Genomic DNA, 576,716 nt, shown 5'->3' on the forward strand with positions numbered 1-576,716 from the left:
GAGGGAAAGTCACCGGGAAGGACGAAAGGAGTGGAGCGCGGGCTCGGCACGCGGGCGCGCAGGCCAGCAGCAGGAGAAATTGGCTGAGGGCGCACGCCCTACCTTTACTATATACCGCGCCTCCACCATCCGTAGCTCCGCCTACCGGCGGCACCGCAGGCCAATCGCCGGTGCCGAGAAGGCGGGGCCTGAGCCCCGAAGGGGCGGGCGTGGGGCCGGCACAAAGGAGCCGGCTAGGCTAGAGGGGCTGGCACAGCAGCAGTGGTGCGGAGAGGGACTTGGGGTGAGTGAGTAGTGCTCCCGAAGCTCTGCTGGCCCTCTCTCCGTCCCAAGCTGTGCCTGGACAACCCACCCTTGCCCCCCGCGCGGGCGCCGATGCTGTGGCCTCCACCTGCGTCGCTCTCTGGGAGCCTCGGAGACCCCAATCCCTTCCTCCTATTGGTCTTACCCCCGTACTCCTGGTTTGGGTTTACTGCAAGTCCACCTTCCCTAGGCCCTGGCTAGGTGGGGGAAGGTCACTCCAGGACGCTAGTGACTCTGCCCAGCTCTGCTCCGCCTCTCTGCTTGTGCACCTGCCGCCCCCTCGCACTCTCTGCCACTGCGGTTGCAGTTCCGGCCCGTCCCTCTCCTGCAGGCCAGCCCAGCGGGCAGCCTCGGTTCCTGACTCCTGGTCTGTGCTTCTTGTGGGCGGCTTGAACCACCTCAATCCGGACAATTGCCAAACCCACCCTGGGCTGTAGCTGGTAACCGGTTGTGGCTCCTGCCAGTCTAGACCCCGGGGAACAATTTATGCACGTGACCCAGCCACCTAAGACTCTCCCAGCCCAGGTCTGTGGCTGGTCTTCCCGTTGGCTTATTGTTATATCTCACTGGGGGCACCCCTACCCTATACTGTAGAATTCTTGGAATAATAGCACTTGGGAAGACCCAGCTCAGGTATCAAGATGTCGCAGAGCTCAGTGTTGGACATGAACTGCTTCCAATTCTTTCCATCCTTGTTGCCTGAAAAAACACTCTTATTTTCATCCACTGAGCCCCTGAGCAGCTTCCCACACAGCTCTTATGGTGATGACACAGCAGAAAACATGGCGATGCTTCTGCAGTGGCTGCAGAAAAGCCTGTCCCTGAAGCGACCTGGCCGGTTGTGGAAAAAGCTAGCTTCTTATCAAAGACCTTCCCAACACAAGAGATGGTTTCCCAAGGCACCCTGCCATTTTCAAGGTCAACCTTGCAGGCCCAAGGACAGGATCCCAGGGATGCAAAATGAGCTTTTTCCCTCATTAATCTCACTTGCAAGACTGAAGAAAACCTGAAAATCCCCAAAATTCAGGGGAATCGCTACAACCTAGTCTCACTGAGTCCACAGGGGCTGCTGACCTGCTGTGTCAAGGACAACCTTGAGAGCAGCTTGTTGAGAAAGAAGTCACTCCTGCTTTGCCCCTGCAGCGTTTATTTTGGAAAAACCCCAAGTTTGTGGTTGGTAAGCTATTGGAAGAGACTATACCTGTAGATTCTATGCCACTATTTCTAGGCAGAACTTACATCCAGCAGACCACTGAGAAAGATATATATATCTTACACACTGGGAGTGTGTAAGAGGGAGGAAACTCTGTGGGCAGAATCAGAAAAAAGAAAAAAAAACATAAGGGATAAGAGTAGGGTGTTAGGTAAGCCTCAATAGGGGTGATGGTTTCTGCCTATAATCCCAGTCTGGAAATAGAACAGGAAGATTATAAATCTGAGGAAGAAAGAAAAAGAAAAGAGAGTAAGAGGACTCTTAAGTCTGTTGTGGTCCCCATCCCTCACAGCCACTGTACCTCAGTCCTCCCCCGCCCCCCTCAGAAGCATGTCTTGCAAACAGTTCATAGTGGCAGGTTTTAAACCAGAACCTCCTTTATTATTTAAAAAAAGTGCTGCATTTTAGCTGCCAACTTGTGTGATAAATGCCAGTTATACTGCTGTAGTAGGAGACAAGCTTGCCTTCTTGCCCTTGCTCTGTCTTCCTTTGGTAGATTTCTCCCCTTCTCAAGTGAGTTCCCCAGCTCCCCACAGGTCAGGGACGCTGCAGCCTCTCTCCCAGGTTCCTTAGAATCATCCCTGTTCCTACCCAGAGCTAGTGTTGCCAACGGGAGAACATGATCTCAGCCCACTTATGTGGGAGCCATTTCTGTCCCGTGGCTCACCTCAAGCTCCACCTGCCCAGCCAGTCTCCACCATCTGGAGCTATCTCGTGCATTTCCACCATCTTGCCACCTAGAGCAGTCCTGGGAAAGAAGAGAAAGGTATTCACAGTCCTCTCTTCCAGGCCAGCCAGTGTCTCCACCTTGGTCAAGTTGCTTGTTCTCTAGGGCTGTTCCCTGGGCTGTAAAATTAGAGTGATACATTGTAGCCAGGATTAAAAGAAGGATGTGGGAAAGTGTTAAGCCCGGTGCCTAGTGCATAGCAAGAGTTATTAAGTAGCTAGCTTAACTATAATTCCTTCCACATGACCTTGCCTAACCTTGAGGCTATTGGTATGACTTTATGACTGACCATCTTACTGTGATACTTAACCAGGACTCTGAGTTCCCTCTGAGTCCTGGAAGGTCACCCTGACTAATTCCCCACCCTCAATGCCACCTTTTCCCTCTCTTCCCAACGTGCTTCCTGCTCTGTGACCTCGGCTAACTCAAGTAATGAATAACTCAAGCACATAATGTCCCTTTGGAGTGTACTGGGCTGGGCTTTTGTTCCAGGGCCCCTTCTGTGAAGGGTGCTGTACCAGCAGGTTGAAATCAAAATGTGCGTGGTTCTCCAGAGGGAGGGGTGCCTCCAGGAGGTGCAGTGCGCAGCTGGGTGTGGACCATCAGGACCCAAGAGTGCTGTTCCCTAGGTAGCTGTGGAAGTTCACTGGAGGAAGAGCGTATTCAGCTCAGCATAAGGGCTCAAGGAGAGAACAAGTGTCAGTCCTCTTTCTGTGCTGGCTAGGGAAAAGAGATGGTTCTGGTATCCTGCGATTGGTTCTGCCCAAGGTTAATATTCTGTGTGGGTGGACAGAGGTGAAGCGTTAAACAGAATTGACAGCAGAGAACTGATGGGGCGGGGCATAACAGATTCCAACTCTGAAAGCAGCAGATGCATTTGTAATTGACGCTGCATTTACCCGGGGGCAGAGACAGGGTCCAGCAGGTAAAAGCAGGATGAGGTGATATTTCTGACTGTAGCAAGATGGCCATCCAAATCGGGGCTGAGCGAAAAGACTGAACACAGCATCTAGAAGGTTCTTCTGCTCCAAACCAGGGAGACTAAAATGGAGGTGCCCGCAAAGGAAAGAGTGCGACTTGGCAGCCCGCTTGAGAGAACCAGAGCCGAAAACAGACTGGAGCAGTCGGGCTCTCTAAAGCCCTCTGGCAAACAGAATGCAGTCAGGCTCTGCAGAGGCTGCGGAGGGCTGAGCTGCCAACCCCACGTTCACACACTCACACACGTGCTCACACACAGCGGGGTTCTTTTCGGCCAGCCCCAGAGTATTTTAAGTACGGAGTGGAGGGGCTGAGGGGATGAGTTGCGAGGTGACTCATCCTGGCAGCAGAAGCAGTGTGCACTGCAGAAGCAAATGGCTCCGCGATGGGCTGAGTGGAAAGCAGCTCCGATGTAGATGTACAGTTCTGCGGTCGGAGGACTTGGGAAAGGCTGGGGACCGGTCAACGTGGCTGGAGTGGAAGTGGACAAGAGGCAGGGTTGAATACCCTCACCATCTATCCCAGAAGAACTCCTGATTAGTCCACAGGGTGTCACTCTGCTTTATAATGGATGCCTCATGGTTACCAGAGAAACTATTCTCTGAGACAGCTCCGGTTTCAGACACCTTGTGTGGGCAAATGGGCGACTGATAGGCACCACCCTCCATTGCTTTCATTTGTGGTCTTTTTGACACTTTTCTGTATCCCTGGGTCTGAGAATGAATCCATGACAGATGAAAATAACAAGCAGTGACCCCCGTAGTCTAAGGATCAAGACTCTGGTAATCCGGATGGTCCAGAAGTTCAGACAAGAAGGTCAGAAGCTCGAAGTCATCTTCTGCTGCTTAGTGAGTCTGAGGCTAGCCTAGGCTACACGAGACCTTGCCTCAAAACCCCAACGAGAGCTTTTTAACCTAGGTCCCCTGGAGAGTTGGAGGACCAGGATGCTGCTTGACTTGGAAACTGGAAGATAATTTTCTGCTGTTCAGTTTCTGAAGTGACGAGTTCACAAGACCTTAGCGAGACAAGCTAAGGTTCTCCGTCTCCTTCCATTTCAGTGTGTACGGTGGAGGTGGCCACAGCAGAGAGAAAACGACACATAGAGAACGGTGTTCTGGCAAAACAGAGATGAGTGGTGTCGCCAACGAATCATGACTCACCCACACGTTTGGGAGACCCGTGGGTTACTGGTACCAACTCGTGATGGAGCTTTTGGACCACCTAAGCTGGCTCCTTTGTATCCCAAGTCAGGGGTGAATTGAATGATTTCCTTCAGAGGCATCTTCTCAGTTTTAAAAATAAAGTCGTTAGCCTGAGTTTGAATTTCAGTGGTAGAGCACTTGTCTAGATGCACATGTAGACTCAGCCACCAGAAGTAAGGATGAGGGTCTGTAAGTAGTGTCATGGTAGCCCCAGGTACGGTACCTTTTTCAAAATAAATATATATAAATTCATTTCCAGAATCTTCCATCAGTTTACAAGACAGTAGTGGTGAAGGGGCATAGTTTAAGAATACCATGCTCTCGCTCCAGAGAGCCTGAGTTTGGTGCCCATCACCCACATCAGGCAGCTCCCAATGGCCTACAAAACTTCAGCTTCTGGAGGAGCCAATGCCTTTGGTCTCTGCAGGTCCCTGCACTCAATTGCACACATCTACAACAGACATCCAGGTAAACTTAATTTTTTTAAGTCAATGGTGGACTTCTTTCTGAAAGGGTAATCTGAAGGAGAAGGAATGTCCTTCTACAAGTATTCTAGGAAAGTTTCAGGGACAAAGGTGGGTGGAAGGGAGAGCTGGGGTATTTTATGACTCTCTTTGTCTTTGTCTTTTTTTTTTTTAAACCTCAAAGACTTTGGAGTCTTCTAAAGATAAAAGAGAATGTCTCTTTATGTCAACTTAATCTTTAGCTTGTACTGCAGATTCAGACAAAGGCCAGCAGATAATGATGGCGCTCATGGAGAGAGGTCCCCTGGTTAAAACTCCCATCTACTGGGACAAAGTCTACTATCCTCCGGGACTCTTGGCTTCCTTTCTACACACTCCCTACAGCAAAGCATCCCCTGCTTGGGAAATTCTGAGCTCAACCCTAGCTTCTGATGCCTTCTCAATCTTAGTTCCTTGTTTGCAAGAATGAGAAGCAAACGCAAGCCTTATGCATCTTTGCATATGTTGAAAACAACCCTCCCTATCCCCCGTTTTACATTATTTGGGTTTGAGTTTTTTCTTTTCCTTCCTTCCTTCCTTCCTTCTTTCCTTCCTTCCCTCTTTCCTTCCTTCCTTTCTTTCTTTCTTTCTTTCTCTTTCTTTCTTCTTTCTTTCTTTCTCTTTTCCTTCCTTCCTTCCTTTCTCTCTTTCTTTCTTTTTTTGTAATTCTTTTTGTTGTTTGGTTTGCTTGTTTGCTTTGGTTTTGGTTTTTGATTTATTTGTTAGTTTGTTGGCTTTTGGAAATTTTGGATTTCTCTCTGTAGCCCTGGCTGTTTTGGAACTCGCTCTGTAGACCAGGCTGGCCCCAAACTCAGAGATCCAGCTGCCCCTACTTCCCGGATGCTAGGATAAAAGGTATGCACCACCACCACCTGGCTTGGCTTATATTTTAAAAATATTTAGTTGTTTTATGTATGTGTGAGTATTTGCAGGCATGTATATGCACCACATGTATGCCTGGTGCCCAGGGAGACCAGAAGTGGGCATTGTATTGGAGTTTCAGGTGTCTATGAGCCTCCACATAGATGCTGAGACCCAAACTGAGATCCTTTGCAAAAGCAGAACATATTGTTAGTGTTTAAGCCATCTCTCCAGCTCCTTGGGTTGTTTGTTTTGTTTTTTGTTTTTGTTTGTTTGTTTGTTTTCTGAGATAAGGTCCTACTATGTAGCTTTGATTAGACAAGGGCTCATTATGCAGGCCAGGCTGGCCTTGAACATCAGGCAGCCACCTGCCTCTGCAGAGCATAGACATGTAAGTTATGCTCTACCATACCCGGTTCATTTGTACTTTTTGTAAAAGAAAGCCCACATTTCTTCAGTCCTTGTGTGACACGGTATCTAACTTCCCTCGTTACGTTTGCTGCTTTCTTCCACACAGATCTTTATCTATTGCTACCTTCCTCAAGAAGCTACTCTGGTTCCAAGGAAGGTAGTGTCCAGAGAAGGAAGCTAACACCTACCATAAATTCTAGAATTCGCCCATGATGGGACTGGCTATGTCCCACCTGAATGTTGCTGTTTCCTTCTAACAATGTCCCTGACTTCCTGTGTCCTCATCGGATGCCTACAGTTTTTATGACCCTGCCTTTCTCATGATCCTGCAGCTGCAGTTCCCACTGCTAGCTGGCAAGGCTTCACTTTCAGTCTGGACTCCAGGGCACATTTCCCTGGCAGGTCATAGGTTGCTGGGAAACCGAACCCTCGCTGGTGCAGCCTCGGTTCCACCCACCCATGTAGCCAAGGCACTGAGAATCCTGCAGGATTGAATGGCTGCCGAGCCACACAGATAAGCAGATAAAGAACAAAGGTCCTCCCATGTCACCTCTAATGTGCCTCCCAAGTCACCTCTAATGTGCCTCCATTTATTCTTTCTAAGGAACTGTACCTCTCCAGGTCACTCTAGAAATATCACATTTTGATGTGCCTAGTTTTTAGGGAGGTGAGGAAAACAAGAGCATTTTTCTTTTTTCTTTTTTTCTTTTTTCTTTTTTCTTTTTTGCTTTTTGTTTTGTTTTGTTTTGTTTTGACTTTAAAAGGAAGGACTGGGGGGGGGGGATATGCGAAATAATTTGCACTAAGCAGATACCAACTAAAGTAGCAAGTTCTTTTCAGCAGGTAGGCTGTTGCAGTGGCTGTATCCAGTTAAACCAGCTATTTTTTCTCACTCATAGATGGTAACAGTGTTTCATACCTATCCTGCTATGGTACCTCCCCTAGCAACCTCATGGAGAAGCAAACGCCTTTTACAGAAATATATTTGGAAAATATGACAGCTTCTTGTCCAGTGTGACACTACCCACGAGGTCCTGCTGCCTATCTCCATCAGTCAATAATCAGACAGACAGACAAACTCGCCCAGCCCTTGCCCGTTTTTCCATTTTGGGATTCATCTTGGATTAAACTGCCATGTATGAAGACAGAAATATTGTTGAGAGAGGAAAGGAAGGAGAGAGGGAGGAAGGGAGGGAGGGAGGATGGATAGGGGGAGATGAAGGGAGGGAGGGCCTTGTGGTTTTATCAGTTAGGGTATGTCTGGCTATGAATAACAGAAATCCAAAACATCAGTGTCTTCAGTGATGTCAGATTTCATTTTTCTTGCATGAGTTCAGAGATTGATGGCCCAAGCCAATGGCTTTACCTACTAAATTCTCTGGGATTGCTGCCCCTTCCTGTTCTCCTACCGTCCCTCCTACATGGCTCTTGCTTTAGTAGCCCGAGGTAGTGTCTAGATCGTGTCCAGTCGTTCTATGGAGAGAAGAACAAAGAAAGAAGATAATAGATGTCAACCACCCTTTACAGAAACGTCTGTCCTAGAAACTGTCCCAGGCACTTGGGTTTCCATCCCTCCTGTCAGAACCTGACCACAGGGCATCACTGAGGAAACTGAGAAGCTAAGAAGTATGCTCCATATTCTGGATACCATGTCCAGCTAAGAACAAGGGGTCCCATCACTGCCTGGCCAGGAGGAGACAAGAAAACCTGATACACGCTGATGGGCTCCTTAACTCTGTAGTATTCAAGTCCTGGGAAGGTAAGCATTGTCTAACACTTTATTCTTCCACAAGAAAGATTTCTTTCTTTTTGTTACGAGTAAGACAATCCACCAAAACTATTCTATTAGAGGAGTCCAGGCTGCTGGGGTCAGGCCAGGTGGCCCTTGAAGAAGCCATGCAGGATCTCCTGAAGAGAGACCAGAAAGCAAGATGCACATGACACAGGGCACCATCACTGACTTGGCCAGTTGGCACTCCCAGCCCAGCCTTGTGGATGTCCCATCCGCCCCTCTTCGCAGCAGGAATCCCAGTCTCTGCCAGTCTCTCTGGGGGCTTTGGGGATTTACACAGCTGTTGCCCATTCTTAGCGGAGGATGCGGTGACACCGGATGTGTGATCTACTCAGACCTGGAATGCCAGCGGAACTGTCAACGGCGTAACTGACAGGGGCCTTAAGGAGCATGCATTTAGCTGTGAATTAATAGCTACTTTTAGCAATCGATATTTCTTCAATTTCGCTAGCCTTCTAAAAGGGGGGGGGGGCTTTGGAGAGAACTCTGGAAGCAGGCATGAGTGTTAACCAACGCTAGACACAGATGATGGAAGGAATCAAGTCACTTCTGTCAGTTTCTCGGGTGTTCTAAACTCCCCATGGTTCTCCACATTTGGAACATTCACCTTTTTCTCTAGGCTGGATAACACCTACAGCGCCTTGGGGTACAAACACCTTGAGTTCCGGGGGTGGGGGTGGGTGTGGGGTGAATGTCTGAGTCAGAGGTTTTCCCGGAGTCCTGTGCAATTCTTTGTGAACTTGTCACAGTTGTCTTTCTACGCTCACTTGTATGATTATTTGCTTAAACTGTAAATTCATAAGAACGGGTTTCAGCCCATTCATTCCGGTACCCTGTGGGAACACATAGTGTGCCCTCAGTTAACTGGTCTGAATGAATGAGGCTGCTTCCCTTGAATGTCTCCAATCATCACGTAGCTGCAAGGGTTCCCTATGTAAATTATGAACGGTCGACCTCCCATTGGCCTGTCTGACCTCCTTAACGTGCAGTTTCCTGACCTTTGTCCCACTTTTACAAATAGACGTCTGCAGTTCGGAAATCAGCAAGTGAACACGCTTTATAGGTAACTGGATTTGTTTACTCATTTAAAATAATTTTTTGGTAGTGCTAGGGACTGAACACACAGGACCTCATACATGTTAGGCAAGTACTCCTGAACCACACACCAAGTATAGGATACTGTTAACCGCTAAATCTGAAAAGCCCCATTGCAGGGCAAGGAAGATGGTGCAGCCTAGGGGACCTCCGTGGGAATGAGCCAGGATTAAGGCTGTTGCATTCAAGAGATACATAGTGTACTGCTTTGCACCCTGACTTGAAAACAGCCAGGAAAGTCTGAAGGCAGCTGTTAAATGTGGCTGGGGAGTCAGGCAGTATGAGGAGAAATTGCATTCCCTGTGGATTCACTTAACACTGATGCACAGAGAGGTTTAAAGAAGTGGACTTGGAGCCAAGCAGTGGTGGAGTATGCCCTTAATCCTAGCCCTTGGGAGGCAAAGGCAGCTGGATCTCTGAGTTCCAGGCCAGCCTGGTCTACAGAGTGAGTTCCAGGCTAGCCACGGTTACACAGAGAAACCCTGTCTTGGAAAGAAGGAAGGAGGGAAGGAAAGAAAGAAAGGAAGGAAAGAAAGAAAGAAAGGAAGGAAGGAAGGAAGGAAGGAAGGAAGGGAAAGAAAAGAAAGAAAGGGAAAGAAAAGAAAAGAAAGAAGAAAGGGAAAGAAAAGAAAAGAAAGAAAGGGAAAGAAAAGAAAAGAAAAGAAAAGAAAGAAAGGGAAAGAAAAGAAAGAAGGAAGGAAGGAAGTAGACTTGGTTGTTATCTGCAGTTTGTTATCTCCCCTAGGTTGGTGACTCAGTGTTCTCAACTTGGGGCCTTCTGAGTCAGGAACAGAGTCCTCCCTGGAGCCCTGAGTCTGATTTCAGGCTCTAGCTGTACTAAGGTATACATAAGGTTACCTGTGAAAGATACTTAAAGCAGGCCACTGGGAAATTTTAATCTTTGTTTTCTCAAAACCAAGAAGTTGGCATTATATATGGTCTCATGTGCCATTTAACAAAAAAAGGGCACAGAAGTTCACAGCAAGTCGCAAAGAGTGCCCGTGTAGTTTTTATTGCCTACCCCAGTGCTCGTTTCCCCCTTCAATTCCAAAGATCTCTTCCTCTTCCTAGATTCCTGGTCTCTCCCGGCTTCCTTGGAAGCCAGTTCTTATCTTTTAAAGATCCAAGGTCCTTTACCTTCCGGAGATTCCTCTCCCAACTCCCTACCTACCTCCTCTCAACGCCCTGAGACCTAGCTCCTTAAAAAAATGAAAATCAAAGAACAAAAGCCAAACATTTCTTAATGGACTGGAGACTGGGTTCAGTCTGTCCACATGATGGAAGGACTCTAGCCAATTACCTCCACATGCCCACTTGTAGTCCTTGACATACACATGACAGACAGACACACTCCAAATAAATAAAAATAAATAATAAAGTAAATGCAAAAAATCAAAATTAAGGGGTCCACATTAGTGACTTAGTATGTAAAGACGCTTGCTGCCAAGCCTGAAGACCCAAGTTCAATCCCTGCGACTCACATGGCTGAGGGAGAAAGCTAACACCCACAAGTTGTTCTCTGACTTCCATATGCTCATCCATACACATTTAAATGTTATAGACTGAAGAAATGTTAAAAAAAATTAACTCAAGGTCTTGAATAATCACTTGTCATTTCTTTTCATATTTTAATTAATTTATTCGTTTATTGTGTGAGGGTGTGTTTTCTGTGCAAAGTGTGTGTTGGAGGCAGGTGAGTGTGCCTGTGCACATAGGAGGTGGGCATCTTATTGGCTTGGGGCAGGTATCTCACGGACCTAGAACAGGCTGATAGTTAGCAAACCCCTTCCGTCCTGTAGGTGTTGGAATGGTAGGCCCGTGCCTGGCTTAGATGTGAGAGCTGACAACACAGCTCAGCTCCTCCTCCAGTGAGCCATCTTCCCCCTCCCCCATCTCTCTTTTTAAGAATCAATCTCTGTATTATTAGCTTACTATATACTCCAATCTTATTATTTAATAACTCTACTAAAACTGAACATAACACTGCCATAAATTGGTCTATTAGCTGTGGTAATGAATAAAGATTAAAAATTTAAACGATGAAACATCCAGGATAGGAGAATAACCCCTTGCTAGTTAGCTATGGGAACAAGCTGGTCAACAACGTTCTTCCATAACCTCTGCTTCAGTTCTGGCCTCCAGGTTCCTGCCTTAGCTTCCCCAGATGTTGACCTGTAACCTATAAATGAAAACACCACCTTCCCCCCACCACCTGTTGCTTTTGGTCAGTGTCTCATCCCAGCAACAGAGAAGCAAAGTAGAACAAACCCCAAAGAGGCTCAAACTCAGGACCCAGAGGACAACCAGGAAGAAGCAGCAACAGAGTCTAAATACTGAACTCACTGAGAACAAGGGCGGTCCCACTCACCTGGGAATGTCCCAGTGTCAAGCCCAGTGCCTGGAATTCAGGAACTCTAGGCAACGTTTATCAAAAGGGAAGAAGGAATTATCACTCTTAGCCAGGGGCCTGCTGAGTAGATGCCAAGTTGCTGATCAAAGTAACCCTTTAAACATAAAAGCCCTGAATAACACACTACCTGGCCAGGTGTTCAGTGAATGGGTACGGGCAAGAACCAACCTTTGTCTTCTTGTAGTTCAGGACCCACCCATCTCAACTCTGGGGATCTTAAAATGAAAGGTCCCTTAGAGATCTCTCCAGCTATAGCTATGGAAAAGAAATCCTTAATTGACAGAATGCAGGAGAGTTCAATGAAAAGTCCCTTTTCTAGACTTAACCATATTTCACTGTGCTGCTGGAGAAAACATATGGGCTTTGGGGACACAGGCATCAAGTGCTGTGAAAGTCACTGAGCTATGAACTCCATAGCCTCATCTTGGAGATGGGGAGGACAGTTTTATTGTATTGGTCTTGTGAGAACCCGAGCTCTTTGATGTAAAAGGACTTAGCTGAAGTTTGGTTAAGGATTATTTTCCATTCACGGTTAAGATCCTTCAAGTCCAGCATTTCTGTCTGTTTTGTACCTCCCGGTTCTCAATGCCGGACTCCAAATCAGCACTGACAATATTTGTTAAATAAATTATGTATTTGTTTGCTCGCCATGGCTCAGAGTGGAGACGCATCCCGGTCTTTTGAATATAACAAAATAATCTAACATTGAGTATTCATTAACGTCTGGCATTCAGACTTTGGTTAATGTTCTCCTGACTACCACGTGCTATATAGACTTCAAGTAGGCATGGACAGTACACTGTATGTGCCAGAGGATCTTAAACTGTGGTCACCAGACCGTCACAACTGGCAGCAACAGGAGCACCTAGAAGTTTATTAGAAATAATTCTTGGGCCTCAGATCTACCTAATCCAAGGTGAAGGGTGGCAACCCCTCTTAATCAGTCCTTTAGTTAAAGGTATTATACATTAAGGACCCCAGGGGGGAGCAAAACTCTTCTAGGCTATAATTGGGATATGACATCTTGCACTTAACAATATCATATTTGAAACTTTAGGACAGAGTTCATGACCTCTGCTTTGGTGGCAGACTCCCCAGTCAAAATGATCCTGCAACTGCCTCCCTCACCACAGGATCTACAGATGTTCCTAGAAATATGCCTAAGCAGCCCTTGTGCTCAGGGTGCCTCAGACAGCACTGTAGACTGACTGGTCGCCGACTAAATGGTAGCTTCCTTCATGAACTGGCCCATCATTCTTGTGTAGTTAACATCCCAGTGACCCTAATATACAAAAGCTCCAAGAAGAGAGTGGTTATCTCCTTGCCCAGAAGTGAGGTCCCTCGTCCTTCCAAGTGCCGTCTCACGTCTTCCTCTTGTGGTGGCCTCCTCAGCATGGCTGGCAGAGTCATTTGCACATCTGCATTCCATCGTACTAAGCCCTTCAGACGCAGACAGCAATCTCTCTGTCTCTTCATCGAGCTTTCAAGGGAAGTTGTGGGAAGGCAATGCATTCTCCTGGCGTCATGCTGTAAGTTTTCACAGAACAAAGTCCTGTCTTGATTCCTGATTGAGCTTGTTCTAGGTAGTCCCCATTCCCTCTCTGTAAGTCTCTGTGCACAAATAAAAAATATAACTGAAAGCTAGACAATGGTGTCCCACACCTTTAACCCCATCACTCGGAAGGCAGAGGCAGGTAGATCTCTCTTTGAGTTCGAGGCCAGCCTGCTCTACAGAGAGAGTTCTAGGGCAGCCAGGTCTACATAGGGAAATCCTGCCTCAAAAAAAAAAAGTTTAAAATTTAAAAAAATAAGAAAAACAGAATATAATCAAAACAGGCCACATGAAGTTTTTACTTTTGCTAAGGTACGACGATGAGTGTCTCTTCTTTACCTAGATATATTGAACTTAACTGTTGAGCCCAAGCTTTAAAAAACTAGATAAACAGATTCTGACGCCCACCTCTTGGTTATTAGCGGCCTGGGCAATTATTTAGGCTTTGTTTTTCTCTGCTAATTGCTTTCCACTTAATTCGAAGATGGAAAGCACCCAGCAGTGTCTAGTATATAGTGGCCATTCATCCGATGCTAGCCCTCCCCTTTCCACCCTTCCTCCTCCACTGAGTATCAGGAGATTATCATTCCACTTGTTTCACCTAATTATTTCACCAAAACTCAGTAGGTATGGTGTGGCTTTTCTTGAGGACACATAAAGAAACATCTATCCATCCCAGCTAGGTCCGGGCAAAAAAAAAAAAAAAGATTCTACCCAGGTTAGCTTGGTGGACTAGTAAGTTTCTTGGCATTGTTTACCAGAGTACGGCTAACTCAAGGGGAGTAGCATCACCAAAAACAAAACAAAACAGAAAAACAAAAACAAAACCAAAAAACCCTTACACGAGCATAGGTTCTTGAAAGTGCATCACTCTGGCAACAATCCCATGTAATCAACCTTCTGCCTCTCCTGTAGCAGCTACCCCAGTGCCCCAAGGTCACATGAAGCTGAGGGCCAAGGGCAAGGGGTGAGTGGAATGGAGGTGGTGTTTGAGGGGTATCTGACTGGTGCCTCCCCCTTCTCCATAGGAATGTCAGCAGCCGCATTTCCCCCGCCACACACTTACCCTGTGTCCTGCTTACCTTGCTGATGTGGCTGTGGGCCAGATACTCCACAGGCCACTCCACAATTCTTCTTCGCGAAGGCCTACGGCCACGCCATGTCTGGAGGAAATAACTTAGTACAGCGAGTATACAAAGGACAGAGCATGGAGGAGTCAGTGCCCAGTCACTCCGCTGTGTTAGCTTTGTTGAAGAAAGCTGCCTGTGAGGAATCATGCACTCACTGGAGCTTAGTCAACAGACCTGGGAGATGTTTCCATCCCACCAGAATAAGATGGTGGGATGCCTTTTCTTCACAAACAGGGATTACAGGATGTGAAAGAAGAAAAACCACATAAGAATCACAGACAGCCAAGTAAACCCTACTATGTGGTGCAGAATGGAAATGTGAGATACTTGCTATATCATTTTGAAGCCCAAGAGGATGATAACCTAGCAGTAAACAAAGCCTGAAGGTGCTTTGTAATGTGTATCTCCACAGGTTACAGCCTTGGGAAGCCAGCCCTAGAGCTGGGCCAGGATGAAAACTTATTCTAAATCATTCTATAAGGCTTTTGACTTTCCCAGGACAGCTCGAGATACTAGAAGTGTGGGGATACTGTTCCTGTATTTGACCGCAGGGTGGGGAGTCAGGCAAGCCTCAAGAAGAGGCGATGTACTCCAGGCTCTTCTTTTCCACTTAACACTTGATACGTTTGTCTTACTCAGCTCCACTTTCAGCTATGTAACGGGAAAGGACGACCATTTATTCATTATATATGCACTCCGTTAGCAAACCTCTCCAAAGCACTGGCTACATGACAGGCACTGTGCTAGGCCTAGTAAGACAGTGATGGCAGTGGCATGGTTCTGCTTTCCAGGGGCCAATCCCTGGCATGAAGGTGCAGCCTTTTAAACCTCTTCCTTGTCAAGTTTTTCTAACCTTAGTTCTGAAGACGAGGAGTCAGCATTGGGGACAGCTTAAGGAAATGTGTAGAATTTTATACCTGAAGCTCATTGGAATTGCTCCCTGGCGAGCCTGGTTTCTAACTTGGGTGGGTCCACTGAAAATTAAGCCAGTCATAACCTGCATCCTTCCACCAGCCTTAGCAAACAGATATACCATATCATTTTTAAAAGAAGGATTGACCAGTAAGTGAATTCAAGCTGGGGTCCCCACCTCTACCTGGCCACACAGCTCTGTCGAATCACGGATGCTCAACAGCCGGTAGGCAAGAGGGTCAGATTTGGGCTGAGCACACGTAGGAATGCAGCACAGTTCTCTCTGTGGGTTTCCATGGTGACAGTGATAACAGCTTATATTTATAGAGCGTCTATCTCCAAGGAGCTCAGAGTGCTTTACAGACACACTGTCTCTCTGATTTAGGGAGAAGGAGGAGGAAGAGGAAGAGGAGAAGGAGGAGAAGGAGGAGAAGGAGAGAAGGAGGAGATGGAGAAAAGGAGGAGGAGAAGGAGGAGAAAAGGAGAAAGAGGAGGAGAAAAGGAGGAGAAAAAGGAGAGGGGGAAGAGAAGAAGAGAAAGAGAGAAGGAGAAGAGGAGGAGAAGGAAGGAGAATAAGAAGACGACAGGAAGGATAGAGGGAGGAAGAGAGGGAGGGAGGAAGGGAGGGAGGGAGAGGGAGGGATGGATTTGGACAAACGACAGACTAGACAACGGATGTGGTGTGCTGTTATCCACATTTCACAGATGGCACAGACTTGGAAAGTCATTGACCAAACGTGTCATGGTAAACCAGTGACAGATGGTAGGCTGGTTGGTCATGATAGTTTATACAGCTCCTAAAACCCTTGCTGCCAGCCCTGGGCAGATGTCGGGGCTGAACTACTATCTCTCAATCATCCAGCTCTGTTCAGTGTCGTGTGGGCGATGAGATACCTCTGGAAACATCAAAGGCATTTTCTCTACTGATGGAATGTACACGGACACTTGTTCTATGAAGATTTGGTGATAAGGTCTGAAGTCTTAACGGCGAGATAGCCGGCAGGCAAGCCCGGGGACGTGAGGCCTAGGTGTCCTTATAACTTAGCAAGGAAAGGTTTTCACACTTTCATGCACTGCTGCAAATGGTTTTGTTTCAGAGTGCCTTTAACACTTTCGAAACGAATGCTTGGTCTCCCTTTCTCTGGCTTATTCCTGACCCATGAGACACTCGAGGTGGCTCAGAGTTATTTGAAGGCTGTAGTTGATGGAATTAAAAAGGAGCCTTGCAAATCTCATGTCTACTCTTCTGCATATACAGATGTTAATGGGGAAAGCCCACATCCTCTGGCGGAGGTCTCACCCTTGGGGTCGGGTTGAGTGACTCCAGTTTCCTAGCCAGCGGCTGCTCCTTCTGCAATAGTCGGACTACCAACTGCTCCCCACTTCTTGCCCTCCTAGATTTTCTACTTACCTGCTCCACCATTTAGTCTTTGGAATATAGAAGTTATTTTCTCTTTAAAAGAAGAATCATTCTCCACAGAGCATTCAGTTAACCCAGCCAGCAGTCCCCATGGCAACGCTGAGAGACATGATCCTTTCTCTTGTAGATCCTCTGTGGTCCTTTGCCATGAGCAAATCACACTGTTCCAGAGGCCTGTGGCCTCAGGGTTTTGCCAAAGATGAGCTGTCCAGTTGCTGTGTATCCATTTAGGCCCCAGGCCCACTGAACTACTTGGTTATTTGAGTAGTTAAACCCCAGGAAATTTAAATGTCTGTTCTCTGAAAACATGATTCCTTCCACAAAATAACTGAGCTAAAGGACACGTTGGAGAAGGATGGCTTTGGTCCTCCAACATACGGCACTAGATCCACTTTACTGGTTCCCAGAAACTCAGCCATTCAGACAGAGAGGGTCCCTTCCCTGTCCAAGTGGATTATGGTTACATTAAAGAACTTCCTGTTCCTCCAAGAGCCTGAGCTCCCTCTTAGCTTCTGGCCTTGGACTCTGAGAAGGAGAAAGAAAGTGAGTCCCGGTTCATTTTCCACAGTATTCATCCCTAACCTCTGTTGAATGGCCAAGCTCTCTGTGGCAATTCCCTGCTTTCAGTCATCATAGCCTGTTCTTGCTTGACCCATTCCTAACCCTTAAGCACCCTCTTGGCCATCCCCAAACCCCATCCTTCCACTTGCTCCACATAGGATTTCATTTTTCCTCAACAGAACATTGGGCACACTCAGTGGAAGCTCCTTATGTGAAAAAGAAGTTTCTAGATATAATTGAAGATGCTTCTTGAATACAGGGGAAAATGTACCTGGAATTTAGGTTAAAAATTTATAGTCTAGGCTTGGAAAGATTACTCAGTGGGTAGAGTTTGTCATGAAAGTGTGAGGAGCAGAGTTCAGACCCCTAGTACTACCATAAATGCTGGGTGGGCACAGCAGCCACTTGTAATTCCAGAGATGGGGGATGCCCACGTCAAGTTAGCTAACTGGACTGCCCATGTTACCAAGCTCTGGGTTCAACTGAGAGATCTCACCTCAAAATATAAGGTGGGGAGTGAGTGAGGAAGATTCTTGATGTCAACCTCAGTTCTCCACATGTGCGTGCACTCTCACATGTGAACATGTATACACATATGCACACTTCACACATACACATGAAGAAAATTAATTCTGGCCTGGCGTGCTGGCACATACCTATAATCTCAGCACTCAAAGACTGAGTGAGGCAGATGGAAGTCTGAGGCCAGCCCATGTTACACAGCAAGAACTTGTCCCAAAAGCCGAAACTGAAACCAATCCAAACTACTCCTGCAAATGATGATGATGATGATGATGATGATGATGATGATGATGATGGCGACGACGACGATGACGGCGGCGGCGATGGTGGTGGTGATGATGATGGTGGTGATGGTGATGGTGATGATGATGATGATGGACACTGTTAAAGTAAAAACCATAAAAGCGTCGTTAGCTCCATTTTGCTTTTATATGTAGGTACAGTTTTAGTCTAGCAGAGCTTAGTGGTTACTTGTTGAAAGCCCATGAGTAAAGAGTAATACTTTAAAGTAGTTTAAGTTGTGGTTACCCCCACCCCATCTGTATCTGTGAACCAAAGAATGGGCTTACATTTTTTAATTAAGAAACAAACTTTCTAAAGTACCTCAATATTTATATAAATCGAGATCCACAAATATGTAAATATCGGTTCCTAAAATTGTTCTGCCACATTCTGATAAACTCAAAATTTCATACAAATTTCTCAAAGTATTTAAACTGAAATTATGTAGAAATTAACGCGGTAGGTCTATAGGCCTAGTTATTTTTAATTACCAATATACAAAATAGCAAGTATGTGAAAAATTTTTCTTTCTCTTTTCTTTCTTTCTTTTTTTTTCTTCTTTTGACAGGATCTCACTATGTAGCCCTGGCTGTCCTAAAAGCCACTATAAAGACCAGACTGGCCTGCAAGATCGCAGAGATTCACCTCCCTCAGCCTCTTGAGTGCTGGGCTTGAAGGTGTGCCCAACTACCGGTGGAAATACAGCTTCCTGCTAATGTTAAATAGAGCTGGCCTTGACAGTAGCTTGCGTTCCTTGGTGTTTGTGCCCTGGGGGAGTGTAACATGACACTTCGTTGGGTTTTGCTTGACTTATTAAGAAAGCATATTGAGGGGCGGGATGACTTGGTGGGACCTGGGAACTTGAAGGTGGTCATAGTAGCCACCTCGATGGGCTTGGCAGCTGGAAACTATAATAGTTTGTTGCCTGGCAGCATGAAAACAAGCAAACCAAATAACCAGACTATGTCTGGGCGAGATAGATTTTCTCAGAGGGTGAAAGATCCACTGACCACAGTGCCACAACAGGCTCAGCAGGAGAACTATACCCATGTATAGTAGGAGAAGATTCCATGTTCTCCAAAGGAACCACACTGGTAGGAGAGATGTTTGACTTGGATTTCTGCAACAATGAGTTCAATGCCCTTCCGTCTCACCACATACCTCACTGTGGCTCAGACCGTCCTATCCTTTCAGCCTGGTTGTATGTCCCTAACCATTTGGGCAAGGCTTAACGATTGTGATGATGCCCAGGTTCCACCTCAACCTCCAGAATCAGAATTTCTTTAGATCAAATAGAATTTCAATCTCTTTTTTTCTGGATATATAGCTGACTTACAAGATATTTTCCATATCCAAACTATATAGTTCATTAAGGTTCACGTATGTACAGCCATCACTATAGTCAAGAGAGTGAATATATTTATATGTTCTTTATAGTCTTCCCCTCTGTCTCTCGTGCAAGCAACATCTGCTTTCTGTCAGTATAGATGAGCTTGTACTTGCTAGAGTTTTATATAAATATAATCACAGAGTATAAACTCATTTTAAAAGTGCCTGGCTTTTTCATGCCATGGTTATTTTTAGATTCCCCCCTTGTATTGTTTGATATAATGTGTGTATTTTCCTGTAAGCCCTCCCATCCCCATTGCCAGGCTAAAATAGCCAGCCAAGTCCTAGGTCCCAAATGCTCCTAGCATCTCATTTGAAAAAGGTTCTGCATCGCTTCTCGGCCTTTTGGCTAAGATCAAGTGAAAAAGGTTCTGCAGCAGTCCATGCGGACCTTAGGATACTTCAGTTCAGCCGTGTGCATGTGTCTTTCAGATTTGCTAGGTAGAGATAGCAGCTTATGTTGAGCCTCAGAATCTCGTCCTCCCAAGATGTTCTCACCATCTTTATGTGTCATTCAGTGTCATAGCATTATGTGCCTGGGTATAGAGAAGCCAAATCCAGGTCCTAAAGTGCTGCTGCCTAGTACACGCACACACACATGCACACACACATACACACACACACACACACACGCACGCACGCACACACATACACACACACACACACACACACACACACACGTCATTTCTTACGTGGGCAGAGCCCTGTGAGCTTCAGAGTATCACTCTCTAAGCCAGATTTTTCCAGCCCTGGTCATGGGAGTTAGCAAAGTTGGTACAGACCAGGTTCTCAGCACCCTGCTGCTTTATTGCCAAAAATATTCCTGCCCCTGGACCTCGCTTTGGAAAATATCTTACGAATAGAATTTCTTAGAAGAATATTTTAATTTTCCTGATCAAAGTAGGATGTGGTTCCTCTGACTGACAGTTACTAACTGACTGGTCTTAGGCCCCAGTTTCTTTCTCATTCAAGGGATTTGATTATCTTTAAAAACTAGTAAAGGCTCCAAAAATAGGAACATCCATGTAAACAAAAGATCTCGGGGGCTGGAGAGGTAGCTCAGTTGTAGAACACTCACCTATCATGCACAAAGCCTTGGATTCCATCCCTAGCACCTAACAAAAGAGGCTTGTAGTACACTCCTGTAATTCTAGAACTGGGAGGTGGAAATGGGGGATCAAAAGTCCAAATTTACCCTTGACTATGTAGAGAGTACTAAGCCAGTCTGGGATATATGAGACTCTGTATAAAACAACAACATATTTATGTATATACATTTTATCTATAGATACAGGATATTACTATCCTCTCAAGCTGCTCCAAAACTCACTATGTAGCGTTCTCAGCTCTGCTCCTGTCCCAACTTAGCTTCCTCCATGCTGGAATTCTGGTGTGCACTTAAAACAGAGTAAGGTTTGATAAAATACTCAAATGTTTTAAAGGTATAAAGTAAGATAGTCATGTTTATACATGAGAGTGAAGGTTTTGATAAGGAAATTCTCAGTGGATTTGCACAGTAACATTTTCCTTTTGGAAAGCTGCCTAGCTTAGCTCCTTGGGTGCTTCCAGAGGACCCAGGTTCAATTCCCAGCACCCACAGGGCAGTTCACGACTGTCTGTAACTCCAGTGGTAGGTATTCCAACCCCCTCACAGAGACACACGGAGGCAAAACACCAGTGCACAGAGAATAAAATTAAATTTAAAAAAGCTGCCTAGGGGGGTTGGGGATTTAGCTCAGTGGTAGAGCGCTTGCCTAGGAAGCACAAGGCCCTGGGTTCGGTCCCCAGCTCCGAAAAAAAAAAAGAACCAAAAAAAAAAAAAAAAAAAAAGCTGCCTAGGGAAGAGCCCACTTTAACAATGCTGATAAATGGATGGGTATGTAGACATTGCTTACAGAACTTATACATCCTTATTCACAATGATCTTCCTCTGTGAATACTTAGCAAACCTATACTGTAAAGAGGCTTAACTCTATCAAATCAGTTATAGGATATCTTTAGCAAAACTTGAAATCCCAAATAACCTTTCTTTGCAAAGAAGTGAACAAGCACAGTGAAAAAGGGAAATGGAAAAGTGGGCGAGATTTATTGTTGGTGAACATTGGCCTTTTAATAGATTTAAAGTTTAACTTGTATATGAATGCGCTGAAGGCAAAGTGCAGACTCCGGGTGTACACCAGGCTTCAGCCTGAAGGAACATGATCTGTTCTGAGCGCAAAGAGACATCATCTGAGTTATTAAAAGCTGCCCGTCAGCCAGCACAGGGAAATACATATGTCTGGGCCTCAGTGCTATCCCACTTAACGTAGGTTCCTTATTAAGTCGAATAGTCCACATGTGTGGATACAAATGTATTCAGTCAGTCAGATAAGGCAGGAAGGCCAAAGAAAAATAGTAACTATGTCATTAGTACCTATCACTCCCAGATGAGGCTGATTGTCTGCAGGTCGCCTGCCCCCGATGGTAATCTACTCCATGCCTCAGTGAATCTGAAAGTTGTTATACTCTTACTTTTCATCCTCTTTAAAACAAATGTTGCTTTAAATATTCAGCGTGGCTGTCATTACATCCTCAGTGACAGTCGTGGCCTGGACTTCTCCATGTGTCAGGCTGCCTGCAATCAGAATTCTATCTCTATGGCTTCTTGGCCCAGTGATTCAGCTCCTAGTAAAAATAGTGGAGTGTGTTTACTTTGTTTTCATTGACACCATGAAATGAAATCTTGTCCAGCCATAAAGGTCATTTCCTTTCCTCTCCTCGAGGTGGAGTCGGCCTGATCACAGATCTTAGAGGCTTAGCTAGATCCCCCACTGGAAACATATGTAGCAGAATATTAGCAGAACTGTTGTATCTGGTGTGAATCTGGAGTGATGGAGCTTGCCTAAGCTTTAGAGTGGCCTTTTATCAGTGATTGCTATCTGACATTTTATGGGATTATTCTTTTGAAGGATTCGGGGAGCCTTTGCTTAACTCTGGAGACAGAGCTGGCAAACCAGGAAGTTTCCTATGGCTGAGAACTGCTTAGATAATTGGTCTTTCAAGGCATCCCCCAGGTCAGACAAGTTTTGGTTTGCAGAGACTGACTTGCTAAAGTTGACTTTTGTATAACAATAGAAAGAGCTTTATGAAGTGGCTTGAGTGACCATCCCCCTCCTGCTGAGAAACCTAACTGTGGCTCTCTGTTCTTCTATCTTTTTTCTTCTGTCCCCCAGAACAAACACACACTAGAGTAGGGCTGGGGGGATGGTGCAGTGGTCCAAAAGCACCAGTGGTCAATTCCCAGCACCCATGTCAGGTGGTTCACAACTGCCTGTAACTCCCATTCCAGAGGATACAAGGCCTCTGCCTTCCTAGGAACTCTCATGTGTGTGATATACACGTATATATACACACATGAGTAAAAATAAAATAAATATCGTCAAAAAGACACTTTGATAAGGAAACAGTAGGGTTTTTTTTTTGTTTTTGTTTTTTTGTTTGTTAGTGTTTAAAAACAATTAAATCTACCTAGAAAGTGAATGACTTTAATAACATCCTGTCTGGAAATACTTAATAATATTTTTAAATCATTTTGTATTATACATTTAAAGAGCCATAAAAGTTTACATGTATGCTTGTGTGTGAAGTACATCTAGAAGAGAAGACGTTACCAAAAGTTTGGCTTGAACACTCAAAATTTAGTCCTGTGAGATTCATAACTACGTGTAGAAAGTAGAGACTGAAAACGGACACTAACATTTAGAGGACAGACTGTCTGGGATACAAACCTCCTTTAGCACCAAAGCTTGCCTGAGGCACACAGATCAGCTGTATTGACTTTGACAATGACTCTACCTTGTTAGGCCAATGAAGTTAACCGGCATTGAAAATTGAATTAGTAACACAACCCAGATCTCTCTGCCTCTCTCTTGTTTGTGTCATAGTTTGATCTGGATGGATGTGGCAAGACCCTCTGTTTTCAAATTCATTCCCACCTTATGTCTGGGTCAGGACCTGAACAGCTCCATCTCGGCTGTATACATCCACAGGCACTTAGCGTCCATATAAGGAAAAGAGGACTTCGTTTACTCTGTAGAGTACACTTAATAAATAGTATTTGTCTACAGACATATGTGTATCCAGATAATCCAGTTTGTAGGGGCAAAACACATAACACAACTCTAGCTAAAAAAGATCGTGCAGTGGGTGAAAATGTTTCAACTCTTGCTTGAGCAGCTCGTGGGACGATCAATCCTTTTGACCTTGCAAAACGTGAAGGAGACAAGACAGATGTGCCCAGGGGAACCAGGGTACAGAGGATCCTGAGGCTACAGAGGTCATAGATGCCGGTTGGGATTAGACCTGAGGGGGTCAGGCAAAGGTATGGATTTATGAAAGCCATAGTCTGTCTGCCCTGAAGAAGCCTTAAGATGTTCTCCATGAGCATATGTTTTTGGGGGTAAGGAGATACAGAAGTTGAAACTGGGAGAAAGCTGCACCAGAAAATGTGGCCAATTGGGAACAAAGCCAATGACAACACACGGGTTTCCTGACTTCCCATCCTGAAGTTTGGCATCAAACCCCACTGTCTTCTCTCTGCCCAGAGCTTTGGACCTTGTTAGGAGACAAAAGGCCCAAACCATAGCCTTGCTCCTGACTTCTGGTTGACCTTGAGCTGTGGTTTCACTCTCCACAGAGGACGTTCACCTGACTAAGGTAACCTTTCCTTAGGAGCTCACATTTCCAGGAGAAAGGTGAGCCCTGGGTGCCTTCATTGCTAGAAGGAATGCCATTGGGGGTGGGGTTCTTTTCTCATATGTGGTGGGGAGTGTCTGTATGTGTGTCTGTCTGTCTGTATGTGTCTTAAGTTCTTGGTTCTTGGACCTGTACGCAGTTTTGCATCCTGCTCTCAGTCTGTGAGAACAGCTGCACACACCATTTAGCAACTGTAGAAAGAAGGCAGATTCATTCTTTTGTTTTCCTTTCTTTTCCTTTCCTTTCTTTTCTTTTCCTTTCCTTTCTTTTCTTTTCCTTCCTTTCCTTTCTTTTCCTTTCCTTGTTCTTTTCTTTTTCTTTTTTTTTTGAAACATGTACTTATGACACCAAGGCCTTAAATTCACAATGTAGTCAGGGATTACCTTGAATTCCTGATCCGCTAGGATGCTGGGATACCTCCAGAATGCTGGGATAAGGAGCATGTACCCCTACATCTAGTTTATGTACACCAGCATTCGAACCATGGACTGAGGAGACCAGGTAGGCACTTTACTGGCTGATCAGCTGATCTCTTTCAAGTGATTCTTAGAGTGGCTGAGCGGCGGCTCCCTGTAAAACTGGAAAAGGAAAAGCGTGTCACAGAGCTGGGCTTCCTTAATGTGACTGAGTTTAAGAATTTGATCAAGACAATGCAAAAATATAACAATCGAGCATCACTTCTGGGGCTGTAACAGCTTAGCCCTTTAGCTGGTGTTTGCCACACAAGCATAAGGACCTCTGTTTGGCTTCTTAAGCACCCACATAAAAAGCTGGTCTTTGTCTATGAGAGCAGCGCTGGGAAGACAGACACAGGTGAATTTGTGGAGCTGGCTGGCCAACCACTTTGGCCAAATCACTGAGCTAAACATTCACTGAGAGACCCTGTCTCAGAAAACAATGTAGACGGATACTGAGGAAAACACTTGACTTTGCCCTCTGACCTCTATTTGTATAAGCACTTACACATGTATACACAGGTTTTAGTGCTTTCTTATTTAATCTGAATGCTGAAGTGTTGTGAATGTTAAAGGACAGAAACATAGGCAATAGCTACACTAAAGTGATTCCTTCCCTTGCAGGATTTTACGGGCATCATAGACTACATGATTAATTTACACATGAGTTGGACCAAGTTTTCAGAGTCCATTAAAGTCCTCTAGTATATGAATCTCTTTATACTATATAGTCATACTCACGACAAATGAATGCCAGTTCTAATGATTCTTAGTTCTGTTATTAACTCTCACTAGATTAAGTTTTCCTGACTGAGTATGGGTTCTTTTACTTGCTTGCATGTATGTGCTTGGCTTGCATACATGGTGCCGGAAGCCAGAAGATGGCATTCGATCCCCTGAAAATGGAAGGCGTGAGTTGCCATGTGGGTACCGGGAACTGAACCCAGGTATCTGGAAGAGCAGACGCTGCTCTTAACTGCCGAGTCACCACTCCAGGCTCGTAAAGATTATTTTAAAGATGAATCACATATGATTTTTCAAAGGAACACATAGTTAGGAGAAACAGATTCAAACCTCCCATGTAAACTCTACCATGCCCCATTTAATCACTCTGTCGTACATCTCTACCGACCATTCCAGATAAGTGTAGTATTAGAATATATGTGTAATAACAACACAACGTAATACCAAAGGCACTGTGTTATCTATAATAAGATGATTCATAAAGTTTTCTACATATTTTGCAACCTGTATCTTTATCAATGTCTTGGGAATAGTTTTCAATATTGGCTCTTATTAGTTTACAACATTATTTTGTGTCTGTGTGTGCACACACATTCATATGTATCTCACTAGTGGGCTACTGGGAGAGGTTAAATTGCCTTCAAGTTTCATCTATAACAAATGACACATCAGCATACATCTGTCAAAATAAATCTCTGTGCATGTCCCCAAATGCTTTCCTGTCAGAAATTTCTGAAGTGGAATTGCTTGGCCAGAAGGCACACTTCTTTTAAGTATTTTTATCACACATCACTAAAATTGCCCCGAAGAAAAGATGTCCCCCCCACCCCCCTCCGTGAGTGGTTATCTCTCTTCGAAATCTCACAGTACTATCTTTTCACTTCACAAGGTAGAGGGATACACTTGATAGGTCCTGAAATCCACTCACGCTTAGAGAACAGTTCAGTGAGTTTAGCCAGACATTACACGACAATCAACACTATCCAGTTTCAAGACCTTCTCAAGGCAGCGGCTTTTGGAGCTTAATTGTTTATGAATATATAATTGAAGGTGATGTAATGGTTAGGTTTTTAAGTACATTGTTCTGGGTATATATCAAAAGGTGGGACATTCAGACATTCTGGAATGTTTCCTTGTAATTATTCTCAATCGATTCTCCCCTCACAGGAGCAACCAGAGATCTGACGTCCATCACTAAAATTTCTGTGTCTAATAAATATAATGCCCTACATAGAGAATCCTTTTGAAAGGCAACCATCTTGTTTCATATGTTAAGAGCTTGTTACATTGTATGACTGAGTATTGTTATACAATGCAAGGGTGTCACAGTATGTTTACCATCCTGTCTCTAGATTTGGATCTCTGTTTTTAATATAATATTTTTATTAATTTTTGAAAATTTCATACATGAACACAGTGTATTTTGATCCTGTCTATTTTCCAAAACTACTTTTCTAAGTCCTCTCAGACTCATCTTTACCCCCTACTGACTTTGTAAAGTCCTTTCTTTCTTTCTTCCTTCCTTCCTTCCTTCTTTCCTTTCTTTCTGATATATTGAGTCCAATGTATGCTGTATTTATATACTCAAGGTTGTGGAGCCAACCGCAGGAGCCCAGTCAATCTACCAGGAATTTCACCTTTAAAAACTGTCTGTTCCCCCATAAGAAGTTATCAAAGGCCAACAGGTCCTCGGTTAGGGTAGGAACTCCTGAACCCCTTCGCTCTCTCTGTTAGAACCCAGCAACCACATCTGCTGTGAGTTCATGAGAACAGAGGGGTCCTGGCCACGAATAAGAAACAGTGAACACAAATTCTCCCTAACCTCTGGCTCTTAGAGATTTTCCACATCTTCTTCTGGGAGGGTCTTGGAGGGAAGGAATGTGACCCGGATGTCCCCTCGAGTACTCCACAGACTCTGTACTTGATGCTTTGATCAGTTGTGAGTCTCTGTTTTAACTGCTGTTTCCTGATCAATTGTGCTATCGCATTTCACTGCACCAAGACACTTCTCTGATGAGGTCTAAAGAATATATGCCTATAAAACATGAGTTCAGAGAGCACTTGGATAGAATATCAACTTATTAAGATACTATTAGCAGGTTCACTCTTAGGCCTATGAGCTTCTCGACGGTGGGCTCTTGACCAGATGTATTGTCGTGGGCACGTATTTCCTCCTGTGGATCTTGCTTCAAATCCAGTCAGAAAGTGTTTGGCTACTTGTATAAAAACCTGTGCCACCATGACACCCTAGTTATCTTTCCAGGACAATTGTTACCAAGGCTCCCAAGACACTGCTGGGTGAGATAGAAGGATGGTCTTGTCATTTGTTTGTTTAAAATTAAGGAGAGGTGGTTCACCTGCTAAGAACTCCCGCTGCTGTTGCAGAAGACCTGAGTTCATTTCTATGCACTCCTCTGGCAGTTCACAACCGTATGTAACTCCAGTTCCAGGGGATCTGATGCTCTCTTCTGGCCTCTATGAGCCCACATGTGCCCTTCCCTCACAGACTCATATGCACACACACATACTTACATACATACAGGCAAAGCATACACACACACACACACACACACACACACACAAACACACACACTAACATTTAAAAAATAAAAATAAAAAATAAAAAATATAAATAAAATTAAAGGCTTAAAAATCAATATTACATTTCCTTAATGTCAATGTATGTGTATTTGTGATTGCACATGTTGAAGTCAAATGACAGCCTGTGGGAAGCCATCTTGAGGCTTGGTGGCAAGTCTCTTTACCCACTGAGCCGTCTTGTTGGCCTGTTTCTGGGTTTGGTTATAAATAAGGCTATGATGAAAACTTATACACAGGTGTTTCTGTAAACAAATTATTCATTTTTTTTTTTGGATAAAAAATAGCTCGGCATAGAATTGTTAGGTCATAAAGTACATCTGTAGATGTTTACCAAAGTGGTTGTACTAGGAATTGGGATATGGCTCAGCAAATAAAAGCAGCACATGCGGTTAAGCATGAGAATCTGTGTTCAGATCTCCAGAACCCACACAAAAATCCGGGCACGGGTCCCATCATCCTTTGTGCATCACCATCCCTTCCTTCCCCCGCAGACTGCCTTTGAGGTGGCTGCCATCTTTTTTCAAAGCATCATGGTTGCCCTCCTGTCTCTGTCGAAGAGGACCAAGACGATCATCAGGCATCAGTCAAAACTTGTATGTCAAAATTAAGCGAAACTGACTGAAGGCCAGAGGTATGGACAACAAGGTGAGGAAAAGTTTCAGGGGCCGGATCCTGATGCCCAACATCGGTTACTGATTAGAGATAAATTACGCTTAGTTCCATTTGGCTCTATGGGGACCGGAACTAACACTAGAGACCAGTGTGGCAAGATGCCATGCTGGAATGGCTGTGGATCGCCTGGGTCAGAGAGTACTTGGGGCCAGTGTGGAGCCGCTGAGATAAATTAGCGCTAGTTCCTATGGCCCAACTGAGCCAGAACTAGCGAGATAGCCACCACCTGGGTCAGAGAGAGCCTGGGAGAGAAGCACGGAGCAGTATGGGTGGGAACCCCGGTCTCGCTGCTGTTGTGCTTCTTTTAAACAGCATGGAGGGTGTGATGGTTTGTTTATGCTATGGTTACTTCTGCGCCAAGTGGAGCATTTAGCTTCCTTGTAGGACCTACAGTATAGATGGGTTATCTGTTCCCAGCTGGGCTGTTCCAGGGAGCGGTACTATTAGAAGGTGTGGCCCTGTGGGAGTAGGTGTGGCCTTGTTGGAGTAGGTGTGCCACTGTGGTATGAGCTTGAAGACCCTCATCCCAGCTGCCTGGATGTCAGTATTCTAGCAGTCTTCAGATGAAGGTGTAGAACTCTCAGTTTCTTCTGCACCATGCCTGCCTGGATACTGCCATGTTCCCACCTTGATGATAATGGACTGAACCTCTGAACCTGTAAGTCAGCCCCAATTAAATGTTGTCCTTATAAAACCAAGACTTGCCTTGGTCATGGTGTCTGTTCACAGCAGTAAAACCCTAATAAAGACAGAGGGTACACCATAACCTGTCTCGGCTATGTCACTGTAAACTAAGGGCCCAATGTGGACATGGGGACACTGACCCTTGACAGTCTGCGAATCTTTAGAATGAAAATCTGGATCGAGAGAAACTGGAACAGAACAGAACACACTCTGCAGACTTTCTGTCTTTGCTTTCTCCAATTATTTAGATTTCCACATGTGTGTGCACCGGTGTGCCAGTACATGCACAAGCATGTGCATGTGTGCGTGGTCTCTGTGTGATAGTCTTATTGTAAGCTGCCTTCAAGCCTTTCTGGAAAGAGTCATAGAACAAACAAAACTCAATGCATCAGAACTTAAAAAAAAACAGGCTGAAATATTTTGGTTCTTCAGTAGGAACAGCCCAGCTGGGAACAGATACCCATCTATGCTGTAGGTCCTACAAGGAAGCTAAACGCTCCACTTGGTGTAGAAGTAACCGCAGCTGAAGAGCCAAAGGCACCTGGACATTGAGGGAGGGATCCTGGGAGATTTAAAGAGATACCCCCGGGTGCTGAGTCAATGGGAAAAGTAGACAGATAGTTGGGGAAAAACAAACAAAACCCAAGAAACTAGAGCCAGGTAGGATTAAAAAAGATTGAAAGAATAAAAGAAAAGCAGACAGAAGAAATGATGGCCGAGTGAGTATTTGCAGTAGGAGAGATGCTCGCATTGGCCTGGAGACATTACAGTGATAGGCAGAGACCTGCTAGAGAAGGGTCCTGGGAACCGTGTCATTTCCTGCTAAAGAAGACAGCACCACACCAGAAGCTGAATCGCACTCTGTGTATAGACACTTAGGGAATTCTGGAGCAGGAGAGAAGTAAGCTAAAATACCAAACTGTTATCTCTGTTGACTCAGAAGAAGCTCACTGTCTGGGACTTGAGAGACCCGAGTTTGTGATGGGGCCCGTGATAGTCATGTGGAAACATTTTCCGTGTCCTTCGCCATCTGTCTGTCTCTCTGTGAGGCAGGGAGGGTTTCATTAAGTTTCTGACATATCAGTTTTCCACGTACTTTTCCTCACGTGACCTCTTCCTATCTCATCTGCACACTTTCCTACAGCTACGTCTTCTTTCATAAAATGAAATGTAAATCTAGAAGGACAAATTCAGTTGCTATTACTTTCAGATTGGAAGTATTCTTCTTCATTTTATGAAAGCCCTAAGCACAGACACTGCCCACCCTGGAGCCATTGAAATTTAGTGTCTAAAGTTGTTTTACTGTTTTGTAAATTACTGTTGCTTGTGGTCTCATGGTTGATCTAGAGTCTAATTGTGTAGCTAAGGAACTGATAACGTTTTAAAAAGGGAACATTATAACATTGGTCAAGTTGCAAAGTTAGAAAAGTGAGAAATACTTTTTGTTTAAAGCACAAAGAAGAAAGCAAAAGAGCCCACAGCCACAAAGCAACAACAGAACACTTAGGCAGAGCCAGGGCTTAACAGTAAACTGTTACCTAGCTGGATTTACTTCTAGGAGCTGCAGAAATAAAAGAGTTAAAGCCGTCACACTGAAAATAAAACATTTCTGTGGTTATGTACTAATGTAAGTGGAAAATATGTTTTAATCTTCCTTTTTTTAAATGATTGTGACTCTTTTTTTAAAAAAATATTTATTTATTTTAGTTATATGAGTGCACTGTTGCTATCTTCAGACACACCAGAAGAGGGCATCAGATCCAACTACAGTTGGTTGTGAGCCACCATGTGGTTGCTGGGAATTGAACTCAGGACTTCTGGAAGAGCAGTCAGTGCTCTTAACCACTGAGCGATCTCTCTAGCCCTGTTTTTACCTTTTTCTTTTCTTCCTTTCTCTCTCTCTCTTCCTCCCTCCCTCCCTCCCTCCCTCCCTTCCTTCCTTCCTTCCTCCCTCCCTCCCCTCCTCCTCCTCCTACTCCTTCTCCCCTCGTCCTCCTCCCCCTCCTCTTCCTTCTTCAAGACAGGATCTCACTATATACCCTTGGCTAGCCTGGAACTTACTATGTAGACCAGGGAGGCCTCAAAACTCACAGAGATCCACCTGCCTCTGCCTCTGCCTCTGCCTCTGGGCAGCTGAGATTAATAGTATGTGCCACCCTGCCTGGCTAGTTTAATTTTCAACTATTCAAGCCCAGAGAATCTGAAGCATATAATTTTTCTGGGAGGCTAACTTCTCTGGAGTGCCCTTTGATGTTTAAGATTTTCTCTCTGATGATTTTTGAAGATAATAATTAAAACACCTCATCATTGTCATCCTCATCCTCCTCCTCCTCATCATCGCCATCCTATCATCTCCTTGGCTTATCACAAATCCCAAGGGCTATATCAGCAATGTTGTCACGTGCTCATGGCTGGTGAGGTACTGTGGCAGGTACCTGTCCTGATTCACCTCATGTGCATCTTTCAAAGACTTTGGAAGGACTGTATGACAATCAACTTCGTTTTACAAAAGGAACAAAGCAAAAGGAAGAATGATTATTGCCTGACTCAAATACCTATGGCCGAGATGTAAGAGCTGAGCCTCAAGCCCAGCTTCTTATGAGACATTAGGCCTGAAACTTTTTTCTTCTTTCCTGGGCAGGCCCTGGATGCTCTTCAAGAGACAGGGAGTGTCTCGCTGTTCTTGAGTGTCCTGGTGTCCAGTGAGTGACACTCCCGAGCATATTGGCCAGCAACCAACCCTCAGGGAGAGATGGTATTTCACTCTCTCTGTTGACTGGTTTTTTGTCTCTTTTTCTTTGCCAACATAAGTCAGTGCCAAGGAGAGAGCCCAGCTTGTGAAAAAGATGCCAACAAAGCCAACACAGGAAGATAGCCCCCATATCAATATTCTCTGTGTGGGACATGGCATCTAGAAAAATTCAATCAAGAGGCAACATGGAGGACCCCGAGTCACAGGTTTACCCCTACAGAGATTTCCCATTCCCAGGAGAGAGGGTGAAGCACAGGAGGGCAGGCTCCTGAAGGCTGTCAAGCAAAGCTGGTTAGTATTCCTGACTTTTATCTTACTGGAGCAGGAGAAGCCAGCTGGTGCCCAGTCAGAGCCTGGGAAGGAAAGTTCTAAACCCACAAGAGATTGTAGGAAAAGAACTAAATGCACAGACCCAAGAGTCAGACCTACTGGCTCCTGCCCTCAGTAGCCAAGTAACTCTGTGTCTCAAACCCCTCCTTTGAAAGTGAAAGAGGGTACAAGTCAGAGCCTGCTTTGGGGGATTATTTGTGAAGATCGCAAGATCATTCTATAAGGTGTTTACTAAAAATGCAAGCTAAGTTCCCGTCAGTGAAAAACACATGAATTGGTGCTGCAGAAGCTGTCGGTTAGGCAGGGAGGTGCCGCTCCATTACGGAAAGATGTATTAGCAAGCACGTCTTTATGCAGGTGAGCACACAGTCGACCGAGTTGTGTATTATTATCTCTGTTTTATAAGTGCACCTGTGGAAATAGAGTCAGCCTGTCCAAGGACAGGTGGGGAAATCTTAACTCAAGCCTTGCTGAATTGCAAGAGATTCCACCACACAGTGTGTAATTGTTTGCAAATTTCAGACCTCTAACTGGGTCTGTTTTTTTGGAGGCTGGATGATAAATCTGAGCAACAAAGAAAACTGCTATTCTTGGCTCCAAATGGGAGACAAAGAGATAATCCTCCAGAGCAATCTGTTTGGGGTTGGGTGGTTTGAGATTTAAGGTATGGGAGCTGAGGGGAGGGACAGGCTAACAAGGGAGGGTGGATGGATATTTATGTCTCCTCTGCGAAAGGACAAAGAACCCCAGGTATTCTGTCAGTGGCTGGTGCTTGCTTTACTATTCAGTTGCTATCATAGCTTTTCCCAGTCATCTTCCTGACATTTGTTAAACCCTGTGGTCCTGGGGTAGGGAGGACATTTGACATGTAAATGGCATGACATTGTGAGGTTGTCTCTCATTTCTCATCTTATGTCTAACAGGCTTTGATAAGCTGCTGGAAGAGGACTTTCTGGCTTAAAGGCATCCTGTCCTCAAAGAGGAGAAGAAACAGACCTAGGCAGGGTAGGAAATCCAGGTAGCTGGAGACTGGGGCAGGGTAGCATAGAGTTCTAGGCCCTTGTTTTCCAGACTTAAGGCCGTGGATATTTTCCCATGGCATAGCATCACTGTGCTTTTGTAGCCTCCCTTGGAATAAGGAAATGTGAGAGTTCAAGTTATGTTTTTCAGTTTACGGTATTGTGCTTCCACAATCTATAAGACAAAAGAGCCTTTAACCTGTAAACCCCACTTGCAGATGGCTTTCTGGAATGCTGGAGGCTGCTCTTGTAGGATAACAGGCCACCTGTTTTCACCTCTGTAAACAAGGTTGGTTGTCTCAACAGTACAGGATGTGCTTGATCACATGGGCAGGAGATATGCACGCAGGAAGTACGTCAGAATGTATGCTTGCCCCCAGTTGGATGAGGTAGGAAGTACATAGCCTTGTGGGGTTTGCCTTTATAAGGGCCTGACTAACATAATGCTCAGCCATTCTCTGGGAGTCCTGGGTATGGACCTGGCCAGGATCCATTTTCCTGGCTGGTGTTTAATAAAGCTTGCTTCAAATTTGGCTCAAAATGTGTGGTAGAAGTTTTATTCTCAACTGGTGGGATTAACAAGTTACTTTGAATGGATGTAGAAACTTAAATGCTTTACCTTACAGAGACTGGGCAGGGGATGGGGCCAGAGAAGGAGAAGGGTGAGGGGTGGGAAGACAAGAGACAGAGCAGGAGAGCTCCTAGGTATCTAGGGTGATACCTAGGAGAGAAACTCCAGTGTGTTAGCGTTCCTTCTAGGTTCTGCCCACAGTTACCTGGCAAAAGGACAGCTTGCTCCCCTCCTCTCTCTCTTGCTCTCTTCCCCTCTTCCTCCTCTCCCCCTTCTCTCCCCATTTCATTTCCTCCCCCCACTCTTTCCACATGCTCATGGCCAGCCTCTATTGCTTCTCTCTCTCTCTCTCTCTCTCTCTCTCTCTCTCTCTCTCTCTCTCCCTTCCCCCTGCTTTTTTCTGTCTCTACTACCCCCTCAATTCCCCTCGCCATGACCTAAAGAAACTCTATTCCATGCTATACCCATCGTGTGGCTGGTACCTCAGGGAAAAGGGATGCTTCAGCATGGGCTCACAGAGGCACCCCATTTCCCTGCATCATACATGCACCTATACCAAACATATCCCTGACTTCCTTTTCTTTTTATAAAACACAACACAGTGGACACAATAGACAATATGGCCAAGCTAAAAGCACACACCTGCCCATCCAGTCCAGCCCATGGGAGCCATATATGGAAGCACATCAAATCTTACCATGTTCCTCAAGAAGGTAGGGACTGTACCAGTAAAGGGCTACACTGCTTTGGCTCCCTATGGGTCGCACACATGCACACACAACCATGAGCTATCTATCTGGATTAGCAAATGGAACACACACACACACACACACACACACACACACACACACACACACACACACACACGTTAATTTTAAGATGCCTTGGCTAGCTCAAAGACTGGCCACTCCTAAACCTTCCCCTGCTACTCCAGGCTTAACTGGGGAAGTGGCCAGTGGGCACCCACCTGAATCCTCACATGACTGATTGGCTTTCTCTCCTGCAGCTCCTACATAACGTCCTTCTCCCCTGAGTCATGGTGATTCTCTGTCTCCTTTTCCCCAGTTCCTAACCCACACAAATCTAAAGGTCTTGCCCCATCTCCCTTTAACCAACCATTGGCTGCTGGCATCTTTATTGATCGATCAAAAACCAATTGGGGACAAGGACCTTCAGCATTTGAACACACGGATTCCCTATTAAATCAAAGTATTAGAACCAATCCCCAACAAGGGACCTAGGTTTTTATGTGAAAGTGCATTAAAATGGTATATTGTTGTTGTAAAAATATAAAAAATAAAAAACATATGGTTGTCTTTTATCCCCACTAGGTCTGGCACCGCAGTGCCCCAAGATATCTGCTGGATATCTTAATTCTCAGTCAGCAAAGCCTCTCACTCGCTTTGCTCCATCCCATATCACACTGCTGAAGGCCTCTCTCTGAGCCTGGCAGCACTCTCTCTACCTATCTAGTTCCCAAGGCAAGTTTCCATGCCAGAACTATATATCCCAACTCCGTAGTGGCCCAGGCCAGTCACCCTGCACTCCATTACAATTAAATCTATGAAAGAACACACAACACAATAACCTTTGACCCAATTGATAAGATATAATTGCCCACCTAAACATACAAAGCCCTATACACATCCATCCCTTAGGAACATTAATAACAACCTGTAAATACACAGAGTGGAATCTTAACATCTGCCTCCATGTTCTCTCGAGGTTTCTTCCTCCTGTCTCCTTCCGTTCCAGTCTCCTCCTCTTCCCTCAAACTTTTCTCCCGCCCATCCTTCCTTCTTGTCCAATGACAGGCCTCGTTCTATCTTGTACCTGCCTGCAGCTGTATGACGTCATCCTGCAGCCCAGGACCCAGACCTGCAGCCCTCTTGGGCTGTGTTCTCCAGTACCTGCATGACAGCTATGTTCTCTGTCCAGCACCTCTCAGGCATGATGTCCACTCCTTTTCCAGCATGGCGGCTATCTCTCGTCCTCAGTCCCTTGCCCGGGAATCCTAAAGTCCTGCTTCTGTCTCTCTGCCTGATTAGCTGCCAGCAATTTTATTTACCATTCAAAACTAACTGGGGGGCAGGTCCCTCAGCGTCTTACGTGGGGATGTGTGGATTCTCCTGCAGTTTGGGGGAACAAATTAACATAACGTTAGCAACATCAGACCAAATCCACAACATAGTTCCTATATTTTTAATTCTTTGTAGTTCAACATTTTCTATTTACATCTGTGATTCAGTTTTGAATTTATAAGGTCTATATGAGTGTCTTTTGCGGTGCTGTGAACAGAATTATCTGATGGAGACAATATAAAAAAGGAAGGGTTTGCCTGCGCTCTAGACCAGCATCAGTCCAAGGTAGGTGGGTAAATCAACACGGAGCCCTCTGTGTGGCAGGATCATGGAGCCGCAGTTGTTCACATGCTGAGGGACCAGGAACCAGAGAGTAGGCTGGAACCTGTAGTAGGTGTCACAGTCAAAGGCTGTCTTTAGTGTCCCACCTCTGCTGGCTGTTCTCTGTCTCCCACAGCTCCACCTCCCTTTGAAATAGCACCACAAACAGGGACCCACTGCCCACAACCTGAGGCTATGGGGCTTAATCCAGATTCATCTGTCACCGGGGATATAGTGAACATATGAGTTCAGGATCAGCCTGGACCACATAACAGGGGAGTTTCTGGGGGGGGGGGCAAAAAGCTCACATATGGCGTATTCGTGTGGGTTTCCGGGCTCCTCATTGTGCTTTATTAGTGCATGCATCTATCCCATTGCCACACCCATTAAGCTCTCCTTGATAGCTTTCAGCACTGGGTAGGGAGTTTCCCACATATATTACCAATTATGTTTGTTTTTTTGTTTGTTTGTTTGTTTGAGACAGGGTTTCTCTGTGGTGCTCTGGCTGGCCTGGAACTCACTATGTAGACCAGAATGGCCTTGAACTTAGAGATCCATCTGCTCTACCTCCTAAATGCTGGGATTAAAGGCGTGTGCCACCGATGCCTGGTCTGATTATGCTTCGTTGACATTATACCCTAGCATTTCATTTTTCTTTCATAATTGTAAATAATACTCTATTTTAAAATCTCAACACCCACTTATTACTGCTGGTAAATAGACATAAAATTGATTCTGGTGTGCCGATATCTGATCCTGAGACCTTGCTAAAACAATTATATTCACGTGAAATTTGCTCAGCTGAAGTTCAGAGTTGCTTGGGACTGATACCTCTCCTATATCCCCCTTTAAACATGTTATGGCTTGTTTGCAGCACTATGAGTCCTGGATAGAAAGGGATTTTACTCCAGGCATGTGAGCCAGGCCCAGAGCCTTTCTCAGACCTCTTTGAAAGACTTGGAAGGGAAACTTGGGATTTCTGAGCTGACGAGATTCAGATGGAGTTCAGATATTGCTTGTACCATGATGGATTGAGACTCTGGGGTCCTTACTCAACCCGTGGCTTCTTTTAGAATATTCATAGGTTTTATTTGTGTTTAGTGGGGACTGAGGAAAAGGATCTTTTCCCCTATAGCTACAAAGAAAGCTGGGACATTTGGAAAAGACTAAGAGATATACAATCCATGTATTTAGACTAAGGGTTGTCCATTGTGATTTTATGTTAACACAAGGGCACTGAAAGTGTGTGTGTGTGTGTGTGTGTGTGTGTGTGTGTGTGCATGTGTGTATGTGTGTGAGTATGTGTGTATGTGTGTGTGTATGTGTGTGTGTGTGAGTATGTGTGTGTATGTGTGTGTGAGTATGTGTGTATGTGTGTGTGTGAGTATGTGTGTGTGTATGTGTGTATGTGTGTGAGTATGTGTGTATGTGTGTGTGTGAGTATGTGTGTGTGTATGTGTGTGTGTGAGTATGTGTGTGTGTGTGTGTATGTGTGTATATGGTTTGTTATAGGTACCATTTGTGTGTCTTTTTCAGGGGTTCCATTGGAGTATGTTTTTGTCAAGGGTACTGCTTTAGAACTTTATTAACCACTTAAGAGAAAATTGTTTTTTTCCCCTGATTATAGGATAACTATGATTCCATATTGGAAAATAAGAAACATTTGGACAAGGAAAAGAGCATAATATTTCCTTAGGCCCTTTATTCACAGACTACTGTTAAAATTGTGGAATTTATTTATTTATTTATTTATTTACTTGTTTTTATGTACTTTTTGCCTGTGTGTATGGATGTGCACTGTATGCATACAGTGGCCATTCAGCCCTCCACAACATGATCAATGTGGGGAGTGTGGCCACACGTTCCAGGCCAGGGATCTAGTAGGGAGCAGGGAGACAATTACAGTCTCTGGTGAGTGCCTGGGTGCCAGGGTCTCACAATCTCACCAAGTTCCCTGGCACTCACCAAGTTCCACTGTTCCTCCCTCCCTCCCTCCCTCCCTCCCTCCCTCCCTCCCTCCCTCCCTCCTTCCCTCCTTTCCTTCTTCCTTCCAGATACAGGGTCATTGTGTAGGCCAACTAGTTGATCATGGAGTTTAGGCTGTCTAGAACTCTCAATCCTACTGCCTTGACTTCCTGAATACTGGAATTGCAGGTAGGTACCACCTTGTTCAGTTTCCTCGAACACTTTTAACTACTTTTCTATTCACTTCAATTCTATAAAAAATATATCTCCCTGACTTTGAAGATTTTGAAAAACATGGTTATAGTTGGTTCCAGGTGTTTCATGATGCAAAATTCATCAACAAATTCACTGTAGAGTCTTTTTGCCATTTTTCATTGGCTTCTAGAATTATGATCTCTGGAACAAGGAGAATTTATTTATATCATCAAATTGACCTCCTCAAAGGTTACCAGTGCACATCTTCACAGGCACCGAGGAAAGTTCCTGTCTTCACTGTCGGCCTGGAGGCATGAGTGTTACTGTTTTTCAGACTCCTTGCAAATTCTATGGCAAAAAAAAAAAAAAAAGCTGTCTCATTATCTAATTTGCATCTATTATGCCATGAATAGTGGGAGATATCTTTTCTCTTTTTTACTTTTTAAAGTTTGTTCTGAGAACTGCTTCTTTGTTCTCAGGATTTCCCATCATCTCCTTCTTTCTCTTACATGTTTTATAGGAACATCTTTCCAGTTCATCATTGCTTTTTAAATATTGTTTGTGATGCTACCTGACAGAGTAGTTTACAAATTCAAATTTATTTCTGTGCTCCTGTCTTGGGATTCCTGCCAAGCTTCTATGCCTGAAAGGCCTTCTATACTTGTTCAGTTATCCATTTCTCACTTCAAGCAACCTCAAGATTTTAGATCTCACAAAACAACAACTATTTTATTATACACTCCTATTTTTGTAGGTTAGGGGTTTGGGTATGACTTAGCTGGTGAGTTTTGTACATCATGGTGCAACAATCAGTTTATGACTGGGTCCCTTTGAACAATCCAAGATGGAGTCAATTGTGTCTCAGGCCTTGGGGTGAAGGCAACTGGAAAACTCTCTCGGAAGGGACGTTCCACCAAGTATTTTATGTGGTCCCAGTAGCACAACAGCCTGGGATAGTTAGAATTCTCACAGGGTAGCTTAGGAGTCCAAAGGGGAACATTCCAGAAAACGGTGTGGAAGCTGGAAGTCACTCCATGACACAGGCTTGGATTGGTTATTCGCTTGGTCAAAACAGTTTCAAGCCCACACACATTTAAGCTGAAAGGTAGGTGTAAGATTTCGTACTATCTCAAGGGTACAAGTCTACTCTCTTCTAGTCTATATTCTTTTTCGTTGTTGTGTTTTGTTTGAGACAGGGTTTCTCTGCGTAGCTCCGGCTGGCCTTAAACTCAGAGACCCACTTGTGCCTAGAATTAAAAGTGTGTGCCACCATTGCCTGACTTAATTTATATTCTTATTTAAAAATTGACTTAACTTTGTTTTATGTGTATAGTTGAGTGCCTGCATGTATGTATGTGTGTGCACTGTGTGCAGGCCTGGTGCCTCTGGAGGTCAGAAGAGGGCCCTAGGTCTCCTGAACATAACTCCTGGACATAACTAGGAGTTGCAGGCAGTTGTGATTTGTGATGTGGGTGCTGAGGTTTGAACCTGGGTTCTATGGAAGATGCTAACCACTGAGCCATCTCTCCAGCCTGAGCTTATGTTCTTTCCCCCTTTTCTTCTCCTTTTCCACTTTCTTCTTGTTTTTTGTTAAAGTAAGCATCAATTCCATAATCTACCTAGAAAATAATTTTCTATAGGTTCAATGAGGGTCACCTAGCAAATGATTTCGTCATACCTTCATTGGTGAGAATTCATGTTTGCAGACACCAAAGTCTGTGCGAATGTTTATTCTGATAATGGAGAGATGGAGGGAAATATAAGACCTTTCACTCTCCTCCTGGCTTCCTAGAAGTCTTCCTTCCTCCTGTGGTAAAGGTGGGATGCCCTAGTTATGTCCAGCTTACCATCTGAGAACCAGCCAGCATTCCTAGCCTGCGTTTTGGACTGTCTTTTGGGCTGGAAGGGCATTGTGACATGAGGCCTGGTTGTTGACCTAATTTAGAGAGGTTTCCACATTTGAATCTACTTAAAATAGCAGGCTCTCCCACGACGGCAGAGTTGCATACACGGGACTGTTGCCCTGGGATATAACAGACGAGGGCCTGTTGTTTCTCAGTGGGATATCTCTCAGGGATGATCACTTCTGAGATGAGATAACTTGACTATTGGACTGTTTCTAGTGGGGAAAACATTAACTGCCTTTGATGAACAATACTTGGTCAAAAGAGGTGGTAAACTCCAGAACCACGGGATGCTTCCCCATAGCCTCTACCTCAATCTTAAGGTCCCATCGAACCTTGGCTCACTCAGTGCTCCTCCCTCCCCAAAGGACCCTATGATCTGGCTCCCAGCTTTTCACCCCATCTCTACATCCTCCATTTCCACTTAAATAACCAACCCAGAAGTGCAGAACTGAACCCTGTGTCAGGACTCATGAAACACTGCATTCGTCTGCTTGGTCATCTGTTTTATTAGTTAGTGCTGATATTGTTGTGGTTACTACAGACCTCTTTATACCCAATACTGTACTGCCTTATCTTAATTCCATCCAACCGTTTCATGAGATCTCACTTTAGAGGTGAGTGGACGGCGGTTTAAGAGAGTGGAACAATGTGTTCAAGTCCCATGTAGTTAGTAAGCAATGGAGCAGGAATTTAAACCTTCCTCATGTCTTCGTCTTTAAACACAGCATGGTCTTGTCTCTCGCTTTATCTCCTGGATCTTTAGCTGTGGAGTATTTTCACTTCTCTTCTGAGGACAGTGAACACACACAGCCCATGCTCGGGTTAGCAGGGTAGGAGATCTGCTAGAGGACATGTAATCTGGTCTGGCCAGACCGCACACCTGAAACTGTCCTCCCGACAGCTTACAGCCTGCTGCCTCTGCTTTCAGCCAGTTTCTGCTAACTATAGAGCCCCATTCTCTCAGGCAGCACAGCAAAGTAATTGCTCAGTGAACAAGGCGGCTGAAAAGATCCTCGTGGATTTTTTTTCAGGGGAGGTTTCCCGTGCATTCTGCAGGGTCACAGCATTCTTTTCCAGAGGAAAGCGTTTCCATGTCTGACCCTAGAGTCTGATCCTTAGTCATTTCTGGAGAGAGGAGTCAGAGGAGGAAGGGATTTCACAACTAAAGAGTACTCTGTTCACTGCTGAAGAATCTGAGTAGGTTTGCATTCATCTTGTGGGTGGAGAGCCCTGCAGCTGGGGAAGGCAGTGTGGGGACTTCCCACAGAGGGAGGGGTGGGGAAAATCAGAGTAAGCTCCCCATATTCATTGGCTAGAGGCTACCACAACAAAATTCCACAGACGAGGTGACTTAAACATAGCACTAGATGTCAAAAGGCTAAGATCAAGGTGGTTTGGGGCCTGATTTTTCCTGTGTCATCTTTGACTTGAAGCTGGCTACCTACTTTCCTTTGTACCTGTACACCCCTACGGCCTTTCTTCTTCTTTTTCCTCTAATCTTCTCTTTTTATAAGGATGCCAGTCGAAATGAATTAGGGTATGCTCCAGGAAACCCATTTTCCCCAATGATTAATTTGTTTATTCACTTTACATCTCCTCCCAGTCCCGCCCCTCACATAGCCCTTCCCCAGTCCTTTCATCTCTGAAAAAGGTAAGGTTCTCCCTGGGTACCAATCCACCTTGACACCTCCTCTCCTTCTGAGGCCAGCCAAGGCAGCCCAGTTAGGGGAATGGGATCCACAGGTAGGCAACAGAGACAGGGTAAGCCCGGACTTCAGTTGTTGGGGACCCGCATGAAGACCAAGCTGCACATCTGCTGCATATGTATGGGTGGCCTAGGGTCAGTCCTTGTATGTTCTTTGGTTGGTGGTTCAGTCTCAAGGAGTCCCCAAGGGTCCAGGTTAGTTGACCCCGTTGGTCTTCTTGTGGAGTCCCTGTCCCTTCTGCAGGAAATTCCCTTTTAACTTGTCTCTTTAAAAATTATGTCACTAGACAGTCACATTCTGAGGCACATCACACATTGTATTGGGGGGAGACACTCCCTGGTAGCACTTCTGGGAAAGATCAGTGGTAGAGATCCAGGCATTCAGCACCTGTGCTTGTGCGAGCTCTCCGGAGAGTGTAAGCAATAGGGAGACCAGAGAGCCTAAGGCTGAGGGAAGGAATAATGAGAAGTCCTCAGAAAAGCAGCAACCCGATCCTCATATTTTGTGCTTAATATAAATCTTAGAGAAGGAAACTGACAAACATGTCTTCAGGATCCAACAGTTCTCATACATATGCCCATATTTTTTTTTCCCACAAGGAGTTTTGATGTTTTTCCAAAAGAATCTTTATAAAACCCACACCGGGGTCTCCCATGAGAAGGAGCATCAGACTTTCCTGGGGAGTCTCTCCTGTAACAGTCAGAACTTGTATGTGGGGCACAGATGTGGGCAGGCCTCACAACCTGCCGTTGCAGGAGAATTCCCTCTTTCGTTCACTGGAGAGCTCTATCCTGCCACAAAATGGCTGAACAGCCATCTTGAGTTATTGCTCTCCAGAGGGCCTTAGCTCTTCAACCAGCAGGATCGTTGTGTTATACTTGATGCTCCCAAGATTGACATTATTCCAATTTTACTCACTTCCTACTTAGAGGTAACTTATTCAACCTTATCTATTGGCTGTCTTTTGGCAGACACTGTCAGTCACCTACTGGGAAACTATCTCCCTGCTGCCACCCTTTTCTTCTGTGTTACTAAGATCTGAGTTTAGTTGCCCTCCTTTGAAGTTGCAAGTCCTTTTAAAAAGCTCGACCTTCTATACGATCACAGGTAATCCTCACTCATCCAGGCTAACAAAGGTAGCTTCCCTCTGCCTAATGGTTACTTTGTCCCAGGCAGTTTATCTGAACACTGGTTAAAGAGACACAAGGAGACTTCTGATAGAGAAGTACAAAGTAAGGACATTCCCTTCCATCATCAGGTTTTTTGATAGTTTGTAAGACTTGACCCATAGCAGGTCTTGGGACTGTGGAAAGAATGGTAGAATTGATTTGTGATATTTCTATGTCAATGAATCCCCCTTTGATTCATGATTTGAGGTTCTAGCTCAACACTTCCCATTATACAAAAAAATTAAATCTTATTTTTAAGCTGCTATTGTCATATCATTTGCTGGATAGAGTATCTGACAGAGCTTCTGTTTGCCAAGTTAACGTTGATCGAAGAAGCTGAGTTGACAAACTCTTTTCTCTCTCACATATGAAAAGAGAAAAAAAAAAAGCAGGCATATTTGACTAGGTTCTGGCTGGTCTTTCTCCTAAAGATGCTTCAACTCTTCAAAGGTCCTTATGAGAGAGGCCCTTATTTCTAAAGACTGATCTGGCTCAAGAAGAGCACAATGCAGAGGTTGATAAGAAGAACTTTCTTCTCTCTGACAGGATGTAAGGTTCACTGTTGATACCTTATGGGCAGCAAGGAGAGATCAGAGTGTGCATTAGTGGCTTGGAGTTACTTTGCATAAGCATGATCTCAGAGCGTGACTAATCATGCCAAGTTGGGCTTGAGTGAAGACTTGAGCAGAGATCCAGAATATCTTGTAGTAGTGGAGAGCGCGTGGGACAGGAACTTTGTACTTAGGTACAGGGGAATGCTAATAAGAACCCCTCTGATATCGGGGTTGTGGGCTCAAACATGACATAGTTCATGAATTTCTATGCCCGGCATTGTGCATAGTGTGTGTCAGAAATAAGGAAAGTGTGCTTGGGAAATAAGGAAACAAGATTATTCTAATGAGGAACATATAGTTTACACACAGGCCAACCTTCAGGCAGCCCCTCTCTTTCCTGTCTGTCAGCCCCAATCTTGATGCCCTGAGAATTTGGACATCTCCCACTCTTAATTGATAGTTTGCTGGGGTATAAATTATGTATGCCATCTGCCCTGACACACATTCCATGTGATCTCCTTGTTATCAGGATTCAGAAATATGGTTTAGGACTGTGAAGAGTTCCCAAACACCTCCTATGAGCAGGCAGAGGGTAGAGGGTAGACCAAGGTGACTAAGAGATCATGCCCATCCATAGAACAAGCGTCAGTTGAAGTTAAGTGTCCTGCACACTCTATGTCAGAGCAAGCAACTGGACCACAAAAAGCATTTGAAAGGTGCAGGCTACAAGTGCTTGGGAAATGTGACTCAACTCAACACATTTTTTTTCTTTTTTAAATTGAGTATTTCACTGTAACAAATGTTGGATTAAGTTCCTAGGACACAGGATGAAACCAGTTCAAATCCTTCCCTTGCAGAAGTTCATGACGAATAATGCTGTCACACTACTGGTCATTTCAATAGCATTTATTAGGCCCTCGATTTCCATGTAACACTTTACTTAATAATTAACTTTACAGTATGGGGCTTTTGGAGATTGAGCAAGCTTCACAAGGTTACGATGACAGGTGAGAGGTTAATGAATAATCTATTCATCAGTCTTATGTATAGCAGGTGTAGGACGGAAAGACTAGACGTTTTAACAAAACAAGGTGACAACCCACTACAAGACCATCATGTGGATAGGTGGTTAGAAAGTATCCTGGCCCAAGAGAGTGGCTGTAGTAGGATCTTCTCTAGGGCCTGTTACCTCCTCAGCCATAGGTAGTCAGTTAGGTTTATAGTGCCAGGCATGAATCTCCTCCTCTTGAGAGAGATGTAAATCCAATTAGACAACTATTGGTTACCTCAAAGATATAAGTGCCACTAACTCACCCCTGGGCATATCTTGCCTTAGTTGGTCATTGCTGTGGCTCCTAGACTTTACTACTGGGTAGGACTACTGACTAGTGTTTCTCCCTTGACGCCTTGCATAGCAAATTCAGGTACTTCCTCCTTGATTCCTTCAAGTCCTGTGTCTGAAGTATGTCGTGTCTTCGGCAATAGGGTCTTACCAGAATGTCTTCAAGTTCTGGTAGAAAACCAAGGGCAATGGCACTAGAGCTTATGCTGTTTGGGGAGTTTCTTGGACTCCCCTGAACACCTCTAGACATGAGGTTTTCTATTCTGGGCACTGGTGTTTTTGTAAACATCCATGGCTCTTGTCTCCCCAAGTAGTCTAACTCCATGTAAACTCCGTGCATGCATGCACACACTTACTACAAAATATTTCCTATTCCAAAGGCTTTTCCAAACATCCTTAGTGTTGGTCTTTTGTCCCTCCTGCTCCCTCTCTGTTACCCCCCCATCTCCCCTTTACAGGTACAACCCCCTTATCTGGTTTTCCCCATTTCCCCTTCACCCTACCCGTGTCCTGCCATCCCCCCTCCCCAGAGTCCTTTCCTCACAATCCTTTTTAACTCTCTCAGCTTCTGTGGTCACTCCAGGTTCTACACTCACATTTGAAGATTTGGAGCTGTATCCGCAAATAGGACAGGGTGTGGGGTGTGTGTCTTTCAGGGTCCTAGTTGCCTCACTCAGCATAATATTTTCGAGTTCTACTCATTTACTTGTGAATTTTCATGATTCTATTCTTTTTCTTTAACTGATAAACAGAATTCCATGGTGTTTATGTGGCCTGTGGTTCATTTCATTGTCCATTCATCAGTTAAAGGACATGTATGTCCTTTCCATTTGGTATCTCTTGTGAGTAGAACAGCCAAGAACATGGCCGAGCATGCACCTGTGAAGTAGGGTGTCCAGTCCTTTGGGTGCATGCCAAGGAATGTTTTGTGAGTTTTTTGTGTATTATGTGTATTATGGATACTAATTCCCTAGTGGGGAAGTTTTTTAATTAATAAGACGGATTTAAATGTTTATATTCTGAGCTATTCAAGAAAATCTAGTAGCCTGAAAGATTTGGGTAATTCCCAAAGTATTGTCGATACAAATCAGCCATCCTAGGTAGACTGCTGAAGAGGTGACTGATCTAACACCCTTCTGGAGCTCACCAGCCACCATTCCTTCAAGGTTTCTCAGTCTCAAACTCGTCATAGCTTCTTACCTCACTCATTTGGTGTGATACACATAGGGCTCGGCTCAGAACGTTTTGAGAGTTCTTTCAATATTTGAGACAAGGCAAGCAGGTAAATGCAACCCATGAACTCACGTCTCAAGGAGAAATAAACACTCAACATTTATTAAATGCTTCTTTTTCAATTAGTTGGCATAAATACATAACTGGTCTCTTATGAGTTTATTTTGTACAGGCAATTGCCCCTTTGATGCTTGATCTGATGAAGCGTGAGACTTCCCAAGGAAGGTCTTGGAGCCAGTGGGCTGTTTGGGCAGTCTTGAACATCTGTGAAGGATATCCGTAAGCCACAAACATATTTGCTCTTCCTGTAGTTTAAACTAAGTTCACTTGTTGAAGTCAAACATCAGGTTCATCTTCACCATTTCATGTAAATGTTTGTTTTACTTTCTTTATGGTTCTTTTTTTTTTTTTTTTTTTTTTTTTCCGGAGCTGGGGACTGAACCCAGGGCCTTGCGCTTCCTAGGTAAGCGCTCTACCACTGAGCTAAATCCCCAGCCCCTTGTTTTACTTTCTTTTCCTTCCTTTGATGTTGACCTATTTAAAATGAGCTGGCTTATTGTATTCGACAGGATTAAATAGACTCGCTTTCTATATGCCAAGAAAGCCACTCGTGGTTTCTTTCCCACAGCAGCAGCCTTGGCCTCTGTTCCCCACTCTGTGTCAATAGGCGTTAGCATTTGCCAGCATTGATGGGCTTGTCTGTCAAAAGGCTTCTCGTGGGGCTGAAGAGACAGTTTAGCTGGTAAAGCCTTTGTCTTACAAGCACGGTTACTCGAGTCTCAGAAACCATGTGAGGATGCTGTGTGGTAGAACACCCTTGTGATCCTTTTCTCAGGAGACAGACGGTGGGATCCCTGGGACTCGAGTCTCAGAAACCATGTGAGGATGCTGTGTGGTAGAACACCCTTGGTGATCCTTTTCTCAGGAGACAGACGGTGGGATCCCTGGGACTCACTGGCCAGCCAGCCTAGCCTAATTAGAGAGCTACAGGATAATGAAAGAACCTGTCTCAAAGGAGGTGGATGTTGTTTCTGAAGATACACCTGAGTTTGTCCCCTATAACACACACACACACACACACACACACACACACACACACACACACACATACATACACACACACACACACACACACACACACACATCTGGCTTGGGCAGCTCTGTCCTGTCTGCTTTTACCTTGTCTAAGGAGTGTTACCACTAGGACTCAGCATTGATGTTCAACACTTCTGAGCATCCGTGTTCCAGTCCTGGGTGTAGGTGTATGGCAACTGCTAGGCAGGAACTCGAGAACCTGCTCCGTGGAAGATCCTGCTTCAGCCTGGGCTTGGCTTACTTCTTCCTTCCAAGCTGAAAACTCTTCACGTTGGAAAGCAACTGAGGGATTCACCTGGTGAAGTGTGAGTCAGAGGAGTAAAAGCAAAACCAGAAACGAAGCTCCTCCATCTCAGAAGAGGAAAACCAATGGACACGATTTTTTCCCAATTAATTACTGCACCTTCCCACAGAGCTATCACCACTGGTGGGGAAAGGGAGATGGGAGACGAGACTAGAATCCTTCTTTGGTTCAGTTACGAGTGACTGCGTCCTTCAGGGAAGGCTAGGTCCCCTGTTGCTCCAGGACCAGATACGCCTCCCACATATATTTCATTCCTCATGTCTACTAGTTTTTGCTATAATTCTGTCAGGTCTGAGGGGAAATCTGTTAGTATGAGGAAGCTGTTAGGAAATTCTCCCTTATTCTGAAGAAAGCAATTCAAGGTAGGAATGCTCCCTGTTGCCCTGTTGCCACATGCCATTATGCAAATAGACTGTGGTTGGCGCCATAGCAGCTATCTTGATGTCATGAGCTCACACGTCAACAAACTCAGAATGGCAGTGAGAGAAAATGGGGGGAGAGTCTGGGTCCTTGGTGCCCTGTCCCAGTCAGTGTTTGACCCGGTCCTGGAGCTTTTCTCATTTGGAAGCTGCTGTTGTGAGACGGAATGGTCTGTGCCAACCGCTGAGGGTTCTTCCGGTTGGGTCACTATTGTGAAAGCAAGTGAACACCTGGGGGAAGCAGATGTCTGGCTGTCTGATTGTCTGGTTCACCTGCTCACCTCTCTCTGCTTGGCAAACTGCTGGGAGAAGACAGGGCAGAAGCCCTGCAGAGCCTTTCAGTCAACCTACAGGGTGGTATTAGGGAGTGAGTCAGGGAAGCCCTTAAGGACTGGATGTGGGGTATGTGTGTGTGTGTGTGTGTGTGTGTGTGTGTGTGTGTGTGTATGTGTGTATGGGTGATGTGTGCATGCATGTGACATGTATGTATGTGTTTCTTGCTGTGTGTGCATGTGTGTGTATATGTATATATGATATGTATGTGTGGTGGGTGCACGTGTGTCATATGTGTTCATGTGTTTGTGTGGTATGTGTATGTGTGTGTGTACTGTGTGTGCATGTGTGTGGTGTGGTGTATGTGCATGTGTGTGTATTGCATGTGCATGTGTGTGTATGTGTGTGTGTAGCTGCTTGTATTTTGAATGCTAATTATGCCCCCCAAAACTGTTTACCCGCTATTGTGATGTTATATCCTATTAAAATATAAAGGCTGTGTGTGTGTGTGTGTGTGTGTGTGTGTGTGTGTGTGTGTTTCATTTGGGAATATAAACTGTTGAGGCAGGTAGCAAACTATGCCAATATGATTTATTAATTAACTAATTCTATATACAACACATGTGTATGTGTACGTGTGGTGTGTGTGTATGTATATGTGGGGGGATGCGTGTGTGTGTGGGGGGGGGAATGCGTGTGTGTGTGTGTGTATGTGTAGGACTGAATATCTAAAGCTGCCAGGCCAAAAGACTTCATATGTCTTCAACTTTGAAATTCATGTGAAAATTTTATTCTGGTTTCTAAAATATCTTTTACTTAATGTAAAATTCAATAAAAAAAACCTTACCAGTTAAATTATTTAACTCTTTTTATGCTGCAAATTTCCTATTGGAAGTGACACTACATCAATCCCTGGCAAGGTTTTACCCCACATGATGCCAACTGGCCAGCACCTGTTTCCAGAAGCAGTCTGTGGACAGAACTTGAAAGAGATCACTGTTGCCAAGACGGAGGAGGCCAGAGCAGGGGAAATCCCTTGGGTGGATGCAGCAACTTCCCTACCTGTGAGCCTCCAATTGGAAACTCCAGGCTGAGCACAGACTTTCATGGACTGTGGCAGCATGTGCTTTCAGTGAGCTGTGGGAGGAACTTGCAGATGGTATTTTGAGGAAGTCCCTCTTGTCTTACCACCTAGGTATCTATCTATCTATCTATCTATCTATCTATCTATCTATCTATCTATCTATCTATCTAAAGGATAAACTCCTTTTGTGAAAGCTCCTTCTAAGCTCAGGGAATGGGGCCCTCTTGTACTCCTCTCTTTGCTTACTCTCCAGTTCTAGAGCAGTGTCTGGCACGTGGGGCATGGGGTATGTGCTCCTTAAATATTTTTCTAATGGCTGACTTTGTAGACTTAGGAGTGTTTGAATACTTCACCGGAGCTGGAGAACAGAAAGCGTGGGTATGAGCGGAGTCCAGACTAAAACACAGAGGAATGGAGAGGAAACAGTGAAGACAGACTGCCAGACACGCATGGGTATTGTCAGAAGGATGGCTTCTGAGGAAGGCGGGCATGAGGGAGCAGGGTTATGTCAACCTGAAGTGGTCACTGAGAGAGGCGATGTGCGTCAGGAACCATGGAGAAACTGCATCTTGTTAGGGCTTCTGTCTCAACTTCAGTGTGCAGAGTCCAGAGGCTAGACCAGGAAATTCCCGATTGGCCCTGGCTAGAACTCCACTCTATCTCAGTGCCTGAGTCCAGGAAAGGCTATGAAGAGGAATCCAAATGGCAATCTTTTCCTCTGCCTCTGCTCAGTTCCAAGATACCTATGAATTCACAGGGAGAAGGTTTCCTCTTCTTGGAGGAGAAACTGTGGGGAAATCCCTGGGGGAAGGCAGTACTTGAGTTAGACACCTGGTGCTGGTGGAAGGGACTCTTGTTAGATGCTTTCCATGGGCACTGTGTGCGAAGCAGGTGAGGAGAGCCAGTGAGTGGCCAAGTGGCACTGGACATCCTGCATCCCTGTTGCCAGGCACCATGGGTAGAACTCCCCATCTCTTTTTTCTTCCCGAATAAGCAACATCTTGGCATTTTTCTTTCTCGGTCCAGGGGCTTAGGTTCCTCTCTACTGGCTTATGCAGATATCCCCACCTCTCAAATTAGAAAATCCAAGGAGGCAGAAGTGTGGATTAAGTCACAGGTGGCTGAACTGTTTGTCTCCCTGCTGGGGTGGCCTTTGCAGGGAACACAGTGATTAGGCTCAAAGGGTCTCAGGTCTCAGGTCTGGTCATCTGTTTTTATTCTGGTTCCTGTCTTTTGCTCTCTAATCCTGGGTTATCAATTTAGTATTTGTAGACTCCAAAGTTCTTCAGAGAAGAAGTTCATAGAGGGTTGTTCTGAGGATTAAAGTAGATAGTGGGTGTTAAGCATTTAACACTGGGCATGGCCAATAGCAAGTGACCAACAAGTGCCAACATTATCTTTGTTCCTCTTTTTTTCATCCTTTTAATCCCCCTCCCCAATAAATCGATACACATTTTATTCCATCCAAGTCAGATGTGTTTCAAATTGACACTCATTCTGACCACCAATTGCCTGTAGTCTCATGTTAGCCCCAAATCGCCCCATCTCAGCTTCTCTCATGACCTGGAAAAATCATGAACTACAAGAACTCACAAAAAGAATTCTTGTCTTTGTGCTACAGATTTGGGCTGACTTGTTATGACTTTAACAGATAACAAGCACATGTTTGCAACAACCTCTGTCACAGGCACCATGATCTCTGCTTTACCAATGTGGAAAGTGGGCTCTAACTTCAAACACCTATGCTATCATAGTGAAAACCCAGAGCTTAGGTACGAACATGTGTTCATGCTTCAACCATAGCACCCATCTTAGTTAGGGCTTTACTGCTGTGAACTGACACCATGACCAAGGCAACGCTTATAAAGAACGTTTAATTGGGGCTGGCTTACAGATTCAGAGGTTCAGTCGGTTGTTATCAAGGTGGGAACATGGCAGAATCTAGGCAGGCATGGTGCAGGAGGAGCTGAACATTCTACATCTTCATCTGAAGGCTGCTAAGACTGGCTCTCAGGCAGCTAGATTGAGGGTCTTAAAGCTCACACCCACAGTGACACACCCACTTCAACAAGGCCACACCCACTCCAAGGCCACACCTCCAAATAGTGCCACTCCCTGGGCCAAGCACATTCAAATCATGACAGGAAACTTGATCCTGCAAGAGGTTGGGAAGAAGTAACTTTGTGCCTTTCTGTATCTGCCCTGTAGGTTTTTTGATAATTTGGGATTAAACAGAATTCTTTTGTGTCTAGAGAGCAATGTTTGCACACAGCACTCGAGTTTCTGGGTTAACTGGCAGCAGCAGACTGAGAAGGTATTTGTTAGCATGTATCTCATTGGAAACAAGGTTGCTGTACCATGAGCCCCAGACAGTGCTGCTAGTTGGAGGGGGTGGATGGTGGGCCAGGGTTCCCTGGCTGCCCTGGTGAGATCTGGAGAGAGCTGTGGAATCCCAAGCTCAAGGCAGACCAGAAAGAACCATATGGTGTGTGGTGGAAAATGGCGAAGGAAGAGGGAACAAACAAGGCCAAGGAGTGGGAGAGCAGCTGAGGAGGAAATGAGAAACGGTTGCAGTAACAGACGTTCCAAAGAGCAAGGAGAAAAACACTCACGAAGACTGATGACTCTCTGCTGAGGTAAACAATGGAGACCCTTCCGCAGGCACACCATGGGATGCTCTGTCAAAGTCCACTTCTTACCAGGACTACAGAGTAGTTAAGAGCTCTTGCAGCTCCCCTGGGACTGGAGTTTGTTCCCAGCACCTGTGTCTGAAAGTTCCCAGTTGCCTGTACTTTAGTTCTAGGACAATGACACCCTCTTATGACCAGTGAGTGGCTTAGTGGCATTGGTCATCCTGTATCCCTGTTGCCTGGCACCATGGGTAGAACTCCCCATTTTTCTACCTCCTGTCCAACCCCCTGCCTAACACACACACACACACACACACACACACACACACACACACACACTCACATGCACACACAGTTGCCTTCCAACCTCTTAGTAGATACACTATGTGCTTCTAGAATGCAATAACAAATATTTCCAGGAAGACAGAGCCTATTCATTTAGCTCAACACCTGTCCAATGTCTATAAAACCTCAGGGCTCACTTAACAATAGGACATCCATAGTATAAATAAAACCCTTTATGACCTCAAGATGATTGACGTCTGAAAGGGATTAATACTTTTTAGTGACTTATTGGGGGTTCGGTCCTATACTGGATCATTTACTGAACTTATCTCATTTATTCTTGACACAATGCTATCAAAGAGGAATTATTATCTTTACAAGAAATGGAGTGTGGAGAAATCAAAGAACTCGCTTAAAGTTATATATTGCAAGCGAGAGCTTGGGTTTTAACTCACATTAATCTAATTTTAAAGCTCACAGTTATTCCCCTGTACACCCTGACTTTAAGGGTTATGGGTTCATAATTATATTTCTATGGAGGTTTAATGGAACTGTGTACAGAGAACTTAAGTCTGCAGAGGGGAAGTAGTTTGCTCTGTATTGAGTGGGCTCCGCGGAAGGGATGTGATTTCCCAGAAGTCGTTAGATTTGGGCGGTGATGGAGGAAGAGGAGTTCCACAGAGAGAGGTTATTGTGGGCACAGTCAGAGAGAGGGAATGAAAGGAAATGGACCCGGAGAGACAGACTTGGCTGGGTTACGGGGTTCTGTATGCCCTGGGCACCGGCAAACACTGGTCGGATCTACTCTTGAGAAAGGCAACCCCGGGAGTCATGTGGAACGCGCTGAGGTTCGGGAACGCTGAGCTTCGCCATGGACCTCACGCAGTGATGGGGAAGCAGGATGTTCTCAGGTTCAGTGCTAGACTAAACCTCATAATGAGACCCTTTCTCCAAGAGAAAAGTTGATTAGCTAAGATCAGAGTTGTGTCATTTTCTCTCACACTCACTCGGCTTTTGCCTATGGTGGCCTCCTAGATTCCTGCTATGGCTTTTGTTTGAGTCTTTACTCCTGTGTCTACCTTTGGTACTGGGTACTATCTAATCGACAGTTCTTTTAAAATGGGGGGAGCCAGGTTCTGCCCACCCTTCCTCTACTCAAAACTCTGTCATAGTCCTCACTGCTAGGAAGTGATGAAGATTCGTCAATGCGTGGTGTTCCAAGGCCCGCCACACGTCACACACTACTGTCCTTCACATAGGTCTAGGCATACTGTTCTCCAGGCCATCCGTGCCACAGAGGCCTCTTGCAAGCACATGGTTGTGGGTTCATCCCTTCTGTGCCTTTTCTATTGATGTCCATGCGCTGGAAAGCTCATGTTCATGGAGTCTCACCTTTGTTAGGCCCATCCTTACCACCGTGTTTGACCGTGAAGTCTTCCCTGTCCCTTCTCTCCCGCCCTGACCTGCATTTTCAGAGAGAGATTTGTGTAGCCTTTGTACTCATCAGTGCGCTACCATTTTATTTTGATAAATTATTGGCCATTTTAACTCTTTAGAGGTTTTTAAAGCTAGGGGATAATTTTCATATCTATTCTCCCATTTACATGCTCCCTCCCCCCCACCCCCCAGTACTAGGGATTGAACTTAGAGTGTCACACAGTCTAGGCAAATACTCTGTCACTGGTCTATATTTCCGGGCCTGCCACTTTCTTCCTTTAATATGAAAGAACACTGGGTTCAGAATTAACTGGTTTACCTACCAATAACCACCAATTCTCTGTGCCTGGCAAGTGTTTTTTTTTTTTTAATTTATTTATTTGTTATATATAACTACACTGTAGCTATCTTCAGACACACCAGCGGGCAAGTGTTTGTGGCCCCTTCTGAAACAGCCTCATGAGGCAAGCATTGCTTCCTGAACTTTGCAGTGACACTCGTGTTGCCTGTGACACCCAGGCCTACCTGATTCCAGAGTCAATCCCCCCTCCCCGCAAGTGTATTCTCTGTTCATGTCATTTCACCATGATACTTTCCAGACGTGGGCCCAGTGAGGGAAAAATCTTAAAAATTTCCTATGCATTTTTAGTGCACATCTTTACTCAAAGATTCTTGTGTGTGTTTATGTGTTGTGCGCACATGTGTGGAGTCCAGTCAACAACCTTGGGGAGCTGCTCACCCTGATTTTTGGAGAAAGAGTCTCTCACGGGCTAATTAGGCTAGTTTGTTTGGCAGGACACTGAGCTCCCCGGGAGCCCTCTGTCGCTGCCTTCCCAATGTTGGGATTACAAGTGTAGGCTACTGCAGTTGATTTTTAAAAAATGTGGCTTCTGGGGATGCAACTGAGATCCTCACACAAACGTTTTGCTGACTAACCTATTTCTCCAGCCTCTTATAAACTTCTTTACTAGTAGATATGGCGTGTTTCCTCCTTAGTAGCAAATGTGAACTATTGTAGGGTTTTGTTTTTGTTTTGTTTGTCTTAATCACATGTGAGAGGACACATTTTAAATAATCCGATGAATTTATTCTAGAATTTCATTAGCTAGATTCTCAAACGGTGGTTTTAAATATTTTTCTTTCAAGGAATAAATATGCTTCTCAAATAATATTGTATCTATAATTACAAAATAATTCAGATAATTCTGAGTAGGTGGACCTTCCTTGGTACCAGCTAGAGGGCTACCAAACAATGTACTTGAAAAATTAGATATACCATAAAGAAACAATCTAGAAATACTAATAATAAAGATTTAAAAAAAATGGACTGGAGAGATGACTCAGCAGTTAAGAGTGCTTGTTGTACGACCAAAAGGATCAGAGTTCGAATCCCAGCACTCATATAATAAGCTGAGCATCCCACATGCCTATCACCCCAGCTCTGAGAAGGGGCAGAGATAGGAGAATCCCTGGGGCTTGTAGCCAACAAAATTCAAGCCCTAGGTTCAGGGAGACATTCTGGTTCAGAAGAATAGATAGTGAGTGATAGAGTAGTGCACATGATCTCTGCCTGGCCTCCATGCGTGCACAGGAGCATGCCTACACACAGGTACATAAACCTTAAGACACATCTATCACATTGATTAATTTAAAACTTTTCTTGGATAAATAAGATTGAAACAATAAAGGAATTCTTAGCTTCTGTGTCCCAGGATTTATTGCTGTACAGTTACCAAAGTTCAGTTCTCTGAAAAATTGTGTCAGTGTCATGGTTTGAATATGCCTGGCCCAGGGAGTGGCACTATTTGGAGGTGTGGCCTTTCTAGAATAGGTGTGTCACTGTGGGCATCATCTTTAAGACCCTACTCCCTACTCCTAGCTGCCTGGAAGTTAATATTCTGCTAGCAGCCTTCAGACGAAGACATAGAACTCTCAGCTCCTCCTGAACAATGTCTGCCTGGATGCTGTCATGTTCCTGCCTTGATGATTATGGCTTGAACCTCTGAACCCGTAAGCCAGCCCCAATTAAAGGTTGTCCTTATAAGAGTTGCCTTGGTCATGGTGTCTGCTCACAGCAGTAAAACCCAAACTAAGACAGAAGTTGGTACCAGGGACCGGGGTATTGCTATGATAGGCCTGACCATGCTTTTGTTTGGAGGAATGTGGATTTGGGACTGGAAAGCAGTGGAGTGCTTTAAATGGGGCTTAATGGGCCATCCTAGTAGGGATATGGAAGCCTTTGTTTCTGAGTATGATTTGAACTGTGGAGACCTGGCCCCAGAGGTTTCTGTGGACCAATTTCAGAATGTGGCCTAGAGATTGGTTTTGTGGTATTTTGATGAAGAAGGTGGCACTTTTTTGCCCTTGTCTGAAGAGTCTGCCTGAGTCTAAGGTATAGAGATTTATATTAACTGCATTGACAAAGGAAGTCTCAGAAGAGCCCAGCAGAGACTTTGTTCCCTGGTTAAGTCTCATGAAGAGCAGTTTGAACAACATAGCAAGCTTAGAAAGGAAAAATACAAAATATATGGTTCAAGTATTAAAGAGGCACCGAGAAGTGAAATGGAACTGAATTCTATGTTGAGGCAGACAACAGATTAAGGGATTTGTGGGCAAGATCCTACCTAACTAAGTCTAGATCCAGGCATGGTGGTATATACCTTTAATCCCAGGAGATAAAGCCAAACAGATCTCTGATTTCAAGGCCAGCCTGGGACAAAGCAGGTTCTAGGTGAAGAAAGACTTAAATCCAGGCATGGTGATACATGCCTTTTAATCCCAGCATTACAGGAGACAGAGCCATACAGATCTCTGAGTTCAAGGTCAATCTACAGAGCAAGTTCCTGGAAAACCAAGCCTAGGCAGAAAAGGAGTTGGAAAACAGAAAGCTGGTAATAGAATAAGGGGGCTGTGTTCCAGCCCCAGAAAGCAGTAGAACACAGCAGTTTGGGACATGTGATTCTGACTTTAGAGTGAAAAATAGAAGGGACTACTGGGACAATTGGTGCTGGTTAGTTGGAACTAAGAAATTAGCTATGATTAAGAAGAGACCAGCATCACTGAGATGAAATCTTCTGCGAAGTGTTTGCTGAGAGCACAAAGAAGCTGTGTTTCAGAAATAGCCAAGGTTGTACCTCATGCTGCAGCTGTGCTTGGTAATGTGTAAGAGTCACCCAGGTGGTACTGGTTTTGAAGGCATGAAGGAGTCATGAAGAGCCCCCGAGGCTTGGCACTGTGAGAGGTCAGGGAAGGCCATTGGTGAAGGTGCAGCCTCAGTTGTAGTTGACAGCTCAGGACTGAAGGGGTCTTGCAAAGGATTTGAGGCTTGGTACCATGAAGAGAGCCTTTGAGAGGTTATTGGTGAAGCCTAGTTGCAATAGAAGACCCTAGTGTATTGGAGATGCCAGTACCACAGGATGATCATCAGAAACAGCTGTGGTAGTGGAGTGGCTCAGCCTGAGCTTAGAGTGCTACAGAGGGCAAAGCTAGAGAAGTGACGCCAGCCCTTTGATGGAGCCTAGATCATGTGTGGATCCCAGACACCGAAACAAGCTGTAACATTGAAGTTGTCTTGGAGACTCCAAGATTTTTCAAAATGCCAGAGCTATAGGATATCTGCTGAGGAAAGCTGCTAACAGGAAGTAGAACCAGCCCAGAAAAAAGAAGTTTGTTGCAGTCAACAAAGCTGAAAAAAAAAAAAAAAAAAGAAGAGTTGGAGATCTGAAGACAGCTTTGACGTCCAACATGGAGACGCAGAGTTTGGAGTTTTCCCAGCTGATTTCCTGACTTGCTTTGGGGATTACGGTTAAGTGACTGAATGGATCTCAGCAGAGAATTTGAACTTTGGACTTTAAACACCGTTGATACTACTATAGCCTTTGGGGACATTGGAAGTTGAACTAAATGTAATTTTTATTATGCTATGGCTAGATATGGCCCCCATAGACTCATGTATTTGAACAAGCCTATGGGGGCCAGGGAGTGGAATGTCATAGTTTGAATATGCCTGGCCCAGGGAGTGGCACTATTCTGGAGGTGTGGCCTTATTAGAATAGGTGTGTAACTGTGGGCATGGGCTTTAAGACCCTCATCCTAGCTGCCTGGAAATCAGTATTCTGCTAGCAGCCTTCAGTTGAAGATGTAGAACTCTCGGCTCCTCCTGCACCATGCCTGCCTGGATGCTCTCAAGTTCCTGCCTTGATGATAATGGACTGAACCTCTGAACCTGTAAGCCAGCCCCAATTAAATGTTGTCCTTGTAACAGTTGCCGAGGTCATGGTGTCTGTCCACAGCAGTAAAACCCAAACTAAGACAGTCAGTAAGAAAGTAAAGCAGAGTATCTAGACACTAAAGCAGACATGGTGTTTCAGCTCTGCCCAGTTCAGCAGGCACTCTGAATTTGTTGGGCTCAGGGAAACCAGAGTCCATAGCCCAAGTCAGTGTCACAGGAGAGTTGCCCCCTTGGCTGTAGTCTGGGGCAGTTGGTGGAGAGCTTTCGTTAGTTCTAGGAGGTCATTGCATAGTCAGGGGTTTGAAGCCATAATGGTTGGTATTTTTGCTGTGGTTGCCTAGTTAATGGTCATTCTACTCTGATAGATTTTTCTCATCTTTTTATACTGTCACCCAAAGTTCCCTTTGTCATCTGACAGGTTGAACCTCCTTTCCTCTTAGAAACTGCCTGCCCATAAGGATTTTTCTGTTTGATATAAGATTACAATCACATACAGGATATATATCTTGGACACTGTAGTCCTATGTTTCTACCTCTCCCCTTTAAAGGTTTTTTTTAAATTTTTTCTTCCATTTTTATTAAATTGGGTATTTCTTATTTATATTTCAAATGTTATTCCCTTTCCCGGTTTCCTGTCCATCAGCTCCCTACCCCCTCTACCTCACCTTCTCTATGGGTGTTCCCCTCCCCATCCTCCCCCCATTACCACCTTCCCCCCAGCAATCATGTTCACTGGGGGTTCAGTCTTGGCAGGACCAAGGGCTTCCCCTTCCACTGGTGCTCTTACTAGGATATTCATTGCTACCTATGAGGTCAGAGTCCAGGGTCAGTCCATGTATAGTCTTTAGGTAGTGGCTTAGTCCCTGGAAGCTCTGGTTGCTTGGCATTGTTGTTCATATGGGATCTCAAGCCCCTTCAAGCTCTTCCAGTTCTTTCTCTGATTCCTTCAGCGGGGATCCAGTTCTCAGTTCAGTGGGTTTTATTGCATCTTTATTATTTATATTACTCATATTGTATGATTTGCTTTGTTCCATGCTGAGAGGCTTTTTGATGTTGTTATCAAAAGATTCTATAAACACTGTTGTCATGAATATCATGATACATTAAACATTCGGTTTACATTTATTTTACTTTATGTTTGTATGCCTGAGTGTGTGGGTGTATACCATGTGCCTACAATTGCCCGAAGAGGCCAGAACAGTGTGTTTGATCCCCTGGGCCTAGAGTTATCTGTGTTTGTGAGCCTCCTAATGTGGGTGCTGGGAACTGAACCTAGTTCCCTTGCAAGAGCTGTATGCTCTCTCAACTACTAAACTGTCTTTCCAGCTCCCTATCATGGTACTTTCATTCTGACAGAATTCTCGCAGGAAATATAGGGTATCAGATATAGTTCTTGAGTTAAAATGCATGTGAATTATATGCCGTTTGTATTCATGAATTTTATGATAGTCCCTGGCCAACACTGGGTATTATAAATATTTAGATAGAACTTATTTGGCTTATGTGTGTTAGGTAAATACATAGTTATGGAAGCATTTAAATATAGATAGACAATAGACAGAGTGCCTATGCTCTCCCCTGCAGTTGTATGTTGACATTTAATCCCTAACCTGATGGTACTTGGAACTGGGCCTTTGGGAGATAATCGGTTCTTGAGAATGGAGTTCTTGTAGGTCATTAGTCTCTTAGTAAAGTGACCTCAGAGAGTTCCTCATCTTATCTATGATGCAGACATGGTAAGATGACCACCTACGAGCTAGGCTGCCACCAGACACCAAAAAGGGCCAGAGCCTTGATTTCAGACTTGCTGGCTCCCAAACTGGGAAATAACTTTGTCATGATTATGGGCCTCCCAGGCTCGTCTGTCACAAGAGCCTGGTCCAAGATAGCTCCTTTTCTCTTTTTCTTTAGAGAGAAGGACTTTCTAGGTTTGTGGCACTCAACAAAAAACACCCGAGTCCCCGTTTCCTTCTTTGAGAAATAGGATTAAGAAATTCTACCTCACTGAGTTGCTTAAAGAAATCTGCCCAGTGTTTGACAATGCCTAACAATTGGCAGGAACCTGGTCTTTGTGTTCTCCGTAGAGCTGAGTACACAGGGTATTGCAAGAAGCCCAAGCAAGGAAGTGAACGCATGGACCAGCAGGACATCTTTGGGTTGCTGAACACACCTTACTCCTTAGTGCTTGCCATTCCAACAGAGTGGGTGGGGCTAGCTCCCTCTTTTACCCCAACTGAAGTTTCCAAGTTAGTTAGCAGGAGAGTTTGGCACTGTGAACTTGGTCCTGCGAGCAGTCCACCTCTTGGAAACCAGTCTGTGCAATAAGCTGTCACCTCTTGTTTATGTTGGGTTGATATGGTTCCATTAGGGTCGCCATCTTGCCAAGGGCAGTCTACGTCTTCAGAAGGCATTTACCATGCCTTCCCTGGGTGTGAGGACACGTTTATAAGCACCACCTGCTGAGGTGCAACAGAAAACACTATACCTAACAAGAACAGCCAGAGGAAAACCATAAGCATGTTTTCTCTACCAAGTACAAAAATTATGGTTTTGACTTTTAAAAAAATCACTACATATTTGATACCTATTAGATATTTTAGGGAGCCTTACATATGAAACCAAGACTTCCATGAATCTCTAGTAAATAAAACTTGGCATGTGGCGTTTCTCAGTGTGCTTTACAAAATTTTGAGTAGGTGAGTTTTCAGGTGAATACGTAACAGGGTATTTTAAAGTAAGTACAAATCGGCTCTGTCTTTGCTTGAGGTGAGCCTTTATGAACATGCCAACAGGGAGGACTGTAGAAAGAAATAAGGCACATTTAATTCTGAATGGAAATGGACTGCCGAATCCCCAGAAGATATGGACGATTTTAAGTCTAAGTAGCTACTCGCTTGTAAGTAGGGGTGGTAGCCTCGACCTGCATCAGAGCTGACAAGTGACTGCTGAGGCTGCTAGCCTAGGACAGCAGAATCAAGCTTTCGCTGAGCTGCTGCTGGGAAAACCCGGGACAGTCCTCCAGCCTCCTCTCAGACTGACCAGATACCTGGTGCCTCCTCTCCACCCAGGGGTTCTTCCAGTGCATCTGTGAGCTGCCAGGGTCACAGAGCTACAGTGCAATGGGAAATGTCCGTCGTGTTGTCTGACCTTGGTCTGTCCCTTCTATTTTGTACAACACCCCATGCAAATGCCAGACCCTCAGCAGTGGCATGCACAGTGTTTGATAAAGTGTCTGACCTTTGCACACTCAATACAGTCATTCATTGTCGTTCTATTTATTGGCTAACAGTCCTTTGGGCACAGGTTTTTGGTTTTTTTTTTTTAACTCTTTACATATTCTGTGTGGACATACTCTGCTTCAATTTACTGGTTTTGTGGATGACAAAGCCACGGGTCAGAATTAGGACATCAGCTCTGGCCTACAGAGGTACAAGCATTTTGCCTGTTAGTCATTGTATGGTGTGAGGGTTTGCTTGTCTCAGCCTCTCTCTGTCTCTTTGAAAGCAAAGTGAGGCAAAACAAACAAACAAACAAAACCCCCAACCCCAAAACAACAACAACAACAACCCCCAAACCAACCAACCAAACAAACAAACCCCAGAACCCAAACCCACCCTAAAGGCATAATGTTTATCGTACATTGACATTACAGACCAGCTTATGCTGTTTTCCTGTTGCACTGTTTAGATAGCAAGGTTGTAACTTAGACTTATAGCAATGTCCATAGTCTCTAAGACAAAGTCTCTTATAAACTTATATGCAGTAGAAGTAAGAAAGACAAAAGAGAAAGCAGCTTTGAAGAGAGGCAGAAGCAAAGCCATCAATTTCTACAGTTCTTTGGACTTTGATTTTGTTTTGGTTTTGTTTTGATGTCTTGAGACAGGATTTTTCCATGTAAGTCCTGATTGGCCTGGTACTTGCCATGTTGTCCAGGGTGGCCTTGAACTCTTGGCAACCTTCTTGTCTCAGCTTCCCAGGTATTGACATTGTAAGGTTCTGTTGTCACATTCAGGTTTGTTCTTCCCTTATCTAATGTTCTTACTGTCACCTCCATGTATGAACAGATTTCACCTCAGCACCATGGCGTGGCCACCACCTCTCAGAGATGAGAAGTCCGGGGCACAGAGAGCTCAGGTGGCCATGCTCCTGGTAAGTGACAGTTGCCTGTGAGTGTGCCAGACTTGCCACCTGCACTGGCTACGTGGCCTAACAGTAGACTTGAGAACAAATAGCTATCAGCCTTTATGATGTGACCTACTCAGTAGAAAAATTTCTAACTAGGTGTTAACTACCAGAGATAGAAGTTGTTTGGCCAGAAAGGACGGGGAAACACCAGCTCGTCTTTGATTTGTTTGTTTTTCTTCAAATGAGACCCAATGGCTAGAGATTCTGTGGAAGAGAAAAGTTAGACATCATGGAGAGCCCATTTTTCAATTCCTTTAAAAAAAAAAAAAAACTTTTCCCAACTTTGGCCAAAATTTGAATTGGATTTCTTAAACATTTATGGATTAAAAAAGATCAAAGGTCCTTTAAGATACTTCAAAGAGACAGAAAAATGCTTAAGTCTTAATCTGGAAGGGGGAAGGAGTCAAGGGGGATAAAAAAAAAAATAAAGAGGAAAATTTAGTTACCAAAAATAATCTTCCCTGGGTGAGATGGTTTGGGAGAGATCCTGCCTATCTGACTCCAGGCCCTTTGTATTTCCCTAAGGCTTGCCTCGAGGAGGGGCTTCCCTAGGACTGACAGCCTGTACTAGACAGTACTAGTCTATCTAGACAGTACTAGTCTATCTAGATAGTACTGGTCTATCAGTACCTTAAGTCTAGTGGTGCTGGCTGATATGGAGCTGATGTAATGACACAATCAATGCTTCTAACACTTATAGGAAAACTAACAGTAGCCTAGATGTCTCATTAGACTCAAAGCCCATCTGGCTGCAGCCCAGGCTACCTTAAATAAGTCATAATTAAATTAGTCAGCATTGACGGAAGGCACTTGACTCAGGTGCTTGTATTTCTTTTTTTTTTTTTTTCTTTTTTCTTTTTTTCGGTGCTGGGGACCGAACCCAGGGCCTTGCGCTTGCTAGGCAAGTGCTCTACCACTGAGCTAAATCCCCAACCCCAAGTGCTTGTATTTCTTAAATCTATTCTTTAGGTTTCTCTCTGTGTTTGTATTTTGAAAAGAATTTAAGTATTCTGTTGCCTTACATTAATATATTATTTATTTTTTTACAAATATTGGTTTTTGTTAACATATTTAAAATATTTATTTTGTAATTAAAATATCTAAAATCTTAGTCAATGTACAATTGTATATATTTATGAGGTATGACATTAGATTTTGATATATAAGCATTTTGAGCTATTTAACTAATACATCCATTTACACACCTTTTGTATGTGTGCTGAGAATAACTAAAGTGTATACTATTAATAATTTTAAAGTCAGATATGTTATTATTGACTATTTGTCGCCATGATGTACACTAAATGTCTGAAACTTATTCCTCTAGTTTAATTGGAATTTATGTTCTTTGATCAGTAGGCTCCTTCTCCCTGCTTTTGGCAACTTCTCTTTCTATGCATTAGACTTATGAGTTCTCATGGGAGTGGTTGTCACCTTGTGCCTGGCTCTTTCCATGTGGCATAAAATATTGGACTTTTATATCTAGAAGTGAATGTTAGACATGTTTGCCAGACATAAGAGAAGGCATGCCCAGAGATGGACCACTCAGACTGCTAGCACTGTAATTAAGAATACCTCCCACAGATCCTTAACTGGATGATTCTCAGATGTTACTGTGTTTCCCTCTATCCAAGCCATTTGCTTTGAAGGTTTCCAAGATTATCAACTCATCAGGACTTGAAGTCATTTTGTCACAAACTTGGAGTTGTCATGTTGACAATTTTGCTGTGCCTTGTGCTACAAGTCATCTGCCCCTCTTCCTTTCCTCTGTTCTGTGGTCTGAGTAGGGTCCTCTCTCTTCATCCTTCCTGGGATGGTTCATCTTCCCTCTTCCTGGATTGGCCTCTCCCTGCCTAATGGTTCTGTGGTTTTATGCAGGTCCATCTCTACTTCGAGTCATTTGGGAGAAGAGACAATATTTTTTTATCCCTAGTCTATGTAGTATAGCATAAAGGATGAAATTTCTAATTCATAAAATTAATATAAAATGATGACTTTAACTGCATATATTTGTGTGTGCATGTTCAGGCTATGTGAGTGGATATGTATGTGTGTGTGTGTGTGTGTGTGTGTGTGTGTGTGTGTGCACGTGTGCATGTGCAGAGGTCAGAGGACAACCTTGGCTGTTGCTCCTCAGGCATTGTCCACCTTTAGACAAATGGTAAATTTAATATAATTTGATTCGATTTTTAAAAGACAAGTTCTCTAACTAGCCTAGAACTTGCTAAGTAGGCTAGGCTGACAGATGAGTAAGCCCAGGGGTCTATCCACCCACCCCTATTTCTCTAGCACTGGGATTATAAAACACTGGGATTATCACACCCAACTTTTTTTCCACATAAGTGCTAGGGGTTATCTCAGGTCATGCATACCTGAGAGGCAAACATTTTAGCTATTGAGCTATCTCCATAATAATAATAGTCAAGATAACTACAACAACAACAACAAAAACAACAAACTTTTCTTTCTTCACTCTGACTAGATAACAGAAGGATAGTCCCTTGAAAGAACCTGTGACAGTGAAGGCTGATGGACTGTTTAGGGCTTTAATGATGTGGGATGGGTAGAATGTTGCAAATTATCTTGGGCTGCCTTCATCCCCCTTAATAGCCACCTAGTGACTAATTCTGTGACCTAACGTCCTTGTGACTATTAGATAAATCATTTGGAATGTGCTAATAGACCTCTAGTTTCCACTAACCCCAAAGCTAAGTGTGTCATTAGACAGCATCTGGGGCCTAAGGCGAAGGTTTCTCTGGTTGATTGTAACCTGGTTACTTGATGTTCCCACTGCTGTCTTGGGAAATGTATTGATTTATGACTTTTTTTTTTTTTTGGTTCTGGTTCTATAAAAAAATCTCATGAAATTGCTACCTCATCAGAACATGGAATTTTGGGCAACCTGAGTCTGTGTTCCCAGGTCATAATCACTCATGTTTGGCTCCAGAATAAAAGATTTTGTATCCCTTTTGAGGTAAGAGTTGTGTCTCTTGCATCAACAGTAAAGGGACATTGACCCTAACCAGATTGCACACTTCCCTGAGTGCTGAAGTCCCTTTGTAATGGTACTAATGACTTGGCTTCTTTCCCTTCTGTGTTACCATAGAGATTGTTCCGAGCTTGGGGTTGGGAGGAGGAGGAAGAGGGGAGGAGACCAGGACATTCTATTATTGTTGTTGTTATTGTTGGTAGTGGTGGAAGTGATGATGGTGGTTTTTTGAGACAAGGTATCTCTGTGTAGCCTTGAACTCACAGAGATCCCCCTGCCTCTGTCTCTCCAGGGCTGGGATTAAAGGCAAGTACTACCACCATATGGCTTCTTTTTACTACTATTGCAATCATGACTACCATGATGACAATGATGATGATGATGACGACGATGACGATGACGACGACAACTACGACTACGACTACGACTACGACTACGACTACGACTACTACTACTACTACTACTACTACTACTACTACTACTACTATTTGAAGTGAGTCTTGCTAGAAATTCCTGACTGGCTAGGTACTCTGGTACTCACTAATGTAGCCCTGGCTGGCCTCTGATTTGGGGTAATCCTGCCTCAGCTTCCAGAGTTCTAGCATTCCATTCACAGGCTCACATCTAGACCGTTTTCCCCCTCTTATTCTAGAACCTAAATTTTCTATGAGGCGGAAGCAGAAAACAGCTACCATCTCCACATTGCAAGCCTCCGCCAAGGTGCAGAGCCACCCCTCCTTGTCAGTTCTAGTGGTCTCCTCGAGACCTAGTTGGAAAGATCTGAATGCTCCCGTGAGTGCTGCAGGCATCCTTCTGCAGGATGCAACTTGCTTCTGACAAGACTTTGGAATTATAAAATGTCAGCACGTGCCAGACCATTTCCTAAGGTGGTGGGTATCTCTCCCCTAGCAAGACATTTTAGGAAACCAGAAACCATACCAGATGATTCTAAAAGTGCTAACTGATATGCCACATGCAAGATCTCTCTCTCTCTCTTTCTCTCTCTCTCTCTCTCTCTCTCTCTCTCTCTCTCTCTCTCTCTCTCTCTCTCTCACACACACACACACACACACACACACACACACACACACACACACCACAAGCTACAGAAGCACAGCTGGAAGGTAGTCACATCTGATCAAAAGAAGCAGGAAGAAAAGTGGTCAAGTATGACCCTGGAATCTCGGAAACCTTAATGGAGATGCCCATTATTGAGGAAGAAGAAAACAGCCATGCCTCTGTCGGTCCTCTGAGCCTTAAGGCTGTGTGAGTACAGACTACATGCTATATACTCTTCTAGTTTCATAGTGGCCTCTCCTTAGGTGGCCTTCCAGGCTTTCAGAAGACACCATGACTTGCCGTTGACATAAATTCAGGTTCAAAAGACTGAGCAGTGACTGGGACAGACCAGTCTTCTGGACTTTACAGGAGATGGTGGCAAGAGAAAGACGGTGGATAGCTGAGAGACTCTGCCATCTGAGATGGGCTCTGCCCCATAATGGGCTGAATTGGTGTCCATAACATTTACCCAAGGCAGACTTCATCCTCCTTTCTTCTCTTCCCTGACTAAACTATTTAAACCTTTGCCAAAGGAAAGCCCACTGATCATCAGCTCAATGCCACTGCCCCAGCACATGCAATGCCATTGTGTTCACCTGTATGCTCTCTTCCCAAGCTCGTCTCCAATTTACACGACCGATTAGCTAAGGCTGTTTTCGTGTTTGCAGGGAATGTGTGCAAAGATGCGTCTGAAGCTCGGCTTTGTAGTTTCTGCTTATTCAACACATTATCTAACCCTTCTCTGTGAGGCCTTGGGGACTTACCTCACCATTCCAGGTCTTTTCCGAAGAGGGTAAGAAAAGGGTTCACTTTGCCAGGCAGAGAGGAATGGTCCTCTCAGGTGCAGGAGCTCCTATGGTAACTAATACAGCATCTTCTGCTTTTCCTTTGTGGCTAATGTTTTCTTCAATCTATTTACTTTATGTGTTTTTTAATCCAAACTCACAGGAAAGTTCCATTTGCCCATTCCACTCGCTGTTTATCTAGAGCAGCGGTTCTCAACCTTCCTAACGCTGTGACCCTTTAATACAGTTCCTAACGCTGTGACCCTTTAATACAGTTCCTAACGCTGTGACCCTTTAATACAGTTCCTAACGCTGTGACCCTTTAATACAGTTCCTAATGCTGTGACCCTTTAATACAGTTCCTAACGCTGTGACCCTTTAATACAATTCCTAACGCTGTGACCCTTTAATACAGTTCCTAACGCTGTGACCCTTTAATACAGTTCCTAACGCTGTGACCCTTTAATACAGTTCCTAATGCTGTGACCCTTTAATACAGTTCCTAACGCTGTGACCCTTTAATACAGTTCCTAACGCTGTGACCCTTTAATACAGTTCCTAACGCTGTGACCCTTTAATACAGTTCCTAATGCTGTGACCCTTTAATACAGTTCCTAGTGCTGTGACCCTTTAATACAGTTCCTAACGCTGTGACCCTTTAATACAGTTCCTAACGCTGTGACCCTTTAATACAGTTCCTAATGCTGTGACCCTTTAGTACAGTTCCTAATGCTGTGACCCTTTTTACAGTTCTTCATGGTGTGATGATCCATGACCATAAAATTGTTTTCATTGCTACTTCATATCTGTAGTTTTGCTACTGTTATGAATCAGAATATAAACATCTATGTTTTCTTGATCGTTTTAGGAGACCCCAGTGAAAGGGTCATTTGCCCGCAAAGGGTCATGACTGGCAGGCTGAGACCACTGACCTAGAGTCACCAGCTTTCAGCACTTTACACACTAGACTTTCCATTTTCCTCTCACTCTTGCATGCTCACACTATTTTCTGATGTACCACTGAGAAGGCCTTTCACACAGAATTTGATTACTGTTACCTGGAATACATGTCTCCCAAGAACAAGGACATTCTCTGATGTGACAAAAACACACATGGTGGATTCAAAAAGTTCCCCATGGAAAACACAGTATTATCTGATACGTAGGGCAAATTCAAGTGTCTTTAACTGCTTTAATGAATTGCTTATGTGTGTGCAGTGTAGGATGTGTGTTTATGGGTGTGTGTGTGTGTGTGTGTGTGTGTGTGTGTGTATGTGTGTGTGTATGTGTATGTGTGTATGTGTGTGTGTATGTGTGTGTGTATGTGTATGTGTGTGTATGTGTATGTGTGTGCATGTATGTGTGTATGTGTATGTGTGTGTATGTGTATGTGTGTGCATGTGTGTGTGTATGTGTGTGTATGTGTATGTGTGTGTATGTGTATGTGTGTATGTGTGTGTATGTGTGTATGTGTATGTGTGTGTGTGTATGTGTGTGTGTGCATGCACATTTGCAATTGTTAGTTGCTGTCACTATATGTCACATATGCTGTCACTAGCTGTTTGCCCTCTTGTCTGCTTGACCATCTTCATGTGTTCCCAACTTGACTTTAATGATCTTGGAGTCCTGTGGTTCAGCCTTGCTGAAGCTTTTTCCCAAAGATGGTTTGCCTTGGAGTTTTTCAAATAGAGAGGAGGTCCAGCCTTTCGGGTTAGCCTTTGACTTGGAGCAGAAGTAGGATTAGCATCCCCATCTCACTGTTGTCTAAGGTGCCCCAGAAACATCTGACCTCTTTTGTTTGGCAACAGGCTTCTAAAGATGTTTTAGAGTCAGTGGCCGTGGCTTACCCTACAATCCCAGAGCTTATGTATGAGACTGAGGACGAAGTATCACGAGTTCACAGTCACCCTGAAGACTATGTACAAAGACCCTTTCTCAAGAGACAAGAAACAGAAAGAGAAAGGGTGGGGTGCTGGTAAGATGGCCCAGCAGGTACAGGTACTTTCCACCAAGCCTGATGGTTTGCTTTGGCCCTAGGACCTGCGTGGCGGAAGGAGAGAACTGATCCCTGCTAGCTGCCCTCTGACCAACACATAAGGGCCCTGACACAAGTACACCCACCTCAAACAAATAAGTAAATGTAGTTAAAAGAAAGAAAGAAGTAAAAGGAGCCTTAAGGATATCATAAAATATCATAGGACCCCAAAGCAGAGAAAGCAAAGCCAGTCACAAGGAGATTCGTGGGCTTTTAAAAGTCTGACTGAATAAAGTATACATTGATAACCCCAAAAGTTCACAAAGCTTTCAAAGGGATTGTGTCGGCTTACACCGAAAGGCTCATAGCCAGCACAAGTGAAATGGGACATTTGGACTCCTCGATACATGTAATGAGCTGGCTGAGAAAATTACTCTGTGGCAGAGCCAAGGGCTCTGAGGGCAGTGCCAAGAGCCCCAGAATAAGGAGCAGACCCAAGAGCCTTCGTCAACACCGGGCAGTATGTGCTCCTCTGGGTTTCAGAAAGATGTCTAGACCTGTGATTGCTGTGCACCTCACGTGTCCTTCCTTTATGAACAGGAGTATCCATCATAGTCAGGTCGAACTCTTGTACAACTGGGGGTGGGGTGTAGGGTGTGGGTGGGGTATAGGGTGGGGGTGGGGGTGTGTTCAGTAACTTTAGTTTACTCTTTATAGTGGAGGAATGGTACCCACATTACTGTATCTGAGGTGCTTGCTTTAAGCAATGGCCTGATTGATAGAGTGAGATTTGGTGGTCTTAGAGGCAAGTATTTATTAGGTGAGAGAGAAAAATGATTGACTAAACAATTGTACTTTCCAGTTAAAACCCTAACCATGCCTTTTGTTTTTGCAATGTGACCTTGACTCACTGAGGGACAGAGACTGTATCCCTTTCTTTGAAACTGAGCACATGAGAAACAAAACTGTTGAAAACTAGGGTAACATCCTACCTAAGTTCCCTTAGATGCTTGTTCTTAACACTTAGGATTTTCTCTTTGTGGAGAGGCAATGTGGAGAGGCTATAGGAGTGTTCCGTGGATTGCCATAGCTGAGGTCCTTATAGCCAATCATCCCTGTGGGCTGCCGCTTTGGGTGAGTGATCCTTTACAAGATCCTATTCTCTTACTTTCAAATAATCCCCAGGAATAAAGTCATCTCACCTAGTAGTTCATATTTTAGCATAGAGACAAGCTGTCCATTTCTGAATTTATAATTCACAGAATGACTATGTAGGCTTGGAAAAGTGTTTTTTTTTTAGGGGATGGTGTTGGTGTTGTATTTGGTTTTATACTAAGTGTAGGTCAGTACAGGATAGTTTAAATCTGACGTTCCAGATAGAATTTGGGAGTCCTTGAGAATACGTAAATGTTATTATGTCTGCAGTTGCCTTCAAGTAGAAGCATTTTATTTTATGGGTGTGGGTGGTTTGCTTGTATATATATTTATGTACTGTGTGTATACTTGGTACCTATCAAAGCCAGAGGAAGGCATTGGATCCCCTGGAACTGGGATTACAGACTGCTGTGAGTCACCCTGTGTGCTGGGAGTCAAACCCAGGTATTCTCCAAGAACAGCAAGAATAACAAATATTCTTAACCACTGAGCTCTCTCTCCAGCCACGACAGAAAGGTTTTTAAAAACAGAGACTCATGTAGTCTAGGCTAGCTTCAAACTTCCGATGGGACCAACCTGAGGGTGACTTTGAACTCTTGATCAATTTTCACCTTCCAGGTCCTGGGGATCCAAGGGTAAACCACCATACCTGGCTGTAGAAGCCAGTTTTGAAGTTAAGCATGGGAAAACTTTGAGGCAAAGACTAGATATTTAGAGACAGATTGATATTAGTGCCTGTCATGGTTTGAATATGCTTGGCCCAAGGAGTGGCACTATTAGAATGTGTGGCCTTGTTGGAGGAAGTGTGTTACTGTGTGGGGTGGACTTGAAGATCTTCTTCCTAGCTGCCTGAGGATGCCCAGTCTGTTCCTGGCTTCCTTCAGATGAAGATGTAGAGTACTTAGCCTGCCTGGTGGCTGCCCTGCTCCTGCCTTGATGATACTAGACTGAACCTCTGAACCTCTACGCCAGCCCCAATTAAACATTTCCTTTATAATAGTTGCCTTGGTCATGGTGTCTGTTCACAGTAGTAAAACCCTAATTAAGATAGTGCTCAAAGGTAAAATCGTGCTTGGAAATGTAGACCTCTGATAGAATCTGTCTCCAGTGAACCATACTCAATAGGTATATACTGAACAACAGGGTGTTACTAGGAGGTAAGTGTCAATGACGTGAACAACATACAACATTAACATTTCTACCCTTACCTGTGAACAACAGGCTGCTTTTCTTTATGCTCTCCATTTCAAGTTCTTTGGAAAGAAAATAACTTTTCTAGGCAGTTACCATTGTACCTTGCTGGAGAAAGTTTTTTTGCGTAAAGTCATGTGACAGATTACTAGCTAGCCTATGGATTGCCTGCTGCCTTAGAGTTTTATCACTGTGCAGAGACAACCTGAGCATGGCGACTCCTATAAAGGAAAACGTTTAGTTGGGGCTGGCTTACTGTTTCAGAGGTCTGTTATAGTCACGGCAGGAAACATGGCGGTGTGCAAGCAGATATGGTGCTGGAGAAGGGGTGAGTGTTCTACATCTTAATCCTCAGAAGGAGACTATGTGCCTAACCAGGCGTATCTTGAGCATAGAAGACCTCAAAGCCCACCCCCACAGAGACACGCCTCCTCCTACAAGGCCATACCTCCTAATAGTGCCACTCCCTATGGCCAAGTAGTCAAACACTTGAGTCTATGGGGGCCACACCTGTTCAAACCACCACAGCCAACTTTGGGCCATGTATCTACCCATACTCTAAACTATGGTTTAGGGGACTAGAGCTTTATAAGTTCAATCCTTAACTCCTACTTCTTCATAATATACATGTATCTGGAGATGCAGCCTTAACAGAGGTGATTAAGTTAAGATGAGAAAATTCCTGTGAACTCGATAATCTGTTCTGATTGGTTTCCTTATAAGAAAAGGAAATATGGATGGAGAAGGTAACTATCTGCAAGCTGCTCAGAGAGGCCTCCAAGAAAACTGAGCATGTTGACATTTTGATCTTGGATGTCAAACTTCCAGTACGGGAAGAAATAAATTTCTGATATTTAAACCAATCAGCCTGTGGTATTTTTGTAATTCCATCCCTGGTTGAATACATGTAAAAACACAGTGTATTGTTCTTTTGGGGTTGTGTCCAGTTGACCTTCTCTTTGAAAGGGTCCTTTGGATGCAACAGGAGGACCCAGGGATTATCTTCAAATGTTTACGTTATTCATAAGAAGAAAAGAAGACCAACAGCTGTGAAACTGACAGGTGACCAAGTAGACATCAGGCAGTCCACTTCGTGAACTCGAAAATGATGTAATGCAGTATTTACTCTGTGAGGATCTGGTGAAGAGGGTGCACTAGTGTGTGAGAGCTGTGCTCCAAGGAAATGCCAGGATGCCCAGGGCACCCTTGGAATGGAATGGGGGTTAAAGGCAAAGAGAACTCTGGATGTGGGTGATCAGTGTGAACACAAGCAAAGAGGCAGAGTTCAGGTGACATGAGAGGGGACAGAGCAGTAGTGACCTGGGCAGGCCAGGCCATTGAAGACAGGATTGAGTGACCTTGAAAACCAGGCCAAGGATGAACATCTGGTCTGGGTTTAGCTTCAGAGTATAAAATCTGTCAAAGTAGACCAAAATGGGTACCAAATCTCAGAAATTATGGATTTTTGTTTTCAACAAAGGGTCCTTGGAGTTTCCCTAACGTCACCTCTGATGTCACAGCCAAGAAGATCGTTGTAAGCAAGCATCTGGTCCACTGTCAGGCTCACATAGGCACCTGGCACACACAGTCACTGCCACTGAGCCCAGTGTTTGCATCTATGGCCAAAGAAAGTAGGTGAATCTCAAAATAGAACGTCTACAGTTTCCTATTTGGGGAATAAACGTTTCAGTTTCACATGCCACACTGCTTCCTCTAAGGACATTTCCAACTTGTTCAATGTAGCTCAAACTGATTTTCGACTTGCTCTACGGCAGAGGATGACCCAAAACTTTTGATCCTTCTGCCTCAACCTCCGAAATACTGAGATTATGTGCATGCGCCGTCATGTCTACTTTATTACATGCTGGGGTTGGATGGAGGACTTTGTGTATACAAAGCAGGCACTGTGACCACTGAATTACATCCCTGCCCTGGTGCCCTGTATTAAAACAAGCATCCCATATGATTTTTATACCCACCGATCTTTGAAGACCCCTATCCCAGGGCAAGTCCTGATGGCTTAAACCATGTCTTAGAGCTGCCTTCTCCAGCCCAGCTTTCTCTTGGGCTTCCTGGCTCCCTGGCTCCATCATCTTCAGTCGTCAGCCCAGGGCACGGAAGGCAGCCTTTGCTTGCTTCTTGCAAGCTTTCCGTTCTGTACCATTTGACCCTCCCCACCTTTGCATCGACAGGGCACTTCCCCATTATCTTCCCTTTCCCTTTCTTGGGTGCTTTTATGCCTATTTCCTCTTCCTTAGTCCTCTGCTTTCTACTTTTTAAAGAAAAAACAAAACCAAAAATAGACAAATAGACAAAAAACGTTGATGGTCGGCTTGACTTCCTGTCTCCCCCGCCCATTCCATGGTGCAGCAACATGGGTGTGTGACGTGCATTGAGCTTAGGTGTTGAGAAAGCAAAGCTCTGATCCAAGGATGGGGCCAACAGCTCAGGGCACGCAGCTCTGACACTGGAAGCTACTCCAGGAGGACAGAAGATGCCACAGACGATGCCACGGGACATGGGCAGGGTTGTAGTGGGAGTGGGTGGGACCAGGGAGGGTCAGATGATAGAAGAAGTTTCATGAGGAAGTAGATCTAGGAGACCAGCGTGGATGGCTGAGCAGGGCAGGACAGGGCAGGGCTTACAACACCATATACACCTGTTCTTTGTCTCCCTGGGATCTCTGTGTGGGTGAGTTAATGATCAACTAAGTTACAAGTGTGAGCTGTTGCTTGGGCACCTCCCTAGTCATATTTCCCCAAGTGCTTGCTCTAGGGCTCCACAGCCTCGGATTTTTAGGCTCTAGACTTAAAGGAAGCACTCAGTAAATCCCACAGAAGAAAATCCTTAGTCCTGCAGGACCCATGTGGGCTTTCCCCAGACCTTCCTCATATACCCAGTTGCAGAAGTCAGGATTCCCACTGAGAAAGCCTAAGGCAAAATGCAGCATCAACCGAGAAGAAAGATGAGTTTGTTTGGGCAATATAATCTAACCAATACTTACACTAAGGCTTGTTGCTTATGTGTGAACCCAGGTTCCGGCACATGTAAGTGCTTTGTGCACTCTCATGCTTACTTTTTAGAAAGCAATCCCCTATCTTCTGTATGCTTCTACTTCCCATCCTTTTCCACAAGGCACTATGTTGGGCCTTTTGAGACCCCTTGCAAGGAGGTCTTTCTGTCAGAACCCCTCAGAGGAAAACCAGGGACAAGAGAGCACAGGTCCCATACTTCCTGGATGCAGGCAGGGTTGTCAGAACCCAGGATGTATGACTGGTCTTAAAGGCTTGGTTTGTTAGTGTTCTGTACTTGCTATAGGGACAGGTGGCTCATAAAATAATCCCCAGGCAGGAGGTAGAAGAGGCTCGACGATTGGTTATTTCCAGAGCAGCACTGAAGATCTGGAGCTGAAACTTGAGATTATTGTCTGTGCCTGAAGGAGTCAGGCGTCTGGTTCATCTTATTTCCTTCATAGTATCAGTTTTCCCCAGATATTTCATGCCCACCAACCCCTCACCCAGAAGTGTGTATTCCTTAGGGTTAGGGTAACCCTGGGCACAGGGCCTGTCCTGCTATCCCTGCCCTAAAGGTGGGAGCAGTTACTTGATATTTCCTACAGATACAGACTCTGAATTTGAATGTGAATTTCCACATCTTTTGCAAGCTGTCTTCTAGAAGCGTGAGGGAGGCCTTGACATTGCTGTGTTGCCTGAACACACTTGGTCTGGACCAAGCCTCTTCTTGTTCATTCTCTCTCCACCTCCACACTAGGGTGCCAGTCACACCTGGCCTCCTCCTGCATGTCTCTTAACCTTCCAAACCAGCGTGGTTCGAAATAAATCTCAGCTCTCCTTGTCTGTCTGTCACCTGCTTTCTGTCCATCCTCTATGTTTCTGTAGTTTCATGTATTCAATCCTGTTCCTCTTCTGTGGGTTACCATTAGGTGTTTACCCCTCTGTTCGCAGAGGCTTGTCTAGGGAAGAACTCCATGCATCTTTAATGCCGGCTCCAGGGTCTGCCTCTAGGTGCTAGCACAGTGAGCTCTCAGGAGTAACAGTTTTATCCTGACAGTGTTTCCAGAATCTTGACACCCCCCTCACCTCCCTCACTGACCTACAAGGTAGGTAACTAGAAAGGAGACTTCTGGGTAAATTAGTCTGCCATCTGCTAATAGAGCCACACTTAAATCTCTGCAGCTAGTTGAATTCTGAGTGACAGAAATGCTCCCAAGAAACATAGAGATCTGTAGTGGTTAGGCTGTACTCTGAACCCAACTTCACTGTGGTAACTATCCCATCCATCCATCCATCCATCCATCCATCCATCCATCCATCCATCCATCCATTTCTTTTCTTGGTTACTCTTCTTAAAGAACCACCCCTCTGTTGATGTTGATCAAAGCACTATTTATTTCCATCATGAGCTTAATAATAACCAGCAGCTATTTATCTACTTGGCTACTGCCTGCTTTCCTTACCTACCCTCCCCCCCCACAGCGAGTTATAATGCAGACCCCTTGGAGACAGAGATCATGCCTGAGGTTTGTGCTTTAGTACTTTAGGTGCTGGCTCCAGTATGAGGGATGAATAATCAAATGTCCAAACATTCATTTTATGATGAGCACGTGTCAGACTCTGAGCTAGGGACAGCCAGTACTGCAGATACCAGACCGACTTCTGTTTTCAGTAGCACTCCTCCCCCATAGCAGGTGGGTGAAAGGGGAGGGAAATTGCGATTACAACACAGAACGACAAACATGATGGTTATGGGAGGTGGAGGAGGAGGAGGAGGGAGGGGAGGAAGAGAAGGGGGAGGAGGAGGAGGAGGAGGAGGAGGAGGATGATTAATCCAGACTGAGAAGGAGGTAGGGTCAGGCAAGTTCCAGGTTTGGGTTGAAGCTTGAAAGAAAGAAGACTGCCAGGTAAATGAGATGAAGAGGGCATTGGGGGTGGGGGTGGGGTGCGGATGCCTCAGCATCACGCTTACAAGCTCAGAGAGAAGATGAACAGAAGCGCGGCCATGCCAGAGCCCGTGCTGGCTGTCCCTGTGGGGATGAGGGATATGGGCCAAAATAGAGACCCTGAGTGAAGAAAGTGAAGTGCTGTCTGGCACATGACTCCTACTCCTAACAATACTTCCTTCTCCCTACATTGTTGTGGGGTGAGCAGAGAAGTTTTTGGTGTGATCCTACCCAGTGGCCCAGATGCATACACCATAGGGAACATTGGCTCTCCCTGTAGGAGATGCCATGCTAAGGAAAGCCTTGATGACAGACAGACCTATGGAGAACAGCCTGAGTCAGCGGTCAGCCAAGGGGTGGGAGAAAAGCAGAGAATACCAACTTGGTTCCTGAAAGAACTAAGATGATGAGCTTTGGGCAATGCCTTTTGAGACTCTTGGTGCCTTGGGAAGTTTGGAAAACTGGGGTGGGAGAGGGATGACCAGACAACAGTCGCCTCTGCCCCTCCACCCCTTATTGCTTTCTGTAGCTAATACTGAAGTCATATGTGACATACTGTAATCACTAGGAATGTGACAGTGAACAGTGTGGTGTGTGTGTGTGTGTGTGTGTGTGTGTGCGCGCGCGCGCGCGTGTGTAATGGGTAACGAAGAGCACAGTGACAACACTATGAATGAGTGAAACAGAGCAGAGCTGGTAAGATGTTACAAAGGTGTTGTGTGTAGGGAGGGGCTGCTGAGGGAGAGGGAGCAGGAATGGCCTCACTTGAAGAGGTGACATAAGAACAGAACACTAAACACAGCCGTTTTCTCCCTCTTCAATTCCTTGTCACCTCTGGGCTTCGTCTTTATGTACTTGGCAACGTGGTTATGTCGGTGAGGATTTCATAAAGTACAGGTGGTAGTGGGTCATGCTCTCGTGCTCTCGTGTTCCCCATATAGCTTGCTTCACTAATGTCTCCCTTATAGAAGCATTTAAGGGGAAAAGTAGGAGCTTAGAAATTCTCGAAACGGAAAGCAAAAGAACACTGGTCTTATCTAAATCCATTCAAACCTAAGATTCTTCAGGGGAGTGTCAAGGATCAGAGACCATTCCCAGCGCCTGTTTGTGGAGAAAGGAAGCTGAGGGAGGAGGCACAGGCACTTCATTTAAGGAGGCTGAGTGTTCAGGGAGGGATAGGGCTAGGAACTGAGAGTCAGAGTCAAGGTCATCTCCTGCTGTGGGATTAGAGTAGGAGGAGAGGGAGTTGCAGGAAGGGAGTTTAAGGAAGCAGGTTCTTGCAACAGAGTCTTGCAATAGTGTGGTGCGCATGCCTTGAGTTTCTGGTGCTGACTTATCTCTGCCTGACCAAGCCCCAACAGTTGCTGCTTTTCCTTTCTCTCATAGAAATGGATGTCTTACAGACTCCACCTAAACACTCTTAACATTTATTTTTCCCCGGACATATTTTGTTATTATTATTTTTTATCCCAACTACATTGACCCTAAAATAGTGTGTGTGTGTGTGTGTGTGTGTGTGTGCTTGTGTGCATGCATGAATGTGTGTCTATATGTGAGTGTGTATGTGTATACATGTGTGGGTATGTGTGTGTACATGTATGTGTATGTGTCTGGGCGTGCATATGTGTATACATGTCTATGTGAGAGTGTATGTGTGTATATATGTATGTATTATCTGTGTGTATGTCTGTGTTTGTGAGAGTGTGTGTGAGTATGTGTGTTTATGTCTGTCTCTGTGGGTATGACTGTGTGTGTGTATGTGTGTGTATGATTGTGTATTTGTATGCATATGTCTCTTTGTCTGTCCATCTGTCTGTCTGTCTGTGTGTGTGTTTGTGTGTGGGTGTACTGTCTAAACCCAGGGTCTCCTCCTGCCTAGATGATCTTTTAGGAAGGAGGGCCCAATACCCTATCAGAAGGTAAAGGGAAACTCAGAATTATCCAAGTGATGGCCTCTGTACGTAGAGATCTGCATGAAGCAGAAGCAGAGGAACCAATGTGGACCAGGGATGGAAAGTAGATGGAATCTCAGATGTTCCAGGAAGTGCCAGTAGCTACAGATGTCTCTGATAGAGTGAGCAAAGCTACCACAGGCCCCTTTCACTCCAGACCATCTATGGTGGAAATCTCCCAACCCTGGAAGCTACTTAAAGAGCAGGGAATATGGAAATGACCACATTTAAATGTGACTACTGTTTTTATCTCAATTGACTGGATCAAGTTTTCTGCCAACAAGAAGAAAATTGGTGCCTGAAATAGACACAGAGTTAGAGATGAATAAAAGAACTCACATTTTTAGTTTTGCACATTTGAATCATGTAGTTTGCAAATGAGGTGTTTTTTTCTAGCCACTGTACTACTGTCGATGAGGAGTTCTCTGGGAGCGAGTCCAGCTGAAAATCCATTATCAGCTCTTGTGTTCCGTGACCCTAGAAAATGTGGTCAATGCTCCTGCAAAGAAAAGTTCCTTATCAGGGGGCTAGAGATATATTTCAGTGTTAGAAGATTTGCTTAATATGCAGGAGGCCTTGAGTTCAATCCCTTGTACTAAAACACACACACACACACACACACACACACACACACACACACGTACACACACACACACACACACTTGTACACACACGCACATATGCATGTGCTCCTTCAACTGGTCACAGTAGTGTGTGTGTACCTGTAATCCCAGTATTCAGGAAGTAGAAGCTAGAAGATTGCTGGGAGTTCTGAGTCCGACTGATCTAGATAGCAAGCTCCTGGCCAGCCTTTGCTACACAGTGAAACCCTTGTCTCCTGAAACAAAATGACAAAGCAAAACAAGACAAAATAAAATAAATAAAATAAAATAAAATAAAATAAAATAAAACTGAAACCCTATGGCTCACAGACCAAGGCTGGGAGGCTGTTCTCCTATGTGCTTCTCTGCAAATATTGCAGTCATGACCAAAACTCATCTCACTGAACCACATTCAAGTCCTGGGTACTAGGATTTCAACACACACATTTGGAGGGACACACTCCAGTCTGTGACAGATAGTACAATTTGGCTCATAAGAGGTCCCTTGATCACGTGAGTTCTTTCATCTGTTTTTCCTTAGCTGGTAGTATGAGACTTAAGGAACCAATGATGTCTACTCTAGGTAGAGAAAGAGTGAGAGAAAGAGTGAACAGAGATTTCACAGACAATCAACCTTGTTGCCATTTTCTGGCTGTTTCAACTTGGCACAAGCTATCAATCTCCCATTCACCTCTGACAACCATCAACTAACACAGTAACCATCAAAATTACAATGAATTAGTAGATTAGAAGTGTTCAGTGGAGGGCTTGATTTCCATCAGGGGCTTCCTAATTGGCGTTAAAGTTGGATAGAGACTTTTAGGAAGTGCACAGCGATGAACAAATATGAGCTATTGGAGATCTGATTCCCAAAGCTGACTTTGTGAGTTCCGTGTTATGAAAGGCCCAGCAGATTTAATTGTCCCTTTCACACTGTTTGTTAGGTCACCAGTTCTCTGGGCTTTGAAGTCCATCCTAGATGCCATTAATAGAGGAAGCTCTAACTATAATAGCTACTGATTTCCCAGGAAGAAGCTGGAGTGTGTGTGTGTGTGTGTGTGTGTGTGTGTGTGTGTGTGTGTATGTGTTCTTGCTGTTTACCCCCAGAATTTGTGTGGAAACCAGTGAAAGAGCTGTGGAATCCCCCACGTTCTTCTCTCTGGGTTGCTTCTGTCTTTTAAAGTGGCATGGAGGATCGTCTTTCTCTCTGACTAACACTTCTAAGATCCAGTTCATTGTGGAAGCTTCCTGTCTCAGAAACGTGTCACTTAACCAGTATTTGCTAAAGGGATACTGGATTGACCTGAGCTGCCTTTGAAGTTATAGTGGTCAGTCTCCTAGACATTTGTACATCCCAGAACTTCTCCATCTGTACAGAGACAATATCTTAGAGAAGACTTAGCTCAGCTTCCAGAACCTCACAGGAATGAGGAAGAGTCAATGGAAGGGGCAGGAAGCAGACAGATAGCAATCTGTGTGCCTGGACAAGGAAGTGGGGACAGAAGTTGTCCTCATTTGCTTGGTGATCCTATTTCTTACCTAGTCGGTTTTGCCTTCTGTTTTTGTTTTCTTTGTCCCTTGAGGCTTTACCCATCCAAATGTTCTTGTTACTAAAGCCCCAAATGTGAACCAAATGGCTGCTTTGGATTCCCAAGGGACTTCTTGTCCTCTGTTGGTAAGAGCCCAGTGTGGTTAATAAACCCCCAACGTACTTCTATGTAGACACACCGGCACAGACATTCTCTGGATGCTTAAAGGCTATGATTGACAGCCTCACTGTAGAGGCTTACCTCTACAGCCAGCAGAGATGCACTTCAGCCCCTAGTGCTGCTAGGAATGTCCATGATGTCAAAGGAGAGTAATCTCCTTAGATACCTTTCTTTAAAAGAAAACTTGCCTCCTGGGTGGTATCATAAATACAGCGCTTTTATTTTTAGAAAACCTCATCTGGTTACAATGGTTCTTTAGTAGTCACTACTCATTTAGCCTTTCTTCTTATGTAAAGATCATTTTATTATGCCATGTGTTAGCATATGGGAAGCCACCCCCCAATGTTCGTTTAATGAAGGTGGTGCTTACATGCCAATATAACATATCTGCGAAAGTCAATGGTACTCATCTTTCCCTGATATGTGGGATGCATAGATAATCTATGGTGGGAACAGAGTTGGTACCTTGGAAAGAAAGAGATCTCATATCTGATATGATGATGATTAGTAACAATAGCTTACAGAAGGGCATATTATAGCTTCTTGCCCATGATGGAGAACATTAACCATTACCTAGCTTGGTCCATCATGTCTCGTAGCCACCTGTGAGGCGAAGTGGATTGATACTTCAATGGTGTTGAGGGAGTGGGATTCCAGAGGTTAATAACCCTAACCAGGACACCTATATCCTACATTTCCCTTCTGAGGCTTGGGGGTCATTGCAGAAGAGTGGGCAGGAAGGTTTAAGAGCCGGAATCAGAGAAGTAGTTTCCAGGCACAGAGGGGCAACTGCACATATGAATTTACAGCAGGTGTGACAGTCTAGTTCTGGGACAGAATAGTGACTCTCACAGGAATGTATGTTTTGTGCTTCACCGGGATAGTTCCCTGCTTTTGGGGTCATTCCAATGGGGCTAAACACAATTTTAAGGTTTTTGTAGAAAGGAGTTATAGGTTAAACATAGATTTTACCAGGTGATTGCTACACGTCTTCTGGTTCTAACACATCAAGAAAGAACACTGAACAGTCTGTGACCAGCCAATCACTTTATTCATCACGGCCAACACGTAGGAATAAATCGAATACCCATCGCCTGAGGAATCAGTAAACACAATGCAGGCTATTCACACAATGGAGTATTATTCTGAAACAAGGAAGGAAATGCTGGTCCTGATTCCCACTGTAACAGGGACAAACATTGAAAACTTCCTGCTTGGAGAAAGAAGCCAGACCACATATATGTTGTTCGAGTCATAGAAAGTGTCTCCCTGGAGGCAGAAACCAGGGTAGCGGTTGGTTAGATCTGGGTAATGGAATATATTTCCAGACTGTGAGTCTATTCTAGAGCTGTCTAACAGTGATGATCGTTCAGTTATAATATACCGAAGCCACTGACCTGTATACTCTAAATGGAGGCCTAGCATGGCCAGGGAATTCCATCTCTGTGGAGTCACTCAAAGATAAAGAACAGAGTGAGGAGGGACAAAGAGTTTGGGACCTAAGGGTGTGAAACCTAGGCCTATGCTGCCTTGACAGAGGGTTGAAGAGAAACAGGGCCAGAAAGAAGAGGTCTTGCCCTATGGGATGCTGGTAATTAGAAGACAGTTCTGTGGGAAGGTGAGGGAAGGAAGGCTGGCCGACAGGAAGACAGGAAATCTGTTGCTGGGTGAGAATGTGGGAACAGGTACTAGGTGGGAGGCGGCCCTGAAGGTCGAGTTTCTCAGCTTCAAGTCCAGCCCTGCTGAACTCTGCACTGGAGCAGTGTTTCCTAGTGGGTGCTGCGGCATTCAAACCTCCCCACACAGGCAGCTAGAGGGACAATTTTTCTCTCAGCTCTGTCAGCTCTTGCTGACGTTCTGCCTGTCAGCGCCCTTATCCTGGCCTGTTGTTTTATGCTTACCATTGTAGTTTCTCTGTCCTTGGCATGTGCGATTTCTTGTTCTTTTATTACTATTAATAACTCAGCCTGAACTGATGTGTTTCATTTATTTCTCCCTTGGGTCCTTTATGACTTTATCATAAAGGTTTCTTAGGTATAAACAGGAAAATTCATTAAAATACCTAAAATGAAGGGAACCTGCTTTTAAAGCACTTCTGAGATGAAAAATTTTGTGTAATAAAAATAAGGACAAAGCTCTCTGACATTTATTTGAACAATTTACACAATAAAGAACTCGAGAGGCTCCCTGAAAGGCCTTTCTGTTTCTTTCCGTTATCATGGCTTCTTTGTGGCAGCAGGGACATGGGCTCATGTCTTAGCCAGGCTTGTTCAAAGAATTTGCTCAACTAAAACAAATACAAGATTTATCATTTATTCATCAATTCAACTTCTTCAACAACTATTGAGCGTTTGCCTATGAACTAGTTGCCCTGTTGGTTTCAGGAAATAGAAGGAATGAGAGAGCCCTGTGTGTCTCTCTTGGCACATACCTAGCAGGAGAGGCAGATGGGAAGCACATACATTTCAAATAAGTAAGTGATTCATTTATAATGTGTTATTAAAAGGAGAATGGTTGTAATACTCACACACACACACACATCTGTGTGTGTGTGTGTGTGTGTGTGTGTGTGTGTGTGTGCATACATGAACTCTTTGGTTCCTTGCTTTCATTTATTCTTGCTAAAGAAGCTTTTAAATGATATTGACTAGGGCTGGAAGAAGGAAAATAAAAAAGGTAAAAGCCATTCATTCAAAATATCAACACACATATAAAATATATACATATATACATATGTATATATACACATATATATACATACACATATGTATACATACACATATGTATACACACACATATAATGCTTGAGGAATCTTCCCTAATTTTATCAGTGTAGGCATGTCCACATAAAAGGGAAATTTCAAATTATAAATGTTTGATAAATATTGAAATTTAGAAGTTCAAATATTTTAATTAACTCAAGTAGAGATGGTCCTGATTTACTAAACCAACCACTCACTTGTGATAGGCAGTACTTTTTTATTTGGATTACTTTAAAATTTTTATTTATTTGGTTGTGTATGTGATTTTGTGTGTGAACATGTGAATATGTGCATGAGAAAGGTACAGGTGTCTGTGTGTAAACATGGATTGCCATCCTCGTCTATTACTCTCTGCTTGCTCTGTTGGTACAAGGTCTCTTCCTGTCCCTGTGATGTGTGTGTGTGTGTGTGTGTGTGTGTGTGTATGTGTAAGTGCATATGCATGTGAGTGTATGTATAAGCATATGTGTATGTGTGTGTGTATGTTTATGTGTGTGTATGTGTGTGTATGTGTGTGTATGAGTGTGTATATGTGAGTATGTTTATGTGCATGTGTATATGTGCATATGTGTGTATATTGTGTGTTTGTATGAGTATGTGTGCATATGTGTATATGGTATATGTGTGTATGCATTGAGTGTGTGTTTGTGTGTATGTGTGTATGCATATATATATGTATACAGTGTGTGTGCATGTGTGTATATGATGTGTATGTGAGTGTATGTGTGAATGTGTGTATGTGTGTATGTATGTATACAATGTGTGTGTGTGTGTGTATATATGTGTTATATGTGTGTATGTGTGTGTTTGCCTAGGCTGGAAGCCAGTGAGCCCTAGTGATTCTCTTGTTTCCATTCCCTTCAGAGATGGAGTTTTAGGTGTGTGTAGAATACACGATGCCTGGGATCGGAACTCTGGTCCCCATGATTGGGCAGCAAGTCCCCTTAACTGAAGAACTCTTTTTCTAGCCCATAAACATTTAATGACTTTTAATTCAAACTTAGCATAAGTGAAAGTATGGGGATCTTATGAATACGGACTGAGGATTTTTCACAAATTGAACATACATCTTCAACCAGAACCTCACTGAAGGGACGGCACAATGTGTTACTTTGCCCCTAGAAGCTCAACTCATCTCCCCTTCCAATCAGTGAACGCCAGTCAAGAGGACAAGTATTTTCTAGAACTGAGTGTGTGCTAGACTTACTGCTAAGTCCTTTAAAGATGCCCTAACGTTTTAACCATATCCACACCTCCCCGTTAATTTCTTGGAATCCTGAAGGCTACTGCAGAGCGAATGTTTCTCTAACGACTAGGGTTTAAGAAAGTTCATCAAGGTATGTTGAATTATTCCTAAGGGACTCTAGCTGACATTTGTCATTTACTTTGCAAGCTTTTCCTTTTCTCAGATGGCCAGACAAGTGCCCTGCAGCCCAGCTTAGATAGAACTCTTACAGTTTGCATTCCTGGAAATTTTCCACAGACACAGTAAGTTTCCATGATGTACCAGGCCTCACAGCCCATGAACAGAATCCGGGGGTTGGCAGTGTCTCTGAATGGCTGTGTCAGACACTAAAGTGCTAGTGTTTGCCTTAGGCTTTTGTCACGTGTCCTTCTCCCTGGATGGAAACAGCTGGCCTATGTGTCCTTCTCTTCCCCACTAGGACTTAATAATTTTTTTGAATCCTGAAGACCACTGCAGAGCAAATGCTTTTCTGACTAATGACTAAGGTTCTTAAGAAAGTTCGTCTAGTGTTTGGGTACCACTTTCTTGCACCCCATTCCACCCCTACCCCAGAATTCGAGGAGCTGACTGCAGAGAATTGTAGGAAGAATCTCCATGCCCTGAAAAAACTGAGGAACAAAGAGCAGTTAGCCTCCATCCGAAGGGTGTTTCGGCCTTCCTGGCGTAATGCACTCTGAGGCATTGAAGTGCCTAGAAAGGGCACTGTGACAGAACTGTGGTAAGGTCTCAGAACACATCACTGTTCTGAGACACCGCGTGAACTTGCAACCTGCTGTCCCTGCTGTCCATCTTCTCTGGTGTCATGTGCGATGGCTGCATCATGAACTTCTCCTCTTCAAACCCCAACCCAGCTTCCTTTTATTCTACTCTGTGGGTCCCAAGTAGGGAGTTCAATTTTGTGAGAATTTTGAGATCATCGAATGAGGCACCCCTTCCCTTACTTCCTTTCCTGCTCTGCCTCTAAGCATGACCCCCCCACCCCCACCCCAATCCTTCCTTTATTCTTTCCTGTGGCTAAAGGCAAAGGGCGTGACCTATGACCCACAGCCATGCTCTGTGCTGCTTTGCTGGTGCTTTGCTTCTTCAATGCTTTACTAGGGTCCTTCACTTTTGTGTGTGCTTGTTTTAAAACTTTCTTATAACATACAAAGGGAGAGAGAAGAGAACCAAGATCCTGAGTGCCCTTCACACCAATTCAGGGCTCAGTTTCCCTGCAGTTTGTCATGCTTTGCTTGGTTTAAGGCAGGTTCTGTCATTCTCTGGTTATTGCCCTGACATCACCTTGTTTGCATCACTGTCCTGTCTCATTAGGATAGTTTCGATGATCCCCAGTGGGCTCCCTTTTCCTCTGGCCTCTTCTGTCTAGCCTTGGTGCAACTGTCATATTGACCTAGTTAAAGCGGGAAATAATTTGTGTTCAAAGGACCCTGTGTTGGCATCCTCAAAATGGCCTTTGAGGTTCTCCACGACGTGTATTTTGGTTACTCCTCTGCATGTGGGGTGTCACTGTCCACTGTCCCTATTGTCCTAGTTCATTCTATTCTAGCCCCAGGGACTTTGTTCCTAGTTTGCCTCTCAGGGTCTCCAAATCTATTGTTCCTCTCTTCATTCATTTGGGGCCTGCAGGATTCAAACTCGTTTCTTTGAAGCGCTTTGATCATAAGGATGAGCCCATTTTAAGAAGCAGTTGTCATTCTCACACTCTGCTCCTGTTACCCACTGCATGCCCTGCCTCTGTGCCCCACAAGCAATTTAATGCCTCTGGACTCCTAATGGCCCCACTCTGAACAAACCAGTGAGGAAGACCCAGAAAAGAAGGCGTACAATTCTACATTTCCTCCAGCTGGGCCCATAAACACAACATTTTCCAACACTTATCCTTCCAGGTAGCCAACCTCATTTTGACACCTGGGAATGAATAAGAAGGGAGGATGCTGGGAAGTCTCCGCTCAAGAGGGCATTTTGGAGGGATGGAGGAGTTTGAGTCAGAGTCCTTTTTAAGCTGTGACCTTCAAAATGTCCTTGAACTCTGGATGCCCCTCACTCTCAACATACAGGAGTTTCAGGTTAGACATGTTTACCTAGTTTCCAGGCGGCTTTGACTCAGCACTTTGAAAGGCAGCCATGGGAAATCTCTTAAGTGTCAGATCAAAGAAAATTGGGCATAGCCTTGTGGCCCCTGGGAGCAATGCTGTAAAAACAATCAAACGGGATGTCATACAGCCTTCAGATAAGCACACATAGGCCCTGCTGCTGCCACCATTGTACTGTTTGCTGCTGAGGCCCAGGGGAAATTACTGACTGTCTATCTTAGCCCAGAGGATGCTGACAGATTTGTGTTGGCCAGAGTCACCTCCATTTCTGTGTACAAATCTGTCTAGAAAGAAAGCTCTCCTTGGAGCCACGCTCATCACACTGGTTTCTGGCTGTTTTGAATCTGAGCGTTTGGCTGGAGAGAGCACAGGGATCTTTTTCATTTGTAACCAGCATCCCCTGTGGTCACTATGCCCACTAATGATGGTTACTGGTATTTGGGGGCTCTTTCTTATCTTCCATTAACTGCCACCCCCATCCCTTTTTTCCCTTTCTTCATTACTGGGAATCGAACCCAGGACCTTGTGCACATTACACAAGTGCTCTATCACCGAGCAGTATCCCTGTGCCCTCACATAGTTTGATGACTGATAAATTAATCCTGACAACAAATAAATTTGTCCTGTATGGGTTAGAAGGGATCTTTCTTTCAGTTCCTAAAAACTTGTCATATGAAAGAACCAATCCCCAGGAAGATGCTACATTTATTTAGCTAGCAAATGGCCCTAAACATTACTTATTGCGCTCCCCAGTCATGAGCACCCCCTCTCTATAGTGGGATTAAGTAGTATATCTGGTGGTATAAAATGGTATAAAAGAATATTCCCAGGAGACACTATCTGATGGGGGCTTTAAACATGGTAGGCATGAGACTAGACTTAGAGGGCAATATTTACCAGCATCTTACCAGTGAGACCACAAAGTGTGGCTTGGTAGGAAGGAGGTACTCTGCTGTGTGATTTGAGCAGAAGGTTGGTGACTCTTCTGAGACCCTTATGAGGGAGAGTGACCTTTGGGTAAGATAGGTTTGGTGAGCTTGAGGCTTGGTCTCCGTTACTCATCTTTGGACACACATGACATCCGCCAATCCTTCTGAACAGGCATCAAACAAATACGATGTCAGAAGGATACCATGAGTGCGTGTGCTAGCATGTGTGTGTGTGTGTGTGTGTGTGTGTGTGTGTGTGTGTGTATGTGTGTTGTGGGTATGTGTAGGGGGATGGTATAGACAGTGCACATTTTAGAGGTGATCTTGTAGATTGGTGGCTCCCTCTTTGAAATTTCCCAGCAGAATAAGTAATTTTCCATTTGCAGAGGGGATGAGCTGTATGTCTGATCCTTGGGGACAGACTCATGTTTCATAGGCTGATTTATTAATGACTTCATATGCTGTTTATGGAATGTCTTCTGTGGGTAAGGCACTGTACTTGGCATTCTTCAGATTGAGAGAATAAAGCCACAGGACAGGGAAGTGGCCTGAGGACACAGCAACACTGAGCGTTAGCAAATGCTCTGTTTACTCATTCTCCCCCCCCCCCCTCTCTCTCTATCCATCCATCCACTTTACATTGTGATTGCTGCCCGCTCCTGGTTGTCCCCTCATACAGTCTCTCCTCTTCTCCTCTGAGAGGGTCAAGGCCCCTCCTTGGGTATCCCCGTAACCCTGGCATTATGCAGGCCTAGGTGCATCCTCTCCCACTGAGGACAGACAGGCAGCCCAGTTAGGGGAACAAACAGGCAACAGGTTTTGGGATAGCCCCCACTCCAGCTGTTCAGGACCTGCATGAGGGCTGAGCCGCATTCATGCTATATATGTGTGTGACCTAGGTATAGCTCTTTGGTTGGTGGTTCAGACTCTGAGAGCTTCTAAGGGTCCAGGTTAGTTAACTCTGTTGGTGTTCCTTTGAAGTTCCTATTCATTTGGGGCCTGTGATCCTTCCCCAACTCTTCCATAAGCACCCCCTAGCTCCTCCCAATGTTTGGCTGTAGCTCTCTGCATCTCTTTCCATTGGTTGCTGGGTGGAGCCTCTCAGAGGGCAGTTATGCTGGGCTCCTGTCTGCAAGCATAACAGAGCATCATTGATAGTGTCAGGGATTGATACTTGCCCACGGAATGGGCCTCAAGTTCAGTTGCTTATTGGATGGCCATTCCTTCAGTCTCTACTCCCTCTTTGTCCCTGCATTCCTTTTGGACAGGACAAATTTTGGGTCGAAAGTTTCGTGGATGGGTTGGTGTTCTTATCCCTCCACTGGGGGTCATGTCTGGCTATAGAAGGTGGCCGTTTCAGGTTCCATATCCCCACCACTCTGAGTCTCAGCTAAAGTCACCACATGGACTCCTGGGAACCTTCCCTGTTCCACTTCTCTGGCAAGATCAGGTATGGGGAGAGACAGGAGAGAGGGCCAGAGGGCCAGGAGAGTGAAGGGGAATCTGCAGCTGGTGGGGGTGGTGGGGTGCATCTTTAGGAAGTGCCATTCACTCATTATTAAGGCACTCCCCAAGTTCAGGCTACTTGGTGACCAGTGCAATCCTATTTGCTATTGCAGCGTTGTGCGCTCTCACCGAGGAGAGGCTAAGGAAGAAGTCCTGTTAACAGACTGGGTGCCGCCTGGCTCGGGCACATGCAAACCATTTCTGTCTGTCTGTAGTGAGGGTTGTGGTCCCACCTGAGCATCTCCTGTATTGCTCTGCTTTAAACGATATCATGCTCTCTTTCAAGCCACTCAGACTCTTAGTGAAGAATTCTCTTATCCTGAGGTGGAATGCCTCCTTGTAACTCTTACCTATTGATGTTATTTTTTGCTCTCCCAAATAAACCCTGTTGCCCTGCATATAACCATCTGCAAGCCAATGAAAATAAAGGTTATGTCTCATTTCAGGACTGGGAATGTGTTTGATTCCCCAACTGTGCAAAGATGTGTGTGTGTGTGTGTGTGTGTGTGTGTGTGTGTGTGTGTGTGAGAGAGAGAGAGAGAGAGAGAGAGAGAGAGAGAGAGAGAGAGAGAGCGAGCATTGGGTCATTGTATGCTAAATGAAATGTCAATATTCTTCACGGCCTCTTGGTCATTCATCAGGCCATCTTCCCTTGACTCCTAGTTAATGTGGCTTACAATGATCGACTCATAATATGTACTACTCCATGGTTATTGTGTGTTCTTAGTATTTCCCTGGTGAGTCATGGTGAGCCACCCTTTAAGGTACCCATTGGCCGTTCGTATACCTTCTTGGGTAAAATGTCTCTTCAGCTACTTTGCTCAGTTCTAATTGAATGATGACGTATTTCACCTTTGAGTTGTATGAGTGTTCCATGTATGTTGAGTGTTGATCCCTTACTACTCTCTGGTTTGCAGATATTTCCTCCTGTTCTGCTTAATGCCTAACATTTGGCTGGCAGAAATGTTTGTTGTTCAGAAACTTCAATCCTGTCTAACTTGTTTAGTTGTTTCTGTGGCCTACAAATTTGATGCCATTTCACAAAAGCAACTGTTAAAACCAGTTTATCTTACATTTTCTATAAAGAAATTCTGTGGTTTTCACCCTAGAACTATCCAATCTATTTTGAGTCAGTTCTGTGAGTAATATAAAATAGGTCCAATTTTATTCTTCTGCCTAGAGATATCTATTTTTCCAACACCATCAAAGACATTGCCCTCTATTCATTGTGATTGTGTGTTCTTTTTTTTTTCCCCGGAGCTGGGAACCAAACCCAGGGCCTTGTGCTTTTTAGGCAAGCGCTCTACCACTGAGCTAAATCCCCAACCCCTATGGTTGTGTGTTCTTGACTTCCATTAAATATTGCATGACTGCAAATTATCAGTTTATTTCTGAATACTTTGTTCTTTTCCACTCATGTATATGTCTGCATTTATTCCAGTGTCATGCTGTTTTGATTATTATAGAATTATGGTATATATTTTGAATTAAGCATTATTTTTATTAACATGTATTAATTGTACATACTAAGGTAACATTAAGTTCAACACATCCACAGATGGTGCTGTGATTAAATCAGGATAATTTTGATTTACTACTATTTGACTTTCTTACATTTATTGCTATAGAACTCTTCTCCAGGTCTCTACCAAGTCTGCCATAGGTTACTGAGAATGTAGTTACCCTATCATACCAAATTATGATGTTATGAAACATTATAATTTATTCCTTCTACTGAGCTGGGCTATAGTATCCACTGTCTAAACTTTTTCTATTCCCTTTCTTCCTCACTCTTCCCAGATTCTAGAAACAACATTCAGGGGAACTTTTTCTAGGGTCTACATAGAAAAGAGAATGTCTGGTGCTTATTTTATTGTATTTGGCTAGTATCATTCAATATGATCCCCCTCCCCCGGTATTGTGGACTTTTGCAAGTGACAGGATCTCACTCTTTATGGTTAACTAGCACTCATATTTGTGAGTGTACGATCTAGGTTAATTCTGTATCTTGGGTATTGTGAATAAAATCATAGTAAGTCTAGAACTTTGGTCAACTTTATAACTTTGTTATAGTGACTTTATTTTCTACAGGTTTAAATCGACCAGTAGGATAGGTGGATCATATTGTAGATTTGCTCTTAGATTTTTTTGAGGAATCTCCATCTAGTTCTTCATAATGGCTCTACTAATTAAATTCCCACTAATAATGTTTAAGGATAGCATCTTTTCTGTGTTCTCACCAGTATTTGTTAGTTTTTAGATAATATTCACTCTAATTAAAGCAAGATTCTATTTCATTGCGGTTTTAACTTGTATTTCTTTTATGTTTCTGTATGAATTATTTTTTCTCTTTCTGTAAAAGATGAAATTTTGCTAGAGATGGCATTGACTCTATAGATCACATTTCCAGTAATTAAATGTAGACATTTCAGCAATATTATTTTTCTATGCGGTATCTTTTCTTAACTAAAGTGAACTGGAGTAAATGAGACTACCTAGAACAAGGGAAGAGGACAGTGTCCAAGGGCAATGTCTGAGGCCCAGCTATCATTTAGGGGCTAAAGGCAGAGTGGGAGGGGATACAGCTGAGTGTTACAGTCAGAGGCCTCGTGAATGATAGAAGTGTGGTGTTGCCCTATGTTGATTAGGAGAACTGAGGCAGAGGATCATCTACCACAGGAATTCCAATTGTATTTGTCTGTGTGCACTCCCTTGCTAAGGTTCAGTAGGCTTATGAGCAGCTTACGGTGCCCTGTGCTAAGCAGTTGGATGTGAATTGGGACTCAGATTGTCTCTCCATGATATTTGTACAATAGACGCACAGACACTCCAAGATTCACACACTCGAGGTCAGGACTAAAACAATCAAAAAGTTATTTTGAAAAGGCCCTTTCTCCCAACCTCCAGTTGGATCTAACTGATAAACATTTGGGGGAACTCAAAGAGGGAAACACCCTCCTGTGGGTTTTTTTTTTCTTCTTCAAGGATTCTGTGTTTAGGGCTGCATTTATTTTCTGGAACATTCTAGAGCATACATTTCTCAGACCCAGAAATTAATACCAGCATACTAATATGCACAATGAAGAACTTGTGAGAATTGAATTGGGGTGACAGAAACAAGGTGCAAACACAGAAATGAGTAGATGAAAGGAAGTGGCTGTGGTGAGTGGAGGTCATTTGATTAGCGCAGAGCACTCAGGAGTCATGAGTTCAATGACTGAGGATGGCCTTAAGCCAGAGGAAATTGGGCCAGAGGCTGAAAAGACAGTAGGGCATGGCTGAGCTGGTGCTACAATGGAAGCTGTTGCAACAGGTATATGGTCCTTTGGTGTGTGTGTATGTGTGTGTGTGTGTGTGTGTGTGTGTGAGAGAGAGAGAGAGAGAGAGAGAGAGACAGACAGAGAGAGAGACAGAGAGAGACAGAGAGAGAGACAGAGAGAGACAAAGAAAGAGATGGAGAGACAGAGAGAGACAAAGAAAGAGATGGAGAGACAGAGAGAGAGACAGAGAGAGAGAGAGAGAGACAGAGAGAGAGAGAGAGAGAGAGAGAGAGAGAGAGAGAGAGAGAGCACAACTCATGTGACACCCACATGGGGCTGTGGATAGATTTGATGGTGTGACAACAGCAGGAGACTTGGTCTTCTTTGAGATCCTTGACAGGTGGTGTGAGAATAGTCTGGCTATTGCCTGAAGCTCCTCTCAGGTAGAACACATGTGGCCTGAAATGCTACAGCAGACTTGCAGAGCGACCTGCCAGCCTTTTTCAGCATGGGTCCAGTGTGGAGATCTGATGACTAGAGTAGAGTAGAGTTAGCAACAGGCTCCTGTGGGTGAAGAACAATGGCGGACTGGGCCAGTAGACCTAACACTGCATTCAGACATCTCCTCTGCCTTGGAGTCTAACTGGGTTATCTTTTGCTTATATCATTCATGATGCCAGAAAGAAACAATGTTTGTGAAGTGCACCCCTAAATGGCATCCCATCACCTCCCTGTGGCCTTTAATTCTCCCACCGGAGCCCAATTACCTTGGCTGACTTCTGGTCACACAGTCATTTCATGTTAATGTGCATTGCCTAGCTTCAGGTTTCTTCCTTCACTCAGTGATTCTGCTGATGTGTCATCAGACAATTCTTTATCGGTGGCCTCTTACACTGGCACTCCATTTTCAGCCTGGAAGGGCAGAAAACAAACAAATACAAACAAACTCACAAAACCCCATTCCTCATTGTAGCCATTTGATTCTAGCTCCTTGAAGATGTGAACCATTTGCCAGGCTTGCTCCATTGTCTTACTGAAGGGTTGTTGCATTTCATAGACATATATGGAAAGGAGCAAGAAGAGACTGGTTTTGTGTGTATTTATTTCTATTTTCTTAGATCATACGCTCAAAATGTAACTGGATTCATAATTGAGAATAATGCAGATAGCAGAAAATATAACACACATCGGAATAACTATAATTAGAAATATGAGGGAGGATGTAGATAAAAATGTCAAAAGAATATTTAATTAAGTAAGGATATGTATGATGTTAAATAAAAGTCAGTTATGTCTCTACTAATTTATAGATTTATCACATAAAAATGCCATTGGTGTTATTTTCAGAAGCTTTGAAGATTTGGGTAAAATGATACTTGAGAGAAGAAAAAGGTTCAGAAGTGTCTGGAACACTTTTAAGAGATCTACCACGTAGCTTGTTTGAGAAAGGGTGGCTCGCATAGATCCCTGCCACGCAGAGTTGTGGCTGCCATCTTTTTGCATGGACTCTGCACTCGGTCCTGATTGGCCCCAGCCAGTGGAATAAAAGGAAATATGACATAACGGGGTTTCAAAATGCTTGGTCACAGACACTTGTTCCTCTTGCTGCACGGATCTGAAATGCATCATGGGAACAGAGCTGGGGCGTTTCCCTGAAGGCGAAAGACACGACACCTCACATGGTCTTCATGGGACTGATCCTGTGAGTGAAGGTCGCCATTATGGATTTTCCTGTTCTGGCTATTTTTGCCCAAATTAGAACAGATGTCTGGTTAGCCTATGCGGTCATGAAAAATAGCAAATATTGTAGTGTGTGTGCGCATGCGGGTGTGCACACTTTGCGAAGGTCAGAGGATCTTGGGTATAATTTCCAAGGTGTAACCCATTGCTTTTGTTTGTATCTTTGTTTTTGTAAATGAGACAGTCTTCTACTGCCCTCAAACTCTCCAACTAGGCTAGAGTAGCTGTTTAGTGAGCCCAGGGATAGATCTACTCTCCCTCCCTCCTCAGCACGGGAATTATGGCTTGCTACTTTGCCTTGCTTTAAGGAAGAACATGGGTTTTGGGAATTGGGCTAGAGTTCTTGTTGCAAGGCAAGCACTTCACAAATGGAACCATTTCCCTAGCTTCTGCTATTTATGGCCTTTAAGCCAACAAAGGTTGAGATGTCTTCTTACACAGAAAAACCTTATGGATCCACGCTGTAATGTATAACAATGCATCTTATCAGGTTATAGCAATGAAGTTCATATGGGACTTACATAAAAAGATGGGCCAGCAGAATCTATCTACCCTTGAATACACCCGGGACGAGAATTAGTTTTCTCCCAGGTTGAAGTTATACTGTGAAGAACTGAATTTGGCACCGTAAACATGCGGCAAAAGTTTTCATGGAACCAAAGAACATAAGGGACCATTATTTTATTATATACATGAATGTAATTACTGTTGTTAGTTGTCTGAAGTTAGAAAACAAGCCATTTAGAGAACCTCCATGCCGCAGCATATAGTGAGATAAATTTCTGGTTATTTATGATTTTAAAGTAAAATAATTTATAGGAAGACTAGAAAACATATTAGATATTCCTAAACATAAGACAGTGGGTGAAATCAGAAGGAAAAGATAAACTGATCCAAAATTTTAAAGTTTCTGTAGTTGAAAAAAAAATGAAGAAGCAATAGAGAAAGAAAGGAAAAAAGGAAGAAAAATTTGGAATTATAGTTTCAAAATTACTATGTAGATTTTAGGAGACTCATAATGATTTTTTTATTTTCCTTTCAAACTAAAAACAAGTTTAGGTTAGACAGAGAAATCAGGCTAATATAAGATCAAAATATCACTTTTTCAATAATCAAAAATGGATCACTGGACTCCAACTGCATACGTAGCAATGGATGGCCTAGTAAGAGCACCAGTGGAAGGAGAAGCCCTTGGTCCTGCCAAGACTGAACCCCCAGTGAACGTGATTGTTGGGGGGAGGGAGGTAATGGGGGGGAGGATGGGGAGGGACACCCATGTAGAAGGGGAGGGGGAGGGGTTAGGGGGATGTTTGCCCCGAAACCGGGAAAGGGAATAACACTCGAAATGTAAATAAGAAATACTCAAGTTAATAAAGATGAAAAAAAATGGATCACAGTTTAGATTAAGCCTGCAGTGAGTTTCCTAGTATTACACTCCAGGGGTAAAGTTCTGTATAGCTATAGCACTCCCCACCATCAGAGCCTTCCTAGAGTTCTTTACTGGTGAGTAGAGAGCAGCCATGAGAAGTATGGAGGCGATGGAAGGGAGGAGGAAGGAGAGTCAGTAAGTACAAGCTTCCACCAGATAGACAAAAGATGGGGTGTGCTGAGAGCATTTTGCTCATTCAATAAGTTCATTTCTTCCCCCCTCTTTCCTTCCTTCCCTCCCTCCCTCCCTTTCTTTTTTATTCTTTTCTCTGTTTGTTTGTTTTGAGACAGGGTCTCTCCAAGTAGCCCTGGCTGTCCTGAAACTCACTATGTAGACCAGGCTGGCAATGAACTCACAGATACTTGTCTGCGTCTGCCTCCCCCAAGTCCTGGGATTAAAAGGATGTGTCGCTATGCATATACATATTGCATACTGAATTAGGTGAGAAGGTTTGTGTGGTGGTCTGAATGAGAAATGTCACTTGCTCCTCAGTTGTCGGTGGCACTCTTAGGGAGAGCTGAACCTTTAGAAGGTGGAGCCTTGGTGGAGGAAGTAAGTCATCGGGGACCCAACTTCCTGTTGTCTTAGCTTCCGGTGGTCACAGAGTCAGGCTGCTCTCACACACCTGCTGCCCTGCCTTCTGTGCTACAATGGACCGTGCCTCTCAAACTGTAAGCTAAATCAAGCCCCTTGCACATCTAAGCTGCTTTTAGCCATTGTATTTTATCACGGCAACGGAAAAGTAGCTCATTAAGGTTACGTTGGTTATTTTCATGTTGTCCTGACAAAATGCCTGGCAGAAACAACTGGTGGGAAGAGTTACAGAGCACCAGAGCATCTCCATCTGTCAGGGTGTGGGAGGTATAAAGGTGGAGCCTGTGGCGAAGGCTTTATCCATCGTGGCAGGCCAGGGAGTAGGGAGCACGGTAGAGCCAGAGGCTAGGCTGTGACTTTCACAAGCATCTCCTTAGAGGTTGAGTCCCATAGCCTTCCAAAATGCCCAAAGAGCTAGAAACAAGCATTCAAAGCCTATTTGAGCCTATGGAAAGACACTTCATTCTAAACGATAATGGTCTTTCCCTCTTAGGAAGAGTAAGAGATGCCATGAGGGTTATTTCAGGGCAGGAATTTTTAAGTTTTTGGATCATAGAACACACTAGTAGCTTAGTGATGCTTGGAGACTCCTTTCTCAGAATTATTTTAAAAATTCATTTAATGAGGTACATAGAATCCCCCAAAAGAAATTGTATTAAAATTCAATTATAAAAGTATTTCAATGTTTTGGGGGTTTAGAAAAATAAATCCTTCTTACTTAACTCCTTAAATTAATTACCCCACAGTGAGTTTAAAAGCAAATCTAATAACTAATGGAGGTATCAACTTGCAATGGCCACAAAGCCCAGCTCAGTATATCCAAAGGAATATAGAATATATTTATCATTTCTATTGGAGGCAGAGTCATAGATACTGTTAATGTTGATGTCTATATTTAGAGATGGAGGAATGCCCAACATGACATTCATATAAATATGAATATAATGAAACGGATTATCATTTTCTTCTCTGAGTTCAAATGCAGGTCCCATGATTTTCCAGGCCCAGTGGGATTTAGGCAAAGACTCCTATCTTAAAGGGAAATTAAAACATGAGATTAGACAACTAAGAGGTCTCCCTAAATACTGGAAATACAAATGCCTCATTGGAATTGAGTACAAAAGCCTTCAGCAAGAGATGGGTCAAGGACAAGTTAGATGTTTAAGGCAATGATAATATATTTGGAGAATAACTCAACTTCAAAGTAATCGAAACACCAGTCATTAGTGAAAATTGCCTCTGAGGATATAAAATGTGCCCACACAAACACATAAATTCTGTGCCTTTTGTATGACTCACTGCTATTTACATTAAAAATTAGTATGGTTATGTTTTAAAAAATCCTAAATTATCCACATTTTGAATCAACAGCTCCTTTATTTTTCTATCTATCTATCTATCTATCTATCTATCTATCTATCTATCTATCTATCTATCTATGGTATGTATATGTGTATCTGTGAATATGTATGGTAGATTTGGATGCAGAAGTAAGCCAAAAGTCAACATTGAGTGTCTTCCTAATTATTCTCTATCTTGGTTTTAAGGCAGAGTATTTCACTGAACCTGGAGTATATGGATTGGCCTAGGCTGGCTGATGAATGGTCTCCAGGGTTTACCCTGTCTCCATTCCCACTCTTCTGCAAGCACTAGGGTTAACAAAAGATGCATACTGCCATATACCAGGATTTTATGCAGGTAATGGTTATCTGAACTCATGCTTTTGTGGAAGGAGCCATACTGACTGAGCCATCTTTCAAAATCTCCCAGTAACAGTAAATCATTTTAATGTGGTAGTTAAACTCTATCATTTAAAAATATCATTTAAACTACCCAAATCTGAACAGACCCAATGAGTTGTATAAACCAGTAGCTTCCCCTATACCAGCAAACGGACGGTTCCCATCTCCCCCCATTACCAACAAACGAACCACTCCCTCCTCCAAACCATGAAAACAGTAAAACTCAGGCCGTGGTAGCACAGGTTCTTACGCCTCCTAGGTGCTAATGTTTGCAGAAGACTGCTCTGAGCCTGTTGGGCTCTCGTCATATTGGGGAGCACTGGTGGAGCTTAGACAGTGCACGTTTGAGTGTTGGTGCTTAGTAGCCTGTCTTCAGCTTTGGCCTGGAGGTTTCCTGAGTTCAAAGTTTTACTACCTATCCTTCCATTCCTTTGGCCTTCCAACAAGTCAATAAGCCTTTTGCTTTGAGCCTGACAATATGCATCATCCATTAACATCTGCTAGAGACTCAACAGTGAATGGACTGGACTCATTCTACTTCTGGACATTCCGGTCTATTCCAGGACTCACTAAACTACAGCCCAGAGGCCAAATACGGTCTGTTACCTGCAAGCTAAGAATGATTTTTATGTTTTAAAATGCAATAAAGTAAGAAGAATAAAATTTCATGACACATTCATGGAATATGGAAATCAATAGTAGGACACAGCTGTATGGGGTCCTGTCTATGGCTTCTTATAGACCCAGCAGCAGAGTTGAGCAGTAACAGTAGAAGCTGAATGGAAAAAATCTAAAGGATTTATTATCTGCTCTTCTCAGAAAGCCTTTGCAAACTGGATGTGATGGTACTTACCCGGTCTCTCAATACTTGAGAGCTGGTGCAGGAGTCCTGACAATCTGAGGTCAGTTTGCTACAGCACTTCAAAATCAAAGCCAACCAGCAAACTAGCAACTTCTGAAAAATACTTGTAGGCTCCTGGTATGATGAGATGGACAGTTAACCAGACAGACAGACAGACAGACAGACAACAGACAATCACAGATACAAGTGTTACAAAGGGAGGAAAAAAATTAAGAAGGCAAATGCTGGTCTCACCCATGTGGCAAATGTGACTGAGGGATGGTTTGAAGGGAAAGAAAGTTCCAGTTGTAGTCAGTGAAGTGGCAATGCTCTTCCAGGAGTGGGTGCTGGCAAAAGCGCAGATGTGGTAAAGGTCGGGATGGGTTTTCGGACCTGGGAAGCCCTGACAGTGGCTCTCCAGCAGCCTCCCTTTGAAATGAAGCATCATTTCCCTTTAGCCTTGTGAGAGGTTTTCCTCCTTTGCCGTCTTCCATTCTAGAGAGCCACAGCTGAAGGATGAACTGGCCACAGATGCTCAACCGTAGGTGATCAAGATCCCTGCTTCTGGAGACCTGCAGGTCACATCCCAGCATTCCAGGCTCCTCCTCACTCTTCATGCAGCAGCTTCCCAAAAGCCTATCAGTCATGTGATGTTTGACTTGAAGAAAACGTGTGTTTATGGTTCCTCCTCTAGTAGGAAAAGCTCGCTTAAAATATTAAGGCCTGAGCAAAGGAAAACATAAATAAGAGTCACCCGCCCTTGATGATGAAAATGACACTCGGCATAGACTCTTCCTGCACAGATTTCCACATTCTTCCTTTCTACCCTCACAAGAGCCCTTTGGGCCTCTGAATTCCTTGACATGGGTTCTGGGTTCTAAGGTTTCCTCCCTAATCCCCTAATCCAAGTATCCCTTGACTACAGTGAGTCTCTTCCTGTCCCCCTCCACTTAAATGTAAATTCCACATACTGAGAGAAAAATGTGACATTTGTCTTTCTGGGTCTGAGTTAATTCATTTAACATGATGATATACAGTTCTACCCATGCAAATGGCACAATTTCTTTGTTTATATGTATGTATCATATGTACAATTGCGTGTGTGTGTGTGTGTGTGTGTGTCTGTGTCTGTGTATGAGCATGAGTGAGTATATATCTCTGACTCTAAGTAAAAGGGGGACTATTTGTGAAGAATAAGGAGACCATTTGGAAGTGGGGGGGTAAATGGGAAGTAAATTCAAACAAAGTAGATGATATGCATGTATGAAAACATTGTACTGAACATCATCATCTTTGTGTAAAGAACATACACGCATAATAAAACTAAAGAATAAAGACAGAGTTTTCAAACGTGGCGCAGTAAAATGTAAACAGTCTTCCTAGAGACCAGACCCACTGCCAGCCACTTTTGCTTCCTAGCTGAGAACTGTAACATTTCTCTGAAATAGACAACCCTTTGTCCTGACAAACTGGGCTGCTCAAACATTTTGGGAAAGAAGATGAAGACCAGATGTTAACACTGATCACTAGGCCTTCGCGCCCAAGAAGGTAACAGAAACTGGAACTGATGGAGTCAGGAAGCCAGAAGAGTCTGAAGAAGTTTATGTTCCGGACACAGCTGTGGAGACCAGTAAGCAACCTTCAGAGGAAGATTGCCAAAGGACTTACACATGCTCATGATACTTTTTTCCCCACTTAAAAAGTTATTACATTTAGTGATGTATTTATGTATGTATTTTATTATGGTACCTCTGTGTGTGTGTCTGTGTGCACATGTATGTGTGTGTGTGTGTGTGTGTGTGTGTGTGTGTGTGTGTGTGCATGTGTGCCCATGTGTGGGCATGCATGTGCTATGACATATATATGGAGATCAGAAGATAATTTTTGGGACTTGGGTATCTCCTTCCAAGATGTAGGTCATGGGAATTGAACTTGGGCCATCAGTCTTGATGGCAAGTACCTTTACCCACTGAGCCATCTTGCCAGTGCCCTCCACCCTTGCTTTGTGGTAAGTCTGTCACATTAAAACTTTCCACTTTCTTAAACCTTTAAACAAAAGTACTAAGCAACCCACTCTTGGGTTGGTGGTTTTCTGGGGTTAGTTGGGTTGCTGCCTCACAGAATATGAGGTAGAAGAGAAGTGAGATTGTAAGTGGAGAGGGGACTGAAGATTTACAGAGTGAAATAGTTTGGTGGAAGCAAAAAACCAGAGTCAGGCAGAAATATGACCAGAAGTGTGACCAGAACTTTGAGGCATTGTATTGGATAACTGGATGGCTGACAAAAGGGCCATCATTTTACCCAGTCTTTCACAAAGCTTTGTTAATACCCACTCACCTCTCCTTCATCAATGTCTTGGACAGAACCCTGGGATGAATGCCTGGTAGTGATGGAGGGGCCAGGCAGCGGTCATAACCCATAGAAATAAGAGGCCGCAAGGATGAAAACAGTGTGGGTTTCTCCATTCTGCTCTTCTCTAGGTCACTGGATTCAAGGACTTTTTTCTTTCTTCTCTCTCAGGTTGCAAAGACAAATACAGTAAGTGTCTGCAGTGCAGCTTAGGTCTCTGGAGGAGAACCATCTGACTATGAAAGCAAATGTGCTAGACAGCTACCAAAGCCTCGGGTGAGGAAAGTCACAGACTGGGAACGAACTTGCCAAACAGAGCCTAACACCTCAAAGTAAAAATCTTGTATGCATGATTAAGTGGCGTACTTTTGAGGTCAAGAGATCCAATAGTGCCTATACTGAACTATAATAGTCCCTGAACAATAATACCAACCTCCTACCTCTGTGTACAGATTAATAGTCTGCAAGCATTTCAGGTACATGGCCTCATTTCTTATCAATGAGGCTTGCACATAAAGTGAAAGCATTGGGAAATAATGGTTATTTTTACAGGCACTGAACCCTGGATTCAGGAAGGGAACATTTTCCTCTCCTTCCGTTATTAAATAGAATAAGGAGCTGAGTCCAGATCTTGTGATGGCATCCCACACCGTGACCAGTCTATGTTATATTACTCAGAGAGTAACTGCTGTCCTCCTCTCTGCTCCCCATCTTGTCACCTCCGAAGTTGGTAATCCCCATTTGGATCATGGAGCAGCCTCGAGTTGCTCACTGGAGGGAAGGTCATACTACCTCTGGGACAATTCAGGTCTGATCCCTTAGATCCCCTTAGATAGTGCTTTCCTTCATGGTGTAATACACAGTATGTTTGTAAATCACTGAGAAGCTGGCTCTGGGTGGAAGGTTGCCCCTCCCACTTCAGATCCAAGTTTGTCTCAAAGTGTTGTCCAAGGTCAGTGGCTAGGCTAATTCTGTGATAAGGAAGGTCTGTAAGAGGAAAAAACCCCACAAAAACAAAAAACAAAAAACCAAACCAAACAAAACTCAAATCAAACCAACAAAACAAAATGAACCAACAACAAAACAAAACAAAAAAACCCAAGTAACACATTGTGACCTTTAGAACAGCCAGAGGTAAACTATTTCCAACAGCCATTACTACAGCTTATCCTGTAATAGAAAGTCCTACAGTGGGAAAGGAAAGCTTCAAGTTCAGCCATTGAGGGAAAACATAGGAATTCTTGCCAAGTGCCTCAGTTTCCCTAGTCCATTTCTGCTGGGTGTTGGAATCAGTGACTTGATGGTGTCTGTCTGTCTAGGCTTCTCAATCAGGAACTTGAGCTCATTGCCTCAAAGGGCCTTTCCTCACTGGTTTCTGCTAAGTGTGTAAGTCCTCTGTTGATGATGCTACCTCTCTGATGTAATTTATTTACTTCCAAATCCTCATCTGAGGGACATTCTGCTCTGTCCAGACTTCTCAATTAGTAACCCCAGCTGGCTGCCTTAGGTTTGAGGCTCCCTCAGTGGTTTCTGCTAGCAGCCTTGAGTACTCACGTTCATGATGTCTTCTCTCTCTATTCTTTGTCTATTCTATTATTTAGCTTTGGATCACTGTATACTTAAATTCGCTCATTTGAAAGCCACAAATATGGCTGCCTTAGATTACCCTCTACACTGTACAAAACACATGACTTCAGTGTGAGAGCTGACATCCTAAGTCACAAAGTGAGTTTAAATTTTGGACCAGCAAGAAAAGTTCTGTAACATTTCTTTCACATGATTTCCCCTTAAATCTTCTGCACTAAGCAGTCGTACGCTAATACCTTTGCAGAACATCAATACTTTATACACATTTCCTCAGCCGTCCCTTCAGCATTTTTTTAAAAAAATTAATTAGCAGTGGATTTGTTAATGGCGTTTTCACTGATGACAATGTGTTTTGCTCATATCCACTGCCTATGACGCCCTTTGGTTCCTTTACCATTTTTTTCCTAGTTGCCATGGATATGTAGTGAGTAATAGAGGTACCCCAACTCTCCATGCAGTCAGTGGGGGAGGGTAGTCTATAAAATAAAGCATAAGAGTGAAGGGTGAATATGAAGGCCTCAGTAGGGAAGGCTTTAGGGAGTGCTCTGCAGGGATGACAATGCTATGTTCCATGGACTGGAGATGCTTACGAAGGACCTGAGGACATGGGGGAGCAAATTATAGGCTTACCTAGAGAGAGGATTTTTCAAGGAGAAATGAGAACAATGCGACCTGGACAGAGCAAGAGGAACAGCTGGCAAGAGGAAGGGACGAAGACAGAGACTAGGTAGGTCTAGGCATGGGCCTTGGAGACCCCGGTGAGAACACAGGTTTCAGAGGATCCTTCGTAATGCATAGATCTAATGACTCCTATTTCACAGAAGAAGAAATGTGTACAGAGACATTTCACAGCCACCCAAAGGTGCCACAGGGTGCCTGGGGATTTCAACCTAGAATTCCCGAATCCAAAATGTGCTTTCTGTCTTTCGCCTCTGTCCTGAGGATCTTTCTCTTACAGTCCTGACTCGATGCTTTAAATAAGCTTGTTCACAGCAACCGTATAGCTTGACACACATTTAAGAAGAGCTAACAATAAACATTTATAGGGCAGTGTCGTGAGAAGCAAATTAGATTATGATACTGCATCTCCTTAATTGGAATTTACGATCTAGATAGCTAAGCGATTTAGCCGAGACAAGATGAAAGGAAGCTGTGTTGAGTCCTGGAAACTTTGAGCACAAGGTCTTATTAGACAACCAGAGCCCCAAGAGGCCAGGGGAAATTCAGCCAAAGCAACAGCTAGGTCAATGGCCTGGGATAAGACAGAGAGATGTTCTGAACTTTCCGTCCCGACAATCATCTGAAATGCTTACAGTGAAACTGTCTTGTGCTTTGGCTCAAGGTCCTTCAAACAGGGCTGTGAAAGCTAGGAGGAATCAAATCTGTCTTTTCTACGTTGCTTCCAAGTTCTGGTAACTGGGGCTTGGCAGGTCACATGCTACCCTCAGATGCTATGACCTATAGTCATATTTTTAGTTGAGCTCTGGGACTGTGTGTGGATTCTAGTCTTGATTGAACTTGACACCCACTCACGCATGTACTGGCTGCTGTGTGTGTTGGCATCATTTCTACGAGGGACACTCCAGATATCTGATCCTGACATAGGTCCAAGGATTGTCTTCATAGGGAAACAAAAGGACAGTACAACCTGAGCCACATGGGTTGATTAGGTGTGTAGAAACTTGGTGCTCTCTGTCTTCAAGCTTGATCGAGTCTTCTGCCATCAGCTCTCATCAATGAGCAAGCTCTAAGGAACTGCAGGGTCACCCTGGGGATCCCAGTCAATTATAAACCAGAGGCTCTGCTGTGGCTTAAGACCTAGCTGTTTTCCAAGTTTAGCGCAACTGTCACGGGTGTGTGGAAACCACACCCTAGAAGAGACCTACCCAGCACAGGTTTAGACAGTAACCTACAGCTGCTGAAAACCATCAAATCAGAGTGAGAAATCTAGAAAAGACACGTGCCATTCTGATAAGCAAGGGAGGGAGTGGAAGGGACCTGAGGAAGCCACCCGGACAGGTCCTGACCACATGCTCAGTCATGTGAAAGGCCGGCTGGATTTACAGCTTCCTCTCCATTACCTTGGAGGGAATTCCGAGAAGGAAACTCTCTCTTCAAAGTCCCCTCGCTCTCCTGGTTGTTGCTGCCTAACGTTCCCTGCATGTATAAGCAAACACATAAATATAATTTGAGGTAAAAATGAGGAGTGTAACTAACAAGGGAGAATAAGAAACCACAGAAGAGGCAACATCTTAGTTTAAGGTCAATGCAGGAGCAAGCAACCCTTCTGTCATTTTGAGATAAGGTTGCTATGAGAGCAGGGAAAAGAAGTGGTGATAGGGTTTCCTATGACTGATTTAAAAATTACCCCAAACTTAATGACTTATTCTGAAACAATGGAAATCTATTGCTTCATATGTCTGTGGTTGTGTGTGTGTGTGTGTGTGTTATGTATGTGTGTGTGGTGGGTGTTTGTGTGGTGTGTGTTTGGTGTGTGTGTGGTGTGTATATATGTGTGTGGTGTGTGTTTGGTGTGTGTGTGTGGTGTGTATATATGTATGTGGTGTGTGTTTGGTGTGTGTGTGTGGTGTGTATATATGTGTGTGGTATGTGTTTGGTATATGTGTGGTGTGTATATATGTGTGTAGTGTGTGTTTAGTGTGTGTGTGGTGTGTGTATATGAGTCTGTGTGGTGTGTGTGGGAGGTGTATGTGGTGTGTGTGTGTGGTGTGTATGTGCATATGTATGTGGTGTGTGTATATGAGTCTGTGTGGTGTGTGTGGGAGGTGTATGTGGTGTGTGTGTGTGGTGTGTATGTGCATATGTATGTGGTGTGTGTATATATGTGTGTGGTGTGTGTGGTGTGGTGTGGTGTGTGTGTGTGTGGTATGTGTGTGTGTATATATGTGTGGAGGGTGTGTATGTGTGTGGTGGATGTGGTTTTGTGTGTGTATTATGTGTATGTGTGTAATGTGTGTGTGGTGTGTGTATATATGTGTGTGGTGTGTTATGTGTGTGGTGTGTGTGAAGTGTGTGTAAAGTGTGTGCACGTCTGCTGTGCATACACAAACTCCTCTTGCCCCTCCCCCTCCTTATTTTTCCACTTCTCCGGGACTCCAGCTGGATAAGCCTTTTGGGTTAATGTGATTAGGTTGAGTCCTGAGGTGAATAACTCAGGATCTTTCCTTTTGGAAGTCTCGAAGCAGCATGCTCCTGCAAAGTCCCTTGCCGTATGATTTCACCTATTTAGAAGGCCCAGGGAATATGTGTGGATGTCTTCAAGAAGGGGGCCTTATATGTCTATATGATTTCCCACAGAGGTGAAAGGGAAGCGGTCAGACTTTTAAACACTATTACTTCTGTTAATCCTTACAGTTCTGACTAGACACCAGAAACTCAGAGATGTTAAGACGCACAGACCAAATAATGTAGGTCAAACTTGGCAGTGTTAACACGTGATCACAATGATGGTAACTCAGGGACAAATAGAATGTAAGACCTAGAGGAAACCTCAGGAGTTCTCTGTACAGAGGCTTCTTATTCTGAATCTCCGGCCACTGAGCTGGAGGTTGGTCCATTTGCGCATGCGTAGAGGGAACATGTGCCAGAGGGCAACCTTGAGTACTCTTCCCGCCTTGTTTGAGGTGGGTCCCCCTATCATTCACTACTGATAACTGCCCTGTAAGCTTCTGCCCTCTTTCTCCTCAAAGGCACACTCGGATTACAGACACGAAGTATCTCAGAAAACTTTAATGGGTTCCAAAGGTCAGAATTCCAGTCAGAACGCTCACGCCGTAATTGCTTTATCCACTGACTGATATAAGAGGGCTACTATTCAGAAAGCATGAAGCATGAGGTCCCTGGCTACATTGATTGAGATCTTCCAAACATTTTCAACAGACAATTTTCGTTGTTGCTATGACAGGAACTTAGGGAATCTCCCCTAAAGACTACACGCACTAGAATTTTCTAGGACTATCCTACCTGGATTTCCTGAATGGTATAAGCAACATAGTCCTATGGGATAGGTAATTCAGAGGTTCATATAAAGCTGACTAGATACTCACCCCTGTCGGGCTTCTCCATGATTGTTACTCATAAGTATTCATAAGCTCTGGGACCCTGGAGACAACGAGCTATATGAGGGAGGCACAGAACCGCGAAAAGGCTGTACAGCTACAACAGTGAAGCACAGTTTCTCTTTCAAAGTTCAGCAATTTTAACCTTTTTTCTCAGCTAAGCATCTTTAGCTAATTATCTTCACGATTTCTTGGCTGCCTGCATTAGCTTTCTGCAGCTCATTTCCTGTTTCGCTGTCGTTTTCCATTCTCCATCTTGACGCTTACCTGGTTATGCCTCCTCTGGGTGGGGGACCTCCATGAACTGCCTTAAAGCATAGAAATGTCTCCTGCATTGTAGAGGTTCTAAGCTAGGGTTTCAGTCTCATCATTGGTATTGGTGAAAAGGGGACTGATCTAAACTGACCACCACAGATTTCAGCCACAAAATGTGTTTAATATCAGGCTTCAACTAAGTTGATTAGGAGCAAAACCAATGAGTCATTAAAGAATTTATTGATCGATGAAACACACAGAGGGGCATTGTTTTCTGTAATTGTTCAATAATGGAAATGGGATAAGTGTTATGATCGTTATAGCCAAATTTCAAGGTGATTATCCACTAAAGAGAATAAGAATAAAAAGCAAAGAAGATTTCATCTAATTTTTCTTGGACAGAGGCGACAAAATGGTCTGTAAGTGTAAGGACAAAGATGCATAATGCTTTTGGAAGGAAAGAAAATGATTAGGCAATTATGAAAGACTTAAGATGTTTGATTGTTCTAATAGATGAAGGAAGGTAGAAAGAAACACTTAAGGCCTCTGGATAGGGTTCTCTCTCTCTCTCTCTCTCTCTCTCTCTATATATATATATATATATATATATATATATATATATACATATACATATACATATACATATATATATATATATATATATATATATATATGTCTATGTTGTGACTTATTTGGGTGACCTCCAAATGGAATCTCAGTCTTTGCAATTCTGGCTGATCATTTAACTCCACACTTGTATCTACTGCATTAAGAATCCAGATGCTACGGGTTGGGGATTTAGCTCAGTGGTAGAGTGCTTGCCTAGCAAGCGCAAGGCCCTGGGTTCGGTCCCCAGCTCCGAAAAAAAGAAAAAAAAAAAAAAAAAAGAATCCAGATGCTAACAGAGAAAACAAGTAACTAATTAACTTAAGGGAGGTGCAGAGTAGTGTGGCTGTGCTTTCGTGGGGGGGGCATTTCAAGGATGATATTAAAACACAGAACCTGATGAGATTCAAATGATGCTGCAAATCAGCCCAGAAAGAGTCCTGTCTTTGTCCGGCCAGAGTAAGCCTGAGAAAGGTGAGTGCCATACTTCACATATATTTATGGAAGACCATGGCTGTAGCCTCCTGGAATAACTTTACAGAGTGGATCTGTGCAGTAGCCCCCTTTTGGTTATCACTGATGTCCCACATCTGACCTCAGGGCTTTGTACACAATAGGCTGCAATCGATATTAGTTGAATATATGAACATATGACTCATTCTTTTGTATTTGTTTCAAAAATAATTGGAACAATTCAAAACAGCTAAGCTATGCAGTGCTCTCTTTTGTTTGTCAAGATGATGATAATGGATCGTTTGTTGGCTGCATAGAGCAACATTATCTGCTGTTCAAGGTTTCCTTTAACACATAGCTGGCTTCCAGTGATCTCACTCCTCAACAAAATCCTTTTGTCAATGTAGAGTTCCCCCAGGAAAGAGCCCTTCCTTAACATGACATGAAGGGGAGAGGGGAGAGAGGGGAGACACAATGATGTCTGGATAAACCAGCCCTGTCATTGTAAAAATGACTTATGCTCCTGTCTTAGCACAGCATTAGGAATCCCACCAAAGCTCACATACAGGAGGAGTCCACTGGAGGGAAGCTTTCAAGGGAAGTCCCAGCCTAATTATGTGTGTGTGTGTGTGTGTGTGTGTGTGTGTGTGTGTGTGTGCGCGCGCACACACACGCACTTTACATCTAAACAAACCTATAACCAGTATCATCACTGGGGTTTTTGATATTAGAAAAATAACAAGACACCAGTGTCTTTAAGTCAGTCATCTGTAAAAGAGTTCTAAATGCCCAATTTGGATGCATACAGCCTAGCAGAAATGGTCAAAGGGGACCAGGACAGAATCCTTACATCATAAGCCTCAGCCTGCTTGGAACGTTCAATATTATCTGCATATAAAACATGTAGGGTAGACCCAAGTGCAACAGCAGAACAAACTGGGATGCTTGCTAAAAATTAATATTTTTACTATATTTTTTTCCTAGCACTAGAATCTCTGTTCCCATGGCTGCATTCCTAGTTGAAGTTAGAATGCTAAATATAAGTTTCAAGATGAGGTGAGGAGAAAGGATTAGGAAGAGGGGGGAGTGGGCAAATTGGAGCGCACCTGCACCAGAGGAAAGAAACCATTTAAGATCAAGTGTTTATAAAACACTACACATTCAAAGTCAAGCCAAAACAAGTCAAGACAAAAAGTACATGTGCCTGAGGATTCTGAGTTGGCTTGCTAAGGTCGACCTTAAGCCTTTTTGAGACTCTCCACCCTCTAAGACCTTCCAGTTCTAGCAGGAATGTACTGGGTTTCCTGTGTACTCCTGGTTGGGTGATTATGCTGGGCTCTCCGGGAAGCTGTATTAGAAGGAAGGTGTAGGGATGTGGTGATTTTTAATGGGCTGTCTCTGGTTCTCTGCCTACAGAGGCTTCTGCTGGCTTTCCTTCTTCTGAAGGCTTCTCCAAACTTAGGATCATGTGGGGGGTGGGTGGGGGGAAGGGGGGTTTGATTGGCTCTGTTCCATGTGTCCTCTAACCTCAATTAGAGTTTGTGTTGGAAGCGGTGGCAGAATGGGATGGAGAGTGGGTGTTTGCTTTTGTTCAGCTCAAGTAGTCTATTCATCGAGTATGACCAAATTCTAAGTCACTTGCTAAGGGTCCTATTGTGACTCTCTCTCTCTCTCTCTCTCTCTCTCTCTCTCTCTCTCTCTCTCTCTCTCTGTCTCTCTCTCTCTGTCTCTCTCTGTCTCTCTCTCTCTCTCTCTCTCTCTCTCTCACACACACACACACACACACACACACACACGGGAAAGAGGGGGAGCTTTTTTCAAATTAAAGCATCTTTTAGAACAGATCCCCCCCCCTCCTCCTAGACAATGCAGAGGCTCATGAAAACAGTCTTCTGCATCCAACTATCATCTTGGGCAATTTAACTCCCCTTTGTCTATAGCTCTGACCTTCTCTCCTGCCTCACACTGACTCTGGCTCTGCTGGCTTGGCATTCAACCATATACCTGCTGTGTGTAGCTCTGGGCTTAGTCATGGAAGGTGGGTGTCTGTGTACCCGAGGAAAACAGGGGAGTCTAGTGAAACAGGACATGCATTCAAAGAGCTGCCAGGGACCTAGGACTGTACAGAACAAGATCTTGGCTTGTGAAGGCAAGGCCCTGGGTGCTTTAGGTGGAGAGGAGGGATGAGGCAGAAGAGTTCGAGATCTCAGAAGACCCCATGGCACTTCCTTTAAAACTGTGGATTGAACCTAACACCTTAGGTTCGCCAGGCAGGTGCATTACCACTGAGCTCCACGCTCGCCCTGTGGCTTTACACTGTATAATTCTTGTTTGATTTGTGGATTATGTTCCCTTTATTATTTTTTAAAAATAATTAACACTTTGACTCTTTCCTTTCCAGGCCTACACTTTTACTTTGCTGGGATAATTTAATTACTTTCACTTTCATAGAACTCTGTTTTCTTGAGGGTGTAGCTCAGGAGGACAGTATTTGTCAGTCATGCTCAAAGACCCAAATTCTCTTTCCGTCATTGTAATAATGAGAATAATGCTACACCCTAAACTTTCCTGAATGTCATTATTTTCATATAACGTATTCGATACTGCCTACACAGTATTTTATCACATACGTTTGTCATCATCTAACTAAAGCTGTGTGTGTGCGCGCTTGTGTGCGTGCATGCGTGTGTGTGTGTGTGTGTGTGTGTGTGTGTGAAAAATCTGAAGTTTGTGTGTGATGCCCTGTCCTTACTCATACCCTTGCCAGCCGCGTTCCCACCCATCCCCAACAGCCTCTGTTCTGTTTCTATGTCACATGTGTCTTATCATTCTCCCATCTTCCCCAACCCTTCATTTTCTCTTTTTCATGTTTCCTTTTACAATTTGATGGCTTGTATATGCCTGCATACATATGTCTGCCTATGAGAGGACAGACGGTATTTTTCTTTACTAATATTTTCCTTCACATTTTATAATTTTTATGCTCCTTATAGCCGAATAAAATTCCGTTGTATCTACTCTACCCCGATCTTTCATTTTCCGTTCATCTGTTCGAGAGCATCTAGGCCGGCTCCATTTCCTTGCCAATGTGAAAAGAGAAGCAATAAACAGTGTCGAGGGATCTCTGTGGAAAGCTATGAGCTACTTTCTGTATATGTTCAGGAGTGAGACAGCAGGGTCATACACTAGCTCCTATTTAAACATTGTGAGAAACCACCATGGTGATTTCCATAATGGCTGTGCCAGTTTCCACATCTCCCAGCAGTGAATAGGGTTCTCCCTCTCCCCAGGCATTTGATGTCCTTTATTTTCTTGATAATGGCCACTCTCAAAGCAGTTTTAATTTGCATCTCCCTGAAGTCCAGCCAGACTTAAACAGCTAGTGTTGGGTTTCAGATACAGTCATAGAGGTTTTACTCTGTTCATTTTCAAGGACTTAAAAGATTGAAAGGCACTGTCTTTGTAGCTACTGATGCTGAGGCTTAGTTAAAGACACCGTACAAATGGGACCTGCAGGGTAAGAGGGTGAGATGTGCAATTGAAGTATGTACATGGCCAGATAGAGAACATCATGAAGCCTTTCTCTAACAGGCTGCATTCAGAAGGCAAGAGAACCCAGTTGAACACTCAGGGTTATTTTGAAAGCCTGGGCAAACAGCACATTTGAGAACTGAATCAGCCTCCATTTGTTCAAGGGATGGTGGGTGGCTTCAGCTGCCTAGGAAGCAGGCTTTGAATATGTGCTTCCTGGAATTCTTGATGCTTCTCTCCTGAAAAGGTTCCTCAAGTTGCCGATGATGGATTCTTGCTATTTGGCATTTATTAGGTCCCATGCTTTTGCTAATGTTCCCTGGGAATGAATGAATATACATACCTATATACATATATATATATGTGTGTGTGTGTGTGTGTGTGTGTGTGTGTATGTGTGTGTATGTGTGTGTGTGTGTGTGTGTGTGTGTGTGTATGTGTGTGCTTTTGTACAGTCCCTTGGTCTCATGTTCCTTCAACACTAGGCCAACACCTTTTCCCTACTTCCCCCTCCTCCTCTCTAGCTCCTACCAAACTTGTGCAGATTTAAAAAAAAAATCCAGCTTGAAAGCTAATTCAAGCACACTTAGTTGAAGCTTACTCCCAGGTCACCTGCTAGTATATTGGGTGCTACTTGGGGGGAGGGTAAATAGCACATGCAGGTTGTAGGCGCTGCACTGGCTTACACAGACTTTCCTGGTTGAACTGTACCCCAATGAAGGCCCAGTACAAGTCAAAATTGTACTGAACAAGACACAAACGAGCAAATACTCACTCTGAGCTTTGGGAAAGAAAAGAGTCGGAAGACGAAAGTCTTCAAGAAAGAACTTCATTTTTTTATTACTCCTTTATTTGTTCATCAAATCCTGAATATATTTCAATATGTTTCACCTATAAGATTTATCTTTCTCATCAGAGAGTAGCTGAGGACTTGACCAGATGGAGGGAGCTGCGTTCTGGAGGAAAGTTAGAACTGCCTATCTTGTTGGGAAAGATGGGCTAAGTTGATAATGTTAGGAGACTAAGCAAATATTTATTCCAGGATGGTATTCTCATTATAGGCCTTTTGGTTCAATGTTTGTCATGGTGGGTCAGCCAAGGTAAGCAGTGATAGGATCCCTGGGTAGGGAGAGTTTGTGTGGGGAATCTGTCAGTATGTACTCACACACGTGCACTGCGTGCCCACACAGAGTTTCCATGTACAAGAATCTTGAAATCATCTCTGAAGGCAAGTCACAGATAGGTGAGGAAAAAAAGATAATGTAAAACAGCTAAATTTATTCTATTCTGAAGAAGGAGGGGAAAAAAACCTACAGTGTTTTAGAAGCTGCCTTTTCTAAAAATGCATTGGTTTCCCAGTTGGCCCACACAATAACTAAGGCGAGATGAAAATCTGGTTTCTCTGCCTCCATTTCATGTCTGTCTGACAATACAAGAATATAAATATTAGGAAGTAGGGACCACTACAGGGTCTTTGGCTTGGCTCAGAAATAAATGAGGCCAAAGCAAAAACCTAGAGCATCAGTGCATAGGCACAAGACACATTAAAGCTGGAAAGGCACGCGTGATTCGTTTTATGGCAAACTGAATATTTGAGATGCACCCAAGGAGTTTTTTTTTTATATGTAGAACCATTATTTTGCAAAGAACATGCATTCTTTAGTTAGTACTAAATCAAAAAATCTTATGTTTTATATTTGTTTATAACTAATGATCCATATACTTAACTACCTTTCTCCAGTTTCTTGAGATCCTTGAGAGCTTTGTAGATAGAGTTTACAGATGATTGTGAACTGGAAATTCTGGGTACCATGTCAATAGAGAATCAACTAGAGTTAGACTGGTGTGTGAGCTCCATGCTGAGAAGCTAAGCCCTTTCAGCCAGCCACTAAACCCCTCAAACTCGAATGGAACGATGCTAGTTATTTGCCTGGTGGATTCACTTTGATGGAAGGATACATGCAAGGTACTTAGCTTTAGTAACACACGGTGAGATAGTAAAAGGCAATCAGGTACGTGTGGGTGTACATCTATGTATAAGTGACTATATATATTATACGTGTATACATAATTTGTAGATTCTAAAATGTCCAATTTGCTATGCAACATGATTAACTATTTAAAATTAATTACTGTGACTAGAGAGATGGATCAATGGATAAGAGCCCAAATTGCTCTGGCAGAGGACCTGAATTTGATTCCCGAACCCACATTGGGTAGCACACAACTACTTGTAACTCCCAATTAGAGGATCTAACACCATCTTTTGGACTCTTTGATCACCTTCCCCAAATATACAAAGACCCCCAAACCCACACATATTTAAACTGAATAAATATTTGAGAAGTAAAGTTAATTATTAAAGACTTAATAATATATTCATAAATACACATTTATAATATATATCTATGCAGAAATAAAATCAGCCTCACTTACTATATATTTGTGTCTAGACAACATATCAGTGGTACAATAGCAAACATATAGAAAACAGGAAACATTGTGTTTATATGTTATAGCTAACGTTTATTGCCATGCTTTATGTTTGACTTATTCAACTTTATATTCATGATAAGGAATTCCTGTGATTACCATCTGATACTAGTGAACTGCAATTGTTCATGTGTTTGAATTGAGAGATGAAAATTGCAAGGGATGCTGTTTATACAAGATTGATGCTCAAGTGCATATTGAATTACAAACATCATGCTTGTGTTTATCATTCAGTTCCAAAGCCTTTATCAATTCAAGAAAGCTCATCTTAAATAACACATATAAAAAGTCCTAAAAGTAGAAAAATAAAATTAAAACTTGTTTTGTATAACAAGTGACTATTCTCTAATGTGTATTTTGTATAAATATCTTACATATAATAATATATATCTTACATGTGATAAGCATACATATATTGAGTTTCATTTTAAAAAGTTGAAATCCCATGACATAGTATGTATGTTGGGGTCCAGCTGTGGTTCCTTGTCCTCTCCTTCCTCTCTCTCAGGGTGGAAGGATGAAGTGCAGTCCTGAGAAATGGGTGGAGTTCTGCAGGATCCTGGTGGAGCAGGGAGGGAGTGGGGGTTTGGGGATGAGGGGTGGTGGGATCTTTACAGTTCTTTTAGGCAAAGGCCTTTTCTAAAGATCTTCAATGAAACAGCTCTTTTCAATGAGCTTAGCTTTCAGGGTGAACTAGGGGTATATATGAACCTTGGAGAGTGTAAAGGTGTTCTTCTTAGGTTGAAGTTTCATTGGCTAGAATTTAAAGTACTGGACATGCTTTATTTGCATGGAGAGGCATTTCAAGAATCCCAGGTACTTGCTGGGAGGGTTCTTATCAGGAAAAAAGGAAGTTGAACTTGTAACTTTGCCGAGGACTAGTCCACCTTCTCAAGGTAGAGGGTGTGGGGGTTCAGGTTCCCCAGACAAGGTCAGAGAAGGGAAGCCTTGCTAGAAAAAGGAGTCCTCCAGTTTTCACTGAGCTCAGAGGAACTCTCTGGTTATGGTAGACTTTGACTTTAATTAGCAGGATTTCCTCACAATGGTATACAAACTTGTAGAAGTTGGGATATTTTAAAGGTAAGCTGGAGTCATATATTATATATTATTATAGCAGCTATAAATATATGAAACAGGCAGAATACAATTGGATATTAATTTGTCTATAGAAATTCAGTCCTTAGAGAGAAGGAAGGTGCAAAATATTCTAGGACAGTGCCTTAGTTTTCTTTTTCTGTTGCTATGATAAGCTACTTAAGAAAAGAAAACGTGTTAATCTGGTTTATACTTCAAGGCTACCATACGTCATATAGGGAAATCAAGATGGCAGGAGCTTGAAGTAGCTGGTCATATCACATCCACAATCAGAAACACATTCTGCTGTCCTGTTTCTAGTCCAATGTCTCAACCAGGGAATGGTGCCACCCACAGAGGGCAGGCCTTCCTATTTCAACTAATGAAATCAAAATAATTCCTCATAGACATGCCCAGAGGCTTATCTCCCAGATTTTAGATTTTGTCAGGTTGATCATTAATACTAAACTATCACATATGGTCAATCTACTAGTTGAACCAACTAAATGCTGCATTCATTTAGAATAACCTGGAATATTGTTGGGGTCTAGGAGTTGCCTCACAAACCACACGAACACCAATCTCAATCAGACAAGGAGAGTTTATTGAGCATATGCCTCAGGAGTGATCGATCAAGCCCACAGTCCAGACTTACGAGCTGGTTGTGATGTTGAGTCAAGATATTATAGTGTTTTTTTTAAAGCCTGAGATGTACAGATATCTGGGCCAAGTTATTCTACCAATCAGTATTAGGGATACAGAATTTCCTTAGGAACATATCTTTGTTGTATACCTATCCTGCTCCCATTGGTTGGGGTTTCAGCTATATCAGGGGACTTGCCTTGTCTAACGTTCATGTCTTAACTTGTCAACCAGGACGTCAGTTTCACACATACATGTCTTTTTTTGCCAAGTAGGATGTCAGTTCCCAGGGAGGTCTTGGAAACATAAATTTTACTTGACCCTACTCAAAGTGGAAGTCTTATTCTAAGTAAGTTCAGGGGTCTCTCTTGTGTCAAGGTCCATCCCAGAGGTAGCTTATAAAGGCAAATACCATAAAAGCTTATGCAGAAAGACTTGTTGGTTGGTCAGTTCGAGTCCAAATTATTGGGATCTAATTATACAAAGCATTTCTGACGACTGTTGTGATTTGTTTCCAAGAGCACAGAATATAACAGAATATGCAATCAACTTAGACCTGAGAGAGTTTTATTAGTAACAGCAATAAAAACATCTGAGAAAGTTTTCTTATAAGATTAGTAACAGCACAAAGTGGCAGGTTCGATAGGTAATAGTTACTTAGACCTTAATATTTTACCTAGGCCTTAACAATCTTAAACAGGCACCAGGGCTGAAACAGATTGTTAAAGAACTATGCAAACTCATAGTCACAAATCTGGACATGTAATTGTGGTGATACCTCACTTGTAGCAAATAGATTTGATTTCTGAAGATATGAATGAAAAAAAAATGTCCCCCATAGGCTCATATGTTTGAATTCTTGGTTTCCCAATAGATGGTGCTGTTTTGGGAACTTCAGGAAATGTAGCCTTGATGGAGTGGAGTCAAGTCTCAGGTCCTTGGGGGCGTATGGAGAAAGCATATGACCTCACTTCACTTCTAGTGTGTCCTCTGTGCGTCATGCTTGAGGTTGAGCTGTGAACTTCTCAGCATCCATGCCTGCTGCTTGCTGTCATGCCTCCCCGTCTCCATGGATTCTTATTCCTCTAGACCCATAAGCCTAAAGAAGCTCTTCCTTCTGTGAGTTGGAATTCATCACGGCAACAGGGAAGTAACCAAAGCATATTGTAAATAGTCAGCAAGGCTCTCAAGGAAGTACTATTCCTGATATGCGCAGGTCCAGGATCCACACTTCAGATAGAATCAGCAATGTGTTTCCGACTTTGTTTGACGACTTCTGTTTCCTTGGGTAGTGTTCCTGTTCTATTTGTAAGTTGTGCCCCTTTCCCTTGAGCATTTATACAATATACACAGCTGAAATACTATTTTCTTTTTAAAACACATGTATGTTACTGATCTACATCACGAAGTTCTCCTGCAATAAAACAATAGTCCTGTTTGTCCCTTGCCTTCTCTTATTTCTCCTTCTCTGCCCCTGATAATCACTATTCTCCCTGTTTTTATGTGCTTGCATTTTAGACGTGTCCACACATAAACAAGATCATGAAGCACTTTCTTCTCCTGCCTGCCTTGTTTCAACTAGTGTAACGTCATTCACAACAACGCAGTGAAGATGGCGGGTCCGATCTTGTGCTCATCACTATTGACACTTTATGAGAGTGACAATGTACTCCTTCACTAGGACAGAGAACTGTGCATTTTTATCCACTGCTGGTGAAAATGTCAAAGAGTGTAAGCTTTAGAGTGGTGACTTTGACAATGTTAGCGTTCTTCTTTTACCCCAGATTTCATATTAAGTATGTATCTTTACTGTTAAAAAAATGCCAAAGATATATATATATATATACACACACACATATATACATATATATATATACACACACATATATACATATATATATATATATATGATCTAATTAAATCTCCACATGTAAAATGCCATAGTTCATGTAAAGAACGAGAACGGTATCTACAAACTGCAGTGGGGTGTGCATCAAATCAAGCTGTTAAAGATTAAGAAAGCAAAATCAAAGGAACACATGTGGCGTCTTTCCTTTGGGAAAGAAAGAAGAGGATGCCTAAATATGCACATATTTTTCTTTATCAAAAGAAATACGAATAAACCAGAAAACATAAAATGATGGGGCTGGAAAGGAAAAAAAGTGAGTATGGGAAGGGGTGGTGTTTATCTAGGAATAACTTTATGTGCAGTTTTGTTATTTGAAGGAACTTGTATGGTGTACCTTAAAAAATATGTACAGTTGAAGCTGGGCAGTGGGGGCACATGCCTTTAATCCTAGTGCTTGGTAGGCAAAGGCAGACAGATCTCTGAGTTTGAGGCCAGTCTGGTCTACAAAGCAAGTTCCAGGAGAGCCAGGGCTATTATAGAGACTCTGTCTCAAAAAAAAAACAACAACCAATCAACCATCAAGTAAGTAATAAAAACAAAATAACAAATAAAACCCCAAAACAAAATAAAACCAAAATTAAACCAAAACACCAGTGAAGCAAACAGGAGGGAAGGAGAAAAAGACCTTCATTGAGAGTAAGCCGAAGCAAGCAGACCTTCAGGACACTTCAGAGAATTTGTGTAACCACACAGAAGGAGGAAACCAGATAGTTATGAACATGGCCTTTACAATATATCCTAAGTCTTCAACAGTGGAGAGAAGCTAGGAGATTCTAAACTTCTGAGTAGAATTCCTTCTTCTACCTGGATGGACAAAGAAGTCTGAGTCTACTTTTGCTATTTTATAGGACTAAGAATATGAGCCACTGTATGCATCTTCTGAGAGCTAAAGTAACTCACTGTGGTCAAAGGACATGTATGGAAGGGGTAGGCAAGGAAAAATCTCAAAAGCTTAGATTGTATTAACAGCATCTATATGAATCATGATTTTGAGACGATATACATGTTTATGTAAATATGTGTCCATCTACACATTTACTCACGTATATTAATTATTATATGTATATTTCAACTATCATACAAGACCCCAATTTATCTTTTTTTTCCGGAGCTGAGGATTGAACCCAGGGCCTTGCACTTGCTAGACTGAGCTAAACTCCCAACCCTCCCAATTTATCTTTTAAAAAAATATGTATGTGTGGATGTTTTATCTATGTCTTTACCTGTGCACTGTGTGTGTGTGTGTGTGTGTGTGTGTGTGTGTGTGTGTGTGTGTGTGTGTGTGTGTGTAGTGCACACAGAGGCCAGAAGAGGGCTTTGGGTCTTGGGATTGGAGTTCCAGGTGGTTATGAGCTGCCATGCAAGTGGTAAGAATTGAACTTTGGTCCTTTGGTAGAGCAGACAGTGCTCTTAATTGCTGAGCTGTCTTTTCAGTACCACAGACCTCAATTCATCAATACAAATTTGTAATAAAAGGAACCAGGAACAAGAAATGGCAGTTTCAGCACAGAAACAAAAAGGACTTTGTAGTCGTTTGCTCTATTAGAAAGGAAGGAAGAAGGGGAGAGATATTGAATAAGTTCTTACCAAATCTGAAAAATAAAAAGAACATCAGTGGGCTTATATTGCCAACAAACAGATAGACAAACATTAAGTTGATGGAAAAGAGGGCTCTTGTGTCTGGTAAATGTTAGAACTGGGGACCTGTTATTTTCAGCCATCCTAGGTAAGAACGAGTTAGGTAAGAATCCACAGTGAGTGCTAATATAGTAGGACATTTGCAACACCCCAGCCTGGGGAGAGCATGTGAGCATCTTTGTAGCTCTGCCTCTGAAGTAGAGAAGAGGGAGTACTGTTGAGGATGGGGCCAAGCAGTGCTTTAAAAGCCCTGATTGTTCCAAGGGGCGGGGATGAGGGGGAAGGAGACAGCATGGGCAGAGGAAGAGAAAACGGAGAAAGGAGGAGGAACAGGAAAAGAAAGGAGGAAGAAGTCTTTAGTTCCGCTGGCGTCTAAATTTGGTAGATGTTTAGACAGCCAATAATTTATTTCCAGGCTTGCAAAAACCACTTATTCTGCCCTGCTGTCGACATAAAATCTCATACACATTTTTACTGAAGTGGATGAGCTCACCAGGGTTGCATTTTAACCCACGCTCCTTGGCAACACTGCTATCTCTGTGTGGGAGGCACACAGGGGTAGTAATTTAGTTGGAGGAGGGTGGTGAGCTCGCAGACATGCATTGAGGCTGAGCTTGAATGGCGAGCTCCCATCTTGTTTCTTTGGTTCGTTCTTTTCTGGAACATTCACTGTATACTTATCTGTGACAGCTAAAAAGCTGAAAGTCTCCCCAAATTGCTGTCATTCGTCTACAGCTCAGCGGTCTCAGCTTTGAAGAGGCCACCGCAATGCCACTGCTGTGGGGGCACAGCATACCCCTGGGTGATATGGACAGCAACTGTGGACTCACGTGGACCACAGACTGGCAGCCACTGGTAGCTTTGTGGATGTTCACACTGCCCTCTTGGACCCACCCACGGTCCCAACTCCAATTCAGGTGACCCTGGTTCTTCAATGATCTATCCTGCTGTGGGAATACAGAAAGCCTCAGTTTCTGTGTGTGCACTTGTGGGGCTGCATGTACACGCTCAAGCAGGTGCGTACCCACTCGAGCAGGCACAGGCCAGAGGAGGCGGTCAGGTGCCCTCTTCTGTTGCTTTCTACTTTAGTGCCTAGTGGTATGGTCTCTCTCTGAACATGGACTTGTCATTTCGGGGCTAGGCTTGTGGCCATCACGCCCCAGACATCCTCTTGAGTCTCTGCCCCTCTCCCAACCAGCACTAGGGTCATCGTTTCACAAGCCCACACCTAGACCTCTGTGCATAGGTGCTGGAGATCTGAGTTCAAATCCTCACACCTGAGCAGCAAGGACTCTTAGCCACTGAGCCATGTCTCCAGCCCAGCTTACATAGTTTTAGAGGCATCTATGCACATGTAAGTGGAGAGGACAACGACTTGCCTCTGTTCTCTAACTGTGGTAGCATCTAACTTAGACCAGTTCTCTGGAACTTGCTAAGGATACAACATCTCCAGGGCCCTGGTGTACTCATTCAAAACTCTCTGAGCCTCGGACCCAGCAACAGGCCATTCGCCTTCATGCGAAAGTTTAAACAGCATTATTCTCAGGGGCTCAGCTTATCACAGTCTTCCTCATTCCATACTGTTAACGTCAAACAGAGTTGATAAGCATTACTGGATGTTTATTATTCAGAAAAATCTATTTCTGAATGCAGAAATAAAAACAAAATTAATTCCATTCCATAACAGGCACATAGCGGTGCTGGAGTTTCACATGCTTAAAAATGTTTCCCGAGACAAGGCCATGCTGGGCAGTCTGTTCTTGTTTCCACGTGATTGAATAAATGCATGAGAGTCGTCAGCAGTCTCGAGACACCTTGAAGGAATAATGGGAATGGATTGGTCGTGATAAGTTCATTTCCCTTTGATGCCCAGGTAAACGCCTCTAACAGTCACATGATCACCAGGAACCCAAGTTCCTTCTGTTTTGTTCTTCGTCCTCGAGATGAATCTTGAATTTTGTGGTTCAGGATGGTTGCTTCAGCTCTCACCATCACATCTGTATTTCACGCATCTGGAAGAAAGGAAAAGAAAGGTGAAGCCTATGTCAGCTAGTGAGTATTAGTCACACTGCTGTTGCTGTAACAAAATGCCCAAAATAAGTCAGAGAAAGGTTTTCTTTTGGTTTAAAGTTCCAGACAACTCATTATTCAGTAAAGGTGTAAGAGCAGGAGTCAGAAGCCTGCCTGGCTGTGGGGCAGACAGAAAAGAGAGTGGTCACATCCTAGAGCAGGACCCAGGACCTGACAGTGGTTAAATAATGACGTAGAAACTTATTAATATTTATGAGTTTAGACCTTTAGTTTGGGCTACCTCCCAGCTAGCTCATCTAACTTAACCTTATTATCTTGGCCTACAACCCACCATATAGCTAGTTCTTTTTTTTCTTCAACATTTCGAAATATGATTTTAATTGAAATAGAAGTGTATTACCTCCCCCCCTCGCTTTTGTCCCTCCAGCCCTTTCCTGCTGACCTTTCCTTAATGCCTCCCATGTTCCCCAACTCTATATTATAGCCTTTTTTCCTTTCTTATGCATTCTTCCCAGACGTACCAATAAGATTTTCATTCTGACACCAGTGGGAGATTACATTCTTGGACTCATCAAATGGACAGTGGTACCTTTCCTTGCTCAGAAGCATGATTTTTTTTGGTAGATTTTGTTTTAGCGAGATATTTGGGGAGACACCATCAGAGTCTAACCTTTGGAACTTCCTCTCAGTCCCAGGACACCCACCCTCCTCAGTCTCCTAGAGATCATCTCCCAGAGATCCTCTCTCACAACAAATGTCCCGCCTTCCCTTTCCTGCCTAGCCATTGACTGACAGATTTTTTTTTTTATTAAGGCAATCAACAGGTGAGGGAGGAAGAGTGTTTACAAAACACGAGGCCAGTGATGGGCTATAGGAACAGCAATAACAACACTAAGATCCTGCTAGTACTTAGCTCTCTGCTAGCATAGCGTTCAACAATTGGCAACGCAGAGATTCCTTTACAGAATATACTTCAACAGTCATATGTCATCTGCATATAAGAATAGAGAGACAGAGAAAGAAGCAGAAACAGAGAGACAAAGAGAGAAACAGAGACAGAGAGACAAAGAGAAAGACAGAGACAGAGAGATAGAGAAGGAGAAGAAGTCCAGGCTGTAAAACCTTACAGGCAGTTCCCATTGATATATTTACTTCCTCCAGCAAAGCTCTCCTTCTTAACGATGCCTAACTTTCCTAAACAGCCACCAACTGAAGATGAAGCATTCAATGACACAGCCTGGGCGGAGGGCATTTCTCACCCACACCACAAATAATGTTGAGACAGTGTGGTCGTGGCCATAGAGAATGTGTAGCCACAACTCAAGGATGCTGTAGGCCTTGGGCATCCTTGGCTTTAGATCTATTCCCATTTCTTTTAGTTTCTCTGTCATACAGCTGAGTCCTGTAGGCTCTTTCTTCTAGGTCCTTTGTCACCATGTTTACAAGGATTCACCTCATGTAAGATGGCGGGCTAGAGGAAGGGAGAAGCTGGGACATTTTCTCCCACCTACTTTTGCTTCATGTTATGACTATAGTGGTGGCTGTGTTATGTGGGTGGCCCAACCCTCAGTGCCCTATGGGTTCTAGAGACTCTGCTTCTTTTGTCTTCTCAGTCCATAGGTGGTGCCAACTCCTTGAATGCTATTTGGCTCCTGAGTTGTTTCACCATGCTCTAATTGCCTGAAATCATTTTCTTGAACTAAAGACCCAACTTCACACTTCATACTTTCTTACTTCATCAAAGAAGTAATACTTGTCACTGCAGAACTGCAGATTTCTATGGACATGAATTCCAATATGGATCCCAGGCCTGGAGAAAAGCACAGGTAGAGATAACTGAGATTGATGCAGGCCATGGAGTACAAGGGACTGTGGATGAGGATCCCTCAGAGAGTCAAAATGCTTTTGGGAAGCAGGGTATTTCCATATCCCCGAGACCTGGTACACGTCAGACATCATGGTATGGTTAGGCATTATTCCTGCTGTGACAACTGTCTACTGTTCTTCCATAGGAAATTGAATAGTGTTATTTTTCATCTAAAACCGTAAAAAAAATATTCTGCCAGATGCTTCACTCATCCTGCGTCCCTTCCCACCCGCCCATTCACGTTGGCATGTGGACATGTTCCCACCAAATGAGTCAGTCAGATAAGAACATTAGTCTATTGGAGCAGATGTCACTTTAAGAAAACAACATTTTGCTATTGCACAAAACTTACCAATAACATCTATCATGCGGCAATGGTGCTGATCTAAAGGAAAGGGGTAATTTTGGTGAATTCAAAGGAGATAAGATGACTATAATTATAGGGCATTGCTTCTAACTAATCCCAGAATGAAGAAAGGCTGTTTTGTATTGTGTTGAGATAGGGGAGGGAGAAGGGAGAGACTTGGCAAGGAGGGAAGGCTGTCAGGGGGAGGAGGTGGGAGATGACAGTGTTTAGGGATGGTATTTTTGTAACTTACCCTGTCTCAGACTAGATCGTTCCCAACAAGTAAACAAGACCTTTGAAGGTTACTGAGGAGAGAATCCAAAGGATTTGCTCAGTGCAAACACCTCCCTGTATCTCACAGATCTCCTAACCACAGCTCTTCTTTCCAAGCCCTCGCAAATCCTCCTGCTGCTGTCATGGTATCATCTTATTTTGGTCTGGTGTAGAATCTTCACCTCTCGAACTCAGCTGGTATTAAACGTGGGTTGGTTCATTAGTGGGAGCTTTCTGATTTTAGGGGTGACAACCATCTGCTACTGTGACTTAACCTTTCGTGCATTCACCCACACGGATTCTCTAATCAGGTTGACATTGTGTGTTGTATGCCATCCTCAAGTTCTCCACTGTCCCTTGAGTGACATAAGTTCTCAGTGCATCTTGACTGATTGATTGATTGGCTATCAATGCGAGTGGCTGTGAGGTACAGCAGTCTCCCCCATGGGAGGTAGAAACTAGTGTATTTTGTGGAGGAAGGAAATTGGCACCAGTAGGGAACCTATGAGTCAGGCCCTCTACTACAATTATTTTACTTCAGCATTGAGAAAGACTGCAGAGTAAATGTACTCAAACTAGTGCTTCAGGGATGGAGATTTGAAGAAATTAAGGTAGGTTTATCAGTGCTACAAAACTCATAGGTTATAAAAGCTAGTCATAAAATCATAGGGTCATTTGATCTCAAAAATTATGTCCCTTTAAAATAAAGCTTTATTGCCAAAAGACACCCCCACCCCCATTCCTTTGAACCTGGCCAAGATCAGATGATTCTCACAGGTTCTTTTAGCAGTTGGAGACTTTCAGTCTTTCAGACTGAACATTGATAGTACTCTTAGGAATAAAGCAATATAGAGCAACAGCCTCCCTGCCATGCTTGCAAGCTGTACGGTGTACTGCAAAGGAAAGAGTAACTAATGTTGAAAATACAGCTAACTTTGTCAAATTACTGAGTTTAAAATAAAGAGATTACCTTGAATTATCTGAGGGCCTCCAACAAAGTCACAAGGTTCTTTAAACAATGAGGAGGGGAGACAGAGTGATTCAAAGTAGGAAGAACTTGTGGGCCAGTGTGGGTTTTGATGGTGGAGCAAGAGTCTATGAGCTGAGGAACATGGGTTGCAACTAAGACCTGGAAAAGCAAGGGAGGGTCCTTGTGTGGAGTTTCTAGAAAGGAACGAATCTCTTCAATATCTCATTGCACCTCATTGCCATCTATCTGCCCCAGATCTCTGACCTTCAAAACTGAGATAATAATTTTTTATTGTTTTACAATCCTTATTACAGCAGTGTTAGGAAACAAACACTCGAGGCAACAGTAAGTCAACTTCTGGTCAGGCCATGAGAATAAGCTTGAAGGGTTTGAAGTCAGATGACAGCATAGATAGGAGGGTAAGGAGAATACAGATAGCACTGGAGAGCAGACCAGAAAGGAGGCTGAGGGCAGGAATAACTGGAGGGTAGGGGGCAAGGGTACTTATCTATCTACTGGTGTCTTCTCTGACAACAGTTGTGTGACATTTTCTGGGGAGACATGAACAAATGGCTACTTCATCCCAGATAGGGAACCAACAACAGACCAAAATAATGATTCCACCAAAATCTAGTTTGGCAAACTAGTGAGTTTATTGTGGTTACTAGAGAACAGACAATCTAAAGGAAGCTGTACCACCAAAAAGCCTATGCCAGCATGGGTGAGGCTCACAAAAACTGCACATCCCTGAGCTCTGTCTGCAGGACCAACAAGCACCAGAAGATTGGAGAGTCTCTATAATAAGCAGGAAGTCCTGTTTATATAACCTGGAGGAGGGAGAGGCCTTGTGAATCTTGTACATTTCAGGGATTTCTTGAGGCTTGTGAGTTGTTCACTTTCTCAGTCTTAAGGAGTGTCTTTCTAGGATGTGGTGTCTCCATTGGAGCTTGTGGAGTCTTAAGGTTCCTCCCTTCAGAATGGATATCGTTCAGTTTGGAGGACAGTGCTTCATCATAGACATACCCTGGGCTTGGGACTCAGCAGCTATTTCCCTAAAAATCTCTGTCGTACTGGAGTGAGCAAATGGTGGGACAAATGATGATGAAACGAAGAAGCAAGGAAAAAAGAGATGGTAAAGAAAAGAAGGGAAGAGTTCAGCCATGCGGGTCATCATCAAAGAGAAGAGCATGGGCCAACGGCTAGACCGAAGGGTCAGAAATGCATGTATGTCCAGGTTCCTCTTCCATTTAAGCATGCAAGGACATTCTTTCAGGGTTCTTACCAACGTCGTCACTAACTCTATGAACTTATAATTATAGTTACAAAAAGAAACATAATCCTCTCGTGTAACAGTCTATGAGGTGAGAAGCAGTGGTCCACAATAATGATTTTCCTGGAATTGCACTAGAAAAAACTCTTCCTGGCTGCTCAAGTTTTTGCACCACTGAAACTTCACTGGAACTCGGGAGGATTACGTGATGATCTCTTTGCATAGCTAGTATTTCCTAATGTTATTTTTCAACTGGCAAGCTTTAGACATGATAGAAGATGCAGAATCCTCATTGCTAATTCATAGATCATCTCAGTTTCCATAATCTAGCCAAGATCTCCGAGTTGGACAGGAACTGAGCACTAGGGTTAAGTTACCTGCTTCTCCGTGGTCATTCAATGTTTTAAAAATGGATAGCATGAGGACACTTGAACTATGTAAATGCAGTCTAGGGACTCCAAGCACTGGACAGTTTCATTATATAAGAATCAGATTTGTGACATTGCCGCCTCCCAAGACACCTGTCTTGAGTGTACACTGTCCTTTTTTCTAAATCCCTCTTTCCCCCTTAATGCCTGTGGCAAAGTTATAGCCAAACTTACTTTGGGATGGCAAAATGGCTCAACATGTAAAGGCATGTGCTGTCAAGCTAAATGACTTGAGTATACCACTGGAGTTAACATGGTGAAAAGAGAGAACCAGCTCCTCCATTGACTGTCCTTTGGCTCCCACACGTCTTGGAATGTATCTGCTCATATATACATACACACACAGATAAACAGGCAAATGACAGAACGAATTAGTAGGATCTCGTTCCAATCACACTCCAACCTTGCTTCTTTAAAACTGTGATCCTGAGTCTCTAATTCAGGGTCTGAAACACACTAAGTCCTTTCTCTTTGTGGCCGTTGTCCCTCTTTAGTCCTCCTGGCTCATGTTTCTTCTCCTCCTTGTTTTCCAGACTCAGACGTGCGGCCTCATATGCACACATACACCCTTGATATTCAAATTTTAACCTACCTCATTAATAATCCAAAAAGCAGTTCCCAGTGGAGGGCATCCAATCCAGTCCTCTGGAAGAGATAATGAGATTGCCACCAACAAAGAAAACCAGTTTGTAAAACCAAAATAAAATCCACATTGTGGGATTCCCTGGTTCCCCACAGACTCTCTGCTTTCTACAGAATCTCACCTCCTATAAGGGCAGTATGTCTGTTAAAAATCATGAGCCCTGGGGTTGGGGATTTGGCTCAGTTGTAGAGTGCTTGCCTAGGAAGCGCAAGGTTCTGGGTTCAATCCCCAGCCCCGAAAAAAAGAAAAACAAAACAAAACAAAACATGAGCCCTCTCTGGGCACTGATGGACTGATGTCTTCCTTCTCCCTTTTTACTTAGATTTCATTCTTTGCTAAGACGTCAGGCCCATCATCATTTCTCAAGTCGAGTGGATGGAAAGCAGAGGCTTTGGTATGTCTTTGGGAGTAACCATTATTAACTTATGCTTAATGACATTCTTGTCTGTGGTATCTAGATTCCCACATCTAGCCTAGCTTGCATACCCACTGTAGTGTGGTCTGCATGCATAGACTGACTTCTTAGAAGGTTATCAATCTCTTACTCAGACATGGTTAGCTAATAAAATTCAATCAGTAACAGTATTTAATATTACATTCAAATTCTGTTTTTTGGCTTATAAAGTACATATTCTCAGTTCATTTATTTATTTAAAAAATATTCTGAATGACACTATCTACCTCTCTGGATTGCCGTGGACATTACCGTGAGATGAAGTATGTGGCAGAGCCTAGCATGCATTCAATACTTGGTGGTACGTGTTGCTTTCGTTTCCCTTTCCAGATGGGTGGGGGGCTAGTTTGTCCCAGAGAAATAGATGTTTGTAGGATGACGGTATCTATGCCATCTGTAAAAGCGCAGTGGTGATTAGCAACTCAAAGTAAAAGCCATAAATCCATGGCACAGATTTGGTGTGAGATTTTGACATCAGAGATTTACTGTTTTAGAATTTGTAAGACACATAGCTTTCATTCAGATTTTTATTACTTATTTAATAAACAAAACCTCCAAAACATAAAGCTTAGGTGTCTGAGAGGAAGGGTTGGGTTTTTGAAGGTTAATATTGTTAATGATTTCTTGGCTTTTAATTCATATACAGCTTTTATTTACTTTTTTGTTTTTAGCATGCTTAAATATCCACATTAATCTTCGCACACAGGTATAAAACTAGCTATCTTACCAAAGATGTATGCACATCAATGATCTAAACCAAAGAAAGTTACTCTCTTATTTTTTAAATTTTACCTTATTTATTTATGTCTCTCTGTGTGTGTGCATGCGTGTTCCGGTGCTCATGAAGGCCAGAAGAGGGCACTGGGTCCACTGGATAGAGATCCACTGGTGGTTGTGAGCTGCCTACACGGTGCTGGATCTAAACTTGAAAGGACTCAGTGGCAGAATAAAGTCTGTAAGATTCTTTCTTACCATATTTTAAGAAGTGAACAAGGCAGAATGTGGCTGCTCAGGGCCTCAGAAAGAGGAATGAAGATATGGTAGGAGTCAGGGCAAGCCGGCTCTCCACAGAGATCAGTGTCTGAAATTAAGTTGATACTGACAAAAGCTATTGCAATTTTGCTGTTAATTCTATGGCCTTGAGTGAACCTTACCATTAACCTTAGTTTCTCTGTCTGTAAAATGAGGCATCTCTAGGTTTTGTTTAGCTCTGAAATCCCATGGATCCTTGAAAACAAAACAAAACAAAACAAAAACAATGAAATGCTAGAGTCAACTGGCAGGAACAATGTGCAGCCTGAATGGGCTGTCCTCTTAGTTTAGATGCCTGGATCTAAAAGGTAAAGAATTCTCTGAAACCTGAGAATGAGGAAGTTAAGGTACAGCTGAGTATTTGTCCAAACCAAACAATGTCTATCTGGTAAGGGGGATATTCCATAGTGACCTTTCTTCTAGTTTTACTTTGTATTTTCTTTCTTTCTTTTTTATCTTTTTTTTTTCTTTTTTCTTTTTTTTCCGGGGCTGGGGACCGAACCCAGGACCTTGTGCTTCCTAGGTAAGCGCTCTACCACTGAGCCAAATCCCCAACCCCGTATTTTCTTTCTTTCAAACGATTTGTTTTGCATTTCAGTTGATGGATTATTCACAGATGTTTTTTTCTCCTGTGTGTTGAAATATTGATTTTGACAGCAGTGAAACATCGAACTCCACTTTATCTCTAGAGGTTAGAACTCTGAGATTCCGTGGTTGTGAAAATAGTATGCTTTTCTGGAATCTTCTTGTCCCGATGCATAACCTTCATTTGTCTTTAATAGTCTACTATCCAAACCATCTCCTTTTGTGATAGACTACTCTGGCAATCCTCTATGCCCCCGGGTCTGTCTTCATGAACCTGTCTGCCTGAACTTCATTGCTGGGTTTGTATTGTCTTGTCTCCTTCAACACATAACTCAAAAGTTACACGTGCTCCACTCTTCAAAAGACCCAGGCTTCACCTTCAAGGTAAGTGTCCCAGTAGTGCAGATGAGAAATTAGTGTTAGCACTAGGTCTTCCCTTGGGAACTTCATGTCCTGCAACACTCTTAAGTAGTCTGCACACACCTGCGTCTCTGAAGCCACTACATAATCCTGGATGGTCCTACTAAGTGCTGCTTCTTTGACACCGCTACCAGCTTGGCTGTGTAATCTCATATGACAACTACATCAGATACCCGATAGAGCATTAGCATCTAGGAAGAAAAACTACAAAGAAAGAATGATTTTTAGACTGTTTCTCGACCCAGCCAACTCACCCTCAGCTTCTGCTGGCCGTAGGTTGAGCATCCATGTTGGTTTTATGGAACTCTGAGATCTGCTTCATCACATTTTAACTAACTGGCTGGAGATCACTCTCTTGACTTAGTTGTGATGACTGATCAGGTGAGTTAAGGGGATGACGATGTCAGTAGAAACCTTAGTCTGTACTCAGAAAGGAACTGATACTGGGAAGGTGTTTGTCACAGCGAGTGTAGACAATACAGTTAGAAGTGCAGTTAGAATAATTTTAAGATAGAACTTTATTTTAATAAAGCATAAATTGAAACAAAAACAGCCAAATAAAACTTGTTAAAACAAATTCACCTACAATATAAACACTTGTGTTTCTTAATGTTAGGCTGCTCAGTCTAATTCTACTCTCAGAGCAGTCTAATATTTGGACTAATATAGTCTCTATAATGTCACGCAGAAATTCAGGCACATCTCAAGGTTTCACCCTGTTTGAGTCATGTGGATTTATGTTGCATAAAGCTAGAATGCTGGATTTTTAAACATTCTGTGAATATCGACTATGCCTTTTCAGCTGAGTCATTCTGATATTAGGAATCAATCCTAACAGGAAGTAAGCTGAAGTGTGTGCTGCCCTTGAGGTGACATTCAATAGCACTCTGAAAGAAAGTTTATGGTACCACTGAGTCTGGCTCTTGTTCTGAGGACAGATGTCCTTGAAAGTCAGAAGGAACTGGAAACAATTCTGGAAAGACATCTGTTGTATCTCCACAAGCTATGCCCTCAGTGGTTGCTCCCTCTTAGATAGAGACACATGAAGGAAGATGAGATTTTGAGATATGGTATCATTGTGGTAGACATTGGATGCAACTCTACTGCATGTGACACAAATGAACTCAGAGGTCAAATTTCTTACATCTCTGACTGGTTACTACCCTGTGCTGTCCAGATACCCATGCTTTTAGCATCATCAACAACTAGGGGCTGAAGAGATGGTTCAGCGGCTAAGTGCACTGGCTGTTCTTCCAAAGGACCTAGGTTCAATTCCCAACACCCACATGGCAGCTTGCAACTGTAACTCCAGTTCTAAGGGATCCGACACCCACACACATAGGATACAAACAGACAGAACACTAAACTCTTAACTATATAAACATATAAACATTTAAACCCTTCCAGCGACTCAATGAAGACAAACTGTTTTAGAGATGATAAGATTGAGGCCTAAACAGAGCAGGAGCATCGTCTAAAGATTGTAGCTTACCAGGGACAGAATCAATTGCCATTCAAAATTTGGTTTTGTCACTTTTGTGTGTCCTTCACCACTATGCTGTATAATGGCTTTGTATCCTACTTCTGACAATTCTCAAAATCAAGTCTTAAATTGTAATTCTTAAAATTCTTTGGTAAGCATGAAACAACGGGTTTCTTACCTTGACTTAAAATTGATTTTTTAAAAAAATATTTGGCTAAGAGACGTTATTTAAAGCAGCTGCCACCGTGCATTTCCTAATAGCATAATTACCACCCACAGCCCCATTGGAGAGACCCCCCCTCTGCTGGGACCATTCTTGATCAGTTTGCTCCATGGCGCTCACCAGATCCTGCTCTGGATTATCTGTACCACCATCACAACTCTAAGTGACTGCAGTGGAATAAACAGAAGGTTGCTTAGCATTTGGCTAAAGTGGGAGCTGATGATGCGTTCCTAATGGAGCCTGGGTTAGGACTGACGGACTCTCCAAGCCCTTGCAGGCCCCATGCAGGCGAGCACAGAGTTCTTTCTGATGAAGTAGAAAACTCAGAAGAAGAGGCCAAAACTGACTTAAAGTGATTCGTGTAATATTTTTGCGGTCAAAAGGATTTATTATTTCTCTTATAAAGTGTCTCACACCTTGTTCTGTGACACTTTAAAAACACTTAACAAACATCTATTTTGTTTAGCTTTGCCAACACAAAGAGTAAGGCAGTCCAAATAAGTAATCTGATAACAGTGAAAATTGATATCCAACATGACTGAGACTCAAACCGGGTAAGAAGAGAACGTTTAAATGTCCTCTCCATAGCGCTGGCTCAACTCCAGCTCTGTCTTTCATGCCACATAGCATAATGAGATTGCTAGGTCCGAGACTCATGAACTGGATCTCCATTTCAAATTCTGACAACGTTGGATGACAACGTTGGGCAAGTAATTTAATTGCTCTTTGTTTCAGTTCCTTCTTGTTTTTATTTATTTATTTAAAAATAGTTTAGAATGTTCCAGACACTCTTTTAAGTTAGTAGATGAAGATTCAAAAGTTCCACTGGAGGCCTCGCACTTAGGGCTCAGTCTGCTTGCTTGTAAATTTCTTCTCGGTCCTTGTTTACCGTGCAGGGGAGTGCAGAATGCTTTTTCTCCCAATATTGCAGCACTTAGTCTGACTGCGGTTCTAACGCTTTGCTTTTGCCTTATCTGGTTCAACAGGTACGCTTCCTTCAGCTAATTACAATATGGTAGATGATTTCCAGTTGCATTTCTGGGGTCTCCCAGGAGCCACAGAGAGAAGGCAATGTGCCAGGTAGACTACTTAAGGCAACACTGGGGCACTAGTCTGGTCCCTTGCCCTCCCCCGTGTTCTACCTGCCCACTCTTATTCACTTTACTTCTGCTTTGTCATTAGCATTTTGTTCGTTCAATAGATTCCAGTCCGGGTCTACGCTCTCCTCTTTTCTGTTGCATGTTGCTCTTCACATGTACTATTGTTGTGACTGGGTCAGACCAAATCCTAGCTGTTCTAACTGGATCACCCCAGGGCAGGTGAGCCTGGGCTATACAGGGGAATAAGGTAGTCAGGGGTGTCTCTCCATGGCCTCTTCTTCAGCTTCTGTCTCCAGCTCCCTGCCTCTGCTCCTGCCCCAACTTCCCTCTGTGATGGACTGTGATCAGAATATGTAAGCCAAATAGACTCTCTCCTCTCCAAGTTTCTTTGTTCGTGGTGCTTATTGCAGCCATAGAAATCAAGCTAGGACACAGGACTTAAGCTAGGCTCTGGTCTAGCAGGTTTGTGGCAAATGCTTTGTTTGAGTACTCCTAAATTCTGAAACACTCAGCTGGACTAATAACCAGTAAGGGAACAAAATTAACTGTCCAAATTGTACTGGATCTAAGATCCCCTTGGTCATTAGATACATCAAGGCTTTATGCAACATAAATGCTGCAAATACACAGCACTGGTTTTCTGTATCAAGAATATTTGTATTCAGATGGAAAGCATTTTTAGGCTTATTTAAAAGTAGATTGCATTCTTTAAAAAAATAGCTTATTTTACTTTTACTTACATGTATGGGCACTTCTGGGTATGTCCACATGAGTGTAAGTGACTACAGAGGACAGAAGAGGGCACTGGATCCTCTGGAGTTCCAGGTACAGGTGTTTGCGGGCTTACACATGTGCTGGGAACAGAACTTTGGTCCTCTGGAAGAGCAGGAAGTAGTCTTAATTGCTGAGCCAATTCTCTAACCCTATTCTTTTATTTAATGTATTTCTATTTATTCTTTGAGAATTTCATATATGCATATGCTATATCCCAATCATATTTAACCTCTACAATTTCTTCTTTACTCCTGTCAAATCGCAGCTCACATCTTCCTCCCAACTTCATATCCTTTTCTCTTTATTTTTAACCTACTGAGCCCACTTAGTTCTGCCCATAAATCTCTGGGTTTGGGTCCATCCACTCAAGCCTACCAAGGGCCATATCCTTAAAGAGAATGGACTGCCCCCTTTTCTCTCAGTGTTGGAGTCTCTTGAACCCCCCCCCCCCTTCGCTGGGTTGGAGTCTGTGTTGGAGTGTTGACTGTTTTGACCTTGGGCAGGTAGACACAGTTACTGTAAGTTATGAGTACTATTCTGTCACAGAAGAAAGTGTTTTGACCTAGTCCTCTTACAGTCTGCCTGACCTCTCTTCTGGGATACCTCATGGGGGATAGGGGGGGTGATAAAAATATTTCATCTATGACTGTGCACTACACAGATATTAGACTCTGCATTTTGACCAGTTTTGAGTTTCAGTATTAACTACCATTAAAACATTCTCTGATGAGGACTCTGATGAGAACCACCATAATATGTAAGTACAGAAATTGATATTTAGAAGGCGGTTTAATATTATATCTATTTAGCATAATTATAGAAGTAGCCTTACAGTCCTGGGGCTTCTGAGCTCCCCCCATAGATCCTTGACCATAGGTACAGATGGAGTATAAATATTTCCTGCACAGCAGGCCTTAGATCCAATCAGAAACTTGTTTGCCCACAAAGCATTGCGAAGCATAACATTCACCTCACTATTGCACCCTGGCCATGTCTTTCTAAGCTAGGCATTATTATGGATTGCAGGGTTCACAACTGGGTCAGATGTTGTTGATGACCTTTCTTTGTTGATGACTGGTGACCAGCAGTTTACATAAACTCTAAAAGCTAGTCAGTAGAGTGGAAGCTGCTAGGTCAGTGCCAGCTTGGCTTTTCCAAGTCCCAAAATGGGGGATCCATAGACAATATTCTCGGTCACTCTTGCACACAAGATAGCAGTGGGCTATCATGTATTTCAAGAGTGTATTCTTTAGGGGTTGGGGATTTAGCTCAGTGGTAGAGCGCTTGCCTAGGAAGCGCAAGGCCCTGGGTTCGGTCCCCAGCTCCGAAAAAAAGAACCGGAAAAAAAAAAGTGTATTCTTTAAACTTTTACATTCTATAAAGCCCTTCAAAGATTCACATACTAGGTTAGCTTGAAATAGCTCCTGGACTTCAATTCTGTAATTTACCTTTATCTTTAACTGCTCATAAATCATTTTTAATGTTCTTAGCATTTACAATAATAACTTTTGTTTGTTGGTTCAATGGGTTTGAGCTCAAGGCCTCACACATGCTAGGCAAGTGCATTACACTGAATAGTAAACCTAGCCTTTTTGTAATTTTTATTTTGAGGCAGGTTTTTCTAAGTTGCCCATGTTGCCATGAACTTTACAGCTCTGGCCTAGCTTGAATTTGGAGTCCTTCTGCCTCAGCCTTAGGCATAGTTGGTTGATTGCTGTATGCCCGAGGCCTTAGGTATGGTCCTCAGTACTACAGAGAAAGGATCTCGAGACAGAGGATGGGGGAAGGGGGCTAGAGAGGATGTGAGGAAGGGGAAGGAGGAGGAGGGGAAGGAAGGGAAGGAGTTGCTAGAGAAGGGTCAGGAAGCATTTCATTCAGGGAGCAAATTAGATTTGTTACAGCTTTTTCCCTTGCACAAGAACTGTCCTTTCTCTGTATAAGTAAATATTACAAAATTTTGTCATACGGGAGGCAATCGAGGAATGTGCTTCTATAAAAGTGAGGATTTTATGTACAGAAAAGGCTTGCCAAGTGTAGTTAGTAATTTTTTCCAGATTATTGTATTTATTACCTTAAAATTTTTATTTCTCATGATTCGCTTTCTTTTTTAAAAATAAACGCTCAATGTACATAATATATACTCATAAAGATGTGCATATGTAACTAGATGACAATGGAACATTGTACCTACCTTAACTATTAAACTTTTATTAATTTTCCTAGGAAAAGATTTGGGGTCCGGTCCATGTGGATTTTCTTAAGTCTTACATGTGCTGCTTTTTGAGTTAAATTCTTTAAGGTGGCAATGCTCAGGCACTGATGGTAATACCTGCCGACTCAGTGGCTTGGTGTACCTTGTCACCCATGCCAGATCTGGTTAGAGCTCTGCACACACTCATGACATCATTCTACAGCATAGCGAGGTACGGCAAGCTTTCATCTGCACTTTCTATCGGGATAAGCTTTTTTTTTTTTTTTTAAATTAAATCACACATCGTAAGTTTAAAAGCTTCTATTCCAAATGATCTGGAACATTCTGATGGGTTGATGTTCTGCCCGTTGGGCAAGTTGGTTGGACCAGACTCCCATTGTCTTAAAATTCTTTTCATTCACTCTCAGGAATTTGAACCTTCTTTTGTGCCATTGGTGAAGTGTGCCACGCTCTGGATGTGGGTTTTACCCCCAAAGGCTCATGCACGAGGGCTTGATCCTCGTTGTGTGCTGTCGAGGTGACAGGTCTTTAGAGAAGTGGGGCCCTTGAATCACTGGGAGGGCTGCCCTGAAAGAGAGTAGTGCTGGCAAACACGCCTGTTCTCTGTGGAGTTGGTAACCACCCAGCAAGGCAACCTTCCACTCTTGGATGGCAGCGTTTCTCTTTGTGCCTCTCTACCATATGATGATCTACTGGGGCCTCACTGGAGGCTGCGCCATTAAATTAACTACCCTGTTTGTCTTCACCATTGCAACCAGTAGCTGTAGCTCCCATTCAGTAGCCATGGAATGCTTCTATGAATAAAATAATACAGAGACACAACCATAACGACTATGTGTTTTCTGTGGCTGCTCCTTAGCAACGAGGGAAGTGCTGAAGATTTGCAAGAGATTGAGTATTCCTCAGAGCCTGAATTATTTACTCTCTGAATTATTTACAGAAAGCTTGCCAATTCTTGCTCTTACAAGCTTGGTTTTAACAATCGCCTTTGTAATTAAAATCTAGCTGAGGCACAATTCATTTTCTCTGTACTGCTGGTCTCTGTACTTTTATTATTTATGTGTATCTTCAGTTTTATAGTGTTATTTGCACTTTAATATCTTAATTAAAAAAATAAGGTTATGAGATTTATAAAACCAGAGCACATAGCTCACATTTCTTGGAAATGCTAACAGTGTAAACTGAACCGAGTAGCCTTCTTGTACCCAATGACATTTTCAAGACCTTTTGAATATTGTTTCATTATGTTGAAAAACTTCACAATTACACAGACTCCTGAAAAAATACATCCCCATGGCTCTCTGATTCCAAAACCTCCTAGCTTTATCTAATCACGCTATCAGATTTGCTACCTTTCAAATCAGACGAATGAGAAGCGTTTTGCAAACTCTGCAGTCTAATGAACAAGGTCAGAACCTCCTATCCTGGGATTCAAGAGACCAAGAGGGGAACAAATGCAGAGTGATATGAAGAGGTCCCTTAGAAAGGTAAAAAGGTTGGAAGCCTTACCCAGGCTCTGTGCTCAGAGCCGTCCTTTCCTGCTCTCTGTCTTTTAAATCTGTCTTCATGGATCTAAACCTTACCCACCCTGGTGTGAATTTGTCCCTTTAAGAAAGTTCTCCCTGCCATGGGTTTGCACCAAGTGTTTTCCTTTGGAACAAAGTCTGTGCTTTATCTGTCCTTCATTTGTGGAACTTAGAAGTTTCTGTCTTGAATTGCATTTCGTAGCGTACATTCCGTATCTGCCCCCCTCTGTTATATATCTGATTGTTTTCAAGGGAGTGTGGGGATTGTGAGTTCACCTATGGAGATAGTGCACAAATGATCTCATGGCACTATCTGTTTTCATTATGAAGAAATGTAATCATCTAGCAGAAGAGGGTATGAGACCCAAGGGTGGGAGAAGTCCGAAGACAGCTAGAGAAACAAAACTTTGGCATTGTCTGGCCAGTGAGGCAAAGAGCTGGGAACTACTTGCTACAGGTGGGGTTAGGTGAAGGCAAAGAGGGCATTTTCAATTTGTGGTTTTATTTTTTCCAGGAAAAGAATGGGGAGTGTGTGGATGAGGAAGGCAGTTCAAGTACATCACAGAGGCATCAAGGTGTGCACGTGTTAACCCTGTCTATGCCTGCATAGAAATATTAAATTACAATTATAGGGAGTCACTGTTTTCCATGTTCTCTCATTTGGTCCTAAAAATCTAAAACTAAAAAACAGAGTCACTTATACTTAAGTTCCACATCATTAAACAGAAAGCATGTTGTACCTGCCCTGCTGAGAAATCACAGTATAGAGATAACCACACTTCCTTGAATGGTCCAGTTTAGGGACCAATAACAACACTAAAAAAAAAAGCCCTAAAACGTTATGAGTAACTTGCTGTTCAGTCCTCTGTTGTGTTTCCTTATCCTCATCCCTCATCTTACAAGCAAAGCAACTTTGGAACTATCTGGTTACTATTCTCTGTATTCTCTGCTTTTTGTTCTTTGTTTCTACTTTTCTGAACCCCTCCCCTTCCCTTTTAATACAATGAGCCTCTTCTGCCTGGCTCACCACAACACTTACTCTATTTACAGAACAGAAAGTCCCATAGCTCTAGAATGCACAGGTTATTAAGATCTTTAAATTAGATGGGTACTCATTTGGTCTCCCTATACATGTGAGAAAGATCGTCAAACAGATAGCAATAGTTTCGTAAGGTATTCAATTGTTGGGGTATGTGGTCCAGGTTACCTGGGGAACCGTGTGAAGACAAGAGTGGTCTCTGAAAGGGAGACGGAACTGTAGGGCTTGGGAAGAATGAGCGCAGACCAGGGCGGAGTAACTAGATGAGAGAGTCGGAAGGATAGGAGATTTCACAGTTGTGTATCTGAACCGAAGACATCAACAGTAGAATACAATGGTTCAGAATGTGACTGCAGTGAGTAACTGAAGTGGGGTGTTGGATTATGGAGACAGTGAAACAAATTGATTTTGAAGGGTGACTTTGTGGGCAATGGAAACCTGAATGATAATGAGGGAGTTAACTAAGTTCCAAATCATGAAAACACTGGGTATGTGAACCCAGGCGACGGTGACACATGAAGCCATGAGGATTGTTTGTGTCAACCGCAACAATCAACTGGCATTGTAGCAGAACAACAACAACAAAATGGGTTTATCAATGGTTCTTTCCCCCACTTCCTGTCTCTACCCCGTCCCTACCCCACAATCAATCAAGTGTGTACTTATATCCTGTACAAATTGTAAACTGCTGGTTAGCACCCACTCTTATTCTGCCTCTGAATTCTTCACAGGACAGATATTTCTTCTTGTGTTCAAGACTCAAGTTAGCAAACTGATAACTGATGGCCATTTTCTTCATGCTCATATGCTTGAAATATTGGGTTATTGGTTTCTGATTTCTTCTTGTCCTTTAATGGGCAATGACAGATTTAATTCTGTTGTCCACTTACAGTTTAGGCTGATTGATTTGTGTTTATTTGACTCTGGAAACAAAATAGCCCCCAATATGCATGGAAAGCATGATAGAGCATGGAATCCAATAAATCTCACAAGTGGAGAGGAGGGCATATCAGTGTTTACTGGCACAATTAAACAGCGTCCAGCAAGTGCATAATTACTTTATGAACGATGCCTGGGACCTACTCAGGATCATCTATCCCCATTACCTTGTGATCTTATCTCTCTTTACATGAAGGTCATTTTGATTTGGTTGCTAGGAATAACAAATTAAAAACATTCCTGGAAGAAACACTATTCACAACAAGATTTCAAGCTAGATATTAGCATTGCCACATCTTTACGTTCCCTGCTCCCCCTTTGCTCAACATTCTAAATTCTAAAGAAAAACTGAAGCAAAATAATTAAGACTCTATGACTTAAGAAAAGGTTCTTTCCTTGCGATTACATCAGTATCTGTAATGGTCCACCTTATTCTTCAGCTTTATGCAAAACAGACACAAAACATGCACATTGCTATGAGGTTTGACTTGAAAACAAAAAGAATACCTTTTTGCCTAAGTTGATACAGGAACTCGCCTTACTAGCCAAGAGTAATTCATTAATCTTTTGTTCCATACGTTTATATCATATAACGTCAATGTTAATTCCTTGTTCTGGCCAGTGGAATGGTTAAAAAAAAAAAGAATGTGCACCTTGGACAGCAAAAAACAGCTCAACATGTAGCCTTGTGACCCAATGACCCAAATGTGCAAATGCTTTGAGGTTATTAACTTTTGAGTTTCCTAGGATGGATTTGGCTTTCTTGGAAGTCAGTTTGCTCTCTGTCTCATCTCCAGTTCTCAGGGTGCTGGTCCTTGAATCAGTCTTTTTTTTCTTTTTTTCTTTTTTTCGGAGCTGGGGACCGAACCCAGGGCCTTGCGCTTGCTAGGCAAGCGCTCTACCACTGAGCCAAATCCCCAACCCCCTTTGAATCAGTCTTATTTCCTTCACCCCAACTTTATTTACCCCTTCTGAGTATTGCCTTTCAAATGGCCGTTAGCCTATCATGCGTCTTGCCACAGTAGCCAGTAACACTTTAGCATTGTTTCTTAAAGTATCATTTTGAGTTGTGGGGAATCTACATGTATATTTTACTTAATGTGACTGTTCCCTCTTGAATAGAATAGATTTCATGCATAACTACCATTAAATATAGAAATGAACATAAGCAGTTGGTAGAAGCCATTCATGATGCTTGCAAGTATGTGCTGATGGCTTTGATAGTACTCAGGTATCTCCTGATCAGCACAATTCAATGGGCTGATTTACATGCCTTTTGTTCTACTTCTGATAATCCATAAGAGGGCTAGCTTCATTCTTATGTATCCATTGGCACAAAAAGGCTAATTCTCATTCTCTCTGTTGCAAAGGAGGCATGTACCTTATTTTTGGGAAACATACACAATATGAAAAAAGGCAAAATCATTGCTAAAACATATTTAACAGAAAAAATTTTTTAATAAAGTAAACTTGTGAGAGAAAAGACCAAGGAAATAAATCCTTTTGGCCAATACAAGACTCAAGTGTCTGGGGTTTCACTGGACAATAGGAACTAAATGATAGTTTAATTATGATCTTATTTTTCTTGACTACCTATTTCATTTTCTTTTTACTCTGCTTATGTTTACATATGAGTGGGGGATTTTACCTGGTTGAACACACTTAACTTTAATCCCCTGCAGTACTGTCTCATCTCTGTGTGGTTATTGTCGTTTTTCTATTAACATTCAACCAATCCAGCAGAAAATCTAGCAGAAGAATACTGAGTAGGTATTGTATAGCAATTCCTCTCGATTAAAGCATTCCATGCTGGAGTGATCCTCATTAAGACTTAGAAAATAGACAAATCTTGCAAGGCTCAAGAGTACAAACAACTGACAAGTCTCAGGATGTTCCTGAGATTTGCAGGTCTTATAAACAGCAAGGATAGTTAGGGAGAGGAGACAGTCTGACCTGTGAATTTGTCTGTAAGTCAAGTAATGCAGAATTGTAACTTCTATGAGTTACCCAAGACTGGGATTGCTTTTTAATGACATAGCTGCCTCTGATTCCATTTTCTTGGATGGAATGTAAGTAATTTCTTATCCAAACTCCTATAAGTAACTCTAATAAATTTCATGGTTTACTAATTAGACTTTGATAAAATAAATTTCTTAATTTATTATTAGTGGTCTACCAGGATGAGTAGAAAGTTGGGAAAACATTCAAGTAATTAATTCCATTCTATTGAGGTAAAATTGTTTCCCTTTGCATACAAACATGGGATCAATGTGTTACCATTTAGCTGTTTAATCCATACCTGTAGTGCCATATTGATTAGCTACAGTTTAATGTAGTAGTTGGAAAATTGGATGTTCGGCTGCGGTGATAGATGGTTCAGACTACATATGTAATTATAGAGGGACTTATTTGCATATAAACAAACTCTAGGGTGGCTAAAGAGACTGGTCAGTATTCCCAGCAAGATTTATCTCACCCACTTGGTTTTAAAGGATATTTTCCATAGGGTAACACTCTGTTTCAGTTTTTTTTTAATTTTATTTATTTTATGTATGTGAGTACACTACAGCTGTCTTCAGACACACCAGAAGAGGGTACCAAATGGTTAACATCCACCATGTGGTTGCTGGGAATTGAACTCAGGACCTCTGGAAGAACAGACAATGCTCTTAATCACTGAGCCATCTCTCCAGCCCCTCTGTTTCAGTTTTTACAGCATATATGAAACTAAAATTTTGTTTCTAGGCACCATTCTCAGAGGTCTCTATATAGGGCTCTCCTTCTTGTTACTGTCAGTAATCACCTTGCTTTGCTCCTCTGAGGAACCTGGCCAGGAGACTCAGATAATTATTTAACAGACTTTTCTATCTTCAGACGAGCTACAAGTTAAACCATTTCAAGCTAGCTGCATTAGAAGGATTTTCCACTATCCTTCAGAAGTGTCTTTGTGTGACATTTTGCTTTTATCATGCTAAATCTTCTGTAAATAACACTCAGAATACACTCGGAATTCTCCACAAGTTCATATGGCTGTGTGGCTAGAGTAGGGATGCTGGCCATGTGAGTCGCTTGCTTTCTAAACTTGAGACCTGATAGAAACTGTTGTGACACAATGCCATCCTCTACAAAGTTCATACTCTAGAACTCTATAATTGAGTTACAAAAAAATAATTGCAAAAAAATCCCCATCTCATAATGCTTTGTTTATGGTCTTAGGCTACATTTGTAGTTAGTCTTAGCTGTGCCCACCCTATAGGCCAGGTAGGATATTGGGTGATGGAGTGTTTGTGTGGATCTCTGTTATGTATGACTCAGTAGTAGATCAGGAACACGTGTCCATTCCTAATATATTGATTTTCATGGTCCCTTGTTCTACCATGAGCATGCATCTTGGTAATCTCTTTCATGCATACTACATTTGCGGTTGTAATTTTTTATTTGACTAGTGTTCTTAAAATTCCAATATACACACTTTATTTATTTATTTATTTGGAGAAAGTTTACAATTGATCACCATCGCTTCCCTCCATTAGAAAGATGATCTTGGAAAACTGGAAAGCTATCACATATCATTCTGCCTTACATAGTTCAGTTTTATTTGGCTTATGTGTTTCTAAAGTTAATAATTATCATTATTATATCACAAAATTAACTGGATTCCTACACTTCCTGTTGTTTTTCAGTCTCTCTGCTCATACTTCTTTTCCTTCTAGTTTCAAACTTTCTTTCCGATCATATACTTAGAACTTCTTCAGGACGGACATTTTAATGATAAACCCACAGAAAACATTTAGTTCCTCATTGTTCTTAAGTGATAGTTTAGCTGGATATAGGATTATAAGTGGAGAGTTACTCTTTCTCAGCACTTAATAAATTATTTCATTACATTTAAATTTACATTGCTTCTATTGAATGGATTGAGACTGGACCACCCATTATTTCTTAGTAGATAGTGTGCCTCTTCTCTCCAGATGTTGTCAATATTTTCCCCTTACCTTTTCTGTTTTATGGCTTTAACATGGTGCAGTATGTGAGCTCATTCTTGGGACACACTGCTCCCAAACTTCAGGCTCTTTTTTTTCTTTTGGGGTATTTGCTCATCCAAATGCTTTATGATGTAGTATTAAGTCATTTAATTTTATCCTCCATAATTCTTTCCCACTCATAATTTCTATTCCTTATACATCTATAATGCAGTCTATGCTTTATAAACACACACACACACTTTCTTTTTTTTATTCCAACTTAGCTTTACTACTGGTATAGTTTCAATGAATATATGTTACACTTAAGCATTTCCAACTAAGATTCCCTGTATTTTGTTTTGAATGCTGCATGCTCCTTTCTGCCTGTCTTTTGGATGTAATCGTCATGAACATCTTCTATATTTTCAGTCTGCTTCACTGTTCTGTTGTAACCTCCCAGTGGGAAGTCCAGGGCTGATATTTTGTGTTTTCTTTCTCTGGCTATGGTGAAATTTTCCCTTATCTTTTATGGATTTGATTGTGTCCTTACATTCCATAGAACTTTAGTTGTAAGAACCTCGATGCCTTTATGTGAAGGTATTTTCCACTAGAAAATATTAGCATTTGTTTTTGTCAGGTAGTCTTTTAGTATGACCAATCTTGATCAATGACTTAAGTTAATATTTATAAAGAATGCCCAAAGAAGTCTTAGTAGAAACACGAGGTGTGTTTTTCTTAAAGTAGGAAAACAAGAAAGGACACTGAGGTTTGATTCACAGTCCTACAGATCTTTTGTTAGATTCCCCTACTAGATCTTCCTTCAGAAGACATACAATATCCTGTCTATTGCAGAAATTGACTTCCATAAGACCCTCTTTGTCATATAAAGTTTTATTCAAAAGCATATTTGAGACATAATTTTGACTGAAGCATAGCGTCTCTTAAGTGTGACATCTACACAACTATGCTATATTAATGATTTTTATATGGTGGGAGATAAAGGGAGATTTTTTCTCTCTCCTTTTGATGGAATATATTTTCAGCCTTGGTTGATACTCTCTCTCTCTCTCTCTCTCTCTCTCTCTCTCTCTCTCTCTCACACACACACACACACACACACCTATATATTTTTTTTTTATTATTAACTTGAGTATTTCTTATATACATTTCGAGTGTTATTCCCTTTCCCAGTTTCCGGGCAAACATCCCCCTCCCCCCTCCCCTTTCTTATCGGTGTTCCCCTCCCCACCCTCTCCCCATTGTCCCCCTCCCCCCAACAGTCTAGTTCACTGGGGGTTCAGTCTTAGCAGGACCCAGGGCTTCCCCTTCCACTGGTGCTCTTACTAGGATATTCATTGCTACCTATGGGGTCAGAGTCCAGGGTCAGTCCATGTATAGTCTTTAGGTAGTGGCTTAGTCCCTGGAAGCTCTGGTTGGTGGGCATTGTTGTACATATGGGGTCTCGAGCCCCTTCAAGCTCTTCCAGTTCTTTCTCTGATTCCTTCAACGGGGGTCCTATTCTCAGTTCAGTGGTTTGCTGCTGGTATTCGCCTCTGTATTTGCTGTATTCTGGCTGTGTCTCTCAGGAGCGATCTACATCCGGCTCCTGTCGGTCTGCACTTCTTTGCTTCATCCATCTTGTCTAAATGGATGGCTGTATATGCATGGGCCACATGTGGGGCAGACTCTGAATGGGTGTTCCTTCAGTCTCTGTTTTAATCTTTGCCTCTCTCTTCCCTGCCAAGGGTATTCTTGTTCCCCTTTTAAAGAAGGAGTGAACCATTCACATTTTGATCATCTGTCTTGAGTTTCATTTGTTCTAGGCATTTAGGGTAATTCAAGCATTTGGGCTAATAGCCACTTATCAGTGAGTGCATACCATGTATGTCTTTCTGTGTTTGGGTTAGCTCACTCAGGATGATATTTTCCAGTTCCAGCCATTTGCCTACGAATTTCATAAAGTCGTTGTTTTTGATAGCTGAGTAATATTCCACTGTGTAGATGTACCACATTTTCTGTATCCATTCTTCTGTTGAAGGGCATCTGGGTTCTTTCCAGCTTCTGGCTATTATAAATAAGGCTGCAATGAACATAGTGGAGCACGTGTCTTTTTTATATGTTGGGGGCATCTTTTGGGTATATGCCCAAGAGAGGTATAGCTGGATCCTCAGGCAGTTCAATGTCCAATTTTCTGAGGATCCTCCAGACTGATTTCCAGAATGGTTGTACCAGTTTGCAATCCCACCAACAATGGAGGAGTGTTCCTCTTTCTCCGCATCCTCGCCAGCATCTGTTGTCCCCAGAGTTTTTGATCTTAGCCATTCTCACTGGTGTGAAGTGAAATCTCAGGGTTGTTTTGATTTGCATTTCCCTTATGACTAAAGATGTTGAACATTTCTTTAGGTGTTTCTCCGCCATTCGGCATTCCTCAGCTGTGAATTCTTTGTTTAGCTCTGAGCCCCATTTTTTTAATAGGGTTATTTGTTTCCCTGTGGTCTAACTTCTTGAGTTCTTTGTATATTTTGGATATAAGGCCTCTATCTGTTGTAGGATTGGTAAAGATCTTTTCCCAATCTGTTGGTTGCCGTTTTGTCCTAACCACAGTGTCCTTTGCCTTACAGAAGCTTTGCAGTTTTATGAGATCCCATTTGTCAATTCTTGATCTTAGAGCATAAGCCATTGGTGTTTTGTTCAGGAAATTTTTTCCAGTGCCCATGTGTTCCAGATGCTTCCCTAGTTTTTCTTCTATTAGTTTGAGTGTGTCTGCTTTGATGTGGAGGTCCTTGATCCACTTGGACTTAAGCTTTGTACAGGGTGATAAGCATGGATCGATCTGCATTCTTCTACATGTTGCCCTCCAGTTGAACCAGCACCATTTGCTGAAAATGCTATCTTTTTTCCATTGGATGGTTTTGGCTCCTTTGTCAAAAATCAAGTGACCATATGTGGGTGGGTTCATTTCTGGGTCTTCAATTCTATTCCATTGGTCTATCTGTCTGTCTCTGTACCAATACCATGCAGTTTTTATCACTATTGCTCTGTAATACTGCTTGAGTTCAGGGATAGTGATTCCCCCTGAAGTCCTTTTATTGTTGAGGATAGCTTTAGCTATCCTGGGTTTTTTGTTATTCCAGATGAATTTGCAAATTGTTCTGTCTAACTCTTTGAAGAATTGGATTGGTATTTTGATGGGGATTGCATTGAATCTGTAGATTGCTTTTGGTAAAATGGCCATTTTTACTATATTAATCCTGCCAATCCATGAGCATGGGAGATCTTTCCATCTTCTGAGGTCTTCTTCAATTTCCTTCATCAGTGTCTTGAAGTTCTTATTGTACAGATCTTTTACTTGCTTTGTTAAAGTCACTCCGAGGTACTTTATATTATTTGGGTCTATTATGAAGGGTGTCATTTCCCTAATTTCTTTCTCGGCTTGTTTCTCTTTTGTATAGAGGAAGGCAACTGATTTATTTGAGTTAATTTTATACCCAGCCACTTTGCTGAAGTTGTTTATCAGCTTTAGTAGTTCTCTGGTGGAACTTTTGGGATCACTTAAATATACTATCATATCATCTGCAAATAGTGATATTTTGACTTCTTCTTTTCCGATCTGTATCCCCTTGACATCCTTTTGTTGTCTGACTGCTCTGGCTAGAACTTCAAGAACTATATTGAATAAGTAGGGAGAGAGTGGGCAGCCTTGTCTAGTCCCTGATTTTAGTGGGATTGCTTCAAGTTTCTCTCCATTTAGTTTAATGTTAGCAACTGGTTTGCTGTATATGGCTTTTACCATGTTCAGGTATGGGCCTTGAATTCCTATTCTTTCCAGGACTTTTATCATGAAGGGGTGTTGAATTTTGTCAAATGCTTTCTCAGCATCTAATGAAATGATCATGTGGTTTTGTTCTTTCAGTTTGTTTATATAATGGATCACGTTGATGGTTTTCCGTATATTAAACCATCCCTGCATGCCTGGGATGAAGCCTACTTGATCATGGTGGATGATTGTTTTGATGTGCTCTTGGATTCGGTTTGCCAGAATTTTGTTGAGTATTTTTGCGTCGATATTCATAAGGGAAATTGGTCTGAAGTTCTCTTTCTTTGTTGTGTCTTTGTGTGGTTTAGGTATAAGAGTAATTGTGGCTTCGTAGAAGGTATTCGGTAGTGATCCATCTGTTTCAATTTTGTGGAATAGTTTGGATAATATTGGTATGAGGTCTTCTATGAAGGTTTGATAGAATTCTGCACTAAACCCGTCTGGACCTGGGCTCTTTTTGGTTGGGAGACCTTTAATGACTGCTTCTATTTCCTTAGGAGTTATGGGGTTGTTTAACTGGTTTATCTGTTCCTGATTTAACTTCGGTACCTGGTATCTGTCTAGGAAATTGTCCATTTCCTGAAGATTTTCAAGTTTTGTTGAATATAGGTTTTTGTAGTAAGATCTGATGATTTTTTGAATTTCCACTGAATCTGTTGTTATGTCTCCCTTTTCATTTCTGATTTTGTTAATTTGGACGCACTCTCTGTGTCCTCTCGTTAGTCTGGCTAAGGGTTTATCTATCTTGTTTATTTTCTCAAAGAACCAACTTTTGGTTCTGTTGATTCTTTCTATGGTCCTTTTTGTTTCTACTTGGTTGATTTCAGCTCTGAGTTTGATTATTTCCTGCCTTCTACTCCTCCTGGGTGTATTTGCTTCTTTTTGTTCTAGAGCTTTTAGGTGTGCTGTCAAGCTGCTGACATATGCTCTTTCCTGTTTCTTTCTGCAGGCACTCAGCGCTATGAGTTTTCCTCTTAGCACAGCTTTCATTGTGTCCCATAAGTTTGGGTATGTTGTACCTTCATTTTCATTAAATTCTAAAAAGTTTTTAATTTCTTTCTTTATTTCTTCCTTGACCAGGTTACCATTGAGTAGAGCATTGTTCAATTTCCAAGTATATGTGGACATTCTTCCTTGATTGTTATTGAAGACCAGTTTTAGGCAGTGGTGGTCCGATAGCACGCATGGGATTATTTCTATCTTTCTGTACCTGTTGAGGCCCGTTTTTTGACCAATTATATGGTCAGTTTTGGAGAAAGTACCATGAGGAGCTGAGAAGAAGGTATATCCTTTTGCTTTAGGATAGAATGTTCTATAAATATCCGTTAGGTCCATTTGGCTCATGACTTCTCTTAGTCTGTCTACATCTCTGTTTAATTTCTGTTTCCATGATCTGTCCATTGATGAGAGTGGGGTGTTGAAATCTCCCACTATATTGTGTGAGGTCCAATGTGTGTTTTGAGCTTTAGTAAGGTTTCTTTTACATATGTAGGTGCCCTTGTATTTGGGGCATAGATATTTAGGATTGAGAGTTCATCTTGGTGGATTTTTCCTTTGATGAATATGTAGTGTCCTTCCTTATCTTTTTTGATGACTTTTAATTGAAAATTGATTTTATTTGATATTAGAATGGCTACTCCAGCTTGCTTCTTCTGACCATTTGCTTGGAAAGTTGTTTTCCAGCCTTTCACTCTGAGGTAGTGTCTGTCTTTGTCTCTGAGGTGTGTTTCCTGTAGGCAGCAGAATGCAGGGTCCTCGTTGCGTATCCAGTTTGTTAATCTATGTCTTTTTATTGGGGAGTTGAGGCCATTGATGTTGAGAGATATTAAGGAATAGTGGTTATTGCTTCCCGTTATATTCATATTTGGATGTGAGGTTATGTTTGTGTGCTTTCATTCTCTTTTTTTTGTTTCCAAGACGATTAGTTTCTTGCTTCTTCTAGGGTATAGCTTGCCTCCTTATGTTGGGCTTTACCATTTATTATCCTTTGTAGTGCTGGATTTGTAGAAAGATATTGTGTAAATTTGGTTTTGTCATGGAATATCTTGGTTTCTCCATCTATGTTAATTGAGAGTTTTGCAGGATACAGTAACCTGGGCTGGCATTTGTGTTCTCTTAGGGTCTGTATGACATCAGCCCAGGATCTTCTGGCCTTCATAGTTTCTGGCGAGAAGTCTGGTGTGATTCTCATAGGTCTGCCTTTATATGTTATTTGACCTTTTTCCCTTACTGCTTTTAATATTCTTTCTTTATTTTGTGCATTTGGTGTTTTGACTATTATGTGATGGGAGGTGTTTCTTTTCTGGTCCAATCTATTTGGAGTTCTGTAGGCTTCTTGTATGCCTATGGGTATCTCTTTTTTTAGGTTAGGGAAGTTTTCTTCTATGATTTTGTTGAAGATATTTACTGGTCCTTTGAGCTGGGAGTCTTCACTCTCTTCTATACCTATTATCCTTAGGTTTGATCTTCTCATTGAGTCCTGGATTTCCTGTATGTTTTGGACCAGTAGCTTTTTCTGCTTTACATTATCTTTGACAGTTGAGTCAATGATTTCTATGGAATCTTCTGCTCCTGAGATTCTCTCTTCCATCTCTTGAATTCTGTTGGTGAGGCTTGTATCTACAGCTCCTTGTCTCTTCTTTTGGTTTTCTATATCCAGGGTTGTTTCCATGTGTTCTTTCTTGATTGCTTCTATTTCCATTTTTAATTCCTTCAACTGTTTGATTGTGTTTTCCTGGAATTCTTTCAGGGATTTTTGCGATTCCTCTCTGTAGGCTTCTACTTGTTTATTAATGTTTTCCTGTGTTTCCCTAAGGGAGTTCTTCACGTCTTTCTTGAAGTCCTCCAGCATCATGATCAAATATGATTTTGAAACTAGATCTTGCTTTTCTGGTGTGTTTGGATATTCCATGTTTGTTTTAGTGGGAGAATTGGGCTCCGATGATGGCATGTAGTCTTGGTTTCTGTTGCTTGGGTTCCTGCGCTTGCCTCTCGCCATCAGATTATCTCTAGTGTTACTTTGTTCTGCTATTTCTGACAGTGGCTAGACTGTCCTATAAGCCTGTGTGTCAGGAGTGCTGTAGACCTGTTTTCCTCTCTTTCAGTCAGTTATGGGGACAGAGTGTTCTGCTTTCGGGCGTGTAGTTTTTCCTCTCTACAGGTCTTCAGCTGTTCCTGTGGGCCTGTGTCTTGAGTTCACCAGGCAGCTTTCTTGCAGCAGAAAATTTGGTCTTACCTGTGGTCCCGAGGCTCAAGTTTGCTCACAGGGTGCTGCCCAAGGGCTCTCTGCGGCGGCAGCAACCAGGAAGACCTGTGCCGCCCCTTCCGGGAGCTTCAGTGCACCAGGGTTCCAGATGGCCTTTGGTGTTTTCTTCTGGCGTCCGAGATGTATGTACAGAGACCAGTCTCTTCTGGTTTCCCAGGCTTGTCTGCCTCTCTGAAGGTTTAGTTAGCTCTCCCTCCCACGGGATTTGGGTGCAGAGAACTGTTTATCCGGTCTGTTTCCCTCAGGTTCCGGTGGTGTCTCAGGCAGGGGTCCTGCCGCTCCTGGGCCCTCCCCCACGGGAGCCCAGAGGCCTTATACAGTTTCCTCTTGGGCCAGGGATGTGGGCAGGGGTGGGCAGTGTTGGTGGTCTCTTCCGCTCTGCAGCCTCAGGAGTGCCCACCTGATCAGGCGGTGAGGTCTCTTTCCCACAGGGTCTGGGAGCAGAGAGCTGCTGCGGGCCCGGGATCCGCGGGCGTGGGACCTCCGGCAAACACAGGACGTGCCCGGTCCTAGATGAACTCTGCCTCTGTGTGTCCCGATCTCACCAGGCAGCTCTCTTGCAGCAGACAAGTTGGTCTTACCTGTGGTCCCGAGGCTCAAGTTTGCTCGCGGGGTGCTGCCCAAGGGCTCTCTGCGGCGGCAGCCACACCCCTATATTTTAATGTAAAACTTAGAATCTAACTTTTTGTAAGTCAGATGAGAAATTATTGAAATTTGTGTGTGTTATATAACATGGATGTTTTAAAACAGGATTTACCTCTACCTTGCTGATTTGTAAAAACATTTAGGTATATTGGTGATACCTTTCAACATTCATTTACCTTTGAGATTCCTGGAGCAGCCAAACATTGATTAGAATGTTTCCTTGATTATGATGGCAGGCAGAGTCTTGGGCCAACACACTGTACAAAATAAATGGCAATCAGACTAAATAGACATTGTAGATTAAAAATCAAAAGTAACTCTTTGAGGTTATGAGCTTAGATGAGAAGGGAGCCCGTGCAGCTAACAGAGATGAAAGACAGACTATGGAGTAGCTGTGGGTAAATGGAGAAGCTTTTCTCTATTTTAAGGAGGAAGCTATTTAATGTCGTATTCAAGTTGTACTGGAAACCATGACCCTGATAGTTATATGGCATTTTTCTTCCAGAAGGGATATAAAATGCATTTATATTTTAACATAAAAACGAGAATCTAACTTTTTGTAGGTCAAATGAGAAATTATTGAAATCTAAATTCAGTCTGAGGGTTGGAGAGATGACTCAGAATGTTAGAGCATTGCTCCAGAGAATCTAGATATGGCTCACAGCACCCACACACTCACACTCACAGAACTCACTACTACTTGTAATTCCAGTTCCAGGCGATCTAACACCCTCTTTTGGCTTCCACAGGCACCTGCATCCCATGATGCACTAAAAGACAAGCAAACACACACACACACACACACACACACACACACACACACACACAGAGAGAGAGAGAGGGGGGGAGGGAGAGAGAGAGGGAGAGCAAGAGCGAGAGAGAGGGAGAGAGGGAGAGAGAGGGGGGTGAGAGGGTGAGGGGGAAGGAGAGGGAGAGAGGGAGAGAGGGAGAGGGGGAGAGAGGGAGAGAGAGGGAGAGAGAGAGAGTGAGAGGGTGAGAGGGTGAGGGGGAAGGAGAGGGAGAGAGGGAGAGAGGTAGAGAGGGAGAGGGGGAGAGAGGGAGAGAGGGAGAGTGAGAGGGTGAGAGGGTGAGGGGGAAGGAGAGGGAGAGAGGGAGAGAGGTAGAGAGAGAGAGAGGGAGAGGGTGAGAGGAAGAGAGAGAGGGAGAGAGGGAGAGAGGGTGAGAAGGAGAGAGAGAGGGAGAGAGGAAGAGAGGGAGAGAGAGAGGAAGAGAGGGAGAGAGAGGGAGAGAGGGAGAGAGAGGGAGAGAGGGAGAGAGAGAGGGAGGGTGAGAGGGTGAGGGGGGATGAGAGGGTGAGGGGGAAGGAGAGGGAGAGAGGGAGAGAGGGAGAGGGGGAGAGGGGGAGAGAGGGTGAGAGGATGAGGGGGAAGGAGAGGGAGAGGGGGAGAGAGGGAGAGAGGGAGAGAGGGAGAGAGAGAGGGAGAGAGGGGGGGAAGGAGAGGGAGAGAGGGAGAAAGGGAGAGGGGGAGAGAAGGGGAGAGAGAGGGGGGAAGGAGAGGGAGAGAGGGAGAGAGGAAGAGAGGGAGAGGGGGAAGGAGAGGGAGAGAGAGAGGGAAAGAGAGAGAGAGAGGGAGAGAGGGAGAGGGGGAAGGAAAGGGTGAGAGGGAGAGAGGGAGGGGGGAGAGAGAGAGGGAGAGAGAGAGGGTGAGAGGGTGAGAGGGAGAGGGGGAAAGAGAGGGATAGGGTGTTCAGGACTATCTTTCAGGGCTATCTTTTTTGGTAATAAAAGTTACGTTATATAACAAAATATATTAAAAATTAAAATAAATCACATTGAAGCTAAGCAAAGCAAGCCAACAAAAGCAAAAGAGCCCCAAGAGTAGTCACAAGAACCAGAATCCCACAAAGCCACTAAACTGAAAGCTATGTATGATACGTACTCAGAGGACCTGGGGCAGACCTGTGTGGGCCCCATGCGTGCTGCTGCCGTCTCTGAATTCATGTGACCTTTGTTCAGTTCGTTCAGAGGGTCTTGTCCTCCTGGTGTCCTCCATCTCTGACTCTTCCACTCTTCCTTCGTTCTCTTTCATGGGGTTCCCTGAGCTCGGAGGGGAGGGACTTGATGGAGACATTCCATTCAGAGCCAAGTTTCCAAGGTCTCACACTCTGTGCAGTGTCTGGCTGTGGGTCTCTGTGTTTGTTCCCATCGGGTACAGCAGGAAGCTTTTCTGATGCTTGATAAGTATGATCTATGACAATAGCAACAATATCATTAGAAGGCATTTTTAATTGTTACTTTCTTTTTAGACTAGCAGTATTTGGTTTTACCCCTGGTCTCTGGCTATCTAGTCTCTGCTTCTTGGCTACCCAAGCAGTGCTGGGTATAGGTCCCATCATGTGAAGTGGGCCTTAAGTCAAACCAGACATTGGTTGAGTACTCCTACAAGCTTTGTGCTACCATTGCCCTAGCATAGCCATTTGTAACGTCAGATTTGAGTGTTAGGAAAACAGTAAAGCCACTGAGGATAAATCAGAAGATGGCGGACCAAAAATAAGATGAGTATTGAAAGAGAAAATATTTGCTGTTTTCAACCAGTGTATTTCATCACTTATAGCATAGAGAAGCATAGAGAAGTACATCAGGGATTCCCTAAAGTTCTAGATAATTTAGGTTTTCAGTCCATGTATGTATCCTTTACATTAGTATCTTCCCACTTTGATTGGAGGACATTGGAGGACAATGGGGTTTTTCTTATAGGATTGTGTGTTTTTCTCAAAGACTGTTTTTACAAATATCTGAAATGCTTTTTAAATTAAAAAAATTTATATTTTAAAGTTAAATTTATCTGATTGGAAATGACCATTTCTGCAAATATAGCTGTGTGACTTTTGAATGACCCTGCTGCTCTTTCACTTTAACCTCATGGAGTATTTTTGGTTGTATAACAGTGTCTTTATTTTTAATACTTCATTTATTCCATGCATTTATGCTAGAAGGGAAAAAAAACCCAGTGGAGAAAGCCCAGTCTTTTGTCCCCAGGTGCTTATGATGTTGAAAGTAGACTTAAGGACGTTGAGTTTTAGCTGAAACAGTATAATCGCAGCAGCCAGGTGGAGTAGACAGCAATGATACAGGTGTTCTGCTAGTTGTGTGTCCGTGGGTCTTCATGAGATGTGCGTGTACCTTCCAAGAAAACGCACTAACCCATGATTTTTTCTTCTTTCCCCAATATGAAGTTTAATTTACATAATATATGCATAAACACCAATACATTTTATCATTAATGTACCAATAAAAAATACTACCCTGACGATGAATATGTTTTTCACTCTTCCAGCCTCTGTCATAGAATTTTTCTCTCCTCTGTTTCTCTTACTGCCTTGGGTATCCATCTGACCATGGCTGACAAGGCTGTGCTCTGGGGGATGGATACTACATTTTTGTCAACACCTCTGACCTCGTTGATTGGCAGCTCTGTTTAACTACCTAAAACCCACCTCAATGGTTTGTTTGGTACTTTCCTGGATTGTGTAAAACCACCAGCAATTTACCATGTTCAAAAGTGGCATGCATTTGGTCAAACTACACATTCCTTAGGTTTCCCCATATTTCTAAATGCTAATCATTTTCTAATCACATTCTCTAGTTTGGGTCAGAAATTAGACATCCCCCTTCACTATATTATTTCATTTTAATACCATTACCGATTTGATCTTCCTGACTCCTTTTTTTAAGCACATGGAAAGACTTATCATTTCTTACATTTTCCTAAGCCATTCTTTCTGATCCGAATGACTGCATTAGCCTCTTAACTTCTCCTAATGCTTCCAGTGGTGCAGAGTCATAGGAGAGCATGATTCATAGTATGTCACTTCTTTGCTCAAAACAGTCTCAGCTCTAGCTGGTGTCTCCTAGTCTTCAGAAGAAAACCAAAAAAATACTCACTGAGACAGTTACTACAGTGGTTAGGATCAGATCCTGGGTCAAGACAGCTCTAACAAGCCAAGCTTAGCCAGCTATTCTTAAAAGGCCATCTATACCATTAATGAGGATGCTTGCAGCTAACCATTGGACTGAGCACAGGGACCCCAATGGAGGAGTTAGAGAAAAGACTAAAGGAGCTGAAGGGACTTGCAACCCCACAGGAAGAACAATATCAACTAACCAGACCTCCCAAAGCTCCCAGGGACTAAACCACCAACCAAAGAGTACAAACATGGAGGGACCCATGGCTTCAGCTGCATATGTTGCAGAGGATGACATTGTCTGGCATCAATAGGGGAGAAGTCCTTGGTCCTGTGAAGGCTCATTTACCCAGTGTAGGGGAATGCTAGAATGTTGAGATGGGAGTGGGAGCATCTTTATAGAAATAGGGCGAGAGGGGATGGAAGAGGGGAAAAAGGGGATAACATTTGAAATGTAAATATATAAAATATCCAATAAAAATAGGTATTTTTAAAAAAGAGAGAGAACATTTGTTTCTCAATGTAACCACATTAGTAAGAAGAAGAAAGAATTCCATTGACAACCCTCTGTTGCTCCCAAGTCATTTGCGTGGGGGTGGGGGTTGACATGGGGTTTAGATTTAAATAGAGAACAATAGATTTCCCTAACTAAGCAGACTTATTCAAGGTGTGGCCCTGCCCATCACCATGGTCTCAGCAACATCTCTCCTGCAAGGTGGTCTCCTTCCAGGAGACAAGCTCTCACTCTGCCTGGCACCAGGGTCTTCTCCTTTTCCTTCTACCAGCATAAGACCTCTGGGGAAATTCCAACAGCCAGGTAACCAAAATAGGAGTTGGGGGAGGGGCAGGGAATGACAAGTCTTTCTCTAGAATACCTCCATTCCTGCCATGCTGGCTAGATGATAGTTGTGTTCCTTTGTTAGCTCTTTGATCAAATGACAGACCAGACTTCCACACTGCACTTTTTCTCAATGTGACCCAGCTGTGCTGACCATATTGCTTGGAAATGCCAGGCATTTTCCTGCATCAAGGACCATATTCCATCTATGCCCACTATGAAAGACACTCTTGCCCCAGACAGAATCACTTCCAGCTCCTCACTTTCCTAACACGAGGATTGGAAAAGAGACACAGAAGAGAGGGGAGAACAAAACTGCTATATATCATTCCATTTATTTACTTCTCTGCTCCATTCCTGGTCCTCCACTTGCAGATGTGTGCACCACAAAGAGTTTTATCATGGCTGTGTCCTTCAAGTGTAATTAATCTGGATTTGTTTCATTGGGTGTGGCAATGCGGATCTTTGCCTAGTGGTAAAGACATAGTGTTAATGAAGCATGAGCAGAGAGGAAGCTTGAACCTCACACAGAACAGTTTGAATTGACCAGAAGTAAAGAAATGATTTACTAGGGAGTGGTACTATTTGAGAAGGATTAGTAGGTGGGGCCTTGTTGGAGTAGGTGTGGCTTTGTTGGAGGAAATATGTCACTGGGGATGAGCTTTGAGGTTTCAAAAACCCATGCCAGACCCAGTCTTTCCCTCCTTCTACCCCCCCACCCTGTCCCTCTGCAGATCAGAATGTAGCTCTCAACTGCTTCTCCAGTATCACATATGCCTGTGTGCTGCCATGGTTCCTGCCACGATGATATTTAACTAAATCTCTGAAGGTGTGAACGGGCCACCAATTAATTCTTTTTCTTTCAAGAGTTGCTGTGGTCTGGGTGTCTCTTCACAGCAATATAACAGTGACCAAGGAAGTGAGCTACTTGATGTATGGGCATGGTTGGCATTAGAGAAAAGTGAGGGACACCTTATGATTGACACAATATATTCATCAGCTCTGCGGGAATCATGACTGTTGTGCATATGGTCTTGGTGCCAAAATTGATACAGCGTATATTTTGAAAAGACAGGGAGGCAGCTTTAGTGCCTGCCCATCTCCAACCCTTCTCTTTGCAATGTTACCTGCTAACATTGGTATTTTTCCTGCACCTCTCTGGTATTTTTCCCCCTGTGGTCTATGATACCATGGGTAATAGCATACTTTTGGGTTGAGCCCATCTTACCCATAAACAACAGCTCTCTATATGGCTTGAGCGGTTTTCTTTTTCTTGTCAAAGAGAAACCTTTTCAAGATGGAGAAGGCTGAGTCTGAAGGTGAAGTTTCAGATTGCATTTAAGGGGCCACTCAAAGTACACCACACATATAGAAATCCATGCATCGTATCTGAGTGAGCATTACACTAACTAAATACTTAGGCTTGGGAGGGTTACATCCAAGAGCTGAGAGCAGAGCCTTAGTGGGCAACTTTGGGCATGCGTTTAGTGGTAAAGTGCCATTGTCTTGTATGTTTGAGGACAAGACTCAATTACTACCTTCTTGGGAACACAGATAATTTTTGTCTTTCAAGTAAGTGTAGGAAGATTTCTGAAGGCCCCCAGCAGCTAATGTGACCACCTGTGGTTCTGAATATGTTGATATGGCATGTTGGTTACATTTTGTTTGTAAGGTACTTACATAAGGAAGTCTGTTATGTGGCTGACCTCATGCCTTGTGGTTAGTGATTCACCATTTTACACCATCATCTCTCTTGTCCTCAGAAGAAAAGATTGGCTGAGAAGGAAGTGGACTTGACTTAACTTATTCCTAGTAAATATCACTTAAACCTTTTAATGGTTCCATTAAAGTATCAAGGTCAAAAAAAAAAAAAAAGCTTAGAACACGTTAATTACCTCTGTGCTGAGACAGATGGTATTTAAGAATTCAAACCAGGGGGTTGGGGATTTAGCTCAGTGGTAGAGTGCTTGCCTAGCAAGCACAAGGCCCTGGGTTCGGTCCCCAGCTCCAAAAAAAAGAAAAAAAAATTCAAACCAGTGTTTGCTCGTAAACGTTGGGAAACAAAACACGTGGATGGATTCTCACATCTTTAAAAAAAAAAGCTTTATTTATTTTTGTATGTATGTATGAGAGCCTACATGTCAGCATGCTTACTACATGAATGTCTGGTGTCCACAGAGACCTAAAGAAGGAGTCAGATCTCCTGGAACTACAGCTATGGATGGTGATTATGGGCTACCATATGGATGCTGGGACTCAAACCTGCGTCCTCTGCTAGAGCATTCTGTGCTCTGATGTCTCCAGCCCCAACATTTCTAGTTTTATTTGGGAATGTGGGAAACGGTACTTTTAGAACGTGGACATTTTGACAGTCAAAGTAATTTTTTTCATCAGATTTTTGGGGAGAGTTATTAAATGTCATTTTTCACACAGCGAGGAGATACGAAGCACCTGTGTGTGTTGGCACTGTAGCTGCATATGTTGCATCTGATAACAATCAGGGCCAGAGAGAGGGTTGTGAGGACTTGAAGCATACTGTGGAGATTGTCAGCACTAATAAAAATGATGCAAAAATAGAACTTTGGCAAGTTTTCCTCAGATATGACTGTGTGAACACATTTTCTAAGACTTGTCTTAAGACTTAGGGGCAGGGGCCTGAGCAAACCTAGAGTCTTGGCTTCGTACAAATACTGTAAACTTTTCACTGACAATGTTAATTTTTTCCCTCATGGTAGAAAGGAAACTTCGGACATCTTGAACTCTGAAGGTCTTTATCAGAAGCCCATAGTTTATGTAGAAGATATAAAAACATCACTTACTTGAAAATTTCAAAACCATGACTGTGGTTTAGAGGTAGGCCTGCGCCATTTTACTCCCCTTCCGAAGGATGCTTGAAAGCCTTACTGATTTCCTCTCTCTCAACTTGGTTCCTATTATTTGCCCAGGATATCTCACTACTTTGGTGGGGATAAGTAAGCAAGAAAGTACAAAAGAGATTCTTCATCAAACTCAGGAGAAAGAAGCTTTCTCTTCTAGAAGGATCTTCTCAGGAAAAGGTATTCTAGTCTACATGGGGAGCTGACCCCAGGCTCACTTTATATCAGGAATAGAAAGAGAAAAGCAATTAAAAAACTGGTACTGCCTGAGACAGCATGCCCGGAATTGGCTTTTAAAGATCATGCAGTATGGGGATGTCATTCACGGTCTAACCATTTCAATTTTCTTCATAAAGTATCACTGCTGACAGTTCACATTTTCCTATTCAACATTATGATATAAGATGAATAAGAGCTTGGGCCTCGGGGTTAGGGATTTAGCTCAGCGGTAGAGCACTTGCCTAGCAAGCTCAAGGCCCTGGGTTCGGTCCCCAGCTCCGAAAAAAAGAAAAAAGAAAAAAAAAAGAGTGTGGGCCTCTTCCTTCATGACTAATGGGGTACAGAACAGGGCCAGTCCTAAAAGGTCTTCTTTGTCCACAAGTTTAGTATTTGAATGACAAGTATCTCGATACTCTCCTAGTATCATGTATACTATACGTATACATATATAGTATGTATGTGTATGTATATGTATATATGTACATAGTATATATGTATAGTATATACATATAAATGTATATGTATATATGTACACATACATATGTATATATACAAATGCTATGCACATATGTGTATACATGTAGTATACACACATGTGCAGACAGGAGGAGAAGTTCCATACATAGAGATGACTCTCCTTTGTGCTCTCAGTACTCTGGTTGGTGGCTTCTGGATGGTAGAAACGGACTGTTTAGATCAGAAAAGGCAAAAAGTTTACCAACTCAGGCTCACAGCTTCTATTTTATTCTAGAATAACTTGCTCTGAAGCTGATGCACTGGCTAATATCTACTTTAGATTTCCATGTTGTGTTCTTCCCACGACTTCACAACCTTGCATTGCATAACAAGCCTGGAATTTCCTACTGTGGTCCCTGGAGCCCTGGGAGGTTTGCCTGGGGATGCCAGGGAGGATGGAGATTATACAGAGAAATAGATTAAGGCCACTCATTCCCACCTTTAATCAGAGTGATTATTCTTTTACATATTTTGTGTATTGTCTGTTTCTTAAATAATGAAATAAATGTGAATGTCTTTAATCTTTGGCATCATTATTTGGCTAAGAAAAATCCTAGGTACTACAATGTCATTTTGAACGTTTGGGTGTTCTGAGAGGCACTTCAAGTTTTAATGTTCGTCCTACAGTATTTGACCCTTGTGCATTATAATACAGTTAATTATGTAATATTACTTTACAAATAAAAGAAAGATAGTTACATACCTTGGCTTAGTTCTAATGTAATCACAAAGGGTGATCTGTACCAAGAAAAAAATATAATCAGAATGCCTCTATGCTCTTTCCTATAATTTAAAAATAAGTACAGCTTGTAGAAGAACATACAGTGTAACACAGAAACTTTAAACTGGATTAATTTAATTTAATTAATTAATTTAAGCTGGATTAATTTGCTCTCCGTTGCTGTGGTAAATACCATGACCAAAAGAAACTTGGGAAGGAAGTAGGGATGGCCTGTAGGCTGGTTCCAACTATATCAATCCTCAAGGAAGAAAACATCTACAGACACACTCATCCGCCAGGCTGTTCAAGGCAATCCTCTGACAGAGACCCTCTCCTGGCTCTGAGCTGTGTCAAGTTGAAAGCTGAAGTGAACTAGAAACTAGAGAATTGGGCTTTGTGTTATACCTGTTCAAGATGATGGTTTTTAGTGCTTGTTTTTTTTTAAATCATTAACATGTCTGTGTTCACTGACAATCCTTTGTAAACTCCTTCATGGTCAAAGCCTAGGTTTTATACCTGTCTAGCTCAGGCAGTGTGTGAATCATGGTTTACATTTGATCATGCTGTGGTAGAGGGAGTGGTCAGCCTCGTGATTTGCAAGCATCAACAGGACATTTTCCTGGTCCTCCTGTTCAAGGGGATAGGACATAGGGATGATCTCTCAAGAGACAGAAGTGGGGTCAGGAAGCAAACTGAGTCAATCTTGTAGACAGGTTATGAGAGAAGAAACTGGGGGGGGGGGCAAACTGGTTTGAACATAGAGGAGGGAACGCTGGAGCTGGAGAAAGCAGAGAGGGCACGAGATGATTCTACTTTGGGCAAAGTTGGACAAAGCAGGGATCTGAGTTCATGAAACTGGTTATGGAGGAGGGCAGGGATAGTAGATGTGAGGAGCTGGAGAGGGAGTTAAAAGGAAGTGGGTACAGACAAGAGGACAGTCACAGAGGAAGGCAGACTTCTAGGATCCTTTCCTGTAGTCTTTATCATAGACCACTACCCAGATCTGTCTGTATTAGAGCAGGACCTCTGACAAATTTGGATAATCAAATACAGTTTTTGTATCTGCTTCTGGGATTTGTTTGTCCTCGTTTAACCTTTCTCTGTGTCTGTCTCTGTCTCTGTGTCTGTGTCTGTGTCTGTCTGTCTCTGTGTCTCCCCCCAACCCCCACCCCGTCTCTCTCCTTATTTTCAGAGATTACATACAGCAATTACTCTGACTCAAACCATCACAGCCATAGATTCATTGAAGCCAAAAGAAAGGCACTATTGAGTAAGCAAAGTCTATGAGAACCAGTGGCACAAATAAATGATACATGATCAGTTCATTTTTATAACAGATAAAGAAAAGTGGCGAGGTGAGGACGACAATTTGTAGAAAAAAATGCCCGGTAGAATGAACGAATGAACTCCCGTGGGCAGATGCAAGCTGGAGTCCCCTTGTGTAGTTCTTCCTTTCAATAATTAATGCTGGAAAGCAGGTATGCTATTGCTGTCATTTCTAAAATAAGGAAGCAGAGACTTAGAGTGGTGGAATGATTTCTCCAAGGTCATTAGCTCAGGGGAAGCCAGAAGTAAAGGAAGGCCCCTGTGACTCACAGCGTTCCTTGTGCTTCTGCCTCCGGAAACCCTGTCCTTTGGGTAGCATTGGTGGCTTCCGGCTCCCCTCATGCTTCCTGATATCCTTTTGGATGTTGATGAAAAGCCAAGTCATCGATGTGGCCTTACAGATTTACTCCAGGGAATTCTGTGTGCCCTTTTTCCTTGACACCTTTCTCTCATTGTTTTAGTACTACGAACGGGATAAAGGAAACAAACAACCATTTTTGGATTAATACTGAGACTCAGCCTAACTATTTAGGTGTTCTAAGTGCATGGTCGGTCCGCTGCGTCTTGCCGCAGCTGGGTTTCATTCTCAAGTGCGCAGCGTTGGAGAAGTACTCGGGCGCTGCACTTCTCCGCGTGACTCTGGGTGCTTCCTTTCAGCAGGAGGCCATCTTCAGAAACTTCCAGGAGACCAGGAAACAGCACTCAAGTTGCCCAAGCTGGCAAGGCCAGAAGTTGTAACCTTCTCAGAGGTTGCCAAGCATTGTTGAGGTTTCTGTGTCTTATCCAACAGCCTGTTGACTCACGAGGTCCCAATCTTTCCGGTCTCGGGAAATACAAGTGATCCTTGGCTGAAGTCAATACGCCACCCCCCACCGAGAAGTTATTCAGAGTATAATTCTGAAAGCTTACCATGGAGAAAAGCTAAGCGCAGGAGACAACATTGTATGTTGAAGCTAAGGCTATTCAAAGTCATCAGGAACCCACATTTTATCTCTTTACCCCGCCATAGGAAATGGGTACCTGCTAGGAGAGACACTTAACCAGAGGTAGACTTGTATTTCTCTGGGCTCTCAGGGGCCAGGCTGGCTTGATAGTTTTGTCTCTTACAGGATGATTTTATTACTTTTGGGTATACATGCCTGAGGTACATTTGTTTAATCAACAATTATTAGCTGAGCATCGGCTGTATGTCAGGGTCCGTCGAGAAACTCAGAACATGGTGTCGAGCAGAAACATGCTTTTTTTTTTCATATGGTAAGACTCTTGCGATCTAAAACAGGGAAGGCAGAAATAAAGAATAATAAAAATATGGAGCTTCTGATGTTAAGCAATCTTAAGAAAATGCAAGCAAAACTTGAGAGTTTATAACATGGATTAAACCTAGCCTTCAGAGTTGGGGATAGATGTACCTAGGAAGTAATGTTTGGCTGAGATTTGGAAAACACGGGCCTCTTCCTGATCCTTAGGGACTGATGATGGTTTAACAGGAGGATTTGGCAAACCACTGGGAGCGAGCAGTTCTAATAAAATCACGCTGAGCAATCGTCGTGGTTCCTACTGAAGACAACCGCACACTCTGGCTAGGGGAGGGGAAAGCCCACATTTGCACAGATGCGTCCTCATCCAAGTGGTACCCACGGCCTCTCTCTGTATCAACCCCACATGGTGTGCTTTGGCACAACCGGTACCTGTGTCTCCTACGTTTCACAGTATCAGTCCCTCTTGTGCTTCGTCCTTCACCATTGCCAGGCTGTTTCCAGCCTTCATTTTCTTCCTTCGCCACGGGGTCTCTGCTCCCCCCACGCTACTCTGACTCCCTCCGTGTCTTTGCCCTTCTCCCCTCTGTCGCTGGCTCATGTGAGGGGCTTACAAGTTCTAACAGAGAGTCGTGAGTTCAACTGCGGCCACTGGAAATAGAGACGAGAACTTTCAGAGTCCAGCACTTCTACAGTTACACCGAGAAGTGCGCCGCAGGGCTCCCTTCAATGGCGGCCCCTCCACCTCCGCACTACACACTAAGTCTGGGCGAGGCCGGATCACTTTTAAGATGAGAGCTAACCAGAATCTATTCTCTTTGGATTATCTTTACCTGGGAAATATGTGCTCCAAGAGCTTTTAATAAAAGAACTCCAGCTCCCTTCCTTTATTATGTTTCAGCCGGGCTTTGAGAAGCACAACAGGTAAGCCGAAAGTAAATTTAATAGGAAGCTGAGATTTCGTTTCCCTGGCAACAACATTAACTCAGTCTTCTTAGAAATGGAACCGACACTGGAAGCCTTTGTTTCTGCATTGCCAGATTTGCAGGGCAACGTGACATGTTCAGGCCTCTGGAAACGGTGCTGTGTAATAGAATTTGCTTTAGAATCTTCCCCCGCGAAGTCTCACGTAATCCCGTGAACATTATGCTCTAGTTGATATTTACTGTCTTGCAAGGGAAAAATGGGAACAGATAAGTCCCCAGTGTTGTGACATACTACACCAAGTACATGGGTCCACCGGGTGACGGGAATACGCAGAGCTGGCTGAGGAGTTTGCTGATTCAGTAACAGTCATGGCCAAAAGGATCTTCTCTGTTGTTCAAGACCCATAATCCAGTAGTTTTGATATTCAGGGATGGGGCATTGGTGCAGAGTTCTCAGGACACTCACACGGGAGTCTTACGTCCGAGTTGGGCATTTCATCCACACAAGGGTGGCTTTCAGTCAATTATTCCTGAAGGTACAACAATCCCTTTGGATAATTTATCCTCGAGAGGGTTTGGTAAAATGTAGTCTGTCTTATATGTAGAGATTCAGGGATGCTTTTCTTCTAGACAACCTTATAGCAGGGGATGTTAGAGATACAAGCTTCTCGTGGGAGAGTGTCAGGATTTAAATCTTGGCTCTATCATCTAGTCGTTTGGAGTCTTGAGGAAGGCTTTGCCTTGTTCTACCTCAGTAGTTCCATCCTGGTTGGTCTCCAGTGAACAGTGGGGCTGTGGAAATGCTTACAGGATGATACTTGTCAAGCACTCAGAGTTGTGCTTGGTTTGAGTTAGACATCCAGTCGCCGTATTCTCCCGTCTGTATGTCATTATGCTACAGGAAGAGAAGGTAGTTTTTTAGATTTTTTTTTTTTTTTGGTCACAGAAATATTTCATGACAGCTCTAAAAAATTTTTCCCCAACTAATTGCATGGAAATTTGATGCTTCTATATTATAGCTACTTCTTTTACAAATTGATGGGATAGGAGCTTGTGATTCTGAAGAAGTGGGAACAGGGAGATCCAGAGGAGAAGGGGGAGGGGGAGGGGAGGGAGGGGGAGGAGGAATAGGAGAAGGAATTGTGGAACCCAATGGTTTCCAGTTGTCCCCTTGCCCATCCCTCCCCTCTCCAACACCTCCTTCCTCTTTCTCTGTTTTTTTTTCATTCCCAGTAACTGGAGACCCTGCTTGGGACTGTGATCTGCTTTCATTTTGGGTGCTTCAGATCTGAAACACGAGTCTTCAGTACGAAGTTACTGGTAGTTGATTATGCTGCCCTGCATCCCGCAAAAGGAAAACAAGATTTCCACTATAGCCCTGGCAACGCCGTGGATCTGGGGAATCTGTGTGGGTGAGAAGCGACTTCTCAGTCCCTACGATCCACATAATTATCTTTCTGAACAACTGCTTTTTTTTGCCTTTTGGTGGAGACAATAATCAAATTCAAACGACCTATTTGTGTAAATGGTGGAGATTTTTTAGAAGTTTATTTTTAAGATTATTAAAAAAAATTCCTAAAATGACCATCTCAAACTATAGCCTATGTTCAACCAAACAGAAAATTTATCCAACTTGATTATTTTTTTTAAATTATGTCAAACCTTTTCCTATCTTTCTGTTTCAGAATCTTGTGGAACCCAAAGGGCATTGGCAACTGCCCCAACTTAGGGTAGGAGGGAGGGAGGAGTAAAGATCAGGAGTGGAAAGCCCTTTTCTTCCACACTCTATGCTCTTGGGCAAGCTGCTAAAGTCTGTAAGGATCTGTGCTCTTTACCTAGAAGACAGGGATCATAAATCAGCCTCTGCTCCATACAGCGTTTTAAGGACAAGGAGGTAATCTATTTAAAAGCACCCAGAAAATGCCTTATAAATAATAAATACTCAAATAAATGTTAACGATGATTAATATGCTAATTTCCATCTTCTGGAAAAGAAACTGGGGATGAAATATTTTACAAAGCCATCTTTTAGTACTGGTTCTGGAACGATAATGAATTAAAATAGAGTCTACACAAAGGTTAACTTTCTGCCATGGAAAGGCAGTTAAAGATAATTGGTTAAATGGAAATATTTAATGTATGAGGAATAAAGAAAAAGTCAGATCTGTTAAATTTTCAACTTTAGTTTAAACCTTTTCTGTAAGAGCTACCGTATCAACCCACCTTCACAGCTTTCTTCTGCAAGAGACCAAATCTAAGCATCCTTGATTTGTAGTACTTTGTTGACCAACCAGAGGCTAAAACCTATTCAATCACTACTTACGTCATCAAAGACCTCTCATGAAAGAAAAATCGAAAGAATTCATAAGTCACCAGATCTCATAAAGGCTAAGTGCATATGTAAACACTTCCTCATTCACATGGTGCTTTTGAAATAAAATGTTTTCTTATTATTTTATGTAGGCGAATGGTGAAAATTAAGCATGTTCTGTTGGTCATTCAACACAGTCTTGGGGGACCATGTGGCAGCTGTGACAGACTTGGCTCCCCACTCCTGGATCTATGTGGTTGACAACCACTGAACTGATGACAGGGAGGGTGAGTGGGTATGCTCTGAAGTCTTCCGGATGACACGTCTTCTGTTGTGCACTGCCTTCTTGACCATGCCACACACAGCTGCTCATAGCCCATGGAAGCTATCCTTGATCACTTTGGGCAGCATAGGGCTTTTGTTTTGTTTTGTTTTCAGGAAATGACCTCTTTTCCTCAAGAAACTATACTTTTTAAAAAAACATGGGAGATAAATATCTAATTACAAAAGTATTTTCCAAGAAAGCCTTACAAAGCAAACACTAAATCATATTACCATCATTCTTATAACAATTAATAAAAATCAGCACTCCCTTGATCAGGCAATTGGTGTGGAGCTTCTCAGGAAGCATGTGAGTTTTAGAGGAGAGCTGTTAGAACTTGCTGGGAAAACCAAGGCCTGGGGTGTGTCATCCAACATTTATTAAGAATAACTATGTACACACAGATGCAGACACACACATGCACACATGCACTGGCGTGTGTGCACACACATACGTATACACTCATGCACCTCCACAAATGTCTGTCTCTCTCTCTATCTGAATGTTCTCCTATCCACAAAGCAAGTCTAAGAGAAAGTCACTACTAATATTCATGTTTATAAACAAAGAAATAACAGAGCGATTAAATAACCCATCTGGATTGGAGGTAGTGACAGAGCCAAGGTTTTGAATATCTTTCTGAGTTTGCTCCATAACCTCCTTGTTTTCTAGTATTTCTTTGCTACCAGTTTTACTGGTTTGAGAAGGGGGTTGGACAGGGGAGGATGTATTTGGTCCAATGCAGTAATTGCATTATGCTCCTCCGAGGTAGGCATTCAGCTTATCGAGCCACTCTGCCGAAGGACTTTCCCCTACTTATGTGACTTTTAGTATTTGCAGTCATAAGAACCTAGGACCTCTATTTGATTACCTCAATGATTTCAGAAAGTCGTTGATTTGAAGGGAGATAAAGCCATAAAAGGAAAGAGATCTTATAAAGAGATCAGAGGGTCAGATTTACTCTGTGTTTTACAGTCTCAGGTGTGGCTCATAAGATGGCATTATGCTACAGTGTTTAAAATATTCCCTCCAGGTAGATTTTGTCATAATACACGTTCCATAGCAAAACCTGAGTAATGGTTAAGACTGTCTTTTGAATTTCCACTAATGAAATATTGAGAAACAAGAAGGAAAAGATTAGTCGAGACACGGTTCATCCGAGGGGCGCTGTGGTCATTTTAATACACCAAATATAACCGTATCGACCCATGTGCGGAGATTCACACACTCTGCTTTCTCAAGGGTCCCTTTGCTTTGGGTCACGTGCCTGAAAAAGAAGGTGACAGTTCCACAAAGGGAGAAATAAAAAGCTAAATTTGGGGACCTCATCAGACTAGTTCAATGAGTAATATGTGCTTATTGCTCTGACACTTTTAAAAGAAAAAAAAACAAGGACACCGAGGAGTAAACAGGGCAGCATACCAAGCAGGCAGCCGGTGAGCAAAAGCTTTAAGGTAATACAAATGCAAACTCAAAAGAACAACCCCCAAGACTTGTACATTATTGAGAAAGGGTCTTAAGTTCTAAGGCAAGGACTGCATTTTCCTTATTAGCGGTTAAGTCAACACCCAGGCTGAAGGCAAGACAATTAGTAGAACATGTACTCATTATTACTGACACTGAATCCCAGATGCTGAGTGTGGTAAACATGCAGCTCAATGGAGATCTGTGGCTCATTAACACGAGGGCAGCTCCACCGTCTTGAGTGCAGTTTGTTGTAAGCCCGAGGAGCAACGAGTCGTCTCTGTGTCCTACACTTCTTGTTAAAGCTGGCGGTTTCAGATATTGCGAAGTTGGAAGGTTCGGGTGATCATATTTCCATGTGTCTGTGGAGAAGACTTGGGCTCCAAGGTTCAGGCACAGCGGTGCATCTCCGTGCCCTCCGTGTCTGACCTTATCCCACTAGCCAGCAATTATCAGACCTATTCCCTTTGAGGATGGACAGACTGACTTCTAACAGGATCTTCCTAAATCATAGGCAGACCACCTTCTGCTGGGCTCCCTGTGGTTTGGGGTTGTCCCACAGAGGGAGTCACAGGTAGTCAGAGTGCTTGTTTTGATACATGTTGGAGTAGTTAGGACCATAAAGATTGCTGAGTATACAATACATGAGCAATTGCAAGAACTGTGCCCAGAATTTCCATGATTGGAAATTCCATGAATGGCTATCACGATGCTCTGAGAAATCTAAGTGCTATAGTGCCTTAGATTATAGATCTATAACATTATAGATGAAGATATGCAAACACAGACAAGAAGAAACCTCTAAGTTTGCATAGTTAGTTTCAGACCCATCTAGGTCTCCAGGAATCAAACCAAAGAGTTAATGAGGCATCATGATGTTTGCAAGCTGTGCTCTGTGAGTGGATACACTTAGAGCAGTGGTTCTCGGTCTTCCTAACTCAGTGAACCTTTAACACAGTTCTGTATATTGTGGCAATCCCAACCGTAAAATTATTTTCATTGCTACTTCATAAATGTAATTTTGCTACTGTTATGAACCATAATGCAAATATCGGTGTTTTCTGATAGTTTTAGGTGACACCTGTGAAAAGATCACTGAACCCACAAGGAGGGGCCATGACCCACAGGTTGAGAGCCACTAAAACGTGGCTCAATTGGCCTCCTTTTTCCATCAGTCGTTATTGTGTGCACCTATATGTATATAGGAGAAGTTAAATTTTTAAGAACACCTTTGTTCAGTGCAGAGAACTCCCGTTGTCTCAAAGCTACTCTTCTGTTATATCAACTGCTCAGCTCTCCCAGGCCTCCCTGTGACAGACAGACAGAAGGCTGTGACTCATTGCAGCCAGCACCCAGAGTCGGTACCTTCTTTTTATTGCTTTGCACAGTTTAAAAATGACTCCCGTGGCTCACAGAGGTTCATTCGATCCCCCACAGAAGCTTTGGAAGTAGGCACTAGCATTTGCAGACAAAGAAATTGAAGCCCATGCCTTAAGCTTTAAAATGCACAAGTAAGCTCCTAATTCCTAACTTGCATCTCTGTCTCTAGATCAAAATATGTTCCCACTGCTTCTTGCAAGGGAGAGCTCTAGGGGCAGGTTTGAGTCCCTGCTCCTCTCCAGAATCCATAGGCTTTTGTGGACTAAACTATCTATCTATCTATCTATCTATCTATCTATCTATCTATCTATCTATCTATCTGAAACAGGGTCTCTTGTAGCCTAAGCTGACCTCAAAACTCTCAGTGTAACTGTGAATGTCACTGAATTTCTGAAGCTCTTGTCTTCACTTCCCACGTGCTGAGATTCTGGGTATGTTATCCATCATTCTTAACAAAGCCAACCAAAGTTTATGCGTCTTGTTTATGGCATGGGCTCTTGGTACATCCTGTGCAAGGCTATTGCCGAGCTAAGAGGCAATATGTCCAAAATTATCTGGCCAAGGATGAAACAACACCGATCCTCTAAGAGGTTATTATTGGGCTTCTCCACATTTGAAAAAATTATGTTTTCTTTTGATTCTGGGATGTTTACTGTTTAGTTGTTACAGCTTGGTTATTGGGTAAATAAGAACTAATGTCTTATTTGCAAAGAAGATAAATTAGACTGCTGAGAAACTGTCAGTTTAATATGTCGCAATAATCTGAGGCAGAACATGTGCCAGGTCCCCATTTAGAGTGAAGTAAGAAAAAGACCTGAAAGACGCGTGCCTTAGGGAAACAGTCAAGTTTCCCAACTTTGCCTATGCTTTTCATGTAAACACACAAAGTAGAAAACACACCTCTGGACATCATCATTACTCTTAGTTCTAAAAATTGGGTGCTCCATTGGGTTTTCCACCTGACTGGTGTTGAAAAAGAAAGGGGAAATTAACATTTGTTGACTGACAGCTTGCCTTTGCCTCTTTGCATGATCTTATTAAGCCACTGCCATTGCCTGAGAGCATCCAAGCCACACCATGCTATCAGCCCAGAGCAGAGCTTCCTTTCAACTCCACGAGCCTCAGGACTCCCTGAGGACCTTTGTTAAGAGTGGGTACAACAGAGAGAATAACGATTGTCCAACAGAAGCGTCAGGATCCTCTGAGAAAATCTGGCAGGAGAAACATAGGAACACCTTTGTCCACTGTACTGTCTAGTTGAGAAAATGCAGAGAAATAAAAGGACCAGGGTGGCCCGGAGCCATCACCATCCATCACCACACTTCTGTCAGACCTTGAGTAAATTCGAAACTCACTCTGAGTCTCAACTCTCTGTTCTTCTAAGGCAGAGGTTTGGAATCACAAACTTCCAAGCAATTACCCAGGCCTAGGCTCTTACGGTCTAGCACGAGTCTCCTTATATCACTCTTGTTATGACAAAACTGTTCAGGTCTAAGAACAGGTAGGCTAAGGACACCAGGTTCCCAGGAACTCGGCTTTTATTTTGTGTAACAAAGGATTTAATGAAAAGCAGAAACAATGAATGATGAATAGCAGAACCTTTCTTTAGCTTCTCCCTAGACAAAGGTTTCTGTGGGCTGTAAAACCATGCCGGGAAGGTAGAGCAGGTTAAGACCCTGAGACTCAGTGAGCACACAGGGCTTAGGTGACTCCCAGCTCCCTGCCAGACTTGTCATATAAAAGAGACGTGACCTGTGGCCACGGAAGCTCAAGACAGAGTTCTCCACAATAATGAGGTACCTAGAGGCCTGGAGGGCTTAGCCAGTAAGCTTCCCTTCCCAGACATTTCTCCCTGCGGAAGGTATTTAATCTCAGGGCCACTCCAAGAAGGCGGGGGTCGGGGGGTGGTATGGTTTTCTGCATTCATTTTCAGCCGTGACAATAAACTGTTGAGAATCATGGAGTGTCTCTTTTCATCAGGATCTGCTGTGGGGAGCCATGGAGAAGGCCTTCGCCTACAGAGCTGCAGCCCAACTTCCTGGAACCCCACCCCCAGCCTTGTCGGAGGCCCTGGGACCCCCAACCAGTTCTGGCTTCCCCACACCTAAGACTGTGCCTTCCCACCCCTAGTGTGGTGCCTTGGCATTTCCCTACAGCCCAGCACCCGCCCCGTATCAGCGTGGGATAAGCACGGTCAAACTCTCTGCTTCCACCTCCCCAAGAGGCGTGGCGGAATGGACTTGGGCCTACGACCCTACAGGCATCATTAACTTTTGTCAGATAAGGTTTACTTTTCAGCATCATGCCAGAACATAAATAGGACTCGTAGTTTAGAGATTACAGTCACTTTGGGCTTTTTGTTTCTTCCGGATTGTAATCGCATTCCCATAGTTCAGTGCGCACAGTGCTAGAGTTGAACAGGGGGGTTTTAAAGCAGTGGTCATCTAGTTTTAAGCTGAGATTCTCTCTCTCCAGGTACCTCCGGCCCAATCATTAGTGAACATTGCAGATCTCTGCTAACCGGAGTGAAGGGGACAGTGCCTCAGGGGTGGCGATATTGAGGGTCACAGATTTATCTGGAAGACAGATTTCCTTTGAAGGTTGAATAAGATCCAGGCACATGGAGAAGAGGTCCTGTTTAGAATAGACTGAGATAGAGCAGTATGTACACCAGGGAAAGGAGAAGTATGTACACCAGGAAACGCGATATCTGTTGAACCAGAACTAGAATTTACTAGACTCCAGAGAAGGGTAGATATATTTGGAGGAGTCATAGTAAGTCGTTTGAACCCAGTTTCTAAGTCCTCTTTGCTATTTCTTTGTTTGAATGATTTTTGTCAGATGGAGTTTCAGCTCAGTGATTAAGATCACTGGCTACTTTTCCAGAGGACCCAGGTTCAATTCCTACCACTCACATGGTGGGACACAACCAGATGTGGCTCTAATCCTGGGTGTCCAATGCTCTCTTTTGGCTTTTGAGAGGACTGCATATACATGGTACACAGACATAACTATAGTTAAATCTCCCTCACACACACTATAACAATTTTTTTAAAGAAGAAATGAGTCTTGTTCTCTGCCAATGAAGGTATTCAAGAAACATACTACAAACTTGATTTTTATTTGCAAAGTATTTTACAAAGACTACTCTGGAAAGGGCATTTTAATGGAGTTAAAGGGGTGCTTGCTCACATTGCTGTCTCTGTGGAAGGCAACACTGAGGTTTGCTGGAAGTTTCCTGTGGAGACTGGGTCTTGGGTTTCCTTTGGCATCAGCTATCTCTATTGAATCAACAGAAGGAAGCTGTGTTTCCACACTGAAACTTCAGGATACTAAACTCTTGACCTTGTCTTCTATTTTCTCCCCGTTGTTTTAGGAGCCAAGATTTTCATCAGTATGAGAAGTACTTTCTTACACTTATTTTTATCCTTTACAAACTAGGAGGGAAATAAGAATGGAAACATGCAGTGTGTCTCTTGTCATAGCCGTCCTTCTTTCCCATGTAGAATAGAGAGCTAGTTATTTACCCGACAGCCATCTCTTCCCGTCATCCCATTCGCCTTGTAAGTGGAAATACTTCTCAAGAACAAATATCCAAGAATAACGATGGTACAGTGAAGGTTTTGGATAACTGCAGATTTTAATATATTTTTAAAAATTACAGTTCCAAATCATGGTAGTTTTCTTCTGAAGGCAGCCACCATCAACTCCTTCAGTTGGCTACCTTCAGTAGCCATTTCAGTTGTCTTTCAGCACAATGTCATGCAGATGATGTCGCCCATATGTACATATAATCTCCTCTTCCTAATTTTCTTCCTCTCTTCTTATTATAAGCCTTCTGTATATCCAACCTTTCAATAAATTGAAAACACACCTCCTGGATACCTGAGCAGTCTTTTCAAATTCCTTTTCTGGGTTGGCTAGTTGTACTGTCAAGCCATCCGATTCCAGATCTTTTCAAAAGAAAATTGTCAAGGATAGGTATATTTGAAGAAGTGACATATATATATATATATATATATATATATATATATATATATATATATAATTAAAATTGATATCCTAGTATCCATCAATTCTCCATAGTCTGGTTTTGTGTGTCAACTTGACACAAGCTGGAGTTATCACAGAGAAAGGAGCCTCCCTTGAGGAAATGCCTCTAAGAGACCCATCTAAAAGGCATTTTCTTAATTAGTGATCAAGGGTGTGTGGTGCCATCCCTGGGCTTGTAGTTCTGGGTTCTATAAGAAAGTAAGCTGAGCAAGCCAGGGGAGCAAGCTATTAACATTCTTCCATGGCCTCTGCATCAGCTCCTGCTTTTTGACCTGCTTGAGTTCCAGTCTTGACTTCCTTTGGTGATCAACAGCAATGTGGAAGTGTAAGCTGAATAAATCCTTTCCTCCCCAACTTGCTTCTTGGTCATGATGTTTGTGCAGGACTAATTGACTAAGACAAATTGGTACCAGCATTGTGGGGTATTCCTGTGATGACCTGACCATGTTTTGGGGAGGTCTATGGAAAGACTTTGAAACTTTGGGCTGGCTAGAAGAGCCATTGGATATTAAGAGCTCTGTGGGATGTTCTGTAGGAACTTGGAAGATAATGTTGAGAACAGTGCAAATGATGGAGGCCTGGCTTGTGAAATTTCAGCGGGACCATTAAAGATTCTTATCAGGGTAATTGCTGTTTTGATTGTGGAAATTCTGTGGTTTTGGTTGGCTGAGGCTGAAGAATCAGCTGTGATTAACAGGATACCAGAACCACTAAAGCGAAACCTTTGCATTATTAGGACTATTGATGCTGGTTAGCGGAGAAATTAGTGGTGGTTAAGAAGAGACCAGCATTGAGGTGAAATCTTCTGGGAAGTGTTTTCTGAGAGCATAAGGAGGCTGTGTTTCAGAGATGCCAAAATATACCTCGTGCTGTGACTGGACTTGGAAATGTGTAAGAATCACCCAGGTGGTACTGATTTAGAAGGCATGAAGGGGTCATGAAGAGCAGCTGAGGATGGGCACTGTGAGAGGCCATGGAAGGCCACTGGTAAAGGTGCAGCCTTAGTTGCAATTGATGGCCCAGGACTAAAGGGGTCAGGCAAAGGAACTGAGTGAGGCTTGGCACCATGAAGAGAGCCTATGAGAGGCTATTGGTGAAGTCTAGAGAGCAGTGTTTTAGAGATGTCAGTACTATGAGATGACCATCAAGAACAGCAGCAGCAATGGAGTACAGGCAGCTGGAGCCTAGAAGACAAGGTGTGTGCCACAAAGGGCAGATAGAGAAGTGACCCAAACCTTTGGAAGAGCCCAGAAGATCAGAAGTGGATCCCAGACATTGGATGGTTAGAGTTCGATTTTGCTTTTGATTGTGACTGTGCCCTAATATTTTTCCCTCTTGAAGGAAGAGAGTATTTTAGTGGAGCCCATGGTTAAGAGACTTTGAATTGTAAAAAAGACTTTGAATTTTAAAAGAGATTGGATATTTTAAAGGGATTGAAAATTTTAAAGGGATTGAAAGTTTAATATGTAAGAATTTGTAAAACCCGTGGGACTTTTAAAGTTATGTAGATCTTGGGGATGAATAAGAAAGTAAGGGTTGAGGCTTAATAGTGATGTGTTTGTGTGTCGCGTTGACAAGGGGTCAATTGTTTGTTCAGGAATAGAAACCCTGACTAAGCCAGTCCATTTCCCTGTTCCATATTTGGTTTTTTTTTCCCAGACAGGGTTTCTCTGTATAATACCCTTGGCTATCCAGGACTCTATAAAGGTAGACAAGGCTGGCCTCAAGCTCACAGAGATCATCAGGCTCTCCCTCCCCAGTGCTGGAATGAAAGGCGTGCACCACCATGCCTGGCTCCCCTTTCCAGTTCTCTTTGGAGCCTTTGTGATTTCAGACGGAGCTGGTGTGGAATCTTGTTAACAGCACACACCTGCCATGTGACATTTAGAAATTTACTTAACCTTTCTGCATTTCTATTTCCTCTTCTGTGAATCAGGGATAATGAGCCTGTCTCTTAGAATTCAAAGGATGAAATAAAACCATGTCCATTGGGGATGACACAGAATACATGCAAAATAATAGTTCTCTTTCTGCCCCTCCCAAGTCTTCCTTGTTTCTCCCAACTCTGCTTTTCTGTGCTAATTTTTTTCAAGTACTTGGATGATAATCATTCTATTCCTTTTAATCTACCGTCTGTCTCTTACCTGCATAAATAGCATAAACAGCACCACCACAGTCCCTGACTGTAGCCAGAGTTCCTAGATCTTCAAGTCTAGCAGACTTGAAGAAAAATAGAAGCAAGGAGAATAAGTCGTTTTTGCTGGAAGTTTTTGCTGGAAGGTTTTAAGAATAGTATTTATTCTTCAGGCAAGGGCAAGAGGGAATAAAGAAAACAGAAAACTAGGAGGAGACGAGCAAGAACCTAAGAAGACACTTAAGTTACAAATCAACAGCATTAAAGGTTCTCTTATGCTTGGCTGATGCTAAGTGTGTACAATTTCCTGTCTTTCTAAAGACAAGATCAAGTCTTCCAATTCATAAATACCCCAGTATTTTGCTGCATATTTTTGTTTTTCTCCATTGTAGAATAATGCATAATACTTTTCCTAGATGCGTTTTTTACTTATCGCCCACTGAGGTTTGTAGCCAAGAAAAACTAGGAGTGGCCTGCTGCTTCCTTGTTTATGTTTTCAGAGTTAGAGTAGCACACCGTGTCTAGGCTGAGGGTGCTCTCTGCCCTGAGCAGCAGGCATGTGAGATCTTTGGGGATTCAGATTTCAGAAGACTAACAAGTGCTGGGGCCCAGTAGAAGCTCCTTCGCTGTCTGGTTAGCATAATGCTTAAAACATACCTTGCAAATTCCCCTGTGTGTGGGCAGCAACCATAGCAGGAGGGAAGTTTGTCCTAATGGCAAGATCCACAAAGAAAGGCCTGCATAAAGGAAGACATGTAAGTGTCCTGGGAACAGGTAACAGGATGTGACAACAGCAAGGATGAGTAATTTGGACTGATCGGAAAGGGATAGCATAAAGCAACAGCCGTTGTTGGTGAATATGAGGAACTAAGGCTTGGGAAAGAATGATGTAGATAGCAATGATTTGATAGCTACATCCACGTGACCCCGGATGATTATCTCTCGCCAATGCCTTCTCCTCTCCCTCCTCCTTCTTCTTCCTCGTGCTCCTTCTCCTCCTCTTCCTCCCCTTCTTTGAAAGGTTTATTCACTTTTATTTCATGTGTATCAGTGTTTTGCCTGCATGGATTAATGTCATTGCTTTCATGCCTGGTGGCTGCAGATGCCAGAAGAGGGCACTGAATTCCTTGGAATTGGGAGTGACAGATGCTTGTGAGCCATCAGTGGGTGATGGAAACTGAATCCAGGGCCCCTGCAAGAAGAGCAAGTGCTTTTAATAGCCGAGTCATCTCTACAGCACTTTCTGCATTCTTTATCCTGACTCAAGTGCTCTCCTCTAACCTCGGTACCCAATCGTAACAACATATCAATTCAGGAAGTTGAAGTAGGAAGGATGGAGCTTCTTTGATGTGGCCTAAGCAACATCTATGAATATAGCAGGATGTCATTGGGAGTCATTTTATTGCTGCATTTTTCCCCCCTGATCAGTAGTATTTGATTTTATGCTGGGTTATCTAGAGTCAAGTTCTTGGCCACTGCTTTGATATATGGGTGTGGGTTCCATCTCATGAAATAAATGGGTCTTAAGCCAAGTCAAGTATTAGTTGGTGACTCCCACAAGCTTCGTGGCACCATTGCCCTATTGCCCTAGCATATCTTGCAGCAGGACACCACTGCAGATGAAAGGTTTCGTGGCGGATTACATTGATTGGTTTTTGTATGTTGAGCCATCCCTACAGATCTGAGATGAAGTCTACTTGATCACCATGAATGATCTTTTTGATGTGTTCTTTGATTTGGTTTGCAAGTATTTTATTGGGAATTTTTGCATTTATGTTCATAAGGAAAATTGGTTTGTAATTCTATTTCTTTGGTAGGTCTTTATGTAATTGGGTATTGGAGTAACTGTTACCTTGTAAAAGAAATTGGGCAATGTTATTTCTGTTTTTATTTTGTGGAATATTTTAAAGAATACTGGCATTGAATCTTCTTTGAAAGTCTGGTAGACTTTTACACTAAAATCATCTACCTTTGAGCTTTCATTGGTTGGCAGATTTTTAATGACTGCTTCTATTTCAGTAGGGGTTTAGCTCTATTTAAATTCCTTCTTTGATCTTGGTTTAACTTGAGTAAGTGGTATTTATTGAGAAAATCATTCAGTTCCTTTAGATTTTCCACTTTGGTGGAGTACAGGTTTTTAAAGTATATCCTAATGATTCTCTGGATTTCCTTGGGGTCTGTTGTTATGCCCCTCTTTTTGTTTCCAATTTTGTTAATTTGAATATTTTCTATCTTCCTTTTAGTTAATTTGGATAAGGTTTTGTCAGTCTTACTGATTTTTTAAAAAGGACCAACTTTCTGTTTCATTGATTCTTTTATTGTTTTTGCTATTGTTTTCCTTGATTTCAGCCCTGAGTTTATTTCTTGCCATCTACCTATATGGATTTTTTTTTGGTGTTATATAAATTTCAGGTATGCTATTACTATTATGAGAGTGCTCCTATTTTCTTTAAATATAGGTACTCAGTGCTATGAACTTGCCTCTTGGAACCACCTTCATTGTGTCCCATATTTAGGTATGTTGTGGATTCAGTTTCTTTCACTTGTAGAGTCTTTAATTTCTTTCTTAATTTCTGTTCTGACCCACTTTTTATTCAGTAGTGAGTTATTTTGTTTCCATGAGTTTGCAAGAGTTCTCTTGATTCTGTTGTTGATATCCAGCTTTTATTGGTGGTGATCAGATAGGATACAAGGTGTTCTTTCAATTTTTTTTTGTATCTGTTGAAATTTGTTTTGTGTTCAGGTATGCGGTCAGTTTTGGAGAAAGTTCCATGAGGTGCTGAGAAGAAGGTAAATTCTTTTCTATTTGGGGAAATGTTCTGTAAATATCTGTTAGGTCCATTTGGTTTATCATGTCAGTTAGCTTTGGATTGAAGTTTGTTTACAGATACTCAAATTACTATGCCAGCTTGCTTCTTAGGTCTATTTGCTTGACATATCTGTTTGCATCCTTTTGGCTCATGGGATGTCTATCATTGACATTAGGGTGTATTTCCTGCATGCAGAAGAAGGATTGGTCCAGTGTTTGCATTCATTCTGTTAGTTCTTTTATTGGGGAATTGAGACCATTGATTTTTGAGAGATATCAATGGAAAGTGTTTGTTGATCGCTATTATGTTGTTGTTGTTGTTGTGGTGGTGATGGTGGTGGTGGTGGTGGTGGTGGTGTGTGTCTGTGTGTGTGTGGTGTGTGTGTGTGTGTGTGTGTGTGTGTGTGTGTGTGTTTAACTTCTTTACCTTGGGGTTTTCCTTCTAGCTCCTTCCGTAGGGCTGGATTTATATATAGATATTGCTTAAATTTGGTTTTATCATGAAATACCTTATTTTCTCCACCTACTGTAGTATTTTAAGAGTTTGTAGAATATCTGTCCATGCCCTTCTGGCTTTTCGAGTCTCCATTGAAAAGTCAGGTGTTATTTTAATAGGTCTGGCTTTGTGTATTATTTGTTCTTTTCCCCTTCCAGCTTTTAATGTTGTTTCTTTGTTTTGTATGTTTAAGGTTTGATTATTATTTCTCAAGAGGACTTTCTTTCCTAGTCCAGTCTATTCATTCTTTTGTATGCTTCTTGCACTTTGATAGACATTTCCTTATTTATTTTTTCTATGAATTTGTCAAAAGTATTTTCTGTGCCTTTGACCTAGATAACCTAGATTTCTTTTTCTCCTCTATTCCTATTATTCTTAGATTAGGTCTTTTCATAATGCCAGGATTCTTTTTAAGATTTAACATTTTCATTGACTGAGGTATTCATATCTCGTATCTTGTCTTCAATGTCTGAGATTCTCTCGTCCATCTCTTCATTCTGTTGGTGAAGCTTGCCTCTGAGGTTCCTGTTTAAGTTCCTAAATTTTTGTTTTCCAGGTTTCCCTCATTTTGACTTTCTTATTGAGTCTATTTGTACTTTCGGGTCTTAACTACATAATCATTTCCTTCCCTTTGTTTTCACAGATTTCTTAAGGGAGTTACTCATTTTCTCTTTAAGAAACCCCCATCAGAGTCACCACCGGGTCCCCTGTATATGTTTATAGCTATTAGTGTTTTATTGTGACTCCTGACTATGAGGATGCATGGGTACCTGGCTCTTTGCCTGCTCTTTGAACTCTTTTCTTCCTGTTGTCCAACCTCAGTAGGAAAGTTTTTGCTTCACCTTATTAGATTTCATTTGTGATGTTTAATTGTTATCTCTTAGAAACCTGTTCTTTCCTAATGAGAGGCAGAATGGTAGTTAATCAGGAGGAACTGGGAGGGATGGAGGGAGAGGAAACTATAATCAGAATATATTATATGAGAAAATAATCTATTTTCAATTAAAAAAGAACCCATAGCATATTCACAAAATCTATTTCATGGTCTTTTTCTTGAGCTTCAGAATGTTGGAATACCCAGGGCCTGCTGTGATAGGTTTGCTGGGCCCTTGTGGAGACTAATATTATCTTGTTATTGATTGTGGTTTTATGCTGGCATCTAGGCACCTGGGTTTGGGAAGATCACAGTCAACACCATACACACCTGAGCATCCTCCAGAGCTCAGAAACTTCACTTTTCCTCTGGAACTGACTTAGATGCTGGTATTGTTTGGGTCTAGAAAACCAAAACAACCCAAGCAATCACAAGAGTCCAGCAAAGCATGATCTTTATTTGAATTAGGCAGCAAAAGCTGACCAGTCAAGAGCTGTGCCTTTGAACATTCATCTTAACAACTATTTAAACAGATGACACAATTTTATTATACGCAGGCCATTACTGATTGATCAGGGCAGCAGAATAGACTTGAGCACTGAACTGTAACCCTGAAGGGAAATTGAGGAAGAGCAAAATAGAATGTAGCATTGTCTAATCGTATTTTGACACAGGGGGTTGAACAAGGAAGCAAATGTTGATGACAGGGCCTTATCTGGGTCACCTGGTTTCAAGGTCCTTAACGCATAGCTTTGATGGTCAGGTCTCCTCCTGAACTTCTGGCCCAGAGCTCAGAGTGAGAAAGGAACAAAGCAGTAGTTAATTAAGTCATGACAGGCAATGCATTTACAACTTGTGGACCTTAGGTTAGATAACAGCGACTTCAGCGACTTTCCTCTTTACTTCCTTTCCTGGTTAACAGATGAAGCTCAAAACACCTGAAGAAGCAGGATAGGAGTTGTTTCTGGGGCCTGGGAACATGAACTCAGTTTTGACCTTGCTAGCAAAATGGAAGTTGTTCCTGAGATGGCTGGACTCAGGCAACTGTCTCCTAGCAATATCTGATCTTGTCTTTGTTGGGCGGGTGTTTTGGTCCTTGGTTTCTGTTGTCATCTCTTATTCTCAGGAGAGCTGATAGGTGTAGTTACTGGATAGAGTGAATTTCTACATATCGGGAGCTGATGTGTAGGAATGGGGATGGGCTGGGATGGTGCTGAGGGGTTCACAGGAAGGAGGAAATCAGGGTGTTTCCTCAGGATCTGCTTAGTTCCCTAGGAATGGGGGCAGAAAGTGAGAAGAGGCTAGAGATGACCTGCTCCAGACCTGCTGATGAGCCTGAAGATTGGACTGGGGATGGAGGGAGAGGTGCAGAGCTGCACATAGCTAGCTTCTTCCCTGCTTCGCAGGCTAGAGGGGCATGAGGGTTCCGAGGGAATGAATGCCTGCTGGAGGTGGGTGGGATAGAGCAACGAGGGACGAGGTGAAGAGCTATGTGATCCGCTAGAGAGGGAGAAGGGAAAAGGGAGAATTCAGCAGGAGGCCCGCCATAGAGCTGTGGCTAAGACTGGGGGAATGGTCTTGGAGGAGCTGGAGTGGTCAAGATCTGCAGGTAGCTTCCTTGCTTCCCTGACAGGTGGAGTCAATAGTGCCTAACTTGAAGCCTACCTTCACGCTCAAGCAACTGCTCACGAAAGACTTCACCATTGAGTTATTTAAATTGAGATCAACGTGAGATGCAATTATTTCATTTGCTTATAAAGATTTTGACATCTTCGCTTTTAGAACATACTTGACCTGTTGAAGAAACGGTTTAGTGGATCTGCAAAGGTTTCAAGTGCTGCATTTGTTTGTTTGTTTGTTTGTTTGTTTGTTTGTTTCTTTCTTTCTTTCTTTTATGGCTTCTCTGCAAACCAAAAGTTAGACCAAAACTCTCAATTCCATCCAACTTTAATGTTTATTAGTGAGGAACATTTCATAAGCAGTGAAATGTATGATTTAGTGCAATACATCATGTGGCAGATGACGTCTGGTATCTCACTTCTGAGACTTTTTAAATTGATAAGTGAGTTCAGATGAGGTAGCCTTATCCCTCCATTGTGAGGGTCCCCAGCACCCCTCCCCCCATAGTTTTAGCATCTGCTGATGCTCATTATCTCAATTGATGATTTCACTAACAGTTACAGTGTTACTTCTAATTTTATCCATTTTTCTACATTTAGTAGCAATCATTCCTTTTTAAGGAAAATATTCTTGTTGACTTTGGGATTTTTAAAGTTTTCATCAAAACTCTTCTTGGTCATACAGAAGAGCAAAATAATTGCAAATGCCTTATTTCTGTTCTCTCTGAAGTTATAGGAGCAATGCCAAATGACAAACTAGTATCAAAAATATTCCTGCTAGTCAGATTGCAGAACCTAACAAATGCTTACTCCAAAGGGCCAAGGTTTCTTGGAAAAGAGGACCAATTCCAAGCCTTTGTTTGAAAACAGGCAAGAAGAGCCCTAGAAACCTTGTGGTGCCCATAAGCAAGAATTTCCCAAAACTAATGGGGCTATATCAAAAGGTTTCCTCTAGGGCAAGTCTGAAGGATCTTTAGGTAGTACAAGGCCAAACCATTTCAGCACTAAAAATAAAAGTGACTAATTTTAAATTTAAAATGAATCTTTAAGTGCTATAGACAACAGTAGTAACAACGAATGAAAAGACAGAGGACTGGAAAGCCATCAGCCGGAAGAAAGCCACATTGTAGCCTCAGAGAGAAGAAGGGCACAAATAGCTTGCTACAAAACCACCAACCAAAGAGTACACAGGGAGGGATCCATGTCTCCAGCCCCGCATATGTAGCAGAGGATGGCATTGTCTGACATCAATAGGAGAATCCCTTGGTCCTGGGAAGGCTTGTTTCCTCAATGTAGGGGAATGCCAGGGCGTTGAGGTGGGAATGGGTGGGGGGGAGGGGGAGCATCCTCATAGAAGCAGGGGGAAGGAGCATGGGAGAGGGGAGGACAGGAAAGGGGATAAAATTTGAAAAGGAAATACATAAAATATCCAAAAACAACCCTCCACAAATAACAACAACAATGACAACAACAACAACAACACCTGTGCCAGAGTAAATCCCAGCATGGAGGAGGGAATAGGACACACAATCCCACCCCTGACTGTAGGATGATAGGCAACTGTTAGCTACTGGGAAAGAAAGGGCTGGTTTTCTCTAAGGGCGAATCCCTTAGTAAGTGGACCATGGTCTAGTGGGTGATTATATAATCAAGACTATTTTGCACAGCAAAAATTTGTCTTGAATGTTTTTTTAAAGGACACATACTTGGGTGGATGAGGAGTGGGGGGATTAGATCTGGGAAGAGTTTGGAGTACGTGTTGAATTAAAAAAAATCCGTAATTGCAAGAACAGTTATTATTTGAAAAGGATTATATGGCCACCATCAGAAGAGTATGCTGATGAAAGAAGAGTGGCTGAGTGGCTCTGAGAATAGAAACAAGTTTGAGGGTCATGCGAAATGCTGCTTGGACACAGAAGAAAAAGCTAGCCTTTGACCTCCTCCAGTGCTTATCTCTGATAGGGAAGACTGTTGAAATTAGACCACCAGGCAGAATGTTCATGAAGGGGAAAACAGACGATACCTCTGAAGAGTACAAGAAGAGCAACTGGGCAAAGAAAATACCCACACTGAACCTCAGGCATTACTTGGAGTTAGTGGTTGTCCTACCCTAAGGTAACTCAAATATAGCTGCAACCCGATGGACCCAAAGACAGCTGTGGTCATTCCTGACCCAGGACTAGGACAGGCTTAAGCAGGCATGAGGGAAGGAACATTAAGTCTAATAGGAAGAGACAAGAGATGATAGGCTGAAAGTTGACCAGCCTTGACCCAAAGAGGAGAGCGCTCAAATGTCTCTTGAGTGATGTTCATTTAGTTATGTATGGGATCATTGCTTTTCCTAGTTCCCAGATGCTAGTTTAGAGAGATGAGAGCCACGAATTAAAAAGTATGATAAGGAGGTAAACATCAATGAATGAGAAACCACAGCTATTATGTTAGGTGGATGACTTATGGTGGGCTGCTGAGAGATACACACCATAGAGAAAGAAGTGCTGTGACAGCTAAAATGCGATCTTGTGCTATACTGAAGCTATAAGGGAGAAAGATGTCATGAACACCAGGAATTAAAAACCACAGTAACATATACATAGGCAGGCAGGAGTTATCAATGGAGAATCACCCTCACGTATCCAGCATTGGGAAGATGGCCTCAGAGCAGACTGTCACACAACCCAAGGGTTTTGCAAATGCCCCGCTCCCTGTGAATTGACTAAATGAATTCTGTTAATAGGCATAGTACCATGAATGCTGTGGACCGTGGACTATGTTTTTAAGCATAAATGTATAGAGAAAGCTACTATTCATGATAGGGCTGAAGTGTGAAGACCTATAAGAGAGTATCTGCAAATACTTAACAAGATGGTAGCATTCTTTCTATACCCTACTTGTGATAGTAAAATCAGGACAACCTTCCTGGAGAAAACATCTAACGGCATGTTAAAGGTCCTTAGCATCTACTTGGATTTTCATGTAATAACCGTATCTTTGAAAAAAGACTATTAAATAGAAATGTTTTGGAATATGTAAGAATGTATATACAACGTCTATCAAAGCATTAAATAATTTAGGGAGAAATTGAAAACAATGGAAATTTGTAAAAGTGAGGGAATGGTCACCCATCTGAATGGTCTGTAGGAATTCATGAAGGGATGGAAGGATCAGAACGTGTTCAGCATCGTGGTAAACTTTTATTACTTGTGATTAAGTTAGGAAGTAGGGACTAAAGTGTATGTGTAGAAAAAGAACACCTGAAGCAAGGAAATACAGCAAATTCATCTGTAATCAGTCACTATACATCGTTTACCTAAGTTTTTTGAAAGAACAATTTATACACAATGAAATCTGGTGGTTTGGGAATATAGCTGGATGGGATTTGATAAGTGTTTATGTTCGTGTGACTGCATGCCACATTAAGAGAAAAGCTGTTTCCTTCATCTCGTTTATACTCCCTTCTTCCAATATTCTGATCCTGAGAGCAAAACAAAAACAACAAAAAACAAGCCCCACAGCCTGCTTCCTATTGATCTGTAGTTTGGCCTTTCCTACCATTTCATGCACACAGAATCTTACTCTCTGTAGGTAGCTTTGTGCTAGAGTAATGTTTCTAAGTGCCGCCTGTGATATCAGGTGTATCAATCGCATGCCCCTTTGTTGCCAATGGCATTCCCTTATACAGACACAGGACGATTTGGTCCTCCATTCACTGGCTATGAATGTTTCAAGTTTCTAACTGTCATGAATGAAACCTCATTACGGTGCAGGTCTGTGCAGTCACACGTGTCCCTTCTCTTGGGTAAATGAGTAAACGGGAGCTCTTAGGGGCTGGAGGGATAGCTCAATGGTTAGAGTGCTTACTGGTCTTGCAGAGGTCTCTGCTTTAATTTTCAACACCCACATATTTAGCTCCAGAGAATCTGACCCCTTCTTCTGGCCTCCCAGTGTCTCAGGGATACACACAGTACACATATACAAATATATAAGCAAAACACTTATATATAAAATAAAAACAATAAACACTCAGATATAAAACAAAACAAAATGGAGTTATTTGATTACTCATTGGCTTTATAAGGCATTTCCAAAATCAGTTTCACAGCAGATGTACTGTTGTTAGTGCTTCTGTATTAGAGTTCTTCTCTGTCCTGACAGGTGACACGGTTACTCTTGTTATATAACCACTGCAGTGGGTTCTGAGTGGTACCCAGTGTGCACTGAATTTACGTTTCCTTAGTGACTAGCAATGCTAGGTATCTTTCTATGTACTTATTTGCAATACACTTGTCATCACTGAGACAAGTCTACTCAAACCCCTCCCCTCCCCCACTCATATTTGTGGGACTGTCTTTTTATTCTTGAGATATCCTGAACACTATTCATTGGGTAAATATTTTTAAACATTTCCCCAAACTATGATGTTTCTGTCCCCCTCTAGATGTGTCATCTTAAGAGTAAAACATGTTTCGTGTTCCCCTTGCCAAGTTGTTTCTCTTTTATAGTCTGCATTGTTTGTATCCCGTTTCAGAAATCTTTGTCAAATTGCCTAGATTTCTGCTCTATCTTCTTCTAACAATTCATTATTTTAGCTCTGAAATTTATAATTCATTTTAATTTTTTTAATATGAAAAGTGAGATAAGAGGGTTTTGGTTTGCTTTTGGATGCTTTTAAATCACACAGAGGAAATTCTCTTCTATTTCTGAGAATATTTTAATCATGCATGGGTATTGAACTTTCTAAATTTTTTAATGCTTCAACTATTGAAACGAACTTATCTGGCTTTTCTTTTTTGTCAATTATCATGATAAATTATTTTGATTAATTTTTGAGAGTTAAGGCAACTTTACATTCTTGGCCTAAGCTGTGTTTGTCAGTGTATATTTTTATATTTTGAGAATTTTGACTACTAAGTGGTTACTAAGGATGAATGCAAGCTATTGATAATACAGTTTTTTGGTTTTTTTTTTATGTTGTATCTGTCTTGGGTCTAGGGTGATATTTACCTCTTCAACTGCACTGGAACACATTTCCTCTGGTAGTTTTATAATGGCTTCTCTAGAATTGACACCATTTCTCAGTGAATTTTGGTGCAACTCAGCCATGAAATCCTCAGATTGGAGTTTTGTTTCATGGAGGATTTTAATTTTAAATACAGTTTCTCTCACAGATTAAAAAAAAAAAGCTATTTAATTCATCCTTTGGTTCTCATGTTACAGGTAGAAAATTTTCCAATTTCTTAATTTCTTCTGTTTTATCCAAGTCATTGAATGTATAGGTTTAAAGCTACCTTGCTATTTCCTTCCCTTTCCAGCCTGCAGGAGTTAATGACTTCCCCCTCTATGTTCTCATGGCCAACTTTGCCTCTTTTCCCTTCTTGCCTTATCAGTTTGGCTACAGGCTTATCAGCTTTACTCTGCTCATTGTTTCGAAATCTATTTTGTTATTTCCTATTTTATAGTTTTTGATCTTTTGTTTTTTTTCTCTCCCTCAACTTCCTTTGTATTTCTTTGAATTATTTCAATCATAAAAAGCCAATAAATCAAGCTGACTATGACATTTGAGATACCATTCAGTCATTTTCCTTTTCAGGTGCTACCATGGGGAATCTGGGCTTGAACAGACGATCAGAGACTCCCTTGGTCTCCCAGGACTACTACCAGGAACAGAATTGATAAGGTGCTATTTGTTTTTCTTTACAAAAAAAAAAAAAACTTCTTATGGAGTAGTAATATATTCAAGAGAATATATTACTTTCTCACATTAGTTTTATATTTGAATATTTTTGGTATGGCTCTTAAAATAGTATGCTTTGCTTTTCTCAGCAAAAGGAAAAAAAGGATAATGGAATAATATCCATTAACAACCTCTTATGGCTATCTTGATAAAAACTGTAAGAGGCCCTGAGAAAAACACCTGTGAAGTGCAGTCACCAGAGTACTAAGTAGGAATTCGTCACGAATATCAGCATATTGTCCCTGAGAGTCCCCTGTTAACTTAAGCAGGATGGTACTTCATAACGGCAATGGTGTTATCCTCATCAAAGCAACACAAGGATGTCTGCTGTGTACTGCACTGGGTTACCAAAGTGACACTGTTTTCAAAGAGGTCACTGTTGCAGTGGGTCTAAGGTCATCATGGTGTGAATGTCAAGTGATGCCTAGCTTTTGCAAACATGGCCCTAGCTGGTTTTAGGGAAATCTTCAGAGCTTTGTGGGGAGGAGGCTTGCTGAAGGAAGTGGGCTCTTGGGAGAGTAGGCACTAATGATATTGGGCTAGTCCTTATTCTAGCCCATGTTCAGTGCTCCCTGGTTGACTGTTGATGTGTAAACAGTCTGTAACCACAAGCTCATGCCACCAAAGGTCCCAAGTGCTTTGAAGGCAAGGGGGTGATAGAAACACAATAGCGTTCCAGAAGACTCGTTGTCAGGGGGTTTAGAGATAGGGACAAGGAGGAAGTTGAATAGTGAGCCATCTAAGCCAATGGGGACCCTGAGAATGGAAACAAACAAACAAAAACCAGTTTCAATCACTTTTCCAAGTGACTTTGAAAGGTATGATGATTTCAATTCACTGTTACCCGATAAAGTTTTAATTGTCTTAAAAAGATAAATGTTTGTATGTGTATTTAAAGAACACGAAGAAGAACAAAGATGATCTAAGTCTACACTAAGACTAAGTAATTGAGACTAAAAGAGAGAATAAGAATAAGGAGACCCAGAGAGCAAATAACACTTAAATTCCGGAGTTGAGTTTGCGGAGAGGGAAGCTTCCAGGTAGAGCTGTCCAGCAGGGCACTGGACTCCAGCCCACTGCTGGAATTTAGGAGGACTGTAAAAGGGATGTCTAACTAGGCGTGAAGGACAAGAATCTGGAATTCCCTGTTTTAGCTGGCCCTACCTAGAATCTATCTCTAACACTTCTGTCATCGACGAGAAAAAGCAATGAAAACTCTTGGGAAACAGCCCTACAAACCAAAGTTTTACAATGGCTGTAGTGACAACTTACATTGGGTAAATCCTTGTCTGTGAAAGAATCAGATTTATTGAGTGTTTGTGCTTGTTTCTTGTATGCAGCCTCCTGTAACAAAACTGAGAAACTAGAGAGATAAAGGAGAGGAGTCTTAGAGGTCACAGAAATGGAAAGAACATTCAAGATCGAATCAGGGACTGGGGCAATGACTGGGTGGATAAAGTCCTTGCTGTTCAAATGTGAGGGGTGGAGTTCAGATTCCCAGAGGCCATGTGGAATAATGGAAGATGTGATGGCTGCCTGTGATTCCAGTGCTTGGGAAGCTGAGGAGGGAATGCCATGGTTACTGTCTAGCTTGTCTATCCTATAGGTGAACTCTGGGTTCAAGTGAGAGACCATGCCTCAGTAAGTGGAGTGGACAGTGGAGGATGAAGACACCTCATATTAACCTCTGACCTCCACATGCTCAAGCATACATGTGCATGCGAATCCTCACACAGGTATGCCCATACATAAGTAGTGAACACACACACACACACACACACACACACACACACACACACACAGAGAGACAGACATACACATACATACATACATACAGATACACACACACACACAGAGAGAGAGAGAGAGAGAGAGAGAGAGAGAGAGAGAGAGAGAGAGAGAGAGAGAGAGAGAGAAGGAGGGAGGACATGAAGAGTTTGCAAAGAGAGAACTACGCTCTTGCTATTCTGTTGTCTTCACAGATTCTGTTTAAAGCCATGACGAATGGCGGGGCCTTTCAGGCTCAGGTCTGAATGTGATATTAGTTTGTCATTGCATTTATCAAGGACGATAGCTTAAGCACAGTTCAGATCCTGGCCCTGTGTCTACTCTGCAGAGGGAGTAGACATGAACAAACTTGGGCTCCTTTTAGTACTTTAACTGCAAGAAACGTTTCTTATAGTCTAAAAAATGAGCAGTTCCCTCCAGAGAACACTAAAGGTCCATCTATGTAGCCTATTTTAAGCTATTTACATGACTTAAGCTTCTTCCCTTTTCTAGATTAGCATTTCTCAGTCTTGATTTCCGCCCTGAAGGATAAAAAAGTCTTTATTTTGGGTAGGTTCTAAAGAAAATCTGCTCATCTATTTCTGAGTTGCTAGAGTGAAGAAAATCAATGTTTTATGGTACTAAAAGAGTTTTAAGTTCTTTGATGCCTTGAACATATACGTAATTAAAAACTCTCTTTTCATGGAAGTTCTATTTCCACATGCTTTAAGCCCTGGGCAGGGCAGGGGATGTGTTGTAGAAATTTTTAATCCCAATCTGGGGTTTCTACCCTACCTTGATCTTCAGTTCCCAGTAAAAGACACACAACTTTTATTATTTACAATAAGCCTTAAACAGCACAGATATCTACTCTCTGTGTTGTTAGAATTTACTTTCCTATTGATATCCCCAAGTTAGTACTTACTATGTTTCATGTGGGCTGCTCTTAATTCCACTTGGCCAGCCCTCAGGCCATGTTTTCATGACTCATGTGCCCCATGTGGCTTCTCCTCCATTTATCTTTTCTTCCCCTTGGATTATTGGTACTATGCAGTTTGATAATGATCTTATTTCTGTTATGAGTTATCACTGTGAACAAAATTCCCAGAAATAAATTACACCTTCACTTGAATCTTCTTGACTAACTGATTAGAACTTCAATGACTGTGGAGAGGTTTGAATGTTGCAGATCCAGAGCCTAATTACTATTTATCTCGAACTATCATTAGCCTCCTAGATAGTTGCCTACATCTCTGCCTACATCTGTGCTGGACCTAACACCCTTTGTTGTATTACTTAAGAAAACTCTAGTTTCCAATAACCAAAAGTCTAAGAAAACCACCAGATAGCATCTGAGGCCTATAGTGGGAGTTTATCTGCTTTACTTTAATCCACTCATTTAATGTTTCCATCAATATATTTAAAAGGTGCCTTGATTTATGGCTTCTTTTGTTCTGTTACTAGGAAAACTCCACCAAGCTGTTGACATGTTGGAACACAGAATTAAGGGAAATGTAAATCTTTGTTCAGAACCACAGCCCTTCACAGTTTTCTCTAGAACAATCAATCTTTTATCCACTTTGAGATGAGAATTATCCTTTCATGTCAGTACCAACTGAAGCAAATAAATTCACAGCCTGAAAATTTCACAAGTGAGAACCTTTGACACCACTTAGCTGAGTCATCAGCTCAAGCATCGTGAGATGGTGACCAAAGAATTGAGGCCTCAGAGATCCTCTGGGAGTCTCTTTTCTAAGTCATACAGGCTGCTGGAAGAACTTAGTTGGTGCTCATGTGACTGTGGCTGCTCTTTTGGTGACTGCTCCTGGGACAGCCCTTCTGAACAGCAGAAGGTCCATGACATGGTCATCAGCTTTACTTGCTCCAACATAATGCAGAAAAAGCTTTGTGTTGAGGGCTTACCTGACTATCTAAGGCAGGCTTATCAACCTTTGGGTTGAGAGCCCTTTGAGGGGTTGGATGACCTTTCAAACGGGTTGCCTAAGACCATCAGAAAACATAGATATTTACATTATAATTCATATGAATAGCAAAATTACAGCTATGAAGTAGCAACAAAAATAATTTTATGGTTAGGGTCCCCACAATATGATACGAAGAACTATATTAAAGGGTCACAGCCCAATGGAACAGAATTGAAGACCCAGAAATGAACCCACACACCTATGGGCACTTGATTTTTGACAAAGGAGCCAAAACCATCCAATGGAAAAAAGATAGCATTTTCAGCAAATGCTGCTGGTTCAACTGGAGGTCAACATGTAGAAGAATGCAGATCGATCCATGCTTATCACCCTGTACAAAGCTTAAGTCCAAGTGGATCAAGGACCTCCACATCAAACCAGATACACTCAAACTAATAGAAGAAAAACTAGGGAATCATCTGGAACACATGGGCACTGGAAAAAATTTCCTGAACAAAACACCAATGGCTTATGCTCTAAGATCAAGAATCGACAAATGGGATCTCATAAAACTGCAAACCTTCTGTAAGGCAAAGGACACTGTGGTTAGGACAAAACGGCAACCAACAGATTGGGAAAAGAGCTTTACCAATCCTACAATAGATAGAGGCCTTATATCCAAAATATACAAAGAACTCAAGAAGTTAGACTGCAGGGAGACAAATAACCCTATTAAAAATGGGGTTCATCTTGAGTTTCATTTGTTCTAGGCATCTAGGGTAATTCAAGCATTTGGGCTAATAGCCACTTATCAATGACTGCATACCATGTGTGTTTTTCTGTGATTGGGTTACCTCACTCAGGATGATCAGAGAAAGAACTGGAAGAGCTTGAAGGGGCTCGAGACCCCATATGTACAAGAATGCCAAGCAACCAGAGCTTCCAGGGACTAAGCCACTACCTAAAGACTATACATGGACTGACCCTGGACTCTGACCTCATAGGTAGCAACCAGTGGAAGGGGAAGCCCTGGGTCCTGCTAAGACTGAACCCCCAGTGAACTAGATTGTTGGGGGGAGGGCGGCAAGGGAGAGAGGATGGGGAGGGGAACACCCATAAAGAAGGGGAGCGGGGAGGGGGATGTTTGCCTGGAAACCAGGAAAAGGAATAACACTGGAAATGTATATAAGAAATACTCAAGTTAATAAAAAAATGGGGTTCAGAGCTAAACAAAGAATTCACAGCTGAGGAATGCCGAATGGCTGAGAAACACCTAAAGAAATGTTCAACATCTTTAGTCATAAGGGAAATGCAAATCAAAACAACCCTGAGATTTCACCTCACACCAGTGAGAATGGCTAAGATCAAAAACTCAGGTGACAGCAGATGCTGGCGAGGATGCAGAGAAAGAGGAACACTCCTCCATTGTTGGTGGGATTGCAGACTGGTACAACCATTCTGGAAATCAGTCTGGAGGTTCCTCAGAAAATTGGACATTGAACTGCCTGAGATCCAGCTATACCTCTCCTGGGCATATACCCAAAAGATGCCCCAACATATAAAAAAGACACGTGCTCCACTATGTTCATCGCAGCCTTATTTATAATAGCCAGAAGCTGGAAAGAACCCAGATGCCCTTCAACAGAGGAATGGATATAGAAAATGTGGTACATCTACACAATGGAATATTACTCAGCTATCAAAAACAATGACTTTATGAAATTTGTAGGCAAATGGTTGGAACTGGAAAATATCATCCTGAGTGAGGTAACCCAATCACAGAAAAACACACATGGTATGCAGTCATTGATAAGTGGCTATTAGCCCAAATGCTTGAATTACCCTAGATGCCTAGAACAAATGAAACTCAAGACGGATGATCAAAATGTGAATGCTTCACTCCTTCTTTAAAAGGGGAACAAGAATACCCTTGGCAGGGAATAGAGAGGCAAGGATTAAAACAGACACAGAAGGAACACCCATTCAGAGCCTGCCCCACATGTGGCCCATACATATACAGCCATCCAATTAGACAAGATGGATGAAGCAAAGAAGTGCAGGCCGACAGGAGCCGGATGTAGATCTCTCCTGAGAGACACAGCCAGAATATAGCAAACACAGAGGCGTATGCCAGCAGCAAACCACTGAACTGAGAATAGGACCCCCGTTGAAGGAATCAGAGAAAGAACTGGAAGAGCTTGAAGGGGCTCGAGACCCCTTATGAACAACAATGCCAAGCAACCAGAGCTTCCAGGGACTACGCCACTACCTAAAGACTATACATGGACTGACCCTGGACTCTGACCTCATAGGTAGCAACCAGTGGAAGGGGAAGCCCTGGGTCCTGCTAAGTCTGAACCTCCAGTGAACTAGATTGTTGGGGGGAGGGCGGCAAGGGAGAGAGGATGGGGAGGGGAACACCCATAAAGAAGGGGAGCGGGGAGGGGGATGTTTGCCCGGAAACCAGGAAAGGGAATAACACTCGAAATGTATGTAAGAAATACTCAAGTTAATAAAAAAAAAAAAAAGGGTCACAGCATTAGGAAGATTGAGGACCATTGGTCTAGCATTAGATGCGATCCTGATGACATCAGTAAGTTTATCTGCCATATAAGGTAATATAACCAAGGAATGATGTGTCATCTTGTTCTCAGGGTCCCAGCATATCCAGGAAGAGTAAGGAATAGGGTCACTGGGCATTATGTCATCTTAGAATCATTTCTCCAATCAATCCTAAAATACCTGCTTCAAATGAAGCAAGGAAAGTGATATTTGTCACTCTCCATCAAGGGAGTAGGGTGGGATTTAAACTGAGTAGCTGAGCAAGCTACACACTCATCAGGCCTTGGATTCTCCTATCCCACCTGCTCTAGCTTGTATTTTTTGCTTCTCAAAGGCATTAGAAGCTTGGCCACCCATGGCACTGTTAAGAGTTTTAAAAAAGAAGAGGTGAAAACTTGAAGAGGTGGGGTCTAGTGGGAAGGTCCTAGGTCATTGGGGTCATGCCTTTGAAGAAGTGTTAACATCTTGGTCTTGCTTCCTTTTCTTCTTTTTACTTCCTGGCCACCAAGAAGTAGGCAATGTGGCTCCATCATACTCTCCCCACTGTGGTGTTAGTGTCACCACAGGCCATAAAGCAATGGGACAAGGGATGACTGATAGAAACTTATGAAACCATGATCACCAATAAATCTCTCTATGCATAATCCCCCCTCCTTTCTTCCCTCCTCTCTTTCTTCTTCCTTCCTTTCTTCCTTCCTTCCTTTCTTTCTTTATTGCAAAAAGGGAAAGTTGACCAATACAGTACTTCAGGAAAACACATGAAAGCTAAGTATGGGGAAAAGAATAGGTGAGTCATTGATTGAGTCACTCAATACACACATGTAGAACACGTAGATAGTACACTCCTGGGCGAGAAATCAAAATGTATGGCCTTATACCACTTTCTCCAGAGAATCAAGGTTGTTGCCCAACCACGGTAAAAATTGGGGTATGTGTCTAGACAATGGCATTTTCTAATACCTGTATATATATACACCTGTATATATGATACTTAAATACTTTTTATAGAATAAAATTTTCTCTTTTTTTTTTCTTTTACAAATTTAAACACTTTTCATTGGCTTGAGGTTTTCCTAACCCTACTCGTCCAACTTGCAATGAGACACAGTTTAGGACCAGACTTGGAGACTGGTCCTGGCTTCCTCTAGAGTACCTTTATGCCAATGTGCTGTCCAGCTCAGCTTACTTGGGCCCCTTAACACATGAGTTCTCAGGACAGACTGTAATCTCCCAGGTCAACTTTCTGCATACTTCTTTATCTGTTGCACATTACTGGTTCTTCATTGAGGTCCCAATGTTCCGGGAACTAAATATCTCCCAGCTATCTTTCTTGCAGTGGTTTGATAAAATTGGCTTATTTTCTACCATTTCTACCCTTGTCTACCATCAAATGATGCTTAAGATTCAGTGTTTAAAGCATGATTGTCTTTAAAAAAACACATTGAAATAGGGGCTGGAGACATGGCTCAGCAGCTACAACTGCTTGTTTCTCTTGCAGTTTAGTTCAGAGAGCCCATATCAGGCATCTCGAAACCACCTTGACTTAAGTTCAAGGGGATCTAAAGACCTCTTTGGGCACCTATGCAAATGTACGCATGCACACACATATGATAAATTAAATTATTTAAAAAAATTAAAATATGTGGCTATCTGCGTTTTATAGATTCCTAAGAGTGGCTAGAGTTTGCATTTAGAGCCACCTCATCTAAATCAATAAGAATCAGTGAACAAGACTTCTGAGTTCTTCTGGACCTATCTATTATACACTGAAATATCCTATCAAGAACCAATCTTCCTAAGGATTTATTTTCTTTTTTTCTTTTTTCATCTTTATTAACTTGAGTATTTCTTATTTAAATTTCAATTGTTATTCCCCTTCCCGGTTTCCAGGCCAACATCCCCTAATCCCTCCCCTTCTCTATGGGTGTTCTCTTCCCCATCCTCCCCCAAGACCGCCCTCCCCCCAACAATCATGTTCACTGGGGGTTCAGTCTTGGCAGGACCAAGAGCTTCCCCTTCCACTGGTGCTCTTACCAGGCTATTCATTGCTACGTATGCAGTTGGAGTCCAGGGTCAGTCCATGTATAGACTTTAGGTAGTGGCTTAGTCCCTGGAAGCTCTGGTTGGTTGGCGTTGTTGTTCATATGGGATCTCAAGCCCCTTCAAGCTCTTCCAGTCCTTTCTCTGATTCCTTCAACGGGGGTCCTATTCTCAGTTCAGTGGTTTGCTGCTGGCATTCGCCTCTGTATTTGCTGTATTCTGGCTGTGCCTCTCAGGAGAGATCTACATCCAGTTCCTGTCAGCCTGCCCTTCTTTGCTTCATCCATCTCATCTAGTTTGATGGCTGTATATATATGGGCCACATGTGGGGCAGGCTCTGAATGGGTGTCCTTCTGCCTCTCTTCTAAACTTTGCCTCCCTATTCCCTCCCAAGGGTATTCTTATTCCCCTTTTAAAGAAGGAGTGAAGCGTTCGCATTTTGTTCACCCTTCTTGAGTTTCATGTGTTCTGTGCATCTAGGGTAATTCAAGCATTTGGGCTAATATCAAAAATATGGAAGCTTCATGAATTTGCGTGTCATCCTTGTGCAGGGGCCACGATAATCTTCTCTGTATCGTTCCAATTTTAGTATATGTGCTGCCGAAGCGAGCACAAGATTTCATAATGCCAATATTATTTCTCCATCCCTGATGGCAAATTATGAGTTCATTATTCCAAATTTATCTATATTTCATTTTATAAGGTTGAAGTTACCATCATATATTCCGTTTCAGAAATATTAAGTGAAACTACTTCTACAATAAACAATTGCCTGCCATTCTGAGTAGGAAGATGAGATCAGATGCTGCCCTATTTCATTCTCTCATGCCTCTTTCTATGCTACCTGTGCTGTATATACCACCAGTCACTCAGCCATCTCAGTTCTCAGATGTCTTAGCATCTCGGGGTTTGTGGTCTAGTAGCCTTTGCTTAATGACCACAAAGTACAAGATAAGTGATGTTGGTCATTTGGACATGAGAAAAAGAAGTCAGAACATAGATCTTTGAATCAAAAGAATAGACATTTTCAACTTAATAAGGAAAGAAATTCTTATCCTATTGTTACAAAAATCTTCAGTAAAAGTTATTAATAGAGAGAAAAAATAAATAATACTTTGTAATATACTGTTATTATATAATAGTATAATAAACTGTTATTATTGTTATATTTTATTATCACATATTACAACTAATTCCTAAATTTATCTATCACAAGCATATATGCAAAAGAGATATTAATGAATCTTAACCAATAGAAAAGAACATAGTACATAGGACTAGGCACCATCTGTGGTATCAGACATCTATTAGGAGTCTTGGAAAATATCCCCTGCAGATAAAGGTGGACAGTTCTACTGCAGTGGGCTTCTGCTCACTACTTTCTATTTTGATGAAGCCCAGTGGGGTGTCATAATTTTGGGTGGGGTACAGGTAAAAGCTTGGTAGATATGGTGTTTTGCTTCAGTGAAGCTCAATAATACTAGGTTTGAACATCCCCCACACATTGGGTGTTACAGAGGACACAGAGACAAATGAACAAAATAGCCCTGTCTTCCAGTAACTCACCAATAAATTCCAGGACCATACCTGATACAGTGCCTGGAGTGTACTGCTCCCCCAAGATTCCATCTCCCCTGAATTCTCTATTTAAAGCAGAGATGCTGTTTTACTGCTTAGAATTTTACTATCTTATTAAAAAGACATGTAAAGCGTGGTAATCTAGGAGCATTCTGTTTAATGAACAATGGCGCCTACAACTGGGTTAAACTCTAGTTCCTTGGTTTCTAGGCTCTGAGACGGAACAAGATTGGGCACTATTGATTCGAGTTCTGGGGAATTGATGCTAGCTCTTATTGTCATTTCTTCCCAACATAACTTCCAAATTCACTATGTGATTTGTGAATTAATTTCCTAACTGACACAAGAGGAGCTGATGTCACCTTTTGGTGACATTTGAAATAAGGGAGGGTCCTCATCACAGAAGGGCCTTGTCAATCTTTCTCACCTGTTTTGGTCACTGCAGGCTTAGCTCTTCTCGTAAGTCTGTATCAGAGCATCCCAGAACCTGTGTAGACCTGGGCTCATATGTCCCCTTCTTCCTTCCTCTCTATTTTAAATACAGTTTCATAGAAGAAATGTGAGTGTTTGATTCAGCTAACTTCATTTTTTCTAAGGCAACATTTCTCTGAGATATAACATCTCTTACTAATGCCTTGTAATTTATTTCATTTTACCCCAATTTGGGCGGAAATAAGCACACCGAGTATTAAATGAATTTTAAGGTTTGATTTCACTTATTTTCCTTATTAAAAAAGTACCCATCTTAACATCTTCTTAACACAATGTGTTGACTTGAAATTCTAGGGACTTACCTTACTTTACCTCCTCACTGTATATTAACCACTTCTGAAGGATTCTGAAGGATTTCCCCCCAGGGTTTTCCAATGCACATTCAATGAATCTGGCCAAAATCATGTAATTTCTAACTATGAGACTCAAGGTTAGACTCTAGGGTGTAAAGATGAACTAGATGTTGTCTCAAAGAGTTCAACGACCAATGACAAGTGTTCCCTTTCATCTTAAAATCTTAGAATTCTTGAGCTCAGCTTCTCACCCAAAGGCTCTTATAGTTATGAAGTTGTGTTGTTTACTTGAAAATAATGGGCAGCTGTTAACTTACTTCCTTGTGAAATATCATTAGTTGTAACCAACATCCATGCAATATCTATCCTTGTTAATATTTCAAAAATTAAATTAGTTTAGTTTGCTTATTCTATTTGCAATACGTGGTTGAGCTATAAAAAAGGATAGTTTGAAAGTTGATGTGTCAGCTCTCCAATGTTAACACATTGCTGGAGGCTGGAATTTAAAAGGGAGCAAAGGTCATGGGTACTCTGGCCTCTAGCATGGATTAAGGCTGTTTTCTGGGGATATAGTTAAGTTATCTCAGGAGTGGGCTTCATATAAAAGGCAAATTCAGATCTGTCTTTCTTGCTGCTCTGTAACTTGCTCTCCAGCCAGGCTGGCCTCACCCAGACTCAACTTTTCTCCCGCCTCTGCCTCCCAAGTGCTGGACTCACTAGTCTCTACCATCACCCTCAGCTGGATTATTTTTAGCATTCTTTAAAATAGATCATTGCTGTGACTGTTTTGGGGAGTGTGAAGGGATGAAAATCAAGTAATCTAACAGGGCCTCTAATCTGCTTTAGTATTTGAAGATAAAATGTCACTTTGCTTTAAAGAGGTGCTTTAGAATTGAGGGCACAGTTAGAGTAGGCCAAAACTTAGCACTAACTCAGCCCCAAATTTCAATAACCTAACATAATAATAAGATATTCTTCCTTTGTGCCCTGCTTCAGTAGAAGTTGGCAGAGTTGAGGACTGGGAAGGATGGGATCTGAAGGTATAAGGTAAATAGGTGGCCCCCATTGTGTGCACCCACAAATCTGAGGCCCCCAGATTTGTCCTCCAATAGATCTTTTGGCTCTACTCGGAGATGAGGGAAGAGAGAAGTTATGCACAGGGTTGCTCCTGGAGGTCAATTTATCACATATTACATTCTCGAGGAGTCGGTCAAGTGGTTTACCTCTACAAGGTAGCCCAGAAAGCTATACCACAATGAATTGGAAATGAGTTTGGTGATCTCTGTTAGATTGTCTAACTACAGCAGAAATAGGCAGAGGGAGAAACACATGCAATATGGTAGCTTCGTGGGAAAACATTTACTAGGCATAGCCTGAAAACATTAATGAGATTAAGTGGCCACAAAGAGGGGCCAGGTAAACTCAGAGCACACACTTCAGCACTCTTGCTGCAAAGGCAAGTCAGCTACAAAACAGGTAGGAACAGTCATACATTCTCAACTGCTTATCTGAAGCTAGAACTCTCTGCTCAGTGTACCTCCTGGCATTCAGACAGTAGAATCATACGGCCAGCACTCTTTGGAGAAAAGCTGACTTGGCCCTAGTTTAAGAGCAAAGTTAAAGGTATCAACTTAATATTTTAAGTGGAACTGATAAAATGAAATGTGGAAGAACTTGGAGTTCTGAAGAACTGTTGAATATTATCAAATGTCTAAGAGCACAGTCACATTTAATAAGAGAATGGCAGCGCCAAAGAGACCTAGTAGGAGGGTAAAGCAGTCAGGCACAGTGGTTCACACAACTATAATCCCAGTGCCTGGTTGGCTGAGGTGGGGAGGTAACTACAAATGTGAAGCTAATCTGGGCTCCATGGTGAATCCAGACTCATATCATATGGTTGTACAGTGAGTCTCTTTCTCCCTCCCTCCCTACCTGGTTTCCCCTCCCTATATGTGTGTCTGTCTTTCTCTTTCTTTCTCTCTGTCTATGACTCTCTCCACCCCTTTTTCCCCACTAAAACAACAACAAAACTTTACCTAGGTTCATCTAGATTACTGGTTGTGATATCTAGTTATCTATAGCATGGTTTGTACTTCTGTTTTCTAGTTTCAAGAACACTTAACAGCTGGAAGAATACCAAAGAAGATACAGGCTGCTGTGGGACCCCCTTGCCCACTGTGTTTGCGCATCTTTCAACATCCGTGTTTGCACTGGTACCTCCCAACCCCCTCTTCAAGAAGCAGCACCTTCTTTCTATTCCCTGATCAATTCACTCACTCCATTTCAATTTCTAGACAGACTCAAGGTGTATAACATGTTGGATGAGTTTATTAACTGTCTCTGTTAGTACATCTGCGGACCAGGTGAGCTAAGTTTTCTTGTATCATTTGTTTTTGCAGAAGAACAACAAATCAATAGACAGAATGAGTAGTTATTATTAATGTCCAGTATGCACCAAATGTACATAATCACATTTCATACTACTTTGCAAAAATACTATTGTAGCATTTACTTTTAAACTTTAAGGCCTGAGTCCCACAGAGGTTAAATATTGTTTTTCAAGATGTCTGAATTGGCTCAATGAAGACATGAGTTTGAAATCTAGGGCTATCTTTTTCCCAGATCTCTGTTTTTCAGAAAGTCCAATGATCATAAAAATAATTTTGATTTATAAACTATTTTCTCTAATTTTTTATTTCATAGTTTCCTAGACAAACTAAAGACAAGTGGCATAAACAGACAAACAGCAAGCGAACAAGACTGTCTGCTTCTTCCTTGAGAGGAAGCTGAAATGAGAACTTCCAAAGCTGGTTACTTTAGTGCCCCAGTGAGGTCACCATGACTCTACTGTCCATCCCCTTTTCTGCTCTCAATGACAGTAATTCCACTTCATACAATGGCACTAAGTAGCATCCTTCTTGCACATGTCTTAAGCAGTTACAATGTTCAGAGGCAGGAAATGAAGCTGCTAGACTTGTATCTTGTTTTAGGAGTGAGAAAAGCCTTCCCTGTCGTTCAACAGATTGACTTTGATATGTCCTTGTCAAAGTGACAATGTGTACCCATGCCTACACTAACTGCTTTCTGAGGCCACGACGCCTGCTGCAAGCTACAGAGCTATAGAGCTTTAGATCATCAGCATGTGAACAAAATGAGAATCAAGGATTAAGACTAAATATATTGCCTTATGGCAATATTTGGAAATAACAAAGATTCCAAATTGATTTTTTTTTATAGAAATCATATGGGAAAATGTCAAACTGAAACTTGTTCTATTATTGTTTTGGGGACTTGTGGATTTCAACCCCATAGTAGTAATTTAGCTCAACATGTTAATGTCTATCTATAATGGCTTTTGTAACTGCTACGTTACCTCCACAATGCTACATCCAAGGAAATGGATGGCTACTTACAATCTATTCCCTTTGGGGCATTTCTTTTTCTTAAGAGGTTATTCCTTACGTTAAATACGTTGCTGTGATTATATAAGCAGAGTGTTTGTCCAGCCACAGATGTGCTGGGTAGAAAGGAACATAGTTTTTAAGAGTCAGACTAAGTCAGATATTTCAGGCTGGGCCAGTGACCGGTGTCCTGGTTGATTTTTTGTCAACTTGAGAGAAGAATACCTCAACTGAGGAAATTCCTTCAGAACATGGACCTGTAGGAAAACCCATGGAGCATTTTCTTGATTAATGATGAGTATTCCTGGGTCCAGGTCACTGAGAGCGATGCCAATCCTGGGAAGGTGGTTCTTGGTTGTGTAAGAAAGCAGGTTGAGGAGACCATGAAGAGCAAGTCAGTAAGCAGCGCCTCGCCATGGCTTTTTATCAATTCCTGACTCCAGGTTCCTACTTTGAGTTCCTGCATGGACTTCCCTGGTACCAACTGAAATAAACCCTTCCCTCCCCAAGCTGCTTTTGGCCACAGTATTTTATCGCAGCAATAGAAACCCTAACTAAGATGGCTGGTCATAGGTTTGTAATTTAAATTCTAAATATGACATTATCAGCTGTTTCATTCTTCCCCCTACTTTCTGGGGCCTTAATTTTCTTGATTGTAAAGTGACTCCTCCAGTGGTATTCACTTAGTGAAATTAATTTATATATAAAATCTTAACATTTAATATTAAAAGTAATGTTCATGAGAAAATGAGTTAAATTCTCTGCAACTCAGTAAAAGTGGTAAAATCATTCTTCTAAAGTTTATTATGATTAAATGAGACCAAAATTACAGATATCTCTCTCTCTCTCTCTCTCTCTCTCTCTCTCTCTCTCTCTCTCTCTCTCTCTCTCTCTCTCTCTCTCTCTCTCTGTCCCTCTCCCTGTCTCTCTCTCTGTCTCTCCCTTGCCCTGGAATCACAGGCCCAAAACTTGCTACTGTTTTGAATGCTTTGTTTCCCCTGTAAATTCATGTTGAAGTAAACCCTGTAGAATATCATTGAGAGGTGCGGCCTCTGGGAGGTGATTAAGATTCTTTCTTATTACATGTGTGAGAGTGCCCTGTACTCTCCAGAGGGTGCAGTAACAGGCAGAATTTTGAAAGCAGAGTACAGCTCTCATAGGATGCCAATTCCATCTTGTGCTTGGGTTTAGCTGCCTCGGAGTCTCCTCTATAGTTCTTCCTGAATCTCTCCTTGTAGACTCACGTTTCTCTGTGGGCATGTCTGCAGCACCTGGGGTGTACCAATGTGTGTATTTCCCTATTTATCAGACCACAATCTTTTCAAGGGCTGAGGCAAATCTTACTATAATGTATAATTCCTGGCCAAAAAAAACAGCGCTCAACATATATTTAGTGTTGAATTAACTTTTCTCCTCTGCTCTCTGTAAAACAGTACAGGATAAGCGGTCAATGTGTCTATCTACTGCTGTCTTTCATATCCATATATGAAAAACATGATTGTTTGTGTAGCTAGTGGGATAAAAAAAAGTAGGGACTATAAGTATTTGAGATATCTGTACTATCTATTTAATTTCTTCCCTAACCAGAGTATCAAATGTCTTCATCTCTTCTCCTACGTCATTCAATCTGTTCTAGTTCACTTTCTAATTGCTATGATAAACACCATGATCAAATCAACTCAGGTAGGAAGGAGTATATTTAGCTTATGTGTCCTGAACACAGCCCATCACTGAGGAAAGTCAAGGCAGGAGCTCAAGCTAGAGACAGAGATAAAAACCATGGAGGAAGGCTAGTTACTGGCTTGCTCTCCCTAGATCACTCAGTTTACTTACATACTTATCCAGGACCACCTGCCTAGGGATAACACCACCTAAAGTGTGTGGGGCCTTCATCCATTAATCAATAACAAAAATATTTCACAGACCTGCCCATAGTCCAATCTGATGGAGGCAATTCCTTAACTGAGGGTTTTTTGTAGGGTTGGCTTTTTCAAACCTACTCTATTAAGGGTTCTCAAACACTTTGAACTCCATTCTTGCCCACCAGCCAAAGGTAGGGGGGAAAGAAGGCAAATAGGACAAGAGGATGTGAACCTGTTTAGAAGTAGTAGTTCTTTGGGGGTGATTCTAATCTCTGTTTGTTGGGATACCAGCATTCCAGTTCACTAGTGTCAGGACACCAAACATGAATCAGCAGTGATAGCACCATCCAGCAGAAACAGCCAGGTCTCCACCAAATCTGCACAAGTCAGTGGGAGCAACCAGGACCAACATGAGTGTCAGGACAAGTTCTCTCAAAGAAGTGAAAGATCAGCGGAGATGAAGAGTTGATACAAAGCTAGTTAGATAAGCACCCCATCACTGTCGATTGGATTTTGTTTATACTTTCTCCAAACAGCATGTGTCCTCCCACCAGTCTTGCCTCAGCAAGACACCTTGTGGATCTACATCACATGACATCACCAGAAACTTCCACTTCAGTCTTTGTTCTCAGATGATTCAAGCTTGTGTCAAGTTGACAAAAAGTTAAAAAAAAAAAATAGCCAGCATCTACAAAGACTAGCCAAGCCAGTGAAAGACTTCTGTCTTTTGGACCAGTTTCCTGTTCTTTGTTCTGGTTGGGGTCACATTTTTCAATTCATCATATGTATTGTAGGTAGAAAAATGGATAAGAGTTGACTATGGCCTTGAAAAGCTTATAGTCCAATGGGAGAGGAGCACAGTGGTAAAGCCAAAACTCTGAGAGCTGCAGACATGCTCACTGTTTATGTACTGACCTTATTCAGGCAAGTTGTAGTTTAAGTGATTAAAGCACAAGTTTGATAACTGTTACCCAAAGCATGCTTTGCCCAGGTCGTTTATTTCTTCCCTTCAAATGGTTGCCCAAGTCTCCAATAAAATATGATCTGTGCCACATTAAATCAAAACGTCAATCCATTCAACTCAGTCCTTTCTCCCTAATGACCCTTTAAGGTAAAGCTTGGGGCACAACATAGTGATTTATAATTTCGTGCCATAGACTTAAAGCTCAAGACTAAACAATTTTTATGAACACATGGGTTTCTCAATGCAGATTAATTTTTAATGTTGCTTGGTATTCTCTCATGGCACATCAAAGTCACACATAGTTCTTGGGATCAGGCTGTGCATTTGCTGTGCTCTTAGAGATGTTGACTAAGGTCCAGTCAACATATATTAGCAGCTCTAAGAAGCTGGTCCACACAATAGCTGCCTTATCTTTTTGTTATCCTTCTTTTAAAAATCTTTGCAACACTTGAATGCTCAATAACTCTTCAGACCCTGCCTACACATTACTAGGAGAGGAGTGTGAGACTTTAACTGTTTTAATCTCTAAGAACCTGTCCAAATGAACCATTTCTTTAGGAATGAAGTAGAACATTCTAGTGAGTTGATGTCTTTATTGGCTTCAGATGGGCTTGGCTGTCTGCACACACAGCCTTTCTTATGACAGTCTGGCAGTGCAGCTCTTGGTCAGGAAGAGATCATACCAATGTTTTTATTTCTCAGTCTCCACCCTCACCTACCCTCCCTTTCTGACCTTTTTGTGAACTTTTCCTGAGATCAGAGTTTGATTGGGGCTTTGTTTTGTCCTTTGGGCAAGAGTTTTGGGTCAGCTGAGGTCAGTTCTCATTTTATCTAAAGCAGTTTGCCCTCCCTAGTTCTCAATGGAAAAGCTTCAACAAAAATACATTTACACATAGGCCTTAGCTTTCATTGAGTTCTTTGTTTGCAGAAGAGGCTGAGTTCTTATCTCCAGGGGACTCAATGTCTTGAGCAATGCTTTATTAATTTTTTTTTAAAAACAACTTCTTAGTCCAAGTCCAGATTCTGACTCTAGAAGCCTAAGAATGTCTGACGTTTCCTACAGTTTCAATCACAGAAGAAGCCGGCCATGTTAAAGCCATTATAGAGGAGCTAAGAAGGACACCCAAGATCAGAGTCAAAAGTAATTCTCCAAATAAAGAGAACAGAGCAACCCCACGAGATGCACTGCCCAGGGTTCAACAGAAATGGGGAGTGAATGAGTGAGAGTTAGGACTGAAGAGGATCAATTTGTGGCTGAAAGTAAGCTTGGGACCAGGATTTCAGGGAGTTTCAATCTGTCATGGTGTGGATAGCATGGCAGAAAGCGAGGCTCAGACAGCAGTTCATGGTGACAGGGATATGTGGTAGAGGGAGGTGTTCACTTCATGGCCATCCAAGAAATAAGCAAGACAGGAAATAACCGAGGGTAATGTGGTCCCCCTCCCTCAATCAGTAATGACTTTTCTCCAACTTTGGGGAAATATAAAAATTAAAGGGAGTGGCTACTCACCTGCCATCTAGAACCTACCCCCCCAGAGAGGTCTAGACTGTCTCTGTCTAGACTCTGTCTAGACTCAGCTTCCTATTGTTACTCCTTTTATATCCTTTCCCTTCCCCTTTAGGTTTAATTTGATGATAGTTTGTTTCAGTTTGCTCTTTATGAGAGCTTATCTGTGTCAGCTCTTAGTATTTTTCATTGTGCACACTTTAAGGCATGTACTTACATTTAGCTGCGAGTGCCATTTTGGTTTTATCTAAATAGCTATATTTTTATGCCTTTCTACTTATTTATTTTTAAACATTCTATTTTTTGTTGCAATTACTTTTCTGAACTAGTGGTTGTTTGAGGGAGTACCAATGAATTCCTATAAATCTGAGAACTGTCTAAAAATTATTTCTGCTATTATTTTCACCTAAATCCACTATGGTCTGACATATATACTTTGAAATACTACAATTTGGAATTTGCCTAGGCATTGTTTATGAGCCAACACAAAGTATAATACATTTGATTAGATTTTTGTATATATATGTATATATAATACTAATATTGTAGAGTATATCATCTAGATCTAGATATATATATAGACATGTATAGTTGTAATTCTACTATAGATATAGATATCTTTATGGACACATCTCTATGTCTACATGTCTGTATCTATGTCTTAAAGCTGCTTATCACATGTTTTAAATGCTTTGGGGATGAGCTCTACTTTACTCAAAATCATTCTAGCCTAAGTGGTTTTACTCAGTCAGTAGTATTTCAAATCATTATTTTTCACCCATTCACTTTCATCCTCTCTAGGCTTTTATATTTAAGACAAGCTTTCCATAAAGAATATAGTATACGCTTCATCCATCCAGTGTGATACATTTTATTTTTAATTCATGTATTAATCTATGCACATTTAGTGTAATGGGTATAATTTCTCATCTTACTACATGCATTTTCTATTTTAAATGCTTCTTTGATTATTTTTATTCTTCCTTCTTTTTTCTGTTAATAAACATCTTTATTATTTGTAACTTTTCTTCATTATTCACTTTTAAATATTCTTTTGGTGGTTACCATAGAGATTTACAATATGGTCTTATGACTAAGAGAAATTTGTAGTGTTAGCAGCTCTTTGAAAATTCAATGACCTTCGAATATGCTCTCATGATAGAACATGAAACCTTTCTTCTCTTCCTGCCACCAATATCATAACTGCAGTTGGATAAATACTTTAAATTCTCCAGGTTGTGATACATTTCCCTCCTTACCTCTACTATATCCTTGTTTCCATCTAGTTCTCGCATACCTCTTCCAAAGTATTTTAGACCCAACTTATCCAGGAAACTCCTCCATGGCCACAGACTGGGCTGTGCCCACATTAGCTACTGGACCTCTATGATAGATTTTCAGAGTAGGTTGTGCCCACATTAGCTGCTAGACCATCATTGTGGATTTTCATTTCTTATATCTGTATGGGCATTGTTTTTGTATTCTGTGTTGTACTGGCCTCTTTAGGACTTCACCTCCTCACTGACCACTCTAAATACTAAGATACCCAGAGGCTGAAACTGGAGATTATTTATATTTTAATGTCTTCTTGCTGAATTCAATGCCTGACACTTTACAAGCACATGTTTATGGGTAAGTTACAAAACAAACACACTCCACTGAATAGCTTTCTTGGTATTTTCTGAGTTCTGTGGATCAGCCAAGCATTGACTCTTATGTCCTTTTATTAATGAGGGGAGCACCTGTGACACCCTCATTTTACAGATAAATACATTAAGGTTCAGAGTTTCTATGTTTCTCAAAATCATAAAGCCAGAAAATGGCAAGGCAAAGTTACAAAGCCTAGGCTGACTCTGGAGCACAATGGCTTACCGCGAATGCAGACTCATAGACTTCTTAACATTTGCTGGTGTCATTCCCCTCCCGATTTCCATCAGTTAGTTACTCTCTAGAGTTGAACACTGATGACTATGTCATCCCCAATAGAAGACTTTCTGGATGATGGCCACCCACAGTAAATGCTTATAAACAACCTAGAAAGTAAATGAAAATAAAATTGTTATCACGCATAGATTTAGCAAGCAAGTATCTGAGTCATCAATATTCCTGAGGCACGATGAGATTGGAAGGGGTTACATAACTTAACAATAAGAAATTCCGATTCTCTTCAAGATCCAGGTATGAATTAGACTCTTGGAAACAGGTCTGAGCTGTTTAAGGCCATTTGAATAGATCACTTTAAGTGAATTCTTTCTGCCTGCATATTCTACAGGCTCTGTGTTAGGCATGGTGGTCTCCCTTCTCTAAAAGGATAATAAGGACCAAAGCATTGCACAAGTTCACTGTGATCTGAGGGAGTTAAAGAATCATCTAGAAGAGATTGACCTGTGAAGAGAGTGCCAAGTAGCACCCCATAAGCTGCTGGACACCAGGGCACCATTTCCTTCCTCACAGCATCTCTCAGCAGCCTCTTCAGCGCCAAAACTCCCATCACTGTAGAATGTGGACATGACAGGCCTGATCCTGGGAGGCAGACACTGTTCTAGGGTAGCCTTTTGGAGGCAGCTTCATCTTCTCTGCCTGGGAACATATTTGTTGGCTATACAGCCATGAATATGGGGAGGAAGGTAGGAGGGGCAGTTGGCTGCCACATGTTGTCTTCATATTTACTTCATATATTACTGCAGTGTCCAATTCTTTTCGGTTTCAGCAGCAGCCCGCCTGGAGTTTCACATTCCAGGGTAGTGATTGATGGGGCAGGTGGGACTTGTTGCCTCGGGTGAGGAGAGATGGTTTTATATACTATAGCTGCTATGCAAATTTGCTATGCAAATCTAAGCCATCATTACCTCATTCATTACATATACTGTTATGGGACAGGTAAAGGTTGAGTTGCAAAGAAATCATGCATAAATGCAGGAACAATACCTATGATGAAACTGGTCATGAAAACTGGCTCTCTTAATTTAATTGGACTTAAGAGAATTTAGAGACCTTGCCATAACCTAGGGAAATAGGAATAAAAATAGGTTTAAGCGATTAAGTGGGATGCATTTGGGGAAATTATTTAGTAGAAAGATTTAATTCCTGGTGTTGTCTACAGTTTGTAAAGCAATGTGTTTTTCCAAACACACAAATACTGTCAGCTAATGTGATCCTCTGAGTACCCCGTTTGTCCAAGTGAAGAAGTTAGGTATCTAAGCATGGTCTATTGTCTATTACATCTTGTCTATGGAAGACAGTGGGGGCTGAAAACGGAGACCTGCTCTTCTGGTTCCGATTCCTAGTAGTGTTTTCCCTGGAGTATAGAGTCATTGCTGAAAGTCCTCAGTGTATTTGGAATAGGATACTACTATTACGCTCTTTCTAGCATGCTACCTAATTTCAGACCAAAAACACTGGGAGTACAATGACATTTGTGTGGATCTGAGGTTTTTGTTCTGGGCTTGGCACTCTTGTATGGAAGAAGTCATACAAAGCTATTCTTAGGGAAGTAGTTTTTCAAGAAATTCCTATTATAGGTACACCTAGTGCCCTAACCTGTAAACTTATCACAGGACCCAATACTTCCTATCACCCAACCTTTCTCTTCCCCTCCTTAGGGAGTGGAACAGATTTTGTCAACAAATGTGGTTTGGGCAGCATGCTGGACACGATGGGGAATAGAATAGAGGGTTATTGCTAGGCTCTAGCTCCCTAGAGCCTGAAATTGAGACTAATAAATGCACACATAGGAAATCTGTGGTGCCAGTTCTCTTAGAAGGGGTGTTTCCAAGAAAGAAGAGACCCACAAAGAAGAGCAAGTGCAGCAAGCAGTGGGGACATCAATGGGGAGCTAAGTAGACTGAAGCAGGCACTTATCTGCAAGTCAAGGATCAACATTAGACAAAGCTTGTCAGACACTGGAGACTGGAACAGGAGGGAAAATGGGTTGTTTGATTTCTCTCGTTAAAAATATACACGCGCGCGCGCATGCGTGTGTGTGTGTGTGTGTGTGTGTGTGTGTGTGTCCGTCCGTCTGTCTGTCTGTACACATACACATGGAAAGTAGAGGACAACCTTCATGGTAGTTCCTCAGTTGTTTCTACTCTGTTTTATGGGGCAGAGACTCTCCTTGGCTTTGAGCTCACCAAAGAGATCAGGCTGGCTTGGTGGTAAGCACCAGGGGTCTGCCTGTCTCTGCCTCCCCAGCACTGGAATGAGAAGCATGAGCCACCCTGTCAGGCTTCCCCCTCCCTCCTTCATGTGAGTTCTAGGGAAGGAAACTCTCGGGTCCTTATGCTTGCTAGATAAGCACATTACTATCACCCCAGCCCCTAAGCAATTATTTCACAGACTGGATACATTAAAAAATCAGGCCATTCAAAAGCAGGAGCAATGTGAAGAGGCTTATCTTTGGCCATTGCATTGCAGATGCCACCCTTGCTAGATATGCCTTTATGGTTGACAAAGATGATCTTGGAGAAGTGAACTATTCATGGTTATATGTGATTCTGAAGGAAGAGAAAGTTGTAGACAGATAGAAAAGAAGGATGCTGTGCTGGCTGGTTTTGTGTTATCACAAGCTGGAGTTATCATAGAGAAAGGAGACTCCCTTGAGGAAATGCCTCCATGAGACCCAGCTATAAGGCATTTTCTCAGCTAGTGGTCAAGGGGAGAGGGTCCAGCCCATTGTGGGTGCCATTCCTGGGCTGGTGGTCCTGGGTTCTATAAGAGCGCAAGCTGATCAGGGAAGGGGCAGCAAGCCAGTAAGTAACATCCCTCCATGGCCTCTGTATCAGTTCCTGCTTCCTGGCTTGTTCGAGTTCCAGTCTTGACTTCCTTTGGTGATGAACAGCCATGTGGAAGAAAGCTGAATAAATCCTTTCCTCCCGAACTTGCTTCTTGGCCATGATGTTTTGTGCAGGAATACAAACCCTGACTAAGACACATCAGAGGAGGTAGGTTTCTAACAAATATATTGCACCATGGGAAAAAGCAGTTTACAAGACACATGCCATCTGTTGTCTTTGGAGGCTCATTTCTGCCACTGACCTTCCTCCGGGAGATTTCCCATCTTCTTTTCTCTTTCTTGCTCAGTACATACTTTTTCTTCTTATGGAATACTGGTATTTTTAGCCCCAGCAGTTGCTGTGGCAACCACTAGAGCTGAACATTTTGTTTCCCAAGAACAAATGCTTGCTTAAATATAAAAGCAATTTTCTGTTGTTCAAAAGAACTGAAATTTCTAGCATGTAATTCGGATCATGTGAGTGAAATTGACATTTCCCTCCTTGCATGGCTTCCCCCCTTGGCCATATTCTCCAAGGTTGGAGGAGATGGGATTAATCTTTACACCAGATATAGTGATATTTTTCCAAAAGGAGAGTAAGAAATGATTTTATTATGTTTATTTTGCTCCAATGTTTTGGAAGATATTATCAGGGAGTACTCTGGAGGAGGATGGGGATATCTTCTTCTTCCTCCTGTGGGGAGGTCCATTCACAGACAACCCTGTCTGACCTTTTAATAAAGAGATGTCATCTCTCTTGTGCCCAGCTTACCTGCAGACAGTGCTAGTGCTGAAAATGACTTTCTGTTCAATATTTTGACCTTTCTCTGCTTTCTAGAAATTTCCTTGACCATGTCTGAGTATTCTTTTGATTTTTTTTTACCCCAAGAACACTGAACGTACACAGTATAGACTGTAGACTGCAAACATCTCTCTATTTTGGTATCCAAGACTCTAGAGCTTATTCTAGCATCCAGGTTTTTTTTCCCAAGTACACTGGAGTGTAAGAAACGACCTCCCACACATTTAAATGAGAAATTCTTAACACTGGCTCTGTGAACTTGGGTGAAAAAAAATCACAACTTTATTTTTGCTAATCTCAAATGAAGATTCATTATTATCCTTCTCTATAAATACAGATAACAAAATTCTGATGGTCACTTTGTCACTACTCTCAGCCTTATTGCATTACCATTGTAAGAATTATTCAAAAATTTTGTGCCTTCTTATGATGTTGAAGCTATGGTAATCATCAGATGTATAGTACTAACAGACACACAGAAATATACTTATAGACAAACACAGACACACAGACACAGACACAGACACACAGAAACACACACACACACACACACACACACACTCTCTCTCTCTCTCTCTCTCTCTCTCTCTCTCTCTCTCCTAAAAAGTTGTTTTTATACTTGAATATAATTGCCTTCTATTATAATGTTGTATTTTATTTTATATCCTTAAATTTTTTTTGAGAATATGAGGTTTTCCAGTCTATCAAAAGGGGTCTGTGGCACACCAAATATTTCCTAAAGTCTCACCTGCTTTCTTGCAATGGCATGCTGCTACTTCTGCAGCACTGGCAAACTCAGTCTTAAGGAGTCAGTTCACTGAAGTTTGGATCATGTTCTTCTGTAGCATGACTTGGATTTTGTTATAGAAGATGTGGTGCTTTGAATGAGATAGCTCCCATAGGTATCCCATAGGTATGAGATATCCAAATGTACAATTCTAATATTTGGTGCCCAGTTGGTGACCCTATGTGGGGAGGTTTGGTAGGTATGACCTTGCTAGTGGAAGTATTGTCACACCAGTTTTGAGAGCTTAAGGACTTGGCAATTCTGAATTTCCTCTCCCTGCTTCCTCTTCAGGTTTGGGGATGTGACTCCTCTTCTCCCAGCTTCCAGCTTTAATCGCTATACTTGCTTGCTACCACACTTCCTAGCTGTGATAGTGATGAACCTACCCCTCTACAACCCCGAACACCAACGACAGTATTTTCTATAGCATGCTTTGCTCATGGTGTCTTATCTCAGCAATGGAAAGCTAACCACTACATGAAGCTTTAGCTGAAGAAATCAAGACTTTTTTTTCCAGAATTACCTGTTGGTAAAAATTTCCCTATTTCCCCAGTCCTGCTCTACACTCTATTCATCGTCTTTGAAAACCAAAAATGTCATTGATATTCAGAGGCAACCCACGAGAAAGAAATGGCAACAGGGTATTATCAAAACTCTGAGTTCAAATGGGACATTTGAATCAGGAAAAGACTTCATAGGGAAATTACAACATAGGCTCAGAAAGAGGTGAATGCAAGCTACCAGTGGTTGTTCAGGAATCAGGAAGTTTAAAGGCTACAGGATAGTATTACCGATCTCCCTGTCTGCTGCAGATGTCGTGATTCACTGATGAGCACCTGGAAGTCACTGAACAACAGCACACTGCCCATCGACTAGCCGGTGGCTGCTCCGGGAACCCTAATCCTTTTGGTTTCTCTCCTGCTTTTCCAGATACAGCCCTTGGTTTTCATGGTTGGGGTCTAACTCTGAACCTTGCTGGTTGGGAATTCTAAGAAATGAATATTGTGGGTTGACAGTCCCAGGGAAATAGGTACAGTAAAGTGGATGGGCATTGTCTTAGTTAGGGTTCTCATTAGTGTGAGAAAAAGACCAGGACCAAATGCAAATCGGGGAGGAGAGTTTTTCTTTTTGTTTGTTTGGTTTGGCTTGTTTTTTTAAATAAACTCTCAGGTTATACTTTGTCATTAATGGAAATCAGAGCAGGAACTAAAGGCAGGAACCTAGATACAGTAACAGCAGCAGAATCCATGGGGGAGTGCTTTCTAGTCTGCTTTCTTATATATCCCAGAACCAACTGCCCAGGGGTGGCAATGCCCACAAGGGACTGGGTCCTTCCACAGAAATCATTAATCAATAAAATTCTCCACAAAGTTGCTCATAGGTCAATATGGTGGTGGCATTATTGCAATTGAAGTTCCTTCTCCTCAAATGTCATAAACTAACCAGGACAGGAATATAGATCAGGAAAGGAGCATTAAACCAACACACAAGGCAGCATACAAAGGTGATAAATAGATCTTCAAGGGAAAACTTGCAATTTGCTGTTACAATATCTGAACAAAAATAATCTTGGCTTGTATCTTTAAAAAACTCATCCAGGTCTCCTCTGAAGCGTAACTTCTACTCTTATACAGAGGTAGGTTTTTAAATGTACTGTGGTCAGATTTAGACAGAGTATGGCCTCTTCAGTTCTGAATCTCAATAATTTCGAGGATGTGATTTCTTTCAGTCACTGGGAGTGAAGATTGAATTCTCTCTTCATACTTGTTGATAAATAAGTGGGTCCTTGGGAAGAAGAGCTTGTTGGACAATGGTGGATGGAAGCATTCTAGGAGACTTTACTTGAGCTTCACAGAGAGCATGACAGTCTCCTCATCAACTGCATGCTGTTATGTGAGAGTGCTTTAGAGATAAGTCCTAATTAACATAGAGCATGAATGTGTGATGTGATCAACTATTCTAACAAATCTGTTCATCTGTTTCATATTCATCTTTATCATTTCCTTTACTCATTCCATCTCCTTATCACCAAGTTCAAGTCGAGGAAAAACAGGCCAAGAATACAAATGAGTCATATATATCAAGTATGTCAAGGCAACATGGAGTAGACAAGGGGTACTTTGCTATTACTCCACAATGACCTGTTAGCCTTCTGGGGATCATAGCACATGCCTCTGAAGAAGGTCATCTTTTATCCCATAGCAAGGGAACCAAAGAGTCTAGGAACACTGTTTACAAGGTTAAGTTCAACATCTCGAGGGACCTAGGTGTGTGACCATTCATCAAGAGGAAGTATGAGAAAGGAACTTTTGAGTAGTCAGGATTGATTGATTTGACAGCTTATTAATTCTAAAGTGAAAGGATTGTGTCCAGTTGATGGATCTGGTCAACAAGAGTTTTCCAATAAGAAAGGAACTTAATATGTAACTTTAGACTTTACAGAGGGCAAGCCTGCATTTCTACAGTATACCAGCAATTTTTTTCCCTATTTTGAGAATGAGGAGACTTCCAGGTAGGGGTGGGCAAGGTCAGATGCCTAGGCTTCCTGTCACTTTAACTATGTTGAGAGGAGATAAGACAATGGAAAACAGTTCAGTGCAAAGGACATCTGGAAGGTCTTCGGGGACTTTTACGAAGTGTAACCTAAGCGAGAAATCTATCAAAATCAGTGTTTTTAAAGCAACTATTGATGACTTACATGTAAAGAGCAATGCTAGAGCTGTTGGGAATTCAAAGATGAAAAAATACATGTTTTCTGAACTCAAAAGTTTATAAAGTGATCAGAATGAAGAATGTCTAAATAACTTTGATATAACTGTAATGATCACTAAAATGTGGTCACAAATTATAGCTCATGAGAGAGGAATTTTTCTTTGTCAGTGTATCTGAGAAGCTATCTTACAAGATAGCTTGGGATAGATCTTGGTTGGTAGAGCACTTGTCTGCAATATACAAAACCTTGGTTTAAGGTCTCAACATTGTTTAATAAAAGTAGGAAGTAGTGGGGTACACCATAATCCTGGAACTTGGCAGGTAGAAGTGGAAGGAGCAGAAGTTCAAGGTCATCGTCTCATCTTATTTTTTTAAGGAAATCATGACCATAGTAATTATACTAGATAGTATTTTATTCTAACTAAATATCAACTAAAATCTACTTGGAGCAGGGAACTGCAGCTGAGGAACTGACCAGGTCATGTCTGTAAGAGCTTGTATTGACTGATTGATGTAGGAGGGCCTAGTCCATTTTGGATTTTTCATTGTCAGGCAGGTAGGCCTGGGTTATATTAGAAAACTAGAGTGAGTCCGTGAGAACCAGGCAGTACCATTTTCTTCGTGTCTCTGTTTCTGGTCCTGACCATAGTTCAGTGCTAAACCCTGACATGAAAGTGTAAGCTGAAATAAATCCTTTCCTCCTCTAAGTTGCTTTTGGTTATAGTGTTTATTATAGCAACAGAAATACATCTAGGACAATGATAATTGAGTGACTTGAAAGACCTCGAAGGAAGTCAGGGAGTTGAACAAGTGAGGGGAAGACTGGGAAAAAAAATCAGCCATCCAGAACTCAAACTTGAATGGAGGCTTGAAATTGGAGTGTGAAGGACATCACTCGAGCAAGAACAAATGACTGTGAGCCCAATGTCAGTAAACATAAATCCTGTACATATCAAACCAGGTACCTTTAATCAGAATCAAAAGGTTGTGTATTGATCAGGTGACAGAAATGTGACCAGACACCCACAGGTCTTCTTGGAGCCATCAGTTATCATTAGCTAATTCACTGCTTGCAATGACTTTATAAAGATTGGCTGTCATGGATAGTGAGAAACTGACTGTGTTTTTTGTCCCTGGGTTAGGCAAAACTGTATACTTGATGTCAGGTGTTGAGATAGAGGCAAACAATAGAGTGATAAAAGCAAGACACAGTCCCTTCTTTTAAGACTATAGGCCTTGGGAAGCACAGAAACCCATCCACTCCTCACAGAAGTGATGCCTGAGAAAAAAGGGAACTATGACATGTTGGGGGAGGATGTAACAGAAGGGATATTCTCCAGAGATGTATGATTATTCTCCCATGTACAGGGGACAGGAAGGCACAGAATGACAAAGTAATGTGTCCCAGATTCCCTCCTCCCACTAGGTACAACTGCTTCTGGAGGTGGAAAAATGTTAGGAGGTTGGAAGGCAGGAGCGATGAGTAATCTCAATATAAAAGGAATCTTGATTTTATTGAGATTCATTTAAATACCGTGGTAGAAAAACCGCAGAGTGTCAGCAGTCCCTGCCAGTAGAGACAGATGACGAGCCTGCCTTCTATCAGAGGCAGCAAGAGAGAGGCGTGAGTGCATTCTCTAAGCACACCATCATTCCCAGGTTTTCAATAAATCTGCACAGAAACCAAGAGAGCGCCATGCAAATTCATATTAGTCTCTAAAACCAGCAATTCCTTCTTTCATATATCTTCACTTCAGCTCGGCTGTTTTTTCCCCAGGTCCATGGTTTTGCAACTGAGCTCTGCCCAATCTTATGATGAGGTTTAGTATTGATGGTTTTTAGTTAACGAGAGTAAGAGATGACATGGGAGGAAGGCAAGCCATAGATAGTTTCCTTTCACTTCACTCTCGTGAATCTGAAGATTTACTTTGTTCTTGGTAATGACTAGCAAGTCCTCAGGTATTTTGGCCACAAGTCCACTAGGAATGGAAGAACTTATAGAGAACACACACTTTCCTTATTCATAAAAGACCAACAACATCCCTCTTTGACTGAAAGGAAGTGGTATTTCTCACAGCCAAAGTAGAAAATACAAGTAGAGAGAAGGATCAGGAGTTCTTCTGGGATGGGGAGAGGAGAGAGGCATTTGTTGGGTAGAGATCTTAATAAAAAGCCTCACAAAGCAGTCCTGTTTCCACACCAAGAAGGGCCACTTGAGCTCAGGTCCTTGAACCAGGTATGAATTCTCATCACCTCTCTTGTGGTGGCACATTGCCCAACTCTGTTTTTTTGTGCTTTGGAAAGCCTTACTATTTCTGTTGGGGTCTTTCAGAACCAGCTATGGTGTGTGTAATACTATTCTTCCTCCCGACACTTCTTCACATTACAGCATTGCCTGAAGTGGATAGAAATGCATAGCAATAGGTTTTCTGACAGGAAGCAGACTCTTGAGAAAGAAAATGATTTGTTCGGGGCTCTCCATCCAATGAACAACATGGTTGTGACTTAAAGTAACAGTTAAAAGGTAACAGAAATGATAGAAACAACAGAGAAGAAACTTTTCCTGAAGCACTGATATTCCCACGTACTGAAAGATTGATCACTTTCCCTTTAAACTCATAATTTAAAACTCAGTGTCTGAAAATTCAAACACAGCTAATTAAATCCAAAGGAAAGAACAAATGAAAATAAGTGTCAGAATTCAACAATAGAATTGAGGTATTTGATTTAAAAAAAAAAAGACCCCCTTCCATTTTCCTATGTCAATGTAGTTTCTAACAGTATTCTAAACACATATCCTTACACCCATGGGCAAGGGGAGTTCTCATTCATCATCAAAGAAGCTTCTTTTTGCAACAGAGAGAGACTATTACAGAGACCTGAAACTGGTCAAAACTCAGAGAATAAATGAACACTGGGTGTCCAGCCATGGCTGTTACATCACAACCCCAATCTCTACGTCTTAAGTTCATGGAAAACCATGGGAGAAGAGGAAGAGAGACTACAAGCAAAGGACCAGGATCCCTGTTGCTAGAGTGTCTCTTACACGACAAGAAAGCTGTACCCATGACATCTTAACCGTGTAGTTGGCTAAGTAAGACACAGGCAACAATAGTTGACATGGCAATGTGGACTGGGAATGTTTTTCCCAAGCTTGGCTGAAAACATATAGGCAATAAATGGTGCTGGAAAGAGGGAGAGTTAGTTTTCTTTAGGGGTGGGCTCTATGATAGCTTATCTAATCCTAAGAGGTGAGCCCTAAACACACACACACACACACACACACACACACACACACACACCACACATCACACACACACACACATATATGCACGCACACACACACACACACACACACACACACACACACACACACACACACACACTGAATAATAATTGAGAAGAGGTCATGGATTTGAGAGGTAGTTGGTGCTTCACGAGAGGGTTTGGAGGGTTAGGGGAGGAAATGGTATAAATATACTCCAAGGGTCCCAGATGGAAAAAAAGTCAACCACAGAATCCCACTTTTCAAAATCAATAAAGGAGTGCTGTGTAATCTCAAAATCCTCTACTCTTCAGGTATAGGAGTAATTTAGTCCATTTAAACCCTGTCCATTAAGAAATTAGAACAGAAACACTTTTACTGCTTTTGTATTATTCACATACTCAGGAAAAGGAAGCTTAGGTGTCCATCAATAGATGGACCATGAAAATATGCTACATATCACAATGGAGTTTTATACAGCTCTAAGGAACAAATGAAGTTAGAAAATTTGCAGGAAAACGAATGAATCTGCAAAGTATAATATCAAGTGAGGTGACCCAGACTTGGAACGACAAAAACCACATGTTTTCCTTCATGTGTGTTCAAATGAGCAGATGAAAAAAGGGAAGAGAATGAAGATTGGGTAGTACATGCTAAAGGAGCTGATGAAAATTTGGGAAAAAAAGAAACACATAGAAAGACAAACGTAAGCTTAGATGTACTAGTAATTACAATAAGTATGTGATGGGCTGAAACGCTATTAAAGGAAATAGTAAAATTATGTTTAAAGACTGTTATTTGTTTACGTAAAAAGAACATGAAATTTCAAGCAAAGGTATTTTAAAACCATGAATTGGAAAAGAGAAAGCCAATATTACAATGTTCATCTCTGGCATCTCTAGATGTTTAAGGTAAAACTATTAAGAGTTACAAAGGGACCAAGTTTATGATTAGAAGAACAGTTCTTTAGGAACCTACAATAATCACACATGGCAAAGACAGACTGAAAACTGGGAGATTCCTAGGAGCACATGGTCTATCCTCTTTCATAAATTGACGGATAAAGCAGAATTATACTGATAAAAACATAGATGGTTGGGACTGGGAAGATGGCTCAGCAGTTAAGAGCACTGCTCTTCCAAATGTCCTCAGTTCAATTCCCAGCAACCACATGGTGGCTTGCAACCATCTGTAGCAGGATCCAATGCCTTCTTCTGGTGTGACTGAAGACAGTGACAGTGTAGTCATGCATATAATAAATAAATACATCTTTTTAAAAAATTTTTTAAAAAGAGATATAGATAGTTATCTTGGTGTGGTGGTGAAGAGTTATAGTACCAGATGTGCCAAGGTTGAGGAGGATTGAAAGTTCTGCTCGCATTACATAGCTAGTTTGAGACAATTTTTGAAAACTCAATGAGATCTCTGGTGGTTAATCTGTCAATTTAACTGGATCTGAATTCATCCAAACGACCTGCAAATAGACACACTCATGAGAGATTTTTCTTGACCAGAGAATCTCCTCCTTAATATGAGCAGCAACTTTCTGTAGCAGCTTAAATAAAGGAAGTGGAAGATGGGGGGCGGGGAAGCTTTGCAGTTTTACATTTGCCTTTTTTCCTTTTCTTTTGCTGGCAAGTTCATCTACCCTGTTGTTCCCAACAGCAACATTGCTTCACTGATACCAGAGTCCGGCTTCTTCAAAGTTCCAACATGGACTGAAGACCATCCACACTCTGGGAATCGTCTAGATTCTGAGAACCAGATTGGGAATGTTAAGGAACCAGCCATAAGAACTGAGAAACTGATGGGTTCTTGTTCTCCGAGTTGGCCTTATATCATATAAGCCAATCTAATAACTCCCCTTTTTTATATATATTCAGTCTGTCTATTCTGTGCCTCTGGATAACTTTGATTAATATTGACCATATTTCAAAATGAAAGGCAAAAAGATCCATGGATGTTTCTCAGTTCAATTCTTAGTACCATGAGTGTTTAGTGGTAGTATTATTAAGCTTGATTACATAGACATTTTTAAAAGTGCTTTACTCATTAAATAGAGAGTTTAGCAGTTATTCTTAATCTTGTAAGTACCTTTTCAGGGGAAGGAAGTACAGGAAATGCTTCCTAATTAACTTTTAGAGCTATCCTGAAATCAGTAGAAGATGAGGCATGCTCAAGATAAGAGTCAATGGCTGTGGGATGCACACATGAGTTGAGATTTCATAAAATATAAAGGAACTGAAGCTGGCTAATTATTTACTTCAAATCCATTATGATCATGGAGGAACTTTTCCAGAAATATTGATATTAGGAAATCTGTAGGACTCAAGGAGCAGAAAAGTCATGTAAGCTACTCAACAGAGACAACGAGGACATTTTCCAAAAAATTCAACTCTATGATTTGAAACCGTATTTCAAAGACCAGACAAGAAGCAGACAACACCTTCAGTGCCTATAGAGCTAAGCAAATACCTTGGGTAAACACCACATTCACAACCTGAGGGCTTTTCTAAAATTAGAGATGCCTGTTGCAACTCCCCTCTATCACTGTGCTGAAAGTCTTAGACAACGTGGGGAAGCAGGAAAAGGAACCAGGATTTATAAAGATCAGACATAGAGAAATGCTATTTTCTCTCTACAGACAAGCTATTCAAATGAATCCTTGAGAAACTTTGAGGATTATTACAGTAACAGTATCAAACAATCTATCTGCACATGAGGAAAAGCAAACAATTTTGGGTCTTAGGTTGTATTGAGTCATACAGCAATGGTTGTCATGTACTCCCAACTCCAGTCATTCCTTTATCAGACTTGGGCTCAGTTTGGGACTGTCTAGAGGCTCCCATTTTCTGGGATGAATTCTCTCAATTTTCAGAAGTCTCCCAATACTACTGTGTTGTGTAATGTCTTCCTGGAGTACTGCCTGCCTCTTTTTGGACATTCAGATCAGCATGATTCCAGAAGAGACTCTTAGAAGTATTTCTGAGGCAGTATCTAGTCTATAGCTGGATGTCATGTCAATACACAGTTGACACTAAAGGACTATATTACTTAGTAGAAGTAAATCTTTCCAGCATTAATGGTATACCAAATATTTTTATGTTCTCTTTCGTTGACTAGCGATAACAGCATTACACTTATAAAATAATTTTGTAAAAATATAGAACTTAGGGTTGGAAACAACATTGCATTCTAAGAGCATAATGATCTGTTATGGAAGCTTGAAAGATAGAAATGTTGAGGGACATGGAACTGCAGTTGCTGTAAGGACCCCCCCCCCACACACACACACACAATCGAAGAGGTCATGCAGAGAAGCTGAGGCTTGATATTATGAGAGACCAGGCATGGCTATGGGTGAAGGCAGCTGTAGTTTCAGTGGAGACTCCATGACATTGGAGAAGGCAGCTTTCTATGACATCTACCAACAACAAAGGCACTGTAAAATAGAACCAGCTTGAACTTGCCCAACAGACTGTGTGTAGAGATAATCTCTTGTGCACTGTAAGAGTATCCCATGTCAATAAAGAGATGAATGGTCTATAGCAAGGCAGGAAGGAATAGGGTGGACTTCCTGGGAGAGTTAGGAACTCGGGGAAACAGTCAGGCATGGGAGGATCCCCCCCAGATGTGGAGAGGATGTTGGATATATGAAACTGAGGAGAGGTAATTAGCCATGCGGCAGACATGAAATAGTATAAATGAGTCAATTGAGTTATAAGCTAGTTGGGGGAACAAGCCTAGTTTAAGGCCTCGGCATTAATTCATAAATAGATAAGATTCTGTGTCATTATTTGGGAACTGGGGCCGATATAGGAAGGCCAAGCTATAACAACTGTATGTGCTGTGATTGGCAGAGCTGGAGAGGAGGAGCTACCCAAGTCCTTTGGAACCTGGAAAATTGTGAGTCTCAGAGGTCAGTCATTGATCTATACAGATGGATTTTGGTTTGCTTAAATGTGATAGTTTGTGTGTGTGTGTGTGTGTGTGTGTGTGTGTGTGTGTGTGTGTGTGCACACGTGTGCACGCCCGCTCTTATTCTTCCTTATTTCAGTAAAAATGTATTCAATTTGTTTTTGATTTTACAGGAGTCCACAGTTAAGAGACAAGATATTTTAAAGACAATTGAAGTTTTAAACCATTTGAAATCTTAAAGACCGGGGACTTTTAAAGTCATCTTATATTACGATATTAATGTTATAGGGAAAAACAAGAAAAGAAAGGATATGACTTAAAGTAATGTGTTTTTGTGTCAAGTTGAGAAGGTCAACTTGATATGCTTCCCTAGGAAGAAGGAGCCTCAACTGAGAAATAGCTTCCACTAGGTTGACCTATGGATATGTCTATCGGACATTGTCTTGATGGAGAAGGGCCCGGACCATTGTGAATAGCACCATTCTTGGGCTAGTGGTTCTGGGTTGTATAAGGAAGCAATCCAATAATTAGCATTCCTTATGGTCTCTGTTTCAGTTCCTGTTTCCATGTTCCCAACTTGAGTTACTGTCTTGGCATCCCTTAATGATAGACTGATTGAGAGGAATAAGTCAAATAGCTCCTCTTCTCTCCACCCTCCAGGTTTCTTTAAGTCAGAATGTTTCAGCCCAGCAACAGAAAAACAAAAGATAATAATACTCTTTACAAAGAAATTTCACATGTCGTTAGTTGCTCTTAACATGCCCACATCTGAAATATGATGTTCCTCCAAAGTCATAAGGGAGGAAGTGAGTGTTCAAAGTCACATAGCTCATTTAGTGGCAAGCCAGTAGTTAGTCACTCTTTTAGCCATGTACTGGAACTCAGTGACTAATTCAGGAGTGGCAGTAAGTAGGATACAGAAGCCATCTGCCCCAGGTAAAAGCTTTTCTGGGATTCTAAGTGGAGAAACTATTTTGAAGGGAAGTCTACCTATTCATAGTTCTCTGAAGATAACAACTTCCACAAAGGACTCTGATGGAGTCTTTTACATCTCACCTTTGCCTTCAAGTTTGAATTCTGCCACTTTTTAATATTCATCGATATAATCAATAACTAAAAACATGAACTGCTAGAGGAATAATATTAACAATAAAAACATCTTTGAAAATGTAGGAGCTGTCTAAAAGTAAGCATGGCCTTGCTATATTTCATATTAACAACAGCTTCAGGCCTCAGGTGCAGTGGACACTTGACGGCTGCCCATGGGCCTCCTGGGTAAATCTTAAAGGAGCTGCCTGGCATTGCATGCATGTATTTTCCAACTAGAGGCCACTAATACATGTAACTCTAAAAATCAACATATTGGTCTCTCAGACCCACCTCCAGTGTTAACTGCCTATCAGTTCTGAGGTTTTCATGAAATAATTTATGCATGCCCAGGCCACACTTTATGATTATCCAGAGCTTTATACTTTATGAAACACTGTCTACTTTGAGCCTGCTAAGAGTCCTCGCAAAATTCTGATAACAGCCTCGTTCTATACTGGTCAGGCAAGTTATGGAGTCAAGTCTTGGTCTTATAGGAATCAGTGTAATGAAAAAGATAAAACTATACATACATATACACAAGCTTGTGAGTACTCATACACATGTGTATATCATACATACAGACACACAATTCACATGCACACATACACACATACTTCTGTCCATGGTAGAAAAAAGCAGCCAATGTGTATTTTATATGGGCGAGTATCAGAAAACATGGTAAATAGAATTAAATCGAGAGACGCACTGCACACTCAAAGGCAGAACATCTGAAAGGACTTTAACTTGTATCCTTTGGTTTTAGAACCAAAAAGTATTGTCTCTTACCCTTTGCAGTATGTTTTACAGTTTTCCCATTCAAAGCAGGCATGGATTGTGTAATGTTTAACTATAGTCAAACGGCTTTCCCCGGCTCCAAAGGCATTCAGTAGGGGTGACAGAGACATGTGAGTGCCTGAATAGCTCTAGAGTTCATGGAACCACCAGCTCCTGTAACAATAACCTCATGTTGTCAGGATAAACATCTAAGAGGAGGAAGACTGCTTTCCCCACACGTCTGGGAGCTCCTAGCTCTTCTGAGCCCCGCTGTGGTAAAGTCATCAGCATTGCCTGATCCACATCCAAGGCCTCGTCTTTGATAATCCATCCACCCTGTCTCACAATGATATTAACAGGTCACAGGGATTATGAACATGTTACAAAGACGTGATGTACACTGTTGTAATTGTTCCATGTAGGTAAATGTTAGTCCACTTAGGCATAGAATTTACAAAAACTGCAGTCCCCTAACTCATAAATGTGACCTCTCAATCATAATTGAAGTATTCCACTGCCTAAGAGTAGAGGCAGCCTGTTTGTCAGTGGAGGTTTAAGAACCGCCTGTTCCATTCAATGTGGTTTAACAGTGATGTCAACTCGCCTGCTCCCTGATTGATTGCCCGGCTGCTAGTGATTGGCTGTTTGGTTTGGGATGGAGCAGTGACCATGTTAGCTTTGTAAGTCAAAAAAAAAATAAATAAAAAATAAAAAAAACAACAACAACAAAATAACCCTGATGCATGAGATGTTTGCCCCTGTCAATTCTGTATCTTTTCAACCCTGTAGCAGGGAGGAATCAGCCTGCCAGGGTTGGTGTCTTAGAGCCATCTCTGGCTTTCCTTTTCTTCTGGATGCCACAGTGGTAGGTAGGGCTTACATTGCAGGGGGCAGTGCTGCCTGCCAGAGCAAGGGTAGCTTCAGGAAGTCAACGTAGGTCTAGGAACCAGCACAAAGCTTGCCTTTGAATATGTCCTGTTTGCTTCATCTGAGAAACATAATTATTTAGAGGACAAGAGCGCCAAGGCCTTCCCAAGTGGGCTCTCAACTGACAACTCCAAAACCAAGAGGGAAAGGGACAAACGGAATGCCAGCAGGCAGTTTTTCCTAGGCATACCCATAACAAGCCTGGTTATTCCTGGGCCTTCACATTGCCATAGTAACCAACATGGGCAGGCACTGTGCCTATTGTGTATCCCACCCTTTTCGGGGCTCAGCACAATGCTGACACAGAACAGAAAATCAATGAACACTGTCAAATGACCCTTGTACCTATCTATTTGTGGTGAAATCTCATTAAACCATTTCTTTCTCTACAGCCAAAAGAAAAAAAAAACATTCAGCCTTAACACTTGGGTAAACAAGTAAACGATGTGTATATCGGCAAAAGAATCAAAATCCTAAGAACTTTTGAGGGCTGGGCATATGCCTATTTCTCTGTTAGGCTACAGCTTAACTTTCTGTTATTTCTACATTTCTTTTGCTTGTCTGTTTTTCTTTCCTTTTATGTCAGACAAGTTCCCTTTATGTAGTTAAGGCAACCCTAGGACTTGCTAGGTAGCCTAGGCTGACCTCGATTCAAAACCTCCCCATTTTAATGTTTCTGGTGCTGGAATTAAAGTCATGTATCTCTGTACTCAGCTTTATTTAACTTTCTATAATTAAAACTTGTGCTGACTTTTATAGTGGGAAAAATGTTGCAAACTTTCCAAAGATGTAAAATCCTCTTTAAAAAAAAAAATCATCTGTCTTCTGAAGCAATACCAACTATCTACGGATTCTGTAATGCCTGGTTGAAAGGTGGGTAGTGGTAGATTTATATGCACATGATGTGTCTAACAGAGAGGTTACATCATTCTGTAACTGGCTGAGGGTGTATTTAATATGTTTTTCCAGTATAAAATCCATGATGCAGTTCTAACATGAACAGGTACAGGAGTGATTTTTTTTCCACCTGATTAATTTTATAGTCTTATCTCTATCTGAGCTCATCCCCTCATATCCCCTGGGCCTGAGCTTTATTTTCTGTTACTGTAGCTGAGTATTCTTGGTTGAGTGATTTACAAAGCACATAGGTCAGAGATCTAGGAAATCCAGGGTGAGGGCCTTCTCATTTGGGCATCACCAACAACACGGCTGCAGGTGGTAAGATAAGAGTCAGTGTCCTCGCTGGTCTCTTTCTCCTCCTGGGAAAAAGAGGAAGCCTGGGATATCAGTCTATGACCTCATCTAATTTTAATTACCCCCGGAAGGCTTTATCTTCAAATACTATTAAGATAACCTTGAGAATTGAGTTTCCAACATATGAACCTTGGGAGAGCATTCAAAGACCAGCACCCTAAATCCTCCATGTTACTCCGCTGCGTCTTTGTACTTTGTCATTGCACAACGGTCTCTTGCTTGCTCTTTTGCTCCCTGAGGACAGACAGTGAACTCAAGTGCCAGCGCCAACAACTCCCTGGTACCTTGAAAGGCCTCAAAAGGTTTTTGGATGACTGAATCAGAGAAGAAAACTGGCCGCTTCTGGTCAGCTCTGGTGACATGCTTGTGGCACTGCTGCTACGGTGGCAGAAGAGAAGAATGCGCACAGATGTTTACTTAAGATGGTAATGGAGAGAAAATGTGAGAACCTGCTGCGACCGACGTCTAGAGACGTAAACTACTTTGTCATTTCCATGGTGACTTCCAGATCTTTCTTTTGTTGATTTTTGTCTGGAAATATCGTCTGAGGCGATACTGTTTGTATCTTATCTGTCACATTTTCTTTTCTTCAACAAGAACACACAAGACAGTTTCTGCGCTGCTGTTTGAATCTTTATCTGCAGAACACAATGAGACAGCTTTCCCCTTGAATTTATAAAATAAAATAAAAAGAAGAACAACTCTGAGATGTTCCTTAATGTGTGAGCATTCACTCTAGAGTCCTCAAGAGAGCTAGGATAACAACAATAGCACATTCTTGACACCCATGAACACTTGCAAAGCAACCCCCATGTGACAGACATTGTGAGGATGGTGGCATGTCCTTCAGCATGGAGACAATGAATCTTTCCCACTAGGATACTGCAGGAGTGAAGCTGCTGTTCGTCCTCGCCCATCATTCATGGAAGACCGTCATGGCCCCAGTCCAGTAAGGCAGAATTTGTCTTTTTCCTGAATGTGTGGAGCAGAGGTACCTCTTCTCTCTGCTGGATGATGTACTAACAATACTCCTCAGAGAGTGGGGCTGACCAGAGTCAGGGGAAGGAACAAAGGTAAGCAGAGAGTGGGGGTTCAACAGATGGTGAGCCCAGGTGATGGGCAAGAATCCACTAGTAATCCTGAGAGTTGAGAGAAAGTTTTTATTTTCTAAGTAAGAGGAGGCCGGCGCCATGTTAAGTCATGTGATATCTTAAGTGCGGGAATTCAAATAAAGAAATGGGGTTCCACTTGCTAGAGAAAATGAGCAGGAAGTGAGAAAAAGGGAGAAGAGATCAAGGCAAGGAGTATGTCAAAGGAAAGAAACAAAAGAAAGTAAGAGGGAAAAAAAACATACAGATGAGAATGGGGAAGGAGCAGGGAGCAGGAGACCCAGGACCTAAGTAACTGTAGTGGGAGGGGAATCTGGGCTGTTCATTAGTGCAGGGTGTGGTGGTTTGTATATGCTTAGCCCAGGGAGTGTCACTATTAGGAAGTGTGGCTTTGTTGCAGTAGGTGTGTCACTGTGGATGTGGGCTTAAGAACCTTACCCTAGCTGCCTGGAAGTCAGTCTTCCACCAGCAGCCTTCAGATGAAGATATAGAACTCTCAGATCTGCCTGCCTCGATGCTACCCTACTCCCACTTTGATGATGATGGACTGAACCTCTGATCCTGTAAGCCAGCCTCAATAAATGTTGGTCCTTATAAGAGTTGCCTTGGTTATGGTGTCTGTTCACAGCAATAAAACCCTAACTAAGATGGGGGAATCCAGTATCTTCTAGTATTTAGACCCCACGCCTGCTCTCCTAAGGTAACCTTTCCTCTGAATTTAGAACCATCCATGGTTGTTTGTAAGGGTGGTTTCAAGGGTGGTTTGGGTAAGAAGGGAAGATTCACTTTGAATGTGTGCCATTCTATCTCATGGGCTGGGTGAAGTCTTAGACTGTACACAAAGGGCCGCAGGAGCAAGGGATCCCCAACTGTGAGTGCAGCATGACCAGCTGCCTCACTCTTGCTTCTATGTGTTCACTGCCATGACTGACTGTACCACCTCAAACTGTGGGCCAAGGTAAACACTCTCTTCCTGAACTTGCTTTTGCCAGTTTCCCCCAACAAGCACAGTCTCCACATATGGGGTACCTATCTCTTCACTGCTACTGTTATTTGCCACTTTTCTTGGTGTTCAGTCGCTCCAGGGCAGACCATGGTTTAGAAGAAAGATTTTTCAGTTTTTCCTTCTCTCAGTCTTTTCTGGTCACTAAACTCAGAGAAATAACATGGAATGTTTTAACCTGGCATGATGGTGAATGCTTTTAATCCCAGAATTTGAGATGCAGAGACAGGGGGATCTCTGTGAGTTTGAGGTTAGTCTGGTCTACACACACACACGCACACACACACACACACACACACACACACACACACGTCATTGGTTAATTCACTCTCTAAACGTAACTTATCTAACTTAAATCACTCTGGGTTGGGGCATAATTGCATTTCTGCTTCCTTCTCCAATTTTATTTCTTCCTGTTTATCCTTCAGCTCAGCCTGTACGGGGATCTTTTTCATTACATAAACACACCCAGGACTCTTCTCGGGCATTTGAACTTAACGTGATTTATTCTTTCACTGTAGGATGTTGTTCAGCAGATATTTTTATGGTTCCATCCTTTAACCTGCTCGGATCTCTATTCAAATGTTTTTCTGTTCAAAAAGACAAGTCAAAAAATATTCTTAAGTCTTCCGGTCTCTGTGCCCCTATTCTGATTGTTTTTGCATAGTATCAACTTCATATAGAATTATCTATAATTCCATGTATCTACTACCCATCCATTTACTCATGCCATTTGCTAGAACAGTTGGCCAGTGAGTTCTAGGAACCTGCTGTCTCTTCCTACCAACACTAGGCTTACAGGCACATGCTGACCTGCCCATCTATAGGGGGATAGAAACTATGTAGGGGATCTGAACTTGGGTCTTCATGCTGTACAGCAAACATTCTCCAGTCCCTGCCCATGGTCCCTTTCAAGGAGTTAAGATTCAGTTATCTGTCATATCTGCCATCTGAGTCATTAGGGCTTAATGTATCATAGTTAAGGAAATCCCCCAACCAATGGATCTGATCTCCAATGTCCCCTGTTCCCAGGTCTGCACACAGAACGTCAGTTAGGTAACTCCTTGACTTTCTCTCATGCTTTGCAGAACTTGGCTTTTGTCTGTAGCCGTTATTTATAGAGCTATTTGTGTGTGTGTGTGTGTGTGTGTGTGTGTGTGTGTGTGTGTGTGTGTGTGTGTGTGTCCTCATGCACATGCTCACAAGCAAGGCTGAGAATTTACAAGGCTGTTTTTGGTATCTCTGTGATCCTCAGCTGTTCTCAGAATCTTTGATTTATAGGACAGTGTTGTGGCTAATGCTGCTGGATTAGTTTATGTAGTTTATGAGAGCCCGGGTTGCTATTTTGCTTCACTTATCCTATATTTTTAAAGAGATAAAATTATTTATTCACAGTAGTAATAGAGATACAGGCAGCAAACATTATCCCCAAAGGTCTTATGTAATTGAATCTTTATAGATCAATTTGTATTTCTTCATTCAATTACATTATGATTTTAGAGATAATAGTATTTATTATTATTTAATGGCCAACAATTGGAAGTGGTTAGCACATCTATTGTCATTCTCCAAATGCTCATTATGCACCTATTATGTCCAAAGTATGGTGTTAGGCTTGTACTACAACTGGAAAATAAGTGCACTCTAATTACACTGGAGGATAATGCATGCCTTACGTATAAACAGGAAGTCAAGTATTAGCATAGGAAAAGTGCTATGATGATTTCAGAAAACAGTCTGATTGGAGCTGAGATCAGTTTGTGTAACAATACACAGGTCTGTATTCACACCAAGTCATAGGTAAATTCTTGTTTGATCAATTACAGGAACGACAATAAGAGAGTGGGATGATCGATGATTTTATGAAGTAAATGTTATTTCATATAGATCTTGGAAACAGGTAGGTAATGCTACATTCCAGAAGAGTGTGACGAGTTAGAAAAAGTACAACAGTAAGGAGATTGGCAGGCATGGTGATACATGTCAGTGATCCAACAGTCATGGGGTGGACGCCAGAGGTTTGGGGGTTCCAGGCCAGCCTGGGATATACAATAAGACCCTGTCTCAGAGACACACAGGAACAGACAGACAGACACACACACAGAGGAGGGGAGGAAGGAAGGAGAGAGGGAGGGAGGGAGAAGGGGAGAGTGGGAGAGAGGGAAAGACAGAGAGAGACGGAGAGAGAGGAAAGGGAAGGGGAGGAGGAGGGAAGGAGAGGGAGAGGGAGAGGGAGAGGGAGAGGGAGAGGGAGAGAAAACTTCCTCCTCCTCCTTTTTCCTTCCTCCCTCCTTCTCTCCTCTCCTCCTCTCCTTCTTCCCAACTTTTTAACTCTCTAGTTTTTTCCTTTGCTGCATTTCTAAACAGCATTGGAAACTATATTTAGTAATTATGAGTAGTAAAATAAAATATAGAACACATCGATATGTTGTCAGGGCCTCCTTTAGAATCAGAGACCTTTATGATTACAAAGGGCCTTGGAAATCACCCCTATAATGTGAAGACTGCCCCAGGCCCACGGACTTCTCTAATGGGCACTCATTCTCTGCACTGTCTGCACCTGTACACTTGAGTATCTGTGAAGGCATCAGGGCAACTACTCTGATACAGTGAGACAGACACCCTTCCGTCATGAAGGGGGTCAGTAGTTTAAGTTAAGAGCATCGGTCCAGGAGGAAGGGCCTACATGACCCTCTGTCTTGCAAGCTCCCATTGGTGGTTTTGCTTTTAGGAGCCAATGAGTGCGAAGTGGACGCAGTGGAGAAAGCTTTGGAGGAAGGCCCCTGAGGTTCATGGATTTTCTGTCTGACATGTTTACTCTTCTCAAGACATGTATTAATAGTGCTGACCTTTTTAGTAATTTGATTCCAACAATGGCACAGCAGTAACTGTACTCAAAGGCTGTCTACCTGGTGTGAGTCAGGGAAGTGATTATTGCTTAAGTCAGAGAATGCACCTGCACCTAGGACAAGAAATCCCAACAAACAGAATCCTCTGTCCTTCAGGCTGTACTAGAACAAGCATCCCTCTCTGGGTTTGCTTCTTAGATCTCAGAAAAACTTGATGCCCATTTGCACCTCAACCTGTAATATGCAGCTCTTTAATTCCTTCATTGAGTTTTGGATTGGAAGGGGTCCTTACCAACCATTCCCTGTAGCTCCTCTCTCAAAATGGTTAAGCCTTGAAAAGGCTCCCCTATTCCTTGTCTGTTTCCTTTTTGTGGAACATAATCCTCCACTCAGTCAAGTGAGGATCCTAAGCTTGATATCTACACTTGATGTGTGTGTATGCATGTATGCACATGTGTGTGTGTGTGTGTGTGTGTGTGTGTGTGTGTGTGTTTGTAGGTTAGAGAACAACCTTTAATGTCACCCCGCAGGTCAGGTATCAACTACTTTCTTTTTCTTTTCTTTTTTTCACACTGGCCTGGAGGTAGGCAAGGCTGGCCTCAGAGATGTGTGAGTCTCAGCTCTTGGGTCTGCAAACTTTCACCAACACACCAGGCTTCAACACATCAAACTTACAACGCAAGCACTCACCTGACTGAGTGGTTTTCCTAGCCCAAGCATCTTCAGCAGAGACATCGAGATGACTACAGACCCGCAAATGGTCCCCTGACTCTTCCCATCCCTCTCTTTCTCCAGTTAGGAGACAGTGGCTTGAGTCCAGCCATCTCAGGAACAAGTTCTGCCCTGCCAACTGGATCACAACTGAGCTCATGTTCCCAGGCCTTGGAACCCAACTCCTATCCTGCTGGTTCGGGTGTTTCATGTCTGTCTGTTTACCAGCAGAGGATGTAACGAGGGAAGTTGCAGTTATCCCTGTGTCTAAACTAAGGCACACAAGTTGTAAATGTGTTGCTTGTCTTCAAATGACTATGAGCTGTTTGCCAGCTCCTTTGTTCTCTTATCTCTAAGTTCCTGGTTGGGGATTTAGCTCAGTGGCAGAGTGCTTGCCTAGCAAGCACAAGGCCCTGGGTTCAGCCAGATCAGAGTCCAGAGGGAACAGCTGACTCGAGGACCCAGAAATCAGGTGACCGCATAAGGCCGGTCACCAACATTAACATCCTTGCTTCATCCCTTGTATCAAAATGATTGGTCAATACAACAGCCAACCCAGATCCCCTCTTGCTTTGTGGTCCCATCCTATAAAAATGTTGTACCTTCTCCTTTCAGGGACGTGGATCGGGCCTCAAACTGACCGTATCCCTGAGCGCTCAGGAAATAAAGCATTCGTTTTTAAGCTTCCATATCTGCAGTGAGTTTTCTCGGCTTCCACCCTGAACCCACCGCCATGAGCCTCATGATTAGGGATTCTGTTGGAGATGTATGTAGCAAGAGGGAAATCATGCCTGGTTCGATAAACCCAAGCAATTTCGCTTGGCTCATAAGGTCATAGATCTTAGAGGAGAACCTACTCACTTTCCTAAACCGTATAATTTCTAACTGCAATCTAAATATGTATCCTCATACTCTCAGATAAGCATAGCTCTCACCCCTCGTCAAAGAAGCTTCTTTTTGCTTAACCCCTTGTGTCAAAATATGATTGGTCGATACAACAGCGCACCTGATTCCCCCTTGTTAGGTGGTCTCATCCTAGTCTCCCTTCAGGGCGTGGTTCAGATTTCGAACCGGCTGCCTCCCTAATCGCTCAAACCATTACAGAAAACCCCAACTGGTCAAAATGCAGAATATAAGTGATCATGGGGTGCCTAACCCCAATCAATAAACTGCAACTTTTAAAAATATACATTGAGTTTTTAATGAGTAGATTCAAGAGCTAACGTAGGTTCCTCTGACTAAATGGCAAGTAGGCCACACTTTCAGATAGGAAGAGAAAAGACAAGAGTAGATTATTTTTAGCTTAAAACATGTAAGCCAAGTCATTTTGGAAAAGGCTAATTTGCTTCTCTGGCCGTTCCTCATTTCCCCATGGCATTGAACTTTTCCTGGAACAATTAGATCAGGCTGGACGATTTAGCTCTTGGTATGAAACCAGATTCATTTCCTGCTCCTCATGCATTTTTATCAGAGTTTGCCTTTTAAATAGAAGAAGGTGGAAACCAATTTTCTCACACTGACAGCCAAGATTTCAAACTATTTTTTTTTAATCATTGACTTGTCTAATGATTAAATTCTTCTCCTAAGCACTGTACAAGGCCCATTTAGAACTGTCCATCTGATTTCTGTTGATAGGTCTGAAGGACAGAGTCGAGATGTGGACATGTTGCCCCCATTTACTGGACTTCCTCATTCAGAGTCGAGATGTGGACATGTTGCCCCCATTTACTGGACTTCCTCATTCTTGGTAATGACTTACACTCAGTTTCCATCAGTATAGGACAATCATTAACCTATAAGTAACTCTTGGCTATTTGGCAAAATATCCCATTAGAACATAGTGCTACAGTGTGACAGACAAAGGAGTATTTTATGAGAAGTATAAATGTCCTCTGACCTTCGAGTAAACATTGCCTCAATCCAGTACTCTGGCTTTGTAGCACACACACTGTAGGGGTAGCCAAACTGTTCTAACCAACCAAGCTCTCACTGACCAGAAAGTACCCTGGATCTCTCAGGGAAGTTAATGAGCAAACTCCAGGGAACATACAGGAGGTGGTAGGAGATGGGAGCCCATCTGCAAATGCTTCTCAAATATGCACTTAGGTTCAGATTTCTACATGATCACGCCCAAATATAGTTATTTAATGTCAAAATTCCTCGTACATAATTTGCTTCATATTTTAAAACTGATTTTTAACTGCATCATTAATCTCTCTCTGTAATCCAAAATGTAGTCATAACTACAAACTTCAGTTTACTAGATAATATTATATTGCTGCTTCCTTTCCTTTCCTTCTTTTTTTCTTTTTGTTTCTCTTTTGAGACAGGGTCTCACATTGTAGCCCAGGCTGCCCCCCCCCCCCAGTTTCCCATAGTCCTTCTGGGTGCTAAAATGTATATATGAGAGTTGCAACACCTGGTTTAAACTGCTGTCACTTGACTATTAAACTTTTGGCAACTGATTCCCTACCATAGAAAATAATCTGCTAATCATTCCTTTTCACGTGCTTACAAACTCATGCCAGATCCATTTGCTAGCTCTTGTTAACTAGGATGAAGCACTGGCCCCGTTTCAGAATGTTCTAGTTCATGGTTGGGTGGCTTCACTGACTTTGAGCCTACGTCAAGACAGTGTGACACAGTGGTAGTGTAAGCCCGAGGAGGTCTTTTACCTGCCAGAAACAAAGGGACAAAAAGGAGAGACTGACAGGAAGGGGGTCAAAGTCTTAGTACTTTGTCAAGGGCATGACCCTGCTAAAGTAAACTCCTACAAGTAGACTCCAAATCCTAATGGTTCCAGCAGCTCCCAATAGAAGTTCAGGTGCAGGACCTTACCTTTAACACATGAGCCTTTGTGGGAAGGTAAGGATTTAAATTATAATACTGTTCACATCACAGATTGCACTTGTACCAACATTCAGGCCTTACATTGCTGTGGTCTATCAGTAGACATCACAGCTGGTATTAATAGACAACACAGCTGGTATATTAGTAGACATCACAGCTGGGCCCACACGGGATTATCACCGCATTGACTCACCTAGATTTTTCTAATTCCATAGAATTAATCATTGTTTCCATAGATTAGTTGTTTCATTTTCAGTGTCGTTTCCTCTCATTATTGTTAAGTATATCACGAAAGCTATATTTTTCTTTTTGTGATTGTTCTTTCATTTTTAGATTATTTATCTTAAATACAATGACATCATTTCCCCTTCCCTTTTCTTCCCTCTCACTTGTCCCATGACCTTCCACTCCCTCTCAAGTTCATGACTTTGTTTCTTAGTTGTTTTTGATGTGTGTGTGTGTGTGTGTGTGTGTGTGTGTGTACACCAACATAGAGGTTTATTAATACTGCCCACTGAGTCTGCTTTAGTGTTGCTTGTATGTATGATTTCAGAGCTGACCACTCTGGATAACTAATGAAGAGGTTCATCTCATGGGCAGATTAAGTCTCCCACTCTGAGTCTTCCATAGTTGTCTGTAGCTCTTTGTCTAGAGGTGGAGCCTAACGAGACTTCTCTCTTCTGTGTTAGCACGTCTACTGGTGTTGTCACTCATCAGGTCATGTAGGCAGTCACATTATTTTGGTATCGTGGATAGAACTACTTTGTCATTTCTAGGAGACATAGTTGGACAGCAGACTCTCTAGCTCTCTGGCTCTTACAGAACTTCCGGAGCCGTTTGCACAGGAGTCGTGTTGTACAAGCATCTGTTGAGGTTGGGCACCTCATGATCAGTTGTTCTTTGCACAAATTGACAAACTGTGGTTTTTCTACAATCGTCTCTTGTCTGTTGCAAAGAGAAGCATGTTTATGAACAAGGGCTACGTTTATCTGTGGGTATAAGATCTTAGAATTCAGTTAGAAATTATGCTGGGTAGTAGTGTAGTACTTGTAGGTTTTCCTCTAAAATCCATGACATCAGTAGCCCCATGTATTTGTTGGGTTTCCAGTACCAGGCATGATTTCCTTCCTGTCGAGTAGGCTTTAAGTCCAATTAGACAGCTATTGGGTTCAGCCAAGATGTAGGTGCCACTATTGTATCCTTATGACTATTTTGCCATATTAGTAATTTTTGTGGTTCATAGGTATGTATGTATATGTATGAATACATATAATATAATATAATTAATATAATATATTGGTGAATAGCTATATTTTTGAACCTTCTTTTCACCATGATTCTAAATTTGTCCTTTGCCTCTTTTCTTATCCGAGCCTTGCCTTTTGGACTTTACATTCTTGCCACTAGTTTTTATTCATTCCTTTCCTTTATGGGAAATAACTTTTAGCAACTTTCTAAGAAAGAGTACAAGGGCAATAAGTATCTTTGAGATTTTATGTGTAAATGGAAACCTCCCGCTTTCATATGATATGATAGTGTACATGCACACTCAAGCATAGGGTAGAGTTTAAATTTTACTCAGTATTTGAAAAGCATGTGCCATTATCTTCTGGAACTAGCTTCGAAGTTGATAAATCCAGTACCCTTCTCATTTCAGTTCAATTCTCTTTGACCTCAGTTTTGGTTTTAATAGTGTTTCACTGTCTCATGAACTCTGAGTGCATTTCACAGTATTTTGAAGATCCCTAAAGCAGAGCTGGGGTGTACGTTCTCTTTTGTCCTCACTAATGCACTCACCTCCTGAAGACTTCCTACACCTCTCCTCATAGTCCCACTGTTTCCGGCTGTCATCACCTCCAATGCCTGAACCTCTGACGATTCCCTCATCTTACTCTACAGTACGTCAGTCACCTAACTCCAGATGATTCTCGCATTTTTCTGCCTTTTGCCTACATTCCATCTTAAACCTTAAAAAAAAAACCTTTTAGGATATACTTATATGAATCATTATTACAAATATTTGAAAAAATAAACTCGCATAGTTTAAGAACAAATGGAAAAGTTGTTAAAAATATATAGTCTCTCCCACGATGGTGTGTCATGCATTCAGATTTCATTCTCCACATCTCTCTCTTCATGTTGTTAGGTATTATTATTAATAAGCTGGATTATATCTGAGGTCTTCTACAATGCAGATATAACAAAAATATAAATATATTATCTTCTCGTCCAAAGCAATACCTTCTTTCCCTTTGATCTTTCCATTACCTATTGTGACTTTTTCCCAGGAAAATAATATCTCTCTCCCCCACCTCAGGGTCTCTTTATGTAGCCCTTACTGTTCTAGAACTCACTATGTAGACTAGGTTGGCCTTGAACTCACAGAGGCTCACCTGGCTCTGCTTCCGGTTATCTGTATGTATACAGGTGTGGGCCATCTATCCTACCAGAGGAAACATGCTCCAAAGAGTGTGATTGTCCCTCCCACAGCAGCTTTTTACTGCAAAAGTTCCTCATCAAAGAGAGGGGCCTGGAGAGCACCTCACCATCTATGCTAGAAATTAAGCTCATCTGATTTTGTAACTACAGCTTTTGTGAGCTCATGAGTGGCTGTCAACTCATAATTATATGCAACATGTAACTAAATTCCATCTAGGTAGAATGTGGCACAAATCTGATTAAGTTCTGTGTTTAAGTTAGAGTTTCATTGCTGTGAAGAGACACCATGATCACGACAATTATTATAAAAGAAAACATTTAATTAACTGACTTACAGTGTTGTAGGTTTGGTCCATTATCATCATGGTGGGAAGTGTGGCAGTGTGCAGGTAGATATGGGGCTGGAGGAGCCAAGAGTTCTAGATTTTGAACCAAGGGCAACATGGAGAGACTATGTACCACACTGGGCATAGTTTGAGCATAGGAGACTTCAAAGCCTGTCCCCACAGTGATATGTTTCCTCCAACAAGGCTATACCTACTCCAGTGAGGCCATGCCTCATAATAGTACTCCTCTCTATGGGCCACACATTCAAACGCATGAGTCTGTGGGGGCTGTACCTATTCAAACTGCCACAATTACCAAAATGGACAAAGGTGCAGTGAGCTGTATAGTTCAGCCTTCAAGCTTTTGCGTAATTATTTTGAAATTCAGTCTAGAGCCTCCGCTATCCTGGGAGTAATTCCCTAAATCCAGAGTACTTGAATTCAGCTCCTTTTGAGAGGAAATACTATTGTTTCCAAGAGTATATTAAGGATTTTCATCTTTTTCTGAAGGGTGAGTAGAGAATGTGTTGCTCTAGATTCTGTTTAGAAAAATAATCACTCTTTCTCAGCTTTCCCAACCTATATCCCTCACAAAAAACTCACAACTCCCAAGCCTGTATAAGGATCTGAAGCTTGGTCTTCTCCCTACATGCTCAGCTCTCAATTTCTACAGTTCTAGTTGGTCGTTGCTACCAGTGTTTTCCTTGCCCATCTTCCAAAAAATTGTTGGCATTGCTTATTGTCTCCATTTACCATCTCCTTGTCATCTTCTTATACCCTTAAAAATCCTTCAGTATAACCTTTGTATGATTCCAGAGGAAGGGTCTGGAGTACTGAACTTAATCTCGGCTCCATAGTCATCTTATTTCCAATCGCCATGTAAGAGAAACATAATCTGCTGTGAGGCCATTACTTCTCTGCTTCCATGACTGCAGATATGCAACACCAGAACAACAAAGCACTTTTAATAACTCCGCGATGCAACTGTTAATACAAGTTATTCTCATTCCATCCTACCCACATTTTGACATCGTGGGTTGACCAAGTCAGGGGATACCACAGGGGAATTGAAAAATGTCCACAATTCAGTCGTTCATTCTTCTTCATCTGTCCATCCATCTAATCCTTTATCCACCACTAGCTTTTCTTTGAGATAGAGTCTCATCTTGTATGCTAGGCTGGTTTCAAACTCACATATGACTATGGCTGTATAAAACCTGACAGCAATCCTACCTCAGCTTTCTAGGCGTTGAGATTATGAGCATGTACCACCATGCCCAACCATTTAGTCATCATTTTAAGCTATGGGGAAATATTAATACATAATAATCCTTTTAAAAGAAACATCTAGATTAAGAGGAGAAGGGGACACCTAACTATTCACAGCTGTAACAATGGGAGACAGATGTCAGGATTTATAGGAGGAAGCCCTCCTCCAACCCTGACCAAGAGTCAGGAAAGAATTCTCTGAAGTAAGTCATTTCCAAACTATGTCTTCAAGAATGAACTAAAGTCTAATAAACAGAAGAGAGGCAAAGATCAGGGGAAGGATCTGTATTAGTGAAATAAGAAATTTAGTTTCTAAGAATGGAAGCCAGAGAAGTTAGCAAGCATCTTGGAGAGCAGGCCATTTACACCAAGTTGAAAGCTTAGCTGTGTATAATGAGTGTTGGAAGGCTTTTCGACAATGGAGACCATCCAGAGCTCTTTTGTTTGAACACCTCTTTCGCTGTTGCATTTCCTAGACAAAGAGTTTGTTCATTAGTGTTCAGCCTGTCCGAGACTGACATGAACAGTGTACACAAACCTTATGCCACCTAACAGTGCCTGATGGAACTTCTTACTCGTTTGTTGTACCAGTAGTCAGTAGAACGCAGCTCAAGGTCACTGCACTGCACACAAAGGGCCATTTTCCTCTTGTTATAAAAACCAGTGGAGCAATCCATCACACCCGATAACCCCCTTGGCTGTGTTTTCTACTTGCTTTTGTCATCTTAATAGTTAACCAAATAATAACTCAAAATATTAACCCGTTCAAAGAATCAAGCAATGATGGTATGTCAGTGGTAACTCTACCCAACAAATATGTTTCCATGTTTGCTCTGGTCTTCGATCTATATCCCAAAGAAATGCTTATAGGGGTTATCAACCCTTGTCAGAACAGTGGGTAAGTATCTGTAGATGGAACTTCTATCACATGGTCTTCTGATCTTACCATATGACCAACCAGTTCCATAGTCTGAAACTGGTGAGTCAGAATTACTGAGTATCCCCTATCAGAACGAGTGGATAGTTCTGAAGAGGCTCAGGGCTGAAGTATGCTATGGAGAAGATACTGATACTGAAGAGGTCTCCAATGAACTTAAATCTTGACTCTATTCGTTTGACTATCTGTTGTTGTTTTCTATATATGAGTTGCTTGATAAACATACACTGATACTCAGGGTATGAGACTATTGCATTCATTTCCCAATTTGTACTCTCATCTCTTTAAGTTCATATTGTTAAATGTGGCCACGAATGACTTCAGAAAAGGTGAGTTACAAAGTAAAGAATTTTAATGATACCACTTAATAGACATTTAGTGTACTGCCCATTGATACTGTTATTGTTTATATAACTCTCAGTGATCTTATATAATATAAATTTATACTATAGAAGGGCATATAATATATTATATAACAAATCTATAATATAGAAGAACAATTTAGAGTTCCAGGTTCCTAGTACCCTGGAATTAGAACAGAAGTTCAGGCAGAAAGTGCATTGACTAAGCCTGAACAGAAATAAAGGGTATTCAGGCTTCTGACCATTAGATACTTAAGGCTCAGAAAGTACTGGAATGCCCTAAGTTACTAGTATATTTATTGATACCAGTATGATGGGTAATTTCCATCAACCCACTAAAGCATCTTCACATGAAATTTCCTAATTTCCAAAAGTTAAGCATTGCTTCACAGTCAAAGTGAATATATCCTAACTGAATGTAAGAAATGGGATTTGTCTTACAGCTTCATTCTAAAAGAGATTTAAACAGCTAGAAATTCCATTGAAGCATTTCCTCTATAAGTGTATGTATAATGTAGGTACATATATTTATATGCATGCACGTGTATATTTATTTACGTATGCCTTTGGAAGCTTGGGTGACTTGAGGACATACTTTATTAGTCACAGTATAGTTTGCATATGGGATACTTAATCCAGATTAGGAGCTCTCGGCATAGACTCCACACTAGAATATTCTAGATAATCTTATCTAATAACCTAGATATTTCTATTGCTAAAACTTCCCAGTAGTTCTTAAGAATAGCCAAAGTTGAAACCACTAACCTAAAGCACCCTTCTATCACAAGATAATACTTGGTGATTTCGTATGACGGTAACATTATCAATAGGCAACACACTGAGTCTCTATTAAGTGGCATCATCAATACCTTTTACATTGTACAATTTGTGATCCTCCTAACAAATATGAAAGTCATGGCTATTTCTCACCATTTAACAACCAGGAAAGGAAAGCTCCTTAAGTTACCTAAGGTCACGCTGACAGCAAACAGTAGAGAGGACACTGATTTAGGCTGAGTGGGTTACTTGAGACTGGGGTGACTTATATCTGTGGCTCATAGCCTCAAAGACTCGTCAGTCATGATTTCCTTTTTGTAAGCCTCTTGGGGTACAAAAGTGGAGATGAAGAGGCTATGAGTGATGATTGCACAACACCAACACCATTCGCTCTTCCTGAGTTGAATCCTTTGCAGATCTTGCCTTGCGGCTGTTCAGACCCAACCAAGCAGAATGAGCCCACCTGTCCTGTACATCCAAGGCCGTCTTGAACCTTGCAGAGTTTTTTTTTCTGCAAAGATCTGTTTAGTGATTTTTCTTTACAAGATCAAAGGGGAAAGAAATGTGTTAAGTGTTCCTGATCTTGTCCTATCTTAGGTCTCAGCTAACCTCTCTAGGTCATCAGCTATTTGGAAAATGGAATCTAAACTTTGCTGCTGAGCTTCCTGAATCCTGGTGTTTTTGTTTCAGATGCTTTGCCTCCATTACACCCAGTGAAAACAGTGGTGGGAGGTATGAGGACAGCATCCGCAACTGTGACCAAACAGCTACTGTGCTCTCAGAAGACTGAAATTCTAATCTATGCTACAACGGGCCTTTAAGTTCAACACAGATGATGTTCTTATAAGAAGGAAGATAACTGGGCACAGAAACAGGCAAACATGTAAAGATCTAACAGGAAATTAGTTATCTACAAACCAAAGTAGAGCCTGGGGGCCTGAAACAACCTTCTCTAGACCTTAGGAAAGATGCAATCTGCTGTCTTAAATTTGACTTTAGACTCTGACCTTCAGAACAGTGAGACAATAGATTTCTGTCCTCTGAGGCATCCAGGGTCTGCCACTTTGTGATGGACAGCCAGGGTAGCTGTCACAGTAGGTGAGTGTGAAGGAAATCAGCCTGCAGGAGAGCATCCTGGTGGAGCCAGGGCTGACTGTGCCTTGCTAAGGAAGCACACAGCAGGGATGGAGGGCCTCCAGGGAGCCACCCACAGAGCTGTGTACACTCTGGAACTCTCTCCTGGGATCTCAGAAAGAGAGCTGCCTAGCTGCCAGCATCTGGTTCTTTATCCAGCCTAGGGGTGCCTTTCTCTCTGTTGTCATGCCAACAAAGGATGTCAGAGAATTTGGGTGTTTTTTTTTTTTTCCTCTCCTGTTAAAAGGCCATCAGGTTTAAGGCTTTTAATCTAGCATGTATGAATAGATTTACCTTCCTGAAATGCTCACTGCAATATGGGTTAGTTAAAACACTCTTCTTTCTCACACTTTCAAGGTACTAACCCATTTCTATCAACAAGAACAGCCTTATGTATCTTGACACATTTACTGCAGCATATAAGCTCAAAAACTAATAGGTTTTTGCTCTTCCTTAAGCCAGGAATACATCTTCAGGCTCTGAGTCAAAGACTGTCCTTGACCCACTCCATCCTCCTTGTCACCTGCCACCTTGTCACAGACAGCCCCTGGGAGTGCTGGCACCTATTTCATCATCAATAGTTTTTACCAATGATGAAATATCAACTAGTTTGCTACTGGCTGCATGAATGAAGGAAACATACAGGAACTCTTTGTCCCTGGGACTATAAAACAGAACAAATGGGCAGGAGAGAGAACTAGAAGAGGATATTAGAGAACCTCACAGGGATCATGATGGAAGCTCTCCAAGGCCACTACCAAGAGGGAACCTGACTGATAAACACACACTATGAATGCAGATCATGTTTAGAAAGCTCTCAAGGAGAAATGCATCTATAATGTTCTTTAGCTGAAAGCCTAGTGGGAGACAGACAGACACTGATGGAAACTGCAACCACTGTGGGCTTGATTAAGGAGCAAGCCAAGCTCTGACCAAACTTCTTTCAAATTAATAAGATATCTTGGTTGAATACAATAAAGGTCACCCCCCTACCCCAACTATTCTTTGAGCTCAGTTCAGTCACTGTTGGAGGGAAGAGTGGGTGGAATGACAGGAACACTTCGAAGAACACACACAGCATGGCACAAAACAGGGACTTTGCAGGGACGAGGAGTGAATCTCTTCTGCTTTGCTTTATTAGATCCTGTAGACTTGGGCAACTTCATTCCCATATTTTTTAACTGAGAATTTCATAATACATACATATTTGATGAAATATATAATCCATTCCCTTCCTCCCTCTAATTCTTCCCCTATCCCCTCCACCATTTTCTTCCCAAATACACACACACACTCTCTCTCTCTCTCACTCTCTCTATCTCTCCCCTTCCCTCCCCCTCTCCCTTCCCCCCTCTCTTTCTTCCTCCACCTCCTCCTTTACTGAGTCCACATGTACCTGGGTAGGGGTCGATCTGCTGGAATGTGGGTAGTCACTGAGGTGCCACATCTCTGAAGAAGAAGAAAACAGAATCTCCCCCACAGCCATCAGTAACCCACAACTCCTCAGCTGGGGGTAGGTTCCTGAGCCCCTCTCCCACCCATGCTAGGATTTTGACTAACTGGTCTTGTGCAGGTCCTGAGTAGGCAGCTACAGTTTGCTTTCCCAGTGTTCTCAGCGAAGTGATAGATTTGTAAACTGTAGAGAACCTCCCTTTCCTCTTCCTTTCCACAGGCCCCCTTTCCATAGCTCCATGCACACTGTTACATGAACACACCAAAATGAGAAAAAATGTTCTGTAAAAAAGAAAGAAAGAAAATAAAGTCTTTAGAAGGTGATTCAGTAAGTTTCCACATGCTGAACAGGATGACGGATGTAATGTCCAACAAGGGTGGCTGTTTTGTCTCTAGCTTTCTTTCCCTTCAGTACTTATTATCTTCAAATACACCATATGCACATATGGTCTTATCCTAATCTCCATGAAGACATGAGTTTTGCAGTAGTAGTTGCTGTTATTACTATCTATTGCTCTCCCTGACACTTTGTCATGTCTTGAGCCAAGTCACATGCTGCCATATATGTTTATGCAGATGGTCATCAACTTAACCATAGTGTCTAGATCTAGGTTTTCAACTTTACCTTTCTATAACAGTGCTACACAGTCAGTATTAACCTGATAAGCTTTTGATCTCTGGTCTTTTCTCTGGCTGCAGATACACAGCACAGAACTCTAGAGACGTTGGGCAGCAACAGTGTTGACATTTCCACTTATCCACTACTAAGAAGACAAACAAAGGTCGCTCTTGTGTACTGTGTTGTCAAAGTGTGTTGTTCAGCAGCTGGGATGGTTAGTATTGATTATCAACTTGACAGCATCTATAACCACCTAGGAAATGGGCTTCTGTGAATGCCTCTGTGGGGTTTTCTTGATTATGATTATTTGTAAGTGAAGGGTCCGGGGGTACCTGGAAGAGAATGGGGGACAAGAGACGCGAAGAAGGACGCCAAGACAAGAGTCTGATCAAGGTGACAATTTTATTTTCCCCAAGGCTGAATTTATACCATAACATGGATAACAGAGGGAGGGGGGAAAGTAAGAAACATTTATGCAGGCCAAGGACACAGTATTTGTGTGGTCAGGGAATAGGCTGATGTTGACAGGTTGTCAGAAAAGTCACAGGTTTGCCATATCAGTCAACAGGATGTTGGTTTTTCAGAAAGGTTACAGGTCATCACATTGGGTATCTTGACGTATATTATTATTCATTTTGACCACCAGATTTGTATTTGTCTTCTGCAGCTGGCTGGGGATTTTCCATGAACCCAGTCATACTTAATTCTAACCATAATAATAACATCAATAATGGAGGGCTTCAAGGGCATCGCTCCCAACAGTTATTGATGTAGGAAGACCCTTCTGTGGGTGGTGCCATTCTCTGGTGTGTATAAAATGAAGAAAGTGAACTAGTATGACTTCATTTTTTTCTGGTTGTAGATGTAATGTTACCAGCTACTTACAGCTCTTGCTGCCTTAACATTCATAACAGGAAAGACGTTACCCTGGCACTGTGAGCCAATATAAACCCTTTCTCCCTTAAGTTGCTTTTGTCAGAGCATTTTATCACAGCAACAGGAAAAGAAATAATAATAACCCCCCCCCAAAAAAAACCCAGTAGGACTGGGTGCCTTAAAATGCATTTGACTTCCTGATATATTCATTTGCCAGAAATTTATTGGGACAGAGTCTTGTCACAAGTCAAGGATCATCTGTTTGCAAAAAATTCTTATTCATTCTGAATCTTCATGAAATAAGGTAAGAAGTGTACATGAACTGTACTCTGAGAGTTTGAGAAGGAATAGCAAGTTTTGCTTTCTGTTTGTTCCCCAAACACTGAAAACATGTAAGCAAGAACAGTGATACGGTGAACTCTAGAGAAATCTGTTAGTGAGGCAGGCATCTGAAGATGCTTTGAGTTTTGATACAAGATCTTTGAATAATAACAGTATACATCTATGAAGTCCTGAACTCCATTTAGCACCATTTCTGATCATGAATACTTGTAACAGAAAAATCTCATGATGCCCAAAGACCACACTATGGTATATAGACTTGGTTTATAATTGTGAGCTCAGTGGACTTTCTTTGAAGCTCTCCCTTAACGTCTTCCTTCTTCTGGTGTAATATGACTATTTCTTGGAACAGACACATGTCTACATGAGTGATCGAATCATTTTGGGTCAAAGCACTCAAGGTCATTGTATCTGTGTATATGTAACACTTCCAAACCCTATAGGAGTTATTTATGAAATAACTGAATATGTAAATGTGTGAGTAGATTCTCTCTGAGAGGTTAATCTTCTCTGGGTAGCATCTTGGATTTTTGATCTGTTTTTCTACACATCATTTTTTTTAAAATCAAAATATACCATCCTTCTTTCTTCTCTCCCCATTTACCCTTCTTATAGGAACTCAGACTGACAGTAGAAAGCATAAAGAACACATGGGCCATTTGTGTTTCAAGAGGCTTCAAAACATAAGTCCAATGAACAAATCACTAGGACTCATTTTGGATCTCTAAAGAAATCATCCAGGGAAAAACGTTTAGTCAATGCAGTAAGGTAGCTCTTTCTATAACACTGAATATGTTATGGAAATGTCAATTTTTAAAGATTCAATTTGTTACAATGCTAAAGACCAATCAAGTCATTGACTTTTTAATACTACCACTTTTGAACTCCCATTATATAAACCCCCACTTTCACAAAATACAGGTATTAAAGCCATTGGTTCTGGATTTCATTATTCATTTCTTTTGCAAATGAGATGAACCTGCTACATGACAGACACTGCTTTAGACTCTCAGGGTACACTAAAAAACAATACAGATAATAAGTTCCACCTTCAAGGAGATTGTTTTCTGGCTAAAGCATCAGACAATGCATGGTGCCTCCACATCTTGGCTGGGTCTTCTCAATTATATCCCATATGTCAATCATCTCTGAAAACTTCCTCACAGACACACAACTGGTTGTTTTACTAACCTCCCAGGTCACTCTTAACTTAGTCAAGTTGACAGTTTTAGTTAAGCTTCACTGTGTGGCAGTTTGAATGAAAAATGTTCTCCACAGACCCATGTACTGAAACACTTGATCCCTAATTGATGGCTCTATTTGTGAAGGTTATGGAACCATTAGAAAGCGAAGCTTTTCTAGAGGATGCATGTCACTGGGGCAGGCTTGAGGGCTTATAGCTTTGACCCGGTTCTTGTGCCCTCTCCTAACCCTCACTTCTTGTGTGAGGGTGAGAATGATACCAGCCAGGTTCTTGTTTCTCCCAGTGAGTTTCCCCTGTTATTGTTTTGCCTTTCTAGCCATGATGAAGTCGGTCCCTCTAAACTATAAGCCAAAACAAACTTCCCTAAGTTGCTTTTGGTCAGGTTTTTTTATTATAGTAACAGAAAACCAGCTGATACAGAGTGGTATCCATGGGGTCCATGTGCCATATTATGGGTTTGGGTCTCTAATCTGAGAGGAAAGGGGAGCCAGTGCAAGTTTTGATCAAGGAGGCTATTTGCGTGTTAAGGCATTAGCTTTCTGCAGGGATGAAGGACGGAGCCACCAGAACTATTTGGAGGCATTTTCAGGGCTCCAGGCCACTGGTGATACTGACTCAAATAAGCAGCCTCTTCAAGAGTAAGACATTGGGATGTTTAGACAGTGGATTTTGCAATGTTTCTCAATGAATTCTTCAAGTGTAAGAGACAAACAGGACTGACCTCAAGTTTTTGCTCCATAAAGCTGAGAGGAGAAAGATTGTGAATACAATAGGTTTGGCGACAGGGGGCCAGGGGGATGATAGGGCATTGAAACTCCTAAGTTTGAAATATCTATTGATACTGAGACATAAGATATTGAGTCAACCACCCTAAGACAACTTTCAGAGCTTCCGAGTGTATTCCTGTCTTATATGTTGGACCTGTTTGCTGGAAAGCCGGGCTGGCTACAGATAGAAGATGAAAAACGTTCACTCCTTCTACATCTAGCTACTTTCTGGTTTCATTCCCAGAAAAAGTCTCTGTAAAGACAAGGAGTAGGGGACTCGATATTTCTCCAAATACATAGCTAAGTAGCACTTATAATGACCTTAGAGATTTATATAGAATATCAAAAGGATCTAATTACAATAAGGGCGTGTCTTCCTCATGTTATGATTAAATTCACACATACATATTAACTGACCATCAGATTACTATACTTTATACTTCAATGACCTCAAATATACTTACATTTTATATTTTTCTCAACTAGTATGATATCACATTGAAAGAAGTGTATATAATACACAATCTTATCGCTCTATTAAAAGAAACATCCTGTTTCTCCTTATTCTTTTGAACTTTATATAAAGGCATTGGTTGGGATAGTTTACAATTGCATGGCTCTCAGCACTGGGAACCCATAGAGAGGAAGTTTAGCAGGTTCTGGAGCACAGTGGTAGAACTACATAGAGGATGGAGATCTAGAAGACAGTGGTGGGAGCATGTAGGGGATGGAGCTCCAGAGGACAGTGGTGGGACCACATAGAAGATGGATAAGTGGATGGATAAGTTCTACTGACATGAAACTTAAAAAAACCCAACAACAAGCAAATAAACAACAACAACAGATGCGGATCATCACTTTGGATACAATAGCACTTGATTCTAGCACATGATCAATAGCACAGGATCTTTGGGTATTTTTGTTTTTACTGTTAAGTAAAAACCTATAGACAACTGAATATTCTACTTACACTCACATACTCCCTTCTTATTTAAAAAAAACTTATTGTTAAGTTTTAATTATATGTACATGCATGTCTATTTGTGGATGTGTGCGTTTGAGTACAGGTGCCTGTAGAGACTAGACAATGGTACACCTTTCTCTGGCACTGGGTAACAGGTAGTTGTGACTCACTTGACATGAGTTCTTAGAACGGAAATTCGGCTCTCTGTAAGAGCAGCAACTTTTTTTTAAAAAAAAGATTTATTTAATTTATTTATATGAGTACATTGTAGCTGTTTTTAGACACACCAGAAGAGGGCATCAAATCCCATTACAGATGGTTGTGAGCCACCATGTGGTTGCTGGGAATTGAACTCAGGACCTCTGGAAGAGCAGTCAGTGCTCTTAATCACTGCGCCATCTCTCCAGCCCATCAACTATTCTTAATCAGTGATCCATATCTCCACCACCACCCCCATCTCATCATTAATTGGATATTTCTAGTGATGAGAACAAGAGACTTAAACTGTTGAGTCAGTTTAAAGAGCAGGGACCCCGAGAATGAGCAGTTTAATAAATTCTTGTCCTTGGCCAACAACAGGAAGTGTTCTTGGTTTTGTACTGGCTAAAGACCAGAGATACCAGGTGGGATGCCTCTGGTTTCTTTCCTCTCTGATCCAAAATGATCACCTCTGCCTGGAATCTGTATATGAGGGTGTGACTAAAGCTCTAACCACAGACACTAATCCTTTCTGGTGGACATCTTAGAATTGGATCTCTAAAATTTCATGGTAAAACTAGGTTATTCCATGATTTTAGCCCATCTCCTAAATGATTTTAGCGTCTCAACTCTTGAAGGAGATATGTTAGATTGTGAGGCAGAGATTAATATCTCTGAGATCATGGGGGATGGACCTCATGTTTCTCATTATTTGGCTTTGGTCCCAGCTTCCCACTTTTTGGTAATAGTAGAAAGGTAAACATTAGCTTTGCCACTCCTTAGGCCTCTTGGTCAACAGAAAAAAAAAAAAAAATGCCTGTGTTCCTGGGTAGAAACATGATATTTTGATCTGCTCCAAAGATTAGAACATTATATATTATTATTCCTCCTTCAAGCGTTAATCCCTCTGGGCCTGTCAATCATTAGGGGCAAGAGATCGCCCCTCACGAAGACTGATATTCCCAAAGCTAAGAAGATGGGGGGAATGATGATTCCTTTAATGAGGTAATGTATTGCTCCTTTCCAGAATCCCCTGCTCTATGCTCTATTTATGGAGTCTCTTACCATGTGGTTTGCCCACCTTTTCTGAGTCCTAACTCAGAAAAGCACAACGTTTTCTGTTTCTTCTTTCTATTCCCTTTTTGTTTTGAATACTGGCCAAAAGCTTGAGCAGGCTTTCTCTGGCACTCGGGGCTTTGTTGCTCTTTCTCCATCGCCACTTTCCCTTCTGCCATGCAGCTGCTTGCCTGACTATGTCGCAAAGGCATGGGTTCTCCTCTTCTTCATAGCTGTCAAGACTTACCTCCTCCCATAGCTGTCAAGACTTATAGTTTGCCTCCCCTGTTGCTTTTCCTTCAAACTCTAATAAAATTTCTTTCAATCTTCCTTTAAAGTCTATTTAAAATTATTTTATTAAGGAGATTAAGAACCGCAGAGAAAGAACTCCAAGTTCTCTAATTTCTACAATTTCTTTAAGAGAAATGATAGTCCACATCACGTGACTTCAGGGTGTAAGAGGATCATTTATTGGCGTAAGCAAGTCCCTGTGTTTTGATTGGGTTTCAGCAGAACACGGTGCATTCGACCTACCTCTAGGGCCTGCAACGCAATTTATAATAACATAACACCAGATAGATTGGAACACATTTTAGCAAATGACCACATACTTTCGACCCTAGTAGAATGTGTCTGCAAATGTTATTGACAGTGTAAATGTTAATTTTAGCTAGTTACTTTTCAAAATTGTTGTCTGGACAAAAGCTTTTATCCAGTTCTCATTTTCTTTAAAAATGCAGATTCAATCAGAACGATTCAAGAAAAAAAATAAAAGAGAAATTTAAACTTTCTTTTGAAGTTAAGGAGACTACACTTAACTCGCTACGTTGGCACTAAAGTTGTCTTCTGCTTAGTTTAGTGGTCTGGCATTTACCAAAATGCGCTGTGTACTATTTAGTATGAGGACCGTATGTGTGTTTAAATCTACAATGTTCATGTTGCAGATCTGTGGGGCTTAATTATCATACATATTCATGGTGCTTGACAATTCACAAACACTGAGAGAAGCTCTAGTATGATATGTCTGGATGTGTCTCCGGTTTCCTTTGAAGACTAAAAATAATGTTAACAAGAATAGAAGTTGCTTCATGGAACCTTCACAGTCAAACAAAACTCAAGTACCACCTACTAGAAACCATTTCGTTTATGGTTGAGGAAGTCAAAGTTTATCCAAGTGAGTCCCATCCAGTCGGTGGCCTGAACAAAGCTAGAAAGGGAGGCTAAGGTTTTCTTTCAATTCCCTTTACTTTCTTACAGGAGATAGCTCTAACCATAGTTCCCAAGGAAATAAGTGGAAAAGAGGAACATTTTAATGTTAAATGAAGGGGTTCCTCAATAGAGTGGACTCAGTACTTGGGACATTACAGAAGAGTCCTCTGTCATTCGTTGTACTTCCAAGGTGAACACACTGTGCTAAGGCTGCCAGTTCTAAAGATAGAAGTGTCTTAACTGCTTGTACGTTTCTTGCCATGCCCCACTTCCATTACTTCTAGAACATCTAAGCTAGACAAAATAAAGAATTATGAGCCAAATTTTCCCTTAGTTAAAATTCTTCAGTGACTTTGCATTGTCTACCCAGGTCAAAGACTTCACTTCACCCTGACTACGTCTTCACCTCATCTCTTACATTGCCTCAACCTTTTACTTTCATTTGTGATGACTTCTATTCTGCATTTCAGTTTTGCTCTCCCTCGCACCGGAAGTGTCTTCAGGACGTGACAACCTCATTAGACTTTCCCGGCTCATTTTTCGAGGCTTCAGGTGACATTGTCAGTTGGCTCTCCTTGATATTGTCAGTGCTTCCTAACTTCCCAGATTTTATTCTTCTTCCCGGATTAGGCGTTTCCATTTGCATATGCAATCCCTGCATTTAAAACAGATAATGACAAAACACTTTGTTCGATGGCCACCTAATTTACTGTGGGTTCCTTGCAGGCTTAGTTTACAGCAAGCATAAGGTCTGACATCTTGTAAAAGCATGGTATGAATTCAGTGAATGTCACTGGTATAATTAAATGATGAATAATTAAATGAACTAATATATACAAAATGCATAGACTAGTAGTTGGCCCGCTGAACACAGAGCATGCCAAGGAATAAATGAATAAACTCAAAGATCTTTCCAACCGTGTGTTCTTCTGTGTGGTGAACATTGTGCTTCAACAGCAGTCAGACAGCAAATGGATAGTCACTGGAATTTGTGGGGAGAACTGTGAAACATTCTAGTTTAGTTAACTCTAATGAAGAGTATTAAGTGGGGATGTGTCTTATATAGGTTCTGTGAAGAGTTCTAAAAGTGAACTGTGTAAAACTCACACACCCAGTCCAGACAGTTTCATGGAAGCTCTCTTAGTGTACAAAGAATGTGGCCTGCTGTTGTCGTTCCAAGAGGGAGGGATGTTGTCCTTGCTCCTATTCAAGACCTTTGCTCTGAAACAGATCTATGCCTAATGCATCCACTAGGGGTCTAACTTTTGCAGTCTTGTAATCCTGGGGGAGCCAGTTCCATTTCCTTCTTGCCTGTAGTGACAGTTGTTATGGTCTGTGTACTGATTGCATAGTCAGCCAAACTCCCTCACGCTGAGCAGAAGAGGAATAAAATAAAATTCTTAAGGGTGGTGCTGTTCTCCTGGCCCAAGTCACTCTTCCGTTCTTACTAGAAATGGGTGACTAGAGCTCTGGCAATTCAAGCATCTTCCCCACTTGTAGAGGTTTATATAGGTCACCATCTGCATGCAGCAGCTGGACCCGGTCCTTTCTAGTACCGATGTAATTTTTTCACATTTTATTTTTACTATAGATCTGTTGCATGGTGTAAATTTGAACTTTTGAAATTCCTTCTCCTTTCCCCCTTCTTCCCACCAGCTGCCATTCTAAGAGTATCACAAACCCTGGAGTTCATCTCATTTCCACAGTACATTGTTGATAACTTATTTCCCCTCGCAGCCATGCGTCTATTCATGAGCCTTCAGCTCCTCTGTAGGAGAAGTTGATTTACATTGGAAAACATGAAAGTTAATATTTTCATAGGCCTTTGCATTTGATAATATTTTCACAAACACTGTGGTGTCTGGTCTTTGCAATGGTCTGATTTATTGTGTAGGGATTAATTTATCGCATTCGTTTTGTGGCTTCAGTGAGTCCTCAAGGTCACACAGAAAGAAAATATCAGGGAAAGAATGATAATCCTGGCTTGGGCTATAACACATGTGCTTTTGTTTGCTAGAAATTAACATACGATGTCAACCATTAAATCACCCTAAGAGGTACTTTCCCTGTGCATTTGTTTTCTTGGAGTGATACATTTTTAGAGAAGAGAATTCAAGGGATAAACTGAGGGTGAGCCCTGCTCTGTGGGTAAGTGAACGTTTGCAGACCAACAGGACTGACTTATTTTCTTCTTGAAAGTTTTATGTATCACAATATTAATTAATGTATTGTCATTGTGCTGCCTGTTCTCTATGTAAAATGAAAATGTTCCTTGTCTGCTCACCACTCTCATTCATGCTTCTAACATAACAGAAAATGGAAACGACATCTAGAAAGCCCTCTCCATTTTCCTCTCTCTGATTTTTTCCCTCTTTTTGGTTATTTTTTAATCTTTATTAACAACTTATTATGAGACAGTCACTTATACATTTCTGGGATGCAAACAAAAAGTTCCACTTCTGGGTATCCATAAAGACGAATATTCCCACTCAGTTTATATATACACACTTATTTGTGTATGTATATGTATTTAAAATTTTTGTAAGAATAGCCATGAAAATTTAAGGGAAGAAATTTTTTTCTCAGTTTAGTATTAAAATATTCTGGCTCTCCTAGTGGCAGAAAGTAATATGGTTACAGGAACTTTGGACCAACAGAGAGGAAGTACTCACAACACCCAGAAGGGGACTGTGCAAAAGACAGTGTAACTGAAGGTCTAGAAAATGCTTCTTTCTTTTACTATTTAGATTTAATTGTTTTAGACATATACATCATGATGTAAATGCCATTATAATTATCCTTCTTACTCCTCTGCCATCTCTTACCCCAAATAATCACAGAAAGCAATGTGGTCCTCTCTGTGCCACATGTGAACTTCCTCATGAACAGTGTCTTACTCGTTCTTCCTGACAGTAGGCTTCCCTTCTATGGGTCCCATCAAGCATCTTCAAGCCAGAGATGCAGAGGAGAATGTGAACTAGCCACGGAGGGAAAGAACATAAGATAGCGGGCTTTCCTTTGGAAATAGTATGTGATGGGTGAGTAAAACCAATCTTTCTGAGAACTTCGGAACAACACAAAGACCACAGAGGAAAATTTGAGTTGATTATGATCGTGATTATTTATGTCTGTGAAAAGTACAATACCTGAACACACACTTTAATTGCTTAAATATATGAATCTTAAAGCATCCAAGGAAGAAAAATCATGCTGTTTGCTTAAGCCAACAAAGAAGGATAAGTGAATAATGTGATATTAAACTGAAGAAAGGCAGGAAAAGGAAGGAAAGAGTAAAAGTAGCAGAGGAGACATGACAAAATCAAGTCCGTTTCGTCAGAATTACAACCAACAATGTCAATAATCACGTTACATGTAAAGATGAACGATACTCTGGTAAAACAGAAGAGATTTCCAGGCTGGATTAAAGAACAATATACAAAGATATACTTTTTAAAAGAAAATAGCTTTGAATAGACATAAGTGGGTTAGAAGTAAAAGAATGAAAAAATGTCCAATGAATACTCTTTGCTTAGATGGAAACTTGAATAAGCTACATTAATATTAGATTTTGTAACAAAAATTACTAGAAATGAAAAATTGCATTTAATAGAAGAGGAGTTAACTTAGCAGGAGTATATACAATTAATAAACACTAATATAATGAATTAAAGGTTCACAATGCACAAAGAGCTTCAAGGATGATAAAGCTGTAAATAAACAAAGACACATCCACAAGTACAGTAAAGATTTTCTATAACTGACCGAACAGGTGAGGAGAAGTGGTAGGTCTGGAAGACGTGACCACTTATCAGCTGACCTGATCTAATCAGCATTTATACGACACTCCACCTACATTTACCCAAATTATCATCTTCTAGGCAAAACTATTGTGAATAAATTGGAAGGTGTTAAACATTAGCTTATATAAAGCATGCATTCTGACTATATATAAGGTAAATAGAAAACAATAGGAGTTGAGAAAAAGGTATTACAAAAGTCAGTGACTCAGGTCTCAATGTAAGAAACTGGGAAAAACAAGATGTTGAAGGAAATGAAAGGAGAGGAAAAGGAATGGGGTGAGAACAGAAAGTCAGTGAAAACAGTAGAGAAAAACAGGAAGTGGAAAATAACCTTGCCCGTCTTGAAGAAGATAATAAAATGGCCGAAGAACTGATTAGGAAAAAAAGAAACAATTCTCATTAGGAATGAAAGGAGTTGTGTAACTACAGAGGCGATAGACATTAAAATAGTGAACAAGGGAAATTTGTCAACTATTAAGTCAACAATTTGACAACTTAGATGGAATGGAATCAATTCTAGAAAACAGGCAGACCACCAAAGCTCACTTAAGAAATAATATGTGAACGAGATTGCTGTTTATCCATTATGAAAATTTAATTTGTGGCTATAAATCTTTTATTTTTTTCTTTTTAAAAAATTGGATATTTTATAAATCTTTTGTAAAGAAAACTTTTGAACTACATGTTTCACTGGCCCATATACAAGTAGTACCAACTTTATACAGATCTTGTCACAAAAAAGTAAAGAGAAAGAAATGCTTCCTAAGTTAGGAGACCACCATGACTCTGAGTAGAAACCAGAGAAAGAAAAGCAGTCATGAGGACAGCACGGATACATACTGTTCATAACTGAACTGTTTGAAAATATTGACTTTTTCAGTGTGAGTGTGAGTGTGAGTGTGTGTGTGTGTGTGTGTGTGTGTGCGTATGAGTCTAGGTGCCTACCAAAGCCAGAAGAGGATATTGGATCTTCAGGAGCTAGGGTTACAGGCTGTCATGAATCGCTTAATATGTATGGCTGTTAGGAACTGAGCTCAGGTCCTCTGCAAGAGCATCAAGTGCTACTAACCCTGGAATTATTCCCCCAGGTTCATAAATTTAGACAAACTTTTCAATAAATCTTGGAGAAGATGACATTTTATATGAAAAGATAATACTTCATGAATAGATGTAGTTTATCATGAAATATAGCATTGGCTTAACATTTAAATAATCAAGCTATACAATCTGCCATGCAGGGAAAAAAATGAACAAAAATTCAAGGTCCTTTCCTTGTTAAAACTCAGCACTATTGTAAGAGAAAATTCTGGTAAGAGACATCTATAAAAATTCTACAATGAGTCCCATACATATACAGCCACCAAACTAGATAAGAAGGATGAAGCAAAGAAGTGCAGGCTGACAGGAACCAGATGTAGATCTCTCCTGAGAGACAGCCAGAATACAGCAAATACAGAGGCGAATGCCAGCAGCAAACCACTGAACTGAGAATAGGACCCCCGTCGAAGGAATCAGAGAAAGGACTGAAAGAGCTTGAAGGGGCTTGAGATCCCATATGAACAACAATGTGAAGCAACCAGAGCTTCCAGGGGCTAAGCCACTACCCAAAGACTATACATGGACTGACCCTGGACTCTTACCTCATAGGTAGCAATGCATATCCTAGTAAGAGCACCAGTGGAAGGGGAAGCCCTGGGTCCTGCTAAGACTGAACCCCCAGTGAACGGGATTCTTGTGGGGAGGACAGTAATGGGGGAAGGATGGTGAGGGGAACACCCATAGAGAAGGGGAGGCCGAGGGGTTAGGGGGATGTTGGCCTGGAAACCGGGAAAGGTAATAACAATTGAAATGTAAATAAGAAATACCCAATTTAATAAAGATGGAGAGAAAAACATTCTACAATGAGTAAAATAACACTGAAAAACATTAGGAAAAGTAGTGAGGAAAAGGTACTATAACAAGATTGTTTACTGGTGCAAGAAAGGAAGAAGGAAGAAGGAAGGAAGGAAGGAAGGAAGGAAGGAAGGAAAGAAAGAGGGAGAGAAAAAGGGAAAGAAAGAAAGAAAGAAAGAAAGAAAGAGAGAAAGAAAGAAAGGAAGGAAGGAAGGAAGGAAGGAAGGAAGGAAGGAAGAAAGAAAGGAAGGAAGCAAGGAAGCATCCAGGTCTCAGGAAGACATTCCCTTACTCTTTGCCATAACGTGAAGGCTACAGAGTGTGACTGTTGTACAGATGTTTAAAGTGACTGCACCACTTACACTTCCACAAGCAATGACCACTAATCCCTGTTGCATTTCTCCTTCTTGTCATCGTTCAGTGTGGCCAGTTGTTGTTGTTATTTTTAATCCTAAACACTTTATTGATATGAGGTAGCAACTCACTGTTGCTTTAGATTGTGTTTCTATGGCGACATATAGATAGAGATGGTGAATGAATGAACAGTTTTCAGAGTGAGGGATGACTGAGATGGTGGACAGGATGTGTAGAAAAGCAGTTGCATTAGCGGTCTCTTTGGTATGATGGTCACTTTGTGTTATGTTTGTGGGGGTGGGTAGACAAATCTCCATGTGTTGCAAAGATATAGAACACATATCACAGCCAGGCGGTGTTGGCGCACGCCTTTAATCCCAGCACTTGGAAGGCAAAGGCAGGTGGAACTCTGTGAGTTCAAGACCAGCCTAGTCTACAGAGTGAATTCCAGGAGAGCCAGAGCTAAAACAGAGACACCCTGTCTCAAAAAACAAAACAACAACATCAAAAAAAACCCCAAATAAACAAAAAAAGAAACCAAAAACCAAAAAGAACCCCAAAAAACCAAACCAACCAACCAAACAAACAAAAAATAAAAACCAAACAAAAAAGGAAAAAAGAAAGACACACACACACACACACACACACACACACACACACACAATACATGGCAAATTATTGGCTTTAATGTTTACTGTATTATGAAAATGTTGGGATAAATAAGTTGAGGGATACGTGTCTCTGTATCACTTTTGCATCTTCCTCTAAATCTATAGTTATTTCCAAACAAAAGGTTTTAAAATGTCAATGCTCCCCCAAATGATGAATGGGTTCCGGAGAGTACTACCCAAGGCCCCGAAGGTGTTTTTACAGGAATTGCTATGCTGATTTAGAACTTTATGTCAAAGTTCAAAAGAACTAAAACCATCAATGAGACCATGCGGAAGATGGAAGATGTTGGAAGAATTAAGCTCTCTGACTTACTGTAAATCTCCAGTAATATCAAGATGCAGACCGTTGATAAACAGCCAGATCAATAAATTGATTCAGAATAAGGCTCACATGTATATGGTCAGTTCGCTTTTAGATAAAAATGGATAATTCAAGAGAGAGAGAGAGAGAGAGAGAGAGAGAGAGAGAGAGAGAGAGAGAGACCAGTCATTCTACCAACTGTGCTGCTCAATCAGCCACCTATAAGGCAATTAAGTAGAATTGTACCTCAGGAGGACCTATGTTTACACACACACACACACACACACACACACACACACACACACACACCACACATATGCACACACACCCATACCACATACACATACACCACACATATGCACACACACAGACACACACACACACCACACACCCCACATACACACACACCACACATATGCACACACACACACACACCGCACATACACCACACACACACACACACACACACACACACACACACACACGAGCACCATGCACACTTCCCCCACACGGGCACACATGCTCACACTAGTACATGAAACACTTTATGATCTTTGCAAACTTTTCAGGTTTGTGTTTAGCATCTCTACTGCACTAGTTAATTAATCTAAGAAACTGACAAAATGACCATCTCTTTGATTATTTAATTTTTATTCCTTTACAATGTCATGCATATAGACAATGAATTTTGGTTGTTTTCACCCCCATTTCTTTCTCTCACTCTCTTCCTGTGTTTATTTGAACAAAAGGTTGCAAGGGATTTAAATTCTCCATCCCCAGCTAGTGGCTGTTTGGGGAAGATCAGGAGAGGCAGTGTTGCTGGAAGGGGAATGTCACTAGGGAAGAACTTTGCAGTTTCCAAAGACTCCAGTCAATCAGCTTTCTTTGCTGTCTGTTTATGGATCTGGATGTGAGCTCTCGGCTTCTGATCCAGGGACATACCTGCTTGCCTGCTGCTATGTTGCCTGCTATGACGGCGATAGGCTCTGAACTGTCTGGAACTATCTGCCCCAATTAAACCCTTTCCTCTCTAAGTGGCCTTGGTGATGCTGTCTTATCACAGCAATAGGAAAGTAACTAATATACACACTCTGGCTGCTGAAACATTTCTTTCATTCCCAAGAAGCGAGCCTCCTAAATCCTTGCCATTGAGAGAGAGAGCCACTGAGTTTAATTAGGATTGCATGAACACAGGCTCAAGGTTATTTCCTGGAGCGTGAGCAACTTATCTGTGGCTACTGAAGAAAATGACATTTGCTTCATTCATTGACTGACAATAGTCTCCAGGGAAGGAAGAACCTCATGAGCTCCTCCCTTAGCCATGAAGGATGGTTGGCCAGGCCAGTCTTATTCAGATCTTATGGAGGAAAACACATCTGCCTGAGTTCATTAACGCAAAGGCCATGCCAAGTTCAGACGCCACCTACTGTGGTACAGCCTTCCCATTCTCTGGCTCTGATAGGCAATTAATAGCCCATTTAGGGCTGAGTATGCCACTGTCAATTATTTGTAGTACTCTGACCAGTTATGAGCCTGTATATTAAAATGTTTACTCCAATAATATAAAGTTGCCATAGATTTAGAGATCAGATAGGCCTCTGGCTCTGTCACAGGTAGCAGTCTTCAAGCTGGCTACTTAACCCCTTGAAGAGCTCTGACTGCCTGTAAACACGTTTGTGATACATTTGCTCTGTCCAAAGCCCGATGCCAGGGTTGAGTGACATCATGGTTTTTGTGTGTGTGTGTGTCTGTCTCTTGCCAGGAACACATTAGAGTCAGTCAACATCCAATTGTTGCACTTCTGTCTGCCTTGGCGCTAAGAGCAGCATCTGCCTCCACAGTCTGCCTTCCTTCTTCCATGGGGAGGGGTTGGTTTACTTCAGAATTAGGATGAGTCAGCACAGCCCAGCACCTCACACAGAGAACTCACTTCATTTTCCTTAAACCTCTCAATCCTTTCCAAGCCCATAAGCTTCTCTCCTCAGCCTCACACACCACTTGCCCACCGGAGAACACTCACCAGGTAAAAGCAAGGCATTCCTGCGGACTCTGAGCTTCTCAATACACTGTCAGGCACTAGCTCCGTGTCGAATACCTCTGAACACATTGATTTCTGTAGAGCAGTTTGATCCCCACAATCTAGAGCTGACTTACCTGAGGCCAATCGATAGAGCAATAGAAATATAAATAAACCAAAATAAAACCCCACTCCTCTCAAACTCACATGGACCTCATAATAGGGCTACTATTTAAGACACTCCTTTTTGTCTCACTTCTTTTGCATGTACGTTTTCTCCAGGATCAGTAGTCTGTGAGAATAAGAATACTTTTGAAACATACAAACGGCTTAAAGCCATCCACAGTTTTTATTTAATGCATTGGTTTTGATGACATAAACACATCACACTTCTTACCTGTCTCTCTCCACCTCAGACACCTCAGATTTCTTTGTTCAGGTATTTTCTCTTTCTCGGGGACTCCTTTCCTTCTTTTGACTCTACCATTCTGGAAGGTGGAGCCACAGTTGAAGCCACATGTTGTCCTCGAAACTTAAAGTTCATGGTATCTGTTTAAGTTCTCAGCTTCCTGTGACCTTTAGCTGTGGGGCTAGGATTTAGAATTCCATATTAATCTCTAGCTTGTGGGAAGTTGAACAAGATATTTAATCTTCCGATCCTATATCATCTGTAACTTCAAAATGAAGACATTAGCATCTATCACTCAGGACCATTGTGAGGACCAATCAAGGCAATGCCTATGGAAGTTCTTTGCAAATTGAGCCAGCATAAACAAATGAAAGGGATAATTATGCCCAGGACAGCCCTGGTCACAGCTTGCCTTTCCTGTGTATGGATATGGCTCCCTTTTGAGAAATGCTGTGAGCGTTGAGGTGTTTTATCTCCTACTATGCTAACACAGGCAGGCATTAGGACACAGAACTGAGAGTATTCAGTATGGGGTGGAGCCGATCCGCTCTTCCTTCAGCGAAGCAAATGTCCATTGCTACGTTGTTTCTCTAAACAGCCAGCAATTGATACACACATTTGTCCTTAAGACATTTCACTAGAAGATCGCTTTCATGGGGAAGAGGGTGAGTTCCCCCCACACCACCCCACCCCCGCCACTGTACCCCTAATGGGTACCACATGTTCAAAGCCTGCATAGCAAGTCACCAGCACGATTCATCAAATGATTATAGGGATTCAGGAAACAGCAAGTCCTCATTAAACCAAAATAAGAATCCACAGCAGATGCACACTCTATTTTCAAGCTATGCTCTTGTGTTCTATTACCCGGGAGTTGCAGAGTCAAAGCTTGCAACAGAGCAACTGAGCTGGAAGCCCAAACGGGATGATTGTGCAGCTCTTGCCGAGATGTCTAAATAGGAATGGCAGATGTTTACAGCCAAAGTCAAGAACACCTTCCATCTGAAGAGGGAACACGGCTCTCAACTGACTGCTGATGTCCTAGCTCTAAAGAAGAATAGTGTTGGGATTTTTACTGTAAACCCTTTTATGTAACCACTTCTGTTTTTAACTGGTCCTCCTGGTAGAGCTGGGCCTCTTCTCTCTTTGAATTCCCAACATCCTCTGCTCATCTCTGATTAGCACATGGCACACTGTTTGGGAACAAGATCTGGTTGCATGTCAATTCAGCTAGACTGATTTTCTTTCTTTCTCCCTTTCTTCTTTTTCTCTTTCTTCTTTATATGTATGTGTGTATATACATGTGCATATGTGTGCAGACACACGTATATGTGTATGCAGAAGCCAGAGACAGACATTGGGTGTCTTCCTCTATTAATTCTCCCTCTTTTGTTTTTAATTCAGCATCTTACAATATCACTGCGACCTGGAAATCTCTGTATAGACCAGGCTTGACCTTGAATTTACAGGGATCTGCTCACGTCTCCTCCAGAGTGCTGGGATCAAAGATGAATTACAATGTTCCCAAGCCAGTTGGACATGCTTAGGCGAATTGGAGCACAGAGTCTGAATTAGTTAAATGGTGTTAAGTTTGGGTGTAGTCCTTGTAGAAAGAAAGGTTGATGTACCATTAGATGTGATTCTTCACTTCTGAAGAGAGCTGTGGAGTGAAAGCACACAACTATGAGCCCTCACCATATAGAAAAGCAGAGCCAGGGCTACGGAGAGAGAGGAGAGGTAAGGGGGGAGGGGCACTAAGGGCTAGGATTTACCATTTATTTACTTGGCAAAGGACTTTGGTCAAGGCTTTTGATCATCCTGAGTGTCAAGTTTTTGTTTGTTTGTTTTTGTTTTTGTTTTGTTTTCTAAAACATTCAAAATTTTATCTGATAGATAATTTCAAGAATGCATGTTATAAGCCAGTTGTGCAAGATATGGGGGAAATGGTGATGAATGGGGTGCTGGCTTTCTTTGAAAAGAAGTATTACTGGCCTGGAGAGATGGCTCAGTGGTTAAGAGCACTGATTGCTCTTCCAGAGGTCCTTCCAGAGTTCGATTCCCAGAAGCCACAGTGTGGCTCACAACCACCTGAAATGGGATCCGATGCCCTCTTTTGGTGTGTCTGAAGAAGGCACCAGTGTACTCATGTTAAAATAAATAAAATAAAATAATAAAAAAGTTGAACCAAGTGTAAAAAAAAAGAAAACATAAGAAATATTACTCACAGTGAGATAGCGATAAATGAGCACTACTTAAGGTGGGGCCAGGATAGAAATGATTCCATTTTGTAAAACAGCCACTCTAATCCTGGAAGATCAGGACAGATTTCTGACACAGTGGTATTCAAGAGGAGCACACGGTATTATTCGTGTCAAGACTAGGAAGCAAGAGGAAGTGGGCAGAGGGACAAGAAGCACAAACTCCCAGACAGTAAGAGGCATAAATAAACTTGAGGCTCTGAAAACATTTTAGTAGGAGCTACGAGAGTATTCAATGAAGAGAGAAGACTAGGCAGGGTCTACGCTATGATCTTGGCAGTTGATCATAGAAGGCTGGCTTCCATTCTCGATAGAATTTGAAAAGCCATGGAGATGTTGTTAACTGGGGAAACTAATCATTCAGAGATGTAATTCTTATTGCAGGGTGGAAACTACGTTAGAAATAGGAAAGCAAGTTAGGAAGCCATCAAGAGTCTGGATGCGGTTCTGTTCTTTCAGTTTGTTTATATAATGGATCACGTTGATGGTTTTCCGTATATTAAACCATCCCTGCATGCCAGGGATGAAGCCTACTTGATCATGGTGGATGATTGTTTTGATGTGCTCTTGAATTCGGTTTGCCAGAATTTTATTGAGTATTTTTGCGTCGATATTCATAAGGGAAATTGGTCTGAAGTTCTCTTTCTTTGTTGTGTCTTTGTGTGGTTTAGGTATAAGAGTAATTGTGGCTTCGTAGAAGGAATTCGGTAGTGCTCCATCTGTTTCAATTTTGTGGAATAGTTTGGATAATATTGGTATGAGGTCTTCTATGAAGGTTTGATAGAATTCTGCACTAAACCCGTCTGGACCTGGGCTCTTTTTGGTTGGGGGAAAAAAAAAAAAAGAGTCTGGATGCAGAACAAAGATGCTATGAGTCAAGACGGTGGTTTTGGAAATGAAAAGAAAACAAAATGTTGGATTCTGGAGGTGATGTAAACATTGAACACAGAGCAACTTGAGTTCTTGAAGTGATCAGATGGACAGAGAAAGTGGATTTTGCTTCAAGAAAGCGAGGGTGCCAATGACTGTCTCACACTTATTATACAATGTGTACATGTACTAAAATGTCACACTGCCCCATAATCATGTACAATGGCCATGTACTAAAAACCTTTTATGCAAGTAAGTAATAAATTAACAAACTGGATGTCAGTAAAGAGTTATCATCAATTGACAGTTGTCTTAGCAACGAGAAGTGAATTTAATTCAGCCATCATCGTGACTCATGAGTTTTTACACTTGGTGCGCATGTACGCTTGTTTTCAGACAGCATCAACTACAGAATTCTCAGTTTTAACCGTGCAAACCACAAACACGGACCTCAGCATCTGTGCTTCCTTTCCCTCTGTAGAAAGAGAGGGTGCTAGTCCTCACCTCGTCAATCCCTTCTGTCCGTCCCTTCAAAACCATTGCCTCAGAAAAGTAAACCAACACTGCTGCTAATACTGCCAGTCGTATGCCCCTCTTCCCCTTTCAACAGGATCGACATTCACAGGAAGCAAACACAGAACATCCTGTTTACACAAAACATATCATTGCGTGCTTAGGGACCTACATACCTGTAACATAGCCAGAGCTCACTAAACAGTGTTGAACACATGAATTAATAGGAAAGGGAAAAAAATCTAGATTTAAGTGTATTGGGGACACAGAAGAATATGTTGGGAAAGAGAAGTTACCTAAGGAATGAGGGTGTCCATGAAAATAACTAATCTATGTTAGCTATTTGTAGGGTTTTTTTTGTTGGTATTTTAAATAAAGTGTTAGAAAGTCTAATTTTACGGACTATAACACCAGTAGCATGTGATATACTTCACAAGTAAATAATTTTATTTTCATATTTCTTGCTCATAGAAAAGATTTTTTTTTTACTTTGATGTGACTGTTCTGGCACGGGGGGAGTTGTTACCATAGCAGCCACTGCATTTAGCACATGTCCAGCTGGAACACAAAAAGGGTTTCTGCCTCTTTAAATAGTCGTGACACGATTCAAGGATGGGAAGCTTCAAACCACCACGGTGCAGACAGAGGAGACAGAGGAGAGAGGAAAGGAGAGAAGGGCGGAGGCATAGAAGCACTCAGAAAGACGTGGATAAAATGAAGACGTGGATAAAATACACAAGTGAGCAGACCGACAAAGCTCTTTACACATGGACGGGAGGAAGGACAACGTGGAAATGTGTAAATGGGTCAGATTTGATGTTCCACATCTACTCACAGACTCGTATTTCACGAAAGTATGCTTCGCACCTGCTGGTTGCTATGGAAATCCTCCCTGTGACCACACAAGGAAGACACCAAGTCACACAAGTGACACAGGAGAGCAGAGTGGCCCTTTCTATTGCATTCCAAGTTAGTGTTACTCAAGGAGTTCTGGGGACCAGAGGGATAGGTTTGCCACCAACTGGTCAATGAAAGGCCACTGAAATACCGGTGTACATAGGACATCTATTACTATACACACAGCAGGCCGAGGAATCCTGGAGAAAGGACACTCCAGGAGATGGAAGTGTGTCTTCTCAGCAGATCTGCACCTGCTTCACTCTGAGCACAGCGGTTTCCTGCCCTGGGCTTTATTTTCTCCTTATCAGAGTGGGGATGTGGGGACAGGAGCCAGGGCTGCACCAGTGAGGAGGCTGCAATGAGAGGCTGCAAGCGACGAGCGAAGTACAATTTCCAACCAGCTTAACAATGAAAAACAAACTGCTGGACCATGAAATGGAAATTTTCAGACAGACGTGGTGGCCTGTGCCTGTAGTGTCAGTATTAAGAAGGCAGTGCTGAGAGAATCACTGTAGCCTGGAGGTCAGCTCAGAATACACTGGGAGTTCCAGGCAAGCTTTTGACTACAGAGTGAGAGATTCTGCCCTCCCCAACCCCAAATTAAAAACTATGTGCATGTGTGTGTGTGTGTGTGTGTGTGTGTGTGTGTGTGTGTGTGTGTATGCATACATGTATACATGTGTATGTACTTGTATGCTATGAATGTGTATGCATGTATATATGTGTGATTGTGTGTATGTCAGTATGTTGGTACATGTGTGCATAGTCTCATGAGTTGTCTGCATGTGCATGCATGTGTGTACATGTGTTTCTGAACATGTGATGTATGTGCTCGTTTGTGTGCATGTGAATATATATGTGGGCAAGGGTGCACAAGTGTGTTAAAATGTCCATGAATCTGCAGTTGACACAGGGTGTCTGATGGAAAATCTTAGCTTCTGACCAAGATTTTGAAGGATCAGAAACGTGCCAGGAGATGAAAGAGGGTGGACGGGCTGAGCGAACTGGTTACATTTATGAGACTTTGGGTAATAAAATGAACAGCGGAAGTTTGTGCAGAGACAAAGAAAGCTCTAAACCAGATGCTTCTGACAAACCTTCAGCAACCATTGCAAAGGAAGGAGGGGAATGACTGCAATGAGACTGGTTGTTGCTGTTCTGTTTTCCAGACGCAACAGGGCAGGCAGTTGCAAATGTGAACGCACGGCAGAGTGACAGCACAAGACCTGTGCAAGATCATGTCAGATTAAATCCCAGCATGGTGGGCCTGGCCGTGTGTCAGGAAGTCCCACCCCTAACTGAGGAGCTATTAGCAGTGGAAAGCTGCTGAGAGAATCAGTTTAAGGATAAGGCCTTCAAGAAGCTATCCCTGCACCAGCAGATAGACGGTCCTGTGACTTAGAACACACAGGCAGAGCTAAGTAGACTCAGTCAGTTTAAAAATAACAAAATAGGGAGGGAATAATGTTAGGGGGATAAGGGAATGATTAGAAGGGAGGGAATGGGGTGGACTTAAGCAAAACATGCACACTTGCATGTGTACACACACACATTCACACACAGACACACATACATATTCACACGTACACACTCTCACATACTCACACATACAGGCACACTTGCGCTCTCTTGCTCTCTCTCTCTCTCTCTCACACACACACACACAGACACACACACACTTACCAGTATACACAGTTCTCAAACAACAAAATATAATTTAAACAAAAGCAATTTCAATGTTAGAAAATCCTAGTAGGAGCTGTGCCTGGAAAGACAGAGCTCAAAGGTTGAAGACTCTCTTCTCTCATGCTGAGGAAATCATTTCATTCTGTCTCTGATGAGTTATTAAAGGATGGAATTAGGGAAGATACATACATGATCAGACTAATGTTTTCCTCACATAATCATCCTGGAAGATAAAATGAGGGTTTTAGGTGATAGTGTTTTGTGTTGCTAGATAAGATAGTACCGAGCTGACAGAAGCTATTGGAAGAAGACAGTAGTTACCCCAGGACACACAGAGATTTGTTTTCAGGAGACACAGGGAGAAGTCTTGGTATGCCATTGGATTTAGGAAGAGGAGTGTGGCCCTCAAACATTGCATGTGTAATTGTCTCCTGTTTCAAACTTACACATAGTACTAAAATGGAGGATGTAGAAGAATTCTCATGATATTTTGAGGAGGCTTATTTGTAATGTATGCCTTGACTATACATTTACTGTCTGAATTTATTCTCTACAGAGTTCTTGAGGTAAATCATTGAGCCAAGTTTCCCCTGTCAGAAAACGACATTTCCCCCAGGAAGTTATGTTAACTGAATCGCCCAAAGTCTTTGTAATTGTCAGAGATTCTCCATCCATGCTCAATATGCAAACAAGGTACTCTTTGGTCCCTGTTGGGGGATGGTCTACACATAGGGGAAGGGTATAGGTCAGTCTACTCTGATAGCCCTGCATGATAATGTTTCTTGGAGAAAGGTCATATTTCCATACTGTCTTATTCCCATATTCCTCAAACCTCTTGGATGAATTCTATCTAGATTTAATCTATGCTTTGCTTAAAGCATAAATTCTGATCCTAAAAATCTCATTTCCCAATTCTTTTCTATTAAAAACCAAATGGTACACAGATCATCTTTCCTTCCAACTTGGAACTCACATCGTCTGTGGATGGACTGTGACAGCTGTAGGAAGGGTTCCTCCTGGAACACGGAAAACTCAGTTAGGACTTGAGTCTGGGCCCCAGTGCATACATTTCTGGATCAGCTGCTAGCCAAGCCACTGCCCAGAAATAGAATCATTAAATAGCCATCATAGGAGGCAACTGGAGCAATCAGACTGGGATGGATATGCTGTCTCTTTCCAAACATTTAGATGACTGGGATCTAATACTATGTAGTCACTCCTCATTTAAAAGCTTAAATGATATCTAAAATCTACTTAAAGGATTCTTTTTACTTATCATACTTGATATGTAACTAACATAGTATGAACATTCAGACTAAATTTATAAAGATACATGGGAAGTCATACACGAGTACTCCATCTACTCACCCCTCATTCATTTTATTAATTTCGACTTACATTCCAATCTGTCTTGGGCCATCCACCTACTGTTTCCACGATACTCATGAAGACTATTATCATAAAACATAACTCTCGCCTCAAAGAAAAGAAGATTTGACTTATTCTTGAATCGAATATGAGTCACCTTGGCCTGGAACTAGGAATTCCGGTTACTTCCCCAAATACGTTCAACTGTAGAAACAATCTCATGAACTTTTTATAGTTACTGAATGAAAGAAAGTCATAAGTCAAGGTTGGGCAGGGCTAGCACAGCACGGGCATCTCTGCTGTAGGCTTCAGATGTTGTGTGGGGCTGGTGGAAGCTATGGAGCTATTAACATCCCAAAGGTTCCATGTGACGGTCAGTAGGTCAAACACGCAGGTGGGCAGTAAATGGCTATCAGGGAGCTAATGGTAGCCTAAGGTAATTTGATTATTAGCCTACAAGATCTCGCCTCTCTAGTATCACAAAGTTCCAATCACCCACCCAGACCAGTATAGTCTAAGTATGACTCTACCCCCTGGGGGAATATTTAGTTCTCGGCCCTTTAGAATCAAATAAACATGACCCCCTCTCTCAAGAAACTTCGAAGAACTAAAGAGTCTTAATATGTAGCATGAAGTGTTGTGCTCAAGTTGCTAAGGCTGTGAAGATAGCTGAGGAACAGATTAAAGACATTAAGATCATACCACAGAGGTGGTGTATCTCAGTGGTAGACCACTTGCCTAGGGTACATAGGAGAATCATACTGAGGAATTAGGAAATGTTCCCTGGAGAAAGGAATGGCTATAGATGGTGAGGAGAGGGAGAAGGAAAGTGAGAGGGAGAGAGAGAGAGAGAGAGACAAAGAGAGACAGAGAGAGAGAGAGACAAAGAGAGACAGAGACAGACAGACAGACAGAGACACAGAGACAGAGACACAGAGAGAGACAGAGAGACAGAGAGAGAGAGAGAGAGAGAGAGAGAGAGAGAGAGAGAGAGAGAGAGCATAAGAAGCTGGTAGGGCAGAATGAGAGGCAAGTGTAGTACAGGGGACATTCTCTGCAGGGCACTTGGACCACAAATATCTGTGAAGGATGAAGGGATGCTGTTGGCAGGACAGGACGAGACATAGAAGAGAAAGCTAAGAAGAAGAAAAGAGAAGAAGAAAAGCAGGGTAGATAATTTTTAAAAAAAGTTTGTTCCAAGACCCTTGTGGCTTCTGCAATTTCCTTTTTTTTGGTAGGAACGATTGTTTATTGGAAGAGGGTGCATTAATTCTTGGCTGCTGCCTTCCTCATGGCTACCAGCACGTTACTCAGCTCCTCCTGCTTTCTCTCAGCACAGATGTGTGTGCCCGCCCTCTTCTTGAATGCGAGCTTGTCCTTGGATACTTTGAGCAACTTCATGGCACAGCGCTGCTCATAGGCTGTGAAGCCTCACATCTTTCAGATCATGTCCAGCACAAACTTGGTGGCTTGGTGAGGTGCCTGTGGCACCAGCTGCATCTCAGCTTGCTGACATCCTGTTACCTTATGGCCCTTGTTGAGGCCCAAAGCCATGGAGTAGCACAGAGCCATGGTTGCTGCTCTCCAATGGCAGCCAGGACAGGAAGAGGCTTCCACAATTCTTAAAGTTTCTACAGAACTCATTTGTAGAACGTATCACGGATGCTACTGGAGTTTACATTAATGAATGATCACTTGATTCATACTCTTTCCCTTCACCAGACCTTAAACCCGATGCTCTTCTGTTTATCCATCCAACCAACCTTTGTTTATTATGTTCTATTATAAGCTTTGTGAGGGCAGGGCTTCTGTCTGCTCCGTTCACAGTTGTCCTGCCAGATGGTGCCTCCATCCTGGTGGATATCCAATTAGGTGCTGCCTGACTGCCTGGATGTGTGAATGAGTGCCAACCACTGGGAGTGCATCACCTCAATAAGGTGAATGGTTTTCTAGGTTATATTTGCAATCTGGCTAGATCCCACCAAAGCAACACTGAATGGTGGGTTGAAAGGTGGGAATCTTGGAAGCAAAGAGATCAGATGAAAGTCTAGAGGAATATAAGGCTGGGAAATTATAGGAGATTGAAATAATTTGTGCCAGAGGGAATAGCACAAGAACGCCCACACTGAGGTAAGAAATGGATGGACAGATTTACAGATACCACAAAGTTTAATTTAGAGCTGGGTATATTATTAGATGAGAGGGAACAAAACCAAGACATCTAGGATGATTCTTACAGATTGGGTTTTCAAGGCGAACAAGACCCCAAGACAGAGATTTACATGGAAGGGGTTTTGTGAGGGAATGTTCCTGACATTAATATCTGTGGACTTTGTTTCTGGCCATGAGCAATATGACAATGTGACATGTGAAGAAGGCAAAACACAAACAGAAGCAACCCTGAAGAGATCTAGAAATGAAGGAAGCAGTGAAATTGGTGAGGGGGACACCAGAGTGAAAAATGTGTTCCACATGCTCCAAGGTCACAGCAAGAGGCAAGCATAGTGACGAGATGAATGGAAAACATTTTTGGAAGAATCGGATGAAGAGAAAGAAGACAGTATCCCAAGTAGGCATTTAACTGGTGGAATCAGTGAATTAGACACCCTAGATGACCTGATTCAGTGGGCTTGAAGGCAGCAAAACTCTTCCAAGTCAGCTGTCGGCTGTAGGAAGGGAAGCCATGGGCACACAAGAGGAGGGAGAAAGGTTCTACAGGCACTAGCACAGCAATTGTTGAGAAGCCATTGGGAACATGAACTTTGAACAGGGTTAACCTAACAAAGTAGAGATGGGAGTGATGGTTAAGTCAGTCTGAAAAGCTTAGTCCCCAGAGGATGTGGTAGATTGTGACCTGGTCATTCATTTATGTATTTTTAAACTACTTACCTAAGCACATTGCTATGAGCCACACCTTGCACTAAATCTAGGGAATATAAGGATGCAGAAGGCACGGCTCGTGCTCCATACAGGGATGCAGGTAACTTCAAGAAGGATGCTGAGTGCCATGAGGGCCCTGTGGATGTTTAAGGAGGTCTTACTTTTCAAGGTTGAAGGCTGCTTGTTGAAGTCTCTCCTCTACAAACCTTCCTTAATAAACATCGCCGCTGACGGAGCAACAGAACATTAAACTGAGTTTACGTGGCTGCGTTACAGCTCAGTGTTACCATGTTGAACAGTATGTTCAAATCCTGAACTAACCCCTCCCCCGCCCCAGACAAGCTTAGATCACAGCTCCCTCCACCTTTATATACCTCTGTCCTCTCACTATCAGCACTTCTGCGTGCATCTGCCCTTTCTTTTTTTTTTTTTTTTTTTTGGTTCTTTTTTCTTTGGAGCTGGGGACCGAACCCAGGGCCTTGCGCTTCCTAGGCAAGCGCTCTACCACTGAGCTAAATCCCCAACCCCACGCATCTGCCCTTTCAACTTGACTTTGGGCATCATGAAGATTAGAATATTTTCCATAAGTATATTTGTAATTGACATAAAGTGTATATAAAGTAAATGCTTTCATTTTAAAATATGCCATCAATGGCATTAACTGTACCCATGAAGAGGTGTTGCTATGTTCTTTGTTCTTTGGTTGTTTTATTTTTATTTTTTCTTCTCCATGAATCTTATACAGCATTTGTATCTTTTCATGGTGCATGACCTGCGTGAATTTAACCAACAGTTATTTACTGGATTGCTTGGCTGATGAATGAGTTGAAACAGTTCTCTAGAGACTGGCTATAAATATACACGAACTCATACATTTTTATAAAAAAGAAAAAGAAAAAAGAAACACGTTGTCACTAGTTGACGAAGCTACATCAAAGAGAGTGCTTTCAGAAAGGGGATCTGTGTTAATGAGGAACCAAGAGATAAGCGTTTGATGCAAAGCACGTGGTAGCACTCATTGGTCTCTATGTGCAGAGGACAACTTCCCTGGTAAATAGAAAATTTCCACCAAAGGCAGGCCTGGTGGCCTTCTGTAGGTAGCCTAACTCCTGGATGTGTTTAGGAGTTACTAAAAAATGGTTTTGATGTCCAATAAGCTATTTTCCATTCCTCTCCTTTTAGAGGAGGGCATGCTGGTCTTAACATGTTCTTTCAAAAATTTTATTTATTATATTCATGTACAGAAAACTTAACAGTGAACATTTAACCCAGTTTAGTGGCGAGTTTTTTAGCTCTTGCCTTTTTCAGCTTGGCAATGCAAGCTACAGACTTAGGACCCTGAACGTTACCTCCTCAGTGGCAGCTGATCTCATCATAGCTGTCAGTGTAATTGGTCCTAATAGCTTCCACTAGCTTAGCCAGAACACCTTGTCTTCCCAGTTAACCTGTGTGAAGACAACGATGGTGCATGTTTTCCTGTGGATCAGGCGTCCCAGCCTGGCCTTCCACTTGATGATGTAGCAGGGCACCCCCATCTTTCAACACAAGGCAGGCAGGAAAATCACCAGCTCAATGGGGTCTACATCATGGGCAATCGCCACCAGCTGAGCCTTCATTATTCTCCACCAAGGTGGTGACTGTACTGACCCCTGTTCAGAAGATAGGCGGTCTCTTAGTTGGGAAGTCCCCTGAGTCGGCAGCTTTCTTCTCAGCATGGGCCAGCAGCCTTTGCTTCTTCTCCGGCTTTGTCTCTGGCCTGTACTTGTGGGCGAGCTTAAGCAGCTGAGTCGCTGTTTGCCTGTCCAGGGCCTGGGTGAGCTGGTTAATGGCAGGAGGTACTGTGAGCTGCTTATAGAGCTCTTTGCCGCTGCAGCCTGATGTAGCGGGGCCATTTGACGATGCATGTTAGATCTCTTTTGGGCTGAATATCCTGCCCAAGGCAGAAGTTCTTGGGCCTTTTCTCAAACAAAGGATTGGCCATCTTTTGGGCCTCCTCTTCCTTAAAGACAGTGGTGAGGGTTGGGGGGGAGGGCACCCTCTTCTCCTTGGCCTTCTTTCCTTTGGGCACCTTGCTCGGCTGGAGGAGAGAGCTTAACCTGGTTTTTGAGACTAAAAAAGAACCCAAAAATGACAAATTCCGTGTTCTTTATTAATATGTAAGCTTTGAGACTCTAAGAATGGGATGAAAATCACTATTGATTAAATTCTACAGAGATGATACAGCTTTTTTGTTTTGTTTTGGATTTTGTTTATTTGGTTGTTTTGAGGGGGGGTTTGTTTGTTTGGCTTTTTTGCTGTTGTTGTTCTGTTCTGTTTTGCTGTTGAAACATGGAGAGAAAGGAAGAAAGCAACCAGGAGTTCTAGGTCGTATGGAAAAATCAATAAATGTTTGCTTTATTCTAGTGTCTCTTTTCATCTGTTACACACGTTTGCCCACATCTGCTTCCTCCACCCCGCCCTGTGAAAAACTGGTTATTTCACAGCTGTCCACCAGGAGGCCTAGGTATGGCCTGGCTCATAGGAACCCTTCCTCACAAGGAGTACTGTGGAAAGATCCAGAAGTGCAGGAGAAGGCCTTTTATTAGCACCCACTCTTCTGTGGCCTCTTGAATTACTGTGTTTGCACTAATGCATGCATTTATCATTTACTATAGCTATTACGAAACCAACTTAATAAATTAGTGTACCATCTCTCTCCTTACAATAACTCAGCTATCAAATATGAAGAGAGGGCCAACCCTCTCCTTTTCAGGGAAGAATGGCGTCGATTTTGTGAAAGAGCAATGTTCGTGATTAACTTCAAGCCTTATTCAAACTCTTCCAAGTGCTGTGACAGAAAATCTGTTTATCTATTGTGGTCTTGATCTCTAGGTTCTCATCTTCATTCCTAGGCCTCTGCAATGTCAGTCACCACCAAGAGAATAACTAGAACCAGGAGGGAAGGAACAGCCTTCATAGAGTTTGCCTCACAATTCATCTGAACTAAAGTGACAACAGATGGCTTTAATGACTCCCTAAGAGATGCTTAGCAAACTCAACTACTGGTTGCTTCCCTTTGTACAGTTCCTCATCCTCACTTAAAGTAACCCACGTGTTTAAGAGAGTCACGAACAGAGATCTGGGTAAAGACATATATGTACAAATATCAGTTCAAAGATATCACAGTGATATTTAATCTGAATTCTATTTATAAATGTGGAATTCATCTTGGATGAGCATTTGCAAAGAAGCTTTATTTCTTTATAATTAAATTATTTTAATCCCCAAGGTGATCCTCAAGAAGACACAGGGGCACTCTAAGGAAAATTTACGTAAAGCCAGGACTTACATTAGATCACATTAAGAGTGGAGGTAGGTAGGTCAAAGAGATTAATTTGAAATTCTAACTTCATCCCCTTAAAAATTATAGATAGATAAACAGAGTGACAGAGATTTGGGGGAACAAGATCTTGGTATGTTTCCCAGGTTCTTCTGCCTCATCTCCCCAAGTGCTATTATTAAGAGTATGTACCACTGTACCAGGCACAAAACATTTTTAACTGAAACATATTTGTACATCTATAGAGTACAGTATAAGCAGAAGTATGTATTCAATATGTAATGATCAAATTAAGATATTAGCATTTCTGTGTTGCTAAAAAAGTTACTATTTCTCTGTTTTGTGAATCATTGGTTACTTCTTTTTTAGTTATTTGGAAATATACTTAAAATTGCTGTGGCAGTATGTATGCACTCAGACTACCTCCTTCTATGGTACCTCACTGTAGTGTCTATTGTTTTGTCTCCCTGTGCCTCAATCTCTCTGAAGCATCAAGTGACCATTACTTTTTACTTCTATGAGATCCACTTTTTTGTTTGTTCTTGTTTTTGTTTCTACAAGAGAATATCAGAATTTGTCTTCTATGGCCAGATTATTTCATTCATCCCACTATCCCTCCCTCCATCTATGCTGCCACAAATGACAGGATGCCATTTTAGTTTTTGATAGAATGGTATTGTATGGCTGGCTGTCCACATCTCCTTTATTCATTCATCCAGGGACACTGCCATCAAATCCTTATCTTGGCTGCTATAAATATGCCATACATGGGCCTCTAATAAAGTAATTCCATTCCTTTTAGTTCTATACCTGGTAGTGAAATAGGTACATCATATGATGGTTCTATTTTTAGTTACTGGAGGAACCACCACACAATTTCCCATGTTGACTATATCACCAAAAAATGGGATAAAATTTATTTCCTTTTTTACATCCTTGATAGCATTCATTATTTTCTGTCTTTTTATAACTGCCATTCCAAAGGGATGAGACAATATCTTACATTAGTTTTATTTTTTTAACCTTCTCATAATTAGTGCTAGTGAGCAATTTTTCTCTCGGAAACGTCTATTTCCCAGAGAAAACAGGAGATAACAGGATATCTCCCAGATCAATTTTCTTATTGCTTAAGTAGATTATTTGTATATTAACATATCTTATCAGATGAGTAGTTAACCAATATTTTCTCTAGTTCTTAAGGTTCTCTCCTTTCTAATTGGTTCATTTTATATGCAAATATTTTACTTTATAAAGTCAAAGTTAATCTAATTAATTTAATAGAGTACTCATAACTTTTATTAATCATGATACTATTACTATTGATTATTCTTTCAAAGAAAAAGATATAACATTAGAGAGACTGAGGGCAGAGGAAGAGAAACAGAGAGATTGAGAGAGAATAAGATAGATAGAGACACAGAGAAATAGAGGCAGAGAGAGGAGTCATGAGGCACTATTATCTTCTGAAGGCAGAGGATCGAAAAGTTCTAGCACGAAGTCATGTAAAGAAATTGTAGCCAACTTGGAAACATAGTGACGCTCAAGAGGGGGAAGATCCCTGAGAAGGAAGACCCTAGCAGGGCTGTGTCTCCAGCCCTCATTCCCCTCATCAACTCTCCTGCATGCTTCTCCTCTCACCACCGATGCCCTTCCTGCTCCCTCTCACTGGCTACTCTCCTAGCATATCTTCTTATCTGCATAGCAGTGGGCTTTGTGGATCTCTTTGATTTGACTGTGCTATCCACTGTTTCCCCAGACACTCTGGCTTTCTTCAGAGAGAAGGTGTGGGTAGCAAAGCAAAGCAGGAGCCTGACCCTGCTACATCTGGCCCAGCCTCTTAAGTTGACATTTGTTTTTGCCGATACTTGTGGAGCCTGCGTGCTTCGCACTTACGATGGTGAAGCTGTGCTTGGCATTGCATTCAGATTCCTCTGAGGCTCTTGGGTAGCAGTTCTGAGGTGGAGTACGAAAAGGTGAGGTACTAGGGAAGATGGGTCCTGGGAGAGGTAGGGTAGGTAAGGGAGTTATTAGCGTCTAGGCAGTGTGATCTGAGAAACATTGACAAGCCCATCCTTGCCAAAGCAAACGTTCCTTAGCACAGGAGACGTTGGAGAATCAGCCTGACTGCTGGACTGGGGTTGCTTTGAGGAAGATACTGACAAAGAGGGATAAGAAGTGAAGGCGACACAGAAAGGCAGAGAGGGGGCTCACGTGGTCTTCACCCGCTTGACAGCTCCAGCTCTCCTGACACTCAAAGTCTGCCCGTTTATCCCCTTCGTATTAACAGAACTTTCTGGAGACCTCATCAACCACAGTTTGTGCATGCCTTCGTGTCTCCTTTGTAAAAATTGTGTGTTCTGGTATTCCAGCTTTGTGCCTGAGTGCCCTTCTGTCCCACAGCCTTAGAAAGCGTGTGAGCTTGCTTCACAAACAACTTATTCTGTTCTGAGGTCACTTCTGTGGATACAAATTTGGGTATTTTATTCACAGTTTGTGCATGCCTGCAGGCCTCCTTTGTAAACATTATGCATTCTCATATTCAAGAGTAAGCTAAATGTACAAGATAAAGTAAATATATATAAGAATTCTTTCTTGTTATGAATGTGACATTTTCCTTGTGGTCTTATGGGACTGGCAGGAGAAATAGACACATTTAGAAAGTATTTCCAGCTTAGTCAGAAACTACTAAAGCACCTAATTTTCTTCTCTATGTATTGAACTGATAGACTTTATTTTTCTCCTGCCAGCCCCATAAGACCACAAGGAAAACGTCACATTCATAACAAGAAAGAATTCTTAAGTATACTGACTTACTATATTGTACGTTTTGCCTAATCTCGAATACTAGAATGCACAATATTTACTAAGGAGGCCTGCAGGCATGCACAAACTGTGAACAACACACCCAAATTTGTATCCACAGAAGTGACCTCAGAACAGAATAAGTTGTTTGTGAAGCAAGCTCACACGCTTTCTAAGGCTGCAGGACCAAAGGGCACTCGGGCATGAGGCTTCTGATGGCCTAGTCCAAGACACAAAATATGAATTCCGTTTTGAATAGATCACTTGCCAAATCCCGAGATACTAAATAATCTTTCCAGGGAGAGAGAAGGAAGACAGAGCTGACTGCAATGAAGCAGCAAAAGGAAAGAGAAGTCCCAAGTATGAAGAAGCCTTCATGTGCACAGGGACTCCTGGTCTCTAGAAGAGCTCTTTGTGCTTTCTTTCCCTTTTCTGCTTACCACCCTCCCCTCCCCTGCAGGATGCTGTAACATGTTCAGGAAAAACAGAGAGCAAGGCTTTCTTCTTCTTTCTTCATTTAGTGATGCCACTGAACACGACTGGCTCTGACACAATAGCCTTGCAAACATGAAGTCACCATGGAAGCCTTGACAGCCATAGCTGACCCAGACTGTCCACTGGCCAATCCTGTTCATCTCTACTCTACCACCACGACATACAGTTTCTGGGGCTCTTTAGATGTGTATGATGCTTAGAAATGGAACTCTCTGCTCAGAGATCTGTCCAAAGCAACATCACTGCCACGTGGGGCAGGAGAGATGGCTCAGTGGATAAGAGCACAGAGGACCCAAGTTCAATTCCCAGCACCCACATGATGACTCATGACTGCCAGTAACTCCAGTTCCAAGGGATCCGGCTCTCACTTCTGCCTCCATGGGCACCAGGCAAGCATGAAGGGTAGACATACATACAAGCAAAATTTAAAAGAAAATGGCACCATGGATTTTTTTTTAAAATCTCTTCTTTTTGAAGCCAGTTGTTTACCAAGAAAATACTGCAGTATCAAGATAAGAGAGAATAGATACCAAGGGAGCCCTGGCATGTAGCACAGGCCCCACACTTCTCAGGAGACCCACCTTCTAAACGTTCTTGAGCTGCCGAGAAATCCTTATACTTATTCGTAGATTGAGACCTAAATAATTGAAGGTAGTTTGGACAGTTGCCTTGACTGTTGGGATGGAATCTCCATAAAGGAAAATAGAGTCTGAGTCCTGTGTCCTTGGGCAAGGATTTGTCTTATGAGTGAGTGGTCTCTTGTATTAGTTTATTTTCATTTGTTACAACAAAATCTCCCGAATGTGGTGCGTTGCATTAAAACACTGTCTATTCTGTTCAGCTCATATGTTTGGAGCCTGAAAGTCCCAGGTTGGGTGACCCCATCTGTTTGGTCTCTGGTGAAGGTCTCCTAGAATGGAGTGAGACTTTGTGGGCAACGGAATGTGTGCCGGAGTGAAAAATGGCTGGGTGTGGCTATAGGTCCCTTTCACAGGAGTCAACACTCTGCTCGACCAGATAATCATTTCTCCAGGTTGTGTGGCTCGTGGCCTAAGTTTCGCACTGATCCCCAAATGTTTTAGGCTCTCCTACCTCTCAGTATTGCCACACTGGAGATCAAGTCTCCACCCTTATGAACTTTTGGGACTATATCAATTAATTACCTCTTCTGTATAGGGACACATATTTAAGGCTTTCTAAATGAAATTGTCTTCACTGAAAATACTCAGCTTTGCCCTATGCCTTTCAAGTAGCCACACACAGTGCATAAGCAATGTGCTGTATACACAAGCACATACTCATGTCTTTCTAACTTGCACAATGCTTTGCCTTCCTGTTCTAGAATTCATACTCTGTTTTTTTTGTAAAATGATATTATGTGTTGAAATAGTCTGCTTAGCTCTTTTAAATGTTATATAGTACTTAATTATATTTGTAAAGATGACTTGCTAAAAATTCTCCTGTTGTCAAGTATTTGGATTTTCTCCCATTTCCTCTCATGAGCTAAATAAAGCCACTATAAAAAAAATACTCTGTAAAAGTGACACACAAGAAGGTTAAAGGCCAAAAACTATATTACTTATACTAACTCCATTAATTATTATCTTAAAACATGGTAACATTATACACTCTAAACACAGATAACTATTTTTACATTATACACTCTAAATATAGATAATTCTTTTTAGTGCAGCTAGGTTGAAAATCCATTCGATGGCTCTCTTACATTGACTAATCTGTTGGGAGATTATTCAATACAACCTTCACTGAGATACATGATTTGACCTGAATATTTTTACCTGAAATGTTTTACACCATAGCTCTTAACAGATCTTACATGTTTCTTCCCATATTCAATGAGGAATCTCAATATTCCTTCACAGATTCTGCTGTGGTAGCAGCTTAAGCACTTCAGTCTATATTCATATAGATTACTCTAAATCATATAGCTCTATCAACATTGTCAATAACCTCATAATTAGCCTCCAGATATGATCATACTAAGTTTTCTGTGTTCTTTTCCCAAGAGAGGAAAGTTGAATCTGAAAGCTAATTGTATCTTGTTACAGACAAATAAGCTTTTCCCCAGCTCAGAGCTCAGAACCCCAGCAGTAGATAGATGCTTGCTATTTAGACTTATGGGATGCTGATGTCTAAAGTAGCAGATAGAGACTAAAGAAAGCATCTTAATTCATAGGCAGATGGATGGAACTGGAAAATATCATCCTGAGCGAAGTAACCCAATCACAGGAAAACACACATGGTATGCACTCATTGATAAGTGGATATTAGCCCAAATACTTCAATTATCCTAGATGTACAGAACACATGAAACTCAAGAAGGATGACCAAAATGTGGATGCTTCACTCCTTCTTTAAAAGGGGAACAAGAATACTCTTGGGAGGGGATAGGGTGGCAAAGTTTAGAACAGAGACTGAAGGAACGCCCATTCAGAGCCTGCCCCACATGTGGCCCATACATATACAGCCACCAAACTAGATGAGATGGATGAATCAAAGAAGTGCAGGCTGACAGGAACAGGATATAGATCTCTCCTGAGAGACACAGCCAGAATACAGCAAATACATAGGCGAATGCCAGCAGCAATCCACTGAACTGAGAACGGGACCCCCGTTGAAGGAATCAGAGAAAGGACTGGAAGAGCTTGAAGGGGCTCAAGACCCCATATGAACAACAATGCCAACCAACAAGAGTTTCCAGGGACTAAGCCACTACCTAAAGACTATACATGGACTGACCCTGGGCTCCAACCTCATAGGTATCAATGAATAGCCTAGTAAGAACACCAGTGGAAGGGGAAGCCCTTGGTCCTGCTAAGACTGAACCCCCAGTGAACGTGATTGTTGGGGGGAGGGTGGTAATGGGGGGAGTATGGGGAGGGGAACACCCATATAGAATGGGAGGGGGAGGGGTTAGGGGGATGTTGGCATGGAAACCAGGAAAGGGAATAACATTTGAAATGTAAATAAGAAATACCCAATTTAATAAAGATGGGGGAAAAGGAGTCATTCTGAGGCATTCCTTTGTTTTAAGGATGAATCTCATCCAGTGGGAAACAAAACACATAATTAAAACAATTCAGACAGCTGGACATTCAAACACACAGCTTCCAGACTTCTGTTGGTTATGTCCAAATTGTATCTTTAAGTATTTAAGAAATAGTGTGTGTGTGTGTGTGTGTGTGTGTGTGTGTGTGTGTGTGTGTGTGTGGTGTTTATAGAAAAGAGATGTTTGGTGTCATATAGACCAAATATTTCTCAAATTATTCCAGGTAAAGTACATGTTTTTAATCTTCAAAAAGCCACCAACTGATATTGTACTTTCATGAAATACAGCCAAGATTTCCATCAGAAAACGAACATGGAAGATACCAGGCTGTGGCCTTGCACCTAGCACCGTAGATTACTTGTGCCTTCAGCCGGAGCAATTCTCAGATATTAAACAAAGACGGACAGACATGATGTTTGGTGGTCAAAAGGCAATGTACAAACTAGGATCTGGGAAAATTCGGGATGAAAGGGAGTTGGATATGGCTTTAGTGGACCATCTAATAAACAGAGTCAGGTGTGCATCAAAACCACGGAATAGCAACTTAGCAAAACTAGTTGAGAAATTCAGCAAGGTTGCCAAATACACTATCAATAAGAAGTGATAATAAAAAGGAAAATGCATTCATAACATGAAGGATTTCTAAAATTCTCAAGAATGGAAATAGCAGTGAACATACAGGGAGTGCATGGAATATTATGGGTTAGAGTTAGAACTCTGCTGTTATAAGACACCGGAGAAGATTTGTCAATGAATGGAATTACTTAGTATAAACTGGTCAGTTCTTCCCTAAGCAAATCATGTATTCATTTTATTCCATGTAAAGCTCAGCAGAAACTTCTGAGAAGCTTGGCAGGTTTGATTCCACAATGAACCTCACAGAGTTATGATACACAAATAGTTAAGTCAATCACACACACACACACACACACACACACACACACACACACACACACTCACTCACATACATACACACATGCACACACACGCACTCACACACATACACACACACTCACACACACATACACACACATACATACACATGTACATACACACTCAGAGACTCATAAACACACTCACACACTCACACACACAGAGACTCATATACAAACTCACACACACACTTACACACACATACACACACTCATACAAACACACTCACACACACAGCCTCACACACACATACTCACAGATTCATATGCAAACATACAAACACACTCACACACAGTCACACACATACACATACTCACACACACTCATAAATTCATATACACACTCATACACATTTTCACACACATATACATGCACACTCACAGACTCATATACACACTCACACACACATTTTCACACACACGTAATACATACTCACAGACTCATATACACATTCACACATATGTATGCATTCACACACACATACTCTTGCACACTCACATGAAAACACACCCATGCATGTGCGCACGCACACAGACACACCCACACACACACGTTTTCACACACACATGTACATGCACACTCACAGACTCATATACACACTCACACATATGCATTCACACACACACTCTTGCACACACACTCACATGAGAACACACCCATGTGTGCATGCGCACACACACACACACACACACACACACACACACACAAATGCAAAAGGGAAAGGAAAAGCTTCCTATAGCAAACAGAAAGCAATAGGTATTAGCACAGCAGCAGATGCACCAATATGAACCAGATTAAAACGAGCGTCTTGCAAGGAAACTTATGTGAATAAGAGAAAGGAAACAGAAAAGCTATTTAGTGATGGTTTAATGAAAGCTGATTTATTATAATGAAAATAAACTGATTTTAAGCTGGTTTGTTATATTGAAAATAGACATTTTTGATTCTTGTTTCATGCTATATAGACTTATAGATAGTTTAAAACCCTAATGTAGAAGTACAATTGTAAGCAAGTTAGAAGGAAATGTGGCCCTTCGGAGGGAAAATATTTTTAAATAAGATGCTACAAGCACAAACTTAAGGATATGACTTCTGTTGTGTCATACAGTTCCTCATGCTGTGTTAACCGCCAACCATTCACTTATTTATGTTGTTTCCTCATAACTGTAATTTGGCTTCTGTTATGAATCACAATGCATATATATTTTTGGAGACAGAGGTTTGCCAAAGGAGTCAAAACCCACAGGTTCAGAACTGCTTCTGCAATTTCTATTTAGATGGACACAACGATCTTAGCATATGTGTACTGTACCCAGACGAAATGATTTTTTAAAAAAAGTTGAAAATCAATGGTGTTACAGAGGAAACACCCACTGATCGCTGGGAGGAAACTGGAAGATGTGAAAAGTAAATACAAAGATAATTCACAAAGGCAGAAAACTGAAGAACTCAAGTTAGATTCTTAGCCCCATCAATAATCCTAACCACAGCAATTCAGGCAACTTCTCTGGCAAAAGTTTAGAAAGTTACAGGGCTCCAAGTTATAAATAAGTTGAAGGAACAGGGGCCTGCATTGCATCGCTAATAGGAATTGGCCAAGTCTTTCTGAAAAGAAGCCAGGCAGCCATTAGCTTTAGTGTCTGGGCTGCCTACGGTGGAGTCTTTTTCCTCGGAGTTCTCACATAGGCCAGCAAGATCGCACGTAGGGAAAAACAAATGCAGCAACATTGTTTGCAAGCAAGTAGTTGTCCGTTGACACGTGGAAAGTTAAGCTGCCAGGAAAAAGGTAGTGAGTGTCCGTCAGGCACCAAGTTGGGCATGGATGGAAGAAACACAGCACTGAAGCAAAAGACAAATTTGCACACAAACTACCACCGCTCATTTTTCACAGGTGCACACACACGCACACAAAGAGACACATATGAGCATCGTCAATGCACACTAAACAATAGAGGGGTAAGAGAAGGTGGCAGGTAAAGGGAAAATATGAAACAAAGTAAGAAAAAGTTACTGTGTGATCGAACATGAGAGGGTAGCATGAGTTGACAGAAGAGGATGATAAACCAAATCTCTACCCAAACCCAAAATGCTCAAAACAAAAACCCAAGGTCTATCTACTGAACAGTCCAAGAAGGCATACCCCAAATCTGCAGCTTTCTCCTTAGCATGTTGAAGCCCAGGAGGCCTGCAGGATAGAAAATACATATTAAGGGCCCGTTGTTAAATTTATGGACTGTATTTCTCCTGAGTGTTCCCCCTCTAATCCTGTGGAACTCTTTTAACTTCTGCAGTGTTGACAACTAGCCAAGTGGGGGAGAGGAGCGGATGGCTTTTCTTTCCCAAGAAGCTAATGACAAGGATTCCCTGGCCAAGGTAGCCTAGAAACGCCTGCGTGTGTTCCTGCCTGAGTTGTATTTCCCATGTTCTCATCAACATGCTGGCAGTAGCAAATGTCTTCATGATGGCTGTTGTCCAAAGAACTCGAAGCCAGAGATTTGCTCTGGGAGAGCATCCAGAAGAGTCATTCGGATTCCACAGTTGAAGAGTCCCAAACGTTAAGGAGGACCCAGAAACTGTGCTGGCTGCCTCTTTGAACCATTGTGAGTTGAAGATGAGGAAAGGCTGAGCCCTTGGTGCCCCTGAGGGTGGTGTGCATCCCTTAATGCCTGCCCTAACCACAGAATGCTCAAGTGTTTAGGAATGTTGCAAGGGCAAGGGGTACAGCATCACTCAGGACAGAGCATCAGAGGACAGTGATTATAGATTTGTGTTTTTGACTTTGCCTCACCTCCAAATTGGGTATGAAGATGCATTGGGTAGAGTTTTCCTCATGAGCGCTGTGTTTAGGTAAACGTTGCTGTGTGCCCGCTGTCCATGTGGAGAAACACTGAAAATACATTAAATGGTAAAACTCATCTGAAAGCCTTTCCAGTCTCAAGTCATATATTTCCCAGCATGCTTAGAATGTGAGATTACTCTTAGAGTTTCTTTAGACCCCACCTCTTTAAGATTCTATCATATGATAACCTGCTTATTGCTAAGAAATCTCATGTCATAGTTTCAACGAAACTGCTTAAATAGCTATTACCTTTCCCACTTAACACCACGCAGTGTTAGAGAGATAACCTGCCTTGCCCAATGGGTTTCCATTAGCCCGCGGAAGAGACTGATACAATTCAGAGCCTCACACCATCCTGAGGGTGGTGTTAAAAGCATCTGCTAAGGTAACAGATGTTGTTTATGAGACAGATGGAAAACTGAGTTATCCTCAGAACTAAAGCACTAGGAATTGGCTCTAATTATGCAGATGTGATCTGAAAGCCAGTCTCACGATTACACACAGCTCCTGTGACCTTGAAAAAGTTGAAGCACAGATTTTTTTTTAAGTTCCCAAGTTTTAGGTCACTTACTAATTAAAGAAAGTAAAACTGTACCCAGCAAATAGAAGATCCAGTCAATACACACTTCCTTCCCGTGTCCTGCCATGTGCAAAGCCACAGTGACATTTTAGAGGAGACGACTGGGTATCAGAGACTCTAGGGTAACTATAAGACCAAGAGACCACAAAGGTCAAGTGAGCTTGAAAGAGTGCTAAGAGACTCTGCAAGGCAATGAAACCTAGGTTCCCAATCTCCCCTAAAGGCCAGGTATTGCTCTCTATTCATATAATGGCTATTTTCTGTGCCATTTCCCAGGTAGGGCTGACTGGCCACAGCATGGTATGAGTCTTAAGTCTTTCTTACCACCTCTAGGTCTATTCAAAGATTCTACTGAGACGGTATCTATAGTTAGTCCCCGTGGTATTAAGTGACGGGTACTAGTCCTTTTTTCCATGTCTTAATTGGTTTTGTTCAGGTATAAAAAAAGAGTATCACACTCTAGCTAGTGTATAATGAACAGATGTTTATTTCTCATGGTTCTGGAGACTGTAAAGCCTAAGACTTCAGAAGACATACTTGCTGTATCATAAATAGTAGATAGTATCATATACAAAAAGAAATGAAGGAAGGAAGGAAGGAAGGAAGGGAAGGGAAGGGAAGGGAAGGGAAGGGAAGGGAAGGGAAGGGAAGGGAAGGGAAGGGAAGGGAAGGGAAGGGAAGGGAAGGGAAGGGAAGGGAAGGGAAGGAAGAAAAGGGAATTCATCCTTTTACCAAGAATCCATTCTCTGGATGTGTTAACTCTTCCTACCACAATGACATTAATCCACTGGTGGGGACAGAGCCCTCCTAATATATCACCTTTAAGAATCTGCCTCTTTACACTGTTTCTAAAGAGATTAAGTTTCTAAAATATTAACTTTAAACTTAATAGACTGCATAGAACCACATACTGTGCTCAGATCAACACATGTGCAGATAGCTATGTTTGCTTGGCATGGTTCTACATGAAGGCAGAAATGAGTACATTTTCGTGATCAGAGAAGCTTAGCAATTGTTTTCTTTCCGTACACTATGGCCGTATGTCCTGAAGTGTTGGCTTGTCGTTAAAGGCCTTGGAACTGATACCAGTGTTCTTGCCAGCCTTTTCCGATGGTTGTGGCCCTTGTGTGATTGTGGCCCTAAGCTTCAATACTCAGAGCCTCAAATGAATCTTATCTAAAATGAATATCATGAGGATTGGTATTTGTAAAGTCATATGATTTTAAACCTATTTTCACAGCACATCTCAGGTGTACCACTGTGAAGTTGCACATACATCCCTCCCCTACATGCTGCATGAGAGAGCAGCTCTGAGAGGTCTAGGGGATTGCCTAATATTCTAAATGAATCCACAGTGGAGCTGGGAACACAAAAGAGATCTTTATTCCAATGGTAAAGATTGTCTTCCTCAACTGGAGAAGCTTCACTCTGCTCACTCCCTAGGCAGTTCTTTTCCTACTCTTGTCTTTGTTAAATATACCCCCTTTTAATTCCCTCCCACAGTGATTCCTTTGGATTCTACTCTCTATAGAAACATTCAGTGTCCTTATGACAATGGTGGGTCTCACCTCAAGCCCCAAGTTTTGTGTGCTGCTATGAAGAGTAAGTCCTAGGCACGCCACAAACTGGCAGGTTGACCATGGACAAGTTACCTAACCCTCTATAGCATAATGTGTATATGTATGTTTTACATATACATGTGGGATGACGACACCTTCAGATGCTGGCTGTGAACATGAACAAGTTGATGCATGAAGATGTTTCTATAAAACAATAAAATGGTGTATAAACTGACACTTGATGTTATCAATGACCAGAACAAAGGTAGTTTGAGGGGTGGTGAGGCAGGAGAATGATTCCGATATGGGGGTGGGGGGATACCCATTAGGTCTCTGCCATGGTGCTTATAGTGGAAAAGGGGTTCCCACCCCTATTCCTGAATTTTATCTTTAATAGAAATGCTTATTTCTTCCTTTTAATGTTTTGAAGAGATAATGAAACTATTCATTAAGGCTCCTGCCAGGAACTCAATAGGTTATATTGCTGCCACCGTCATTGTCTTTCCTTTAGAAGCAGAATATTTTCTTATATACTTCATGGTCTGTTGACACTACACATAGTGTTTTTGCATATCATAGGGGACAAATATAATTTTTGAAAGAATGACTGATTTAAAAATAGTTCTATGAGATAAGAGATGGAAATGCCACAAATCTGTACAAATCCTACCCACATATCATGGCAAGGTTCTTTTGTTCTAGTCTGAGACACCATGTCATATAAGAGACTGAATAAACATAAATACTGTTTAATTCTTGAGATCAATCATAACTATCTCTTCCTCTCCTAAAAAGTGGAGCATGTGTATTTGTACAACACATCTTGTTTTCATTGCTATGTAGCTTTCTAGGGCCTGCCAAGCCATTCGATGATGAGTTTCTATGGGAATGGAGTCCACATGTAAAGATCCTGGTATCCTCAGTATTTCAGTAGAATGCAGGCTAAGGGGAATTCTCATTGAAAGTTTGCTGATGTTCATGATGGTCCCTACTACCCAGGAACAGGCAGCATAGATAGTTTCTAAGGTTTCTAACCTAGACTCCATTCATTTTTAATAATTTGGGAAGAGAAATGCTTGGGTTAACTTAGAGAAATAAAACTCCCATTGATGAGGATGCTGTGATTTTTTTACATTTAGGTGTTAATTATCTGCTGAACAATGATAAAGGAGAGTGTGGGTGGACATTCAATATTAAATTAACTTCACAAATTGGCACTGAAGCCTTATCATACAAAGTAAAATAAATGAATTTAGCCAATACTTGGCTTGATAGTTCTAGTACCTCATGGTATTTAATATCAAGTTATTAAGAATGAATGGTAATTCTCTAAATTATAATATTTCTGGGGATCAATTGTCTTACTTTTAAGTAGCACCTCATGTAATGCAGTTTTGATTTGTATACTAGTCGGGGTTCTCTAAAGAAGCAGATCTGATAAAATGATTATATTTTAAAAGAGGATCCATTAGATTGGTTTACACTACACAGTTGGAGTGGAGAAAAAGAATGGTTGTCTCACCCTGGAAAGGACCAGAGCATGGGAGTTTCTCGGTCCACGATGCTGGGTGCTCCAGCTGTACCGAGGTAGTACCAAACACCTTGAGGAGTTCTGGGAGAGCTGCTCGTTATCAGTTCATGTTAGAAACCTAAAGGAGCTGCTTACAGCACCAGCAGAAAAGTCACCGGGGTCTTCAGCACACACTGGAAACCTGAAGAGGCTGGTTCTAATGTTAGTAAAGGAATAACTGTGGTCAGGAGGTTCCTAAAATTATGGTCAGAAACAGAAAGAATGCTTATGAGCTTGATGAGGTAACCAAGGGTCCTAGAACCAAGGGAATGGATGCAATCAACAAGTCAGAAAAAGTCAAGGATGGTTCCCCAGGGGTAATGATGTGTGACAGGTAGGTGTCTTCTATAACTGAGAAACAGCAACCTACAACTGGATAAGAAAACTAGAAATGGCAATGACTCCTGAAGCAAAAGAGTTGTTAAAAGGAGGTGACCATCGGGTTAAATGCTCAAGTTAAGAGAATATCAAAAAGACTATTGTATTAGATAGGGTTTTATTGATATAAAAAGACACCATGGCCGTAGTAACTCTTATAAAGGAAAACGTTTCATTGGAGCTGGCTTACAGCTTGAGAGGTTTAGTCCATTATCATCATGACAGAAAGCATGGTAGTGTGCAGGCAGACATGGTGCTGGAGAAGGAGTTGAGAGGTCTACATCTGGATACACAGGTAGTGTAAGGAGACTGTATGCCATACTGGGCATAGCTTGACTATCTAAGACCCTGACATCAGCCTCCACAGTGACACGCTTCCTCCAACAAAGCCACGCCCATTCTAACAAGGCCACACCTCCTCAGAGTGCCACTCCATATGGTCCAAGAATTCAAACACATGAATCTACAGGGGGCGTTCCTATTCAAAACACCGCAGCTCTGAGTGACATCTGTCTATTCATCATCTCACAGTTCTTTCAATGCAGAACTGGGGGCAAGACACATGGGAACAACTGTAAGGTAAACAAGGACAGCTGATTCTTTCATATATCAGAAGTTTGTGGAGAGAAAACATCGTGTTGATTAGGATTTACTCTCTGCTGCTCGCCGTCTGCGAGTTCATCCCATCACCTCCAACATACTTCAGTGTCTGCTAGTCATACAGAAATGGATATTAGGTTGGCATCTAAGAGTATCGGGAGTTGCTTCATGTATCATTCCTAACAGATGTAGAAAGTATTATCTTGGTGGGGGAAAGGTGAGGAAGCCATAGCGGGGTGGGGCAGAGAAGATCTGTCCATCTGTCATATGCAATGCAAATTCGATTCCCAAGCCTATGGTCTTTGAATGGCTCTTACTGGCATCGGTTTTTGGCACTTCTCCTAGATGGGCTAAGTTCTTTCTTACCATATTTTTAGACGTGTATCATCCTCCCACTCATGTGTTTACGAAGGTGTTCTCTCTAAATAAGCTACTGGGGCCTTGCTTGTCTGTGACTTCATCCGTATATGACTAATTACTTCTGCATCTGTCAAGATTATTCAGAATTCTAATTTTACACTGCAGGGGGTTAGTCATTGCATATAACACAGTAATAACTAAAGTGAGGAATGCACTTGGCAATACTTGTCAAACCCTGATGACCATCACCCATACGGTAGGAGACCAAGACTACACCTTGAGCATGATTTATCGAACAGCCATCTCATGGTGCAATGGTCCCTAGAGAGTGTTTTTGTCTAGCTTGTTGGATAATTTGCCATGGTTCCGAATCATACATTTTATCAATGATGTGATAAATGTACTTATTACATATTTTATCTACAGCAGTCCATCCATCTGCCATGAAAGAACATTATATCAGTTCGCATGGATGATTCAGAACTGGTTTGTTGTTATGATATGGATATGGATATATATCCAATAAAATCAATGTAGTGTGGGAAGACACAGGCAGTAGGAATCTCATGGCTATAGATGTACTAATTGTGGCATGGTGCTCAGTAGAGTTTTGCACAATAACTTGCTTACTCTTTGTAACCCATGAGGTGGCTATAAAAAACAGAAATCTGGGGCCTTGGGAGGCCAGCCATTTGGCTTAGGTTATACAGCCGCATAGTGAAAACTTTGATTCCAATTCATGTTGTTCCTTGTTTGTTCTTTGTGCGTGCTTCTTTGTTGTTTGTTTGTTTTTTCTCCAGATATGTGAACTGTTACCAAGGCATCCATTTTGTCTGCCAAATGCTTAGGTGACCAATAGCAACCTTCTCTTGAGGTACCTGTCAGACACTGTCAAAATCTTGCTACTAGATGTATAAAGGGAAGAACATTTTTATCTTATTTTTTGCATGAATTCCTTCTTAATTCTCTCAAAATTTTCTCCATATCAAGGACAAACCTTTGGCTGTTTAATATGGCTAGGGGATTTGAAAAGACTTCTGTAGAGAAGTTGGCTCAGCTTGCCATCCTATACTGGAGTGTGCTAGGGGGTCTCCAGGGAGACTTAACAAGAGCACGGAGTCATATATGGCAGAGAACACGAAGATGGGGATCACACAACATCTAAGTAACAAGGTAGCTATGTCTTTATTTTAAAAACAGATTTGTAAAGATGGACTATGGGCTACTGTGAAGAATAGAACTCCCCAAGAGGGAGGAGGCGGGAATACAAATGCAAGCCCTTCATCCATAAAGTGGTTTTGGGGTGGAACCTTGGACGGTGTAATTCATTTCTCTGAGCCTCCGTTTCTTTGTTTAAAAAGTATTAATATTCATATCAAAAGATGGATGTGAAGGTTTGAGAAGATAATGCATGTAAACATGCCACATATCTTCCTGACATCAACTAACACCTACACTGGTATTACCCTCCACACTCCCAGGTACAGGCAGAGGTACTTTTCTTTAGCACTTTTCATAAATCGTTGTCAATGTCATTATCGAAGTACTCATTAGCTAGCAATCACCTGTTCATTTCCCCTGTCACACTCCTTTATCACATGTGCTTGTCAGAAAGAACAGGTGTCTCAAAAACACCTGGAGCTGCACGGGTGTTCATCAGATGTTAATGAATCCATGAACCAATTTTGAATAATTAGGTTAAAGTTCTTTTTGTTTGCTTATTTATTAGATCAAAGAGAGATTATTTGAATGGACCTATAAAATGGACAGGAAATCTGGCTTAGAGATGATCTGATTAATTTTGGACAACTAAAGTCCCAGAATCATCATGTGTAAGGCAAGAAAGGGCACCATTTGGGATGGCTAAATTAAGACTAGGTGTCTGACGCTAATAAGGGAGATCAGAACACAACTAAGTGCTTGCCAAGAGCAGGAAGCTCTGAGAGGCTGTGAGCGATTGGTCACATACCAAGAACTGCTCTTGGAAACGCCATGCTTAACAAGAATTTGATTTCTTCTGTAGAGCCTTTGTGTGAGAGAGTATGTATGGGACACAAGCAGGAGACTCCAATTGTCTCCATTCCACAGACAGAAAACCAGGGCCTGGTATAAGCACAGAGTTCCTTAAGCTCTATGCCAAATGGAGGTTAAGAGGACCTGACTTGGCTGATATCATGTAGACATTAAGGATGTTTGGGTCATCCAGCTTACTGTGTTTCCTGGCTACATCATGTCTGAGCCATCTGATGCTGTCCTAGAAGACCTTTATGTGGCTCAGGAAGCCAGCATACCTGCTGAGCAGTTTGTGATAAATGTTTCAGGATTTCAGAGAACAGAATGCAAGCCATGGCTCTAAGTGAATTCAATCTTGGCCAAAGGCAGCTGTGCAAGACCCAGGGTTCTGTTGTGTCCATGTCCATAAAGCTGCTATGGAAAACAGGTGCGTGAGAAGAAGCTTACAAACCGTGGCTTGGTAAAATGAACAATATGCAGCTGCAGGCCACAGCTAGGCAATGGCATCTCTCCAGTGAGCACTAGTATCTTTTGTTTGAGCTTCTGCAGAGGAAAACCTGAAAGACGGGCGCTAAGGTAATGTGGCATTAGAAAAACATCAGCTTTATGGGCAGATTAGATTTAAAACTCATTATGGAGACTCTCTAGGAAAGGTGTATTCAAGCTTCAGCCCACAGATCCTATGTAGCCAAGGGTGGCTGTGAACTTTGCCCAACACAAAATCATACACTTACTTAAAACATGAATTGTGTATGTATGGTATTGTTTGTATGACACAGTCCTTAAACGCAAACTTTGTAGATGACAACATCATGTCACGTTGTCAAAGGCAGAGCCTACGGTGTACTTGGAGTACTGTTTCACCTCTCAGAGTCTCAGCTTCAAGGCTGGGAAACAGGAGTATTCTGTTCATGCTCACAAGCAAACATCGATGACTAAAATAGAATGTAGGTCTTAAATGCTAAAAGCAGAGCTGGCACTGGGCAACAGGTAGCTGTTCCTCTTAGCCATCTCTCAGCTCCTACTTTTGCCTTTTGTCTCCTAGAAATGTCAGGGTACAGAAAGCCACACTGTTTGCTTGGAGAATGTGGCTTGGCCCCCGGTGGCTCATTGGGAGCTGTTATGACTGGCACAGGTCGGCCTTTGCTTCTGAGGCTCTGTGGGAACTGACAGGGGAATGGTTCTGCTTCACTAACTGATGGAGAACAGTTTCTGTCAGGCTTGCTAAAAGGAATGAAGCAGTGAATACAGGTATAGCTGGAGGCCAAAAGACCTCCCAGGGAAGGGTACTGGGGAGCCCACACCCACACAGAGAGCTACAGCAAGAAGGATGACTGTGGACAGTCCCCAAAGTACTGGGTGGGAAGGAGCATGCCTCTCAAGGTTGCTGGCAGACATCAGATTTTTCTTCCATCATCCCTATAGCATGAAGTAGTACACCCACCCTTCTCATGCCAGACCACTGCATTATACCTGGTAAGCAGCACGTTCTAGTGGTCATAGCTTCCAGAAGACCATGAGTTTTCTGATTCCACACTGATTACTGCACCCATGGCCCTAGGGCATTGGTGATCATTCCTAAGGAGCCTTCAGATGATTGTTGTCAGCAACCTTGACTAAGTATCCTCTCACTGCAGAACACATGGCGCCCCATACTGGGCTCAAGTGCCCTGACTTGGAAGCAGACAGGAGGGTTAGCAATCTGCTCCATTGCTTGCTTCCCGAATGACCTCGAAAAAAATTTTCATACTGTTCATGGGCACCCAGGCAAGCAGAAGAACAGTGTCCACTCTCCCTTAGTGATCAGCTGTTCCATAGATATCTTGCATACGGTTAGCGGCAGGGGTAGGGTATTACCAGTGCAGTCACAAAGAAAAGCAAAGAAAGAAAATAGGAAGATTCCGTGACCAGCAAGAATGACAGAGACGACCTTCAAAGCAGTCAGCCTGGACAGATGGCCACTGTTGCCAATAAAAGTGAGTCAGTACTAAGAGGCCTTGAGCTACAGAACTGCATTTTAATGAGAAGGATTTTAAGCTTAGTTCTCATATGGCTCAGGGGTGTTGGTGATAATTTCATTCATTCCACAAATATTTTTTACTGCCTACCATGTGCAAAAGTTTTCAAAATAAAATAACTGACACATTCAGACTAGTGTGGTACATACAACTTTTTTTTTTTGTCAGTCAATTGGAATTATTTGAAGGGAACTGACGAAGCCTGCCTGTGCACTTTACACCCGTTCTCTGTGTGTTCTGCCCCAGCCTGCTCCTCCTCAGCTCTCCCTGTCCCATCTCAGTACAGATGTTCATAGTTATTTGTTTCTTGGACTTTCTCTCTCTCTCTCCTCTCTCTCCCTCTCTCTCTCTCTCTCTCTCTCTCTCTCTCTCTCTCTCCTCTCTCTCTCACATGTACACACACAAACACATACACACACATACACACATACTCACATACATGTTCTCACACACACTTCCACACACACTCACACACATGTGCATGCACACATATACACATGCATTCACACACAGGCACACACATATGCACACACTCATACACTTGCCCACATAAAACACACATACACACACACATACACACACACACACACACACACACACACACACACACCAAAACCTTTGGGACCTTGCTCACTCACCTTCTCTTTGGTTCCCCCAATGGTTCTCAGGTAGCTGTGAGAAATTGAACTGAGAGACGCTATCCAGCATCATCCCGAGTATGAGCCACTGAGGAAGCAATATTTACAAAGGAGAACAGTCGAGGACCTCTCTCTTTGGCCTAAGGAACTGAACCTTAAAGAATTTCGGCCACTGAAATAGATGGGTATCTCCCCTTCCTCCCCAACACTTTTTGTCAAAATAATCAAATAGAGGTTCGTGAACAATGAGCCAGATGGTGATATGGATTTTGAAAATACATAACTGAAGAATGCAATCTGGATTTTCTTACGCATTTGGGTGTGGTGGGCCACACATGTATTCCAGCACTCAGAAGAGTAAGACAGAATGATTTCAAATTCCCAAGTTCAAGTGATGCCTGGCTACATAGTATTATCAAAGTACATGATACCCTCAAATGAAACTACCCCAATGAACCATTACCTTGTACAGTAAGTATCAAAGAGGTTTTAAGCAGAAAAAAATTCAGAAGGTGTTGAGATGGTCATTTTGTTTTTTCACTGCAATTGGAGATTTCGGCCACTGTATGGCTATACAATTGCCTTGTCCCTGTCTTCTATTAAAAATACTGACACCCCTCCCTCCTCCCTGACCTGTCTCACACATGACACATTGGAACAATCCTTAAAAGGCTCCAGGTCACTAAGAATATTTTTAGAAAGAAGTCTAACAGAATCAACACGGTTAAGTGACTAGCCCTCGAATTTCGTTTTCTGACTTTCTGAAGTCATGGGAATATCAAGGTGGCCAAGTCAGGTCATGAGGCTTCACAGGTGAATATTAGCCCTCATCAAGATGTGATTAGTTTGTGTATAGTCTATGGTCAAAATAGCTCTCCCAGGGACAATGCTTTGAAACCATAATGCAAGTCGAAGATGTGATTCATTAGGGAACATTGTTTCTAAATACAGAAAAAGGAACCTAAGGGTGATAGTTTTAATTCATTTGGTTAAAATTTTATAATACTGTGTATATTCAAATTCAAGAGCTCACATTTCTTTCATCTTTTATTCTGATACTTTTTCTGGAGTGTTAAATTCAAATCTGATCTTTGAGGTAAAATGCCAGAGTCCTTTTGTCTTACCACCTCTTGGCATGAACACATAGTCAGGAAGTATTGTGAAGAAATGCTTTAGAGTGGGACCCACCCCCTATGTGTGGGCTCGGGATGAGGCAGCAAGCAGAGGAACAGCTTAGCAACCTGAGGTCTCACAGGACTTGGGCCATGGCACCATTTTAGAACAATGCATACAATACACATGCATCTCTCTCTCTCTTCTAACAATGCAACTCTCAAACTACTCCATTTTTCCCATGTAGAACCTTCCCAAGCTTAAACTGTCAAATTCAATTGCCTAACCTTCAATATGAACATCAGGCAGAGTCCAAGCATAGACAGAATCTATGGCCTTCCAAGAAAGCAAGAATTAGAATCATCATGAACACTACTCACCTCCTTTGCTGTTTCAGGGAGAAAGCATTTTTTTTCGTAAAAATCTAATTAATTCATTGTATCTGCACAAATGCTTTGTCTACATGTACGTCTGTGCACAGCAGTGTGTGCCCAGAGCCCATCCTCAGATCACTGAGAACTGGAGCTACAGCTGGATGTGAGATGCCATGTGGGTTCCGAGATTTGAATCTGGATCCCCTACAAGAACAACCAGTTGTTTTAGCCACTGAGCCATCTCAGTCCCTAAACTTGGCCTTTTACATGTTGTTTTGTCTGTAAATTATAATTAGTTCTTTAATGTTAAGAAAAAGTTGGCATAGCCAAGGTACAATGATAAAAATCCACTGAAATCCTCAAAGAATTAATTTAAAACATTTAAGAAATATTTGAAGAATGAAGAACCTTTGCCAAAGACACAAAACAGTTAAGGGAAAAGGATGAATAAAAATTATTGGTTAATATTCACAGAGCTTACCAATAACAAAATCCATTATATTCAAATAGGACTTGGCCTGGTCTAGATGATTAAAGTATTTAAAGTCAGAATTTGTGCTTTACTATTTATCCTCAGAGTTTGGATTGAAGCACTGGTTTTTGTGAGGTTTAGGGAACATTATATTCGATTTACCTTAAATCCTTTTTTTTTAAAAAAAAACAAAAACAAAAAACAAAAAAAAACTTCCTCTAAGGAAGACTACTAGGACTACCTTAGGAAATATTTCTCCATGACAGGCTTCTACAGGACACTACTTAGAGAATGACAAAGGAACAGCCAAAAATCATGACTATTGATTATCACCATCAATAAGCAATCGATAAATGATACAAAGGAGTTAGGGGAAAATTCCATTATTCAAATAAAATGATTCTGGGGGAAACATTGCAAAGTGTACTTTATTCTCCATTATAGAAAGCTGAGAATAACCTGGCCCTCGGCTGATCAGAGTTTGATGCCCAATTATCTGCCAAGTCATCCAGACACACTGTAATTGATAGAAATCTTTCTATAATAATGAGCCCTGGGAAGAACCAGATGGCAGCCATGAGTGTCAAGATGTTGCCCAGAGGTAACGGAACCTATGTACATGGCTGAAAGCTGTTCGGGCTTTAAGTTCTATAACAGCAACTACGAATAATCCATTAGGACTTCTACATGAGGGCCTATGGGTGAACACCTACATGTCTATGTCTAGGGCTATTGTAGTCTAGACTATGTCTCTAGAAAAGAAACAGAACAGCACAAGAAGCCTGTGGAAGTTGTTACAGGGGGCATCTCAAACAAGAATATGCAAGACAGATAATACAGCTAGGGCATCAGCAAGGAGATCTGGGGAGTGCGTTGTTCCTCTAAGCCGAGCCTGTAGGTATGTTGGATGATGAAACTGTTAAGAGTTTACTGCACTGTGAAAAGATGAAGCACAAGCCAGGGAAGAAGAATGATCACAGATTCTTTCTTCCTTAAAGTAATCCATGTAGCTGAATCCCTTCTCAGACTCAGCGAACACAGATCCTGATATTTCTCAATAACTTCTTCTTTTTCATAACCGTAGACTTAAGTGTTACTTCAAAGTTTCAGAGACAGAGGCCTGGGGAGATGGTTCAGAAGGAAAGAGTCCTTGCGTGCAAGCAGGAGGACCCGAATTTGTATCCCCAGCGCCCCAATAAAAAGCCAGGATCACATGTGCTTGCACCTATAACCTCAGTGCTGTGCAAGGCGGAGACAGGAGGGCTGCTCTACCTTCACAGTTGCCAGCCTAGTTCCAGGTTCAGTGAGAGACTCTGTCTCAAGGGAATAAGGAGAGGGGGAGTGGGAGAGTGGGAGACTGGCATTCTCCTCTGGTTTCTTCATACTAGTGCACACGTGTCTTCATACAGTCTACATGTATAACACATACACACACACGAAGTAAAGTAGAAGGAACCAAAGTTTCACAGGACATCCCTTATGGTGTCATCGTGTTCAAACATTTAGCAAGGAGAGAGGCTGGCAAGGTAGTTCAGTGAGTAAAAGAGCTTGCTCTACATCTCTGGTGAACACAGTAAGGAGAAAACCTCAAGAAAAGTGTTCCCTGACTTCTATATATACACTGTGGCATGGGCACACACACACACACACACACACACACACACACACACACACACACATTATTTTTTAAGTTAAGGTTTACATTTCTGTCCAGTTGATATTTTGCTCTATATGAAGCCACTGGCTGACACCATTTATAATTTTGCCTCTTTATCCCACGAACTGCAACGTTTTGTTGAAGCTATTTCATGTTTTGTATTGCCACAGGTGTCCTTCATTGTTGATAATTTTTCTGTAATATCATTAGCCAGAAGCCTTGTTTCAGTGACTCCTAAAAGCATTTTTGAGGGGAGGATGCCATGGTTTGAGGAAAGAGACAAGAAGAGTGCCTTTCCTTCACTTGCACTGGTCTATCAACTCATTCGTGCAAGAAGACATTGATGCGGCATCTACAATCAGCGTGCCAAGCTTCGGCCTAAGTTCTGCGAATGCAGTTGTGCACACAGCAAGCATACGGCCTTCTTTCAAAAGGTGAGCATCTAGCTCAGTGGACAGCATCTGCCCAGATGTTCTGGAGCCCTTTGTCAATCGATGATAAGTCAGAGAATTTGTACTTTCAGAGTTATTTCTTCTTTAAATTTTGTATCTCAGGAGAGGCATAGGGTATAACTCATTCCTTGCTCCTAAAGAAATGGAGTATAAATAGATTTGAAAGACTGAATATGACCTCACAGGCAGGCCTGGAGATGACTGATATGTGTTGAATGTCAACTGTATACTAGGAACAATACGCTAGCCTGAATAAGGCAATGTATAAAAACAGACAGGGTACTGTCTTCATGGAACTCATAGTCTAGTGTAAGGTATCAGAGGCCGTTGCATCACTTCACAGATAAGTAGAGAATTCAACTATGATAAAGGCTGTGAGGCAGATTTAAACAGCACACGAGGTGGGGGAGTGTACAGAGTGTGAACTGGGGATGTGTACAGAGTGTGAACTGGGGGGTGTGAACTGGGGGTGTGTACAGAGTGTGAACTGGGGGCGTGCACAGAGTGTGAACTGGGGGTATGCACAGAGTGTGAACTGGGGGTGTGCATATAGTGTGAACTGGGGGTGTGTACAGAGTGTGAACTGGGGGTGTACACAGAGTGTGAACTGGGGGTGTACACAGAGTGTGAACTGGGAGGTGTGCACAGTGTGTGAACTGGGGTGTGTGAACAAAGTGTGAACTGGGGGTGTGCACAGAGTGTGAACTGGGGTGTGTGTACAGAGTGTGAACTGGGGGTGTGTACAGAGTGTGAACTGGGGGTGTGTACAGAGTAGGAAGTGGGGGTTGTACAGAATGTTAGGTGGGAATTTGAAGAGACTGTGAGGGAGGAAATCCAGTCATGGAACAGAAACGTTTAGCATAGCTCTCTTTTTCCAGGTCCTGCAGTAGTCTGGAGTGGGTCTGGGAAGATTCAACTTGAGTCTCCAGAATGACCCCCCAGGCAATCCTAAGAGATTATTTATCTTGAGAGCCCAAGCTTTATGTCAGATTTCCCTTTAATCATTAGTGGTCTCATTTGTAAAGTTGGGGTGATATGGGAAGTTGAAGACTGTGAGGGTGACCTTCAATAAAGCAAGTATAAAAGTGTGCACAACAGCCAGACACACTCACAGAAGCAGGCAGGTAGGCATGCTGTGTTTGGTTCAGGAAAATTTGCAGGCACGTGAAAGCAGGGCCTAGTAGGGAACACCTAGGACGTGGTGTTTGAATGAGCATGGCCCCCGTAGGCTCACATGTTTGAATGCTTAGGCTGTAGCTGGTGGACTGCTTGGGAGAAGGATTGGGAGGTGTGACCTTGGTGGAGATGTGTCATTGGGGTAGACTTTGAGGTTACAAAAGACCACTCCAGGACTAGTCTCCCTGCCACACCTCTGCCTCCAAGTTAGTGGAAGAAGCACCTGCCTGCAGGGAGACCATCGTGTCAGTGGTTCTGTCTGCTGTTATTGTGACTCCCTACAACCTGTGTGTCCATTTGGTTAGACTTCTGATGGACTTCTGATGGTCCAAGACAACCAGGAGTCAGACAACAGGCATAAAAGACAGCACATAAAAGCCTCCCAGGACACAGTCCAGGAAAGAGAAGACATCTAGAAAGGGTAGAAGAGATGGATTTTTCATTTCTGTTTTAGTGGCTGGCTTTGTTCTAAGCCCTTTACATGGATTGTGTCCTTCATGTCTCGTGATAAAAGCAAAGTATAGGTATGCATGTGTGAGTGCATATATATGCATAGACACACACAAATGGGGGGAGTGTTAAAATTTTTCTGGCAAAGCAGTAGAAATGTCTCTCCTGCTTAGATGAAGACAGCCTACTGACGTAGAGTTAAATTATTTCGGTAGGTGTTAATATTGCAGCTTTTAAAGAAGCTGGGGTAGAAAATAGGACTCATTAATGTGCAGTGTGCTGAGCTCCAGTCTGTTGACAGGGACAGGAGGCAGGCTGAGCTATTGCCTCTGCTGCAGTTCTCAGTTCTGCTCTGTCACTGCCTGCGTGGGTGGCGTGTGATCAGGAGACAGGTGGCCTGCTCCTGAAAGCCACGGGAACGTCTGTACTTTGACCAACAGCAGGGATACTGGCAGAGGAGCGGTTCCCCATTCTGCCTCAAACTGGGAAGATCAGAAACATTCCCAGGAAATAAACACACACCTTAGCTTGTGCTCCTAGGCCTTAGTGTGTCTAACAGTCAACATGAAGCTGATTAAATTGGCAGGTTCCTGGGCCCCAGCTGAAGGACTTCATTTCAGTAGAGCTGATCAGGGACTTAGTAATCTGTCTTTTGGGACTTCTTCAGGGATGTGGGGTGATCTGTTTGCCTCAGTGTAATTCTTTTGAGTGAAAGTGTGATGAGTGTAGAGCTGATAAAAGACAGAAAGATTCTCTGGTGACCAGGTACAATATTCAAACCCACTGATGTAAAGTACAATGTGAAGAGATGTTAAGGGAATAGGCATAACAATGGGAGAATGTGTACACGTTAAAGGGTCATGAGCGTGAGTGTGGGTCTTAGTTAAAGGTTAGCCAGATGTGATTACTCTGTAAACGGAGACAGCAATGGGAGACAGAATCAATGACAGTGTGGAAAGACTGGCCTCCCTGAGGGGTGGCGCTTCTTCCAGTAACATCTGGCCTCAACCGCCTCATCTTCAGGATGATCAGAAGGTAGAAGTCAGTAAATATATGAGTGGCCTCTCCAAAGTTAGAATGGGCCACTTTTGTTTCCTAAAGGAGAAATTCACCCAATAACAAGATGTTCCGTCCTCTGAAAGATGGATCTACTTCATTGGGATCGATAGAAAGAAAGAAAGAAAGAAAGAAAGAAAGAAAGAAAGAAAGAAAGAAGGAAGGAAGGAAAGAAAGAAAAAAGAAAGGAAGGAAGGAAGGAAGGAGGAAAGAAAGAAAGAAAGAAAGGAAGAAAGAAAGATTGAAAAGTGCTTTGAGATCATCTTTTGTACTAGCAACATGGGCTTGTATATGTAGATCTCCTCCCCCACTGTTCTCTAACTGTAAACGTTACCAAACCTCTCAAAATCTATGCCTTTACATCAACTAGATGGACATGATCAAAGGTGGATTCTGTGTCCACGAACACAAATGTCAACTGGAATTATGTAAGTCCCAGAGAAAAATACATATTGCTTGGTTCTCTGGTGCCTGCTGGATTGTGTGGTGTCTACATGTGTTATATAAAATGATGCACACATGAAAGGTACTGTTATTATTTCAGACACTATTTAAGCTTGAGCTATTGTAAAGGTGACTTTGAATTAGGAAATGCGTCATGGACTGACATTACAGGAGTGCTTTTCGGTTGTATATTATCCCTCCCGATTTTCCCACTCTTGAATCCAGAACTCGCCTTGGGTCATTCTGTAGCACGCTCTTCATCCCGAGCTCCAAGTTGCACCAGGCACTGTGATCTTGTTTGCTCCACTGAAAACTCTACATTTACTGAAGCAACAATCTTCACACATGTGCCAATCCCTGACCTCTATTCATCCTCACAGATCCCAGACTTCTATTTAAGCAACAAGTCACATGAGCTTCCTGCATTGGACATCTCAGCTACCTTGACTTAGTATCTCTATTCACTCCAACACACATTCTTGGATAGTCTAGGTTCCTCTTCTCCAGGAAAATGGCTTCTCCATCTCGATGCTGCTCCAGGTGCTCCTGAGTCCCTCCTCCCCCATCGTGCTCTTCCTTTAGTGTTCAGTCCTTGTTTTCATGATGGCTCCCCCTGGAAGCTTGCTCTCAGACACCTCTACAATCGAATTCATCCATGTAATGAATGGTACCTCTTAGAATGACAGGACTGTATCATCGAGCTTTCTTCATTCCCTACACCCTGCAGTTACTTCTCTACACAAGAAGTCCCTGCTGCATGCAGAGCCCTGGAGTTGCTCATTGCACTGATTTACTTGATGATGCCCTCAACTCCTGTGTCTAGCATTTCTCTGAGGTCATAATGCTGACCTTCATTTGTAGCAAGCGCTATAGTTTATAATGTCTTTAAAAGACTATTATTTAATAGAGGTCTCAGAACAATCTTTTTTCTTTAATCCTTTAGATTATAATTTGACTGCGTCATTTCCCCTTTCCTTTTCCTGTCTCTAAACCTTCTCATGGGCACCTCCTGGCTCCCTTTCAAATTCATAGCCTCTTTTTAAAATTGTTGTTACATGTGTATATGTATACGTATATACAAGTATGTTCCTTAATATAACCTGCTAAGTCTGAATGTTACTCAGGTGTATGTTTACAGGGATAATCATGTGGTATTAGATAACCAATCAGTATGCTCTTCTCTGAGGGAAGACTGTTTCCCTCACCCTCAGCATTTCTTAGTTGCTTGAAGATCTTTGTAATTCAATGGCTCTCAATCAGAGATGATTTCGTTCCCCCAAGAGACTTTTGACAATGTTTGGAGTCCCGTCTGGCTGTTACAATGGAGGCAATAGGAATGCTGCTGAAATGTTATTGATAAAGGCCAGCATGATGCTCAAAGTGCCACAACATGCAGGATCCTGCACGCCAGAGATTCATCTGATCTAAAGCATCAGTAGCACTGAAGTGGGGAAAACTTGATGCAAGGTCGTTAAGCTTTCTTACGGGGACTCTACTTTGCTAGTTGTGACTCTAGGAATCCTTCTCTTCAGGACTACATGCAAGGTCCTGTGGTCCTATTGTGACAGTTAGGCACCTAGAGTAATAAAATCTCCTCATTAAGAGAAACAAACTGGGGCTGGAGAGATGGCTCAGAGGTTAAGAGCACTGACTGCTCTTCCAGAGGTCCTGAGTTCAAATCCCAGCAACCACATGGTGGCTCACAACCATCTGTAATGGGATAAGGTGCTGTCTTCTGGTGTGTCTGAAGACAGCTACAATGTACTCATATAAATAAAAAATTAATTAAAAAAAGAGAAAAACAAACTGACAATTTCAAGCTTGTGCAATATCATACCTGTGAAAATAGAGGCAAGTTAACATTGACCTTTTAAAAATATATTTATTTTTATTTTATGTGCATTGATGTTTGGCCTGGATGCAAGTCAGATATTGTAGTTACAGACAGTTGGGAGCTGCCATGTGGGTGCTGATTTGAACCCAGGTCTTCTGGAAGAGCAGTCAGTGCTTTTAACCCCATTGGTCCACCACATAGAGAGCAGGTATCAAGGGCGGAGTTGTTCTATCTTATTCTGCATCTTTCGGTCTTTCCTCAGCATCAGCTCTCACAGTTCCCTCATTGCCTCCAGTCTGTGCATTTTACACCTCGCTGGAAGAAGCTGCTGGGACTAAGTCCAGATGCTTGGATGGTGGGTTCCACAACAGAAAAGCAATGGATCATGCAAAAAAGTAACTGTCAGATCACAGTGAATTCAGGCCCCAAAAATGTATTACCAAAGCGCTTGTGGGTTTCCACAGCTTCTATAACTCAAGCAATGACAAGAGCTGGCGAGGATATGGAGGAATTGGAACCATCGTCTGTTGTTGCTAGGAACATGAAAGGATGCAGCTGTTTTGGAAGACGTCCTGGTAGCTCTGCATCAGGTTAGACATAGCGTTACCATTTGCCCAGCAGAAGAGTGGAAGGAACCGAACATCACCCTTATGAATGGTTAAATGAAACTCGTATATTCCCACAGTAGAATAAGGAAGTCCAAATACATGCCACACTTGGATGAACCTTCAAAACATACCAGGTTAAAGAATTTGGTCGTGAGCAATCAGGCTTTGAGTGATTCCATTAATACAGAAAAACTCAAAGAAATAGAAGGAGATTTTTTGTTGCCTTGGGATGAAGAGTTAAGGAGAAATAGTGACTACTAAATGGTCCAGGATTTATGGATGATTGATTAGAATGGCCTCAAACTGATTGCCAAGATGGTTCTAAAACTCTTTGACCAGTAACAGTCAGTGAGTGATATACCTTAAGTGCTGGTATATGAATTAGCTCTCCATAAAGCTTCTGATAAATAAGAAATAGAGATAAAGAAGGCAGAGAAAGAGAAGCCAAAGAAAAGGCGTGTGTCGTCTCTTGACTGTCTCTTGGCTGCATCTCTTCAAAGCATCTCAAGTTATTAGGAATATGAAGGATGGAAACGTCACCTTTCTCCCCTCACCTCAGTTCTTACCTGATCTTTAGTTCTGTTTAGAAATTAAACTATCTTTAAGCAGGTTAAGAAGAGAAGAGGCACACACGTTTTACTAACTTGGTGTGCCTTGGAAATTTCCACAAGACGGTGAAGTCTGGAAAAATGTCCAAAGCAAAATGCGCTTCTACTTTGTAAACAAAGAGTAATAAATCTCAGGAGAGAGGCTAGACATAAGAGGATGGCTAAACACAGGGAAGACAGAGGAGACCAAATTCCATGAAGCAAGGCTTCTCTGCAGTCCCCACTGGCACCTGGCTCTGAGCTGATAAAGCTATCGTCAGTTAGGAATGATTAATGCCCTGTCATTAGACAGCAGTGAGAAAAGCAGAAAGTTTCTCTGTGTTGGAATATTTTTAAGGCCAATAAACCTCAGTGTCCTAAGAGGAAATGTTTTGGGTTCCTTCAGCTTCCAGGAGAAGATACAGTCCAGTAATGGGGAGCTCCAGCTTTGGAGTCACAAAGACTGAGCTGGGTCAGACAGGCTTCTGGACTGCTGGGTTCTCCCAACAGTGCGGACTCTGGAATTTGGGTGCGGTGTGAGAACTCTCCTTTCAGTATGCATCAGACCTTCTGGGGGTTCTCAAAATATACTTAGCCATATTCCACTGACCGAGTATCTGAGGCAGGGAGATTGAGTGAGAGCAGGGAGTCCAAATTAACAGTCTCTTAGTGACTACCATGCTGCCAGTCCTAGAACCACATGATCTGAAATAATATTTAGTCTGAAATAATATGTAGACGTAATTTGCAAATAACACGGAAATCTGTACTTTAAATTAGTTATATGTGTTAACACAAATGCTTTATAAATACTTTATTTGCAATCTCCAAATGTTGATAAAGAAGTAACTGCAGTTTTTGATAAAATGATAAGAAGGATTAAAGAATAGAATCAAAAGACCTAAGCCATATAGTTGGACTCAAGAAATTCTTTTTTTTTTTTTTTTGGGTCAGGGTCTCTTTTAGAGTTTTATTTATTTACTCTACCTGTCCTGAACTTTGAGGTCTGTAGATACAATGCAATTTTTAATCGACCTCTAAATACTCGGCCACACCCTGGCTTACCTTGGCAACAAAAGTAGGGCCATTATCTGACCAGATTATCTTGGGCACTCCAAACCGGGGTAAGATTTCTTCCAGTATCTTCTTGATGACTACAGAGACTGTCTTTTGCTTGGTGGAGAAAGCTTCTATCTATTCCTGAAAAGGTATCTACAAGCACTAGGAGATACTTGTGACCATATTTTCCTGGTTTTATCTCAGTGAAGTTCACTTCGACTTCCCACTAATCTCTTTGCCCTGTTTGCTTGCTAAGCATTCACTTACTGACATACCTTATGCTTTTTTACTGCTTCTCTGGCTAAAATCTTAAAGTCTATTACATACACCTTAACTACTTGGACAAGCTTCTTATCTCCTAAATGAGTCCATTTCTGTATTTGTCGAAGTGAGTCTTTTGTTTGTTCTCTTGGGAATATAGTTTCCCCTCAAGTGTGTCATTGTCTTTTTTCTTCTAAGCAATTTGGGCCTTTTCTTCCGTTGTACATTCTAAGTGAGGCCATCCCTTAGTCCGATCCCAGTTCCCAGTGGCTGTCTCAAGAAATTCTTGAACTATAATGTCTTCATTGATGAAAAAATAGTACTAAGTATTGTTCCTCAGTAGAGATCATGGGGTAATAACCTGAAAACACATGGCAAATCCTAAACACACCTTTCCTTGAGCTCTTTCTCTTCTGTTTGTTTGCTCTGACCTATTCTGGTTCATTTGTTTTTATTTTATCTATTATTATTATTATTATTATTATTAATTCTTATTTGTATTCTTGTACATAAGAGAAAGAAATGGTGTAGATTTGGGTAGGAAGGGAAATGGGAAGAATCTGGGAGGAGTTGGAGGAGGAGAATCATAATAATACTGTATTGTATATTTTTAAAAAGCTATTGTAAATATAAAATAAATTCAAATTAAAAAATTAAAAAGAGATACCCCAAATAATTCAAAAATACTAAAACAGGCAAGACATTTAAAATAGTGTGTTCCATACCAAAAAAAAAAACTAATGAAAAGAAATTCTTAAAATCATTAGCCAGGAGTCAAAAATATTCATGCCAAACTGTCACTGTACACCTATTAAAATGTCCAAAATCAGGAAGAAAGAATAATTTTCTGGTAGGGTGATGCCATAGCACATGCAGCCTCTTTTAAAGTTAGACACATTCTTACCTAGTGACTGGGAAATCAGTCATAAGTATCTACTGAAGTGAAATGAAGATGAAACTTTATACCAAAACCTCTGTGCATTTATGGAAACTTTATTCATAAGTACTTATGCACGGTTATAAATAGTTTTTTACAAACGAGATATTCCACACATGCTTCGGATGGCACATTTGTATGGGACACCGTACTGTGAACTCTTCTCAGTAACTAAAAGAGGTGGGTGACCAACAGCGCAGTCGAGTCTCAAAAGCAGGGGTAATCCAGAGATTGACTCACGTGGCATAGCCCCACTTATTTACAAAACTGTAGGGACAAACATCAGATTGTTGGGTAGCAGAACTAGGTATCGGGAAAGGCGAGGCTGCAGAGGGATATGGGGAGGTGCTGTAGCCTGTCCAGTCTCCTCTACGGTGTGATTTCAGTGCTGTCTGCAGAACCGTATGCTACACGGTTAAAAAACTGGCCTTTATTTTATACACTGTACCTCAACAAAAAGAAAAGTCAGTGTAAAGTTAGAAAGTGCCAACTGATGAAAATTTGAGCTTAACCAGTTCTACACTTACGCTAGGGCTGAAGCGATCAATTTCAGCAGCTCAGGTGGCCCGGCTGCTCTCTCCATGGACCAATAGCATTTCTATCTGCACGTCGAAAATTTTAATAGTAGACCTGAAGACAGGCACATCTGCTTCTACCCCAAATTAAAAGACGTTGGACTAAGAATGTAAAAAAAAAAAAAAAAAAAACCTGCTCCTGGCTTCGCAGAAGACCAAAGGTTGCGTTTCGAAATCACCACCTGGATTTCCGTATGATTCTAGAGGGCTAAGCTGGAGAACGAACACAGAGTTTGCTAATGCGGAGAGTGGCAGAGGGGCCAGATGCCGGGAGATGAGGGATAGGTAGGCGATTGAGGGGTCTTTCTTGGGCGTTTCTGGGCAGAGTGGAGCAGCTGGCTCTAGACTCTCTCTCCGTGAAGTGATTCTCCAGGGAGATTTCCTTGATTTACATGTTCGTTGCATATTCATAGAATTCCACCTTAAAACAAACTGGACTCAAGCAAGGCCAATTTCTCAGCGTGGAAGAGCTTTTGCTTGAGCAATGACACACTGCAGTTGGATCCAATTCCCCCACATCTGGAAGCCACATGTCAGCAGCAGCTGTATAAAAGTCAGCCCAGCAAACGGAGGGTGACATTTCTTTAGCCAAAAGCCGGGGCAGTATGGACCTCACTCTTCTGTGGGTGCTTCTGCCACTGGTGAGCACAGCCTGGGGCCAGTATGGTGACTACGGGTACCATCCATACCAGCAGTACCAGGACTACAGTGACGACGGATGGGTGAACCTGAACCGTCAGGGCTTCAGCTACCAGTGTCCCCACGGGCAAGTGGTGGTAGCTGTGAGGAGCATCTTTAACAAGAAGGAGGGCTCTGACAGACAGTGGAACTATGCCTGCATGCCCACTCCCCAAAGCCTCGGGGAGCCCACTGAGTGCTGGTGGGAGGAGATCAACAGGGCCGGCATGGAATGGTAAGAAGGAGACAGCGCACTAGGGACGGGAGCATCTGTGCATGTACTTCATGGGGGAAGTTTGGACCTCGAGGAATAGCATGGCTCAGACCCTGGGCACATCCTAAACTTGCTATGGCATGCTCTGGGGGGCAGGTCTGTACAATGGAGATGGCATTGTAAGGTGGAAAACCAGGGCAGGATATGTCCTAGGAAAGACGGACCTCTCTGGTTCTAGTCCTTCAAAGGCCATCCTTATGCTCAGCGTGTCCTGCAGGCTGGGTGTGTGGGTGAAGGATGCTTATCAAACTTCCCAAATAGAAATTTCTTAAGGAGCTCATAGAAAGTGGTCATTGCTGTGACATTGGAATAACATTTCCATTTTGTAATGATTTACTGTTTTCCAAAAAATATTACTCCAGGATGGTTGGGAGAAAATAAACAATTAGGTCCTTAGCTTCAACATTCTGAAAAATACTGATTTAAAGTAAGTGATTGGGTAGACAGGACTGAGAACTAGAAACAAAGGGAGGGGAAGTTAAGTAGCCCTCTGCTGTTCTGCTAAATTATGCTCTGTCAGGTTTTGCTACTAAGATTTCTCTGTCTCCCTTTCCCTCTCTCTTCCTTTCTCTTGAATTTAAAGTAGCTTCTGTTGCTAGGATATAGTTTACCAAAAGTTTTCAGAGGTGCCGTCCTGCCCTTTCTGACTTTTGCCCTAATCAATGGAAAGGAATTGATCCCAGTTTGTGCTTCTCTGTGGTGTTTGAATATCCCAGCCCTGGCACTGGGTTAGAAACCTGTCTTAAAATCCAATGATGGTAAGACGGGTCATTCACAACTGTCCAAATGATGCCCAAATTTCAGGCCTTAGAGAGAAGGTGGAGGCTGACCCAGGAGAGGCAGACTGAGGGAGGAGGTAGCCCAGCTGGAAGGCTGCCAAGTGTGCTGTCTGCTGAGCAAGACCACTGTGTGAAGAGAGCTCCAGCAGGGCAGGGGTGGAGTGAGCATCCGGGAGGGCTCAACATAAGACATTAGTGGTGACACTTTCAGCCATCCAGGAGAAATGCCCTGAGCATACATCACATCACACACTATGTATACAATGATCTCATTTAATGCTTAAAGCAAGTCTATAAATCATGCTGTAGGTGGCAAACTATGGTCTGGAGATAAGGTGGGTTTCCTCAGCTAGAAAGACAAGATTGGATCCAGAAACATCTCAGCTTTAAACAACATATGCTCAACTACAGCAGTGGGTTCCCAAGAGCCTGCTGCCTCCACCCCAAGCTGAATTCTGTCTGCAGAGCCAGGGCCCCAGAACCACACTCAAGCTCGTTTGTCCCAGCAGACAGACTCATTGACTCACTTCAAGGGTGGAAACGGTCTAGTTGTAACTGCCCGTCCAGTCCACCCACCCCAGGGGACGATCATGTAGATGGGACCACTTTCTAACCCCCTGTTAGAGCCACAGTAGGACAGCACTCCGTGAAGATTGCCTAACCCCTAACAAGAGAGCCCTGGGCTGAGTCACAAGCTGGGTTCGGGTTCTGGTGCTAATGACAAAATGCAGTCTGACCTTAGGCCAAGCTTCAGTGGTCTCTCTGCTGCTGCCTTTGGAGAACGAACCCTCAGACTTGGCGATGTCTATACAAAGCAGACCCTCACGTCGGCGCGTGCTCGGCTTTCGCTTGCATTCTCTTAAACCTTGTGATCACCCAGCTAAGGAAAGAAGCCAAATGCTATTTAGTTCGAAACGTGCCGGTTTGCAGCTGGTTGCCATGAACTCTCAACATTGAAGAGAGGCAGAAGAAAAAAGGGGGGAGGGAGGAATGTGATTTTTTTTAAATGTGCGGGATCTAAGATCTTTGCTTTCCTCCTTTTTGCCCTCCATTGTCCATAGTCTCCTCCCCACCTCCACCAATCACAGGGCTAGAAAGTCATGAACACAGAAAGCAGCTTCTTTCACGACCCAACCCAGCTGCCCCAGAACCCAATTACTCCCTAGGCATTTTCTCCTAGACGAGTATGACTTCGTGTTCAGACTCCAGTCTCAGTGAAAAATTTGGAAGGAAAGAAAATTGTTCACAGGCTGGGGAGCAATTACATCTCCCCGACTGGCTGCCTGTTCTTAATCTGTTCTGGGGAGGAGTTGTTGACGAGTTTGTTGCAATTTGACTGTCTTGTGTAAGTAAATTAGCTTTCAGGTTTATTTTAAGAGGCAGGAAGGACAAACACAAACTTGGCAATACAAAGAATCTGCTGAAGAAAACTTGCTAACGGGGAGCCATCTTTTCTGGGTGCTACCTTCAGAGCGGAGTGCTGTTACCCATGGTGTCTATGCCACAGACCATGGTTTCGAATAAAGTTTAGAATTAAGCAGGGTGCCTGGTTCCACCAAGGAAATCTTTGGGAGGCCTTATCCGGTCTTCTGTGAATATGTGTGGCCTCCTCAAGGACAGGTCTGCAGTGTTCTCAGGGGATTCCTCAGACTTTGGTTAGCCAATACCGTGGGATACACAGGTCTTTAGTGGAGCAAGACGAAACTGAAGTTGTAGTGATTCGGAACTGCCTTAGGGTGGAAGGGTCTCTGAACGAGGATTCGTCTCACCTCCCAGCTGTAGTGTATTAGGCTCTCAATTGCTTCTGGTGGAGGGGGTGTGGGAGAGAATAATTGAGAGAAGAAAAAAGGAAATAAAAGTCATGATGCTTCCAGGAGAAGAGGGGGATTCTAAAATAAATCTACATCTAAAACAAACATTTGGCACTTTGCCATCTTATTTGAGGGCAGTCAATAATGATTTATTGAATATGGGATTTGACAAAACTTATTTTGGGCAAACCAGGCTTATGTGAGACCTGTATTGGAGGAAGGATGGTCTGTATATTTTACCATTTCTACTCCCTGGACTTCAGAGAATCTGCAAAGACATTTTAAAAGACTCTGTTTTATTAGAGCTGAAATTTTGAATTAATTAATCCATGACAATACACCGCTCATGTCTTTGAAATTTTGTATTTCTGCATTTATAAGACAAAGTTTTGGCTTACTGAATCCACCAATATGCATGATAAGGAACCTTCAACATTTCCCTAAGAATCTCTAAAACAGGAACAGAGCATGGCTGACTCACGTTGTTACCCCAAGATGACCTGGTTATTAGATTTACATTCTCCTATAATTTTAATGTTTCAGTAAACTAAACTATTTTGTAGTGAACTCTTTGTTTCCAAAAGCATAAAGACTAAACATTACATAATATCTCGGATTGAATCCTAGACCAATAAAAGGGCATTAATGGCAAAACCTGTAGATCGTAATAATTTCTAGAACTTAGACTTCTGCTTATGTCATTTCTTGGTGTTTAGAAACATACTGAGTTTTGGAATGTGGCATCAGGAAAGGACAGATATGAACCTTGCTTTATCTTTAAATCTAAACTATTCCAAAGTGGAAAGTTGAAAATTAAGAGTTCAGGCTATTTGCCTGATGGGAAATTCAAAGACAAACCATGTGTATTCAAGAACCCCGAGCCTGGAAGAGGGCTTCCTGAGCATGTAGACCCATCTTCTTACATCATAGGTTAGAAACGAAAGCCCAGGAAGTCCAGCAATTGAAAAGTCAATGAAGTCATCGTAGTAAGTAAAAGGTGGATGGCCCATGCTCTAAACCATGTGGCGCTTTGATGCTTGTAGCCTTTGCCAATTGTGCATTTGTTTGTCCAGTCTTGCTTTTTACTATAAGCTTTGCTAGACTGTGATATGAAGATTAATATCACAAATCTATGTCCTTGAGTTACTCACAGGCCAACTTTACTGGGTCTCCACAACAGGATTAGGAGGAAGGTATTTGGTATCTTTGTTTTCCTAATGTGGGAGCTTAGCTCTAAGCATTAAGGAATGCCCACTGATGGCCAGTGATGGAGAAGCAGTCAAGCCTTGTGCCCCATACCACAGATGGGTATGGATTTTTTTTTTTCTTAGATAAAGCCATATTGAGTGCTAAGCTAAAATAGATTCCATGTACGAATGGTTTCTGAGGACAAGGCTGAGTGTGGGAAACAAGGTTGTGGCAGAACGAGGATTTGGGCCAACATTCTGTCTAGGTCATTCTACTAAGTACTAGAAGTCAATTGTCCAGGGGAACTTGATACTTTTTTTCTTTCTTTGAAGAAAGTTCGATGATAAAATTCACTCTCCCCAGTGTGGGATTTGCCTCTGTCTGCTATCTACTGATATCAGCTTTCCAATCAATAAAAGACTTCTCAAGATCTGGAAACCTTAGGGTGTGCCTGTGAGTACGTGTGCACATGAGTGTGTGTGTGCACAAGTGCTTGTGTGGCTCTGCGCGTGCGTGTGTGCGTGCGTGTGTGTGTGTGTGTGTGTGTGTGTGTGTGTGTGTTTCAAGGCTTTGAACTTTACCCTTAAGAGGACTAATTCTCAAAAGGCATTCCTACAACACAGCCCTGTAGCTCTCATGTCCTCAGTTTCTATGTCAACAGAAATGTGTTCTATAAATTATTATAAAAATGTTAAAGGATGCGGGACATTGAGACACTCACCTTTAATCCCAGAACTCAGGAGGCAGAGGCAGGTGGATCTCTGTGAGCTCCTTGACTCACAGAGGACTGCTTGGTCTACAAAGAGTTTCGGGACAGTCAGGGCTATTATACAAAGAAATCCAGTCTTGAAAAACAAACAAACAAACAAACAAACAAAAATTTTAAAGGATATCTGTGTGCCTTTAGGAAAGATACCTAACATCTCTAAAGCCTCATTTCATGTATAGGGAAGATAATGCGAGTTATTTTTGTCCATTTCAGAGAATTGTTTTGATGATTAAAATGACTAACACAGACACCATACTTAACAGAATACCCAGCCCATGTAACTCCTTGTGAAGGGTTGTTCATGATCACGGTTAGGAACACTCAGTTGAAACTGAACTTCTCTGAGACAGACACACCTACCAGTAAGTTTCAAAATGGAAGTGGCAGGATACATGGACTTTTGGAATATATAATTGAGTTAGAATCTATGAATATTAAATGTACGATTTCAAGCATCTTGAATACTAGCCACAACTTAATAGATACCGAGGTGGCATTATGCCAACAGGTTAAAAAGTAGTTTATTAACTTTTGATAACGAGCCCTCCACAGTTAAGCCTGCTTGTTGTCCTTTCATTGTCTGAAACTTTAGGGAGATAAGGATGTCTCACAAAATAAGCTGGATCTCCTCAGAGGCCCTTTGAAAAGTCGCTACTGACTGCTTCTCTACAATGGGTCTTTCTGCCTCTGGTTGTTTCTGCTTAGTTCTTGGTAGACAGTCCAGCAGCTCTAAAACATGGAGTCTGGTGACAGAAACTCAAATTCAGGAACAGCAAGAAGAGAGCAGCCTGCATACAGCTGAACATTATTTAAAAGATAAAAAAAGTTCATGACCCCATCGTTAAAGCAGGACAATAAGTGGTGTGGAACGTTATATTCAAAAATGGTGGAGTGTCATACTAGGTGGGGCAGCCAGATGAAGACTGTTTTAATGAAATATGTGATAGTTGTACCAACATTTCACAAGGAAGGAAAACATCAATCTGAATTAGAAGTGTGAGACTCACTTGGGGGTAGAAGCTGTGTCTTACCCTCTGACACATTGTTGGAGTTCAGTGCTAACCATTCCTCATGGAGGACCAAAGGATTACAGGTTTTTTTAAAATCCATAGATATTAAGTTTTAAATAATAAAAATATCCAGAAATCCAGTTTTTTGGATTAAACAGCCTTATCCTCCATCTAAGTTTACATCCCTGCATGCTACCTCGTCATTACGTTACCATGTCACTGCCCTGACACTGGTCTAGTGCTCTTCCACCGCTGGTCCCACTTTGCTTACTCTTAAAAATGTCTTCACTGTCAGAGGATCTGGTTGTTAATACCAGGACCCCAAGAAGGAGACCAGACTAAGTACAGAGCAGACTTTAATGAATACTTGTTGAAATATTTAATGGGTACGCTAAAGTTCTGTGGATTGTGTTTTAAATGGTTAATGGTAACCAAAAAATTATTCCAGTAAGAACAGAATGGAAAACTAAAACTTGATTCTATGTTACAATTATCTACTTTGAGGAATGGAAAGAAATTGGAAAATGTTCAGAAGGTTCCTACGTTGCAGGGAGTTGGCCACTGGTGTGGAATACAGGCAAAACGACTCTTAGTCCATCCCAGCCGTGGTGCTGAAGACGGGCTAACAGCCCTTAAAATGTTTGTGTTATCAAGTGGGACAAGACTAACACAACCAGATCATCTAATTTAAAAAAATTTTTTGAGAGCTACTGACCAAAGATGGTCCTGTGCCCTTCCCTTTTATACCCAACTCAATCCTACTTTCAATTCACTGAAATCTTGGTCTTTCCACACATTTGAACAGGGGCTAGCAGAGATCAGAGGAAGAGACTGAAACTCCACAGACCACTTTAAAAGAAAAACAAAGAAAATAAAAGAAAACCTGCTCTCCCCTCTCCTACCTCCCCCTCCTTTCTTCTCCCCCTTCCCTTCTTACTTCCCCCTCCCACCTCTGACTGGTGTCCTTCTTCCTGTCTGACCATCCCAGAATTTCACATACATAAGGGAAAGTCTAGCTGAGGTGCTGATGGGAGCAGATTGACAATATAATGCCGGATTTATTTGTTTGTTGTTTGTTCTGTACTTCCTTGAAGGGAAGCATGCATGAAAATTTTGGTTATAAAGAAGCCCTAGCTATAAATCCTTTTCTAGTTAGTGACAAGCTGGGCCATTCCTGTTCAGGCATCACTTCACCGAGTCCTCACTGTCTATGAGCACCCAATAGAACACATTCACCTCAAGATGGAGAGGAGACTTCCTGCCTGCAGACTCCTCAGGATAAGGTCCTCCCATGACCTATTATTTCTATTTTACCATTGCAGACAGAGGGGTAAATTTTCTGTCTCTGCCTCTAAAGCGATGGCCTGGAGATAAATCATTTTCAGAAAGGCCATTTTCCTCAGAACACAGGAGCAAATGTTGTTGTCACGGGAAGAGTAATAGCCTCATGCCTTCCCTTCCAGAAAACTCCCAGCCTTAGGTGGTGTGGAACTGATATTGCTCTTGTGTTTGAAGCTAAAATTGAATAGCAAAGAGATAATGAAAAAGAATGGGAGGGAGCACCTGGCCCTCACGTGCCAAGGGAATGGTTTTCATGGAGTCTGTGGAGGACGCAGGCTCATGCCACAACTCATCAGTAAAGCTGCAACTTTGGAGATGACTCTCTATTCTGCAGACCATTCAAAGTGACAAACCACTGCTGTGACGTGTCCCAGGGCCTTGACGTGTCCCTGTACCGTGGCTTGTTTTCTTTGCTTGAGATGGAGTGTGTGGAACAATTCGGAACCTTCCAGCTCTTTCCCCTCGCCTTGTCAGCTGCCCTCACCTCTTCTCGATTGCCTTGAACCTGGGTCTGTAACTCTGAATTCTGCAGCTACACCCAATGTTCACATGAGCTCTGTTGTCTAAGAGCTTATTGAGAGGGTGACTGGGAGTGTAAACAGGGCCTTTGGGGACTACATAAAATGACACTTGATTGGCACCTTCATCCTCCAGCAGGGCTGCTCCTGAAGCAGAAGGTAGAAATGGGAAACTTAACCACTGCTCCGGTTTCCATAGGAGCAGCCTAGGAAGAGTTCCAGAGACTTTCAAAGACTCAAATGATAGGCCCTTACGAGTCAAGTCTTCCTCCGAGATCAGGAGACAGCCGGTCAGTCATTTGCTCATCATTCTACTATCAAACATTTACTGGACAAGCCTCAGGCATTATGAGGAATACAAATAAAAATTAAATGGCCGTTTCCCCCAAGGCCTGTACTATCTACTTGGGGTAGATGAGAGATACCAGAGCATCTGTGTACAGAGAGGCCAAGGCATCCACTCTCAGTGAGCTTCATCCTAGGGGCATAGCAGCTCAGAGCATGCATACGATGCTTCACTGACACTCAGCACGGGAGTGGCTCTCACAAAGTAGACTCCAACTCACTGTGCAGACTACACCAAAGTGTAGTGACAGGAAGTCGTGTATGCAGCATCAGAAGAGCAGCATCCTCAGAATTTTCAATGCATTCTCTTATTTGGTCTTCAAAGAAATACAAATATATGCTATTCTTGTGTTCATTTTACGGAGGAGAAAATCTAGGTCATTAGATGACATGGTAACTGTTGTAGATGACTCAGTTAACAGTGAGGCACCAGTCCAGCAGCACAGCCTGTGATGGTAACCGCCCCCCACCCCACCATGTCCGTCTTCACATTGTGAATACATACTCCTACCAATCCCACACCACCAAACTCACATCAGCCTCCCATTACCAAAAATACGAAGGCAACCGAGCTGGGTTTGTAGAGGAGCTCTGATATTCGGTTACCTTTCTCCAAATGGTCTGGGGCTGGGCACATGTAAGAAGCAACTACTCTTCACAGGGAGGCATTATTTGAGGGTGTGGGAAAATGATAGCAAGGGCCGTGAGTCTGGCTGGCCAGCAGAGAGCCAGAGGGGAGTGTGTGGAACTTGGATTGCTTTCAGAACTGGACCTCCACGAGATGGATCAGCTTACCTCCTGACATTCATTTCACATAAGGGGAACTCACCACCTTATAGGAAGCTGAGTACACAGAGCACAAGGATAGACGAGTAGCAGGGGGACAAAACCACACCTGAGATGGGGAGCAAAAGGCTCTGCTTCGGAGGAAGGTGGGTATTTAAGGAGGAGGACAAAACAGGAAATCTCATAGAGCACCAGCATGCTCTGCCTTCCCCTTTGAAGACCTTAGGGTTTGCCTATGACTCTTGGAGCTTACACTGGTTTCCTTCCACCCACACTGATTTGGAGTTGAGATGAGTAGATACACCCAGGAGACACATGAGGACAGTTACTTCTCCTTTACACGATGACAGTCACAGTCTAATGTTAAATGGGTAAACCCAAAGTGACAATACTCTTGAGGATAAAAGAAAAAGCCATCAGTCTCAACTTACATATTGGATTTCATTCTTGATTGCACAGAGCTGAATTCTCTACTCTGAACTTCTTACCACTGTTGAGAACATCGTTGAGTAACATCCAGCCCATCTCTTAATTCCCTTCTCATTGTAGAACACAGTGGTTGAAACAGAAGAGTAGTAAAACGTAAGTTGTTGATGAATGAATGTATATTTAAATATATATATATATATATATATATATGAAAGAACAGAGACATACATAACAAATGAATGAAAAGGAAAGATGCATGAGTTAATTTCCACCAGTGGGAGAAGAAAAGAAAATGACACTTAAATAAATGCCCCAGTTCATTTGGGCCACCTGTAGACTTTGATTTTTTTCCAACCCTATCTTTAATAATGCTTCTTGAATGCTTTAACCTCCCTTCTAGCCCACCCATAGAGATAGTAGAAAAGAAATGTTATTATGATACAGGGGGAGTGGACCTATTTAGAAATTGTTCTTTGGAGCAAATCCCATGTGTGTTGTCAGGAAACCAGCAGTTCAGTTTACAGGTCAGGAGCGGTAGATCGATCTACTTGCAAACATTTCACAAATATACCAGCAATCTAGGTTGGTAGATTCAGAAGCGCAAACACGAATCAGCAGCAATGGTGCAACCTAGCTGAGACAGCCAGGCCTCAGCTGCATCGGCATGAGTCAGCAGGAGGAACCTGGACCACCAGGGATACCAGAAGAAATTCTTTGCTGAGCCTCTCTCAACGAAGTGGCGATCGGCAAAGACTCAAAACGAGGAAGCATTCCAAAGCTAGCCATGCAAGCAAGCCTCCTCTGTTACTATCTGTTGTCCTATTTATATTCCCTCCAAATATCACGTGACCTCCACGAGCCTTGCCTCACCATGTTTCTTCCACATGAGTCTGTAACAGCTGATATCACTCTGCCAATGGCTGGAGTCTGAGGAAGCAGCCACCAGAGCACCACCAGAAGTGTTTTGGTGCATTTCTCTCTGCAGAATCATAACAAACAGAGCTCAAATACACATCGTAAGGTGAACCAGTACATGCATGTTATTAGTGAAGAATTCGTCATCGTGTGCCTTTTCATGTGCTTGCTTTAGCAAAACATCCTTCCACCTGTGCTCACTCCGTGAAAACCTTCTTTCATGTGTCTGTGTGTCCCAGCAAGACACCATCCAACACAACTGACCTTCCAAAGAACCCTTAAGTTTCCACTTCAGTCCCCACCTCAGTAGTCAGTGCAGGGAACATCCCCCTTTCATAGTTTCTAGAAATAGTTTTATTTGTAAATCAGGGTTAATCTAGCAGCCTTCAGACAATGTACCATCAGAAACCCACCTTCTGTTTCACACGAGAGAGGACAGATCATATCCCAGGTACCTAAGAGACTGAAGGATACAGAAATAGCTGAAGACCTGAGTTGGAGGGGCACGTACAGTGGTTTGGATATGTTTCATGTATTATAAACTTAATCCTTGAATTTGTGTGTGGAGAGCATTAGGACATGTCCTTCGGAAGGTAATAGGAAACGAGTAAGGGGCCATGGTAGGGTCAGTTTCTCTGTAAGCAGGAAAAGGAAAGCCCACATTGGTGCATTCCTCCAGCTTAACAGCAGAAAACAGCCTGGAAAACAACTTAGGAAATAGCATGGTCTGCATAAGGCAAGGAAGCGCTGAGGCCAGGAAGAAAACAGTCATCATCCAAGCAGAAAGGACCAAACCTTCAGGCAGTATGTGAGTGGGAAGAGAATGAGCCTCATTGTTCTTCACTTAGAGAGATGCCTTAAAGAGGGAAGGGGTGGGCTCAAAGACCAGCAGCACAGGTAGATGAAAGGGAAATTTCCCTACCAACTTAGGAAGACTCACCATGATAGGAAAGAAGAGGGGCCTCTGGAGGGAGTTTGAACTCAGTTGGCCTGGGATTTTCTGTGGGGAGTTTTTTCATGCTCTTGGCTCACCTGTAGGCTCTAGGGGTGAAGTTCAGAGACCCACCTAGTAGATGGTAGAAAGATTTCTGGATATGCAGAGAGAATGCTGACAACGGTCCTAGATGTCCCATCAGGTTCCCCAGAACAGCACTGTATCGACCTGTACTTTGTGTGCTGTGTAGAGAGAGAGTAAAATGTTAATTTGAAGTTCGAGAGTTCGTTATAGTTCTTTGTCAGCATCCTACTTTAAAGTCAAGTAAAATGACGTACAGCACCCTCAATTGTAAAATTCACCAATTTTCTTTCATCTGAGCACACATTTATGGAAAGCCATTAGGAACAGGGTCTCCCAAGCTTCCTGCCATTCAAAGTGGCTGAGCCATTGGAACTTCTACGGCATGGATGTAATTTCCACAATAGGACATCTAGTCTTTGTATTAAATAGAGTAATGTGTAGGGGTGTGGCCAGGGAGAGAGTATTAACTGTGTCAGGAGGGCCTGAGGAAGGGGTTTGCCTTCATCAGTGCCCTGACACCTTCTTCTCTTCAGGTACCAGAAGTGCTCTAACAATGGATTGGTGGCGGGGTTCCAAAGCCGTTACTTCGAGTCAGTGCTGGATCGAGAGTGGCAATTTTACTGCTGCCGGTATAGCAAGAGGTGCCCATATTCCTGCTGGTGAGTCTGATATCTAAACCTGCTCCTCGGAGCTCCTGGGGGTGGATAGGAGCCTACAATGATCTGGTCCTTCGAAAAAGCCCAAGATGTTACTAACTGGCTTGATAAGAGGAGGCTAGAATATAGTAGAAAAAGAATGACTGAGGGAGACTGTTCATACTGGAAAGAAAGAGCCCTACAGGTTATCCAATCTGATGTCCCCGTACCCTTCTTGGCCATGAAAAATAAACAGAACAAGGCCTAGTGGCTCCTGTCTCCATCCCTGTTCCCTTTGTCCGGATGATGGCTTCACCTCACATCTGAGTCTGTTTGGGGCCTATATTCCTCCAGTGCTTCCAGGACTTTCCAAGTCTCTCATGAGCCCCGCTCTGATACAGAGTTAGAGACAGGAAGCAAAACAACAATCACAGCAACAGCAAAACAGTGCTGGTGTTTTCTGAGTTGCTTGGCAGCCACAGCCTGGGATGTCCTATTTCTTTGTCTCTCCCTGGGTGTGAAGCCCAGTGCTCCCTGACTTTGGCTTCCAATCTTCTACGAGAGTGCACATACACTTAGTCACCCTGATAACTCACACCGGTTAACCACATGACTTCTCCCAAACTCTCTGGCCTGCAAACAACCAAAGTCTTGGATAGCTGTGCAAAATCAACATTTGAAGCTTGGCTCATCCAAGGGATTTGTCTCTGCATAGTCGGATGCTTGGGAGGAGAGCCTTGCGGGTTCTGTTCTCTGTAACCTGGTGCTACGCTGCAGACACCCCAGAGGTGCACAGTCTCTAGAGATCGACAGTTCTGCTTGCAGCAATGACAGTAAATTCACAGCTCAAAGTCAGCCGATGTCTGAAGGTACACGATGGAAAAGAAACCTCCTCTAGCTTCACCAAAACTGCTTCTTACCCCCACCACGGCAGGTGAGCAGCTATGCCAAGGGCTGATGATTGAGCCCAAGCAGATTCAGAATCAAAGACCAAACTCTGCATGCTATGTTGGGCTCAAGGAATGCTGGATAATCCCAGGGCATCCTGAATGGAAGGCTCCATGCCGTCTTTCATTGCAGTCTCCTTCCTCTTTGTCCCTCTGAAACTCCCCTGGAAAGACACCTTTACTTCTAGGAAAACCTCAACACACCATTGGAAATGATGGTGATGTTCATTTACTGTGTCTCCATTGAAAAAAACTATTGGATGAAAACTGCAGTTTGCAGTCTGCAAGAATGGGAACAACATGCTATTACGTTCTGTCTACCTATGGTTACTTTACTCTACCCAGACTTTGAGTACCTGGTATAGGAAAACCCATTGATCTTTGTACAACCAATGACTGGATCTTAGTGGTGTGTGTGTGTGTGTGTGTGTGTGTGTGTGTGTGTGTGTGTGTGTGTGTGTGTGTAGGGGTCAGAAAGAATGAGGGGAAAAAGAAGAGAGAGAAAGAGCGCAAAAGTTTCTTGTTTTCTTGCAGTGCCAGGAATCTATCATTCTAGGCAAGTGTTTCAGGACTGTACCACATTCCCAGTCATAAGTGATTTCCTTAATAGGAAGATAATTCTTTATTTTTCAGAAAAAAATAGACGGTTGTTGTTTTCAACTTAAATAGATTTTAATTCTTCATTCCCACCCTCCCCCCCCTGCTTTATAAGCTCTGAGCTCACAGAAATCTCTGTACTTGTGCGTGCCAAGCTCTTTAAAAAAGAATTTTTGTATACTTTTCTCTGTGTATGTTTGTCTGTGTGTGGGTGAACATGTGTTCAGATGTGTGTGCACATGCGTGTGGATGTTAAATGTCTACCTGGGATATAGCCCCTTAGGAGACATCCACCTTGTCTTCTGAAAGAGTCTCCTTCTGGGTCTTGGATCTTGCCATTCTAGGTTAGATGGGTAGACCAATGGGACTCAGGCACCCTCCTCTCTTGGATTCCCGGGGGCTGGAATCACTAGTGTGAGCCACCATGCTCAGATTTGGACATGAGTGCTGGAGATCAAGCTCTTCTTGCTTATGCCGTAAGCCCTTTAGGGACTCTCTCTCCACAAGTCCCAAGGCCTTTTAGTGACATCAGACACACAGCAGGCACTCCCATTTGTTCAATTAATGAAGGCTTTAGCCTATGCCCTAGTTTTATAGTGAAGGTTAAATGTGATAACAGGATCCTGGCACTGCCATGGGCTATGATCACACAAAGCACAGTCCCCTCCCCTTTCCCAAATGCAGCAGAGGCCTTCTAATAAGCCTCTCAAGGGCAGACCCTATCCAGAAACACCCAGCAAGGCCAAGCACTGCCTTGCAGAAAGCAGAACATGTGACAGGAGACGGATATGCAGAGGAGCAGGGGTGAGCCAGGGGTGCATTGAGTCATGCTCACCCAGGGAGAGGAAGAGTATTCTGGGACAGACACATTTGCCATCACAGTGAGAGCCTGGGGTCTCTGCCAGGATGAATGAGAGAGCCTGCAGTGTCTGCAGACAGACCATCATGCCTGCTGCCTGGGGTCCTGGACAAACAGAACAACAGGGAATGGGCTTGGGGCCCAAGACTTTCAACCATCAGGCAGATAAATGACCAAGGCTCACTAGTTTTAGAAAATCTTACCAACAACAGAAGTTGAGCATGGATGTAGAGAAGGCAGGGACAAAGGAGGAAGCATCTAGCTTTTCTGTAATCCTTGTCTTCTAATTGAGCAACCAATAAAAATGATTCACATTCTGTATTGTGCGTCAACACTTGGAGCATTGATGCTTGTAGCTTACCCTGTTTACTGGAGTGCCAAAAAATGATAAATCACTGTGCACCAAATTCCACTATTGATCTAAGGATGCCCCGACTCCAGTGATCATCTGCCTTGCTTCCCCACAAATATTACATGTCTCTTTAAAAATGACTTCCCAAATTCCCCTTTAGATACAGCTAATCACTTACAACACTAAGAATTTAAAGACTATGGGAAGGTATGGATAGGAACAGAGGATCTTGTTAATTTAACAATGGTCTTAATGAGACAGGCAACTCTTCTTGAATTGACAGAAACATTCAGGTTGCATAAAATTTATCCCCAAGCCTTGGTCTTCAGAGATCTTCCATTTGCATTCCTCACCCCCAACCCCTATTCTCCCTCACCCCACCCAGGTCCAGATATCATCATTGGTCAGAGTCACAGGTAGTGAGAACAGCATCACAACTCAACCTTGAAGCAGACTCCACAAAATGAGTGCTTCAGCGTGATTGGCTGTAACTCAGACAGCACAGTGTCAGAATCAAGAGCTCGTACAGTGGCCTGTGGAAATGACACTTTTTCCAAGGAAACACTGGAGAAGTGGCATGAAGAATGTGCACCAAACCCCGTAGCACACAGCATATGACTCACTGTTCCAAGAGCGTCTGGACATTTTAGTGGGCTCTTTAAATTGCCTGAGTCATGGTGTTATATTGTACCCTGCTAAATTGAAGGAAGCCCCAAGGTCATAAGTTGTCAATGCTTCAGTATCTCGAAATACTGTCTGGCCCTTAATATAAAAGGTGTCAATAATGGCAATAATGGCAAGCCCTTATGAGCAGTAATTGCAGTGAAATTGACATCAATAGAGTGACTTATTAATAAATGGTCGTAAAAACCAGCTTTCTTTGTGCTTATCGTTGTGCTTGATCCCTTTAACAGCCCTGCACAGTGAAGCAATCCACAGCCATGCCCTACATTCCCCACATTGACGTGTTGGTAATCCCTGCACTTGGTACCTTCTCTGACATCACTTTAGCTGACTTGAATTAAATGGTGGAACTAGACACAAGAAAAGATGGACCTTTCCGTGTGTGTGTGTGTGTGTGTGTGTGTGTGTGTGTGTGTGTGTGTGTGTGTGTGTGTGTCTGTGTCTGTGTCTGTGTGTATGTCTGTGTGTGTCTGTGTGTGTATGTGTGTGTGTCTGTGTGTGTGTCTGTATGTGTCTATGTGTATGTCTGTGTGTGTCTGTGTGTCTGTGTGTGTGTCTCTGTGTGTATCTGTCTGTGTGTCTGTGTGTGTATGTGTATCTGTGTATGTCTGTGTGTGTCTGTCTGTGTGTCTGTGTGTGTCTGTCTGTGTGTCTGTGTGTGTATGTGTGTCTGTGTGTCTTTGTGTGTATCTGTGTATGTGTGTCTTTTCTGTGTGTGTGTATATGTCTGTGTGTCCAGGCATCATGGAATCCTGAGGAGACCATTAGGTGACTTAGATGTAGAGTTATAGGAGGTTGAAAGCTACCCTATGTGGGTGCTGAGAATTGAACTTTGGTCCTCTGCAAGAGCAGTAGGTGCTTTTAATCCCTGAGACACCTCCCCAGTCCTACGTGTTTGTCTGACACAAGCTCAGTGTATCCTTGGCTGGTCTGGAACTGCCTTCGTAGATCAGGATTTCTTCAAACTTTCAGCAAACATTTCCCGCCTTTGTGCTGAGATTACAGGCGTGCGCCACCACACGTAGCCTGCTCCCTCTTCTACATTGAAAATCTCTCTGCAAGATACATGCAAAGCTTGTCAAGTGAATGTCTAGCATGTCTGTATTTTCAAGCATTTAGAGACTCAGAAATCTCATCATTCTTGGATAGGAAAAAACCATCACCAACTCCCAGATGCATGTGGGATTTATTTGTTTGGTGGGAACCAAGGTGCTGTTCTGATTTCAGCGGGATGTCTCTCAGGATATCACCGCATCACTGAAACCTGGCGAGAAAGTGAATTCCTGTCTGATGCAGACATGACGTTACTAATCGGTTCCCACTGGACTAGATGGGTATGTAAATGTAACGCATATTTATTTAGCTGGAAGAGTCCAAATTCATAGCCTAGTGGTCTGTTAACAACCAACACGTGTCACCAAAGGAGCGGCAAACAAGCCTTCAGAGATCTTTTCCCTCATCCCCTGTCCTCAAACAGCTCCTGTTCCTCCAGGCCACATCCCAGTCAGTCGGCCAGCTGGATGGAAACCAAGCATCCGCATCCTGGAAGAGAGGGGTTTGAACTTAGTAATGTGTTTGTTTGTTGTTTTGTCTAAATGACTCTTCTCTGGATCTATGACTGTTCAGTGGGTTTATAGAATGAACTGTTTGGATATGGTCACCTGTTTAAATGACCTTTACACTGCCTTTCAATGTCACTGGCTTCCTGTGATAATCAAACTCAGCATTCTCTACCACTGTCCCCTCAGATGCACACACCCACCCCGTGTCCAGTTCAGAAGGCAGAGAGTAGCTTTGCTTAATTCCTGGATATTTCTAGTTCACAACAAAAGTCAGTTGAAGAGAACATTTGTCTCTTCTTTTCCACTGTGAATAATCCAGTCAAAGAAAATCTTTGTGAGGTTGGGCCCTGTTGTCCAGATTTTAACACCAGACGAAGTTTGTTGGCAAGACCGTTCCTGTAATGCTCTATTCGAGTCGGGAATGAGCTCATAGGCCTTCCATCAGGGAGTCTGTCACCCTGCCCTGGCTGGCTGGTATCCTGTAGCACATTTCCCAGAGACTCGATGAAAAGAGGACCTGTCCACACTGCTCTGAGCAAACTAGGAGCTATTTTTGCAGGGATGGAAGACAGTATATCTTGAGAAAACTAATCTGGGCGTTACCGTTTAGAAGAGTGCACACGGTGCATGTGTTGTTCCCATCCTTCACAAGCGACCATCACCCTGCCCTGCGTGCACTCATTCTGTAGGACCACAGCTCCTCTGAGCCTAAGCAGAATCAAGTGTCCTTTTCCTCAGCTGGAGCGGCTGTCGCAGTTACTGAGCCCTGTTCATAAAGTTGACGTCTATTGGCTGCCCACAAAGAGGAGATACCTCTGTCTTGTTCAGACTTCAAAAGCAGACACTTCAGAGATGTGTCTGATTGTCTTGAGGATTGTCTTGAGGATCACCCAAGCGGTGAGCTACTCAGAACGGAGCAAGCCTGTCAATCACAGACTAAGTCCACTTCTATCCCCAGGATTCTAGAAGCCACCCTTCAGTTTTTCATTCATTTAACCCATCAGTTACTAAATGTGAAAAAAAGAGAAAGGTTTAGGGTAAGTTCTAAACTGTGACCATTACATGGCTTTATTTAGCAATATCGTGCTCATAGAGAACCCAGATATAAAAGTTGTAACACTCTTCAAAAGAGTGAGCTCGACTCAGAGAGGTCCAGGCACCTCCAGATCTCATGTGTATAGTGTACAACCTTTATCACAGGAAGAAAATAAGAACAATGCAGATCAAACGTTAGGCAGCAACACGGCAGACATCTAATGGCAGAAGGAAAGGGGAAGCATTTGCTTTATTTAGAGGAAGGGAGACGTTAGAGGTGAAACTGTCCTTGCTGATATACAGCTTAGGGTAGCCAGGCTGATGACTGTCAACAGTAATCAAAATAAAATGTGGCCACTGCCGACCAGCCCTGGGCTTGAAGCAAGAGCTCGGGGCTCATTTCCAAAACTGCAATTTGAAAAAAGTTCAGGGACTTTCCTCTTCTAATTTAAGTCACGGACATCCTGGGAACTATGCTTCCGCTATGTGGTGATACATATCTGAACCGTTTGAAATATAAACCCCCAAATGCCACAGAGGATAGACACTAACATTTTATCTCCCCTGTCACAGCTCAAGTTCCCAGAATTCAGTCTGTCTACACGGAGAAGGGCACTTGTGCGACTGTAGGGGACATGGCATGTGGTCCTATTTGGCCCGTGCCCAGCTCTCAAGGGAGGGACCAAGACACCTGCTTCTTTGCTTGTGTCTTTTTGTATTTATTTTTTGATATATAAGTCCATTTGGGTTTTACTGTAGTGAATATTTAATCTTAATTGAGGGTTTCTACCTCACCTTTGATCTTCAGTTCTCAGATAAAAGACATACAACCTTTATATTTATAATAAGCCTTTGAGCAGTAGAGCTGGGCAGATATCTACCCTTTATGTTATTATGTCTACTTCCTTATCAATAACCCCAAGTTACTACTTACCGTGTTCCCTCTGGGCTGCTCTTAACTCCTATTGGCCGCTCTCATGGCCAGACGTTCATGTCTCACCTACTCCATGGTGTCTTCTCCTCTCTCCACCTTCTTCTCTCTCTCCTCGTGGTCCTCCTCAGACACCCAGCCAGGGAATTGAGACTCCATCTTCCTCTCTTCTGCTCAGCGTTAGACTGTAGACATCTTTATCCAACCAGTAGTTTTAAATTAAGAAGCAAAGTCATGTAGCATTACTTTGTGTGCATGCAGATTCTCTCATCCCTGGGGCAACCAGGCCTTGGAGGCCAGTATCGAGCATCACAACACATAGCAAAAAGGCCAAGCCTCAACAGTGTCTTCTCATTCTGTCTTTGCAAAACTAGCTCAAACAAGTTGTGACGTCGTACGGATTAGGCATGCTAGGGCACTAACAAAGTCATCTACCCGGAAGTGTCCTCATTTCTTACAGTGTGACAGGGAAGGCATTATACACGAAGCTTGATCCTGAAGAAGTGACAGGGATATTTAAGAAAGTCCCCACTGACTTACCTGTCAGAAAGTTATCCTTTTTGCCTGAAATGTAATTTGTAAGCCAATCTTGGCACATCAAGTCTACACTTGCTTGGTGCCTCTTCTATGCTCTGTAACGGTAACTCAGAAAAGCCGTGTATGTGCTGTGCACCGATGATGCTTCAGAGATCTCCATCCCTGACAGCCCGTGACACACCCAGCAACTGTTCACTGAATCCAGTTGTGGCTGCTGACCATATCCATAACTCACATATCACAGAGGATAAAGTCCCGTGTCAACCTTCCTTCAGTTCAAGCTCATCTTTGGCTGCTCATAACTAAGATATTATTTAAGTTATTTCCATCTTGGTCATCCCTGTCTGATACAAGAAGTTATACAAATCTTAAATTTTCCAGTTCTCTAAGCTTTGGAACAAGAGGTGAGAAACTGTGCCCAATAGATACTTTTTGAAAGTGGGATGGAAAATAAGTATACATACGTGCATGTGGACACACAAACACACACGTGACTACACATAAACACAGTGGGGTTTTTTTTTTGATGAAAAGAATGTAAATGTGTCCCCTATATTTCTCAGAAATACTTTAAAATTTCTTTAATATACTGTCTTTCCCTTCTTCCTGTCAAGCCACGGGCTTACTTGATTATTTTAACTGGGCTAGAAATGTGTGGCAATGCTCTGTATGAAGGACTTTGCTTTATGCTGTCTGAAACTGCATAGTAATTCACAAGAAAGCTGAAACAATACTGAATTTTACCTCTTTTATCTTCAAGAAAGACAACACCATGTGCAATAAAGCATTAGCATCCAGTTTCCTTTCGCCTCTCTTGACTTTCTGAAAAGTATGTAAACTTTGTCTCAGTTTTAACTCTCTAAGTTTAAAGACTTTTATTTTCTTGACGAACTATTATTAGGGCTTTTATTTATTAAAGCATTGTGTGTGTGTGTGTGTGTGTGTGTGTGTGTGTGTGTGTTTGTGTGCATGTGTATGTGTATGTGTGTGTATGTGTGTGTATGTGTGTGTATGTGTGTGTATGTGTATGTGTGTATGTGTGTGTATGTGTGTGTATGCATATGTGTGTGTATGCATGTGTGTGTGTGGGTATGTGTGTGTATGTGTGTATGTGTATGTGTGTGTATGCATGTGTGTGTGTGGGTATATGTGTGTATGTGTGTATGTGTATGTGTGTGTATGTGTGTGTATGCGTGTGTGTGTGTATGCGTATGTGTGTGTATGTGTGTGTGTGTATGCATATGTGTGTGTATGTGTATGTGTGTGTATGTGTGTGTATGTGTGTATGTGTATGTGTGTGTATGCGTGTGTGTATGTGTGTGTATGTGTGTGTGCATGTGCGTATGTGTGTGTGTGTGTGTGTCTGTGTGCATGTGTGTGTGATATCATAAAGACATAAATAGACATGTATCTATTGGACTAAAAATATGGGATCCTAGACTAAATTGAAACAGAAACCCTTGCTGCCGGTGGTGTTGGGAAGGCTCACATTTTGTCAATGACTGAGATCATATCTGCTTCTGTACTTTTAGTTTCCAGTCTCCTTCACCATTTCCCTTAATCCAAGGTTTGGGAAGAAAGTCTAAGCCTGACCTCCTGTTTTTATGATGAAAACTAAACAAAACACAACCAAAAATCAAAACTAAAACTAATTTGGACCAATACCAATGGTAGACACCTCACCTTCTCTGGGGAAGTCTATAAATTCACGGGACAGCTGACTGCTGCCACAGAGAGAAACTTTCTAGAAACCTGTCCACGGAGCAGAAGGCCCCCATCTGTTCACTAAATGAATAAGAATCCTCACCAGAGAAACCATTAGAGAACTGTTTGCCCCTCTGGAACCTAAGCCTTATTGATGTTGATTTTAGATGCAAATTTTTCTTTACCACTTTATTCCAAATGTTTTTAATTATGCAATTGATCTGCAGGCAGGGCAGAGGGTTGATAGAAACAACAGTCAACTAGTTTGGGCAATTGGGTGTAGCCTAACACAACAGTGCTGAGTACAGACATTGCTGGAGAAGAATTAAAATTTCTGGTAATGAAGTTGATACATTGTGTCTAAATGCAGCTTTTCAAAATTCTAGAATGCTTTATGAAATGGAGAAAACACACTCAAAAATCCTACTTACATTATGTTTGTTCTCAACAGTCCTCCTCCCCCTCTGGATAAACTGTCACACAGCAACTGTCACTGAATCTTCAGATCACAAGCCAGGGGGATCCAGCTGAGGCCCGATTAGGTCCCTTTCTGAAGCACTTAGCTGGAGTTGTTGCTGTTGTTGTTGTTGCTGCTGCTGCTGCTGCTGCTGTTGTTGTTAGACAAAGGAAGTACTGTTTCCCAGTCTCCTTACAAGCCCAAAAGAGATTTAAATTTTCCCTTCACAAATATATCAATTAAAAATGCATGAAACTATGAGGTTGGGCTTAGAATCTAAGATGGCCTGGTGATTCCTTCAAAAGAAAGAAATCAAAAAGGGCAGGAGTTGTTCAGGCAAAGGAATGACTAAGAAAAGCCCGAAGAGAAAATTTAGATTCCTAAACCTAGGTCCTGCTGCATCTAACCATTCCTGTAGAACCTCCCATCAGCCCTTATAAATCATAAATCAGGATTTTTTTTTTAAATCTCACAACCTTGAGAAAGACCACTGGTCCGCACTCTGACCTAGTACACTCCAATCAAATGGGATTCCTGGCACTCACAAAGTAGCTGCTTCCTGAGCAGCCTTGAGGATACAGATGTGGTCCAGAAGTGCTGGTACATCACGTAATCTTGGTCCTTGGGAGGAGAAGGCGAAAGAATCTGGAGTTGAAAGTTATCCTAGCTACATAGTGAATTCAAGGCTGGCTTAGGCTAGATGAGGCCTGTCTAGGGAAAGACATTAGTGCTTTTTTTTTTTTTTTAAATCTTGAATGGACCTATTTTGGTCTTGAAGAATCCCAGTGGCAAATCTTTATGAGATCCAGGGGATTATAAATTTGTCCCCAAATTGACTCAGTCTTTGAGAATAAAGAAGGAAGAATGACAAAAGGGAGTAGAAGGGGCAATGCTGGTGGAGGAGGGTAAACCTGTTGAATGATTCCACACCTGCCTTATATCATTTTATCACACATACTTTCACTAGTTGCAATGAAATGTATAAGACAGCTTTATTTTTTATAGGTTGGGGAACCAATTAAATCACAAAGCCATTTGTTTATTCAGAAATATTTATTTGCCATGTAGCAGGATCTGTTTCGGCTACAGGAGATATCATTGTGGACATATAGAACTGTACCTTTGTGGAGCTCACATTTTACCTAGATATTTTAAACACATTTACTCTTGCCAGTTATGATAAGAAATATGTGTTAAACTATCACTAAATATGTGCACATAATCAATGCATACATACATTTAAATAAAGTTTTCATGCACAAACTCTATTGAAAGCAGGGTACCATTTTAACTGATATTTTTTGCTCTGTTTCATTCTCTTTTAACCTGTTATGTTTATATTTTCTCAGTGCTATGACAAGAGCAACTTAAGGAAGGGAAGATTTATTTTTTTGCTCACAGTTTAAGGGTGCAGTCCATCATGACAGAGAAGTCGTGGCATCTGGAAATGAATACAGCTCTAGATTGTCTCCAGTCACAAAGCAATGAGTGGCGATCACTGATGTTTGACTAGCTTTCACGATGAAATTTAGTGCAAGACCCCAGACCGTGTGTCTTAGTTAAGGTCCCATTGCTGTGAAGAGATACCAGGATCAAGGCAACACTTCTAAAGGCAAATTGGGCGTGGCTTACAGTTTCAGAGATTCAGTCTATTATCATCGGCAAACATGGCAGAGTGCAAGCAGGCATGGTACTGGAGGAGTCAAGAGTTCTACATCTTAACCTGCAAACAGTAGAGGGAGACTGACTTCTGCAGGCAGCCAGGAGGAGACTAGATTCCACACCGGGCAGTGCCTGAGCATAGGAGACCTGACAACCCACCCCCACAGTGACACACTTTCTCCAGCAAGGCTACACCTCCTAATAGTGCCATTCCCCATGGGTCAAGCATTTAAAACCATTAGTCTATGAAGGCTAAACCTATTCAAAATACCACACCATAGTTCTGTCTACATTTAGTCTCAGTTAGCACAATCTAGAAAAAAACATCTCTCCAAGACGATTCTAGACCCTTTCAAATTGACAATCAGTATAAACCTAGTCATAGTCAGTTCAATCGATTTTATGATCTAACAATGAGTCATGATCTGATTTGACACAGCACCCTGGCTGACTTGAATAGGATGGAAACAATTCAGCATATAACAATTCAAATACAAATAATTCAAATAATTCAAAGACAGGGAGAGGCTTCTGCACATGTGACAGCTACAGTTGTAGCTGCTGCTGCTGCACATGCTCAGTGTATAATTCAATGGCGAGGAAAAGGAAGTAGAGAAATGGAAGAAGATCTCTATCACTGTGGCTTGGCAGAAACCACCGAACTTCAGATGCAATTTCCCAAGATCCCCTTCACGTTGACCTTCCATCTGCTCCAACCCTTTGTTCTCTCTCCACAGGATGACAACCGAGTACCCAGGCCACTACGGCGAAGACATGGACATGATTTCCTATGACTATGATTTCTATATGAGAGGAGCAACAACCACTTTCTCTGCAGTGGAAAGGTGAGAGGGCCAACCCCTGTCCGGTGACCTCAGGGCTAGCGACTGTGTGCATTCACTGCTTGCTGGGGCCCTGACTGTGGACCTGATACCCCAATAGTCTATCTTTCCACTCAGTCAAGGATTGGCTGTGGGTTTGGTTAGGTGGCAGGATCCAGTGAGAAGTGAGAATTCTTGGAAACTTGCCTAACAAGGCAGTGTGACCTCCACAAGAAGGACAGACACCAACCTACTCGAGTACAACAGCAGCCTTGAACTTGGCATGGGCATTCCTTGATGTTCGAAACAATTTTTGCAGTCAAACTCAGACACCGATTGACATGACAAGGAAAGGTTGAGATGGCTGGAAGGGTATTCACTCTCAAATTGGAGCCCTTCTAGTCCTGTTACCTGTGTGTGTTCCCCACTTAGAATTGTAGGAAGGAAGAAAGGAAGAGGAGGTTTTCACAAGGAAGAACACACAAAATCCATTCTCTCCATACATTCAGTCTGGCATAACACAGACTAGACAACTTATAAAACTCAGAAATCTACTGTCCCAGAGACTGGGAACTTCAAGATCAAGGTAGCAGGAGATATGTAGTGAGGACTGATCTTTGCTTCGAAGACAGACCATCTCACTGTGTCCCCACACAGCTGAACTGAACCTAGTTCCAAAGGCACTAAAACCATTCCTGAGGACAGCATATTTTTGATATAATCAGCTCCCAACCCTTACCTCTTAGTACTACTTAGTGCTATGATTACATTGGACATTAGTTTGCAGCACACAGATTTCATAACAGATGTTAACATGCAGACCACAGTGTCTAACTAATCACAACTAAAAATGAAACGGGGGGAACCATTACGTGATGAAGTCAGAATCCTTAAGGGAAAAGACATCTAAATAACTTAAGAAAAACAGCACTCACTTGCACCTCGCCCCTGCTCCTCCCAGCATTCCTTTGTAGGCCTCTCTAGAGTAGGTTAAAACCATAAGAAAACAAGACTCAAAAATTCCTGTAGACATGATCATCATTGGGGATCTTGTGGTTATTCTATTAATTCATGGGAAACTATAGAGAAGTTCAAAAGTTAAGAGATGATTTGACTAACTTTAATCCAGTGATAATAATGTCACACAAAAATTAATTCCAGGAAGATTACCCCCACATGTTTTGCAAACCAAATAAAACAGAAAGTAAAACCTCAGTTGCTAACAGACTCTGAGCAACTTGAGTGCCGTTTCCTTTTGTGTACAGGCTTCCAAATGAAGTTGCATCTCACTTAGCTGCAGTTAACTTATTTATTAAGAAACACAAAGCTTAAAGGCACAAAAAAAGCTCTGGATGAGCACATTGTATGTACCAGGTTCTAGGTCCCAAGATTCTGGTTTCTCTACAGAACATCTCAGTTTCATATGTAGCCTGTTTCTGTTTGAGATGGGGTTTTAACTTACTTAGTTACCTGTTTTCTAAAAGCTGTGGTTGGATAAATACATCCTAATGAGGGGAACAACTGAGTGGTATACCACACAGTGAAAATATTTAAGAAGAGAGAGACCCAAGAACTCACAGAGTATAGAAATCCAATGTCATTGAATACCAAAGTGTCTGCCAAAGTTCAGAAAACTTTGTGCCCAGATCAAGTGTTCCTAAAGATTCCCGGGTTAAAGGGGACATTGGTTCTGAGTTTTCTGGTTAAAAATATAACAAAAAAATGGAAACTGTAAAGAATGAATGACTATCACTTAAAATTGGTGCTAAATAAATATTTTTTGGCAGTTAAAATGGCTGATTCTGTCTGACTTGGCAATGATTAGCTACATAAATTGTACAGAACCACTGAAGACAGAGGTATAGTGTCTCTGAATTATTTTAAAATGACTTCTGTCTCCCTCCAGATAAAAATAAAAGTAGCATACATAAAATTAGCAGGCCCATGTAGTTTTGATGCAATTAGTGGTTTGGAAATCCACAGTTTTAGTCTCTTTATTTCTGTCGAAGATGGGGTGCTCACCCCCAATCCCACTGGACAAATACCATCAGAGCAAGGACTTCCCTTCCCTTCCCTTCCCTTCCCTTCCATACAAAACTCACTTGTGTATGTCCCCTCCTGGAATGGTTTCTTACCCTGGGGCCAGATAATTCTCTGTTGCAAGAGCCTGTCCAGTGATTCTAGGTGTTAGCCTCATCCACCAAGTGCCACTGGTATCTATCTCCCTTCGGGGTGACAGGCAAAACTCTTTGCAGTCATTGCCAAATATATCATGGAGTCACTTAGCCCCTAGTTGAAAGCTACTGTCTGTCATGGGAAACAGAACCTGGCTAGTCCCCTTGATTCTTTCAGGATCAAGTCTAAATTTTTCTCAGTTTCCATTCACTGCCTCTCAAACCTCCATCACAGATGCCTGGCCACAGGCTCGTTCTTACCGTCTTCATGCGTAGATGCACGGGTCTTAGCTGTGGTCATTAAATTCACTTGGAAAACGCACAGCACTGGTGTGCTAATCCTCTCAAGTAAACCATATCCGCTGTGGATGACTTTACAGGAACGAATATCAATACACAACTCATTCCTTAAAGATGTTCCAGGGAATGCACTGCATAGGACAAGCTGGAAAAACAGGCTCAGAATGAGAAAGCCGGCCTTGACCTATTTGCTCACCATCCCCTTCCCCCCACTCAGAATAGCATGGTCATCCCCACATACTTCCCATTCAGAAACTGGATGCCAGCGCTGTCAGCCATCGGTGTTTAAGACTCAGGAATAAGCCTGTCAGGTTCAAAGAGAAGGAGGAGGAAGGACCGTGCTGTGGAAGAAAATGCTCAGTTGAATATGGATAAAGTAGTACCACACTTTATCGGGTTAAGGCCAAGAGCATGACAGTTGTATTCCCCCGGTGGCATTAAGGACACTTGGCAAGGGACACAGCATAGTACAAGAGAAAGACCAATTTTTGAGTCCAGCACCCTCAAAATCTGACATCATCACCTTTCACTGGTAATCCTTTAAAGCAAGTCTTATCACACTAAGCCTATTCCTCCATGTGCCCTATAACCAGCAACGGGCAATCTAACCTTACAGATTCATCAGTTCTCTGGGGACTTTATCAAAGTCTTCTGAGTTCAAGGTGAGAATCCCCACAGCTCCAAATCCTGCCAAAGCCCAGCAGTGCTTTTCCCCAGGAGCCATCTTTCTACACTCTCTAACTTTCCTCTTTTGGCTCTCCTCCTACAGGGATCGCCAGTGGAAGTTCATAATGTGCCGGATGACTGACTATGACTGTGAATTCGAAAACGTTTAGATTCGCCACGTACAGAAGTCCGGGTGAAGGGCAAGGGTCCTGAGGGTGTCATATCACATCTGCTAATATTAATTAGAACAACTGCACTTTTTTTTTGCTCTCTTCCCTGGGATGGGAGCTATAGTGTCAGCTGCCTAGGCCTTTGTCACCACGATCACACGTATAAATAAACCCACAATTAAGCCTTGTTTCTCCCTTTCAACACATTCCGAAACAAGCATCTCCAGTTGCTGATGACAGTTTCCTTGCATAGCACATGTACAGCTTACAGCCTGCTGCCCAGAGCACCTGTCCCAGCCTTGCTGGGCTCGCACTATTAACTCAGCTTCAGATTCAGCTTAATAAACTTGGAGGGGGAGGGGGAGGCGCTTGAGAGAGGTGGGGATAAAGGTTCTCTATAGCTAAGCCTGTTTGAATGACAACACCCAGAGATCTCACCTGGGGTGGTGGGAGCACTCTCTGTCTTGAGGGAACATGTACCTACTCTCTCCTTCCACAAGAGCCACATACACTTAGAAGTTCCAGTGAAGATCTATGTGCTTCAGAAGAGAGGGGACTTGGAGGTGAAAGGGGGAGTGGGAGGGGGGCTTGAGGACCTAGCTGAAAGATTTTAGGCTGAAAGAACTTCCTTGATTCAAAGACATATGTCAGTAGACCCAACAATGAGAATGAATATGAGGGCCAGGAAAACTTGTGGGAATCAGTCTCAAGACAGAAACAGAGAAAGAAAGAAAAGTGGATAGGACTCAGATTGGGAACCTGGGTAGACAGGAGTGGCAAGGGAAGAAGGGATCTTGGGTTATCCACAGTTTGAGACACATCCGGTGTTCGGCCATATCCCCAGAAGCCACAGAGATGTTGCTTACACGTCTCTAGATTGGTCCTGAGGTTCCTCCTCCCTTTCCCGTGGAGCATGAAAGTGTATTCTGCAGAGATAACACCATCTTTCCTCCCCCTGTAATATGTCCCTAGCCATTTGTACCTTCTTCTTTAAAAAAAAAATAAAGGTAACAATATTCACTGTGCTATAGATATCAAAGGCCAATTTGTGTCCCCTACGCTCCCCTTTTGATCATCCATGAACTCACTCTGAAAACACACGGTCACACTGTGATTGGGAGAAGGCTTGAAGACAATGGTGAGGGAGCCATGTGTGGTGATTGGAGGAATCTGACTATTAGAACACAAAGTGGCAAGTGGTCACCAAGTGGCAAGTGGTCACCTAAAGATCAGACAAAGGATGGAACTGTGTTTCTTTGGCTTTAAATCTAGCTGCTTTACCCAATATATCACATGACCCGATATGTCTCCTGAAATTGTAGCCATAGGGAACTCATACTTCCTTTACCTATATCACTTGTTCTTTTCTCAACTCTGCTACCCTTCCCTCATCTTCTCCTGGATAGGCCCAGAAAAGGTGCCAGATGGGCAAATCCCCAGTGGGGACACTTTGTATATACCCCAGGTAGGTGGCGAAATAGCACATTTCCATCAACAGTGGCTACATTTCCCTCAGTGAGCTCCCAGCTTTGGGATGGGCAAGACAGAACCGAAGATGGACTTCTTTGTCTTAATTCTTAAGAACTCTTTGATGAGGTCTTTCTGCTGAGTTTTGTTATTTCCTTGCTTCTGCTTCTCTGCAGTTTTAATTTATAATGAGAAGCTTCCTGGTGTCATTTTTCACAGAGGGTGCCATTAATATTTTAGCAATTGCAGTGCTGGTGCAGGATGACAACCAGGAAATGGCCTTAGTTGGGTTCATGTGGAGCCCAGCAGGAAGGGAGACAAACAGTGCAGATTGGTTCACTCCATAGCCACATCCGTGGTAGCAACAAGAGTTGGTAGGAGGATGGGATGTGGGGTGGAGAGGCCTGTGGCTGACGGAGCTGTCAGGCGACTGTGAAAAGCACAAGTCAAGGAAAGAACAGAAGGCCGTCCAGTAATAGGAGCCTGTGCCAGATGGAATAAAAGGGGCTTCTACAAAAAAAATCCCTTTGTGTCCAAGCCAAGGATCATGCCAGGAAAGACATCGTCAGTTTGGTCTGGATATGGATCATTTGCGTTTCTTATTATCTGTCAGTCAGCAAGAGCTGAAACTCCAAGTAAGGAACAAGTCCCAGACCTGACAAGGAGTCTTAGGTCTCATTGCTCCGTTCTTTCTACTAACCTTCTCTACTGTCTTGGACATGAAACCTGCATTTTCTAGCCAGCGGTCTAAAATGAAGTCATTTATCTAGGAATCTATCAGTGGTTCTCCGTCTTCCCAGTGCTGTGACCCTTTATTACAGTTCCTCATGTTGTGGTGACCCCCAACCACAACATTATTTTTATTGCTATCCCATAACCGTAATTTTGCTAGTGTTATGATTGTAATGTAAATAAATATTTGTTTTCCAATGGCCTTAGGTGGCCCCTGTGAAAGGTTGTTAGAATCCCCAAAATGTCATGACCGGTAAGTTGAGAACTGCTGATCTAGGTGATTGTTACATTTCTCGAAGTTCCAGAATCTTCTGAAATCTTTGCCATATGGTTGATAAAGGGATTCCTGAGGCATTTTCTCCTGGGGAAACAGCCTGGCACTATGGCTGAAGACATAGGTCCTATGCCAGAATCTGGCAGAACAGAGCTTTATAAGATTAGACAAATCTCCAAAGCCATGTTTTCCCATGGTCAATGACGAGAGAATCCCTTTCCCAGAAACCTCACAAGATGCTGCCAATTAGAACACAGTGAGCAGCAGAAGAGACACGAGATTCCCACTTGGCAGGACATCTGTGTGCTGGGGAAATAATAGTCAAAGCAGGCCAGTGAGGCAGAAAGGGGAAGCTGGAAGCTGAGTCCAGCATCACTGAACAAGCAGAAACGCTGAGGGCTATGGCTGTCACCCTGACTCTGTCACTTCCCAGCATCAGAGTCTTGGGCAAATCACCCACCTTTCTTGATTCCATTTCTTTATCTATAGAGATAATAATATTTGCATTATGGGCTCGTTAGGAAAATTAAATGCAATCAGATAATGATTGACATTGAAGACCCCAGTAAATGCCGTACCAGAAGTATTCCAGATGCATGCAGGGAATGTAACAAAGTGGGTAACTTGTTTATTTGTGCAGTAAAAAAAAATGCTAGTAAAGGTAGAAACGAATATTGAGTATCAGCCTTTCCTTAATGCCTCCAGAAGAATGCACTCTAATGAAGGAATTACAAAAAGAAGTAAAAGAAAGTAAGCGAGATGTAGAATTGTAGACCTGTCTGTCTTCTGCATAGATTCTTGTTCAAGGATTTTTCCTGGGGTCTAACTCCAAGCCTACGTAGTATCTTCTCTTACTCACCAAGCAAAATATTGTTCAGTGACGTCCATACTGATGTGGTTATTCACGTCATGGTGGTCCACAGAGTAGACTAACTGCATTCGCTTTCCTTATAAAGTTTCCTCTCCATTTTATTTAAATTAGTTCAGCTTAGTTCTGTTTATTGAAACCACACTGTTAAGGACTTGAACCTGAGTATCTTCCTGGAAGTTAATGAGGAGGGGCAAAGAGAGGTATTTGCAGAACGTGTGTATACTGACTAGATTTTATGTCAACTTGACCCAGGCTGAGGGAATCTCAATTGAGAAGAAGCCTCCATAGGATCAAGCTGTAAGCAAGTCTGAAAGGCATTTTCTTAATTAGTGATTGATGGGGAAGGCCCAGCCCATTGTGAGTGGGGACATATTTGTGGTCCAGGGTTCTATGCAAAAGCAGGTTGAAAAAGCCAGTAAATAAGCAGCACCCCTCCGTGGCCTCTGCCTTGGCTCCTGACTCCAGGTACCAGCCCTGACTGAGTTCAAGTCATTGTGAGGAATAATAAACTATTCACACACAGCCATGATTGTCATGAGACTTGCAGCTTTTCATAAGCTTAAATCTGAAGACCAACAAAAACTCTATTAATTGTAAAATGTACCCGAGAGAGACCACCGAGCTTGCCAACTACGCGCGCCCTCCATTCTGCGGCCTCCAGCTTTCCTCGCCATAGTACACTTTCAAGCTCAGCTCAGTAAGTCATACATACCAATGCATGCCTATCGGTGGCAAAGGCTGAATAGGAGGTTTGCACAGTGCAGAGCTGTGTGGCTCTGTGCATGAAGTGCTTGTCTAGCAGGTAGGAGGAAAAGAGCTCAGACTCTTAGAACCCCAGGAAGTGCTGTGCAGGTGTGGCTGCTTGCCTTTAATCCCAGCACTTGAGTGGCAGAAACAGGATTCCTGGAGCAAACTAGCTGGCTACAGAGGCTGGCATGGGCAAGATCTAGGGTCAGCAAGAGATCCTGCCTCATTGAAGTGGAGAAGAACAGAAGAAGAGACAAAACACCTACTTAAGACCTCCACGCACATGTGAGCCTACCCACATGTGAACACACATGCACACATGCATGTACACCATACATTAAAAAATCCGGAAGTACAAATCATGCTATTCCTTGGAATGAAACATTACTGTAGTGCCTTGTTTTGTATGTATCTTTCTTCCTTCCCCAATGAAAACAATTAACATTGTGTTGGCCATCAAAGGAAAAGTAATTCTAAATCTTACGGGACAAAAGCTGTCACTGGCTGCCAAGCAGTTTAGCCCTAGGCCTGTGTTCCAGCTGAAAGGTGACCAACTATATGCTTACCTCCTGGAAAGAATGAGATTATAAAAACCCAGACCCTCTCATCTTCCCAGCTGCCCAGTGGACTGTAAATATGCAGAATTTACCTGCCTCTTCCAACATTTCTCACCATCCCTGGGGAGAGCAGCACATATGCTCAGCCTGTCATGTGGCCAATGAGAAACCAACGTTTAAGGCAGTAACTAGAAATCCTGTCTCTGCTTCACCCAAGTTCAATTTCTGAGGACAGACTCTGATTCCTTATACCACTTTTCTACTCTCTTTCAAATCTAAAATCCTTCCCTGGGGCCTTTGGTCTGCTGTCCCCACCTTCTCTTCATCCGGAACATTCTCCTGTGTCTTGAAGGCACAGAGTAGATCTCACAGAGTATACATCCTTTCACAGAATAAAACAGCCCCATCCCAAACTACTGCGAACAAACTGAAATGCCCTGTTAACTTGAAGTTGTGCCACAGAGCCCTGCTAAGCACTAGACCCTACCACGAGGAACCTCTTCCCTCTGCTACTGACCTGTAAGCTTACACGCAGATGGAGCCTAGTGACCACTGTGAACGCTAACAGTCAGAACGTGAATCTAGATTGTTTTTACTGGGAAGCTCTATCAGGGTTCTAAACAACCAATCATTGAAAATGATTATCTACGCAATCTGGCCATCATGCGGTTTTATTAAGAGGCAAGGCATTGTAGGGGCCCTACAGTTCTGAGGCTCATCTCTTACTCTTCTCCAGCATTATTAAGTAATGATAATCATTCATTTTTACCCCTTTAAAAGCTAATCGCTAATGATGGGTGAGTGGGAAAATATGACTGTCACATATTTGGAAAGCATATACCACTATCCTAGATTATTGAATGTCATTTTTTTTTTCTTTTCTATTTTTCGGAGCTGGGGACCGAACCCAGGACCTTGTGCTTACTAGGCAAGCGCTCTACCACTGAGCTAAATCCCCAACCCCTTGAATGCCATTTTTTAATGAATTAAAAGTCATATTGAAAAGAGTATCTGAGCAGCCTTTGGTGGAGATGAGATGGAACTTCATTGGGTAATCCCCCAGTAGACTGTAGACGGAGGAACAATGGCCGACAGATAGTTGATACACAGTGAGAAGACATCTAAATTAACTGGATGTGTCTGTATCTTGGGGGAAGTTGGAGATAACGCCAGAGATGTATGAACGAGTGCCTGGGGAGACTGGAGGAAGGGGATTCTGGCAGAGTCTGGTGGAATACTGGCTCTGTGGAAGGAAAAGGATCTTCTTCTTTGTTTATTTTCTTGTAATACTGTTTGGTTTCACTTGGTTGTGTTTTGTTAAGACAGGATCTCACGCATCATTTGAGCTGCCCTCAAACTTGTGGTTCCTCTGCTCCCACATCCTGGTGTCTGCAGTTACAGGGGTGTGCCCGACTGGTAGACCGGAACTTTGAGGTTTTTTTCTTGGATATTTTATGTATTTACATTTCAAATTTTATCTCCTTTCCCCCTCTCTCATATCCCTTCCCCCTCCCCCTGCCTCTATGAGGGTGCTCCCACTCCCAACCACCCACTCCAACCTCAATGCCCTGGCATTACCCTACATTAGGGAAACGAGCCTTCACAGGACTAAGGGCTTTCCCTCCTATTGGTGCTGGACAATGCCATCCTCTGCTACATAGATAGATGGAGTCATGGGTCCCTCCATGTATACTCATTGATTGGTTGGCAGTTTAGTCCCTGGGAGCTCTGGTGGGATCTGGTTGGTTGATGTTGTTCTTCCTATGGTGTTGCAAACCCTTTCGGCTCCTTCAGTCTTTTCTCTAACTCCTCCATTGGAGTCCCCTTGTTCAGTCCAATGGTTAGCTGCAACCATCCTCATCTGTATCAGTAGGGCTCTGACAGAGCCTCTCAGGAGACACCCATATCTGGCTCCTGTCAGCAAGCACTTCTTGGCATTAGCAGGGCAGTCTCTGGATGACCTTTTCTTCAGTCCCTGTTCCACTCTTTGTCCCTGTATTTCCTCCCGTGAGTATTTTGTTCTCCCTTCTAAGAAGGAACGAAACATCCACATTTTGGTCTTCCTTCTTGGGATTCGTATGATCTGTGAATCTTTTTTTTTTTTTAGGTATTCCAAGCTTTTGGGCTAATATCCATTTGTCAGTGAGTGCATACCACGTGTGTTCTTTTGTGATTGGGTTACCTCACTCAGGATGATATTTTCTAGTTCCATCCATTTGCCTACGAATTTCATGTTGCACAGAGAAACATGAAAAAAAAGGGAGAAACTCTCATCCACAGGTTCTACCAAAGTCATCAACACTCACGGGCACCATTGCTGCATGCTATCTGTATGCCCAGTGCTGTCCCCACACCTCATGCATGGATTTATTCAACCCTGCTAACTCAAAGGAAATACTCACTTTACCTCACACATCTGAAGAGTAAAGTTCTTGAAAGCGAAGTGTTGGGCTAGGTGTCTGGGTTCTCATGGGGATCTCTGACTCAAAACCATAGCTCATCCCACAACCACATATCAGCCTCCTGTCACATCTGAAGTGTGCTTCATGGCTAGAGACTCCAGCACTATACAGGAGCCACATTAGTCAATGCATTAGGGTTTTGTGTCTGTGAGCCTCTTTGTTGGTAGACTCACGGGTGAGCTCATTAGCTAGTACTGGGTGGAAAGATGTTCTTGGAAGCCAAACACGCCCTGTGTCACACCTGTCTTTTCCCCCCACCACAAGAGAGCATGTCTTGCAGATTGGTTCCACTCACAGGCTTCCAGGAGGAAGGAACTGGAACTCTCTCGAAGTGTAAAAATGGTATGGCCTGTGCTGGGGACTTGACAAGGGGTAGGCAGGTTCTCACGGGCGAACCTTGAGAAAAAAAATCATGTACAAGAACAGAGAGGTTAAAAAAATTAGAAAACACAGAAAAGTGCACTCAGCCCTTCCCACACTGACAGTGTTCTAAACTGACGACGGAATCGGATGTGTCCTCTTATAAGGAATCACAGCAAGATGTCACTCATTAATCACTTCCGTGATTCCTGATTCAAACTGAAAGGGGCCAAAATACACATAGCACACCTTTTTATTTCTTGCAGAAAAAAATATTTTTTAAAATTCTAAACAAGGGAAGAAGGACTAAAACTCAGAAAGGTTACTGGATGACAGAAGGCTCTAGGCCATCAAGCACACGGGTGACCTTGTGCTGTTTCAGAGGTAGGAGGGTCTCTACAAGCAGGTAGATGGGTAACAACAGCCCAACCGGCAAAGGAAGAAGGGCCAGTAACTGAGTTGCTTGAGCGGGCTGGGGGCGGGGGTACTCGCCAACCTCTTGCCTCCTGCCTCCAGCTCTCAGGGAAATGAGTTACTCAAAACACAGGAACAGATCTAGCATGCAAATGCTCTGTAAATACTCCAAGTAGGAACACACATGTCCATACAGCCAGGAGTGCGGGCACACGTCTGTAACCTCGAACTCAGGAGGCTCAGAGATGAGTTTGAAGACAAGTTTGAAGACAGCCTAGGCTATATACTTGTTTCAAAAATAAATAAATACATACATACACACACACACACATACATACATACATACATATATACACACACAGGTAAATGCATGTATATACAAATGCATAACACATACATACATACCTTAAAGGATAATATAACCTGTCAAGTCCCTATCTGGTGGTTTAGTTAGTGGCAGGAGAAGGGAGCACATGCGTTATAGATGTTTGTGCCCCATGACCTAGCTGCCCTCCCATCTATCATAGCATCTACAGAAAGGTAGGCATAGTGCCAGTTCAAAAGCAAACTCCCAGATCCTTGAAGCAGGAGGTAACCTGCCCAAACTCACACACTAGTGTGAGTTGACTTGAACGTAAGCCAAGTGGTTCTCAAAGCTTATCTGTTTCCAGTTTGAAGCTGAAGGTTTCCTCTGGGAAGAGAGAGTGGTACTGTTTGAAACTGCTTTGTAGTTCCATGGCTGAACATGCAATAGGAAAAAATGATTGACACGCTTATTTTAATACTGTAAATGTTTTCCAGAGAGAGAGAGAGAGAGAGAGAGAGAGAGAGAGAGAGAAACAGAGAGAGAAACAGAGACAGAGACAGAGACAGAGACGAAGCTGGTATGGTGAGGTTATTAGGAGAATGTTGCTTGAGGTTTACAGAGCCAGCTGGGTGGTCTGCAAACCAGAGGGATACTCCCCTAGTGTTTCTCATTCACCCAGACCTTGCCTAGCACATCAATACTGGAGCAATTCAACATCTTCAGTGGTGGTTCTCTGATTGTCTGCCTTCTAAAATGATTTCTGATAAGAAATGAGAGACTCAGTGTGACCCAGACAAGCAGAATGAAATGAATACAGTGATTGCCTTTGCCTGACTCCTGGGCCCTCTGCACAGACTCATGGCCTTGTTCAGCTTTGCAGTGTACGCTCTGGGAATCTTTCTGCCTAGGGAATCCATGTGCTCAATAGACTCTACCGTCTTCTTAGCTGATGAGACCTCAGGACATTCAGTCCTTTGGCGGAAATGTGCTGTTCTGTCAATCAAAGCTCTATCCATTCTTGTTCCATGATGTCTCCTTGAGCTTATCTTGAGCACACAGGCTACCTACATCATAAACCACATTGATGGCTTGTATTTGGTAGCTATAATGGATTCTAGACATGTAAATTTATTACCTTTAATTTTCAGCAAAAGAACCTAAAGAAGGGAAATAACACACTCCTGTTCTATTAGACACTGTGAACAGTTCTCTCACTAAGTAAGAAAAGGCAAGGAAACTTACAATAGTGTAACCTTAAAGTCCTTTCCCATGGGGCCATTCTCTATGGCCATTGATGAAGTTCCCCTGAGGTCATGGGCAGCTTTGTCCACACTGGCATCAGTGAAATCAGAGTAGGTCTTTCTCCCATGGCTCTGGAAATACATAACAAATGATAATGATGATGGTAACTGATTGCTTTTGTACATAAAGGAATCTCACCTGAACTCATCATAGACATGAAAGGTAGCTACCATCACTCTGTTTTATAATAAGGAAACAAAGAATCAGCTTCTTTAGGAATATATACCATACACATGGGACAGACCTCAAACTTGGCCTGGATGAGTACAGGGCACAATATTATACTGAGTCCTTTTCTGCACTATAGACTGCCATGCTCCCTTCTTTAGGTCATACCATGGGCATCTTGTGTTACTGTATCTCTCCTCGCTGCTGGCACAGCCATATGAAATCAAATCGATTCAGCTTTAAAGCTCATTTGAAACTTAAGAGCCAGTAGTTTTTCTCTGGACACACACATACGCACACACACACACACACACACACACACACACACACACAGAGAGAGAGAGAGAGAGAGAGAGAATGAATCAATCACTTTAGTTGTTAGACTCTGGAGTATAGACACTTTATCAATCTACTATTTCTCATCCTCATTATTTGTTTTCATTTCCTCTATAACTTCACACTGTTGTTTCTATCCTCATGTTCCCAGTGATACCTTCTGTTCCTTTATAGTTTTTATAAGCAGGGATCAAAGGGGAAAAAAGGAGCTATTCATCTTCTACCTTTTCACAGACCCACACTTAACCTCCTCACACTACCTGAACCCCACCTTGCCCTGGAATCCTCTCGAGTGCACTCTGTATGCATCTGTGTGTGTCCGGATGCTGCAGGGCCAGTAGTTACGGTCTTTACCTGCAATGGAGCTCTGTATTATCTTTTATTGTATCCCTGGCTCCTCATCTCCAAGAAATCCATCCATCCCGCTGGGGGAGGAGCCACACTTCCCCTGTGCTAATCTTCACGCCTGGGTGCCTCTCCACTCACACTTTTTCAGTATGAGTCTCAGAGCTACATTTCCTGGTTCCCGAGGCAAATTAATAGTCCCTCGCCTGTGCAAACATCTGGTTATATCAGCTCTGTCGTGTCTCTTCATTTTCCTGTTTGGAGAAGAATTAAATGTTCTCTTTGTGGGTCCCTTTGCACCCAGCACACAGAATAGAGTGGGTATTCATTAACTCACAAATGTTTAAAGAATGAGCAATGAGAGTCTGCGGAATTGAGGAAAATGGCAAGCAGGGCCTATTCTTTGCCCCAGACTATGGCAACAGCTCTGTCTTCTCTCTCCATTCTTGCTTACATCTTTCAAGTCTAATCCCCAGACAGGGAGTTTCCTGTGGAGGGATATCGTGTCAGACTTACCTTTGCACCCATGATAGTCTACACAGTTCCTAATATGTGCTCTTTAACACCCATTGAACTAATACCTAACGATATGGTACTGGATAGGCATGAAACAAATACCCCAAAGTGTTGCAAAGGAAAGCAGACTTTCAAATAAAAATCAAGCCTTTCAGCAGACTTTAGGTTCAATGTATTGTAGAATATTAAATATTTGTTTCGATAATCACTTATTTTTATTCATTTTACACAATGTATGTGTGTAAGTGTGTGTACACCATGTGTGTAACAGAGACCAGAGGACTCTGGGAGTTGGTTCTCTTCTTCCACCATGAAGGTCCTCAGGCCATTGTACTTGGCACCAAGTGCCTTTACTAGCTGAACTATCTCATTAGCCCTTAACGTGTCTTAGTAGAAGTTCTTAACTGAAGACAATATCCTAATACTGTTTGGTAAAACCCAAAACCTGACATCATGAAAGATAATTTTAAAAATGCAAAGACTTCATAATACAGGTAATTTTACAAAGCATTTTTCAGCGTACACTTCCAAAACTAATGAGGCAACATTGGTGTCATTGTATTTATCCAAATTGCACACAACAACACATTACGTTCCACCAGATCAACTACCCCATAATGCTTCCTATTGAAAGGCAAAGTTCCAGCCAACTGATCAATACATATTTATTTAAAACATCTTGAGAGGACACCACAATATCGTCTGCAGTAGGGACGTCATGGAATGAGGTTGTTTTTTGAGACTCAAACAGCTCACAATCTGCTTAGGAAGACCGAAGAGATAATCGGGGGCACTAAAAGATAATACTTTTACCAATCATATACACTTGATGAGGGGAAGGTTAAATGGAGAAATTGGGAATCAGGAAAGAATTTGAATAGCTGTCAATAGATGGTTTTTATTGAGTTTGGTTAAAACATACATTTTGCTCACTTGTGACTTTTTTCATCTACCAAATATGCACTAAAACTGAGAGTCCAATGCAAGCTTCTCTCCCTTCCCAAATGCTAATTTGTTCCCTGTACAATCTGCCCTGTGCATGATTATTACCAGTGAGTTGAACACAATAGTTATATAATTCTTCCACAGACTTGTGTGGTGTCTGTTGTCAACTTATCTTTTGACTAAATTAGATACCCAGGAATCGTGGTGCTCGAGTTTACAAAGTTGTATGAAATGAGGCCAAGACTCAAACTCATGCCTTCTGAAACTAAAATCCATGCTTTCCCATGCCTTTGAACTAGCAATACCATTTTGCCAAAAATTAATAGTCCTTCCAAATTCCCACCACCGTGAATTTACAGACTATATCAGTTAAGGCATGTTGGTTGGACACATTGACTAGAAAATCCATAATGGCTCTGGCAATATGAAAAGAACACCTTCTCTAGTCTCCACTGGAACCATCGATTCAGCCATGGCTGGCTCGTTCCATCGGGCTACATATGCAAGCAATGAAGATACAGATGGTGCAAGTAGCATATCTAATCGGAGGATGCAAGCATTAGCTGGGGAACTACAAGTGAGACAAAGCCAGAGTCTTAGCTTAGCTCACATTACCTCATCCTCAGGGTTATCACATTTAAAATGCTGAATTTCTGATTGTAAACATCATGTCCTCATTAAAACTGCATTTGGCCTATCAGATGTCCTAATTAAATTTGTTTACATGACTCAAAAGCATTCATGAGTCTCCTCTAGCTTCCTGTATATGTCTATACTCATAAACAGTATCTGTCTCACTTATATTAAATTACTGAGTATAGTGGGTTTTTTGATTTGGGTATCAGATACATTAAATCTTGATAGAATTCTCCACTTTCTTGTAGCACTAATTGTACCTTAGGCTATTAACCTGAATCATTATGATCAGAATTTTCAAAGGCTCCTTTGAAGTTATTGAAGGCAAAACTTAACTTTTTACCCAATCCCCTAAACTTCCTCTGATATCCTTAGAAGATGGGTATTGGAGCTTAGTTTACCAAAATACTGTTTGTGAAAATAGTTTTAAAGTATTACAGCCAGAGACCTCCTAAGATGCCCTGTGTGCAGCCTTGGGATGCCACCTTGTCCTTTGTCCTTAAGTCATTGCTGGGCCATAGTTACAACAAAGTCCACCTGCATCTGCTAACTGCTTCCAACCCTGATCTGACTTTTCAGTCTTGGTTTGTGCTATAATCACTACAACAGAACACAAATATGTCTTATGAAAACCAGCATGGTATTTTCAAGTACAAACAGCTTACCCCTAATCAGGATTACAAGTCATCTAAATTTAATTACTCAAAGAAGGCAAGAAAAGAAACAATAAATTAAGCAACTTGTCTTTCAAGCGTATTCAACTGAAGAATTTGTCCTGAATATTTGTCCTAAAACATAGCCTTAAACCCTTAAATCAAAATTCCTATTAATTAGCAGGAAACTGTCTTACTACATGCACAATAAAGAAATGTAAGGGGCTGTCCAATATGAGTCCAGAGTGTCACAATGGACTCCCCTCCTGCTCTCTCACTTTGCTTCCAATTCGTTCCAATAGTCAAATATGTTTGGAGTATATATGCCAGGAAGTGATATGAAATCACCAATAGGATCTGACTTACTTAGGGTTTCCATTGCTATAAAGAAATACCATGAGTCAGGAAACACTTATAAATGATAACATTTAATTGGGACTGGCGTACAGGTTCAGAGGTCCAGTCCATTATCAACAAAGCAAGAAAATGACAGTGTGCAGGCAGGCATGGTGCTGAAGGAGCCAAGACCTTTACATCTTGATCTGAAGACAACCATGAAGAGACTGTCTTCAGCAAGGAGGAGGTCTCTTCAGTACTGGGTAGAGTTTGAGCACTAGGAGACCTCAAAGCCCACTTACACAGTGACAAACTTTCTCCAACAAGGCCATACCCACTCCAACAAGGCCACATCTCCTAATCCCTGGGCCAAGCATAGTCAAACCACCACATTCCACTCCATGGTCCCTGTAGGTTTGTTCAAACACATAAGGGACACATACCAAAGCATAGAATAATGCTAAAACATTTAGTTCAACTTCGAAAGTCCTCATAGTTTATAACCATCCCCAAAATGTTAGAAGTCCAAATTTCAAAGTCTATTCTGATGTTCATCTAATCACTTCACTGTGATCGCCTATAAAATCAAGAATAAAAAAACAGATCCCACACCTCCAACATCGCAGTATATAAATTACTATCCCAAAATGTTATAGTGAGGAAATGCTAGAACCAAAACAAGACCAAAAAAACCAGCTGGGTGAATTCCGAACTCTGCATCTCCATGTCTGGTTTACAATCTTCATTTCTCCAACTCCTTTCATCTTTGTTGACTGCAAAAGACTTCTCTCTCTCCTGGGCTGGTCCCACCCCCTTAGCAGCTTTTCTTGGCAGGTGTCCCATGGCTCTGGCAATTTTAACATCTTGGGATACCCAAGTCAACTTCAATGGTACAGCTTCTTGTTCCGATATCTGATAGGCACACATGAACGTCTGGGATTCTCAAAAGAGCTTGGGTCACTTCTCCAGTTCTGCTCTCTGTAACACTCTCGGTTTTGGTTGACTCTGCTCCACTGTTGCTGCTGTTCTTGGTGATCATCCCACGACACTGGCATCTCCAGTACCCTGGGATCTTCCACTGGAACTAGGCTTCAACAACAGCCTCTCATAGGCCCTCTTCATGGTGCTAAGCCTGAACTTCTTTGCATGACCCTTTCAGTTCTGGGCCGTCAACTGCAACTGGGTGTGCACCTTCACCAGTGGCTTTCCATGGCCTCTCACAGTGCCAACTTTCAGGTGCTCTCCATGACCCCTTCATGACTTCAAAAAAGCAGTACTACCTGACGATTATTACATATTACCAAGTCTAAGCACAGAATACAACCATGGCTACTTCTTTGTACTCTCAGAAAATATTTCCCAGAAGATTTTGCCTCAGTGATGCTGGTCTCTTCTTAAAAACCACTAATTTCTTAGCTCCGGCTGACCAGCATCAAGTGTCCCAGCATTCTCTTTCTACTCTTGATTCTAAAGCCAGAGTCGCATGGTCAAAGCTGCTGACTTCTGCTCCTTGCTGTGGTTAAAACATGGTTCCCTTGTTCTATTACATTATCACTAGCCTTCTGTTTTCCAACTCCTTTAATGCCTAAGCTTGTCTGTCCTAAAACTTGCTCTGTAGGTTGACATTGAACTTAGACATCTGCTGGGCTGTCTCCTGGGATTAAAGATGTGTAATACCATGTCTGAACTTCTTTCAAAGTCACCACTCCCTCAATTTGTTTATTTCCTAGAACATAAGATTCAGGTCTATTCTTTTTTCTTGTGCTCCTTCAATACTTGAATCATATATTTTGTATTTTTTTCTTTTTAAGCTTGCCATGCTTCATCAAAATGCTCTTCATGAGACTAAACCACAACACAAAGTATAAACTGGGTTGTTTTGAGACTTCCTTTGTCAGTGCAATTAATCTGAGTCTCTCCACTTTAGCCTCAGACGGACTCTTCAGACAAGGGCAAAAAGCAATTACATTCCTCACCAAAATATCACAAAAACAGGCCACATGCTAAAACTCTCCTCCTCTGAAACCTCTATAGCCAGGCTTCCACAGTTCTAACCACTCTTAACAACAAAGTCTTCCATATTCTTACTAGGAGAGACATTAAGCACCACTTAAAGCACTCCACTGCTTTCCAAAGTCTCAAATCCCCATTCCTCCAAACAAAAGCATGGTCGGGCCTATCATTGCAATCCCCTAGTCCCTGGCACCAACTTCTGTGTTAGTTAGGGTTTCATTGCTGTGAAGAGAGACCATGACCAAGACAACTCTTGTAAAGGGCACCATTTAATTTGGGCTGGCTTATAGGTTCAGAGGTTCAGTGCAACATCATCGAGGCAGGACCTTGGCAGCGTCCAGACAGGCATGGTGCAGGAAGAGCTAAGAGTTCTACATCTTCATCTAAAGGAAGCCTGAGCAACCTAGGAGGAGGGTCTCAAAGCCCACCACCCACATTGACACACTTCCTCCATCAAGGCCACACCTCCTAATAACGCCCCTCCCTGAGCTAAGCAGGTTCAGACCCCCCACAGGATCATTATAGTTCATCTGAGCATATTAGAAACCAAAGGGCTGACTGTTGAAACTCCTAGCCTTTGAGTGAATGGTAGAACCAGACTGAACTGCATATTGCAAAGCAGGTAGCAAGGTGTTGGGAGAATGGCAGCCTGTGAGAGACAAGTAGCCAGGGCCTCATGCATGCTCAGGTTAGAAACTGAGGACATTTATCACAGTATACTCAAACTTTCTGCAATTGTAATAACCACTTCTGTTGTGGTTTTGAAAGGCCTTGAGAACAAATATTTCAGAGAAATATTGTATTTTGTAAAAGAGAGTCTTTTCAAAGAGAGTTGCAGAAATAGACTATTTGAAATTTTTTTTGAAAATGAGCTTGAACTATAGGAAGTTATTGCAATAGAAAATTTTAAACCCACAGACGCATATTGGTTCATTTATCCAATTCTTCCTAATTTGTATGACAGAGTTGCATGTGTGAGTGTATTATACTCTACGTCTTTATATCTATATGGATCCAGACAACAGTTTTACCTATTTACAAAACATTTGCATCATTCTGAATTTTCCCCAAACTTGATTAATTTGCACCACTATAGTCTCTGCAGCTAGATTATAATGTCTTTAAAGTTAGAACCATTGAATATATGTTTTCCTTATTTGTAGCTAACACTCAAAGCTCCTGGCCAAGTATAGGACTCATACTCAGGGCCCAGTGAACACTTGCTTATAAACTCCTCTGCAATCAAAAGCTGCAGAAACTGGGGCTTAAGAACATGAACTTAGGGGTTGGGGATTTAGCTCAGTGGTAGAGCGCTTGCCTAGGAAGCGCAAGGCCCTGGGTTCGGTCCCCAGCTCCGGAAAAAAAAAAAAAAGAACATGAACTTAACACCACGTGAGCAGGTGGCATTAACGGTGTATTTCATCAGTCACTTGGGCCTGAGCAGCTCAATGGAGTATGGAGAGATGGCCATAGATACCTTTATTTCTCAGACTGCCTCCCTTATGAGACCTGAGTCACTTGCCCAGACCTACACTGATTGAACATGCAGGGCAGAAAAACTTTGTCTCCCACATGCCCAGCATTGGGTTGCTGCTCACAACTGTGTCTCAATTCAAAGCTCTGGGCTTTGCCTTAAGTCTTTGATACATTTTTTGGTGGGGTAAGAGACAGGAATCTAATGTTTCCCTTCTACATGCAGATACCTCGTTTTCCTCAACACCATTTGTGTTTCTGTTCCCAGTGTAGTTTGTTTGTTTGTTTGTTTGTTTGTTTGTTTGTTTTTCCCCTTTGGTTGAAAATCAAATTGCTACAATAGCCACAAACTAAAACTAGAAACAAGAAAACAAATGGAGAAAACAAATAGAAATCTAACAAAGGAGATGATGGCTCTCCACAGTGAAGGACCTCTACATAGAAAGAAGTGCTATGCTCATGGAGTTACTCAATACGTCTGTTTTTCTATCAGTATCATAATGCTTCTGTTAATAAAGATAAACAGTATAGTTTGAAATTAGGTATTGTGATACCCCCAATGCAGGCTTTTTGTTTGTTTGCTGGTTGGTTGGTTGGTTGGTTGGTTGGTTGGTTGGTTGGTTGGTGTGGTAGTTGGAATATGTTTGGCCCAGGGAGTGGCACTATCAGGAGTTGTGGCCTTGTTGGAGTAGGTATGGCCTTTTTGGAGGAAATATGTCAATGGAGGATAGGCAATGAGACCCTCCTTCTAACCATGTGGGAGTCAGTATTCTTCTAGCTGCTTTAGAAACAAGAGGTAGAACTCCCAGCTCCTCCTGCACCAAGCCTACTTGATGCTGCCATGCTCCTACCTTGATGAAAATGGACTGAACCTCTGAACCTGTAAGCCAGCCTCAATTAAATGTTGTCCTCAAAGGAGTTGCCTTAGTCATAGTGTCTGTTCACAGCAGTAAAACCTTGATTAAACGAAAGCTGATTGGTTGGTTGGCTTGCTGTTTTTCTCTCGATAGATTTGGTTATTTGGAGTCTTTGTGCTTCTATGTGAACTTTAGGATTGTTTTCTCTTTCTGTGAAGAATGCTGTTGGAACTTTGCTGAGGAATAGGCATTTCACAATGTTAATTCTGCTGCTCCAGGAGCATAGCACATCTTTCTACGTAGAGGTCCTCCATTGTAGAGATCTTCCACCTCCTTTGTTAGATTTCTTCAGGAGAGTTTTGTTTCCTTGCTTGTTTTTCTTTGTGGCTACCATGAGTGAGACTTTCCCCATGATTTCTTTCTCAGCACATCTGCTAATGGTATGTAGAAAAGCTGAGGGCTTTTAAATTACCACTGTATTTATTTGTTTGTGTGTTTGTCTGTTTATAGGGCAATGCCAGGGTACATGTGGAGGTCAGAGGATAACTTCCAAGAGCTAATTCTTTCCTTCCTCTCCATGAGAACAGGGATCAAGCTCAGGTTATGCTTGGTGGCAAGCACCTCTACCTGCTAAGCCATCTTGCTGGCCCATTATTGACTTTTGTGTGCTGAATGTATTGATCAGAACTAAGAGTTTCTTAATGAGTTTATAGAACTGTAAGTACAGTATTATTTTGCCTGTACACAGGTAATTGACTCTTTCCTATTTGAATCTCTCTTATTTCTTTTTCTTGCCTTATACTCCTGAAGTATCCATATTGATTAAAACGGGGTTATTTTTGAGTGTGTAACATGTACAAATTACTACTAAAATATTTTCTAAATTATATCATTTAAGAAAATTATTCAATGCTAAGTACTTTTACATGCACATTTCATGAATGGCAAAGCTAAAGCCAGACAGCAATGGACTGAATTGCCCACATGAATGTTGGCTTTAGCTAAGAGGCATATTTTTAGTCATTTTAATTAATATGTCCTGTTTTTTTATTTTTATGAATTAATCGTTCACTTGGATGTTAAAGGGCTGCAAACACTTATGGAAGCGTCCCTTATAGGGCCACTTTGCAACTGTGTTTTCTCTGCGAATTGAAACATAACTTCCTTTATTCTGTTTTAGTGGCAGAATGCATTAGCACATAACCACTAGTTAGGGCATGGAACATTGATTGCCCCGTAGAACTTGGTTTGCAAACCACTGCTAAACGAATTAAAAGCTGTGAAGAGAGGAGGATACAAAGATCCTTGCCTGGTTCTGAGAATATTCAAGTCAAGGAAGCTGAACAGTTTTCTCTGGCATTCTGCAATGCCAGACAACACCCAGTTAGGGACTGTTGGCTTTGTGAGGTCTGGTCACCCTCAAAGACAGCTGGATAAAATGTGACTTTAACAATCCTAAACCTAACGACAACCAAAGCATTGCCCAGAGTTCCCGCTGGCAGCTCAAGATATTGCTGTCTCCCAAGCTGAAATTCTCCCAAGGCCTTCCCACGGCAGCCTCAGCCTCTTCTAGACGGACTGCATTATCTAGGCAGTCTGTATAACCACAACAACCTAACGACAACCAAAGCATTGCCCAGAGTTCCCGCTGGCAGCTCAAGATATTGCTGTCTCCCAAACTGAAAGTCTCCCAAGGCCTTCCCACGGCAGCCTCAGCCTCTTCTAGATGGACTGCATTATCTAGGCAGTCTGTATAACAGATGGTGTCATGATCACGACCCATGAACCTGCCACAGTCTTTCTCTCTACTTGACCCAGACTCTTTCTTATCCTTGCAAATACTACTGTCCACAGTTGGCGGCACACTGGAGTATGGCTGCAGTGTGATTCAAGAGACTGTGAGCGTGGTGTTTAGGTTTGCTCTCTATTCAACGTATCTGAACCTTTGCAGAGCCTTTTGGGTTGGACTCATGGATACAATCGTAAATGAGCAATGAGTGCATGCACTCTGCCAGTCTCGGGGGCAACAATGCCGTCTTCCTCTGAGACAGGATTGGTGGAGATATAAAAAGCTTAGGTCCTAAAGAAAGTTAGCATCCTTGCAAGTTTTCACTTAGGCTTCTCGTTTCTGTTTTGGAAGGCATGGCCTGTCTGGTGGGGGTAGCTCTAGGAAAACGAGCCTATTGGGAAAAACTTAATCTCCTACTCAACTAGGTGGAAAGATGTCATGATCTAATGTCCCCTGAGGTGGCATGCCTGTGACAAGAGGGGAGGTTCAGTAGCAGAGAAGGATGCCTAATTACCACAGGTAAAAGTAAGCAGATGTGGACCAGGGGAAAGGTGGAAGAAGCTGGTGAGATCTGTGCTCTGGCAAGTTAGGCAAGCCATAAGCCACGCTCTAGCAGCTGCTCTCCCTCTGGCCCCAGGGTAGGGAGAGGGTTAGTAATCTACCAGCAACAAAGTCAAGGGGACTTCAGGTATAGACGGGCACTCACAGGGAGATCTTTGAGGACTGTTAAACCAATCCTTAGCAAATTTAAAATTGCAAATAAAGATGGTTCTTACGGATCCAGCCAAGGAACTCTCCAGATTCCATCCAAGGGAGACAGCTAGATCTGGGGACATGTTCTGTCTTCCTTGTTGGCTGCAAATGGTGCATTTATCATAGGGTCCCTTGGCTCACAAAACCCACTTTTTCGCACATGTATTTTCATGTGCATAAGGGAGTAACGTGCAAATTATCCATGACCCACACATATTTCTATTACATTCAAATTGACAGTAACCATGGGTATCTTTGTCTAGACTATTCAGATGACACTCATGTTCTTCCTCTCTGACGTGAAGCTGGGGACCAGAAAAATATTTTTTTTTATGCTTACATATTTCCCAGTAAGAGGGAAGGAAAGGCTGTAGTAAGGAAAAGGGAGGCACAGAGGGACAAAGGTATCCCTCACTGTGGCAGTTTGAACAAAAATGCCCCCCCCATAGGCTCAGAGGGAGTGGCACAATTAGGAGGTGTGGCCTTGAGGGAAGACATGTGTCATTGGAGCTGGGCTTTGAGGTTTCAGATGCTCAAGCCAGGCCCATTGTCACTCTCTCTTCCCACGGTCTGCTGATCCAGATGTAGAGCTCTCAGCTGCTTCTCCAACATCATGTCTGCCTGGGTGCTGCCATGCTCCCCACCGTGACAATAGCATCAAACCTCTGAACTGTAGGTCAGCCCCACTTAGATGTTTTCCTCCATAGGAGTCGCCCTGATGTCTCACCCCCGAAAAAACACCCTAGGACACCCAGGATTCCATTGCAGATTCTTCAGGAGTGAGGGTAGTTATGCACAGTTGTAAGAATGCAGGGCTGTCTCTCAATGTCACTCACCTACAAGAAGTGGAGTCAAACCTCTCAAAATGCAAGGACCTCTTTTAATGCTAGAAGACCCGATCCTCTGAATTCACTTGGGGTTATTTCAGTTTGGGCACTGAAAATTTCACTTCTCTGCAACCCCTCCCTGGGATTCAGAAAGACCTCATAGCAAGCAACAAGTATACAAAGTGAGGGAAAGAGTATAATAAATATCTTTACAATGTAGCGAGAGAGCGAGAGCAGGAGTTTTTGCTTCACTGCTTTGGCTCCTGGCGGGTCGCATGCATGCCCACCTGCCCAGAAGCTATCTTGGATAAGAGAATGAAACAAACATACACACACACACACACACACACACACACACACACACACACACTCACACATACACACACTAGCTTATTTTTAACATGTCTTTGTCTTTATGGCTACATCATTAAAATGTTGTTTAAAACTTTCCTATGATTAACCCATCCTTAAATGGTTACACTCCAGCGCAGTGGTTCTCAGCCTGTGGGTCTCGACCTCTTTGTGGGGTAGCCTCTAGGTACCCTGCATATCAGATATTTACACTACAATCCACAACGGTAGGGAAACTACTGCTATGAAGTAGTAACAAAAGAGTTTATGTTTGGGGTTCACCGCAACAGGAGGAACTAAAGGGTTGCCACATCAGGAGGAGCTACATTAAAAGAACACGGCGACAGGAAGCTTGAGAACTGCTGCTCCAGTGATTTCTCTACTCTGTATCTCTTCCTCTTCAGAGTGGAGATCCTTAAAGGAATTGTCTTTGTTTCCTCTGCTTCAACTTAAAGCCATCATAGCACCTCTGTTCCAGTAAAATGAAATCTGTGTCACCCAGACCCCATGAACTTAACTCCAGCTTAGCGATGACTCACAAGGGGCTGGGCCCTACTCCGTTGGTGACTAACTAAGAAAGTGCCCTACAGACGGACCTGTGGAGGCGTTTTTCTCAGTTGAGGTTTCGTTTTGTTAGCTGACTCCAACTTGTGTCAAGTTAATGTCAAACTAGCCAGTGTGATCAAAACGTTTTAAATCCCCACAAGTTGAAATGCAAAATGTGATGTAGATTACCTCTCAAAAGCCCTCCCTCTAACCACCTAGGTCATCTAAGTCACATATAGGCAACACTCTGAGAATACTCCATCTTGAGCAGAGAGATCATTTTCCTATGATGGACTGAATTAACCAGAAAATAAGTTTCCTGTCTCTAAAACACACGGGTAAAACATACATGTTTTCACCCCAGAAGGGAGAAAATGGACGGAATTAAGGGGTGCTCCGGTGTAACACACATCCAAAACTAAGCAAGAAAAAACCCTCTGGATTTCAGTGTCCCTGAGCGCTCCTCTTTGGTTCTCAGGTCCATCCTCTGGGACCACAGCTCCTGTGCCTGTGCCCTCAGCAGCTGCATTATCACCCCTAGCCCTGGGCCCAGGGCTCTATCCAGTGAGTCATTCCTGACGGCTGGCACATCTATGCAGCTGCAGAATTTATCATTAATTAAGAGAATCTGAAAATACTTTTTCATTTTGTCCATCCTCTGTTCAATTTCAGACTAAGATGTTCCTGGGTATAATCCTCCAAGACAGCATAGGCCATCTGTGTATACCAAGGAGAGTCACTCGGAGAGACAATAGTTTCCCACATATACTTTGATAAGGCAGCCCTTCACTATTTCTGGCTTCTTCCAACATGAGGGAGTGTATCCATGAGTCGAATGCCTAATCTCTCCAAAGACTGTCCTCATGTGCCCTTGGCTGTCTCTCCAGAGCACATTTGCTTAACAGCACATTTCTTCTTTTCAGCATTCTTTGCAATCTGGATAACAAGAAAAATCTCTTAAATCATCCAAGGCTAATGCTTAAGAATTTCTTCTTTACTCTCTTCCTGCCTCTCTTATTTTCTCTACCTGGCAAAGAGAAACCAGACAACCCCTTCCACACATTGCTTGAAAAATCTTTTCTGATAAATGTCCAACTTCATTATTTGCGGCTTCCACCTAACAAGACAAATTTTCTACCACTTTATCAAAAGTGTTGTCTTTCTGTACTTTCCAATATGACCTCATTTGCTTCTGGGACCTGACCTAAGATTCCTTTTTTCTAGCTCTTCAAGGCAACATTAGATATTTCTTTGTCCTTTAAGCTTTCACTAATTCTTCTGAGAATTTCATACAATGTGTTTTGATAATAATCATCCCCCTCCTCATTCTTAACTCCATCAGATCCACTCCTACATCTCCACAACTCCAAAATTCTTGTCCTCTTTTAAAAGATTAATCCATCGAGTTTAGTTTGTGCTGCTCATATACTCATAGATATGAGGCCATCCACTGAAATGTGATCACTCTTCCAGGGACTACGATCATAAAGAAGACGTATGCTAGTTCCACTAGAAAACAATCATCTATCTGTGGATCCTTAGCTATGACTGGAGGCCCATGAACTCTTCCTCACTCCATGCTAAAATTCTGACTGGCTTGATCTTATGTAGATATTCTGCAAACAACCATGGGTTCTAGGAGTTCATGCAGCTATTGTACCCATGTGCATATCTTTCCAAACTAATCATTATTGTAATTCACAGAGTTCAGAGCTGGGTTAAGCTGATGATGCCTCCTCTCTGCTCCTAGCAACTCAATGACACATTCCAGTACTATGAAAGCTCAACATCAGATTTTCCTATCGTGCCTGTTCCTGTTACCCAATTCAAAAGCTACTCCTAAAGTTTTGTGTCTATTATAGCAGAATTTTGCTCCCTCATATTAAAAAAAATCCATGTCAGTTCTATAAAGGAAAACAGAATAGTTTCGGTGTGATAATAAATTTTGTTTTAAAAGATCGTCTTATGTGACTGTAGGGACAACCAAAGATGCTGAAAATCTTTGAATGGGAGCTGACACTCTAGTTCTCAGCAAATGTCTTCTATTAAGATAAGTTTCGTTTTTCCTTTAGGTCCTTTTCAGTCATTGGATGAGTCCAACTCAGATTATTGAGGAGAATATTTACTTAAAGTGAATTAATTACTTCTCTCTGGCTTGAATCTTTGTATAATAATATAAAATTATTGGCTCACAAAAATAATGTATTTGACTATTGTCTTAGTCACTTTTCTACTTCTGACAAACACCATGATCAAGTCAACATATAAAGGAAAGCATTTAATTGTTTAATTAGGTTTATGGTTTCAGAGGATTAGGTCTATGATGGTGAAGTGAAGGCATGGTTGCAGGAACAGCTAAGAGTTCACATCTTGATCTGCAAGTAGGAGACAAAGAGAGGCACACTGAGAATGGCTCAAGTTTTTTGAAACCTCAAAGGCTGTTCCTAGTGGCATACTCCCCCCAACAAGCCACACCTCCTAATCCTTCCCAAACAGTTCCATCAATTGTGTGCCAAGTATCCAAACATATGAGCCTGTGGACTCATCCAAACCATCACAATTGCCACACCTGATAGAAACTATACCAACAGTTACACATAGAAGTGAAAATTTTATGATTTTGTTCATAAAGTAATATAGTGCATTGTAAAGTTTTATTAGCTATCGTATCACCTTTCACTGCTTCTTGAAATAACCCATAATGAATTGAAAGAAGTTGAAGTGTGGAATAGGCTCTTATTTTTGCCCTTCAATCCCTTGAGTTGGCTTCCAAGCTGGAATGATATAACATTGACACTGTTTACTAGAATATTATAACGTTCCTTCAAATTCGAATACACAACACAGAGGGACCAAGTCTTTACATCTCACGTTATGCTTAGGAGGAGTGAGGAAATAGCTTCCCTTTGGTGAGTCCTCTTGCTTTAGAGTTGACTTAAAACCGCATCGACTCAAAGCTGCCGTCTCTTCAGCGCACAGGGCACTATTTTAACTTTGAAGGATCATTCAAACTGAGCATGCTCGGACAAATCAATTTCCAAAACCAGAATATCCAAGTATCAAAATAAAGCTAGAGTAGAAGAATTGTATTATGGTATCCTTCTGACCATCTATTTATCTGTAGGAAAGTCTTATTTAATTCTTCTGTGAAGGATTACATCCCTTAGTGACCATAGAATAAGGAGGGCAACTGAAACAGTGAGGCTTTCACAGAGCACACTGCCATCTCCAGTGGGTACACTTATGTTACCCATCAGCACCATGACCTTTGGTGTACTTTGGCTGACATATTCCTCAAATATGTTAACTTTTTATATCTGGTTATAATAAATAATTGACTTTTGAGCCAATTCTTTCCTTTAAAATCAAAACAGCCATTACACAGTGCCTATTTTTGGGCATATAACCAAATTACTCTTCAATAACTTCTTTGAGTTAGGTGTGGCATCATGACTGTTCCTGGCCAATAATTTTCAAGTACTAAATGTCACTCCTGGACAGAAACATTTACCCATGAATGTAAGTCCCGCTTTAGTTTTTATCTGCCAAGGTGGAGTTCGCTTTGGGGCCCAAAGTGGAAACCATGTGGAACAGTGGCATCCCCTAAATTCGTGAACGTCACATGCCATAAGCAAAATCCAAGTCTGACATTTAAACCCTGGAGAAGTTGGGCTTGCCTATCGCTACAGGAAAACCATTCTATCCTAAATAGGAAAATGACGCTGCATATTTTATCTGTGAGATTTAGGTTATGACTCATGACAATTTTATTTCCCCTTTTCCAAATCTTTGGAAAACTCATCGCTGATGCTTGTTTCAATATATCATCTGTAGAATCATAAAGACATAATACATGTATAATGTCAGGTGAAGTAATTTTTATTCACCTGACCATATATATATATATATATATATATATATATATATATATATATATATATATATATACATATATATATAGTTACCTTGTTAGTATAGGTAATTAATTTAAATTTTTCAAAAATAGCTTTACTATCCACGAGATTTTACCAAAAGAACCAAAAAGAAGCTAGGGAATACATTTAATCTGTGTTTTATTTTTATCTACTTTTGCTGTTAGTTTTTGAATTTGCTTATAAACAATTTGCTTAGAAAACAATCAGGTTGGCTCTTGCTATACTGTGTATAATTCACTTCTCCTCTAACTATCAGACATGACCATCAACCCATCAGCCTCTAATAAAGAGGGTGAATCACATTTAAAATTCAGCCTACAGTAAAGGAGAATTCATTGTACATGAAAGACAGTTAAGGAAGGGGACTCAAAGCTCTTCATGCCCTTTTCTTCTGATAGAAGTTCATCATCATCACCACCACCACCACTGCCACCATCGTCATCGTTGTCATCATCATCATCATCATCCCTTTCTCTTCTGTCTCCATTTGAAAAATAAAAAGGACTATAAAAGACAAGGGTACTATACATGTAAGAACAATTAATCAGGTTGCTAGCCTTTTTGCTAAAGTAAGTTCCTTACACATAAGGAGAGAAGATTTGTAAACATTTTGGACCAAGATACCCCATGGGATGCTATTTCTCATTTTTAGAAAGTGACAATTCATTATTCAGAAATGTAATGAGAGTGCACATCACTTTTGGTGTACAATTTTGAAGCAGTTTTGTTCAAGCTCACGTGTCCAACCCTTCCACTGGCAAGCACCACCTTATGGCCTCATGCTTTCCTTTGAGAAGTTTCTTTGAGGTGAATTACTCAGAAGCTCCAGAAATTGGGGCTATTAATAACCATCATTCAGGACAGGGGACTGCAGAGCTGAAAGCCTTGGGAAAGTAGCTGTCAACTCATCCAGACAGTCACCTCGCTGTCTGGCAGCTGGCCAACTTCAGCAGCTTGCCAAAGGCCCAAGTTCTCCACTGTTACCAGGCTGTGGCCTTGAGAGATGAGTCAAGGGTTATTTCAACTTTTGCCAGTAATTTACACTTTCAACACTACTGCTTCATAACTACACCACAAATCTAAGCTCAGAATGGTCAAAGGTCTTGAAAGTCTTAAGTTATAAGGCTATTTTCAAAGCCTCTAGATGGTCTCTTAGCCAGCAAGATATGTGTTTCCCTGAAAAATGGTGTACGAAAAGAATCAGGTCCTATAAGCAATATTTTTTGAGATAATGGTTGTCAGTTACTCATTTCTTGTTAGAAAATTTGAAATGTGCTTTTGCCAAATTCTTACCAAGGAAGTGAGTTAATCTCCATGTCATACACAAAGCCTGCAAGGATGGGAGGGGGTAAATAATTTCTCTGACACCTCAAAACATTTGAACCATTTCTCCACATTTCGTTATCATAAATCCTCACTTACATTGCTCCTAGCATGGAAATTATATAAGATTGTGAAGTTGTAGAGTGACCGAGTGAGCCTTCCTTCTTAGGAAAGAAAAAATGGCTTTAGCAACCAAAGACAAGTATTAACATCAACATGTCCACAAGGGAGAAGAGAATTGTGACATCACAGTCTGTGGAGAGGAGCAAAGACTAGGAAAACGAAATACCACCTCAGGTTGGTAAACAAAGTAAACAAAAGGACACATCTGAATTATAAAACTGACTTTTATAATTTTATAGTTTTTATATCTGTGTGTTTCCTTTTAGCTTCACTTTCCTTTGTGTAGCAGAAGCAGGAACATCTGATGGGTCTGGGTTTTGTTTGTTTGTCGTTTTTACAAGCTCCTGGGCCTCTTACGGCAGGGGTGACCTTCCTTGACCACTCATCCTTCTACACTCACTGTCTGGCACACCTAAGTGAGACCAACCACCAATCAACTGACCGAGTGGCACCTGATTCCATGTTTTGTTTTCTCCTGATATTTAACTTTTTTTTTTATTTTTTGTTTTTTTTTTTCTTTCTTTTTTTTTTTTTTATTAACTTGAGTATTTCTTATATACATTTCGAGTGTTATTCCCTTTCCCGGTTTCCGGGCAAACATCCCCCTCCCCCCTCCCCTTCCTTATGGGTGTTCCCCTCCCAACCCTCCCCCCATTGCCGCCCTCCCCCCATAGACTAGTTCACTGGGGGTTCAGTCTTAGCAGGACCCAGGGCTTCCCCTTCCACTGGTGCTCTTACTAGGATATTCATTGCTACCTATGAGGTCAGAGTCCAGGGTCAGTCCATGTATAGTCTTTAGGTAGTGGCTTAGTCCCTGGAAGCTCTGGTTGCTTGGCATTGTTGTACTTTTGGGGTCTCGAGCCCCTTCAAGCTCTTCCAGTTCTTTCTCTGATTCCTTCAATAGGGGACCTATTCTCAGTTCAGTGGTTTGCTGCTGGCATTCGCCTCTATATTTGCTGTATTCTGGCTGTGTCTCTCAGGAGCGATCTACATCCGGCTCCTGTCGGTCTGCACTTCTTTGCTTCATCCATCTTGTCTAATTGGGTGGCTGTATATGTATGGGCCACATGTGGGGCAGGCTCTGAATGGGTGTTCCTTCAGTCTCTGTTTTAATCTTTGCCTCTCCCTTCCCTGCCAAGGGTATTCTTTTCCTCATTTAAAGAAGGAGTGAAGCATTCACATTTTGATCATCCGTCTTGAGTTTCATGTGTTCTATGCATCTAGGGTAATTCAAGCATTTGGGCTAATAGCCACTTATCAATGAGTGCATACCATGTATGTCTTTCTGTGATTGGGTTAGCTCACTCAGGATGATATTTTCCAGTTCCAACCATTTGCCTACGAATTTCATAAACTCGTTGTTTTTGATAGCTGAGTAATATTCCATTGTGTAGATGTACCACATTTTCTGTATCCATTCCTCTGTTGAAGGGCATCTGGGTTCTTTCCAGTTTCTGGCTATTATAAATAAGGCTGCGATGAACATAGTGGAGCACGTGTCTCTTTTATATGTTGAGGCATCTTTTGGGTATATGCCCAAGAGAGGTATAGCTGGATCATCAGGCAGTTCAATGTCCAATTTTCTGAGGAACCTCCAGACTGATTTCCAGAATGGTTTTACCAGTCTGCAATCCCACCAACAATGGAGGAGTGTTCCTCTTTCTCCACATCCTCGCCAGCATCTGCTGTCACCTGAGTTTTTGATCTTAGCCAATCGCACTGGTGTGAGGTGAAATCTCAGGGTTGTTTTGATTTGCATTTCCCTTATGACTAAAGATGTTGAACATTTCTTTAGGTGTTTCTCAGCCATTCGGCATTCCTCAGCTGTGAATTCTTTGTTTAGCTCTGAACCCCATTTTTTAATAGGGTTATTTGTTTCCCTGCGGTCTAACTTCTTGAGTTCTTTGTATATTTTGGATATAAGGCCTCTATCTGTTGTAGGATTGGTAAAGATCTTTTCCCAATCTGTTGGTTGCCGTTTTGTCCTAACCACCGTGTCCTTTGCCTTACAGAAGCTTTGCAGTTTTATGAGATCCCATTTGTCGATTCTTGATCTTAGAGCATAAGCCATTGGTGTTTTGTTCAGGAAATTTTTTCCAGTGCCCATGTGTTCCAGATGCTTCCCTAGTTTTTCTTCTATTAGTTTGAGTGTGTCTGGTTTGATGTGGAGGTCCTTGATCCACTTGGACTTAAGCTTTGTACAGGGTGATAAGGATGGATCGATCTGCATTCTTCTACATGTTGCCCTCCAGTTGAACCAGCACCATTTGCTGAAAATGCTATCTTTTTTCCATTGGATGGTTTTGGCTCCTTTGTCAAAAATCAAGTGACCATAGGTGTGTGGGTTCATTTCTGGGTCTTCAATTCTATTCCATTGGTCTATCTGTCTGTCTCTGTACCAATACCATGCAGTTTTTATCACTATTGCTCTGTAATACTGCTTGAGTTCAGGGATAGTGATTCCCCCTGAAGTCCTTTTATTGTTGAGGATAGCTTTAGCTATCCTGGGTTTTTTGTTATTCCAGATGAATTTGCAAATTGTTCTGTCTAACTCTTTGAAGAATTGGATTGGTATTTTGATGGGGATTGCATTGAATCTGTAGATTGCTTTTGGTAAAATGGCCATTTTTACTATATTAATCCTGCCAATCCATGAGCATGGGAGATCTTTCCATCTTCTGAGGTCTTCTTCAATTTCTTTCCTCAGTGTCTTGAAGTTCTTATTGTACAGATCTTTTACTTGCTTGGTTAAAGTCACACCGAGGTACTTTATATTATTTGGGTCTATTATGAAGGGTGTCGTTTCCCTAATTTCTTTCTCGGCTTGTTTCTCTTTTGTATAGAGGAAGGCAACTGATTTGTTTGAGTTAATTTTATACCCAGCCACTTTGCTGAAGTTGTTTATCAGCTTTAGTAGTTCTCTGGTGGAACTTTTGGGATCACTTAAATATACTATCATGTCATCTGCAAATAGTGATATTTTGACCTCTTCTTTTCCGATCTGTATCCCTTTGATCTCCTTTTGTTGTCTGATTGCTCTGGCTAGAACTTCAAGAACTATATTGAATAAGTAGGGAGAGAGTGGGCAGCCTTGTCTAGTCCCTGATTTTAGTGGGATTGCTTCAAGTTTCTCTCCATTTAGTTTAATGTTAGCAACTGGTTTGCTGTATATGGCTTTTACTATGTTTAGGTATGGGCCTTGAACTCCTATTCTTTCCAGGACTTTTATCATGAAGGGGTGTTGAATTTTGTCAAATGCTTTCTCAGCATCTAATGAAATGATCATGTGGTTCTGTTCTTTCAGTTTGTTTATATAATGGATCACGTTGATGGTTTTCCGTATATTAAACCATCCCTGCATGCCTGGGATGAAGCCTACTTGATCATGGTGGATGATTGTTTTGATGTGCTCTTGAATTCGGTTTGCCAGAATTTTATTGAGTATTTTTGCGTCGATATTCATAAGGGAAATTGGTCTGAAGTTCTCTTTCTTTGTTGGGTCTTTGTGTGGTTTAGGTATAAGAGTAATTGTGGCTTCGTAGAAGGAATTCGGTAGGGCTCCATCTGTTTCAATTTTGTGGAATAGTTTGGATAATATTGGTATGAGGTCTTCTATGAAGGTTTGATAGAATTCTGCACTAAACCCGTCTGGACCTGGGCTCTTTTTGGTTGGGAGACCTTTAATGACTGCTTCTATTTCCTTAGGAGTTATGGGGTTGTTTAACTGGTTTATCTGTTCCTGATTTAACTTCGGTACCTGGTATCTGTCTAGGAAATTGTCCATTTCCTGAAGATTTTCAAATTTTGTTGAATATAGGTTTTTATAGTAAGATCTGATGATTTTTTGAATTTCCTCCAAATCTGTAGTTATGTCTCCCTTTTCATTTCTGATTTTGTTAATTTGGACACACTCTCTGTGTCCTCTCATTAGTCTGGCTAAGGGTTTATCTATCTTGTTGATTTTCTCAAAGAACCAACTTTTGGTTCTGTTGATTCTTTCTATGGTCCTTTTTGTTTCTACTTGGTTGATTTCAGCTCTGAGTTTGATTATTTCCTGCCTTCTACTCCTCCTGGGTGTATTTGCTTCTTTTTGTTCTAGAGCTTTTAGGTGTGCTGTCAAGCTGCTGACATATGCTCTTTCCTGTTTCTTTCTGCAGGCACTCAGCGCTATGAGTTTTCCTCTTAGCACAGCTTTCATTGTGTCCCATAAGTTTGAGTATGTTGTATCTTCATTTTCATTAAATTCTAAAAAGTTTTTAATTTCTTTCTTTATTTCTTCCTTGACCAGGTTATCATTGAGTAGAGCATTGTTCAATTTCCACGTATATGTGGGCATTCTTCCCTTATTGTTATTGAAGACCAGTTTTAGGCCGTGGTGGTCCGATAGCACGCATGGGATTATTTCTATCTTTCTGTACCTGTTGAGGCCCGTTTTTTGACCAATTATATGGTCAATTTTGGAGAAAGTACCATGAGGAGCTGAGAAGAAGGTATATCCTTTTGCTTTAGGATAGAATGTTCTATAAATATCCGTTAAGTCCATTTGGCTCATGACTTCTCTTAGTCTGTCTACATCACTGTTTAATTTCTGTTTCCATGATCTGTCCATTGATGAGAGTGGGGTGTTGAAATCTCCCACTATTATTGTGTGAGGTGCAATGTGTGTTTTGAGCTTTAGTAAGGTTTCATTTACGTATGTAGGTGCCCTTGTATTTGGGGCATAGATATTTAGGATTGAGAGTTCATCTTGGTTGATTTTTCCTTTGATGAATATGAAGTGTCCTTCCTTATCTTTTTTGATGACTTTTAGTTGGAAATTGATTTTATTTGATATTAGAATGGCTACTCCAGCTTGCTTCTTCTGACCATTTGCTTGGAAAGTTGTTTTCCAGCCTTTCACTCTGAGGTAGTGTCTGTCTTTGTCTCTGAGGTGTGTTTCCTGTAGGCAGCAGAATGCAGGGTCCTCGTTGCGTATCCAGTTTGTTAATCTATGTCTTTTTATTGGGGAGTTGAGGCCATTGATATTGAGAGATATTAAGGAATAGTGATTATTGCTTCCCGTTATATTCATATTTGGATGTGAGGTTATGTTTGTGTGCTTTCATTCTCTTTGTTTTGTTGCCAAGACGATTAGTTTCTTGCTTCTTCTAGGGTATAGCTTGCCTCCTTATGTTGGGCTTTACCATTTATTATCCTTTGTAGTGCTGGATTTGTAGAAAGATATTGTGTAAATTTGGTTTTGTCATGGAATATCTTGGTTTCTCCATCAATGTTAATTGAGAGTTTTGCTGGATACAGTAACCTGGGCTGGCATTTGTGTTCTCTTAGGGTCTGTATGACATCAGTCCAGGATCTTCTGGCCTTCATAGTTTCTGGCGAGAAGTCTGGTGTGATTCTGATAGGTCTCCCTTTATATGTTACTTGACCTTTTTCCCTTACTGCTTTTAATATTCTTTCTTTATTTTGTGCGTTTGGTGTTTTGACAATTATGTGACGGGAGGTGTTTCTTTTCTGGTCCAATCTATTTGGAGTTCTGTAGGCTTCTTGTATGTCTATGGGTATCTCTTTTTTTAGGTTAGGGAAGTTTTCTTCTATGATTTTGTTGAAGATATTTACTGGTCCTTTGAGCTGGGAGTCTTCACTCTCTTCTATACCTATTATCCTTAGGTTTGATCTTCTCATTGAGTCCTGGATTTCCTGTATGTTTTGGACCAGTAGCTTTTTCCGCTTTACATTATCTTTGACAGTTGAGTCAATGATTTCTATGGAATCTTCTGCTCCTGAGATTCTCTCTTCCATCTCTTGTATTCTGTTGGTGAAGCTTGTATCTACAGCTCCTTGTCTCTTCTTTTGGTTTTCTATATCCAGGGTTGTTTCCATGTGTTCTTTCTTGATTGCTTCTATTTCCATTTTTAATTCCTTCAACTGTTTGATTGTGTTTTCCTGGAATTCTTTCAGGGATTTTTGCGATTCCTCTCTGTAGGCTTTTACTTGTTTATTAATGTTTTCCTGTGCTTCCCTAAGTGTGTTCATGTCTTTCTTGAAGTCCTCCAGCATCATGATCAAATATGATTTTGAAACTAGATCTTGCTTTTCTGGTGTGTTTGGATATTCCATGTTTGTTTTGGTGGGAGAATTGGGCTCCGATGATGGCATGTAGTCTTGGTTTCTGTTGCTTGGGTTCCTGCGCTTGCCTCTCGCCATCAGATTATCTCTAGTGTTACTTTGTTCTGCTATTTCTGACAGTGGCTAGACTGTCCTATAAGCCTGTGTGTCAGGAGTGCTGTAGACCTGTTTTCCTCTCTTTCAGTCAGTTATGGGGACAGAGTGTTCTGCTTTCGGGCGTGTAGTTTTTCCTCTCTACAGGTCTTCAGCTGTTCCTGTGGGCCTGTGTCTTGAGTTCACCAGGCAGCTTTCTTGCAGCAGAAAATTTGGTCTTACCTGTGGTCCCGAGGCTCAGGTTTGCTCGTGGGGTGCTGCCCAGGGGCTCTCTGCAGCGGCAGCAACCAGGAAGACCTGTGCCACCCCTTCCGGAAGCTTCAGTGCACCAGGGTTCCAGATGGTCTTTGGCTTTTTCCTCTGGCGTCCGAGATGTGTGTGCAGGGAGCAGTCTCTTCTGGTTTCCCAGGCTTGTCTGCCTCTCTGAAGGTTTAGCTCTCCCTCCCACGGGATTTGGGTGCAGAGAACTGTTTATCCGGTCTGTTTCCTTCAGGGTCCGGTGGTGTCTCAGGCAGGGGTCCTGCCGCTCCCCCACGGGAGCCCAGAGGCCTTATACAGTTTCCTCTTGGGCCAGGGATGTGGGCAGGGGTGAGCAGTGTTGGTGGTCTCTTCCGCTCTGCAGCCTCAGGAGTGCCCACCTGACCAGGCGGTTGGGTCTCTCTCTCACCGGGTCTGGGAGCAGAGAGCTGCTGCGGGCCGGGATCCGCGGGTGTGGGACTTCCCTTAACTTTTTTTAAGAAACCATTATCTCAATTACTTCATTCTATGTCCAGGCCTTCCGTTAGCGAATACTATAATCTTACATTCTTAAATGGTGCTTAGGGTACCTTAATCTCATTGTTGCCAACATCGCTTTTCTGAAGATAAAACTTACACCTTGTGCTTTCTGTTATGATAGCGTGAGCACAGTAGGGACATTGACAAAGACAGGAAAACGCCAAACCCTCCCCTTCAAACCTGTTGACTATCTTATATCCTTGCAAAGTCTGGGTCACTTTATTCTTGTAAAACACCTGCTATTGCTCACCAGAAACAATGCTCTCTCAAATGTATCAAAGGAGAATAGTCATTAGTCCTGAATTAGGTCATGAAAACCACCCACAAATTAGAGGGCACAATTCGTGGATATATTCCTTTGGCCCACTTTCTGTTACTATGACAAAATGTCTGAGGCAAAATAGTAGTTTAAAAATAAAAGTTCACTTGGCTTGTGGTTTTGGAGGCTAGGAAATCCAGGCATCTCCTAAGTGCTTACTTGCTATGGCATCACAGAGGGCATTACCTGACAGGGCACACATGCATCTTTGTATTGTCATAAAGGTGGTATCAGCTTTAGAGACGGGGATGTGGCGAGCCCGACTTTCTGCTGTGATTTGCGATGTATCTGTAGCAGTGACTGTTCCTGAAGCTAGCGCCCTCTCTATCAGAACAAGGATTGGGGAAATGGAAGCCTGAAGTTCCTGGAATAAATAAGTTGTGAGCAGTTCACTTGATCTCTAAACAATCACGTTGATATCACAGACCATTGTGTGAGCATGCAAACCAAAAAGAAAAATAAAAGTTATTCCTCTACAGGGGCATAAAATACTTAGCGATGATAGGGGTTGTAATAGCTAAGAACCTTTAGAACTTCATGGCCCAAGAGAGAAGTGCTTCTCCGATTCTCTTTCTACTCGTAGGCTTGCTGCAGGTGATCTTGTGGGACTGTGTTAGTTCATCTAAAAATACATCCGGCTTTGTCCTTATGAAGTGCCATTCTACTGATTTCATGTTTTAATGGAAACAGTGTCTCTCCTTAAGTGACCCCCAAAACTAAGCGGTTGATTTTTTCCTACCTATTAAAATAACAGGCAGATTTAGGAATAGAGCACAGCACGGCACCTTGGATAAGTGCCCCCAAAGGTCCATGCACTGAAGACTTTGGGTCTATTCCAGCGATGTGTGGAACCTTCCAGAGGTGGAGCCTCATTAGAGGACTTCAGGTCATAAAGGATTTGCCATTAGAGGGGAGTGTGAGGTCCTGGCCTCTTCTTGTTATTCCCATGAGGTGAATGGCTTTGCTCTAACACATGCTCTGCCTTGCCAGTTGACTAAAACAACACACCAAGTAACAATGCACTGAGTCCCCAAAGACCTTAACTATTTACAAGTTCATTATCTGGCATACTCTACCCATGCTCTGTGCCCATGGAAGCCAGAAAAAAAAGGGCATTAAATAGACCTGGAACTGGAGTTACCAATAGTAATGAGCTGCTTTTATGGATGCTGGGAATCAAATCTTGGTCCTGCTGAGCCATCAGTCCAACCCCATTCTTTATTGATTAACGGACACATGTCACGTTTTTGTGCCACAGTTTATTCAACCAAGCCCCACTGACAAACATTTGCACATTTTCTCTTTCACTATTACATAACCACAATCAATATATTGATGTAGCTCATTGCACTGCCTGCCAAAGGTACCTGTACACAGGTAAAGCACAGTTCAGAGTCCGTTTGCCAACCTATGCTTGGAAACTATTTTTTTAGAGGCACAGTTGCTGAGACAAAGGGCATTTGTGTGCATAATATTGCCAGCCATTGATGAGCCCACTCTGTGCAGGTATTTTGCATTATCACAAAAGCAGCGTGACAGAGTCTTCTTGTCACGCCATTTGCCTCTGACAGACAAGAAGTGATATCCCGTTGTAGTTATGGTACCTATCTCTTGTTTGCAATGAGGATGAGCTGGGGTTTTTTAATATGTTTAAGGGTAATTTAAATAAATTTCAACTCAAAGATCAACAAATAAAAGCAGTACGTAAACATGCTAGCTCACAAGGCAGGTGCGTCAGAATAGCGTCTCTCCTCAACAGTCAGAAAAGCAAGGAGAGTGAGAACCGGTAAACAAGGCCTGAAGACCAACGGCCAACCAAGATTGCTGTTTCTAGCCAAGCTGTACTGTGAAGAGATGGGGCCATTCCAGGCACGCATAAACTAAGGCAACTCATGACCACCAAGACAGCGCAACAGAAGCAATACAGCACTCGGAGGAAGAGGAAAGACAGACTCAACCCCAAAGGCACAGTACAGTTTCCATAGTAAATGAAAAGAGTGAACTCGATCCAGGAAGGAACCCTCATGTGCTGCAGAGTAAGTCAACCAACTGTTGATATGTACAAGGGAGGAATAAAAACAGCTCAATCAACCAGATACTCGACCAACAAAATTACATCAGCGTGAAATAGGATGTTTGCAGAACAAACTAGAGAAATTCCAGCGTCCGTGGTGGAGGGATCGATGCTATCTGGAGAGCCAGAGGGTCTGGGACAGCAGACAGTATGAGAACCATAGGTCACAGCCTCAAGAAGTCCTCAGTGGACTTTCAGGAGCAGAGGGGAGACCGAGCACGACAGGCAGCGACACTGGCAGAGGAGAAGGGGGTTGTCAGTTTGGTGACTCTGGACCCTCCCTGGACTCAAAGCAAGTATCATAGGGCTACATTGAAAGCTGGCCTGAAAAAGAGTCAATGTAGACAGTAGGGAAGAAACTGAGTCTGAAGCATCGAGTCAATGGAAGAGTGACTTGAGCCACAGCCCGCTGAGGTACACAGACATGCGCTCTAAACACTTGCCCACTGTTGGGAAGGAATACCCAGGAGCATGAGCCATGTTTGCAGCCAGAGCCAGTGAAAGGTTACCGCCAGGCAGAAGGGACGACAGCTTCTTCCCGTGAGCTGCCAAAGATTGCCCAGGGCTGCGACTAGCATCAGTAGCCCAGCAAAGGAATAAAGAGAAAGAGAAAACCAGTACCCGGGTGTAGAGCACGTTCAGACTCCGCCCTCCACGCAGGCCAACTAAGACCTCCCTATCTGATGCTCGGTAATCTTAGTAAGACAGACTGGCCTGCTGTGTTCTCATTCTATTTTCCCCCTTTCTCTTCTAATCTTTTCATTTCCCTTCTGATACACTTTCCCAAAGAAAACAGTCTGGTCTGGCTTTTGCCGTCTCCCTGCCTTGGTCTCCTGAGAACCCGTGTTGTTTTAGGGCCTCTTGACAGTATTTCTTTACCCCCGTCTCTCTTCATTCTGGCTTGCACCACAGCTGCCTCATCTCTGCCCTTTGACCTTTCTATTTTTCTCCTCTGTTTTTTCCTGTCACCCGAGTACTAACCAGTAGTCCTGCTTTTTGCTTTTCCACTCATACCATCTGTAACTCAGATCTTAGTGTGCACAGTACTGTCAGTGTTCCCCTGCGACCTCAATCTATCTGTATCAGGGGAACCTTTGCATTGATGCTGACTAGACGTCCAGAAAGGGCTGACTTGTGGATCGCGTTCATCCCTGCAGTGCTCTGCTATTAAGGTAGAGCTGGAAACTGATGCCTGGGAGTGTGCTGAAGGCCCAGCTCCTACGCCATAACCCAGCCCAAAGGAAAGAAGTCATAACTCTAACTCAACCCTTCTAAAGCCTTTCCTTAAAGATCGCAAATATATATATATATATATATATATATGTATATATGTATTATATATGTGTATACATGTATATATATGAAAGAATAATGGTAATCAGAAAACAATCTAATCAATGTCCAGATGACTAAATTCCAATCTATACACACACACACCATACCACCATATACACCACACACACATACACCATACCACACACCATACACCACACGCTCACACAGCACCCATAATAAACACCACATAAACACACACCACACTCCACTCATACATATACCATGCATATCACACAAACACACAGCACACACATCATGCACACATCTCACACACACACACACACATACACACACACACACAGGCATAAACACGTCATACACACACATGCCAAACATATACACACACATACCACACAGACACATACCTCATGCACCATACCACACAGCACACACCACAATCCACACACATGCATACATTCACATACCACACACACACCACAAACACACCATACTCACACACACACACACATGTATCACACAAGCATACGCCACACAAGCATACACACCACACACATGCACACACATACACACACACAAATATGCATTCACCTATACATAAAAATTTCTTTAAAATTAAAGAAAATGTGTTCAAAGAAATCAGAGGATACTTTTAAACTCCCAAATGGATTCAAAAAGATTATGAACCAACAGCTGAATGAAATAAATTCAATACAAGACTTAAAAATGAGATTCAGTACAGAGAGCTGGCAGGATGACTCAGTACGACAAGACACCTGCTGCCAAGCACGACGACCCTGGCTTCAACCTCTGAAATTACACAGTAGGGAGAAGAACTGAGTCCTGCACTGTCCTCTGACACCTCCCCTAAAGCCACGGCACACACTGCATCCCCCGACAAGCACAAAATAGAAAATGAAAGACAAATCAGTCTAAAATACTGGAAATGAAAGGTTCATAACAAACTAAGAAAAGTTCCACAGAATGCTTCAGCAACAGAGTAGATCTAGGAGATGGCAGAATGTCAATCACTATATCTTGTCAGTCGGGGTATGTATGTGTGTGTGTGTGTGTGTGTGTGTGTGTGTGTGTGTGTGTGTGTGCGCGCGCGCGCGCGCACGCATATGTATATTTATGTGGATGTGTGCATGTGTGTGCAGGTACACATACCCATGAATTTACATAGGTGCTGGGGATTTGAACTTGGGTCCTCATGCTTGGACAGCAGGCGCTTTACCCACTGTGCCCTCTCTCAAGTCCCTTCTGCAGCTATTTTATCCACGGATTAACAGTGAGGAAAATTAATTGGCAGTAATGGTGTTGAACATGATTGGCAAATGCTGATAATGGATAAACTCCAAAGTGTCAGTGGTTTAACACAATATAAATTCATTTCTACAACATATGAAACCCAAATGCCAGGAGAATTGGTTACACACCTACTTAAAACCCTCAGTTAGGAACTGATGCTAATGAAGCCTCTGCCAACTTCAAGATGGTTTTTGAGGCTTTGCTGGGAGCCACCATCCAGAAAGTGGACCATTAAAGAGAGCGTGACTAATACATAAGAGTTCCTTTAGGTGGGGGAGACTTTCCAACAGCAGAAAACACCTCTTTCCAACTTTCACTAGATACATGGCTGCACCTGCGAGCGAGGGGACTGAGCAGTGTGGCTCAGTAGCCAGGCGACTGCTTCCTTTCAGTGTCTACCCGGGAGTCCAAATATGAATGTCTGCATCCACAGGAGTGACACGTGGGACATTGAGGAAGCAGAGATAAGGATTCAGAATAGAAAGTTGGTTCCACATTGAAAAATACTATTTCCAAAAGATGCTGTAGCCTCACCCCTGGACTCTATGAAATGCTACAAAGGGCAAAGAAGACAGAAAGATTGGAAGGAAGTGGGAAGGAGTAAGAGGGGGGGGAGGAAAGAGACGGAGGAGGGGATCTTGAGGTAGGTAGTAACACCAGGTTATCTGAGGAGACTCCAAAATACAACCATACGCAGCCTTAAAAGGGAGAGACGAAGAAGGGTTGTACACACAGACACAAGACAGATGATGACATACAATGATGCAGATTGGAAACTGTCCATCTTGATCTGGGTGATGCAGCCACAATCCAGGGAAGACCAGCAGCCCCCAGAAACTGAACGGGACAAACGGGACAAGCAGCAGATTCATCCAGAGTTTCTGAATGAACTACCCCTCATAGCTCATCATAAGGAGACACCAAACACCAAGCATCTTTGCTGGGTTGGCGAGCTGGTTCATCAGTGAGGAGCACGGACTGCTCTTCCAGAGGATCAGAGTTCAATTCCCAGCATACACAAGACGGCTTACAACAGTCTGTAACGCTAGTCCTAGGGGGCGTCCGATGCCCTCTTCTGGACACCAAGGGCATTGCACATATGTTTTGCACAGGGGGAAAAAAATACTCTGTCTTTATCTTTGCAGTGTTCTCTCTATGTTTAGAGCGATTGCGTTTGTATTAGATGCTAAAGGGCTGATAGCAGATGTGAGGCCAGGAGAAGCTATAAGATGGGTATATTAGAAACTTCATTCTAGCTATTCTCAGCCCGCTGGTGTAAAGGTTTGGCAGCTTCCAGGACTCTAATTTCATGGGAGCAGAGCAGGGCTCCTAGGGCACTGAGCTGGCATCCACACCTCTAGCCGGAAGCATGAGTCAGCTCAAAGCAGTGGGCTCTGCAGTTAAGAATGCAGAAGAAGCAAGCTCCTTGGATCTCGTCTTTTCTCGGCTTCGGTTTTGCAGGTATGGCACGGCAGCAGATTTTTTTAACCGAAGAAAGACTCTGGAATCTGGCAAGCCGAACCTAGAGAGATTGATGGCCCTTTTAAGCTGGGAGCCTAATTAATTGACGAAAATGACGAATGTGGCTCAGAGTTAAGCTCTGCTGTTCCCGGGCTCAGCGTGCACGCCCATATCAGGTAACCTTCATCAAGGCACCGACTCGTCTGCCAGCGAAAAGAAGAGCACCGGTCAGTTTGCTGAGTCACACGGATAATGGGATGCATTCCGTTAACCGGCTCAGATCAAAGAGGAACCTCTGAGAATTAGGAGCTTCCTATCCCCAGGGGAGTCTGAGGAAATAAGAAATCGTTAAGTTGGCTCCTTTGTAACCTGGTGCATAAAAATGAGGGGACTGGATTTCCCAGCTCCCAGATTGCCCTGTCTCCCTCTAGGCAGGACTCAATTCCATGCACAGGATCTAGTTACGTCTTGTGACTCTCAAAAGACTGAAACGCACTGCATTTGCTGTCAGGGGATCTGGTTTAAGTCCCACTCTATTAAAACAGACTTTGGAGGCTTATGTAACACTTCTGATTCAACTTCCTTGCCTATAGATCCAACTTCCTTGCCTACAGAAACGGAAGCCACTAAGCTCTCCCCTACTCTGCCATCTAGGATCCTGAATCTAGACAACTCACGATTTTGGGAGCAGGATATCTGGACACATGGAAACATCTACATGTCTGACGGTATCCTTCAGGTCCAAAAAGCAGAAGAGGGATGGGGTCTGGATGTCTCCATATCTATGACTGGAGCACGTACACTAACATAGTGTATTCTGCCCTGCAGGCATCTCTAAGCTGTGTTCTAAACTTCATAGATGCAGATCTATCTGCTGCTCCTCAGCAGAACCACCTGATGACTTCACAGGTATGGATCAGTTATGGTGGAAGAGTGTTCAGTAGTATTAAATAAAAGCTTTAATTACTATACCATGAAGCACTGCTATAGTGACTGTTTATCTTGGCGGTCAGTTTGACTGGATCTTGGATCACGTAGGAGTACCCCTCTGTGTGGGACGATGAAGCACTTCCTAGAAGCATTGACAGAGGAGGGGAAGATGTACCCCCAGAACAGGCAGCACCCTCCATGGCAGCACAAATACAAAGAGGTTGAAGAAAACCAGTACAGCTTTTGCCTGTTGTTCTTTACTCCTTGCTAGTGCACGCATCTACCCTGGTAGTAGCATATTGTTGTCATTCTTTGCTAACGTCAGAGCCCAGGTTCTTCAGTCTTCTGAAATTAACTTCTCAAACGGCTTTTCAGATCCTCCAGACCTTCAGCTCCAGATTTGAACTGTGGAGGCATCCACCTTCATGGGTTGTGTAGCTATCGGTTTCTCAACCCCTCCAGCATCTCGACAAACACTGTTGGATAACCCAGGTCATCTATGTGACCCAATCTAATCGACCCTCTTTGGAGTATCCATTCATCCCTTAGAGTCTGTTCCTCCAGAGCAGTGGTTCTCAACCTGTGGGTTGAAAACCTTTGGAAAACCTCTATCTCCAGAAAAAATTGCATTATGATTCATACGGGTAGCAAATTTATAGTTATGAAATGGCAACAAAATTTCATGGTTGGGGGTCACGACAGCATGAGAAGCCGCGTTAAAGGGTCACAATATTGGGAAGGCTGACAATCACTATTCTCAAGAACCTCACCTCATAGAACCATTAAGACAGCCTTGTTTTTGGTTATTTTGTGGCACTAGAGATTGATACTGGAGCCTCATGCATAGCAGGCAAGTGCTTAACCAAAAAGTGACACTCTTGGGCCACTATGTACCTTTCTTTTTGAGACAAGGTCTGACCAAATAGCCTAGGCTTCCTGTGTTTGACATCTTCCCGCCTCAATCCACTGTCTCTGAGATTGTAAGCTTGTGTCACTGGGCCTGGCTAGGCCTTTGTATTCATGATGTTCGATGCTACATCTGAATACATGACAAGAAGCAACTTAAGAAAGGAAGGGTTTACTTGGGCTTACACTTCAAGAGAATACAGCCCATCCCGGCAGAAGTGTAGCAGCAGGGATATGGGCAATTAGGCTGCATTGCATCTGGAGTTAGGAAGTGGACAGAAAGTGAGTCCAAGCTATAAAATCCTCAAGGTCTATTTCCAATGACCCACCTCTTCCAATGAGACTCGCCCTCCTAAAGTTCCCACAACTTTCCTAAGCAGTACTACCAATTAGAGATGACATGTTCAAGCACATGCCTCTGTGGGCACAGTTACATTCAATCCACATCAGAAGATAAAAATTCTTCCCCTAGGTAGTATAGGGGAAACATAGCTTGCTATAGGAAAATAAATAAATTAACAACCTATGTCATATTATAGAAATCCAATGAAAGCATATGTTCAAATTACAAAGCGTCTGGTTTACCAAGTCAGCAAATGGCCCTGTTTCCTGGTGGGCGGCCTTCTGTGTCAGGAGAGTGAAATGTGTTTCCAGTTTGAATTTTGTTCTTCTGTGTTCTAGGGGAGACAAGGAGCAACTTATGTTATTTTTTTTTCATATTAAGCTCATTTCTTTATGATATGAGGAGGACAATGATTCCAATAAAATGTCAGCATTAAAAGAGGCTAATAAATGCAATAAACCTTCTGGTGAGCCAGGAATATCTGCTCCCAGAAAGTGATTTTTCCAAAGATTGAGGATAGACTGGGGGAATGAAGAAAAATAGGGAGAAACCATGAATGACCATTAGAACCAGCTTGACTGGAAAGGAAAGCAAAGAAAGAGAGATGAAAGGCTGAGTGGAGACAGACTTTTTCTTCCTGTGGGGGGCATGTCATGTCATTTGTTTTTGTGATACTAGGAATTGGAATTCAGACCCTTGCACATACTAGACAAATGCTCTACCACTGAGCCACACCCATGGCCATCTTCCTTTCTTCTTTTTTCCTTTCTGGTCCTACTGTGAATTGAGATTCCATTAAAGGTGATGGATCAAGGTCCCAAAGAAGCATAAGAAGTAGAACCTGGTAAGTTTAGTGGGAAACTGGAATAGAATGAGCAAACTGTGTGCTTTGGGGAGGGACTCCAATGCACAAGTTCAGCAGCTGAGGCCTCTTGCTCAGGCAGTGACTGTGTCCTCGGAAGGGCCTTTGTCTGAGGACCATGGTGCACCCTGAAGTTAGGACTGAAGCCACCTGGGGAAAGGAAGATCTGGGTGCTCAAACAGAGATATAAATACTCAAAAAGTTGTGAAGGCTTGACTTGACTGCATTATCTGTCCCAGTAGCATTCATCTAAGACACATGAAAGAATTGTTGACTGGGACGAAGGGCTCCGTGGGAGGTGAAAACTGTGAATTTGTAGGCCACCATCATCTGAAGTGAAATAGTTCTTTCCAAAGCGTCTCAGTGGAAAAGCTAAGGGATCCAACGCATGCTCCACACAGGTGCTTAGGGAATGGAGCTCAGCAGGGACTCTGATGACAGAAGCACTAATAATGTAGGGTTCTCACGTCAAGGTCGCACAATCTTCTTTGCTCAAGCTTCGGCACACGCAGATGTAGGTATTGCTGTGAGGAAGGCAGTAGTGTATGCTACTAAGGTTCACTGTGTTCATGGTTACTATGGCTCGATGTGACTTGTCCATACCAAGGGACTCAAATGTTGAAGGCTTGGTCCCCAGCTAGTAGATCCCATCACTGAGACAGAGTTGAATCATGAGAACTGGCTAATCCATCAATGAGTGCACAGTGAATGAACTCTTAGGAGGTAGGGCCTGCTTGCAGTTAAGTATGTCCCCAGGGATATGCCTGGCTCCTTCCTAGCAGTGCCCTCTTCACAGCCTGGCTACCTCACAGGAACAGCCTGCCTAGCCACTTGCAGTGTCTACCCCCATAGTCTGCCTCCCCCCAGGCTCATAGACATAGAGCAAGTGAACCATGGGCTGAAAACTCTGGCAGTGTGAGTCAAAACAAATCTTTCCTACTTTAAGTTGTCAGTGAAATGTTTAACTCAGCAACTGTTATTACTAATTGACCAGCTAAAAGTTCATTAGAATTTAAATGTGCAACTTCTTTTACAGGCTTATTGAAAATTGTTTGAAGTGGCATTTCAAATGTCCCACCTCAACTACTGATCTCTCTGCCTTTCCTGCCTCAGTCAATGGCGTCAATACTTAGCCAGTTGTTCAAGCAGAATGTAACTATCCTCATTTTTTCTTTTTCACTCTCCTCTTCTCATCCAACTTCCAATCCATCAGCCATGCTTGCTTCTTGGACAAAGGACATACTTTTCTCAATCTAATCACTTTGTACATTACCAAATATCTAATCCAAATCTCAGAAAAATTTCTGTGAAAATCCAATATTTGCTCTCTGGGCCATAGCGTGTCAGCTCCTGCTCCAGTCCAAGCTCTTTTCATCTCTCACCCTTACCATTTGCATGCTCTCCTAAAAGTAGATTTCCTTTCTCTAGTCTTTGTTGTCCAATGGGACATTCTTTTCACTGCAGTCCCTTTGAAGCAACAACCAAATTCTGTTGCTTATAATCCTAAAACACATGGCACACCACTAAAATCAGAACAGCCCCAGCTCCTGGTTTTCCAGTGACCTGTAACCTTGTCTCAACTGTCATCTCCCACTTCGTTTCCCACCGCCATCCATCTCTTCACAAGCCTTTCTGCTCACAATGACCACTTTGCAATCCTTTGAATTCCTAAGCTTTGCATCTCTTCAAGTCTTACCTATTATGGTTCTTTCTTCTTGAGATTACCCTGTCATGGTAGATGAACCCTCATTTCTACCACCACTACAGATGAGTCTATTCTGATCTAACCAACAGAAACACTTCTTTATATCCTCATTCATCCCAACTCTCTGTAATATATATATGAAGGAAGAACTGGACCCATTTGTTGATGTATAATGACTCTAACAGTTCTGGTAGGTACTCGGAACAATATTTGTTGATGGAACAGAGAATGATTGGATGGATAAAAATGATAAATAGTAAATGATTTGAGGATAAGATCCAATTCCAAAGGCCTCTCTATCCTCTTATAATTCTTCCATATTTAGTTGTCAATAAATCTTTGAAAGCCTTCTTAAAGATCTATGGGGCAACGTTGAACACTATAAAATTTTAATCAAGAAAAATGGTTCATGCTAGTAACCTAAATGCCAGTTCCCTTTCTCTGCAGCATCATTTGCATATCATAATTCAGCGAAAAACTGCTTCTGACTTGGAGACGGTCTATCCTGTATAAGGCTGAAAGGCTAGGGTTCTTTTTACCCTGATCATTAGGACTGCACAGAATCAAGAGTACAACCAGGTCAGAGGGATCTAGAGTTAGACTAGCTTTAAGCCCTGACTGGCTACTTCTTACATGGTGACCTTAGACAAAACACTGAAGCTCTCTTAAACTGAATTTTATCATGTACAGTTTGACTACAAAAATTAATAGTTTCCTGTATATAAAAGGTTTATCTTTAAAGATACTGTTTTTCAAGTGATTTTTTCCCACTTTACCCAGTAAAGACTGGCTTCTAACTTTTAAATTCAACATTTATAGTCTCATACTTACCTATGAAAATATACCAGAGATATATTCAAGCACAAACTGCCTAAATTTGAGAAGTGGGAAAAGCATTCACATTACTTGGAAAGTTACACTTTTTTTTTATACCAGATCTAATGTTCCAAATGTTCTCCAAGGATTCTCTTAATTCAGCTGGAGGCTTCTCCAGAGTAATACAATTAGCTTCTCGTTGACAGAACTCTTTTTCTTTGATCTCCTGTGCTCATTCTTCCAAAAGCAACTCGATTGCTTCTCCTGATTAATTTCTCACTGTATATGTACTTAATAGAATTGAAAACCAGCAAGTCGCCATATAAGGTGACATCAGATGAGCTATTAAAATAACATTCTTTTTCAAGGACAGGATTTGGTCTACCTAAGCCAAACTCATCTGAGTGTAAAATAGGAAGGAACCCATGAACAAACACCAAGCTGCCCTCAAAGGCAATTTGCAGCACATCCTCACTAATGATGATGTAGTGTCCTGAATCCGGGCATTTACTTAACTTTACTAAAACTTGAGAGTTACACAGTCCTTCAGAGTTGTCCCAGGGTGTGAGTGTGTGGAAACCTTTCTTCTCCCACATGTACTGGACACTAGATGAGAACAATTAGTCAGTGGGCAAGGTAGAAGACAAATCCTAGTGGCAGACTCCCTGAGAAAAGCAGGTGCTAGATGCTAGAGAGGAAAGAGGAGGGGAACGTGTGCTCACTGGGATGAAGCACTTCAGCGTCGTCACCTCACATATTCTCTCCCACAGAAGCTACCCAGGCTGTTTCTTATGAAACTATCTTCAGCTCTTTCCCACCATGGCTCAACTTGCCATAAAACACCGAAAGTCCTAGAGGGCAGATTCATTTCCAGAGACACAACATAGGGGACATCTTACAAACGAAGAGTGGTTGCAACTTAGCTTTTCTACTTTTGTGTTCAAACCCGAAAGTCTCCTTATAGGATCACGTTTGGAAGTTATTGTACCGCTCAGCAACAGCCTCCCGTTGAATTAAGAAAATTCTTGGAGGACCTTTGGAATATCAAACAGCAGGTGGCGCTGTTCTAAGAGGCTGTGCCGCTTTCAGGGGTGGGATCTAGGCTGGCGGAAGTTGGAAAGCAGAAGGACTTGGAGAGTCGTTCCTGGACCTACTTCCATTTTCATACCTGGCTTCATGGTCAACCGTAATGTAAACAGCCTCCGCCACACTCTCCTGCTGCCCTGAACTGAGTAGTCATGAATTCTCTATGATGGACTGAACTCTGAAACTGCAAACTGAGAATGGCTGAGAAACACCTAAAGAAATGTTCAACATCTTTAGTCATAAGGGAAATGCAAATCAAAACAACCCTGAGATTTCACCTCACACCAGTGCGATTGGCTAAGATCAAAAACTCAGGTGACAGCAGATGCTGGCGAGGATGTGGAGAAAGAGGAACACTCCTCCATTGTTGGTGGGATTGCAGACTGGTAAAACCATTCTGGAAATCAGTCTGGAGGTTCCTCAGAAAATTGGACATTGAACTGCCTGATGATCCAGCTATACCTCTCTTGGGCATATACCCAAAAGATGCCTCAACATATAAAAGAGACACGTGCTCCACTATGTTCATCGCAGCCTTATTTATAATAGCCAGAAACTGGAAAGAACCCAGATGCCCTTCAACAGAGGAATGGATACAGAAAATGTGGTACATCTACACAATGGAATATTACTCAGCTATCAAAAACAACGAGTTTATGAAATTCGTAGGCAAATGGTTGGAACTGGAAAATATCATCCTGAGTGAGCTAACCCAATCACAGAAAGACATACATAGTATGCACTCATTGATAAGTGGCTATTAGCCCAAATGCTTGAATTACCCTAGATCCCTAGAACAAACGAAACTCAAGACGGATGATCAAAATGTGAATGCTTCACTCCTTCTTTAAATGAGGAAAAAGAATACCCTTGGCAGGGAAGGGAGAGGCAAAGATTAAAACAGAGACAGAAGGAACACCCATTCAGAGCCTGTCCCACATTTGGCCCATACATATACAGCCACCCAATTGGACTAGATGGATGAAGCAAAGAAGTGCAGACCGACAGGAGCCGGATGTAGATCGCTCCTGAGAGACACAGCCAGAATACAGCAAATACAGAGGCGAATGCCAGCAGCAAACCACTGAACTGAGAATAGGTCCCCTATTGAAGGAATCAGAGAAAGAACTGGAAGAGCTTGAAGGGGCTCGAGACCCCAAAAGTACAACAATGCCAAGCAACCAGAGCTTCCAGGGACTAAGCCACTACCTAAAGACTATACATGGACTGACCCTGGACTCTGACCCCATAGGTAGCAATGAATATCCTAGTAAGAGCACCAGTGGAAGGGGAAGCCCTGGGTCCTGCTAAGACTGAACCCACAGTGAACTAGTCTATGGGGGGAGGGCGGCAATGGGGGGAGGGTTGGGAGGGGAACACCCATAAGGAAGGGGAGGGGGGAGGGGGATGTTTGCCCGGAAACCGGGAAAGGGAATAACACTCGAAATGTATATAAGAAATACTCAAGTTAATAAAAAAAAAAAAAATGGAAAAAAAAATGGTTTAATCCTGTAAACTGTTTCTGTCCGGTATCGCAGTCATCGAACACTAAAGTATCTAGTATGGCTGCATTGCTGTCAACTACATGGAATTAGCCAAACTCTGTGTCTCTCAGATAGAGGCCAATATGTTGTGTTAGTTGACAACAGGAAAACACAGGAACAACCAGCCCATCAGCCAGCTGGCACTCATTGACTCCAAACTGTATCAATTTCTTTTACATCTTTGCTGTCAAAATTCCGTTATGTAAAACTGTGGGAAGTTTCTTTATAGAGCTGAGAGTTAATTTAGTTTCCTTCATCTTTAAAATGGTTACGAGTTACCAATGTTAAAGGAACCAATGAAAGAATATGAAAATAAAACCTAACGCATAAAGAAATACTGTCAGCCCAAGGGGTGATAACAACACCTTAATTCTACACAGGCAAAACCAAATGAAAACAGTGGTAATGGTGACCAGCTTACCCAGTAACCCTAGAGGGACCTCAGTGTGAGACACTAACTCCCCCTCAGTCATAAGAACAAACTGTTTCTTACAATAGGGAAACAACAGCAGAGAAATAGAATTGTCCCAGAGTCCAGTTACTGGTGGTAACTAAACACCGATCAATATTAAGTGTCTATCATCTAACTTAGACTGTTTTCTCACCTTCTATGATCTCTAAAATCTAATCATTAAACATTTCCAACTTTCAATGGGTGATTCACAGGTACCATCAAGTCAGAGGTAATCCAGCGTTCACTGAGTCACATTGTCCTAGAAATGGCTCCAGGCATAGAAGAGATTATCTCCAAAACAAAGCAGCCAGGGCATTGTATCAGTATCTAAAACCGAGAGAGGAAACGAAGTATGGTGTAGTTCTAGATCCTTCAAAAACTCCTCTACAAATCCATTCACACATGGCTCCGAAAGGCAAATCCATTGTTTCTTCCCTTTATCTGGCATGGTTTCCTATGTTCACACAACTTCTCTGTATACACTTCTAATATTTTTCTCCTTCCCAGGTACTAATTATACTACTATCTTACACTAATTGGTTATCACAAATTTGGAGGCAGAGAGTATAGTTCCATTAAAGTACGGTGAAGGAAACGTTATCAGCCACTTGTTGACTACTACCTGTTCTAAATGGATAAATGAGGGCAGCTTATTTTGGTGTTCAACCTTATTAATAATTAATCACATTTTATAACGAAATCATTAGTCTCTAGTGGTTTTGTTTTCTTGGAGTGTACTTATGTCTTTTTTGAGTTGCTGGGGCATGTTTAAAATTACTCTTCTGAAGTTTTTGTCTAGAAGTTTTCTAAGTCATTCTTCTAGGGGCATTGTGAGGGATTGGTAACCTCAGAGGAATTGTGTCTCGGTTTTTCATGTCCTTCTTTCTGCTCTGGTACCTAGACATCTAGAGTTTGTTTATTGGTTGAGCCTTTTTGGGTATTTTGGTTTGTTTTGTTTTCCATTTTTTTTTTTGTTCAAGTTGTCTTTCTTCTTTCTGTGGATGTGTTTGCAATGTTCAGGAGAAGTTCAAGTATTAGTAGGGTTGGGGTATTATTTTCTTCAATGGGACCGACATTCTGAAATACAGGCCCTGAGGATTAGTCTTTCTCTGAGAATCAGCTACTGTCTACAATAATAGTTATCCAGAGTGAACATACCACTGCCTGGGTCCTGCTTCTATTACACATGGTGTGGGTCCCCATGCTCAATGCCAGGTCATCATACTCTCTGCTCCCACTATCTGTGCCTCATGTCGTGGGTCCTATCATCCTTGGTACCCTATCCTGGATCAGATCTGGCCAATGCCCCACCTCTGATATGGATTGTACATCTCTGTAATGGGAATCATTAAACTGATTAAGATTGTTTATGAAAGAGTCACTCTTAGAATCATGTCTCATGCTGTGTCCAAATTGACCTTAACAGAAAGGCTTCTGAATAACAAAAATCAAGGCTCTAAGATTTTTTTATCTAAGAAGGTAGATTCCTTGACCTAAGACCATTAGTCTGGAAACCAGATCTGTACAACCCGGTATAGCGCTTGCTTCTGTATGTTCTTTGTGTGATGTTTGTTTACATATATCTTTGTGAGCATTTATTGGCTACGGGGATAGCATGCTGAATAAAACAGTGAGAGAGCGAGAGCGAGAGCGAGAGCGAGAGAGAGAGAGAGAGAGGGAGAGAGAGAGAGACAGAGAGAGAGACAGAGAGACAGAGAGACAAAGAGACAAAGACAGAGTCAGTCCTGCCTTTCAAGAATTCTACAAAACATCAGAAGGACAAAGACAAACTCATGTGCTTAAAAGACATGAAGGGGATGCGTGGAGCATTATGGGAACTTATAATAAGGGTACCTTATCTAGATGAGAAAATCAATGAAAGTTGCATCTAATCTGAAGGTTGAAGATCTAACTGGTATCAAGAGAATAAAGCTACTGGGGGGGGGGGGGGGAGGAAGGAAGACTATCTTATGTGAAGGCCTAAAACCAAGAACACAGTGTAACTCACTGGCTGAGTAATGTGATCCGAGGTGACGTGAACCTGGTGCTGTTGAAGCTCGGGTGGCTGCGAGTGATAGTGCAGGAGGAGCCTTACGGGAGTGCTCCACAGACAGAGTGAGAAACAGGCAAATACGCATGTCAACCACCTTAAGGATGTTCTCTAGGCTTCGGGGACAAGATGAAAAATATGTGCAGGAAAAAGGAAAGGTATGTGTAGATGGCCCTGACCTGCTTTGATTCAGTCCCAAATAAAACAGGAAGCAGCTTAACTCTAAAGAAGAAATGCAAGAGGCAACCCTTTCTGCAAACCAAGTATCTTAGTTATTGTTTTTATTGCTGTGAAGAGACACCATGACCAAGGCAACTCTCATATTTAAGAAAAGACATTTAATTAGGGGGGTCGTTTATAGTTTTCATGTGTTAGTTCATGATTATCATGGTGGTCTTGAGAACTTTAAACCCTGATCCATGGGGGGTGAGGGGGCTTAGGTTTTTGAAGCCTAAAATCCCAACCCCAGTGACACACCTCCTCCAACAAGGCCACACCTCTTAATCCTCCCCCAATAGTTCCACTAACTGGGAACCAAGCTTCAAACCTGTGAGCCTATTGGGGCCATTCTCATTCGAACCATCACATCAAGTGCCCTCATTCAGTGTCAGGTTATGTACTGAGCACCTGCTTTGTACCTAGAAATGTTCTAGATGCAGAGAAGACTGCTGTATACAAAGGCACACAGATCTTTGCTCACAGAGATTCCTTCTTTTTTTTTCCTTTTTTTTTTATTAACTTGAGTATTTCTTATATACATTTCGAGTGTTATTCCCTTTCCCGGTTTCCGGGCAAACATGCCCCTAATCCCTCCCCCTCCCCTTCTTTATGGGTGTTCCCCTCCCCATTCTCCCCCCATTGCCACCCTCCCCCCAACAATCACGTTCACTGGGGGTTCAGTCTTAGCAGGACCAAGGGCTTCCCCTTCCACTGGTGATCTTACTAGGATATTCATTGCTACCTATGAGGTCAGAGTCCAGGGTCAGTCCATGTATAGTCTTTAGGTAGTGGCTTAGTCCCTGGAAGCTCTGGTTGCTTCACATTGTTGTTCATAAGTGGTCTCAAGCCCCTTCGAGCTCTTCCAGTTCTTTCTCTGATTCCTTCAACGGGGGTCCTATTCTCAGTTCAGTGGTTTGCTGCTGGCATTCGCCTCTGTATTTGCTGTATTCTGGCTGTGTCTCTCAGGAGAGATCTACATCCGGCTCCTGTCGGCCTGCACTTCTTTGCTTCATCCATCTTGTCTAATTGGGTGGCTGTATATGTATGGGCCACATGTGGGGCAGGCTCTGAATGGGTGTTCCTTCTGTGTCTGTTTTAATCTTGGCCTCTCTATTCCCTGCCAAGGGTATTCTTGTTCCCCTTTTAAAGAAGGAGTGAAGCATTCACATTTTGATCATCCGTCTTGAGTTTCATGTGTTCTATGCATCTAGGGTAATTCAAGCATTTGGGCTAATAGCCACTTATCAATGAGTGCATACCATGTGTGTTTTTCTGTGATTGGGTTACCTCACTCGGGATGATATTTTCCAGTTCCAACCATTTGTCTATGAATTTCATAAAGGCATTGTTTTTGATAGCTGAGTAATATTCCATTGTGTATCCATTTTCTGTATCCATTCCTCTGTTGAAGGGCATCTGGGTTCTTTCCAGCTTCTGGCTATTATAAATAAGGCTGCTATGAACATAGTGGAGCACGTGTCTTTTTTATATGTTGGGGCATCTTTTGGGCATATACCCACAATCTCAGGGTTGTTTTGATTTGTATTTCCCTTATGACTAAAGATGTTGAACATTTCTTTAGGTGTTTCTCAGCCATTCGGCATTCCTCAGCTGTGAATTCTTTGTTTAGTTCTGAACCCCATTTTTTAATAGGGTTATTTGTCTCCCTGCGGTCTAACTTCTTGAGTTCTTTTTATATTTTGGATATAAGGCCTCTATCTGTTGTAGGATTGGTAAAGATCTTTTCCCAATCTGTTGGTTGCCGTTTTGTCCTAACCACAGTGTCCTTTGCCTTACAGAAGCTTTGCAGTTTTATAAGATCCCATTTGTCGATTCTTGATCTTAGAGCATAAGCCATTGGTGTTTTGTTCAGGAAATTTTTTCCAGTGCCCATGTATTCGAGATGCTGCCCTTGTTTTTCTTCTATTAGTTTGAGTGTATCTGGTTTGATGTGGAGGTCCTTGATCCACTTGGACTTAAGCTTTGTACAGGGTGATAAGCATGGATCGATCTGCATTCTTCTACATGTTGACCTCCAGTTGAACCAGCACCATTTGCTGAAAATGCTATCTTTTTTCCATTGGATGGTTTTGGCTCCTTTGTCAAAAATCAAATGCCCATAGGTGTGTGGGTTCATTTCTGGGTCTTCAATTCTGTTCCATTGGTCTATCTGTCTGTCTCTTCTAACTCCAGCTACTAAGCACTGCACAAGCATAGGCTACTTCATCCAGTGCAGCTCTCCAAGAAGGACCACCACATCACATTGGCTCCTTCCAGGAAGGATCTGAAGGTGATTAAGGACTGTACATGTGTGTGGATCCCAGGATCATTCTGTTAGGTAAATGCAAGTAAAAGACAAGAGGGGCCAGTGCAGAACCCTGGAGCTATCACAGCAGCAGAAGTGGGAGAACTCAAGGCTTCACAAAGGCAAAACAAACAGCTTCCAGGTCAGTCTTGTAAATGATAGCTTTAAAGCTTTACATGACTTTTATTATAAAACTACCATTGCCATCCAATTAAATTATCTCTGTTGACTAGACTTTAATCTACATCCGGAACAGGGATCATCTATGTTCTCTGATAACAGAATCTTCTGTAGCAAGGCTCCACAAGGCACTTGATTCTGATAGATCTGTTTGGGGTGTTCCCACAGAGAGGCCATGCCTCTGGCTGCTTTGTTGATTTTCCTTCCATCCTCCCCTCTTCTCACCTCCATGAGTCTTTGTTTTAGTCAGGAACCAGAGTTCATGCTCCCCTCCCTTGAAGTTGGGCCACCTAAGCTCCTTGGTTCTAAAGGTCTCCCAGGAACGTGACAAAGAGGCCATCCTAGCATTGGAAGAGTGTGCTTCAGGACATGACCCTACATTCAGAACATGACCAGTACATTGCAGCAGCAGTACTGAATATTAGGCATGCATGCATTTTTTTAAGCCCACGATCAGACACAGCTTGTCTGGACAAGGAGGGATGGTGACCCTTGATCTTTCTTCCTACCCTTTTGCTTCCCGGTCTTGCCCAGTTAAAGTCAGCTGGTATGGTCTTATTGACACTATTCTAGACCTTTAGCCTTGAGGAGAGGTTAATTGATTGGGATTCTTAGGAGGGTCAGTTTAATGTGTTCATTTGCTTGAGTTAAAGGATGTCCAGGCAGAGTTGGTAAAGCAACATTTCTAAGTGTGCCTGTTTGAGAGCAAGGCTGAAAGACATTCATATTTGAATCAGCAAAGTAATGATCACCCTTGCCATTGTGAGGTGGATGTCACCATCTAATGCACCGAGGATCAGATAGAATCCAAAGGTGGGAGTATGACTCATCTTGGTATCACCCTCAGAGTCTCATTCCCACACCCAAACCCACACCCACACCCACACCCACACCCCTCCGCTCTCCTTCCTCCTCCAGCACACACACCTCCTTGAGAATACACCCTGTCCTACCTTTCAACATTAGTCTTCCTGGTGCTGGCTCAGGGCCTGGCAGCAGAGGTGCTCTGGTTCTCAGACCATTAGACTGGTGTTGACTCGTGACTGCTTTACTAGCTTACAGATGACAGATTGTGGGATCTCACAAGCTTCAACGTCCTAAAAATCCATTTCACCCATGTACAAAATGTTTCCCTATCTATCCATCTGTCTGTCCATCCATCCATCCATCCATCCATCCATCCATCCATCATCATTAGCCACATATCTATCCTTAGTATCCATCTGGAAGAGGTTGCTGCACACATGTGGCTATGTTGGACTGGTCCGTTGTATGCAGGATGCACTGTGGTGCTTGATAGCTTCAAGCACAGATTCCCACCTACCAGCCACACTGACCAGCCTTGCTCCTGAGTGGCTCTCTGAGTATTATCTCTTATAAAAGGACTCTGCTAATCTGACCTCCACCTTTATGTCGCAGCCTTCCTTTGGGCACACCCATTTCCCTCCACAGTTCATCTTCCTTGGGTTCCCAGTCTCGTCTCTTTTGCCACAGTGAGTGCTCAGTACCATGTTTTCTGGACTGAAAGGTTTTAAGGCCGCATCTTCATACCCTTCTTTGGCAGACTATCCCACACACTGCTTCTCCTAGTTCTGCTCCCCTTATGCTGGCTACTGCACAGCATAACAGTGAACTGTTACTACAGTTCAGAGAGCCTGATAGATAATTAGAATGGCTAACCATTCTAATTAAATAGATAACCAGGAATGGCTTGCAGAAGTTCTTGGTATTTACAATGCTCAGGCATCTTTTTGGGTGAGTGTATCCAGGACTCACAACTTAATACCTATTGAATAATCGCCCTTCCCTTGAGTGGGAAAGACAGACGGCTTATTCTACAACCCAGGCGACTCTTCCAACTCTTAGTCTCCTAAGCCTCTTACCAAGATGGAGGATAAGGTGGCAGAAGATCTGGTATTTGAATTGGGTTCTCCCTAGCAACCTTAAAAGTAAAAATGTTGGACATTATGGAACTGGAAAATTGTCTCAGCAGTTAAAAGTGTGTGCTGATCTATTGCCCTTGCAGAGGATCTAAGTTTAGGTCTCAAACCCACCGTGGTTGGATGATAAAGTCTGGGAACTTGGGCCTCATGATTCCAACTTTATCTGAAGGCCTCCACTGGCCCCTGCACCTAGGTGACAACACAAAGACTCTAACCGTTCAGAGCTAGTGTAAGGACAAGGCTTCAGGTCACTGCCGGTGCAATTGAAGAACGTCTCTTTGTTCCCCTTCAAATGCCCATAAAGAAATGACTGGCTGTCGTGCTGTGCATCCCATTTAAGAAGAGGTGTGGTGTCTGCATTACTAGTTCTTGGAGTTTGTGTTTGAGAACATTACAGATTTAACAAGACCGTTATGGAAAACCAACCATATCATTCATATCCTAGCAACTTCAGAAGTTCCCAAATACCAGTCGCTAAGCCATAGCATGGTGGTAGATTATAGCTACCAGAATAGTTGTTAGACTGGGCTGTTATGGAGACTTATATAGGTATTTGACAAGGCTAGATTCAGACAACATGGCACATGACCTCTAGATGAAGGTCAATGGGATATCATTATCATTTGGCCAAACATCAGTAAGATAGAAAACAATGTCTCTTCATCAAATGCTAGCGATGACTCCTTTCCTCATTTCTGTTCCTTTCCTTTCCTCTTTTTCTCTTCTTTTTTTATTCTCCTCTACAAATGAGAGAGAGAGAGAGAGAGAGAGAGAGAGAGAGAGAGAGAGAGAGGATATCTGATTCATTTTAAATAATGGCTGAGAGGGCCAGAGTAAGAAATAGTTGTGAACAACAACTTTCCGATTTAAGTTAATTTCCACGAATATCTGTGCCTTTGATGTTTGCTTAATCATATTATATTAGCCAGGGAATCTACACTTTAAGGGAGAACGTGCTGCAATCTTCAAGGCTCACTAAAGCTGCCTCATTTATATTACGGATATTTAGTTTATTCAAGAAATGCTTATACTGAGCCCTTCCTATAACAAGATTAGACTCTAATTATTCTGGGATCACAAAGAGGAGAAAACCAGACATTGATTAACTCCCTCAGGGGTCTGATAAATGAGACTCTACTACAAAGTGCAAGTCTATCTCGGCTGCGACCAATGTACTGATAAAAAGATATATAGGAACTCTGACTAGAATAGATTTTATTTTAGCCTAAGTTTTAATGTAAACTCCTGCCTTCATGTGAGCATTTTGTGGTTTCATATATCTAGATATCATCAGAGACAGACACAGAAGAAGCTTTTAACAGATGCTTATTGGAAGAGAGAAAAAAATGAAGAAACAAAAGTTCTGTCACGTTTTTCAAGGTAATGTTCTTATGGAAGCATCCTTCATTTCTACATTCCTTACAAAATAAATGAGCATTTCCCTGAGGCATAGGGCCATGCCTGTCTCATTTTAAATCCTGCATAGAACCTGGCTGGCATAGTTAATGCACAATAAGTGTTTTCTGAATAAAATGAATAATTTAATCAGGGATCTGCTTCTGCAATGCATAACAAGTAAACAACTCAACTACACTTGTCAAAACTCTTCAGAATTCTACATAATTTATTTATTTATTTAACCTATCTAGTTGGAGACAGAGGCTACCTATGGAGCACACACTGGCCTTTAAGCCACTGGTAACCTGACCATGAACTCGTAATTTTTCTGCTTCAACCTCTTAGGTGTTGGAATGGTAGATGTGCTCCATTTAGCCCAGGTGGTTATATTTTAATGCATATAAACGTACCTTGATAAACATAGAGTGGTTAACAATATTGTACTGTATCGTCGAGCTGTGCTAAGGTCTGTGGTAGAACCAATGATCTTAACCAAAGGGAATAGATAATAGTGTGGGTAATGAATGTTAATTAGCTTGGTCTCCATGATCAGTTCACAGTGTATATATGTATTACAAAATACAAAATCATGCACCTTAAATGCATGGGAAATTTATTTACCAATTATACCTCTCTAATGCTGCAATAAAAAGATAGTTTGTTACTACAAAGAAGAAGCTAGGGGCAGGCTGACTGCAGTCAACTGACTTACTAGTCAACGCCAGAACTAAGAATCTAGGTTATTCTCTCTGTGTCTGTTCTGCCATTTCAGAGGTGACTCATTTTGCCTTCAGGTTAGTTCTCCATGTGGTTGACTCCACAGTAGTTCCAAATGGCACATTCAAAGGCAGAGGAGACTATCACCTCTGTGTATTCTTTTATCTTTTTTAATTTTTATTAAAAGGTTTTTTTACACACAGTATTTTGATCATATCCCTCCCCCTCCTCTCAACTCCTCCCCACCTCCCTACCTACAAACTTCATGTTCTCTTTCTCAAAAAAATAAACCCACCAACAATGAAATCAAAACAGACAAACAATAACAAAAGGAAAAAAAACAGAAGAAAACAGTAAGAGAAAGAGAGAGAGAGCACGCGCGAGCACGCGCGAGCACGCGCGTGCACACACACACACACACACACACACACACACACTCCATGTGCTGGCCAACTACTCCTGGGCTTGGGGCTTGCCCTGGAATTTGGTTGATATACAATGACTCTCCATTGGGGAAAATTATTGTTCCTTTCCCCAGAAGGTATCTGTATGGTTTGCATATGTTTGGCCCAAGGAGTGGCACTATTAGAAGGTGTGGCCTTGGAGGAAGTGTGTCACTGTGAGGGTGGACCTGGAGACCCTCCTACTAGCTGCTCCTACTAGCTGAGCTGAGGATGCTCAGTCTGTTCCTGGCTTCCTTCGGGTGAAGATGTAGAACTCAGCTCCTTCTGCATCATGTCTGTCTAGATGCTGCGATGCTGCCATGTTCCCACCTTGATGATAATGGACTGAACCTCTGAACCTGTCAATAAGACCCTAACTAAGACAGTATCAATTGCAAATAGATTCTTGGCTAGATTAATGTTGTATCCATTTCCCCCTCTCAATGCTGGCATTATGTCTGATTTGAACCTGTGCAGGCCCAACGTGTACTGCCAGAGTATCTGAGTCCATATGTTCATCAATCCTGCTGAGTCTGGAAGATACTATGACTTTGGAGTCATCTACCACCTCTGCTAGGACATTCTTTCCACCTCCCCTTCTGCATCGATCCCTGAGCCTTGAGGGTTTGCTAAAGAAATCCCATATAAGACCGAGTGCTCCAAAGTAGACCATAACCACTGAAACCAACTGCCATTATTGGATGATTAAAAGAAGCAAAACACACACACACACACACACACACACACACACACACACACACACAGAGAGAGAGAGAGAGAGAGAGACAGAGACAGAGACAGAGACAGAGAGAGATACAGAGACGGAGACGGAGACAGAGAGAAAGAAAGAGAGAAGTATGTATAGCAACAGGGTATTTTTAATCATAGTAGATGCATTTCAATTTCATTAACATTATAAAGATTTTGTTGTAAGATAGATAGATGACACAGATGATAGATAGATGATAGAGAGATGACATGGATGCTAGAGATAGATAGATAGATAGATAGATAGATAGATAGATAGATAGATAGATAGATCTTTCTTCTTAGCATTAATGGATATTGTTCTTGGTTTTATTGTTGTTCTGAGTTAATTTTGCTAGCTAAACTTACAGACTTTCAATATACTAACACCCATATTCTTTTTTTTTTCCAAATTAAACACTTTTTTTTTTTATTAACTTGAGTATTTCTTATATACATTTCGAGTGTTATTCCCTTTCCCGGTTTCCGGGCAAACATCCCCCTCCCCCCTCCCCTTCCTTATGGGTGTTCCCCTCCCAACCCTCCCCCCATTGCCGCCCTCCCCCCATAGACTAGTTCACTGGGGGTTCAGTCTTAGCAGGACCCAGGGCTTCCCCTTCCACTGGTGCTCTTACTAGGATATTCATTGCTACCTATGAGGTCAGAGTCCAGGGTCAGTCCATGTATAGTCTTTAGGTAGTGGCTTAGTCCCTGGAAGCTCTGGTTGCTTGGCATTGTTGTACTTTTGGGGTCTCGAGCCCCTTCAAGCTCTTCCAGTTCTTTCTCTGATTCCTTCAATAGGGGACCTATTCTCAGTTCAGTGGTTTGCTGCTGGCATTCGCCTCTATATTTGCTGTATTCTGGCTGTGTCTCTCAGGAGCGATCTACATCCGGCTCCTGTCGGTCTGCACTTCTTTGCTTCATCCATCTTGTCTAATTGGGTGGCTGTATATGTATGGGCCACATGTGGGGCAGGCTCTGAATGGGTGTTCCTTCAGTCTCTGTTTTAATCTTTGCCTCTCCCTTCCCTGCCAAGGGTATTCTTTTTCCTCATTTAAAGAAGGAGTGAAGCATTCACATTTTGATCATCCGTCTTGAGTTTCGTTTGTTCTAGGGATCTAGGGTAATTCAAGCATTTGGGCTAATAGCCACTTATCAATGAGTGCATACCATGTATGTCTTTCTGTGATTGGGTTAGCTCACTCAGGATGATATTTTCCAGTTCCAACCATTTGCCTACGAATTTCATAAACTCGTTGTTTTTGATAGCTGAGTAATATTCCATTGTGTAGATGTACCACATTTTCTGTATCCATTCCTCTGTTGAAGGGCATCTGGGTTCTTTCCATTTTCTGGCTATTATAAATAAGGCTGCGATGAACATAATGGAGCACGTGTCTCTTTTATATGTTGAGGCATCTTTTGGGTATATGCCCAAGAGAGGTATAGCTGGATCCTCAGGCAGTTCAATGTCCAATTTTCTGAGGAACCTCCAGACTGATTTCCAGAATGGTTTTACCAGTCTGCAATCCCACCAACAATGGAGGAGTGTTCCTCTTTCTCCACATCCTCGCCAGCATCTGCTGTCACCTGAGTTTTTGATCTTAGCCAATCGCACTGGTAACACCCATATTCTTAACGCTACCAGCTGACAACGCTGTACACTGTAGATCTAAGGACAACAGATCGCTGGCTTTACAAATTTGCAGAGAATTTGCAAAAACTTCTAACCAGGACAACTGGAAAAACACTATCAATTTACATTATATAGAAGAGTCACCCAAATGTTACTTGCAGAGAGGAATAAAACAGTCATATAAAACAAAATAAATATAAATCATGCCCTCAGAAGGCTAAACACTCTTGCTGTAAAAATGATCTAGAAGAAAAATTAAGAGCAATGCTGTGAGTTGCTTCTAGAATATAAATCCTTTACTGATGTGCGGCCTACCCATTACTTGTGTTGCATGCATGGTGATACTGAGAGTAAGAGGAAGCATGTGGCTCTACACTGTTTTCCAGTGAATAGCATCATAATAGAAACAACCTGACCTTTAGCCTAACTGATATGAGCTCAGCTCTCTTTGTAGAAGTTTGGAGACATGAGCATTAGCAAGCCTTTCCATTGCTGTAAAAAGGTGCAAATGTAATGTCATGTAAATGTATTCCATGCAAATAATGGTGACGTACCAAAGAAGGACTTAGCTCATGTCTCACCCTTGCAGGTGCCAGTAGACCACACATATTTGGATCCTTAGTGCTCTGATTATGAGTTAAGTCAGCGATTCCAGAGGGGCAAAAGTTCTGTATCAGGTTACCTACTCTCTGCGTCATCTGGCTTCTGAGAACAGGGACAGCGATTCTTTTAGCAGTGTCTGAAATAGCTACTAAACTTGTTGGGCATGGAAAGAGTACATTAAATGAACTTGAAATAGAACTGAGGCAGAAAAGAGATTGTGACAGTGCCTAGAAACAGAGATGGCGCTCACACAGGAGTGTCCTCAGTACAGCTACACTGAAAGACTGAGGTGGCCCGCAGAGCAACTTCCCTCCAATCAAAATAGCACTTGGAAAGAAACCACTCACTCGGGGACTTCTCTGTGAAATGGGAATTATGTCCTCACTCCCCATGTGGATTATTTTGAAGCCTCAGAGGGTAGCATATCTGAAAGTCTTTTGTGGATCATAAAGTTACAGGCAGTTAATAAGTAACCAACCTGCTGTATGAAGCGATGGTTCAAGCTCAAAGCCAGAAGTTTCCCTGAATCCCAGCTCCTTTTCTCCATCACCTCTACATCTAATCCTTTTGCAAGCCCACTCCACTCTACCTCCTCAACACATCGGTCTGTCCTCTTCCCTCGCGTCTTCTATTGCCGCTCGGATTGAGGTCCCCATGTATCTCTACCCACCTACCAATAATAGCAGCCTTCTAACTGAAAACATTCTATGCCTCTACCTCACTAGACTTCCTTCAGAAGTCAGATTAAAAAAAAAACATAAATCAAGACAGAATCAAAAATCCTGTTTATAGAACTACTAGATAATCTCATAAAATAGTCTTGATAAATGAATTACACCATACATGGCCAACCCTGCCCACTTCTTCATCACATCCAGGTCTGCACTCTCTGGTTCCAGCCTTCCTGACTTAATCCAAAGACATTGAGATTTTTATGCTAAAGTGTTTTGTGGCTTTAGATCTTACGATTTTCAGACTGTGAAGATCCCATGAGGTTGATTTTTACAGATATGAGGTCTTTTTTCTTCATATGGATATCAATACTTCTCTTCTGTCTACTCAGGACAAAGTTGAACCTGAAGCAGCAAGGTGATTATTATTAAATTCTGACTATTATTTATTCTTCGGCTGATGCGTTTGGCTTCAGGTTTGAACTAGGTCTACACGGCTTGAAGTAGATGGGTCAGCCAGAAAGTATTCAAGTGATATGGGAACAGGACCCATCTCGCCTGGGTTCATTGACCTCTATTGACTAACCTTCACCATTTGAAAGGCCTAAAAAGGAGATAGGACTCTTCCCGTATTACATGAAAACCTCCTACAAAAGGAAACATGACTTCCACTACTTAGCATTAATAAACTACACAGACAGGCCTGCATCACAGAGGAGAAAAGCTAGTGTTGAAAAGAGATGGATCCAGACCCTTGGCAAGCCAGTCACCATCACAACTCAGTTTGCACTCGGTCTTCATAGACTGCACAAGGCAGGGGCCATACTTCAGCTCATATCCAGCACAGAGAGAACCCCGGGACACAGCTAAGAATGGTCTCTATTTCCTCCACAAAAGACCACACATTGAAATCTCAATAGACCTCAAAAATGGGAGACTTTAACTCTCCAGAAAACAGAGCCCGTAGGGCAGTCCCACAGTGCCCGCAGATTGCAGCATTCTGAGTTCCCAAGACCGTATCAACGATTGCCCACAGTATCAACTGTTGCCACGTGGTGCAAACAGAAAAATTTCCTGCCTCTTCCCCTAGTGCCACAAGATGAAACGAAGGCATTTCCCCCCTCAAATGTACTCAAAGGAAAGTGTCGTGAAAGACAGCAAATTAATTAATTAATTAACTAATAAAAGAAAACTCAGAATCTTTCAGGCTGCCCTCCTGGTAGATAGGAGTTCTACCAACACCAACCTGCGCCAGTTGGTCCTGTGTATGCTTAAGCACAACTGTGGACAGCACTACACACTTCAGGAAGCCCATTGATTGTAGACAACTCTTTCAGGAGAATGATGTCTCACAGTGCACCAATATCTACCTCTTGCAACCCCCACAGTTCCGTTCTTTGGACAGTATGAAATAATTCTATTCTTGCTCTTTTTTTTTAATCATGACGTTTTAAACATTTAGATAACAAGTAGCCCCACTTTGTTGTACCCTTATTCAGTCTGTCTTTTTCTTCAAATAAGTCTCCTTTGACCAGCCATTAACCCTTAACATCTTAATCAATCTAATTTACTCTAAATAGCTCAGAACCTGGGCACCTGTATAAGGGGAAGGAACATAGTCCCTTCTTGCTGGTGACATGTTTGATTGTGCGTGTGAAAGCTGGGGTGACAGGAAGTGCCTGCCGAGCAGTGCTCTTTAGAAACCTAAAAAGCATCTCTACTCAGAAAATAAAAACAAATGGTTTGACCTTTTGTGGTTAACGCAGGCAGAAACTGCCTTAGGTTACGGTGGAAAGATAAATGGTATAAAATGTAATATTTACCTGTCATGTTTGGAAACAGCTACTTCCTGTTCCTCATGCTTACAGTTGCAGAAAGGGGCAGGGAGAATGAGCCTGTCTACGGCTTGTGCACATATATACCTTCTCTCTGCTAATGCTTTGAAAAGGAGATAGCCTAAGAAACACTCAGAAGAAGACCCTCATCTCCCTGGGGGACACCTGGAACATGGAGGGAACAACTAACCTAAGAGTCCAGATGCTTCTCAATAAAAACAAGTAGGATGTTTACAAAATAAGGATAGAGGATGGGTCAGTGGTTGGTGGGCCCCCTTGACCAGGATGGCTTAGATGTGCATGTCCTTGGTCCTCTGATTAAACTTTAATCTTATTTCAGATATTGAACACAGACTCACAGGAGGGGGGAATCCCCTGGATCTCTTTGTCCCTCTTCCCAGTTTAGCCATATGAAACAAATCTCCCTTTTTTCTTTCCATTATTAATTCGGCTCTTTTAATTGGCTTACAAGGGACAGATGACTAAACTAGTCACTTGTGGGGGCACAGACTGTGACCCCCAAACTGGATGGCATTAGAGTGTGGTACATGAGAAGGTTGCAAAGGCATATATGACATGGATGAGATCCCACGCAACAGTCAGGTATGGTAAGTGAGACAGACAGGCTGGACGGTGAACATGGAGAGGCTGAGAGAAGAGAGAGTGGCCAGTATGGAGAATGGCATCTCTGATGGCGAATCAGGATGGCTCTTCGAAGACTGAAGGGTAACAATACTCACCTACCTTTCCAGTGGTCTTTCTACAACGTCAGCGTGGCCCTATCTCTGGAACTCTCAGCATCTATCCTCCCCTCCCACATCCCCCATGGCTACCTCTCAACAGCCTACACTTAGGAAGAACACTGGACAACCATAAAGAAGTAGATTTTTAAACCCTTATCCCCAGAGATAGAAAAACTCCTAAGCCATGGAGAATGTTAGAAAAGATTCCTTAGAAATACAAAGTGTAAGACTCGCCCTCGGGAAGTTTCAAAAGTTGAGAAGAAAGAAAAGACAGATCCCAATCTCGAAGAAGGCAGTGATAAAATTAAATCCATGGCTAGGTCTATCCATTGACCAGGACTTGGCCCATAACATGGCAGATGCTTTATTTAGAGTAAGAAATCAATTGGGAAAATGAATGAACATTAATCAACAAAAGCTCTTCCCTTAAATTAAATAAAATGACGCTCAGTTGGAACATGATTTCAGAAGGTACAAATAGTTGAGCTATCGTGGGGAGAAGCTTAGCACGATTGCAGCCTCTCTAGGCTCCCTAGAACCATTTATTTTTATTTGTAAGGATGGAGCCTACCAACGTTTTAAGACCCCCTGCTTGCTATGCATTCTCTGGTGCAGCAGCCTGAAGAGCAATACAAGCATCCCTGAGCCAGATGGCTACCCCTACAGTGGGCCAGAGTGTAAATTTTAATTGACAAAATGAAGGTGCAGCCAGTAATGCTGACATTTCAAGCAGGGAGCATCCTGTTTCTTAATAGGTGGGGAATTCAAGGAGAAAGGAATCTCAACACAACGCCTGCTGACAGATGTTCAGTGAATTCTTTCCAATGTAAGAGACTAATATTAAGGGGGAGTGCTTCAATTTTTAAAAGGAATGATTGCTTCTAAGGGATTCATACTAATTTTGTAAGTGCCAAACAGTGAAAGTCTATCAGAGACAAAATTTTATTTTGAACAAATGGCCCCAGTTTAATCTGTTTTCTTCTAGAAGAAAGGACTCCATAAAAAATCAGCCCACCTTTCTCCCTGTTCTCCGGGTACTATAAGTAATAAATCTCTGAGGTTACCTTTAAAGGCGAATTAAAATTGCCTTATTTCTTCTGGAACATCTATGAAGATGGTGTCTGGAATAGCCCATCTCTTTCCTTTCCTGGGTGTCACTCGGAAGATCATTGATGATCTCTGTGTCAAATGGTTAGGTTTTCTATGGTGAGTCTCGTTGTCATGGGTACGAAAGATGAATATTATATCAAACGTCGGATTCTCTGCCAGTCGCCATGATGGCCAGAGGCACCAGAGTGAGGCACCACAGGCACATTAAGAAACCAGCTGGTGCCCTTGACGATGTAGCTCAGGGGTAGAGCAACTGATTTGCAAGAAACCAGCTGGTTTCTTCCAACTGTGTGGATTTTGTACCCCAGGACTGTGACATGATTGAGGATTTGAGTCACTGACTTACAATGTGGCAGGATAGACATGGCAAAACCCTCCAGAGTCATGTATGCCCAGCCTCTCTGTCAGTCCAGAGATGCAGGGCCAACCTGGTTCTTTAGAGCCCAGCTCTGACTAACAGAGATGTACCAATAATCATGGGAAACTGAATCCAAACTTCTCTATCTCTGGGTCAATTGTGCACAGGTTTTGATCAATTGAGAACGAGGCCTGGGCACCTGTGTCCTTTACCAAAGGAGTTGCTATGTGTGTTTTTCCCTTCCTCTGCAGTGCTTCCCAGGGTGGGCCCTAACCATGAGTACACACACACACACGCACACACACACACACACACACACACACACACACACACACACACATACATTTTCATCTTCCAAAATAGTTATTTCATTCCCATGACACTTCTCAAATTCCTCCTGCTTAATCTTCCAAAATGACTCTTGGGGTCAGAAGACCTGGATTTAAGGTACACTATCATTTAAATGATCTGGGATACCTGCTCCCCCCAAATTTTTTCATTCCAGTTCTTTAAGTCTAAATTGTTTTGTATAAAATGCCATGGTGATGACAGTCAGGATTGGTAGAAGGGTCAAGAGATACAATGTATGGGCAAGGGAGAGGGCCCCATTGGTAATGTGCTTGCTGTTTAAGCATGAGGTTCAGATCCTGAGTTCAGATCTCCAGTCAGGCATAGTGACACGTACCTAAAATACCAGTGCCCAGTGCAGGGGAGGCAGCAGGTGTATTCCTGGAATTCACCTACCAGCCAGCCTGGTGAGGTCAGCGAGCTACAGATTTAAGGACTCTTTTAAAAACAAAGGTAGAGGTGGGGCTGGCTGTATGGCTTGGCAGGTAAAAACACTTGCTGACAGCCTTTCTTTGATCCCTGGAATTCAGTTAAAGATATAAGGAGAGAAGTGACTCCACAAAGTTGTCCTCTGATCTGCACCCCACATATATCATACAGAGCTAATAGCAATAATTAATAAAGTGTTTGCAAATGATAGAGATTAATGTGGAAGATACCCAGCATCAACCTCTGGCCTCTACACACACACACACACACACACACACACACACACACGAGAATACAATATACATAGGCACAATGTATGTGAAGTCAAGCTCTGTAAACCTTTCAGGCCCAATATGTGTCACACGAAGAAACAGACATGCTCTGATGTCAACTACATAACAGACGCAGAGGCTGAGTGGGGATGGACCCAGGTCTCGGGGCAGCCACTGCAGCGGTCACAAAGGGTCCATCATAAGCAACAGAGAAAGTGGACCTGCCAGTGACTCTTGAGGGCAGTCTGGATCCTCTCAAATAGGTCAGTGCTTAAAGCTAAAAAAAAAAAAAAAAAAGGAGGAAGCAAGAATTCAGGGAAGAACACAGAAATGAAAGTGTTAAGCAGACAGATTCTGTGAAGGAAAAAGACTAGAGGGTGACAAGCAGTGCCACAGAGACCGGCAGAGGGACAGGAGAGGGAATCCACAAATGCCTACTGCTGTGGGGACACAAGGAAGCTAGGTCATGTGAGCCACACTGAAACTTCAGTGTTCCCATTCCTAACAGTCTGGGGAGCTTGGCTCTCCTCATACATCTCCTCCTTTGTAGAAACCCTGGGGAACACAACTTCTACTTCCCTTAAGTTTTTAAAAATTCTGAATGAGGTAGTGTTCATTTAGATGCTATCCTGACTTTTTTTTTGCTATCAGGAATTACTGTTGGGGGTACAAACATATGTAAGACACATAAGCATACTCGTGCATGCAGACATGCACACATGCTTAGTGTGGTGGTGCATGCTTTTAATCCCAGCACTTGGGAATTCAAGGCCAGTCTCTGGTCTACATAGTGAGCCATCCAGAGTACACAGTGAAATGCTGCCTCAAAACAAACACTCCCTGAAATCCTTCACACATACAACATACACATGCATATACACAATACATTCATTCATATACACACACATACAAACACATGCATGCACACACAAACATACACACATAACCATACACAAAGGCACACACATGCATACACACAGAAATGCATGAACATATACAAACACGCATGTATGCACACAAACACCCACAAATACACACATGTGCCTACAAACAAAAGCATAATCAATAAATTCCCACACACACAGACATAAGCACAAATACAGACACACACACAAACATACATGAAGACCACTGAAAAAGGACACACTAGCACACAAACACAAATGCATGCACATAATAAACACACACATAAACACAAGTACAAACATTTGCGCACACAAAAGCACATGCACACACAAACATGCATGCAAACACACACACACACCAACACACATAGCTAAACATGGGAATTCCCATACAATTATACAAACATATGTGCATATACCTAGGCAGAGGGACATAAGCACGAATGCACACCAAAGAAAAATGCACACACACACATATACAAACGCATATGTAAATACCCTCCCCTCATTCAAATACATATACAGAGAAATGCAAAGGCAAACAGGAACATGCAAATGCATATATACATGACATACTCAAAGACATACATAAATGCATAAATATGCAATACAAATACACACCTGTATCTATACAGACAACAGACATATGCACAGTCACACACATAGACAAGTATAGACAAGCATATTCATACATATGCACAAACACATACAGAATCATACATAGAGGCATGCAATCACACAAACATGCATAGACACACGCTGACCTAGGCACATACACATTCACTGACCCTTGTACACAAATACATGTACACACCAAATATACACATAATCACATATGCAAACACATGTGTAAACATACAGAAGCAGACACATATGCAAACGTTTAAAAAGTGACATCCATGTAACAGAGAAGATCTGAAGACTAGATTCTTTGATCTCAAACCCACCAGGATAGCTACCATAATCTACTCATCCCTCTCTCACATGAATTCCCATGCCTACATAAAGCAAGGTCTCCTAAGACAGATCGGCTTTAGGTTCCTATACAGAACAGTTGGAATTTAAACTTATCCTTTCTTTTTTACCATGGATTTCACCAGATTCACAAAACCTCTCATCCCTGAATCAGATATTCCTAAACATCTTCCTTCTGAGACCGAACTGATCTGAAGATATACTGAGAAATTCTAACTTTCTTTAATTGATCATTCCAGCAACTCAGGTTTTGATCATATAATGACACTTGATGACATATAACGGCATGCAATGACATGTAACGGTACTTCTTTCCACTTTCCCCCGGCCATGTTTTCTTTTCTCGTTTAATGTCCACACCACCACCCCCTTCTGAATAGATCTCTTTACTTTCCCTTGCTCTTGTCTAGCTCTCAGTCAGTCCCTCTCTCCCCTACCTTCAGCATAGCTGACCTCTGTTTCTCTCTCCAAGCCACTGCCCCATTTAAAATGCTTTCCGTCTCCGTCTCCGTATATTCTTGTTCATCTGATCCTATACTTATCCTCTAGCAAATGCCTGGAGAGTCATACAGTGTGAGTCACTGAGACATTAATAAGTTACTCTTGGGGCTGGGGATTTAGCTCAGTGGTAGAGCGCTTACCTAGGAAGCGCAAGGCCCTGGGTTCGGTCCCCAGCTCCGAAAAAAAGAACCAAAAAAAAAAAAAAATAAGTTACTCTTTGTGAAGGCAGATGACATCACTAACCCACTGTCTGGGACATATGCCCTTGATTAATTTGCTCCACAGTAGACATGAGTGGGTAATAGTCTTCCCAGGTCCCAGCTCTTCCCCTAAGGATGGGTTCTAGAACCTTCTAAACTGAGGATTGAGATATAGGAAGCAGACTTAGAACCAAAGGAAGGCAAAGTTAACAATTCATAAGATGTGGTCTGGGCCAAGAATCGTTCTGTGAGGCCAATGCTCAGAACTACATATGATTGGAACATTTTAACAGAAAGTGTCCTGGTTAAGGTTTGGTTGTTTTTTTGGTTTTTGGGTTTTTTTAATTGTGGTCTGAAAGAATGAGTTTGTATGGCCACACAGTGCTTCATGGTGTTGTGAGTCAGTGAATAGGTAGTCAGTATGTTACGTCATCTCCAGTCCTACCAACTGTCGTTAAGAGACAGTCACAGAGATAAACTGGGAAAGGCCACAGAGCTGTGTGTGTGAAAGCCTGGACTTGAAGACTTTTCCTTTCATTACAGCATGATGCCGCGTGTAATCCCAGCTTCCATTTCTCTCTTCTTGGATGTGGATAACAAGAGCCTCAGCTGGTAACAAAGAAAAACCCAGGAACAGCTGAACTGCCAGAGGCTGACCCCACCAACCCCCACCACGGTCATTCCCTGAACCAAGTCTGAGATGCTGGCGACCCAGTGGCTGACACTTGTCCTCGGGGTTTCAGAAACAGTTTCACAACATGCTACCTTACCCTAGGAAGGAAGCAGCATTCATTGCTTTCATTCCTTCGTGGGGCTCTTAGCTGCTCTTTTCTTTGATCAGCTGGTACAGGAAATAGTGTACGGTTTCTTAGGCACAGCCAACTCTCTCTCGCCACACCCAGACAATGTTCTAAAGTTTTTATTGGATCTGAGTGTGCCAACCTTGTGCTGTGGAATTAAGCGAGGGTTGCTAAATATCATTCATCTTGCAACATCAGATGTCATTCTCTGTGTATGTGTCCTGTCTCCCTAGACTATGAGCAGGGGAGACAGGGTCTCTGTGTTAATGACGACAGTGACATCTTCAGAAATAATAATGGATAAGTTAATCTTAGCTGCTCCTAACATATGCTATGCCACTTGCAGAAACAGTAATCTAGCAGAGTTCTACCCACATCGGAGTCTCTTCTGTATATTACCCCCAGCATCCTAATAGATAAAATTGAGGGGACAAGATAAGTGAGAGCCTTCCAAATGGTGGCAGCTTTCTCTGCTGTGAAAATTGGAAAGAATTCTCAATCCTAAAAATATTTAGTGGGGTGCTCACTATGTCTGTTTTGTTCTACAAGAATCATAGATGTATTAAAACCTCAAATCTGGAATGGAGGCCTGCAGAGGCCATGGGCAAACTGGTCCTACCTAGATAAAGAGGACTTCAAAACATGAAGAACAGTGAAGATTTCTCCACGTTCAGAATCAAAAGTACCTATCACAGCCTTCCTGTAAGCATACTACATACTAAACACCATTCAGGTGCACAATCTACATTGCTCCATTTAGCCTCAGCTACGGTGTCAAGGATAAGATACTATTTCATCTGTTTCCTACATCAACAAGCAAGGTTCTAGCTAAGCATGGTGGCACATGGCCTGTAATTTCCGCTCCCGGGAGCCTAAGATAAGGGGATCCAGTGTTCAAAGCCAACTTGGGCTACATAGCAAGACCCTGTCTTGCATATCTTTAAAATAAACAAACAAACAAATAAACAAATAAATAAGGTTCTTTGAAGGAAAGTGGCTTGGCTAGGTGCTGGGTTGGCTGAGGGATCTCATGGGACATCTCATGTGACATCACATGTCCTCCTGTCACCTGCTATCCACACATCACTTCTGTGATATGCTCATGAGCCCAGATGCCACCTCTACAAAAGAACCTCATTAATTACTCCATTAAATTTTGTTCTTTACTCATAAATATTTTCTTTACATTCTGACAAAGGAACAATAATTAGTTCTGCTCTAGTCACAGAACAAAAGGAAGTCATCAGTGTCTCATTTTCTAGTGTGTACAAAGCTTTGCTATATGACATGCTATCTCATACATGTCCAGGTATTAATGCCACACTGAAAAACCATTAATATTGCTATTCCTGCTTAGAGAGATGAAGACATTAACACATCCAGATCGTTAGCTGTTCGGTCTTAGGTACTCTATGAGATTGGAGGGGAGAGAGAACAATTGTTATCTTAAGCCTATTTTAAATGGTAAATGTAAACTTTGCTTTTTCTCCAGATGCTTCCTTGCATCTATTTTTTTTTTTAATTTGAAAAAACCCCAGATCTATCTCTTTCTCTGGCAAACAGAACTAGTGCTACTCACACTAGGTTCTGCTGGACTGAGGACCCCAAGGGTTCCCAAAGTCCTCTATGGTATAACCGCAGCTGGTCATCTTGCACCGAGTAGCTGCTGAACTGACTTGGGACACATTTCAGTGCTTAAGCTGCCATTATGGTCAAAGGTCAGCCTTCCAAATGAGTGCTGACTGGCAGGAAGAGCAGAGGTTCTGAAGAAAATGCTGTGTGCCTTTGAACCTCAGATCTCATCCAGGATTGAGTCACAGTGAACAGTCGAGAGTCTCAAGAGTTTTGTTTGCTACAAAAACAAATAGGAAAGGGAAGAGAACAAAGGAAACAGTCTCCCTGGCCCCCTCCCTCCCCCATCCCCCCCACCTCCCTTACCTCAGCCCTCACCTCTAGTTCTGCAGAGAAAGCACAGCAGGCTAACTGAAGTCACTGTCCTGAAGCGGGGCCTTCCATCATATTTCAGATCACTCTCTCTCCCTTTCCTGACAGCACCTTCTGCTTCAAGCCCTCTACCAGGCTTAGCTCATATTCAACTGCTGACCCTGGTTCTGGTTCCCTGTAGAAATTAGAAGCCACCAGGAAAATAGCTTTCCTGAACTCCCACTTACCAGTCTGCCCACAGCTCCATCTACATGAGCAGGCTGCTCTTCCCGCTACAGTGTATGAACCTCTATACTTCTAGCTAAAGACGACCTATATCTGCATCGAAGCATCCGTCTGCTGGTGCCCCCTCAGAGACTTTGTTCCATCCAATGGTGCATCTCTCTCCTATGAGCCAACAAGCAAACTGTTTATCAATGTTCAAAACCCGTGCCTTAACTGCACTGCCACCTCTGGCTCCTCTCCCATTTCTTCGCTCCCCCAATAATAACGACTATCAGGACTTGCCTCTCTTCCGTGTCTTCTGCTCTTTTTCTTTCCCTCCACCTCCACATGTTCCCATTACAAACTAATTCTCATACTTTATCTTACTTGCTCTAGAAGTGTCACAACCGTGGGGGTCATGGTTTTATTCCTAAAGTTGCTGGGTTTGTTTTCTGAACCATTGTTCTTGCTTGGTCCTCTACCTACTCCATTAGCTGCTCTTTCCCTGTCTTGATTAGTTCCTTTATTGGTTCCGATCATATATGATCTTCCTCTAAATGTACATGAAGCCAGGACTTGTTCTCTGGGTCTTCAGCATGTGAGATTTCTCCACTCATGATCTTCTTTCCTCGTGGATTTAAACACTACATTTGTTCCAATAGTTTTCTGACTTGTAACTCAATTCTAATAATTCATCTAGCCACATCTTGGTAAGTGTAACTGTCAGTGACTATCTTCACCTGGGCTTGTAAAGGCATTTCTGATTTACCACACCAAAAATAATGACTTCTTAATTCGTGGTCTTCAAACCTGCTCATCTTACAAGCGCTTCGATCTCATTAAGCTGTAGCTTCATTCTTCCTGCTGCTGAGGTCAAAACCTTGGACTAATTCCTGGCTTCTCATGTCCCCCTGCTCTCCATAGCAGCAGGGATTCTCTCTCCAGAATTCAGAACATGACCACATCTTGCTATTTTCACTCCTGCCACCTTAGTTCCACCCCCCACTATCTCTTTCCTATGTTACTTTAAGGCTATCTAGCTCACCTCTTTCCTTCTAATCATGTTCACATCATACTGGACAGCAGTCAGAATGATCTTCTAAAATGTAAGATGGGCCATGTTATTCCTCTGCTCAAAAACCCTCGTTCATCACGTGTGGCACAGAGTAAAATCCAATGTTCTTATTATTTGTGCTAGATCAGCAGCACAACCTTAGGATTTGGGGGGCTTCAGTTTTGGGTTTGATTTCTATGTGATGGACTGGCAGGCATGTATGGCTTTTCTCCCTTTATTCAGATTTAGCCATCACCTTGTCTCCTCTTTCACACTCAGTCTCTACTTGCAAATGCCATCAACTGTATCTTCAAATCATCCCACAAACCTAATCTCTTCTCATCACCTTCACAGCCTCAGCCTGAGCTGCCTTGATCCTGACAACACTATTTTAGAGCATCCTCGCTGGCCTCTGGCTTGTTCTCACTTGTAGCTTTCAGAGTAACCTTAATGAAATGTAATTGACATCACAGCATTCTTGTTTTTAAACCCTCAATAGTTTCCCACCTCAGAGAAAATCCCAAGTTCTTCACTACATATGAACAGGCAATGGTGGATATACTCATAATAAGTATAAATTTGGAGAGGTGGTAGGACCAGAAATCTTAAGTATTGAAGAATTAATCTTAGGGCATCAAAGGGAGGGAGGCATTTTATCATCTCAAAAAAATGTAGCCATGAGCAGAAATTTAGGAACAGAGTAGTTGTGACAGTGGCTTAGGGCTGACAGGGGATGCATTCACAAGATACAAAGCATGTGAGAATTCTTCCTCTGAAAGATAAGCTGAGAGGTGGATGATAGACTAAAGGGAGTTATTGTTCAATCTCAGGAAATGGGAGACCTTGGAGGCTCAGCTGAAACAGACCGCTTCAGACAGAGGCAGGGCATGCATTTGAATGAGCCAGAAAGGAAGGAAGGACTGAGGGACTATGGGTAATTCATCATGGAGAAAGATTCCAAAGATAATAAATATATATGATTTGAAAGTTTCTCTGATATGGATTATATGTATTGAATAACCTGATGTCTTTAGAATCCATAGTGAACTCTTAGCAAAGGTTATTACAATCAAAACATCATTCAATTCCAGATATATTTTCCTTTACTAAATATGTTTTTCAATATCATGACTATGAAGTATGTATTTTAACTTAGTATGGGGTCTCCAGTACAGTAAGAATGATCAACATTTTGAAAAGAGAGATTTTCGAAACCTAGAGGACCATTTTATTGAGAATTACAGGGCCGTGTTCACAATGTTCTACTGAAAAATGAGGAACAAAATAATCAATATTTTCAGCTGTGAAAGAGATACTTAAGCATGTCCAAGTGCTACAGAAACTAGATAGCAATAGAATCCAGATAAGTAGGCTGCAGACTCCGTGCACAAGGCTAAATTATGGAGCCTTCATCATTTTATACATGGGCATGAATTCCTGGTTATATGCTTATAATCAGCCCATGCCCGTACCTAACCATCACAAAGCCTCTAATACCTTCCCTGCCTTTTCAAAGGCAAAAGACGACCTCCCTTCTTCCACCCTTGCTCACTTATCATGTTGGCTCCGCAGTAGCGATCTTCCAAGCTGTCAGTATTGCTTCTCTGCTCCAAGACACACATGCTTTCCATGTCACTGGGAAGACAGTCCAGTGGAACTCTAACAACTTAATCAGAGCACAAGGAGCCACAAGCAGGTGAGTGTTTTCCTCAAGATGTTCTTCATCAGGTACACATTACAAGTACACATCCAAACTCTTCATAAGACAGCCTTGGCAAATGGAGTACTCCCCATCCAGTCTTTCAGAATCCAATGTCCTTAAGACTTCTCATTGTTCTCTTTCTGTCTCTCTCTCTCTCTGTCTCTGTCTCTGTCTCTCTCTGTCTCTCTGTCTCTCTGTCTCTCTCTCTGTCTCTCTCTGTCTCTCTGTCTCTGTCTCTGTCTCTGTCTCTCTCTGTCTCTCTCTGTCTCTCTGTCTCTGTCTCTCTCTGTCTCTCTCTCTGTCTCTCTGTCTCTCTGTCTCTGTCTCTCTCTCTGTCTCTCTGTCTCTCTGTCTCTCTGTCTCTGTCTCTCTCTCTGTCTCTGTCTCTGTGTGTGTGTGTGTGTGTGTGTGTGTTTGTGTGTGTGTGTGTGTACATAATTGCACGCATGCAAAGAGGCCAAAAGAAGGCATCAGACCCCCTAGATCTCGAGTGACAGGCAGTTGTGAGTTGGGTGCTTGAAACAGCAAAGGTGAAGACATCCCATTGTCCTTTCTGTTATCCTCACAAAGTCCCCCACTCTGTCATGTTCCCACTATAGTCAACCCAAAGGAGGCCCTGGCCTGTTGTGGCCTGCATAGTCATAGCCTTCCCCATGACTTCTCTCCGTGGCAGTCACACCTCCGGCTTAGTTGAATGGTGGGCTTCATGTTGGCTGTCTATTGCTAGTGTGCTGTTACATTTACTCTTTGACAGACTTGGGCAGCTTTCTCCTGAGCTATTCCAGAGGTGTAGGAAACTGTGGGCTCCACACCCCACGTCCAGTAGCAGACTTACTGAGCAGTGACCGGTTTTCTGCAGTATCAATAGGAACCAGATGAGCGCGGCAGAATCTGCTATCCACTCCTGAGCTTTTCCACCTGCCTTCTGTTCGCCCTCTGGAGCCACACTCATACCCTGGCTCTCGCTCAGGGTCTGGGACTCAGACGGGCACAGCATGCCAGAGACCGCAGGAAACCCTCTCCCGCCTATGGGTTCAATCCTTCATTCTTAGAATGGCTTCCCACCGCCTTCACCCCTACCCCGCAGTGGAGAGCAAGACAACCTCTTGGAAGGATTTTTCTATATGTGTGAATGGAATGGAGAGATGACTGATGGCCTGATGAATTGTGCACTGAACTCTGACTTTTAGGCACTAAATATAGACAGCGCACATGCTGGACAAGCTAAATATAGCAGTGTTGGCAAGAAGGGGTGAGGGCGACTCTCCTGGGATAGACTGGATGGAGACTGAGCGGTAAACCCACAGCTGCCCACAGCTGCCCACAGCTGCCCACAGCTGCCCACAGCTGCCCACAGCTGCCCACAGCTGCCCACAGCTGCCCACAGCTGCCCACAGCTGCCCACAGCTGCCCACAGCTGCCCACAGTTGCCCACAGCTGCGGGTTAATTTATCGCCCCTGCCGGGAAGAGGTTCACTTCAATTTCATCCAGGCATGATTTGTTTGTCAGAGTGTTTGTTGGGAACCATCTTTCTGTTTATAAAACTAACAAGCACGGAGCTCAGGTTGCCTCTGTCTGCCTCCAACAAGTAAACCTTCTCCACTGGGCTACAAGTGCTGTCCTCGTTGGGGTGACTTCGGATCTCCTGGTGGGTTATTTCTAATTCTGTCCCACACTGCCCCAGATCTTTCTTGTTTTGTTAGATAAGATGGCTCTAATTATTGAGGCTGAAGGTCAGGATGAGAATGGATCGCTAAGGCTGCCAAACTGTACGCCCCGAAGCGCCCTTTCTGGTTCAAGAACACAACCCGCCCCCACCCGCCCCCGCCGGGCATACTCAGAAAAAGCCACTTAGCTCTCCATCTTTGCTCGGGTTAGGGCCAATGGCTGGAGAAAGAGTCCTTCAGCACCCTGCTTCTCTCCCAGCAGCTCGAGAAGACAGCATTCGGGCAGGCAGCCAATACTGGGTGGCACCTTTTCAGAAAATGAAATGTCTGTCAGCCCTCTCTACCAGTACCGCAAGAAGCCACCACGGACAGGAAAGGCGTGATAAGCATCCGTTTACAATTTTCCCTTCATTAGCGAGAAGCCTGCTTCTCTCCAGGGTGAGACGGAGATAGTTCATCTGCATTTTGATTGCTGTCTTTGGATAATGACAACCGAAAATAGACTCTGAGCTCCCTCTATGACCAGTTCCCATTAATTAGATTTAATTGTGTGACCCAAGCAGGGAAAAGGGAGCTCCTTGCCTGTCCATGCATAAATCATATCTGAGTTATCCCATTGCATTTTCCCTAACTCTTCCCTGGCCCCCCTCAACCCCATCACCCCTCCCAGTGTTGCAACCTAGGAGCCTGAATGCCCCTCCTTCTCCCGTCCCGACCTCCCAGTGGTGACTTTGAGGAAAATAGCTTGCCTTCTCTCTAAACAAGAAAGTTTGCCTACAGACTGTTTGGATGCCATTGTGCCCATCAGTCTGTAATTGACACTCAGTGTGGCTTGGTTTTTAAAGCTAGGAGAAAACGTTCCCAAGGGTCCAATTCTCAGCATCTCTAGTAGCCATAACTAAAGTCACCATTTTCTGCCACTCCATGACAGAGCCTGCAGATGTCAATGTAAATACGGAGGGGATGGAGACAATGTATTGTTATGAGTACAGCTCAGGATCTTCATGGTGGAGGCTGGATATGTTAGATGCATTAGAATAAATATGGCTTGGGCATGCTCTCCAGAAAAAGCTATGCTATTTTGTGACCCATTGGCTTAGCACTGATTCCTCTAGATGGGGTCTAAGGCACTCAGGAAGCAGAGGCAGGCGAATACATCTCTGAGTTTGAAGACAGCATGAGTTCTAGGACAGCCAGGGCTACAGAGAAATCCTGTCTTTAAAAAAAAAGAAAGAAAAGATTGATAGAAAAGTAAGTGGTGTCTGCCTCTGTTTTGTCTGTTACAGATTTGATTTTATATTGTGAAAATAAAGATGCAATCTCAAACATTGTATTTTATTCCACTGTGGCGTATTGTACGTGTGTGTGTGTTTTGGGGTTTTTTTGTTTTTGTTTTGTTTTTGTTTTTGTTTTTACAATTCTCCTTGGAATTTGAACTCATTTGGCCTCCTACTCGTTCTCTAATTATTTAATGGGTTATGTAAAATTCCTGTCGTGTAGTCATGTTGTATTTGTATGTGAGTCATGACTTTACCTTGTTAAAAATTGTGTTTCAGCACAAAATTTCCCCTATTATTGGCAGCTGCTACGTGACATATATTACATATACATTACATATATTACATGTATTATATTTGCTATAGCAACTTCAGCTCCATTTTCTTAAAAGAAAGTGCCAGAAGAAGATAAAAGGTCACTTCGCAGATAAGGCAGTGGGTGGTAAATTAAACCCCTTGCCCAATACCAAGGAAGACAAGGCAATGCGGTTTGTTGTAGCCAAGGCTGTGATAAAAAATAAATAAATAAAAAACAAAACCTTTCTCTGCTACATATTGATTTGGATAAACTCTGAGGTGAACAGATAGCCTTTGCCTTATTGTGCACTTCATCAGACTTGCGGAGCCCAGACGAAATAATCCACGAGTTGTTCGTCTCCAACAGAAAAGCAGAGTCAGGGAAAGAGGTGACAGATGTGTAAACTTACAGAAAAAAAACACAAACACACACCGGCTTTGCATTTCCCCTCAAGGCCTTCAGGTACCCTGTTCAGCTGAAGCTTTATTATCCCGGACTTGTCCTATTTCTTGCCACTCAAAGCCCTGGAGGGCAGCAGGCACCCAGAAGGACCTAGCCCAGTTCCTCCTGCAGCATGAACTCAGCAAGTCCTCAATCATCTCGCACCCTGTACTCCCCACTCATGGTCTCAAGCAAACCCCAACCAGGCAGTTGCCCCACCCCACCCCACCCCCCCATCCCTATGCCTGAGCCCTGCGATTAGGGCTCTGGGCTCCATCACTGTCTTGGTAGGCACTCGCGACAGGCTCCCCCAGCCTCTGCACTACAGCATTGCAGCGCCTGCAGCTCCTTGTGCTGGGAGCTCTGCACTGCGCTGCCACCCACGCAGCTCTGCGCAGCCTCGGAGCCGCAGTTTACATAAGCCAGGCACTCAAAGCAGTGAGCTCACCTTCTCCCAGATCGGGATACAAACTCCCTGAGAGACAGTAAAAGCTGAACCGCTACTAGATTGCTCCCCACAACCCCACCCCGGACACCCTAGGAACTGTCAAAAGGTCATACCCTGAGGTGGTGAGAAACCAGAGAGGGAAATGCCCCCTGACGGGATAGAAAACATCTCACCATGGACAGCAAACTCTTCTTCAAAAAAAAAAAAAAAGCCACTCTGGGCAGGGCTGTGCAAGCTTTGACCTCTTGGTAAGGCAGAGCTTCCTCTAACTCGCTGCGACCGGCAGGGTTAAAGCCAGCCAAGGGCGTCAAACCCAGTTTGCCAAGGAAAAAAGAAGGGCAAGTTGGTTTGAGCTGGATCCTCTTAATTACTTCACTTACTGAGTGACCTTGTAGGTAATTTTTCTACCCTTCTCTCCAGGCTTTTCTAGAATGTTCAGTGGCAACATGGAGAGTTTTCCCCAGGGCAATAGGCCCAGTCCCAATTTCACGCTGACAAAAATAAGTGGTGTTGTGCATGTTCTCTTATCTCCAACCGGTCTCCGCTGCTCTCACCCACTCCTAAGAGACTTGGAATCTCACTCCAAGAAGCTTAGGCCCTAAGATCTTCTACCTCTCACCTCCGTTCCTGCCCTTCAGGACAAAGGATGTAGATCAAACCGCAGATGTGTGATTCCTCCCCACCAAGGAGAAGGAAAGAACTCATTTCTGATCAATACCATCATGCCTAGGCAGGGAGTAGGAAAAAAATGCTGTTTTCAGGCCAATGAGATTACTCTGCAGTAAACATACTTGCACAAAGCCTGATGACCTGAGTTCTAGACCCACATGGGGAGAACTGACTCACACAACTCTCTCTCTCCCTCTCAACCTTTCTCTCTCTCTCTCTCTCTCTCTCTCTCTCTCTCTCTCTCTCTCTCTCTCTCTCTCACACACACACACACACACAGAGAGAGAGAGAGAGAGAGGCACGCACATACACCAGAAGTAAACAAACCATTGATTGATTTTAATTGATTAAAACTTCTAATTAGCATGTCCCTCTGCTAAGGACTAGGACTGCTGTTGGCTATTATCAGACTTTCTATTCCAGCAGGGTCAAATAGGGAGAACCTGGACCTAGTACAAAAAAAAGAAAAAAAAAAAAAAGAGGGCTGCCCAGTGTACCCAGGATTAAGGGGAGGACACGGGACCTTCATTGTGGAATGTCATGGGCAGACTTGGACAAGCTGGTCACCCAAGACAGGGAGGGCTGGGATGCTAAAAGGCTTTGTTTTTTCTCAGAAACTTGAGCTCTGGATTGAAAAGATTTTCTTTTCTTTCCCAAAATATATGAGAGTATTTTTCTCTCTGAGGAATCACAGTCAAGACAAAGATAACACCCCATGAGCATTTTAGAACCTTGACCAGCAGAACTGAAAGAGGGCCGTAAACAGGGCAGGATTCCAGAAGGAAGTGTCAAGACATCAAATGGGCTAATGCTGTTCAGAACATTTAATCTCCAGCTATGCCTTGCTTATGCCAGTTGGAGTGGCACAGGCATAGAAAAGAACGCCAAATCCAGGATGGCATCCCCACCCATGCCCTCGGCTGCTGCTACCCCCACCTGAGACTTAGAATAGCAGCAACCATCCACTGTGTGGCATTTACTGGGCATCATCAGATGCCGTCTCTTAAAAGTGCCAGATGCGCCATCAGGGACCAAGCCCTGGCCTGCAGTCAGACACCTGAGTCCTATTTTCAGGCTGGTCCTTCTGTCTGGGGACATTAGTCAATCTCTTAAACCTTCTCAAGTGAACTATAAAATGTGGGGAATGTTTTCAGTCCCTTCTTTGCTACTTACTGTGAGGAGTAAATGAAATAAAACTGACTTCCAATAATGTACAATGCCATAGACCATCACCAATGATTCCCAGGGTGTCTTTAAGCCCTTGTTTTCCTAGATATCCTGAATATCTTGGGGTTTTTTGTTTGTTTGTTTGTTTGTTTTTGTTTTTGTTTTTTTTTGTTTTGTTTTTTGTCCCTGTTTGGGTGTCATCAATCCACTGTAGATAGATCCTTGGCTGTTTTGAGCATTTTTTCTTTTTGTCCATTTTCTTCTTAAATAAGACATCTTGTAGTCTGTTATTGAATTTTCCCCTATGCTTCTGTGGACTGAATTCACTTACCTTACATGGCATCCAGCCAGATTGTCAAGTACCAAAATGAGAGGTGGGTGGTGGGCATTCATAACCGGAAGTTGTAAGACTGCATACAGCAGGGGCGCCTGTAGAGATCAGTTAACCTCCGGAGACTTTCCAGGGCCTTGATTCCCTAAAACAATCAGCATTCAAAGGTTGAGCATGGACTTTCAGGGGTTTGTAGACGGTCTCTTCAATTCAGGGTGTGAGTGCTCTAAACAGGTTCCTCAAGATCAAAGGAGGCGTGAATGGACTGTATGGGAGGAATACTAAGTATCCGGTCTAGTTCAAGAGGCTGTCACGATTAAATGAGACAGTGTAACGATTCATGATTCTTCATAATTTGCTCAGTGGGATCCCATTTATGGGTGAAAGCTCAATGGAAGCTAGAGAGATGGCTCAATGGTTAAGAAAACGTGTGCTTGCTTCAGACATGTGGTAAGGACCAGAGTTCAAATCCTAGTGCCTATGTTGTAAGTCAGGTATCCCATACAAACCTGCAACCCCAGCTTGAAAGGGAGTTGGAGCAGACACAGGAGAATTCCCAGCTCCTGATAGCTTCCACTCTAGGTGAGAAAACCAGAATCCTCACTTTTTAAGAGACCTTACCTCAAAGATAGGCAGAGGGTGATAGAGGAGGCCACCCAGTGCCTTCTTCCAGCCTCCACAGATGTATTCACAGGCACACATGTACACACAAGCACAGACATATAAACATAGATGAATATTTTAAATATCAAGGTAAGTCATTTTGTGGTTATATATGTAAAACAAATTTATACTACTGTTAATGTATAAATTAGCATCATTAATTATATTCAAGTATTGTGCAAATGACACCACAGTCTTTTCCGTTAACTTTTTCACTATTACCCCAGGCAAAAACTACCAGCTCATTGCATTTAAACCACCTCATCCCTCCACCCTGTAAGCCCAGATCCTTCTAATCTACTTTCTGTTTCTGTGAACTTGCTTATTCTGGCTCTCCCACAGAAACAGACTAATAAGAGCTGTCACTCTCTGTCTGGATTATTATGCTTGACATAATGGTTCCATTGCCTCTCCATTGGCTGCTGAGCATTTGAACTGTTTTTACTTTGGGATTTTTAGAAGTATACTGTGGTGAGCGTTAGCGTGTGAGCATCGGCTTGGATGGTAATTCTATGTTTAGCTCTTTATGAAAGCACCAAACTATTCTCCATGGGAGTTAAATAATTTTCATTCCCACCAGCAATGGGAGCTTCCATTTTCTGCCTCCCTCAACAACACTTAATATTTTCTGCTTTTGCTTTGTATGGTGACAAACAGTGTACATATCTTAAAGGCACACGAACACATGTGATCAGGTGGGTAAACGTTATCGATCAATAGATGTACGCCAATTGAGAATCAACTATACACTGGGTACTTCATTAAAAAAAATGCTTCTGAGGAAGACAAGTTGTTTGTCTATGCAACTGGGCTCAGGTAAGAGGTGAGAAAGCTGAAGATGAAGATAGGTGGGGGATTTGACAGGAAAGTTTGACCCATTGTGCAGCAGAGAGAATTTTGCCAAGTAACTATGGCTGTTAAAGAAGGACTCAACACTTCTGTCATCTAAACCTGTTCTTTGCATGTCGTGCCAAGCTATAAAGCCTACAGCAGTCTTTACTTGGGAAACTGTATTATAGTAATAGTTTGCCAGTTGTGCATTTGAGGTTGAAGCCCTGAGTCTATAGATCCACTGATCTTTTCATTACAGCCCCTATCCAGGGCTGTCCACATTGGCTTCTGTGCTTTGGAAGGTGAACATTAGATTATTATTCATGATACATTATCACAGGCACTATGTATCCCCCAGTCCTCATCGCTAGGTTTCCTCCTTTGCTTTCTGAGATTTGGGTGTTTCTTTTGTCACAGAAAGGAGATGAAGCAAACCCCCAGGCTCACAGCTCACCCCCTGCCTCAGAGTGTTTACTCACGTCAACTGATCCCCACATAAGGTGAGTAGCTGGAAAAGAAAGCAGTGTGTGAGAACTTACAGCCATTCGAAGCCCAAGATGAATTTTAAGCATCCTATAATCTACGTCAAAGAGAAAGCAGACTATATAATTAAAGGAAAGGGGAAAATAGCCCGACGGCCACACAACTGTGTTTACTACATAATACTCTCTAGGAATAAAGGAAATCAAGAATAATCTGAGAACAGATATCACATCTTGTACTTCCGTGATTCTAGAACAGACACCTCTATTTTTTCCCTTCTATCTGTTCTTTATTTAACTTTTCTCATTTTTAGTCGGGAAAAAAAATGATTGCTTGGAATGAAGACTGCCTTCTTCAACCTTCTGTGAGGCTGAGCCTACCGAGGAGACTACCCTTCGAGACTGCATATGCAACTTCTGAAAAATGCCCTTGGGAGTAGGACATGAAAACCCTGGGTTCTGAGGATTTCCCACCAGCCTTGGTCTGAATGGCCCCTGATTTACAGTGCTATGGAGAAGAACAGAAAACCGAACTACAAGTTTGGGTCACTATGACTCTGGACTTAGGGTCATTTACAGATAAACTATTCCTCTGCGAGAGACCACTTCAGCCCCTCGGGGGACAAAAAGCCTTTCATTGCTTCAACAGCTACAGTTATGATACTGTAGTCAACTAAGCAAATAAGTTGGGCATATTGTCTTTTACATCTTTTTGGAAGGTGATTGTGATTCACAGATATATGCACACACATATGTAAGGACTGAGGCATTATTCATCCTTGTATGGTCAGCAAATCAGACTGAGAAACACACACACACACACACACACACACACACACACACACACACACTGTGGAGCCTGTATAGATGGGTAAGGATTTGCAGTGCAGAATGTATCAATCTGAAGAACAAGTTCAAGAATTGTCACTGACTGCTGAATTGTAAGTCACTGCATCCTTTGGGATTGATCAACTTGCTAAGAATACACATCACAATTTTAAAGCGATCCTTCCTTGTTATACAGTAATTTTTAGAGATTGGTTCTAAGGAAATCATGTGGAGAAAGAGTGGTGCTCAAAACTCTCATCGGAGCACTAGGTAGGGAGATAGTTTCTGCACTTAAGGTTTCAGTCAATAAATACGTCTGTGAGAAGTGTTAGATTGGCAGCCAGCTGGCCTCCTCCTTCCCAGGGAGTTGGCTTTCATGAAGAAAGAGATTATAAGAGGATGGGAACGGAATCGAGAAGAGGAGACAGCAAGCAACAAGGCACCTGCCTCCAACCCAGACCATAGTGCCGTCTTCCTACAACAGAGAAACAATTACCCAGAGTCCAAAGAAACCATACCCCATAATAAGACAGTGTTGCCTAGTGCTTGGGGCTGAAAGAAAGACAGTATAGAGACGTCTTCATCTGGGGGACGAAGCTCAGTTTGGTTGAACACTGGTAGACGGAGATAGGCATTGGCAACCCTGAGATCTGCAGCTCTAAGATGAAGAGGTCCGGTAGGGAGACAGGCCAGCACCACGGTGGTGGGCGCAGCTGCAGCGACAGTGAGCAGGTGCTGCCCCCAAGTGGTTCTTCAGACAGCAGGCATGCGCACAGGGCCAGAAGCCTCAAAACAGGTCACTCCAGAACTGGCTTGGTCTTCCCGGTATAAACCGAAAGGGATGCGTTGCTAAGGCATATGCGGATGGGGGCAAGCCAAATGTGTAGCAGCAGGTGTGCTCTAACCTAGGTGTACTGTGGTGGGGAATGTTCCGTGAATCCCGACTGGCTCACAATCTGTGCGCCCATCTCCTTCCCTCTTCTCATTTCCAGAGCACAAGCGTCCGTTTGGGTCTAATCAAAAAGTGGTACGCTGTGAGGTTCACGAGGCAGAAGGACGGCAGGCCGCTGTTTCTCCCACAGGAAGATCTACTCACGTGAATGAGTGTCAGTACAGGGCTGACAATAGGCTTTGACCAGAAAGTCTCTTAGGTCCAGCAGTCCGCTGTGCCCAGCTATGGAGGAAGCACGTGCAATATCTGTGAGTGTTAATTGAAGCTCTTCCTGAACACTGCTCCAGTCCTTGATTATTGTTTGAGAATTTCATACGTGCTTTCTAAATAAATCCACACCGCCTTCCCTCTCCTCCAATTCCTCCTCTGCCCCCTCAGCCCCCACAGCGCCATTCTTTCTCAACTCCACGTGCTCTTATCTTAAGCCCACTTAGTTCTCAGTGATACTCGAGCGTGCGCATGTACATATGGAGATTTACTGGAACCTGTTGCCTCGAGGGCTGCATCCCTAAAGAAAACTGACTCTCCCTTCACATCCCCCAGCAGCCACTTAGCCAATAGCTCCTCAGTAAGGCTAGGGTGGGACCTCAAGAGCTCCCTCCAGTGCATGCTGGGAGTTCAGTCATCTTGGTCTTGGCAGATCTTCATCAGGCAGCCACAGTTGATACGAGTTCTTGCTCTCAGTGGCACTATCATGCTCTACAACTACTGTTTTGCTGCAGATGTCCATTACCCCTGGCTCTTATACTCGTCAACACACACACACACACACACACACACACACACACACACACACACACACACATCCTTGTGACGTAGCAATCAAATTTAGAGATGAACACTGCTCAGTCTCTGTATTTATTCTCTGTACATTGACAAGTTGTGGGTCTCCGTACAGTCAACATGTACTGAATAAAAGCTTCTCTGTTGAAGGTTGAGAGGTGAGAGGCTTTATGTTGATGCCATGAAGGACTTAAAGAGCAGTTTATTATTACGTCCACTTAAGGGAAGAATCATATGGGAGACCAATACAACTTTTGCATAAACTCTCCCTCCCGTGTGAATTCATGGCTTCAAACAGAAATGCAGTGGAGTCTGGCTTTGTAACCAAAGGCTGACAATGCTACCTAAGGCTTAGGCACCTGAGCCACAGTGGTTCAAATGCAGCATCTGTGTCTATGAGTAATGAAACATTAAACCAGGCCCCGTGAAATCTTTCTCATCCCGGCTTCTTCCTGGGTAAAATGGATCGGCAAATGTGCCTATTTCACAGGACTGTCACATAGATCAAGTCAATGATATATGTGAGTGTGAATCTGTAACATATATATGTTTATATGTATGTATATATAACCCCACGAGTAAACAAATATAAGGTGTCATAATTGAATATTATAAAATTAAAATATAACATTAGATACAAGGAAGAGCAATACATATGCAGCATAATCTTAACTATTTAAACTACACTTGGATAAATATATCAATATCTTGGAGATATATATATATACATATATGTGTATATACATAATATCTTCAGTAATACATTTTCTCACTAAGTAGTGAGTTTTCAGATGATCTCATGTTCTTTAGTACATTCCTTTGTCTTTTTTAATTTACCTACAAAGAGCATAGAAGTGCTACTATACACAAAGCAAAACTGTAACGTTAGTAAAATGGCTTACAGGAAGTCACATAAGTAAAAATTCAATGCCAGGATTCATTCACAAATCCAAAGCCTCATGAAAAAGAAACACACCCAACCAATGTTGTTTCCCCATCATGAAGATTTTACCATCTTCATAAAACACTTTTCCCAGCAAGTGAAGAGCAAGAATATATTATTCCAGGTCTGGGAACAACAAAGCCCCAACTCAGGGAATTTACAAAAGTTGAAGTCTAGAGGGACAGATGAGTTTCTGGAATAAACCTAGAGAGAGTATTTTACTCATGGCAGATAGGAAGAAAATCTACAGAGGAAGCTGATATTTAATGTCTTTGTTCAGGAGAGATACTATTTTATATTAGCCTGTAAGTACTTTCTAACCCCTCTTGTGGTCCTGAAAGACTAAGGTGGCCTATGTCCATGTTCATAGCTCCTTTTGTTACACTATAGGTAGAGGAGGGGGAGGGGAAAGGGGGCAGGGTCAGGTATGGGAGGAGGGAGAGGGGATGCACAAGGGGTCAGGAAATTGAACAGAGATGTATAGCAATGGGAGATGGGGAACTGGGGGTAACCACCAGAAAATTCCAGATGCCAGAAAAGCAGGAGGTCCCCAGGACCCAATAGGGATGACATTAGCTGAAATACCCAGCAAAGGGGAGAGAAAACTTGTAGGGACCATATCCAGAGGTTAGGCACAGCCCCTAGTTGAGGGATGGGACCACCCACCCATCTCCAAAATTGTAACCTAGAATTGCTCCTGTCTAAAGGAAATACGGGGACAAAGAGTAGAGCAGAGACTAAAGGAAAGGCCATCCAGAGACTGCCCCACCTGGGGATCCATCCCATATGCAGCTACCAAATCCAGATACTATTGCTGATGCCAAGAAGTACTTGCTGACAGGAGCCTGTTATAGCTATCTCCTGAGAGGCTCTGCCAGAGTCTGACCAATACAGAGGCAGATGCTCGCATGGGACTGAACATGGGGACCCCAATGGAGGAGTTAGGGGAAAGACTGAAAGAGCTGAAGGCATTTGCAACTGCATAGGAAGAACAGCAATATCAACCAACAAGATCCTCCAGAGCTCCCAGGAATGAATCCACCAACCAAAGAGTATACATGGAGTAAACCATGGCTCCAGCAACATATGTAGCAGAGGATGGCCTTGTCAGATGGACATCAATGGGAGGAGAGGCCCTTGGTCCTGTGAAATGTCGATGCCCCGGTGTAGGGGAATGCTAGGGTGGCAAGGCAGGAGTGAGTTGGTGGGTGGGGGAGCACCCTCGTAGAAGCAGGGGGATGAGATAAGGGGTATGCAGAGGGGAGACTGAGAAAGAGGATAACATTTGAAATGTAAATAAATATAATATCCCATTAAAATGTATCTTAAAAAATGAATAATGATTTTGTTCTCAGAAGGTCTTTGGACAGCTTTGTGTGGCATACCCAAATAGCACTGCACCATTAGCTTTTAATAGACGTCTGCTCCCTGACAACCCAAGAACAGACACTGGTCTGTTTTTGTCTCCATGGTTGAACTTAATGGCTTGAATTACTGGAGCTCAACTCCAGCCCAACTAACAGGACCACAGCATGGCATTCTCTTCTTCCAACTGGGGTATTTTCTCAAGAACCTCCTTTGTAAAGGAGCGTTGGAGATAATGATGGCTTATTTGTTCCTGTCTGTCCAAGGTGCACGTACACCTGATAAGAAATTCTAAGACCTTTAAATGTAACCTCACAGCAGGTCTTGCTGTTCTTTCCGTCTTCAGGGCCGTGCAGCACACATCTCTAGAAATGCCATGAACTTGTAGTGAAGCAAGTTGAGCTTGTCGAGGATCTCTAACAAAGAGGTGACAGGGGAGTCCACTCTTCGCAGTCCCTGTAAATTGCTTCCATGGAATTGTTTTCCCAATCACATCTTCAGGAGAGATGGTTGGTAGAGGTTTGTTTAGTTTTTTAATTTCCTTTTCATGGCTTCATCGTATTGGAATTAGGTCGGGATACAACAGAGGTGTCATCTGTAAGATAAGCCATTTGACTCTATGCTGGCAGAAATACATGAAAGACTCCTGCAATAACAATGACTTATGAACTTAAAATGCTATGGGAGAGAGAGAGAGAGAGAGAGAGAGAGAGAGAGAGAGAGAGACATTTTCACATCATCTTGATAGCATATAATGCTCATCTTTGCTTCCTGCTGTTGTCAAATGGCAGCTGTGTGTGCCCTAGAATTGAGGAGAGGACAGGGGCAGTAGCACTGTCCTTAGGGCCTTGGTGTGCATGTGACTTACTGGGGCTTGGCTTCTGAGAGGTCTAGGGGTTGGCAGGGAACAGAAAGTGCAAGGGAAGGTTCCAGTCATAGGAAGAGCAACCCCAGTCCCGACACATTCCTATTATTACCAAAATGAATTTGGTACAAACTTGACCCAATGCAATTTGAGCTCCAGAACTGGGCAGTAAATTTCAGAAGGGCAGCCGCCCTTACCTGTCAGATTGTCAACGCATCATTTACCTCAGCTCCTGCAGAACCAAATGAAAAATTGTACCTGTGCTGCTTGATTTGACATTTCTATTCAATTTGAGTACATTTGAGTACAAGGGAGTTGCTAAAATAGCAAAATGTCAAGGGCCAGTGGAACCACAGGCATTCTAGAAATTAGTGTGCCAGATGCCTTATTAATAAACCCATTGGCATTAGTATATAAATATATATATATGATTTTTTAAAGAAATCCTCAATGGTTTCTTTTTTATTTTTATTAGATATATTTCTTTACTTACATTTCAAAAGTTATTCCCTTTCCCAGTTTCCTGTCCATAAGCATCCATCCCCTCCCCCTCTCCCATATAGGTATTTCCCTCCATCCATCCCCCTTACTGCCACCCTCCCCCGTATTCCCCTGCACTGGAGGTCCAACCTTGGCAGGACCAAGGGCTTTCCCTTCCACTGGTGCTCCGACAAGGCTATTCTCTGCTACATATGCAGTTGGAGCCCTGGGTCAGTCCATGTATAGTCCTTCAGTAGTGGTTTAGTCCCTGGAAGCTCTGGTTGGTTGGCATTGTTGTTCATATGGGGTTGTGAGCTCCTCAACTCTTTCAATTCTTTCTCTAATTCCCCCCAAAGGGGTCCTGTTCTCAGTTCAGAGGTTTGCTGCTAGCATTGACCTCTCATTAATGGTTTCTTATTACACCAGAATATTGTGTCTAAATCTCTTGCCAAAATAAAGCTGGTTAGTTGCTTACTTACATGAAGGAATCCTGACACATGGACAGCAAAGGCCAGTGGAGTGAAAAGTAGCTGAACTTCCTGCTCTCAAAAGCACACTGTGAAAAAGGTACACTGGAAAACAGGTAGATGGTGTCCCCTTAAATCTCTTTCTCAAACCTCTGGAAATAGGAGCTGGGTGCCCCAGTTCAGGTTAGCCATGAGTCACATTGTAGCCTTCTCTGGATAGAGATAGAAATCTCAGTAAAATCTGAGGTATGAGTAGCATTTGTGATTTGTTCTCTTTCCCAATACCCCAGGGTCATAGAGAACCTACCAATCATGGCACCTGGCCACTTACTCACAAGGAGTGACAGCAAAGGGCTTCCATTACATTGCAGAAGGACAGAAATTGAAAAACATGAACTCACAGTTTTGTTTTATTGTTTTATTGATTTTTTTCTCCTCAGGCTGTAGGTAAGGCTGTGTGCTCTAGGCAGGAGTCAGTCTCTGAAGATTCCCAGGGTTCTCACAAAGAGAAGATGACTGTTTATAGCCACACCTACAGTAGAATCTCGCTTCTTGTCTTTGCAATTCTTCAGTCAAAATAATAATAAGACCTTAAGGAAATATAGAGTTATAATTTACTATGTTTAGGATACATTTAAAAATACAGTAGTTCCTTTTTTTTCTTTCTGAGATTTAAAAATACTAAATGGAAAAATTCTAAAAATGAAGAATTCACAAATTTTAAATTGCATATCATTCTGAGTATCTTGCTGAAACTCATCCCCCTGCATCCTGCCTGAGTCATGAATTATGCTTTGCTCCTGTGAATTCACACTGTATACACTACTCACCCACTGGGCACTTAGTAGGCACTTATTAGCTTGGCTGTTGCCAGATAGCTATGGTTGTGCACAGTATTGAGGGCTATCTGAGATTTGGGCATTTACTAGTTAACTGTCTTAGAGTATCTCTCTTTGGATAAGGGGGCACTATTATAATATGACGATCCTAATTCTATTTTTAAGAAACTACACAGGCGTATTAAGATGGCAATAATGACATCATAGTGTCATATCTATACATGGTAGGGTTATGAGGGGGTTGTTTTTTTGTTTTGTTTTGGGTTTTGGGAACGTTTTTGTTTATTTGTTTTGGGTTTGTTTTTTGTTTTGTTTTTGCATGCTCTCTAGGTTTGCTATTATGATACTTGGTCACTGGGGAAATTTTCATGAACAAAACAAAATGGCTTATAATCTAAGATCAAGAATCGACAAATGGGACCTCATAAAACTGCAAAGGCATCACCAGAAGAGTATACCATGAAGTAACAGTGCTAGCGGGAAGAAGGAGCTCTCGGACCAGCGTACACTACATGGAGCAAATGGAATCATTTGAACTGGTCACAGGATAGCTGAGTTCCTACAGAACTAAGGTCACATGCTGGCCCTTCCATGGTGCTTCCAAGGGTCCCTGGAGAACTGCAGAGATCTTGGGTCTCAGGTGCTGCACTTGTGGGTGGGATCAAGAGCCAGTCGCAATCTACTGGGGCAGTATTAAAACTAAGCACTTGAGTCTGCCCAAGATGTTAGAAAATGCAGCATCAGAAAAGAGACTAGTTACCCGCGGCTTTCCATCCCTCTTCTGCCATCCATGTGATATTACAGAGGAAAGGAAGTCCAAAGTCCCTGGAAGAGAATTATCAGGGGAAATGTTAACTTGGAAGTTGCTTTGTGAGCACTCTGGATGTTCCCGTGTGTGTGTGTGTGTGTGTGTATGTGTGTGTTTTACATGTTCTAAGAGAGACTGCATATCATTAAAAACATACAAAAGCACTGATAAATCTTCCTGTGGATTTGGAGTAAGGCAAATGACAAGCCACAGCAAGATACAAGTTTTGAGAACTCTACTGCTGGCCATGAGAAGGTCATACTAGATATGGAGTAAGAGAACCCAAGTGCCGATCAATCGGTGAATGGCTAAACAAATTCTGTATACCCATGCAGTTGACTGCTACTCACACAAAAACAAGCGTAGGCTATCATATGCTACAACTTGGATGAGCCTTGAAGATGCAATGCTAAGTGGAAAAGCAAGACTCAGCAGTCATCTCGATGTGATGCCCAGAAAAGGCCAATGTGGAGATCAGTGCCTGTCTGGGACAGGAAGCTGGGACAGGAATTAAATGGACATGGACATGAAAGGTGTCTGGACGTGATGAAATGTTCTAAAATTGAGTTGTGATGCTTACTTCAGACCATATAAACTCACTGAACACATTAGTCTACATTTGAAATGGATGAATTTCATGGTCTATGAATCATATTTCAATTATTTATATTTAAACTATGGACAAAAATAGTTCAGAATATTATCATTTATGAGTCTGTCTGCTGCTAGCTACTCCATCCATAACCTTTTCTTATGTAGGTTATTTTAACTGGAATTGCTGCGTCCATCATTTACTCCCCCTTGGCTCCACATTCATACATACATACATACATACATACATACATACATACATACATACATACACACACAACATATAAATACATTTATACATTCATACACAAACATACACATGCATATATATATATATACATACACATACATATGCACACACATACATGCATACATATAGAGAGTGTGTGTGTCTCTGTTTTTCTCATTACCCATCTAGAAAGGAAGTCCCATGAGAACAAAGGTCTTACCTGTTACTGATTTTTGTCCCAACCCACACAACATTTGATGCAACATGGAAGTTAGGTCATGTTATTTACAGAAGACAATGGAGCCCAGAGAGATAAAGTTGTTTATTAACAGTTTGTTAACAGCCAGTGATGATCCAGGTTAGGCCCAATGGCTGGGGCTAGTGGACTCCACAAGTTAGTCACTCCATCAAGTGCTATGAACACCTCCCCAAGACAAGAGCCGAGGAAAAGGAGACAAACTGTTCCCTTAACTAAAAAGAGTTCTGTTGCTCTGTCCCCATTAAATCAGTTAATCAGTTTGCTGACTCTGAATTCCTTGATTCATTGCCTGCTTTCAAGATCTGTGTAGAACATAAAGAAGCCGGAATGGCTTAGCTTCCTCATATTCATCCCTTTCCAGAAGCCAGCCCTATCATCCTTTAACCTGACATAAGCACACCTCAGAAGAATTAAAATTCCACACACTCACAAGTCCAATTTAACTTCAAGATCATGTGGGTAGGGAAAAGGAAGATGGATGACCCCACTTTACCACAATTTTTTATTCCTTCACAAGCTAATACATTACACATCTCCATAGCAATCTGTGTGATTTATTTGTGTAATCAGAAGAGAAGCACACTTTTTTCTTTCGTTTTTATTCTCATATAACACATCCCAACCAAGCCTTCCTCCCTCCATCCCCCATCTCCCCTCCCTCCGAGTTCCCTCCCCACCTCTTCTCACCCCAGACCCGCTCTTCGTCCATTTCACTTTAGAGAAGAACAGGCCTCCCAGTGATATCGACCAAGCACAGCATAACAAGTTGCAATAAAACTAGGCACAAACCCTCGGTCAGGCCTGGATGAGACAACCCAGTAGGAGGAAAATGGTTCCAAGAGCAGGCAAAAGAGCCACAGACAGCCCCATCTCCCACTGTTAGGATTCCCACAAAAATGCCAGGCCAAAGCACGACCGCATGTGTGCAGAGGACCAAACACAGATCCACACAGACTCCACGGCTGTTGTTTCAGTCTCTGTGAGCCTAGATGAGCCCTGCTCAGTTGATCCTGTTGGCTGTGGAGAACTACACTTTTAAAATTGTATCTTTGCTGAAATCTTTAACCATAAAATGTAATAAAATTATGATGTAATTTAGTCCTGCTCTCATTACATGTGAAGGAATTCTGTTCTTTAGTGTCTTCCTACTCCTATGATATCCTTGTGCTTATGCATTTAGTCTGGGGGATTGTATGTGTGTGTGTGTGTTGTATGTGTGTGTGTGTGTGTGTGTGTGTGTGTGTGTGTGTGTGTGTGTGTAGGCCAGAGGAACCACGTATCTTCTTTACTGAGACAGGTTCTCCCATTAGCCTGGAACTAACTGAGTATGCTAAGTTGTCTTAGCCACCAAGCCTCAAAGAGCCTCCTGTCTCTTTCTCCTCTGTGCTGGGATTACAAGACCATCACCCTCCATGGCTTTTTGAGATGAGCTCTGAGCTCTAACTCAGATCTACTTGTCTGCATAATAAGCTGTCTTCCCAGTCCCTTCATGTTTTCAGTAGCTACAATATGTAGATAGACCACAGACAGTGAGCCTAAGACATCCCAGCCATTTTAGTGGAGAAAAAAAAAAAAAAGAAAGGAAAAGAAAGGACAGCTCCCATAATAATGATAGCATGCATGGTCCACCTCCCCAAAACGCACCTAGGAAGCCACATTAGGCTTCTATGGAAAGGATGTCCTTGCACTAGGTCTTGAATCTACACAGACAGTCCTATACCAAAGATGGTGCTGCCTCCAGGATCTACTAGTTCCATAGAAACAGGAAAATCATTTTTTATCTCCCCTCCTGGGTTCCGGAAGATGAGGGATAACATAATGGAACTGAAGCTGAAAGTTATCACTATAGTTACCTCTGGGCTAGGAGTAAGCATCTGTCAACCAGACAGCCCCAGCTCTAGGTTGGAGCTTGGCATAAATCTAATAATGTATGTATATATATACACACATAATCATAGCTGATAAAGAAAAGAGGACTATATACTGCAGTGTTACTATATTCGCTGCCAAAAGAGATCATTTTCCCGTTCTTAACCTATAACTATCTTTATAAAATAGTTTAGCTCTTTGCAGAATATTCATAAGGAGTCCCAAGGCTTCCTCTCCCAGGATACCTCTCAGAGTTTCCCTGCTATTTAAGGGTAAGGTTGACATCATGCAGTCTTTCCCGACAAGAGAACAAAAGAAACTACATTCTGACAGAGAGTACGCAATCAGCCTTGCCGGTAGCTGTTATCAGGATTCACTGCATCCTCACGTTTCCTGGGTCATCTCTACTCTGCCGTAGCCCTTGACTGGGCTGTGCTGTCTAAGGGAGATTTACTTCCCCATTGTTGTACATGAACTTCTATGTCTTGGGTCCTCAAAGCTTCAAACAGAATGTTTTCTGCTATCTCAAGAGAAAGCATAATGCAGTTCTTCTCATGGTGAGCAAAACATATCCTTCTCCTGTTTCTGAGGATGTTAACACAGAGGAAGAGGTCACAAATCAGAGGCAAGGGTTTACTGACTGTCTCCGAGGTCCAGGGCACCTGGCATTCTGCTTTGTAAACAGTGAGAACTCAATCTAGGCATATGCTGCATTATGTTAGGAAACTCCCATTTATATCTTTTCTACTTATGAACATGATAAATATAGAAATAGATAGATAGGCTCAGCAGTTGAGAGTGCTTGCTGTTCTTGCAGAAGGCCTGAGTTTTGTTTCCAAACTCAAATGACAGTAAGTCCAGTTCCAGAAGGTCCAGTGCAGTTCCAGAAGATCCCGTGCCTTCATATATCTTCAAAATACGGTAAATACTTAATGCAGCATAATTGAAAGACCAGCAAGATGGCTGTACTTGCCTCTTGCAAGCTTAATGACTTGAGTTTGATGCCCCACACGGCTGTAAAAGTGGCAAGAGATACTGAACCCCAAAAGCTGCAGTCCCGGCCTGCATGGTATAGCACGCATGACCAAATACACATCATGCCTGAGTTTCTAGCTTGACTGTGTAGCTCAGGACAAGCCGCTCACTTCCTGTTGTCTTTATCTGCAAGCATTGCCATCGATGCTCTTTCTACCTCATCTCCCCTGCCTTTTGCCCTGAAACTTTGGCAGATTAGTCCACATCCAACAGACACTTGTAGACTAGCACACTCGTTATTGCTTCTTTTTAGGACATCAAGATAACGTACCTGTACGGTGGTGCCGGGACATTTCCCGTTGTGTGCAATTCTCTTTTGTTTACTGACCTTGATCCATATTGACAAGACAGATGGAGAAGCACATCGGCAAGTAAAAAGACTCTTAATCTTTCATCTTTACCCACAATTCAATGGTTTATCTGAATGCACAGGTGACTATGATTAATAGCATGCTAATGCCATGATGTTATTTTTTCAAAGTAAATATGACTCAAAATGAGCTCTCTACATTCCTAACCACACTAAACCTTGAAAATAATTGCCTGCCCCTCCATTACATCAACTTCAACTCCTCTGTGTCCTTCATGAATTCCACTTTTGAGTGTAATGAAAACCACAGTGAATTAAGCAACGATATTTTTGACTCTTTGCAGAAATAACCATGTGCATGTTAGAAAGCATATGTGTGTCAGAAATAGGTGAACTGTATGATCTAAGCAGGCCTGTGCAAGTATTTTCAGATCAAACACAAAATGTAAGCCAGAGCATGCAGGTCGCCAGTGACATTGACATTTGTGGCCTCCTGCGACAACCAATGCCAATGTATCACAAAAAACCCAGGCCTTTGTAGTTCTACTGGTCAGTTTCCTGTCACTATGACGAAGAATCTGAGAAAATCAACATAGAGAGCTTTTTTTGGCCCATAGTTTCAAAGACTATTGGGCCCATGGGCTACTGGGCCCTGTTTTCTGGACTTGCGATATGGTAAAATGTCAAGGTGAGGAACGATCGGTGAACAAAGATGAGGAGCGTTCTGTGAACAAAACTGTTTACCTCTCAGCAACAAGAAGTCAAGACAGACAGAGGAAAAGACTAGGACCAAATGCACCCTTCTACTGATTGGTCCAGAGCCCTCAGGATCCAGCTCCCTCTAAAAGGTTTCCTCTCACAGCTGCATCAGGGACCAGGATTTTATCACTCACTTTAGCAACCCCAAAGAAAGCTTTGGGGGCCGTTTTGGTTTCAAAACAGAATAATATACTCAATTTTGATCATACAAATATAAGTGCACGATATACAAATAAGCACAGCTTCATGGACAAATATGAAAGGATTGTGGATCTGAATTGTAGCCATGGGAAACGTCTGCTGCTAGCTCTCAATTTTTGATTTCTTCTGATTCCTTGAGACTCAACACAACCTCTTTCAAAAACACATGGCATAAAATGTGAGCATTATAGTATGCTAAACACTTAGGGAAATATCAGCCAAAATGTGAGCATTATAATATGCTAAACACTTGGGGAAATATCAGCCAAAATGTGAGCATTATAATATGCTAAAAACAGGAAAATATCAGCCAAAGAAGAATAGTAAGAAAAATCACAAAAATAATTCAGGTAATTGTGGCATTATACTAATAATCAACTTTCCTATCCTATAAGTTAAGTAACACCACCAGGGATTTTATCTACTCCAGATATCAAGTTAAAGGCACCATTGTTTAAATAAGCACTTTCTCCTCTCTGTCCACTTAGTGATTGTGCTGGCTAGTTTTACGTTAACTTGACACAAGCTAAAGTCATATGAGATGAAGGAACCTCAATTAAGAAAATGCCTCTATAAGATGTATCTGTAAGCAAGTAATTGATGGAGGAGGGCCCAGCCCATTGTGGGTGGTGACGATTCTGGACCAGTGGATCTGGGTTCTATATGAAAACAGGCTGAGCAAGCCATGAGGAGCAAACCAGTAAGCAGCATCCATCCATGGCCTCTGTATCAGCTCCTGTCTCTAGGATCCTGTCCTGTTTGTGTTCCTGTCCTGACTTGCTTCAGGGATGTAGTCCAACGTGGAAATATAAGTCAAATAAACCCTTTCCTCCCCAACTTGCTTTTTGTCATTGTTTTTCACCATAGCAACAGCAGCCCTAACTAGCACAGTGATATAGACCTCAAAGCTCAGCACTATAGGTCTTGTATGAAGTTGCCCTTCAGTGTGAAATGAGTCTTCCCAAACTGGACAGCAGCACCTGTTTTAAGCCCTAGGTTTCTGTTGGTTGATGTATATTGAGGTCTGTAGACCACCAGAAAATGGCCCGCTTATCTGAGACATAATTACCATGAGGTATGCAGAACATCAGCGTCACAAAGGTGTATCAGGATTGTCCCTCCTACTTGGACAGGTCTTACTGGTGAAGAGAAAAGGCACATGATTCTTTGATGAAGCCAGCCACGTAAAATGATTCTAAACACCTACCTTACTTCAGCTGTAAGACTAACTTATTCAGTTGGCACTGACATCAGAATGGACTTGAAGTTTCGCCCTAAAACAACTCAACTCTTTGGAGCTGCAGAGCTGGCTCAGTGGTTAAGAGCATTTATAAGCTCTTGCAAAGGAGCTGAATTTGGCTTGCAGCCATCACGTGGTACACATAAACTCATGCAAGTGCATGCACACATGTACACGCACATACACACACTTTTTAAAGTACCATAGAAGATGTCTATGAGGCATCTTAACTTAAGTCTCAGGAATATTTCCATAAGCAACTCTTGGATCTAGCAATATTCTTCCATTTTTTTAATTACTACCTAGTTGTCATCTGCTGGCCATAGGTCCCTCAGTGAATAGTCACTGAATATTTGCATTGTGCCATGAGTAGATAAAGTGAGCCTCGCCTTTATGAACTTATAGTCTGAGAGGCAAATTGATAAAATGAACAACAAACATATCTTGGCCTTTTTTTTTACCTCCACAATTTCTGCCCCCTTTCTCTTATTTGCACAGATTCAAATCTCACTTACCTCCCATGACCCAGCTGCAAATTCTCTTCCTCCAAAGTTATGCTGACCAATCCAGCCATCCCACAGTTACCTGAATCTTTGCTGAGCCCCAGATATCACTGACCACCAAAGTCAAAGGGAGGTCTAAGCGTAGACCATCACAGACAACTCACAGTTCAAGACAGACATCAACAATTGACAGCAGAATTCTGCCTACCAAGCCAGAAAGTAACCACAAGATCTCAAGCAACACAGAAAGCCAGACATTCACCACCAAACAAGAGGAAGAGAGTCTTTATAAAAAGTACCATCACCCTTAGTCCATTCAACTTACTGTATGATCATCAGTGTCCTTTGTTGTTTTTGCTCTTAGCTCTGTGTCCACATGCAGCTACTACCTAAATGACTTATCGGAAGCCATACCTATAGTCCTTTTAGTACCTCTAATGTAACAACAGTGCTGAGCAGAGACCAGGGGAAGGCCCTGTTGTGAGTGTAGATTACTAAACCAAGAACTTTCAATAACATCCATAATTCAGGGCAGAATAAAATGAATGCTACAAGATAGGCCACAGCACATAAAATGATTCTAAATACCTGTGCCTGAATAGGTCTATGATACAGTCTGTCCAGTTCTCCTACCCCCTCCTCTACCCATCCCCTCATTCACTCCTCAGAGAAAGGGACCCACTCTTCCTTCCCACCGTATTTAGTGAGACTGCCTATCACTTCACTCTGGCCATGGGGTCATTATCTCTTCCTATTGCAATATGTAACTTCTCTTACCCATCTTGCCAAAAACAGCAAACATCCTGAGCAACGTCCCAAACTTCAGAAATGTGCTACCTTCTTTTTTAATCCTGAAGGCCAACTATTTGAAGTAATTTGAAACAAGAAGAGCATTTTTGTTTCATGGTCTCAGTACGTGGCTGACTGGCTCCATTACCTGGGATCTGAGGTGAGACTGTTATTATGGGAATAGCGTATAGTGGGAGAGCCAGTCACGTCATGGTGATCCAGAAGGAAACAGAAACAAGGGTCAGGCCACAAGGTGTACCTTTCCAGTTTTAAGCACCTCCCAGTGTCACAGTATGACAAATTCATCCAGGGGTTAGTTAATCCATTCACTAGGTCAGAGCCCTATGAATGCAATCACTTCCTCAAAACCTACCAGCTGTCAACCAAGGCCTCCATAAAGAGCCTGTGGGGGGCAGAACAGAGTCAAGGAGAAGGATGATTGTGCAGTCTTCATAATTATGCAGAGCAACAGTTTGCCAGGAAATCAACTCACATCCCCTGCCTTTCACCCTCAATTCTAATGTATGCTAACTCAAATCAATGGGGGAAAAGCCCTGTGCCCCCCCTTCCTATTACCAACCCCCCCTCCAGTCCCATCCGGGCACCCCTGATGCCCACTCCAAGCCTTTGCTTTCACCTCATTTGTCTTTTCTCTCATTACAGACTCATCTTTTGGCTCCAGTTTGCCTCCCACTGCTGGGTGACAAATCCCTTCTAAAATAGTGCCGGTGACTCACCAGTGGATCCTTTTTTCATTAGTATGTCCCTGTTTCCCAACCCCCAAAGGGCATAAAGAGTTCCACAGATACTGTCTTTTTTTAAAACCCGATCATCTGAAAAAGGATTGCCTGGCATGGAGAAATAAAAATGCAGCTTGGGCTTTGTCTGAATTACCTGCATATCGAGCTGATACAATATAGCTGGTCTTTGCCTACCACGTGGGCTCTTCTTTTTTCCACCCTTTATCTACCCCTCCCCTGCCCCGTTTTACCCCCTAATAGTAGATAGGAGAGAAACAAGGAGAGAGGGGAGAGGGGAATTAGGAAGATTCCTGAATCTGATACCTTTCCTTTTCTTTAACCACAGCTACTAGCAAACCACAACCAACCTCCCTAAATGACCAACAACCACCACCTCCTGGGGCCATACTATTTATACACCCTCTGAAAAGTTCCCAGAATTCCGTACGTCACACTCTCACAGAAACTATTGGCAGCTGGCAAAAACCACGCCTCTGCCGGGGCACAAGGCGAATCACAGTCAGCTGCTGCGGACAGTCCAAAGCAGCCCCACATCCTTACACCTGGGAGTCAAACGAAAGCACAGTCTCATAATACTTCTGTGTTTTTACCAAAATTCCAAAATTGTCACTACAATGCACAGTGCTTTTCTTCCCAGCACTCTCCTCTCTTGTCTCCCTCTTCCTGGCGATTATAATTTCCAATGGGTTCACCAGAACATATAGCAGAAATTAGACCAAACTCTTTCCAATCAGCTGTGCTGTTTCTTAACCACTCACCCCGGCTGTAAACCTCGAAGGAGCCTCAGTTTATCAAAATCATGGCACATCCAGTAGGTAGCCAGACCACTGCCACCTTGTGCATATTCCTAACCTCTCCCTGGCTCCAACGCAGACCAATGCAATGATCACCTATGTGATCCCCGCTGTTCTCAACCATTTCCTACCTTCTTGTAAGTCAGTGGTTCTCAACTCCTAATGCCGAGACCCTTTAATACAGTTCTTGTGGTGACCCCACAACCAAAAAATACTAAGGAGGAAAAAAAAGCCTTCTTGACTGAAAATGTTGCTGCTATTATGAATCAAAATGTAAACATCTGTGTTTTCTGATGGTCTTTGGTGATCCCTATTGAAGGGGCACTGGGGTCGCGACCCATAGGTTGAGAACCATTTCTCTAAGCTCCTCTTCTAAACTTGGATGCATCATGTTGTCTTCTGGGCCCCCTGCCCCTTCCTCTCCCCCCACCCTGGCCCCAGCCCCAGCCCCAGCCCCAGCCCCTCAGGACCTTTCAAGTCCCTCCTCAGGCTACTTTTCCTCTCTGAGCTCTCTACCCTTCTCCCCCTTAAGCAGTTCCCTCAGGTGCCTCCACGATTTCTTTATTGCGGTTCTTCTGGCAAGAGTATCCACCCTGCCATTTTTTCCTGGCAAATTCTTTTTCTGACTTACAGGCGCAATTCTTACGTCATCTCTTCTGTAGAACTGTTGTGTTTTTTTGTTTTTTTGTTTTAAACTTTCCAAGAGTGTATTTCGGTGCAGCCATCAAACAACTTCCTATAAGTTATTATCCGATAGATCTTACCTATACCATTTTCTCAGTAATAACATCTGAGTCATATCCCAAGGTACAGCTCTTCCTTTGTGGCTTTTCAACCATTAAGCACTGAGCTTTTATTAGATAGGTGAGAGAGAGAGAGAGAGAGAGAGAGAGAGAGAGAGAGTGTTTCATAAAAACTTGTTGGAAACCTATCATGTTCAGATACTATACAATGTATTAGGTAGATATCAAGTACATAGCCCTAAGTTCAACTCGGAAGACAAATCAAATAGAAAGCTATTTCGGGGAAATACAAGCAATAATAGAGCTAAGTCCAGAAGCTGATCAGGCCCTTGGAGGACCCTAATCTAGGCAGATGCCATCAGATGAGAGAAGCCCTGAGTTTGACTGTCTGAAACGCCTGACTAAGAATGACTTTGGTGATTGTCACAGGCCTTGAGTAGGTCCTATTCCCCCACACTCTGCAGGAGCTCAACAAATATTCAGGAACTTAATAAATCAAAATGGGCTTGGGTTAGGATTCTCTACAAGTACACTAGTGTGGCGTGTCTTCTTGTTGTCAATTGCTACGTCATGCAGGTAATTAGCTCCAGTTTTTCTCTGCAGGTCTGATCTTCGTCAGCAAATAATGCAAATCCTAAGATTAAACCCCGTAAGTGTGATTTTCTCATATTCTGTCCTGGTTCTCAGTGGCAGAGAAAACTGGAGAGGAGCCATTCACCCGGGCACTTGGCGTAGAGCACAGCTGAGCCCACCAGGTCAAGTTCAACGGTCACTAAGTCCAGAGTCACGTGCTCTCGTCTTCTTAGCTCTTGTACTCTACTTTCTGCCAATCAACCAGTAGAATTCCCCCGTAGACTTTAAATGAAGCGTATGCTCAGTGGTCTCGGAGACAGGGCCTCCCTGTGTGTCCGGTGTCTTTCCGGCTCCCCTTTGCCCCTGTGCATTGCTGTGTAGCCTCCATTTTGTGTCTCAGGTATAGCAAAAGCTTCAACTTCCTTAGCACATAAAGACCTTTCTCCCCGTCAATCTTTCATGCACACTACCTATTTCTCTTACCTGGAATGTACTGGAACCGGACAACTGTCTCATCCCCCTGGTCTTGGGTTATTTCCAAGAGGAAAGCTGCTCTTCCCTACATGCTAAGACCTAAACGAACTTGTTCTAGGGCACCCAAGACTCTGCATTCCCTAGAAGTTCACATAGTACCCTGAACACATTTGGGTTATCACACTGCAAGCTTCCTGGAGTTACGAGACCAAAGACAAGATGTGTGGTTTTACCTCTGCATTGCTGTGGACAGGCTAGATGGGTAGGTGAAGGAAGCCTCCAATTTCTGAGTAAAGGGAAAGGGGAGAATTCATCAGAATGAAGGGGGACTTTTTTTGCTCGTGGCTAGGTTTTCAGCTCTGGAACGCATAGCCCCCCCCCAGTAAGTGGTAATTTAATAAATTAATTATAAAGTAAGGGGATAGCATAAGAATAAATAAGAATATCGAGTCTACTTAAGCATGCCTACTTGTATAGAGAACGCAGAACAACAGTTCAAACACAGAGCCTCATTTCCAACTGTTCAGTCTGAATTCCGTCTATGAATGATCAAAAGGCTTCAGGAAAGCTAATGAATCTTTTTGATGTCTGTTCTTTTGTCTTTAATAGATTTATCATGTGATTAAGTGAACCCTCATTAGCTAAGCAAGAAAGTATCCTTTATTAGTTATTAAAACCAAAATATTTGGTAAGCAAAATTCTTTAAAACTGAGAAATCAAATAATGTTGATTTCATTTGCTTACCTCCTTACCATTATGATCCTCTAGAGTCTGGGAGTCATTTGGAAAGCATAATATATAATTAAATCAGAAAATTAGGGATCCAGAGATGGTGCAGTTGAAGAACATTTGCTGGTCTTCCAGAGGACCCAAGTTCATTTACCAATGTCAGATGTTTCACCACTGCCAAAAACCTCACTTCCAGGGGGTCTGATGCCCTCTGGTCTCCTTAGGCATCTGCATGCATGTGATGCACATATCCTCACTGGCACATATACAAAATGAATAATTCAAAATGAATCAACGAATTACTTCAAAAGTAAAGAAATCACTCTGTTCAGCTTCTGTGACCTTGTTAGTTTTCTGTCTCCTAAGGAAAGTGTTGCTGCTTGTTAATCCTTGTCTTCTTGAACACTTCTTTGGAAAACACAGTGGATGGATGGATGACAATGGGAAAGAATACATGGCCAGACCTCTGGCTGGGAGGTGACATTTTACTGGTTTCTACTCGGGGTCTCTGTATAGTCAGGAGCGAACTGGCTCAGATACCCTCAAAGAATGCCCAAAGGTTCTTAGTATTTATTGTTCAATTTCTCCTCAAGAATTCTTCTTCAACTCAACTACAAGGATAAGGCCAGTTCTTGCTCTTCAGACAGCTTGAGAAACAGGACAGCTTCTTGGATTACTAGAACCATAAAATGGAGTCGAATCAGCCGTTTAAAATGAGAATCCAAGAAAGCATAAGTTTGTGGTATCAAGTGATCAAATAGTCAAATAAAAATGCACTGTAAAATGTGATTTCATTGAGAGAAGTTCCACGTGACAATGTTTGGGAATATTGAAAGCCCATAGGTAGTAACGTGGAGCTCAGACAATGGTAACCGGAGTGGGGACAATAATAGAACCCATCCTTAGGTAATAAGGTTATTGCCTAGTTCACAAAGCATTGACTTTTACTTGAACAACCTACCAAGTGATAAGAGAATCCGCCTGAAGTCAAGCCTGAGAGGAACCCAATTTCTGAGCTGTTATCCCTCAAAATGGGAATGTGGGGACAGCTGGATGATTTCTCACCACTTTTATAAATAATACTCTACTAGGAAACTGAAATAGATCGAGAATTGTCACTGGCAGAGTAAAACTCTGTAACTTGCTTTGGGAGGCTCTTACAAGCTGAACTTAAGAGTGATGGACGCAGCTTCCCTCTCCAAGAAATACTGGTCCAAATGTTCCCATTATAGAGACCAGAGGTACAAGAGACAGACACAGAGACAGAGACAGACAGACAGACAAGGAGAGTGAGATATCGATGAGAGAGAAATAAAACAAATGATATATTACCTTTATATAATAAACCAAATATAGAATATTTGATCATCAAAAATAAATATTTATTAGTTATAACATCTGAAATGAATATGAATGGCATCAAAAAATAAAAATAACTTTATTCATAAAACACTCTCACTAAAAGTAAGTATAGCGTAAATAGTCCATGAGCTTGGGAACTGAGATGAGCTGCTTGGTGATTGAGGGTAACACTGTCCTGAGGCTGTTACCCAGACAGGGCTATCGCTGTGCTGGCGGACCTCTGGGCTTGTGTGGGAATAGTTTCAGCCTTGCTCTTGCTGGCACTGGACCTGCCATCTACGGTTTTGATGGCTGTTTTCACCCATTTGGCTTGTGGATCAGCACAAATTCTTAGTCCTCGTTTGGTGACAAAACTATAATGCAAGGAAAAGATAGTTAGCCATGTCGTCCAGTGAAAGAGAAGTCATGCATAAATTGGCAAAGGAAGCCATGTTTCAGAACCATCCATTAGCGCCTTCTTTCTGCTGTCTACTTTAGCACGGGAGAGAAATCTTCAGGTGGCGGCCAGTGTTTGGAGACTGTAACTCACCAGAACACCAAAAACTGAAGGGAAACTGAACTCTTAGGACCATCTAGTTCCATGTGCTGGCCCTGCTTCCTTCTCCCGCCTAGAACTACTCAACTCCATGGAAGAATTGGAGATGATTTACATGCCTTTCTAAGAGTGAATCTCTGTAAGTGTGCATTGGAGAGAGATCTTCTTTCTCCAAAGAGGATTCTGGGGGACAATGCTTTCATGTAAGCAAATTCTGAATGTGTTCCCTTGAGGTACAGCCACATATAAGGTGTGGCACTCTACACATTAAGTATCCTACATTTGTGTGGCTATTTTGGTAAGTCCTAGCCTGGGCTGGCCATCAAAAATGAACACAATGTTCATCTGTTTTCTATGCAGACTCAACAGTTGAACAAAAGAATAGAGGGTTCTATTCTTTTCTCTCCTTCAGTAATTGTCATTAGAAGACAAGATTAATAAAGACGGAACAAGCTTCTGGCTAAGCTAAGATTTCAGCCATGTTGACCCATTTTTCTTGAGGAGAGCGGCACTTCTTCCTACTATATTTCAAAATAGAAACTGCAGCTTTGAGCAGACACTCACATTACGGCTCTCATGGCTCCCTCCTTGATGGTGTAGGTCTTGATTTTTTGAACTGGCAGCCGCTGGGTTCTTAAGCTCACACAGATACTCTCTTGTAGGACTTCAGTGCCCACACCTAGAAAAGGAAAAAGAAAACATAAATAAAACGGTAACTCAATAAGTGATCAGTTCTGAGACATCACTCTAAAACGTGATCAGAGTACACAGCCACATATTGGCACCCTAAGTTGCTTGTGTATAAAGACAGTGGTAAAATGTCTGGCTAATTTTAAAAGTTGGATCAATAGTATTGTTTTAGGAATTTCATAGTAAATGCATTGAGGGAAACAGGTATAGTGATACATTGCTTTAATCCATTGGGGGTCATTGGGGGTCAGAGGCAGATGATTCTCTGAGAGTTCTGGGCTAGCCTGATCTACATAGTGAGTTTGGGGCCTGTCAGAACTATGTAAATGAGATATTGTCTCAAAAACAAATAAAGAGTAACAAGTTAGAATCCATCTTTGTATATTTTCATTAAAACAAACTGTGACAGCAGAATTCCCAGGGACACTCTCAACAGCTACTTACTTAGGCTGTCCTTTTGTGTCTCAAATGTCAAAGGCACTGATTCAGATGGGCACTCACCCTGTTTTATGGAATACATGCTACAGCGAGGGAGCCGGGAAAGTAGAGAAGCAGAAATCACTTCAGATACTAACTGTGCTGCAAATTAGTTAAAAGTTTGATGTGACACAGAGTGAACTGGGCAAGCTAGCATTCAAGGGAAGAACATGGTTCACATTTAACTGAACAAACAGATATGTTCTCATTTCTAATAGTCAAATGTGAAACATGGGACGGAAGGGTTCCCTCGGGACTTAGTCTCAAAGGGATAGGCCAAGGCGGCCAGTTAAGTTCTTAAGTTATAACTCTACCTTCCATTGCACAAGGAAAGATGTCCAAGGAGAGACCACGAGATTTAGGAGTTGGTAAAACTCCAAAGAAGCAAAGTGTTAATTCCCTCCCTAGCTGGAGCCGCTGGCGTGTGCTTCACAGCTGCAGAAGATCTTAAGTCATCATTGGTAACGATCAAGTTTGAACTGTGGTGTTGCCTCCATGGGAAGCCATTTCTTCATAATATGCACCTAGAAGCTGTTCGCTGGCACCCCTTTTCTTACAGCTCCTTTCCATCATACTCAACGCCAACCTGTGCACCCCTTGCCCAGCCAATATCATCCTATGCTGAACTCCTCTGGGCTCAATAGAAAAAGAAATTCTGGCCCTTTTCAGCATTCCATCACGACTCAAGAACAGTGCTTCTCTGTGTCGAGTGTACATGAGTGCCCAAGGCTGGCACAGCCCTGTCTTCTGTACCTAGGATTTGCTATTTCTCAGCAATGATGGGCAAGCTATTAAAGCACTTGCAGAATTAAATCAAAGCGAAGATTATTTTTGTCCCGTTTGGCATACACTAAAACACCACCAAGGTTTTCGAAACTCCCTTGAATAGAAAACTTGCAAAACTGAGAGCAAGACCATTTTCAGCTCCCACAGACCACCACCATGCCTGCCCTAGCCTGAGCCCCGCTGGATGGTACACCTGTCACCCAACGAAATGCCATTCCTTTAGCAGCATTTGACCTAACTGAATACTCTTGAAGGTTTTTTTCTTCGTCAATATTTCTTCTTTTGCCCAATGTCAAGGAGTCCTTTACTCCCTTTATACCCTTGTAGAATCTATGATAAAGTTATGGTATTACAGTCTAAGTGTGCAGAACAGAAATAGATCTATGAGTCAACTCCAGCCAGTGGGAAGAGGTGACCGTTTAGGAAACAGCAACTGAACATTGAGCTCGGTGCTTCTGCATCTTACCTGGGAATAACTTCCAGGCTTTTTTGTCAATATGAATTATCTGTTACTCTCTGTATCAAAGGCTGACTTACAACTCAGGAAGTCTAACATGAATGATAATATTCTCAACAATATTGGCAGACTCCTCTGTTTAGTTAAGAATAATATTGATTTTTTGATGTGAAGTTATGAACTTCTGGTCAATTTTTTTGTTTGACTTTTTCAAGTAGAAAGCATTGATTTGCTTCTGAGCACATGTCTTTGAGCTCATTCCCCACTGTGATGAAACCCTGAGAGTCTGATAATTTATCAAATCAGTTTTAAGTAAATAAAAGCAAGGAACTCTATTGTAGTCATTGCCAGAATTAATAAAAATATCATTCTAGGGATATTTAATGTGCTTAAATAGTTATCGGTAAAAAAAATCACATTATTCCATTTTAATTTTAGCTCACAGTGTTGATATATATATATATATATATATATATATATATATATAAAATATTCAACTTTAAATAAGTAAGCATGAGTCCAAAATAGCTGAGTTGAAATTAGCACTTCCATTCCGTATATGAAGCTTGAGGCTTACCTGGAGAAAACAGTTTATTCTAATCAAAACCCAAGTCAAACCCAGAGGCTCAGCTTACCTTCCACAACCCATGCGGCGAAGCAGCAGACTCCCAGGAAAGTCAGGAGGAGAAGTCTCATGGCTGAGGTCTCGCTGAGCTGTGCAGGAAGAATGTGGACCAGACTGCTCAGGAGCCCCTTTTATTTCCCTCAATGGTCAGCACACTTCCTGTGCTGAGAGGGGCTTTCGGAGTGGGTGTGGAATCACGGAAAGTCTTTGCAATGATGATGATATTTTCTTTTCTTTTTTTTTTTTTATTTAAACACAAGTTCCTTTGCTGTGTTCATACCAACGTGAGGCCTTGTGGCCTTTTCTTCTCCCTGTGTGGTTAATGTGTCAGTGAGACTAAGTGTGTGCATGAGGCGAAGTGGAGCTGTCTTTTTCACAGCTGTGAGATTAAGGTCAGATCTTCCATCCCGAAGCCAGTCGCTGTCATGGTTCAGTGTGATAGCAGGGCAAAGGAAATGAGGCAGTGTGGTCTCGGTGGTCCGTCCCACCTGCCGCCTGTGACAGAAGATGTCTACAACCACAGCTCAGCCCCTGGTGCCCCTGCCTGACTCCACAGGAAAACCAAGCACTCTGCTGCTGCTCTGGCTGCTCCTTCCCTTTTCTTCTCATTCCTTACCCTTACACACTTTGCATCCATTTCTTCAGACTACTGGAGGAGGAACAGCAGTCTACCTCTATGCATGTTTGGGGGAAACACATGTACAGAGAAATAGTTAAACTTATTGAAAAACCGTTCTACAATCTTATTTTAGAAAAAAAGATAAACATGAGAGAACAGTTGTCCCTTTCAAGGGAGAGAGGGGTCCATGGGTAAGAGTGCCTGCAGCTCTTTCAGAGCTCCATCCCCAGCACCCACATATGAACTTCACCGTCACTTATCACTCCTGCTTCAGGGAATCCGATGGCCTCCCCTGATCTCCGCGAGCACCTGGCTATGGGCGCAGGTAGACTCACATTCACGCAAGTAAATAAACAAAACAAAACTCCAGTAGCTTTCCTTCTAGTGGCATCCACGTTTACCCAATTACGATCATTGCGGTCGCTATTTCAGCATCAAGCTGCTCCCATTCCTCCGTCTTTGCTTTTGTACTGTCGACAGGCGTGCACACATTAACTATTCTCTTCTGCTACTGTGACACAGATATGTCTATAAGGTTTTTTTCAATAGTATAATCTGATCTGATAAGAATTTGGAAGATGGGTAGTGAGGGAGATCATATTGCTGTACTTAGAGTTCTTGTTATCTTTGTATACTCTTCCCAAAATAGACTTTTCATTTGCAACATCTCCAACAGACTCTGAATATATCGGTTCCACCAACCTTTCTGATACTCAATTTTAGTTTTCTTTCTTATTTTATATAGTTATCAATAAAGTATGCTTACTGATGCTATGTACTCTATAAGCTTTTGTCATTAATATTAGAAATATAAAAATAAATTTACATTTCCATGAGGATCATAAATTAATCTCTAAGAAATTTTTTATTGATGCCATTTACTCCAAGTAGATTTCATCTGAACTTCCAGAATGCATTTTAAACTCTTTCCACAACTGTACCACTTAAGCCCTGAACACATTTGCTATTAACTCCTACTTCTCCTTCACATGGACTAATCCGTGTGCTGTCCCGATTCCAAAATACAAACAGGTATAGGGTCAGCTTAGACTCACTCAAGAAAGTCTCAGGCACTGTTACTGGGAATGCTGACTACTGTAACCCTTGTGGAGAACAGTGTGTAGCCCTCAGAAAACTTAAAAAGAAAACTACTGAGCTGAGGTGGTGGTGGTGCGCACCTTTAATCCCAGCATCCGGAGGCAGAGGCAGGTGGATCTCTGAGTAGAAGGCCAGCCTGGTCTGGAGAGAGAGTTCTAGGGCAGCCAAGGCTACAGAAAGAAACCCTGTCTCAGAGAAAGAAAATAAGTAAACAAATGAATAAGCAAACAAACAAACTGTGTATAGCCGTTATGGAGAATGGGATGGGGGTGCTCAGGAAACTCAAGAAATAAAACTAGCAAGTGATCCTGCAGTCCCACCTCTCTCAAAAGAAAGAAAAGCAGGGTGCATGGCAGAATCTGCACTTCAACTTATCTTTTGGCATTATCAGCAATGACCGAGACATGGAATCAACCTCAGGGTCCACTGACGCATGGCTTGATCCTAGAAAACATGATCAATGAAACTATAGTGTGTTATGGTAAATGACATAAGCCTGGCACAGAGAGACAAATTCTCCATGACCTCACTCACATATCAAATATTTTTTTTAAAAGCTGATCTTCTAGAAAGAGAGAGTAGACTGATGGTCAACAAGCACTGAGAGGGACTGAGTGGTACTGGTCACAGGATACCCAAGAAATAATTGCAGGCTGTACTATACAATATGTACAATCTGCTGTACAATGCGATGAGTACAGTAACAATATATTGTGTTCTTGAATAAGGGTGATTATAAGTGTTCTAGCTTAAAAGTAACGATGTGTAGTAATACCTAATACATATCGTAGTTAACCGATGCAGTCAGTCCACAAGAAGGGACATAAACTTCAAAACCACGCTGTACATGACAGATGCATGTAAGTGTGTCTTCTATATTAAAACACAAATAAAAAGTATACAAAAATGGAAACAAAGTACAAAGATGGTTCTGTGGCCTTACATGTTTTTAATAAAAATAGACAATGTCACCAATGACTGACCTTTTCCTTAATGTATTAAGAATTTATACAATGTCTAAGAATTTCTGAAGTAGAATTTATACAATGTATAAGTATTTCAGAAGTGCTCCGTGTGATCTTTGTCTGTGTCCTAGTCAAATCATGCCACAGACTCTCTGCTACAGGGCAACTAAGAAATAAGTAAGACAAGGGTCACCTAGTGCCAAGGGAGCATCAAAGCTAAGAAACATCTTGTCAGTAACAGTCATGGAAACAGAAATCAAGGTGACCGTGGGACCCCCATATTTTCCTACACAAGTGACAAAGTCTGATTATAGTACTATAATGCCAAAGATCTGATGCAGCCGATCACTCAGAGTATTAGAAATTGATACACATTTCCATGAAGCACTGAGAAGAAAAGAAACTGATATACTCGTTGAAGAGAACGAGCATTGTGTTACCAAACCAAATACGTGTGTGTTGCAAGATACAGACATTCTGCTTCTAGTTCTAAACTTGAAGCACATTAAAATATTTTTGAATCTTCAGGTGCTCTGACTGAAAATGCATTCATCAGTGGTACATTGTGTAATATAATTCATTGAATAAAATAAATAAGGTCACGCATAGGCCACTGTACATAGAATTGTATAATTCAGATTAGCCTGAAACAAAAATAAATGCAAATTCCCTTCGTCCGTTGTCTGCCTTGGAGTCTCTCCCTACAAAAAAAATGGCGCAGGAAGCTGGGCTGCTTCTACTCTTGCTGCCTGAAAGGACAAGACAGCATAGAAACACACATGTCTTAACCAGCAGGAAGTGACGTGTATTCTTTGGTTGCATTTCATTAGTGAGAAGCACTTACATATCAAGGTGACAGTGGGGAGTGGTGCCATCTACAAATAAGGGCAAAAGAGGGAAATGGGCAATGTGGATATGGATGCAGCTGGGAAGTACAGTCAAGATTTGTGTCCAGAGCAAAGAGTAAATCAAGTCTGCATCTCTGCCATAACTGCTTGTTATGCTAACAATTAACTAGTTCATTAACAGAGAATTCATCAGATTGTGTACTTAAATCTTGTTTTATAAAGAAAAAATGAAAGAAAGATGAGCGAGGTAATTATCTCCTTTGGAACATACCTCTGTATAATAGCTCTTAAGTGATAACTAGTATCACTCCTAAAGAATTAGGCTATGTCCTTTCTGATAAATACAGTATGATTACTATGAAGAAAAAGGTTAGACACTATAGAAATTGGTGTGTGCGTGTGCATGTGCGTGTGCGTGTGTGTGTGTGTGTGTGTGTGTGTGTGTGTGTAATGTCTGCAGAGGCCATGTACTGCATTCCCTGAAGTTGGAATTACAGATGGTATGATCAACCTAACCTGGGTCCTGGGAATCAAACTCAGGTCTCTGGAAGGGCAGCAAGCACTCTAAACCACTAAGCTATCCTTCTATCCCCTAGAAAAGTTGTTTTGGGTTTTTTTTTTGTGTGTTTTTAAGTAATATTGGTCAAAATCCCATTACCCAGAGGTAACCGCTTGGCCACTGGGGAGGGACCTTGCTTTCTCTCAGACAGAGTATGCCCAGCGTGTGTCTGTATAAGCCTACACTTTCTCTCAGCATTCAACGGTTCTAGATTTCTCATCTCATATGTACGAGCCATACAGTGTGTGGTAGTTTGTGGTAAACACTGAAGGGTATTAGCCTGTTTCATTCTTCAAGAAATATGGTACATTGGTTGAATTCATATCTACATTTTACAGAGGAGAAGCTGTAGATTGTAGAAGTTGAGAGGTTAGTTCGGCCACAATGCTCTCACCAAGTTCAACGAGGTAGAGGAGGGAAGATTCGATCCCACAATTGCCAGAGTCCAGTGCCAAGCTACTAAGTTTACTGTGCACTCAGATAATCTCTGACACAGTGCATACCCTTTTGAAGGCTCCTCCCATTGTTCCTTCTTATCCAGCCCACGACCACACAACAATGAGAATGCACATGTTTTAAAGCTTCCTGTGCCTATCATGAAAGCTCTCCTCAGTTATTCCTCCAGGATATTTGCTTAAGTCTCCCTTTAATCTGAGACAGGCTGGCTGTGAAAAAGGTTAAATGTTGTAAAAGTAACATTGTCTGGAAGACAGCTGTCAATGCTCAAGGCTTCTCTACTGACCTATAGAGACAAATTTGCGATATGAAAGCCCTCCCCTCAGGGCTCAGGGAAGCCAACAGAACAGAAGGCAGAAAGAATTGAAGAGCCAAAGAGGTTAGAGGACCCCAAGTAAACAAGGCCTTCTAAATCAACATGATCAAAACTCATGTGAACTCACAGAGCCTGAAGCAGCACACGCAGGGCCTTCACAGGTCTGCACCATGTCTTCTGCACACTATTAAGACTTCCAGCTTAGCATTTCTCTGGGATTCCTGAATGTGTAAACCTCTAATTCTTGTGCTTTCTCTTGGGTTCTTTCCCTTCTGTTTGTTTGTCTTATCCTAATCCAATGTCTTAGATTTACTTCACCTTATTTTATTTTATTAGTATCCATTAAAAATAATATGTATGGACATTATCACATGAAACTCTGGCTTTATAGTTCGATATAATAGTGTTTAATTCACATCCCTACCGTAATCAGATATAAAAGGATCTGATTCTCTACTCTTCACCAATACAGGATTTCAAAAACTCATTTTAGCCATTGCAATCAAATAATAGATCCTTCCCCATTGTTGGTCAATCTTAGCTGTTCCAACAATAAAGTTAATAATCTTTTATGAATATCTTATGAACTCTGTTTTCATTACTATTTATCCATTTCTCTTTTTTCTCCCTTTATGTAAGTGCTTTAATCTCAACCATGTTCCTATTAAATTTTGATCATCAGCTAGGAATAGATAAAAAGTAAAGGTCTTATTCATATACCTTGTTTGCAATGGGAACCTCATATACTCATGCCAACCTCATGCCAACAAAATTCAATGAATATTTTAACTGAAAACTTCAGCCTTAAGCACATAGATACATTTTCCCTGTTTCTTGCCCGAGATCTAGAGCAGGAATTTTTTTATTGGATATTTTTTATTTACATTTCAAATGTTATTCCTTTTTCCATTTCCCAGCCATAAGCCCCCTATTCCATACCCCCTCCCCCTTCTTCCATGGGGGTGTTCCCCCTCCCCAACCACCACCCTACCCGCTCTGACATTCCCCTACACTGCGGGGGTGGGGGGGTCCAGCCTTGGCAGGACCAAGGGCTTCTCCTCCCATTGGTGACCAACAAGGCCATCCTTTGCTACATATGCAGCTGGGGCCATGAGTCTGTCCATGTGTACTCTTTGGATGGTGGTTTAGTCCCTGGGAGCTCTGGTTGGTTGGTATTGTTGTTCTTATGGGGTTGCAAGCCCCTTCATAGAGTGGGAATTTTTATAAAAGAGAAATTTCCCATCTGGAGGAAAGAAGGTCCTCAAATCTCTGTGGCACAGAGTGCTCTTTGTTTACTCAAAGCTTTTCTACACTAGGTCCCTGTCAAGCAGGTGACTAATCACAAAGAAATCTCACAGAGGAAAAAATGAGTGAGTCTAGGCCATGGCTACCAGGAAAGTTTTACCACAAATGGACTTTGAGAAATCATTCAACCTCTGAGTGTTTCAGTGATGTAGTATTCCCATCTTTATATTATAAACTCAATTTGTCAATATCGTGGAACAAATTAGATTGTTTTTGTATTATGGAGGTATGGTTCATAGAACGATATTAAAGACTCGGAAGTCCTATAGCAAACTATGGCCAACCTAGCATTCCCTAAAGTCTATCGACTACAACAACCATTCATGGGAGATGTCAACTAGAGACACATTCATAAACACTTATCAGTTTATCAGTAGCATGGACTTCGTCTCCTAAAGTTACACTTAAATTATACACAATGAGTGAATCACTAAGCACAATGGTGATGTCTAGACTGTGGCCTGCCCTGGAGCAAGAGAAACCAGAGAGAGCTAGGTGGTGAACTCAACATAGGTTCTGGTGAGAACTTGATATACATTAGAAGTCAGTCAGATTGCATATTTGTCATAGATTTCCACAGCCTGAGAACAAATCCTACCTTTGTTACATTTTTTTGAGGATGGTGATGATGGTGGTGGTGGTAGTGGTGATGATGATGATATTATGACTTTGCAGTACCAGGTGACATCTAATTGCTCTTTTTGTGTTTCTCAGAGTTGGGCAAAAATTCCTACAGAAACTGTCAATAGTGAGTGAACTAAACTAACTTTACAGTTTGATTTCCTTCCTTTTAATTTTACCCAGTATATCGTGAAATGACAGGTAATGTTTCTCCAAAGAAGTTGAAAGTTTTATAGGAAAAAATCACTGATGGTCAACCCTGTAAAATGATATTCACTAGCTTGGATGTGTGTCAGTTATAGAATTGTGAACTACGTCAGACATGCCTGTAACCAGAAGACATTATCTACAGGGAGCTCAGTGGGTGACCACAGCACAAGTAGCATCTCCCTCTAATGTTTGTGTGAAGTGGGCTTCCTTAGGACCCAGTAGTGCACGTTCGATCACATACCTGCTCTGGCTGTGTGTTCATTACAATGGTGGTGTTGAGTAATTGCAGGGTTCTTGAAGCCAAAACTATTTTTAAACATCTAGTTCCTTACAAAAAGTTTTCTAACTTCTGTTGATTTGCATTTATTATTATATCCAGCTACTTTTAACAAGATTTCAACTCTGTGAGATATACAAAAAGGGAGGAGCTAAGGAAAGCCCAAAGGACATTCACAGCTGAGTTCTCTCAAAGTCTGTAGTTGGGCTGAGAGGGCTAGCGGGAGATTCAGTGAGAGCCGGTACTAACATTTCAACCACTTCATTTATCTGTATATTTATTCCCATTTTATTTGCTTGCAATTAGTGAATATATGTGATATTAGCATGCGGTTGCTGCACGATCTCTTAATAAAAAGATACACAGCCACCAAAAACAAACTTGAGTTCCTGGAGTGTCATGTGGTCATGAAGATATCCAAACACTATTGTGTCCTGTATAGGCAATCATTACTCAGCCCGAGACCAGCAAGTTCAGGAGAACAGAGGAAACACTGTATGTCCACCACTACCCAGAAACCACCTAAAGCCGGGTTGGTTACATTGTGCGTTGTTCACAGGTCAATGGAGAGTCTGGACAGAAATGTTGGAAAATGTAATCGACGGAACTGTTTCTGGGGGAAGTCAGGTTTGGAGGAAGAAAGGCAGTTTGCCTCTATCGTGTTGTCAACCATGTGCCAAGAAATTAGTATTATTAAGCAGACAACTGGGGTTTCTTTTAGATTTCCTTATTCCTTCTCAATAATGTGTATATGTGTGCATCTGTATACCTGTATGCAGGTGCTCATGGAAGCCAGAAGTACAAGCTTCCCCTGGACCTGGAATCACAGTCTGTAGCCACCAGAGATAGCTGCTCGCAAAGGGTCCTTTGAAAGAGCAGCAAGTGTTCCTAACAACTTGACCATCTCTCCAGCCTCTAAATTTTCATTTTTCTAACATATAAAGTGACGTAGACACAAAATCTACTGTGGAGCATAATTAAAGGCATTTCTAGATTTCCTAATCTGGGTATCAAACGGCTTCAGTCTGTCCGTGAGAAAGTGCACCATCCAGGACCTGAAGCTGGCATTATTGGTCAATGCCACGGTGTGCCCAATGTCCTTCTTGGCTTGAGAAGCCATGCAGATTCACGAATCATAAGTCGTGAAACCAGAGGTCTGCATCCTTCTGGCTCAGCCACCAAAAGCGGTAGCCAGAAGAGAAGCAAAGCCGTCCAACCCCAGAGCCATCACAGTTAGGAACAGAGCATTTAATGTGTTTCATTTCTAGGGAGGGCTCAATAAATAGCAGGGACTGAAACCAAAAGACAGACAGAGAAGCCATTACACTCTGAAACTGAAACATCAGCGACAAGGGACTGGTATGTGGTTGTCATTGGAGGTTATGGTTTTGTTTTATTGAATAATCATGGTTGATGGTTTGATCTCAGTCAGCACTGTGATTTTCTAATTCCCAATACATGATTTCCTTCCCATATCTGAAGTACCAGGAAGACTTACACTCACTGGACACTTTTGATGCCAAGCTGGGGGACACTTCCCAATGAAAGGATCAATCACGAGGACAAGATTTTTCGACAATAAAATAGTGAGACCATGAGATATCATGAGTTGCCCGACTTTCAAATTAATTAAATAACTTTTGTCTATATTTTTATAAAAATGTCAATTTTTCTTCCACTAGAATATAATAAAGGCATTAAATACTAATGGCAGATGTTTTCTTAGTTGCCCCTAGACCAATGACTTGCCGCATACAGTCTAGGATTCTGAGAGCACATACATTAACTCAAAGGGTATACGATATTGGGATGAATCTGAATGGGACCCCAGGATAATGCAGTCCGAAGCACCTCCTGTAACTGTAGACGCTGTACCATTCCTAAGGTCACTTATTTGCTTTGTTGTAATTCGCAGGTCATCATACCTGACAGTTTTATCCTGTATTTGGTTTATTTTTGTTTACTCTTTGTATAAATTTGAAGTCTATGAGAAGCAAGGCATTGTTTGTTATAAATACTCACACCCTTCATGTGTATGAATACATTAAATATTGACTGAATAACTTCAAGTAAACTGATTTTCCTGTCTTTTTCTCCTTTCTCCTAAGAACAGCACCGTTCAAAGTACTGTGCAGTTCAACTTGCTGATAATTTACACATGTGTTTTCCAAGCACAACAGGCTACGAGGGGAGATGGGAAAAGAGCAAATGAGCAACCACAGACCTGGACGTTATCCAGACAACTCACTACCCTTAATAAATGGGTAAACAGAACAGAGTTATGGGCAGTGTCCTGACGCGGAGGTCTATCTGGTCACATCCATCAGCACAGCTCAGTGCAAATCAGGAAACAAACCACTGCCACCAAACGAATCTGCCGGAGACAAGAAGATTAAAGCCTCTGTTCTCTGTCTTCCCAGCCACGGAAGACAGAACCAACTCTTGAAAGGAGTGAAGTCAAAAATCAATGAACATGAATGATCTGTTTACCTCAGTCCCTTCAGGCTCCTCCATAGGGTAAGCTCCCAAGAAGACTGCTTGTTCAGCATGCACAAAGTCTTAGATTTGATCTCTACAAAAATATTAAACTGAATTAAGTTAAAAATGAGAGAAAACCTCTTCAGTTCCCTTTTGTCATGTTGTCCCCATACTTCAATGTATGTGGCTGAGCAAGACCTCAAAATAAGACAAATGCCGATCTGTGGTGTAGCTTGAGATCCAGTATAGCTACTCTCATTCAATTGTAAATGATACTATAGGATCAGCTCTTTGGTTTAATTTTTATTTATTTTATGTATGAGTACACTGTAGCTGTCTTCAGACACACCAGAAGAGGGCATCAGATCTCATTACAGATAGTTGTGAGCCACCATGTGGTTGGTGGGAATTGAACTCAGGACCTCTGAAAGGGCAGCCATCTTAACCGCTGAGCCATCTGTCCAGGTTTTAGGATTAGCTTTTTAAATATTCAAAGTATTAGTCACCATCTTCCTTCTATCTATCTATCTATCTATCTATCTATCTATCTATCTATCTATCTATCTATCTTTCTATCTATCTTTCTATCATCTACCTATCCATCTATCTATGTATCATCTATTTTGGGACTGGGAACATGCAATTGCACACACATGAAGGTCAGAGGACAATTTGCCCATGCTGGATCTCTTCTCCCACCTCATAGATCCCTGAGGCTTGAACTCAGATCACCGAACTTCATAGAAAGTTCTTTGACATGCTAAGCCATCTCACCAGCCCTGAGATTGTTTTTTTATAAAGCAGCATAAAATCATGGTAGAAGGGACCATACTGTGAGCACTGTCAGTGTTGCTGAAGTCTGGTTCATCCTGAGAGAGTGACACTAACTCCACTGAGAGGGTGACACTAACCCCACTGAGAGAGTGGCACTAACCCCACTGAGAGAGTGGCACCACTGACGGCACAGAAGCAGCTCATACTCCTGTATATCAGTTTCAATTCTCTGACTTCCTGGCTCTGTCTTTCTGTCTCTGTTTCTCTCTGTGTGTCTCTCTGCCCCCCTCTATCCCCTTACACACACACACACACACACACACACACACACACACACACACAGGCACATGCAGCCTCTGTTACAGAGTCTTGCTGATACACACTGTCTTGAAAGTTAACCAAATCACATTAGTGGAATTCACAGGGTGTCTGTGTGGTTTATTAAGAGTAACCAAAGCTTTAGTGAAATGTCATCACCGGCAGTGACGAATACTTTCTAAACCATTAGCTCTTAAACTCAGACCTCCATTGGACCTTCCACAGAGGCTAACCTTAGTCACATGTGCCAAACTTTCTCCAGCTGCCTCTTGCAGTCTCTACCATCAGTGGTCGATAAGGGCAGATTTCTTGTCTTGATGCATCTGTTGCCACCATTTATTTCGTGAGTTCTGATGCTAGGCTATTTGAGTAGAAATTAAAACAACCGACTCATACACAAAGGTGTACTCTTGAAATGGAAAATTTGAAAAAAGGGAAAAAACTCAAGAATATAGTTTCATTTAGCTAGGAATCAGTAAGGTAGGGAAATACAATTTATTTTTATAATAAAATCCTTACACAGGGGATAATAACTGGACTGTAAAAAAGATTAAAAATAATTTTAAAAAATCCTTACACTTCAATAACAACAACGACAAAAAGTAGCAGGAATTTTTTTACCTTCTATGGCCAAGAATTAGTACATAGATTCACCACAGAAAGCTACAGACATTCTCTGTTCCAAGGACTTCCATGAGAAAATACTCTTGCTGCTATCCTGTAAGAGGCTGGGCTATGAAGTTCTATTATGGGTAATTTCCACAGGCAAGTATTATGTCCAACGAGATGGCTTCCATTCACAGCCATAGAACATAAACATGATGAATATGGGCAGGAGAGATGGCTCAGTGGTTAAGAGCACTGGCTGCACTTCCAGAGGTCCTGAGTTCAATTCCCAGCAACAATATGTTGGCTCACAACCAACTGTAGTGGGATCTGATGCTGTCTTCTGGTGTGTCTGAAGAGAGTGACAGTGTACCCATATCCCACATACATAAGATAAATAAAGAAATCTTTTTTTGTTTTAGAGAGAGAGAGAGAGAGAGAAGTTCCAGAGAGCTAGAGAGATGGGTAGGAAGGAGAGAAGAATTGGACCCTCGGGATGGAGAGCCTCAGGATGGAGTCTGATATCCCAGTGCTGGGAAGGGGTTAATCATGGTTTACACATGTTACAGTTTAGTTAAGTGAAGGAAAGTGACAGAGAACAATCTAGAAACCTGATTTATCCACTTCCTGGACGTATGAAATGGAAAGTAACAAACAGTTGAAACCATGAAGTCTATTTAATCATAAAATACGGTTTCAAACCCCGGGACGTCCAGTTGGCACTGTAATTTATTAAATTATTTAGTACTATGCTGTTTATTTACAGAATACCTATCTCTAAGAGGTGACCTACCATAGAGGTTAAGAGCTCAGGTTCCAGAACAAGACCACGATGTTCATACCTGGTTTGATCATTTTATAATTGTGTGGCCTTCTGTGAGTCACCTGATACCTTTATTCTCTGTGCCTCAGTTTCTCTATCCATGTAAAATACAAATCATATTGCTAAATGTCGTCTGGTGCTAGTGCAGGAATTTAATAGGGTAGCATATATAAAATACTTAAATCGTTCTCGATGTGTGATTCAGCCATTGATCTACACTGGCTGACATTATTTCATCATCTTCACTACATTTTATTTATGGAGGCACATGTGCCTCTAGCATGTGTGTTGAGATCAGACAGGAGTAAGGTCTCTCCTTCAAACATGTGGACCCCAGGAATCAAATTCAGGTTGTAAGGCTTGGAAGCATGGGTCCTTATCTACCAAACCGACCCTCTATAGAATTAATTTTATGCAAAAATATAATGTATCTGAGTAAGAAAGTTCTTGAAAGAACTTCCTATGAATCATGCTCTGTGAGGAAAATCACCACCTTCATTCAGTGAAGGAAAGACAATACACTACCTTTCTGAAATAATCGAACAACAAAAATAACAGTTCTCCCTGACTTCCTAGACTTCCTTTCTAGTTTTTGCTTTCCAAGTAGCATCAAAGCTCATGACCATGCATCTCCACAAAGAAAGCTAAAAATGTCAGCCCATCATTCCTCTCCCAACCCTCTGGATTCAAGGCATAATTCATCAAATGGCTGCTTCTTCCTATAATCCTAAACCTACTAGGAATGAAAGTATGGTTGGGAAAGTAGGGGACTGCTCATGGTTACCGTGCCCACCTTAGACATCAAGATGGCTGTTGCCAAGGACCAGGAACATTCAGCATTGCTGGACCAGTGTTCAGTGATGGCTGCCTGCTTTCTGAGGCTAGTTCTCTAGAACTTCTGGCAAAGCAACGAGTTATTCAACAGACTTCTTTTATTTTCCACAACTCCCTCGTCTCTCCTTCCCCTCTTTCCTCTCTTTCTTCCTCCCATGAAGAGAACAATTACCAAGCTGTTGCCCCTCCAAACTTGACCACTCATTTCCAGGCCATGGCTGCTCTCCTATCCTGAACTCCTTGGAACTCCTGGCAAGTCTTCTCCTATGGAAGAAGTTCTAAGTAAAACCCAATTCCTCCTTGATATGATGTGAAACAACTTTTGATTTCCAAAATATGAGACCCCACGGCACTGTTCTAGGCATTTTGGGGGTCTAGTAACTGAAAGTTGAATTTGTGCCATGTTGTAAATCTGGATCTGCCCAGATCGCTGAAACTTGAGCATCATATTTCTTCTTCTCACATCTGCAGGCCTTTGAGATGCCTCAAGAACACTTATCCCTCTGATGAGCTGTTACTGTTGCTATATGAAGCTAATGTGATCTAAACAATCATAGAAAGGCAGTGAAGAGCATTGAACACTGTTTCCATTCTCAGGTGTAAGATATGGTAGGTTCCAGAACAACATGGTATTCAGGTTGATCCAGCTCTTAGGAAAGATTAGCAAATAAACTATTTGCGAGTCTTTAGAAAAATGAGCTCAGCTCTGATTAGCATAAATAGATTAGAGTCACTAAAAAAAATGTCACACCAACCTAATTATACACTTCAAAGATTTTTCATTATAAGACATGAACGTGGTTTTCAAAATGTCAAATGGCTCTCAAAAGCAAGAATCTATAATGAAGATAGGATTTTTTGATTCATGTATTTCCTTAGTTACACTTTTAGGTTGCTGTGCTAGAATAACCTGAAAAAAGTAATTTGGGGAGAAATGTCTTTGTTTTGGATGATAGTTTCAGGGTATAGTTCATCACAATGGGGGGCATCAAAGTGGTAGCAGCTTGGGGAAGTAGCTGGTCACCATATCTATAGCCAAGAAGCAAAGAGAATGATTAATGCTTGTGTACAGCCCACTTTATGCTTTTTATACAGCCAAGGAGCTGAGGGAATGCTGCCACCCAAGGTGGACAGGTCTTCCCATCTTAATTAACCTAAGTCAGGTAGTCTTTCACAGGTAAGCCCAGAGGCCCATCTTCCAGCTACTTCTAGACCTCATCAAGTTGAAAATTGAGATTAATTATCATACTGCTTCTCAGCTCCAAAGAAAGGACTGCATTCAACTTCAGCTATTTATTCTGTAATTATAATTATCCCTCCTTTTCTTTTAGATTCTTATATTTAGATTGCTGTTTAATGAATTTAAGACATCTATTGACTTGATTTAATATTTTATTTTTCCCATAATTTTCCTCGTGTATTTCATCTTCCTAACAGAGAACTACAGATTGATTTGAAAAGTGCTTATGTTATGAGTATAGGTATTGTTGTTTCAAAAAGTCAAGTAATGAATAACTACTACATTTCTTTGTCTGGGTTTTATTTTCATTTTCATTTTGGTTCGTTATATTGCATTTTTGTTTTGGGTTTTTTTTTTTTTTCATTTTGAGACAGCCTTTCACTATGTAACCCAGGCTGTCCCTGAACTTGCAACCATCCTTCCTCAGCCCCCCAGATTCTAGGATGACAGACACACATTCCCATGCTTGACAACTTGGAATGATTTTTATTTTTTGTAATTTAAGACATTTATTTAGCCTAAACCCCTAATTTTTCATTAAGAATTTCACTAAGCATGTAAAGTATCTTGATCAAATCCATCACTATTTCTACCTCCCCTCTGATTCCTCCCCTAACCCCCTACCACTTTTCTCTCCCAACTTCAAGTGCTCTCTAAGAAAAAGCAATTCACTGAGTTCACATAGTGCTGCGTGCATGGGTAGAGAATCAGTTCAGCCTGGCTTTGTTTACTGCTACTGAGCTAGATCTCTTAGAGTCTGACACCAGGTGATTACATTAGCAATATTTAAGCACTGCACAATTTTGGAGAAAAAGAGTTTTCTGACAACAATTAACTCAGTGAGTATAGCAGAGCTTAAGACATGTTTGTGTTGAAATTTCCTGGCTTTCCCATGGTTGATCTATGTGCACAAAAGTGGGTACTGTTGACTCTGAGCTCCAAGATTCAAGGTCTAGGGAGAGTGACTGAGGTAAACATAAGATTGGCCCCGAGATAACACAGAAATCACTTAGTCTGGTGTAAAGGATGAGTGACATCACCCATGTAAGGATGGGTTTTATAGCCTGGAAGCAATGCTCAGGATTTAGAGGGGAAATAGTCTAGGAAGTAAAACATAAATTCTGGAAGAGATGGGGGAAGTCTAGCTCATCCAAGAGTAAGAGATACTAAGTCGTAAACTATACCCATTCCCAGAATTCCAGGAGGACAACAGGTTAAGCATCTCTTTCCTCTGAAGAATGCTTAGGAGTTTAGCTCTCCTGCGTTTTCCATTGCTTATCTATGTGCACAAGGACTTTTTGCCCTCTACAACCGGAATGACTCTTATTCTGAGAGCCCTCTTCCCGAGATATTTTAAGGCTTCTATTACTGCTGTCTAGAGTTAAGCCTATTATTTCTTGAGGACCACTTCTTCCTGTTTCCTAATTTATCTCTTTTGTTTTGTTGAAGCTTACCATCCAAAAGCCTTGTAAGAAAAGATTTGTGAGGAGGAGGAGGAGGATGTAAAAGGATGTACGGTAATTAATTCTGAGTTCTTTTCATAGAGCATCTCCAGACGGGTGATGTAATAATTATATGGTGGCCAACAGTGCTCTGTGTGAAAACAGTTAAAAAAAAAAAAGAAGTGAAGTGCTGTTTGTCCCTTAAACAATCTATTACCATGTATTACCACATGACCACCATTCTAGAATACCTACTTACCTAATTTTTAGCATTTCTAAAATTAGAGTTGATTTTATATTTACACTGGATGAAGGAGCACCTTTTTTTCTCCTAAATATCATATTAAATAGATGTCATGCCATTGGTTTTGATTCCAAATGGAACGAAGATGGTGTTTTAATCAGCACCTGGACACTTGGACATATAAAGGGCTCTGAGACTCTCTTTCCAGGTCCCCACTTCACACCAGTCTCATGAGTGGCCCACGGCAATGCAAACAGAAATCTGATCAAGAAGGGGGGAAGAGGTTGGGAGAGGAAGGAAGAAAGGAAGACAGAAAGATAAAGAAGAAAGAAAGGAAGGATGGAGGGAGGGAGAAAGGAAGGAAAAAGGAGAGAGAGAGAGAGAGAGAGAGAGAGAGAGAGAACTTTGCTGAGGCAAAGAAATTGAGCTAAGAACTGATGGTGTTAGATGCAATAATAGAAAACCTTGTAGAGCTAGCTCAGGCAGGATTATTATGGGTGGGTAAGGTTAGCTCACAGACGTCCTGGGCAACCACACCAGGAAGGGAAACAGCTGATAGCAGCTTGAATGAAGTCAGTGAGTCGAGCATTTTCTCTTTTCAGCTCCTTTTCTCTTGCAGCAGAATAACAGTGGCATCCTTTGCCTCATCCAGGAAGAACCACATAGTATATCAGCCTCCATTTTCCCTGATTGAAAGCCCAGCCAGATTGGACTTTAATCTCTTGGGTCCACTCAGAACTTCCTGGGAGACCGAGAGTGTCCATGATCAAATGTCTGTTTCTGAACTAATCTGCTACTGCCCTCGAAATGAGATTCTATCTCTAACTGCTTCTCTCCTATATCACTAGCAGAATGACTCTCTGACTCTAACTGCTTTTATCCAGATCTTGGTTGCTCTCAAATCTGTTTACTAGTGTTGCTACCCAGTATATTCTGGTACCCTTCCTTACCTGCCATCTTGCAGCTGTTGTCCTGCCTGTGGACAACAAATGAGACTGCTAATAGCCACGTCCATGCCCCTTAGAGACACTGTCCCTTATCCCATTCAACTCTTAATTGGGACCTATTATATCTCCTTCCTACTGTGCAGTCTGTGAACAGTTAAATATTTCAACATTTGTGGCTATCTACAGGAGGCAGCTGAGCATTTCTTCCATTCTCTCATTCCTTATCAATAAAATTAAGAAGGAAGAGGAGAAGATGAAAAAGAAGAAAGAGGGGGAGGAGGAGAAGAAAGAGGAGGAGAAGGAGAAGGAGAAGAAGAAAAGAAGAGGAAGAGGAAGAAAAGAAGAAAAGAAGAGGTGGAGGAAAAAAAGAAGAAGGGAGAAGAAGAAAAGAAGAAGAGGAGGAGGAGGAGGAAGAGGAGGAGGAGGAGGAGGAGGAGGAGGAGGAGGAGGAGGAGGAGGAGGAGAAGAAGAAGAAGAAGAAGAAGAAGAAGAAGAAGAAGAAGAAGAAGAAGAAGAAGAAGAAGAAGAAGAAGAGGAAGAAGAAGAGGAAGAAGAAGAAGAAGAAGAAGAAGAAGAAGAAGAAGAAGAAGAAGAAGAAGAAGAAGAAGAAGAAGAAGAAGAAGAAGAAGAAGAAGAAGAAGAGGAAGAGGAAGAAGAAGAAGAGGAAGAAGAAGAAGAAGAAGAAGAAGAAGAAGAAGAAGAAGAAGAAGAAGAAGAAGAAGAAGAAGAAGAAGAAGAAGAAGAAGAAGAAGAAGAAAAGAGTTCCTCTCAATTCCTTTTCCTACCTAGTAAGCACATAGGTTCTTTCTGGGGAATAATCTCATCTGCTCTCTTTCTCTCATTTGGTGTTACATTCAGAATGTCTGTGTAACCATTAGTGGCAGGTTAAGAAGCAGAAAGCACAAATTGCTTTCCATACTCAAAGATTCCCCAGGCAACCCCTTCGCATCATTGATACTTCTGTTCCTCTACTACACTCAGATGCATGAGGAGCAGTGTGCTGCTTTCAGAGACGCCCCCCAATTTATTTCACTTCTTTTTCATGCCAGCCAAAGAGTAAAGCCAAGAAGGGGTGCGATAAGAGCACTGGCTGCACTTCTAGAGGACCTGGGTTCAATTCCCAGAACCACATGGTGGCGTATACTTGTCTGTAACCCCAGTCCCAGGGGATGCTAGGGCTTTAAGAACAAAATGCAGATAAAACACCCATATGTATTTAATTAATTAATAATTGTAAAAGGTCAACACAGTACTTTCTTTGGCCTTTCTAGGCTTCCGTTTCCTCAGCTTGGTGTGCAGACTCACAGGAGAGCTGGTGACTCCCCTACTGTCACTCAGAGTGTTTGTGGTAGACCACCTTGAAGCTGAGGTTGGGGACAGGGAGTAAGGTGGAAATAGTTTCTATTTTGAGTGGAGGAGAGTTAAAAGCAGAAGTGGGGAAACTCTGACCTGCTCCTTGGCCCCCAACTTTCTCAGCCTCTGCTGCTCACTGAGTCTTACTCATTACACTTTCCAACAGACTGAGGGTCCTCTAGGGGACGGGATGTTTCCCCTGGGCGTGGGACCACCAGCACAGTCATTTCATTCAAAGGCTGAGGATGGGACAACTGCATTCGAGAGAAACCAGGGGTCCAAATGGAAAAGTTGGTCTTTGTTCCATTCGCTTCCACACGAGGGTCACATGAGTCTCTCTTCATGAAGCTTCAGTTCACGGTGGTGGGCTACAGCATCCGATTCAGTTTGTGTTCTAGGTAATGTATTCTGTGGAGAGTGCATAGAAAAAAGATAAACTCTTTCCTCTGATACTTACATGACTTCCGTGATAGCTACTTTTAAAAATAATTATTTTTTATTTTTTGAAATTAATATAATATTTCTCCCTTTCTTTTCTCTCTCCAACCATGACATACCACTTTGTTTTCTCCCTCCCTCTCTCTCTCTCTCTCTCTCTCTCTCTCTCTCTCTCTCTCTCTCTCACACACACACACACACACACACACACACCTATGGCCTCTTATTTTAATTACATATCCCTAAATATCCTAAATATATACATTATAATGGCTTGGCCTGTATAATCTTACCTATATACATATGATTTTAGGACTGACCACTTGCTCTTAGATAACCAGTTTGGGGGAGATCCTTCCTGGGAAAGATTGTTTCTCTTACTCTCAGGATTCCTTGGTTGTTTATAGTTACTTGTTTAGTTAGGATTGGGACTCTGGGATTTCCCCCTTCCGTGTTAGCATGTCTGGTGATGTAATCCTGTCTAGGTATTGTTTAGGCAGCCATGTTTTTGAGACTTCCCTATCATTTCTAGAACATACATCTTACAGGAATTTCCTGTCCTTCTGATACTTAAAAGACCATGCCATTTCCCTTCTGTGGTGTTCTTTGTGTCTTAGCTGCAGCAGCTGGGTGGTAGAGGTAGCAGTTGGGGTCTCACCACACCGTTCTTTAGTTTCTGCATTTTGATCCCGTGTGGTTTTCTGTAATGGTCTCTGTCTGTTACACTTACAAAGAGAAGTTCCTTTGATGAAAGGTGAGGGCCACATTTTCTGTGGGTATAAGGGTAAATATTTAGAACGATGCCAGCTAAGTAAGGTGACAATAAAGGTTCTCCTCCAAGATCCATGGTTTCCAGAACCAGGCATGGTTGCCCTCTTGATGAGTAGGCCTTAAGTCTAATTAAAGAGCTGATGTTACCAAGACAGCTGCTTTTATATGGTCCTGAAACTGTTGTTAAAACACCTCACAGCTCACTCTGAGAATACTCATGGCATCTGGTGAGTTCAGACATCCCTTAAAACATGCAGACCACCCTGTCCATCCCCAAGGGTACAAGGGGCTTGTGGTCCAGTTCGAGAGTTGAGTCTGTGTTTCTGAAGCTTCTGGATATTTACTGTGTATTAAGTTCCATCTTCCATGCCATAGACTATATTTACAATTAAAAATATTGTGTGAACCATTGTCTCAAATCCTACAGTTCACTCACTCCTCAGAATCAATGCTTTATTGAGCATTTAACCATTTTAAACCCTGTGATATCCCTCAGGACAATGAATGAATCGAAACAGAACAGTTTAATAACTGCCCAGAGCAAAGAGTTCAGAGGGATAACAGAGAGGAGACATCTCCCCTAGTAAGACTGGATGGGAAAGAAAAGATCTTTGAAGGACGGATCACTCAGAATGGTCTCAATGAGGGAGGCAGGATTATTCAGAAAAAGCATGGGAGTTAATTCCAAGGTTCCAGAAAAAGTCCCAGTGACACGGGGAGGATGGGGAGGTGACAGGTGTCAGTGGACAATCCAAGAGAACAGAGGTGGGAGGGGCTTGAGTAACAAAGTGCTTTACCTTTTAAAGGAAGGAGCAGGAAGTCAGCAGTGGTAGTATCTTTTTTTTTCTTTTTTTTTAAAAGATTTATTTATTCATTTATTATATATAAGTACACTGTAGCTGTCTTCAGACACACCAGAAGAGGGCATCGGATCTCCTTACAGATGGTTGTGAGCCACCATGTGGTTGCTGGGAATTGAACTCAGGACCTCTGAAAGAGCAGTCGGGTGCTCTTAACCGCTGAGCCATCTCTCCAGCCCAGCAGTGGTAGTATCTTGACTGTACTCTCAGAACTCAGTAAACTGAGGCAGGAGGACCTTGAGTTGAGAACCAATCTGGGCTACATAGTAATATCCTGACCCGAAGAAACAAAACAGAAAGGAAGAAAGGAAGGGAGGGAGAAAGAAGGAGGTAGATAAAACCAGTACATGTGTATTTTGACCTCAAAGGGTTTAGAAGCCACAGCTGAAGTCTGTGAACAGCTGCAGGGAAAGCAGAGTCCTAGGCAAGAGAATTTTGTCAATACTGCCAGTCACCCCACCGAAACCAGGGCTCCTTCCCGTTCCCTTGAGCATCAAGCATACAACAGAACCCTCAAGATGAGTTGCTGATTTAACCGATTCCTATTCAAAGGTTCAGCTTTTGGGGGCACTCACGAAACTTGAGCATCTTGTCATCTCACTGAGTGTAAGAGACTTTAAAAAGACCTTGGATTTCTCTAAGATCTGTACATCCTGCTGGTCTCAGAGTACACCTTCACAATGGCAGGAGACTATGTGTTGATGTTTTAGGAGACAAAGCAGCTTGAACTCAGCTGGGAGCACCAGCGTGGCAAAGAGCCAAGACAAGGTTAAATGGTATGTAAGAAACTCCCCGGCTACAGAAAAAGAGAGCTGGTGAGGGATCAGAAAGAAAGTGCAGAAGCACTTCTACCTCACAGCATCATCTTAGACAAATCACCACAACGAAGTCAGCCTCCCAACTAAACACTCAAAATCAAGCCAATGCTGGCTGCCAAGCGTGATACCAGAAAGAAAAGCTGCCTGAGAAGAACTTTGTGTGCAATGATAGATTATAAAAGGTGGGTTACAACTGGCTGTTTGAGGCTCTGCATCTATAGAAAGTCTGTTAAAACCATCCACGCATGTTCAAATCATACTCTGCCATCCATAGCTTCCTTTGAGAATGCTAGTCTCATCCCCCAAACTGTGATGGATGGACAGCAAATATTCAAAATTGGCAAATAATACAACATAATACAACTAGTCTTCCTAGCGAAATTTTTCATTGTTATAGAATCAAAATTTATGCATATATTGAATGTTCATACAGGTTCCAACGACTCAGAGGTGTGTGTGATGCTCTCTCCTTTATCAGAAGAGTCCAGAGTCCAGAGAGATTTTTGTGACTAGCAGAATCATGAGGCTGTTAAGTTAGAACAATTTAACACAAGGTCTATAGTAACAATTCAGTGGTATCTAAATAGGCACTTAGTAAATGGTTGAAACAGATAACTATGATTATTGGTGTTATTTAAGATAATTGAAAGGTCTGTAGGCTAAAGATTGCAATGGTTCTGTGGCTATTGAAGGGACTCTGGCAGCTTCAGTGTGGTGAGCACAGCTCTGGCAGGCCTTGTCCTCCTCCCCAACTTCCTCTGCCTTGCTAAAAACCATTAGATCACATGCCTAAAGCTTGTCATCAATGTCTATTCCTTTATTTGGCTGCTTCCTCTTCCTGAGGCTGACTACCAAGGTCCAGCTTTCAAAGTATTAAAGTCCAGCAATCAAAATCCCCCTTTGGTTCACCTAATTAACATGTGCAGTTAAAATTAAACACCACATTCTGACATGGGGTTTCCCCCCTTTAACTCTATAAGCCACCATTTTCCTATGGGCTACATCTGTTGCTCCTCTATCCAGATGTAGTCCTTTGTCCCTCTAGGACAAATACTCCTGCCCCCTTAAACTTTTTCCCTTCCCCTTCTCCTTCTCCTCATCTCCTGTCTTTGTCTCTTACTCCCTGCCCTCTGTCTCTCTGGGGCAAATAACTCTCCTTTGTGCTAAGACCTTGGTCTTGGAGTCCTGAGCCCATAATTTCCCCAACAGCTATTAATGGCAAAAATTATTCAACTTAAAAAGATAATAGAATTCTTGTAAATGTCTCTCTTTGGGAGCGACAGGGTGGACTGGAGTTCTGAGACACAGTACCTATGACTTAGTTCCACTCATTTCTACCACAAATACTAATTGAGGCCTACAGCAAGAACAAAATGGCTACGTAGCTAAATAAAACCCTTTACTTTGTGTGGGAAAGAAGGAGGACAGGCAAGCCTATATAGCAAATATACTGTATGCCACAAAGTAGGTAAGCATTAAGGAGAAAGTATGAAGAATGTCAGAGAGAACACAATATTGGGGAAGGAGTAAGTGAGAGTTTAGATAAGGTTTCTTGGAAAGCAAGCTTCAGATGCAGAGATGGCTTGGCCATTAAGAGCACTGGCTGTTCAAAAAACAAAACAAAACAGCCAGGTTTGATCCCCAGAACCCACATGGCAGCTCACAGTTAATCCCAGTTATGGAAGATCTGACACCCTCTTCTGGCTTCTTTGGGTACTTCGAAACTGCACACAGAAATGCACTCAGCCACACACAGATACACAGACATGTATAAAGAGAAGAAGCCTCATGGGAAAATCTGGCTTTTCAGGGACAAACGACTGCCGAGGTAGACAGGGAAATATTGGAGTTTCTCTCTGGAGAGGTGTTAGGAACTCAGCTTAGGACACGTTAGGTTGAGATGATTAATAGACACCCAAATGGGCATGTCAAGTAGTTATCTATAGATCAGGAGTCCAGGGGAAATGTCCGGGTTAGAAATGGTCATTTCAGAGTCTTCGGAATATGCACAGCATTTAAAGTCAAGGTATTGGGCAAAACACACGGGCAGTGAGAACTGATAGAACAGAGAATCCCAAAGAGAGACCTCAGGATGCTGAGCCCTCAGTTTGTACGATGAAGAGGAAGGAGATGCAGTCAGGAGGGGGGAACCAGCCTGTTGCGATGTTCTGGAGACTGAGATGAGAGAATACAGGACTGGGGTGAGCAACTCTGTCAAAAGATGTGGGGCGTCAGAAAACACGGACGTGGAAATGACAGCTGTGATGGTTTGTATATTATGCTCGGCCCAGGGAATGGTACTATTAGAAGGTGTGCCCCTGTTGGAATACTTGTGTCACTGTGGGTGTGGGCTTTGAGACCCTATTCTTAGCTGCCCAGAAGCCAGTATTCTGCTAGCAACCTTCAGATGAAGGTGTAGAACTCTCAGCTCAGCCTGCACCATGACTGCCTGGACCCTGTTATGATCCTGCTTTGATGATACTGGCCTGAACCTCTGAACCTATAAGCCAGTCCCAATTAGATGTTGTCCTTATAAGAATTGCCTTGGTCATGGTGTCTGGTCACAGCAGTCAAACACAAGACAACAGCTGACTTGAGCAAGGTGAGGATCATAAATGACACAAGGGATCAGAAAGCTTACTGAAGGGGATTCAGAAAGGCCTGGGAGACTTAGTGACAGCATAGTCAACTCTTTAGAGGGAACATTCTAGACCACACTCATCTTGTAAGTGTCACAGTAGAGACTTAAAGAGATAAAGGGCTGTAGCTGAAGGTGAAAGTAGGTCAAAGAGGGAGAACATTGTTTTCACTTTCAGGTAGTAGAAACAGGATGGACTTGTGGGACTGGGCCCAGTAAGAACTTTAACAATCAATATCACACCCAACACATCAGCCACATCCACTGATATCTTTCCAATGATTTGAACTCACCGATGCACGTCCCTCAGAAAATTGTCCTGTGTTCCTGGTTCTTAATGCTTCCAATCATGTCACTTCTAACTGCTCATACTGACAAGCCGGTTGACAGTTGATTTTTCTCCCTGTGTACACAATGGAAAGAAATAACCAATACTATCTCCGTGGCATCCATAATAGTTGCTGCCTCTTCGGCTAAAGAATGGCTTTATTTGGGATGCCTCACAAACACATAATAACGGGAATTTTCCACTCCCATATTTCAACAATTAGAGAAATCCCTGATAATTTCAAAACCAAAAGGAAATTTGCCTCTGGGCCTAGACTAAGTCTTCTCTACCCATTTTCCGCTGCTTCTGTTTGGTCTCTGGCTTGGTCCCGAACATTCACTCAAAGTTCCAGTGGCAGAGTAACCGACGTCTCCTCCAAGTCACACGTGCAGCAGGCTTCTCCCAATGGGAAGGGCTTTGACTTCTAGGCAACTCTGCAGTCCCAGCTGCCCTCCCCTGCCCTCACTTTCCCCAACTTTATCACCATTGCTTGCTCACGGTGCTACCTTAGCCAAGTCCTCCAAGTCTTCAGAGTTGTGGTTTCCTGCCCTTTTGTGACACAGACATAATAAACCACTCTTCAATTCTTTCTTGCTGTTTCTTCTGCCTTTGTCCCAAGTCGAAAGTAGTCAAAACTCTGCCAAGTATCTGTAACCCAGTTTGTCTCCCAAGTCAGGAGCCCTGCCTTCCCCCCAGGTCGTATTGTTAGGTCACAAAGCTTTCGTGATTCTCCCTGTAGAGCTCTTTATTACCTTTCCAGTGCGTGCTGAATAGCATGCTGCGTCTCCTTCATCCCGTTGTCTCATTGTGTCCTTTTAGAGCCATTTCAATTCCTTTCCTTGATGGTTCTCTCTACCCTCCTGTCTGTGACTTAAAAAAAACCACTCATTTTGAACAGAGACTAAAATGAATAATTTAGTACTACAGTTGCCTCACAAGACTGAGGTGCTGTCTGACAGAGAAAAATTTCCTCTCTCCTTTCACTTACAGATACCAACACATACATATATTTTCACGTGCTAGACTATAGCAAACATAGCTTCAAATTGTTCATAACAGTGGCCTCATTCTCTAAGTGCTCACCCCGTTAGCAGATGGTATATATTACCTCACTTAATTCCTCATCATATCACAGACCACTGAAAATGTGAAGAGGTTAAGGCACCTGCCTAAGTTTATGCAGCTAATAAATGACTGACTGGGATTTGAACCCAACTGATTTGACTTTAGAGCTTACAGAAATGACTACTCAAATGAGGCAGAGCCCTCTTGGAGGAAACTATGTAAGGGCAATACTCCACAAACCTTAAGGGCAAGAAAATTAATTCCTCCAAAGGCAAGATCTTGATGAAAGTGAGTTACAATATGTCAGTATGGAGTTCTCTGAAGTCTCACAAATTGCCTTAAAATTCATGACAATTTTGCATCCATTCCGTAATATATCCAGATTGCTTTCTATAATAGGAATAGGTAACTCTCCCGGAGGATACAAAAGGCATTTATGAAATGAATGACAAACATTATAAGGAACCTGCTTTCCTCCAAATGAATGTAATCTCTGTGAAAAGTCTCCAAAGACTTTTGGCAGGAAATGTTCCTGCCTCCTTCCTCCTACCAGGACTATCCTCTGAAGCAGTATGGTGAAGGGAAGAGGTGAACACTGGATTGTTTTAACTCTTCGCATTAAAGAAAGCATTACAATAAGGGTGGCACAGAGAAGACACAGTCAGACACATGTATCCATTCTCCATCCTAAGCATCCATGCCTACCTCCTCTAAGACACCACTCGAAAGCTGACGGACCAGAGAAGACTGAATCACAAAGGCCGTTTCCCTTGTTCTTTCACAGAGAGGCTCGCTCGGGCACATGTGGACACATAGAGGATTTTTCTCTAGTTTCTCCCTCTCTCCTTCTTCTTTCTATATTTTTATATGATGCATACGATGCATGATGCATATGTATATGTACATATACATGTATATGTATAAGTATGTGTACATGTACATGTATGTATATATGATGTATATGTAGATGATTATATATTATTACATGTACATGTATAATGTATATGTATATAATATACATGATGTTCATGATGTATATGTGTATGTATATGTATGAGAGGAATCTAGCCCCTGTTGCATTCCCATTTTATATTTATTTGTAGTGAGCCTATGAGAGAGACTCTAGATTTAAGGGTCTGGGCTTACACGTTGCTTGGGAATCCCGTTCTTATAAGTCCCATTCTTACAGTTCTGAGACCTAGTAGGAAGCCAAAGACACACACACTGCCTCTGCAGGCGACAGGAGCCTTCATCCCCATCCCTCTATATTTCCCACTCCTGTTCCAGTGCCAGGAATCTCTAGGACAGCATCTGAACCTTTCATCAGTCTTACCCACTGCTCTGCTCTGCCTCTGTCCTCACATCCTGACAGCTCTATAGCCAGCCATCTAGGAATGTGCTTTCTGTAAAGCCCTTTGGTACCACAACCCTCCACTCATGCGCTGCTCCCAGAGCCTTGTAATAGAGGATAAAGTGGGCATGACCGTGTCCATTTTGTTTATGAAAAGACCCGGATGGAACCAGGATGAAGTGACCTGCCTGAATTAGTCACCCTGTGGCAAATCCAGGCCTCCAAGTGGGCACCTCACCATCTTACTGATCACCTACCCCCCAAATAGATGGATGCTATCAGACTACCAGGGTGCTTCCCTCCAGGTCAAACTGACAACACTAAGAGGAGTGATCATGCATAGCTCATTAGGTGGGTGCGGAAAAGTGGCATGCTGCAGAGTTCTCTGAAATCCTGAAGGAATGAAAACATCAGGCCTCATGCGGTTGACATAACTCCTGCCACATTTTATACCACTTCAATCCTGTCACTGTTCTGAGTCTGGATGCACTCCCCGACTAGCCATCTGCAAGGCAATCAACACAGCCAAACAAGAAGGACGGGCTGGGAAGTCTAACAACCTGGGAAGCTAGGTCCTCTAGAAAGCTGACGTCACCTCTCCAGACTCTGACGTCACTTCTCCAGACTCTGTAGTCCCCTCTCCAGACACTGCCAGCTTCACCTATAAGAGAAGGAAGGGTAGCAAACAAAATAATCCTGAATTTTCCACGAAGTTCTAAATGTGCAAGGTTCTGTTTTACGCATGGAAAATTAGACGGTTAAACATTGTGCTTTCGAAAATCCTCCCTTGTCCTAACATTTCAAAGTTTCATAAACATATTTTCTGAGTCATTTCCCTCTTAGGCTAAACATATGGTCCCTGGTTTTCCAAGAGGTCCTGTGCAGTAAACATAAGCGCTGTGGGTTGCACTGATCTGGGAGAGCGTTTCGGTCAGCAATGCCATCTGCCCGTTTCCACCACCTTCATGTAAAATGTAAAGCAGTCTCCCCTCTGGACAAATTGGAGAAGGTTGCCCTCCCAAGGTCCTGTAAACAGAGCATCGAAATAGGAACTCTCTGACCGAAGGCCAGCTTCCATTTCTCTCCTCACCGGGATGCAGATATCAAGTTTCCAAGCTTACCTATGAAACACAACAGCCCTGGGAAATCAAAAAACAAAACAAAACAAAATTTGTTCCAAGCCAAAGCCAAACTTCCTGAGGAAACAATTTAAAGGTTGATTCAGGCAACATACAATCTCTAGGCTGCCTGCGCTAGACAGAGACCCTGCTAGGAAGCGAAGGATGCCATGTTTCCAATACATACTGCTACTGACAACTAAAGGATGATACAACACCCTCAGGCACAAGCCTGAAACCAGTCTCCCTGGTCCATGATTCAGGTATCTGGCTAATTAACCCACAGAGGAAATGTTCTCCAGTACAGTAAGTTCACTTTTAAAGGACCATAATCCCCTAGAGAGATGACTTGGTTTCTTTTTTTCATTTTTATGGTTGCAGAATTGACCACTGCTTGAGACAAATGAGGTATTGAGTAGAAAATTATTGACTGAGGTTGACTTGATTCTTACATCCCAAGGCTACATATTATGGGCATAAATGACATGGAGAAGTTGGAGTAGACTTGAGGGAAGTCACCCCACAGCCCTGGTTCTCAACCAGCATTTTTACTTTCTAGACATTGATGGTTTGTCAGATCTCTCCCTTCTCTGTGTCTCAGCCCCATCACACGAGGCACTTCAAAGGGTTCTGAAGATCTGCCTGCAGCTTAGACAAACCCACATGGTTCTCAGCCTGGTGGGGGTACCTGTCACAATTGTCCCGCCACAACTGCCACTACTCAGGTTGTGGACTTTGGTGACAATTTGTAAGAATGAGACCCTGGGTGATTTGCATTCTGATTAGTGGTTATTTGGTATCATGTCTCTAGTTGGGGGGAAAAAGTAGGAAAATGGGACAATTACATATATCTTTACATATCGTTTCTTTTAAAGAAAGGCAACATTTTCAACTTAAAGAAAAGCATGAAGGATGAAATAACCTGTGTGCTTTCTACTTATAATTTTAAAATTATACTGGTGTGTTAGACCCATTCAGTAAGTAAAAGGAATTTAGTAGTCAAATTTTCATCACTGTAACAAAATGCATGGCAGAGGCTACTTGTGAAGTAGAAAGGTTTACTCAGAAATTAGGGGAGGTTCCAGTCTAAGATCATGGGACCTCATCACTTTGGACCTCTAATGTAGGTGTCTACTAGACAGGGTAAAGAGATGTTGGAGCAAACTGCTCATGAACTTAGGCTGGGAAGCAGAGGAAACTGAGAGACTAGGATTCCACAATCCACTCAGAGACCACACCTCTGGGGACCTAAGGACTTCTCCATAGACTCCTGTCTCTTAAAGGTCCACATCACCTCCAAATATCGCTACTCTTGGTACCATGCCCTTAATAGATAGACCTTCAAAGGACACTGTCTACATAAAATCACATCAAGAAGGTGACCAAAAGAGACCATAACCCTGAGTTATGAAGTAAAGTTCTATGCTGTAGTGGCTTAAACATGCTTGGCCCAGGGAGTGGCACTATTAGAAGGTATGGCCTTGTTGGAGGAAGTGTGTCACTGTGAGGGGTGGGCTTTGAGACCCTTCTCCTAGCCTCCTGGAAGACAGAAGGATGGAGGTGTGGAACTCTCAGCTCCTCCAGTGCCATGCCTGTCTGGATACTTCAGTGTTTCCTGCTTTGATAATAGTAGACTGGAACTCTGAACCTATAAGTCAGCCCCAATTAAATGTTATCCTTTGTAAGTGATGCCTTTGTCATGGTGTCTTTTCACAGCAGTAAAACCCTAACTAAGATATGTGTTATCACAGAGAAAATGTCAAACTTCTCCCAGAAACTAAATCACTCTCCTGCTGAGGCCTCAAAGTCATTACAGTATCCTCTTGGCCCTCTAACACCCAATATCACAGATCTGTCATTTCAAAATTCTTTCTCTATACCTTAGAGGCTTTTTCTTGTAGTGTCTTCCACCTTTAGTTGCTGCCTGTACTTAACGGCTTCTAAGTCAACTCCACACCAGTGCCCACAATACACTCAGCTCTAAAGATTTCAGGAAAAATTCTCCCATCAAGGTTCTAAAAGATCAGAGGTTATCCTGCTGGAACAGACCTACAATCCCAGCTATTACCCCCTCAGGAGACTGAAGCAGGGGGATGACAAGTTCAAGGCCTATCTGTGCCACAGAATGAGTTCAAGGCCAGCCTGTGTAGACCTTACCTCTATATTTAAAAGTTAAAAGGAAAAAAATGAAACAAAACGAAAAGAGGTCTGGGAATATAGTGGTAGAGCACTTGTCTAACGAGCCAAAGTTCCTAGGTTCAAATCTCCCTGGAACCCTTAAAATGACCCTACACCCCTAATCACAGTCTCCCATGAGTCTCCCAAGAGTCTCCCATGAGCTTTCTTCTCCCATTCTATTCTTAATTACGGGGCCTAGGAGTAAGGGAGAACTTTTATTTTTGCTTGAATATGTCCTGAAGTCATATCCTCCAATCTAGGCACTTCATCAAAGGATTTCTTCCAAACAAATGCAGGAAACCCTCTAAAAATTTGGCCAATGAGGTCTTTTTTTCTTCAGTTCATTACATCCATGCATATGACTGAGTTAGAGTCTGATATACAATGGGAGAGTCTTTGAAAGGTGATGAACTCAGCCATTAACGCTCAGCGGGGTGACATTTCCTGTCACCCTTCAGATCAACACGAAAGACTGAGAAGTGAGGGAGAATGTCCACATTGTTATATACAGAAAATCAAGAAGGAGATTACTTTATAAAGAATGTGTTTCCTTTAAGCATTCAACATGGTTTCTAGCCCTACTACACCCCCCCCCAGTGTGGAGGGGGTTCATATCCTACCCCTTAAATAAAAGCCCTGCCCATAAGATGCCCTAAAAGGTCAGTGGAAGGGAATGAGGGGGAGGCAGGAGAGAGCATGGTGACATTTAGAAGTGGCCCAAAGGCTGGGACGGTATAAAATTACAAGAGGTTAGGTAGTATGAATTAGAAGAGGTTAGGTAGTCTGCAAGGGAAAACCACCACAGCGAGTGGTAAGTCATTGTTCTCCCCATTCCACTGAGCTGACAGATGAGTACCCATTCACTTGGTCACACCCACAGCTGCCTGCTTGGAAACCACACAGCCCTTCATTGTTGCAGCGCCTCCTGACTTCCGCCACAGGCCTCCTAGGTGAAGAAAGACTAGGGGGAGCTGTGACATACATCTGATGCCAAGGCCAGCACAGTAGCATCAGAAGGGGAGAACTCAGGAGATAATGTGGGACACAAGGGAAGAGTCACCATGCACGATCATGTCTGTGTCTTGCCTTTTCCACAGGATTTTCATTTCTTTCATTCTTCAGGCTTCTGGTATGGTCACCTGATCTGCTTTACCCAAGAAGCAGTTAATGAAACTGTGCAACCACAGGAAATCACACCTTGAAGGTGTGCTCCTGTTGCAGCCTGGAGGTTTGGGACTTGTTTTACAGACCAGCTCAGATATTACATGTGTTGAGATAACACATGCTGAGAAAATTAAGCCTAACAAGTAAGTAGTTGGCTGATAGAGAAGGGACCGTCTCTTGTCCCAGAAGTTACTGTTTTCTTTCCTCTAGTAACCCTTACAATCGTTGTGGCTGGAGTGATTTTTTTTCCCAAACTCTATAAGACCAAGAGTCACTGGGGAAAGGGAAAGGGGCCACATTTATCATCGGTTGCACAACCAAAAATAGTTTAAAGCACCTTTCTAATTAGAAATAAAGCTAGTGAGTTAGACACCCAGAGAAGAGGAGGACAGACATAAACTAGCCCATGAGGCCATCAACATTAAATGATGCGACATTGAAGGAGCAGGGCAGCAGAAGTGCCTTGAAATACCAGGCAAACCTCCAACCAACAATATCACTGAGCAGTGGAGGAAGACAGCATAGAATGCTATGCAGGATTCCGGGAACTCTCAAATAGTGCCCACACCTAGAATATTATTTCTAGCAACTGAAAGAAGAAAAGGGGGGAAATCTAAAGTAATCATTGTTGTTTTACAAGGCAGTGGAGCAACTTACTGGAGCTCATATGTCTCACAAAGTTGGGTTAGGAATAGTTTTATCCCAACCCCTCACCTGCTGCAGCAGTTGGAAGAGCGGCCTCTGCGCCTTGCCTGAACAGCACGGAAGAGCTGTCCCTACGTGTCGGGTTGCAGGAAAGCTGGCCCTGACCCTGCCTCTTGTCTGCTGAGAGAGAGATGCCCTTCTCCCTACCTCTTCCTTTGCCACCTATGGCAGGCCCTGGGGTCATGAGAATGGAGAAGTAGACCTGTCCCTCACTGGCTGCAACACTTAAGAGAGCAGGAGAATAGGCCCTAAGCCTTGACTGGACAGCAAGGCGGAGGTGTGTCAGTGAGCGTGAGCTGGAGGATGTGGGAGTGGGAGAGCAGGAGAGGCAGAAGGCTAACCAACTCAGATATGTCTCAGGCCCAGATCCAGGGCTTCAAATCGACCCAGTTCAACCTTTACTCCATCAATAAACTGCTCGAGTGCATTAAGAGATCCAACAGATCCAAGACTACAGGATCTCCATGATAATGGGTGACAACAGGATATCCAAGAGGAGTCCCGATCAGATTCCAATGTTTACAGAGTAACAGAAGCCAGAGGCCTCGTACTGAACTAATGAGCATTGCAATGAACATTTGCAAGCAAAGAAGTGTAGACCGAGGGTTATACTGTGGGACACACTGTGACACACTGCAGCTCCCACAATGAGATTTTTGTTCTCTTTTGGGGAGGGAGGTTGCAAGGGCAGAGGGTGGGTACAAGGCACAATCTGAAATTTGCAAAGAACAATAAAAAAGATTTTTTTAAAGAATAGTCTTATACACAGCCCACAGCCCACTGAACCTCAAAGTCCACAGTATCAAATATTACATTAACTGTCCCCTTGTTATCATACAAAGACAAACAAGGTGTTATAACACCCTCAACAGCGGAGAAGTCAGGGTAGTCTTGCTTCAGGAACTTTGCAAGAGCATTTGTTGGCCATAAGTCATCAGTTAGGTGAAACCCTGCGGCTGACTCTTTCTTCATTCATTTAGCTTTGTGATGTAAGCACTTTCCTATCCTACTGAGTATCCTTCAAAAATCACCTTTATGATGATAAATTCTCTATATTGTGACTATAATAGTCTCCATAGTGAGGTAGGGTAGAATGACAGGAAAAAACAAGGAGACATTCAAAAGGTATGAAGTTCATGAGTTCCCTGGACCTGGCTCAGGTCTCTCACTGGCTGAAAATCTCACAGACAAAACTCTCATCAATCACATTCAGAGTCAAACCATGTCTTGACCTTGTGGGACCTGCGCATGCAAAGAATTCCTTTGACCAATTTTTGCCTGTGTTGTAATTTTATCAGCTCTCCTTTCTTATCTGTACAATGACTGAAATGTTTTGAACTCAGATATAGATTACATCCTTTGAGCAATATAACTTCAAAAACTACAAAATCATATAGATGAATACATATACTTTACTTCTTACTTCTTTTAGACATACTCTCATCTTGGAGCTTAGGCAGGCCTCAGACTTGTGACAATCCCCTTTACAGATGGGTGCTACATGAGTTTGTCTATCCTCTCTTCTCTAAAAATTCTGTAACATATATGTGTGTGTGTGTGTGTGTGTGTGTGTGTGTGTGTGTGTAACAGAAATTTTATATATAACATATATGAGACTAATTAACATATATGAGACTATATGAAGCTACATCTGTCCTTTGAGTGTGAACTGACTGTCCTTTACATAATAAACCAAAATTTTACTTCACACCAACTCATCTTGAAGCTATTTTCTGCAGCATAAATCAGGGTCCAGGCTGCACCTGAGCACAGGTCCATTGGAGAAAGTCCTCAGGCTGTAAGCTGGCAATTTGCTTCTCCTGCTGTGGGTGACTCAAACAGAGGGATATAAACAAATGTCCCTTCACGTGGGGATATGTCAATGTTTTTTGTTTTTTGGGTGGTTATTTTTGTCATCTTTCTATATCAAGGAAGACTTTTACTGTTTTTCTTTCTTTTATCTCTTATGGTTGATGATTGACACTAAAACATTTCTTTTTAAAAAACGATGATATAATTGATGAGGCGAGCAATTAATTCATAATCCTTTCACTCAACAAATAACTAACACGTCCTATACCATGTCCTAACTATTTAGGTGTTGAAGATGAAATCTTAAAGTGGGTGAGACAGGAAACACAGAGGTGTGTGGTGTTAAGGAATAAAGAAAAACAGAATCAAGGGAACAGAGAGGTAGTAGTGGTGGTGGTCTTGTTGGACTTAAGGAAGAAGGCTATCGGGAAAAAGCCGAAAGGTGAAGTTTGAACAGACGTTATAAAGTGACACCATAGGAAAACACAAGAGAAGAAAATCCCTCGGGGGTGGGGGTTGGGAGGGCATAGCGTATGCAAAGACACTGAGATAGAACAGAAACAAGTTCACTGGGCTTAAGGGCCAAGAAGACCACCATGGCTAGGTGGGCACAAAATGGTATGCTAGGTGATGACATCAAAGAAGAAACCTGACTGGGTCCCGGATGGACCCACAGGCCATCACAGAGATGGCTATGGTTGCTACATAATCAATGTGAGAGAGTACTGTAGGACAAGTCAGCCAAACTGCAGTGCATGAAATCTTAGGTTACCACCTACTACAAAGATGTTAGAGAAGATAGGTTAGACGAAGTCGTATGGCACACATCTTTAAAGAGGATTGCCAGTCCTGCCTAAGCGGCAAAGGGAGAGCCAGTTTAAAAGAAATAAAAAGTAAAGACAGGAAAGTTAATGGAATCCTTAAACCTGAGTGTCAACGAATGCTGAGATCAGCCTTCAAAGATGTGAAAGCAGGAAGGAAGGACACGGGGGAGAGCAAAGCTCCCTCCCACTTGTTCCAGAAAAGAAAATGGTGTCCCAGAGGCAGGAAAGGCAGAACAAGGAGGAGATTCACTTACTGAATGTGCCCAGCTAAGGGAAATAAAATTGAGAGTTGACCACAGTATCTGGAACATGGTGTTTGACAGCATGATAGCATCGTTACCCAAATCAACAGATATTTTTAGTGAAGCCTAAAGGTCTTGATTAAAATATGACAGGGTGATGGTTATAAGCTTTGATTAATCCGATCAAAGAGAAAAAAATCCTCACCCTAGTAACCTCTGACCTTGACAAAGCAAGTCTGCTTTTCACTTTGTTCTCTGTGTTATGCAGGAAAAAGAAACTTGATAGCAGTGCATTGGGGACAGAGGGTGATAAAAAGGAAGTAGAGACAGTTAGAGACAAGGCCTTTGAAGAACCTAGGCACAAAAGAGAGCGGAGGAATGGACCAATAGTCAGGGACATGGATTTTCAAAGAAGACTTCTTTTGAATATGAAGCAGCAGTTTGTACTTAGATGCTGATTGGAAAATTGGGAAGAGGAAAAGATGCTGGGGAGGCAGAAATCAAGCTAGAACAGCATTCTTGGTAGAGTTAGGAACCAGGAGCTGTTCTTCCATTGGGTTCCTGCCAATCACGGCCATGGTAATCTATGTCTGTGCTCTCAGAGGAGAAGAGTTCATATCATGTCGAGCCTGGTACAATGAGCTACTATTTGAGCTTCTTCAACAGCCAAGAAAGCAAAAGCAGAACATGCATTCACTCTCAAGAATGGAAGGCACACAGCTCTGAATAGCAGAATCCAAGGGCTGCCTCTACTTTCTGAATTCACAAGTCTTAGACTACCATTCCTCTGACCTGTGCACACTCCTGGAGGGTCTGTGGTACCCTCCTTTCTGGAATTGGCAAAGGCTTTCCTAGAGGCTGTCCTTAGCCTGCAACTACGTCTATTACAATTAGATTAATTAGATACAGAGTTCACCAGGTAAAAGGACAGCAGTGCTTTTGGTGTGCTTAGGTGGGGCAGCTCTTCCCAAAAGCCAATCAGAACCCATAAGAACTCACTTCATTATTTTTCCGAGCTCTGTCCTTCTTATCGAGTAGCCTGCCTATCTCATGCTCAACTGCAAGCCCCCGATGTTCTTGATCTTACCATTTTAACTCAACCCTAACATTCATTTTGTAACTGCAATGGAGAGCATGGGTCCTGGAGAAGGTTGCCTAGGTAACGGGAGACTTTGGTTCACAGAGAAGCTGGTGAAGAGAAGCATCAGTGGAACAGGGGGACATTCTCCTTTGATTGATTTTTATTTTTATTTTCCTGATGGCTCCAGAAAGCCAAGACAAGAATTCAGCCAAGTAGAAATCATCCTGACTCTTGCAATACAGACTCAGGCAACCCAGGCTAAGTTGCTTTTTCCACTTCAACTGGTTCAACTCCTATAAGGCAAGTACTCACACTACCTCATAATAGCAACAGAGGTCAAACAAAAGAGACCATCCTAGGTGGTTGATTTTGTCAAATGGACATAATTAAGAGACTTGCAGGGGATTGATGGAGGATCTTTCTCTCTGTGTGTCTCTCTGTCTCTCTCTATCTCTCTCTGTCTCTCTCTCTCTCTCTCTCTCTCTCTCTCTGTGTGTGTGTGTGTGTGTGTGTGTGTGTGTGTGTGTGTGTGCAATACTTTCCAGTGATAGACCATGATCCTTCTTCCCTAATCAGTAGATCAATTTCCCTCATTGGATTCACAATATGAAGGCACTATTCATTATTGAGACATGGTAAATGGCAAGCAGTGGGCTCTAATTAGGGAAAATATTTCACTGGGCGCGTGCTTTTATAGACTGTCTGCCTTAGCCTATTCCTGAATCCCCTTCTCTGCTTCCTGGTCCATCATGTTCTAAAACGCTCTGCTTTGCCGTGCCCTTCCTTCCAAGATGGACTGACATCCTTTAAACTGTAAGCCAAATAACACCATCACCACCACCACCACCACCACCACCCCGCTTAAGTTATTTATGTCTATGTCCCCATCATAAAAAAAGTTACTAATACATGGTCCCTCTATTATGACAATAGTAGAAGGTATTTGAATGGCTCATGGCATGACTCCTGGAAGAACAAACTCTGTAGACACAAGGGGATTAATCTGTCAAAAAGAGAAGAAACAGTGGGGAGTCATACCCTTGGTCTGACAAGACGAGGTGGGATGCAGCCTGTAAAGGAAGAGTTCTCTACTCAGTGGGCTTCCAAGCATCCTGATCTGTATTGCATCTGGAAAGGTCAAGAGGGAAACCCATCTGCCCTGCTCTCCCCTGGCCTCCTGGATGCCTCACATAAGGAGAGAAACCGACGGAAATCGGAGGGTCAATTATTTGGTGAAGGTAAGAATGCAAACAAGATTTAGTTAAATGTGAGTTGAGAGAAGAACTTCAAAGCCAAGGGAACATCAGGCTGAGGTTGGGGTCCCTTGGCACTCAGCTACACACAATAATCCCTTATAACAAGGAGTAAACCCCACACCACCTGCTCCTCTCCCTGCTTACAACACACTTTGTATCAGGCTCTGTGGTCCTTCTTAGCCATGACAGGAAACAACTGCCCACAGGTACACTCCATTCTTGTGTGACTCTGAGTCCCTTAGCATTTGACAGTGCTTTAGTTTTAAAATGTGGACAGAACCATCTGCTTGCATTAGATACCACAAAAATCTGTTTAGCCTTGCCTGAGCCCAGACCCACTTGGATACCCATCCCGTGGGCATTTCCTGGGGTAGCCAGACGCTGACCTCCGTTGCTTGAATTTGCTGTGTAGCTCATGTTAAAGTTTCCCATTATGAGATAGCAAGAGATGGGACCAGTGAAAGTGATTAGAAGCTCATCCTCATGACTACACTGATCCACGCACATGACATACAGACTAATGGGTTGACAGGTTGTCTCAGGGGAGGTTGTGCTATATACGTGACTTTGGCTAATCTATCGTGCCCCATTCTAATCTCTTTCCATGTGATGGGCTATTACACGTGGGGACCCTGACAGCAAGGAGAACCATCACTGGATGAACCACAATAACCCTTTCTTATTTATAAATTAGCCAACCTGTGGCAATGTATTATTAGCAAAAGAGGACAGAGGAAACTTACTGCTGGCATTCAAAAGTCACAGGTATTATATGACAGGGATAATTCCTCAGCAGCTCGACAACAATTGGTGGTGGTGGGAGCCTGTGTGACGGTTCAGATATGCTTGACGCAGACAGTGGCACTAGTAGGAGGTGTGGCCTTGTTGGAGTGGGTGTGTCACTATGGGTGTGGGCTTTAAGACCCTCTTCCTAAGCCCTTGGTGGCAGTAATGGGGGAAGGATTGGGAGGGAGACCACCCATATAGAATGGGAGGGGGAGGGGCTAGGCGGGTGTTGCCATGGAAACCGGGAAAGGGAATAACATTTGAAATGTAAATAAGAAATACCCAATTTAATAAAGATGGAAAAGAAAAAGAAAAAAAAGAAAGAAACATTGTGCTATCAAAACATATTAAAAAAAAAAAGACCCTCTTCCTAGCTGACTAGAACTCAGTTTTCTCCTAACAGCCTTCAGATGAAGATGTAGAACTCTCAGCTCCTCCTGCACCATGCCTGCCTGGATGCTGCCATGTATCCCACCTTGATGATACTGGACTGAACCTCTGAAACTGTAAGCCAGCCCAATTAAATGTTGTCCTTGGTAACAGTGTCTGTTCACAGCAGTAAAATGCTAACTAAGATAGAGCCCTTATCCCAGGACTTTAATTCTTCAGCAGCTAAAGAGTGATTGGTGGTGCTAGGAGCCCTCATCCAGGGCTTTAAGGGTGTTACCACTATTGCCTTTGGTCCTTCCTAGGCATTTGGCTCTCAGGACAATTTACCTTTCTCTCCCCTTTACTTCCCGGAACTTTAATCAATCACACCTCAGACAGAGGAAATGACTAGAAGGTGCTGAGGCAGGGTATGTTTGTATATATCCTGGTAGAATACACGTCCATCGAATAGCATCAGCAAACCGTGCAGGAGCCCTCCAACGGTTCCCTGCAAACAGAAGCCAACAAGTTAATGACTCTGCGCATGTAAAATCTGACAGGAGGCAACTTTTAACTGAAGATGGCAACTGGGAGACTGGTTGAGTCTAAGATAGAGTGGCAGGAGACTTTGCAGGTGTCCAAGACAGTGACAGGATTCCACACACTCTTCTAAACTAGAGCAAGAAAAGTTCTCAGAAATAAAAATAGCGCCACAGTTGACCATACCTGGGGTAGAAGAAGAGAAGTTCGTAAAATGAGCCAACTCAGATCTTTTCCACCTCTTAGTGGGGACTCTAACGATCCATTGATATTTCCCGTGGTCCACCCTGAGCCCCAAACTTACAGCTGGTTAAGACTGCCCTCCATTACACATGGGATCCATCACTCACTGGTTTTCTAACTATTGTTCAGTATGCCCAGCTCTATACAAGGTAGAAAGAACATACATAGTGATGTGCGCACAGGCTAGACCAAACTGAATACAGCACAGGGTATGTGTTAGCTGATACTATTATTGCTCCTATGTTCAGATTACCATGTGCTCAAAACTCAAATTGAGTTTACAATGAAAGCTGACCCCCCTCCCCCAAAAAAATCACAATTAAATGAGTTGTCTCCACTGAGAATGATATTTAAGCGTTTCCCTGTAAACTTTTTAAAAACATTTTAACTAAAATAAATAAACTAACAAACAATGGTTTGCTTGGGTCAACAGAGTTCCTGATGTGGAACTTCATAGTGTGACAGAAAATCATTTCCCTGCTTTGTGATTCTAAATCATAGAATGAAAGCCTCCAGCTCCTTGGCTGCTTCGGTACTGGGATCCTTAGCCTGTGTTTCCTAGCAACAGATTTCAAAATCTCTGTGAAAGACCTGGGAAGAGCTTAACAGAATGCCACGGAAGAGCTGAAGCTCTGAATCATCAAAACCCCAGGATTAAGTCCCAGCTCTTCTCATCAGACACAGTGTGAAGTGAGATAATTGTCCTGCCCTTTAAAGCTTCAGTTTTCCTGACTGCTGGAAATCATAGAAACTACTTCTCAGGGTGCTCTGCCATGGGGCTACTGGGTATCCTCAATGTTCTCAGAGACAATTAGCTTGGTCTAAGTAATCCTCTAACATTACCCAGACACTGCTGCCAACAGGGTAGCTAGATTCCCAAGAATCCCAGTATCCTTTTCCATAAAGAAAGGACTGGAATAAGATGTCCCACACCCTCCCCGGCCCTGGTGTACTCCCATCTGTGAGCCAGTCTCAGGATGTTCAGCAGCTATGGCCTCGTTCACAGTGTTCTCTCCTCCCTAAATATTTGCTCATCTCCCTCATCAGTTTCTAGCTCTAGATATCTTCTGTCTGTAAGAAAAGGAAAGAATTCTCGTTCTTCAAGATCTGTTCTAAAAGTGTTTTAAAAAAAAAATCTGTATTCCAGAGGGAGAAATTGACAATATCACTTTAAGAAGATCACAGACCATTTCTGATTTTGGTTTCCACTCCACAATCAAAAGCAAAAACTAGCCTTCACCTGCATGCTCCACACAAATCTCCTGTTAAAATGACAAATTGTTTTATTGATAGTCCTTGTCACTGTCACCGACAGCTGCAGGCCAGGCCTGGCATCGCCATCTCTCCGTGAGCATCTTGGTTGCTCGATGGGCACAGTCTTCATTGTGTCTTACTTTCGTGTACGCCACTCCACTGCTACTCTACTTCACCCTGAAGGTAGGGCCTGTGACACACCGTCCCCTCAACTGTCTCAGCCCATGCTCACAGTCAGAATCAGGAAATACTAGCCTCGAACTCAGATCTGCCTGCTTCTGCCTCCTGAGTGCCGAGAGTAAAGCCATGTGCTAACATGCTTAAGAGCTATTTCCTTAATATGTGCATCCGTTCAACAAATACCTACCAAGCCACATCGAGTCATGAGATGGAGAATGGAACAGATGCCACCCCTGTCTTGGTGGAACACAATAGATGAGTAAGACCAGTTAGACGCATGTAGGGTGAGCTGACTGTAGTAACAAGCATGAAGAAGGAAAGCACAGCTTGGGGTAGTGTCCAAGAGACTTCGTTCAGTATGAAGGAATCTAAAATATACACAGTGATTGGAGTACATTCCATTTGTCACTTTGGTTTGTGGCCCAAGTCCAACTCTATATGGGTGACTGCTCTGTGACTTTGTCCCCCTCCCTCAGAACTTAACTATGATATGCTCCTCTCCAGCCACACATAAAGTCACACAGCCCAGCTTCCTCCTCTGCCCATCACTCCTCCAAACACTGCACAGAGATGGCATCACCTCACTCCCAGAGATCGTCTCACCACCAACACCCCCTGTTTCCCTTGCCCACGTTTCCTTCCTTCTCTTTCTTCAACCACTGGTGCTAATTCTTCACACCTCACACACCTCCTTGACAGTGAGTTTGGATCCCTGTCTCCCCATCCTTACCCGGCTCCTATTCAGCACTGGTACCATTGTCCTTAGTTTTATTCCCAACCCACATAGCCATCTGATAAGAGATGGGGTTTTGTGGTGGTTTCCCTGTGTGAGATATGTTAATCTATGGGTAATCCCCCCCCCAAACTATTTCTATTTCATCACCAATTTTAGAAATTTCCTTTTTCATCTGCAGACTCCAAGGCAGGCTTGAGGTCAAGGACTCAGCAGGCTGTGAAAGTCAAACAGACTTGGCACTGCCACAGAGCCCTGTTCTTTTATGGCTCTGCAGAGAACATGCAGACCACTGAGATGCTAGCACTTTCTGAAAGGATTTGTGGCATTTACACCTTTTGTAACCAGAACGTCTGAGAAGTGGACTTTCCCTTGCCATGACTCAAGAGCATTATATACTGTTTGGGGGAGGATATGGGTTAGCTTAAGATTCCACATTGTTCTGAACTGGATTCTGTAGAGTATAAAAATTAATAATGCAACTAATGTAATAACTAGTAGTGTAAAGACTAATGGTATTGGGGAGGAATGTCTAGAAATCCTGTACAGTTTCACATAGTAGAAATGAATATTTAACATACACTCTCCCAACCCATGTGATCCTGATAGGACATAAAGGAGCATAAAATGTGTCATTAAAACTTTGCTATTGGGGGGATTTAGCTCAGTGGTAGAGCGCTTGCCTAGCAAGTGTAAGGCCCTGGGTTCGGTCCCCAGTTCCAAAAAAAAGAAAAATAACTTTGCTATTGGGGAGGGATATCAATTACAGCAGCCAGTACATGCTTACAGAGATGTCTCATTGGTGAGGTGAAGATATAAGAAATTCTTATGGGAAAAATACACCCACACATAGGTGTACTTCTCTGAAAAAAATAGACACAGGGAAATTGATTGTTCGATTGACTTGCCTGTCTAAGATTAGGGACACACATATCTTCCTCAAACCTCCCTGCTAATATAGAGGCCAAGAAAGGGGAGACGAGAGCATCAGTGGTCAGTTCAGATATCATCTAAGTAAAGGTGAGAAAGAAATAACAAGGGGTGGGAGCTCTTGAGTTCCACCATTGGGAATAAAAGCAGAGAGAAGCATTGCAGAAGTTACCTACCATATCACAAAGGGGCAAGTAGACATTGACAATGCAGTGGGGATCCAGATATCCTCCAGAAGTCACCCACTCCAGCTGTGAGTGAAGAGTAAAATAGAAACCTCACTGCCTTACTCATTGCCACTCAGGTTCTATGGTCGATGGGTCAGGGGTACGCATTATCTGAATATCTGTTATCAAAGTCTGATCGAAGTGGAACCATCTTTAGGGAATTAAGAATCAAGAAGATGAAACCTCAAATGCATGAACAGTGAGAACAAATGAACCAAAAAATTAAATGAAGAGGAAGCAGGAGAGAGTTCCAAGAGGCAAGACAGACTGTCTGAAAATCCTTAATGTAAAGACATGATATAGTGACTTTCAAGCTGTTTGTGTTTCTTGAAGTAAATGCTACACTTATTTTATCTCTACTGGCCTTTGGTCCTTCAGTAAAATCTGCTAGATCCCTGGGGATTATGCGTGCACACACGTGTGAGTGTGCGGACATGTATGTGTGGGCATGTGCATGCCTGAAATAAAGTAGGACTAAGTTTTTCCTAACCACACTGGTCAGTAGGGGATGCAAATGAGACTGAAGAATAATCTAGAAAACCAACTGTTTACAGATGGCAAAAGCCCATTACTGGAGATTATAAGAAAACATAAACCCCTTTATAAAAGCACAGAACTCTTTTAGAAAGGTTTCGACATAGAGTTGTTTTTAAGCGATTCAACTCCAAACAGCAAAGTGGTCATGCTTATAATCCCAGCACTTGTGTCACAGTTTGAGACTGCTCTGGGCTATACAATATGCTCCAGGATAACCTAGGCTATTGTATAAGACATCTCCATGTGTTTAAAAAAACACCCAAAATTATTAGGCAGTCATAGCAAATGTTTGAGCCACATGTGTGCTATGAGAACACTGAAAAGGCACGTATTCCAAACTTTAGAACAGCCATCTAAATACACTGTATCTCTGGTAGTCTAGGGAAGAAGCAGGAACTACGATAGCCATCGTGGTGAGTGTCATCTCAGCCAGACTGACAAGAAACCCATCCTTGCTCAGACCCTTTGACTCCACAATCCCCAAAGTCAATGACAGTGTCATCTGAGTCAGCCAGAGGTATACACATTTGTAATGGTATACGCGATGGTTAATCTTCATGGTCAATGTGACTGGACTTGCAGTGGTCAAAAGGAAATATCTCTTGGCTGTGTCTGTAAAGGCTGTGTCTCTAAGAGCAATTTCAGAGACACTTGACTTAAGAAGGAAGACATGCCATGAATGTGAGCAGCATGACCCATTGGCTAGGATCCCAGTTGGGGACTCAGTGCCGCCAGTCACCTCCCTCTCCTGCTGCCATGCTTTCCTTGTCATGATGGACTTTATCCCTCTCAACCGTGAGCCAAAGTACACTCTTCATTTCTTAAAGTATTTTGGTCAAATCCTTTATCACAGCAAGAAGGAAAAAAAAAAAACCTAATTGAATCTGAAACCCAAGAGGAATGAATGAGCCCTAATACACCTCCCAATCAACTTCATGGTTTCTGAGCTGCCAGTTTTTAGCCAACACCAGAAGTCTATTTGGCATAGCTCTTACTGGGAACTTGGAGTAGATCGCTTGGAGTTGCTCAGGGGAAGGGTTTTGAAAGACACAAATTAGTGCTGCATGCATTGTCTTCCTCTTGAGTAACCTGTACACTGCAAAACAAGATCAAACACCACTGATCTCTTCACAAATCTAAATATGGTCATGACTTCTCTGGGGACTAGTTGACTGGAGTAGAGGAGTTTCTAATCATAAATGATTCATGGGCCTCACAGGCTATGTCTAGTCCACCCTTCTCACATACATTGTTTCTGTCTTATAGGAAAGTATTACATAAAGATTAATTTTCACATAGACCAGTTTTATCTCTGCAGACTAAATGCTGGGGCCTTCAGACTAGAGATTAAGAATCACTAATGCAGCAATCCAAATGGTGAAGCTTTGCAGTCAGATCAAATGACTGGAATTGGCTTCCTAATGCTTAGAACTTGCAGGGAGCTAGGAAACAAGAGAGGTAAGGTAACAGCAAGGACATACACGGAGGCTTCCAACTTCAGTCCAGAATGGGTAGCAACACTGACCTGACTGCCTGGAAGCCCCAGGCCACCCACCCAGGCAAAGATGTACAAAGCTTAAGCCAATAAAACCTTTAACTTCACTCCCTCAATTTGCTGAAACAAATAAGATCAAAGTTGAGAAGAACCTCAACCAGGACTTCCAGCTCTAACCAGGGCACAAAACCTTCCTCTGAACTCCAGTTGGCCTTTTTTCTTGAGCCAAAAACACTGAGTAGAAACAGACATTAAAAAAAAAAATCCTGCAGCTTTATGGCTGGAAAGAATCTAAGCTAATCTTACCAATCCTTTTGCTTTACAGATTAGGGAACTGAGGTAATGACCTCTTATTAGATGAAGTGCCCAGATTTTGGTCTAGTAAAGACAGAATCAGAGGTATTTGCCAAGTCTCTGGATTCAAGACTAAAGACTTGAATTAGATCCACAACTTTACACCCCAGCCAAGCCAAGGACTGCCAAGCCAAGGACTCCCCACAATGCCAATCAACACATTAAAAAAAAGTGTTCCAAATGAAAATGCATTTCCTTGGGTAAAGAGAGAATCCCCTTGCCCATCCCCATTAGTTCTGAAGCAATAGCCAGATAATGTCTTTGAAAAGTTTTTCAACAGGCTGGGCACTTTACCTCCAGCATTTCATCCAGTCCTTCTCTTAATCTGATGAGGTGGGTATCATTGCTACCCACACTTTACTGAAAAGAAATCTGAGAGGTCAAAATATAATTGGCCATTGTTCTTACAGCAAGAGGTCTATGGTAATAAGATATATGCATAGGCTATCCACCGTCCTGACCCAGCACTTAGTCATTATTATGCTGACAAAAGACTAACAAAAATGTAATCCAAATTTAACCACGGTGAATAGGAGTGAACCTCTCCTTTCTTTATTCATGATTTGCTTTGTCCCCTGGGCTACTCAACATCTAAAATTCCAGCCTTCTAAACTCTGTCACCATGGGAGAGGGTTCTACCGTCTCCTCCACTAGCTATCCTCTAACGCCACCAGACCAAGATTCTGCTGAAGCTGGGAAATCCTAGGGTCTTGAAACCTCGGTCACCATGTGCTTCTGTGGCTCCCGCTTGGGATCCAGGGCACATCAAGTCTCTAGGATGAAATTAGCATCTGCTCTCCTCCCACACTCTGTTCTGCTAAATTCTGCAAATGAGGGCTTTAGGACATGTGAACAATCCCAAATGTTCTCTTAGGAAGGGGGAGGGAGGAACACAAACCACAAATCAGGCCTGTGTAGGTCTCAGGATTGAAGATACAAAGGAAATGGTGTATGTACATTCCTTGGGCTAAAGTTTGTTGGCTTATTTTAGTCTGTTATGGGTAGGATTATAAAAATGCTGTGTGTCTAATGGTACTAGGAGCCCCTCTTGCAGTCAATAATATAACAGCCCTTCTGAGGATCTCTGGTTCTGCCTATGTCTCAGAAACAGCAAGACCTCTGGGGCCAAGAAATGAGTATATTTTCCAATAATCTCCCTTGTGTATTAATATATACCTGTGTATTAACAAACATGTGTTAATATACATCAACTCTATGAGCCAAGATCTGTTAGTCTACAATTAAAAGATATTTCTACTGCTGAGATCAACTTCTTTCCAGAACAAGGGGAAAAAATCCTCTTGAAATGGGGATACAGAAAGAAACACAGGGAGTGCTTTGGTAATGATTTGTTCTTGTCTGTGATGTTCTATAGCGTGGGCTAAAGAACTTGAGGTAAGCAGAAGCAGGAGTTGGTGATAGAGCAAGAGGAACAATGGATGTGCAGTGTAAGTAGCATGGTCCTTCCCATACACAGCCCTGTAGAGCCTCATGCCAGCCCTGAGATGAAGGTCCTTTAAGGGCTGCCTGGAATGATCTTACAGGTCGTGCCAGCTGAGGGAGCCAACAAGAGGCTCAAATCAAACCCACATTCAGCATGCCAAGCTACAGACCCACGGGCCAAAAGTATTGAGTTTCTAACTCACACAAAAGTGCTGTCTGAGTTATCTGAAGCTCTGGGTATTGTTGTCTCACTGACTGAGGGAAAACTTAGACTGTAGATGGTGAGCCATCTGCCCAGGGTCACCGCAGTACATTTTCTGGCAACCAATCAAAGCCTATCTGCTCCGCCATTTTGTTCCTTCTGCCAGATTGTCAAGTGTGATGAAATGGAAGAAAAAGGCAGTCAAGGAAACTCAAATCCCATGCATTGAACATCACCATAAGTGCCTAGTGACCTGTCTCTGAAATAAACAGCACTAATTACAAGGAGGCACAATGGCAGGCAGACACGCACGTTCCCCTTCATAGTCATCTAGTAACATTCATCAGCCATGTAACAGTGAAAGATCTTGGTCTTCTACAGAGACTGGAAGAATCTGGCTTACAGAGCTTGTGACTGATGTCCCCAACCGTCAGATGAGAAACTGGAAACCAGGCGGCAGGCACACGGTGGAGTCAAACAAGTTGTTTGTGTTAGAGAGGGACAGGGAAACTCCACAGAAACACCCTAGAACTTGAACTTGGCCTTTAGAGTTACAAAAAAAAAAAAAATTCTCTCTATGGCATTTCCTTAAAAAGTTGTAAAACCCAGAGAAGTAAACCTCCAGCCTAGGCCCGGTGAGCCATCACTGTGCTGAGCTGCAGGAGATGACTGTGCCTCACCTTGGTGTGTGATGGGCTTTCCTGATGAAAAGACCCAGGCCGCCACACCTCCCACTGCAACAGCCACCACCTCCTGCCTAAACTCGCTCTGCTGCTGTAGGTGGCACATGACAAACAGAAAGGAAAATGGCTGTAGGAAGTAAAAATGCACTAAGACTTAACAGATTAGACTTTCCAGGCACTGGGGGCACTCCGTCATCTTTCGTTGTTTGTGTGTTCTGTTGTCTGTCTGTTTGTGATCAGGGTTTTTCTGTGTACCCCTGACTGTCCTGCAATTCACACTCTAGACCAGGAAAGCCTTAGAAATCTGCCTGCCTCTGCCTCCAGAGTGCTGGGATTAAAGCTGTGCTCGCCATGGTGGGCTTCAGCAGTGTAGTCTTGAATTGGTTTGGGAAGGGGTGGGTGGAAAATGCCAAGTCTTCCTCTGAAGTGTGGTATAGCTGTGGTGCTGTGGTAAGGAGCTGGGGCCAGGTCTCTGCTGGGTACACAGGAGAAGACAATTTCTGTTGGAGTTCTGTCGGGATGATAATAACCAGGTGGTACACTATAGTGTCTTTGCTGAAAAGATGACTGAGGAAGGGCGTGTTGGTACCAGGAAGGCCAGCCATGTGATTAACTTTGAACTACTGTTATCAGTTTGAACTTATAACCTCTAGAATCAAATTCAGCTATGTGGTCCATGAGTCAATGAGCTGTGCCTATCTAAGTGAAACCTTAGTAAAAAATCTGTATGGGCTGGTTTTGTGTGTCAACTTGACACAAGCTGGAGTTATCACAGAGAAAGGAGTCTCCCTCGAGGAAATGCCTCTATAAGCTTCAGCTGTAAGGCATTTTCTCGATTAGTGATCAAGGTAGGAGGGCCCAGCCCATTGTGGATGGTGCCATCCTTGGGCTGGTGGTCCTGGGTTCTATAAGAGAGCAGGCTGAGCAAGCCAGGGGAAGCAAGATGGTAAACAGCATTCCTCCATGGCTTCTGCATCAGCTCCTGCCTCCAGGATCCTGCCCTGTGTAAGTTCCTGTCCTGACTTCCTTTAGTGATTCCTTATAGCAAGGGGGAAGTGTAAGCTGAATTAACCCTTTCCTCCCCAACTTGCTTCTTGGTCATGACGTTTTGTGCAGAAATACAAAACTTGACTAAGACATAAACTATCTCTAAATCCTATAGCTGGATTAACTCTCCATATTGGTAATTCTGTTAGCACCCAGGTAAGTGTACATGAAATGAAAGGGTTCATAACACCCTGTTGGCAAAAGGGGACTGGCGAGCAACTTAGAGTGAGCCAGTGTACAATCTAACGTATGCATTGTGTGTTAGTCCTCTAAGAACATCTTGTTGAAAAGATTGCAGTCACTGCTCAGCTGCCTAGTTTTAGAAATGCAAACAAAGACCTAAAGCAGTGTGCCTGAGCTCACAGTGTGGACTCAGCAGTGAGAGGAAGCCCAGTATAAAGTTCCAAGTCTAACTCAGCACTTCCCACGGATGCTCTCTCAGGCTTGGAGCAACAATTTCTAATTCCTGTGGATAAGGGGTTAAGGGCCTGCCTCTGGGGCTGGATAGGATGTGCCTGCTTTCTCCTCTGATCCTTTACTCCTGAAATAACAACACACAAGACATCGCACAAGGTGATAAAGAACAGGGGGAGGCTGCAGTGTGTTCTTCCTGGAGAGAGAGCCCATGGAAAGCCAGACCACCAGAACTACTGAGCTCACCAGACTGGCCCTGCTGACACTAGCCAGCGGCAGAGTTGAACAATGTCTGCAAAGAGATCCAGTGTCGCCTCGGTGTCAACTAAAAATAGCAGCAGGACTGTTCCAAAAAAAAAAACATGAGCCACAAGCTCCTGAAACAGCTGGACCCTGTGATGGTAAAGTCAAACACTGCATTCCTCTGTGGTCAAGGAGAAGCTGAGCCTGAATTGTTTGCTAAAATATCCACGTAACCCAAACATATCCTCTCCCTCTTTCTCTCTTTTTTCTGTTTGTCTGTTCCTGTCTATCTGCTTCTATGTCTCTGTGTCTGTCTCTCTCTGTCTCTGTCTCCATATATGTGTCTCTGTCTCGTCTCTGTGTATATGTCTCCCTCCCTCTCTGACTGCCTGTCTGTCTGTCTCTCTCTCTGTCTCTCTGTCTCTCTGCCTCTCTCTCTCTCTCTCTTTCTCTCTCTCTCTCCTTTCCTCTTCAACTTCCTGTTCTCCTCTCCCTCCTCCTCTCCCACTCCTTCTCTGCTGCCTCAAACCCAAGCCTGGCAAGTCCTTTACTGTGAACTAAAACCCAGCCCTTCCTTCCTTTACCTCTATGCTGCACCTCTACTGCACTTTCCCCTACATTTCCTTGGTCTTTCAACAACACCTGAATTCATTAATCCTGTACCAGTGGAAACTCCGGCAAGCCTTTGACTTGAAAAGAACACCTAGGGAGCCAGGAGTTTACCTTCCTCACTACCTCCTTCACCAACACAAGAGACTCCCCAGGCCAAAAGGGAAACCCACTCTAGCCACAGTGAGATATTGACAGGTGATGGCTGGGTTTCACTATCTTCCAGCATCACATGACTCTTAAAGTCCATAAATAACAGGTCAGTGCGCAGTCTCATGAAAATACAGGAATGATCCAGTCTTACCACCGTGTTCAGATATGCAATGCAGCCCCAGGACACAGAGCCACTCAGTGACCCACCCAGGTTTGGGAGAACCAGGTTAGTGGCCTGTGGTGACTGCTTCAAGCCAGTAGGTGCCGGGAAGCATTCTTCTAAAGGATTTCAGGTTCACAACCTTGCACTCAGTTCAAAGGAGCCTCCTGATTCCCTCTAAACCACAACTTGTTTCGTTGCTTACTTTCTTACATTTCTCTAACCCTATGAGGACAGACCATCCAATCTACAGGAATGCAACCCTTAATGACAGGGATAGAAGACATAACATGGGGTACTGTTTTAGGGTAAACTAGCTTTTAAGTAAATAGAAGAAACACAATAAAATTAATAATAAAAGTAAACTCATAATCCAAAGTCGGGTATCCCATACTGCATAGTAATTGCCTGATCTATATCCATGCAACTACCAGATCAGCTTCACTGCAGATGCTTGGGGGATGGGCTCCGAGACCACTCGGTGACCAGACTTCCTAAGTTCCTTGCAGTCTCACAGCATCGTTCTGTATGTCACCTCATTGGCCAAATGTCATTGTGTGGCATGTTGCCAGGGCTACAGCCAGTCATTATAGAGTAAGAATGTCCCTTTAAGAGTACTTTGCCTCAGGCTAGAGAGATGGCTCAGAGGTTAAGAGCACTGACCGCTCTTCCAGAGGTCCTGAGTTCAAATCCTCACAACCACATGGTGACTCACAACCATTTGTAATGAGATCTGATGCCCTCTTCTGGTGTGTATACAGTGGTATACTCATGTACTTATGTAAATAAATAAATACATCTTTTTTTTTTAAAAAAAAAAAAAAAGAGTACTTTGTCTCCTAGTGAGACTCTCATGGAGAAAACTAGTTTCCATATGTAAATGGTTCTCACTTGGAGACAGCTTCCTGGTCAGAGATGAGAGCATGCGTCTACTTTTGCTTTCAGTTCTAGGACCTCATCTGGTACAGACCATGCAAGCTCTGCACAGGCTACCTTAGCCTCTGCGGCCCTGTTGTATTTAGATGGCCTTGTTCTCTTTGGTGTCCTGAATCCCCTCTGGCTCTTAGGCTCTTTCTGTCTCTTCTTCCACAGAGTTCCATGATCCCTAAGGGGAGTGATTTGATGGGGATTTCCCATTTAGGGCTGAATATTCCAATGTCTCTCACTCTCTGAATATTGTGTGGCTGTGGGTCACTGAATTTGTCCTCATCTGATACAGGAGGAAGCTTCCACTGTGATGGCTGAGCAAGGCACTGGTCTCTGAGTACAGCACAATGTCATTAGGAGTCATTGTATCGCTTAGTAGAACAGTGGTACTTTGTTTTCCCCTAAGTCCCCGGGGTATCTAGTCTCCAGTTCTGAGTCACCTAAGCAGTGTCAGGTACAGGTTCCATTTCATAGAGTGGGCCTTCAGTCCAGTCAGTTATTGGTTGGGTACTCCCAGGAGTTTTGAACCACCGTTGCCAGGGCATACCATGCAGGCAGGACAGCATTGTAGATCAAAGGGTTCATAGATGGGTTGGTATTTACCTTTCTCCTTTGATGCTTTGCAGAGTACATTCTGGTGCCAATACTAGCCAAGACAGGCGAAGGCTCTACCCTTAAGGGTAGCCACATGCCCAGCAGTAGATGCCCAACAGAAAATGAACTCAAAGGTATCTTTAGAGGTTCATTGTCTCATAATAATCAGGGCTCTTTCTTTCTTTCTTTCTTTCTTTCTTTTCTTTTCTTTTGTTAATTTATCTTTTTTCATTTTTATTTTTACTTCTATTTTTTATTTATCTCTCTCTCTTTTTTAACCCTACAGATCCTTTGCATATATATTATAGCTTCAACTTTTCTGTTTTCCTGGAATCCCTGAGTATGTAAATGAGTGAGTCTCTGCCCATATCTATTTCTTATACCTGCTCTTGGGCTCTTTTTCTGTTTGTCCTATTGTGATGTTTGTTTTTACTTTATCATATCATTATATTACATTATATTATATTGTATTATATTATATTATATTATATTACTATTCCTTAGAAACCTATTCTAATAAGAGATAGAAAGGGGGTGGATCAGATGGGATGGGAAGGAGTAGAGGGAGAAGAATCAGGACATGCCATGGAAAAAAAAGAATAAAAGAATGTCTTTTTAGTCCTGGTTGTAGAGAATTTCCCATTGGTTCTTAAAAGATAAGTCAGAAGCCGTATTGAATCTTTTCTCAAGGTTCTCCTATCAGAATCATTTCTATTCATTTTATCTGATAAAAAGTGGGTATCCCTGGGCTTGAACAACATGCTGCATCCATTTAAGTGTTCAGGGGGCATTTGTTGTGCCATCTGTTGTTTCAGTCACCAGGGATCAAACAGTGAAATCAAGGCCTTTCTGCCCGAACACAGAAGAGAAAACCAGTAAAGAGCTCTAGAGAGCACAAGCAGACAGACACCCATGGTCAAGTAGCAGTGAGTTCTATGTAGAAAACAAGTTACCGGAGACAGTGAGGAGCGTGAGCTGGTGTTATCTGGCTCAGGTGCACTGCAGCCTCTCCTGAGGAATGAACTGAGCTATAATCAAATAAAGAACGAGCACAAGCCCTGCACCGTTAGGCTCTTCCTGTCTATATCGCCAGCCTCTTCAAATAGACAGACATTCTGAACGGAGACACGAGTTTTCACTGCCCCATGATGAACCTGCATGACACCCGCTAAGGACCCAGTGGATACTTGTCTGCATGGAAATACTGTGCTAAACACCTACTATTTAACCCCTCAGTATTGTCCTTACCAAATGGCTCTAATCTCTTCAACATCATGTTCCTCTAGGAAAACAAACCCAGCCAAGATAAAAAACGTCAAGATGCTGTTTTCATAGTATCTCTCGCAAACCTCAACAAAGTTAGTTGGAAACATACGGTGCAGTCAGCCTACCTAACTGGGGAGGAGAGACTCGTGTCAGAAAACACGGGGGTTGTTGTTGTTGGTGGTGGTGGTGGTGTTGTTGTTGTTTTTAATCTGATTTTTTTTTTGTACATCTTGCTGGGAGAAGCCACTATATCATGCCGTCTATTAGAAATCCAAACTAATTACATTAAGAAATAGACTCAGAGTCTGGCGAGGGAACGTAGCAGATAAAAGCACTTGTTGCCCAACTAACAACCTGGGTTAGATCCCCAGAACCAGCATGATGGAGAGAAACAGTCTTTTGACCTCAACATGTATGATATGGCACATGTTTTATACACACACGCACATGAGCACATGCATGCACATGCATGGACATTAAATAAATGTTAAATGTTTCTTAAGTTTAAAGACGTAAATGCATAAGTAGATTAAAAAGCAACTTGCTCGAGTTTCTTAGCGATTTTGGGTAAACAAAAACAGTAGCTTGGGGTGTGGTGCCTACATGAGCAGCCTGCCATTGCTCTAACCGAGACTAGTACTTCTCAAAGAAAATGTTGCTTTTTGTCAGAGTAGCCAAAAGAAAAGGAGTGTGTTCTAGCTTTAGTTCTGGGTACATCATAAGCTCACAGAATGTAGACACAAAGTCTGTTGCTGTTGAAAATGCTGTCTGGCCAGCATAGTCATCCAGTGTCCTGTGTAGGGACCTGCAAAGTTACTCCCTTTTTCCAGGGCAGGAGTCTAATTCCTGTGGACAACCCTACTAAGCTGAAGTTTGAGGTGGGGCAGGGTGAGGCAGTCTTCTTAATTGAATGCATAGGCGCATGCTCTGTGAGCCAGGGTTCTCCTATAACAGAGTTTGTAGCAGGAAGAGAAGGATTTATAACCAATACCTGACCAGTAAAATTATGACGGGAACTGGATCTACTGGCAATGCTTTCCAAGCGGTCTTTTTGGATCGTGGTCCCTCTGTGCTTCTGAAATGACCTTTTTCAGAAATACGAAAAAACCGGAAGTTGCACCTAAGCAACATTGCTTAAGCCAAGGCACAAAACCTGAACTGTTCTTTGAAGAAGACAAAGCAAGTATAACACACGTCCATATATACTAGCGATTCCCGTGCCGGTTTTCTTCCTTTTTCAAGTAAATTATAAAAATATGAGGATTTGTAAGGACATGGTGAGTGAAGAAACTTGTCACTGAGTGTATGAATCACTTGTCTTTTCACACTGCGACAAAAGTCACTGACAGACTCACCTTTTGGGAGGAGCCAGGGATTTGTTCACGGCTGCAGCGATTTCAGTCCACACGCCTTAACTACGGACTCTGCCTGGACCCATAGAGAGGCACAACATCATAGAGGAGAGGGAGGAGGAGGTCTTCAACTTCTGACAGGAAGTAGAGGACACTGCAGGGATGTGCCAGGACGAGACACAACCGCAAAGGCCCCAAGGACACTTCCAAGTGCTTCCTCTACCTCGGCCCCGTTCCTAAAGTCTCCACCTCCTGCAAACAGCACCTCCTCCTGGGGACTGAGGATTCAACATCGCAGCCTGTGCGGAGCATTGCATGTTCAACCCGAACGCCACGGGTGCACGGTCTATAACACAAACCAGAGCAGAAACAAAAGGGGATAAATTGTTTTTCCCTCCCTGATCCGTGGGAATTGAAAAGCTGTCTGACAAAAGCAGGGAGGTTCACTATTTTTCTGTGGCTGCTTAATTTCTCTTGGAAACCAAGGAGCCCAAAGTGATTTAGTATCTGACTTTTACAGACAAGGCCGCTTTCCAGAATCTAAGCTCCAAATGGCACTGAATCAAGAGAAGACCCACCTGGTTATAAAAAGCCTAGGTAACGAATGCTCTCCGAAAGACACACTTGTGTTATTTGCTCACACGTGTAGAAGAGTGTGAGGCGGACTTGTAATGTCCTCAGAGTCCCCCAGGAAAACTGCCTGAATGACTAGAGACCATTTTAAAGTAGTAATTATTATCATACTACAGACTTGAAAGTATGGAGTCACCATTACTCCATTCTGCCTTCCCCACTAATATCTGAAATTAATTAACTGTTTAAATGGCTATACTTCCTGATCCAAGGAGCTTGATGTATTCTTTTGAATCTCTTCTTTCTGATCATCAAAGATATACAAAGAAGACAAAATCATGGTAGAGAGAGAAGTTTGGAAAGAGGGGGAGGAGGGGAAATCATGGACTCTAATGTTTTTAAAATGAAAAACAAAAGTCAGAACTATGCTGCCTAATCGACTTCATTGGACAAGTGATCAAATTGGAAAACTTCCTCACCCATTAAATCAAATCAAAGACAGAGCCTGATTAACATATAAATAACTTAAATTGCCCTTTGGATACTATGACAAAATAGTCATAATATCGTTTTCCCTCCAATTTGTTTTTTTTTTTTCATTCCAGAAAGTTCTTGACCTCATTTGAGAAATTTAGCACTACAGGAACTTCAACACTCATGACCCCCAAACTGAATTTCCACTACATTGGCCAAGGGATTTCTGTGATTCTCTTTTCCAGCACTAAATATAGAAATTAGATTTATGTTACCATTTGGATTATTTTTCAATTTTTCATTTGTTCAAAGCCTTAAAACCACTTTAAAGGCCTCTTAATATTTTATGAGCAGCACTGAGTGCCTGAAAGTGCTGTCTTAGGTGTTCATGCAACTGATCTGACCTATACTTTAGAACTGTTCTAGCGTGACTTTCCAAGGGTGTTTTTGCAAATGGCCACCTTGACTGTTGTTTTAGACTCCTTTGCTTCCTTTGGTTTCATAATGACAGATCAGCTCCAGGATAATTCGTTACCAAGGGAATGGATAAATATTAAAGGGAAGGAAATATCATCCCTGCAAAGTCCTCCATGTTTACTTAAAAAAATTCTTTATATGGTTGAATCAATTGAGACTTAGAAAAATGATTCAGGGTAATAATAATAAAGCGTGTGATTCAAGGACAAGACTGGCGTTCTGTATGTGGTTCCTCTTTGGTAGTGTGTTTCATTTGCTTTAAGCCTGGAAATGGTGTTGTTGTTGGGGTTTTTTTTTCCCTGCTTTTGTAGAAAAGTAACCATACAGATAGAGAAGAAACCACCAACTGCAGGAACTGAAGAAAGCCAGCCACATGCATTGGTGTCAAGCCGTATGCATTGGTGTCAAGCTGCATGCATTGGTACCGAGCTACATGCATTGGTGTGCTGTAGTGCAAACAGCAGCTATTCTCTACCCACAAGTAACAGAAAGGCTGGTTCAGCCTTTGCTGGGATGCCTGGGGCATCATGTGTATTGGTGACAGACAAATAACCCCAAGACAGGAAACAGGTTATCTAGGCTGCCTTGGGAACCTGAAGCTCAGATGCTTCTATAAAAATCACAAGTGCTTTAGATTAGAAATGGGACCACAGACTAGAACCCATGAAATGTCCTTAGATTATTAAAGCAAATATGTTGGAATGTTGGTCCATCAAGGTGCTGGGGAGATAGCCTAGGACTGCTTATCCTACAAGTGCGAGGACCTGCATTTGATCCCCACATCTATAAGAAGCTGGGTATGGTGGCAGACTTGTAGTCCCAGTGCTTGGCAGGCAGACACAGATATATCTCTGGGCATCACTGGCCCAACAGCCCAAGCTCCTTGGTTGTCATCAGGCCAGTGAGATGATATTTCGGTCAGCAAAAAAGAGAAAAAGGTAGACAAGCCCTGAAGCATGAGCTATCACAAGTACACACATACACACATACATATTAGATGTAAAGGCATTATATGAAAGATAAAAAAATAAAGAAATAAAGTTAAGATTAACATGAACCCCTGACAGACAAATAACAAGAAAAGTAAAGATTGCTGAACCCAGACCTATTCGTTCAGTAAGTCTGTCATCGGGAGAATATGCTAGCCCACAAACAATTCCTCATGTCCAGCATAGCTGACCCGGTTAAAACATAAGGGCATAAGTCTTCTGGAGACCTGAGGCTCCTGAGTATTTAGAAGACTCCAACTACAAAAGCCAGGGTCACTTGAGGTCAGACATTCCAGAACGGCAGCTTGGAATGGCGTGCAGACCTGGCTTGAAGAATCCAGAAATCTCGCCTTCGATTCCATAAACAAGCCATTCAGGTCTCAAGTGCCAGGTCGAGAAAGCAGCCATAGCCGCGCTTGCTATTTGTGTGAAGAGATGTAGCAACCTTAGTGAATCTAGGTATCCAGTCAACATGATAGCAGTTGATATATGTATTGATACTCTACTCTAGTAGCTGTTGTGAATTCTACAATGAACAAGACAATCAGTCATACCACCTATTTCATAACTGTTTCCTCCAAGATTAAAACATTTTATCCTTCCAGAAGTTTCTAAAGCAGGGAGAGAAACAACTCATACCTTCAGGAAGTCCCTGAAAATGACCAGACTCATTAAGCCCCTCCCCACCAGAATAAACAATAAAAACTGAGAGCCCCATTCCCCACCCCATGACAGAAGGAAGACAGGCTACAAAGAAGACTCTCAGACAAGACCAGCTGCCTGGAATAAGCAGGAACCACCTGAGCTGCCCAAAAGAGGTTTAGACCAACTGAGGTGCCTGGAGAGGATACTTTCCAACCTGTTGAGCTTCCTGCAGTCTGTTTGGTGTGCTCCAGGATCCCAGTTGGGGGAACTATCACCTAAACAGGGGTGGAATTTGGTGAAGTAGCTATCTTTGAGTCATTTATGCTCCTGTAAGTAACCCTTCACCCATATTCCTGTAACCTCAATAAAACTCATTGGTTCAGCACATTGGACTTTACTGATCTCTGTACTTTGATCTATCATGAGTTTCTTCCTATCTGGGGTGAGTAGACATGTGTTTCGTGTCTCTGCAGGAAAGGTTTTATCACACGACACTACTCTCTTGACTTTGTCTACAGAGAGATGCAGATACCTTCTTAAGGTATTGTCATAAGGATGAAAATCAAGACTAGTAAGATTTATACAGAACATTTTACTGTAAATGCTGATTGAAAGACAGAGACTATAATTAAGATATGGGCAATAGAAAAGCATAGAGGAAGAGGGGTGCAGGAACACTTGCCAACTATAATGGCATTTGCTTGTAATCCCAGCAATTGGGGTGTGGAGGCAGGAGGATTACAAGTTCAAGATCATACTTAGAACAAGGCCAATATGAGCTATGTGAAACACTGTCTAAAGAAATAGATAAAGATAGATAGATAGATAGATAGATAGATAGATAGATAGATAGATAGATTTGAATATGCAATTGTGTTGTTACAAGCGTACTTTGTTGAGCTACCCACTATTAGCTATTATATTTTATTAGCTACCTAAAAGTGTTGTCTACAACCATAAAAAAGACTAGAAAACTAACACACTAGAGCAGTGCATGAAGATTCCAACCAATTAAGATTATCTAGTCTTCTGATTGATGCTTATCTGACAACATCTCATTTAACTTGGCCCCAAATATGCTTTACAGACTCAACTTAGATCATTTCTGCAAGGCAGAACTGTTAGCAAGGTTGTGTGGGAAAAGTGTATGTGTATGCCTGTTTATGTGTGTATCTGTGTGTGTGTGTGTGTGTATGTATCTGTGTGTGTCTGTGTGCATGTGTCTGTGTGCATGTGTCTGTGTGCCTGTGTCTGTGTCTCTGTGACTGTATGCATGTGTCTCTGTGTATATGTTAAGCTAAGCAAATGACAGGACATAGAATAAATTCAGTAAACTCGTCTGCAAAAGTGTGTTGCATTGCAATCATTCCGAGAGAAATGAGGTTTCAATGAAAATACTTGTCACCTGACTTGCCCAGAAGATGTTTTGTAAACTGATGCTGGGAGAACCTCGAGGAGAAGGAAAGCCTGCATCACTCCCTACTCCACTTGCCGCCAGAACAGAGTACCTTTATAATCAGAGGCTTGTCCTGTACTTATTAGCATTTTGAAGGCCTTCCCTAAACATATGTGCTATAACACCTCACAGCTTCCGGAATATTTCTTATGACTGGCATCAGACCAGTTGAGCCAAGGCAGGAAGCGACTCTCTGTTATGTTACATCTTGAATTACTTCATTTCTGGTTAACAATCAAATTTCCCCCAGTTATATTCATTATTCTTCAACTTTCTCCACATGTGATTGTTATGCCTTTATTACATTTATTCTGATCTGTCTTTGGAGTTAGAGTCAAACTCTATTAGCTGGGTCTTTGGAGAATATGATATTTTTGCTGGTAGAGCCGTTTGATTTCCAACATGGTATCCTACAGAACATGACCGTTCTATGAGTGGTAAACAAATCTTCTACCACAAGAGAAGGGGGGGAATACAAAGAATGAAAGGAAGAAGGTTGGGTTGAAGGATATTTTTCACACTCCAATAAATTTGAAAAGCATTTTGACTTCAGAACTTCGCTAATGGGTTTCTTTGACACAAGAATATGGATCACAATTCTTTGAGAAAATAAATGGCCTTTAAAACAAACTTATATGGCCAAAATACTTTTCTCCCTGAAGCCACCTACCATTATGAAGGATTGTACTCAGTGGACAGTTTTAAGAAATCGTATTGTGGGCTATGCTGTAGGCCAGGAATGGTGCGCCTCTCTGTGTCATGTATTTGAGTAAATTTCTCTGCACTGTGAATTTTTGTTTTTAATTCTTTTTGCCTGTGTTTCTCATAACTCCTTCTCCTGGGTTAATTTGCTTGAGGAACTCAAAGAACTTGGGGAAATGCTAACAGTTCCCAGTTGCTTATATAGGACATTGCAAGGGACATAGATGAAGCAATATATAATAATGTGTGCATGGGAAATAGTCAGAACCTCAGCGTCCCCTGGGAACACCCTCTTCTAGTCACGTGTTCAGCTCTCCAGAATCTCCATAGCCCTGTCCTTTGGAGTTTTTTTTATAGCCTTTTTATAGATATAGACTGCTAGCAGTAGAGACCTAGGGGGTCTCTATTCAGACTCTTCTTGGTCTCTGTGTGACACTGTTCCATCCAGGTTGTGGCATGACCCATAAAGAATGCGAAGGGTCTTATGACCAATTCTCAGCCCAAGTTAGTTCAAAATAATTCCTGTATGGCCAGGTTCAAGAAAAAAAAAAGGAAGGGGAAATTAAGGATTTTGTACCCAGCTTTAGAGAGGGTATTATGAGCCAGTTGCTGATGATTTCACAGGATGACAAACATCCTACTTGGTCCTAATGGTGCCAGAGAGCTCATTTGTAAAATACAAATAACAATATTAATATTTTGTATCCCAACAACACATCACCAACATTTCATGACTTATAAGGTTTCCTGTTACTGTTTTCAGCAGAATGTCTCCTCAGAATGGCCGAGGTACTTTTCAAGCACCCTCCCTATTAATCATGTCTCCCTAGGAAAGAAGTGGACTGAACACACCAGTGTCCTAATTTCACAAAGGTAAAGAAAAAAGTCGCAGGATCAAAGGGTTCTTTCTTTTCAAGGCTACCTAAGGGCCACTGTGTTTGTGGTTCAGAAAGAAAGAGATGCCTGGCTTGCAGCCAGTCAGGAGAGTCTGCTCTTTCTGATCAAAACGTCATCCAGTCTATGAGACAGCAGGCAATTTAATATCCAGGGTTGCCAATGCATCAAGCGTGTGATAGAGGGCACAGCCACATTAATATGCAACTATATGAATATAAAATGGTGTTCTTTACTCAGTACAGTGCCTCCCACTTCTCAGAAGAATGGGTGTCCGTGTGAATAGAGAATAGAACAGGAAAGGAGAGGGAGCTACTCAACTTATTTTCATTAGCATAGGAGGGAGTGCATGCAGCTGTAACTCACTCTCTGAAATAACTCTCAAGAGTTTGGGGAGAAGGAAGAGATTCATGGCCTCTGTGGGTGCAGGATGCTCTCTCAAAGGATTTAAAGCTCTAAGGAGAAAAGCCAAATAAATCCCTAAAAGGTTGGTCCTACAATACCTAAGTAATTAACCCTGCGTCACTTTCTTGTCCTTACTTGCTTACGCTAAAAGTGCTGTTAGAACTAAGCACACACGTCTCTTTGGAAGTCAGGGAGGAGAAACAGATCCTGTGAGGTACCATGGTTACTTGGAACCATGCACAGCTTTCAACCACTTTCCCTGGTATCAGTGAGAAACAGAGTCCAGCCTGTTCTCCCCGACGCTCTCTGTACACTATGTTGTCCCCATTCTGCACAGCAAAAGAAAGTGACATCAGAAAATAATTCCTTGAGCTCTTAGGGAAAGACAGAGTAACAGAAGATCTGGCCTTATTCAACTGTTTGACTTAATTAGTTTTAAATTATGAATTATCACAATTATAGAATAGAAAGAACAGAATCTTGTGCCTCCTGAATGTCACACACACACACACACACACACACACACACACACAGATTGCTAGACACAGGCATCTGTTTTTTAAGGAAAGCATTCTAATGAATGGCAAGCATTCGAACAATGGCAAGTCGATAGGCCTTACTCTATAAAATAACCAATCCTGGTTATCAACTTCATTTAGAACTCCATTTAAAAATCACCAAGGAAACACCCCTGTGACCATATCTATCAGTATGATTCAATAAGGATTTAAGTGAAGAGGGAAGACCCAACCTGAATGTAGTGCCATCCCATAAACTGAATTAGAAAGAAAAAGCATGGTAAGTGTGGCGCTCATCTCTCTAGACTTTCCGATTGTAGCAGTGACCATCTGCCTCCTTCTCCTGCCACCATGCCTTCCTTGACACAGTGGTTTGTTGCCCCATGAACTATAAGTCAAAATAAATTTTCCTTCCTTAGTTTGCTTTTTATTAGATACTTGATCAAAGAAATAAAAGGTAAAAAACATATCACACTTTATAAAACTAACTTTTTTGGTTCTTGCTAGACACTTGATCAAAGAAATAAGAAAAAAAGGTAAAAAAATTACACCTAATAAAACTCACTTTTCTCCAACATTCTCTCATCATTTATAATCCAGCATCCCCCAGACAACAAGGAGACACAGGCACACTTGGGTTCCTCTCACTCCTTTTTTGGTCTGCAGGATGGAGGAGGTAGATATTGTTCTGCCACCTCACTTTCCAGAGGTGCTTGAGAACACACCTTGTTTTTCTTTGCCTTAGTATGTTTTTCTTTCTTTCCTCTGGGAGATATACAAGACATATGTATGCCTCTGGATTTGTCTGACGCCTTTAGGCTAAGTGAGTAGATCTCCATGATGCTTCTGCTGTCAAGATTTGAAGCATGCCCATGTCCATCTGGAACATTTTTGGGAATCATTGACAAGTGTTGTCAAAAGATGGCATGAACTCGAACTGTGAACATTTCTGGGCAGGAAATGAAGCCTGAGGAGCATCTGAGTTCACCCTGATAGTGAGTACTTTCTGAGGAAGGAAAGGGAGCAGCTGAATTTGAAAGAAGATTTTAAGGCATTAAACTAAAGAGGAAATGGTTCCTCCAGAGAGTGAAGCATGAATCAAGACTGTCAAGAAGAGATCCTTGGAGGGAGGCCTTGGGACCTGACACTCACTGGGCTCTAAGTAGTTCAGGGTCTACTATGTCAGTGGTCATCAACCTGGAGCTCCATGAGACCAAAACATGAAGGACAAACAATAGTCATAGAGGGGTTGGGGATTTGGCTCAATGGTAGAGCACTTGCCTAGCAAGCACAAGGTCCTGGGTTCGGTCCCCAGCTCCGAAAAAACAAAAACAAAAACAAAAAAAAACAATAGTCATAGAAAAAGGGCTAACCTAGGTCAAAGAGGCATCTTCCCTAGGTTGGGAAGGAAGACTTATTAGGAGATGACTCCATGATATAATAGGCTGTATTGTTTAAAGTAAGACAACACACAAAGCCTGAACTCGATTCTGCAGTTAAATCAGGTAAGAGCCTTGGCCTAACCCTGCAAAGCATAAACATATGTACCATGATCATACTGAACACTGACTAAATGTGCCAGGCATCTTTCTAAGTGCCCTAAAATATTAACTTATTTCATCACTACAACAACCTGGTGATGGTGTGCTATTACCTTTCCCCACATTGGACATAGAAAATTATAGGAAAGAAGAATCAGGTAGCTTGAGTAGTCATTGGCTCCAAAGCCTGGTCTCTGGCCCCTTGCAGAGCACTGCCTCTGCACACTGAGATGCTGAAGTCTGGTTTAGAGATAGTCTGGAGTGACTCCTGCTGACCCCAGTTGTCTCTGTAGGTCAGGTTGCACCTTGGGGTAATCTTCCTCCTCCCAACCAAGAGAAATGTCTGAGGGTTGCCTCTTGCTAGGTCTTGAGACAGATGTACCTAGTATTCAGCAGACCCCTACGTCTTTTTTGGAATCAGTATGTATTGTGTGACCTGTTACTAGCTTGAGTTGGAAGTGCCATAGCCTAATGACAGGCTAGGGTAGAAAAATGTGTTCAAACACAGGGTCTCTCCCTTTTGCTTTCCCAGAGAGTGCATCCCAAAGGCTATCATTTGCAGCGATTTCTTTCTTCTTGACAGGAAGGCAAACGCATACAGAATTCTATTTCAAGTCTATGAATCTAAACTTACAGGCCACAGCCATTCCACTGTAATAGATTAGTCATTGTCAAGGCCAGCTAGATCCTCTATTTCCCTGTAAATCAATGTCCATTGGCTTTTACTCAAAGCTCAAAACATTGCTGGAGGAAGAAATAGTAAAAGTATCATTGTTCTCTGTGTCTCTTATTCATTTATACTCAATCACTTCCCAGCCACCCCATCTACTTAATAGACTATAGCAAAATGATAAGTGGGAAATTCCTACGTACAAGGGCAAAAAAAAAAATCTGAGTAGGGCCCAGAACCAAATCTAGAAATAAGGTGACTCCATACATATATTCTACTAAAGCACCAGGTACTATATGACAGGTTCTATGTGAGATGCTAAGAATTTGGTGTTAAAGACTTAGTCCCTAAGTTAAGACTTGGTCACTAAGTTTATAAAGCCCTATCTCCTTCCCCAGAAGTTTTCCCTCCCATCATCCCTGAAAGATACCATTCTTACCATCCAATCTGAAAGACTAGTCCAGATAAAATATTGATAACAGAGTCTCTTACTGGTGAGAATCCTCAAACTGGAATCAAACAGGTAATGATTTGGCCAGATGCTTGGGCACAACTCTAGAACTGGCCTTTGATTAATGACTTAATTCAGAGTCTACAGTCTGTGGATGCATCCTTTTTGCAAAGATGGGTACGCATACGTAAATAATATCAGGTCCCTCAACCTCATGTTTCCTTCCAGAAAAGGCAGTTCTTTCAAGCTTAGCCAAGAGAAAGGATCATATTCTAGGTATTGCTCTCATGGTAGTATCCAGGTAGAAATACTGTTAAATTTCCTTTGACTTAATGAGAGAACTAAGTTACACTAGGAGGCGTTTACTTCTCTAGGCTGTGTAGAGAACTGGAATCTCCAGCCTCTAAGTATGACTGAGTTAGATGACCTTATTTGAGATGTCTGAGGTGAGGGCAGACCCCTCCTAGTCTGGAAAAGGAACCAGAGGCATGTGTTTCCAAACAAAGGTAGCCCTGAGTAAATGCCTAAATCTATGAAAGCTGACTACTGAATGAACACTTAGCACCAAACTTCTCCTTTGTTAAATTTCTACTGCTTTTGATAACGCCTTCATTTCCCCAGTTTCTTCTAACTAAGAATATTACATATTCATTAGAAATCATATTGACAGAAATATTAAGCAGAGTGAAAAGATACTCAGGGATTCCCCTTGTGCCCCTAATTCACAAAGTGTGAAAATTATTGATTCTGGTCACTGTTTCCTGAACTTGCAAAGCCACGCTATTTCCTGTACCAAGTCGAGGGTTATGGTATTAGTTCTAAGAACTGGTTTGTAAGTAAAGAGGCAGACTATTTCCTGTTAGGCTAAATTAAAAAGAAATGCCTATTACCCTGATGAACAGCAACATGGATGTTTACCTACCCTCAGAATGCAAACCTCTCACTTAAGTTTTGAAGGCACCCATTGGAAAGTGAGTATTAGTTAAGACTGTTTTTATGGAGTAAGGAGTTAGCTCTGAACCATTGCATTACAACTGGAGGGTGTAGGACGTGTGGTTTAACCCCCATGGGGTTCAGCTTCTCCATCCATAACTATGAGACTTCAAGCATACTTAACCTTTTGGCTTTAAATGAAAGACTCAGTGGTAGAATGGAAGAACTAAATGTAAGTCATGATAGCAAGTTTCTAACAGGTGTCTGTTATTGTTCCAACTGTCCTGCCTCGCTGGTGTCCTTCCGATGGTACTTAAGAAGGGACACTGGAGAGAGGTGTGGGGAGGGCTTCATCTTCATGCCAGCTCATGCATCACCAGGGTTCCCAGCATTCTTTAGGGACGTTAGCAACTGAAGACCAGTTCTTATGATCCTGACTCATTTTTTCTTCATCCCAGTCTCTGCTGAGAGACAGCCAGTAGTCACCACTTGCCTTTGAAAGGATAGGGAGGTGAGGCCATGAGGAACTGTTACCTGCTCTGAACTCTATTTTATTTTTTAAGTATAAGGAGAACCAAGAGAAATAATGATGAGACATGGCTTAAAAGAGCCAAGAAAATCAGCTGAGTCCATAGGGCTGCGGCAGCAGTGTGGTCAGGGCACTCTGGGGATGGGGCAGCCTAAGGGGAACATAAGACATTGACTTCATGGTAAGCAGTAGGAGGCCTAAATATAATTTCAGTTATACTCCGACTCTTCTCAATTTAAAAGCCAAAGCTATCCTTGGACTTTACTTTCTTTATCTTTGCCAAATAAAGGAATCAAATTTAATTCCAACAAATGGAACTATTTAGAGAACTCTCTAAATGAGGTTGTCTACAACCGTGAGCGAACAAGAAACCTAACATGAGGTGTTCCCTCAGCCACTCTGATACAGATCTCAAGAAGAATAAGGCACTCGAGGACATGGGGAGGCAGCCCCAAGGTACTGACCCAGAAATGGGAGGCTGGGCCAGAGGCTTGTGTAGTAGAGAACAGGTTGCTGGGGCAGGGGTGGGAGGAGCAGACGACAGGTTAGAACATCGCTGGCACATCCTGGGCTCTCTGCCAGCTGACCGTCCACTGCTCAGAAACCACAGTGGAAAGTATTTTCCATCCCTCAGAATCATGTCAACCTGGTCCTCTGCCCACTCGGTTTTGCCTCCTTTTGTACTTTCTAAAAAGAAAAAAATTATGTCCCTGAACTCAATGGGAATGGGGATCATCTCTTTCCAACTGATTAGCAGGGGTACTTCAGAGATGTCCAGATGAAAAGGGCCCACCAGAGCCTGGGCACGCAGTGTTTACCTTCTACCAAACCCTGTGTCAGAAACTTGACTCTCACTGTGGACAGATAGAGAAGCATTCACCTTCCTATTTTCAACCCACTTTCCCAAAAAAAAAAAAAAAACCTGCATTTCCTACCCTTAGGGTCAAAGACAAAGACACAGGTTTGTCAGAACTAGATTACATATTTGCTCTGACAATTAGCACAATTTCTCATTGCTATTCTGGGGAAGGCTAGCTGAGGTTTATGTCAGTCCTCCCAATGTGGTAACCTGGGGAAGTGGATATCAAACAGGAAAGCTTCTCTGGAGCAGAGGGTGGATGGGCACCGGGTTGCACACATCAGTAGTGCTTCATTCACCTAAATTGGTGCAGTGGAACATCTAATAGTGTGACAAAGCCATGCCAACCCTACCCAAGCCAACCAGTCTACAGCTAAAGGACATCTTAGGACAGGGTGGTCAGTGCCACAGTGGGAGAGCCAAGGGAGAATAATGTCTTTGTCCCAAAGTTGGGACAAAGGAATAACTCCAAGTCATGGGGTTGAGGTACCTTACTGGAAAGGAGGAAGATCCACATTTGAGGTATAGCCAGCCCTTGCCACACAGAAGCATCTTTGCTTGCTTCAAACACATGAGAGGGGAGGGAAGAGAAAAGAACAATCATTATGCAGAACTGTGGTCCCTAAGTCATTCCACACAGTGACTTCCTTGTGAGGTAGCAAGGACAGGAAGTTGCTGGTAAGTACCCTATGTCTTACAGACTTCCCATAAGCAGAGAGCCAACTCGGGCTGGTGGACCAGAGATGGGATTTACAAAAAGAGCTGTTTCCTGCATATTTCAAAGTCTCCCCAGTAAGAAGAGGAAAATAATGTCAAAAATAAGTCAAGATGATATCTATCAAATTAGTGGAGCACAGAACAACAGGCATAACTCCCCAGATCCTAATGTGAGCTAGCATCCTCTTACAATGTAACTTTGTGTGGAGGTGTGGCTAGGAGTTCATGGACCTCCATAAACAACTGGCTTTGATATCGATGCTATCTTTGAGTCCAGGGATCTTCCCTATGATCTCCTCCTCCTCCGGAGCCGCCATCCTTTTGCCTGACCATCTCCTTAGCTGCCAGGTCAGCACCTCGTACAGGAGTTTCCTCCTCTAAGTCTTCCCTGCTTGAGGATGCCTCACATTTCAGAAGAGATAGCCATTAACGGTGGCGAGAGACCATGACACACACACACACACACACACACACACACACACACACACACACACGGGAGGAAGGGAGGGAGGGAGGGCAGAGGGAGGGAGGGAGGGAGGGAGGGAGGGAGGGAGGGAGGGAGGGAGGGAGAGAGCAACCTAGAGCCATGTACTACAGGCTGAAGCTTAATTGTGGCTGTAGAAAGGAGGAAGACCAGGTCACGGGGAGAGCCTACCATCATGGGGTTGCAATATTTCACATTCCAGCCAGAGAGACAAGCTGTGGGCTTCACTGACTTGCAGTAGAGATAAAAGGAGAAGCAGCCTTCGTGTCTGGCTCACTTTAGTGCTCCCATTCCTTCTGTCTACTATCAATGTTCATGATCTATTTGGCTCCATCTCTTAGGCACAATCTCTCCTAGAAGATACTCCAAGCAAGCACAAATCTGCCTTCCAATTACTGGGTAAAGGAGAACAAAAGCTGGCAAGAAGACAAGGCAAACAAAGGCGTGCTCGTGGGTCTGACTTGGCCCACATCATGCCACCGCTGACACAACACTGAAGTACCATTGATGAAATGTTCTCTGAAGGAGAACTCCATCATCTACACCAGACCCTAAGCCTCCCCTTCCAGGGCCACTTTTCCAACCCCTGCCATCCACTCACGATCCCAAAGCCTCTCCCTCATGGACTACTTTACTACAGTGTCTGAAACCCTCCTGTCTTTCTACACATTTAAATCATGATTCCATGCAGTTTTATTTACCCCTCTTGTGACATTTCACAATGTCTGTCTTGACACTTTTATCTTGACATGAGCTTCAAGGTAATATTTCTGGGGTAAGAAACCCTCAATTGTGACTTTAAATTTTTGTTTCTATAATAGTTACCTAACGAGCATGCCTTGGTTATTTTGAAGACTATGTAGTTCAGACACTTCCAATAACCAAGAAATTTCTTCTGTTACTCACAATTTATATCACTAACCCTAAACTTCTTTTGATCATCCATCCCAGGAATAAAAGTCCTGATGATGTGCTCAAAAATGTAGTCACTGGGAGCGAACCTGAGCCTCGGGACCACAGGTAAGACCAAATTTTCTGCTGCAAGAAAGCTGCCTGGTGAGCTTGGGACACACGGAAGCAGAATTTCTCTAGGACCGGGCACGTTCTGTGTTTACCGGAAGTCCCACACCCGCGGATCCCGGCCCGCAGCAGCTCTCTGCTCCCAGACCCGGTGAGAGAGAAACCCAACCGCCTGGTCAGGTGGGCACTCCTGAGGCTGCAGAGCAGAAGAGACCACCAACTCTGCTCACCCCTGCCCACATCCCTGGCCCAAGAGGAAACTGTATAAGGCCTCTGGGCTCCCGTGGGGAAGGGCCCAGGAGCGGCAGGACCCCTGTGCCTGAGACACCGCCGGAACCTGAAAGAAACAGACCGGATAAACAGTTCTCTGCACCCAAATCCCGTGGGAGGGAGAGCTAAACCTTCAGAGAGGCAGACAAGCCTGGGAAACCAGAAGTGACTGCTCCCTGCACACACATCTCGGACGCCAGAGGAAAAAGCCAAAGACCATCTGGAACCCTGGTGCACTGAAGTTCCCGGAAGGGGCGGCACAGGTCTTCCTGGTTGCTGCCGCTGCAGAGAGCCCGTGGGCAGCACCCCACGAGCGAACCTGAGCCTCGGGACCACAGGTAAGACCAAATTTTCTGCTGCAAGAAAGCTGCCTGGTGAACTCAAGACACAGGCCCACAGGAACAGCTGAAGACCTGTAGAGAGGAAAAACTACACGCCAGAAAGCAGAACACTCTGTCCCCATAACTGACTGAAAGAGAGGAAAACAGGTCTACAGCACTCCTGTCACACAGGCTTATAGGACAGTCTAGCCACTGTCAGAAATAGCAGAACAAAGTAACACTAGAGATAATCTGATGGCGAGAGGCAAGCGCAGGAACCCAAGCAACAGAAACCAAGACTACATGGCACCATCGGAGCCCAATTCTCCCATCAAAACAAACATGGAATATCCAAACACACCAGAAAAGCAAGATCTATTTTCAAAATCATATTTGATCATGATGCTGGAGGACTTCAAGAAAGACATGAAGAACTCCCTTAGAGAACAAGTAGAAGCCTACAGAGAGGAATCGCAAAAATCCCTGAAAGAATTCCAGGAAAACACAATCAAACAGTTGAAGGAATTAAAAATGGAAATAGAAGCAATCAAGAAAGAACACATGGAAACAACCCTGGATATAGAAAACCAAAAGAAGAGACAAGGAGCTGTAGATACAAGCCTCACCAACAGAATTCAAGAGATGGAAGAGAGAATCTCAGGAGCAGAAGATTCCATAGAAATCATTGACTCAACTGTCAAAGATAATGTAAAGCAGAAAAAGCTACTGGTCCAAAACATACAGGAAATCCAGGACTCAATGAGAAGATCAAACCTAAGGATAATAGGTATAGAAGAGAATGAAGATTCCCAGCTCAAAGGACCAGTAAATATCTTCAACAAAATCATAGAAGAAAACTTCCCTAACCTAAAAAAAGAGATACCCATAGACATACAAGAAGCCTACAGAACTCCAAATAGATTGGACCAGAAAAGAAACACCTCCCGTCACATAATTGTCAAAACACCAAACGCACAAAATAAAGAAAGAATATTAAAAGCAGTAAGGGAAAAAGGTCAAGTAACATATAAAGGGAGACCTATCAGAATCACACCAGACTTCTCGCCAGAAACTATGAAGGCCAGAAGATCCTGGACTGATGTCATACAGACCCTAAGAGAACACAAATGCCAGCCCAGGTTACTGTATCCAGCAAAACTCTCAATTAACATTGATGGAGAAACCAAGATATTCCATGACAAAACCAAATTTACACAATATCTTTCTACAAATCCAGCACTACAAAGGATAATAAATGGTAAAGCCCAACATAAGGAGGCAAGCTATACCCTAGAAGAAGCAAGAAACTAATCGTCTTGGCAACAAAACAAAGAGAATGAAAGCACACAAACATAACCTCACATCCAAATATGAATATAAAGGGAAGCAATAATCACTATTCCTTAATATCTCTCAATATCAATGGCCTCAACTCCCCAATAAAAAGACATAGATTAACAAACTGGATACGCAACGAGGACCCTGCATTCTGCTGCCTACAGGAAACACACCTCAGAGACAAAGACAGACACTACCTCAGAGTGAAAGGCTGGAAAACAACTTTCCAAGCAAATGGTCAGAAGAAGCAAGCTGGAGTAGCCATTCTAATATCAAATAAAATCAATTTCCAACTAAAAGTCATCAAAAAAGATAAGGAAGGACACTTCATATTCATCAAAGGAAAAATCCACCAAGATGAACTCTCAATCCTAAATATCTATGCCCCAAATACAAGGGCACCTACATACGTAAAAGAAACCTTACTAAAGCTCAAAACACACATTGCACCTCACACAATAATAGTGGGAGACTTCAACACCCCACTCTCATCAATGGACAGATCATGGAAACAGAAATTAAACAGTGATGTCGACAGACTAAGAGAAGTCATGAGCCAAATGGACTTAACGGATATTTATAGAACATTCTATCCTAAAGCAAAAGGATATACCTTCTTCTCAGCTCCTCATGGTACTTTCTCCAAAATTGACCATATAATTGGTCAAAAAACGGGCCTCAACAGGTACAGAAAGATAGAGATAATCCCATGCGTGCTATCGGACCACCACGGCCTAAAACTGGTCTTCAATAACAATAAGGGAAGAATGCCCACATATACGTGGAAATTGAACAATGCTCTACTCAATGATAACCTGGTCAAGGAAGAAATAAAGAAAGAAATTAAAAACTTTTTAGAATTTAATGAAAATGAAGATACAACATACCCAAACTTATGGGACACAATGAAAGCTGTGCTAAGAGGAAAACTCATAGCGCTGAGTGCCTGCAGAAAGAAACAGGAAAGAGCATATGTCAGCAGCTTGACAGCACACCTAAAAGCTCTAGAACAAAAAGAAGCAAATACACCCAGGAGGAGTAGAAGGCAGGAAATAATCAAACTCAGAGCTGAAATCAACCAAGTAGAAACAAAAAGGACCATAGAAAGAATCAACAGAACCAAAAGTTGGTTCTTTGAGAAAATCAACAAGATAGATAAACCCTTAGCCAGACTAACGAGAGGACACAGAGAGTGCGTCCAAATTAACAAAATTAGAAATGAAAAGGGAGACATAACTACAGATTCAGAGGAAATTCAAAAAATCATCAGATCTTACTATAAAAACCTATATTCAACAAAATTTGAAAATCTTCAGGAAATGGACAATTTCCTAGACAGATACCAGGTATCAAAGTTAAATCAGGAACAGATAAACCAGTTAAACAACCCCATAACTCCTAAGGAAATAGAAGCAGTCATTAAAGGTCTTCCAACCAAAAAGAGCCCAGGTCCAGACGGGTTTAGTGCAGAATTCTATCAAACCTTCATAGAAGACCTCATACCAATATTATCCAAACTATTCCACAAAATTGAAACAGATGGAGCACTACCGAATTCCTTCTACGAAGCCACAATTACTCTTATACCTAAATCACACAAAGACACAACAAAGAAAGAGAACTTCAGACCAATTTCCCTTATGAATATCGACGCAAAAATACTCAATAAAATTCTGGCAAACCGAATCCAAGAGCACATCAAAACAATCATCCACCATGATCAAGTAGGCTTCATCCCAGGCATGCAGGGATGGTTTAATATACGGAAAACCATCAACGTGATCCATCATATAAACAAACTGAAAGAACAAAACCACATGATCATTTCATTAGATGCTGAGAAAGCATTTGACAAAATTCAACACCCCTTCATGATAAAAGTCCTGGAAAGAATAGGAATTCAAGGCCCATACCTAAACATAGTAAAAGCCATATACAGCAAACCAGTTGCTAACATTAAACTAAATGGAGAGAAACTTGAAGCAATCCCACTAAAATCAGGGACTAGACAAGGCTGCCCACTCTCTCCCTACTTATTCAATATAGTTCTTGAAGTTCTAGCCAGAGCAATCAGACAACAAAAGGAGATCAAGGGGATACAGATCGGAAAAGAAGAAGTCAAAATATCACTATTTGCAGATGACATGATAGTATATTTAAGTGATCCCAAAAGTTCCACCAGAGAACTACTAAAGCTGATAAACAACTTCAGCAAAGTGGCTGGGTATAAAATTAACTCAAATAAATCAGTTGCCTTCCTCTATACAAAAGAGAAACAAGCCGAGAAAGAAATTAGGGAAACGACACCCTTCATAATAGACCCAAATAATATAAAGTACCTCGGTGTGACTTTAACCAAGCAAGTAAAAGATCTGTACAATAAGAACTTCAAGGCACTGAGGAAAGAAATTGAAGAAGACCTCAGAAGATGGAAAGATCTCCCATGCTCATGGATTGGCAGGATTAATATAGTAAAAATGGCCATTTTACCAAAAGCAATCTACAGATTCAATGCAATCCCCATCAAAATACCAATCCAATTCTTCAAAGAGTTAGACAGAACAATTTGCAAATTCATCTGGAATAACAAAAAACCCAAGATAGCTAAAGCTATCCTCAACAATAAAAGGACTTCAGGGGGAATCACTATCCCTGAACTCAAGCAGTATTACAGAGCAATAGTGATAAAAACTGCATGGTATTGGTACAGAGACAGACAGATAGACCAATGGAATAGAATTGAAGACCCAGAAATGAACCCACACACCTATGGTCACTTGATTTTTGACAAAGGAGCCAAAACCATCCAATGGAAAAAAGATAGCATTTTCAGCAAATGGTGCTGGTTCAACTGGAGGGCAACATGTAGAAGAATGCAGATCGATCCATGCTTATCACCCTGTACAAAGCTTAAGTCCAAGTGGATCAAGGACCTCCACATCAAACCAGACACACTCAAACTAATAGAAGAAAAACTAGGGAAGCATCTGGAACACATGGGCACTGGAAAAAATTTCCTGAACAAAACACCAATGACTTATGCTCTAAGATCAAGAATCGACAAATGGGATCTCATAAAACTGCAAAGCTTCTGTAAGGCAAAGGACACGGTGGTTAGGACAAAACGGCAACCAACAGATTGGGAAAAGATCTTTACCAATCCTACAACAGATAGAGGCCTTATATCCAAAATATACAAAGAACTCAAGAAGTTAGGCCGCAGGGAAACAAATAACCCTATTAAAAAATGGGGTTCAGAGCTAAACAAAGAATTCACAGCTGAGGAATGCCGAATGGCTGAGAAACACCTAAAGAAATGTTCAACATCTTTAGTCATAAGGGAAATGCAAATCAAAACAACCCTGAGATTTCACCTCCAGTGAGAATGGCTAAGATCAAAAACTCAGGTGACAGCAGATGCTGGCGAGGATGTGGAGAAAGAGGAACACTCCTCCATTGTTGGTGGGATTGCAGACTGGTAAAACCATTCTGGAAATCAGTCTGGAGGTTCCTCAGAAAATTGGACATTGAACTGCCTGAGGATCCAGCTATACCTCTCTTGGGCATATACCCAAAAGATGCCTCAACATATAAAAGAGACACGTGCTCCACTATGTTCATCGCAGCCTTATTTATAATAGCCAGAAAATGGAAAGAACCGAGATGCCCTTCAACAGAGGAATGGATACAGAAAATGTGGTACATCTACACAATGGAATATTACTCAGCTATCAAAAACAACGAGTTTATGAAATTCGTAGGCAAATGGTTGGAACTGGAAAATATCATCCTGAGTGAGCTAACCCAATCACAGAAAGACATACATGGTATGCACTCATTGATAAGTGGCTATTAGCCCAAATGCTTGAATTACCCTAGATCCCTAGAACAAACGAAACTCAAGACGGATGATCAAAATGTGAATGCTTCACTCCTTCTTTAAATGAGGAAAAAGAATACCCTTGGCAGGGAAGGGAGAGGCAAAAATTAAAACAGAGACTGAAGGAACACCCAATCAGAGCCTGCCCCACATGTGGCCCATACATATACAGCCACCCAATTAGACAAGATGGATGAAGCAAAGAAGTGCAGACCGACAGGAGCCGGATGTAGATCGCTCCTGAGAGACACAGCCAGAATACAGCAAATACAGAGGCGAATGCCAGCAGCAAACCACTGAACTGAGAATAGGTCCCCCGTTGAAGGAATCAGAGAAAGAACTGGAAGAGCTTGAAGGGGCTCGAGACCCCAAAAGTACAACAATGTCAAGCAACCAGAGCTTCCAGGGACTAAGCCACTACCTAAAGACTATACATGGACTGACCCTGGACTCTGACCCCATAGGTAGCACTGAATATCCTAGTAAGAGCACCAGTGGAAGGGGAAGCCCTGGGTCCTGCTAAGACTGAACCCCCAGTGAACTAGACTATGGGGGGAGGGCGGCAATGGGGGGAGGGTTGGGAGGGGAACACCCATAAGGAAGGGGAGGGGGGAGGGGGATTTTGCCCGGAAACCGGGAAAGGGAATAACACTTGAAATGTATATAAGAAATACTCAAGTTAATAAAAAAAAAAATGTAGTCACTGGTATATTTTATGTGTAAATAGTTGTCCATACATATAGTAAATATTTTAGAGCTCAACTTATTTAATATTCATAGAAATAGAAATTCCATTTATTCACTCCTATACCACAGAAGATTTTCTTCCATAAAGGGTGCTTGTGCCTGGTTTGGAGGCTATAATTTAAAAAAATAAGGGTGTTATATTCATCTCTTTTCTTACTGATGTGAATGAATTTCAAACAAGAAGTAACACAGAGGGAAAAAAAAGATGTATGTTGGCTTATGGTTTGAGCCTATGGTGGTGAGGAAGAATGGTAACTCTACAGCATGTAGAAGCCTGACCACTTCTCAGTGACTGAGAAGAGAAAGACTATGGCTGAACCATGTCCTAACCTTCAAAGCTCATCCTAGACAACTTAACTTCCTCCAGTAAAAGCTCTACTTCCTCGGGATCTCGCCTCTCTCAGGCCACATCATCCACTGAGAACCAAGGTATCAAAAAACATGAGCCTGTGAGTGCCATTTTATATCCAAACCAGGAGGAGATGGCTTCATCACTACTGCGGTGACAGTAGCAGCGTGTCTAGCCCACTCAATAGAACCTGACACTAACAGATGCTTATACAAGGTCCTCTCGGCCCATAGAACAGAACCATCCCACTAACTTAATGAGTGCTATACATAAATAAACTCAAGAGATGGTCCTAGCCACTCATTCCAGCCTCTCCTTCTTCCGGCACATGATTTCCACACTACCCAGCTGCCGCAATGCTGACGTGGTCACTGACTGACATCCTTCTTTGACCAATCCTTTATGAGACAATCAGTGAGCAGTGAAAGGGATCCAAGTCATAGGGGAGGTGTGCACGTGTTCCCAAACTAGGTAGCTAATTTTAAATGGCCAGCAGTAGACAGAGGAGTCAGTGTTCTGTTAGATAACCTAAGAATCAAATCCGTGGCCCCTGGGCATCATCGCACATATAGATTGGTCAGTTCATAAGTAGAAAAAAATAGATTAAAAGGCCTGTTTAGGTCAGAAAAGGGAGTCTGTTTCTCTGTAACTCTAATGGAGGGTTTTTTCTGTAAATTAATGAGAGAGAGAGAGAGAGAGAGAGAGAGAGAGAGAGAGAGAGAGAGAGAGAATGGCCATTAAGCGAATTCCTGCAAGTTCTCAATAAACTTTGAATAAAAGATATTTTGTAAAGATTCACCCAGCTGTTCTGTCTTCACACTTCTCAAGCTTCAGACAAAACTCATAAACATGGGTGGAACAAAGCAAGAGGCAGAAGGAACCTGCTAACAGGCAGGGACAGCAAAAAGAAATACAGGTATCCAGTCTGGCACTCCCTTCTAAAAATAACCTCCAAGACCAGATTCAGTCAAGTTCCCCACTCAGTGTAGACCAATCAAACCTCCTAGGCTTGGAGGAGGCTTTGGTTGTAGACCTGCAAGGACGGTGGGGCTCAGCGGTGCCTCCAAGGTGTTCATAGACTCTGGGGCTTGTGAGGAAGGAGACTACTTCTTCCCCCTCTACTCCTATCCCCTGGTTTTGGTTTTTTGAGACAGAGTTCCTCTGTGTAGCCCTGGCTGTCCTGGAACTCACTCTGTAGACCAGGCTGGCCTCAAACTCAGAGATCTGCCTGTCTCTGCCTCTTAGGTGATGAAATTAAAGGTGGGAGCCACTACCCTAGAGGGAAGAGACTTGCAGTCTGAACTCCAAAGTAGGGTGGGAGGGTAGCAGCCATGTGGATCTTACATGGCCACTCTTCAAGCCATTTTGACCTCCCTGTACTTATTGTGAAAGAGACAATACAAAGTCCATACCATGGAGCTCTCATCTGAGTGAGGAGGGGAACAATGTCCCCAGGCTCTCAGAAATTAGGCTGCACAGTTACCATGGTAACTCTATTATTGTCTGGTAGATGTTCTTCCATGGAAATCTGGAAGATGAATGCCAAATATTGCCAAGCATTACTGGAAGCTCCATCATGTATCCTGTAGACCCTGTTAGTTAGAAGTTGTTGAAATATGAAGTCCAGAGGATCTGACATCACGAGACACTCAGAGGGACTTCCTTCACTCTCTCATTCATAGCAGCTGCAGTGCATCCTGCATTCTGGTTTTCATACAAGGACCCACCCCAATCAAACCTTGCTCTTCCTAGTACATAGGGTGTAAGCTTTGAACAAGTGTTTAATCAAACAGTATTTGTCATTATCTTCTGTCTGAGGATACAGATCTGAACAGAGCAAGAAAGTTCCGGTCTACATGGAGCAAGTATTCTGGGGAGTGTGACAGATAAAAATGGAGAGTTATGCCTTCAGGATGGTTTGCTGATCTCTAGAGAGATCCGTACAGGGATTGAGTCTAAGGCTGAGGAGTGACTCAGGGATCCTGGAAGTCTGTGCTAACTCTTAGCAACTGTACCAAAGTCAGACATGGTGGCTTTAGTATTAAGGACTTCCGGGTTCCTGCAGGCAAACTAGGAGATGCAGAAGGGAAAAGAGACTTAGGGATCCTGGAAGTCTGTGCTAACTCTTAGAGACCAAATCAAAGTCAGACATGGTGGCTTTATTATTAAGGACTTCCAGGTTCCTGCAGGCAAGCTAGAAGATGAAGAAGGGGAAAGAGACTTCACAATCTGCCATGCTTTGGAGGGAGAGAGTCATCAGCCATATGAGATCTCCGGTAGAATGGCTGTTGGCTGCTTCCCCAGGCCGGAGACTAGAAATGCAATTAAGCTAAGGGCAGAGATAAGAGTGTTGAGCAAGGAGTAAAGGTAAAGTCCTGCTAGCTGTGGGACCCTTAGAAGAGCCCAGCCACTGAGACTTAGAGCAGGTTAAAAATGAGCTCTGCGTGTGCCTGTGCGCATGCACGTGTGTGTGCGTGCGTGCGTGCGTGCTTGCATGCGTGCGTTTGCCTTTCATCTGCAGATCCAAGGGAACCAGGGCAGTGGCTGGTAGCACAGTCCGCCTGGAGCTTAAAGCGGGATAGTAGAAACTACATGCTACAAGCTCTCCATTCCTGTTTATAATGATAACAAAAGGTGAGAAGAATCGCTAGCATAACGTAAGTGGAAAACATCCTTTTCCACAGTTTTTACTATTTGGGGAACATTATTTTTCATCATTTCATCAAAAGAAAAAAGAAAAAGAATCCCCACACTGAAGCATAGCTAGATTTTCTTAGTCTAAGGAGATGTTCAGTCTTCCTTTGTACCTTTCTGGCCCTAGCTTTGCTTGGACACTAACTGAGCTGCCATGAGATAATCTAGCAGTCAGTGATGGAAATTATCTAAACACATGAGGGGCCGTCCTCACTGCTAACCTAACTAGATACAGAATCACCTAGGAGACCTCCCCCTGAGTGTGTCTGTGGAGGATCTTCTAAAGAGGTTTCACTGAAAGGGAAGATGGGTAGCATCAACCCATGGGCCACCCAAATGCATGGGGGGAGGGGACACTGCCTTCCTCTCTGCTTTTTGACCATGAGTGGTGCACACTCGCACCCCCACAATTTCCCATCATAATGGACGGTACGCCCTCTTAAATCATGAGCCAAAATAAATCGTTCTTCTCTTAAGTTGCTTTCTCGGCTGTTTTGTCTTCTGTTAGCAACAAGAAGAATGCCTAATGTTTCCCTCCTACTTTAATACAGACCCACCTCCCAGTTCACAGAGAATTAGTACCAAGCTCCTCAGTGCTCTTAAGAGCACCATGTCCAAGCACCCTATGTAAAATCACCTAGTATTTGCATTCTTTTGTATGCTTTAAATAATATCTAAATTAAATCTCACCCAGTGCAAATGCCATATGAAAATTGTTATATTGCTTGCTTAGGAAACAGTGACAAGAAAGGGGTCTTTAGGTGTTCTGTCCAGATATGATTTAATAATATTCCCATCTAGTTTATTCAAAACCCATTGATATGGAAGGACAGCTATGGTTACCCCTCTACCTCGTGATCATCTGCATACTTATTCATGGTTGTAACAAAAATGCTTCCTCAAGAGCCCTACTCGCTGTTGGTGGGTCTGTAAACTGGTACAGCTTCTGGAGAAATCAGTAATAGAGTTTCTCAAAACCCTAAGGATATAATTACTATATGACCTAGCAAAGCAACTCCTGGACATACCCCTAAAAGACTATATACAACCTGTGTGGATATATGTGTACAGCCCCAATTAGTCTGCTCTGCTAACAATAGCCACAGCCTAGATGCCCATCAACTGGTGAATGGATAATGAAACTGTAAGATATCTACACATTGGGATTTTACTCAGCCATTAAGGAAAGTAAAGTTATGAAACTTACAGGTAAGTGGGTAAACTGGAAAAAGTAGCATTATGGTTGCTACTGATCCCATCAACCTAACAGGGTCGAGAGACTTTGAAGACCAATCTCTGTCAAATACCTAATAAAACAGGCTAAGAGAAAAGGAAAGATTTATTATTATCATTGTTACTATTTTTGTTACTGTTGGTGGTAGTATGTGTGGATATCGGAAGACAATTTTACAGAAACAGCTCCTCCTTTCACCTTGAAGTTGTTCCAAAGATTGAACCAAGGTTGCCAGTCTTGTGGAACAGGTGTCTTTAACCACTGAATCATCTTGCTGGGCCGCAGGAATGTTTGTTTTGACTCACAGTTGCAGAATGTTGGAGTCCAGGATGACAGGGAACCGGGCATCGTGGAACCGCTCCATCCACAGTGACAGAAACGTGAAGCAGCCGAGGTTCCCACTGTGGTAGATGAACAAAGCCAGGGCAGGTTATCTGTACTCACCAAAGCTCACCTTCAGTGCCGCATTCCACCCGTGGGCCCCACCTCCTAAACTCTCCAGTCCCCTCCCCGAAAAAAGAGCCACCGGCTCGGAACAAGTGCTCAAGATAGAAGCCAGTGTGAGCAGTTAAGATTTAAGCCCTACCTCTTTCTTTCACCCATCTCTTGCTAATCTCTCCCTCTCCTGTGCCCAATTCTGTTTCAATGCCCTGGGGGCCTGGGGGAGGCAAACTTTCACTCAGAGAAACCATACTAAAAATAAACCCCAGAGGCCTTTGCAAGGCTGTCCTACCTCACTGACTCACACTGTGCTTCCTCGCTCGCCCCGCTTTACTCCCTCTCCCGATGCTCCGCTTAAATTTTCCCAATGCTCCAGTGAATTCGTCCCTGTCCATTTCCACACTGACCTCTGCCTGCTTTCCTTAAGGGACCTTACCGGTTACCAACTCCTTAGAAGTCAGCTGCTTCAACTGTTGTATTTAAATGCTAATTCATTGCTTCGATCCCCCCCCCCCAAACTGTGGTCACCACTTGGTATTTAAACCACTTTGTTGTCTGACCATCGCCATAAGAAATACATTTTCTCAGAGGCAGGAATTCTGGTTTGACCCTGCTGTTCTCCAAGCCCGCGGGGTCCAAGGCTGGCATACAACAGAAATCTCCTCAATCCTCTTTCCCCATCCAAAAACAATGCACAGTTTGTTTTCATGGCATGTCAAAGAGCAATAACGAAAACAGGAAATTTATAGACTTTTGGGTAAAAATTAGTTTTGCAAAGAACCAGTAAATCCCTGAAAATTGCTGAGAATTCAGAGTTTCTATGTGCCTCTTATCCCTTTTTAATTAAAAGTGTTGTTCCTCAAAAACTTCAGCTCAAAATATGCATGGTTTAATTTAATCTTTCTGTCTTCTTTTGTTTAATCTCTGGCCCTTGCGATCATAAACTATTTCAAGTGCACTTTATTTGAGTTATGCTGTAGCTGAGTGCCTAATTATTAGTAAAGTCACCAGTTTTACGTGGAAATATTCCTGATGAGGTCCAGCTCGAAAAAAATACAAGTTTAATAACCTTTCTACAAATTGGAAACACTGCTTAGATGGCTTTAAAAATCTTAAGAATCCCAATTTACTTTTGCTATTCCTTCTATTTTGAGGAACAAAAAATAAAATGCCCACAGCAAACACGACAAGGGGACACAGTCAGGGTCCAACTAGGTTGTTCATTCTGTGCACAATTGGTTTAGATACATTGCTAACTACTGTACGTCTGGACAGCGTAATTATAGAAGTAAGCTATTCCTGTTCAGAGCCCAGACAGAATGGCAAGATGCCTCAGGTTTCTACAGTGAGGAACTGTGAGGCCATATCACACTTCATATACAGCTTGCCCAATCAGGAGATTACAGTTTGTCCAGTAGACATAATGCATAGCCAAGTGGAAGTAGGCAAACTATGCTTGCCAGTTAGATAATGGCTCTTATCTACGTGGCCAGTACTTTTCCTATTAATATGAACAGGTGACTGCTGTGGTTTGACCCAGGGAGTGGCACTGTTTGGAGGTGTGGCCTTGTTGGAGTAGGTGTGTCACTATGGGTGCGGGCTTTAAGACCCTCATCCTAGTTGCCTGGAAACCAGTCTTCTACTAGCAGCCTCAGTGCCTCCTGCACCATGCCTACCTGGATGCTGCCAAGCTTTTGCCTTGGCAATAGTGAACTGAACCTCTGAACCTGTAAGCCAGCCCCAATTAAATGTTGTCCTTATAAGAGTTGTCTTGGTCATGGTGCCTGTTCACAGCAGTAAAACCCTAAGACAGTGACTTCACTCACAAGATGATGAGAAAAATTGCCCCCTTACTGATTTGTTCCCATACCAGCTTTCATTAGCAAGCACAGCTCTCTGAAGCCTGCAGGGTTGGGGACCTGCAATGACCACTTGGTTTAGAAAGCAGATGACCCACTGTACAGCCTACACTACAGAGTCCTCAGTCCACACAGCATGGCCACCTACTGTTCACCCCCATCACCGGGGAAGGACTGAATTTCAGGATTCTTCTCACTCTGCCAACAGCAAAATACCTAGGAAGCCATACTAGACGTCTTGTGTGGTGATGCTCTAGCAAACTTCAGAAATGAAGTCCCCATTGTAACATTGTTTCCTGATGCAGTCCCACTGGGTGTTCCAGGCAAAGCTGCCAAGCTGGTGAGGCTGGTTCAGGAAGAAGACAGACAGCCAGTGAGCAGCCCCGGACATCAGACTGGGGGGGGCGAGCCGGTCCTGAAGGAAATTGAGTAGTCAGTCAAAGAAGGTAAAGGAAATGCATGCAAATGAAAACTCAGAGCCAGAGGGAAGGACACACCAGGTCAGTTATACCCAGGGGAACTCAAATCATGTAAGGTAACTCAGTGTAGAGACAGGCTGGGTATGTGGCCAGAGAGCAAACTTCAGAGCATCCATAGCTCTGTGGCCTCATAAGGATGGACAGTATTAGCATGTGCTTAAGAAAGATCCCTCTGGCTTCAGTGCACACAGTGTGCAGGGTACAGCTACAGTAACGATAGCTAATACTGTTCATTTTGATCAGTGTATATATCTGCCCCTCACGGTGGCCCTGTGAGGTGGGCATGAGTGTACTCCTGTTCTAGAAAGAGGCAGGGGCAGCCCTCTCAACATCCATCTACTGTTTGAGGACTCCAGAACACAGGGTATTGCAGTAATCCTGATAAGGACAACAGTGACTTCTTTGGTAGAAGCACCAAGGATTATGGGAAGCAGAATAGTATCCCCTTCCCCCCAAATATGTACACCTCTCAACCCCTAGAAAATGTCACTGTGTTGGGGCTTGTCACAAAGGGGGACTAAGGTTATAAATAAAACCCTTCAAGTCACTTCAAAATAGAGATTACCCTGGCCTATCTGGGAGGAGACCCATGACATCACTGGGGTCCCTAATAATGGAAGAAGGAGACAAAATAGATGAGTCTGAGGAAAGAATGTGACCATATGGCAAAAGCAGGGAGCAGCAACATAGCTGGCTTTGAAGGTGGGAGTGGGGACACCAGCTAAGGACTGTAGAAACAGCCTTTGGAAGTTGGAAAGGGCAAGGAAAGAAATTCTCTCTTAGAATCTCCAGAAAGAAAGACAACTTGGTGCCTGGTGATACCTTGAGCTGACCCCAGTGGGGTGCATGTGAGACTTCTCTCCCTGAAGATCTGTGGACTAGCACATCTACTATATTTTTTTCTAATTATTTATTTTTTACTTATTCACTTTACATCCCACTCCCTGCCCCCTCTTGGTTACCCCCTCCCACAATCCTTCCCCCATCCCCCATCCCCCATCCTTTCTCCTCTGAGGGGGCAGAGCAACCCCCATCCCCCACCCCCCACCCCATATCCCCTGCACTTTGGCACTTCAAGTCTCTGTGAGGCTAAGCACTTCCTCCCCACTGAGGCCAGACAAGGCAGCCCAGCTAGTAGAACACATCCCATGTACAGGTAACAGCTTTTGGGGTAGCCCCCGTTCCAGTTCTTCAGGACCCACATAAAGACCAAGCTGCTAAGTGGGGAGGCCTAGGTCCAGGCTGTGTATGTTCTTGGGTTGGTGCTTCAGACTCTGAGAGCTCCAAGGGTCCAGATTGATTGACTCTGTTGGCCTTCCTGTGGTGTTCCTATCCCCTTCAGAGCCTAAAACCCTTCCTCCTATTCTTCTGTAAGAGTCTCCAAGCTCTATCCACTGTTTGGCTATGGGTGGGTGTCTGTATCTGTCTGAGTCAGTTGCTGGATGGAGCCCCTCAGAGGACAGCATACTCTTGTCTGCAAGCATAACAGAGTAGCATTAACAATGTTAGGGATTGGTGCTTGCCCATGGGATGGGTCTCAAGTTGGGCGGGTTATTGACTGGCCATTCTCTCAGTCTCTGTTCCATCCTCTATACCTGCATTTCTTATAAGTAGCCAGGTTGATGGTTACGGATGCAGCAGAAAAATTCTTAGGAATGGAGAAGAAACCATAGATCAGAACACGCCAAGGAGGGGAAGTTCCTGGAACTCAGAGATTCAGAAGGTAACTAGTGCCTCACGTGTTACAAGTAGTTTTAAGGTAGTGGAGAGGCAACAGAAAGGAATGCTAAAGAAAAACACTGGATGTTCCAGTGTTCTCATGACCCCAGAGCAGTAACTGAGACCACTTCATTCTCCTGGTACACAGCCTGTCCCTTGGTTCTCCTGGTGCACAGCCTGTCCCTTGGTTCTCCTGGTGCATAGCCTGTCCCTTGGTTCTCCTGGTGCATAGCCTGTCCCTTGGTTTTCCTGGTGCATAGCCTGTCCCTTGGTTCTCCTGGTGCACAGCCTGTCCCTTTGACCCATACTTTTCTACCATCTGACTTCCTGCCTCTAGCTTCTCTATTTGCATCAACCACCTCACCAGGAATCCTGTGCTCTTTTTTAATACGTTAAAAAAATGTATTCATTTATCACAATCTCTATACTTAAAGCCTTCTTGGGACCACCACTGCTACATTTATTATTTTTCATTATCATAAAGAAATAACAAGTTTCCTTATAGTGTTTTCATACATACTTAGTTTTGGTTGAATCTCCAATCCTTTCCACTACATATATCTCCCCACCCCCAGTACACCCTCTCTCTCTAGGATGTCCTTTCTGCTTTCATATGGCTTGTGTTCCTTTGCCCACCCCACTTTCTCTGTCAAAGCCCTTAAAATCTCTCAGTCTTGTTCACCTCTCTCTTTTCCCACCCCATGATTACCTGAGGCAGAGCTTCAGTAGACAGGAAAAGTAGCCCGTGATCCTTGCCTGCTTCTACCAGCCTCCTGGGACACCTCCAGTCTTCCTCCCTGCACATTCCTAGATGGGCTATTACCTGCTCAGATAGGGACATTCCTCAAGGGACTTGCATTCCTGGGGAATCACAAAGGAGCAAATCCTAACAGTGATGTGCAATGGGGTGGGGCCTCCTTTCTTATCTACCTAGGGAGGACAAAGTGGGGAGCCCTGGAGAAAACACTTCTGTGTTTATGAACTTAGAAAGCAATTCCCTGCCACATCTCTCTCCGTTTTTCTCTCTTCTGACTTTGCAAACAGTGAAACATCCAATCAAGCAGCCCTGAACTGGTCTCAGGTGGACTGAGTAGGAAAGTAAAGGGATCGTTGAAGCCCCCCAGGCTTACAGTTGAGATAAGAACTTTCACTTATCCTGTCAAAGGAAAAGACTTATGGGGGAGCTACTGGGTTTCTCATGTTTAAATCTGATTTATAACAAAAGTAAAATTTCTCAGCTAATGAGAATAGATGAAGGGTTTAAAGTCATAAATATACTGTGAGGGGGTTACTGTCTCTTCCTTTTATTTGGCTCTGTTTTCTATGCACAGAATGACCTTACTGAGCTGTAAGCTCGACGGCAAGGGCCCTGACCACTTAGGACTCACAATCTACTTGGGAAAACAAACACCCAGCCTAGGCCACGATAGGAGCCACGGTTGTGTTTGTTTACCACTTCAGGTCTTTGATTCCACCTGGAGTGAAATTCCTAAGGGCATTGGCACAAATGAGCCCACAAAACTCCAGAGGTGGGAAGTGGAAGGAGCCCAGAGTCAGCCTTGGAAAGATGGGGGGCGGGAGGGCAGCTTAGGTTACGGGAGAGTCAGTTCACCAGGCTGTGATGATGGGTTTGAAATTCTCCTGAAGGAATTTTGATTTTTGTTTTTTCTATTTGGGGAATAATTTATCCTCTATAGTTTTCCTTGAAAGTCATCGGGGGGTCTACCAATATTTTATGATCTGGAAAATTATTTACTTTGCTCGGATTAAAGCAGTAGCTCAATGGTTAAGAACATTTGCTGCTCTTCCAGAGGACCAGAGTTCAGTTCCCAGCACCACAACAGGTAGCTCACAGCCACCTGTAACTCCAGCTCCAAGGATCAGGCACCCTCTTCTGGTCTCTGTGCACAACTGCACACATGTCATATTCTCAGAAACACACACACACACACACACACACACACACATACACACACACACCCACAAAGTTAAATGAGCTTCTTTCTAGCCAGGGCTTCCGAATGAGACCCTCTCTCAAAAAATAATCAAATAATTGTTTTTTAATAAAAATTATGTTGGAGACAACAGCTTTCCTTCCTTCCTTCCTTCTTTTTTTTTAACGCTCTTATACTTCCAACACACCCAATCACAAAGTACAAGTTACCTAGCACGGCTCAGTAAGAACACTTCACTGGCTTGCTACTGTGCTAGCATTCTTTTAGGTGCCAAGGATGAAGAAGTGAAGAAGACACAAACTGCTCTGGAGAAAGCACAGTTTCATAAAATGTCCATCCCCTGCACATTCCAAGGCCAGTGCTTAGCTCTGGGGTGAAGATTTCTCCCCTAATTAGCTGAATAATAAAGATGACAAGAAGCCAATCACAGGGTGACAAGAAGGCAGGCCTTCCTGGTCTGAGAGAGGAAGAGGAAATGAAGGAGGAGGGCACTTCCTTCTGGACGGTGAGGGGAGTGAAAGCAGGCAAAGTGTAGACCAGGAACTGGAATCACCAGAATCCGCCACCAGAAGATTTCCAACATAGAATAGTTAATGAGTTTAGGACAATAGATTCTGAGCCCAGCAGTTGCTGTTTAGGATCACATTTGAGAACATCACCCTTTCCCCTCCTTGGGCCACCTATTCTTTTTAAATAACCAAGAAACACCTGTCCCCCCAACCTCCCTTGCTGTTGTGTTGCTACGGGCAACATGGTCACAGAGATGAGTCAGCAGCTCACCTGCAACCTGATGCTCAGAACTGGCTTGGGCCCACAATGCTTGGCAGGTCCTGAAGTGCCCGTGTTTGTGCCCAGGGACCCTCGGCAGCCTCCCCCTGAAGTGCTCCAGCTGTCTCGAGTGCATGTTCCTTTGCAGCTTGGAGCGTTTGCAGCCTGATTCCTGCTGAGTGTGTTTTACTTAGCTGTCCGTATGATTTGGTCATGTCTGATCCCCCAAAGCCTTCGGTTCAGGAATCAGAGTCTATTCCTGCCAAATAAAATCCTCAACAGGATAACCCAGACGCTGTGTGAATACCATGGCAAAGCAAATGCAATGTTCTGTCCCTCGGTCTGAAAATAATCCTCTTCGCATGACTGACTGTGCCTAGACGAACCTGAAGAAGTGGGGTGGGAGCCAGCAAGATGGCCCAGCAGGTAAAGGTGCTTCCCTGGGATCCACATGGTAGGAGGAAAGGACTGGCTCCCACAAATCGTCTTCTCGCTCTACTAAAGGAAATGATAGAGGTGCAGTGGGAAGAAGCGGGCCCCTGGGAGGGAGCCATATTTGCTTATTTGAGCTGAAAGGAAAACAGACTCTGACAGTTGTTCTTCGTGGACAATGAACTTGATAGTGACTTATATTGCGTTGCATGTCCTCCTCAACATCTGGTCATGTACAGCAGGTGTTCTTGGCAGCTGATGATTGCTGATAACAGTAATGGCCACATCTTCTAGGTAGGGGGCAGAGTTTTACACACACACACACACACACACACATACACACACACCACTGCCACCACCATCACCACAACCACCACCACCACCAATTCCTTCATCACTACCACCCATGAGCCATGCCTCCTTTCCAATTTACTATATATTTCCAGTGCTTCCAGGAGCAAAGGACAAGCTCACTCTGTCTGTCCACTAGAATTTGACTGAAGTTGCCCCCAAAGCTAGAAGATATGAACTTCAGTGGGGGAGAGTCAGCTCCCATGGCTTCCTTAACGCTGACCATGGGACTGGAAGTGCGGAACTCCCATGATTGACTCTGCCCTGCCTCATACAGTTCTCTCCTGTAAGCAACACCATTTTGATAATCCCTTGTGTGTGCACACACTCTCCTCTCTCATACACACACACACCAGTCATTAACCATGATCAACTGAGGACCACTGATAAGTGATCTTCCTGAAGCCAAGTGACCTTACCAGCTCCATCATTTCTGTTTCAGTGGACACTTCCCTCCACTGTGGAATCGTTTGGTACTATTCCTGGGGCAGAGGGCATTCTTAATTTGTCCTGGAAGGGAAACTAATATAAGGTATTTTCTACTTGAGATGTCCAACATCTCTCAAGTAAAACCCCATTCTTCTGGGCAAGAATGGCCTTCCAGGATCCTACCTTCCTTACACACCCTCCCCCCAGGTGACATCATCTCACTCAACATCAAACCCGAATTCCTCACCTTTCTTTTTTTTTCTTTTTTGGGGGGCTGGGGAATCGAACCCAGGACCTTGCGCTTCCTAGGCAAGCGCTCTACCACTGAACCAAATCCCCAACCTAATTCCTCACCTTTCTATATGGCCCATGATAAGTCTATTTTTTTTTGTTCTGTGTGTGGTATGTACATCTACGTATGTATGTGTGTTTTTATGTATGTACAGGTTGTGTGTGTGTGTGTGTGTGTGTGTGTGTGTGTGTGTGTGTGTGTTTAGGCCAGAAGTTAATACTGAGTATCCTCCTTGCTTACTCTCTACTTTATACATTGAGACAAGGTTTCTCACTTGAACTCAGAGCTCAAGAACTCAACTGGTCTAGTCAGCCTTCGTCCTCTAGGGATCCCCTGTCTCTGCCTCTCAAGCATCACTGAGATAGGAAGGCATCCACACTCACCTAGTGTTTCCATGGACACTAAGGATCCAAATTCCTCCAGTTCCCATCTTTATTCAGCAAGCACTTTACCTCTGAGCCAGCTCCCAGTTCCCTGTGGCAGCAGAATTACCATACTGAGAGGCTGTGTGACTCTCCTCCATCACAGTCGAAAGCTCAGAAAGATACAGAAGGTGTCTTTAGCTGAAGACCTTAGAAACAGTCACTAGGTAAGATCATGGGAAAGGGACCATGCCCACCCACCCAGTGCAGTAGCCCAAGCCCAGCTACAGCCTCTGGGTGTGTTCAGGTCCTAGGATGCTTACATCTGGCCAACAGCTATGAGCAGCTAATTTTTGTCTGTTCCACTTGAGTACCTAAAGGCTGCCAAGCCCTTAGAGTGCTTGCATCCATCCCCTGCTCAGTCTGAAGGAAAACTGCAGGGAGCCATCTGTTCCAGGAGAAGGAGCGCCACCTGCTGTCTCTGAACCCTCTCTGCATGAAGCAGATAGTTGATAGATAGATAGATAGATAGATAGATAGATAGATAGATAGATAGATAGATCGAATCAAGTCTTACTATTTGAAAGTTTTCATTTCTCACTTGTTTGCTTCTTCCTTTCTTTCTGTCGAGAAAAAGCCCAATGAATCTTCAAACTCACAATCCTGCCTCTATTTCCTGCTGGCTGGGGTAGCAGGCATGCCCTATGATGCCCAGATAAGGGCTTTATTTCCAGTCACTCCTAATAAACAGATGAGACGTAGCATAAATGGTTTTGCAGCTGACACGAGTCCCTGGTGTTTCTGGGTGGTCATTTCTTAAAACAAGAGAAAGCAGTTGCATCCAGTTGTGGTCTCTACTTGCCTGTGCTGTTATCCTGCCACTGAGAATTGAGCTTGAGAAGAGAGATGCAGCTGCATAGGTATGGACAGGAAACACAAACACACAGTGCCTCGATTTCTACCAGAGTTGGCCTCATGCACAGCCCACAGAGCCTCATGGGACCATGGTGCCTCGCATTCATTTTCTGTAAGGTGGGAATCATAAAAAGGGTTTATCTAAAGGAAAATCTTCATGCCATTGAGGTTTAAATGAACTAATTACATGCTTCAATTTCACGCGTCATAAGGAGGCTATCTGTCGTCACAACAGCCATTCATTCTACAAGCCTCACCTCTACGGCACATCTGTGCTCCTCACTTGCTACTCAGTGTTGTACCAAAGCCCAGATCTACTGCGAGTGGTGATTTAATTAGTTAGGAAAATGACTTCACAAAGCAAGCTGTTGAAGGCAACAGAACAGAACAGAAAGAAAAAAACCCTCAAGGAAATCGACAGGTGCTGGGCTAAAACACAGGAGTAATGAATGACTTGGAGAAGGAGCCAGGAAATGAGTGCCAGTGGGGGAAGCTTTTCCTTTCAAAGCCTGAAAGGCAAGGGAAAGTCTACAAATCTCATTACACCATTTCAGTAGAAAATGGTCATGAGGCAGAACATGGGCTTCTCCGCAGGTCTTCTCCGGGCAGCTTTGTCCGTGGACATTGGGCTGATTTCCTCTTTGAAGAAGGAAGGCAGAGCTACTGTCCTGGCAGGAAACCAGCTCCCAAGCCACCCTCCTGCCTTCCGTGCTCTTTGCAGCTCTGCATGCTGAAGGACACTTGCCCTCTGTACTTTTCCAACTTGCACAAAGCCAGCTAGTGGCTGAGACTTTCTGTGCAGGCCCTGGGTTGGCTGTGTGACGGTGACAGCTCTCCACAAGCCCAGGTGCAGAAAGAGGCCAGGAGAGAAGGCACATCTGCCTCCCTTCACCGTCCATCTTGTTTAGCTCCTGCTGATGGGCAAGCAAAGGCAGCTAGTCTCTGTGGGCGTAGGTTGTCACGCACACTTGGCAGGAAGGGGGCCTTAGGGGACATTCCATTATTCACTCTCACGCCCAGGCACACTGGGGCACTGGAACTTTCTTTGCTAGGCATCAAGGACGTCTGTTAGCTAGGCAGCTGGCAGTGAGCAGGGGCTCTAGCAGGTGAGCCATCTGGATACTCAGAGGGGTGAGTTTTCTATGTGGGTCCATTTTCTCATAGACCGCATGGCTTCAGTACCCACTCACACCCTAAATAAGCAAAGAAAGCCATTAAGCAGAACGCCTTTGCCAACTAGGATAACAACTTGTATGAGCCCAGCAATGAGGCTCGCAGATATGTTTAAGGGAGACTCTATTTTTAAGGGGTACTCTCAGCTCCCACAGCCTCAGTCAACAAAATTGCCCTCAGTTTTGCCAGAATCACACAGCGGTGAAATGACTTCATGACAGGCAGACACTGACGTTCTTCAGAATGAGTTTGAAGATAGACCTTATAAGGAACCACATCTTTATTTCTGCCTTGTGATCACTTTAATTAAGCTGCAACCCCCTTGGGCCACTGATTCGCAGTGTTAGTGCTACTTTTCGTGGCTTCGTTTTATATATGACAACCTGAGATGAAGCCTTGGTCCATCCGTAGCAGACAGTGTCCACAATAACACTCAGTTCACAGTGGGACATCTTCATGTAGCAGTCACTTGCTGCCTGTTTGGGTTAATCATGAGCCTAAATGTTCCTGGTTCTCAAAATCTGGGTAGATGCCTCCATTGTGTAAGGCTTTGTTAAAATTAGAGAAACTTTAGCTTTACTGAATCTATTTCCACATAGAGGAGATTCGATCAGTTCCCAGCCATTCCTGAGAAACTCAAATCTGGCGCCTGCACATACTGCAGGGTAAACATTTGAAACAAGAGTGAAGCTTGGAAAACAAACCCCCTAAGGCAGTTCTGATTCTTTCTAAACAAGACAGACAATGGGAGTACCACTCAGACTTCATTCATATGTATGTATGTGTGTTTATGTATGTGTGTGTATATATGTATGTGTGTATTTGTGTACATATGTATGTATGTACATGTGTATGTATTGTGTATGTACATATGTGTGTAAGTCTGTGTATATATATATGATTTATAGATAGATATATTTGTAGATATACATCAAGCATAGCACACCTGAAGGATTCTTGGCTTCCTGTACACTTTCCATGAAACTCTGCCCCTTCCCCTAACTGAAAGACCCCCCCCCGGAGTGGGGAGACCCTCACTCAAGTCTCGGGATGACTCGACTCCCCAAGAACTCACGTGAGACCGTCCTTGCTGTAATAACACGAGGTTTATTGATAGGAACCAGTGCACTGGGGTCGAGACTCGTATCCCACGCAGGGGTAGAGGAGTTCGACGATGAGTAGCTGAGAGAAGAGGTATTTAAAGGAAGAAACCACAACCCCAAGGGGGTAGGGATGGCGTCATTGGAAAATGTCGAGAACACCAATGAAAAATCACCAGGAGAAGCTTCCTGTTTCTCAAGATTGTTTTCAAGATGTAATCTAACTTTATGGTCAGCTAGTTCCTGGGACAGAGTCACTGAACTGGCTAACCTACATTTTTGGCTCCACTCTGTTTGCTAGGGGGTCTGAATTTTTCCTGGTCCTTCACAACTAGTGCAAAGTCACAGCTAGAAGTAGCTCCAGATCACCTTCCCCAATATCTCCATTTTACACATGGATAGCCTGGGCTAGCCTGGTCACCTATTAAGCTAGAACTCAGAGCTTCTGAGCTGAGTTCAACACTCTCTTACATCATGCTGCCAATAGAGTTCTCAGGTGGGATAGTCCAGGAAATGCATTGTAAGACAGATTGGCATGCAGGGAGAGTTTGGGGAGGGTTCGGGTGCTCTCAAGAATGATTAAGGGAGCAACAGAAGCAAGACTGGGGAAAGGGAGTAGTTAAAGTTTACAGGAAGCTCAGGGGCTGGAATATCCTGCAATGCTGTCCTGAATTCAGACCAATAAGCAGACAAATGATATTCCGGACCACTCAGTCACTGGATTTGGGTTTCCCTTTAAGGAAAGCTAGAATCTTGGGCTCCCTCAGATGACAGGGAAAAAAAGGAGACTCTCAGGCCATTAGTAGGCAAATACCCTCTCGGCATCTAGGAGGCAGGTATGTTAGTCCTGCATGAGAAATCTAAGAAATATCCAAAATCCAGCACAGTGTATCAGCTTCTAAGTTGCCCTTTCTCTGTTATTCTGGCTGCTTTATCCAACTAGGGAAACTTTCAGATTAGTGGGAGTAGGACAGACAGACCACCATTACTGCGTCTGACACTGAGGCACCAGCTGATTCTTTTCTAGATAGTAGGCTCCTCTACTATCCATTATAAATTCTTTTCCCCCTTGCTAAGCCCTTCTGATGGCCTGAGTATTGAATGAGACTACACAAACCTTTACCCCTGAAGAGACTGAGCCCCTGCCCCCCCCATGGATCTATTCTTGGCCACTTGTTTTCAACTGGGCACTATCAAGAGAGGTCCTAGTGTTAACCATAAGCCTTCCTGTCCCTTTATGTGATAATGACACTATCACCTCCTCTTGGGGGGGGGGGTCCTTCACACCTGTCAGAATGATGGAGCTTTTCCCCCATTGATCTCTTAGTACAAGGAGTTGGCAGAAGGGCAGTAGCAGCTTAGAATATAATGAGCCCTTGTCCACTGATGAAAGCTCTCCTCTGGGAACCTGTTGTTCTGGACCAAGAGTTTACATTGTCAGGGAATGAAGTCACATATCCCACTGGGAAGAGTAGAGAGCAAGACCACCCTCATTTGTACTCCTCTCTTGGATCCCTGAATTCTACCTCTTGAGGTCACAACCCCCTACACTGCTTGTTTATTTATCACATGGGTCATCTCAATCCCTACCACCACAGCCGTGGTTACTGTAACCCGTTCATCCATTGCCAGACACTGGGTGACAGAAAACAGAGGCTAGATGATGTCATTCTCTTGGGTTGCCCAGTGCTTCTTCCAAGGTGATTTCCTTCAGGTAGTATTAATGTGTAACACAAAGGTTTTTAAACCCTTAGATTCTGTACTGGCTGGTTTTGTGTGTCAACTTGACACAAGCTCGAGTTATCACAGAGAAAGGAACCTCCCTTGAGGAAATGCTGTAGGACCTGATGAGCCCTACGTCCGGGAGATCCCACTCATGAAAACACGGAGACCGAGAGTGATGCAATCAAGCAAGAGGTTTAATGATCCAGCATGCTGGGGTTGCCCTGTAATTGGGACAGAGGCAACCCCAGAGTAGCAAAAGCACACACTTTTTATACACTGTGGAGGACAGCCTTTGGCAACAGCATGAGTTGGACCTTGATGATGCACGTTGACCCTTACATTCCTCAATGTAGAGATATCTTTGGCATGCAGATGGGGGACTGAAAAGGGCCCTGCCCTCTTTGCAGTTACCACCCTGGAGCAGGGTGTTATTCTAAATTCTTTGGACAGGGTGTTATTCTAAATTCTTTGGACAGGGTGTTATGCTAAATTCTTTGGAAACTCTCTGGTTAAGGCAGCCATAGCCATTATGTTTGAATCTTACAATGCCTCCATGAGATCCAGCTGTAAGGCATTTTTTTCAATTAGTGATCAAGTGTTGGAGGGCCCATTGTGGGTGGTGCCATTCCTGAGGTGGCAGTCTTGGGTTCTATAAGAAAGCAAGCTGAGCAAGCCAGGGGGAAGCAAGCCAGTAAGCAGCATTCCCCAATGCCTTCTGCATCCATTCCTGCCTCCTAGTTCCTACCCTGTGTGAGTTCCTGTCCTGACTTCCTTTGGTGATGAACAGCAATGTGGAAGTGTGAGCTGAATAAACCCTTTCCTCCCCAACTTGCTTCAAGGTCCTGATGTCTGTGCAGGAATAGAAACCCTAGGACAGATTCTCTCCCAGAGGCTTGTCTGTATGCCTCTTCCTGCCACCCTTTCTCTTGCCAGGCCCCTAACCAATTACTCCAATTATATGTTCTTTCTCAGGAACTCATGGATATTCCCACTTAACCCATCTCTACCAGAAGAATGACTATGTCTACTGCACAAGGCATTGCCTAGAGTGTTTTAAAGACCCATTCATAGCAGTTCATTTGCAAGCTTGAACCTACATGCAAATTCATGGGGGTGTTTAAAGGTGGAGCCTAATATAAGGTGCTATCATCAAGGAGAATTGATATAGTTACCTTGGACTTTACTTAGTTCTAAGAGAAAGAACAGGGAAAAAGCAGACCCTCCCTGCACTCTGGCTTCCTGCCTTGCCATGATTTCTCCTGCTCACAATGCTCCTCCCACAGGATGCCATCCACCATGAAGTAATACAGCCAGGGAGCCCTTGCAGTGCTATTTGACCTTGCAGCCTCCAGTACTACGAGCCAAAAAAACCTCTCCTCTATACAAAGTCCCCAGCCTACTGTATTTTGTTACAGCAGTGGATAACGAACTAACACAACAACCCATCTGTAATGCAGACTTGACTTTTTCTTCTTCTATAAGACACTTCTATAAGGCAGTGTCCATCTAAAGACCCTTAGCATAAATGTCTGCTGGCGGAGAGAAAACACAGCGATGTGGAGGAACCGAGCCACTTGCTCGTGTGGCTTCTTTGGAAATCTCTGGCCACGCTGTGATGCATCCCCAGTGCAGCTCCTGAAGAATGAGTCGGCATGCATTTAACTGTGGCAATATTACCTTGACTTTAAGGGGAAAACCTGCAGAGGGCTCTGTAGAACATACCGTAGCATAAAGTGCTAGTCATCGGCTTGGAGGATTCTAGAGAGGGCATTAACATTCTCTATCTGGCAGATAATCAGAAGAAACTTGAGGTTCTCCAGTTAACAGACTGTCTTAATCCATTCAAACAGCCTCAGTACATGAACAGCCCGACAGGAATATGGTGTGAGCCACCCGTGGGATTTTAAATTATGGAGCAACACCATTGCCAAGAGTGAGCAGAAATAGGTGGAATTGTTTTAAAGCCATGTCTTACTTAACATATCCAAAATATTGTCAACTCAATGTAATGAATATTTTACATGACATATTCTCTCTCTCTCTCTCTCTCTCTCTCTCTCTCGCTCTCTCTCTCTCTCTCTCTTATCGTGCTGTCTTTGAAATCTGGTATATGGGTTTTGTAAAGCACATCTCAGCAAGCTATCTGCAAGTACTCGGCGGCCATGTGCACCTTGTAGCAAATGTCTCCAAAGCAATGGCTTTAAATCCTGCTCAGCTCTCTGCTCTCTTCCCTGATGTACTCCTTCGTGGCAGATCCTAGCGTGTAGGAGGAAGCTGCTTGGGCAGTAACCTTGCCTCTGGTGGGAATCTGCTGTCCTTGGCATTTTCAAAACCTTGGCAGCCCCCACCCGTGCCCTTTGTGCTCCGCTGCCCCCACTCAGCTTCACGGGTGCTGCTGCCACTTTCTGAGAAGGCTCAGTGTGGAAAGAAAAGGAAATCAGGCAGGGTAGACAAATGTTTAACTCCATCTCTGTGTGTACCCTGTAATTTAAGGCTAAATCCAGCTCGATTCGGTTTCTGTGGCAACCGAAGGAACCAGCTTTCTCCACGGCTGAGCTCATCACTCGTTGTCAGACTCCTATACACGGGTGCCCACAAAACACTCAGCTTCCCAAATACCCCAGCTCTGGTGTTCTAGAAACCCTAGACCCTGAGCTCAAACCAGGAATACAAAGAATGGGCGCACCTAATTGCAGAGCATGTAGGGACGGCAAGAGCAAGACTAGCAGGGCTTTCTTCATAGCAGCCTTTCGAAACGGGACCGATTTCCTCGGCCCCAGGAAGGCTCTCTTCAGAGCAGGAGGCCGAAACAGGTGGCCTGAGAGTTCCTCGTTAGCCTGGCTGCACATCATAGGCCCTTACTAGAAGCTTTTCTCCTTTTGTTCACTTCCCTTCAGCACACTTGCATGGCCTGAGAGGCAGGTTTAATTTGGCTTTAGCCTTGAACCAGATGCTTCTGGGGCTTCTTCTACTGGGGTCTGGCTTGTGGAACCATTCTGGAACATCCATGGCAAGGGGTCCTTCTGACAGCCCTTCCCGGTCTCTGTCAAGCTCCTGTTTCTGCAGAGGTCTCCAGAGACGTGGCTTCCATGCATTTTTTTCTAACTCTAATCCACAAAACAAAATACAAGCGACATCATAAGGCACCATCAGACCTATCCATCTTTGCGGTAAGTTCCCCCACCACATTCTGCAAACCAATGCTCTAACCAAAGCTCTCTTCAGATCACAATGTAGCCCAGCATAGTAACTCTCTCTCTTGTAACCCCAGCACTTAGAAAAGTAACACAGGAGGGTTGTGAGTTCCTGGCTAGCTTTGGCTGTGCAATAAGACCCTGTCTAAGAAGACTAATTCATTTAATTTAATATTTTAAAAAATAAACAAAAAGAGCAGAACGCCACCGTTAAAGTCCCCTGGTTCCTCTGGTGAGCTCCCGTTGTCCTCAGAATAAAAGCATTAAACCTGGTGAAGAATCTAGGACTTAGAACTGGCCTCTGGCACCATAGCTTTTACACTCAGCCCTGAGGCTCACAGGCATCTCCTACCTCAGGCTGGCTCAGTCTTCCCTGTCTGAGGTCCTCTCCCATCCTGGGATGCACAGTCCCTCTCTTCTGTCTGATCTTACACTGCCCTTGTTCTCACCCCTGGCTTCATCAGCCAGGAAATCTGTAATCTTCTCCCTTGACCTACCCTGTCACCGTGACAATTTTATATCTGTTGGCATACTGACGTGGGAGCTAGACCTCTAGCTCCCCCACTGAACACTGAGCTTTAAAATGCAGAAATGCTTTCTGGTTTCGCTCAGCTACTTATCCCAGGATCTCCCGTAGTACTTGACAAAGAGTAAATGCCTAAAAATGATCTGCCGCATGAATGACTAAGGAATTTCAGGCGATAACTCCGGAGTGATAAAGGTGTGTTTAGGCCACGGTGTTGAAAAGACATCCAACTGAATGTAATCCTAGCTACTGGGAGGCTGAGGCAGAAGGACGACAAGTTCAAGGCCAGCTCGAGTAACTTAGCAAGACATTGTCTCAAAACCAAGAAACTGAGCTACAGCGGGGGGGCTTAGGTGGTACAGTGCTTGCCTAGCTAGCTTCTGTAAAGGCCGGAGCTTTCAGTCAGTCAGTCTGTCTGTCAGTCTGTCAGGCTTTCTGTTTCTGTCTCTCTATTTCTCTGCTTCTCTCTGTGTCTCTGTCTGTCTGTCATCTCTCTTTCTTTCTGCCTCTTTGTCTCTCTCACTGTCTCTGTCTCTGTCTCTGTCTCTGTCTCTCTCTCTCTCTCTCTCTCTCTCTCTCTCCTCCCTGCCAACCCCTCCCCATCCCGTCTATTTTCAGTGAGACATAGGTGTGTGACCTCAGGTGACAGGAGAGCAGAGGAGCTGGCTGGATGCTATAGTCTGAATCCAAAATGCCCTCCCCGACAAGTTCATGTTACAAATATTTGGTCTTCTGCTAGTTATTTGGGGTGGTTCTGGAAGCTTGTGGGGGGTGGGACCAGGTTGAAAGACATAGGTTATTGGGGTAAGTCCTTGGCCTATCTGATCCATGGCCACTTCCTGTTGCTCCCCTTGTTTCTTGCAAACTCTTATTCTCTGCTCTCTCACGCTCTCTAACCATGGCAGACAAAACCCTCTGAAACTGGGAGCTCACTTAACTCTTCCTTTGGTTAAGTTGTCATGACACAAAAGCAATGGATACAGTGGGGGGATACGTAGTCTTTGCACACTGTTTTCCATGTGGGAAGGCTGCCTGTCCATAGAAGATCAGCAGACTGGCCCAGGAGTTCCCAATCCAGTCTGTTAACTCTCTCCTCTGCCCTATGGTGCTGTGGTTTATACACTAATTATTATTAGGGCCTGGACAAGGGGTGGGGTAGTCCTTACTCTTAAAGTTATGCCAGAAAGTTCTTTAGGGCTCATACTCTGTTCTTGGAGCATTCTGTGGGAGGGGCAGACAACTGGCTAGCAATAGCAGAATGAATTTCAAAAGAACAAAACCTGACATCTATAAACAATGAAAATTTTCAGTCCCAAAGAAGGAAGCCAGTCCATTTACAAGAAGGTAGGAATAACTAGTGATCACCATATTAAATGAATTAAGACAGTCTCAGGAAGACGAATATGTTACGTTTTCTCTCTTTTGTGGTCCCTGTATCTCCTGTGGACATAAAACTGTGCATGTATGACTTGGAAGTAGAAGTAGAATTATCTAGAGGGAGGACGAAAAGGACTAGGGGGGAGGAGCAAGGAAAGGGAGGATGGAGAAGTGGGTGAAGTCTGTCCAACCTGCAGCATATGCTTGCATAAAGCTTAAAAAATAAATCAAGTTAAAATAGAGAAAAGCCTTTTCTATGTGACCTTGGGATAGCTTATAGAGGATGTGTCCTGTCAACTATAAATGTTACCTCACAGCCTCTCCCATTATCAGATTATAGTAAATATTACCAAGGTGCAATACCTGGCACAAAATGATAAAGATATTAGGCCCTTATCACATCTTCTATTTAATTCGGTATGAGATGTGTCTATCATTGAGACATGACAGCTTTGATACAGGTATAGAATTCCAATGTCAGGACATCAAGGTCCCTGGGCCTCTGAAACACAGACCATGGATTTATTTATTCCTGGGCTTCAGGATTTGTCATCTTAACCTCTCAAGAGCTAAGACGCCTTCTGCTTCCAAGTTAGAAGGGAGGTCTGCAGAGGCCCCGCTAAATAGCTCGGCACACACGGTGCACACACAGCTCCTAGCACGGCACTAGGCACAGGGTGGATATGCCATAAATGGCACGTGGTCTTTGGAGGTGGGTTTTCATATAAGGACAACCTGACAGGCTCTGGCTGCCTATGACAAATGCTGCAGAGCACACCAGCTGGCTGGGAGCCATTCACCTGGCCGAGGCAATCAGACAAGCTGCTATTGGTACCTTACGTGAGTCAGCCATAAATTACAAAAAAAAACCCGGCTTGAGTCATGGCCCCAGGTGAAAAGGACAATGCTAACCATCTTCTATTTAGCCTCCATAGCTGTTTTAGGAGCTGCCCCAATTTTCTAGGCAAGGAAATTAAAGCCTATGTGAGCTCATCCAAGGTCACATATCTAAGAGGCTCATCTCACTGGGGGGTGGGGGTCCTGAAGAAGGCAGAGGGGAAGGAGAGGGGAAGGGGTGGGTGTGGGAGGGAGAGGGGGAATGAGGGAGGAGAAAGGGGGGGTGAAGGAAGGGATGGAGAGAGAGGGAGAGAGTGTGTGTACTATCCAGCTAGCGTTCTGTGGTCTCCTGAGCACAGGGAAGATGCTAAGGCCCCTCCCAGGGGTGGCCATGAAGCCAAGCTGCTCTGGGAGGGAATCTCAGTGAGCCACCCACCCTGCATTCCCTCCTTCGTCCTCCCTTCACCTCTGCACAGCACATGCTCCCGACTGGCCTCTCTGCAGTGCCCTTGCTCCCTGTCTGCAGAACAGCATTTGTCTTTGCAAATCTGAGCTGCCAGGCTCCTCCCCTGCAGGCGGGCTGCAGTGGTTCCTTAGAAGGTAGGCTGCCTGCACTGGGACCTGTCAGGATGAAAGATTCCAGTACGGCTGGCTCTGTCTGCTTTCTCTCTCCCATCTGGCCCCGGTTCTCATTCTCGTGCCTGCTGTCTATTCCGTGTGCCCTTCCCTCCCCGCTTTTCATTTTCCTGATCTAGTACACCAGTGTGCCGCTGCTGAATTCCAAAAGCAGCCCTAGACTAGGGCTTTTGTCTTTGCTTGTCTTTGAGGCCTTCCTAGGCTCTCAGAGTTCTGATGATAGCAGGTAAACTTTGGGTTTACCGGATAAAATGTGGCTGGACATAGGAGGTTGCCCTTAAAATTTAAACTGCAGGGGCTGGGGATTTAGCTCAGTGGTAGAGCGCTTACCTAGGAAGCGCAAGGCCCTGGGTTCGGTCCCCAGCTCCGAAAAAAAGAACAAAAAAAAAATTTAAACTGCAGAGAAGACACTGGACCATTTGTTGGTGGGATTGTTCCTTTTGAAAAGCAAATAAATGAACTTCAGACACAGTTGATGAGAGACTGAGGCAGAGATGAGATAAACTGAGTTAAATGCCCCCGAGAGATCACTAAGCCAGCCTCTGACATCTTCCAAATTCTGCGTTAGCATATTTATGGTGTTCTTTGTCCTTGGTGGTGGCTGCTGTTGCTTGCATTTCTTTTGTTATATAGGGTCTCACTTTATAGTCCAGGTTGGCCTTGCACTCATTCTGTAGTCTAAGTTGACTTTGAACTCACAGTGATCTGCCTGCCCCAGCCTCCCAAGTGCTGATATTACAGCATGAGCCACACCACCCTGGGCTTCAGCTTGGCTCCTCCCTTTCTGTTCTCAGTCCTTCCCTGCAGCTGCTCAAGTGCTGTCTCCTTTAGAACCACCCCATCGCTCCTGAACTGTCTCACCTTGAGTGTAAACCTTCAGTGGCTCTCATTACCCACAGAGTCAAGCCCAACTCTACAGAAGGGCATTCCAACCCCAGCCTGAAGTACACAGCAATACCCAAAGGTGAAGTTCTGGTTTTGCCTTTGTCTTGCACATTCTCATCCCTGCCTAGAAAGTTCCTACCCATGCTTCCAGGTCCACTCTCACATCCATCTGCTGTGAACATCTGCTGGTCCCAACCTTTGCACAGAGAGAGAGAGAGAGAGAGAGAGAGAGAGAGAGAGAGAGAGAGAGAGAGAGAGAGACATATGCACACACACGAGCACACACACACACTCCACTTCCCCCACCTCTGCACTCCTATTACTGTTTTTTTCCCCTGAATCATTAAAAGAAAATCACATTGTTTCTACAATGCCCATCTCTCCATCCCTCAGCACTCCAATAATATGGACCATGCCTTGGTTTAATCATGGACTGTTACACAAGGGGACACACACACACACACACACACACACACACACACACACACACTACACATGGATACATAACAAACTGCAAACAACCATTACAGAGTTACAGAATTTCTCTCACCCTATCATAGGATCCAAACCCCTGCTTGTGGAAGTGGCTGCTCTTTGCCTTCTGCCTACAGAGTGACTGCTTCCGGCCTGGTGGCTTTCCGAGGCCCAGACTGCTTACACAGCTGGAATCAAGCTGTCTGATGAGGCAGCTGTCCCTTCCCATTCTGCAGAACATTCCCACAAAAACTGTCCCAAATGCTAAGTCTTTCATTAGTGGAAGAGCTGATTCGTGAGGTTTAAATTAGGAATTCTATGGAGCAGAACAATTCTGTTGCTGCAAATGGAAAGGGAGAAGAAAGAATTGCTCTGGTCGAGTCTTTCTATGGAAGTCAAGTCTGGGCACAGAGCACAGTGGACCTGGATGACCAACTGGAAGAAGGAAATGTTGGAGATGAACTCCCCAGGTTCACATCCTTCTTGACGTTGAAAGTCTCTGCACAAACGCACAGCTCTTTCAAATTCATCAAGTTATCTCCTCTCTAGGACAAGAGGAAGTCCAAAGCAAATCACGTTGGCCTTCTGAAGACAAAGGCCTCCCCCCAACCCCCCCTCTGGAGCTGGGGACCGAACCCAGGGCCTTGCACTTGCTAGGCAAGTGCTCTACCACTGAGCTAAATCCCCAATCCCAGACAAAGGCCTCTTTACTCATGGCTAAGACCTGTCTTCTGCCACCAATTCAGTAAGAATATTTTAGTGTCAATGTCACTATTTTGAGATAGGATGCTAAAGCTCAACCCTGGCTCCCTAACTAGGGCATTTGCTCTCCTCTCTCATTGGGCAACCCTTTCTGTCAATCAGCATCTTCCAGTTGACTTGTTTTCAATATTTATCTTTAATCTTTTTTTTTTTTTACAGTCCTGTCATTATCTCCCTCCTGGTCCACCATCTGACAGTTCCTCATCCTGTTCCTCCAGTTGACTTTTAATAACTAAATTCCTTTCATGAGAGAAGTGAGCTCCTTCCACTCTCTCCTTGATGGTTCCTTCTTCTCTCCTGTACTTTACATGGTAGGATTCTTCAGGGTTCCTCCTTGCTCTCTGGTGGCCAAGATTCTTCCTCTCTTCCCACTAACATCAGCTCCTACCTGACACAGCATTCCTTGTCCAGCCCAGACCCTCCCCTCCACTGACAGCATGACTCTGTTAGCTGGCTCAAAGGAACTCTAACTAGGACCAAAGGCAAGTTGCCTTTATCGCATCCCAATCCTCAAACAAAGAAACAAAACAATAATGTAAGACTCCCATCTTTTAGGGTCCCTACCTTACTGAATGATGCCAGCCAGGTATGGGATCACCTGGGTAGGGGAGCATAAACTGTAAAACCATCTTCAGATGACGCCATCTTCTCCCACTCTTTCCAATTGCTATAGTAATACCAAATCTTACCAACACAGCATCTAGATATCTCACGGACCCCTCAGCTCTCCATAGGTGTTCTTCCCATTACAGAGCTCTCCTATGCTGCTGTTCCACACTCTAGAAAGTTCTTCCTTCTACCTAGCTACTTAGATCAATGATCATTTACTCAAGAAAGGAAAGTCTGACTTCCTATTGGGGTCAAAATCCCACATCACTGCCAAACTGCCATAGATTTATTAATCTTCCCAGTTCTCTGTCTGTGGTATGGTGATTTGAGGGACACACATCTTCTAATGCCGAAAGCTTCTTATAGGCACTCACAGACTCTTGCACTGCAATCCTCTGCAGAAAGTAGGAAGCACTTCTGTTTTGTGCCCCTGTATCGTCCGTACCGGCCATAGCTCCTTTCACCCAACCACTTGCCGTACAAACATTTGTTTAATGGTTGAATAAACAAATGAAATGGGCTGATGGTGACTGTCACTGGGGAGGTTCTTCAGTACACTGTTACCCATAGACCCCCTGATCACCTGGGACAGATTTCATCAACATCTCTATGATTAGGAAATAAGTACTAAAAAGTTTGAAGTAAATCAATACCACTATTTTATTTCTGTGCTAAAAATTAGTAATATTACTAAAAGGTTTTTCTGACATGTCAAGCTATGAGGTCTCCAGCCATGAAGAGTTTGATAACAAAGACACAGTTACAGACACAAACAGACACACAGACACATATACCTGCCCCAAGAAAGGGCTGTGGGACTCTAAATGCCTGGGACCATGATGGAAAGTTTCTTTTAGACATTGATTCCCAGTTTCTGGTCGAATCACCATAAGCCAATCAATTCCCCAGAGAATCAATTCCACGGACTGACTTTTGAAGCAAATTGGTGGGTTTCCATGCTGAAGTATCATCCAGAATGCTCCCTAAAAATACCATCCCAAACCTGGGAACCTGAGTTATACACCAGGCAGTTCCCATGCGAGCTGAAATCTGAAAGTAGGGCTGGGGCTCTAAAGAATAGTCAGCCCGCTTCACAGCCTGTGAGCGTCTCCTGGCAACTCCCTGAGCAGTGACAAGAGCCTGCCAACTGCTGTAGTGACAACATATCTCCTGGAAAACAAAGAGATCTTGCTATTTCAATCCCGTAGGAATGAATTTGCTTTAGCAAAAGATCATTTGGATCCTAAGGCAGTTACAGAAAATGTTTCTCTCACCGAAGTTGAATTGAGGGTGCCTTTGTTTCTAAGACCCTCTGGCCAGTTCAGAAGTTGGGCCAGCAAGATGGAAACCTCACAGGGCTTTGGAAGTACATATTAGGGAGAGGCTTTAGCCGTGAAGACCTGAAGAACTTGCCTGTGAACCACAAGGATTAGGAGATGAACATGAACCAACAGAGAGTTGCTTTGCTTGAAAACCCCTGTCTTGCAATAAATCCCTGTGTCTCCTATGCTTATTTCACAGTAGGCAATGGCATTTTAGGCATAATAGTCTCTGAGAAGTCCTCATCAATACATGAGGACAACCATGTACACTGTGGGGGTAAGATATTATAGTGGCAGTATGCTCTCTCCACAGTGTGATTACAATAGCCAGCTAATAGCTATAATAGCTAAAATGACCATGAAATTTCAGCCAAATTATTAGCACTTTTCATAAATGAAAGCCAAAATTTGAGGAGGTAGCCCAGCAGGTAGAAGCATTTGCTGCACAAACCAGATGCCCTGAATTCCATCCTCAGAACCCACAAGAGTCAATTCCTGAAAGTTATCTTCTGTCGCACACACATGCATGACACGTGTGCCCACCACATACATGTACATATATGCACACACAAACGCATACACATAAACACAGACACACAGACACACACCACACACATACACACATAATTTTACATACATACACACATACACACCATTGCACACACACATAATAATGACAGCATTAAATTAAATATGAATAAACCTTGGACTGTTTAGTGATTTTTTCCCCAACGTCACACAACCAGATCTGTCCCTTCCCCTCAAGCTATGGTGGATGCTAAGCCAGACATAAGCAAAGAAACGGCGATTGCCTCCCATCCAGCGCTCCCAAACCTAACGTCTCTCCCTACCTCCAATCTCTCCCATGCTTGATTCTCTGCTCAAGATTCAGGCTAGATTCTATCCCTTGGCTTTCCTGGAGCATGAGGACCTCCAGCCCTGGTGAGAGATTCTGACTTCTGTTCTCTTCACCAAAGGGGAGTGCTCTCTTTTTTAGCTTGGATCAGAAATTTTTCATACTCCATCTCCTCCCTTCAGATTATATTCTGAAGGGAACACTAATTTTCATAATCAAGATACCAAGATATCCACCTTTTGAAGAAACACTGGATAGTCCTGAATACGGTTCTGTTTTGTTTTCTTTTGTTAATTATATAGTTGGCACCAACCACATTGTCTTCGTCAGGGTTCCATTGCTGTGAAGAGATACCATGACTAATGCAACTTTTATAAGGACACCATTGAATTGGGGATGGCTTACAGTTCAGAGGTTCTGTCCATTATCATCCTTATATCACCTTGTATAATGGGAGTGTCCAGGCGGGCATGGTGCAAGGGAAGCTGAGAGCTCTACATCTTCATTCAGAGGCAGACAGGAGAAGACTGTGTCCCAGGAAGCTAGGAGGAGGCTCTCAAAACCCACCCCTGCAGTGACACACTTCCTTTAACAAGGCCACACCTCCTAATAGTGCCACTCCCTGGGCCAAGCATATTCAAACCACCACATGTAAGGCACTATTTAGGATGGTTCTGACCCAAAGAGTGCACAATGGAATGAGGGCATGACTAAGGCATGCGCATGAACAACACAGATGAAATGGGGGTCAGGGAGACAAGGGGCTTTGTGTGAAGAGTGAAGCTTGTACACAAGGTGTCCAGGATACGGAATCCTTCCAACCACATTCCTAATAGCCTAGAATTTGTCAGCCCCATGTATAAAGTGAGCAAGCTTAAATCAGAGCCTGCTAATTCAGCTATTCTAGCTGACTAGCTTGTTCTGAGGATCCCCTGACTCTGCTTCCCAAATACTGGAATTATAGGCAGGCCACCAGGCCATTGACCATTTACACAGGTACTGGGGGCATCTAAGCTACAACTCTCAGAGTCAAACAGTAAACACAGAGTCATTTCCCAGCCCATGATATATTATCATATGTGTGTGTGATAACATGTATATGTGTGTATATAGATATGTATGCTGTTAAAAAAGGTGATAAACTATTTGCGAATAGACAATCATACTAGAAGAAGCCCACACATCTTCATAGTTAGCATTTGTGTGCATGCGGAAAGGAAGCAGAGTTAAACATAATTTCTCATTGTTAAGTATTATCGCCTTGTATAATGGGACATCAGAACTATCCCTCTTTTCTGTAATGTTTTACCTGCTGATCAATACCTCACCTTTTCCCACCTCATCCAACCCCCAGAGTTTTTTAATCCAACCTTTTTAAGTCCTGTATATTAAATGATGTCACACGGCATTTGTGTCCCTGTGCCAGGCTTATTTCATGTAGCATAATGCCTTGTACTGGTAATTTCAAAACAGTTGAAAGGGAAGTTTTTAAACGTTCTCTCACACATAAAACACAGATATTTTGGGTGGCTCATATGCTAATAAATGTCAAACTATTACTTTGCGACCCATCAGTAGATGCAACTATTTGCCAATTAAAAAAATAACACTAGAGTCTACCCTCTTGGTAAACTGTAAGTATCCACTATAATATTGTCAGCTATGATCCTTGCCTCATTCATTGGATCACCAACATTTATCTGTTGTAATGAGAGCTTTGTACTCTTTGACTGGCATCATCCATTTTTTACTCCTTCCAGTTCCAGGCAACTCCCATAATTATCTGCTTCTGTAATCTGAACTATCCTAGATCCCACATATAAAGGAGGTGTTCATCCCCAGGTCCTCTATCACTACACATCTTTCTCTCCTTCAACTAGCTGAAACATTCTGTGGATGTGCACCTAGAAACACTAAAATCACAGCTCTCAGTGTTCAGCTAGCCCCCGCCACATGTGCTGTGTCAACAGTCGTGAATAATTGACTTGTTCATGCTTGCATGCCAAGTTATCTGAAAGCATGTTCTTGGGCTAACATACTGGGGAATTTCAAGTCTGCTGTCAGATCTCAGAGGGTTAGGGTTAGGGCTAGGGTTAGGTCACCAACAAGAAAACAGAGCACCCCGATGATATCTTATATTTCCCGTTTTGGGGAAGATTGTTGGAAACCACTGGGAATTTTACATGCATGCTAAGTGTTGGCTAATAGCAGAGAAATATTATTTACTTTGTTAGCTTAATATGGTAGTGTGAGCTGGGTGTGGCAGCTCACAGCTGTGATCCCAGCATCCACATGGTGCCTCACAATCATCTGTGACTCACTTCCAGGAGATTCTATGCCTCTTCAGACACCAAGCACACGCATAGTTCACAAACACATAAGCAGGCAAAGAAACTCAGTCACAAAATAAAATAAGTTTTTGGGGTTTTTTTTTTGTTGTTGTTGTTGTTTTGTTTTGTTTTTTTAAGATTCATGCTCAGTAGAAGTAAAATAAAATGTCTTCCATTCTTAGCCAGCAAAGTTTGCCCTGGATTTAGTCCTTACTGCCACATAAGCCAGGCCTGAAACACAGTATCTGTGATTCACAATAAAGCAAACCACAATGAAACAATATGCATCGGTTTCTGCAACACAGAGAAGTAAAAATAAGAACTGCAAAGTCCCTGTCTCGGGAGTTGCGTGTTATTGCTTTTGAAGTCCCTCTGCTTCTCAGGATTGATGTTCTACAAAGCCATTTTATTGATGGGTGATAGCCACAGTTCTGAAAAGAGGCTTCAGAAAATATTCCCTCACACCTTGATTGGTCCCTGCATCCCTTTAAAACATGAGGATTTGGACTTCCGACAAAATGGAACAGAAAGCAGAAAGTCATTCTGGAAGTGGCTGTCAGATACTGTACTGTGTTGTACTATACTGTACTATACTATACCATACTGTACTGTACTATACCATACTGTACTGTACTATACCATACTGTACTACACTATACTGTGCTATACTGTACAGCACTATACTGTACTATACTGCACTGCACTGCACTATACTGTACTGTACTATACTATACTGTACTATGCTGTACTATACTGTACTGTACTATACTGTACTGTGCTATACTATACTGTACTATACTGTACTATACTATACCATACTGTACTGTACTATACCATACTGTACTACACTATACTGTGCTATACTGTACAGCACTATACTGTACTATACTGCACTGCACTGCACTATACTGTACTGTACTATACTATACTGTACTATACTATACCATACTGTACTGTACTATACCATACTGTACTACACTATACTGTGCTATACTGTACAGCACTATACTGTACTATACTGCACTGCACTGCACTATACTGTACTGTACTATACTATACTGTACTATGCTGTACTATACTGTACTGTACTATGCATACTGTGCTGTACTGTACTATACTGTAGTATACTGTACTGTACTGTACTGTGTTATACTATACTGTACTATGCATACTGTGCTGTACTATATACTATACTGTACTGTACTATACTGTACTGTGCTATACTGTACTGTACTATACTGTACTGTACTGTACTGTGCTGTACTATACTGTACTATACATACTGTGCTGTACTATACTATACTGTAGTATACTGTACTGTACTGTGTTATACTATACTGTACTATGCATACTGTGCTGTACTATATACTATACTGTACTGTACTATACTGTACTGTAGTGTACTATACTGTACCGTGCTATACTGTACTGTACTATACTGTGCTATACTATACTGTACTATACTTTGGTGTACTATGGTGTACTATACTGTACTGTGCTATACTGTACTATACTATACTGTGCTATACTATACTGTACTATACATACTGTGCTGTACTATATACTATACTGTACTATACTATACTGTACTATACTATACTGTAATATACTATACTATACCCACACTGGAGGCTAGGGTTTCAATATACAAATCTAGGGGTTTGGCACATAGCACTGCTTATCACAAGCACCAAGGTCTGAGCTGACTGCATAGGAACCATCCAAAAATGTGAAGATGTCTAAGTGTGTTACAGACAAGAGAAGACATACTGTGTGCTGGGGACATAAGAAAGTTCTGGAAGTAGCTGGATGGTGGGGAGATAGGAAAGATCTTGGAAGTAGCTGGAAAAGGGAAAACTGTGATCAAATATGAAAAAATAATATTCTCAGACTTAAAAGAAGTTTCACACTGTAAGGTCAAGGGTCAAAATGGTGGCTCACATGTGATGTTTGACCGTCAAAGTTTTAAAAAAAGGATCTTTAAGTAGAAGCAGAGGGTAGGAGCCGGGTCCTCTCGCCCAAGAAATCACAACCCAACCATACGTGAGAGTGAAATGGCATGGGCTCTTCTCGGTCCTCTGAGACAAAGCATTACACAGTTACAGAGATGTCTGCTAAGACCAAGGGCAGCAAACTGCTGAGGGCCGCAGCTCTGCAACGTTGTACAAGTCCAATCCTCAGTTTCCTGAACCGGAGATGTTGACAATGGAAACGCATGGGAGTGCATGTAAAAGGCAGAGGACATGAAGGGAGGGGGGAGGGTAAAATCCCTGTCCGTTATTTAACAATCTGGACTGAAGATTCGTGTCTTATTTCCCCTCACAGTAGAATGCATTGATCAGTGGCTCCTTCCCAGTGAAAAATTAAAACAGCCCCAACTTCTAGAACAGGAATGATTGCAAGAAGAATATCTAGAACCTTTAGCCCTTGGAATTCCTCTATTTTTCTAATTTAAAAAAAAAAAAAAGGTGGGGTTGGAGAGATAGCTCAATGGTTAAGAGCACTAGCTACTCTTCCAGAGGTCTTGAGCTCAAATCCCAGCAACCACACGGTGGCTCACAACCATCTGTAATGGGATCCAATGCCCTCTTCTAGTGTGTCTGAAGACAGCTACAGTGTACTCACATACATTAAATAAATAATAAATAATTAAAAATATTTTTAAACGGCAAAGAATAAATTTCAACTGTCACATGATCTCAGGAGCATACATACTACCATGAAAACAAGGTGGGGGGGACTCCAGTCCAGGCTTCTACCTCCTACTATGATTCTCAAGGACGTTTTATTATACCTGACTTAAAAGATTACCTCTCCTGTTTTTTCTTTACATCCTAATGGTAAGGCATGTCAGCATTCTCAATTACGACATTAAAAACAAAAAACAAAAACAATAATCGATGACCACCTGGTATCAGTGGAAAGTTTTACCATGAGGGTTGAAAAGTAGCCCCATGTTGGGTGCCAGTTGCCAGTTGGGTGCAACCTTCACAGGCCTGAGAGAGAATCTGAGGAGACAAGAAGGCAATAACAGTTCACCAGCACAAGAGCAGGTGTCGGTTCAAACATAGAGAGTGTAGCCCCAGGTGGTTTACTTTAGGCAGATTTAAGCACCGCCTATTTTGGTGAAAACTTAACCTAGTGATACTTACCTCAGTCCCTCATGTACAGCAAAGCTATAGAGAGTAAGCTAAATACAGGTCAGATGCAATGACATTAAACTCATTGTAAAAACCATAAAGATCGGTTCTAGAGACAAATGCAACATTATGACAAGGGTCTGGGGGAGGATCCATTGTGGTCCCCAGCCACTCAGTGCAAAGTCACCAGGCTAGAAAACATGTCAACCCCCGATCCCCACCTTCTGGGAAGATAACAGATATTGCAGTTCTTCCCTTGAAGGAACACCAAAGACTCGGGCCCCCTACAACATAGTAGCATCCCAATATTATTATTTTAAAAAAAAAAAAAGTTTAAGAAGACCTCAGAATGTGAACAGCAGGTCACTCTAAACGACGGGATTATAATATTACTTCCTTACTTTGTGTCTCCATGTTTTCAAATCTTCTATGACGCACGTGTCGTCTTTAAAATCTGGAATCAGGAGAATAATTTCAGTTGGAGCAGCTGGTACTCGGACAAAGTAAAATGCATCTTTTCATCTCATACAAGACCGAGGAAGAAGTTTGCATATGAAGTCAGAAATCCCTGGAGGAATGAGGAGAGCAGCAGCGATGAGGAAGCCTGCGTCACGTGACCAGTGAGAGTCAAGACAAGAGCTCAGTAACTCGGAGGCTCTGATGGCTCATCTTGGTTGTCAGCCTGACTGCCTCTGGAATCAAGTGAAACCCAAGCAGTGGGCACGCCCGAGAGTAACTTTATTGATTGGATCACTTGAGGTATTGATCCCTTGAGGTGGGAAGCCGCACCCAAAATCTGGGCCATACTTTCTGGTGTTAGCCCATGTAAGAGGGCATGGAAGAAGGAAACGTTTGTTTTTGCCTGCTTGCCCTCTCAGTCTTGCTAACGAGTTCATCCGTCCTGTTGCTGGGACATGCCTTCACTGTTGCTAGAACCTGCTGATTTGGGATTCCAAGATGGACACCCAGGCTGGTGGACTGAACAAGTAGCAGATCCTTGGCCTTTCTGCCAGGAGACAAGCCGGTGTTACGATAGCTGGAACTCAACCTGTCAACCACTCTAACGAGTCTCCTTTTAAAACCTGTATATTCTGGCTGGAGAAATGTCTCGGTAGTTAAGAGCGCTGTTTGCTCAGGTGCTCTTCCAGAAGACCTGAGTTCAAATCCCAGCCCCCACACGCCGGTTCACAACAATGTATATCTGTAGTTCCGGTATCCAAGACCCTCTTCTGACCTCAGCCTCTGTGGACACCGGGCACTCATAGGGCACACAGGCATTCATGTAGGCAAAACACTCCAACACACAAAATAAAAATATTTTTAAACAAAATTAACTATAATTTATATATTATTATATACATATACTTCCTTTAGAGAACCCTGGCAAAATACAGAAGCTTTTTGACAAAAGAGAGAATCCTCTCCTTGGGTGAAACAGACACTTTTTCATTTTTATTCGTTTTAGAATTTTAGCACCTTTTAAGTGAGAGGTGTCTGGAAGAAGGATGCGGAAATTAATCTGCAGTTCGACATTTTCCAAATTTAACAGAAACCATTCGGGGTCCACAGCCTCTGCCGCAGCTGATTAACAAGCATAATGGAGACGGCTTCTTGGTTTTCTGGTAATTAGTGCCCAGCCACCATCACAGCAGCTGCCCATCATCAGTGATGCGTTTCCCCAGGAATTAGTAATCAGTGTAACTCGAAGTTCAGATCCCGCTAATGGGCTTAGCTCTCTCGTCCAAAAAAAATGAAGACGTGACTTGGACATCTGAGAGCAGCCTTGTCCACACAATAGGAACAGAGAGAGCATTTGTCTCTCATTCTCCCCAGCCACACCCCAGGAAGCCAAGGGTCTTACAGCAGCAGGGAGCTCCTGCTTTTCTTAGTGGGAAAGGGAAGCCCAGAGAAGTGAATTGACTTCCCCAAAGTCGAGTAGCTGGTTGGTGGCACAGTCAAGGAGAAGCCAAGCCTACAGCTAGCAAGAATCTGTCTCTAAGCACGCATTTCTGTACTGGTGAGAGGGCTATCAGAGTAGCAGAATGAGCTGCAAAATGCATTTTCCATCCCTAGGACTGAGGAAAGGCTCACCTGAGGGAAACAACAATAAAAGAGGGGTAGGGAGGGGACACTGGCCTTAGGAGCCTTGGTTCTGGTGCTCAGAGAAAAACCCCTTGAACAAACCCATCTAAAACCCATCTATACCTTATGTTTATAGCGTATATTTATATGTTTACCTAGGAAGTGTCAGGTACTACATAGTCATCACCAGTTTCACCAAGTAGCACAGGGCCATAGCTTTTCATCCTCAGTGCCCTGGCAGTCTTGTCCACAGACAGTACAATAACAACACAAGGCTCTCGGGCACTCCCACGTGACACGCACATCAGCCTCACACACGGAAACGATGAGCAAAGCACCTAGAGAGGTGGACATGAGGGCCCAGGAGGCAGTGTCTGCAGGGTGAGCATTGTGCTGAAGGAAGGCCCTGATCCTGCAGGGAGATAAAGGCCTGTGCTTCTGTTTCCTGATCCTCTGTTTCCTTAACTGTGAAGCAGGGCTAAACACTTCTTTGCTTACATGACTGATTGGTCTTTCGAATTAAAGAGACGGTGCTTATATAAAGCAGGCAGCATAGAATTTAACATATAATCAATCTTTCATAAGGTAAGGACTAACATAATTCTAGAAAGCGTTACTAAATTATGGCAGTAAAAAGACAGGGAAATATTTTTTATTTTCTATAATACAATTCTTCCCAGAGAAAAATTTTAATTACAAAAAATGATGATGATGATGATGATGATGATGACGACATCAATGATGATGGTGAGAGTATGGTAATGGTGGTGATGGTGATGATTGAGGAAGAGGAGGAGGAAGAGAAGGAGGAGGAGGAGGAAGAGGAGGAGGTTAACCAGAAGGATACTTTGGATTAGAGAGATTTGTGTCATTGTTGGCCCATAAACTGCAACTTCAAGTGATACATAGTCTGAGGTCATTTGTGAAACTGAGAGCCCCTCCCTTCAGCCATGTCTTTTCTGGGAAGGGTTGCACAGAAGCAGAAAGTGTAGGTCATATACACTTTGCCCCAAACCGCAGAGACCCTTCAGACCTCACAGGGCAGGTCTCGAGCCTCCACTGGCGAAATTCTTTTCTTAATTCTGAAGAGACCCTGGAGAGAGGCACTGACTTGCTCTTTGGGGATCTGCATTAGTCTGCGTTACCATTGCTACAGTGAGATGCCATGACCAAAAGCAAGTTGGAGAGGAAAGGGTTTATTTGGCTTACACTTCTATATCACTGCTCATCACTGAAAGAAGTCAGGCAGGAACTCGAGCAGGGTAGGAACCTGGAGCTTGAGCTGATGCAGAGACCAATGGAGGGTGCCGCTGACTGGCCTATTGCCTTTGGCTTTCTCAGCCTGCTTTCTTATAGAACCTAGGACCACCAGCCCAGAGTTTGCACCGCCTGCAATGACCTGGGCCCTCCCCCATCAATCGCTAATTAAGAAATGCCTTACGGGCTTGCCTGCGGTCCCATCTTATGGAGGGATTTTCTCAACTGAGGATCTCTGCTCTTTGATGACCTTAGTTTGTGTCAAATTGACTTATAACTAGACAGTACAGAGTCCATCGGCGAGATCGTGTTCCAAACAAAAGGAGCGATGGTGTCCCTGACGCCCTTCCTGGAGGACTCTGTTACTATGCTGAGCAGCAACCTCTCGACGCCTGCTCAGCTCTCAGTGTCTGAGATTCTTCCTCAGCAGTCTGCAGACGCAGCAGCCAAAGCCCTTAAGAAAACAACCTGGGTTTCACTGCAGAAAGCATTTGCCCTAGGAGATGGTAAGTCAGGGCAGAAAACCTACAGGATGCACACCCACACACCCTGAAGAAATGCTTTGTTATGGGCCAACGTTCTCTTGCTATTCACTTCCAGCATGGAGTGACAGAGCCGTGAGCTGAGTACCCATCATACACCAGCAGATCTGAGGTTCACAGGGCATGAATTATCTCACTTAATTTTCACAGCAGCCTCTGAGCTATGTGGGAACTCTGGGAAGTGGGGGTGGGGGAGGTAGTTTGGTTTTGAGGTGTTTCTTTTGTTTTGACTTGGGTCTCATTGTGTAGACCAGGCTGGCATTGAACTCACAGATTTGCCTGCCTCTGCCTCTCAAGAGCTAGGATTAAAGACACTCATAATCTAAGTGATGTGTGACGGAATTTTTCCTGGGGAGTTACATCACTCATCTACCTAATAGGTTTTCGCCCAGATAATACCCTTTTCCACCGGCATGATAAATAAGCCAAATCAAACAAAACTAAAAAGGTATAAAAGCAGGTATATTGGGAGCAACTCCAGGGTGAATTCACTGTTCCCAGAGAACGATGCCGGAGACGTGGCACGCTGGGCTAAGGTGAGGGGGGTTATAGATTCTAGGCAAGAAGTGATAATGTGTCCGGCCAGGAGCTGGGATGGTGCCCATATGTGTGCAAAAGCTGAGCCCCTGAGCAGACACTCTTGGGAGGGCTGGCGGTGGGTTCTTTAGCTGCCCGGTTCCATCCCTTTGTTTAGATTTTTTTTTTTTTTTTTCGAGGAACAGAGTTTCTCGAACAATGCAGGGATAAGTCAGAGGCTTCAGCCACACACTGCCCCACCCCCACTGCAGACCAAAGTATGGATAACACCAAAGCTCAAGTTATGGGAATTACTTACGGGAGTAGAAATGACTCAAAGATAGCTGCATCACCAAAGGCCACCCCAGCATGAGTGACAGCTTACAAAAGCTAGGAACCTGGAGCACAGTGCACAGACTATAGACAGCTCAACAGGTCCGAGAATGGCACACGTGGCCCCATTCCCTCTGTCTTGCTAAAAAGAAAAGTCATTAGATTACATTCCCAGTGCTAGCCACCAAGATCTAGTCCCTTAGCTTCCTACGGAGGCTGACTACCAAGGTCCAGGTATCAAAGCATTGAAGTCAAGCACTCAAATACCCCTTTCTGCCCAATCAAAACTGAATGCCTCACCCTAACACAGGGTTCCCCTTTTTACCTTTTTAAACTACCATTTGCCTATAGGCCTCCTCTGCCTCCTCTCCATTCAGAGGCAGTCTTTTGTCCCCTTTCACCCTATGGGGACACAAATACCCCTCCCCCTCTCCCGTATTCCCTTCCCCTTCTCCCTCATCCTCTACCTCCTGTCTTTGTCTCTTATTCCCTGTCCTTTGTCCTTCTGGGGCAAATAAATGTCCTTCGTGTTGAGAATTTGGTCTTGGGGAGTCCTGAGCAGATACTGGTCCCTTCAGTATGCTATGCTAACTTCTGACTAAAAGTGATGTTAAGATTAAGAGCACCGTGGCCTGTGGTCCAGGATCCATTGCCAGGTGCATTTCAAGACCAGTCCACCCTGGTGGGACTTGAACCAGAAGGACACTGAGGTCAGGGCAGGAAGCTGCTCACAGCAAAGTACACTTAACCAATACAACACTGCTCTAACTACATTGCACAAATCACCATAAGTCATATTTTCATTAGCATATAATCTGTTTTACAGATTGTAATTCGTATTGATCTCATCAGTAGTTTAGCTGTTTAATTTTTAGTTTTCAGTTGTAAGCTATTTTTTTCATTTATTTGTAGCAAAATTATATTGTGATCAAACACTATATAAATACAGTTGCCTGGCATGTCCGGTTTCCTTTCTCACCTTGGATAGGATAAATGCTTGTGAATATTGTATGCGCACTTGAGAATAACTCCATTCCACCTCTGTAAGAATGTATTCTGTGGGAACCTTCTGGGCGGGTTTGAGTGGTGTATTCTTCAGCTTGGAATTCTGGGTGATTTCTGTCTGACTGCTCCCTCTTCTAATAGGCAAGCAGTAAAGGCGTCTATAATGTTGGTAAATTTGTCTACTGAGCCCTAAAGTTTTCATAATCTCCATGATACGCGTTGACATTATATTCAGTTATGAAGCTTAGAGATGCCCTAGATTCCTGGTGGGGCATCCTCTTGTCATTATATATTATTTATACCGATGTTTTTCATCTTAAAGTGTATTTTATCCAATATTAATATAGCTACTTTAGCTTTCTCTTTCAGCTTTCGCTTTTACAGTCTATCTTTCCTATCTCCCCCCATCTCTCTAAATCCTCATATAGAAACCGCATTCCAGAAAGAGTGTAAAGTTTCTTCTTAGCGTAGTCATTTCATTTCAATCATTTCAACCACAATATCTATTTCAGTTACACTGACACAATTTGACACATGCACATGGACATCTGACATCTGATATGTGCTTATTTTATGCTTTTTTCTCTCCATTTTCTCTCTCCACATTTAATTGCTTTTATTTCAATTATTCATCTTTCCCTTCTATTGTAAGCATCTGTGACTCATTCAGTAATTACAATATTTGTGAATCTTTATCAAAATTTGATGTTAATAATCTTTTCCTAGATAATGCAATGTCCTTACATCTTTTAAACGCCACTCCCCTTCCCTGACTCTGTCTTTACTTGTGTGCTACTGATATTCTGTATTTAATTCTGCGCACACTTATCTCTTCTGGACGGCATGAGGATGAGGAAGATGATGATGATCACACATCTGTGTCCCCCAAGCCACAGTTCATCGTTGTTGTCCTCCTGTGTCTCCAACTCTGGATTCAGCCTCAGTCTCCTGTCTGAACTTTACTCAGTATTCCTCCTGTGCTGACCTGCCGGTGACCAGTTCTCTGTCTCAGGTGTCTGCAAATGTCTTTGTTTTCCCAGTATGAGAAACCCTACCTCGCTTCTTTCTTTACTTTCCAATTTTCGAGTCCTTTCTATTTGGACCACCATGACTGTTATTGACAGGTTAGCTGTTGGCTGAATGACTGCCATTTTCAAGTCAATACTGGGGATTCGTTTGGTTTCTTTGGTGGTGTTCATGGAGTTTCAGATACGTTCTACTTGAAATATGTTCACTTCTTTTTTTTTTTTTTTTTTTTTTTTTTTTTGGTTCTTTTTTTCGGAGCTGGGGACCGAACCCAGGGCCTTGCGCTTCCTAGGTAAGCGCTCTACCACTGAGCTAAATCCCCAGCCCCAATATGTTCACTTCTTAAAATTATGGATATTATCTCCTTTCATTTCCAAACGTTCCCAAATACTATCTCAAATGTCACTGTTGTCCCATTAGAAACTTTCCGTGGATGCCCTGTTTCCTCCCCTTTCTGAGAGTAACCTGGAATGACTGCCCTCACTGGCTTCCTGTTCCTCTTGCCTTCTCTTCGCTGGTTCTCATCCTTTGGTCCGAGCAACTTTATTCCTCATAGATTCTTCACCTACCCATTAAAACAGTTGTTTTACAACTTGTGTCTGAGAATTCTAGCATCTAGACCACCTCTGTGTCTGGACAGTCTTCAGCTTCTTCTTTCTCAGTATTTTATTTCCTTGTATACTATATCACTTTTATTGTGGTCTATACATTTTATCTGAAAAAAATATTTACTGGAATAATTTGAGGCTTAAAATGGCAATCTCTTCCCTGAGCATTTTAGAGACATAAGCAGTAGAAAAACCTCATTAAACTTGACCAAAGGCTTTTAGAGTTCTAAAATGTCATAAGACACATACACAGAAGTCCAGTTTGAACAAGAAAATGAACTCCTGGTTCATCTATATTCCTAACACGTAACATTATCCAGAACATACCTTTGGGAGTTACCACAAACATAACTCCTCTGTTCTCATTTGGTCTGACATAAATTCTTCCTAAGGCAAAGGGCCCTGATATACCTCATTTGGCTTTCTGGGTCACAACTTGGTATGACTCACTGTCGGATCATGTCTCTGATGATTTTTGAGAAAAAAATTTGCTCTCCAGATTTTTAAGCTCTACCTTTAGTAAAGCGGACTGACCAAAATTGCCTCAGCTATGATTATCAAAACCTAGGATTCCTTCATGTTGCCCAAACTTGTGGAGTCTGTTTTCTGAAACCAGGAGATAGGTACGCGCCTTACAATTTCCTTTTCCCTGAAGTAAAATCTAATTCTATCATCAGCATATTTATCACACAGAATACAGACAATAGGTGCTGTGCATAAATTGTATAAAAATATGGATATTGTTCATATTCCTATTTTCTCTTCCCTTTCTGTTTCCCTCCTTCCTTCTCCCTCTTCCTTCCTCCTTCTCTTGCCCCTCCTAGCCAATGAATGAGCAATCAGAGGCCCCAGTAGCTTTCAAACTCACCTGAGAGAGAAAGCAACATGGTCATTCCATTCATGCAGACAGTTCTCCTGGAGCACCCTCCTGCTGCTTTGTGAGAAGGGAAGGGGAGATAAGGGAATCTTCCTTTTAATCACAGCTACTGCATGATGCTAAAAGTCTGCTCTTCTCTCTCCTAGGCTCCCTTCTCTATGTCTATGTAGTCAAACCGCCTTGAAAGCATAACTGAATCCAGACAACTTATTCTGGTCCCTGAGTCCAGAATGTAGAAGTTTAGTTCCTTCTGGCATTAGCTTTTGACTTTGTAACAATACTAAGAAACATACACTAGAGCTAACATCATCCCGTTGTGCTCCCTGGGGAGATATTTTCTCAATAAATATTAAAAATATGCACAAAATATAGCGGTTACGGTGGTTATAGAGGACACTCACACCTTCACAGTATTTTCTTGCCCTGAAGATCATCGTATCCCACATTAGCCATTTAATTTCCAAGCTACATCCTTTCATTTTAATCTTTCCTGCTGGACCAAAACCAAGCGATTGCTCCCATACACTGTGGGATTGCTGTACTTTCCCAGCGTCTGCTCTTTACATAGTTAGCCCTTCTCCTCTACTCCTAGCAAAGCACAAGGATATTGTCTGGATCCCCCAGATCCCTGCACCCAGGTCACACCCATGAGCCCCTCCTTCCTCCTTCCTCCTTCCTCCTTCCTCCTTCCTCCTTCCTCCTTCCTCCTTCCTCCTTCCTCCTTCCTCCTTCCTCCTTCAGCAAAGGGCATCTGAAAGGAACGGTAGCACACCTAGTTTGGACAGAAGGAAGTCGATTTTTTTAAAGTGTCAACAAGGTTAAGAAGATGGCTCGGTCAGGAAAGCGTTTGCTACGCAAGCAAGAGGACCTGTATTTGATCCCGGTAGCCATATTCAAAGCCAGGTGTAGTGAGAACTGTTTATAATTCTAATGCCGGAGCAGTAAAAATAAGTAGGACCCTGGGACTCATTGGACAGCCAGATAGCCTGATTGGTGGACCCCCAATTCCAGTGACAAACCCTGTATCACTAAGCCAAGTTGAGGGTGCCTGACCAATAACAACCATCGCTAATTTCTAACCTCCAAATTCATGCATTTGAATGTGCAAAGCCACTGCACATGTATACACACACACACACACACACACACACACACACACACACACACCACAAAAGGAATGCCAATTTGCTGCAGAGAATTGAGGAATTGGTGTTTGTTTTACATTGTTGTTTGTTTGGGAGTTTGTTGTGTGGTTTTGTTTTGTCTTAATATGGTTTGGTTTTTGAAATAGGATCTCACTATGTATCCCTGGCTGGCCTAGAACTTGCTATGTAGGTCTGACTGGCCTCAAACTCACCAATACCTACCTGCCTCCACCTCCCAAGTGCAGGGATCAAAACTGTTTCGAGATATTTTCAAAGTTCTATTTGAACAACAAATCGCTAACCTTTGAAGAATGATCCACTGATTTGTTAACTCAGTAAAGGAATTGATGTCTCAGATTCGGGAATTAACTGGGAGGCATATGATTAGAAAGATACCTGTGGTTAGGAAGTAAAACAGGCAGAAAGACAGGATCAAGAGTAGAGAAGGCTGGAGACATGAAAGGCTGCCATTCACCTTTTTGTCCCAGTGGTCTCTACTTCCTCAGTAGCAACACCTGTACCACTCCCCTAAGGGCCCTGCCCAACAGACCCTCTTGTTCACTCTCAACAAGTTCTTGTGTTCTATATAACAATAAAAATGGAGACCATCAGATGCAGGTAACCTTACTCTCTCTCTCTCTCTCTCTCTCTCTCTCTCTCTCTCTCTCTCTCTCTCTCGGGTATCTCTCTGCTCTCTGACACAGGGGAAAATGCTTCTTCTCCAGTCTCGGCCGAGCTTTGCTCTCAATCTGTCTGCCACCTCCTCCTCAGACTTCTGTTCACTCTGTCACAGTCTCAGGATTGCACACTTAAATGTGCTCTGGGGTTCACGTCTTTAACAAAGGAAAACTTCCCGTAACACAGTCCTGTTTCTTTACTACCATAGCTCTGGTTTTCATCTAGAGTTGGCACTTTCTTTTATGTGGCCCGAATTGTTCAAGCCAAGAATTTTTTCTCCTTTCTCCTTCCTACTACTACTACTAATCTACTGCTTTTTCTCCATTCCCAGTGAATGTCTTGCACCTCAGCCACACTCACTTAATACTGTGGCCTGGTGGTACACCCTTCCAGTTGTAAGATGTTGGTACAATGGTCTTTGGAGATGGGCCTTTGAGAGCCAGTTAGGTAAGAAGAGTGGAACTTCATGAATGGGATTCATGTTCTTATAAAAAGAAGTCCAAACAATTTCTTGCTTTCTGTCACATGAGGACATAACTAGTAGGCGTCATCTAGAACCCTCCCTAGACACCATACCTGCCAGTGGCCTTGATCTGAACTTCCTTCCCTGTAAGAACCCTAAGTTTTCTGCTGCTTGCAGTTTAGATTGTTTTGTTAAAGTAACACAAATGGGTTAAAACATGTATACATGATGACAGCCTCCTGGACCCAGACCAAACAGTCAATCACTATTAGTCACTGTCACTTGTCTTTGTCTTGTGCACTGTAAACTCCAGATGTTCTGCTGGTCATCTTTTACCACACTTCAAATCTTGACTACTGAGTCCAGCATGGCCTTAGTAGGTACAGAATGACATGGATCTTGCCCCTGGGATGGGGCCAGCAGGTGTGAGCCTCCACAAGTGTCTATGGCTACTGTGCCATAAGGCTTGTTTGTATAATAATGTAAATATTTTCACATTCTGCTCAGGAATATCCTCTCTGTTAACATTAATGACTCCGAGACAGTCAGAGATAGCAGGAGTCTGGGAGGTGAAGGTGTGTGTGGCGAATGTCTCAGCAAAATGGAAAACAGGGGGTGGGAACTTCTAGACAGCCCTTAAGGCTGTAGAAAAGAACTCTAAGAACATGAGTTTGAAAATATGTAATTTCTCAACACGCAAAAACATAAGGAAACCATATGAATTGTCTAAGGAGCTTCACAGATCTAAAGGAACAGAAGCAGCTACACTATGAGCCAGCTTGTTAGATGGATACAAGCACAGGCAAATATAAATGCAGGCAGATTCCTGGTTCAAGGTTAGCCTGGGACATAGCCAATCCAGGTCCAGGCATGGTCAGAATGATAATTCCAGGACAGGGTCCCACCCAGCTAATTTATTGTCTGTGCTTAACAGAAGCAGGCAGATCTCTGAATTCTTCTGCAATTTTTTTTAATTGTGCTTACTGTCTGATAAGAACCAAGGTGCTGGGGTTACAGGATGCTGATTCATAAGATAAGCAAAAGGGAACCTGGAATAAATAACTGAATAGATATGTAAATGAAAAACTGGACTTCTGGTCTGCATGAGATGAGCTAGCAGAAAAGGTTACCGGTTCTTCAGAATTTTTTCTCTAAGTGAGAGCTGAGCTATCTAGAGATGTCTGGAAGGTGAACGCAGCTCTTCAAGAATTTTTCTAAGATGATTTCTGACTTGGTTGGAAGATCCAAGAATTTCTTATAGCAACTCTTCTGACTTGAGTCAGAAAACCCATAAGCTCTCCAGAAAGCTTTAAGAATTTTGACTAGCAGAGAGAGCTTTCTCAAGCAGAAAGCTAGCTGTCTCAACCACAGAGTTTTTAGAATAGCAAGAAAAAGCCTTCTGGAGCAGAGCAGAACACAGAGAACAAGCAACCTGGAAAGCCATCTCAGCAGAACACAGGCCTCCAGCTTGGACCCACAATTTGACTTTGAGTCTTTTCTTTTCACTGTTCCCAGACGCCCTTCTCTCAGGAACCCAGAGCTAGCCAAGGCTGGTCTTCGGCATTTGACCTCATAGTATTCTTCTGTTAAGACTCTCAAAGTGTCTTCAGCAATTTCAAGCAGAAACTGACACCCACTTTTCCTTCAACACTGGATCTGATCCATTCCCGTCCCCTGGTCTACTCCCCAGATATCTCTCAAATCTATCTTTTCTTCCACCACCCACTGACTGCTGACTGAATTGCCTACACAGACCTTACTCCATCCGATCTATTCTCTGCAGCACTGAGCATGATCTTTATAAAGATGCAAGTCCGAGTCCATCACACTCTTGCTAAAAACGCTCGAATGACTTCTCAGTGGTCTTTCGGGAAAACACCCAAAGACCTTCCAACTGTGTAGTGACAGGATTCTATTTTGGAACATATGCACACCCCACATACTTTTCTCTTTTGCTTTCCCTACAAGTAAATATCTCTCTCTCGATGGCCAGAAGCAACCATCTGCTCAGGGAATGATCTGGGTTGTGAGGGAAAAACACAAAGAAGATGGGAGGAAATGTGTGTGTCCAAGTTTATGTTTTCAAAATGGTATTTTGCAGCAATAGCTAGATAAGACAAGATTTTCTGAATTCCTTTTCCCTATTTTGTGACTTAATCCTGAATCAAGTCTGGATGTCCAGACCATTTGAATTCCCCAAAGTACAAAGAAGGCTTCCCTTCCATGTTCTATGGGAGAAAACAGAACACCCAGTCCATATTACATTCTTCAACATGGTGTCAGGTACAGTGAGCAGTTCATTGTTGAGATTTGATCTGTTGCTACAGAGACAAGAGAATCCACACATAGACCCAAGTGATGCTATGTGACCTTACTCCCAAGTTATTTCTGATTGTTAAATAAAGATGAATTCTGCTTATAGCTGGGAGAATTGAGATAGGTGGAGCTTGGTGAGGTCAGAGGAGACTATAAGGAAGGAGGGAGAGAAGAGGGTGAAGAGATAAGAAAGATGATATGAGCCAAAAAAGCATGGCCCTGAGGGCTGGCCAATTGGAGTTACGAATGGCCCAGATGAAATATAGTAAGTAATAACTCAGGGTTATTGGTGGAAAAGTAAATTCTAACAGCATAGAGGGTAGATATCTGCCAAGCTCTTGGGCTGTTTAAGGCTTATTATAAATATAAAGGTTGTGTGTGTGTATTTCATCCAGGAACTAAATGACCAAAGGTGGGGTAAAAACCCCGGATTGGGATAAAATGTTTCCAAAATAGTTCATGAGGCCCAGCAGCCAATGGGACATAGAAGAGCAGTGGCCAGAAGACACTGCATCTCAACCTTCAGACAAAGGTGAGTTGGAGTTCATGCAGAAATGCAACGATAGCTAAGGCAGAGGTGGAATTGGCTCTGGCCACTTTGATAAGAGGTGAAGAGAATCAGCCAAAAAGTACACACGCAGTGGGGCTACAGCCTCTGTCAACAGCAGAGACAAGGGACACTGCTACAGAAATCAAAGGATGTGGGGGACATTCCAGGTCACTGCATGACTCCAAGGCCTTCTTGTCTCTGTTGTTACAAATGACCAGTACAGCAAAATCCATGGTGACTCCCTCAGAAGCCATCTGGAGGAGCACTAGCAAGGAGACTTAGTCTGAGAGAATGTTTACTCCGAGGACACTGCATAGACTTTGACCTCACTCTCGGCTTTAAAAAGGCCAAGACGTTTGCCTAAATTCCCTGCTTAGAACAAAGGGAAACCTGTGGTGTGTGATGTGACATGTGATATGATGTGATGTGTTTGATGTGATGTTTGATGTGTCTGTATTCACGTGTATACACATATCTATTTACGTGCAATTCTAGTTATAAAGGGGATTTTATTGGATTGGTTTGCACCATAGGAGATTGGAGGTTGGGTAGTCCAACAGTGGCAACTTGCATGCTGGAAAGTCAGAGGCTCTAATAGCTGCTTATCCTAAGTCGGAACCCTCAGACACAACCTGCATGCTGGAAAGTCAGAGGCTCTAATAGCTGCTTATCCTAAGTCGGAACCCTCAGACACAACCTGCATGCTGGAAAGTCAGAGGCTCTAATACCTGCTTATCCTAAGTTGGAACCCTCAGACACAACCTGCAAACTCTCCAGGAGTCATTGAAAGACTGAGGAAGCGAGGGGTCTGATGTTACGAGGAATGATCAAGGCATTAACAAGCTTACCCATGAGGAATGGAGCTAGCACATTCCAGTGGACCTTCCTTCCATCCTTCTTGGCTCCTGTCCTATTGTGTGATGCTGCCTGTCCACATCCCCTTCAAGATGAGGCCATTTTCCAAAAGGATGAGCTTGTACCTTAAAGCAGAAGAAATTGCCTCCTAAAATCACCTTGTCCCCTCAAGCAATAAGGACCTCTTTCAGACCACCTTCCTGGACCAAGGTTGAGACACTGACCAAGACCACACCTAGACCCAGACTGCTTAATTATACATACACATACCCTTTACATAGGTCTCCTCGGCAGTATCCTATAGCCTTAGACTCTCTGGGCCCTTCTATCTGTTCTTCACTATATGGACATGGTGCATAAGTCTCTCTTCTCCACTTTTGGCCCTTCTTTGCCTCTTTGGTTGGTGCACTGAGGGCACGTGGACGAGCCTAGCATATTGGGTCTGTCTGAACCTAGGCTTTTACCCTGAAAACACTCGGTTTAAGTTGAAAGGCACAGGGCAGCCCAGGGTCTTCCCATCCTAGCAGAGCACATGAGCATCCCGGTCTCACTATGTTCAGAGGTGGTAGATGCTTATCACCCATTCAATAGGGAAAGGTAGGTGGGTAAACAAGAAAAAAGGACTTCTTTCAGACCACAGTCACTGAGGGAGGATTAATCGTTTTTCAATTCACTGCTACTAGTGTGGTGTGGGTGTGTGTCTGTTTGTGTGTGAGTATGTGTATGTGTGTGTATGTATGTATGTATTTATGTAAATATGTTTTTACATGCATATGTGTGGCTGGATTACATCTGTAGAGACAAGGGCAGGACACAAAATTGAGGCACCAACTGATGTTCAATATAAATTTGCTAAATCAACATCAAAAGCACCATAAGTACTATAAATAAACAATATATATATACATATATATATATATATATGTATGTATCTCCAAGTCCCTTTTCTTAAACCTGTATGGAAAGGGCTATTTAGATTATTTTTCCTTTGGATCTTTAAATAGTTTGCCTCTGCAAAACTTTTATCAAAATTTAAATGCCTTAAGAAGGAAAATATTTAAGCACCTGTCACTAAATTTGGAGAGAATTAGGATAGATAACTGAGAAGGGCCTGGAAGTCAGACTCTAGCTTATGAGTAGAGAAAAGGACAGGACAGGAGGAGCAGAAACCCTGCAGAGAGAAAGTGCAGGTGTCAAAGGTAAGCTCTAAACACCGTTTCCACTGTTTTTGTGTAGAGTCCCAAGGGGCAACTGCCTCTCTGGAGAAACAGATTACTGAGACAAATGAATGGGCTCAGGCTACAATAGTCAGAAGCAAAGGAGCTAGCCTGGCTGGAGGGCTTTCTGATTAAGAAACAAACTGTGGCAGGGCTGGAGAGATGGCTCAGTCTTAGAAAGGTTAGGCTCACAACCGAAATGACAAGGCTTCTTAGGAGCTAGCTCTGTGGCCTCAAACTGTTTGCAGCCTGGCCACTGTGAGATGTCATTATCGATGTAGCAAGCCATAGAGGGTGGCAAAATGGGACCTGCAATATCTGTAAGGGGACTGGGTCCAGTGGGCAGCCTCCAGTGTGAAGGAGCCTTGGGGAGGAGGTGCGGAAAAAGCAATGAAGGGTGGAGGAAGGAAGAGAGAAGGAGCAGAGGGGTTGGGAGGGAAGGTTAAGCATCTGGAAAATTACTGCAGTCTCAGGGCTTTAGCTGCCTCAAAGCCCAATGAGTCATCAGCTGGTTGCCTAGGCAACGGCTATTTTCCTTCTGCTGCTGATCAATTTCATCTGCACAAATGTCCCATGAAGCTGTGAGCTGTGAAGATAATGGACCTGAGTCACACAAATCCCTGCCACACGAGGTCTGCATCTCAATGCTCCAAGCCAGACTTTGAGCAAACCCAGCTGTCTCCGACTCTGAGGTCTCATCCTAACCACAGAGAGGGCAGCCCAAGACGGGGCAGGAACAGGCAGAGGAGGGGACAAGCCCAGGGACTGCAGCTACCCGACCTCCCCATCTCCAGTTTGACAGGGGAGACACATAGCAATCTTTGTTGCATAAGCAGAAACTCGTGTCTGAAAGCACCAGGCATCCTTATCTTCTGACCTACCTCATTGGCCTGCACACGTTAAATAATCAGAAATTTGTTGAGCAACAATTGAACAGATGACTGTAAGTCGTTGTGGGTTTCTTGTTTGTTTGTTTTGTTTTGATCCTCTCTAAGACAATTCTGTGAAATTAAATCAATCCTTAAACCTCCCCCGAATGATCTAAATCCATTCCTAAGGCCACTTCTACACTACAGATATGGCAGTAGTTATAATGTGACAAAGTCAGAAATTGTCATTACTTTTGTGTTTTCTGTCATTCAGTCTTGTAACCCCTCCCCCCAAAAAATAGATCTGAGTTTCATATACACATGGTCAGCCCGTAACACAAAAATGAAATACGTGCCACACCCTTCATACGTTATCAGTCATGACAAAGCACATTCCATACATGTTCTCAGCACATCAAGTATTTTATGATTCCCATTTTACAGATGGCAAAAGTGAGTCTAAGAACAGTAACATATCATGTGGATGGTAACCTCAGCCTCCATCCCGGGCCAGGACTCTGCTCCACCTCCTGATATCTCATTTGCCACTGTATCCCCGTAGATGGCATTTCCAAGAGCACACAACTCTTCCTTCAAACAGCCTGGATGCCACGTCAGCCTGAAGGGTTTCCTCGTTTTCCAAGCACCTCCACATAAAGCCTAGGTATTGATGTGATCCTGTGAGCCTCCATATGGTCCTGTTTGACAACTAGGCAGATATGATCTGACATGTTTTAGATGCAGAAAACAGAAAACAAAAGAGAGAGAGAGAGAGAGAGAGAGAGAGAGAGAGAGAGAGAGAGAGAGGCTAATGACTTGCTTGAAATCATCGGACTGAACCCACCTGGGCCACACACGTTGCTGCTCCAACGCTTCTGGACACAGTAGCCCAAGAGCTGTCTGGATCAACAAGTCCCTGAGGGTCACAGTGTGATGACCACATGCCACCTGCTCTTCAGAGCTGTCCCTAGGAAGCTTCAGAGGAGCAAAGCACTGATGCATTCTGTCAGCTAACTGCAGGAACCCTCTCCTCGAAGCCATAGTAACAGTAACGCAGTCTAAGATTGAAGAGGAAAATCTGAATGTCTGAGGAAGAACCCAAGCTCAGAGCTTAGTTCAGGAAAAGCGGTACCAGATATTTCAGCTAATTTTAGCCTTCCCTTCCTCGTCCCAATTCCCCAAGCCCCAGCCCACGCCCACGCGTCCTTGTCACCTTCCAAAAAGAAATGACATTGCATTATACACACCGAACTAAAGAGGCTTCAAATCTTACCACTATGAATGTGATTCTGGAAGAGCAGATCTTAAAAGGTCTCTACCCATTGGCCCACAGCCTAGATCGGAAGGAGTAATAAGAAAACACGGAATTATACATTCTAATGAGAATTTTTATGAGATGTCTATCCAGAAATTGAAGCACACAAACGAACCTGTTAATGTTGACCCAAAATGGCAAATTTTGCCAGTTTGCTGCTACGTGGTTTCTTGAACCATCTTACTTTAAAAAGAAAAATCTTAATTTAAAATTAAGTTTGAGAGGGGTTGGGGATTTAGCTCAGTGGTAGAGTGCTTGCCTAGCAAGCACAAGGCCCTGGGTTCAGTCCCCAGCTCTGAAAAAAAAAATTAAGTCTGATTTTAGTCCACTGTTGTCTTGGGCAATTCTCTTGTGTCAACATAGCCTCATTCATCTGGGGTCTCTACGACTTTTGCCTCCATGTTTGAGCCCATGTGTTCTGTACATGTATCTGCGCACTGACAGGAGCAAGCACTGGGTTGAGGTAAAGACATGGGATGCTTGCTTTCCCTATACAAACTCATTCACACCTGCGGCAGGTTCCTAACACAGGTGTAATAGAAACAGTAGTGCTGTTCTCCATTTAGAGATGAAGAACTTGATGCTTAAACCAGCTAGAGAATTTACCTAGCAACTCCTGTGAGCTAATAAAAGTGATCCCACAAGTAGACCTGAGATAACAACCAGATGTCAGCACTAAAATCATAGATGAGTTCATTCAACAGCGTTTCCACCGCTTTGTCAGTGATAGGCTGCTACCACTGAGCAAATAGGGAGAGAAGCATATGTTGAACCCATAATGCTATTTCTTTCTTTCTTTTTTTTTTTTTTTTGGTTCTTTTTTTTCAGAGCTGGGGACCGAACCCAGGGCCTTGCGCTTCCTAGGTAAGTGCTCTACCACTGAGCTAAATCCCCAGCCCCCATAATGCTATTTCTTAAGAGACCAGTAATAATGACGATCATCTTAATTTTACTTTAGCCATAATTCATTCCCTGTTTTTATACACGGTTTAAAACTCTCAAAACTCCTGAGTGAGGTAACCCAATCACAGAAAAACACACATGGTATGCACTCATTGATAAGTGGATATTAGCCCAAATGCTCGAATTAACCCAGATGCACAGAACACATGAAACTCAAGAAGGATGACGAAAATGCAGATGCTTCCCTCCTTCTTTAAAAGGGGAACAAGAATACCCATAGGAGGGGATAGGGAGGCAAAGTTTAGAACAGAGACTGAAGGAACGGCCATTCAGAGCCTGCCCCACATGTGGCCCATACATATACAGCCACCAAACTAGATATGATGGATGAAGCTAAGAAGTGCAGGCTGATAGGAACCAGATGTAGATCTCTCCTGAGAGACACAGCCAGAATATGGCAAATACATAGGCGAATGCCAGCAGCAAACCACTGAACTGAGAACGGGACTCCCGTTGTAGGAATCAGAGAAAGGACTGAAAGGGCTGAAGGGGCTCGAGACCCCATATGGACAATAATGCCAACCAACCAGAGCTTCCAGGGACTAAGCCACTACCCAAAGACTATACATGGACTGACCCTGGACTCCAACTGCATAGGTAGCAATGAATAGCCTAGTAGGGGCACCAGTGGAGGGGGAAGCCCTTGGTCCTGCCAAGGTTGGACCCCCAGTGAATGGGATTGTTGGGGGGAGGGTGGTAATGGGGGGGAGGATGGGGTGGGGAACACCCATATAGAAGGGGAAGGGGAGGGGTTATTGATGTTGGCCTGGAAACCAGGAAAGGGAATAACATTTGAAATGTAATTAAGAAATACCCAATTTAATAAAGATGGAAAAAAAACTCTCAAAACTCACTATGTTAGAAATCAAAATTATTTACAAACCCAGTCAAGAGACCTTTTGGGTTTCTCTAACCCACTCTGGCCCTCAATTGCGATTGCAAGATGGTGGTTGGTCACTGCTTTTCTAGGAATGTGTCATTGCACTGAGCCTAATGATGATCTACGAAGCAATGTTTGGATATGAAAATTCAAATTATTTTAATGATTGTACTACTGTTTAACTGGGCTTAATAAAAATACATTATTTTAATTCAAAATTAGCCATGGTCCAAGTCTAACCTTACATGGGATCATGTATCTGAAGGAAAGTAAGGTAAAGTGGAAACTTAAGGATTCTTTGGGAAGTCGGTTGTGTTGATGGTGTTTTGTTGGGGCAAACAGGTGAAGGAGTGTTCTCTTGAAGTGAACACAGGTAAAAGGCTAAGACAGACTAAATCAAGCACATGAAAGGACATGTGATGAAGGATTCTTTGCTAACAACATGCATATACTGGTCCACCTGACATTGTGTAGTTGAGCTCTCTTTGTTGGGACTCCATAGAGAGAAACACACCAAAACGGTTCTGGTGGTGTGTTGTGGTTTCTTGTCACTTCCTTAGACTCGGGCTGATTAACAGAGTGATGTCAGCTGAGACAGACACATGGGCTAAGACAAGACACTTGGTAAGGCAACACCCGTGGAGGACACGAGATGTCTGGAGGGGGTATAATAGGTCCGATGGACAGTGACAGAGGCTTGCTCATAGAGCTCAGTGTGTAATGCCTATGGGCCTCGAGTCTCCGCTGACCTTTGCTGCACTGAGAAAGGCACAGCTGAGAACGTCTCTTGGTGTTGCTTCTGGTCACTCCTGCTGACTTATGCCGAGGCTGAGGCCTGGCTGTCTCTGCTAGGTCATCCCACCACTACTGATTTATGTTTGCTATCCTGACTGAACCGGACTGCTGGTTATCTATGAAGTGTTTGAGCGTATCGAGCTGCCGCTGTTGACCTGTGAGAGGAGCTGCACATTTCCAGACAACACAGATGGGATTCACTCCAAAGAACCACTTACACAGGTCCACTTCGCCTGTAGCCTTTCTTTCCACTACCTCTGGTGGGTGGTGGGCTGAAAGGGAGGTTAAAGCATCTAAGAACCAACATTAAAGGTAGACTTTGGGGGCTGGAGAGATGGCTCAGTGGTTAAGAGCACTGACTGCTCTTCCAGAGGTCCTGAGTTCAAATCCCAGCAACCACATGGTGGCTCACAACCATCTGTAATGGGCTCTGATGCCCTCTTCTGGTGTGTCTGAAGACAGCCACAGTGTACTTATATGTAATAAAAAGTAGACTTGGAAAAAAATTAAGTTACAGTAAGATTAGAAAACAAATACGTTGGCCTGCTATCTAATCTCTTTAACTATTTATATCTAACCTATAACTTGGCTAACACCCTCATTACACTCGTGGGCTAATAAATTATGTCATTGTTTCATCTAAAAATGCAGGAGCAGGCCTACCAGTGGTCTTACAAGAGGCAGAATGGTCTCATGTTATTATAGTTTTTCAATATTAAAATTTTTGGTAAACTTGTTTGCCTCCCTTAAAGCTATTTAATTTGCTTTAGTCTAAAATTATACTTATAAAGTTCAATATAAATCACATTATCATATTTCCCATTTATTGCTGTGTATGTGTTTCCAGTTATTTATACTATTGGTTTATGTATTTTCTTAAATTAAGTTTTATTCAATATAGACTTAACCCCTTGGTTATAAAAATATTAGGTTTTTAAATATTAATCTTAAGATGATCTGGGAAAATCCAAAGACAGGGCATTGAGTTAAAACAAAAAAAAAAAAGAAAAAAGGAATTATTAAATGTGGGTGCGTGGCTGGGGAATATTATCAGAGTAATGGCTCCACGTGACAATGAGATGAATTTGGACATTTGCGCCAAAGCCAGTCCCTGGGCAGCTTTGCCACGGAGCATGTGCAGTGGGGCGTGTGCAGTGGGGCGTGTGCAATGGGGCATGTGCAGTGGGGCGTGTGCAGTGGGGCACGTGCAGTGGGGCATGTGCAGTGGGGCATGTGCAGTGGGGCGTGTGCAGTGGGGCAGGTGCAGTGGCGCGTGTGCAATGGCACACGTGCAGTGGCACACGTGCAGTGGCACACGTGCAGTGGCACACGTGCAGTGGCACACGTGCAGTGGCACACGTGCAGTGGCACACGTGCAGTGGGGGAAGATGATAAACTCAGACACTGAATCCAAGGGTGCTGACTGTCAGTATGGATGGTTACAGCAACCCGTTTGAGAAGCTTTGAAGAACTAACCCGAAGCGGACTGTGGGAACTGGGACAAGATGACAGATGTGCCAAGGGTTAAAGAAGCCATGGAGCATGTGAACTGGGAAAGAGAGGAAGCACGAGAGACCAAAGAGCAGACCTTGAAAAGGGGCAACTGAGGGGGCTGTGGTGTGGCCTAAGGGGAAACGCAGCCCTGGAGAATGTGTCCTAGAAAGCTCCGAGGATGACTGGTCCTCCTCGCTGGCGTTCATAGCGGGATTAAATGAGTCACTCACAGTCAGGTTTCCGCAAAAGCGGCCTTTATGTGTGGGAAAGAAGCTTCCCGGTTGGGGATTTGGCTCAGTGGTAGAGCGCTTGCCTAGGAAGCACAAGGCTCTGGGTTCAGTCCCCAGCTCCGGGGGGTGGGGAGAAAAAAAAAAAGGAAGAAGCTTCCCTGAAGGAAATGAGGCTGACTGGAACCTGAAGATAGGACAAGCGAGGCCAGGGATAGTTGAGGCAGCGGAATTGAGCTTTTCGGGGAGGGGAACGTGGGAGAGGGACACAACAGGCTGAGAACGATGACAGTGAGACAGTATTTCATAATTTTTTTTTAAAGGAAAGTGAAGTTCAGGAAGAAAATGCTGCATACAGAAGCAAAATGGTCGTTGCCAGCGCTTTGGAGACTCCCTTTGAATGTGATCCCGAGGGCGGACAGACGTCAGAACATAAACTCAAACACTGGAGGAAAAAAAAAACACAAATAGAAGGAGATTATTTTTAGCCTCATTATTTCCTAACAAATCAGTTCTGAGAGCTTTACTTGGAATTATAAAACAGTATGTTCATATTATGTAAAGTTTTGAAAATAAAAAAAAAAAACAGGAAACTCACCTGAAGTTTAGACATCAAGTCATAGTGTTGTGATTTTTCTCTTGGCTTCACTTCGGAGCATTAACCCTTAAAGTACCTTAGTGAGGAGACCTTCAAAACATCCCAGCACTCCTTAAAATTTACCTACAGTCTCCCCTAAATAATTGACTTAGTTCAAAACATTCTTTCTAGAACAATGTGAGAGTAAGTAACCAAGTAATTTTTCTTCTGTCCACTTGAGACATTTCATTACAACCTGGTGTTGAAATTGAAAGTTCATCCAGGGTTTTTCTCCTTCCAGCGCCAGGGATTCCCACAAGCCCAGCACAAGATGATGGTGTAGGGTTAATGTAGTCTAGTGTCTTCCATTTCACCTGCCCAACCGGTGTTTCCACACCACAGCAGCAAGGCAAAACTCCAAACCGAGAATGCCATCATGGGCATAGATTTTTAGACCCTCATCCTAACTCCCTGGTAGGCAGTCTTCTCCTGTTTGCCTTTGGAACAAGATGTTGAACTCTCAGCTCTTCCTACATCATACCTGTCTGGATGCTGTCACGCTCCCCCTGCCTTTACGATAATGGACTGAACCTCTGAAGCCAGCCCCAATTAAATGTTGTCCCTATAAGAGTTGCCTTGGTCATGGTGTCTGTTCACAGCAGTACAACCCTGACTAAGACACTTGGGGAAATGGAATGGGACTGGGAATTGACCCATTGGAAACAGCTTCCTTCCAACTTCCACAGCCCACAGTAAGCATTTTCCAGCCTCAAACTCTCAAGCCTCGATGGCTGCCTGAGCTTGCTGAGAGAACAAGAAAGGTTCTAGTTTGTTTAATCTGCTCTCACATTCAGGGTAGCCTGAGTAACACTGGAAAGGCTATGTCACTCCAGTGACCATCCTCCTACTTCTCTCATAGCAAACCACCTTCCTGTTTGCTCTGGACACGTGAGGAGAGGGTTAAATGGCTAAGTGTGATTCAGTTCCAGATCCAAGATTTCTGTCAGAATTTACCAGGGAAAAGGACCACATAAATTGGTGGTAAAGATGAGTGAGGATTTAAAACTTCCAAATGTCTATATTTCTAGTGATAAAGGGCATTCAGAATGCTAATAACACCGGAAGGAGAACCACTTGTTTACATTTTGCCACAGACCCCTTAGAGCCGCAAGCCCTAACAGCAACCTAGCACATTGTGTGTTTATAATACTCGTCTAGGACATTCTGACTCTATAGTGATCTATTTATAGATCTAAAACCAGGTATTCAAATTACTTGTTATTTCTTTTCCATAGATTCATGGACATGCCTTTATCTATAACATGCTATTCCAAACTGATAAAAAAGAGACAC

The 576,716-nt window shown here is 42.7% G+C and overlaps 2 protein-coding genes, 5 long non-coding RNA genes and 1 other non-coding gene across 17 annotated transcripts; 3 read left to right on the forward strand and 5 right to left on the reverse strand.

The window, feature by feature from the left end:
• The first annotated feature begins 56,788 nt into the window (after nucleotides 1–56,788).
• On the forward strand, nucleotides 56,789–283,088 carry LOC148001735 (uncharacterized). 6 transcript variants are annotated; one of them, XR_015635579.1, is made up of 4 exons: nucleotides 56,992–58,052; nucleotides 186,338–186,424; nucleotides 221,070–221,128; nucleotides 226,050–226,244. It is a non-coding gene; the product is annotated as an uncharacterized LOC148001735 (long non-coding RNA). The 6 variants fall into 6 exon arrangements; XR_015635578.1 differs by lacking the exon at nucleotides 226,050–226,244 and having other exon boundaries at nucleotides 221,070–223,677; XR_015635577.1 differs by lacking the exons at nucleotides 186,338–186,424; nucleotides 221,070–221,128; nucleotides 226,050–226,244 and adding exons at nucleotides 65,124–65,215; nucleotides 65,523–67,876 and having other exon boundaries at nucleotides 57,222–58,052.
• On the reverse strand, nucleotides 195,283–195,388 carry LOC120096446 (U6 spliceosomal RNA). Its single transcript, XR_015636444.1, has one exon. It is a non-coding gene; the product is annotated as a U6 spliceosomal RNA (small nuclear RNA).
• A 23,260-nt stretch (nucleotides 283,089–306,348) lies between the features above and the next one.
• Nucleotides 306,349–334,759, forward strand: Dpt (dermatopontin). 2 transcript variants are annotated; one of them, NM_001401366.1, is given in 4 exon segments: nucleotides 306,349–306,686; nucleotides 318,168–318,293; nucleotides 330,334–330,441; nucleotides 333,661–334,759. In NM_001401366.1, coding segments are annotated over 4 exon segments (609 nt in total). In that variant the 5' UTR covers nucleotides 306,349–306,378; the 3' UTR covers nucleotides 333,728–334,759.
• LOC102546371 (uncharacterized) lies at nucleotides 328,969–411,478 on the reverse strand. 3 transcript variants are annotated; one of them, XR_015635584.1, is made up of 6 exons: nucleotides 404,604–404,681; nucleotides 343,161–343,291; nucleotides 341,133–341,233; nucleotides 333,133–333,232; nucleotides 332,853–333,036; nucleotides 328,969–329,507 (listed from the first exon to the last, which is right to left on the reverse strand). It is a non-coding gene; the product is annotated as an uncharacterized LOC102546371 (long non-coding RNA). The 3 variants fall into 3 exon arrangements; XR_015635582.1 differs by lacking the exons at nucleotides 328,969–329,507; nucleotides 404,604–404,681 and adding an exon at nucleotides 411,376–411,478; XR_015635583.1 differs by lacking the exons at nucleotides 341,133–341,233; nucleotides 343,161–343,291 and having other exon boundaries at nucleotides 404,604–404,781.
• On the reverse strand, nucleotides 358,030–370,218 carry LOC134481525 (uncharacterized). The gene is made up of 4 exons (XR_015635586.1): nucleotides 370,183–370,218; nucleotides 368,647–368,824; nucleotides 358,438–358,538; nucleotides 358,030–358,139 (listed from the first exon to the last, which is right to left on the reverse strand). It is a non-coding gene; the product is annotated as an uncharacterized LOC134481525 (long non-coding RNA).
• Nucleotides 381,251–404,830, forward strand: LOC108352565 (uncharacterized). The gene is made up of 3 exons (XR_015635585.1): nucleotides 381,251–381,352; nucleotides 391,227–391,322; nucleotides 404,377–404,830. It is a non-coding gene; the product is annotated as an uncharacterized LOC108352565 (long non-coding RNA).
• A 27,891-nt stretch (nucleotides 411,479–439,369) lies between the features above and the next one.
• On the reverse strand, nucleotides 439,370–443,039 carry Xcl1 (X-C motif chemokine ligand 1). The gene is given in 3 exon segments (NM_134361.2): nucleotides 439,370–439,716; nucleotides 440,463–440,577; nucleotides 442,944–443,039. Coding segments are annotated over 3 exon segments (345 nt in total). The 5' UTR covers nucleotides 443,005–443,039; the 3' UTR covers nucleotides 439,370–439,547.
• Nucleotides 443,040–461,111: 18,072 nt separating this feature from the next.
• Nucleotides 461,112–470,310, reverse strand: LOC120096302 (uncharacterized). 2 transcript variants are annotated; one of them, XR_015635588.1, is made up of 4 exons: nucleotides 470,096–470,310; nucleotides 467,872–467,989; nucleotides 467,085–467,194; nucleotides 461,112–461,674 (listed from the first exon to the last, which is right to left on the reverse strand). It is a non-coding gene; the product is annotated as an uncharacterized LOC120096302 (long non-coding RNA). The 2 variants fall into 2 exon arrangements; XR_015635587.1 differs by lacking the exons at nucleotides 467,872–467,989; nucleotides 470,096–470,310 and adding an exon at nucleotides 467,626–467,771.
• Between the last annotated feature and the right edge of the window lie 106,406 nt (nucleotides 470,311–576,716).

This window comes from Rattus norvegicus, chromosome 13 (assembly GCF_021556685.1).
Source record: "Rattus norvegicus strain SHRSP/BbbUtx chromosome 13, alternate assembly SHRSP_T2T, whole genome shotgun sequence".
Lineage (NCBI taxonomy): Eukaryota > Metazoa > Chordata > Mammalia > Rodentia > Muridae > Rattus > Rattus norvegicus.